The 576,716-nt window shown below is 35.4% G+C and overlaps 3 protein-coding genes across 6 annotated transcripts; all 3 read left to right on the top strand.

Annotated features, from left to right (window-relative positions):
- Nucleotides 1-16,804: 16,804 nt before the first annotated feature.
- On the top strand, nt 16,805-450,091 carry KIF6 (kinesin family member 6). Of its 4 annotated transcripts, none has more exons than XM_031964905.1 (23): nt 16,805-17,004; nt 23,511-23,620; nt 25,629-25,703; nt 99,168-99,315; nt 112,026-112,135; nt 136,897-137,026; nt 153,726-153,932; nt 161,709-161,852; nt 163,880-163,966; nt 167,883-167,986; nt 216,514-216,619; nt 217,638-217,782; nt 227,708-227,929; nt 326,863-326,971; nt 346,330-346,385; nt 374,390-374,440; nt 406,525-406,609; nt 408,077-408,212; nt 417,227-417,309; nt 423,205-423,294; nt 426,847-426,954; nt 432,641-432,744; nt 447,496-450,091. In XM_031964905.1, exons 1-23 carry the CDS (start codon nt 16,939-16,941, stop codon nt 447,510-447,512), a joined length of 2,493 nt encoding a protein of 830 aa, XP_031820765.1. In that variant the 5' UTR covers nt 16,805-16,938; the 3' UTR covers nt 447,513-450,091. The 4 variants fall into 4 exon arrangements, with proteins under 4 accessions (XP_031820765.1, XP_031820764.1, XP_031820767.1 ...); XM_031964904.1 differs by lacking the exon at nt 16,805-17,004 and adding an exon at nt 17,864-17,999; XM_031964907.1 differs by lacking the exons at nt 16,805-17,004; nt 426,847-426,954 and adding an exon at nt 17,864-17,999.
- Nucleotides 450,092-454,084: 3,993 nt separating this feature from the next.
- Nucleotides 454,085-463,383, top strand: KCNK16 (potassium two pore domain channel subfamily K member 16). The gene is made up of 6 exons (XM_031968624.1): nt 454,085-454,184; nt 454,230-454,621; nt 459,208-459,322; nt 459,762-459,928; nt 460,447-460,612; nt 461,333-463,383. Exons 1-6 carry the CDS (start codon nt 454,085-454,087, stop codon nt 461,554-461,556), a joined length of 1,164 nt encoding a protein of 387 aa, XP_031824484.1. The 3' UTR covers nt 461,557-463,383.
- Nucleotides 463,384-463,539: 156 nt separating this feature from the next.
- On the top strand, nt 463,540-486,852 carry KCNK17 (potassium two pore domain channel subfamily K member 17). Its single transcript, XM_023502976.2, has 5 exons — nt 463,540-464,197; nt 467,870-467,984; nt 478,398-478,558; nt 479,099-479,273; nt 485,621-486,852. The coding sequence occupies exons 1-5, from the start codon at nt 463,910-463,912 to the stop codon at nt 485,857-485,859; spliced, it is 978 nt and encodes a 325-aa protein (XP_023358744.1). The 5' UTR covers nt 463,540-463,909; the 3' UTR covers nt 485,860-486,852.
- Nucleotides 486,853-576,716: the final 89,864 nt, after the last annotated feature.

A 576,716-nucleotide genomic window follows, 5' to 3' on the forward strand; every position in this document is an offset into this window, starting at 1 on the left:
CATATGATCTAAAAACTGAGGTGGCTCTTAACAGCTTCTGCTCTTTTGTTTGTAATTTTCTGCCATATTCAAATGAGGAGGTATACAGTACTGAGGGTCATTTTGATTTTCCTTACTTCGTGGGTTTCCTCTGTTAAAAAAAATTCATCAAAGAGTCAAACTATTGATGACAGCTTCTTTGTATACAGGGAGTCTGGTTCTTAGAAAATATATATAAGTAGACAGTCAGGACTATTTTCAAAGGCTCAACATAATAGAACTAGTCAGAATTTATGCTCTTTTGGTAAAGCTTTAAGAACCTAGGGTCACATTCATTCCACAACCAGACAATGCTATAGAACTTTGTAGGGGATACCAAGTGTGACTTGCTATCCAAAAAACCATTGTGATCTTAGGCTGAATTAACAGAATTATGGACACAGATAAAGAGAGGTAAAAGTTCCATTGTTCTTGAATCAGCACTATCCTCAATTCGGGATACCACATTTTAAAAGACACATTGACAAACTCAAGAATATCTGGACAAGAAGAAATATAATGATTATGGAATCTGAAACCATACCATACAAGGAATGAAAGAGATGTGATTAGTGCTCTGTTATTGAATGATCACATATAATGAAATGTTGCCTCTATATTGGTGAAAAAGTTAGCATGACTGCCAACGGTCTTTCCAAATCCATGATTACTTCAGTCCATTCTATCTTTAGAGTGTAAGGTTTTTGGATTGGGTTTTTTGTTTTGTTTTGTTTTTAGCGTATTTCAGTGTGTATTCAATCAATGTCAGTTCTTTCTCTGAAGGCAAATAGTTTACTTCATCATTAGTTCTTTGGGATTGTCTTGGATTATTATATTGCTGAGAATAACTAAAAATTCACAATTCTTCATTATGTTACTGATGATGTTCTCTTAATTCTGTTCATTTCACTTTGCATCATCTTCTATTCACTTCATTTTGCATCTATTTTTTCCCATGATTTAAGAAAAAGAAATTCATTAGATGTTGGAATCTTTTTTCTTCTATAACTGCACAACTAAGTCCAACGGCAAAAACACAATGAAGGAACCAATAAATATTACAGGCTGAATTTAATCACTTCAGTTTTCATTTTTTCCATTCTTCAAAGGGGGCATATAAGACCCAAAGTTAAATGTGAAGTTCATGGAACTCATCTATCTTGCTCTAAAATTCTGTTCTATTATCTATGGCTTAAAAGACTGGGGCTGGAAAAAAACAAAGACATACTCAACTTTGAAGAAAAACTATACCTAGCTTCAGTTGTTGTGACTTGGCTATCAACAGTTGCTTAAATATTATGTTTCTATGTTTATTCATATTGTGAATACCACAGGACAGACTTTAAGGGGAATATTGAGAAATTGAAGTATATCCAGATAAGATAGAATCTTGAAATATTAAAACTGGAAAGGATGATCTATCTAGTGACTATTCTAATACCCAGTAAGGAGAAGGAATTTTCTCAAATATTCACAGAAAGTGACAAAACAAGTTATTCAGCCCCCAAGTTTTTGTTCCTTCATCTTACTTGACCTCATGGGCCAGGATTCAGAAGAATGGAACTCTGAACTTGTTTATAAGGATAATTCACTACAACCTTAGAAAATCAATCAAGACTGTTTTCAAATAGGAGAGGATTCTAGAAGATATGAGTCTAATTTAATGAGTCTACTACTTGTGAAGTAAATAGCTAAGACATTTCTCTTATTTTATAATAAAAATTGAAATGTTTCTTTTCTGAGAAACCCCATCTAGTTAACTACCTGAATATAGCTAGGTAGGATTCATTTGGATAAGGAAGAAAATAATTTTCAAGTCTAGTGGGGATAGTCAATTACTTGGAAAAAGAAGAATATAGTGGAAAGAGCACAGAATTCCATCAAGCAGCCTGAAGTTGAGGTCCAGCTGCAACAAATTCCTAATCATGGAGCTGTGGACAAGTCACTTAATGTAAGTTTCATTTTTCCTTTGTAAAATAATGAAAAAAATAATTTCACTCCATACCTCAAAGAGTAATTGTGAGTAAAGCATTTTGAAAACCTTGTAGTGCTCTATAAATGAGAGTTATTATCCAGAGATACTTTTTACTTTTTCCATAGCTTGAGTTACTGGACTTTGGTGAAACATTCAAGATAAAGATCATATACATAAATATGCAAACTGTCATATTTGCCATCCAAAATGTGTTAAAACAAAAAACAAAAAACAAAAAAAACTTGAGTCTTTACCAAAGACTCTCTTATGTCATGGCGGTATTCTTTGGTAAATATGCTTTAATCTGCAATTCAACAGAGGCTGAGCTCTAATTCCATATGGTTTCCCACTAGTTTCCATTCATGGAGGACTATGGTAGTACTGTCCCGAGGAGTACTGCAGAAGGGATAAAGAAGGAGGACAGACAAAAGGCGGGAAAGAATTTCTATCTTTCATTCAGAGAAACTATGCCCTAACATAGAACAAAAACCTATAAACTATCAAGAAAATCTGCCTGGCTGATCAGGAGAAGGAGATAATATAAGTTTGTCATTATAAAAAATTATATTGAAACAATTATATTAATATAATAAGTACTAGTAAATTTTATGAATTATAATCTATTGTGTGAGGAAAGATGGTTATGTTAATGAAATTATGTTTTAAATTAGTTGAGCATATTTTCAAAAGAATATTCTTTGGTGAAATTATACATTGCACATTTCTTCTGCTCTTGCTTTGCAAATTAACATCATGCTGTTATTATTTAGCATTTAATGAAAACCAGCAATGGCCTATGTACTCAACACTTAGTTTAAAACAAACAAATGAAATAAGTAGTTTCTTATCCAAGGCAGGAGGGGTTTGATATTCAGAAGATTGATGAATTTGGGTTCTGTCTAAAGAGGGGGAAAGTCCTGAGATAATGATTTTCCACAGAAAATCCTCAGTGCAATTACCAGATTTAGAGATGGAAGAGAACCATTGATTATTTATAAGAGAGCAATAAGGTTTACAATGTGGCAGCTGAGCCTTGCTGTTGCTTGAGCAAGAGTAGAGGATGGATTACCTTAGCTGGATATGTGGATGGAGATAAAGCAGCTGAGGTTTCTTTGTCCTTGGTATTATCATAATAGTTGGGATATGCTCCCTCTTTCTAGGAGGTACCAAATTACCTATAACTTCCCCTGACTCTCCCTAGGCTACACTCAAAATCCCATGGCCTTTTTCCAAGAAGTACCTTCTTAAAAGTCAGGCTATCTTCACTGCGCTATCATATACATTACATGGACCATCATGGAATAAATCACATATACACATGCACGCACACATGCATACACATATATGTATATATAAGCTATAAATTAATGCATATACTATATGTGTATATTACTATATATTAATATACATAATATATATTCTTTATGTATATGCATATATAGGTATATATATGTGTGTATATATGAGTTTGTATGTGTATATGCAGGTTTGCAAAAATACCTATATATGTGTGTATCTGTTTATCTAATATCTATCTATCATGCTTTTCCACCCTTCTCAATAATATATTTGAATACAAAGAGTACTAAGTACAAAAATCTTGGCAAGAATAATCCCTCAAATATTAGGTGATGATCATGACAAGAGTTGATATGTTTCCAGTCAAACAATGCACACATCTCATCCCTTGCTTTAATCAACTCAGAGGACTTCACCTCAGAGTTAGGATCTGTAGAGACCTTTACATACCATTCTAATTAGCACTTTGGAACCAATTTAGCTTCTCTCTACACAATACTCCCAGTGCACCACAATTAGCAAATTTTTACCTTCTGCTTCTCTAATCCCTGTAATTCAGAACTGCCTTCTGCAAAGACGAAAAAGCCCTTTTTTTCTGAAATCTCCTCCAGTACATTCATTTCTATCCCTTTCAGTCCTGCTTTCCCATTCTTTATCCATCTTTCTACTGTGCCTTCTGAAAACACAGAATCTGAGAAATGGAAGACATGTCAAAATCATAAATCTACTCCAGGAGTTCTATCTGGGGTCTGTGAACTGAAAAAAAAAAAATGTCAGTAACTGTAGTTCAACATAATCACTTTATTTTGTAAGCATGTGGTTGTATTTTATGCATTTAAAATCACAATTTTAAAATTATTTAGATTTCACCAGACTCCCAAAGAATCCATGACAAAAAAGATTATAAACTCCATTTCTAGTTCATCTCCTTATATAAAAAGAATTCCAATAAGTGGTATAGCACTTCCTATCCCCATCCCAGTCCTATTGCTACTAACTCTTACATAGTGTTTAAAAAAATCCTTTTCATTCTATATCTTTTGCTCTTACATTTCTTTTATCATCTAGCATTCACTGGAATCTAGATTTTGCCTAGAGACATATTTTTGATACCAACTATTTCAGAGTTTTACTGCTCAGTCTTTTACACCCCTGATCTGAAGGGACAGGAGAAGGAGGTAGCATATTCCTTATTTTCTACTGCCAATTTCAGACATTTCTTTTGGCACTGTCACAGAGCAAACAGCTCTCCTTTAATATTCACTCCATCCCATTCAAATTTTTGTTACTGTCATCTGTAGACCTTCAGAGAGTTTCCCCTCCTCTACAGTAAGTTCAGTTCTTGGCCCATAGTTTTTTCCACACTTTTGTCCCCTTTTAAAGTCCCATGACTTATGGTTTTAGTCTACCCCCACAGAAGAGGCCCTACTTAGGCAGTATTATCACCAGCACTGGCTTAAATGAATGTGCCACAAGTGGTAGAATTCCTACTTACAGCTTGAAGTATGGGTACCTAGCCCACAAATAATGGAGATTGTATTTTCCTTAAGTAATTAAGGTACTATTGCAACCTTGAGTGATTGTCAAGAATGAGATGGGAGTGGCAGATACTGTTGAAACCCAGGCTCCTTTGTTAGGATCTTTTCTTGTTTATCCTTGGAAATAATGGGAGTAGTAAAGTGGAAATAATAGGGTTTCATCATTAGCCCTCCTCAGGACCTGGGTATGGAATCTTCCTCACCTGAGCCTTCTGCTGCTTGTAAAGATACTACCTGGCTCCTCCTGTTTCATCAAAATCATCAGATAAACACCACCACCTCAGCCCTCTGTAATCATCAAATGTTCATAGCTGACAGCTAGATGATGCAAAGGATAGAATATTAGACTTGGAATTAGGAAGATTTGAGTTCAAATCCTACTATACAGGATTTGTTTACTACCTGTGTATGACCATAGACAAATCCGTTAACCTTTCTTCACCTCAGTATTTACATCTATAAAATGAGAAATTATAACACTGAAATCACAGATTGTGAGAACTAAATGAGACAAGCAAATGAGATAAGTACTTTACATACTTTAAAACTCTATATTAATATTTCACAATCAGGTTATCTTCTAGACATACATCAATTTCTGTCATCTTAAGATGAAGTCGAGAAAGGGTTGTGGTGCTAGTGGTAGTGAAGAGATGTGAGAATTGACGTGGGGAATCCCCTCTGGTCAGAGCAGGTCCAGTGTGAAAGACTTTGTAAACCCTAAAAGTCTGAATGGCAAAAAAAAGGATTTTTATTGTTCATTAGAAAGAAGACTTTCTTAGCAGGCAGAATTCCTAATGAGGAATTTGGCAAAGATGTGTTTAACAGATCCTTAGTTACATGGGAAAATGTTGGCCTGGTACCTGTCTGGGTTAATCAATAAAGGATCATCAGACAGAAATCTCCAACTGAATCAAAGGCTTTTCCCTGAGTCTGGGAACCCCCTGAAGGGGATCTGGGCCACCCACAAAATATCAAGGGAGGGCAATTTGATCAAGATCTCCAATTGAATGAAGCCACTTAACTTGTCTAAGAAGGTATGATTTCCCAGGGGAAAGCCTGAGACCCAAATCTCCCTTCTTGTATAGATTAAAGGGGACATAGTTTCAGGGTTTACCCCCATCAGAAGTACCACCAAATATGAATTCAATCAGTACCTGCATTGAATCACAGAATCTGTTGTCCCACTAAGATTATAACCTGTAAATGTTTAATCCAGATAAGGAGAAAGACCTTCTATCTTATACATCATGACCCCAGACCTTCCCTACTTATCAGAATGTTTGGTGTCTTCCCCAACCCTGTCAGTTCTGGATCGATAGTCCGTTCTGTATTTAGTGCTCTGACTCTGCCCCTACCTCAGTCTACCCCAGTAGTTTGGAGCCATGTGTGTACATATATTTCATGGGATCCTCAAATTTCCTACTGGATGCTTTGAGACATCAACCCTGAGGGCAACATGCCCCCAGCATGATCTCTCCCTCTCAAATAAAATATTAAAAACTCTCTAATTTCTGTCTTGCCTCAGTTTCTCTGACATTACAAATCTTGGCATCCTTCATAAGACATTATATTCCTGGTTCCTTTTATAGTACTTAAGTATTCCTTTTCTCCTGCCTCATTACAGATTAAACTAGAAGATGGATCAAATAAGTCTTTTTTCCTCATAGACACTTCCAGACAATTCACCAAGTTCTTTTGCTTTTAGGTTCACTTCACTTCAATTCAGTATTTAATATGCAAAGCACTGTTTCTGCTAAAAAGACAAAAAATGAACAAGCGTCCTGCAATTAAAAGATATCCACTAGGGGCCATAACCTATATACAAAAAGGACACTGGCAACAGAAAGGAAAAGCTGATGAGTTAAGTATCTAAGGAAGTCTGGGGTGTATGTGAAAAAGATTGTATTTTAGGCATGAAAATAGTAAATGAAAAAACACTGATAGGATATGATGCATTGAGTTCAGGGAACAGCCATAGGAGAACAATATGGCTGGCACATAAAGTGAAGTAATAAGAACTCAGTCTAGAAAGGTAAGTGAAAATCAGATTATGGAGGGCTTTAACAACCTAAGGTCTATAATTGGGAAATCCATCCTTTTGTCAAATCTGTGATTTTATAGATGTAGAAAGCACTGGATACCAATGAACATAGACAAGTATTCTGAAGTTCATAGTTTTTTACCAAGTTTTTTGAGGCATTGAGATATTACATGAAGAAAAAAATTGATCTATGTTCTTTCTGACTTTATGATCTATTCAATAAGTCATGTTGCTTGTTACCAAAAAATGATGACCCAGAGAATATAAAGACTACTGAATCATCTGTCTACTTGCCCAAGTCTATTTGGAAATCCTTATAAAAGTCCCTATGATTCCATGATCTCAAACTCAACACATTAAAAACATTTAATTATCTTTCTCCACCCTCCCGATCTTCCCATTTCCTAAACTTTCTTATATCTGTTGAGGGCATGGCCACCTTTGTATATAATGATAAGGTTCAGCTCCCAGTAAGGGAACCAAAAATGATAAGCTTTGGTGCTGGGCAGGGAGTTGTGGGAATCCCCTTCTGGTCAGCACAGGTCTTCCTCCGTAAATGAATTTACAAACCTGAAAAGTTAAACTGGCAAAAGAAGTTTATTAGAACTGAGAAGTCAGCTTTTACAGGCTAACTTCCTTAGTGGCAGGGTCCCAATAGAGATATAAAGATATAGCAGAGAAATCCTGATAGAGAGGTAAATAGGAGTAGAGTCCTGTTAGGGAAATAGATGAGAAAGATAAAGAGGGAGTAACACTGAAAAGAGAATATCTTTTCAGTGGACAGGGGTTGCAGCTATACCAAGGAGAGAAAAAGAGGTTCCTTGGCATGATTCCTGCTTTTAGTCTTCTGCAAGGAATTGAGCTGAAGGAAGTTTGTTTATATGGGTAGCTCTTGGTGGGGGGCTGGGAGCAGTTTAAGTTGAAATTAGAATAGAGATTTTTTTAATTGAGTGAGTGTCCCTGAACTAATCTCCAACTCAATAGAGTTGGATAGAAATCTAGATCTCCAGCTTGGGCTAAGTAGGAGTGGTCCTGGACTCAACTAGTCCCACCCAGATAACAATGAAACTACTTTATCTTGATTCCCTGGGGTGGGTCTCTGAGGAAAGAGAGAAAGAGAGAGAGAGAGAGAGAGAGAGAGAGAGAGAGAGAGAGAGAGAGAGAGAGAGAGAGAGAGAGAGAGAGAGAGAAAGAGTTAGTTAGTTTCCAGCCTCCCTTCGTTGTATAGCATAAGTTAAGACCTCAGAACTTTTAACTTTTCTCATTCCTTTACCTCCCACCACCCCTATACTCAATTGACTGCCACATTTTGCCAATTTTATCTTGTATCTGTGTTTGTTCTACCTGCAAGTTTCCTGCTCTAGTTCAGTTTTTTGACACTGTTCACTAGGACAATTGCAACCATATTCTTAATGGTCTCTTTGCTTCCAATCTTTCTTCTCTTCTCTAAACTATCCATCACCCAAATGTCTAATTATTATGCTTAAAGCACCAAAAAATTTTCAAATGATTCCCTGTTGCCTCTCCTAGGATAAAATACCGGTTCCTCAGTGTAACACTTAAAACTTTATATAATCTAATTCCCACCTGCCTTGCTAGACATTTTGCATAACAGCAATTCACACTTTCTGTGTAACTGTCAAACTACTCTTTTAAGTGTTCCCTGAGTTCAATATGCTCGGGTGCCTTTGCCGTAGCTGGAATGTGCACTCTTTTCACTTTTGCCTCTTAGAATCCCCAGCATTCTTAACAGCTCAGTTCAAGTAACAGTACTTCTTCAAAGCCTCTTTTGGTGTTCCTACTTATTAGTGAAATCTTTCTCTTGAAACTGCCCTGTATTTCTTTATATAGATGCAGGATTCATGCTTGTATTCCAGGAAAAAATAAACCCTTTGAGATTAAGGCTATTTGTTGCTGTTATCATAGCCTGGGTATTTAGCACAGCACTTTAAACTTTGTAATCATTTAATAAATGTTTGTTGAATTGAGTTGAATTTTGTTCAAGATTTTATTTCCTAACTAAGCAAACTAAAGCTCAGAGAGGTGGTGACTCCCACCCTTATCTTTATGGTGTTCTGTGATCTTTTCAAATACTGCAAAGTGAGATCAATACAAAATGATTTTTATTACTTTTAAATATAAAATAAATTCATTCTTAGCATCTTTTCTCCCCTGGACCACACTCAATCACTATGAAAGTAGAAAGGGGCTTTTCAGGATAGCAGATAATCTTCTTGTCAAAAGCCTTTTGTACTTAACTTGTACTTGAACAATTATTATTTAATTTTAATTCAGTAAGCATTTATTAAGCACTTAGCACAAGCACAAACAAATTGAATCTACTTATTTCACATAGTCTAGAAGGACAATACTTATTCAAGGGCCCCATCCCTCTACTGATCTACACCGAACTTTTAATTTATTCTATTTTTATAGTGGGGGTCATTTAGCTCTCCAATAGGCAGCCTAGTGGCCTTCAGCATGCTCATCTTATTGATGCCCAACTTAATAAGGATAATTCATAAGCTTAACTCTAATGCCACTCAGAACTCTCAAGCTTAAGTGATTCATTAGTCTCAGTCATCCCAATAGTAGAGAAAAATGTAACATGCACTAGCTTGTCTGGCTTATTTTGAATTCTTACATTCAGAAAGTCAGTTTTTATGCAAATACAGAAGGAGAAAGTTTGTTTGAAACTTTTATTACGGTTATTTGATAATGAATAAACATGGTCTGGTTAATAATGGATGCACTTTTCGAAATAATCTTTCTCCTAAGTCAGTGTGACCATATCTCCTTGAAGGTGTATGCTAATAATGAGTGGTGGTTTAAAAATATTATGTAGATTGGAGAAGAGAAAAAAGTTTGTTCAAAGAAGTCTACTTTATATACATATTTTAGAATGATGAGTTTACCAGTCTACAAAATATACAATGATCTCCCAAAACTAATGTCAAAGGATAAATAGTAGTTAGCAATAGTAGCTAGAACTAAAGAGTATATTTTCAATTTTTGTAAAAATTCAAATTTGCCTATAAGCATAAATTTTTTCAGACCCAGCAAAATTTCTTTCAGGCTCTGGATCTATGGGTATAGATTATTTGTCTAGCTTTACAAATATTACATATTATGTGATATTTTACCACTGGAGAGATCGAGTATTATTTCACACATTTATAATTCTCACCTTCCACTTCTCCGCAAAATAAGGCATAGTTGATACCATTGAATATACAAACTTGCTATGGGCTAATGAACTTGATTTAGTGTTATTTTTTAAAAATCTAATTAATCACAACCCAACTCATCTCTCTGAAATTATTTAGTAAGTAAAAGCAGGTGATGGGATAAAAATTGCTTCTGTGTAGATGAAATTTTTAACAAAAACATGGTTTCTAGATGCTTATAATCAAACTACAGTTCTGAGCCTTGAACCCTTGCCAACACTGAAACTAAAAATATGAGGGTAAAGGCAGGGAGTGGAGGAGAGCAGCACTCTTAATTTCTAAGTGGATACATTTTAGCCACAAACAATTCTAGATTCCCTGTTTCCATGTAATTCTTCCTCCATGTCATAGGTCCTGAGCACAGTACCCTGGAGACTCCAGTATCTGGCAGATGTGCAACTTTCCCTCCACCACCCCCTTTTTAATCTTATTATATATTTTTAGTTATTCTGAACTTTACAAACAACCTAAAACGTGAACATTTTCATCTACAAAGAAATGATTGTAACTAACACTTCTAGCTGTTTTTTTTTTAATAATTATTTCCTCAAAGTAATATTTTTCAATGTTCTCTGAGCCTGCTTTTGATTGCTTCTATGCATTTTCTCCCAGTTTACCTATCTCTATTCTTTCTTGCTCCAATTATTGAATGTCATCCCAAAACACTCTTTCCTTATAATCAATAAGTATGATCAAGTAAAGTAAATTCATATATTGGTCATATTTGATGTTATTTTTTCTGCATTTTAAGTCTGTCAATTCTCCAAATATTCATGTTTCATTATTGTTCCCCTAAAGTTATGATTGGTCATTGCATTGGCCATAGTTTTTATGGCTTACAAAGTTGGGTTTGTTTTTTCTTTATAGTGCTGTAGCTACTTTATGAAATATCCTGCTAGTTCTTCTCATCTCATTCTGTATCATTTCATACAACTCTTCCTAGGTTTCTATGAAACCATTTCTTTTATAATTTATGACATATTTTATTTCTATAACATAATTTGTTCAGCCATTTCTTAAATGATGAGTATATTCCATATTTCTTTTCTACAGCTAAAAAGTTGCCATAAATATTAATATTACAAACATTAATAATTTTATTATACTGGCATGGCCCAATCAAGAGCAATCATTCTCTCCAATTTTTAATAATTTATTTTTGTAAGAGAAGTTTTATAGTTTTCTTAATATTTTCCCTGTATCTTTTAGTAGAGAGACTTGTAGATTTTTATATTATAATATATATTTTGCAATTATTTGAATGGAATGTCTTGTTCTGTTGGATTTTGTTGTTAATGTACAGAAATAATTTACAAATTTTCTTCTATATGCTTCACTGCCTATATTCCACAAATTTTGAAATGTTCTCATTGTCATTCTATTTAATGAAACTGTTTTTATAATTTTTCCATTGACTCATTCTTGAGGATTATGTTTCTTGGTTTCCAACTAGCTTTTAATACTTGCTTCTTCAGCCCTTTGTTAAATATAATTTTTGTTGCATTATGATCTGAAAAGGATACATTCAACATTTTTATTTTTCAATATTTGGTGATGAGGTTTTTATGCTGAAATACATTATTGATTTTTGTAAAGTTGTTATGAAAAAATATATACTCCTTTCTGTTCCATTTGTTTTTTTCCAGAAGTCTGTCGTTCTAACTTTTTAATAATCTTTAAAGATTCTACTTATCTCCTTAATTTATTATATGTTAGATTTCTCTAGATGTGAGAAGGGAAAGTTGAGATCATCCTCTAGTATTATTTTATTATTAATTTCCTCCTGTAATTTATTTAACTGTTTCTTTAAAAATGTGAATGTTGCGCCATTTGGTACATAGATTCTTAATATTGATACTACCTCAAAGGTGCCACTACTATGGCACCTTTTAGCAAGATGTAGTTTCTCTATTCCTTTTAATTAGGTCTATTTTTACTTTTTGTTTTTATCTGAGATTATAATTGCTATTGTCTTTTTTTTTAAACTTCACCAGAAGAATAATATATTCTGCTCAAGAGTCTTCTTTCTATGTCAGATGTGTTTCTTATAAACAACATAATGTTGGATTAAGATTTCTAATCCATTCTACTATCCACTTCCATTTCACGAGTGAGGTCATGCCATTCACATTTACAGTTATTAATTGTGCATTCTCTTCCATCCCATTTTCTTCTATTTATCCTTTCTTTTTTATAGTATTCCTCCTCTAAAGTCTGTTTTCCTTCTGGCCACTGCCTTCATTTGCCCTCCCTTTTGTTACTCCTCACCTATGTCTATTGTCACTTTAGTATGTAGATATATTTTCCTCTTGAAACAATTTAGAAATGAGGTTCATGTATTGCTTGTGCCCTCCCATTATTTCCCTCCAGTATAAAAGCTCTTCTTTGAAATAATTTATGTGAAATAATTTCCATTTTTACTCTCTCTTCCCCCTTCTCCAAGGCATGTCTCTTTCTCAGGTATTCATTTTTTAAATATATTCCCAACATAATTAATTAACTTCTACATCCTATTTCTATAGAGAATCCATCTATCTGCCCTAATTCTTAGAATTGACATATCATCTTCTCATCTAGAAGGGTAATCAGTTTAGCCTTATTGAGTTGCTTAGGATTTCTTTCGTGTTCTTTTTTTCTGCTTCTCTTGAACCTTGTATTTCAAAGTAAAATTTTCTGTGTAGTTCTGAACTTTTAATCAGGAATGCTTGCTAATCTTCTTAAAGTAGTTATACTTAGTTTTTCTGGGCAGGTTATTAATTATTATATTTTCTCTTTAATCTTGAAGCTCTGGAATTTGGCTATACTATTATTGTAGAAGTTTTCATTTTAGGATTTCTTTCAGATGGTGCTTGGTTAATTCTTTCATTTGCTTTCTGATTCAAGTTTTCCTTGATGTCTGGCTCTTTCTTTGATTGTGGCCTTAAAGTAATCTAATAATTCTTTTTTTTTAATCTAATAATTCTTAAATTATCTCTCCTCAATCTATTTTCCAAGTCAGTTGCTTTTTCAATGAGATATTTCAAATTGCTTTTCTTTTCTTTTTCTTTTTTTTTTTTTTGACTTTGTTTTAGTTTCTTGATGTCCCATGAAGTCATTGGCTTTTACTTAATTCTAATTTTTCTGGAATAATTTTATTTAGTGAGCTTTTATACCTTTTTTTTCCTTTTTAGTAATTTTTCATTTTAAGGAGTTATTTTCATCAATGAATGTTTGTGCCCCTTTTTTCCATTTAGCCAATTCTGTTTTCTAAAGTCTTATTTTCTTCAATATTTTTCCTTTTTTTTTTTTTTAATAAAACAAACTGTTAACACTTCTCAACCAGTCCTCACCTGGGGCTCTAAGAAACTATAGCATGTGCAGCACCTATACCCTGAAAATCCATCTCAGCTGATGGGTCAGCCAGGTTTAGAGTAACTTCAAATCCATTAGTGAGATAGAGGGATGTTTGCCTCAAGCATAGGAAAATTTCCTGCAACTAAATGGACAGATGGAAAGAATTTGTTCCAAAGGTCTTGAAAGTAATTGATCTGTAACATACTCAGAGCTTGGCCAAATATAGAAGGTACCAAAGTCATCCACTGCATCCGGACCATCACTATTCAGCTTGACTTCTGTCTTACCATTGGACTTCAATAACTGGAAGACAGTGTGAAGTTGAATACTTTCTATTATTCTTCCTCACTTAAATCTAATTCACTTGCAATTTAAGAGATCAACTTGTGTTTGGGAGATTTGTTACATTTGACTGGGTCTGAAAGGGTCCCCACACATTATGATTTTGCTGCTCACTTTAATGTTATTATATCAATTTTTCATAAAGTACATATATAACTCATGCATATATATAATCAATATTATTTCATCATCTACCTTTAAGTATAAGGTAGTTTTCATTCATTTCTTTTAATCATAACTATTTTTACTGCTGGTTTGAGGTCATAATTCTATCTTTTTTAAAAAGTTCATCCAATCTTTATAAATTCTTGCTCTAGTTTCTCATCTTTAACTCCATGTGAATCTTTTTTTGTTTCAACTATTTTTTTAAACAACAAGTTTGGGGGTTCGAAAATGGAACATTGGTGCATTTGCACATCATCCTTACACAAGAGTTCATACTAATTTTTTCTGCATCATTTCAATTTTATAATATGTGCTGCTAAAGCAAATAACCATTTTCTTTTTCCTATAGTCAAGACTCCTATTGTCCTAATGCTGAAAAAAATGAGTCATGGGATTATAGGATTTAGAGATAGGAACCCTAGAGCTCATTTCATTCAACTCTCTTATATTATAGATGAAGATACTAATGTATTAGTTAAGTGATTTATATCCAAGGTTACACAGAATACAAATACAAAGTATAGATTAAAATTCAGATCTTCTGCTTTCAAACCACAGATTTACTTTATTAATGCCCCTTAATTAGAGCTAATCAAATATTGTAGATATTCTTTCAATCAGTTCTTATCTGATGTAGCAGATAGTGTTCAGTAGTCCTGGGTAATATGTGGCTTATTCCTTCTTTTCTTCCTTTTGTGATGTTTATAGTAGTATACTATAGGCAATCAGTGTAGTGAATAGCATTGGACCTGGATTCTGGAAGATGACTTCAGTTCCAGTCTCAAATACTTAATTAGATGTGAGACCCTGGACAAATAATCTTTGTCTACCACATTTTCATTTGTGAAGTGAGGATATGACTTATCAACCAGGGTTTGTTATGAGGATAAAAATGAAGCGTAAAGCTCTGAAAGCACTATATAAATGCTAAATCACTGTTATTATTGGCTTTACTAGTAGTAATAGATAGGCCATTTGGAAATAAAGCTTTCTATACCATTCTAAATTATTTCTGTACTACAGTATGGCTTTCTCACCAGTTCCAGGTTTTTGGCTTTGTTAGTTCCATTTCATTTAGGATTTTCATTTTCATTCTTCATTATAGGGTTCCTTCTAGCTGCACTTATAGACTAATTGATAAAGAGAAAGTCACCAGCTTAACATTTATCCTTAGCTTCTCCCTAAAGAACTAGGCAAATGATTTCTTTGTTATAGGGATCAAGTAGGGGAGTAAAACTCTAAAGCAAAGCTTCTTAAACTGTGGATTGCCACCCAATATGAGATCTCATAATTAAATCACAGAATTATGATTTATTATCAGTATGTGTTTGATCTGAATACCTATTTATATACCTACATTCTCAGGGTCCTCTAAAAATTATCTAATGAAAAGGAGTTGAGAGTGGGAAAAGTTTAAGAAACCTTGCTCTAAAGGATCACAGAACCAGTGCCAGAGTCAAAGATCATATCAATTAGGGGTTTGAAATCATTTAAAATATGGACTCATGTTTTAAATTCATAAAATAAAATATATAGGATTACAAAGGCAATTGATTATATTGAAAATTGCATTGAAATTATCAAAATATTTGTAAAAATGAGATCATCACCCCTAGTTTAAGAACTCCCATTAGTACCATCCCTTCATGTTTAAAAGGAGGAAATTGAGACTTCAAAATTAGATACAATCTCTTTCAGTTCTAAATCCTATCCTTCTAAGACTTGCCTAAAGTTATATGGTTATTAAAAAACAGAGCTCAGATTCAAGCATATCCTCTCTCCAAAGGTAACTTTTAGGCTAAAATAAATGTGCTCTCACCAGACTACTGTCTACTCAGACTTCTATTGTTTTCAGGCCATAGATGAGTTTTCCTGGGATGGGTACCTTCCAGGATCCATAAGAGAAATGCCTTTGGCTAAGAGTTTGGAATCAAAAGAATCGTTCATTCCACTTGCAAATAAGACAATAAATCAACAAGCATTAATTAAGAGCTTACTACTTGCAAGCAATGTGCTTAGTGCTAGGGATACAAAGAAAAGCAAAAACTACTCCTAATTTCAAGACAATATGCAAGCAATTATGTACAAACAGAATAAATAGTAGATGATCGCAGAATGGAAGGCACTAGCGTTAAAAGAGGATCTCGAAAAGCTTCTTGCAAAAGATAGTATTTTAACTGTCACTTGAAAGAAGCCAGGGAAGTCAGGAGGCAGTAGAATTATTGCATACGTGGAGAAGAGTAAAGTGTGATACCAATGGAAAGGTAGAAAAGGACCAAGTTGTCAAGAGACTTTTAAAATCAAATAGAGGATTTGTTATTTAATCGTGGAAGAAACAGAAAGCTACTGGAGTTTTCGAGCAAACAAGATCAGATCTGAAGTGCACTTTAAAAAGATCAATTTGACAGCTGAGTGGAGGGTGGACTGGCGTGGGGAAGGAAGAAGCATTTTAATCAGAAAGCTTTTGAAATAGTCTGTGTGTGAGAAGATGAGGGACTGGACCAATGTCAGAGAATAGGCAGTGTCAGAACAAAGAACTGGAAAAGACTTGTCTAAACCTCATATTCTACTGTGGGGGAAATTTAAGTGACTTGCTGGACCTATGCGTTGGGGTGGAGAACAGGGCGTCAGCACCCGTTGCTATGTGAGTAGCAGCTGGATTTAGGAGTCCTTGGGCGTGGGCGATGAGGCCAGCAGGTCCAAGTCTAAAGTCCTGATTCAGGATCCTCTGAACACATCAGAGCTCTGGTGTCCTAGCAACCACTGAAGGCCCAAGTCTCACCGAATCTTTCCCTTCCTTGAGCCCCTCCGTTCTCTGTCCTCCACATTCAGCCAATTAGGGAGAGGCGGCGGGGGAGGAAAGTGGGGGTAGGTGGGTTGGCTGGCAGCCGCAGGGCATGCTGGGTAGTGTCCATAGTTCCTGTTGCTAAGGCTGCAGGCGTGGAGGAAAGAGGCAACGCGGTGCTGGGAGTGTTGTACCAGGGCGTTAAGGGGAAGATGGTTAAGCAAACGATCCAGATCTTCGCGAGGGTGAAGCCCACCAGCCGGAAACAACCTCAAGGGGTACGCGGCTGGGGAGAGGGCGTGGAGAGGGTGAATTGTCCTCCGCAGTGCCAGCTTTCCTAGGGTCATTGCGGAGGAAGAAGGGACCAGGACTGGGTGTCAGGGAGCCCCATGAGCCCCGTTCCAGTGCTGCACCCCACAGTCACACTCATAAGGCATGAATCTGCTACATATGCTGTAGAGGCACAAAAGGGTAATGTCAGAGCTGGAAGGGACTTTAGGGACAACTTGGTCCAATCCCCTAGTATAATTAACAATAGTAATAGTAATAATAATAATAATGCAGTGAAAAGAATTATTGATTTGGAATCAGAGAGCCTCCGTTCAGATCCTGGCCTTGCCCACCTATTGCCCATAGGACCCTGGACAGGACAGTTAATTTCCTTGGGTTTTCATTTTCTGATCTGTAAAATGCACTTGTTGCACGTATGAAGTTGAACCGGTAAGTCACTTTGGGGTCTTAGAGGGTTCCCTTCTTGCTCTATGACCTCAGGATCTTACCCAAAGTGACTCTGGACACTAATTAGACACCCTAATTTTAGTGGCAAAGAACAAGATCTCAGACCTTCTGATATTCAGCCAACTCTTATCTACACCTTTGGCACACAAAGACAAAAACAAAAGTGGATGTGGGAAGTGCAGTAGTGTGTGTCAGAGGCAAAATTCAACCCCAGTTTTTAAGACTGTATTGTAAACCCTGTAGCCTTTAAGCATATATTAAATGCTTATTACATGTTTGTGCTAAAAACTAGAAATACAAATACAAAATTGAAAGAATTCCCAATCTTGGAGAGGTTACATTATATCCGGGAAAACCTGAACTTATGTAAATATGTGTGAAAGTTATATAAATTAGGTTATATAAATTAGGCGTGGAGGAAAGAGGCAACGCGGTGCTGGGAGTGTTGTACCAGGGCGTTAAGGGGAAGATGGTTAAGCAAACGATCCAGATCTTCGCGAGGGTGAAGCCCACCAGCCGGAAACAACCTCAAGGGGTACGCGGCTGGGGAGAGGGCGTATGTTTGTGCTAAAAACTAGAAATACAAATACAAAATTGAAAGAATTCCCAATCTTGGAGAGGTTACATTATATCCGGAAAAACCTGAACTTATGTAAATATGTGTGAAAGTTATATAAATTAGGTAAAGAGTAGATAGAACCAAAATGTTTCACATATAGTAGGCACTCAGCTAATGCTTGCTGTCTGAATAAAGACATTGCCATATGTTTGCATGCACACACATACACATGTCTTAAGTTAAATACAGAGAACATAACATTTATGTAGAGAAGGTCATTTTTATCTCTTTCAATACTCAACTTATATACCTCCTTCTATTATAGTCTCTTTGTTGATTCCCTGAACTATTGATGCCTTCTCTTGTATATATCCTGTATATGTACAATATAATGTGAGTCCCTTGGGACAAGGAATTTTCCCCATTTTTTCCAGTTCTTCCAATTGCACAAAAGGAAAGAAACATTTATCCCAAATATAGGGCCATTTTTGGTATTGAGAATGAATAGATGGATTTTATACCTCTGTTAATGCTCAAATAATGACATGAAACTGGCTAATTCCAGGAAAATTAAAGAGTAGATAGGACATGAGGGTAACTAAATAGGTTTGAAGCTGTAAGGGATCTTAGATGTTATTTAGTTCAGTTCCCTCAATTTCTGAGGAAACAGAAGTGGAGAGACTTGTTCCTTAGGCACACAGCAAATGAATACCTCAGTTAAGATTTGAACCCAGACTCTCTGATTCCTGCACCATTCTACCTTGCTACAGTTTCCTTGTATCCATACTTCCAAGTGGTTAAAAAAAGTCACGGTGATTTCTGGCTTCATGAAGATCATGCCAGGACAGCTTTAAGTTCAGGCAGATTTTTCCAAGTAGAAAGTCTTTGAGTATCTCTGAAACAGACCATTTGCTGTTTGTGAACCAACTTAAGTACAGAGAAGCTCAACATTGATATTGGCTAGCACATGGAGATGCATGCCTTTTGATCATAGAAACCCATATATGCTTTTCATTAGACATTTTATTAGTAAATTAATATATATTAAATATTAAAATTTCACATATTTTATTTATTTTACTTTAGATTCTCATTGAATAATCAATATGATTGGAAATTCCAATGTTTTTGTATATTTAGATACTATGGCTAATAAGAGAGTTCCTCCTCAGAGATCGCAAATTTTATGACTAGATCTTCTTGCCAACAAAAGGGCAGCTCTTGGAATAGGGATTCAGAAGTGGAAATTAGTTGGAGTTATGACATCTTTCCTGCCAGCCTTCTAATTCCATCAAACTTGACTGATAGTTTTTTCATTCCTTGTAAAAAATTAACAGTTGAAAACCTTCTTTGCTTTTATTTTTAAGAATTTTAACTCCTCGTTATTTCTGTTTCATTCTCCTTAATATTCTGTAGTTTCATGAATTTTTGACTTTCATTCACCTGCCTCAGTCATTGAAGCATTCCATTAATTTTTTTCTAAGTGTCTTCTAAGAAAACATAGCCAGACAGTTTTGAACCTTGTGCCAATTCTTTCTGCAAATAATTTTTATCTTACAGGGTGACTTTTCTCTATGAAAGCTAAACATTTTTAATGAAAAATTTCAATAAAAATTTATTTTGAAAAATCAACTGGACTACCTGAGGATTTAGCTAGGCTTTACTTATGCATATTCTAGATATGCCCTCCTTTGCCCTTAATACAGAATTCAAAATTTAAGTTATCAAAAGACGCTTTCTTAAGCCATTGCTTTCAGTAAGTCTTACTACTGGAAGAAGGGAAACTTTTTTGCTAGATAGCTTCTACTCTTGATTTTCTTGGCCAATGGAAAGGAACATTGGGGTAAATAATTAAAAATACCAACCTAACATCTTGACATAGAAAATATTGAGACTTGGAAGAGTCCTAAAAGATTAGATTGTCTACTCCTTTCATTTTTCAGAAACAGAAACAAATTCATAGTAGAAAAATAATTTGACAAATAGTATATTATAACAGAATGGAAACAAGAGCTCTAAATGTGATTGTGGAGGCACAAATTAAACCTAACTTACTTGCATAATTTTTCTTACAGAATACCTAAGGATGTATCTTAGAAACCATGGATTCTGTAGTTCTGGAAATTATTTTATTAGAACAAAGGATATTTTGGATTAATGACATTTCATCTACAGGGTGGCAAGATTCTCCCAAAAAGAGAGATATTTAAATTTGCATTTTGGATTTCATTGTAGAGATTTTGATGGATCACTAATTCTAATTCTCTGATTGTTGGAGTGAATATTTGGATAAATAATTTCACTAGTCTGTTTCAGTTTAGCTGCAAAATAAAAAAAAACTATCTTCCATAATTTTGAAAAGATGCATTATAATGTTTAATGAATTATTGTCAATAAATCCCTTTTGGTTCAAAAGAAATGTGCTTTATATATTAGTCATTTTTCTCCACTTCATATCTATGAAGAAGAAGATACAAAAAAGGAAAGAACTTCCTACCATTTTCTTTTTTCTACTTTATAATAAGTTTGAATTTTTTCTTGATGACTAGAGTCTGATAAAACCATGAAACATAAAAAAGTTTCAAATTTGTTTTTAGATGATAAAGTTTTATGTGTGGATTTTTTTTTTTTTTTGGTAGAGAGGGCAGTGTTAATTGTGTGAGTTATAGAATCATTAATTTAAAGCTAAGAAAGATATTAGAGCTAATATTGTATATTTTGGGTAGGGTACAAATGAGGAAACTGAGGCTTAAAGAGCCTAAACTTGTTCAAGGTCATAGAAGTTCCTGGAATCATGGTTTAGAGGTGAAAAAGATCTCAAAAGGCTTCTGATCCAACCCCATTATTTTATGGATGAGAGATGAGGTGATGTCCCAAATCACACATAATAAATGTCCAGAGTCTTGAACCTGGTATCTTCTGGCTCTAAGTATAGTGTTGTGGTTATTGTTTACTTAACTGTGAGGAAATGATTTCTTGAAAAAATAAGGATAGAATTGATGATTATTCTTCATTAAAAAAAATGTGATTATTAGAAGGACACTGTTGATCACTCATTTGCATTCTCTCTCCTCTCTGGATTTTCACAATGCTGCTTTCTTCTCATTTTCCTTCTATCAGTTTGATGACTCCTTTTCACTTTCTTTTATTAGATCTTCAGGTATGTTATTTCTACTGACCAGGGCTGTCCCCCCAAGGGCTTGTTTTGGGCTCACTCTTATTCTCTTATTGGGAAATCTCATCAACTCAATAAACCCAATAATGTGTTTCTATGCACATGATTACTAGATCTATTTATTCAGTCCCATTCTCTCTCTTGAATTCTAGTTCATCATTGACTTCATTTTGGACATGTTGAATTGGATTTCCTATATTCACCTCAAACTCAACATGTTCAAAACAGCACCTCTAGCTTTCACCCCCCTTATCTTAACTATTTGCTTACCTATTACTGTTGAGAATTACCATTCTCCCAGTTACTCAGTCTCACCACCTTGTATGAAATCTTGTTAATCCTTGTTAAAGCACTAAAATTAATCACTAGAGTCTGATAAAAATCTATGACACATATTCCCTGCCTATCCGCTGAGGGAAATATATTTTTAAAAAATTTCAAATTTGTTTTTAGATAATAAAGTTGTGTGTGTGTGTATTCACACATTCAATCCATTGCCAAGTCATGTTGTTTCTGCCTTTTAAACATTTCTCATATGTGTCTTCCCCTCCACTCACACAGAACCCCATAGGACAGACTTTCATCCCTTCATGCCTAAAATATTAGACATCTGCTTGGCCCGTGTTCCTTTGTCAGAACTTCCTCTACTCGGCTGCCAAAGTGACTTTCCTAAAGTATAGATGGCTACTTTCCTCCCTTTCCCTTTCTCCATTCAATAACCTCTGTTATAACTTCCTATTTCCTCTAGATTCCAATTTAAAAAATCCTTGGGCTGTTATAACCATTCACAAACTGGCTCCTACCTACTTTTTCAGGCTTCTTCTCTCTGGCTCCCCTCCCCTTTCTCTACAATCCAGTGGCATTTATCCTCATATACATGACCACACATAGTTTTATTTTATTAACTCTTCCTCATATCTGAACTACACTTCCACCTCCCACCTCATTTCTCTCTCATTTCTTCTCAGGACTTCCCTTCAAGACTCAGCTTTGATTCCACCTTCTGCAGAAGGCTCTTCCCTGACCCTCTTTCCACCCTTCCCATGCTAGAGGTTTCCCTTGAATGTTGACTTTATTACCCTTCACCTACTTTATTTATATTGTAGGTACACAGTTGTTTGCATATTCTCTCCTCCATTAGAATGTGAACTTCTTGAGAGAAAAAAACATGTTTTTACTTCTCTTCTATTCCTTTATGCTTTGTACATAGCATGCATTTGTTAAATGTTTATTGATTAACTTTGATTTAAGGAGTTTTTACTTAAGACCTTTCCTGGGTCATTTGCTTTTTAATAAGGAATAGCAAACAAACAAAAAAAAAAAAAAAAAAAAAACAAGTAAAAAAAACATGCAGCAATTTAATATTAAGTGGAATGAAATTATAATAATATATTTCACAAGTATCAATACTGATATTATGGGGCACAGAGAACAATTGTATTTCTTCTCAAATCTCTTGCCTATTTCCTTGCTATTTCTCATCTCTGTTTTCTTTCAAATTTCATCTTTTGTCTACTAAAGTCAGCTTATCTATCTACCCGGCCTGGACTTTGTACTGTTTAGGGTTTATGCCTGCAGGACTACGTATATTCACAATAGTCACATTTGTAATTATAGTGTAGAGGACTGAGTATTGGATTTGCAATTAAGAAAATTTGAATTCAAATCCAGCCTCAGATACTTAGCTGTGTGATCTTAAACAAGTTGTTTAACATTTCTCAACCTCAATTTTCTTTACTGTAAAATGGGAATAATAAACTCATTTTACTTGGTTTCTGTGAGTATTGTTGAAAGTTATGTTGACTCATCATCCCATTGTGCCCCGCCCTGCTTTTTAACTAATGTTGGATGAGTTTTTGGTGGGAGAAAAGACGCTATGTCTGTGGCTTGTGTCACATTCTTGTTTTCTTGGAGAGGAACTGAGATGGAGCGAGTCAGCTTGTTTTGCTGAGGCGGAGCTATCTGAATTGTTTTAAAGTTACCTTTAAAGTGAGCAGTCCAGTGTTGCTAAGTTTTGCAGTCTATCAGGTTGAAAGCCCAAATGAAGAATTTTCCTTTCAATGGTAACAAGTTACCATTATGAGCATTTTTATCACCATCATTATTATGACTTGTTGGAGATTATAGAACACTTATTAGAGTTCATATATTTGTCAGAGGAATGAGAATTGTAACAATTATACTCTTTTTGGTTCTGGTCTTTGAAAAAAAAATCATCCTATTAAAATGCATCCTTAATGTTATGGCTAAATACTATAAGCTGTCTTTATATAATTTGTTATGTTTTCTTAAAATTATGTTCATGTTTGCAGATTTATTCTATAGATGAAGATGAAAAATCAGTAGCTGCATTGGAAATTATCTTACCACGTGATTTAGCAGATGGATTTGTGAATAATAAAAGAGAAAGCTACAAATTTAAGTAAGTTCATATTTTTTCCTTTCATGTTTTGAATTTTTTTTCTAGTCTTTGATTTTATTCAGTTCTGTTCAATTATATGGTATGCTAATCTCCACTGTTCAGTGCTATGTTTTGAACTTCTATTTATTGATTTTCAGTATTGATCTCATAAATGTTATGATACCACATGTAAAATGAGCACTCAAACTTTATAATTAGAATGCTGCTACTATTTATGAAATTACCTTAATTCTTAATTGGAGGCAATTAGGTGGTACAGAGGATAGAACACTATCTTTATCAATTAGGTGGACCTGAGTTCAAACCCAGACACTTGATATTTACTAGCTGTGTGACCATGGGCAAGTCCCTGGACCCTGATTGCCTCATCGCCCCCCCCCCAAAAAAAAATTTTTTTTAATGGTAGCTGATTCTTTGATATACTCTCAAGTACACAAGAAAAAAGTAGACTGAGAGACTAGGATTATTTTTGGACTTTTTCATCTATTCTGTTCCTTCTTGTTTTTTTCCAGAATAAGTAATTAGTTTTCATTCCCTCAATTGGTTCTTGATTTACTTTCTGACTCTTTATGTGGAAATGTGATAGGGACATTAACTAGATATTCAATTCAATCTCTAACTAGGGATTAGAATCTTTTTCTAATTCAATATATAATATAAAGTCTTTGTAACTCATAGGTAGTAACAAGTATCATTTCCAATATTCAATTCAATACATTTCAAGCATTTATAAACTGCCTGTTCTATGCTAGGCACTGGGTATGGTAATAGCAAAACAAATAAGAGTTTATAGGTTTAAGATGTTTACTTTCTACTGGAAAAATATGACAGTTAAACAATTAATTAAAATATATTAAAAATATATAATCTTAAATTAGAGAAACACATAATAAATGTCCAGTAAAGGTTTCTGCCTTCAATTTAATCTTATGTCTTAATCCAGAGCAGTAGTTTGGATACCTTATGGCCTCTCTATTGATAATATTTTATAAGATATTCCACTAAAATATGAACTTCTAATATTTTTTGGAATTCTCCAATTATATAACACCGAACACATTTTAACTAATCTTCTCTAGAGCAGACTTCTAGGACTTTATTGTGGAGAAAACTCTTCTATATTCCTCTGAGATTTTCTGCTTTAACTGAAAATATGCCCAATTTAGACTTGGCAGTTGATAGCAAAAAGCAGTAGAGACCCAGCATTCCTAAGTAACCCTAAAAGCTGCTTAGGAAATTGTTATAGTATTCTAATAGGATCATGTTAGTAGAAGCTTTCTAGGAAATAAAAATCTAGTATGCCTAAGATTTTTTCCTTATCATGTCTGTAGCAAAAGCTTAAGTTTCTGTGGAAATCACTGATATAATGGAATTTCCCAATAAGCTTTTTTTCCCCTGTACTTTCTCTTTCTGACTGAAACTTTCTCAGGGTTTTCTTTTCTATGTTTGCATTATAGTGCTCTGACTTGGGAGTCAAGAAACAAGGTCATCCTCTTCAAAGGACTAGCTGTTGATTTAAAAAATTGCTGAAAAATTGGTTGATGTTATGATCTGATAACTAATTGGTGAAAATGAATTAAATTTATCTTTTTAACCTAAATTTAATAATCACTCGTTTTATAATTGCTTTTTTACAGGTAAAAATCAGTCAGTCTGTTCTGTTTATATCTTGCTTTTAGATATTTTTCATTATTATTTAGAGTTAAATTTGATGTCAATTGCAGAACTGTTTCTCTTGAAAACAGACACAGAGTTTTTTTTTTTCTCCAAAGCTACTACTTTGTTCATAGGGATTTATTGTGCAAATCTTGTCAAAGCAATATTGTTTACCAAGTATTTGTATAGCATAGTGTGTGGTTACAGGGCCAACATTGTATTATGTTAGGTAAGCTTGGAAGCTTGATGCTGATAAATGTGAGGTAATTGCAAAAGAGAAAAAAAAAAAAGATTTATTAATTAAACACTGTTGATGAGACATATTTCATCATTATTACTTTATAATTTGCAGATTTCAGAGAATTTTTGATCAGGAGTCAAAACAAGACACCATTTTTGAAATAATTGCCAAACCTGTTGCTGAAAGGTAGGATTCTCAATGAATGGTTGGGTTAGTGGGATATTTCTGTTTCCTCTTGTTTCTTTAGTTCACAGATAATTGGGGAAATGTATTGAAATACCTCACTTATATAAACAAAAACATTTACAGTATAAATATGAGGTGACCAAATAATGACCTTCAAACTGATAGTCATTAACTTGAACATTAATTCTCTTACCTTTTGACTTCAGGGCCTATTTTTACTCTTAAACATTATTTAGGACCTCAAGGAGCTTTTGATTTGGGGGATTATTTCTATCTTCATAAGGTAAAATGTTTTAGTAGTATTCAGAAAATAATTTTGACCTTACAGAGCCACTGAAAGATATTTGGCAGTTCCTATGGATAACCATACTACACTTAGAGAATTGCTGTTCTAAAATATGATGACCAGCATGTTGCCAGCTTGATAAAAAGAAATTACCAGTTTTTCTAATATTGCATAGTAGTGGTCAAAAATAGTTTCGATGAGTATTTTAAATATTTGGCAAAACTTCAGCTATAAATCCTGGATAAAACTCAAGACTCTTTGACATCTTCCACATCCTATACTAGGTTGTACCGAGTTCCTTATTGCCTTTGTTTCCTTTGATTCTCTAATTCCATGTTAAAAATTGTAAATTTTAAAAAAAATTGTAAATAAACACAATCTTAACTATTACTATGATTAATCAAACTTTCTTGGCAACTATATTCATTTAAGTGAATGAGATGTCCAAAATGTCATAATGCTTTGGTTCCTCTTTCTGTCTCCATCAGTTTTCTTTGTTTGCTCCCAATTATTTTCCTTTTATGTGGTCTCAGTCTGTAGTCTGCTCTAGTTCTGTTCCTTTTGCTTTGCATTATTTCAAAAAGTTGTTTCCAGATTTCTTTATGTGCCTCATATTTGTCCATCCTAATTACATTATAGTATTCCATTACATCAGTATATCACAGTGTATTTAACCATTCCCCTCTTTTTGGATATTTAGTTTGCCTCTACTTTTCCAGATTTAGAAATTGCCCTACTCCAGCTGCAATCCAAGCTTCTTTCTTCCTTGCATCTTTCCCCAAAGTCTTTTCAAATTTGTATTCTCAGTAGTGAACATCTATGAAGTTTTACAATAGATCTTTAAATTTTTTGAAGTTGTTTACTGGACAATAAAGTATGAACTTGATAGATATATTTCTGAAGTTGAACCATGACCTTAATATTGACACAAAAGTGAGGTATAAAACAAGCAATATTTCCTGGGGATTTTGGTAGCAATGACTATACCTATAAATGTATGTGCCAGATTGTGGTCTTTGATAGAGCTGTTTTAATCTGCAGTTAAGTGTGGCAAAAGCCACCATTCTTAAAACAAGCTTAAAAATGTTTAGGTAAATACAGCAGGACATTTTGTTTAATGAACAAGTAAATTATCACTAATGGATTCAACTTTCTGCTTCATTTAAAAGTTCCATTACTTGAAGCAAAATTTACATGACAGCTATTTAATGGTTTTCAGCTGTGATGCTTAGAGCATCTTTTCAGGTCAAGGAAAACTCTCATTATGGTTATTTATGATGGTATATATCCTTCCCAAATTCTCCTAACTAAAAGTAATCTTTCCTTCTATCTTTCAGAGAATTTTGTTTATATCTCTCCTATATGTTTATATTTAGTCTAATTTTAAGACTTAAATAAAAACAATCTCACACTTCATCAATGGAATTGATGTGAATCCCATCCTGCTCCTTTGTCAACTCTGATAAGGTCAGTTTCCCAGATTGTCCTGTTTGCATAGAATGATGTGAGCTGAAATTCTTAATCAAATCATCCTTTCTGAGACTGTCTAGTCAGCATCTTTAATGATGGTCAAAACAACCTTTGAGGCAAACTTAATGGGAACTTAGTTTTCCCAGTCTATCTTTGAGACAAGTCTCAACATCTCGGTACACATTGTTGTGACTACCTACTTCTCCTTTAAACATCTGTCCTCCCTCCAAAAGAAAATTGCTCATTAAAGAGCAATTAAATTAGGATTCTGTATTGTATTTTTGAGTCTGTAAAGTTACTCACATAAAATAAAATTGCAATATCTCTTTTACTTGTGATGGGTGTCTTGTCATGATTGCTCCATGTCACAAAGCACATCTCTATTATGCTATTTTTTTCTATAGTATTCTTTTATAACTATTCCCAAATCTGTTTCATATCACCATTTTTGGTACCTCTTTTTTTAATTACTTCATAACTCGTTTTACAATTAAGAACACTATAGTCAACCTCCTGGTCACTTAGATTTACAACATTTGTATCATTCTCTGCTCTTCACTCTGAACATCCCCCTCCCTTCTCTCCCTATAATTGCCAAGACCTGTCAATTCTGATTTGATATGATTAAATGGTTTTTTGATAATGTACAAACCATTGGAAATACACATTTATAAAAAGAAAGAAAGAATACACATGCTGATGAGTTTCACTAGCCACCAATTTATCAACTGTCCTACTTCTCTAAATAAAGGAAATAACAATTAGAGTTATTCATTATTCTTGAGTACACACTAGATTCAAAAATGGCAAACTTAAGTTGTTTAAATTGAATTTCATGGTTAGAACAGAGATGTTGACAGAACTCTAGTTTACCCAGGCATGAAATGTAAAACTTGTAATATTTAAATATATTATGTTTCATCTGTACATGATCATTAATGATCTGTTGTCAAGATAAAAACTGGTAAATTATGAAATTGATGTGAAGACAAAAATAATTAGTGAATCTGCTAATAGTCAGATATAACTTCTGTATTTAAGAAAGACATTTAAAATATAGAATGGATGCATGATGGAAAATAATTGAAATTGCTATTTTATTACATAAGATATGTATTTCATTTTTCAACTCATGAAATTACCTTTGATAACTTGATAACCTTATTATTCATGACATAAAGTCATGAGTAATATACTCATGTAAAATGAGTAAAAATACTCATACACAGATAAGTACGACTACAGTGACAATAAGGCAGTAGAAGAAAAAGATTCTGATTTTTTTTTTTTTTTTTTGCTGAAGCAATTGGGATTAAATGACTTGCACACACAGCTAGGAAATATTAAGTGTCTGAGGCCAAATGAGGTCCTCCTGACTTCAGGGCTCATGCTCTATCCACTACACCAACTAACTTCCCCAAGAAACAGATTTTTTAAAAAAAAGTGAATGTAGGAGAAATCAAATCTCTGCCAATATAGTTATCAAAAAATTCTGAATGGACTGTATGGCAGAGGTCCTACCTTGCATTAATCTGCTAATGAATTAAATATGTTTTCACTGAAGGGTATTTGTAAATTTCACTAAGGTGTTGATTATTTAGTCAGTTGGGTAAGGTATACATTTCCCATTTGCAATTAAAACTTTCTTATCTTTTATCTGTTTTTCTTCATAGGCTCACTTGTATAATTGCTCACTTGTTCCAACAAGAAAGGCACACTTTTTTTTCTGACAAGTTTTGCTGCTTACTACTTTAAGAATATGAACATACTTACTTTTACCAGGGTATAAAATAGTCTATATGATTCATGTAGAAGAATTTTTTTTTTCCTGAAACAAGCTTTTTCCCCTCAAGGAAAATCACTTAAAAATTCATATTTGACTAACACACTAAAAAGATTTTTTTAAAAATAAAACTTGATTAATTCTCTTAGAAAAAAAGTAATTTGAAGAATAAAATGTTTAGAAACTATCAAAATAAAATCCACAGAAGAAATGTTTTATTTTGCTAAAAACAAATGCCAGAGTGAAAGATTTTTGGATTTATTATATTATTGGAATATTGGTCAATTAACCTTGTATTTCACAACTTCTTGACTTTTAGCATACTCATATATTTGCTGAGATACACTGTTGAGGCCTTCCCACCTGATTACCCACCTAGTCATTTATTTGTATTCTCTACACACAATCACATTTTTCCTACACATTACTCATCCTTTCTCCTTTCTTCACCCTGGTTACTACCAAATCTGTCCCCAACTGCAGATAAAAATTGTCAAAGACCATGAGGAAAAACTAGAACATCAGATTACAGTGAAATTTCTTAGTGATGTGCCATTGCCCAGACATACTGATTGAGGAAAAGTAATTGAATCAATGTTCTAACATTACAACACAATATTTCACAGTTCTTCTAGTTAAGAATTTTAAAAATTCTTAATATATAAATTTCTCCCTTATTGCTGCACATTACTTGTTCTTGATCATCTTAGTTAGAATGATGCTTTGTCATTTTGTGATATTTTATTTTAAAAAGTCTATTAACAGAATGAGTTGACCTGTAGCACATGTACTAAGCTAATTGTGAGTAGCATTCTATTATTAACAGTCCTGTGTACCTTTTTCTTTTCTCATCATCTTTTCTAATTTTTCTCTTAATTCTCTTCTTTTTACATTGCTGGGTGCCCCCACTGGTGCTATCAGTTTTAAAACATTTCTAAAAATCCCAGCTTATTGCTAGAATTAAACTTGCAATCTAATTCAATATCTGTATTTTATAGATGAAAAAACTGTGGACTTTAGAATATTAAGTGATTTGCCAAAGGTCATACAGATATTTCTTGACCTGTGGTCCATGGTTCATTTTGGAAACTTGTCCCTTTAAAAACATTTATTTTTATCACTGATTGGTAAAAAAGATATAAATACATTTCTAAAAATATTCTATCCTACTCAAAATCAACATAGTTGGAAAATGACTTGTAGTACAAATGACAGATTAGTTTTCATTTGAGTTGATGAGAATGAACAAAATATTGCAAAGATCTTTAGGACAGCAATGAAATACAGAAAAAAATTAAAGATGTCAGAGTCCATTTTGCTGTTTGGCTAGATTCAAATATATATATATTGAATTTATGAATATGAAATCCTAGAATTAGAATATTAGAGATCATCTATTTCAACTCTTACCCAAATCATGAATATTGGATACAACATCTGCAAAAAGTAGTCTAAGACCTCTAAGCTTATTTAATGGGAATTGTTAAATTTTAAAGCTTTCTAAGTATAGCATCTGGCCATGTCTCCCAACCCTCCAACTTTCAGGGCAGGTACCCCAGAAGACAGCTCCCCTCCCACTTTCTTTTGTTTTTAGAACATAAAGTGGTCACTCTCCCTGACTTCTCAAGGAGGTGAGAACCCCCAAAAAGGAGGTGATCACGTCTTCCCTGACTCCTCAAAAAAGGAGTGAAAACACCATAATAGGAGGTTATCACGCTCTCCCTGATGTCTCAGGAAGGGAGATGAAAACACCAAAGGAAAAGGGGAATCAAATCAGATTAGCGGGTTTCTGAAGGTCTCACTTGAAACAGGTATACATAAATCCATCAACATGGGAGTTATTACACATAATTACATAAATTGCATAAGTACATAGCAATATGACACAGGCTAGTAGTGATGTAACAAATAACATGAATCAACATGAGGAATTATACATGTCCATAAGTCCTAGAAATAGTCCAAAACCGATCTATTGTCCATTACTTCATGTGCCAGGAATCCAATGATTCCTGAAAGTTTTGAAGTCCTGCAATAATCTTATTATGTGTTAGCCAATGATTCCTGCAGATTTTGAAGTCTTGCATCAGTCTTATCATGTCTCAGAGAATCCAATAATTCCTGTTGGCTTTGAAGTTCTATAACAGTCTCATTATCAGCAATGCTCTTTCAGTATTAGATGTTTGTTAGGTCTTCTCCTTTGGAGGTTTTTCTCTGTTTCTGTCTCTCTCTGAGGGACAAGGAGAATATAGCTCATTGGCACCCATCAAATTCCTTCTCCATCTATAGAAATACAAGCAAACCCTCTCTCCCAAGTAGTTAATCTATCTGGTCCCTTCTATTCAGCACTTTCTAAATCTCTCCACATCACCTGGCAATTATCTAAAGATAGTGGAGCTGCTCACACTGGACACTGCCCTTCCAGCGAGTTATAAAACCTGTCTGTGGGAGCTAGTGCATCTTTATCAAAAATTTTAAAAAATAATGTTATAGAAAGCTAAATATAGAAGTGCTCTAGGGTTACCTGTGGCTCCCCCCCTTTTTCTTTTGTTTTTTGGAGGAGTATCTTGATGTCTCTGTTTCTCCTCTGTACTATTGCCAGTTCTTGAGGATTAAAAGGTATGCCACTGGTGTGTAAAATCTTATACTGTGTACAAAAGTGTGCAAAATGTTTAGAAGTATATGCAGGTTCATTATCTGGTTTTATTGCTTGTGGCACACCCATAATTGAAAAAGCTTGTATCAGGAATTCAGTGACCACTTGGACTGTCTCTTTGGCTGCTGGTATTGCAAAAGTAAATTCTGAAAAGGTGTCTACTACTGTATGGATAAAAGACAGACGACCAAAAGATTTATAATGGGTCACATCCATTTGCTAGATTTTACTGGGTCTCAAACCACAAGGGCTCTTCCCTGGAGGAAGCATAGACGCATGGAAAAGAAAGCAAGCTGTACAGCTTTTTACTGTGCTCCTAGCTTCCTCTTTTGTTATCCCAAATTGCAAACATAAAGCTCACGCGGCCTGATGATATTTAGAATGGGATTCATAGGAGTACTGGCTAACATAGTTAAAAAGCTATCTGCCTTTGAATTTCCATCAAAAATAGGACCTGGAACCACTATGAGAATGGACATGCAAGATATTAATCTTATCTGGATGCTTTCTCACTTGCTCTTGAAATTCCTTAAAGAGCTGATATATAAGAAGCTGCAAATTTTATTGGGGCTATGGCAATTCTTTGTATCACACCTACTGAAACCTCATTAGCATTTTCCTTAGCCAGTCGTCTTATCATAATTCTTGTAGCTGCATTTTCTCCAATGGTTCTTGTGACAGCTGTCTGCAGACATCCCACAAAATCAGCAAAAGGTTCATTGGGACCTTGCTCTACTTTTGTGAAGGTTTCCCCTCAATCTTTCCCTGGGAGGGGGCCCTAACCTTTTATAGCAGCAGCAGCGATTTGCTCATATGCTGCTATGGGGTAAATAATCTGTGCTAAATCATCTGCATACTGACCTTTACCTTCTAGTTGGTCAAAGGTGATTTGTATATTAATTCCAGTTTGCTTATTGCATTGGGCTTGTATCCTGCAAAGTTCATGATACTCTGAAAGCCACAATAAGTTTTGTCCAGTTTCTAAACATGTCCTCGCTATTGATTTCCAGTCACTAGTGGTTAAGATTTCATAAGCCAAATTCTCTAATACCATCTTAACATAAGATGATGTAGCTCCATAAAGAGTGCAACCCTTTTTCAAATCCTTAATTTTTTTTCTGGTCAAAAGGAATGTATCTTCTCCTTTCTTGACCTGAAGAGTCAAACTCTATTCTTAAATCAGATATATACTGTCCTTTATTTTTAGCTTTAATTAATGACTTTTGTAATCTTATCATAGGCTGCTTCATAGGTGGTGCTGATTATGTCACTGTCCCTTCCCCTCCATCTTCTCCCTCCATCCATGAAGGGTTAATTGAGGCAGGTAGGTTAGGGGATGGGGAATGCCCTAATGGCTTCTGCTGTGAAGCACCACACTCCTTAATTTCATCAGAATTGTACTTAACTCCATTCTTATCTGATTCTTCATCCTTTTTACCTAGTTTGTCTGGATCCTCTCCCTCCTGCTCTTTTTTCTTATTATAATACTTATATAATGTCTTAAATCCAGTTGTATTAAATTATATGTATAAAGTGTTTCTTTGGAAATTGAGTCAGGTCCATTATCATTGTAGTATTCATATAGTTGCTCTCCTACTAATTTCCACTCATCTGGATCTAATTCTTTTTCCTTAGAGAACTAAGGAGATATGTGTTGTAATTGTGTGGAATAGAGAGATAAGGTGAAGAACTCACGGGAATGTATGAATTATTTTTCTGTATTTTATTTTAATTATTTCTGTGTTTCCCCTGTGATCTGTATAATATGTGCAGGCCCATATTTATTTGAGCCTTGGCCAGCTATAAACATATTTACTTAGTCTGAGCTGATGACATTTATTAGTATGTGACATTTATTGATATTTAGTCTATTAGCTTGACCACTATCTGCTTGATTAAGCTCGAAGGCCTGATTTTCTGTTTCCTAGAAATCAGGTGATTTTGGGGAAACAGAAACCTTCCATTCCAATCTCTCCAAATAGCAACAATCAATTAGATGCCTCCCTCTTCCCTTCTCAATGTTCTCTTATTTCTGATGTAATCTCTTTTATAAAAGCTCTGTATCTTTACTACTTCTTTAGCCCTCCTACCATAAGCTTTCTCTTTCTTATCTCATGATGGGAACCTCATCCTCCTGAGGTTCTTTTGCTTTCTACTAAATGATCTCTGAGTAGTCATTTTGGGTATGGTCTTCTACATCCCTCACATAATGTTTCTAAAAGTTCAATGATCTGTTCCCAAGTTACAATCAAACCTTGTTTTTTTTTTTTTTAATAAGTTTAACCAAGCTCTCTATACATTTTCCTTGAAGAAAAAAAGAAGGCTCTTTTATAAATATCTGCCCATTTTAGCTGAAGCGCTACTTTAGCCCTTTATAAAGTTTCCTTCTTGTACTCACCCTAATTTCTGGATCACAGATGAAGGTTCTTGGCCCCATATTGGGCACCAAAATGCAGTGTTCTTTGATTTGGTTTTATTGGGTTCTCTGGGGTAGCCTTTGTTTCAGTTCAGTAATCACCACAATAATAGCCAGGGATGAAAGTCCAAATTCTTTATTATCTCCTTCCTGGGACTGGGCAGCTTTCTGGAGAGACTTTCAGACCAGCCTTGGTCTCAGTGGGGGAGGTGCAGGAGGCCAGGCCAGCCACCAGGAGCCTGACTGTAGGTGAAATGAATTTCTGTCTCCTTGCCTCTGAGAGCTTCTAGTGCGCTTGTCCTCTGTGGCTCTCAGTCCCTGCTTATATGCTCCACACTGAGTATAAACCAATCATTATATCTCTAGGAAACCATTATTTGTTGTAAGATTAAATCGATCATACTGAACCATGCTAAACTAGATAACCATTGTCTCAACAATTCCACTTAATTAGTACCTTGTAAGAAGTTTAGAGTTCTGGCCCATAACACTCCCCAAGTATTTTTTTTTATTTTAAATACCAAATTGTGGGGGAAATTGTTATGTTCATTGTAGAATAAAAGAGAGGATTCACAATATAAAGCAGTAAATTTGCATTTCAGTAAGACCTATATCATAAATATTACATGTTATGTTCAGAACTTTCCATTTTTCTTTGCTTCCTTGTGAGATTTCTTTCGTTTTCTACTATGCTTCTTTTACTTTATTCCATTTCCTTTTCTTCCTCCTCTTACATACATATATATAACATACACATATATACACAAACACATATATATACACACACACATACATATATACCTCCACATAAATATGTATAATCATACACATATACACTCATATATATATCCATGTAAGACTGTCCTTATACTTGTTTGTTCTCTGTTTCTCTGAAGGTAGATAACATTTTCCTTTATAATCCAAGTCTTTCCATATTTTTCTAACTCACCAACTCATTTCCTTCTACACAACATTACAATCTTATATTGTCAAATTATTTCAAATAACCTAAAACAATATTGATTAGAGGGAAGAGCCAAGATGGCACACTAACAGCTACTTGTGTCTGAACTCTCCCTCAAACTCCTCCAAATTCTTTTAAACAATGACTCTAAAAAAATTTTACAGTATCAGAACCCACACAAAGATGGATAGGAACAACTTTACACCTGAAGTCAACTTGGAAGTTCAGCAGGAAAGGTCTGTTGTAGTAGGGTGGAGGTCCAGCATAGGCCAGCTCAGGCCCTGGGCACTGGCAAAGCAGGGCTTGGACCTTAAGACCCCTGAATCGGTGGATGTCCTGACAGTTTCTAGACTTCTCGGTCTAGAGACACCAAGATGACTCAGAAGATCAGCAATAAAGATTTGTCTCACTGGGGCAAGAGGCCCTTGGGAAACCAGCAAACTAGAAGTGGTTACTCACGCTGGCAGTGGTAGTTTCCAGAGGCCTCAGCTCACAGCTCTTTACTAGCACTGAGGAAGGACTCTATTGATTTAACACACAGGAATTTACAGCCACACCTTCATAGCTCCTGGGCAGAAAAGAGTGCATGTGGTCAGATTCCTAAAAGGATCTTTGAAAACAGCTGCACAAAATCCTAGAAGCTTGGAACATTGCACCTTCTTCCTTGGAAACAGAGACCTACTTTAACCAAAGAGTTAAAAGTAAAAAGTCTGGGGAAATGAGCAGACAACAGAAAAAAATTCTGACCATAGAAAATTACTGTGGTGACAAGGAAGATCAAAACACGCACTTAGGAGAAAAAAGCAAAGTCAAACCTACATCCAACGCTGCTAAGAAAAATTAAGAATTGGTCTCAGGCTGTAGAAGAGTTAAAATGGGATTTTAAAAATCAAGTAAGACAGGTAGAAGAAAAATTGGTAAGAAAAATGAAAGTGATGCAAAAGGAAATATAACAAGCTAACAAAGAAAAGAATGCCTTAACAGACAAAATTGTCCAAATGGGAAAGGAGGTACAAAAGCTCACTGAGAAAATAATTCCTTAAATATTAGAATTGAACAAATGGAAACTAATGACTTTATAAGAAATCAAGAAACAATAAAACAAAACCAAAAGAATGAAAAAATAAAAACAAAAATAATGTAAAATATCTCATTGGGAAAATAGCTGATCTGGAAGATTGATCCAGGAAAGATAATTTAAAAATTATTAGTCTATCTGAAAGTCATGATTTAAAAAAAAAAGTCTGGACATCATCTTGCAAGAAATTATCAGGGGAAGCTGTTCTGCTCTTCTGGAATCAGAGGGCAAAATAGAAATGGGAAGAATCTCCTGAAAGAGATCCTAAAATGAAAAGTTCCAAACAATTCTGGATCTCCCAAGTCAAGGAGAATATATTGCAAATATCCAAAATGAAACAATTCAAGTGTGGCAGAGCCATAGTCAGGATAAACCCAAGATTTAGCAACTTCTACATTAAAGGACTAGAGGTCTTGGGATATGATATAATCAAGAATCACCTGCCCAGCAAAACTGAATATAATCCTTCAGAGGAAAAGATGGATATTCAATGAAATAGAGAATTTTCAAGCATTCATCATAAAAAGACCAGAGCTGAATGGAAAATCCTCTCTCTCCTCATCTCTCAACATCTCTCTCCTCTCTCTCAAATGTTGGTTGGAAAAACCAACAGCAAAATGTAAGATAGGAAAGAATCTACAGAGCCGGAAGGATTTTGAATACAGCTATGGCAATGGACTATATAGTCTTTTGTCCACTGCCTAGTCCAACCTGGTTCTCACCATTAAGATTGGCTTCAAAATGAAACTTTTAAAGGCTATGCACTAAATCATGGAGATGTCTTGTACGTTAGTGAAAGGAGCATCCCTATAACAAAATTAGAAATCATAGAGGTTGTGAAATGATGATGAATAATTTAGTCAATCTCTTCTGATTATAACAGTGAACAAAATTCCATAAATTAAAGCTATCTTAGTAAATGCCTATTATTACATGGAAAGGTAGACAGAGTGTTAGTAATAACCTGCCTTCTCCACATAGATTGTCTAAATGGAACATCTTACTGGAACCTCTTATGAACATTTTTTTAATGTTTTTTTTTCTTTTCCCCCAGCTTTTAAAAGTTTATTTATTTTGAATTTAAATAGAAAATAAGAAAAGATAAAAGATAATACCATATGCACAGAAGAACATGAGAGTATTCAAACTAAAAAGCAATATTTCCATTTCAAAAAACCCTATATAATAAATACTACATATTGTGTTCAAAATTGAACATCTTTTACTTGCTTTTTTGTAGGTTTTATTTATTTCTTTGCTGTATACTTTATTCTTCATTCTTTTTTTTTTTGACCTTCCTTCTGACCTCCCCAAGAAGGCTAGAGTTAAAGGTGGAGGTATATCTATTTATCTGTGTCTATAAATATATATGAGTGTGTATGTACATATATAGTTATATGATACATACACACTTATTATTTGTATAAACATAAACACATACATGACACATAAACATGTATAAACATATACATAGATATCTATGATCATACATATACATATACATCCATACGCCTCTATGTTGGACCATATCTTGCTTATTTAGGCTCTATTTCTCTGATTCACCTTCAAGAAGGAAGGAAGGAACATTTTTCTTCCTAAATCCAGGTCTTCCCATATTTTTCTTACTCCACCAACTCATTATTTCCCATACCACAGCAATATTTCAATCTTATACTTTCTAGTTATTTTGAATAGTCTGAAACAATACCGATGAATATGGCTGACATATAGTATAATTTTCCTCTTAGCTTTAACTTTCTTTGAGACCAGATTACTAACCCTCCTGTTTTACATAATAAATTCCATTCTTGATTTTTATTTTGCGCTTGTGTGTATCTCTTATTTCCTATCTTTCCTGATTTCTATACTTTACTTATATCTGCTGCCTGGTCCTCCTATTATTTAATCAACCCTCCTCCCCCAACCAGGATTCCTCCCTTGTTTTCTCCCACCCATTCTATTTTTAATCCTAATGCCATTCTATATATTTTTATCATTCTAGCTAATCTACATACCTTCCTATACCTTACCCTATTCCTTCAACTTCTACTTTGTTTTTAAATTTAGGAGACTTTTATTCCCTTCTAAATATATGTTGTTTTTTCTTTAACACTGATATGATACAAGTAGGGATGCAAGTAGGGTTCCCTCTAAAAACCCCTCTCTTATCCATTCTTCTTTTCTATTCCCTTATCTTCTTATTTCTTTCTGAATTTAGAAGACTTTTATACTTTAATAAATGTTACATATAATTTCCTCTTTAACCTATTCTCATTGAGGGTTCCAGAATTACCAGCCCTTCCCTCCACCTAATTCCTCTGTGTTTTCTACAGTTTTGCTTCTTAGAATCACATCATACTCAGCTCTACCCCAATCTTTCTTTTGAACTACCCAGTTATTAATGACAGCTTTAGACATACGGTTTACATTTCTATTTATAAAATATAATTTGTCCTCATTGAGTCCTTTGTAATAAGTGTTTTATGTTTACCTTATATTTCTCTTGAATCAAATTTTGTCAAATTTTCTATTAAGTTCAGGTGTTTTTGCAACAAAATACTTAAAGACTGGCAATTTGTTGAATGTCCTTTCTTAAATTTTTATTCAGGATTTTTAAATTTTTATTCAGGATTATGTTAAACTTTGCTGGATATCTTTTTGGTTACAACCCAAGTTCTTTTGTTCTTCAATATATGTTATTCCAAAACCTGGTCTTTTAATGTATTCACTGCTAAGTCTTGTGTGATTCTAACTCTGAACCTGCAATACTTGGATTGTTTTTTTTTTTTCTTGTTGCTGTTAATATTTTTAACATTTACTTTTCTGAGATTATGAATTCCAAATTTTTTCTCCCTTCTCCCTACCAAAGCCAGAAATTCTTATACAGGTTTATACATGTATAGCCATTTTAAATATATTTCCATATTAATTATGTTGTGAAAGAAAAATCAAAACATAAGGGAAAGACAATGAGAAAGAAAAAAACAAAGTGGAAATAGTCTGCTTCGATCCACATTCAGTCTCCATAGTTCTTTCTCTGGATGCAGATGACATTTTCCATCCCAAAGCTATTGGAATTGATTCAGATCACTATGTTTCTGAAAAGAAATGAATTTGTCACAGTTGATCATCACACAATCTTGTTATTACTGTATACAATGTTCTCCTGGTTGAACTTACTTCACTTAGCATCAGTTCATGACTCTCCAGGCCTTTCTGAAATCATCCTGCTGATTGTTTCTTACAGAACAATAATATTCCCTTACATTCATATACCGTAACTTATTCAGCATTCCCCAACTGATGGAAAGCCATCCAGTTTCCAATTCCTTGCCACCACAAAAAGAGCAACTACAAATATTTTTCTCCATGTGTATCTTTTCCCTCTTTTATGATCTCCAGTAGTAACCCTACTGGTTCAAAGGGTATGCAGTTTTATAACCCTTTGGGCATAGTTCCAAATTTGATCAGTTCACAACTCCATCAATAAGGCATTAGTGTCCACATTTTCTCACACTCCCTCCAACATTCATCATTTTTTCTTGTCATTTTAGCCAGAGAGGTATGAAGTAGTACCTTAGAGTTGTTTTAATTTGTAGAGTAATTTTAATTTCCATAGTGATTTAGAGCATTTTTATATGACTATAGATGGCTTTAATTTCTGCATCTGAAAATTGTCAATTCATATCATTTGACCATTTATCTTTTGGAGAAAGACTTGTATTTTTATACGTTTGACTATTCTTTATATATTTCAGAAATGAGACCTCTATCAGAAACACTGGCTATAAAAAAATGTTTCCTACTTTTTTGCTTCCTTTCTAATCTTGACCACATTTGATTTTGTTTGCAAAAAACCTTTTTAATTTAATGTAATCAAAATTATCCATTTTGCATTTTATAATGTTCTCTATTTCTTGTTTTGTCATAAATACATCTTTTTTCCAAAGGCCTGACAGTAAACTCTCCACTTGCTTTCCTAATTTGCTTACAGTATCACACTTTAGGTTAAAACCATGAACTTATTTAGATTTTATCGTGGTATAGCATATGAGATGTTAGTCTGTACCTAATTTCTGTCATACTATTTTCTAATGTTCCCAGCAGTCTTTGTTAGATAGTAAGTTCTTATCCTAGAAGCTGCAGTCTATGAGTTTATTAAACACTAGATTAATATAATCATTGACTTATTGTGTTTTAATTGGTTAACCTATTCTGTTGATCCACCATTTTATTTTTTAGCCAATACCATATGATTTCAATGACTGCCACTTTATAATACAATTTTAGGTCTGGTATGGCTAAACCACCTTCCTTTGCCTTTTTTTTTTCATTAATTTCCTTCATATTCCTGATCTTTTGTTACTCCAGATGAATTTTATTATTTATTATTTTTCTAGCTTTATATTTTATTTATTTCTAGCTTTATATTTTATATTATTTTTTTCTAGCTTCATAAAATCAGTTTTGGTGGTTTAATTGGTATGTTCCAAAATAAATAGAATGGTTTTGGTATCATTTTTATTATATTAGCTCAGCCTACTTATAAGCAATTGATATTTTTGTAGTTGTTTACATCTAAATTCATTTGTGCAAAAAGTGTTTTGTAATTGTGTTCATATAGTTCCTGGGTTTGTATTGGCACATAGATTCCCAATATTTTATATTGCCTGCAGTTATTTTATATGGGATTTCTTTTCTATCTCTTGCTGGTGGGCTTTGTTGGCAATATGTAGAAATGCCAATAATTTATTTGGGTTTGTTTTATATGCTGCAACTTTGCTAAAGTTGTTAATTATTTCAAGTAGCTTTTTAGTTGATTCTCTAGGATTCTCTTAAGTATACCATCATGTCATCTGCAAAGAGTGATAGTTTTCTCCTTCATTGCCTATTCTAATTCCTTTGATTTCTTTTTCTTCTCTTTTTGCTAAAGTTAACATATGTAGTGTAATTTTGAATAACAGTAGTGATGACGGGCATCCTTGTTTCACTCCTAATCTTATTGGAAATGCTTCTAGCTTATTCCCATTACACATAATGTTGGCTTATGGTTTTAGTTAACTGTCATTTATCATTTTAAGGAAAATTCCATTTGTTCCTTTGCTCTTTAGTGTTTTTAATAGGATAAATGCTGTGTTTTGTCAAAAGCTTTTTCATCCTCTCTTGAGATAATCAAATGATTTCTGTTTGTTTTGTTATTGATATGGTCAATTATGCTGATAGTTTTTCTGATATTGAAGTAGCCCTGCATTCTACTTGGTCATAGGATATTATCCCAATAATAAGGTGCTGTAATCTATTTGTTAATATTTTATTTAAAAAATTTTGCATCAGTGTTCATTAGGGAAATTGGTCTATAATTTTTTTTCTCTGTTTTGGCATTTCCTGGCTTTGGTATCACACCATGTTTGTGTCATAAAGGAATTTGGTAGGACTCCTTGTTTACCTGTTTTCCAAATACTTTTATAAAATATTGTAATTAATTGTTCTTTAAATGTTTGGTAGAATTCATTTGCAAATCTATCTGTCCCTGGAGATTTTTTCATAAGGAGTTTGTTGATGGCTTTTAAGTCCTTTATTTCCTCTTCTGTTAGTCTGGGTGATTTATATTTTTGTAAATATTCATCCATTTTAATTAGATTGTCAGATTTGTTGGCATATAGTTGGGCAAGATAATTCCTAATTATTGCTTTAATTTCCTCTTCATAGTTCACACTTTTTATTTTTGATACTGGCAATTTGGTTTTCTTCTTTCCTTTTTCCAAGGAAAAGGTTTATTTTATTTTGGATTTTTTTTCATAAAACTGATCCTTAATTTTCTTAAAATTAGTTCAATAATTTTCTTACTTTCAATTTTATTTATATCTCCTTTGATTTTCAGGATTTCTAATTTGGCATTTGATAGGAGGTTTTTAATTTGTTCTTTTTCTAGCTTTTTTAGGTGTGTGTCCAATTCATTGACCAATTCCCATTTTCAAAGAATCATTTTCTTCTTAAGACAGAATCTTAAGAATCTGAATCTCCTTTCCTAGTAGGATGACTTTTCTTTAATAATCTTGTTTTTCTTGGAATATTGTTATTTTTTTTTAAATTTCCTCAATCGCTCTTATTTGATTTTTAAAATCTTTTTTTAGTTCTTCTATGAATACTTTTTGAGCAAGTGATCATTTGACATTACTCTTTTGGGCTGCAAGATTTTGTTTTGTTTTGTTTTTTACTTAAGTATCTTCCTCTGGAGATGAAACCCAATCTTCTCTATTTCTGATTTAACTTTTGATAGTTGGGTTCTTTCTTCTTTGCCTGCTTATTTTAAAATTTATTTATAGAAATTTGTTATTATAATCACCTCTAGTCTTGGGATGTGGGGGATAGTGTCTCTGGTTCCAGGTCTTCTTCAATCCTCCCCTCTAGTTTTTATCCAACAATAATAATTTGTTGTCGTCTTAAGTGTCGGCAGCCAGCAGTATCTCTGCCCCATTGCTTCTGTATTCTCCATGCATGTGATAGTTCCTTCTCACTAAGTGTAAATGTCTTATCAGCACAGGTTCTCTTAATTTTCTTAGAGTGAGACATCATTTCTTACACTGTCTGGGAGGTGAAAATTCCTATGGCTGGGTCCTGGGCTACCTCCCAATTTAGCTAGCCTCAGGGGTCAGGGGGAACTAGCCTGGAGGTATTTTTCAAACTTCTGCCCCATGTCTTTCTTTGAATCTTCTCCTGTTGTCCCAGGAGGTCCACTTTTGCTCCAATTCTTGTTTATTTTTACCTCTATACATTCTCTCTGAGACACTATTTTATCTTATTTGTGAGGAAGATTCTAAAGTGCTTGAAATTTTCTGACCTACTCTGCTATCTTTCCAGAATCCACTCTCCACATATATATTCTTGATCATAAATCATGAGTTCCTAGTTTTAGGCACCTTAGAGACATGTATCCAACTCCCTCATGAGTGTTACTTGTAACTATGTTAAAAGAAATTGTCCGTTTGCCATATGATATGATCTTGTAAATTAAATGAAAAAAAAAAAAGATTACAAATACAGTGAGAAACATGGTATAGAGGAAGAAGCATTGGATTTAGAATCAAGAGACATGTTCAGATCCTAGGCTCACATTCATCTATAAACAAATCACTAAAGTTTTCTGAGCATTGGTTTTCTCATCTGTAAAATAAGGATAATGATACTTTTATTGCTTTGTAGAAATGTTGTAAGTCCTATATACTGTACTCATAGACTATTGCTTATTTTTTTATTATAAACTTGCTAATCATCAGTAAAACAAATAAACAAAAAGGTAAAAACAAAAAATGTAAATAACATTTTATTTTTTTTATTTTTAATTAGGGTAAGATTTCCTCATAATTGTTATTTCTTACTATAAAACAATATTCTACGACATTCATATTTCAGAATTACTGTTGTTTTTAAATTTTTATTTTTTTAAATAAAAAGAAAGTTAGCAAATAGAACCAAAAGCATAGGACTTCAGTCAAGCTTGGATGAATATAGAATGAAAATATATTTTCAGTTGTGAACTGATCAAAACAACCAAAGAATTATAGTACTAGTAAAAACAATAATAAAAAGGTCAGTAATATCAAAAGAATCATTGAAAAAATGTGAAGGAGGTGGTCTGGCAGTTCCAGATTTCAAACTATTACAAAGTGGTAATCATAGAAACAATCTGGTGCTTGCTAAAAATTGGAGTGGTGGGTCAGTGGAATAGATTAGGTACAGTTAGTGAATGACCATGATAATTTAGTGTTTGATAACCCAAAGACAAATCTTGGGAGTACAGACTCACCACTTGATAAAAATTTCTGGGAAGACTAAAAGACAGTTTAGCAGGAACTAAGCATAGAGTATCTCATACTGTATAGAAAGATAAGGTCGTATTAGATAAATTATTTAGATATAATAAGAAAATTAGAGGAGCAAAGAAAAATATACTTGTCAGACCTATGGATAAGGGAAGAGTTTTTCCTTGAACAAACGAGAAAAGATCACAGGAATTAATATGGATAATTTTGATTACATGAAACTTTAAAGCTTCTGCACAAACAGAACTAATAGAGCCAAAATTTGGAGGAAAACAGGAAACTGGGAAAAATTCTAAAGCATATTTCTCTGATAAATGGCTCATTTCTCAAATATGATTCATAAAAATAAAATCCATTCCCCAGGTGATAAATTGGTCCAAGGAAACAAACAAGCAATTTTCAGAAGAAGAAAACAAAATTATCAATAGTTTCATGAAAAAGTGCTCTAAATAACTACTGAGTAGAGAAATGAAAATTAAAACAACTCTGAGATATCATCTCACACATATGAGTTTGGCTAACATGAAAGAAAAGGAAAATGACACATGCTAGAGCAAATATGAAGAAATTGGGATACTAATACAATATTCATGGAATTGTGAATTAGTCCAATCATTCTAGAGAAGATTTGGAACTACACTCAAAGGACTATAAAACTGCGTATAATCTTTGACCCAGGAAAACGCTAGTAGGACTCTGTCTAAGAGAGATCTAAGAAAGGGGAAAAGGCCCTATCGATTCAAAAATACTTGTAGAAGCTCTTTGTGTGATGACCAAGGATTGGAAATTGAGAAAATGTCCGTCAATTCAGGGAACAATTGAGCAAGTTGTGTATATGGTTGTGATGTATTACTGTTGTGCTATAAAAAAAATGAGCAGGAATGGTTCAGAAAACCTTTGGGAAGACTTATATGAATTGGTGCAAAATCAAGTGAATAGCACCAATATAACCTGTATACAGTAATGGCAAACTTATAATCATGATCAACTGTGAAAGACTTCAGTACTTTGATCAAGAGAATGATCTAAGATAATTCCAAAGACCTCTCTGATAAAAAATGCTAGAGAAAACTTATGAACTCTGCATGAGGATTGGAGTATCCTTTTAAAACTTTCATTTTTCTTGTTCTTTCTTTTCTTTTGTAACATTGCTAGTATGGAATTTTGTTTTGCATGATTTCACATGTAAAATAGATATCAAATCGCATGCCTTCTTAAGGAGTAGATCAGGAAGGAAGAAGAGAATTTGAAACTCAAATTCTTTTTAAATGAATATTAGCATTTTTTAAACATGTAATTGAGAAATAACTGATGAAATAAAATATATCGGAAACAAACTTTTTGAATTTATATTCACTAATGATATTGGTCTGTTCTCTTTCTCTATCTTGTACTTGTCCCCTTATATGTTACTTTTCAATTAAATGTATTCTGTAATAAAATTTGTAAGTAATTGTAGTCACTCTATAGCTAGTTCACATGAATATAAATTGTTGGGATGCCTCTTTCTCATTTGCATTTTTCTTTTCATCTTTTTTTCTGCAATATAATCTTGTATTCCTTCCATTTGTATTTTTTCCCCAAGACCATGAAAACTGGACAAAACTACCCACATCCACTGTATTAACTTTACCTTTCATTATGAAAGCTATTAAAGTTCTGAGAAGACTTTTTTTTTTATCGTCCAATAACATGCAGCTAATTTATCTCCACATATTTCTTTCTAATTTAAATAAATGGAAGTGCCTTTTTTTGTTTCTCTTGGAAACTTCATTTTCATTTTAAAATGATGCAGCATCCTGCCCATCTTCAGCTAATAAAATGTAGTAAAATTCTCTCATTTGCCCATATTTCAAATTTCGGAAATGTCTCTGGGCTCTTGGAAAGAATTTAACAAAGGCCTTTCGAGTATTTCCCCCAGTAACTTGTACTAGAGAGTCACAACAAAATCCTTTCCAATTGAAAAATAAGCAAAACTCAAGCAGTTTCTTCAACAGAGTAATCAAACAGTCCCTAAAATTCTAGAGATTGACTTGGTTTATATTCTTTTACTCTTGGGTCCCTTGTGCCACTTTGAAATAACTGTTATCCCCATATACTGAGGACTGCAGGTTTAGCAGCATCATTATGTCCAAAAAGACATTGAAAACTAAACAGTTTAAGACCCCCTTTTCAAGAAAGTTCCTCAAAAACTATTATATTATAAGGATGGCCATTAAGAAAACAAAGACATGCAGTACCAGGAAAGGCTGAGTACTACTTCTACTACCACTATTTTCTTCTTCTTCTTTGTCTCCTGTAATATTCTCTCTAAACTGTAATGTTCTCTGTTGAGGTTTTCTTGGGTCTCTGGGAGCAGCCTTCGTTTCAGTTCAGTAATCACCACAAGTGGAGTGAGGCATTAAAATCCAGATCCTTTATTGTCTCCTTCAAAGTCTTATCTCCTTCACTTGGGGCTCTACTAGTTTTCTGGAGGTCTTCTGGATCTTGGTTACAGTGGAGAAGTGAAGGAGGAGAGCCTGCCACCACTTCTCTGTCTTCCCTAGTTCTCATTTTGACTGAGTTTGTCCGAGCTTATACGCTCTCTTATCAAAGGTGTGAATCTTGTAGAACTATAGTAAGTAAGAGAAGTGTTTAGCACCATGCTAAATTAATTGTCTCTATCAATTCCATTGACTTAGTATCTTGTAAGAATCCTTTGTTTCAAGTTCAGAGTTCTGGCCCATAACAGTCTTCTTCTCCTTCTCCTCTTCCTCTTCCTCCTCCTCTTCCTCCTCTTCCTTCTATTCCTTTTCCTCCTCCTCTACTTCCTCCTCCTCCTCTACTTCTTCCTCCTCTTTCTCATCTTCTTCCTTCTCCTCCTCCTCCTCTTCCTCCTCCTCTTTCTTCTGTTTTTACTCTTCTTCCTCTTCTCCTCCTTTTTCTCCTTCTTTTTCCACTTCTGCTACTTCTGCTGCTCTTCTTTCTCCTGCTTCTTCTTTTTCTTCTTCTTTCTTTTCTTCATTACTTCTTTTTCTTCTTCAATGCATACTTCTCTCTCTCTCTCTCTATATATATATATATACACACACACACACAAGTTGTGTATATGTGTATATATATGTGTATATGTGTGTATATGTGTATGTGTATTTATTTTGTCCCATTACATATTGAAATGATTTATTGCAATTTGTTTTTTTTTTTATTTTGAGTTCCAAATTTTATTCTCTCCCTTCTTCCTCTTGCCCTTCCCTGAGATGGAAAGCAATCTATAAAATTGTATATGTGCAATCATGTAAAACATTTCCATTTAGTCAAGCACTAGTTCTTCTGAAGTTGTATTTTTCTGAAGGGAAACCGTATCTTTCCATTTTAAGAAATTCATTCCTTCTAAGTTGCTTTGAAGGTAAACCAAATTCTGAAGAGATTTTCTGACAGAACTTGGAGTAGGCTTAAATGTTCAAATTTAATAGCTCAACAAAACCGGAAGGTCCAAAACCTAATTTAGCACAATTATCTTTAAGATATAGTTAGTTGGTTTCTCCTCCATATATTATTTTCATATATTCTGTTTTTATTTTAAATAATTGTGATTTTTTTCTTATGATTTATTATCTGACAATCATTTTTCAGGATGTTATCATTTCACCTATTTAGATTTGTATTCCCTTATTAATTATTATATTTAGTGAGTTATATTCTATAAATAATGCTTTTTATGCAGGGTAGTCAGGATTATGGTTTTGGCTTTTTTATATTTATAATTTATCTGAGTCCTATTTCATAGTCCACTTTTATAAAAAGTAACACAAAGTTCTAAGACAAAAGCATATTCTGTATTGTGCACTATTCCTATTCAGAAATGCCATATCTTTCCATGTTTAATTCTCTAGCAGATTAGTTAATTCTATGTTTTGCAATGGTAATAAGATTCAAAAAGAAATGTTTAAAATTTCTCAACAATGAAGACATTAAATGCGTCTTATTTTCAGAAGATATTATTATTTATCTAAAAATCCCTTGGAATTCAATCTCCCACCCCAATTAATAGAGGTAATAAATTGTTTTTAGTAAAGTACTGATATATAAAGCAAACCCACAAACATAGTATTCATTCCTAAATAGCATCACCCAACATCTAGAGATGAAAGAAAGATAAATACATTTTGCAATAACAATAAATTTTATCCAATATGTTGCTATTAACTTATTAAAACATTCAACATATCTTTACAAAGACAGCTTTACATATTTTGATAGAAACTTGGGAAAAACCGAAGACAGGGAGGGATCTTGTCTACTCATAATGAGTTTGAAAAAATATAAAATAATAAGAATTCTTCTATTAATTAATATTTTATTTTCTACTACTAATATAAATCCCTAAATGTTATGCCATAGAGTTAGATGAAGTTAAAACCAATTTCATATGAATTAGATATAATAAACACAAGCAACATCCTAAATAAGAATTGCAAAATATAAATAAATGCATTCAAATGTATTCCAAATCCCTGACAATAAGAGATAATTATCTATTAAAGCAATTCTTTTAAGATTTCATTTCATTTCATGAAAATTGTCAATATAGCAAACAATGTGAAGTCAGCATTAAAGAGACTGGAAAGATAGGCACATTGGTAAAATTGTGGAATTGTTCAACTTTTTTTTTTATTTTGAAGTATTCAGGAAAAGTACTCCAACTTTTTATACCCTTTGCTTATTAGTTGGGATATGTACTAAGAAAATCAAAATTAAGACAAAAGTCCAAAAGTATACCAGCCCTCATAGCATTATTCTTTGTTGGAATCAAGAAGGGGAAATCAAGTGGCTTTGATCAGGGAATGAATTTAAAAAAAACAAAAACAAACTATGATATATAAGTGTAATGTAATTTATTGTTAAGCAAGAAATGATGACTATGGAAGATTCAAAAAACTATGGCAAGATATTCATAAATGTAGAGAAAGTTAAGCAAAACTATGATAATATTACATAAAATGTCTACACCAGTATAAATGGAAAAAAGTCGGTAAAAATGAAATCAAACTACTGATTAAGTGAAAAAAAAAACACTGAAAATCCTAGAGAATAGTTAATGAAACATATTTCCTTTTCATAGCAGATATGTAGGGGACTATTATTGTATATTTTTATCAGATGTGGTAACTGTACCATTTGTTTTTGTTTATTTTTATTACAAAGAAGAGAAGGATTAAGATTTTTGGAGGAGTTGAAATGACTATTGAAAATTCAGATGGTATTAAGATGCTCCAAGTCATTATTAATCAGAGAAATGCAAATTAAGACAACTCTAAGATACCACTACACACCTGTCAGATTGGCTAAGATGACAGGAAAAAAAAATGATGATTGTTGGAGGGGATGCGGGAAAACTGGGACATTGATGCATTGTTGGTGGAGTTGTGAACGAATCCAACCATTTTGGAGAGTAGTTTGGAACTATGCTCAAAAAGTTATCAAACTGTGCATACCCTTTGATCCAGCAGTGTTACTACTGGGATTATATCCCAAAGAGATTATAAAGAAGGGAAAGGGACCTGTATGTGCACGAATGTTTGTGGCAGCCCTTTTTGTAGTGGCTAGAAACTGGAAACTGAATGGATGTCCATCAGTTGGAGAATGGCTGAATAAATTGTGGTATATGAATATTATGGAATATTATTGTTCTGTAAGAAATGACCAACAGGATGATTTCAGAAAGGCCTGGAGAGACTTACACGAACTGATGCTGAGTGAAATGAGCAGGACCAGGAGATTATTATATACTTCAACAACAATACTATATGATGACCAGTTCTGATGGACCAGGCCATCCTCAGCAACGAGATCAACCAAATCATTTCCAATGGAGCAGTAATGAACTGAACCAGCTATGCCCAGAAAAAGAACTCTGGGAGATGACTAAAAACCATTACATTGAATTCCCAATCCCTATATTTTTGCCCACCTGCATTTTTGATTTCCTTCACAAGCTAATTGTACAATATTTCAGAGTCTGATTCTTTTTGTACAGAAAAATAACGTTTTGGTCATGTATACTTATTGTGTATCTAATTTATATTTTAATATATTTAATATCTACTGGTCATCCTGCCATCTAGGGGAGGGGGTGGGGGGGTAAGAGGTGAAAAATTGGAACAAGAGGTTTGGCAATTGTTAATGCTGTAAAGTTACCCATGCATATATCCTGTAAATAAAGGCTATTAAATAAAAAAAAAATTCAGATGGTATTAATGAAACATTTTGTGGAAAGAAAAACTGATCAATCAGCAAACATTTATCAAACACCTGATATGTTCTAGTCACTGTGCTCTAAGGATATAGATTTTTCAAAAAAAAATCCTTCCCCTTATGAAACTTATAAAATAAGGATAACATTTATTATATGTGTATACAACATTTTGTGCAGACTATTATATTGAAGTTAAACTAAAGGAGTTTCTTTTAGTTGTAAATTATTTTGTTATATTGTTATTTTGTTATAATATAATAAAAATTATATTATATACATACGTAATATAATGATAATGGATATATGATAGGGGAGATATAAACAAAGTAAAAGATTTCTATATTTACAAATAAGAAGATTTGGGTTCTGTTCTCATCTCAACTTTTATTAGCTTACATATCCATGTACAAATCACTTAATCACTTTGAGTTTTATTTTTTTAATCTCTAAAATTAAGAAATTACCTTTGATGACCTCTCAATTCTCTTTCAAATCTAAATCTATGGTCTTAAACAAATATGACTTGTAATCAATAATAATAATAAAGTGCATTAGATTATTTCAAGTAGTAGACTAAAATAAAACTATATGAACAAAAATTCCATATGGGTAGGGACTATATCTTATTTATTTTTGCTTTTCCCCCCAGCACTTAATATAGTACATTTAGATTGTATTTAAGAACTGCTTAATGAATTTGTTATATTGAATTGAACAAAACCTTTCTTCTGTGATCTTTTGAATGAGAAAAGAAAAAGTAGTAAAACTTGGTATACATTTTGAAAGAGTGCTATTCCCAATATATAGAACAAAGTCATTTTTATTTTCAATTTTAGTAGTTTTTAAATTAAATTTAATAGTTTTATAGGTTCTACTGAAATGTTGGGAGCAGGAGAGAGGAATATTATTGAAAAGACAAGCAGATCCATTCTTTTAAAACATTCTGCAGGCAGGAGGAAATTATGACTGTCCTCCACCAAAAACTAAAAAATTTTAACCTTCAGACCCTTAGGAATCACTGTTTCTGTGTGGGAGAAACATCTTCCAAATGATTAATTTATTCTCATTTTTGGAAACACACATCATCATGTACTGTTAATTAGTCCAGGTCCTCTATAGGAATTTTGTTTTCTTTGGCTTTGGAAGTTCAATTTGAATTCTGCTAAATCAGCTAGTCTGTTTAAAAAAAAAAATAACAAAAAGTAAGGGATCATTTCTCATTTTCATCATAGCCACATAGGAATTATCTTAGGAAGCACAAGGTTCCTACTGCCTTCAAGCTCAAGACAAGGAGCTAGATTGCATTGAATATCCATATTTCCTTCTAGAAGAAGTATGCAATAAAGTGTGTCACATTTTAAATATTTCCATTTGATGGCAGTCTTTCCTACAAATGACAATCTTTCTTTTAATGATGCATTTTACTTTTGAAAATGTGTTTTTCCTGTAAGAACTAAGCAGTCATTTTCTTTTTCATGAACAGAACTACATATTTTTAGAAGTTTATCTGTTACTTGACTTTATTAAATAATATAATTACATTGTCAGATGCTGAAAATTATAGACAGAAATGTTGGAATCACAGGAACCTGGAACAGAAAATAACTTCAAGAGGTCCCCACCCCAAATCTAAATATACCCAGTTTCTTCTTGATTTCCATCCATACTGTGTGAACTTCAGTTTTTGCTGTTGTTGTTTATCCTTCTTTCTCAAAGAGCATCATAACATCAAGGAGGCAATGCCATGATATTCAAGTGAATTGGTTTTAAGTGGAGGAGGGCTGGGCCAGGTCACCTGCCTCACTTTCTCCTTCAGAGCCATCTGAGTCCAATGGCAAAGTATAAATCAAAACATCTGGAGATGGCCCTGTATGAATGGGAGACCTTGGTCTTTTTAAGCTAAGCCCCTTAGCCCGCCTCAGGCTGCTTTCCAGGTTATTGACACATAGATTTCTGGGTCCCACTACTCAGCACAATATTTCAGAAGTGGTCAGACTATCATAGAGTACCAAAAAGAAAAAAAAAATCCCTAACTAGTCTTAATACATTATGCCTATCCTAATACTACCAAAAACTAGCAACTCATCCTTTTTGAGGGTGATTGTGTCTCCCCATGAGAATTGTAGAGAAATTAAAAAATCCAAAACAAAAAATAAAATAAAACAAAACAAACCCTAAACCAAAACCACATAATAGCCCTAACTATGTGGTTTTAAGTTACTTTGTTGCTCTGTAGGCTACTGTCTACTTAAGAAGTAAAACTGTCTTCAATACTGCATTTACTTAGAGTAGATAGATGTGAAGATCACATGAGACAATGTATATAAAATGTTTTGTAACTTTAAGGAGCTGTATAAATGTTTGCTATTGTTATTCAACAAATATTTATGAAATGCCTGCTGTATATATGTCACTGTGGAGATTGCATGTGGAAGTGCTTAAATTATAATTTGCAATAAAAAAAGCTTATGGAAAAAAGTAGTCAATGGTTAGCAATAACAAAAGAGGTACATATTATTGCAGTACATGAGTTCATAGAGCTATGAGGAATTCCAAGAATTGTAAGAGGGAAGCTTTTGGAGTCATGAAGAACAAAGCCATTAAAATAGCCCCTTAAAAAAATTGCCCTCTGCTTCAGTCTTCATCTACATGCCCAATTGTATAGTCTTCCCTTAAGTGAGCTCATTTCAGTGAGCTCAGAGATGAAGAGGAAAGATATATACAGTGAAAATGCAGGCTATTATCACAAAATACAGAATAGAGAGTAGCTTCTTTTGAGGGAAAGGATTAATCTTTATTCTCAGTAGTGATATCCAACAATGACTATGAGAATTTAATCCTCTCAGAAGTAATTTCTCCTTCCTTGAATTTCTTAGAATCTTTTGTTTGGCCTCCTCTTTTTGTACTTATATTTGAATTTGGTTTTGATTACATGAAATTTTCTTTACTTTATTGTAAACTCTTTGAAGCCATTTATAGAAATGTACATCTTCCATGATAATTTACATACAGCAGTCACTTTACAAATGATTGTTAAACTTGTTGAATAATAATAGTTCACATTTATATTAATTCCTTAAGTTACAAAACACTTTTATATCTATTGTCTCATTCAATTTTCACATCCTATATAGACAGTTGTTCAATTGTTTCATTTGTATACAACTTTTTGTGACCCTCATTTGGGGTTTTCTTGTCAAAGATATTGAAGTGTTTTATCATTTCCATCTTCGGCTTATTTTACCACTAAAGAAAAAGCAGGGTGCAGTGACTTGCCCAGGATCATGCAGCTAATAAATCATGCCACTTAATTGTCCAAAATAGTACAGATACAAGACAAAAGAGTATATAGACAATATAAGATTTATTATCTGTATTTTACAGATGAAAAAAGAAACATAAATGAGACCTACAGAAATTAAACTACTTGTCCATAGTCATGTAAGAAAAGTACTTGAGTACTGTCTCGTGCTTTTTTTTCTTCTCTTTATCCCACATATTTCCCAAATTTATCTTTTTTAAAAAAAAAAAATCTTAAGGCATTTCAAAATAAGTATTCTTTTCTTTTCTTTTTCTTTTTCTTTTTTACAATGACCTAGTTTTCACAAGTTGTCAGTCTTTCCCATATTTCTACTTCTAATGTGTTCCCCCATTAACCTCCCAAGTCCTTTCAGGTTGTCCTCACCTTGGTGAATAGAAGGAGAAGTGAAGAACCTGTCTATGGAGTGTGGGAGTGAAGCCTAGATGGGGCAAACCTGTGGAACATTTATGCTTTGCTTTCTCAGAAGCCCTAACTTTCTGGAAGTGCAGAGGGCAAAGGACAAAGATGAGGAAATGAATAATTTATGCCATTTACGACTTCTTTAAATTTTGCCTCAGGGAATCTTTTCCTGTGTCAACTTTATTTTCCTTTGCTGAACTTCACTAAAAGTCACCATAGCCTGCCACCTTAGTACCTTCTTTGCTCTAAGACAAACAAATTTAAACAGTACATTCTCCTCAACATGTATCAGTCTTATTCACCAATTCTCCCAACACTGGACTAATCCACTAAGAAGTCCCCAGTAGGCTCTAATTAATGAACTTTCACCTTATCTGACCAGGATTCAGGCTTCCAAACCGTTTCTAAGCCATTTTCTTCCCATGCCATCAGTTCTATTTTCTTTTTCTTTCATTGCCCTTCCAGTTCTCTTTTATGTGATATTTTCCTTCATTAGAATGTATGCTGCTTGAAGCAGAAACTATCTAGCTTTTATTTGTATCTTAATGCTCACAATAAATGGTACCTGGCACATAATTAGCTCTTAGATTGCCTGTCTATATGTCTGTCTGTCTGTCTTGTCTTCATCTTTTTGAACTGTCTCACTGAATCACAATCACCAAGATAAATTACTTTAAAAAGTTTTAATTAAATTAGTTTTAAAAAATAGCAGTACAGTGATATCATAGCACTCATACACATTCCTTGGCACATACCAGACAACAATTCTTATTCAGTCCTCATGCCAATCATCTCAAGTAGCAATGTAATCCAAATCCCAGGAGTTCAGTTCTTGTTTGCTTCTGATTGGGAACTGAATAAATGGCAATTCTTTTACCCACAGATCCTTTTAGTTACACGGCATTCATGAATGCAATAACTGCTGGGTTCCTTGACAGCTATAGTCATGGATCCCATCTCTGGCTGCCTCCCCATCACTCCTCTCTCTCCCTTGAGATCAGGTGTATGAATCAATCTACATCTCAGTCCCTTCAGTAAAGAAACTCTTTGTATCCCTAATACCTAATACAATGCTTGGCAAGTAGTAAATGCTACATAAATGCTTGGATGTCTCCAAAGGGAAACTGGATACCAAAGTCCCTCCAAATACAAATGATTGGAAAGAGAAAGAAGATTGACTATCTTTTGCTTAACCATCTTTGCTCTCTCCTCATTCTAGTGTGCTATCTATCAACCATGAGGCCAAGCTTCAGGCCTACATGTGCTCATCCCAGACATGATAATAGTTAACAGTTATATAGAATTTTTTGTGTGCCAGGTGTTGTACCGAGTGTATTACAATTATTTTCATTTGATCCTAACAACACTCTTGAAAGGTAGGTGCTTATTATCATTCCCATTTTACAGAGGAGACAAATAAAGGCTAAGTGAATTGCCCAGGGTTACTTAGCTAATAAGTGCCTAAGACTGAACATGAATTCAACTCTCCCTGTGTCCAAGTCCAGCACTATATCCATTACCTACTGTATGTTTCTATTCTGGCACAAAGTTGAAGCAAATGACTAATACAAGCAAAGCACTTAAAAAAAATCTGTAAATACTATTATCATTGAATGTTGATGGTAATAAAAAGCTGTCTAGTTTAATGATATCTGAACTTGACAAACTGTGTGCCACAGCCTGAGTCTGCTTGAAGATCTCTAGTGAAATGCACTGCCCTACTACATCCGGAACCCTCTCTAGTCATCCTGATCTATATCTTGCCATTGGACCCAGATGAGTCTGGAGAGGGAAGTGAGGCAAGTGACCTTGCACAGCCTCCCTCACTTAAATCCAATTCACTAGCATGTCATGACATCACTTCCCTGATGTCAGGGTCCTTCTGTTTGAGAAGGAAAGACAAACAACAATCCCCGATGTAATCATTTCATATTAAGTTTTTTTTTTTTTTTTGGGGGGGGGAGGAGGGGAGTTCCAAACAGGAAGGGATAATGAGTCTTTTTTCCATCCCTTCTTTGTGTATCATTCATTATTCTTTGTTCATTGTCCTTAGCATTCAGCTGTGGTGTTCTTGGTCACATTTTCCAGCTTGTCCGGCATATTTTGTGGTGCTACCATTGAGTGCAGCTGCACTTTGTTGATATAGCTTATTAATAAAATGTGCTGTTGGGTGATTTAATTGTTAGTTATAATTCTAACATAGCCATTACCAAGATTTATTATTTAGATAACTAGTAAGATTCCACCTTCATATTAGAGTACAGAGACTAATAATAATTATAATTACCATAACAACAACAATAATAACTAACATTTATTTAGTGCTTTAATGTTTGCAAAGTGCTTTACAAATTCAATTTCATCTGATTCTTGAAACAACTCTGTGAGGGAGAAGCTATTATTATCCTCACTTTTCACATTAGAAAAGAGAGGTAGGTATAGTTTAAATGACTTGTCCAAGATCACACAGCTAGTAAGTATTTAGGATTATTGAATTTTAATTTAGGTCTTTCTGATCCCAGGTGCAGCACTCTATCCACTGTGTCACCTAGATGCCTATAATTACTCTACATTTTCACTTTTACATTTTTTACCTCTATGTTTTTACCTTTGGTGCTTTATATCATTATAATTTCCTAGAGCTACAAAAAGTGCAAATGTACTAGTTTTAGGAATTCACAATCTATGTTTACCATAATGCATTTGTTTTTTCTAAGAGTTCCAAAAAGGAAGATATAATTTCAGGTTCAGGTGTTCTTGGGTTGTTGTTATAAGTGGTACACTTGAGGAATAGCTTTTTATAGTTATGGTTTTGTGCCTTTAGACAGTGGGGAAGTTTCATTCTTGACAAACACATCACAGTGGTATTTTTTTACAATGGATGTTTGGAACACAGAAAAATTTCAAGATCTATTTTCAGTGCACTATTCTTTTAAGTGCTTAGAATCCAGTTTACTGGTGCTGCAAGTAAAAACTGCAAAATTAGAGAACCAAACTGAAATTGTTTATGTGAAATTTAATTTTGTGAGAAATATAATTACTTTCATTTCCTAAAAATAGCCTCCTAGGCTCAGTGCATCCTATTTGTAAGATTTATTTTTCACAGACTTATTCTATAGATTTTCAAGTTTTTTAAAAAAAATAGGTTTGAGTTTTACCACTTGTTGGTAAAAATGTTAACTTTAACTTTACATTAATCAAATGTTAACTTTACATTTATGTTACACATTTACATATTTTGAGCACAGCATTTTGAAACATCTATACAAATAAAATTGTATCGTGTGTATTTCATAAGGTATCATTTCTGAATAAAATTATGCATCATCATCTTGAATTGAGAGTTCATTTTATTTAACAAACATGTATTGTTTCTACTATATACAAGGCACTCTTCTAGGCACTGAGATTTTAAATACAAGAACAAAATACCATCCTTCAGGAACTCATATTTAATTGGAATTTTCACTGTTCTCTCTATATTGGAGATCTTGCTGGATCTGAGAAGCTATAACACATTTCAAAAATAGTTTTATGCCATATCTCTGTTAAGAAGTTCAAAAGATATCAGCTGAACTATTTTTTCTCTTTTAATTAAAAAGTCTCCTTTTTCTATTATCCATATTTAAAAAGAATGTTTAATTGCAGAGATGTTCTGAAGTCAAATCTTACAAAAGTTCAAAAACAAACACACTATTAGGACTTGAAAACAAAAGATTTTAAAAGAGGGCCTGAGCTTTGTATAAGTGTAAACTTCAATACTTGAAAGTTGAATTCACTCTTTTATTGATTCTGTGGCTTATATTTTCTTGTGAGATACATATAAATCAATGACTTCCAACAAAAGAAGAAATATTATTCAAATTCATGAGAGGCCAAGGCAGGGTAGATTTATGTATTAATTAAATTATGAATTTTTTGATTTCAGAAAACCTAAGAACTTTCACTACCATCAATTTTTTTTTTTTATCTTAGTCCTATATTCAATTAAATCTCTCCTAGAAACTTTTTCTAACTGGAAGAGAAATAATGGATATTTCCTGACCTACCTTTTTAAAATAATCACTCTCCCTATACTTATCATTCTAGAACTTTTACCTATCTGTTTTTGTATCTGATGTGAATATGGGTGAGAGTCCAAGATAAAGAATTCACAAGACATATTTAGAGTGTTGCAGTGGAACTTATTATAATGCTAGAACTTATTTATATTGCCAGGTGACAAAAAGGAAATGAGACATAACTGATGTTGAGCCCAGTTAGAGAATTAGCAATTAGTTAATAAGCATTCATTTATCAAGTACTTATACATAAAGCCTGTGCTAATCTTTATATATTCCATATATGTATATTATTCTACTTGTTATTTCTGCTGATAGAATATAAATTTTCCTCAGAGGCCTATATTAAGAAATTGTATATGAATTCAGAGAAAGGTTGACATGTAAGGGATATAGTAGAGGTAGAAAAGGTAAGGACTGGCAACTGACTGGATATGTGGAGAGAAGGAAAATGAAGAATTAAGAACAATAACAAAGTAATTAATCTGAGAAAGGAGAAAAATGGTGGTGTTTCAACAGAAAGAAGGAATTTTGGAAGACATATGGGTTTGGGGGTAAAAGGAATGAAACATCCAGATTAAAGTGTCCAATGGGCATTTGGTGATAAAAGTTCAGATATAAAGCACAGAGGAGAAACTGGGTTGAATATATAGATCTAGGAGTCATTTGCATAAAGATGATGAGAACTGATGAGGTCACCAAGACAGAGTATAGAGGATTTTTTTTAAACTGGATTATTCTATCTCACCAATACTGGAAGTACAATTGCCACTCCTGGGTTTGACACCACTGCTGATCAGCATAGAAGCTTTGATCCACTCCCTTTCTGACTTAGATCAGTTTATTCCTTCCTACACATCCTGATAGGCCCCTCTTGGTGGAGACTTTCCACATTAGCATCAGACAGTGCAGATAGCTTTAGCCTGATGCAGCTCAGGATTCTGTTTTCTCTCTCTCAGCATCAAATATGATAGAATGCTAATAGAAAGCATTCAACAAATAAGTAGTTATTTAATTCTTGTGAAATTGGTCTCTCCCTGAGCTTTTTAAAGGAATATTTTCTGTTTCACTACTTTTTGCATTCTTTGTGAATTGTACTAGTCATTATCTTCTATCATCTTCCTCTATAATATTTCGCAACAATGAGATTGTGATCTAAATTGATGCTACCCTTGCCACTTGGAATATAATATGAATGTGGATTCAATGAGGTAGCTTTTATGCTAATATTTTATTCACTCTTTTGCATGGATATTCATTAAAGATATCAGTATATAATTTTTGCCAAATTTCTTTACAGTTTTCCAAGATAGTTTTTTTCTAAGTAGGAAATCTTTATACCAATAGCCAGTTCCTTGCTGTGAATTGGTCTGATCAGTTTTCACTGTTTATATCCTCAGTGCCCAGGATGCATGCTTGCTAAGGCAATTGACTTGCAGACTGAGCATTGCTCCCTTCCTCAGACACTTCTGGTATCGCATTTCTAATTCCTTATTATCTAAATTAGAAAACAGCCTGATTTCAGACATCTAAGCTAATACCATTGCCTTGTACCAGGGATCACAGAACAATTTCCTATTAATGCCACATCAACTTTTTTTCTAAATTCCGTATAAATCACTCCTCTAAAAGATTTTAGTTATTATTTTGTCTGGTTTCATAAAGTTCTTCTTGGTTATTTCATTGATATGTTATTAAAATTCTAAATTAATTAAAGTTTTGGCATTTTTATTATATTTTCATGCTCAAAAATGAGTAATCCATATTTTTCAGTAATTTAAAATTTTATTTCTATAAGGGGTGTTTTATAAGTATACTTTTAAAGTTTCTATGCATATCAGAGTAGATATGTTTTTAGATACTTTATACATTTAGAAGTTATGTTAAATGGAATTGTTTTTCTATTTTTTCATTATGAGTTTTATTAGTAATATAAAGAAAGGTTTTTACTTTTGTGAGCTTATTTTATATTCCATTTTTCCTGAAATTATTATTTCAATTACTTTCAATTTTTAAGGTTCTTTAAATAAACTATCATGTTGTCTATAAACACAATCCTCTTTTTCTTCTCTATCTGTATTTATTTCATCGATGTATTTTTCTCATCTTATTTCTACACCTTAACATTTCTAGAAAACTTAAAATAGTAGAGCTCTGTTGATATTCTTGCTTTTATCCTGTCTTACCACAAAGGTCTATGATGTTTTTTTTTCCATTACAGATAATGCTACCTTTTTATTTTGGATAGGGTACAATTTATTATATTAAGGAACTCTCCATTTATTTCAATCCTTTTTAATATTTTTAAATGAGTAGTGTTAAAAAATAACACAAACCTTGAAAATATTTCAGCATCAGTTGTTATGTGATTTTATTGTTGTTAATGTGGTATATTATGTTAATATACTTTATTTAACCAATCCTACATATGTGATATAAATATAACACTTTCATAGAACATAATCTTATTAAAATCTTTAGATAGCTTTTATGCTAATATTTTATTCAGTCTTTTACATAGATATTCATTAAAGGTATCAGTCTATAATTTTTCTCTACCTTATATTTCTAAATCTATAAATGAATTAAAAATTTTAAATATATTCTTAATTTTTTGCAAATAATGTATATAATATTAGAGTTATCTTTTAATTGTTTAATAAAATTAACTTACAAATCCATTTGTAGCTGAGTTTTTTCGTCTTTCCCCTGTGAGATTATTTATGATTTGTTAAGTATCATTTTCTGAGATTGGTTTAAATTAAATTTGGGTTTAAATTATTTATCTCATGTTCTGTTAATTTCACTAATATGTCTAAATATGTGTACATGTATATGCATATACATTATAACTTATCCACTTAATTTAAATGATCAATTTTCTTAACATAAAATTAGGCATATTAATTTCTTTAAAATTTTCCTATTTTCTCTTCATTTGTGAATTTCTTTTTTCATTTTTGAGTATGGCAATTTAATTTTCTTTGATCAAATTAGCTATTAGTTTGTTTTTAAAAGATTCTACTTTTTTCCCATTTTGCTTATACCTGCTTTAATTTTTTAAATTACATTTTTGCACTTGAATTTTTGGTACTTGTTTATTTTTTTAAGTTAAATCAATGGGTGGTAATAAGATCATTCTTATTAATTAGTAGGAAATAGGATGAGAATTGGGAACTAGAAATAGTGGAGAAAGAGCTTCAAGTCTCTTCCCTGTGATACTACCTCTTAGTATTTTCTTCACAGGGGAATCAAAGGATGGATGATGGGCTTTCAGTGCTAAGAAGTTTGGGATATTGCAATACACGTTTTCTTTATTATTCTTTATAAGAATAACTAGTGATGATGTGGTCTAATGGACTTATTAACTCAGTATTTGTCAGATTATAGAGTTTCATCAGCTTGGAGGATTTGCGCTTGCAAAGTTAGCTAAATCAATAAGAGGGCTCAAATGATAACTGCCCTTTTATCCCTTTTTAGATAGTTTCTGCCACCTCCCTGTGATCCTGTATTCCTTATGACCAACCTGCTTTGGTATAGTTAGATATCACAATTTAGATAGACTCCCATCTCAATAGTAACTGATTTTAGTTCCAGGTCTTTCTTTCTAGGTTAAGCCTGGATAGATGAACAAGTTATTTTGTTTGTTTATTTTTTGAGAAGAGGTCTCCCTATTTCATCCATACTGTAAATGCAGTAGCCTGTGAACCTCCTGGATGTTGCAGTTTTAGGCACTCATTTTCGTAATTAATTCCTTGTCCACATTCTAGTAAGAGCCAGGCTTCAAAGGTAGTTAGACATTTTGTCTATTGATGCTTCTGTTCCTGAAAAAGGAAATAACAGAACTGTAATAGAAAAAACGCAGAATTAGGGGGGAAAGAATGAAGCAAAAATTTCAAAAGTAGGATTGTAGAACAACAAGGACACAAAACTTGAAGGTAAAATGTTACAATATACTAAAGATTAATAAGTCTTTCAGAAAAGTATTATGAGAAAAAAAATCTGAACATTATACTTTTTTGAAATCATAAAGAAATTATAATCATTGCCTAAAAATATTTGAAGCAAATAGCTACATTCTTTAAACAAAGGTCAGATAAATTGAAAATTTATATTGATTGTAGAAAAATAGGAAATTTTATTTTTCCTATTATAAAGCGGAATAAATCCAACAAAAAGATAAGCAAGAAGGAAAATATAGAAATGAGGAGAAGACTGATGATGACTTCTGAAAGAACAATTTAAAGAATACATATATCGCTCAGTATACTGGTCATGGGTTAAGATATAAAGTAATTTTATAAACTGATGTAAAAAGCCACAAATCTTTAACAGACCACAATTCAGTAGAAAGGGCAGTAAATAAAGAAAATATGAGAACATTGTAGAGACCTGAATGAAGAAAGGAAAAATCATTTATTAAGCACCTACTATGTTCCAAGCACTAGGTTTTGCAATTATTGTCTCATTTGATCCTCATAGAAGTTCTTTGAAGTAAGTTATCATTATCTTTATTGCACAGTTGAAGGAAATGAGGCAAATAGATATTAAGGAATCAAATAACTAGTAAATGTTTAAGATAGGCTTTGAATTTAGATAACCCTTATTCCAGGTCTGGCATTCTTTTCACTTTGCTTTCTCGTTTCCTCTAATGTTTAAATGGGCTAAATAGACAGAGCATTTATTGAACATTTATTATATGCCAGCCACTGTGCTAAGTAGCCAGCAAGATAAGATAGTCCTCTGCTATCAAGGAGCTTGTATTATAAATAATATTCTAGAGAGGTAAGATAATAAACAAAGAGTGCTAAAAATAGAGAGATTTTCTGGGGGATCTTGGGAAATCCGTATATGCTTGTGCTGAGAAAATGATTGGAAATGGCTTGAAGGCCAGGACTCTTAACAGGATAAATCAAAAACTTACCTATTAATGTCAGAGTAGTGGAGTTGAAACTAAGATTCTTGTGGGAAGGGGATGAAGTAATCATACTATGAATAAACAAGGGAGTTCATTGAGACAACTTACCAACTTAATGTCTATCTGTCTATATTATACACACCACAATTTACATTATGCAGATATGTCTACAGAGGAAAACAAACAAAAATGATTCACTTTTTGCCACAGTGTAGCTTCACAAGTCTGTGACCATTTCTTTTAATAAACTCCAGTAACTTCCTACTACCTCAAGAATCAAATAAAGCATCTTCTGTTTATCATTTAAAGCTCTCATGACTTGACCTCTTATTATTTTTTCAATCTTTTTGATTGAAAATGTACTCTGTAATCTTAAATACATGATCCTCTTTACTGTTCCTTGCACATGGTATTCCATTTTTCATTTCGTTGCTTTGCACTAGCTAACCTTTATACCTGTGATTCTATCTCTTATATTAGAACTCTGCTCAAACATCAACTTTTGCAGAAAACTTTGCCAGATGCATTGTAAATGATTATTAAAGGCTAGTTCCTTGGCTCAATAAGTTGATTACATATATGTTTTATCTTGCTTAGATTATTAGACTAGTGTTGAATTCCTTGAAGACAGCTATGTTCAACATATTTTAGCAGAGACGTTTTGACCAGAACTGTAATAAACTCTATGAAGGATATATAAATGGCCTTAAGGAACTTTCTGTCTAATTAGGAAGACAAAATTAGCATATGTGAAATTAAAACACATAAAGGATTTAAGTATAATTAAGAAAATTATATCATTAAGTGAACAGAATTAACAGAGAATAATTAAGTATTAAACTATGTAGAATTGGTCATAGTTGCAATAGGAATCATGAAAGGAAAAATGGATGTGGACTAGGCTGAAATAATCAAAGAAGGCTTCATGGAGGATATATGGCTTAAACTAGATCTACAAAAATGGATAGAATTTAGAAAAAGGAAAGGCAACACAGGGATATAATGTGGGATGAATGACATGACTGAAAATGTGAGTGAACAGGATTAAAATATCTCCAGGAATAATGTAGATGTTCAGTAATTACTGATTTAAATTCATTGTGTAACCCATTTGCAATAAGGGTTAAAGCATTGTTTAGTTAGATATGAGATTAGGGGAGTCATCTTAAACTCAACATGGTATTTCACATTTAGCATATCCAAAACAGAACTCATTGTTTTTTTTCCTCAAAGTTCACCTAACTCTAGTTTTTAGTATTTTTGTTAAAGGTACCACCATCCTTCCATATTGAAGTAATTTCTAACTTTTTACTCTTGCTATTCCTATTCATTCATTTTCCAAGGCTTATATCTTTTCTATCTTTTCAAATATCTCCTAAATCCATCTCTTTCTCTTTATTCTACTAAAACCTTCCTAATCTAGGCAAATATCACTTCTAACCGACTGTTTCAAAAGTCTCCTAAATGATCTTCCTGTATCTGACCTATAATCTTCTCTCCAAATAACTATTAAAGAACTAAATAATTGGACAATATTAATTGTTCAGAGATAGGGCAAGTCAACATAATTCAAATGAAAATACTACATAATTCATTAATTTAATGTGATGCAAACTACCAGAGGATTATCTTAAAGAACTAGAAGAAACAATAACAAAATTCATATGGAAGCAAAAAGTCAAGAATCTCAAGGAAAATAATACATATTATTATATGCATATTTATCACAAGGATTTTGTTTTCCTTTTTTTTAAAACTACCACTGGAATAGAGAGAAATTGATATCTGTTGATTAAAATTAATTTTAAAAATTACATGAGGAATCATAAAGACATTCTAAAAAATATAAAGAAAAAAGGAGACACTAGGAGAGGCAAAGAGATTGCCTGTTCCTGAATAACCATTATATGGTATTTGTAACAATTAGAGTATTTTCCTTGTTCTGTGTTTCCTCGGAGAATGGAGCAGGGGCATGTAAATAAATTTATTTCTCTGGCCTTACATGGGCCAACAATATTTTGGACTAATGAGCAGTCAATCATTAAGTGCCTGCTTTGTGCTAGGTATTGTGTTAAGCTCTGGGGATACAAAGAAACATAAAACAGTCGTTGCTCTTAGTCTAATGGGGAAGACCCCATGCATGCCAAGATATATATGGGATAAATTGGAGATAATTACAGAAGGAAAGTACCAGTATTAAAGGGAATAAGAAAAGGCTTCTTGCAGAAAATGGAATTTTATCTGAGACATAAAGGAATTCTAGGGAAGTGAGGAGGTGAAGATGTGTGGGGGACTGCCAATAAAAATGCTTGGAGGTGAACTATCTTGTAGGAGGAACAGCCAGGAAGCCAGTGTCACTACACTGAAGAGTATATGAGAGTGAAGAAGGTATATGGTAGGATGTGAACCAGGAAAGAATGGTATCCTGAAACCTAGAGAGAAAAAAATATGGAGGAGGAGATGATTAACAGTGTGAAAGTTTGCAGAACGATCAAGGACAATGAGAATAGAAAAAAAGTCATTAATCTGATCATTAAGAAATCTTGATTTTGCTATTTACCAAACCTGTGTCATCCTGAGTTTGTCTTGCCACATTCCTGGTCCTTAGTTTACTCATCTGTACAATAAGGTTGCTGAACTAAATAATTTCTAAGAAGGGATTTTTCAACTCTAATATCCAGTGACTAGTGTTTATATTTTCTGAGATTATTCTCCCCTTTCCCTCCCAACACTGCTTGGAGCATGTTCGTGCAATTGGGTTCAGGAGCTTGACAGTTTATTAAAATATGCCCAGAAAAGGAGTATTATTCTCTGATTAGTGATGCTGTGGTTGAACAGGGCAGTATTGCTATTGAGTTCATCTCTAATTTTCAAGTAAAAATAAACACATCTGAATACACACTATTTTTTTCCACTCAAAACAGATGCCTCCATGAATCAAGTACATGACTAATCTCCTTTGTCCTTGCTTGTTTTGTTTTCATAATAGTATCATAGTGATTTTGTCTTTTGACTGATATTTGTTTCAATTTTTTTTTAACCTCACAATGATGCTAGTGATAAATATATCCCATTGTGTTATTTCAATATGTACACTCTGCTGTTTTCCTTTCTAGAAGTTATTGCCTTAAGGTTGTTCAACATTCATGTGCAAATGTTTATGAGGAGTAGGGGTGGGGCAGGGCTGAGGGCCTGGGAAATCATATTATTGCATGATTCCACAGCATATAATTAAGAATATGTAACTTAGTCTAATTTGTTAGTTCTAATTTTTGTTTATTACAAAGACTATAAAATCTAGTGGAAGTTTGAGCTGTTTAAAGTTATTTTTTTTTTAGTCTAGTCCTTTGCTCATCTTTCAAATTAAACTATACCCCAGCATGTTTGAGGTTTAGGGAAATTTGGCTCAAGTTTCTGAAGAGGTCTGCTATAGCTCCTTCAGATTTGTGTGAAATTCAGTGGTTTTGGCTCATGGGAATTTCTAGGTCCCTTTGATTTTGTTCCCTTTGGAATTGCTTTGGGTTTGGCGCTAACTATGGTGGAAGGTGGGGGTCACTAAATGAAACACAGTGGGAACTCTGAGGTTTCTACCTCACAAACCATAACTCTTCTCAGGACTCTGCCCAATTTTGACCAAACTCAACCTAGTTTTTAAATACTTAAAGGAAATATTTATTGAACCTAGTCTAACATTCTTGTGCATAATGATACCAGGTGAGTTTGTCTGAATTTCAGAGAATTCTAATGACTTTCTTCCAGACTTGCTCCTGTGCCTTTATTTTTTTTCAGATATTTTCTATATCTAGCCTTTTTCAAAAGGACCTCTCTTTCTTCAAAGGACTAGGGTAACCTAAATGTCTGATATTGATTTAATTTCCAGACAGGAATTTAACATATTTCTCTTCCCATGTTTTTTGAATGCCATTATTTATACTATTCCTCTCTTTTAGTAGCTTTCTCACCATCTTGGTGAGTAAACCCAGAGAAAATAGTAAGAATTCAGAGAAAATTATTAACCTATTTAAGAAATAACTTTCAAGTTCTCTATCAATATTTGTGTTACAAAATTTTAATTTATTAATCATAACTGAATTGAATGTGTCTATGTGTGTATATAATACCTATATGTGCATGTGAAATAGTATAAAAGCACCAGAAGTGGTAATATGGAGCAAAATATAAAACAGATTTGGGAGAGCATAATTGTAAAAGAATATTATAAAAATGGTATAATAGAGATTTGGTTCATGACATGGAGCAACTATAACAAGGCAACCATTACAGGAAATGGAGATTTGTTATTTTATTATGTGAATAGCACATGGACTCAAACAAATATGGCTTGGTAAGACAGAATCATAAATGAATGAGCCACTTACTTTTGGGGGAACATGACTTTTATGGCTCAGGGAAGTTGGAAGTGTCTAAGGATAGTCAGGGAAATTGGATAACTTAGGATAATAGGGAGGAACCAAGAAGGAGTTTGGTAGTTCAGAGGGAAGAAAGGAAAATAAGGCAGATCTGAGGAGTGACTAGGTTGTGTACTGAGACTTGAGATGCTGTGACTTTTTAAAGGTGCCTACTAGATAGTCTGGGGAAAACTGAGTTCCTGTTAATGTTGTTTCAAAGGTTGGAGCCCAGATAGATGGATTAACATTAGACTCTGGTTTCATATTATTTCATACAAACAGAACAGTCCAAGGGGAAACTGACCTGATTATGATTAATAAAGGAACAGATTGGGCTCTTTTTAGGAAGTCCTGGGAATAAGCTAATTTAGAGTTCACATTATACATACACATACACATACAGGCAGGTAGAATAAGTATTTGGATGAATTCTTTCCCTTCTGCCTATTGTGTACGAGATAGAATTATCATAAAATTGGGGCAGCAGGATAGGATTATGCTGACCTTTGAGATTTATTCCTTTTTTACTGTCTGGCCCTCAGTAGTTAGAAGAGATGATTGAATGGATGGATGCCAGAGACAGAAAAGAATGGTGGTATGAGAACTCCATCACTGTGATCAATATCTTTGGTTACCAGAGGCAGATAAAAAATTACTGACTGGAGTGGAAAGCTATACTAATCATAGTGGCTGGTAGAGCAAGTCTTTCTTCTACTTTTTCTTTCCCACACCCTTTCCATCAGCAAGCATGGAGGTTTAAATTAAAAAGTCCCTGTTTTCTTTTAAATTATTCCTTAGTTTCACTAATACTTTAAAAGTGTATCTTGTTCTAATAAGAGGTGACATTCTTAATTGTTCTGCATGTGCATGATTATATTCAGAGAGTGCAAACAGAGAAGCCCTTGGCTCATGGAAAGTTACTTCTTCACTTGATGGTAAACTGTTACTTGGGGATAAGTCAAACTATTATTTTATTTTGTTTTATTTTAATAATCTTTTTTTGTTTTGTTTTGCTGAGGCAATTGGAGTCAAGTGACTTGCCCAGGGTCACACAGCTAGGACATATCTGAGGCCAGATTTGAACTCAGGTCCTCCTGACTTCAAGACTGGTACTCTATCCACTGTGCCACCTCGATGCCCCTATTATTTTATTTTATCAATAATTCCATAACCTTCCATAAATCATATTTAAATTGAATCAGGAGTTCCTTGAGATCAGAAGCTTCTCAAGACCTCTTAAATTTTTTTTGTCTCTTGAACCCCTTTGGTATTCAGGTAAAGGCTTTCGACCCCCTCTCAAAATAATATTTTAAAATACATAGGATCACAATTATATTGCATATAACATAACATAATATAATTGCAATAATCAAAATGCTGCAAATGAAGTTCTTTCTTTAATGAAACTGATCTCTTTAACATTACCCTTTATTATCTATCATAGATTTTTATCACATAGTAGGTGCTTAGTAAATATTTATTGATTGATTGGTTGATTGATTAAATACTTTGATACTTTACTAGATTTGGGATCACCTGATATTTGTACCTCTTTTATTACTACATATTTAAATCTGTCCCTTCTTTTGGTCCTTCTATACATCCTCCATAAACATTCTAGCCAATAAGTTTTAAGTCTTCATCTCAAGGTCTTTCAAATGTTTTCTAAATGCCAGCATAATGTTTGGGAGGTACAACTATTATCCCTCCCTCTTGCCAAATGCAAGTTTTCCTATTTTTACAATAGTATATGTCCTTAGTTTAATGTATTATATACTACATTTTACATGCAAATCATTGTTGTTAATGTGTTTTTGCTTACTTACACAACTACCACTTATGCCCTTTGAGTGCTCTGTAATTTTAATTCTTGAGACTGTAGTATCCCATGACTCACAACCACATAGCATCACCAGGAGAATATTGGACAAAAAGAACTAAAAGACAAAATCATACATGATAGGGACATATAAATGGCTATGAACTCCAAAGGAGCTTGAAAGGTATACTGAGTGCAGGACAGACTTTAAAGAGGGGGTAATGTTTGATTTGGAGTGTAATATCTGGATAGGCATTTAAAAGGTAAAGAGGGAGTACTAGCATTTCAATCATAAGAAGGAACAAGACGTTTGTTCTGGGAATAGTAAGTTATTCAGCTGGGCTAATGAAGGGGTAATAATATGAGAACATTGGTAGGATAGGGTAAACAAATATTGGAAGGACTTAAATGCCAGGCAAAAGAGTTGGAACTTTGTTCAGTTAGTAATAGAGAGCCATGCAAGTGAAAGATTTGATGTGACCAGATGTATGTACAGGAAGATTAGTTTATCAGCAATAAGGAAACTGGAATGTCATAAAAAGTTAGAAGAAATTGAAAGATTAATGAGAAGACCTATAATATGATCCTGGCAGTGAGAATAGAGAGAAGGAGAAGGAGCTTTTTCTTGTCTACATCAAAAAAATGAAATTATAAATAATTCTAAGAAGCACAGGATGAGGAAATCAAAGATAACCCCAAGGTTTTAAATATATGTTAGTTGAATGGTAGCGCCACTCTCAATAACATTGATATATGTGTATATAAGTGTATAAAGAATAAATAAAAACTAAGTGCATGGTAGGTAATGCAAATAGAGAAAAGCACTAGTACTTGGGAGTATCAGAAAAGATCTGCAGGAATCTTTTTTAAATATATATTTTGATAACTTTTTTTTGCATTTAATCCTAGAAGGAATGGGGAGCCACTGGAATTTGAGATGAGGAGTGACATGGTAAGATTGCCACCTAGGTTCAATTTGATAACTTTCTGGAGGTCAGATTAGGGAAGGGAGATATCCTTGAAGTATAGGGAACAAATAATCTAGATTGAATCAAGGGAACAGGTATATGTGTTTAGAAAGGTGGGCTAGGAAATGTTTATTGAGATCTTACCAATGACAAGATTTGGTAACAAATTGGGTATTTGGAGTGGAAAACAATGATAAGTTGGTGATAATACCAAGGTTATGAAGTTAGAGTATTAGAAGAATGTTGAAGTTCTCAACAACAACAACAACAACAAAAACTAGGAAAGTTTGGTTGAAAGGGACAATTTAGGGAGAGAATTTCAGAAGTTAAGATGTTTCTAGAACCTATTGGTTTATGAGCTTCTGCAAAGAGCTTTGTCCCTGATTGGGAGAGGGGGAGAGACAGACAGACAGACAGACAGACAGACACAGACAGAAACAGAGACAGAAAGCACCTTAGAGTATGATATGTTTGATGATCCAGCAAATAAGAACTTAGAAGAGGGAAAGCTTTTTAAAGATGGTGATGGAAGAATGCTCTGAAAGTGGTGGTGTGATCAAGAAATATGCCAATGAATATGCTCTCCTTTTGTACACATAAGGAGGAGAGAGAGATATTTGGAGTAAAGAATGAGAATGACCTCCATTTGAGGAGGTTGAAAAGAATATGGTATACTTAGTGGGAAAAAAAAATCATACTTCACTAAAAGGAAGTATTTAGAAAAGAAGTAGAGGTGGAAAAATGAACGATTCCAATCTACACATTATCTCCAACATTTATCTTTTTCTTCTTTCTATTCTTACTGCAATTCCTTCTCCTCCCACTGCCCCCATGAAAAATTATTGAGAATAGATATAGAATCCCAAAGGACTAGTTTTGTTGTTGAAGTAGATAATGATCTCCTGGTCCTGCTCATTTCACTCAGAATCAGTTCGTGTAAGTCTCTCCAGGCCTTTCTGAAATCATCCTGTTGGTCATTTCTTACAGAACAATAATATTCCATAATATTCATATACCACAATTTATTCAGCCATTCTCCAACTGATGGGCATCCACTCAGTTTCCAGTTTCTAGCCACTACAAAAAGGGCTGCCACAAACATTCGTGCACATACAGGTCCCTTTCCCTTTTTGATGATCTCTTCGGGATATAAGCCCAGTAGTAACACTGCTGGATCAAAGGGTATGCACAGTTTGATAACTTTTTGAGCATAGTTCCAAACTACTCTCCAGAATGGTTGGATTTCTTCACAACTCCACCAACAATGCATCAATGTCCCAGTTTTCCCGCATCCCCTCCAACAATCATCATTATTTTTTCCTGTCATTCTAGTCAATCTGACAGGTGTGTAGTGGTATCTTAGAGTTGTCTTATTTTGCATTTCTCTGATTAATAATGACTTGGAGCATCTTTTCATATGACTGGAAATAGTTTCAATTTCTTCATCTGAGAATTGCCTGTTCATATCCTTTGACCATTTTTCAATTGGAGAATGGCTTGATTTTTTATAAATTAGAGTTAATTCTCTATGTATTTTGGAAATGAGGTCTTTATCAGAACCTTTGACTGTAAAAATATTTTCCCAGTTTATTGCTTCCCTTCTAATCTTGTCTGCATTAGTTTTGTTTGTACAAAAACTTTTCAGTTTGGTATAGTCGAAATTTTCTATTTTGTGATCAGTAATGATCTCTAGTTCTTCTTGGTCATAAAGTCCTTCCCCTTCCACAGGTCTGAGAGGTAAACTATCCTGTGTTCCTCTAATTTATTAATAATTTCATTCTTTATGCCTAGGTCATGAACCCATTTTGACCTTATCTTGGTGTACGGTGTTAAGTGTGGATCAATGCCTAGTTTCTGCCATATTACTTTCCAATTTTCCCAGCAATTTTTATCAAACAGTAAGTTCTTATCCCAAAAGCTGGGGTCTTTGGGTTTGTCAAAGACTAGGTTGCTATTGTTGTTCACTGTTTTGTCCCTTGAACCTAACCTATTCCACTGAACAACTAATCTATTCCTTACCAATACCAAATGGTTTTGGTAACTGCTGCTCTATAATATAATTTTAGATCTGGTACAGCTAAGCCACCAATTAAAGTTTTTTTTAGTAGTTGATCATAAATGAGTATAAATAATTTCAAAAGAAAATAAACCAAGAATGGACCTATGTGAAATGTAGAAAATATTCTAAAGGAAAGGAAATGTTTCACCACCCCAAAGAAATAATTTAGATGAATTGTGCAGGTCAATTTTTAATGTTAGTAGATAATTTCCATGTTGTACATATCCATGTATGTTCTATGTATAACATTCATTGAAATTTATTTAATGTTAGTATTCAAGAATGAAGGAAAACTTTTGAAGGATTGTGATCTTTTTCTCTAGGAATTAATTGCAAGGGCTTAATATGACTTATAACATGATGTCAGCTTTGTACAGAAGTTAAAAAGTAGCTTTTAAAATATTAAAATGGTGTGTTTTAATGGGTTGCTTATTACTTTTTTATACCTAAATATGTTTTTAAACTTCTTATAATACCTAAATGAGAGTTTGAAAATAATATAATTTTTTGTTTAATTCATAAATCCAAAGACTATATTAATAGCAAGTAAAAAAGTGAGCAAATTATACAGGAAGGGATATGATATTCAAGTTATTTATAAAATACCAACTTAAGAATATTTTAAAATATGTAATCATTTATTCCAGAAATATCTCATTACATTAGTCAGTTTGTACATATTTATGTTTCTTATTATCTACCATATAAGTTCTACTATATCTTAAGGTGGCATTCAGAAAATAAAAAATGTGGAAAATGTATTTCATGAGTCTTCATTTTTTTGTTGTCATCATTTTTTTTAAAAGTTGTTTCATTATCTGGTAACAGCTCTCAAAAAAATTCAAATTCACATATTCAGTGGATAAGATATATTAGTGATTCAACAGTAATTAAAACTATATTTTTCCAGACAAATTTCACTTTACAAGGTTGCCTTGTTATTACTAAGATCCAATTAATTTTTTTTAGTTGATTCAGACAATCAACTAATGATTGCCTAAGTTTTTTAAACAGCTTTGAAAGGGTATGTATGGACTTAAGATTTATTTGTGTTTCTCTTAATCATTTTTGGGGGACTGGATTTGAATGTGTTCTGTATTTCTTTAGATGGCTGGGGTGCTACCAATGGGTAAAATTTACAAGGAGGTTAATTTCAGCTAAACTTAATGGCAGAACTTTCTAAAAGAACTAGATGAAAATTAAATGAGTGGCTTATAAAATAATGAACTTTCTATCCTGAAAGTGCTTATTCAAAGGATTTATGACCACCTATTATTGTAAAGGAGATTGTTTTAAATCTCTAAAGTGTAAACAAGTATATGTTAGAAGTGGAGCTTGAATCCAGTTCTTGCTAATTCTGGAATTGGTTCTATCTCCTAGGTATGTGATCTTGCTGAAGATTTGTTTTAGTTTTTTCAAATATAAGTGTAAGATGAATGAAACTGTGTTAGCTAAGTGTTGATTATTGGATGAACATTCAGAAAACTCATTGTCTATTGAAAATTTTGAATTCGGACTGTAGCACAGACAAATAAATAGTTAATGTTGTTATGAGAACCATAATTTGCCCATTAATTGTAAGTTTAAATTTGAAACCAAATGTTTCTTTATTGGAATTTTTCTATTTTATATGTATTTGCACAAGTTTACTAGGCAGATGCATTAGTAGTGCTGTAAATATTACCAGAATTCTAAGGTATTTTATTGAAATCACTTAAAATTTTTTTTCGACAAAACGACAATGTCTGATTGGTCTTTATTATGAGAAGAATGTTCTAATCTGCAAAGTGAACATCCTTGAAGATAAATGTTTCTCACGGTATTTTCTGAATGGAGGATGACCTCCTTTTGTGACCTTTTGGAAAAACTTCACGTAAAGCAACTATCTATGTTCTGAATCACATTTTCTCTTTGCCCTACATTATACTTTTTGAGATAAGATGCTATTGGACAATTTTGCCCTAACATGTAAAAAGAACTATTGTCAATATTAGCTTTCATTTAATAAATATTAAGTTCATGATGTAATCTTTCTCCCTTTAATTTTTCCCTATAAAAATTTTTAAGAACTTGGTCAAAGAAGTGCTCAGTCTATATAATCATGTGCATTCAAAACTAAGCATTTTCTAGAATACAGGACCAAGTTAATTCTCATTTTAAGGAAAACAATCACTTGACTTTTTGTACTTGAATGATTTATGATTTCTTTGGTCACTTGCTTTAAACTTTGTAGTTAAATTCTAGGGAGTCACCTACAATACATGATTGTTAAGAGAAACTTAGCTAGAGGCAGGTTTCTAACCCAAGGCTTCTTGACTCTATACCCATCAGTATGTCCCCTGATTAGATCATGTTGCCTTATTAACTCATGCAATTTTAATTTTTAAATAACTATTCTGACTTTGTATATTCTCCATTTATTTAGTGAAATCTCAACTCTTAAGTTCCCAAAGGCAAAGACCACATTTACTAACTTATGAATTTTTACTACTCTATTTAAAAAATTTATATGTACATTAGTGAGTATTAAAAAATGCTGAGTGACCAACTTTTTCATTACACCTCAAGTACAATTAACATTGCCATCGATATTGTTGCTCTCACTTTTATAAACATAATGGTTTGAAATTCTTAAAAGAAGAAAACTCTGAAGAAAGAACTTTCAAGAAGAAATTCTGATAGTAAAACTAAAATCATTTCAACAAAGAATAAAAGCAGGGGGAGTGTTTGAAGAGATCAAAGAAACTTTCTGAAGAGCTTAAATTTGTACAGGACATAAGCAAAAATGTCTTTTAGCCTGTTATCACCATCAGACCAGCACCAGACCAGCACCTCTTAGTTGAGATTTTGATAGTCTTTACCCTCAGTTGTCTTAAAACTATAGTATTCCATGACTCTCAGTCATACAACATCTCCAAAAAGCAATAAGCTTTTGTTTCAGAGAGAAGCTTAGGCTCTTTGCTGTGAAAGCAGTATAAAATTTTAAAAAGGAAATTCATCTTCCTATTATTTTCCTGTTCATCTTTGAGCTCAGCTCATTATCCATTTGGATAAACTGTATCAGATAGAGAGCATTTGTAGAATGACTGTCCAATTATATATTGCAATCTAGATAATAAGCATTCTTCATACCCTTGATTTTGTCTATAGACATAGTAAGGCCAAATTCTTTTGAATCATTTTTGATCTCTTTGGGTAGACTTTAAATTGTTCCAGGTACTTGGTGCAATCGATGTCTTCTGTAATCAGGAGGATCTAGAGAAGCTTATAATTTATTGGGAATTCCTCTTCAACTTTTACTCTGTTGGACCTCCAACATGACACTAATGAACACTATAGGGATCATTTCCCCAAGTTTTTGCTTTAGTATGAGATAGTCATCAGACAGTTATTTCTATGGTTACATGTTTCTTTTATCATAATTTTGTGTTTTTCTTAACAAACACAAAAACACATTTCCATATGCTAAATAGAATGGAAAAAGAGGATTATATATGAAGCCCAGTATCTCTTTTATATGTAGATTTCTTTAAAAGTATATAATAAACTCAAAATATTAATTTCAAAGCTCCCCTCTAAAATTGCCTCTGAACTTCCTTCTCTGTGCATTTAAAAAAATACTTCAATGACTTGTTCCTTTTCCCCTTTCATCATTAGTATCACTAGTCTGCCTCTTCTACTTCAAATGTGAAAGGAAAAGAGGAAAGAAAAAAAGGATGAAGAAAAAGCTTGAACCAAATCACTATTTTTAAGCAAAACCAAGCCCACATTAGTCATATCCAGAATTGTATGCCTCATTCTATACCTCTGCTTTGAACACCTTTAGTTGATAAAATCTATCAGGAAGTGTGGATAAACTTCTTCTTCATCAGCCGTATGGCTTGTCAGTTCACTGATTATAGTTCTTAAGTCTTTCAAAGTTGTTTTTCTTTACAGTGTTGAAGTCAATTAATGATTCTCCTCATTTTACTCACTATATTATTTGCAACATTTAATGCAAACCTTCCCAAGTTTCTCTGAATACATCTCTGTCATTTTTTTTGGTGGCACAGTAATTCTCTTAAAATCACATTCATAAAATTCTTTAAACCACTGTTGATTAGAGAAATGCAAATTAAGACAACTCTGTGATACCACCACTTTACATCTTTCAGATTGGCTAAGATGACAGGAAAAAAATAAGAATAAATATTGGAAGGGATGTGGAAAAACCAGAACATTAATATATTGTTAGTGGCGTTGTGAACTGATCCAACCATTCTGGAGAACAATGTGGAACTGTGCCCAAAAGACTATATAACTATGCATACCCTTTGAATCCAGCAGTGTCTCTACAAAAGTCTGTATCCTAAAGAGATCATAAAACATGAATAGGACCCACATGTGCAAGAATGTTTATAGTAGCCCTTTTTGTAGTGGTAAGGAATTAGAAATTGAGTGGGTGCCCATCAATTGGGGAATGGCTGAACAAGTTATGGTATATAAATATAATATTATTGTTTCTATAAAAATTGTTCTATAAAATATATTGTTCTATATTAAAAAATAAGCAGGCTAAGTTCAGAAAAGCCTGGAGAGACTTATATGAGCTGATGCTAAATAAAGTAAGTAAAAGCAAGAGAAAATTGTACACAGCAACAAGATTATGTGATGATCAACTGTAATGGACTTGGCTCTTTTCAATAATGAAAGGATTCTAATAGATTTGTGATAGAAATGGCTCTTTACAAGTCTATTAGAATTGCATTGAATTGCACCCTAAGAGAGAATTAGGAGCCTGCACATGGATTGAAGCATGGTATTTTCACCTGTGTTGTTTGTTTGCTTGTTTTTTTTTTTTTTCCTTTCTTGTGTTTTCCCCCCTTTGGATTTGATTTTTCTTGCATAGCATGATGAATTTGGAAATATGTTTAGAAGAATTGTACATGTTTAACCTATACTGGATCGTTTGCTGTCTAAGGAAATGCAGAAAGGGAAGGAGGAAAAATTGGAACATAAGATTTTGCAAAGGTAAATGTTGAAAACCATCTTTTCATGTATTTGGAAACAAAAACTTTTATAAAAGTTACATTAATATATCATAATTTATTCTCCAATTGGTAGGCACCTCTATAAGGTCTTTGCTTCAACAAATAATGCTGATAGAAATATTTTTGTACATATGGGTCCTATTCCTAATTCTTTGATCTATTTGGAATATGGGCTTAGGAAGTTATATTACAGAATTTAATTTAGTGATTTATTGATTTAATTTAGTAAGTTGCTTTCCAAATCTCTGAACTAATATTTCTAATTCCAAATATTGTATTTCAATAGTTTTCCTAATATTGAACCAGCCCTGCATTCCTGGTATAAATCCTACTTGGTCATAGTGTATTATCCTGGGATGATTTTCTGTAATCTTTTTGCTAATATTTTATTTAAGATTTTAGCATCAATATTCATTAGGGAGATTGGTCTATATTTTTTTCTCTGTTTTCAACCTACCTTGTTTAGGTATCAGTACCATGTCTGTGTCATAAAAAAAGGAATTTGGTAGGATTTTTCAATTCCTATTTTTTCAAGTAGTTTATATAGCATTGGAGCTAATTGTGCTTTAAATGTTTGGTAGAATTCACAGTAAATCCATCTGGTCCTGGAGATTTGTTCTTAGAGAGTTGATTAATAGCTTGTTCTACTTCTTTCTCTAAAATAGGACTGTTTAACCAATTTGCTTCTTCCTCTGGTAATCTAGGCAAACTATATTTTTGAAGGTATACATCCATTTCACTTAAGTTATCGAATTTGTTGGCATAAAGTTGGGCAAAGTTACTCCTAATTATCACTCTGATTTCCTTTTCATTAGTGGCAAGTTCTCCCTTTTCATTTTTAAGACTAACAATTTGATTTTCCTCTTTCCTTTTTTCTAATCAAATTTACCAAGAGTTTATCTATTTTATTGTTTTTTTCACAGAACCAATTCTTAGTTTTATTTATTAATTCAATAGTTTTTTTTTTTAATTTCAATTTTATTAATCTCTCCTTTTATTTTTAGAATTTCAAGTTTAGTGTTTGGGGGTTTTAATTTGCTCTTTTTCTAGCTTTTTAAGTTTCAAGCCCAATTTATTGATCTTCTCTTTCTTTATTTTATTCATGTAAGCCTCTAGGGATATAAAATTTCCCCTAATAACTGCTTTGACTGCACCCCACACATTTTGGTATGATGTCTCGTTATTGTCATTTTCTTGGGTGAAATGATTATATTTAATTAATAATACAGTTGATATGATTTGCTGTTTCACCCAATCATTCTTTAGGATGAGATTATTTAGTTTCCATTTTTTTTGGCCTATTTTCCCCTGGCTTTTTATTGACTGTAATGTTTATTGCATTGTGATCCACAAAGATGCATTTACTATTTCTGCCTTTCTGCATTTGAATTTGAGGTCTTTATGTCCTAATATATGGTCAATTTTTGTATAGATTCCTTGAATTGCTGAAAAGAAAATGTATTTCTTTCTCTCTCCATTTAGTTTTCTCCAAAGATCTATCATATCTAACTTTTCTGGTATTCTATTTACCCATTTAACTTCTTTCTTATTTATTTTGTGGTTCTGAGAGTTCTAGTATCTGAGAGTACCTATACTGGATCTAGTTCTGAGAGTGCAAGGTTGAGATCTCTCACTATTATAGTTTTGCTATTTATTTCTTCTTGCAACTCTCTTAACTTCTCCTTTAAAAATTTAGATGCTACATCACTTGGTGAATATATGTTTAATATTGATATTGCTTCATTATCTGTGTTATCCTTTAGCAAGATACAATGCTCTTATCTCTTTTAATTAGCTCAATTTTTGCTTCTGCTTGATCTGAGATCAGGATGGCTATCTCTGCTTTTTTGACTTCACCTGAAGCATAATAGATTCTGCTCCAGGCTTTTACCTTTACTCTGTATGTATCGCCCTGCTTCAAGTGTGTTTCCTGTAAACAACATATTGTAGGATTCTGGCTTTTAATCCAGTCTGCTATCCACCACCTCTTTATGGGGGAGTTTACCCCACTCACATTTGTGGTTAAAATTACTAATTCAGTACTTCCTGCCATCTTGTTAACCCCAGCTTATGCTTTTCTCTTTTCTTTCCCCCTTTCCCCACTCCCCAGTATTAAACTTGTGAGTACCACTTACCTCACTCAGGCCTCCCTCTTTAGGATCCCTCCTCCCACCTTAGAGTCCCTCCCCTTTTCTTAAATCTTTTCCTTACAATTTCTGTATAACCTTCTATTTAGCTTACTCCTTCCCTTTTCATTTTTCCTCTCCCACTTTCCAATGCGGTGGGAAAAGTTTCTCTGTAAATCAAATGTCTAATATTTTTCACTTTAAAGCCAATTCTAATGAAGTAAAATACACACTATGTTCATCTCCCTCCCTTCTTTCCCTCAGATACAATAGGTTTCCTTTGCCTCTTCATGAGATGTGTGTAGTACCTATACTTTTCCCTTTTTCAGGTACAATTTCCTTCCCACCTCTAGCTTCTTTTTTATATTATAACAGTAAAACCAAATTATACATGTCTTTTTTATGTATACTCATAACAGAAATATAGTTCCCAAGATTTCTTTTTACTTTTTTATGTTTTTCTTGAGTCCTATATTTGAAGGTCAAACTTTTTTTTTTTTTAGTTCTATCTTTTTTTCATCAGAAATAGATGGAATTCACCTATTTCATCAAATGTCCATCTTCTTCCCTGTTAAAAAATGCTCATTTTGGCTGGGTAAATTATTCTTGGCTGCATTCCAAGTTCCTTAGCTTTTCGGAATATCAGATTCCAGACCCTTTGATACTTTGTTGTGGATGCTGCTAAATCCTGAGTAATCCTTATTGTGGCTCCTCTGTTTTTGAATTTTTTTCCTAGCTACTTGTAGTATTTTTTCCTTGGTCTGATAGTCCTGGAATTTAGACACAATATTTCTTGGAGTTTTGATTTTGGGATCTCTTTCGGTAGGTGATCAATGAATTCTTTCAATGTCTGTTTTACCTTCTGTTTCTATAACATCTGGACAGTTCTCTTTGATGATTTCCTGAAATACAGTGTCTAGGCTCTTTTTTTTTCATCATAATTTTCAGGAAGTCCAATAATCCTCAGATTATCTCTCTTAGATCTATTTTCCAGGTCTGTTGTTTTCCCAAGTAGGGAGTTAACATTTTTTTTCTATTTTTTTCCCATTTTTTGGTTTTGTTTGACTGATTCTTGGTGTCTCCTTGAGTCATTCATTTTCATTTGTTCAATTCTGATTTTTAATTATTTTCTTCATTTACTTTTTAATTTCTTTTTTAATTGTCCAATTTAGTTTTTAAATGAGTTTTTTGTTCTATAATTATCAGCTCTGTCTTTCCATTCTATTTTCTCCCCTCTATATACCTTTGTTCTCTCTTTCCACCCTACCCATTACCTTATTTTTATCACTCTACCCCCTTCTCTTACTTTTTCCCTCTAGTGTTTCTGCCCCTTCTTTTATTCTGTTCCTCCCTTTTCTTTCCTTTTTCTCCTCCTACTTCTTTATAGTGTTAGATAAATTTCTATACCCAGCTGAATGATTAAGTTATTCCCTCTTAAAGTCAAAAATGATGAAATCAAGTTTCAGACAATGCTCATCCCCTGTTCCCTAGATTGTAATAGGTCTTTTATGCCTCTTCATGTGATCTAATTTATCCCATTTCCTTTTTTTTTCTTCCAGTACATATTTTTTTCCACCCCTTAATGTCTTTTTCTTTGATGTCATCACATCAGAGTCCATTCACAATTGTACCCTCTGTCATGTGATGCCTCCTCTGTCTGCCCCAGTAACAATTTTCAAGAGTGTAACTCTTGAGATAATTGTAAGTTATCATTTTCCCATGTAAGGATATAAACAGTTTAACCTTTAAATAACATATATTTTCCCCTTGTTTGCCTTTCTATGTTTCTCTTGAGTTCTGTGCTTGTATATTAATTTTTTTGATATATTTCTCTCTTTTTTTCAATAAAAATGATTACTTCATTAAAGATCCATTGCTTTCCCTGAAAGATGATGCTCAGTCTTTCTGGATAATTGATTCTTGATTGTAACCCTAGGTCTTTTGCCTTCTGGAATATGGTATTTCAGGCCTTTAGATCCTTTATTGTAGAAGCTGTCAGATCCTAACTATTGCTCCTTAATATTTGAATTGTTCTTGTCTGGCAACTTGGAGTATTTTTCCTTTGAGATTTGTCATTTTGGAGTTTTGCAACAGTGTTCCTTGGGGTTTTTCTTATGGGATCTCTTTCTGAAGGTGATTGATGAATTTTTTTCAATGAGTATTTCCCTCCTCTCTTTCTAGACTATAGGATCAGTTTTTTTTTTTTTTTTTCATGATCTCTTGAAGTATGTTATATAGGCTCTTTTTTATCTTGGCTTTCAGGTAGACCAATAACTTTTAAATTGTCTCTTCTGCATTTATTTTCCAAGTCAGCCATTTTTCTAATAAAGTATTTCATATTTTCCCCATTTTTTCATCCTTTTTAGTTTGTTTGACTGATTCTTCATGTCTCATAGGATCATTAGCTTCCTTTTTCCCCCATTCTAATTTTTAATGTGTGTTTTTCTTCAGTTAACTTTGGGATCTCTTTTTCCAGTTTGTTAATTCTGCTTTTGAAGGTGTTATTGTCTTCAGTGGATTTTTTTTAATTTGGCCAATTGTATTTTTTGAGGAATTGCCTTCCTTTTCCAAATTGTTGGCTCTTTCTTGCACATCTCTCATTTCTAATTTCTTCTTCTACCTTTCTTTGCCTTTTAAAGTCTTTTCTGAGAACTTCCAAGAAGCCTCTTTGGGTTTAAGACCAATTCATATCACTCTTTGAGATTTCCTCTGTGGACATTTGTCCTCGTCTGACTCGGTGTTTTAATCTTCCCTGTCACCATAGTACCTTTCTATGGTCAAGATTTTTTTTCTGTTTCTTGCTTATTTTCTTTCCTTTTCTTTTGACATTTCCTTTCTTTTTCCTTTTTTTTTCCTTCTGGTTGAGCTCTGCTCCTGAGGTAAAAGGGACATTGTTTCCAGCTTTCTGATCCTTGGCTTTGAGCACAGGGCTGCCTTGTGTTTGTAGAGGTTAGCTCTGCCTGTCCTGTTCAGGAAACAGCCTAATTTCCCAAAGTTTGTCTTCTGAGTAGGGACTGGAGACTGCTCCACTGATTTGCTCCTGTAACTGAGCTGGGACAGAGGGTGGCTGATTTCCTGTGATTAAAACTATTTCACTGGCTTTCCCAGACTCTCTCTGACCTGGGCTGAACACTCCTTTTACCCCAAAGAGCCTGACCTTTCTTGAAGTTCTTCTAATTTATATTGAGTTGAAGAGAGGTTACATACCATCTGACTCTGTTCAGAGGTTTGGTTTCATGTGGTTTTTGAGGGGAAACTGGGAGAGATGAAGCAGCTTCTTGACTTTACTCTGTCATCTTGGCTCCATCCCTGGAACTTGACAAAAATCTTTTTTGTTCTTCCTTTATTCTTGAAAGGCACTAGCTACATCAGGAGGAGGATGTCTTGACTCTCAAGTGAATTGGATTTAAGTGAGGCAGTCTATGCAAAATCATCAGTCTCATTTCTCCTTCAGAGTCATCATCAGAATCTAGTGGCAAGACATATGTGGAGATGACTGGTGACTGGCTCAGGATGCAGTGGGAGAACTGCCAATTTTTTTAACTAAGGTCTTTCAGAAGTCTCATTTGCCTGAAGCACCCATTCAATGATTAATGGTTAGGTCAGAAGTTATGAAAAAGATGGCCTAATTTGCCTTCTCAAAAGAATCAATCCTTCTGGCCAGAATAGGAACAATTACTACTTACAATCACTCTGAGACTTCAAAATCTAAACAAAGAACAAGTGAAACTTGGGTTGAGATCTTTTATTGGCCTGTCAGCCACAACCAGAATGATTTGGGTTTAAAGGCATTGCCAAATAGCTGCAATTGAATCCCAATAATCTTTATCAAATTATGGTTTTCTATGGTTTTTTGAGGCAAAAGAGTTAATTGTTCTAATTTTGTAAAGAAAAAAAAAAGATGAACTAAGTAGGGAAGGGAAAAAATCTAATTACCAAGCCCCAAGATAACTTGTGATGTAGAGAGCTATCCAGAGAGAGGACTGTGGGAACTGAGTGTGGATCATAACATAGTATTTTCACTTTTTTTGTTGTTGTTTGCTTGTATTATGTTTTCTTTCTCGTTTTTTTCTTTTTTATATGATTTCTCTTGTGCAGCATAATAATTGTAAAAATATGTATGGAAGAACTGCACATATTTAAGATATATTGGATTACTTGCTGTCATGGGAAGAGAATGGGAGAAGAGAGGGGAAAAAATTTAGAACATAAGGTTTTGTAAGGATCAATGTTGAAAATTATCCATGTATACTTTAAAAAATAAAAAGCTTTAATTAAAAAAAGAGATGGTGCAAAGATAAAATTGAAGGCCTTGACAGCAGATTGGATATTTGGGAAGATGGGATAGGTAAGTGATGGTGCGATATTGAGAATGGCACCTATATTGTGAGCTTGAGGAATAGGGAAGATGGTCACAGCAGTAACAGAAAAGTTTGCAAGAGGAAGTTTTTTTGTTTTTTTTTTATTGTTGTTTTAGGAGAAAAATAATTCTATTTTGGACATGCTAAGTTTAAGATGTCTACTGGACTTCTATATACTTCAAGAACTTTACCTCTAAAGGAGAGTGTCTGCTTCAACAATACTCCAAGATACCTTTCACTTCTGAATGGATACTCCTGTAACATCACTTCTGTAGGTTTAGTAGAATTCCAACTACATCATGGGTAGTCTTTTTGACCCAGTGTTGCTTTTATAAAAATGCAGAAGCAGAGAAGAAAACAGTCTACTTTTAATAAATTATATCCTTTTAACCTTATTCCAAGTAAATCTATTTTTATTGAATTTTTTGACCTCAAATTTTTATTGCATTCCAATCCAATTGCATTGGATTGGCTTGAACTGTACCTGGCACAGAACACTCTTTTAGGGCCATATAGTAGATCACTGAACATATAAACAACACTGGGCAGTGTGTGCATACCTGAGATCCTCTAGTGTTTTTACTGGAGCCACAGTAGAGGATGGGACCAGTATAACACATCAGCCTGAAGATTAGAGAAAATCTCAAGGAGGTCTGAGAGCCAGCAAGATCTCTGATATTCTAAGACTATTAAGGGGAAGAGCAAGGAGATAAAAACTTCTTCTAGCTGAGCATCTCAAACAGAGAAGGCAGAAATAAGATTCTGACTTGTACTTTTATCAGGCCACCCAAAGACAGAATCATAAATCAAGCTTCATCCCATTTGTCTTGTTTGGAATGATAGTGGTTGTGGCAATAGCATGTAGATTACAGAGGGGAGAGGACCAAATAGGGCCTACCTTTATACCCTGGCACAACATCAATAAAGAAATACTCTTGGTTAAAACAACCCCAAGAGGTAATTTTGGGAGAAATAGTAAATCCACAATTATAGATAGTTTGGGGGGGGGAAAGGAATAACCAGGCCACAAAGACCCCAAGAGTTGTTGGCAGATATGAAATTAGTTTTAAAATATAATTAGAGCTTTTCAGGAAAATTTGCAAGAAATATAAAATTTTAGGAGATAGAAAATATCACCCAAGTATCAAACTCTCTAAAAAATAGAATGGAATAAATAGAATATGTTTAAATATATAACATTGAATTTATTTAAATATTTATTTTATTCAATATTTTTCATACATTGAATTTATTTAAAATTCAACATATATTTATTAAGCACCTACTACATCCAATGCACTGTTCTGAGAACTGGAGGTACATAAAGAGCAACATAATCACTATTTTTTATTGTAATAATTTTATTTTTTAATATACATTCCTTTATGAATCATGTTGGAAGAGAAAAATCAGAGCAAAAAAGAAAAACCATGGGAGAGATAAACAGCGTACACAATAACAGCAAGAATGTGTGATGATCAACTATGAAAGGCTTGGTTCTTCTCAGTAGTTCAATGATCCAACGCAATCTCAATAGAGTTTGGACAAAAAATACCATTCTGCATCCATGAAAAAGAACTAAGGAGATTGTTTGTTTTGCTCATTATCAATTCAAGTAAATCTTTTCATGCTTTTCTATAATCAGGTTGTTTATCATTTTTAAAAGAACAATAATATTCGCTTACCTTCATATACCATCACTTGTTCATCCATTCTCCAATTGATGGGCATCCACTCCTTTTCTAATTCTTTGCTACCACAAAAAGAGCTGCTATAAACATTTTGGCACATGTAGGTCCTTTTCCCTCCTTTTCAATTTCCTTTTGATACAGACCCACTGTATCATGGCACTGTTAGATCAAAGGGTATGTATTATTTTATAGCCCCTTGGGTATAGTTCTAGATTGCTCTCCAAAATGTTTGGATCATTTCAAAACTGCCAGCAATGTATTAGTGTTTCAGTTTTCCCACACTCCCTTCAACATCTATCATTATTTTTCCTGTCATCTTAGCCAATCTGAGAGGTATGAAGTGGTACATCAAAGTTGTTTTAATTTACATTTCTCTAGTCAATAGTAATTTAGAGCATTTTTCATATAACTATAAATGGCTTTAATTTCATCATCTGAAAACTGTTCTTATCTTTTGACCATTTATCAATTGGAAAATGACTTGTATTATAAATCTGACACAGTCCTTTATATATTTTAGAAATAAGACCTTTATCAGAAATACTGGCTGTAAGGATTTTTTTCCCAGCTTTGTACTTCCCTTTTAATCTTGTTTCTGTTGGTTTTGTTTGTGCAAACCCTTTTTAATTTAATATAATTAAAACTGTCCATTTTGCCTTTCATAATGTTCTGTAGTTCTTCTCTGGTCATAAATTTCTACCTTCTCCAAAGATCTGATAGGTAAATTATCCCTTGTTCTCCTAATTTGCTTATGGTATCCTCCTTTTTGCCCAAATCATGTTTCCATTTTGAACATATTTTGGCATGGGGTGTGACATGTAGGTCTATGCCAAGTTTCTGACATATTATTTTCCAGTTTTCACATCAATTTTTGTCAAATAGTGAGTTCCTATTCCAGAAGATGGCATTTGGGGATTTATCAAATACAAGATTACTGTATACCTTGATTATTGTGTCATGTGTAGCTAATCTATTCCAATGATATACCACTCTATTTCTTAGCCAGTATCAAATGGCTTTGATGCCTGATGCTTTATAATAGAGTTTTAGTTTTGGTACTGCTAAGTCACCATCCTTTGTTGTTTTTTTCCCATTGATTCCCTTGATATTCTTAACCTTTTGTTCTTCCAGATGAATTTTGTTATTATATTTTCTTCTTCCATAAAATAATGTTTTGGCAGTTTGATTTGTATAGCTCTAGAACAAGTAGATTAATTTAAGCAGAATTGCCATTTTTGTTTTATTAGCTATGAACAATCAATATTTTTCCAATTGTTTAGATCTGACTTTATTTATGTGAGAAGTGTTTTGTATATAGTTTTCATATAGTTCTTGGGTTTGTCTTGGCAGGTAGACCCTCAAGTATTTTATTTTGTCTACAGTAATTTTAAAAGGAATTTTTCTATCTCTTGCTGATGGGCTTTGTCAGTAATATATAGAAATGTTCATGATTTGTGTAGGTTTATTTTATATCCTGCAACTTTGATAAAGCTGTGAATTGTTTCCAGAAGATTTTGTATGATTTTTTAGGATTCTCTAAATATATCATCATATCATCTGCAAAGAGTGATAGTTTCATTTCCTCATTGCCTGCTCTAATTCCTTTCATTTCTTTTTCTTTTCTTATTGCTAAAGCCAGAATTTCTAGTACAGTGTTGAATAATAGTGGTGATAATAGGCATCCTTGTTTTACTCCTAATCTTATTAGGAATGCATCCAGATTCTTTTCATTACAAATAATGCTTGCTGTAGCTTCTAGATAAATACTGCATATTATTTTAAAGAAAGCTCCCTTTATCCATATTCTGTCTAGTATTTTTAATAGAAATAGGTGCTATAGTTTGTCAAAAGCTTTTTCTGCATCTATTGAGATTATCATATGACTTCTGTTGATTTTGTTATTGATATGGTCGATTATGATAATAGTTTTCCTGATATTGGACCAGTCTTGCATTCCTGGCATAAATCCCACTTGTTTATAGCGTTATTATCCTGCTGATAAGTTACTGTAAAATCTTTGCTAATATTTTATTTAAAATGTTTGCATTAATATTCATTAGAGAACTTGGTTTATAAATTTTCCTGTGTTTTAACTCTTCCTGGTTTAGATATCAGTGTCCTATTTGTGTCATAGAAGGAATTTGGCAAGACTCCTCCTTTACCTATTTTTCCAAATAGTTTGTATAGTACTAGAATTAATTGTTCTTTAAATGTTTGATAGAATCCATCTGGCCCTGGAACTTTTTTCTTGGAAGTTCATGAAAGCCTTGTTCAATTTCTTTTTCTAAAATGTGATTAAGTATTTTCTTTCCTCCTCTGTTAACCTGGGCAATTTATATTTTTATAAGTATTCATCTGTTTTGGTTAGATTGTCAGACTTCTTTGTAGAGTTGGGCAAAATAGCCCCTGATCATTTCTTTAATTCCTTTATTGTTGTTGATAAGTTCATCCCTTTCATTTTTGATGCTGGTGAATTATTTTTTCCTTAACTTTTTCAGATCAAATTAACCAAAGGTTAATCTATTTTGTTAATTTTTTCATAAAATCAACTCTTAGTTCTATTTATTAGTTCAGTAGTTTTCTTAGTTTCAATTTTATTAATCTCTCCTTTGAGTTTCAAAATTTCTAATTTGGTATTTAATTGGGGGTTTTAATTTGTTCTTTTTCTAGATTTTTTAGTTACATTCCCAATTTATTGATCTCTTCTTTTTCTATTTTATTTATGTAGCTACTTAAAGATATAAAATTTCCCCTAAGAACTGCTTTGGCTGCATCCCATAAGTTTTGTATGTTGTCTCATTATTGTCATTTTCTTGGGTGAATTTATAGATTGTTTCTGTGATTTGTTGTTTGAAACACTAATTTGTTAGAATCAGATTATTTAATTTCCAATTGGTGTTTAGTTATCTTTCCTTGGTCCTGTATTGAATATGATTTTTATTGCATTGTAGTCTGAAAAGAAATTCTTTACTATTTCTGCCTTTTTGCATTTGATTGTAAGGTTTTTATGCCCTAATGCATGGTCAATTTTTTGCAAAGGTGCCATGTACTGCTGAGAAAAAGGTATATTCCTTTCTGACCCTATTCAATTTTCTCCAAAGGTCTATCATATCTAGGCTTTCGAGGATCCTATTAAACTCCCTAATTTCTTTCTTGTTTATTTTGTACTTAGATATTTTTTTATTGTGAGAGAAGGTTGAGGTGCCACACTATTATAGTTTTGCTATCTATCTCTTCCTGTAACGTCCTCCAAATGGCTTAAAATCTTCTCTAGAATTTAGCTGCTCTACCACTTGGTGCATACACATTTAGCATTGTTATTACTTCATTATTCATAATACTCTTTATTAAGGTTTATTTTCCCTCCTTATTTTTTTCAATAAGATCTATTTTTACTTTTGCTTTATCTTAGATCAGAATTGCTACCGCTGCTTTTTTTTTATTTCAACTTCAACATAATAAATTCTGTTCCAGCTTTTTACCTTTACTCTGTATATGTCTCTCTATGTCATATGTGTTTCTTGTAAACAACATTTTGTAGGATTCTGTTTTTTACTCCACTCTGCTATTGGCTTCTGTTTTACGAGAGAGTTTATCCCATTCACATTAACAGTTATGATTACCAGCTCTGTATTTCTTTCCATTCTATTTTCTTCCCTGTATACACTTTTGTTCTCTCCACCCCACCTACTACCTTATCTTCTAGCAACCCTCCATCCCTTCTCTTACTTTTTTTCTTAGAGTTTCTGCTTTCTCTTCTATCCTGCCCCTCTCTCTTCTTTTCCTCTTTCTTCTTGTTCTTTATAGGGTTGGATAAGTTTCTATATCCAATTGAATGATTAAATTATTCCCTATTAAAGTCAAAACTGATGACATCAAGCTTCAAACAATGCTCATCCCTCAGCTTCTTTCTCTCCATTCTGAACTTTTGCACCTCTTCACGTTAATTGTCCCATTATATATCCTCTTTCCTCTTTTTCCAGTATAGACCTTTTCCCATCCTTTAATGTCTTTTTCTTTGCTGTCTTCACATCAGCGTCCATTCACAACCATACCCTCAGTCCATGTGATTCCCTCCTTTGCCACAATAACATACACTTTTTAGCAATTATAGATATTATTTTTCCATCTAGAGATATAAAGAGTTCATCCTTTAAATATGTTTTTCCCCTGTTTATCTTTCTATACTTCTCTTGAGTCCTGTTTTTGTAGATTGAATTTTCTGTTTAGTTTTTTTTTTTCAATAGAAATGATTGAAAGTCTCTTACTTCATTGAAGATCTATTCCCCCTCCCCCCCCAAAAAAAGATGATGCTCAATATTGCTAAGTAGTTAATTCTTTGTAACCAGCTAAATTTGGTTGTAATCCCAGATGCTTTGTCTTCTGGAATGTGGTAGTCTAGGCCCTCTGATCCTTTTATTTATCCTTTAAGCTGCCAGATCCTGGGTAATCCTGATTTTTGCTCCTTGATGTTTGAATTGTTTTTGTCTGGCAACTTGTAATATATTTTTTCCTTGAGATTACAGTTTTAGAGTTTTGCAACTATGTTCCTTGGGGTTTTCCTTGTGGGGATCTCTTTCCAGAGGTGATTGATGGATTCTTTCAATGATAATTTTCCCCTCTATTTCTAGAATATTGGAGGAGTTTTCATTAGTGACTTTGTGTAGAATGCTATCCAGGTTCTTTTTTAGTTATAGCCTTCAGATAGACCAATAATTTTTCAGTTGTCTCTTTTGGATCTGTTTTCCAGGTCAGCTGTTTTGCCAATGAGATATTTTGCATTTTCTTCCTTTTTTTTTTTTTTTTTTTTTTTTTTAGTTTGCTTCTTGCTGTCTCACAAAGTTATTAGCTTCCATTTGCCTTGTTCTGGTTTTTAATATGTGATTTTGTTCTCTTATCTTTTGTATTCTTTTTGTTCCATTTGGTTTATTCTACTGTTTAGTTTTCTTCAGACAATTTTCAAACTGTTGACTCTCATACATACTTCTCATTTCTTTTCTCATTTTTCTTCTATGTCTCTAATTTGCCTTTTGAAGTTTTTTTATGAGCATTTCCAAGAAGCCTCTATGGGTTTGAGACCAATTTATCTCACTCTTTGAGCTTTCTTCTGAACATTCTGTCCTTGTCTGAGTTGGTATTTTGGTCTGCCCTGTCACCATAGTAGCTTTCTATGGTCAAGATTCTTTTCTGTTTCTTGTTCATTTTCTTTCCTTTTTTTAGGGGGTGAGGATATATTTCCTCTTTTTTTTACTTTTATGGTTTAGTTCTGCCCCTGCAGTAAAGGTGTTGCTGTCCCAAGCTTCATATGCAGTTCTGAGCCTTGGCTTTGAGCACAGGGGACCATTGTGTTTGCAGAGGGTATCTTTGTCTGCTCTTTTCAGGAAACACCCTGGTTTCCCAGAGTGTGCTTCTGAACTGGGACTGGAGCTCCTGTACTGAGCCAGGAGCAAGAGTCTCAAATGCTGATCATCTGTGATTAAGACCTTCTCACTGGTTTTCCCAGAGTCTGTCTGACCCAGGTTGAAAACCCTTTTTTCAGTCAATGAGACTGACCTTTCTTTAAATTTTTCCAATCTATCTTGTGCTGGAAAGTGGTTTCATTTGGTCAGACTCTGTTCAGAAGCTTGATTTCATATGGTTTCGAGGGAAACTCGGAGAGCTCCAGCAGCTTCCTGACTTTACTGCACCATTTTGGCTCAACCCTCTCTGAAAAAATCCAGAATAAATCGAGCTTAAAGATTAAGTGAAACAACAAGAAATATTAGAAAAAATAATTAAGCACCTACTATGTATCAGGAAGTATGCTAAGCCTTTTACAAGATATCTTGTAATATCCTCTTTAATATCTTGTTTAATCCTCATAACAACCCTGGTGAGGTAGATGTTGCTATTCCTGATTTACATTTAAGGAAATGAAGATAAACAGAGTGATTTAAGTGATTACTTAGAGTAACACAGTACTTAATGTCTGAGGAAGGATTTGAATTTAGAGTTTTTTGAATCCAGGCCTAATGCCTAACATCAAAAAACAGCTCACCTGGAAAGATAATTTAAGAAACAGACTTTTTGAAAACTGTAACCAAGCAAAAAATCTGAATACTATATTTGAAGAAATTATAAAAGAAAACTGCCTGAAAGAAATAGTAAGTTGAAAACACTCAAAAATGTTTTAGCCCAAAATTCAGGGCTTTTGGGTCAAAGAAAAAAAAAAATACTACAAACAACTACAAAGAATAATTTCAAATGCCAAGGAACCTCAGGATTGCATGAGGTTATATTGCAACTATAAAAAATCTGGGAACACAATATTCCAAAAGAAAAAAATTTACAACCAATAATAACTTAACTGAAAAAAGTATGATCTTTCAGGGGTAAAAAAAAAATGAACCATGAATATAATTAGAATACTTTCAAGCACTGCTGATATAAAGAAAAGAGCTGAGTTGAATCTTTGAAACTCAAACATGAGATAAAAGTAACCTAAAAAGGTAAGTACATTTGAGCATTTGAAAGGGACTAAATCTTGATCAAGGGCTTAAAAAGGGAAAGAACTGTGACCCTTCAGAATTCTACTTTCTTTGAGAATTACAGAAGGATAAAAGAAAAACAAATATGGAACTTTAGGGGTGTCTTTGTGGTATTTCATTTAAAGAGAATATAAAAGAAAGAAGAAGGGACTATCTTAAGGGGGAAATGGGAAGAAGGGGAAGAACTTACTTTTTCTGATAATTGTGGCATGCCAAAAGAGTATATATAAAGGTAGAGGAGCTGGCATCTCATTAAACTGGGAAAAAGAGAATTCAACATACATGTACAAAAATAATGTATAAATACCTCAAATTCAACAGGGAAATAGGCAAAACAGGGATGAAAGGAAAAAAAACTTTAAAAGGATAGGTAGAGGGGACTAGTTGCAAGAAAAACAAGCTTCAGTTTTCTAGGGCAAATTATAAAGTGAAGTTTACAAGGACAGGAAAAAAAAGAATTGATAATTGGGATCTAGGCTGGGTGATGAGAGAGGCAGAAGACTCTCCCTCAAACCCTAATGGAGGCAGCCTAGGATGTTAGGCTAAGAGCCCTAGGAATAGCAAGCTCTCCCAAAACCACCAGACCTGCTTCCAGCCCAGCCATCCAGGAAAGCAGTTGCAGAGAAGCAGTTCTCTACCCATGGGCAGGAAAGCCAACCTACTTGAAGTACCGAGGTACTCTGAGCATATGTCAAGCAAGCCAAACTACCATTTTAACTGTCATGTGCTTGCAGACGCTAATGGCAACAGCCCAGAACTCAAGAGCTTTGAGAATAGTAGTGCTTATAGCCATCACCCTAGAAAGCTGACCTCATGGATATATAGTTTGGCAATGGCTCCTATGGATGCTGCAGCCACAGCTTACTGTCATTCAATCAATAAAAATAGTATTGCAAACAACTGTGCTAAGTACTGGTGATACAAGGAAAGTTAAAAGATAGTCTCTGCTGTCACAGAGCTTAGTCTAAAGGGAAACACAATATCCACATAATTCCATAAAAATAACAACAATATGCAGAATTATTTAGAAATAATAAAGGTAAGGCACTAGAATTAATGGGGATCAGAAAAGGGTTTCTGTGGAAGTTGGGATTTTAGCTGAGACTTGAAGGAAGCCAGGAGGTTGGGATTAGGAGATAAAATATTCTGGACATGGGGGGGCACCCCAAGATAATGCCCAAAAAAGAAGTATTTTTTGTGAAGAAGAGCGAGAGCAGTGTTACTAGATCACAGAGCAAAAGTGAGGTATAAAGTTTAGGAAGGTGAGATATATATGTATAGTAGAAAATCAGGAAGTGAAAGACTTTGAATATCAAAGGATTTTATACTTAATTTTGACAATGATAAGGAGCCACTGGAGTTTATTAACTAGAAAGAGTGATATGGTCAGATTGTGTTTTAGGAAGATTGTTTTGACAGCTGAATGAAGATAGACTGGAAAAGAAAAAGACTTGTGATAAATGATAACAAAGACAGGTCAGAAAGAATCAAGCAATATAAATTTGAAAATTACATGTTAAATTTATTATAAACTTTAAAAAAGGAAATTATATAATAGAAATTCATGGCTTTAATCCTCTTTTTATTCTACTTTGTGAAAAACAAGTTGGTATTTAAATTCAGAATTAAAAATAACAGATTAATTGACTTCACACTTGTGTTGTTAGAAAACAACACATTTCTTAACAATTAGAATTATCCCAAAGTGGAACAAGCTGAATTGGGAGGTTGTGGGTTTCCTCTTATTAGAAGTTGTCAAATAGAGGTTAGATAACTGTTTCTCTGTTATTTTTAGTAGATAATCTCTTTCAGATATGGGTAGGACTAGATATTGACTAAGGTTTCTTCCAACCCCAAAATTCTGTTTGTGATTTCATATTGAAGAGAGTGGCCAGGGATGTATGAGTGTCAGAAAAATGGAAAGAATTTGACAGGAAAAAAGTGAAGAATCAGCTGATGAAAGCTTATTTTCTAACTCTCTCTACATTCCTATAAATCAAAATGCTACACATTACTAATCCTGCATGAACTGGCCTAGCTAAATTACCCAAGATATGTGTATCTAACAAGATAATGCAAAACTGTTTCTGTGCTATTATTTTGTTTTTATTTTTTGCTTCTGATTGATGTTCATCTGGGAATAATTATGTTGTTGATGAATTTAAATGTTACTCTCCAAAACAGCAGCAGAAATTTCTGTTAAAATACTATAAATATATGCATCATATTTCATAAAGGGATAATTTAGCATTTACTTTTTGAATCTGGATATTTGGAATGGAATGGAAACTCATCTTCATAAATAGTAGATGATCAGAAAAGATCATCCTCTTCTATTTGAAGGTTCATATATTTGTTGTGTTCCCAAATGTAAATTTCTTATTCAGAGCATTAATAAAGAATAGATCCATCAGGAGCTGGGAAATTGTAAATGTTGTTATTTAAGGACATTTTCCTGCATCAACTAGTTGAATTCATGGATCAGAAGCCCTGAAATATGTAATAAGATTACTCAGGTTTATCTTAGAAATTCTCAATTAAATATTACCTAGATACTTATGTCTCTCCAAATTGTTGGTTTGAAATAATGATATAAATTTGTGAACATAACACTGAGAAATATAAAAATGAAAAGAACATCATGAAGATTTCTAGTAGATCATTCTAAGTGGGCACATTCTTAAATTGTTTTTTATGAAATTTTTTGGAAATTTTATGAAATACTTAAGGAGTAAGATTTCATGTTTTTTGTTTCTTAAATAAAATCATGGAATTTAATAGTGCCAAGCTTAACTGCCTTAGGGACTGGCATCTCTAACTGGCATTCTTAGTCAGACTTTAAAACTTAGAAGTTATGTGAGAGGTATTTAAAAACTATCTATCCCCTTCTTTCTGCTATTGTTATTTCAAGGTTGGAATAGTATAAAATCATAGATTAAGAGCTAGAAGGAATCCTAGAGGTCATATAGTCCAACCTTCTCATTTTATAGATGAGTAACTTTTGCCCAGAGAGATGAAATAACTTGTCCAACATATAGTAAATGTCAGAGCTTAGACTTGAACTTAAGTCCTCTGACTCCTGATCCAGCATTCATCTCCAATGAAGCTGTATTTGGTGTCCTTCTCAACCTGTTTTCATTTAAGAATGTGTTTTTTTTTTTTTAATCACATTACAGTGTCTCTAACCTCTCTTTTCAGCAGCCAACAGTTTATTCTGTGTTCAAAGTGCTTAATTAAGGCTGTAATGATGACAAATATACAAATTTGTGTGTATTTTATTACATTAAAATGTATTTTAAAGGTTTACGAAAACAGTATATTCTCTGAACTTCTTTGGCATCCTGTTTCTGAAGAGAGCCATCAGTTTGGCTTGCATTGATTGTGGTTGGCCATATGCCCTACCCACATTTCCACAGCAGGATTTACAATTAGAATATACCACAATAGAATATAGAAACATGGAGTTGAACTGGACCTGAGTTGATCTGGTCTAGCTCTCTGCTTTTAAGGAAATCCATGTCTAAACCATTTGGAACAAATGTTTGTAGGCATAGACAGTATAGAATTAAAGTCAACGTGTATCATATATTAGTAAAAGCATCATCACCAATTTAATATGTGATTTAGGAGCCTCATTCACATTTTTTTATTTTATATCTTGGTTTTGGTCAGAATGCCAATTTATTAAATTCTTTTGATCCTCATTAGTCAATTTATGAACAAGCCTTCTCCATCTTTTTTCAAAAAAATCTCTAGAATTTTCCTGTTTCTCTGTTCTCCTAATAGAGCTATATTTCTTTTTTTAATACATGGTCCTCTTGCTTTTTTCTGACTCTAATTTTTTATCCTTCTAATTATTCTTTTTTATAGAATTTTTTCTTATTTTTCCTTTTTCCAATCTATTCTTAAAATCAGTAGTGAATAATCTTCCTAAAGCTATTACTTTAATTATGGCACACACTTGGTTAAGAACTTCGACTATTAACTAGTTTAAGTTTTTTCTTTTTAAAAAAAACTTAAATGCAAAATAAGAAAAAAAAAACAGACAAGCAGAAAAAGAAAAAAAAATGTTGTCATGTGCCCACCAGAACATCAGGGAGAATTCAAAATACGTAACAGTACATTTTCATTTCAAGAGAGCACATATAATAGAAGACACTGTTTTCATGATTGTCCATCTTTTCTTTGCCTCCTTGTATAAATATACAATATATATCTCCTGTTCCATCCTGTATACTATTTATTCTCTCTCCACTTTTTCTCCCTACCATTTGCTATTTTTTTTATTCCAAACCCCACTATCTTATTTCCAACATCTTCATAATATACCCTTGATTATATCTCTAATCTTATTTTCCATTATTTGCCTCCAATGGCCTGCTACTCTAAATGTTTTTCTCTGTTAAGATCGTGTATTTTAAGATCAGCACGAGACAGGAATTCAGGTTAGGGGAAAATTGTCAGTCTTTATTCTCAGTGAAGAAGGATCGGAGGTGGAAGAGAATCGGCGATAGCAATGTGTGCAGCTGAGTCAAGAAGCTAGCTCGACCAGCAGCCACACAACCAGCAGCTCGGAGTCTCGAACTCAGCCCAATCATTGGATTCTCTGAGCCATAGGACTTGAAAACTCTCAGGAATCATTGGATTCTCTGAGACATAGGACTTGAAAACCCTCAGGAATCATTGGATTCTCTGAGACATAGGATTTGAAAACTCTCAGGAATCATTGGATTCTCTGAGAAATGATAAGACTGTTACAACACTTCAAAATCTGCTGGAATCATTGGATTCCCTAACACATAAAAAGACTTTCAGGACTTCAAAAACTCAGGGGGATCATTGGATTCCCTGACATGTGAAACAATGGACAATAGATTGGTTTTGGACTATCTCTTGGCTGCTGAAGAAGGTGTATGTGTGACTGTTGTTTACATACCCACCTTCTAGGACTTCTGGTGATCTTTTCCAACACCATGTTGATTTATATTGTTTGCTATTCTGCTACTTGTGTGTACAATTCATGTTTGTTACACCACATCGAGCCTGCACTGACTGAGGGGAGGGTCATCCCTAATAGCCTCTGCGTTATTACTATGTGCTTGTATAATACCTCCCATGCTGATGGGTTTGTGCATAATAAGACCCTTCAGCCCAGAAACCCGCTAGCAACCCCCATTTCCCTTTGGTGCTTTTCATCTCCCTTCCTGAGATGTCAGGTAGGGCGTGATCATCTCCTTTTTAGTGCTTTCACCGCCTTTTCTGAGAAGTCAGGGAGGCTGTGATCACCTCCTTTTCGGTGCTTTCACCTCCTTCCCTGAGAAGTTAGGGAGGCTGTGATCACCTCCCCTTGGGGGCTCTGACCTCCCTGAGGAGTCAGGGATGGCATGACCACCGGTGTTCTAAAATAAAAGAAAGCGGGAAATGTAATGGGCTGAGGTTTGAGCTGATGCACTGAGGTCCCAAGTACATGAGGCTAGATAGTAATTGGGCTATACTCTATTAATATACATGATTGGATTAAGAATGGTCCCTGCCCACTCTCCTTGCAAGTCCTGATGTGTTGTATAGGAAATGACGATTTTGGTGGGTGGAGGCAGAGAGGGAAGAAGACAAGCGGGGAGAGATTGGGCTGAGTTCGAGACTCCGAGCTGCTGGTTGTGTGGCTGCTGGTCGAGCTAGCTTCTTGACTCAGCTGCACACATTGCTATCGCCGATTCTCTTCCACCTCCGATCCTTCTTCACTGAGAATAAAGACTGACAATTTTCCCCTAACCTGAATTCCTGTCTCGTGCTGATCTTAAAATACACGATCTTAACATTTCTCTATACTGTTCTAATACTATTAATATTATTCAAATAATATCTTATATGAAGAGCTCTTATAATAATCTTTTGAAATATGTAGTGTGGCTATTAAATCTATTTTATGGATGAAAAAACTGAGACTCAGTCTCACAAGAAGTAAGGTAGGATTTGCACTCAAATCTCCTTATTTTGAATGTAGTCTGCTTTATGCAACATTATGCTACCTGTCAATGACATCAACCACCAAATAAAAAGCATTTATATAGGATCTACTATGTGCCAGGCTCTGTACTAAGTGTATATAAATATTAACCTCATTTGATTCTGACAACAGTCCTGAGATGTAGTAATCATCTATGTGCATGCCATGCTTCTTGCATACCATCCCTTATATTGTTCTTCTGGCCTATTTATTGTTTAATAATTGTCTTTTAGTTTTGTGTTTTATTTTACTTTTCCAGTTATACTGTAAGTTTCTTAAATTTGTGGGCAGTGTACTCCAATGCTTTCATAATCTCTTTCCCAGTCCCAGTACATTTTATACTACTAGAAACATAATAGAACAAAATAAACAAATGAATGAATAAAAAGGTATTTTTTGTTTGTACTTGGGTCTTTGTCTTCACTATTTAGAATGAAGAAAACTTTCTATTTGTTTCAATCAGTATTTAAGCTTTCCAGAATTCATATGGCAATCATAAATTTCTGGCTTAATTGAATTTATTTTTGCACAAATAAAATACATCACTATAACTTAAGGCTTTTTGCCTGAATTTCTCTAAATTGTTGCACGGATTATAATTGGTCATTGAGCAAAGAGAGATGTGATGCTAAATAGGCACAAGAGAGAATGCTCTCTACAAGGCTGTACTGGCAGTGGCTAAGCTTTGTACCAAGCATCTGGATTACCTATGGTGTGCCAAATGGAAGAGATTAATTTTAATCCTATTTACAGCTTTTCCATCAATATTCCATTTTGCTAAAGATGGCAAGATATTTCCATTTCGACTGGAAATCACTGTACCTTTCTTTCTTTGGAGCTAGCTATAAATATTCTTGGGTTAATTAAGATTCCGGATATCTGAATACTTTGACATATATTGGATATATAGTTCCAATTATGAGTTTATTTTCAACATTATTTGATAAGATTGATGATGTTCTGTGATATAGAATTCTAGACTAATGCTTTTAAATTTCATTTGACATTTGGATATGGAAGCTTCATTATTCATTATAATGTTATCCATTTCAGTGTTCTGGCTGGCTATAATGGCACCATCTTTGCATATGGACAAACCGGTAGTGGCAAGACTTTCACGATCACTGGGGGAGCTGAGCGTTACAGTGACAGAGGCATCATTCCAAGAACCTTATCATACATTTTTGAGCAATTACAAAAGGTACAGAACCATAATTTCCATTTATTTTATATATTTATAATTTTCTGAAAGAAAAAATCTCCATTAGTAAAATGCTATTATATTCTGTTATTATATCCTCTATTATAGATTATATAATACATATATATATATTCACCTATCATATCCACATCTTTAGTATGATGAAAATTTTGTCTTCAATAAAAAGCATTGCATTTAAAGAAGATTTACAATGCTTTCCCTCTATTAATTATCTCCTGTTTGTGCTATACACAGCTTGTTCTGTATATATTTGCTTGCATATTGTCTCCTCCATTAGATTGTAAGTTCCTTGAGGAAAAGAACTGTCTTTTTCCTCTTTTTGAACTCTCAGTGCTCAACTAAATGCCTAGAGCATGTGCGCGCACGCACACTCACACACACACACACAATGTTTTTTGATTTATCAATTCATTTGTAATTGTGCCTTAGCAGAGGAATTTCAAAACTATTCATTCAATGACTGCTCTTAGAATGAAGATTCAGGGGTAGTTCTTTCTTTGAGGTTTATAAGGAACATAATATATTTGCTTAAAAAGATAAACTACAGATTATCTGATTTTTTATATCTTTGAGACTTTGAGATTTTTCCCTTGCCATAATAAAGGCAGGCAAATATTTAACTCTTAACAGCCTACATAGGAAAGCTTAAACTCATAGAATCATTGATTCAGAACTAGAAACATAATTCTTCTCATTTATTAGAAGACCAAAGAAATAATATCACTTAGTATGAATTAAATTTCAGCAAAGTTCAACTTTTCTTTGATTATCTATATACACAGATTAATCAAGTTATGCTTAGAAATATATACATATACACATATAGATATACATATATGTATAGATAGGTATATATATACACATATGTGTATAGATAGGCATATATATATATAGCTATATATCTAACCCTAGTCTCTATGATGAAATCCTGTTCAATATCACTATATATCCAAAATAGGACTGTACTTTTCCTGCCAAAGTCTCTCCTCTTCTTAACTTCCTAACTTCTCCCTATAAATAGCTACCAGGTTTTGTTGATCTTACCTTTTTCCCATATTTTTCATAATTTCCTTTTTCCTGGTAAAACAGCCACTATGCTCTAATTCAAGTCTTTATCATCTTCTGAACTATGAATTCCCATTCATTTAGGCTATTCCTTCTCCAATCTCTTTATCATCTCTCTGAAAAAAAAAATCTTCCTAAAGCAGTCATCTGACCATGTCACTCCCCCATTCAAAAATCATATAAGCTTTCTTATTGACTATGATTAAAAAATACTGATTCCTTCATTTGCCATCTAGAGTTCTTCACATACTGTCTCCATGTTATCTTTCTGGGATTTTAACATATAATTCCTAACATTCCCAGATAGATTATATCCACTTTACTTGCTATTCCACTTTATATCCACCTTTCTTGCTCCATCTTCTGTCTTTGAGCCTTTGCACAGGTTAGTCCCCATACTTTGAATGAGTTCACTCTTATTTTTCCCATCTCTTCGATTCCCAATGCTCAATTCAACCACCACTTCCTACAGGAAGCCCATTCTGATCCTACCATTGCTAGTGCCTTTTCCTTCCAAGAAAAAAATATTTTTATTTATTTTGTATGTTTTTGCACTAACTTTTGTTGTACTTGTCACTCCCCCAATATACTATAGCATCTTTAAAGAAATTTTTTTCCATTGGAAACTAATATGGCAGAAACTAGGCATTGATCCACACTTAACACCGTACACCAAGATAAGGTCAAAATGGGTTCATGACCTAGGCATAAAGAATGAAATTATTAATAAATTAGAGGAACACAGGATAGTTTACCTCTCAGACCTGTGGAAGGGGAAGGACTTTATGACCAAAGAAGACCTAGAGATCATTACTGATCACAAAATAGAAAATTTTGACTATACCAAACTGAAAAGTTTTTGTACAAACAAAACTAATGCAGACAAGATTAGAAGGGAAGCAATAAACTGGGAAAATATTTTTACAGTCAAAGGTTCTGATAAAGGCCTCATTTCCAAAATATATAGAGAATTAACTCTAATTTATAAAAAAAATCAAGCCATTCTCCAATTGAAAAATGGTCAAAGGATATGAACAGACAATTCTCAGATGAAGAAATTGACTATTTCTAGTCATATGAAAAGATGCTCCAAGTCATTATTAATCAGAGAAATGCAAATTAAGACAACTCTAAGATACCACTACACACCTGTCAGATTGGCTAAGATGACAGGAAAAAATAATGATGATTGTTGGAGGGGATGCGGGAAAACTGGGACATTGATGCATTGTTGGTGGAGTTGTGAACGAATCCAACCATTTTGGAGAGTAGTTTGGAACTATGCTCAAAAAGTTATCAAACTGTGCATACCCTTTGATCCAGCAGTGTTACTACTGGGATTATATCCCAAAGAGATTATAAAGAAGGGAAAGGGACCTGTATGTGCACGAATGTTTGTGGCAGCCCTTTTTGTAGTGGCTAGAAACTGGAAACTGAATGGATGTCCATCAGTTGGAGAATGGCTGAATAAATTGTGGTATATGAAAATTATGGAATATTACTGTTCTGTAAGAAATGACCAACAGGATGATTTCAGAAAGGCCTGGAGAGACTTACACGAACTGATGCTGAGTGAAATGAGCAGGACCAGGAGATCATTATATACTTCAACAACAATACTAGATGATGACCAGTTCTGATGGATCAGGCCATCCTCAGCAACGAGATCAACCAAAATCATTTCCAATGGAGCAGTAATGAATTGAATCAGCTACGCCCAGAGAAAGAACTCTGGGAGATGACTAAAAACCATTACATTGAATTCCCAATCCCTATATTTTTGCCCACCTGCATTTTTGATTTCCTTCACAAGCTAATTGTACAATATTTCAGAGTCTGATTCTTTTTGTACAGCAAAATAACGGTTTGGTCATGTATACTTATTGTGTATCTAATTTATATTTTAATATATTTAACATCTACTGGTTATCCTGCCATCTGGGGGAGGGGGTGGGGGGTAAGAGGTGAAAAATTGGAACAAGAGGTTTGGCAATTGTTAATGCTGTAAAGTTACCTATGCATATAATCTGTAAATAAAAGGCTATTAAATAAAAATTTTTTAAAAAAGAATATTTTTCCTTTGTATTACCAGAGCTTAGTTTAGGGATTTGGCACCTAGTAGGCATTATAAAAAACATTAATTTTTAAAGAATTCATGCTTCTTTGAATGAATAAAATATTATTTGAATGAAAAAATAAAACAGTATTAGTATGCCATTAAAAACAAGGGTTCCATATAACAAAGTTGTTTATATATCACACAATAACATTGTTCTGTTTATTTGATTACAAAAATTTCTCTAAAATAAATATTCCAGTACAAGTGCTTTTGTTAATCTCAATTCATAAAATGTTTACTCTAAAAAGAAAGCCTTTGTTATGTATATGCATTGTAATCTGTAGTAGGGAAGGGAAAAGTTATTCTATTTTTAGATTTTTATTTGTTCATACCTATTTTTAAATAATAGATTTTTATTTTCACAATATATTCAAAGATAGTTTTCAACATTCACTCTTGCAGAACTTTGTGTTCCAACTTTTTCTTCTTTCCTTCTCCCCACCCCCTTCTCTAGACAGCAAGTAATCCAATATAAGTTAAACATATACTTCTTCTATATATATTTCCACCTTTATCATGTTGCACAAGAAAAACCAGGTTAACAGCAAGATGATTTCAGAAAGGCCTGGAGAGACTTAAATGAACTGATGCTAAGTGAAATGAGCAGAACCAAGAGATTATTATACATGGCAACAACAAGAGCATACAATGATCAATTCTGATGGACATGGCTCTTTTCAACAAGATGACTCAGGCCAGTTCCAATTGTCTTGTGATGAAGAGAGACATCGACACCCAGAGAGAAGACTGTGGGAACTGAGTGTGGATCACAATATAGCATTTTCACTCTTTTTATTGTTGTTTGCATTTTGTTTTCTTTCTTATTTTTTTTCCTTTTTTGATCTCATTTTTCTTGTGCATCATGATAACTGTAAAAGTATGTGTAGAAGAATTGTACATGGATTACTTGACATCTAGAGGAAGAAGGGGGAGAAAATTTGGAACACAAGGTTTTGCAAGGGTCAATAATGAGAAAATATCCATGCATATGTTTTGAAAAAAAAAGTTTTACTAAAATAAAATTAAAAAAACAAAAAAAAAATCAGATCAAAAAGAAGAAAAAAAAAGAGAAACAAAAGGCAAGCAAATAACAACAAAAGGGTGATCCACATTCGGTCTCCACAGTCTTCTTTCTGGGTGTAGTTGGCTCTCTCCATCACAAGTTTATTACAATTGGCCTGAATCATCTCACTGTTGAAAAGAGCCACATCCATTGGAATTGATCATCATATAAGCTTGCTCTTTCCATTTTTCACTCACATCAACTCAGCATTAGTTCATGTAAGTCTCTTCAGGTCTTTCTGAAATCATCCTGCTGATCATTTCTTTTTTATTATTATTATAGTTTTTTATTTACAAGATATATGCATGGGTAATTTTTCAGCATTGACAATTGCAAAACCTTTTGTTCCAACTTTTCCACTCCTTCCCCCCATCCCCTCCCCTAGATGGCAGTTGACTAATATATGTAAAATATGTTAAAGTATAAATTAAATACAATATATGTATACATGTCCTAACAGTTATTTTGCTGTACAAAAAGAATCAGACTGTGAAATAGTGTACTATTAGCCTGTGAAGGAAATCAAAAATGCAGGCGGACAAAAATAGAGAGATTGGGAATTCTATGTAGTGGTTCATAATCATCTCCCAGAGTTCTTTCCCTGGGTGTAGCTGGTTCAATTCATTACTGCTCTATTGGTTCATCTCATTGCTGGAGATGATCATGTCCATCAGAATTGATCATCATATAGTATTGTTGTTGAGGTATATAATGATCTCCTGGTCTTGCTCATTTCACTCAGTATCAGTTCATGTAAGTCTCTCCAGGCCTTTCTGAAATCCTCCTGCTGGTCATTTCTTACAGAACAATAATATTCCATAATATTCATATACCACAATTTATTCAGCCATTCTCCAATTAAGGGGCATTCACTCAGTTTCCAGTTTCTAGCTACCACAAAGAGACCTGCCACAAATATTCTTGCACATACAGATCCTTTTCCCTTCTTTAAAATCTCTTTGGGATATAAGCCCAGTAGTAACACTGCTGGAGCAAAGGGTATGCACAGTTTGATACTTTTTGAGCATAGTTCCAAATTGCTCTCCAGAATGGCTGGATGTATTCACAATTCCACCAACAATGTATTAGTGTCCCAGAGGTTACCAGTTTCCTCTGCAGAGCAGGGATAGGTATATGGATAGTAGCTGTCCTGTCAAAGGGCTTCAAAGAGTGGCTGAGCTGGGGGAGTGCCCTAGGAGAAGCCCTGCTGTGAGGATTAGTGAGTGACTCGGGGCTAGAGGCTGAGCAGAGAAAGCATCACTGCCCCCCACAAAAGCCCACTTTGAGTATTAGCAGTTGCCCTACCCCTCACAGCACCGGTAGTGTCTCTGCCTGGGGAGTGTGGTCTAGTTGAGGAAATTCCACTGCTCCAGGCCGACCCCCCCCCCCCACTGTGCAGATTAGAGGCTGCTGGGTGCTATGCCCGCTTCTGTGCAGATTTGTGACTGCCCCACTGCAAAAGCCCCATACTGCAGGATGTGTTATGGTCTGTGCTGAGTCACTTCTGGTCCTGAGTGGGCACAGCCAGATCCTGTCAGGCTCCAGCGTCCTTCAGAGTATCCTCTAATCTAGGCTCTAATTTCTCTGCCGGTCCACTATTCAGCAACCAAAGCAAAGCATTCAGGCTATGGCAGAGAACTCTGTAAATCTTCCAACCACTGAGGCCACCCCTGCTCCTGGTTCTATTCCTACCTGCACTGGTTTTTTCCAGCCCCTCAGGACAAACCTTTTCTGGCGATCTTCCAGATTACCTTTGGCTGGTAAGTTGTTGTACTTCCAATCTTCGTGAATTTTACCAGTCAAGCACTATTTTTGAGGCTCTTTTTAAAAATTGGTAATGAGGGTATGAGAAGAGCTTAGAAAGTCGAGTGTGCTTTCTCTGCCATCTTGGCTCTACCCTCCTGCTGATCATTTCTTATAGAATAATAATATGCCATAACTATAGACTTATTTAGAATCATAGACTGTAACTTATTAACTATTCCCCAACTGATGAGCATCCACTCAGTTTCCAGCTCTTTGTCACTACAAAAAGGACTGCTACAAACATTTTTGCATATAGGTCCAAAAAGTTATTCTTCTATATTGTATCTAAGATTTTCATTTTCTTGACACAAAGAAGCAAATTTATATTTAGATCATATCACACCTTTCTATCTCAATTATCATAACCAATCACCCTTTCTGGGAAAAAATCACTTTAACTAAAAGAAGCAAACTTTCCAGAACAATAATATGAAAAGATTTAGAAATTTGGAGGGGTAACACCTTATGTATCACAGTTATTTTTAGCAATATAATATTATAAATACTTTTTCTCATTCACATATTCACTTTAGAATTTCTGATTATCAGTTATGTTTTATTTCAAGATCCTGTACAATGGAAATATATTTCTAAAAATGTATTTCTTGTACCTTATATGCAGAAATTTACCCTTTCATCAATATGCTTGCCTATTCATAAATGGCTTTAAAAACCCAGTCCAAGGTCAGAGAAACATTTAGTACCTTTCAATCATTATAGTCATTAGTTTTGCCTTGACTCACATAATTAAAAAATCATAGAACCCAAGAACTAAAAAGAGTTATGGTAACATTATTCTCTCTCTTTTGTTCTGAACAGTGCAGTGTAAAGTACTCCCATATCTTAGCTATTCTGCTTTTCTTAGTTAAGCCTAAAATAGTATTTGCTTTTGTGCGAGGAGTGGCTCTCATATGATAGTGTTGAGTTATAATGATATAAATGTCCACTAAAATGCTCCAGGTCTTTTTTTTTTAAACAAAATGCTATCTAGGCATGCCTTCCTATTCTGTACTTAAGAAATTGATATTTTTACCCAAGCATAGAACTTCACATTAGCCCATCTTATTTTTCATTTATTAGGTTTAGTTCCTCATACTGACTTATTTAACATTTTTTGAAGTCTTCATAGATTTGGCTTCCCTTCATATTCTACTCAGATACCTATAGCTGTATGATTATAATCAAATTACTTAACCTCTCAGAGCATGTTTATTTATCTATAAAATGGAGATACTTGCCCTAATAGAGGCAGTCTGGTGGTGTGTTTAGGGTTCAATTTCCAATCCACACACTGGCCACATAACCTTGGGAAATAATTTGCCATCTCATGCCACAGATAATTCTTATGACTGTAAATTGTATGGAATCTTTTAGTCACTATTTGTAATGGGAAGTTTTTCAAGGAGAGCTCACCATACCAATGAAATCATGTGCCTGGATCTCAAAAAAATTGTACTACCAAAAAGTTGTTGCAAAAGAAGGCCTTTGCAAACTTTAAAATGCCTTATCATTATCATCATCATCATCAAAATTGTTATTCAGGTTGGGAAATAGCTAAAGTTGCACATGTCAAGCCAGAAATCCATCCCTGTTAGTATGAGTGGTAAACATATTTTCAATGATTATGAAAGAAAAAAATGATTTAATTTGTTTTGGAAATTATTGCTCATTACTTTTTGTATTCTGAAGTTCAAACTTATTTGGAAGAAAGAGAAAATTCAGTCTACAGGAAACATGTGGGTTATATTACAGTCTGGCAATTCTGAATATTGAGAGAAAAGTAATAAGAAAAGGTAGGTCATCACATAGGAAATACTAATGTTTCTTCTGTGTGCATTCCATAAAAAAATCCAGAAAATGAAAAAAGCTAGTAGAGCCATCATTTTCCAAAGACTTTACAGTTGTCCTTTTTTCTAAAAAAATTTAGGGGAAAAAAAGAGAAGAGTTTTATTTGTTTACCTGAGACTAAGGTATAATTAGAGTATTCTTTTTTTAACCTTTCTTTCCTCTTCCCTTTTTCTCTTTTGACATTGAACTATTAAATTATTCATCATGAGGTTTATGAAGAGGTCTCATCCTTGGATTCTATCCTTTGAACAACCTTCATGAAAATATGTAGTTGAAAGAAGAATTTTAAAAGAGAGGAAGATATAGATACAGATGACTATATAAATGCACGTACAAATATGAATTCTTCTCTTTTCCCTTTTTAGATAAGACTAAAACCTAAAGAGAGTCTACTCAACTTTTACAATCTCCCAATATTTACTATTTAGTCAAGCTATGGAATTATTCCTAACTAAAGCTATCCTTGGTACCGAGTTTTACAAGTTATATGATTCAAAGAAAATCACTTAACCTCTCTGAGTGTCAGTTTGTTTATTTGCAACATAAAGACAGTAATATTTGTATTACTTACTTTGGGATTGTTGGGAGGAAAATACTTTGTAAACCCTAAAAGAAGAATAGATTTGAATTATTATCATATTGTCAGATTATTTTTACTACCTAATTATATGTTGAAATGGGTCAAACTGAAAATCTTATTTTTATCATCTTAGAACATCTTAAGGTTCCATCTGGTAGGTTGGATAACAAGTATTTGATCAGGGATTTACCAAAGATAGGAGTTTCTTTTCTGTGAAAATTTTCTTGGTGGAGATGTTGTTACTCATTTCTGGCTTGCATTAAATACTACTACATGAATACTTCCTTTAAACAAAAGTTACCACAGAGCCTCATTATTGTATAATAGAATCATAAAAATTGTAAATAAAAACTAAATTAAAAAAAAAACTAGAAAAGATCTTAGCAACTATCAAGTCCAACTCATACCCTCAAAAGAATCTCATCTCCAATATATTTGACAGTGAAATACCCAGCCTCTACTTTTACATCTTCAATGAAAGCCTGCTGTCTCCAAAGGCAGCCCATTGAGCTTTGAAATAGTTCTTGGGTTATCAAATTTTTCTTGACATAAAACTTGTTTATCTTTTTGTTATCCATCCATTCCTATTCCACTCCAAGACCAAACAGAATGAGTCAGAACAAATCAAATACTTCCTCAACAGCCCTTCAAATACTTGGAAGATAGCTCTCCTTTCCTTGTGTCTTTTTTTTTTTCAGGCTAGTAATGCTTATTTCTTTGAATTTTTCTTCATTTGACATAAACCTCTTTACCATCTTGGCTATAATAATATATATTTAAATATATCAAATTTATTAATATATATTAAATATTAATTTTAATTAATATTAATGAAAATATTAAAATTATATTAAATAAATAATACTGAATTTTCCAAATTATGACTGTCCTTCCTAAACTGCAACATTCAGAAGTGGATACAATAATCCATCTGTAGTCTGACCATGAAGATCTTCTTGATTCTTCTGTGCCTTTCACCATTCCATCCTATTTTATTTATTTTGTATACATTCATTTGGATATATGTCTTTATGAGTAAAATATAAGCTCCTTTAGAGAAGGGACATATTCAAGCTAATTTTTAAGTCCTAGTGCCTAATAGTTTGCACACAGTAATTGCTTGAAAATTACTTTTTGATTATTGATTAACTAAGATATAATAGTGGTCATATCTTTTTGTTGCTAGTGGCTATAACTTTTAATGCAATCCAACATCAGTCTAACCTTTTTGACTCAATATATCATATTGTTGATTGCTGTTGACTGATCATTCAGTTCCCTAAATTTCTGTTTGCTTGTTTGTTTTTAATTTTTTATGATCTTAATAATTTTGTTGTTTCCAAATACATACAAAGGTAGTTTTCAGCATTCACCTTTGCAAAACCTTGTGTTTCAATTTTTTCTCCCTCTTCTTTCTCCAAGACAGCAAGCAATCTAATATAGGTTAAACCTGTGAAGTTTTTCTAAATATTTCTATATTCATCATGTTGCACAAGAAAAATCAGATTAAAGGAGAAAAAAAACATAAGAAAAGAATAAAAAACCAAGCAAACAAATAACAAAAGGTGAAAATATTATGCTTTGATTCACATTAAATCTTCATAATTCTCTCTGTGCATATGGATGGCTTTTTTCCACCACAAGTCTATTGGAATTGCCTTGAATCACCTCATTATTGAAAAGAGTCAAGTCCAACACAGTTGATCATCACTTATTTACTTACTCATCATGTATTTACTTAATTGATGTGTTCTGTCCCTTATAAGATGTAAGTTCCTTGAAAGCACTTTCTGAGAAATTAACATAGTGTTTTGAATGTAACTGTCACTCAATAAATGTTTGTTCATTTAAATTAAACTTTCCTTTCCTTACCTCCTTTATTTAACTATTGAGAAAAGTTTAATCTGTTACTATTAGAGGGAAGCATGTCATAATATATTTCAAGAAGTTCACTTACTAAGTTGTTAGATTTTTCCGTACTTGCCCACATGACAAATGAAATATTCTTTTTTGTTAATAATAAAAAAATTGAGAAAGGGAATAAATATTTTCTTTGTGTTAAATAACTGTAAAAGTAAGTTACTAGTTGAGAATCCTGCAGTGATGGAAGTAAATAAAGTTTTCCATGTCTCTTTCACAAAAATAAATGGTTATTTCTATATTTTATAAAACCTGACAATAGGACAGATCATATTGAGGTTGTTGTTGCATCGATGCCAGTGTTTTAAATTTTTATTTATTCTTTACTTACTACATTTAACGTAGTATTTTATGTGGCATATAAAATATATTTTATTATATATTTAGATATTATACATTATATCTATTTATTTAGGTCTTCCATTGTTCTATTGACCAGGTATTACAGAAAAGAGAAATAATCATTTATTTTTGTAACAGGCATCAAGATCTTCAACTAGTAACTTAGTTTTGATCACTTCTGCCTCTTAGTTTTTTTAATTTTTTATAACCATTTTATCATTTATTTATTTTTTTGGCAAGGCAATTGGGGATGAGTGACTTGCCCAGGGTCACACAGCTCTTAAGTGTTAAATGTCTGAATTCAGATTTGAATTCAGGTTCTCCTGGCTCCAGAGGCAATACTTTGTTCATTATGCCATCTAGCTTTTGCTTTCATATCCGTTTTTTAAAAACTGAGTTTCATATATTTTACCAAATTTGACAGACATATTACATGCTCTAGGGGAAGAGGTGAGGAGAAAGGGGGGGAAGATTGGAAAACAAGGTTTTTTAAGGGTCAGTGTCAAATTATCCTTGCATATGTTTTGAAAATAAAAAACTTCAATAAAAAATAAAGTTCATTCTGCTAGGATTAAAAAAAAGCCGAGTTTCAAATCTCTCTCCCTTCAATCCTTATCTCATCTATTGAAGAGACAAGTAATATGACATTTTTTATACAAATGAAGTCATGCAAAACATTTCCATATTAGCATGTTGCAAAAGAGATATATCATGGGTCCTTTGGAATTGTCACATATCACTAAATGATCAGAGTAGCTAAGTCTTTTACCCTTGGTCATCATTACAATGTTGTCATTACTGTGGATAGTGTTCTCCTTGTTCTACTCACTTTGCATCAGTTCATGTAAGTCTTTCCAGTGTATTTTATTTCCTAAAACTATCTCCCTTATGCTTTCTTATAGCACAACAGCATCCTATCACAATCATATACCATATCTTGTTCAGCCATTCCCCATTTGGTGGACATGCTCTCAGTTTACAATTCTTTGCTACCACAATCACACAGACACCTTCCCCCCCACACACACACCAAAGGAGCCAATGCCAGTATTTTAGCATCAACATTAACCAAAGGTACTTTGCCTTTTTTTTAATTAGTAACTAGATGTCCTTGATTTGCCAGCTAAAACCAAGCAAAAAGGTCTGGTAGTTCTCCTGAACTCAGTAGGTTATGCTATGTTCAATCATACTATAAATTAAGTGAGTTAAGTATTGACTATGCCCTGAAGCCTGCTTTTGAAATAAGTCATTGAAGGGCATATTGCATCAAAAAATCCTAGATATCTATAAATAAAAGAATGTGTTTTAGAAAAGATGAAAGCTCTTCTGTTACTAGGATATTTGAATAAGAATAATGATTTATGAGTTTTTTTTATTTTTCACAACAAGTAAATTTATCTCTTTATACTAAGTTTTTTAGTCTGGAAAGTGAAAAAATGATGTGTTATATAGTACTGCAATTTCAACTAAGTTGGCTCTTTCTAAATGTATATTGACTTTTTAATGTATATATGGAACCAATAAAGAATAGACTAAAGTTACTTGTAATCATGGGTGTTGGCCATTTAAAAAAATCTTTATACATATGGTAAATGGAAACTTGAAAGTGTCACGGATTTAAAATGTAAACCATGCTGAGAAAGAGACACACAAAGAGAGAGGGGGGAAGTAGAGGAGAGGAAGAAAGGGGAGAAAGGGAGAGAAGAAGAGAGAGAGAGAGAGAGAGAGAGAGAGAGAGAAAGAGAGAGAATGAATCAGAGACAGAGAGAGACAGAAGCACAGAGACAGACAGAGAGACACAGATAGAAAGAGAGATAGAGAAAAACAGAGAGAGACAGAGACAGAGAGGACAAGGGAAGTGAGGAAGTTTCTCTGATAAATTTGTCAATTTTCCTGAAAGTTGAATTGCTATTAATATTGCTTTACTTTTTTCTTTTTCCAATAAGGACAGCAGAAAAATGTATACAACCCACGTTTCCTATTTGGAAATCTACAATGAATGTGGTTATGATCTGTTGGATCCAAGACATGAAGCCTCCAGTTTGGAAGATTTGCCGTGAGTAGCCAAACAACAAAGAATCAGGAAAAAAATTACTTTCAGATGTTCAGTTGCATTGTTTTCTTTGAAACTTTATAAGTTTCTAGTTCCAAACTTAATTAACTAATACTAGTTAGCAGTGGGTTTTCAGTAATGATAAATGGACAGTAGTTGTGAGATGCTGAATTACTCAAAACTGATTTCTTTGGAAAAGTGCTTCTGGATTCCATTCAAGAGAAAAGAGTAAGATATGTTTTCTGTTGAATGCTGACATGACAGAGTTTTGGGATTTTTACACCTTTCTGCAAAAAAAAAAAAAAAAAAAAAAAAACCTTCTTTTCTAATTTTGAACCCTTCTTTTCTAATTTTCATCTTTTTTTGTCACTAAGACTTTAGGAAGCTATAAGAAAATATGAAGGAAAAGAGCTTTTGCTAACAGTCTTTTCTAGAGTTGAAAATCAGATAATAGAATTTTCACTAGATATTGTTCATCTCTTTTACTATGAAAAATTAAATAAATGCCTTATCTATGCTTGAATGATCTAATTTTTTTTTGCAATAAATTTCACTAATTATTTTACAACACATTCAGTGAAAGAGTAAATAAAAGCTTCAGATCTGCTGAAAGACTCAGCTTGGTAATAAATTTACATATATCCATATAGATATAGTCCCTTCAGTCACCTAATATAGTATGTGTACACTCTTTGTTTTAGTTTATGCACAAACCAGTTATGTGTTCGTTGTTAACAGATCAAATTCTTTTAATGTAGTATTTTATCAGAAGTAGCCTAAAAGAACCTGCCCTATTTAATAGGTAACCTTCCTTAGTGAGTATTCAAAATATCTATTTCTATATAGATAGATAAATATATACACTTGTGTATATATATACATATATATATACATACACATATATAAATATAAATATATCCACATACATATAGCATAAATGTATATTTATGTTTTATACGTGTGTGTTTATAAAGTAATACTCTTTCAGTTACTTTACTTTATTCATTTAGTGAAGAAGACTCAAAAAGGAAACTACATTTTCCATACCATGTTCATAAATATTCTTTAAATAAGAAAAGTAGTATGATATAGATGAAAAATATTATTATGCTTCTTATCTGTACATGTACCATGTGGCCCTGATAAAGTTACGTATTTCTTTGAACTTTAATGTATTCATCTGTTTAAAAAAAAACTGGTATAAATATATTTCTATTTCCTATCTCCCAGGGTTGAAAGAATCACATTGGACAATATGTCACATGTTTTTGTAACTATAAAGTGTTTTGTTGTATGTATGTGTATGTATGTGTATATATAATCTATCATAATGATCATAAAAAGAAGAATTTTTTTGTTTGTTTGTTTTAGGAGTAGTAGAATATAGGATAACCAAAATCATTCCCTGTGATGAAAAATACTGAATATGAGGCTATGATATTTGGACTTGATCCAGTATGAAATAGGAAATCATTGTAGGTTTTTAAACAAAGGAATGACATAATGACAGCAATATTGAAGGAAATTTAATCTTTGTTTAGGATAGACTCCAATGAAGAGAAACTGAAGGGAAAATGACTAGATAAGCAACTATTTCAATAAACCAAATGCAATGTTATTGGTACTATCAGGTTGCCCTAATGGAGAAAAAGGCAGGGCACAATCATCTAACAGATACTACAACACAAGAAAAAATAACAGTACTTGTGAACTCTTTGGCTTTAGAGGAAAAAATAGAGAATGCCAAAGATGAGCAGAATAAAAAAAAAAAATTGTTTTGACCTTGGGGAACAGACAAAATCATTGCACAGCTATTAGAAAAGAAGATGTTTGCAAATTTATTGAAGATAAGTACTTTGATTTTTAGATATGTCACCTTCAAAGTGATGATGGCCCATAAACACCTATAAGTGTGGGACTAGAGTTTGGATGTACATTGGAGTCAGCCAACAAGCATTTATTAGATTAGTAAAGGGATGAGGAAATCATAAGAGAGTTTAATTTTTTTAATATAGAAGAGGAAATATTTTTAAGTACTCAGTTTTGTAATTATCTATATTTAGGGAGTGGGATGAATGGAGAGAAGTCACACAACAGGAACAATGAAAAAAGTCAGGACAATCCTTTGCCATGGATATCAAAGGAGTCAGAGATTCCAAGAAAGAACATGTTAACCATGCTTTTAGAACAGTGCTTCTCCTTGTAGGATCCAGATTTCAGATGATCTATAATTTAAAAGGGAGGAAATGCAGCTTTTAATTTCATAATTTCTAAATGAAATTTAGCATTTTACTTTATTTAAAAACATAAATCTTAGGCTTTATCAGACTGGTAGAGCATCCTATGACACACTTTCAGTTCTGCCATTCACTGGCTAGTGGTTTGGGGGCAGGCCTTTTCAGTTCTGCACCAGATCTCCTTTGATTCAAGTGATTCCTAAGGTGCCTTCAAGAGTCCAAGCCTGTGATTCTGTGATTAATGATTTTGAAGAGGTCAGATGTTACCTTGCTAATCTTCTATTTCAAGAAATTATTAGAGATGAAGGCATTCTGGATGGATTTATGGGCACTGGGTGGATTAGAGAGGGCATTAAATGGAAGCACTGAATGACAGTGACAAGCCTTTTCACTTCTTTGGTTCTCAAATGGAAAATGGATAAAAAAATCAGGCAAACATTCTGATTGGATCCACTGCACATCTGTTACACAACCATAATTGGATTCTCATTGGCTCTTGAGCAATATCAACTCACTAACCCACTCACTACAGTGACTCTTCTCAATTTTTTCATTCTTCCTCAAACTATCAGTAGTTCTTCTTACCCCTGCCCTCTCAACTGAGAACCTTGTTTTATATTTACAGAACAAATGGAAGCCATTTGCTATTAACGCTCCCTTTTCCCCCTCTTCCTCAGTTTCCATTGCCACTATCTTCTCCTTTACTCTTTTCAAATAATGAAGTGACCTTACTCCTTATCAGCACTAATCCCTCTACTTGTTCAGGTGATCCCATTTCATCCCATTTCCTCCAACAGATTAGCATCTCTTTGTCATTCCCATTCTAAAAATTATTTCCTTTCTCTCACCATTTACTGGTTCATTCTCTCCTGCCTATAACTTTTCTTGGCCCTTCCATCCCAATTAACTTTCTATATCTCTACTGCCCTTTGTAGCTAAACTCCTCAAAGGGATATGTACAATAGGTACCCCAACTTTCTCCCTCTTCCTCTCTTTTCAGGTCTTTACAATCCAATATCCAACCTTATCATTCCACCAAAACTGCCCTCTGCAAAATTACTAATGATCTCTTAGTGACCAAATCCAGTACTCAATCCTCTGACTTCCTGAAGCCTTTGACACTATTAATCACTGTCTATTCCTTGATCCTCTCTTCTCTCCTAAGTTTTTAAGATACCACTCTCTCTTTGCCAACCTACCAATCCTCCATCTTCTTTGCTGGTTCCTCTTCCAGATCATGGCGTCTTGGGCTCTGTCCTGGACTCTCTATTCTTCTCCCCTTACACTATCTCACTTGAAGATCTTGTTAGCTCCCATGGATTTAATAACCACCTTTATACTGATGGTTTCAAATCTACCTTTCTGGCTTCAATTTCCTAAATCCTACCACACTCTCTGCTACTTTCCTTTTTACTTTTGCCTGTCTCTCCTGCTTGCAATTTAGGAATCATCTTGGACTCCTTTCTATCTTTCACCCCCTATATCCAAACTGTTCCCAAGGTCTTTTGATTTCACTTTTGTGATATCTCTTGAATATGCCCCCTTCTCTCCTCTGACACCACTCTGGTGCAGGTCCTTATTACCTTATACCTGCAATAGCCTACCAATGGATCTGCCTACCTCAAAAGTCTCTTTCCCACTGCAATCCATCCCTTTTTCAGGCACTAAAATGATTCTTTCCTAAAATATAGGTCTGATCATGTATTTCCCTATTCAATAAACTCCAGTGGTTCCCTATTGCCTCCAGGATTGAATATTAAATCCTATTTATCATTCTAAGTCATTCATAGCTTAGTTCCCTCCTACCTTTTTAGTCTTTTTACTACCCAATGCATATTCTTCAATCCAATGACACTTCTCAACTCCATCTACTTTCTTTGGCCAAACACCATGCCTGAAACTGTCTCCCTCCCCTGCTCTAATTGCTAACTTTCCTGGCTTCCTTTAAATGCTAACTGAAATCCTGTCTTTTACTTCCCCAGCCCCAACTAACTGTAATTCCTTCCTCTCTCTCCCTCCTTTTTTTCTTTCCTCCTTCTCTCCCTCCATTTTTCTTTCCCTCCCTCTCTCCCTCCTTCCTCTCTTCTTCTTTTCTTTTTATCTTCCTTCCTTCCTTCCTTCCTTCCTTCCTTCCTTCCTTCCTTCCTTCCTTCCTTCCATCTTTTTCCTTGACTTTCTTCTTTCTCTAAACAGACAGATTTATAAGGACACACATTTGCAAGCATATATTACAAATCATATATGTAGATATATACATTCTTGCATGTACACATATATCTATATCTAAGCTCTTTATCACATCTTAAAGCTCTATATAAATATTAGTCCTCATATATATGTATCTAATACATATATACATATAATACATACACATACATATAATATTTATAGTGAATACATTCTGTATTCAGCAATTTAAGTTGAAAACAGAATTTTATTTATGTCAGAGGTTATATAAAGAAGATTCATTCTGAATCTTAAGTATGTCTCATGAGGTAATGATTATAACTACTCATCTTGGACCTGAAGAAAATAGGCACCTTACTCTATGATATACTTAGTATCTGCTCTCTTTTTAAAGTTCCAAGGATTCCTAGGATTATTCTTACAGCATCCTTAGGGATGTAATTAAATTCTATATTGCTGCATTACTATATTGATTTTTTTTGTACTTTCCTTTTAACTAAACTGTGTTACCAAAAGTTAAAGTTACTTGTTTTTTAGTTGAATATCTAAATTCAATTTTTGTGTAAAACCTCTTTGTAACACCCCAAGAGATCTTGTATGATTTGGAGCCTATTTCAATGGGACTCTTAACTTCTCTGTTACTACCATTATACTTTGCCCTCCCAACCCCCTATTATTCCTACCCAGTTCTATAAGGAAAGAAGGAAGGAAATTTGGAGCAGTTTCATATTTCTATGAAAATTGGAAATTTGTTGAAAATGTCATGCAGTTTTGGTAGCCCTTGGGGTATTAACCCACAATCACATCTGCTGTGCTCTCTCCTGTTGCTCTTATGTGTATTTGGAGGAAGAAGAGAAAAAGCATCAATAGTATTTTAGTGAACCATCCACTTATTTGAAATCCAAGTGTTTCTGGGTTTTTAGACCACTTGCTCCCAGTGACATAAAAGTGATTCACAGCATGTAAAATGCTGAACATTTCTGCCTATTCATCCTTTACTGATACTTTCAATTGAAATCAAATATACATTTTTCTACTTCTATTATTCAATCAGCAAGGAAGGATTCTTTAAGTGCTTGCTATTTGCCAGGTATACTATGCTAAGCCCTGGAGAGACAAAGAAAGGCAAAAATCTTTTCCTCAAAGAGCTCACATTTGAATGCAACATGCAAAAACTATACATAAAATATATATATACAGTGCAAATGAAAGGTAGTCTTACAGGAAAAGTAAAAGAACTAACCATATGTAGGGACTGAGGGATGGGAAAAGTTCTGAAAAAGGTGGGGTTTGATCTGAATCTTGAAAGAATCCAGGGAAGCCAGGATTCAAAATAAAAAGGTGACGAAAATGAGCATTTCAGACATGGAAAAAGGAACAGCTACTATAAAACGTCAAAGGTCAGAAGATGTCAGGTCTTATAAAAGGAACAGCAAATGTTGCTAGATCATTGATATTAAAGAATAAGTACAATTTACAAGATGTATATTGGAATTTTTCTTTCATTAGCTAATTATTTACCTAGTTATTGCAATTGTTATGTGCTTTTATGTATATAAGGTCTGAAAATGCACATTCCAATTCCCATTCTTATAGGTGAGTTCCATAGCTAAACTTGTTCCTTCTTCCCCTTAGGATTATGAGGGTACCCATAGGCTTAAATTCCTGCTGGTTTTTTTCCTTCAGTATAGTTGAGTTTAGCCAGCCAGCTCTAAGTACCTTTTTATAAAGGGGACCTCAGGGAGCTGATGCCATGATACACAAGTAAATTGGATTTAAGTATGGGAGGGCTGTGCAAGATCACCTATCTCACTTTCTCCTCTAGAGCCATATCCAGTGGCCAGATAATAGGTCAAGACAACTGGAGATGATCCTGGATGAAATGGGAGACTTGACCTTTATAAGTTAGATTCTAGGGGAAAGTGGTCTCAAACTTTCCCTAAAAATTATGGCAAAGAAGTAACGTGCAGATTTTAATTGCTAGAATTACTTTTATCTCATTCATGGAGTGCTCAAAAAGTTTCTCTTAGGAATTGTATAGTACCTTTGCTCGACTCTTTGTAGGGTTATGAGTTTAGTATGTTCTTAACTCTAGAAACTGTGAATACTGGCAGCAGCTGAAGCAAGGACTCCTTTTAGGACACTGATAGAAAGATGAGAAGGCCAACTTTCTCTGTAGCTTTACAAGCTGGAAAGTACAGTAGTCAAAGCAGGGAAGGAGAAAGAAACCTGGTCAAAAATAAAACTCCTTCTTCCTTTCCAGATGTTTTCTTCTCAGAAATGTGCTGGAAAGATTCATGTTCCAATTTCTGGAAAAGCTCTCTTATCTCAACCAGCTTGATAATTAATGGATAGTTCTTAGAAGCATGAACAAGTTTACCAGTCTATTGGAGTCAAACTTTCTCTCTGCCATCATTTCATTTCTTCAGATAGTTTTCAAACACATTTTCACATTTAAAGATTTTGGATTTTTTTTTTTGGTAAAATAAATTTTTATTGATCACTTTTGCTTTTCACAAGCAAAGTGTGTACTCTTCCCTTTCTTTTTTTTTGCAAGAAAGCAATCCCATATAACTATTTTTAAAGACAAAAAAGAGAAACAAAAAAAAAACATAATTTCTTGATATATCAAAAAACCTGAAAATATGTGTAATATGCTACACTTGTGGACCTCCTATTCTACAAAAAGATGAAATAGGAATGTTATCTTTCTATCTTTTTTAAAAAAACATGTTTATTCTTTGTACTTTTGAAAAATTCACTTTTGATTTGTGTATATGTGTTTCCTCTCATATACAATGTTATAGTTATCATGTACATTGTTTTCTTGGCTCTGTTACTTTCATTTCATTTATTTTTAGTCTGATCATCAGCTTATAGATTTTTGGTCAGATATAAGATTTCATATTGTTTTGATACCACATAGTCTTTGCTGAACAGTAAATGTGCTGAATTTCTCTGTTTGATTTTTTTTTTACTTTTTCATATCAATATATCTCTGTGTAATATTTTTGCTAATTCCACATAATGTAACATCTTTCAATTCAATCTCCTCTGAAGATCTTAAACTACATGCTAGATCTTTCCATTACTCTCTGTATTTATCACATTCATCATTCTTCACAGCATATTTATTATTCTTTTGCATTGATATGCCACAGTTTGTTTGCTATTCTCCAATTAATGAGCTTCTGTTTTGTTTCTAATTCTTTTCTATAACAAGGATTGTTGCAATAAATATTTTGATGGCGACTTTCTTCTTATCAATGGCCTCCTTGGAGTATCAGCTCATTAATAGAATCTCTGGCTCACAAGTGACTTTTGCTTTATTTGCAAAATACAAATTCAGAGGTCTTTTGATTAAGATACATTCTTACCTATTTAAGATATCAGAGCTAAAATGGGATAGAGTTTTTTCAATTCCATCTTTTCTTTCTAAATCTATTCTTTTGGTATGCAAATAAAATGTTATCCTTTAAAAACTGTTATTTTTTTAAAAAGGTACAAAAATTTTAAATGCCAAAATGTAGAGAGTGTGTGTTGCTCATTAGTTAAAATAACAAGGAGTTAATGAATAGCTCTAAAGTTATTTAATTATTTTATTTATGATCATGAGGATACAAAGACTCTTAGAAATTCTCAGGAAAAAAATCTTTAAAAAACCCATCAGAATTGTTTGATATAGTAACTAACATTTTTTTTCATGTACCTGCTATATACAAGATAGACATTATAGTGCAGTGGGTAAAGATTGGACCTTGGAATCAAGGAGATTTTAATTCAAGTCCTACCTCTGATACAGTCTAGGCAAGCCATTCAACCCCTCAGTGCCCTAGGCAACTCTCTAGGACCATTAGTGGTAGTGAAGATACTGATTGTCATTAGTGTTGTGGAACAACTTTGTTATATGAGTTTTACATATCACTGGAATCATAGGTCCCATGCCTATCTCATCCTATCACCTGCAAAGTTCTAAATGGATTTTATGGAATGATGCAAATTCTAATTTCCAGATAATTTTCCATCACTTTGGGGAACTATAATACAAAAACAACTGAAGAACAAATGTAGAGGACAAGACTTATGTTGATGTATGGTTTGTAATAAATGTTCAAGAGAGCAAGAAATAGTCCAAGTAGCATTACTAAGGGGGGGGTGGGAATTGGGGTGTGCCCAAGTCACTTCTCCCTTCTGGTCCATCAATTTATCTGATTGTGCTCACTGTTCAAGACATAGTCATTTAATCAAACATCATTTATTAAGAGATTTTTGTGTAGGAAGCACTATTCTAAGTGCCAGGGATAAAAAGAAAGAAAAAACCTTACCAAAACACTCCTTTTCCCCTTAGGAACTTAACTCCCATTGTGGAGGCAACTTGCAAATAACTAAGTTATATTAGAGTATAAGATAGTCTGATAGGGAAAAACAATTCTAGCTAGGATAGAGGGTGCTAGAAAAGCTTCTTGCAGAAAGTAATACTTGAGTCTTGAAGAAAACCAAGGAAGCTTAGAGACAGAGGTTGGAGGGAGGCACAGCATTCTAGGCATGGAGGCAGTCAGTGCAAAGGCACATAGATGGGAGGTAAAATATTGCCTCCACATAACTCTGAGGATATTATCCTCATGAGCCAGTGGGCAATGCCAAGAAATTGATATCCTAATTGAACTAGTCAGAAATATCATTACAACAAGAAAACTCTTGAGCCTGAAAGACATGAGGAGAAAGAACCTTGAGAAAATTGCTCTGGTGGAAATACTTGGAAGCCAGTAAAAAGCTATTTTATCTATTTTATCAGAAGTTTGAATGAGTCAAGCCTAAGAAAACCCCTTTGCCTAAAGAGTAGAAACTTTTCAATCTTTTTATTATTCATTCTTAGCATTGTCTAGTAGCCCAATGGAGTTGTGTTGAAATAAACTTCTTTTCATAACTGGGAAATTGACTGTATTACAGGATCTCATTGTTGGTAATCTTTTAAGTATGGTTTGCACATGATACTGAAAAAGGTAGATGTGACATTTGAGGCAGCAGATTGTGTGTATGTGTGTGTATAAACAATCAGATTCTGACCTCATTCTATGTAGGTTTTGTTAAAATGATTGTTCAATACATTGCAATCTGTTTATGGCTTCATATTGCTTTGACACTGCCCAATCTTTGTGGCCCAGAAAGCATGCTGAATTTCTCTATTTGATTTTCTTCTCCCTTTTTCACATGACTGCATCTCTTTGTAGTATTTTTGCTAATTCAACAAAATGTAATATCTTCTAACTCTGTCAACCTATGAAGATTTCAAGTGATATGGTCCATTTTAAAACAATACTTTGTTTTGAAGCCAATAAAGTTTGTAGTACTTTGTTCCCTCCCTATCTATAACCAATTGACCAAGAAGTATTCATTAAGCATATATGGTATGGTATTTACTAAATTCTAAGTTTTTAAAAGACAGGAATAATGACATAAATAATTCCCAATATTGAGAATTTAGAGTCTTAATAAAAGTGAGTGGGTTTTTTTGTATTTCATTCTTAGGCACAGTGGGATTTATAGAAATAATATATGCCCTTACCATATAGTTAAGAAGATAAAATTAACATAAAAGTAACTGCAGTAAATAAAAAAGGAAATTGAATGAAATGTTATGTAATATGTTACTGTATAGATTTTCTGAAATACTGGTATTAGGAACATCATAGGTATCATTTAAAATTAAGAAAAAATAATAATTCAAGAAAAAATGTGATAAATCCCAGTTACTCATGTTGAATTATAGAGGCTAGCAAAAGATATCATATAGACAAATGGAGAAAATATTACAGAATCACTGGCTCTGAAAGTTTGAAGGGACTTTAATAGCCATCTAGTTCATTTTGTATGTTTTTATATGATGACTAATAGTATCTCTTTAAAAGTCATATGCCTATTCTGACAAAAGATTTCATGGGAATAGAATGGACTAGGAAGATTTGTTTATATGCTACAGGAAGTTGATCTCATTGAAAATAATTGTGGTAACTTGAAAATATATCTTAAGTATAGTTTGAAAAAGAAAACTGACAAACAGAAAAGGATGCTGCAGTTGAAGTCAAATGACCTCAAGTTAAAATCCTGGCTCTGCTTCTTACTAACTGTTTAACTGTGGGGAAGTCCCTGAAAATCTTTGGGGATGTAATTTTCTTCTTCTAGAAAATAAAGAGGTAGGGCAGTTGATTCCTAAAATTTCATCCAGTTCTAAATCTCTATGATCCTAAGTGAAGATAAATCTATACAGATGTAAGCTAATTCCCAGAGATATCACTAAGTTGTCATTACCAAAAAAAAAAAAAAAAAAAAAAAAAAAAGTAAGAAAAGTATTTATCTGGTAGCTACAAGAATTATATATATTGTTGGTCTATACTGTAATCCTGATTTTACAACTTCATCCAAAATTCTTGAGTGTACATGTCTAGAGCATATCCAAGGTTAACATATAATGGCTCCCAGTTTTCTATTTTGAGGTTTTTTGATAATATCTATTGTAGCTCATTGGATTGAAAAAGATCCCTAAAGTCATGAAAGATTATTTAAACACTTTTCTTGAATCCCTTGAATATCTTTGAGCATTACCATATAAATTAATAACCAAAATTATTGTATCTTCCTGTATCATTTTGTCTTTGGTCACCAGTGGTATAAGTTACTAATTTTGGAACTGTGGAGTAGCTTCAGGTTCTTACTTCAGATAACCAAATACCAGAAAGCAAACCAAACCAGCAAAGGTTATTGATTCTTATTACAATGGTAAAAAAAAAATAATTATAATAATAATTAGAAGATTTTGTTAAAATTATATAGCTACTTGTCAATTCAATACCAGGGTTTCATGAAATAAAAAATGAGAAATACTAGCCTAAATTGAATACTTCAAAAAAAAAATTTTGTTTTGGTAACTTTTGTCTTTATTGAAAGAAAATAGTAAAAAAAAAAAAAAAAAAAAAAGTTTTTGTTTTGTTTGGTTGGGTTTTTTTACATTTTGATTAGTAAGATGGAAAAGAACAATTTTGCTTGCATTTTTAGCACTACTAGCACTTTGCTAGCATGTCTTCCTTCTTACTGTTCTCATAAGAATTAATCACCATGACCCCACATCAAACTAGTAAATAGTTGTGATCTGTAATGTCAACAGCAAGGATAATAAGAAATACCATAGTCATTCCACTGACTAGTGATATATTTTCTCAAAGCAAAGAGGAATCAACTTCTAAGGCATTCTTCGATCATGGATAGTTCTTCTTATATACAGAGGACCTTCAGTTAACATAGAGCAACTTGGCTGTTGCCCATTCATACGTCTTCCAGTCAGTTAAAAAGGAGCCTACAAATTCCAACTACTTAGCCAAATGGAAAAAAGTCTCTGTTTACAGAGAAAACACAAAGCTCGCCTCTTCTCTGTCATTATGCCGACCAAGAATACTTAGCAGAACTTTTCCACTTGGGTATCCAAGTTAAGACTATCAGTGTCTCTGTCTCTTTACTTAAAATTTAAACATTTTAGAAACATTCGGTAGAGAAAGCTACTGCAAGCCTTTTCAGAAAGGCCCAAATAATTAGTTTGGGGACTTTCCATCTTGGGAATGAGATATTTGTTCAAGGAATTCTAATAAATGCCCTATTTAAGTGCACTGTTTCTTCCTTAGCAGGCAGAACATATGGAATGCTGAGGGTACAGGAAATAGCTATTGATTGTGGGTTGGGGAAAGAGATTGGAACAAAGTGGACACCCTGATTTCAAATTTGGACTTATTTTCTTTATTTCCTTCAACTATGAAAAGTAATTCTAATAGCAAAGAGGATAAAGAACTCTTCTACTAGTTACTTTGTTTACTCCATATAATGGGAGGGGGGTGGGGAAAACTACTGCATCTGGACTCAGGGACCTGATTTGGAAATCCTGCCCTGCTGCTTCTTACACAAAATCAAGTCACCTCATGAAGCTGTTTCCTCATATATAAAATGAGAGTGTTAGATGAGATGATTTATAAGGTCTCCTTCAGCATTAACAGTCTATTAAAAAGCCCATAGAGCAGAGTACTGGAAGAGAGGTCAGAGAAAATAAGAAGAAATGTGTAGGAATGAAGATGGACTAGAAAGCAGAACCCTGTACTTTTAAGTGTCATGTATTGAAATGATAGCCAGATTCAGATTAAACTTGGCCTTTGGTCCCTTGCTGCTAATAAATTCAGTTTCTATTTTGATTGAAGTAGAAAAAGTCAAGTGAAAGTGAATAGAATACAGATATATTATCTTGTCTCCAAGAAGACATGATGCTAAATGAAATATTATGACAAGCATAGTGACCTCCATAGGAATAATGATAAACATGTGATAGTAAGCTAATTAGATTTTATGGCAAAGGATCCTTGACATTAAAATAATGTCTCTGCAAAATGAAATTATTAGAAATTATCTTACATGGGGCATAGCCGTTACTACATAGTTGAAGAATAATCACTCTGGAGAAAAACACTTGCCCTGGAGGGTGAAAATACTCTGTGCTATTTAGAAGACTTTAGTAACTTAACTAGCTCCTTTCCTTCACCTCACCATCTTCAACTAAATAACTTTTATTAAGCATGTTTCTCAAAAGCTCTCCCTGAAAATAAACTCCCAATCAGTGACCCGTTTATAGCTATACCATAATAGAAGAATGACAGAATGACCTGTATCCCATGTTCTACATTTGTTCTTACTCTATTCTGGGAGTGTTTCATTTTTTGTTTTTATTAACCCAGTGAATGGCATATGGTGAGGAGGTAATCTACTAAGTATTTTTTAATTGTTTATTAATTGGTTGATGGGATTGAATTTAAGGGAAGAAAGATGAGGGATTCATTTATTGTATGTCACTACCATCATTTTCACTTTATTTAGCCTGTTAATAAAAAATCTGAAAATTATTGAGATATACTTTTAATCTGAAATTGAGCATTTATTGCTGTGTTGAATTTTGAAAGACTAAGAAAGACAGTAGTTGCTTTTCTCTTTCCTTTCTTTAAATGCACAATCTCAGCACATATTTTCACCCTTGATTTTCTTTCCAAAATTACTTCACTTCTTACCTTAAGTCACCAAACTTTTTCATCGTGTTGGGATTTAGAAAGAATTCTAATCCCTGAGGTTCTCAGGATCAGTAATAGAGCCAAACCTTTAACTTACAAATACTTCAAAGGAATGTGCCTCTTGTGAGGGTGGAGGGAGCTCTTGAAGAAGGGGGGGAAAAAGGCCCCACTGATAGTAAATTTTTCAACTACATCATCATATAGAACATCAGAGAACTTTTTCAGAGTCAATAATTTTTTGTTATCCTAATTAGGAGCAATATTGCAAATACCTATATAAATTCCAATTGTGTTTTATTTAAACAAATCATTTTTCCATTCTTAAATGGTATTGTTTGAAGGAGATGGAAAAAAGAACTTGGCAAAGTACTGTATTATTAGTGACATATTGGCTACAGATGTGCCGGTTATATCTATGTTTTCGTACAATGATTAATTTTGAAAAGTGCCCACAAATTACACATGAAAATCCAGGTAACATTCTTTCCAAAAATATCATTAAATTTTTTGAAGGTATTACTAAATTTTCCACTTTTCTCATAAATAGATAATTGGTTCATGCCAATTTGTTAATTGTGCTTTTTTAAACATATTGCCTGATAGTTGTGTTTCATTGGCTTTATATCATTTTAAGTATTTCAAGCAGGTAGTCTTTTTGAAAATACTTGTGAATTGGTAAAAAATAAATTGACTTTTCTAAATAGTTCTTAAGAAACTCAAACAGTTTTTACAGAGAGAGGTGAAAACTATTTATGGTTAGCTTCCTAACGTGGAACTTTTAAATTTTTGAAGTAGAGAGTGAAGATTTCAGGAAGTTCCAAAAAGTCTTAAGCTGTATGTATGTGTGTGTATATACATACACAAAATATGCATATATAAAAGATACATACATACTTTATATGTATATATTTACATATACATACATGTATATATACATGTGTTTAGTATGTACAAACAATTTGGCTCTAATATATCCACATATATAGACATATATCCACCTATCTATTCATAATCTCTCTAACTTATCATTGGTTGTTCCACCTAGCAAATATACTCCTCCTTTTTTTTTTTTTTTTTCCTGAGACAATTGGGTTTAAGTGACTTGCTCAGGGTCACACAGTCAAGAAGTGTGACATTTCTGAGGCCAGATTTGAACTCAGGTCCTCCTGACTTCAGGGCTGGTGCTCTATCCACTGCACCACCTAGCTGCCCCTTGCCCCTTTATTTCTAAAGGATTTTTTGCAACTTCCTGATTATGTGCCAAAGATCATACACATACATACACACACACACACACACACACACACACACACACACACTCGGAGACAGAGACAGAGAGAAACAGATGTTTATAATATATGTCCCTTCTTCCTTGAGAGCTTGGTAATATGTAGTCATGTAATATGTTGTCATTGTAGAGAACATGAGACTTAAAACTAAGCTGAATGCTTTCATCTTTGTTCACTTCAGTCGGTATTAAGATATACAATTTGAAATGTCATGTAGTTGCAATGCTACCTGTGAAAGTTAAGAGTATTGAAGATAAAAGAAAGGCAAGTATTTATGAAAGGTGGTTGTCATACAATATTCAACAATTATTTGCTAAGTGCATACATTTGCTACCATGTATCATTAATGGGCAATGATGTATGAAAATAAATAAAATAAAGTTCTTTCCCTCAAGCATATGACAAAATTTTTGTGGACAAATAAGTATAATATAAAATAATTTTTTTAGGTTTGTTATTGTGTGTGTGTGTGTTTTTTAATCGATGAAGAAGTTAGTAAATGAGCTTTCATTAAACACCTCCTTTCTAGGCATTTTGCTAAGCACTATGGATAGAAAGAAAACAAACCAAAGAACAAACAGTCCATTTTCTCAAGTAGCTCTCATAGGGTAAACAACTACATACAATGAAGCTATGTAAGACAGGATAAATGTGAGCTAATCAACAAGAGAGGAAAGTACTGTCATTAAGAGGTAGTAGAAAAAGCTTCTTGCAGATTATGTAATTTTAGAGCCCATCGCAAGGTGGCAGAGTAAAAGCAGGAGCTTACTGAGTACTCTCCCCAAACACTCCAAATTCCTTTAAATAATGACTCTAAACAAATTTTGGAGCATCAGAACACACAAAAAGACAGCCAAAGACAGCTTAGAAGATCAGCAGGAAAGGTCTGTGCACCAGGTGGGAGTCCAACAAGCAGGCCCAGCACAGGCCATATCAGCTCAACCCCAGTCCTGTCCCCAACCCTGACCCCAACCCTGGCCCAAGTGCCAGCAAAGCAGGAAAGGGCCTAGGGACCTCTGAATCAGCAGTATCATTAGTGGTTTCTAGACCTCTCAGCCCAGAGACACCAAAGACAATTTAGAAGGTCAACAGGAAAGGTTGTCAATAGGGGGAGCAAACCAGGAGTGGGTGGCTGTGGCAGCTGTAGGGTTTGGAGACCTCAGCTCACAGGAGGTTTCTTTACTAGCACTGAAAGACTCTGTTACTTTAGCACACTAGAACTTACAGCTACTGTGAAATGGGGACATTCCTCACAGCTCCAGGGCAGAAAAGAGAGGTTATGGTCAGGTTCCTAGAAGGAGCTCAAAAAAAGTTGCACAAAATTTCTGAAGCTTGGAACAGTGCACCCTCCACCCTGGAAACAGGGTTTAACAAAGAGTTAAAAGCCAAGTAATAGGCTATGAAAAAAAGCAGACAACAGAAAAAGATGCTGACCATAAAAAGTTACTATGATGACAAGGAAGATCAAAACACACTCTCAGAAGATAACAAAATCAAAACTCCTACATTCAAAGTCTTCAAGAAAAATAAGTTTTTTCCAGGCCATGGAAAAACTCAAAGGGGATTCTGAAAATCAAGTAAGAGAGAGAGAGAGGGAAAAAATAGTAAGAGAATGAGAATGGTACAAAAGGAAATACAAAAAGCTGATGAGGAGAAGAATACCTTAAAATGCAAAATTGGCCAAGTGAGAAAGCAAGTACAAAAACTCACTGAAAAAAAATAATTCCTTAAAAATTAGATTTGATGAAATGGAAACTGACTTTATGAGAAATAAAGATACAATAAAACAAAAGCAAAACAATGAAAAAGAAAGAAAATATTGTTAAAGATCTTATTGGAAAAACAACTGACCTAGAAAATAGATCCAGGAGAGATAATTTTAAAATTATTAGTCTACTTGAAAATCACAATCCTGGACATCACATTAAAAGAAATTATCAGGGGGTGGAGCCAAGGTAGCAGAGAGTAGACAGGTCTTTCTCTGAGTTCTTCCTGGTTTCCCTCAGATCAATGCCAGATCAAGCCTTTAAATGAGTTTTGAAGTGACAGAACCTACAAATATTTGGAGTGTAACAAATTTCTAGCAAAAGATATTTTGGAAGAACTTCAGGAAAGGTTTGTCTCAATTGAACAGGGGGAAATTGCAGTCCAGTGCAAGTGCAGCATAGTATACTGTAGGGAGACACAATGGAGAGAGACTTCCAAGTTTAGGTAATCTAAGAGAGGTTCATAACCATGATATAACAGTGGTCACTATTCTGTTCTGGTTCAGAAAGCAGTTGATCAGCAGACAACCTGTGAGACCTCCAACACAATTACAAAAGGCAAATAGTGAGTCTCTGAACTTCAGCATAGCAAGAAGGACTTAGTCAGCATAGGAAGGAAGTCCCCAACACTGGCCCTGGGGCAGTGTGAAGCTGCCCTGGGCTGTAGAAGAAGCTTGGAACAATCTCCCCTTTGCCCTTAGAGTAGAACTCAACTTTTAAAAATGAGCAAAAAAGCAAAAAGAACTCTGACCATATAGCTTTTATGGAAACAAGGAAGAACAGGCATCAAATCCTGAGAACACTAAAGAAAATATCTCTGCATGAAGCCTCAAAGGGTGATATAAGTTGATCTCCATCTTACAAGGCTATCTTGGAAAAATTCAAAAAGGATCTTAAAAGACAGAAGAAAAATGAGGATAGGAAATGAGAGCTCTGGAAAAGAAAATACAAAAATTATCTAAAGAAAATAACTCCTTAAAAATAGTTTTAGTGTAATAGAAAAAGAAAACAATTCCTTTAACTAAAAACTTTGTGAAATGGGAAAAAAAAAAATCCAATGAACAAAACAACTCATTTAAAAGTTCAATTGGCCAAATGCAAACTGAGATTAAAAAAAGATAATTGAAGAATCAAACGAATTTTTTTAAAATGAAAAATAGAAGAAAATGTAAAATAATTAATTGGAGTAACAACTGACCAGGAAAATAGATCCAGGAGAGACAATCTAAGAATTATTGGACTACCTGAAAACCACAATGAAAAAAAGAGCCTAGACAATATCTTTCTAGAAATCATCAAGGAAAACTTCCCTGATGTCCTAGAACTAGAGGGCAAAATATCCATTGAAAGAATCCACTAATCAACTCCTGAAACAGACACCAAAATGCAAACTCCAAGGAATATTGTACTAAATTCCAGAATTCTCAAATTAAGGAGAAAATACTACAAGCAGCCAAAAAGAAACATTTTAAATGGAAGTGGATAGCAGACTGGATTAAAAGCCAGACTCCTACAATATGTTATGTACAAGAAACACATTTAAATCAGAGTGAAACATACAGAGTAAAGATAAAAGACTGGAGCTGAATCAATTATGTTTCAACTGAAAAAAAAAAAAAAATAGTGATCCTGATCTCAGAACAAACAAAAGTAAAAATTGATCTAATTAAAAGAGATAAGGGACAAAACTACATTTGCTAATTGGAAACTAAATAATCTAATCCTTAAGAATGAAGAAGTGAAACAACAAATCATAGAAACAATCAAAAATTTCATTCAAGAGAATGATAGTGAAAAAACATACCAAAATTTATGGGATGTAGCCAAAGTGGTTTTTAAGGGGGAATTTTATGTCTCTACATGCTTACTTAAATAAAATAAAGAAAAGATCATTGAATTGGGCATAAAACTAAAAATGTTAGAAAAAAATCAAATTAAAACTCCCCAATTAAATACCAGATTTGACATTCTTAAAATAAAAAGGAAGATTAATAAAATTGAAAGTAAGAAAACTATTGAAAGGAAACTAAGAGTTGGTTTTATGATAATAATTTTGTTAATTTGATTAGTAAAAGGAAAGAAGAACATCAAATTATTAGTATCAAAAATGAAAAGAATGAACTTTTACCAATGAAGAGGAAATTAAAGCAATATTTAGGAGCTACTTTGCTCAATAATGTACCAATAAATATGATAATCCAAATGAAATGGATGAATACTTATAAAAATATAAATTGTCCAGATTAACAGAGGAGGAGATAAATTACTTACATGGTCCTATTTTAGAGAAATAAATTGAACAAGATATTAATCAATTCCCTAAGAAAAAATCTCCAGGAGCAGAGGATTTACAAGTGAATTCTACCAAACATTTAAAGAAAAATTAATTCCAATACTATGAAAACTGTTTGGAAAAGTAGGGAAAGAAGAAATCCTACAAAATTCCCCAATCCAGGTAGGGTCAATACAGAGAAAGAAAATTATAGACCAATTTCCCTAATAAATGTTGATGCAAAAGCCTTAAATGAAATATTAGCAAAGAGATTACACCAAGTTATCACCAGAGATAACACCAGTTATCACACCATGATCAAGTTAAATTTATACTAGGCACACAGGATTGGTTCAACATTAGGAAAACTATTAGCATAATTGACTATCAATAACCAAACTAACAGAAATCATATGATTATCTCAATAGATGTGGAGAAATTATTTGCCAAAATCCAATACCCATTCCTATTAAAAATATTAGACAGCATAGGAATAAATGAAGTTCTCCTTAGAGCCTTTTGTTTTCCTTCCCATTTTATTCCTTTTTGATCTACTTTAAGAAAAAGTATGCAGCATGATAATTGTGGAAATATGTATAGAAGAACTGTATATGTTTAACATACATTGGATTACTTGCTCTCTATGGGAGGGGAGTAGTGAGAATGAAGAAAAATTTGTAACACAAGGTTTTTAAGGGTGAATGTTGACAACTATCTTTGTATGATTTTTGAAAATAAAAAGTTATTAAAATAAATAAAGCACTAGATTCAAAGAATTAATAAGTAAATTATCAAGCAAAGTTATTTTGAAATTCTAGAATCAGAAGATGAAATAGAAATGGAAAGAATCTACCAATCACCTACTGAAAGAGATCTCAAAATGAAAACTTGCAGGAATAGTGTAGCCAAATTTCAGAACTCCCAGTTCAAGGAAAAATATTGCAAGTACCTAGAAAGAAACAATTCAAGTATGATGGAGTCACAGTCAGATTATTTTGCTCTGAGAAGGTGTGAATGTAGTAGGAGATAGGGAAAGAAAGAATTTAAATGATATAATTATCCGTCTTAAAAGAGGCGAGCAAAAAAAAAAAAAAAAAAAAAAAAGCTTTTACAGTGGAGGAGAAGAGAAAAAGGGGAGAATAGTGAGTGAATATTACTCTTATCAGAATTGACTCAAAGAGGAAATAACATGCACAGCCAGTATAGGTATAGAAATATATCTTACCCTGAAGGAAAGTAGGGGAGAAGGGGTTATGGGAAGGAGAAAGGATGATTGAAGAGAGGGCTTGGTCAGTAGCAAAACACTTTTGAGCAGTGGTTCTCAAAGTCTGGTCCAGAGCATCCTGGGAATCTCAAATCCTTTCAGAGTCTACAAATTCATAATTAGTTTTTATTTTTAATGTGATCAGTATCTATAACTACAAACCACATAAACAAAAACTCTTTGGACAGATCCTCAATCATTTTTAATAGGATAAAAATATTGAGAACAAAAGTTTGAGGACCACTGCTTTTGAGGATCGGAATGAAAAGAGAGAGAACAAACAAATTGGGGGATATAGTTAGCAATATTGGGAAGAGAATTTTGAAGCAAAAGAATTTTTAATGAATGTCTTATTTTTTAAATGTATAGGGAAATGTGTCGAATTTATTTTTTTAAAGAGCCATTTCCCAGTTGATTAGTGATCAAAAGATATGAACTATACCCAAATCATATATATTGTACATATCTTTTGACCTAACAAACTATCTCTAGGTATAAATCCCCAAAGAGGCTTTAAGAAAAAAAGAAAAAGAATCCATATGTACAAAATATTTATAACATCTCTCTTCTCAGAGTAAAATAATTGAAAATTGAGGGGATATGCATTATTTGGGGAATGGGCGAATAAATTATGGTGTGTGTTATGATGGAATAGTATTGTGCTATGGGAAGTAATGAGCAGGATGCACTCAGAAAAACCTGGAAATTTTTCCTTGAACTGAAGCAAAGTGAAATGCATTGTGTACAAAGTCATAGAGAACTGGAATGTTAACCTGTGAATGACTTTACTATTCTCAGCAATACAGTGATCCAACTACTCTGAAGAACTTATGATGAAAAATGCTGTCCATACTCGGACAGAGAACTGATTGTGTCTAAATATTGATTGAAGCATACTCTTTTTTAATTTTTACTTTATTTTTCTTGAGGATTTTTTTAGGGGGTGAAGGAAATCTATTTTTCTTTCACAACATAAGTTTTATGGAAATATTTTGCATTCTAAAAAAAGAAGATGTAATTTAAGTTTGGATTTTAATGAACCTGGAAAGAACAAAAGAGGAAGTTAGAAGGGAGAGAATTTTAGGCATGTGGACAACCATGAAACTATGTAGATTTAGGAAATGGAATATCTTTCTTAAGAAATAGCAAGGTTGCCAGTGTTACTGTATTAAAGAGTACATGGGAGTGAATAAAATATAAGAAAACTGGAAAGGTAGGAGGGGCCTGAATTATAAAGGATTTCAAATGCCAAAGGATTTTATATTCTGTCTAGGAAATTATAGAAACTGACTGGTGTTGTGTCCTGCTTTCTAGAGCTCCCAAGTTGGAGTGACAAATGCACCATGCTTTCTAGAGGCCCCACACCAGGGTGATTAAAATATTATGACCTGATTTCTAGAGGCTCCAATTTGAGCTGGCAAAATGTACCATTACTTTCCAGAGCCCCCCACACTGGCGTGATTAAAACATTGTGTCCTGATTTCTAGAGCTCCCAATTTGGGGTGATAAAATGCACCATGCTTTTTAGAGCCCCCACACTGGGGTAATTAAAATATACCTTCCTAGTAGAGAAGTGATAAGGTGAGACTCCTGAGAATGGTGGGAAAATGGAGTCCGTTTATTTCAAGGACTTTCCCCTTTTTATACCCTCATATCCTTATGTAACAAAAACACTGGACATGAGCTAAGTATATACTGCACACACAGGACCACATAAACAACTTGCTATTGTACGTAGTTTGCCACTTGGTATCACTCTTCCACCTGGTATTACTCTGGTTCATTCACAACACAGGTTGTCATTGCCCCCTGACTTCTCAGAAATCTGAGAGCGTTGGGGGAGATGGGGAGCCAAACCAGACATTGTTAGCAGGTTCCCTCTGGGCTGAAAGGTCTTATATCTTACCCAGAGTTCCCCCATTGTCTGTTGCCCTCTACAGAATGAGGTTTTTCTAGTTCCAAACTCAGTGCCCCAGCCACCTACCTGTCTTAATAAGTCTGAGATAATTCTCATAATGATTATGATTGAACTCACGGAAATTTATAAGATTACCAAGTAAAATAATTAACATACAAAGAAGAAAAAAATGAAATTAAAACAGTGTTTTGGGAGACACAAACTATTAGTGGGCATGACATGGATGAAAATTTAACAAAGAAAAGTGAGGGAAATTGGTCAAGTAGGTAGGAGGGAAAAAAAGTAGTGTCATGAAAACGTGGGAGTTGTGAAAACAAGAGAAAGTGATTAACTGTCAAATGCTACAAAGAAATCAAGAAAGTTGAGAATCAAGAAGACATGTTAGATTTGTCATTAAGGGACCTTATAGTAGTAACTTCCAATAATAGAATATTTTCAATTGGATGATGATGTCTGAAGCAGATTGCAGAGGGTTTAGAAGAGAGTATAGATGACCTTTTTGAGGAATTTAGCAATAGCTAGATCAAGAGATTAAAAAAAATTGAGAAAACATGGGAATAATTGAAGGCATCATGAATGTAACTAGTAAATAGGAAGAGATTAAATGTTAGAGAAAAAATGAAGATGGTAGTAAGCATGATAAGCCAGAAAAAAATGAGAGGAAATGGAATCAATAGTACATGTAGAAGAATTGTGTTGGAATCTTTGCAAAGTGTTAAGACATTGGAGTTGACAGAGACAATAATTATCTAATTTGACATGGTTCAATATTATTTATTTGATCTTAGAAGGAGATATTTTGGGCCAGAACTTGAAACAAGGTACTAAGTACAACTGATAGAAATGATGCTTGTGTTCACACCTTTAGATAGCTCATAAGTATCTAAGTACTCAATGGAGTTCACACGTTTGGGAGAATTCAGGGTTTAGAAAGGGATATCTGAATTCACACCTCCCTTAGGGCCAGAGAGCATGCTGGGAGATATCCCACAATCCCACTCTCAGAGAAGTAGCATAAATACAGCTCCAGTAAGCCATTTGAAAGAATTACTTGGGAGCATTCCCAGGAGTCAGAGAGGAGCACTCTGGGAGGAAGCCCACAAGCCCTATCTTCAAGGCAAGAGAGAATTCATTGCATCTTTCACCTTGATGCTGGCTGGAGTCGGAAGGACAAACCTTTGCATTTGGAGACATTTGGGCAGAGCTCTTAGAACCAAGCAGAGAGATAGGCCTCTGAGCTAACCGGGCTATAATGAAGGACACAATAAAAGAGCTGAACTCTTTTACCACCTAGCTGTGTTTTGGAAAAAGAACACCACAGAATTGGTCATAACAAAGAAAAGGTCTAACTTTTATCTAGACAGGACTGAAAAATTAGATTGTTGTGGAAGATAACTGAGTTGTGTATAGTGAAGAGTGGGGAAAAAACAAGTTCTAAGGAAATTTCCTCATATGTGTGATGTAAAGTCCTTATCTGAGATAGGAGGAATGCTACAGAGAGTAAGCTAGTGAAGCAGTTAGGAAATATTGGGATTACCTTGCTGCAGTGAAGGCTATTTGAGATTAGATAACATAAATTTATATTGGATTCAGTCCACCCAGTTTCATGATTTCTTCAATTCCATTCAGCAGCATATGAATGGGAGGATGAATATATTTGTATAACTAAAACACAGAAGTGAAAATTGCTGGTGACACTCATTTATTGGTTTTGATTATTTTTTTAATAAGGTAAGATATGGAGAAGATGGCATTGGAAAACTGAGCCCAATAATAATGATGTTAAAGAGTCTGACATATCTCTTAACAAAGTATCAATGATTTAAGTGATACTAATGGATAAATCATTCTCTTCAAACAGTCAAAAGCACTTGTTAAAACGTATGTGATAGGCCCTGGGAATACAAAGAAAGCAAAAACATAGTTCTTAATCTCAAGGTTCTTCTATTCTAATAGAAACAACATGTAAATACTATGTACATACATGATTTATATGGAGTAGATGGAAATTCCCTAAGGAGAAGATACTTCCACCTAGGAGGAACTGAGAAAGAGCCTCCTGTTGAAAGTGATATTTTTGCGAAGATGTGAAGCCAGAAAAACTAAAAGAAATCTGGAAACTAAAAGTAACTTGTAAAAAGAGAGCACATTCAAGGCATGAGGGATCATTAGTACAAGGGTACAGGCATGGGAGATGGAGTATTGGTTTGAAGAAATAGTAAATGACTAATATAGTTGGACAGTAGAATGTGAGGATGGGAATAAAAGTGTAAGAAGACTGAAAAAGTAGAAAGACAGGTTAGAAAAGGTTTTAAATGCCAGAGAAGATTTTATATTTTGACCTGGAAGTAATGCCTTGGAAATTATGAGCTTCTTCTATTAAATTAAATTAAATTAAAAATTAAAGCTATTAAATCCTTGGAGCTTGGTTTTTGATAATTTGCTCATCAGTAGCTACTTAATTGTATAACTACCAGAATATTCATTTTAAGGCAACAATGATAACTGCAATACATTGTAAATATAGGAGATCTTTTGCTCGGGAATGGGTTTTTCGTTGGCAAATATATTTGATTATGTTGCTAAGGGAAACCCTTATTAAAGGGTTGGTAAAATCACCAGTTTTTATTACTAAACCTTGATTGAGTACATGCCACCTTAATGCTGCAGAATACTTGACAACTGCAATTTGACATCAGTTTATATGTCTCACTGATTCCATATTTGTTCTCTAGGAAGGTGACAATATTGGAGGACCCGGATCAAAACATTCACCTGAAAAATCTATCTCTTCAGCAGGCAACCACTGAGGAAGAAGCTTTGAATCTTCTCTTCTTAGGAGATACCAATAGAATGATTGCAGAGGTAGGGATATCATAGAGATCATAGAGAAATAGTGGAGGGGGTAGAGTTAGAAATCTTGTTTTAACATCATAATTTTTCAAATGAAAATATTAAGGTCGGAGAAGTTGTGTCTTTCTAAGGTTTCTATCCAGTAAATGTCATGAGACTAAAAGCCTGGGCTTTCAGTGCCCTCTTTCCACATAACCTTATTGCTTCTATATTGGTATAATACTGAGTTTATTTTCTCAAACACTGTATTAAAGTTTCCCAGAATTTTACTTTGGAATCTAGTTCTGTAGGACAAGGACAGGATAAGGGTGGGAAGGTTGTTTTCTGTGCTTTCCACTGAAGTCACCATGACTACCACCAAAGTTGAAAATGGAATTTTATCAGCACCAATCCAAAAATCATATTGGGTAATATTTTACCAAAATTTGGGAATGACTATTGTGTTAGACTGCTCAAAGCAACTTTCAACCAGAATTTCTGAAAAAAAAAAATTCATATATTTGAACTTGTTTATCTTAGGTTACAAAGGCTTAAGAAACCATGAGGTATTGTTTTGTTATTGTTTTCATTATTTTTTGTAGGAAGCTTTTTTGTCTGTTTTGATTTTTAAAATGTATGCATCTTGTAATTCCATTTGTCCATTCTCACTGTTTTGTCTTGAGAGTTTGTTTGTCAGTGATATTATAATTATTTGAACATAATCCAGTCATTTATTAGAACACATGACTTAAAGAAGTTTCGTGCCCTTTAAACCTGGGGTCTCTCCATATATTGCTTAGCAAGAAGTACCTTGTGGGATACAAAATGCAACTTTTATCAGAACACAAAATATGGAAAAGAAGAAGGGAGCAAATTCCCTGAGAAAGCAAAAGGATGGTGCTGTCCCAATGTCACAGTAAATTCCCTTCATTCTCTTCTTACTTGATAACTGTATAGAGTTATGAAGTCAGAGTCATAAAACTATAGAACTATAAAATTGGGCCCCCATGTTGCTTTAACTCAGCCAGATGATGATGAGCCAAGCCTCATCACGAACCACAATCTGCCAGTCATTATGGTAATACAGAATGACACATATACCAATCAATGGGGCTCTGCAGAAAGAATGTAATTTTAAAAAGGCATGGGCAACTCAAGCCTGTTTTGAACTAGTGATCAAAGCTCCTGATCCTAAGCAAGGCACACAAACACACAATAAAGGAAAAAGAGCTTCAAGGTGCAATGTAATTTAGTACCCATTTTCTTGGTATATAATTATACTGCCCAGACTCAGTGTCACTATGTTTGATGACTTCAGGGAGCTAAAGTGACTAGATATTTATGTGAGGAGTGACCCCCATACTTCACTGGTCCTTCTTCTAGCCCAGCCCTCACAACCATGATCCAGGGAAGTAACTCCTTTAGAAAAGGGATCAGGCATCCCCATTTGCCAGCCAAGTGCACCCATAGGACAAGCAGCCAGCCTGACTGGAATAGCAGGGAACCAAAAAAGAAGCAAGGGGCAACACCTGCCAGGCAATCAGACCACACCCACTCCCTTGGTCATCATCAGACTTCTGATAGAGTCAGTTCAGGACCCTGAACCCAAGAGAGTTGGGAACAGCAATACTTCCAGCACAGTGCCCTCATCTACCATCCTAGGAAACATCATTCTGTGGGGATACAGCCTGCTCACAATTACCAAAGACCAGGAAAGAAAGTTCTTATAACCAAGTCCTTGACATTTTCATAAGATGCTATATTGTAAATTGATAGGATCTTGTCAGTGGAAATGTCATTAAAGAGGTATGCTCTATAGCTATAGTCAAATGATCATGGAATTTTACCTTTTGACTTGCAGCTGAAACTGTCCATATGTGTTGTCTCTCTCATTAGAATGGGAACTTCTTGAAGGCAGGGGCTATCTCTCTTTTCTAGTTGTATCCCCAGTATTTTGCTTACTACATATTTTACTCATTCATTTATATTCAGGAATATTTGATTAATATTTTGTTATCTGCTGTCTCATAAATTGTTAGGGAGCCTTCTATTCTCCTTATAAGGAGAACTTCAGCATTTTGATAAAACTTTATCCACATGGATAATAAGTAACTAGTACACTAGGCCTAGAATCAAGAAGACCTCAGTTCAGATCCTATCTTAATATACTTACTAGCTGTGTAACTCTCAGAAAGTCACTTCTTTTTGTCTTGATTTCTTCATCTGTAAAATGGGGATAATAAAAGTATCTACCTATACAGGTTTTGTGGGTTAAATATTTATAAAATGTAAGCACTTTGTAGGCACATAATATATATTTGTTGCCTACTTTTCTTATCTTCCTTCCTTAATATCCTTTCTCCCTTCCTCAATTTCCTTCCTTCTCCTTTTCTTCTCTCTCCCTTTCTCCCTTCCTCTCTCCCTCAATTTCTCCCTTCCTCCCTTCTTTTCTTCTTTCTTTCTTTCCCTCCTTTTCTTCCTTTCTTCCTTCTTTCTTTCTTTCCCTCCTTTCCTTCCTTCCTTCCTTCCTTCCTTCCTTCCTTCCTTTCTTCCTACCTTCCTTCCTTCCTACCTTCCTTCCTTCTTACCTTCCTTCCTTCCTACCTTCCTTCCTTCCTTTCTTCCTTCCTTCCTTCCTGAAGCATATAAGAAATGCCACAAACCAATGTCATTGGAATATTAATTCTATGAAAACAAATCTCTAGTCCCCAATCTCTTGTTCTAGAATGACATTTTAGATCACTAAGATTTAGAGACATGAAGAGACATAGGCTACCTCCTCAAGGGTTAAGTTTCAGTATCTTGAATTCTTTTTGAAGAGCTCTATTGTCTTACCATACAATTGCATTCAGATGGATCTGTGGTATATCTCACTGATGTGGTATTTATGCCCTCTTCCAACAAGGTAGATCGTATCCTGTCCATACTGCCCACAGATGTTTCTGACCACTCATCAGTTTGCCACACTCTGTTCTCATGATGTGCTGAGAGCCTCCCCCATTTCTGCTAATGCAACACATGACCTGGGTGACCATCAGTTATATTTTAGAACCTATTTTCATTTTAATTCATAAATTTTATAGACAATTTCCTTTCCTCCAATTTTTCTTCAGCCATTCTCATTTATAAGGTGGTAGAACCAGATCCACCATGTTATTTTCTATATTCCTCTACATCAAGGCCTCTTAAACTTTTTTCACTTTTTTTCCCCTTTTCATCAAAGAAATTTTTACACAACCCCAGGTATATATGTATATATGATAGGTATACAAATCAAATGTTTACTGATATGAAATCATTATTTTGTTATCCCCACATTCAATTGCAAGACACCATATAGGGTTGTGACCCACAGTACAGGAAGCTTTGCTTTAAATAATTCATCTACTTAAGTTTTTGGAGATAAGACTATAAGACTCAGATACCTGAAGACTAGTATTAAGGTTGTGTTTTTATATATTCTAGTTTTTCTGTTTTTTTACATGGGACCTAATTTCTTTAAGGCTTATCTAATATCTAATATCTCAAATCTTAGACTTTGTAGTTTACTATTTGTATGTAGATAATTATCAGAATTGATAATTCATATTAAATTTATTAAGTGAGGTCAGGTTTCTGGATTCTAAAAAAGTTTGCATATTGAGGGCCACAGTCATTTCTTCTGGATACTGCTAAAGATATTTTAAAACATAATTAAAAAGCAATTCCCATTTCTTTGGAATATATTATCATTAAGATCCTTAGTAAGACCAAAAAAATGGTGCTTTGGATGACAACCTAGTTGTCAAAATGCAATTTGTGTCATCTTACTGGGATAAAAAGAACATACTAATCAGTTTTTCAAACTAGGTTACCAACTTCCCATTTTATACAGAGACAAATTCAGAAGCTGCCATGGTAACCAGAAAACATCTGCAAAACAAAGTCTGAATGCATGGTATACAAAGGGAAGTTCTTTTTATTTTTATGTACTTTAGTCATTTTCAGGAAAAGTTATTAAGGGCAGATTTATTCTTTTTCTACTTAATTCAAAATTCTGAAATAATTTCTACAGTTCTATTTATGTCTTACATTAAACTTAATGCCTTCTTTCCATAAATGGTGTATAATACCTTCAGAATCCTCATTGCTACCAGCCATTCCTTCTGCTCTGCTCTTAATAATTGCTCACAGTGTTCCCCACAGTGGCTATTTCAAATGTTTTTCTTACTCCCCAAGGCCCCATTTGCACCCCCTTATATTTCATTATAGCATTTGACCTAGTGTTACATTTCACATTGATTGAAGTAAGTAATCTGAAGGAAGATTTCTCAATTCTCACACCCTCAGCTTTTAGATATCATCACCAATTTTAATCTTGTTCTCTTCTGACTCAGAGATATGAGTTTCTTTACTCCTTGCTAAGGGTAATTCTTTTGCTTCTGTGTCCTTGTTTTTTTCTTCTCCTGCCTCTGTGACCTCGATCAAGCCACCCAGAACTAGAGGTGTCCCAGGAATCCTTTGGTGTAATTTTCATTTAAAGAGAAACCAAAGGAAAGAAAATTAAAAGACAACTAATACATGCTTCTCTTTTTTCCTACCAAAAAAAAAATTACCTTTACTTAGGAAATGACAGAATGAAAACTAGGAATTGATGCCCAAAGTAAGTAGAGATAGAAATAAAATACCTAGATGTATTTGATGAATTCAAGAATCAAATGAATGATATCCTCAAGGACTGAAAGAACTGGCAGATGGATTACAGAACCATTGTCAATAATATTTGAAAAATCATGGAAAACAGGAAGGATAATGAAAGAATGGAGAAGGACAAATGTTGACCCAATTAAAAAAAAAAAAAAAAAGAAGAAGAAGAGAAGAAATGCAAGGTCTGGAAAGCCCTTCATTTAGAGCAATAAACTTGACTACAATTCCTTGGGAAAACCTATGATAAATCATTAAAAATTGTTGGCATTTGTTGGCAAACATCTGGAAAGGGAAGGGATGATTACAAAGGGTCACTATGACTTAATAAAAAAAAATTATTCCAAATTAACCTCATTTCCATTTTAAACGGGATTCTAAACTCACATGAGTGATTTGCTCTAAATATATTTTCCCTAGATTTTAGGAAAGCAATTGATAAAGCATTTTATTCTTTTTATGGGGAAAAAATATTGACAATACAAGATTACAATTAAATGGATTCCAAACTGACATGGTAAACAAATTCAAAAAGTAGTTGTTGCACAACAAGGTCTCTAGTCAATACTCCTGGCATCTGTACTTGGTCCTCTTCAATATTATATCAATGGCTTTGACAAAAGCATAGAGGACATGCTCATCAGATGTGTGGATGGTTCGAGGCTGGGGAATAGGAAACACACTGAAGAAGAGTCAGAATTGAACATGATCTTGACAGGCTAAGGCATTAGGATGAATCTAAGAAGATGAAATTAACTAAAGAGAACAGTAAAAGCATAAAAAGCCAATTTTTTTCCCTTTTTCTTTTTAATGCGGAAACTGGGGTTAAATGACTTGCCCAGGTCACACAGCTAGTAAGTGTTAGGTATCTGAGGACAGATTTGAACTCAGGTCCTCTTCATTCCAGGACCACTGTTCTATCCACTGCGTTAGCTAGCTAGCTGCCCCAAAAATATTTAAAAATTAAAAAATTTAAGCCCCAAATCAGAGAGGTATAGTTAGATAACAATGGTTGTTTAAAAGATTTTGTATTTTAGCAAAGGTAATGTGAATCAGCATTGTGATTTGGCAGCCTAAAATGCTAATAATCTTGGGCTTCATGAAGAGACAGAGCTTCCAGAAATAATCAAATCTTGTTCAGAATATAATAGTCAACTTTAGGTGCCATATTTTAAGAAGGACATTGATAAGTCAGAGGATATTCAGAGGAAGATAATTAGGATAGTGAAAGTCCTTGAGTCCAGGGTATGTGAGAATCAGTTGAAAGAACAAGACATGAGGATGGGACATAGAATTAAATGATTGTTGTTTTCAGTATTTGAAAGTCTATATGAAGGAGTTCAACTTGTTCTTCTTGGTTCTAGTGGGCAGATACAGTAGTAGCAGAACTTCTTAATACCCAGAGTTGTCCAAAATGGAACACCTTAGGAGGTATGGTTCTTTCTCCTTGGAGTTCTTCATACTTGGCCATTGACAGTTGATGTCCTATCAGGTTTTTCATTGGTTGTTATCCTTTGTTCTCAAAGATGACCAAAGTGACATCACTATGTTAGAATCAAATTATAGTATGTCCGACTATTGCTGATCAGACCAATACAAGCTCAAACTACTCTGCTACAGATCAGACACAAATAGTCCCTATGAACGTGTGGAGTGGCTTCTTGAACTTTACATAACTTGTGTTTCTTCTGAGCTAATTCAATTCTGCTTTGCTCGTAGAACACAACACCTTCTCAGATAAGGGCACGCAATCCTGGGCAGTCCTGTGCCAGTGTCTCCCAAGTCATGCAATTAATTCTAAAATTCTTAAGAGAAACCTTGAGAATGTCCTTGTATCATTTTTCCTGACCACCATGTGAACTCTTTCCCTGTGTGAGTTCTCCATAAAATAATCTTTTTGACAAATGGACACTTGGCATTCAAACAATGTGGCCAGCTCAACAGATTTGTGTTCTCTGCAGTAGAGTTGGAGTGCTTGGCAGTTGAGTTCGAGAAAGGGCCTCAGTGTGTGGTATCTTATCCTGCCAGGAGATCTTCAAAATCTTCCTAAGACAATTCAAATGGAAGTGATTCAGTTTCCTGGCATGGCACTGGCAGACTGTTCAGGTTTTATGGACACACAACAATGAAGTCAGCACTAAAGCTCTGTAGGCCTTCAGTTTGGAAGTCAGTCTAATACCTCTCCTTTCCCACACTTTCCTTTGGAAAATGAGGATATTAATACCTAAAACCTAAAACACTCTGTAAGCTTTTAAGCTTATTATAAATAAATCATTCATTAAAATGTTCCAGAATTCATGGAAGGAATTTCATCTATCCAACAACTTTTATTTGGTTTATAAATTTTTAACAAAAATTTTTCTGGTAATTGTCATCTGTTCTTATGGTTTTCCTTTCCTTTTTTTTAAATAAAAGTCTCATTAGTTTTAACTAAAAGACTGCTTATTTGCTGGTTCTTAGAATAGACTGCATCTGTGATTTCACTGGTTTAGGGAACTCCTTGTTGAGGAGCCTCCCTTAGCAATGCAGATCATCAAGTCCTTAAGTCACTTAGCTAGATTATATAGCTAGGCTGTGTCAGAAGCAGGACTTGAATCCAGGTTCTGTTGGCTGCAAGATTGGCTTTTTACTTATTATTCCACATTGATTTTCTAAAGAATAATTATTTATTCCTTCTGCAAGAAGGAATGGCATTTTGAATTTTCCCAAAATGTAAGTTAGAACCAGATCTTTTAAAAATGAGCTATGTAACTCTGTTAAAATGTGAGGGCCAGGGGAGACTGAAGGTGATGAAGGTGGGAGAAAGATATAAGAGAGGATGGGTTGGGGTGCAGCTCATGCCAGAGGTAGCTGAACAGCTGTTCATTGGATATTCTGTGCAATAACATACAAACTGCAGAAAGGAAATAGTAGCCTTATTGTGTGGCTGTGTTTGTTGACAAGTACTCTTTCATTTCTAATGCTCTAAGCCATAATCTCCTTGTGTGGTATGAGTAGGAAACAAGGAGATTATGGTTGTAATTAGCTTGGAAAAATCATGTTCCACTTAACCATTTAAAGTCTCACTGGCTAATGTAGCATCAAACTTCCTACTGGAATTTTGGATGGGAGACATATTAGTTATTATCAACTTCATAAAGTCAAGTCTGCTCCCTGAGGATAGAGACCTTATCAAAACTTGAGGTCTGCCCATGGCCTACCACATGCTTACATGCTTACACAATAAGGGCTTGACCTAATAAATGAAATCTAAAGAGTTCATTCTGAGACTTTTGCTTAAGGAAGTAGAAAATGTAAATAAGGGGACCAGTCTAGCCTTAATCTCATAATAATAATAATAATAATGATTTCCTTTGCTCTGGGCCACACTTTAGCAGGTAGTATGTTTGCCAACATCCCTCTAGAACATCCCAACTAATTTACACCATTTGCTTTGTGTGATGAACAGTAAGTCAGGAGAATGTATTTAGTTCACACTGTGTGGGTAAGGTCTTCTTATAGATAAAATAGGGATTACAAACAAGACATGGCCCTACCTTTTTTCATTATTATGTAAACACTGAAGATGGGAACTGGGTGTGGCCTGAGGTGGTGCTCAAGCGAGCTCTTTGGACCTGAAAACAATCCAGTCCTGGATTGAGTAGTTCATTCAGCACCTACCTTGTGGTGGTTTCTCTTGGTATGTTAATTCTTTAAATCCTAGCTTCTTAAACTGTATTTGTGATCCAGTATGAGGTCTCCTAACTAATTGAATGTGGGAGTCATGAAATTATGATTATCAGTAAATGTTTGATTTGTATACCCATTTTATATACCTGTGTAATTGGGCACATGTACAACTTTTTTGGTCAAAAAGGATTCGCAAGTGGAAAAAGTTGAAGTCCTGCTTTGACAAGCAGGCCTCTTTTGGAGCACTTTGTATTTTTACTCTGTTCAGCCCCAAACCTAAAGATAACAGCTAAAAATCTGAAAAATACATGTTAATAAATGTACAGGAACATAACCTTATTTATTGCTGCAGGAATAGTATATGCTTCAAACTGAACTAAAATTTGAGATGCCCTGTATATTTTCATACCTTTTATGAACCACAGTGCTTCTATCATTCTGAAGAAGAGACCCCGAAACTCTAAAAATGCTTGAAGGAGAAAATCTCCTTCAACTCTGCCTCAGTAAGGGATCCTGCCCGAGGGAAACAAGAAAAACAATTTCATTCTGTTATCTAGGTGGGAATAGTTCAGTCCTGATCAAAAGAATTTCAACCCTATTCAGTTAAAGAAGCTCATTCAATTCTATTCAAATTCCAGCTCAAGTTGAAATTCAGCTTGTAGATAAGCCAACTTGGGACAGCACCCACTAGCCCCCACTGAGTCTGATCTGCTCAGGCTGTCCCAGCTCCCACCAAGACACCCAGTGTAATAGCTTCCTTCAAGGAAAGTCTTTTGCAGATGGACCTCAGTAGCTCCCTTTGTTGCCAGGACCTTCTGTCCACTGAGAAGTGCAAAACTCCATTTCCCATAGATCTGCCACTATAGAAGAAAGTCTCTTGGTAAATTGATTTCTATCTAACAATAAACTTTAATTTTGCAATTAATAATTCGGGAATGAGTGAATTTTTTTCACTCCTAAAACTTGCGGCTGATTTAAAGGGGATTCTTAATAACTCTCTCATAGCCACTAATCTAGATCACTCAAACAGTATCAATTCTTATGATCATTTCTTTGAAAAATAAATGATGGTGAACCTCTCCCACATTATCCATGAGATATTTCTTGATTCTTCATGTGATTATATCTATGAGACCTTTTGAATTTTCTTTGTCTTACCTTGTATATACTTTGTATTTGGGGGGGTTTATGTTGTTGCACCCTATCCCCAATAGAATGTAATAGCCTTATTTTATTGCATGCTATCTTTGTATGCATACTATCAAGTGCATGATAAGATACTTAATAGCAATATTAATTCTCAGCATAAACAAACAAATCCATACTCTAAATCCTCCAAATGATTTTGACTCTTTTTTGGGTGATGGGAAAGAGGAATCATTTTTTGATTATTTGTTTAGAATCATGATAGCAATCCTTTGTTAAAATGAATTGAAATTTGGAGAGCAGAGGACATGGGCAGATAGGGAAGCGAAAGGTGAGGGAAAAAGACAAGGGGAGGATCCTTGGGTAGGGGGAGATTAAGTAATAGCAAGATAAGTTATGGAGCAAAATTTAAGCAGAGTCAGCAGGGATAGGAAAGACATGTTTGTATGTGTGTGTGTTTGTGTTTGTGTGTGTATCTATCTATCTATCTATCTATATATATATATGTATACATAAATACATTTTTTTTCCTCAATTGTAGCTTGCTTGTGGTGGGGAGGGGAGAAAGAGGGAAAAAAAGAATAAAGAAAATAAAGTGTGCAACAGAGAACCAAAGAACAATTTACAAGAAAGTAAAGGAAAAAATGGACATTCATGAAAATAATTTCTTCTACTAATATTATATATATATATATATATATATATATATATATATATATATATATACATACTTTCTTCAACTGGTAATTTGTTGTTATATATTTTGAATCCTTCCTCATATTCTTTTGGGCACATGACAATGTTTTACTTTATTTTGTTTTGCATTCCTTTTCTGTTTTTCTTTTTTTCTTATTATATTTTTTCAAATAAAATAAAAAATAAAAAAACCTGGGAGGTTCAAGACATAGCAAGCATCAAGTTACAGCACAAAAAAACTGAAACTGTTTATATTTTAATAGAAAATAATTCCTTACTGATATATTAGTAACTCCTGAACTAGTTATCTTGAACTAGATAACTGACTGGTTAAAATCTATATCGAAATTAAAACAAAACTAATAGAAAGATTAAAAAGGAAAAGGGAAATGAGTATAATTAAAATTACTTCATTCTAGCTTATTTAAACAATTTATATAATGAAAAAATGGAAAATGGATGGAGGGGTTGATGTTGACCTTGTTTATAATGATTTCATAGAAAAGTTTAATTGATGTCAATCAACTGCCATCAAGAGAAACCAAAAGAGAACAAAAATTGCCTCAGCAAACACTTAAAGAGATATGGCAAAGCACAACAATGATTTAAACTATCAGCTCATAAAAAAATGAACAGAAGAGATTAGGAAGCAATTTGGAGGGTAGAACTGAAAAAAATAAATGGCTATGGAACTAATGTATTTAAGATGAAAAAAATTAATCCCTAGGTAATGGGTTTCACAGTTTCATTCAATTAGTATAGGGGGTAGAGCACTTGAACCTAGAGTAAGAAAGACTAGAATTGAAATCTAACCTAGATACTTTTAGTTATCTGACCCAAGGCAAACAAAAAGAAAAAAAAAAAAAGAGAGAGAAACAAACCTTTTCATTTTCTTTAGTTTTCTCATCTATAAAATGGGGATTATAATAGCATCTATCTTCCAAGATTGTTGTGAGGATCAATGAAGTAATATTTGTAAAGTGCCTTCCAAATTTGAAGCTTTATATTGTTTTGGCTATTCTTATATACATTCCTGTTAATATTTATGGTCTACAGAGTTGAGAATAACAACAAAAACAATTTTAATTAAGAAAATGTCATACAGTTTAGATTTTTTTTTTTTTTTTTGCAGGAGGAAAAAATGGTATCCTCTCTTTCATGTATGTTAATAATTAATACTTCAACATCTTTGTTGGAATCTTTACAAACTGTTAAAGTCATTAGAGTTGATAGAGACAATAATTATCTAATTTAGCATGGTTCAATATGATTGATTTGATCTTAGAAGAAGATATTTTGGGCCAGAACTTGAAACAAGGTATTAAACAAGGTACTAAGTACAACTGATAGAAACGATGCTTGTGTTCACATCTTTAGAGAGCTCATAGAAACAAGAAATATTTAAGTACTCATTGGAGTTCCCATGTTTGGGAGATTTCAGGGTTTAGAAAGAGATATCGGAATTCACACCTCCCTTGAAGTTCTTAGGGCCAGAGAGTACTCTGGGAGATAACCCATAATCCCTCTCTCTTAGAGGAGAGGAGATCATATATATAGAGGTTGAAATATATATATATATATATTTCTTGAGCTTGAAGATAGAAGAAGAGCTTGAAATAGAGTTACTTGCGAACATTCCCAAGGGTCGGAGAGGAGCACTCTGGGAGGAAACCTACAAGGCCTCTCTCCAAGGCAAGAGAGATTCATTGCATCTTCCACCTTGGTGCTGGCTGGAGACTGAAGAAAGCAGAGGCAGAAGCAAAGGACAAAGCTGCAAGAGCTCTTGGAACCAAGCAGAAAGATAGGCCTCTAAGAAAGCTAACTGGGCTACACTGAAGGACACAATAAAAGACCTGAACTTTTAGCACCTGGCTGTATTTGGAGTGATTAACTGATACTAAGGCTGCTTCCAGAAAACCTCCCTGAGAAACTTGCTCTCTCCCAGAGAGAATCTTATTATTATTTTAAAGAAGAAAAAACACCAACACATCTTCAAGATTATGTCATGTCCAATGCAGACCTTTTTAGCTAGGGAAGAAAGATATGAAAAGAGAATTACCACTATAGAAAAAGAGGTACAAAACTTTCCTGAAGAAAATAAGTACTTGAAAATTAGAATTAGCCAAATGGAAACTTATGAAGGACTCCATGATACAACAAGAATTGATTAAGCTAATTTTTTTAAAATGTTGAACAAACAGAAAAAAAAAAAAAAACAGAAAAACAGAAAAAGCAACTGAGTTAAAACAAAATCACAGAGTAATGATTTAAGAAAAGCTACTTTAAAGCCAAACAAACAAAAAAAGAACATAGACATATTTCAAGAAAACAAACAAACAAACCTGTCCAAATGTCTTTGAACTAGAGAGCAAGGTAGAAATTGGAAGAATTTGCCAGTCACTTTCTGAAGAAAACCTAGAATGAAAACTCTAGGGAATATTATAGTAAAATCCAGAATTCCCAGTACAAGAAAATATAGCAAGCAGCCAAGAGAAAGAATTCAAGTACCATAGAAACACTGAGAAGATTACAAAAGGTTTAGCAACTACCAGTCTAATAAAGGAGTGAAGTAGAGGACTTGGAATATGATATTCTGGAAGGCAAAGAAGTGAGGATTATAACCAAGACTAAATTTCCCAGAAAAATTGAATTTAATGCTTGAAGGGGGAAAAATGGATTTGTTTATTGAAGTTGAATATTTTTATATATTCCCAATGAAAAGACCAGAGATGAATTGAATATTTGACATACAAACACAAAAATCTAGAGAAGCATAAAATATTAAAGATGTATGAATAATCACAAGGAATTAAACAAGGTTAAACTGCTTATATCCTTAGATGGGGAGATGATACATGTAGCAACAAATGAGAGAAAGACCAGATCAACAAACTGGGCATACATCTAAAAGAAAAAGAAAACTACCTAGAATATCAAGAAATTGACCCTTCTTTTTCCAATATATAAAAATATAAAAATTTTGAAAGTAAAAAAAAAAAAAGAATTAACAAAATTTTAAGTTAAAAAAAGTTAAAAATTTATTTTTTAATAAATAAAGTGAGAAGCTAGGCATTTTTTAAAACCACCAAAATAGATAAATTATTAGATAATATTATTTTTAAAAAGAAGAAAACTAGCTAATAGAAAAAGAATGCTTAGTTCAATCTTAGAAAAAGAAATTTAACAAATCATAAGTGAACTCCTAAAGAAAAAATCTAGTATCAAATGGATTTACAAGTGAATTCTCCCAATTATATTAAGAACAATTTCTGTACCATAGAAATTGCTTAAAAGTAGATAATGGTGGGATTTTATCAAAATCCTTCTATGACACAAATAATGGTCTTAATACTAAGGAGAATCAAAACAGAAAAAGAAAACTATAGACATTCATGAGAAAAGTGAATATTGTTGCAAAAAAAATTTTAGATAAAACTTTAGCAAAAAGTTTGTACCAATATATCACAAAGATCATATCCTATAAAATAAGATTTTTACCAGAAATGCAAAACTGGTTCAATAAAAGAGAAACTATAATCATAATTGAGCAGTAACAAAGCTAACAAAAATCTTATGGTTTTTCAATAGATAAAGAAAAATCTTTTACAAAATGCAGTACCTATTACTATTTTTTAAAAAAATACTAGAAAGCAAAAGAATAAATAGAGCTTTCCTTGAAATGGTAATTTAATTTAGCTTGGTCTTAATGCCACATCTATAAAATAAGGAGACTATACTACATGACCTTTATGATTCCTTCCAGGTCTAAATATATCATTCAATGTCCAAAACACAACTCATTTTCTTTACCCTAATCCCCACCCACTCCTCTGTTTCTATTGAAAGTGCATGCCATCAGCTTTCCAGTAACCCAGATTTATAATCCCAAATCTCTACTCTCTTTGCGTCTAGCCAAATCTTATTAATTCTATCTCCAGCTCTCATACCCATTCCTTTAATTTACATGCTCACCTAATTAATAAGATTTTTATTAGTTAATTCCAAGATTATTGCAATATACCCCTATTTTGTTTCCTAGCTCCAATCTTTATCCTTTCCAATTCATTCACTAAACAACCAACCAAGTGATATTTCTAACACTTTGTTCTGACCAAGTTACTCTGCTCAAGAAGTACAGAGGACTCTGACATTCAGAGCTTTTCAGAGTCTGGTTTCACCCTAACTTCCCAGACTTAATACACATTATTCCTCTTCATACACCACCTTGCAACCAACTTGCCTTTTTTACTATTCCTTACTCAATATTCCATTTACTGTATTTCTAGACTGACACCTTACCTGTAATGCAGAGCTGCTCACCTCCATTTTTGAATTCTAAATTCTTAATAAACCCAATGCAAGTAATCTTGTACTATATGAAGCCTTCAAAGATACTCCCAAACTTCTAGAATCCCCTCAACTTGATTTATTTTAGCATTTAGTTATATGTGTACATGTTATTCCTTCCAGGAAAATGGAAACTTTGTGATGACAGGAACTATTTTTTTTTCTTTTTTTCTTCTTCTCAGGACCAGCATATTGCTTGGCACATAGGTAGCCTTTAATATATGTTTCTTGACTCGTTATCTTTTCAACTGTCTCTTTGAAGGCACAGATTATGTTTCATATTTTTTTTATATTCCTAACACTTCTCACTAGTTTTGAACACAAAGTAGGCACTTACTAAATAGCTGATAGGAAGTAATCAGAGATTTGGTCAACTCTTTGATTTTACAGAAGGCCCCAATTCAGTAAGTAGTGCTATGTGCACATTTGAATAAAATGTGTTTAAATTCACATTAATCCACCAAAGTGGTACCATATGTTCTCATGCATTAAAAAATATGTCTTTGTTACCATTCTGATTTTAAAAAGACAATCAGGAGTATGCACATGAGAGAAAAAGAATTATCTCCTACATATGTAGGGCAGACACATAGCACATCATCAGACTGCAATGCAAGTAGATATCTATGTACAAATGATATTTTCTGAAGTTTGTAAAATGTTTTTAAGAGAATATAAGCAATTTTTACTCCATGCAGGCAATAGTTCTAAAAAGTCAGAAAACTGTGGACAAGGACTTATAAAATATAATGGTCCAGTATTTTAATTGTAGACCCCAGTTTTTAACCTTCTCAAGAATTATAATTTAGTTTGATGTAAAAATCTGATGTTTGCATTCCAATGAAATGAATACTCAATGCCAGTATTCGTTAAAGGTCCACATTCCAGAATATCAGTCTAGAAGCTGAAGACAGCTGTTGAGCTTAGTTTTGACATTATTACATTTATATCAGATGTTGATTTGACTTTCATTATAGTACTGTAGAATTTATTGTAGTGGGAATATAACAGTGAGACAAACCCCATATTTAAGTTCTGCAAATAACTTACAGTTACTTCCAAGGCACCTCAACTCAGGTTCTAAATTTGAACTTGTGGTTTTGTATGCACGGTTATTTGCCGGCCCACGTTTGCATGCAAAATCACATACTGCCATGGTTTGGGCATTGTTTGTTGTGGCTACAAGTAATGGGTCAAATTTTCAGCCTATTTAACTTCATGTTCTGTCTCTTTATCGCCAAAATTTTGCTAATCATCTGGTTTTATCTACACTATACATCAATCATTTCCTCTAAAGCATCTGGAATTTGGGACTGGAAAAATATCCTGAAGTTTCTGTTAGATTTATATTCAGATTTATAAATGTCCACATTCTCTTGGTAAGGTGTTGTCTTACAGATGTAGATGCAAATCTATTTTCCCATCTATACCACAGAATTCAGATGCATGTTTTCCTGTAAAAATAAAATATTGTGTTACTGATCCATTGTGAGTACATTATGTACTTTGAGTTGTCGTCTGCATAAGGAAATAGGTTAGTGTTGCCTTGTCTCATTTTTTTATCAACATCAGATATTATTGAAATGGTTGACCAGTAATAAGAATGATAATAATATCTAGAATTTATATAGCAACTATAGACACTATGCTAATTGTTATTTCTTTTGAGTATTAGTTTGTAAACATGTAGAGAAGTAAAACCCTTAGATTTAAAACTTCGGTTCAAATTCCAGCTCAGAGGCTTCGTAACTATAGAACTTGGCTAATTCATTTAGATTCTCTGAGCTTATTCTCTTGAGTCCCATCATCTGTTAAATGGAGGTAGTACTAGTATCTATTTTACAGGCTTGTTGTGAATGTTAAATGAAAAAGACTATAAAGTGTTTTGTAATCCTTAAAATGTTATATATTGAGGGTAGACATCATCTTATTATTATTGCTATTATTACTTCATCTAAGCATCCAAATCATGGCTGTGGACTCATTCATATCCTTCTTCTACTATCTGATCTAATTCATCACATCTGATATTCCATTCAATATATCAAAGGTTCAAGAGGAGATTTAAGCTTGAGGATTTAAGGATTTTTCCTTAAATTGGTATTTGCCTTCTCAATTGCTTAAAAATGTTATTTTTTTTAAATCTTTTTTTTATTCTAACATGTTTTTCTTTTGAACTCCCCTTTGCTAGACTCCTATGAATCAGGCCTCGACTCGTTCCCATTGTATTTTCACGGTTCATATCTCAAGCAAGGAACCAGGGTCTGCCACTGTCCGTCGTGCTAAACTCCATTTGGTTGACCTGGCTGGTTCAGAAAGGGTTGCAAAGACTGGAGTTGGAGGCCAGCTTCTGACAGAAGCCAAATATATCAACCTTTCCCTACACTACTTAGAACAGGTAAAACTGACTCTGTGAATACATAGTTCTTGCTTTAGTTTGAAATGTTTGTTAAACACAAATACTGTTAATAAACTCTCACTATCATTTTTTGAGGAAATGCATATAATACTAATCCATATCCCTGGGATTATAAAATAGAATTGACTAAATGGCAGCTTTCTGACCTTTGATGGTTTCTTGGATTTGGAATGGTTGGATACAGTTCCTTTTGGCATTCTGGCTCCTCTGTACTTCCCTGCAAACTATCTGCCATCCACGTTATCCTATTTACTTATTCATTCATCTAACACGTTTATTTATTGTTCACTTTATTTGAGGTGCAGCAGTAGGTGCTATAAGAAATTCATAGAAGAATAAAATACAGTCCTCACCCTAATGTAGTGTGTAGGCTAGTAGGGAAGATAAGACATGTTTATAAGTAACTATAACATAAGGCATATTGCAAAAGTATAATGAGAGAAATAAGTGCTATGATATTTCAGAAATTATTTCTGACTAGAGGAGTAATAATAATAATTCATAGTTTTATGATACTCTAGCAATAATAATAATCGTAATAGCTAACATTTATCTAACTACATAGTATGTGCCAGGCATTGTAAGTATTACCTCCATTTTATAGATGAGGAAACTGAGTCAAACAGAAGTTAAGTGACTTACTCAGGATCAGATGAGGAAACTGAGGCAAACAGAAATTAAGTGACTTACTCAGGATCAGATGAGGAAACTGATGCAAACAGAAATTAAGTTACTTACTAGTAAGTATCTGAGGGCAAATTTAAATTTAGGCCCAGCAATTCAATCCACTAGGCCAGCTAGCTATTCCATATTTGTACTCTTTTCATGACAAATGAGACTGGCAATGTAAAGATTATTCCCTTAGCTATTCTATAGTTAACAATGAAACTCACAGAGGAGAAATGATTTGCCCAGTTTTATGACTCTTGAGTCAAAATATATTAATGTTCTTACTGCAATGGGCCTCAAAGGACGGATAGAATTAGATAAAGTTGAGGGGTTTTCTAAGCATATCCCATGCATATTCACAGTAGGTGAACTAATGCTAGTCTGCCTGAGCCATTCAAATGAATATCGAGTATAGAGAAGACAAACAAACCTCAAACCCTTTTACAACCAAAGTTATGTGTCTCTCAGTTACCAGCTTCATTTTTGTAACTCACGCCAAAGCTCAGAATAACACATCTCTCATAGTTCATCAAGTTTTTGTTGTTGTTGTGATTCTACCAAAATAAATTATTTGCTCGTAAGTAAAAAGCTACTGATGTGTTCTGAAGAAAGAAATAACATGATAAGTTTAAGTCTTAGGAGCATCAATTTGGCAGCATTGCATAGGATAAATTGGAGTGAAGTTAAATTTGACGTACTGGCATGATTTCAAGACAGAAATCCAGGAAATACTTATATTTCTTTTTTGGATCTGAGAGTGATTTGAAAGTGTTGATAAAGATTTGGAATTCATCTGTATAGATATGATTATTGAAACAATGGAAATGAATTGTGATAAAATGTGACAAAATAGGGAAAAATCAGAACTCTGGAAAATGCCAAATATTGACAGGGTAGGAAGAAGAATGAATGAAAAATAGAAGAAAAAAGAAAAAGTAGACATAATTCAAACAGGTCACAGAACCAAGAAGAATATAATGATAATGAAAATAATAATAATAATAACTAGCATTCATATAATTCTTTAAAGTGTGTAAAGCACTTTAAAAATATTATCCTTTTTGTTCTTTCAGCAAAGCTTAGAATTAAACATTATTATTATTTCCATTTTACAAATGAGGAAACTGAAATATCACAGATAATAAGTGTCTGAAACTGGATTTGAATTCAGGTCTCCTTGCCTCTTTTTATCTAGCATCCTAAACAGAATACCACATAGCTGCCTTGTGCCTATTATAATATAGAAGCTGAGGAAGAAGATAATTTCAAGAAGAAGGGTTAGTCAGTAGTCTTAAAGAGTAACAGAGATGTCAAGGGAGATGAAAACTGGGAAAAGGTCCTTGGACCCAGCAATCAGGAGGTTATCAGTGCTCTTTGTGAAATGAAGTTTCAGTGGTGTAATGGGGATCAGACTGCAGAGAGCTGAAGAATGAATTAATGATTTAATAGAGATAGAAATCACATACTACTCTTTCCAAAAGTTTGGCAGTGAGGGAAAGGAAGGACATTAGCTGGGGCAGAGGAAGGCATGAGGGGAGCAAAATCAATTGGGATGAATTTGGGGGGACAAGACATGAATGTGTTTGTTGGGAAAAGAGGAAGAAACTGAAGATAAAACAGAAGAGATGATTGATGAAAAGGGTCTTTTCCTGTCTAACCAAAGCATCATATTGCACTTTCATTTATTAATTTGACCCACAAGAGCAAAATGCCCTCATCTCATCTAGATTTTTGTTGTTCACTGATTTCAGTTGTGACCTGCTCTTCCTGACCCCATTTGGGGTTTTCTTAGCAAAAACACTGAAGTGGTCTTACAGTTCCTTCTCCAACATTTACAGATAAGGAAACTGAGGCAAATGGGGTTAAGTGACTTGCCCAGGGTCACACAGCTGGTGTCTGAGACCGAATTGGAACTCAGGTCTTCCTGGCTCCAGGCCCTCAGGCCACCTTGCTGCCCCTGTGGCACCCAGCTGCTTACCTAGGTAGATGTTCCCAAATAAATGAAAAGCTGATATTCAAAGAGCTTGATTATTTTCTGAGCCCAAAAGAGATGAAAAACATGAGGGAAGAGTTGAAAGGGGAAACGACAGAGTCTGTTAGCAAAGTACAAGGGCTTAGATGTCATCAGGGTAAAGGATATAAAGAATCTAAACCCTTTCACTGCCTCATAAATCCTTTTGAGGTTAAGGTAGTGAATGGGAGCTGTCCTGGTGCCAAGTTTCTTGAAAAAGAGAAATAAGCTAGGCAAGTAGAATGAGTGAACGTCAGGAGGAAGCCTGATCCAAACATGGGCATGGAGCTTAGTCCTAATGAAATCCTGGCACTCCTAAGTAAGTACTTAATGATCCACACTGGCACAAGACTAATATTAGCCTAGAATTTAGATGACATATAGTATTCCCGAGCTACTCCTGGCTCAGATTTGAGATGAAAACATTACAGTCTTGACACTCACTAGAGCTTCTTTGGAACATGTATGAAGGATGATGTGGTGGAAGGAACTCTGCACTGGTGTTAAGGAGAGAGATGAGTTGAATCCTGCTTCTGTCATCAAACTAGTTGTATGACTGCAGCCAATTCCTTTAACTTTTCTGGGCTGTAAAGTAATCATAATACACAGAGTACCTGCTTTCTAAAATTTTTGTGAGAATCAAATGAGATGATATATATAAAGCATTTTGCAAAACTATGAATGTTGCAAAAATGTCTGTTATTATTATTGATAATTTCCAGTGGTGATATTTACCCTTATAATAAGCCCCAAAATCACTTGTTAATACAAAAATTATTGTTATTAAATAAGAAAAATACTTGAAACAGAGTTCCAACCAACCACAGTTACCCAAGAGAAACTATTTCTTTTCCCAAGTCAAGATCAAAGAAGCTTTTTTGTTCTTGGTTTTCATTTCTCTCCTTTTCAATGAGTTGTTCACAAGCTAATATCAATTTTTTCTACCCTCTTCCTCTTCTTACTTCTCTCTACACACACATATCTCTTCATCCAAAGATGTTAAAGGCATTAGCTTCATACAATACAGACCTTGGCCTTAGCATTTGCCAAATATCCCTAAATCTATTTCCAAACCCTCGGGGTTCTATTTTTACCAACTCCCATTAGAAAAAACAGCTCCCCATCAACAAGATTTCTCAGCCTCTCCGATTGAGGACATATGCTTACATAGTTATTCATGTGCTGTCATATGTACTCAAGTGTAATTAACTCTCAACTATTTGAATGTAGGTCATCCCTTTTCTGGATTATTCAACCCCTAGGATTCTGACTCCATTAGTGAATCTAATCAATTAATAAACATTTGGTGTGCATTTCCTATACGCCAAGCAGTATGCTAAACTGGGGATACAGTGAGAATTACTAAGTTATAAATAAAGTAGGAATTATATTTTACTTATATCACTCCACACCCTAGCAAAATGCTGCATACATTGTTGGTTCTTGAGGATTATTTATCATATTTTTTTGTTGTTGTTGATTTCCTATGAAAATATGTAAATATTAATGAGATTGTGTCAGAAATAATGGAAGAGAGGGTGAGAAACATTCACAATAAGAAAGATTAAAAAGTCTATAAAGAAAAGATCAGGTATGAAAAGCTAATAAGCTTCCTCCTTAGCTATGAGGAAGACTGGATTGGGTGCTAGAGAATAAGTATATTAAAGAGAAAAATGAGAAATTGGTGGGGATAAGACTAGAAAATGAAAGAGGATTTACAGGTTGATTTTAAAAAATTAAGATATAGTAGATAATTATGGAATTCAGTAAGGTGATCAGGAGTTACAAGGACTCTTATAATGGATATTGCTTTGGGTCATACCACATTTTATGGCAGTAAATCTGGGAATTTTCTTACAGTATATTATTGCAGGTCTCACTAATCTTAGTTTAGTTCTTTTTATCAGTTATAACCTCAGTTTCCAGTTCATATGAAACACACATAATGAGCAATACAGTATTAAGACATTTCCGTTATTGTACTGGTTCTGTACAGATTGGTGATTGTCCTATTAATCGTGTGCATGAGACTTCACACCTACTTAAAGGAGTATAGTTCTATTGAGAGTTGAATGCACCCAGTTATGTTTATAAGTGAATAGCATTGTATTTGCCATATTTTTGTTGGTTTTGGAGTTCTCCTTATGAATGCATTGCTTTTTCCAAAAGTTTCCTTAAAAACACTTTTAAGCCACAATAGCAGGGTACATTTTGGCCTGAGAAACTGAAGGTCAATGAGAGTAAAAGGAATGAAGAAATGCGTACTTGTTCTAACTGTGAACCTCATAGAGTGTTCCTGGTATGACCTGTGACTCTTATCAGAACAAATATCAAGTGAGAAACCACTGAAAAAAGTTAAGTTTTTGCTTCCTAGCTACAGAAATCAGAAGCAAGAGTAGATTTCAACCATTTATTCCACATGTGGGACTCTTTTTCTTTTTTTTTTTTTTTTTTTCTTTAAGAGTTTAAGTTTCTACTTGGCTTCCATTGGATGTGTAATGTGTGGGAGAAAAATTAATGCTGTTTGTGCCAATTGTAACCAATCCTAATCTTTGTTCATTTTCAGAGGATAAATTTCCATATTCTTGTGAGCTTTTAAATTTAAAAAATAATTAAATAATAATGTTATTGATTCCAAGCAGAGTTTTGAGAAATTTTAAGTATAGTATTACATTTTGTCTCTACATTAAACTAAGTTAAACTAAATTCTACAAACATTTGTTAATTCCCTGCTGTGTCATTCACTGGGCATAAAAGAATATGATATAATTGCTGTCCTCAAGTAGTTTATAATTTAGTAAATTTGGGATGTTTTCAAAAACATTCAGTTTCATATTTATAAATGTAAATACCAAATAAGGGTGAAATTTGGAAAGAATTCTTTATTTACTATGGTCACCTTCCCCCTCAGCCTCAAACCCTACTATCTAAAATGACAGGCCGTTTTCTCTTCAACTGAGGAAGCTCTGAATCTTTGCTGGAAAGGAAACCAGCCCTCACCCCACACATAAAGGTTTTATTATTTCTGGACTATCCCAAAGATTTCAGTCTGCTCAGTAGGGAGTTGAGTGAAGTGTGCACAGTTTGTGTGGTGTCCTCTTGAACCATCTTTGCCTTAATCTTAGTTACTTGAGCTCTAAGATCAGACACAGAACTAATTCTTTTAGACAGGAGATTGTTTAGGACTGAACTAAATTTATAAACTCGCACACCTGAGCTGTCTTGAACTAAACCAGTCTTTGGGATGAGAAAAGGAAAAAATTTGAAAATCTGAGTTTTTGCTCTTCACATTTTTCTTAATAAAAATCTACTATTTATGTGCTAATAATCTATAGGAATATATTTAAAGTAAAAGGACACAATTATCATATGTATATATACATATAAATATATATGTAAATAAAATCAGCTACTTCCTTTCTATGTGATGTTAGGCAAATCATTTAACCTTGTCTTCTGTAAAGTGAGGAGTCTGAGCTAAATGATTTCTAAGATCCTTTCTAGCTTTAAATATGATATTTCTAATGAACTCTGTACCAATTTTTATTATCCTTGGAAATTATAACATATATATATTGCCTTATGGGAAGAAGAAATGATTGTCCAAATTTGAAGCCAGTAAAAGTGTCAGTTTTTCACAGCTGATTTTAACTAATTTCTCAGGGGAGACAGAAAAAACTCTGTACTACAACATTGTCACATATCCATGGGATTAAATAATGCCCTAAGGCACTCAAATATTCAAAGAAACTAGTAAAATGATTTATCCATAACAAACATTCAGTTGAATGTTTGTTGAATGAATAAATGAATGAATAATAAAATTCATAGCTCCAGACTTCCCTAAGACAACCTCTTGCTTTATCCCATCATTATTCCCTTTACAACCCTTCCACTTTAAAGGAGTAAAAATCAAATTAACATTAATATTGCTTCTGGAAAAGATGTGGTAACAGATGGTCTTATTGTTTCATTCACCATCCCTGTGACTTTCCAAGCCAAAACACTAAGCCCTGGAGATTCAAAGAAAGGCCAATATAGTTCATGGCCTCAGAGAATTATATTCTAATAATAAGGAATGTTCTAATAAGGAATATGAGCCTTCTTTTACTATGTATTTTAATTCCTATGATGATGAAAATGCATCTTATGTGCATTCAGAAAGGCAGCACAGTGGATAGAGTATTGAATGTAGAGCCAAGAATTCTTGAGTTCAAACCCAACCATATTTACTAGATGTCTGATCTTAAACAAATCACCTAATTTCTATTTGTCTCAGTTTTCTTAACTGAAAAATGGAGATTAGAAATAGCACCTACCTTCTAGGGTTGTTGGAATGATCAAATGAGATCCTATCTGTAAAGTGCTTAGCATAATGCCTGACACATAGAAAGTACTATATTTTATAGTAATAATATAATAAAATGTAATATAATACTATATTATATGACTGTTATTATAAAGCAACCCATATTCTTCAACAGTCTGTGATTTCATTCTCAAAAATAATTTTTCTATCCAAACAGTCTTTGTACCCACACATATTATAATCCACAGCAGATTATTTTATGTATTGCTATGGTGAAAAATGATTCATTACATGGTGGCCAGCCCTCTGTAATGATCCTCTAGGTGGGCCCTAGGACAAAAGGCTTAAAATCTATCACTAGGCCTGTACTCAATGTTTTTCTACTTTAATTTGGCTGTTAGAGCTTGTGACTTATTGATATAATCTTTAAGAACCTACAGTCAATGCTATGTCACTTGAAGCATCTGATTTGGACTATAGGAGAGGATACACATATCTATGCTTTCTCTCACCCAAATGTATGCTAGATTTTCTGTATTATGTTTACATTGTTTCACAGAAAAAAAAAATTGATAATTTATTATTTACACATATTTTTATTGCTATTTTCATGAACAATAGATAGAGGAAATTTAAATGCTTACCTCTGTTGCTGGAGTAGATGCATTAATTTTTCTGTATATTCTATGAGATTGCAGGTCAGTTTGTTTCAATAATTTGTTTATTATAGCTAATGTAATGTCAATGCTGTTATACTTCATCACAGGTTATAATTGCCCTTGCAGAGAAACACCGATCCCATATTCCCTATAGGAACTCCATGATGACCAGCGTACTGAGGGACAGCTTGGGAGGAAACTGCATGACAACCATGATTGCCACACTTTCATTAGAAAAAAGGAATATAGATGTATGTTACCTCTTTTTATCAGCAATCTCAAATTTGGTGAACATTGTTTGCAAATAGAATCGTGTTTTGGATTTGTGCCTTTTCTGTGGGGGTGGGATCTGCCCAACTGCCAAATGTCCTGAGGAATCAACCTCTCTGGATTATTTATATACATACTAATAGAAAATTATAATCATTTATTGTGTTCATTTTGAGAACTATTCTTTCTATTCAGCTCCCCAAATTTCTATAAAATAGGTATTAGATCATTTCATACTTTCAGTGGACTGAGAGTTGCTCTTTTAGGAGGCCTTATCTGCCTTGAGTTCTGTGTATTGAGACTCCAGATGGTCTAAAGCCACTGTTGCAGAGTGGTCTAGTACATACAGATTGCCACCAAAGATCTCCTAGTATTGGCCAAGAGGTTATTTATATCATGTACTTCTAGCACCAGCCACTGGTAAATCTGTCCTGCAATGATTATTCTAATAAGCCAAAATAAAAACAATTCACATGAAGAATAACCAAGAACTGTGGTCTCCATGGTGGGTGTAGGTGCATCCAGGACTGGGCCTGGACTGACTCCAAAGTGGGTGTTATTAACCATTCCAAGGGTGGAAGTTTAGGTAACAATCACCTCAGCAATGTAACTCACTTTGGTGTCTCTCTTACACAATCACTCATTCTCTTCCTGCTAAGACAATCAATAAACTACTTCTCAAGAACCAAATCCTGCCTTCTGCCTGTTTTTAGGGCCAGCCACCTAAGAATGTTTTTCTTTACATTTTAAAATAGAATAAAATTATTTAAAAATTAAAAACCATTGTTAATTGGGGACTATACAAAAGCAGGCTACCAAACTAGATTTGAGTATGTATTTATCCAAATGTGTTATGCTGACCTCTGCCCTAAACTCCCCCACTCTTTCTTCTCCCTTCTAGGCAGTTTCCTAGTCTTCCCCTTTCTGAACTGGTCATTTTTGTTTTAGGTGACATAGATTGCTGTCACATAGGATGGATAGATTGCAGTAGATCTCAGATCTAATTGTTTCCTCTTTCTCCCCAAACTCAACCCTTTTCCAAATTTTCCTATTATTGTCAAAGCACTACCATATTTCTAGTCACTCAAATTCAAATCCTCTGAATTAACTTTGGGTCCATCTTCTCACTCACTGAATATATCAGATGGGTTATCAATTCTCTTCATTTCTACTTTCCCATTTCCCATCCATGAGGAAGCCATGACATAACTGAGATCTGCCTTCAGAGCCTCAGAAATCAGGTTCACATGTTGCCTCTGAAACATACTGGCTGTGAGATCCCATTGTTCTAGACTGTAGGTTAGACTCTCTAAAACTATAAGTTACACATTTTCTTATCACCTTTAAGATTTTGAGTATATATTCTCTTACAGTATCTAAGACTAAGCAAATATAAGTATCTGTGGGAATAATAAATATCTAAGAGAAAGTGCCCACCTACATTCTTCATCTGAGAGTTTCATTTATCAATGAAATAATATATTGCTTTATACATTAGTACTTCCTACTCATTCAGCCACCATGAAGGCCTTCATCATAATTGGTATCTATCCCTGACTCAAGTTTCTCTTCTTTCTAGTTTTACTTCCACATTGTTGACAAATTATTTTTTCTAGTGTTAGGCATGACCATGTTATTTCCTTACTCAGTAAATTCCAATGGTTCCCTATTGACTCTAGAATAAAATATTTCATTTTTAGCTCCTATTTTTGTGTTAGTTTTATGATATGTATAATATTAGACCAGGAAAACATGTATATAGTTTATAATGATATAAAATATTATATATTGGGGCTTTGTGCTCCACTTTTTTTTTTCCCCCAGTGGAGTGAGTGATCAAAAATATTTATAGACTATTGCTCTAGATCAAGGACCTTATGAAAATTAATATATTAGCATTTTCTCCACATGATTCATTGTGTTTTTAGCTATTTGAAAAAATGGGGTTTGAATAAGAGACAAAACCCCATCAATTGTGACATTTTAAAGAATTGTGTTATTTCTCTAGGAATCGATATCAACTTGCAGATTTGCCCAACGAGTGGCCCTCATAAAGAATGAAGCTGTTCTCAATGAAGAGATTGATCCTAGACTGGTAAGAAACTATGAGTTGACTTTCTTCAGGGAAAAAAGATTCAGCCAGACAGATTGCTGCTTCTTTTCATGATGAGTCATTCCTCTTAGCTATGTTTATATGCAGGTCTTAGTCTTTTTTAGAAACATCATCTGCTTTACCCTTCTGGGGATAATTATAATTGGCTTCCTTTTGTAAAAGCTCATAAAGTCATGGGAAAACCTAATGGTCATTACTAAAGAGAACCATACTTTACATAGCTCTACTATTATTTATGTTAGGAGATTTTTTAGAGGGTAAAGATTTGCTTTAGGAATAATTTTTAAGAATTGGTGGTTTGTGGCTTCTGATGATATAATAAATCTCTAATTTTAAAAACATTTTTTTAGTGATATTTTATTTTTTAAATACATACAAAGATTGTTTTCAACATTTACCTTCACCAAAACCTTGTGTTCCAGATTTTTCTCTTTCTCCTCTGCCCTTCCCTCTTCCCAAGACAGCAATCTGATATAGGTTAAATGTATTCAATCCTTCTAAACACATTTCCATATTTGTCATGATGAACACAAAAACTTAGATCAAAAGGAGAAAGGGGAAAAAACAATCAAACAAACAACAATTAAAAAAAAAAAGGTGACAGTACTATGCTTTGATCCACATTCAGTATTCATAATTCTCTCTCTGGAGAAGATGGCACTTTCCATCACATCTATTGGAATTGCTTTGAACCACCTCATTATTGAAAAGATCCAAGTCCATCCCAGTTGATTATCACATAATCTTTTTGTTACTGTGTACAGTGTTCTTTTGATTCTGCTCACTTCATTCAGCATCAGTTCATGTAAGTCTTTCCAGGCTTTTATGAAATCAGTCTGCTTATCATTTATTATGGAACAATAATATTCCATTACATTCATATACATAATTTAGTCAGCAATTCTCCAACTGAGAAGCATTCAATCAATTTCTAGTTCCTTGCCACTACAAAAAGGACTACTACAAAATTTTTTGTATATGTAACTTTAAAAACATTTTTTATTAAAAAGGAAGAAATATTTATGTTGCTATAGAAGTTATCCTCTGTTCTTGAAGATAGTGAGAGCAGGAAATATATTCTGGCTGACATTAGCAAAGGAACATGATCTGGCTATATAGAGCTTATTTAGTTTTCTCTCTTATACATTTGGAGCGTATTCTATAAAACATTATTGAATATTAACATTTAAAATTTTATCACTTGCAACAAATGACCAAACTTTAGATGGCAGTGCTGTTCATCTATATACTATATTCTCCAATATTACTTTTTTCCTTCATTTCATTAGGGAAAAAAATGGATTTTAAAATCATACTTACACCACAAATCATATGAGATCTCTCTCAAATCAAGATATCTGTAGATGATATCCTAAAAATCCAAACTAAACCAATCCAATGATGAGTCATTCCAGATTTAAGATGTTTATCAGATGTTAGGCATATAGTTTATACTTGAAACCTTGATAATATTACAGTATCTTCAAGAGATTTTTCTCCCCTAACTTTCATTGCTTATAGGAATATATCCATAGTGTGGAGTAGGACTTCAAAAGAGGGTAACTTGAAATATTTACTTTAAGTCAGTCAATTTTCTGTTTTCCTAATTACTTTTTATTAGTAGTATTTTATCCTCTCCAAAAATTTTTCATTCAAAGTATGAGGAAAATACTCGTGTAATCTTAGAATACTTTGATAGAAGTGCCATTTCCATATCAAGGAAAGTGATCCTCTGTCTTAGTCATATCAGACCTAGAGTATCATGCTCATTTTAAAAAGAAGCTTCTTTAAGAAGAGAGTGACCAAGGCATTGGAGACCATGGAATGTACAGATTGGTTAAGGGAAGTGTTAGGGTTTACCTGGAGAAGAGAAGGAGGAAGGGACATTATTAGACATTGTTAGATACCAAAAGGGCTAAGACACAAAATCAAGGAAAAAACCTGAGTGAAACCTTCCTTATCCCCAGTGAAATTCTATATGATATCTTATGCTGAAATAGAAATTTTTATTTGTTCTTGAAGGTGGTGGGAGCAGGACTTCTAGCTAGGCCTGCTCAAATGAAAAGATATCAGATATAGGTCTAATAGTTCTAATGATGGAGGATCAGTTTCTAAGTTAGAAAGCTTTACCATTGAGTTAGCCCCAGGGCAATAAAATTTTAGGTAACATCAATTTTTAAAATATACAATAGCTTTTTATTTTCAAAATATATGCAAAGATAGTTTTCAAGATTCACTCTTGCAAAACTTTGTATTCCAAATTTTTCTCCCTCCCTTCTTCCCACCCTGCTCCCTTAGATCTCAAATAATCCAATATAGATTGAACACGTGCAATTTTTCTAAACATATTTCCACATTTATCAAAATGCACAAGAAAAATCACATCAAAAGGGAAAAAAAGTGAGAAAGAAAAACAGAAAGCAAAACACCAACAAAAAAGGTGAAATTACTATGTTGTGATCCACATTCAATTCCCACAGGCCTTTCTCTGGATGCAGATGACTGTCTCCATTACAAGTCTATTGGGATTAGTCTGATTCACTTCATTGCTGAAAAGAGCCAAGTCTATCACAGTTGATCATCACATAAGCTTGTTGTTGCTGTGCACAATGTTATCTCTTAATTCTACTCACTTCACTTAGCATCAGTTCATGCAAGTCTTTCCAGGCCTTTCTGAAATCATCCTGTTGATCATTTCTTATAGAACAACAATATTCCATAACATTCATGTACCATAACTTATTCAGCCAGTTCCCAATTGATGGGGCATCCACCCAGTTTCTAGTTCCTTGCTACTACAAAAAGGGCATTTTTGCACATGTGGGTCCTTCATTTTCTTTTTTATGATTTCTTTGAGATACAGACCCAGCAGAGATACTGCTGGATCAAAGGGTGTGCACAGTTTGATAGCCCTTTGAGCGTAAGATAACATCACATTTCAAAAACCATCTGCTAAGGACATTGTTTCAGTGGAAAGAGGGCTTAAATCCTTAAAATAATAGATACTTAATAGATACAATAATAGATACAAAATAAAAAAGGCCAAGTAAATATTGGTATTAATACTAGCAATGATACTGCTAGCATTGATAGCTGACATTTATAGTACAAATATTATTATTTTACAAGTAAGGAAAGGATCAGAGTGGTTAATTTGATTATAATCTATCTATCTATCAAGTGACATGTCAGACATTGAAAATAAAATCTCTCATCACCCAAAGCTCCCAAATACTTATTTTGTATGCATGAGAGGATTATCTATTCTTAAAAAATAATAAAAACCAATAGCAAAGTTAACCTTGTATTATGTCTGAAATCATTTACAACTTGTCTTCATTCATCTCCTACCTTGGGACTTCAGGAGATACCAGGTAATGAATATATAGACAGAAGGATTGAGTCAGACACTAGTCACAGTGGATTTCATTTTCAGGAATGCACAATGACTATCCTAGGACCAAAATCAAGTATAGTTGAAGTGCTGTCTAGGAAAGGTAATCATTCACATCTCAACAATTATGAACATTTGGTTTTAATTTTTGTTTTATTTTGCTGACAGACATAATATTGCCACTGGGTTTGAATCCTACTCTCTTAATAAAAATTTAAAAATACAATGTTAAATGCAAATTTAATAGAACAACAGATAGAATTAATGAGTCAAATAATTTCTTTATCTGCTGACTACCATTTTTCACTGTTTATGACTTCCAAGTAATGTATTTTTAAAGGGGAAAAAATAAAAATCTCACTTCATTTTCAAAATCATTTTAGCTTTTAGTATTGGGAAATTTTCAAGATAGTCTTAAAGTGGTATTCTTTGTTAGCACGTTCAAAGCCTGAGACCCTGAGAAGGTTTGAATTTTTATTCACTGTCTTGCTTTGCCGTCTGTAGGTTATTATACGTTTGAAGAAAGAAATCCAGGAATTGAAGGATGAACTGGCCTTTATCACTGGGGAGCAGAGAACAGACCAGCTCACACAAATGGAGCTTGATAAGTAAGCTACAGACTTTTTTTCTTTCTTTCTGTTAAGTGAGAAAGTTAATGTTAATGTCTTTGTTAGGCTTAATGTTACGAATTCACCTCAAAGCACTGCTGTCTCTGGGGATGGTCTAAAAGCACATCTAGGCGCCAGTTCATAATGCCAGCTTTCCATGAAAAGCTGGACTAGGCTGGCACTGTTTTTGCCTCCTCAGCTTTGAGGAAGTAAAGAACAGACAACCTAGAGGATGAGAATGTTATTTTGATGCCAGCTGAAGAAAGGGCATTGTATAATGGCCGTGCCATTTAGAAATAGACACACCAAACTCTTCTAAGCTGTAGAATTGAGATCTGAAAGGAATTAGAGAAATGTCCTTTGTATTAAACAGCATCTTGCTGTAGCTGGAATGCTAATTTATCCCATGCCAAAAAAAGCTTTTCCTTTTAATAAATAGACCTACAAGTTATAATTCAAATGCTTTAAACCATAATGAAAGCATGTATTCAGGGTTTTACACCAGAGTTCTGCCTTTCATATTCTTTAGACTTGTAGCCTTACAGCAAATCAGTCACACTGGGGAGCTCTCTTGCTCTCACCAATCCAGAGCAATAACAGCAGGCATTAATGTTGTTGCTTTTGTTATAACTAAACGTTTGGATAATGTGCTAGTTGTGGATGGTAATGGAGTTCTCTACTTCCACATAAGAAATAGAAGTCTAATGACCCAAGATTTCTCAAAAGGTGTTCTGCAATTTTATTTGGTCCTCCATTTGACAAAGTAGAATGTTGGATAAATATGACCAAGAAAGAAGTTTTTTTCTTTTTAATTTTTTAAATGATTACTTGAAAACCCATGGAAATGACTTAAAAGGACTGGCAATTTTTAAGCAGAACTCCTATCATTTTCAGAGCTCTGAGTCCTTTGGTGATTCCTAACCTTTTTGGAGTTACAATAAGAAATTGTTTACTTTTTTGTTGTAGATATGATTACTTCATCTTCTTCACCTTTCTCCCCCCACCCAAGAAAAAAATACTGCATGACATATTTAATTAAGGTAGTGAACATTACCATATGTCATATGATTATATATGCATGTGCATATGAGGCCATAAAAAACTACAGATGAGAATCACTATCCTCTAAATTAATCAATCAATCAGCATTTATTAGTGCACTGTGCCAAGGATGAGAATACAAATTCCATGAGGTATAGAACTTGTTTAAATTTTGTTTCTCATCTAATACCTAGCACTGTGTCCTGCAAACAAAACGATGTCCTAATATTTATTTTCTGAACAAATGTTGAATGTTATCAAATATATAGATATAGTAATGGAAGGAATGCTAGGTGTAAAAAGCCAAATGGTTTAGAACTGAATGATCTCCAAGGTTCCTTCTACTTTTGTGATGCTGTGAATAAGGTGGTATTCTGTTTTTGTTGGATTTCTCTTCAGAGAACTATGGGTATGGATAAGTGGACCCATACTAATTAATTTATGATCAACATGGTATTGCAAAACATTTTTCAATACATGTACCTGCTTTTCACCTAAAAGCAGAGAACTCAGGCAAGATCTTGGAGGCTTTTTTGGCCACAATCCAACCTCACATGGAGAGATCTTATCTAAGAAACCTCAGTTTCTAAAAAAAAGTATTATTCCTCATTTGAATTTTCAACCCTTAAAGACAAGAGACTTATATCCAATTGTATAATAGAAACTCAACTCTTTAAACAATTCTTCATCTATTTAAATCTATCTTTTCTTTATTTATTTAAATGAACTATATACATATATATGTACAAAACTATGACATTTGTAAAAAAAAAAAAAAAAGACAGTTTTGCAATACAAAATTGTTTTTTTTTTTAAATCACTAATTTAGGTTCCAGCCATGAATTTTATATGTAGAACTTGGTTATAGTCAGGCATGAGTACTTTTAGTACTAACCCTTTTTCCAGCCTTACTTACTAAAGGATTGGAGAACATAATGGATTCCATTCACATTTTGGGATTTCAAGGCTAATCTAAACTCTACAGTAACCATAGAGCTATAGGACTTGTATTTATTTGCATCATAGCTGGGGAAATATGTTCTGACAGGGATTCTCAGAAAATCTGGATGGGGTCAAAAGATCCACAGACTTGGATCACAAGACACAATGCTTGTAGAAATTAATAATACCAAACCCTTCTTCTACAAAACCTTTCATCAAAGCTACAAAGAAGTAGAAACACGAGTTTACCTTTTTACCCAACTTGTGTACATATACGCCAGGAGAATCAACTAAGGAAATTCCCCAAAAAATGAAGACTGGCAGAAATATACTAATTGTTGTGGTGGTCATTATTATTGTTATTAGTTGTTGTTATTGTTGTTATTGTATTGTTATATTTAATGTATATCAGTTATTGTTAATAACTGGTCATCATTAACAAATGAACTTATGGGAATGTGAGGTATAAGTAGAAGAAGATGGTCATGATGGTGAATAAGTTCTTTCATATTATTTATTAGGTAAATATTAGGGATGAGGTCCCTTTGATGTTAAACTAGGCTATAAAAACTATGTTACATATAATATAAATACTATAAATATAGATGGGAAAAGGAGTAGGGTGAATTTTTTAATACATTATAGGATGAATTGAAGTTGTTTTTTTTTTGTGGGCCACAACAAAAAAATACAAGAAATGCTAATTAGTATTATATCATTTTTGTCCAGAAAGGCAAAATATAATTAATGTTATTAATCACTTCATTAATATCATAGGGAAAGAAGGAGAAGGAAATGGTAAACAAAAAAAAGTTGGATCTTTTTGCTGAATACCTAAAATTACAAAATAATTTGTTAATGAACTAAATATTTTGAACCATGCCCATATAGCCAAAGTAGTAATATTAATGATAATAATAATCATCACAACACAATAAAAATATTAATAATAGTATGAATTCTCTCTGGAGGAAGTTTGAGAAAACATGAATAACAATCGTACAAGATGAAAAGATATGATTATGATCATCAGCAATGAAAGGAATATTCTTATTGAGGAGCTCACAGATTCACTCAAATACTAATATTAAAATAACTTGTCGATAGCACTTAAAGATTTTACAAAGCACTTTAAACATATTGTGATATTTTAAAAAATAAAGCAATTCCCAAAGACTGAATGAGTTGAGACTATTCAAAATTCTAACAGAAATTATTTAGGAAGTGGAGCTTTCTGTCTTTAAATGAACTGGATTTGTTGTTAGGAAAGCACTAGTATAAACAGATGATCTTCACTGACATAATTGTTGTTATAAAATGAAAGAACAATCAGTAAAACAATTCATAGGGTTTGACAAAATGGTTCTAATCTAAAATTTTCAGTATAACATTGATGACTCTCCATCATCTGGCCCATTCTGTCCATCTAACTTTATTTCCCTCTCTTCCATTGCTCTGGTTCAAGGTGGGCTAATTCATGACTATTCCTTTTCCCACCACTCCTTGTCCCTCACTACATACACTCAGTCCCACATAGTCTATCTTGAAGAAAGAAGAAGCTAGAAGGCCAGCTGTTTGTTTTAAGATTTTGTTAAAGGGGAGAGAGAAACAAAAAATAACTGGATGCAATTGTCTGAAATACTTTTCACTCAAAGCATCGAGTTCATCTACAGTTGGAGCCAGAATATTGAGTTTAGAAAAGAGTAGCCAAAATGACTTGTGTCTACTCCATAAGATTCTATTACCCATTAAATGACAACTCTCTGGTATAATAATCCTTTCAGGAGCTTTTTGATGGAATATCTGGGTGAATTTCCATTAATGTTCAGGAAACACTCTTGTGGAGGGCCCTTTATGATATGGAATATCTATTACTTAATATGACCAAGGAGAATGTTCTTGCTTCCTGCTTCAAGAAAGTTTAGAAATCTCTGGCTAATTTTCAGGGCAGAGACTGCTTTTAGCTGGCCAAGTATTAGGATGGTGGCCTGAGAATTGGGTTCAGACAAGACTGGGAGAAAAAGAAATCGGAGATGAGACCAAGGTTTTTTGAGTCAACTAGATCTAGAGGAATGGTGGGACAGTTGAAAATGGTAACTTAGCATAAGAGAAGATGAGAGTTTTAGCCATGTGATATTTAGCACAACCAAGTCTGTTTTTAGTTGGTTATTGAAAAAATAGTATTATTATGCCCATCTGCACTTTTGATTTCCTTCACAAGCTAATTGTACAATATTTCAGAGTCTGATTCTTTTTGTACAGCAAAATGATGTTTTGGTCATGTATACTTATTGTGTATCTAATTTATATTTTAATGTACTTAACATCTACTGGTCATCCTGCCATCTGGGGGAGGGGGTGGGGGGTAAGAGGTGAAAAATTGGAACAAGAGGTTTGGCAGTTGTTAATGCTGTAAAGTTACCCATGCATATATCCTGTAAATAAAAGGCTATTAAATAAAACAAAAAAAGAAAAAATAGTATTAGAATATGGGTCAATAATGATGAATGGAGATAATTCAAGGGGCCATTTATTGCAGTGGTAGTTTTAACTACTTAAGAATAAGTTCTCCAAGGAGACCTAATAGAATTAGAGGTCAGTGAAATCTCTGGCTTGACTGAACCAACACACCTACTGAACAGTTAATTCAGACTGAATCCTATTTCTTTACTGCCATACATTATGCCCTCCTGTGCATCTATTTGTATACCTAAACAAAATTCTTTAAGTAGAGGGTTTTTCGTGATCAAACTTTATATTGTCATAGAATAAGCAGATGAGCGGAAATCTATATGAAGGTGAATTACACTTCTGGTGATTTTTCCCTGTCTACTTAATAATATATAGAGCTACCTAGAGATTTTGCTTATTAACTTCACCAAGGACAAAAATCATGTTGCTCTTATACATCACTTTAACTTTTTCTTATACTTCCTGGCAAGCAAGGCAATGCATTCAGTGGATGCTGAATGAATAGTGATTTTTAAGAGGGTTTGCACACTAAAAATGCATAAAAGTTACAAAAGGGGGTGTATCTAGGGATATAATTCTTTAACGTTGCAAGCATAGTCTTGAAAATTTGATTTTTTTATCCAAAATATTGTTATTGGAGCCCATGTTATAGGAGAGCTTGGGGGCATAGTTGATAAAGTTCTAGACTTATAGTCAGGATGACTAAGTTCAAATCCTATTTCAGGAAATTAATTAATTGTATTATTATTATAAGGTTCAAATGAGATTTTATATATATAATATAATTATATATGTCATTATATATATAAAGCATTTTTTCAAATTGGAAAGCACTACAGAAATGTTTTTATTGTTATTTTTATTGTTATTACCTGCGCAAACTAGTATGACTTTCTGCTTGAATCTCCAATTAAATGATGCTTTAACTTGGTATTAGTTTGTTGCATAATGGAAATTAATAGTAGGTCCTTAGGGAGGGACAGTTGGCCTTGGAACTGGGAAGACCTGTCTTTGAGTTCCATGATTGACACATATTGGCTGTATAATCCTGGAAAAATCACTTAATCATTCTAGGAAACTCTCCTAAGTCTAGAAGTGGTATAGAAAGTTTGACTTGCATTGGTAGAGTGAGTTTTCTCAACCTGACATTCACTATACAAATGAAATCATAGATCCAGTCCCATCCACTATGAAGATAGTTACATTCTCCATCCTAATTGGCTGAAACTTATCATCACTTTAGCTGGCATTAGGGATTATTGTCATAAAGGTTTATAAAGAGTTTTCATAACCCTAAATCAGCTAAAAATATATGTATTTTAAAATCAATAAAATTGCAAAACATTATACTACATTAGAAATTCATTACTTCATTTATTTTATTTGCTCCTGTTGTCTCGCAATCCCTTTACAACCTCTGTAGGCACAGTCTTGAAAATCTGATTTCCCTCATTCAAAGTACACTGATTGAAACTCATGCCTTGAGAAAGCAGAGGAGGATAGTTATCTGGACTTTAAAGGCAGGATGACCACTGCCACAATATGATGGGACATCACTATAGGCCATTTCTTTTGGTTCTGATTTTTTTCAGATTCTAAGTAACTTTTTAAAAGCCTTATTAATGCCTTTTGTTTTTATGTGTCATTTCTCCAAGTACTACCCCTTCCCTGAACCATTCTTTAACAAAGAAAGAGAGCTAAACACATAATTTATCAACAAAACCACTGTATCTGACAGCAGCTGCAATATTCTACACCTGCTCTATACCTCTACTAACAGGAGGAATGTATATTTCATTATTTGTTCTCTAAAGCTAATGGTTGGTCATTAACATTTATTTGAGTTTGACCTCAGAATAATGTTTGTTTTTTACAGCTTTGTCACTGTTTATACTGTCTACTTACTTCTGTATCAGCTTATATAAGTCTTCCTATGTTTATCTGAACAATTTATCTAAAGAATATGAATTCTTCATATTTTTCTTTGTTTTTATTTGATGGTCAGTGTCTCATGATTTTCTTTTCTTTTTTATAAGCACAGACTTTAAAAATTATTTTTCTCAATTACATTAAAGACAATTTTAATATTAATTTTTTAAAAATTGAGTTCCAAATCTGCTTCTTCCCTTGCTAAAATGATAGGCAGATTGATAGAAGTTACATATGTGCAATTATATAATATATATATATTTCCATATTAATCATGTTGTGAAAGAAGAAACAAAGCAAAAGAAAAAAATAGGGGAAAAAAACAAACAAAACTTCATCTCTCCATCAATTCTTTCTCTGGATGTGGATAGCATCCAGCATAGCATAATAGGATCATGAGTGCTTTGGAATTGTCTTAGATCATTGTACTGAAGCACAAACTTCAAAAAAATAGTATAATATATTTTCCAATTACATATAAAAACAATTTTTAACATTCATTATTAGAAGATTTTGAGTTCCAAATTTCCTTTCTTCTTTTCCTTCCACAAGCTCTAAGATGAGTAAACAATTTGATATGGGTTACATTTGTATAATTGTATAAAATATATTTCCATATTAATTATGTTGTGAAAGAAAAAAACATTTGCAAAAAAATTATAGTTTGCAAAAGTTTGATTGGTTTAACACTGAATACATTAACATAGGTATTATTGTAATTTTTATTATATTTGCTTGGCTGTTCTAGAGCAATTCATATTTTTTCCCCTTTCCTCCTCTTAACCTCCCCTAACAAGGGGTTAAGGGGTTAAGGTTGCCATTAAATATAGATATATTTATGTATACATATGTATGTGTATCTCTCTCTCTCTCTCTCTCTCTATATATATATATATATATATATATATATATATATACACACACACACACATATATATGCATATATATTTTGTCATATATAAATGCACACACACAATATAATATGCAAATACATATATATCTAAAACAATATTAATATGGCTGACATGTATAGATTTCTCGCTTGACTGAATTTTTTTAAAATTTTACTTTGCTGAGATCAATGATTGCTACTCCTAATTTTTTTTCCTAATAAATTCTATTCCTGATTATTGTTGTTATTTTTGTGTATATCTCTTATTTCCTATCCCTGGTAACTATTCTTTATTTTTAACACTTGCCTTGCCTTGCTGTTATTCCCCATTGGTCCCCCTCCACCATGGATCCCTCCTTTATCTTCTCTCCTTACGCCTTTGCCTCCCTCTTTCTCCCATTCCTATTAATTTATATAACTTATTCTGCTCCCGTTAATATAAACATCTTTCTACCTTATCCTAACCTATTTCCTTCTCCCTGTTTCTTTATAGATTTTGGAGGGTTCGATAATCTTCTTGGGGTGTTTGCATATTTCCCTCTTTTTTCCCCTTTTCAAAAATTTATTTGTTTTAATGCATATTGCTTTATGAATCATGTTGGGAAAGGAAAATCAGGGGAAAAAAGGAAAAAAAAAAACATGAGAGAGGGAAAAAAAAGAAAAAAGTGAACATAGCATATATTAACTTACATTAAATCTCCATAGTTCTTTTTCTGGATACAGATGACATTTTCTGCCCAAAGTTTATTTGGATTGCTTTGGATCGTGGAACCACTGAGAAGAACCAAGTCTTTCATAGTTGATCATCACATATTCTTGCTGTTATTGTGTACATTGTATTCTTTGTTCTGCTTGTTTCACTAAGCATCAATTCATATAACTCTTTCAAGGACTTTCTAAAATCAACTTGTTCATCATTTTTATAGAACAAAAATTACTTTCATACATCACAACATTTATGTCATTCTCCAATTAATGGGCATCTACTCAATTTCCAGTTCTTTCCTACCACAAAAAGAGCTGCTACAAACAATTTTTGCACATGTGGGTTCTTTCCCCTTCTCTATGATTTCCTTGGGATATAGACCCAGTATGGGTCTGCGGGGTCAAAGGGTATGCACAGTTTTATAGTCCTTTGGGCATAGTTCCAAATTGTTCTCCAGAATGGTTGGATCATTTCACCACTCCATTAACAATGCTTTAGTGTCCCAGTTTCCCCATACCCCCCCCCCAACATTTGTCATTATCTTTTTCTGTCATCTTAGACAATCTGAGTAGTATGAGATGGTACCTCAGAGTTGTTTTAATTTGCATTTCTCTATTCAAGAGTAATTTAGAGCATTTTTTCATATGACTATAAATTGCTTTAATTTCATCATCTGAAAATTTTCTGTTCATATCCCTTTACCATTTATCAATTGGGGAATGTATTACCCTCTTTAAATTGTTCCTGATATGAGTAGGATTTCAGAACCACCAGCCCTCCTCTCCCATCTAATTCTTCTATGTTAGTTCTTGCAATCACAACTCATTCAGATAGCATAATTACTATTTTTGCCTTTTTTAGGACAGTTTTGCTTTTTAGAATCACAGAGTATTCAACCCTACCCCAAATTTTTATTTTGAATTGCCCAGTCATTAACATCAACCTTAGACATATGGTTTACGTTCCCATGTATTAAACATAAATAATTTGTTCTTATTGAATCCCTTACAATTAGTCTTTGATGTTGTCTCATATGTTAAATTTTCTGTTGAGTTCAGGTTTGTTTGAGACAAAATCCTGAAAATCTGACAGTTCACTGAATGTTCTTTCTTTATTCAATATTATCCTTAATTTTGCTTGATATATATTTTCCACAGCAACCTTAGTTCTTTTGATTATCAACATATAATATTTCAGTACCCGTGGTCTTTTATTGTAATTGCCAATAAATCTTGCACAATTCTTATTGTAGCTCCAGCATATTTGAATTGTTTGTTGTTATTTCTTATAAAAATGTTCTCTTTGATCTGATGATTTCAAATTTTAGCAATGAAATTCCTGTTCTGGTTTCCTTTGAGATGGTGATTGTTGGATTTTTTATATTTCAACTTACCCGTCTTGTTCTTTCACTTCAGAAAAAATTTATTTATTTCTTGTATTATTGTGTCAAGGTTCTTTTTTTGGTTTTAACTTTTTTTTCCCTCCAAGTCTGTTGTTTTTCTTATGTTTCACATTCTCCTATATTTTTTTCATTCTTTATATTTTGTTTTATTATTTCTTGGTTTCTTATAACTTCATTACCTTCCCCTTGCCAGTTTTAATTTTAAATTTATTTAATATTTTCTCTGTTACATTCAAAACAATTTTTTATGTTTGTTTTTAAGATTTTTGAGTTCTAGTTTCTCTCTCTTATCCCCATTCACAATTAAAAAACCACATGTGAAGTTATGCAAAACATTTCCATAAAAGTCAAGTTATGAAAGAAAGCATAGATCTTCTACCCTAATGAAAATAAAAACCCTCAAGAAAAAAATTAAAATAAAGGGAATGATAGAGAGAATAATAGACAATGCTTCAAATATTTAAACTCCATCAATTCCTTCTCTGAGTATGGATAAGTTCTGACTAGGTATGGATGATTGTATTACTGAGAATAGCAAAGTCATTTATAGCTGGTCATCCCAGAACATTGCTATTATTTTGTATACAGTATATTTCACTTTGTTCATGAAGGATTTTCCAGGGTTTTTTTTTTCCTGTGAAAATCCTGTCCATCATTTTCCAGAGAACAATAATATTCCATCAGAGAAACTTGCTTCAAAAAGTTTATTATAATTACTATTGCCAATTGTATTTCCCCCATTTATATTGTACATATATATTCCTTTTAACTGCCATAATAATGAGAATGTCCTAATGAGTTATAAGTGTCATCCATCCAATATAGGAATATAAACAGATAAATCTTATTAAGGCCCTTTCCTGATTATCTCCTTATGATTCTCCAGAGTCCTGTATTTGAAAATCATATTTTCCATTCAGCTCTGGTCTTTTCATCATTAACACTTGAAAATCCTCTGTTTCTTTGAATGACCACCTTTCTCTCTGAAGGATTATACTCAGTTTTGCTGGGTAGATGATTCTTGGTTGCAATTCTAGCTCCATTGCTCTCCAGAATATCATATTCTAAGCCCTTTGGTCCTTTAATATAGCAACTGCTAAATCTTGTATTATCCTGACTATGCTTTCACTAAACTTGAATTGTTTCTTTCTGGATGCTTACAATATTTTCTCCCTTGGATTTTGGCTATAATATTCTTGGGAGTTTTTATTTTGGGATCTCTTTCAAGAAGTAATTGGTGGATTCTTTCGATTTCTATTTAACTCTCTGGTTCTAGAATATCAACACAGTTTTCCTTGATAATTCTGTGAAAGAAAATGGCCAGACTCTTTTTTTGATCATGATTTTCAGATAGACCAATAATTTTTAAATTATCTTTCCTGGATCTTTTTTCCAGGTCACTTGTTTTTCCAATAAATATTTCACATTGTTTCCTAGTTTTTCTTTTTTCTTTTTTTTGGTTCTGCTTGCATCTTGATTTCTCATAAAGTCATTAGGTTTCATTTAGTCATTTCTAATTTTTTATGGAATTATTTTCCTCTGAACTTTTGCACCTCCTTTTTCAACTGGTCAATTTTGCTTTTTAAGGTATTCTTCTCTTCATTAGTTTTTTTTTAAATTTTTTTTTTTGCACCTCTCTCAGTTCTTTCCCTAATTTTCCCCACTATATCTCTTACTTGATTTTCAAAGTCCCTTTTGAGCTCTTCCATGGTCTGAGTCCAATTCTTATTTTACTTGGAGACTTTGGATGTAGTAGCTTTGATTTTATCATCTTCTGAATGGATATTTTGATCCTCCTTGTCATCATAATAACTTTCAAGGGTCAGAAATTTTTTTGTTGTCTGCCCATTTTCCTAGCCTATTTCTCAGCTTTTAATTCTTTGTTAAAGTAAGGCTCTGTTTCCAAGGTGGAAGGTGCAGAAGCTTCAAGGATTTTGTGCAGCTGTTTTCAGAAATCCTGGGAATCTGACCACAAGCACTCTTTCCTGCCCTAGAGCTGTTAGGTGTGTACCCCACCCCACTATAGCTTTGTGATCTAGTGTGCTGGTCCGGGATAAGGCTCTGCTGACCCTGGCTGTTCTGGGACTGCAGAACAGACTCTTATCTCATTGTACAGACCTTCTCCACTGACCTTCTATTTAACATTAAGGAAATCCTCAGGGAGAAAGATGAAACACTATCCTCTAACATGGCTTTTGTCTTTAACCTAATATTCTCTTGTCAGCCAAAGGGATATTATAGGAGTAATTCTGGATATTACAATTCTGATTATTGGAAATCCTTTCTCCCTTGATTCAGTCTTCATACATTCCCCTAAGGTATCGTGTTGGCTTCTTGGAGAATCCTGAGACTGTTTTTCCTCAGAATGTTTCATTTGTTCAATCAATGAATTTGGCATGCAAGTTAAAAGGCTAGAAAAAGAACAAATTAAAACCCCCCAATTAAATACCAGATTTGAAATTCTGAAAATAAAAGGAGAGATTAATAAAAGTTAAAGTAAGAAAATTATTGAACTAATAAACAAAACTATGGACCAATCTCTTCAATAGAAATAATCTACAATGACTCAAAGATGAGTTTCCATTATCATAATTGACCTTCATCTCCTGAGAATAGTTGTGATTATTTATCTCTAAAATAGATTTTGGTGTACTGCCCACATTTAATTTCATTTGCCACTTTTATTCTTTATATCTGTTTCCTTTTAATAAGGATATACCCGTGTCTTGAAAACTGATCCACTCAGAATCACTTGAAGATAATTATATGATAAATTTTTCATTTCACTTTTTTTAATCCATATTCTGTGTATTGTTATTTTGATGTATGAGATCACACATAAGATTCCTTATTATAGGAATTACCTTTTCTGCTATTTTATTGATTTCGTATCTGTCTTTTATAATAACCAGTTTTAACTTAATTTTTTTCTCTTATCACCTCAAATTTCAGTTTTAATCTTTATATCTCTAATAATAATAATAATACATTTACCTTTGATTTTTTTATGGGATATAGAAGACTATATCTAGTAGCTTTTATGAATTTAAGGTTTGTTTGTTCACTGATACAGTTTTTTAGAGAATCTACTGGCAGCCAGTAACGAACACTAGGGTTCTTTAAGGATTTTTAACAAAGTATTTTTCTTTCCTCCCTCATGCCTTCCTTCCCATCTCATCCCAAACACCTCCCCCCCACCAAAAAAAGGAAGGAAGTAATTTGTTGTCTCCACTTTCAAATTTGAAATCTACACTGTACAATGACTTTCCATTGGCATTGATTGATAGCTGATGAAATTAGGATCAAAGCTTTAAAGGGACCTCAGAGACCACATAATCCAATACCCTTATATTGTAAAGATGATTAAACTGAGGCTCAAGAGACAGGAACTGAATCCAGATTCCTTGACTCCATAATTAGTGTGCTTTTCCATATACTATACTACCTTAGTGTCCTTAGTCGTATGAAAAGATGCTCCAAGTCATTATTAATCAGAAAAATGCAAATTAAGACAACTCTGAGATACCACTACACATCTGTCAGATTGACTAGAATGGCAGGGAAAGATAATATGGAATGTTGGGGGGGGTGGGAAAACAGGGACACTAATACATTGTTGGTGGAATTGTGAATACATCCAACCATTCTGGAGAGCAATTTGGAACTATGCTCGAAAAGTTATCAAACTGGTCATACCCTTTGATCCAGCAGTGTTACTACTGGGCTTATATCCCAAAGAGATCATAAAGAAGGGAAAGGGACCTGTATGTGCATGAATGTTTGTGGCAGCCCTCTTTGTAGTGGCTAGAAACTGGAAATTGAGTGGATGCCCATCAGTTGGAGAATGGCTAAATAAATTGTGGTATATGGAATATTATTGTTCTGTAAGAAATGACCAACAGGAAGATTTCAGAAAGGCCTGGAGAGACTTACATGAACTGATGCTGAGTGAAACAAGCAGGGCCAAGAGATCATTATATACTTCAACAACAATACTATATAATGACCAATTCTGATAGACTTGGCCATCCTCAGCAATGAGATCAACCAAATCATTTCCAATGGAGCTGTAATGAACTGAACCAGCTATGCCCAGAGAAAGAACTCTGGGAGATGACTAAGAACCATTACATTGAATTCTCAATCCCCATATTTTTGCCCACCTGCATTTTTGATTTCTTTCACGGGCTAATTGTACAATATTTCAGAGTCTGATTCTTTTTGTACAGCAAAATAACGGTTTGGTCATGTATACTCATTGTGTATCTAATTTATATTTTAATATATTTAACATCTACTGTCATCCTGCCATCTGGGGGAGGGGGTGGGGGAAAAGGGAAAAATTGGAACAAGAGGTTTGGCAATTGTCAATGCTGTAAAGTTACCCATACATATAACCTGTAAATAAAAGGCTATTAAATAAAAAATAAAATAAAATAAAATAAAACAGGGGTCCTCAAACTACAGCTCGCGGCCAGGTGCAGCAGCTGAGGACGTTTAACCCCCCTCACCCAGGGCTATGAAGTTTCTTTATTTAAAGGTCCACAAAACAAAGTTTTTGTTTTTACTATAGTCTGGCCCTCCAACAGTCTGAGGGACAGTGAAATGGCCCCCTATTTAAAAAGTTTGAGGACCCCTGGAAAAGACATCTAATCAAATATCATAGAAATAGTAAGACAGATTGTCCAACACAAGAGTACATTCTATTACATTATATATTTACTTTATTATCACTGATGTGAAGTAGATATGTAAAGGAAATAGCCACATGTAGAGACACATGTGACCATGAAAATGTATAGAGGGGCATCCATATATAGAACATGAGGTGCTGGGGCATACATGTGTCTATGGAAAATCATGTTACCATTACTACAGAGTGACTATTGTCTTCCAGTAACAATATAATCACACTGCTTTATGCTAGGTATCCTTATTGCACTGCTTTGTGTTGGACATCTAGGCTCATGGATGTTCACCTTCTTTTCATTAGTTGCAATATGGCTTCTTCTCTGAATTGCCATTCTTTGTACCGTCTCTAGATGCTACAGAGAGATGACTTTGCCATAGGAGAAAGGACCTGCCTACTCTTTAGCCTGATATTGCTTTCAGCTATCTCTAGCTCTTTTATGATGTTAGTCTTATTTTTTTAATTAAAGCATTTTTATTTTCAAAACATATGCATAGATAATTTTCAACATTCATCCTTGCAAAGCCTTGTGTTCCAATTTTTTTTTTGCCTCTCTTCCTCCCATCTCTTTCCCTAGATGGAAAGTAATCCATTATGTTAAACATGTGCAATTCTTCTATATACATTTCCACAATTATAAGATGTTAATCTTAGCAAAACCTATCCAGCCAGATAACTAGATAAGACATTAGACATCTTTCTATTAGAGAGATTTGAGTTACACATACCCATACCATCAAACATGGAAGTATTCATGTTAGAGGCACTGGGAAGCTATTTTGGAGAAAAGACATTTTGTATTCTCTTTCATGTTATTGGGAAAAGCTTCTTTCCTTGGCTGTATATCTATATCTCTAAAACTATCTTGTCTCTTTCTCTCTCTCTCTCTCCTCCCTCTCTCTCTTTCTCTCTCTCTCCTCTCTCTTCTTTCTCTCTTCTTTCTCTTTTCTCTCTCCATATCTTTCCCTATGTTTCTTCCTCCTTCCCTCCCTTCCTCTCTTCTCTCTCTCTCTCTCTCTCTCTCTCTCTCTCTCTCTCTCTTTCTCTCTCTCTCTCCATTCTGGAGATTCCATATTCTACCACCTCTGCCTAGATCTAAACAGATGAGATCTAAAACTCTAAATCTGTTTCTTGGAGCCAGATGGCCTAAGAGGATGGAATGGGGAAGAACTACCTTCTTTCACAGCTCAATTCTTGGTGCCTTATGTTGTAAATGAATAGGACCTTCACACTTCTTGGATAACATCAGTAATAGTGTGTCCTTTCTGCCAATTTTAAATATGCTTCCTGTTTAGCTATGCAGCCAAGGGGAAAGAAGTTGCTCCTATTTAAATAATAAATACTTCTCCCAGAAGTAGATCTCTGGCATCTCCCACATGGATGCCTCCATGTTAGGACAAATACAAAGCAAAATCCCATTGTATTTTTGAAGAAATTTTTATTGTTAGGACAGAGGGGTTGTTTTTCTTTTATTTTTATATTACCTATATTTCCCCTTATAGTCCTTCCCATTTCTCTCTCAGAGAGTCATTCCTTATAACAGAGGATAAAAGAGGAATAAAAGAAAAAAAATTTAGCAAAAGTGATCCAACATGTTGAAAAAACATCTGATATTATATACAGTGTTATATGTCCATAAACCCCAAATTCTATGAAGAAGCAAAATTGGAAGAAAGGTTTATCTTCCCATACCTCTTCTAGTTCTTCTTGCCAATCTTGTTCTTTATAATTTTACAATATTGTAGTAGTTGTTCTTTTCATTTATGCTACTATAGTCATTAAGACTATTTTTCTTGGTTCTGTATGCTTTGAATTAATTCATGTAAAATTTTCTATGCTTCTCTATATTCATCATGCTCACCATTCCTTATAGAATAGTAATATTCTATTACATTTCTATACCTGTTTGTTTATTCCTTCTTCAATTGATGGGGACCTATTTTGACCATTAAGCATTTTAAAGTTTCTTTTTAATTTTTTTCCTCTGGTATCACATAGATCCTCTCAAGTCTAAACTTTTTTTTGAAGTGTGGTTTGAAATTTTTTTAATCCCTATCCCTAGGTCACTAGTTTGGAACTCAGTCAAATTGCAAAGTCTCTTGAGTAGAACTATGATGGAACTGCTTTAAACTTCCTTAATATCCCAGGTTAGCATGCAAATCAACTCTGGAACAAGACATAAGTGAATCAAGGGTGTTGGCAGAGCTGGCAACCTCTGTCTTATTTTCTGCCAACAAACAAAATTGTTGTATTTTATACCCATCTCTATATATACCCATATATTTGGAGTCTTAACTGAGAAGTTCAGATCCTTCACCCCTCCCTTTTTTCTCAGTCCATCATCCCTTCTCTGAATTCATTTATTATCCTTTATATTTTGACCTTAGAGTCAATTAGTTCAATGATACACTGTTTTCTAATCTTGAAAACTTTTATCCTACCCTAGGCTATTGCTTCTGTCTGTTCTCTGCCTACCCCTACTCATATGTTGCCGAACATCCTTAGATAGATATTTTATTACAAATTTATGTTATATAATCTCTACTGAATCATCACTCCCATATGACAATCTTTTATTTTTTCCTGATTGAATTCTAACAGGGTTATTCCAACTCTTTTCTTTTTTCTTCAAGCACACTTACAAGATACTTACAAAGTCATGCTCATCTATCATGAGCTCCTTTTTCTTTCCTGTTCCATGCTACAAAAATGCTTGACATTATTCCTTGCACTATTCTCCTTTGTTCCAGCTTCTGAAGAAAATGTCAATTTTTTTTCTTGCCCAATCTGTCCCCTGTATTTGTTCTCTTGCTTCCATCCTCTTCATAGTTTTTTGGGAGCATTCTCCTTTGATAATTCCTTCTATGTCTCATCTCCAGTCTTTTTTTATCTAGTAGATTTATCTTTGCTACTCACAAACATTCCTAGGTGTTCCCATGCTTTAAGAAACCTTTATTGTATCTCACCATTTACTCAAGTTATTGTCCTCTAAACCTCCCTTTTATAGCAAAATTCCTGGTGGAAAGAAAATCTATTTATCACACCCATTTCTTAATTTCCATTTCTCAAACCCATGTAATATGGTTCCCATCCCAACAACAATACTGAAGCCGTTTTCTTAGTGGTTATCAATAATCAATCTCTTACTTATTAATTCTAGTAGTCTTTTAAAAGTTATTAGCCTATTTCAACTCACTACTGTTTTTGATACCGTCTACTATATCTCCCCATAAATACTCTTCTCTTCTCACTTCTCTTATATTGAGGGTTCCTGGCTCCTTTATCTTGATCATTACTCTTTCTTGGTATCTTGGCTGGGTCATCATCCTTTCCCTACCCTTATTTGTGGATGTTAGTTCCTTGCAGGTCCTCTTTTCATCTGTTCTTTCTGAATTGGTGATCTTATCAGTTCCCATAGCTACAAGTATTATGATTCTAAAATCTATATATCTAGCCCTATTCTTTGCTGAATTCTGGTCCCACTTTGCTTATTTTGGCTGTGTGCTTTTATCTGGATGTAAATTCAACAGAGGCTGAAACAAAATCAATTTTCTTCTTTCTAAACAAAACTACCTTCTCATCCAAATTTTTCCATTTCTGTCTAGAGCACCAACAGTTTTCCATTATCCCATATTTTTAGGTTTTTTTTCTCTCTCCTATATACATATATATATATATATATATATATATGCATATACATACATACAAGTATGCACACACACACACACACACACACACACACACACATATAAACTCATATAGACTCTTCCCTCAAGGATTATTGGAAATCCATCACCAAGTCTTTTCTACCTTACTTACACAGTATCACTTAAATCCATCCCCTCTCTTCCACTCACATCACAATCACCCTAATTCATGCCTTAATTACCTTCTTGTTTAGACCATTGCAATAGACGTCTCATTGGTCTCCCACTTTCCATATAAATGACAAATTAATATTCTTCTTAAATCTGACAAATATGAATCCTCCACTTAAAAATCTTGCCTGTTGTTTCTAGGATAAAAAATATTTTAAAATTTATTCTGACTTTTATGGATTTATGGCATATTATTCTCTGCATATTTTATTTTCTAAATAAACTAGTTTGCCAGCTGTTCCCCAAACCTGATATTCTCTTTTCCAGTTCATACTTATCCACAGTCTGAATTCTTGTACCTAGAATGCAATATCTTCTCACCTCCACCTCTGGGAATCCCTTGCTTCAAGGTTCAGCTAGGGCTACTTTTGTGTGAATCCTTTCCTGATTCTCCTCTTTTTAGTGCTCATGCTCTTCACAGTTCTTTGTATTTCTTTGTGTATATACATTCTCCAAGCAGAAGGTAAGCTCCTTGAAGGAAGGAATTGTGTTTCATTTTTGTCTTTACATACTCAGCCCCAGTATTTGGCATATTATACGTGCCTAAAAAGTATTTATTATACTGGATCAGATAAACTGGTATTGAGATTTAAAAGTTACTTTGCAGGGATAGATTTGCCTTACAAGTGATCACTTTTATTTAAAGCAAGCAATGATTTATCTTGAACAGAGTCAGTAATCTTAATTTTATTTACTTTGCTACAGAGGTTGATCCAGAATGGTAAATTGTTAGTTTTTATTTGCAAGACTGAGCAGACATAAAAAATGCATTCCATTTCCAAAAAATGTTTCAAGATAAAGCATTACTTACTCTGGCAAATTCCTTGGCATGTTGACTGTTCTGAGGGAATTATTGTCATTTATGCTGCCTAATGAAATGCTCTTCTTTGCTGGGGGCAGGAGAAACAGACATCAGGGGGTTAATTAACCAAAAGATCATTGCCTCCAGAACAAAGAGAGCAATTTCCAGGAGCTGAGAATATGTTTGCATATTCCCCTTCACTAGAATGCTCAACTACTGTATGAAAGATCTTTGAGTCATTGGAATCCTTTTTTGCTATCCAGATAAGAGGAAGAAATCTGTCCTTGATGTGATTACCACTGGCACTAGGGAATCTACCTGTATATGTATATGTTCTATCTTCCATGTATATATTCTATCAGAGAATTTCCACAGAAATTTAGGTTTTCTTTTTATAAGACAAAAATGATGGATAATATTTAAAATCCAACACTTTTCCCCAGCAAAACTATCAGTTTAAGTAGTTAATATTGCTCAATAATCTCACACCACTGAGGGTAAAAATTAAGTGTTTCACTTCATGCAAGGCAGAAAAATTTTCTTCTATGTTAACTGTACTTTTACACTGAATTTCACAACTAAATTAAAAACAAATGTTCAGTATCCCTTGGCACATCATGACTTATTGCACAATACAAGTAGTTGGTCTTAAGATTTAAATTACATCTGCTGCTGGAGTTTTGGCTTTAAATTATTTTAGTATAGTTAGTATTCATATTTTCTTTACATTTAAGCTTATCATGTTTTGTACTATTGATTAACTATGTAAGAATGCTTCTGTTTTTTTTGTTTATATATAATTCCTAAATTAGAAAAAGAAAAATCAATAAATTCTAAGTGGTTCAGAATGGAGTTCATAAAATGCTTTCAAATGGAAACTGCTTGTTTTGGATTTCTGATTCTATTTTCTTAACTCCAGTGGATCCTCAAATAACTCCTTAAAGTCAGAAGAGTTGCAGAAGGTCTTATGTATAATTGGAAATGAAAAAATGAAAAAGTAACTTATTTTATAAGTAGGGAATAATACTCCTGCAAGATTCTGAGATTCTGTTTTTAATCATTTTAAAATAGAATCCACATGTCTTCATATGCATATTTTATGTGTACATAAGAGCATATAATGTGTATATATTCACACAGATTGCAATAGATTTTGCTTGTTAAGCATGACAGAAATAAAAGAAGAAAGTTGTTTGTTTGTTTGTTTGTTTTTTGCTTAAATGATGTTGCTTTAAATTTTTCCTCCAAAAGATTTTACAAGTGCCTTATAAATGTTATGCCCACAATCAAGGTATCAAATCCAAATTCCAATTCCATAATTTATCCACTTCCAGATTTCCTTCCAAATGAAATTCTCTATATTCATATAGAAGGATTGCCTTGAAGTATTCTTAAACTTGTATTAGTGACCTCATGCTTCTTTCAGGTACAGAGTTGTTTTTATTTTGAACTATGTTCTTTCAAGTTCTGAGCATGTCATCAAAATCTTTTAATTTTTAAATTCATTTCAACATCTGTAGATTAGGAGTATTAAAAATAGTTGTACTACAAAAGTGTAAATATTAGAATGCTCATGCCCTATCATCTGTACAAAGACTTCACACAGTATTTTTACTTCAAAAATGAGCAAAATGGAGTTCCTTCACTGATCCTTGTTCTTAAGACCTTTAAAAATCTACTTGGATATATAAATGCAGCCTGTGGCTTTAATCTCACATGGATTCAGAACTTCCAAACTAGGAAGAAACCAGAAACTTCCTCCAAAATCTTCAACTCATGCATGCCCCAACCCAGAGTGTGGCAAATCTCATTTTATGTATAACTTAGAAAAAGTACAATAAGTCAGAAAAGTTAAAAAGAAAGGCAAACCAGAAACTGGAAACTGAGTGGATACCCATCAATTGAAGAGTGGCTGAATAAATTGTGGTATATGAATATTATGGAATATTACTGTTCGGTAAGAAATGACTGACAGGACGATTTCAGAAAGGCCTGGAGAGACTTACATGAACTGATGCTGAGTGAAATGAGCAGGACCAGGAGATCATTATATACTTCAACAACAATACTGTATGATGATCAATTCTGATGGACCAGGCCATCCTCAGCAATGAGATGAACCAAATCAGTTCTAATGGAGCAGTAATGAACTGAACCAACTACACCCAGTGAAAGAACTGAGGGAGATGACTAAGATCCATTACATAGAATTCCCAATCCCTATATTTTTGTCCACCTGCATTTTTGATTTTCTTCACAGGCTAATTGGACACTATTTCAGAGTCCATTTCTTTTTGTACAGCAAAACAATGGTTTGGACATGTATACTTATTTTGTATTTAATTTATACTTTAACATATTTAACATGTATTGGTCATCCTGCCATCTAGGGGAGGGGGTGGGGGGAAGGAGGGGAAAAATTGGAACAAAAGGTTTGGCAATTGTCAATGCTGTAAAATTACCTATGTATATATCTTGTAAATAAAGAGTTACAAATAAAATATATAGATATATTTTTTAAAAAAGAAAGGCAACGGTTGTTTGGAACTGAGTCTACGTGGGTGGTCACAGAATGCTTTTGTTGAGGGATTCATTATGTCTTTTGGGTCAGAAGGAGAGATCTTTGCTATCAATGCTATTGGGGGGATGGCTGGAAATGGAAAGGAATATGTGGAAAAAAGCCCAGATACTTCCATAAAGTCTTCTTTTATAGATCAGGACAAAGATATTGTTTAGCCAGCAGGTTCCCTTAAGGAGTAACTCTGGGCACTGAAACCCATGCCCCAGACATAACTTCAAATCAACCATTGTGGAGCAATGTTAATCACTAAACCCTTATCAAGAGTTATCTTTTGTCATCTTAACAAAATGAATAGTCCTCTCCATAATTTCTATAATATGTTTTTTAAAATATCTAACCATTGCCTCTCTTAATCTGCCCTCCCTTTTATCATATCCCAGTCCCTACTTTCTGTTCTTCCCTCCCCTTCCTATATCCCTGTGGGTTGTTACATTTCTATATATATGTTTCCCTCTTTAAATGAAGTGAATGAGTTTTAAGCATTGCCTGCCATCCCAGTTTCCTTTTTTTACTGTAAAAGCTCTTCCTTGTGTGCCTCTTTTATGTGGAAAAAAAAAATCTGCATTCTACCACTTCCTTCCTCCTCCTTTTCTTTTTCTTTCTTTCTTTCTTTCTTTCTTTCTTTCTTTCTTTCTTTCTTTCTTTCTTTCTTTCTTTCTTTCTTTCTTTCTTTCTTTCTGTCAATTCCAACATAATCAATTCACACTCATGCTCTGTCTCTGTCCTAATAATAATAAAGTTCTTAGGAGATATGTGTCATTTTCTGCTATAGGAATATAACCATTTAATTTTATTGAGTCCCCTATGATTACTTTTTTTTTATATTTACCATTTTGTACTTCTCTTGGGTCTTTTGTTTGAATGTCAATTTTTTACTCAGCTTTTTTTTTCCATCAAAAATATTCCAAAGTTTTCTATTTCATTTTTTCTCTGAAGTATTACCTCCAGGTTTTTTTTGGGGGGGTAAGTTATTCTTGGTTGTAATATTGTATCCTTTGCCTTCCAGAACATAATCCAACCCCACTGTTCTTTTAATGTGAAAAGTGCTAAATCATACATGAACTTGATTGTTGCTCGGCATTATTTGAATTGTTTCTTTCTGATTACTTGAAGTACTTCTCTTTCTCTTCGGAACTGTGGAATTTGGGTGGGAATTTTATTTTAAAATTTCTTTTAGGAAATTATTATGGGTTTTTTATTTTCTATTTTGCCCTCTGGATTTAAGAAAACAGGCCAGTTTTCCTTGAGAAGTTTTGTTTTGTGGAAATATGATATCTAGACTCTTTCTTTGATCATAGCTTTCAGGCAGTCCAATAATTCTTAAATGTTCTCTCCTAACTCTTTTTTTCTAAGACAATTATTTTTCTGATAAGATAGTTAATATTTTCTCTTTTTGATTTTCATAATTTTATAGTTTCTTGGTGTCTCATGGATTCATTAACTTCTAATTTGCCCAATTCTAATTTTTTAAGAAATTATTTTGGGGAGGATTCTGGAAAGATGGTGGAGTAGGTTGGTAAATTCCAAGTTCTTCCAATTTCCCCCACAAATAGAACAAATTTGTGCCTCAGGGCAAACATAGACTGGTGTAAAATCAAGAAGACTTGGGACAGAACAGGGATCCTTCTGATATTACCAGAGAAAATTTGAAGAAAGATCCAGCCTGGGATTAACCTGTGTGAAGTTCAAACAACACCTCCAGGATAGCTCCACAAAAACACCAACTGAGACTAACCGGATATGGCTGGAGTCTTAGCAGGAACCACAGAAACTTTCATCTCCTGGACGGTTTGTGTAGTCAGAGTCTGAGTCAGGGAAAACTAAGGAAATTTCAGCTAATTAGCATTGTCAGGCCCAGCTGTGCTTCAAGGATAAGGCCCTGAGGGAGAAGGATCCAGGACTCCTAATGAGTGTAGGGACAGAGAGGTAAGAATGCGGCTGGCTGCAGGCACCTGCTGAAGAGGGGAGTTCTTGGTTTGGAGTTCCTGGTCAAAGGAGAGAGCTGAAGTAAAGCTAGAGACATCATCCTCCCCTACCCCAGGAGTTTACACTAATAGTTTACTTTTATTAAAAAAAATTAACTGGCAAAAAAGAAAGAACCTCACCATAGAAACATATTATGGGAACAAGAAAGATTGGGGTTCATCTTCAGAGGAGGATGCTGAAGTAAAAAAAAAAAAAAAGCTTCTACCCCCAAGAGTAATGTGAAATGGTTCCCTGCCCAGAGAGAATTTATAGAACTCAAAAAAGAATTTTAAAATAAGAGGCATTAAGGAAAAACTAAATAAATAGATAAATAAATAAATGAATGAAAACATAAAAATCATTCAAGAAAGACAAGATTATGAAAAAAAGTTAATTATCTAGAGAAGGAGATACAGATGAAAATAACTCTTAAGCTATGAGAGACCAAAAAAATAAGAAACAGATTATAAAGAATAAAAATAGAATATTTTAGAATAGAATATGAAGCATCTTATAAGAAAAATGACAGATCTGAAATACAGATGAAAAAGAGAAAATAAAAGAATAATTGGACTGCCTGACCAAAAAAAAAAAAGACCTTGACACAATAATGCAAGAAATAATCTAAGAAAATTATCCTTGAGTGATACAATAGAAGAGGAAAGTAGAAATAGAAAAACTTTACCAATCACCACTTCAATGAGATCCTTTGTAGAAAATACATAGGACTATTATTGCCAAATTTTGAAACCCCCAGATCGAAGAGAAAATTTTTCAACAAACAAGGAAAAAAATTCAAATATGCTGGACATACAATTAGAATTGTACAGGACATATTAGCAGACACAATAAAAGACCCCAGATCCTGGAATCATATCTACCAACAATCAAAAGAATCAGGATTGTGACCAAAAATATCAGATCCAGCAAAATTATCTATAATATTGAATGAAAAAAAATGAAAAATATTCAGTGAGCTTGCACATTTTCAGGACTTTCTATCAGCCAAACCTGAACTCATTAGAACATTTAACATATAAGAGCCAATATCAAAGATCAATTTCAAGAAACTCAACATGGACAATTTTTTTTTTTATTTTGGGAATGTATAATGTTTAAGCTTGGCATCAACAATACGGAAGTTCAAAAGAAAGATGGGGTCAGAGTTAAGGTTAAATAGAGAAGAATTTATAGAAAATAGAGAGAAAAGGTTAAATAGACTACACTATCTATATACTATAAAGGGTATATTACTTCCAAAATTTATAAAGAAATAAGAAGGGAAGGGATGGGCAGACAGGGAAGCAAAAGGTTCAGGAAGAAGAAAAGGGAGGGATCCATGAATGGGGGGAAGCGAAATAATAACAAAGCGAAGGGTCAGCAGGGATAGGAAAGATGTGTGTGTGTGTGTGTGTGTGTGTGTGTGTGTGTGTGTGTTTGTGTAGCTATGTGTGTGAGTATGTATATGTATATATCTACATATGTATTTATAATATATCCTTTCTTAATTCCTGCCTTTGGGGTGGGGAGGATGAAAAAGAAGAAAAAAGAATAAAGCAAAAAAAAAAAAAAAAAAGGTGTGCAGCACAAAATAAAAGAAGAATTTATAAGGAAGTGAAAAAAATGGACACTCATGAATATGATTTCTTCTACTAATATGCTTACTTTCTTGGACTGGTATTTGTTGTTTTATATTTTGAATCCTCCCTGATGTTCTCTTGAGCACACGACAATGTTCTCTTTTATTTTGTTTCATTTTGTTTTGTATTCCTTTTCTATTTTTCTTTTTTCTTATTCTATCTCTTTAAATAAAATCAATTTGATAAAAGGGAAGAGGAAGCTAGATAGCCATAGTGGATAGAGCTCTGGCCTGGAAGGTAGGAGGACCCAAGTTCAAATCCAGCTTTAGACATTTAATTCTTCCTGGATGTATAATCCTAGGCAAATAATTTAAGCCCAATTGCCTTACTTAAAAAAGAAAAAAAATAGTTAAGAAATTATTTTCTTTAGTGAGTTTCTATACCTTTTTTTTTCCATTTGGCCAATTCTGCTTTTTAAGAAGTCATTTTCTTCAGTAAAGAAAGTACCTGCTTTTTCTACTTTTTTAAAGGCTTCTCTTTAATGAATTTTTCTACCTCATTTTAGGCCAATTCTGTTTTTTTAAAGGTGTTATTTTCCTTGGATTATAGGGCAGGGGAGCAGATGGGAATTCTGTGTCTTTTTTTTAACATGTTATTATTTTTTCTTGCATCACTTTCATTTACTTTCTTCTACCACTCTAATCTCTTTAACTCTACTAAATATTCTTGTTGGGTTTGGGTCCAATTTATACTTTTTTTTTTGAAGCTTTTTTTTAAAGTTATTTTCATACTGTTGTCTTCTTCCAAGTTAATCTCTTGGTTTTCCCTGCCACTTTAGTAGCTTTTTGTGGTCAAATTCTTTTTTTGTTGTTGTTTGCTCATTTCCCAACCCATTTCTTGTTTTTGAACTTTATGTTTGAGGGTGAGGAGGCAATTTATCCCAAACTTCAGGTTGTGTGTGTGTATATATGCTGTTGTTTTCAGAACTAGTTCTGATTTTTGGGCTCTTCCAAAGTGTTGTTAACTGGGAAGAGGTTTGGTCACTGTTTTCCTGGTCTGCATTCTGGTTTTTATCCAGAAAGATCTTTATCCTTGAGTTCCCTGCAGCCCCAAGTGCTAGTACTTCTCTCTGTTTTGGAACTATGATGAGGGCTCTTGTTCTTATAAGAATGACCCTCAGTATTTCTCTTGGCTCTGGAGCTGTGATCCAGACATGCAAATGGACAATAGAGTTTCCAGTCAATACCAGCCATACCTGTGCCAGCAAAGGGTCCCCTATAATATCTTTCTGATAAGTTGTTTGACTCCCTTCTCATCTTTGGGCTGAGAGTTCTCAAAGTTGCTGCTTCTGAGGCCATGACTGCCACCACCACACGTTTGAGATCTGGACAGGCCTTCACCCTGTTATCAGAGATTTTTCCTGCCTAATTCTTAATTTTTCTTAGGCTAGAAAAACTTTCACCCTAATCCTTTATTGACTCTGTCACTCCAAAATTTGGTTTTTTCAAATTTTATTTTAAAGTTGTTTGGAGTAGAATGTTGTGAGAGTTCAGCTGGGTGACTGCCCCTAATCTGCCATCTTGTCTCCACTGAACTTACTTTTTCCAGTCCTTTTTGTATGTATGTGTTAATTATAAATGAAGACCTAACTCAGGTCTAATGGCCTAATAAACCTGAAGATTGTAACCACTCTTTCCTTATGGGGCCTTGAATTAGGTAATTAACTTCTCTTTAAGTATCTAGTCTATAAAAAGGAGGATCCACATTCTCCTGATAAGTTTTATGAACTACTTTGAGATCTTGACTTTAGGATATCATAAATATATTGTTATCTTTTTACTTTTCTTTAACTGACTTTGTTTTATATTTTCCCTAAATATATATATATATATATAATATATTATATAATATAATATTATAATATAATAATTATATTATATTATATATAAATATATTTATATTATATAAATATAAAATATATTTATATTTGATTAAGCAGCTTAATCAAATCTGTTTTTTTTTTCTCAAGTCTCCCATGCTACCTCTACCTTTTAGACTTTAGACAGCCGCTAACAGTCTGTTACAGATGTTGTCTGTAATTAGTAATAATAGTGTGTGTGTACATAATTATGTGATACTTTAGAGTCTGCAAAGTTCTTTACAAATATTATTTCATTTTAACTTCATACTAACCCTGCAAAGTAAGTACTATATTATACAGAAGAAGAAACTGAAGTAGAGATTAAATGAGCTATTAAATATCTGGGACCAAATTTGAACTCAAATCTCCCTAACCCCAGGATCAACTCTTTATCCAGTACACCAACTACCAATGTGAGAATATTTATCTCTAATTAACTCCTAACCTATGTTATATTTTTTTTAAAAAATTATTATAGCTTTTTATTTATAAGACATATGCATGGGTAATTTTTCAACATTGACCCTTGCAAAACCCACTGTTCCAACTTTTCCCCTCCTTCCTCCACAGTTAGTCCAATACATGTTAAATATGTTAAAGTATATGTTAAACACTATATATATATATATATATATATATATATATATATATATACAGTTATTTTGCTGCACAAGAAAAAGTGGACTTAGAAATAAAGTAAAACTAACTTGAGAAGGAAATCAAAAATGCAGGCAGACAAAAACAGAAGGTGTGGAAATGCTATGTTGTAGTTCACACTCATTTCCCATAGTTCTTTCACTGGGGTAGCTGGTTCTCTTCGTTATTGAAAAAATGGAACTGATTTGGTTCATCTCATTGTTGAAGAGAGCCACGTCTATCAAAATTGATCATCATATAGTATTATTGTTGAAGTATATAATGATCCCCTGGTCCTGCTCATCTCACTCAGCATCAGTTCATGTAAGTTTCTCCAGGCCTTTCTGAAATCTAGCCTATGTTATTAAAGAAAAATCCAATCCATCAGAAACATCTGCATAACAAAACAGCAGATTATATTGTGGGTCCTGTGGATATAGTCATCAGAAGGAAAAAGTTGATCTTTTTTTTTTTTATATTCTCCTCAATCTGGGTCCTTTATTCCAACGTATCTTTAGAGCCAATGACTCTCCTTGATATCTGTCTTCTCTATCATAGCTCAGCCCTCCCTTTGTTCTTCAAAGATGTGCTGCAACTATATGTTTGTTCCAACTTCTCTATCCAGAACTAAAAATAGCTTCTTCCTATTCTGAGATAGCTTCTTTATTTTATACATATCACATATGGTGAGACCCAGTCCCTCACTTAATGACTTTAATTGACTCAAATTGTTATACAGACCTGGCTTATACTCATTCTGATTAATTAGATTTTTTTTAAAAGTTCTCACCTAGTCAAGGCATCAGACCCACAATGTTGTGATTTTATCACCTACACTTTTATCATTCCTAAACTGTATTCTACTAGTGTTGTGATGTCCTTTGTCTTATCTCAAATTATCTTATCAAATTTAGTTTTACTATGTATAAAGGACATTCATTGGTTAGTATCCTTATCCACAGTTTTCTGGAGAGACATTTCAGAGAAAACTTTTCTCATTTCTGTTTTTATTCTGCCTTTTGATTATTGCCTATACATTAATCAGTACTGTAGGGAAATTTACCATGTGCTGTTATCTCTAATTGGTGTTGTCAGTAGGAAATAAGCTCTTTGAAGTTAGGAACTCTTTTTTTTTTTTAAATCTATGTCCCTTGCTCATTTCTTTAAATATTCTCTAGTACACTGGTGTTGTGGTGATCTGACAGATGGGGGTATTCTCTCCAATAATGCAGAATGTAATCAATCTATGGCTGTCTATCCTGTCCATAAATCTACGAAAGGGAGTCCATGCAATATTGACATTTCATGGATACTATTAGAGCTATCCATTGGTTTAGCCCTTTCCCACTTCCACTCTCAGTTCTCTTTGTAATTAATATTCTTTCTCTGATGACAGCCTTTATATTACTGTGTGTTATTCTGTCTTTTTTTTTTTTTTTACTGTGTTTTAACCTGTTCAAACCCATCATATACTTCTCTGTTGTCCTTTGGATCATATTTAACTTCAGTTCAGAGACAATGATGTCCTATGACACATACCCACAGGATATAACATAACTATTTGATATCCCAGAAGAATTATGATGTTATGTTTGTTTTAGAGAAATGCTTAAAATCATTCAGATAAATGAATTTTCCCAAAGGCAATTTAGTCTGTTCTCCTCCTCATATAGTTGGGAGCAACTATCTTCAACATTCATTTGTTCATTCAATTGACTTGCTTTTTGTAAGTAGCTATTATGTACTAAATTCTGACTGTGTCAAGCACTGGGGATGTGCAGACTAAAAAGATACATCTGTTTTCAAGAATCTAACAGTAAATTTGCATACATATTTATATTTGTATGTGTATTTGTATGTTCATATTCACTGTGTTACTACATTTTTATACCCACCATATCTTTTTAGAATCAGGAAAACATAAACACTATATGGGATCTTAAATTCTTTATGGATCATTCTTTAAAAAAAAACTTTAAAAAAGATATATACATATATATGCATATCACATATAAAATAATTTTGGTTGGGGAGGTACTGATAACTGGGGAGATCCGAAAAATCTTTATATAAGAGGTAGCTCTTTAGTTAAACATTTAAAGAAGCTAGGTATCTTTTTTAATCCATCAAGAATAGTGACACTATCATATTTGGATTATAACATCATAGTTCTTGATGTGCTTCATGAAAAAGTAGAAATAGTCCTGAAATAAAGATGGAAGGAAAAATTGAATGTTATTAAGTATACCCATAGAGATCTATCCTGAAAAGCATAATAATTTTGAATACTTGATTTTCAATATATCAGAAAGATGGAACATTACCAAAGGTATAGGGAAAACTTTAAATCTCATTGTTACCCAAAAGACCTGTATTCCTATTTTCCAATCTTTTTGAAGTTTTTAAAAGAATAATCTGTATATACTTTGAGGGTATCCTTGATAAAGTTTTGAATGGTCAGGGATGGGAAAGGTAGCAAATGATATTTCACAGAAGATTACATCTATATAATAACTTTTTTAAGTGCAAGGCATAAAGAGTACAAGATCCTATAGTGTTTATGTTTTGTTGATTCTAAAAAGTATTTGAATGTTTCAAAATCAAAAAAGATTTCTTTAGTTTTTTTAAGGTAGCTATTTGGTGATCTCCCTCCCCTGATTATTAATATCAAATAAGTTGAATGTTTACCAGAAATGTTTCCATTGTCATAGAAAATGTAAAATACAGCGTTCAAATGGCAATCAGATTCTGTATATAGTGAAGTTCTCCAGATGCTCCTGTCTGAATATGATCTTATGCTGATTGCATCAATCTCCAGAATATTGTTGACCGTCCCAAATGAAATATATCACTCCAAAAAGATTACCTTAGTTATCCATGGTATAAAATCCAGATGGATAAAGAATACCAATTTTCCAGACTATTCCCAATTTAATTTGTACCCCTCCTTTTCTGCTATTTTAGGAAAGAAAATGGACCAGTGATAGGACCAAAAAAAGTACTAGAAATCAACCATTATATTTCTTTCCTTAAACATTGTCTATGGGCTATTTAAAATGAAGAAATAAAAATGAGGGGACTCCATGTAATAAGAGAAATGGTCAGATGTTAGCAGTATTTAGAGTTCTACATGTGTTGATTATAAGAATCTAAGGAATACATAGCTTACTGGACTTATGTTACAGCTGTTTGCCATATTACTGTTATGTGATTTAAATGGAACTCAAGACATGAAGAAATGTATTTAGCTGAGACCTCTAGCAAAAGAGAAGAAAAAGTTTGTTACGGTTCCTTCATTGTATTTCCAGAGGTTGGCTCCTGAAATAAGACATAAGGATAAAGCCGTTAAGTTAATGTTTACCCATTGTTTTTGGCTGTTTTTTGGTGTCATTAACTATTGCTTATTTTATTTGCAGACAGTTTGTGCTGAAAAAGCACAGCTGATAAGCTTGAAAAATACCTTCTAATAGTTAAATTCCCTGTGGTTCAAGTTCCATGTAATTCTTTTAGTTTAAGTAATTGGGAGGCTGTTATCCTCTGAAGCATACATCAAGAAGGATAGAAACAGCTCCTAATTATTCATATTACCACCCCCTTGGGCCAGATGGGCAGTTTTCCCAAAGTCCTTTCATTCTTCCTCATTATCAGCCAATGAAGAATCCAAAAATTGTTTGAGGCTGTTTTGCTCCAGTATCACTTCATAGGGGGAAAAAATGTTTTCATTTGGCTTCAGTTGAATATGTCACAGAGTCAGAAACTTGAGAGTTGGTAAAAACCCATCAGATCCACCAATATCTAATTTTATAAACACAGGAAATAACTGCATTCTATTGTGTTTCTCATTAGATCTTTGCTTGTCCTAACCATCTTGTTTATGGCATTCCTGCGTCTTTTAAGAGTTGTCTGAATATTTTCCTATTGCCAGGCAGGAGCTTATTCTATTATAGAGCTGTTAACTGATCATAGGCTCATGGATAAAGAATTGATAAGGACTACAGTGGAATTCCAGTCCAATTTATTCATTTTACAAATGTGTCAATTAAAACCCAAAGACATTAAGTGACTTGCCTGAAATCTTAGAGGTAGAAAAGGACTATCTCCAGTTGATCTGATCTATATTTTCTTACTGGACCTATATGGCTGGGAAGGAGAAAATGAGGCAGGTGACTTTGCACAGCCCTCTTTCATTTATATCCAATTCACTTGCATGTCATAGCATCACCTCTCTGATGTCTTGGTCCTCTTTAAGACCAAAAGACAAACAACAATAGGTAATAAGCAAGCATCAGAGGTGGAACTAGAACACAAATCTGACTCAAAGGCATAGCTCTTTCAATAGTACTTTGCAGTGTTTCTCTTAATGTAAGGAAAGCAAAAAGTTTCAATAAATTGCTTTTTGAAGAATTTGAGTTTAGTATTTTTTAGAAGAAAAATTCTTTATGTGCTATTCTCTTTTTAAAAAAATAGTTGCTTTTCCAAAAACTGTCAAGCCCCAACCATGAATACTTAAGAGTTGAAATACTAAAGTGGAAAGAGAACTTCAAGATCACTGGGCATAATTCTTTATTTTATAACTGAGAAAACATAAAACCATAAAGGGGAAGTGACTTATAAAGTTAACTTTTTATAGCAAATTATATTTTTACATGGAGAAACTGAAAATCATTGATTCAAGGCTATACGTTTCTTCTTTCTGATTTCTCGGAGAATTTTCCACTTAAAGAAATAGTATCTTGAAATGAACAAAGAATCAGCTTTTATATCACAGAGTTTGTGAAGTTTGTGAATATCACTGAGTTTAAACTCAAGTTTGAGTTCTGATTCTAACATACATCAGCACTGTGAGCCTGAATAAGTCACTTCTCCTTTAAGTGTCCTAAATTATTCTCTTAAGAACAAAAGTTTTAGAGAAAGTACAATGAAGGTACTTATCTACCTACTTGCCTATTACAGGAAAGTTCCTATACTAATGAAATCACAGTTTAAATTCTCGTCATTCATTACATTTAACACTATTAGCTTCAACATTAATGAATTGAACAAGTAGCATATTAATGAAATAATATTTGGATGCTGGGTTTAATTGTGCACTACTTTTTACTCTATCAGAAGGTCCCTGAATATCCAGCCCAACCTTTCCTTTTAAAAGCAAAAAAGGTCCCTCAATAGTATTTTATTTTCTCAAATACATAAAAAGATTGTTTTAACATTCATTTTGTAAGATTTTTGAGTTCCAAGTTTTTTTCTCCCTTTACTTCCCCTCTCCCCAAGATAGCAAGCAATCTAACACAGATTATACATATACAATCTTTTAAACATATTTCCATATTTATCATGTTGTGCACAAAAAAAAGATCAAAAAGAAAAACCACGAGGAAGAAAAAAACAAGCAAACAAACAAATAAAGAGGTGAAAATACTATGCTATGATCCACATTGACTGTTCATAATTTTCTCTCTGGTTGTGCATGGCATTTTCCATCTCAAAGCTATTAGAATTGTCTTGGATCATCATATTGCTGAGAAGAACTAAGGCTATCATAGTTGATCATCACTTAATATTGCTGTTACTATATACAATGATCTCTTGGATCTGCTTTCTTCACTCAGTATCAGTACATGTAATTCCGTCCAGGCTTTCGATATATCATAACTTATTCAGTAATTCTCCAATTCACTGGCATCCACTCAATTTCCTATGCCTTGCCACCACAAAAAGAGCTGCTACAAACATCTTGCACATTTTAGGTCACAGTAGTGACACTGCTAGATCTGAGGGTATGAATGTTTTTATAGTCATTTGGGCATAGTTCCAAACTGCTCCCCAGAATGGGGATTCTATCAATACACTACCAATAATGAATTAAAGTCTCAATTTTCCCACATCTCCTTCAATATTTATCATTATCTTTCCCTATCATCTGAGAAGTGTGAGGTGGTACCTCATTATTTTAATTTGAATTTCTCTAATCAATAGTCATTTAGAGCATTTTTTCATCTGACTATAAATACCAGCCTATCCTTCTTAACAAGCCCAAATATGTAGTTGTTTGGCTGGTCCTATAAAATTTAAATGACTGCAAGGTCTCATGCATTCAACTCTGTCTAATTATCAAGGATTTTATAATTTTGGATAATTTTTATCTTTTTGTTTGTAAACAATGATGGAAGTACTACATAGCTTTTTTCTTCAAAAGAAAAAAATTTGGACATTTTCTAAAGATTTCTTAAATGATGAAATAAATTTGAATAATGTATTACATTTTTAATAATGACTGCTTTTATCCTCTTTTAATTATCTCTTACTATAAAAGATAAGTTGAGCCTAAAAACCTACTCTCTCTTTAAATACCTTAGTAATAAATATTGGAAAAACTCTTACACATGTAGCTAATATTTCTCAAAAGACTGATCCAAACAGCCATAAAAGCTGTTGGCACAATTAATTACTCAAACACCTCCTCCATAACATATTTATTTTTAAACATTCTAGATTGACTCTTTCTGTAGTCCTAAATTCACATTTTCACACATTTACCTGTCTTACCCACTGTTACTAATGGCTGTCTTGATCATTGTAGGTTAAATATCCTGGAGATCATTAATAACTGATGCTCCTCTCTTTCATTTTTCAAGAAATCAAATTTCTGAAATCATTCATGAGACTTAATTCATGACAGATGAGTTTTTTCCACTTCAATACAAAGTGTTTTTAGTCCAGATATTCATTTTGAAGATATTAAAGCCAAAATTCAAAGCATGGTATGCAGCTTGTGCTAATTATCCTTGCGTATTTGATAGAATCATTTCAGTTCTTAATATATAGTTATCTAAAGTTACTTAAAAGAGCTGTCAGTTTCAGAGCACTTCCTATAATTTAATGATTATTTTCATTCTACTAGAGTTTGCATTCAGGGTCTTGATAGACCAAATGAATAATTATTTAAAGCCCTTAATATGAAAAAGATGAGGCATAAGTGGGAATACCTTTTATTGGACTGGCAATTTAGCATCATACATGAGAGTTTTGGTCCATGAAGATTTTTCATCACAAATTCAAACACTCAATTCTAAGTTAGAAAAAGTATCAAAACACAAACATACTGTTTCCTTCTCCTAGTTGCCTAATATTTTCCTAATGTTTGTAGCCTCTGCTCTGGGGTTTTGCAGGCTGCACAGAATTCTTACTAAAGAAAGAATAATCCCTCTCATCACTGCTAGGAATATTTCTCTCAATACTTCTCCCAATAATCTTTTCACTGAAAAACTTTTTATATATTGTACATAACTCATGAGAAATTTTAAAGTCTTCAAAAGTAAATGTTTTTTTTTTCTAATTACAGTTTTATATGACAGGCAAACTCATTTAGAGAAAATCCAGAGTGGGAAAAATATGGAAGTAAAAACAATTATGGAACCTATAAGTTTAATAATAATGAACACATTCTTCAGAGTAGAGAAATTACAATCAATGATAAACAAATAATTACTAACTATGAGCAACTATAATTAAGGCTATCAAATTTATATTAAAATTTTTTATAAGAGAGAACCAAATTAAACCTCCTTTAAGAGCAACATGTAAATACTTAGAATTTTAAATGAAGATCTTTTCTTTAGGATTAAGACAAAACTACAGTATAGATTAAATAGAAATGACTGAATAACACACATCTCATAGCTTTTTCTTAAATCTACTCTCAATTTCAATTATGGCATAGTTTTTGTCTGCAAAATGAAGAGTTTGGAATTAATAACATAGAATATCCCTTCCAGCTCTAAGAATTGATGAATCTATTGTAATTTTTCATAATCATTAACGTATAATTTTAAGCATTTGAAGGGCTGTCCTTTGAAAGAGGGATTCAACTAATTATGGTCGACCCAAGAAGGCAGAATTGGAAGTAGGAGTAGAAGTTGTAAAGAAACAGATTTAGGTTTGATGTCAGTAAAAACTTTTTTTACCAAGTAGAACTGTCCAAAAATAGAACAGGCTGTGTTAGGCAGTGATAAGTTCCCCTTCCTTAAAGGTCTTCAGGTAAAAACTGGATGACCTCTTTTCAGAGATGTCAGATATTATCTGAGGTTCATCATTTCCTGGTCATCTCCAAGACATATCACTTCTTTTCTCCTTTAGCTCTGTAAATAGGAATCAAATCAATGGCATGATTTCTAAGAACAACAAACCAATCAATTGCCAAATGACACAGATTGCTCTTAACTTTTCCATTAAAATTCTCCTTCCTGGACATTACTTCCCTGTGTGTGCCATATTCTCTCCTATACAATATAAACTCTTTGTGAGCAAAGACTGTCTTATTTAGCTGTATTTGTGTCTCATAATTTATTCACTGATGACTTGGTTTGGGGTTCCAAAAACAGTAGGGAGCTTCTTGAGCAGAGAAATGACATGATCATTCATGTTCAGGTACAACTATCAATTTGGCAGTCATAAGGAACAGGGATAGCAGAAAGATTTGATGCAGGGAAACTAATCAGGAAAACTCTTGTAACAATCAAAGTGAGAAGTGTTTGAGGGCCTGGGCCATAATTGTGATGTTGTGAGCAGAGAAAAGGGAACAGATGGAAGAGATGTTAAAGAACTGAATAGACTCTGGAACTGATTAGATAAGAGGGGAGAAGGGGTAAAAGAAACTCAAGAGACATGCTTTGATGACAAGCTTATGATCTCTTTCCCGAATTTCTCATCTTTTTCCTAATCTTGTCTAGATTGTCTCTAATGAAAATATCACTTCTATTTCTTCTTCCATTAATCTTCCTCCAGATGTTCTGGACCATACTTCTACTCCCTGATTCCCAGATTTTTCCCCATTATATCTTCTCAAAATACATTATTTCTCTCTCCTCCTACCCTGTTTTCTCTTCTGACTTTTAAAACAAAGCCATTATATATTTTTTAACTTATCCTATATCTTCCAAGTTCATGAATCCTATCCCACTCAGTGTTTTTTTTAAATAATAATCAAGTTCCTTTCTCATATTAAGATCTCAATTAACCCTGCTTGTTTCCCCAAATTTGTATAATTTAAATGGACATGGAAAACCATTGGTTTTATTATTAGTTCCTTCCTAGAATTTTATTGCCTATAAATTTTGGGGTACCTTTATTGCTGTTCTTATAACTACCTTATTTTAGGATGCACATGGGCAGGCTTTTTCCTCCCTCTTTTCCTTTTTGAACTCAATAGTTCTTTTGAGTAGATATATGTTTTACTTGATCTTAGTCAAAAGGCTAAGAAGCAAAAATATACAAGTCTCTAAAAAATATTTTATTACCTGCTTTTATAAGGTATACTCCTCACTTATCCAGGGACTGGGAATTCCTGTTTTTGTGCTTAGGTCAAAATCTTGTTCTGAGATACAACCTTCTTAACCACCTTCTCAAATTGGCTTTCTTTTCTGAAACCCTTATCTTTGATCGGACACAGTGATGAAAATACTCTCAGTTCTCTTAAGATCTTCAATTTCTTACCCAAGATTTCATAGTATTTAGCAATGAGGATATAATGATATTGCCAGAAGTAACAAGTGAAAGATAATAATTTCTCTTTCATATCTTCTTGTTCTGTGATATCCTAAAAATTATCCTGTCCAGCCTTTGCCCCACTATGGCCAGTTTCTAATAAATTATTTTCTCATTATGAAGTTACATTTGTGTAAGTCATTCACATTTACATGAAATATATGTAAGTTCTTTCTAATACTAAAAAGCATTCACAAAATATAGATATAATTAAAAGGAGTTACTAATTAAAATAGATCAGATGATTTGATTTTGACTTCATTTTTATCAGTTGGTTTTTTAAAATTTTATACTTGTGTATTAAAATGATTATTTCTGGACCACTAGACATGTGCTAAGATATGTCATATATTTGTCAGTATGACAGTATGACAGTAAGATATGGCCTATGTACCCTTAAGAATAACAAAAAGATGAGAACCTAGATTTTAAATTTCTCATTTGTTTCTTTATAATAGGTCTTCTTTATGTTATGAAAGGTTTTTATCTTTTTAATTTTCTATATTCCATAAAAATACAATTTAATTTTAAAACATATGTAGATTATATGAAGTGGGGGAAGATGGAATGTAAAGCAATTTTGCATGAGGAAAGTAGAGTTCAAAATGTATAGTATAGATTTTTATGTGAATTTTTCAGATTATCTATGAATCCCTGAATCATAAATGATTGTACATATCTATTATGAGCTGCTTGTGTAGCTATGCCTTCTTGGAGATGAAGAAACTCTCCATAAGTAAGATTAATATTAAAGGAAACTATGCAAGTCAATTTCCATGAATCACTGAAAAGATAAACCTTCCAGTCTTCTTCTGTTTTAGTTTATTCCAAATGGAGTACTTGATATTGAACTTTTCACTCCTTTTTGCATAAGGAACCATTAATGCCTGTCACTTATTGGCAGAAGCAAGAAAAGCAGGAGGGAGAGAAATGTACAATATATGCAAGACAGTAAAAGACCAAAAATTATTAAAACCTCCTAAATAACCCACTTTAAAACAAATTTGGAACAACGTTTTTAGCAAAACTTAAAAATAACAATGAAAAAGCAAATAGTCTACTAATCACTCTTAGAAATGTTTATATAGCTTTTTAAAGTCATAGCATAAATAATTTGATCTCAGACTTCAATTTATTACCATTGTCAAGAGTGGGGAGTGTAGGAATAGGAATAGAGACTGGACTTTTGTTATCTTTTGTTTAGGAATCTCCATTTAGAAGAGGTTACATGATTTGTCCATAGTCATATAGCTAATATGTCCCAGAGACAGGATATGAGAATAGAGCTGATCTTGGCTTCAAGGTTCAACACTCAGTCCATTATGTATTATCCCAGTGATGTTTGTTTTTAAAAAAAATTAATATACTATAAACTAAATCCAAATATGTGGGAAAGAACAAAGTAAGGACTCCCAGAACCACTTACAGACATAAATCTTCTTTTCCTATGGATATAACTCATCTCAACCTCTAAATAATATAGGATTTTTTTCTTAACGACTAATAAGAAACTGATTTTATTATTTTATTTGTTAAAAAGTTAGTGGGGGAGGGGGAATTGCCAAAGAAACACCAGTTTAATCATAGTAAATGTGTTTATAATGTGATAAAAGGAAGAACTTCATATTTTATTCTTTTTTTGTGTATAACAATAAGATGAAATACAAATCAAAGAATAAAGCAAAATAAAAACACTTTTTTTTAGATCAGATGATAATTTACTTAGAAAACCCTAATGATTCAACTAAAATAAATTGAAATAATGACCAAATGTAGCAAAGTTGTAAGATACAAAATAAATTCTGGTAAATCATCAAGATTCCTGCACATTACCAATAAAGTCCAACAGAAATAACTAGAAAGATATATTCTATCCAAAATTACTATACAAAACAGAGAATATTTGAGAGTCCATGAAAACCCACTCAGAAATTCTACTTGTTAGAGAAATACAATAATTGAAGAAATATTGTCTATGGATAAGTTGTACCAATATATCAATGTTATACCAATCAAACTATCATAGAAATATTTAAAGAGTGAGAAAATGTAATAATAAAATTATGTGGTGAAATGAAAGGTTAAAAAAAATCTTAAGGATAATAATGTGGGGAAGAGACAAGGAAAGGGAGTCTTACCAATTTGTATGTGATCTCAAAGCAATATTACAAACCCATAATCATTCAAATAATTTGGCACTAATTAGGCTGATTGTTGGAAAAAATTAGGCACAAAATCTATGAAAGTCAACACTGTAGCAAAGTAATCTATGAACCCAAAGATTCCAGTTACAAGAGTCAAGATTCACTACCTTATATAAATTGTTGGGGCAACTGTCAAGCAGTTTGGCAGAAATTAGATTTAGAACTATAGTCCCTTTTATTTCCATTATTCTACAACTAATTACCATCTTTATGTAATTATATTTCAAATAACATAAGTTTGAATATATGTGACTATATAAGTGATTCATTGTTGAGACATTGATACCTAGCTATATCTAGCCAGATTGGTTGGTTGTTGTATTCATTCTCAAAGAGGACCAAAATGATATCACTATATGTGGTCAAAATACAGTGTGTTCGACTAAAGGTGATTACAACAATACTAGCTTCAAATGTTCTTCCACAGTTTGAATATAAATAGTGCATATGAACATTTGGAATGAGATATCTCTATTGATATCTCATTGAGCTGCTGCAATTCTGCTTTGCTCATAGAGAACAGCATCTTTTTCTGATTTTACATTATGTGAGTTCTCCATAAAGTAGTCTTTTAGGCATATGTACTTTTGGCATTCAAACAACATGGCCAGCCCATCAGAGTTGCACTGTCTGTACTGCAATTTGAATACATGGCAATTCAGCTCAATAAAGAATCTTGGTGTCCACTACCTTATCTTGCCAGAATCTTCAGAATGGTGCAAATACAATCCAAATGAAAGTGATTCCATTTGTTAGCATAACTCTGATATATTGTCCAGGTTTCACATACATACAACAATGAGGTAATCATAATGGCTCTATAGAACTTCAGTTTGGTAGAGTTTAATTAATACCTCTCCTCTCCCATACTTTTCTTTGGAGCCTTTCAAAAGGAGCTAGTTGTGGCAATGCATGAGCCAACCTCACCATCTGTGTGACCCTTGGTATAATTGCCAAATAAATCCTTTACCTAGACAGAAAAAATAACATAAAAAACAAAGGATATAAGAAATGACCATCAGGATGATTTTAGAAAGGCCTGGAGAGATACATGAACTGATGTTGAGTGAAATGAGCAGGACCAGGAGATCATTATATACTTCAACACAACTATATAGATGATCAATTCTGATGGAAATGGTCCTCTTCAACAATGAGATGAAACAAATCAGTTCCAATGGAACAGTAATGAATTGAACCAGCTACACCCAGCCAAAGAACTCAGGGAAATGAGTGTGAACCACTACATAGAATTCCCAATCCCTGTATTTTTGTCCACCTACATTTTTTATTTCCTTCACAGGTTAATTGTACACTATTTCAAAGTCTGATTCTTTTGTACAGCAAAATAACTGTATACTGATATTGTATTTAACATATACTTTAACATATTTAACATGTATTAGTCTACCTGCCATTTGGGGGAGGGGGTGGGAGGAAGTTGGGGGAAAATGGAACAAAAGATTTTGCAACTGTCAATGTTGAAAAATTACCCATGCATATGTCTTGTAAATAAAAAGGTATAATTTTAAAAAAAGAAAAAAGAGAAGGACTTGGGAACAAAAAAAAAAAAAAAAAAAAAAAAAAAAAAAAAAAAAAAAAAAAAAAAAAAAAAAAAGGATGAAGGAGAAAATAGCCTTTTAAATCTAGGGAGAGGCAGAGAATTCATGACCAAATGAGATACTGAGAATCTGGGCAGCTAGATGACATGGTGGCTAAAGCAAAGGGACTGTTGTAAGAAAAATCTGAGCCTCTGATATTTATTAATTGTGACCCTGGGCAAATCACTTAACCTTCATCTATCTCAGTTTCTTCATCCGTAAAATGTAAATAATAATAGCATTTACTTTTGAGGACTGCTATGAGGATCAAATGAGATAATAATTATAAAGTTACTAAATACCCGGTACAGAGTAAGTGCTATTTAACTATTGGCATTCATATTATTATTATCCCAGAAGATAAAATATATTATTTTGATTATGTAAAGTTTTAGATTTCTTCATTAACTGATGTAATGTGGTTAAATTAGAAAGGAAATAGGCAATTGAGAAAAAATGTAGATAGAGCACCAGTCCTGTAATCAGGAGGATCTGAATTCAAATCAAAAAAAAAAAAAAAAAAAGAAATAACAAGTACTAGAGGGGATTCAGGGAAACAGGCACTGTGGTAGAGCTGTGAATTGGTTTAGCTATTATGGAAGCTAGTTTGGAATGATCCATACTTTTTGACCAATCTGTCATTGTATTGATTGTATCTCTCAATAAAGTGATTTTTTTAAAGAGAGAAGAAAAGGGCCTGTATATACAAAAATATTTATGATGACTCTTTTCATAATAGTGCAAAATTAGAAAGAAGGTTTTGTATAATTTCACATATGATTCCTAATTGTGGGTGGGGATAAGGAAGAGAACCTAGAACTCAAAAGTTTTAAAAACAAAAAATTTAAAAATTGTTTTGCATGTAATTGAGGAAATATTAAATACATTAATTAAATTAATTTATCAAAATATGGAAAGAAGGAGAATACTTACTCACCTCCTGGGAAACGGCTAAACAAATTACAGTACATGAATATAATGGAATAGTCTTCTGTCAAAAGAAATAACAAAATTGATTATTTTAGAGGGAACTAAAATGACCTGTATGAATTGATTTAGAGTTAGAACTGAGCAGAATAATAACCACAATAGTGTAAAGACAACTTCCAAAGACTTTTTTTGATCTTTTGAAATATTCTTATCAATGGAATGATAAACCATGAATTCAGAGAATTGAAGAAGAGATTCACCTCCCACCAGAAAGATAATGAATTTAGTGTGGAATGAGGTATAATCTTTTTATATATAGCCATTGTAGGAATTTGTTTTGTTATACTATTTTGTATGGTAAAAATTGTTCAGTTTATGGTAGAGCAATGAGAGGGAAAGATAGTAAATATTTTTGGAAATGAATTTTTAGAAAATTCTTGCCCTTTAGGTTATAAATTATAGAAACACCATTTAACACTGCTCCTTGGTTTTTTCCCCCCAAGGAAGGGTGTTACATGTAGTTTTCATATTGCTTAAACTATCAGAATAATGATCATAACAGCAGCTGCTGCCATGACTCATGATTCTTTAGGATTTATAAGTATTTTCCTCACAGCAACCTTGTGAAGTAAGTAATCTAAAAAATTGTCATTCCTATTTTACAAATGAGGAAACTAAGGCTCAAATGAATTGCCCAGTCACATACAAGAATAAATACCATATCTTCTGACTATAAGTCTAAATATACACTTTTATCTCAAAAAGTTACCTATTTTGGCCCACAGCTGAACCTGAATCACTCATTTTGAAAATAGAAAATAACTAATTTTTATATTCTTCATATACAGGAAAACAGTTTTTTCCTTATCTCACTTTGAGACATTTTAGTTTTAGAGTCTTAAAATTATCTAATCTTCATCCTTCAGATAGTTATTACTAATTTACAAAGTAGAAGTTGAGAGAAATCAATAACTTTTGCAAAAAGATCTCTCATCTAGTTCACAATTACTAATATTTTGAGTTATCATATAACTTTCTAATCATCCCTGTTATAATAAGATGACCTTGCTGACATTATCACTATTATCCTTCATCCCTTAATATTTAATTCTCATGCTCTTTGAGTTAAATAGTCATAGGTTTTCCATTCCAGTTTTTCCCTCCTTCCCACTGAAGTACTATGGAATTCAAAGCTCTGCCCATATTGCTAAAAAGTGAGTGTATTTAGCACTGATCTTGGTTAATTTGTACCCATTAAACCCCTAGATTAATAAACTGTTCCCCAAAACATTTTGTCCTTTATCAAATAGGCTCCATTCCCACTTAAATTCCATACTGTGCTCAAGGAATTCAAAACATCTTCATTGACACTTTTTTAAACAGAGATATTCATTTCAGGGATTAATCTAGGGTAATGCTATCTCTTTAGCTTCTCAGAAGGTTGGTTGGGATGTGAAAGCCTTGATCTCTTATCATGACTGGAAATTTGTTTGTATCTGCTCTGGAACACAACACTGTTATCAGTGTCCAGATGACAAAAAAGTTAAGAACTACTATAGTAGAATCGAAAAGGCATTAGACTTTTTCAGGCAAGGATTTCAGGACCCTTTCTTTCCCTAATTAATTAACCTAATAGAACTTCAGTCTTTCATCTAGAAGATCAAGAAAATGGATGATTTCTAAGGATCTTAAATTTTCTAAGTCTAAAATTTGGTTTCTGAGTCTATAAGGTCCCATTAAGCTATTTGTGATATTTACTTGGTGGTGCAATGGATAAATTGTTGGACCTGGAGTCATGAAGATCTGAGTTCAAATGTAGCCTCAGATAACATACTAGCTATGACCCTAATCTCTGTTTCATTTTCTCTAAAATGACAGAATCTACTTCACGTGGTGGTTGTGAAAATTAAATGAGATAATATTTTTTTCCACAGAAATAGTGAATTTATTTTCTTTTTTTAAGTTGTTTTTTAATTAAAGCTTTTTAATTTTCAGAAGATTAGGATATTTTTTCAACATTAACTCTTGCAAAACCTTATGTTCCAAATTTTCTCCTTCTTTTCCCCACCCCTTCACTAGGTAGCAAATAATATCGGATTACTTAGATTAATATGTTATAGTATAAAGTATATAAATATGTTAAAGTATTAAGTTAAAGTTAAAGTTATATATATATATATAGGATTTATATGTAAACATTTATACAATTATCTTGCTGCCCAAGAAAAATCAAATCAAAAAGGAAAAAAATGAGAAAGAAAATAAAATGCAAGCAAACAACAACAAAAAGAGTGAAAATGCTATGTTGTGATCCACACTCAGTTCCCACAGTCCTTTCTCTGGGGTTAGATGGTTCTCTTTATCACAAATCTATTGAAATTGGCCTCAAACATCTCATTGTTGAAAAGAGCCACATCCATCAGAATTGATCATCATATAATTTTATTGTTGCTGGCATGTACAATATTCTTCTAGTTCTGCTCATTTCACTTAGCATCAGTTTATATATGTCTGAGATAATATTTTTTAAAAGCCCTAATGTACCTAGTACATTGTAGGCATCATATGCTTCTTCCTTTCTTTTCTTTCTTTCTAAATAGCAATATCCTTAAAATGTGACAACCAATATGCAAAGATAAAGAAAAAGGAAAGGGCCTCTTATTTGCTAATTAATTGCAAAAACTTTTCTTTAAAAGAAAACAAACTTTTTTCCTTAGAATGAGATCTCTCTCTTTATGGCCTATAAAATATCAATCACTCTTTTGCATGAAAAAAGGTTCTTTCACCTTATCTTTCAGAATATGAACTGATGGAGGATGACCTTGTTATGCCATCAGGTATTGCTGCTCTCAAGTCCCCATGATAATCTTTCATCATTCTTCTCACTGTGAAAATGAATACACTTTCCTGTACTTATTTCTAGGGTAGCATTATCAACCAGCCTCCTTTCCACTCTGATCACTGGTTTTCCTCTTTTTTTTTTCCTGTGAATACTACTTGTGTATCTTGCCAGTGAGGTTCTCAACACCTTAACTAACTAGTACTGAGTGGTTTCCTGGGTCTCAGCTATCCATTATCAGTGTACTTATTCTTCCAACTTGTTTGAGAAAAACATCTAAGATGAAATCCAACACCAATTCTTTAAGGAATTCCTTGTTTATACTTTTTCATTCAAAGACATATCTATTTATCCCTAACCTTTGTTTGCTATCAAAAACTCTAATCAATCCTATGCTGACAGTTTTTTTAAATTTCAATAACCTTTAGTTTAGAATTGTGTCAAATGTTTTTAGAGGTCTGAATAAATTATCATTCTTTTCCCAGTCCCAATCTTCCAGCCTAAAGCCTATCCTCTCTGCTTCTTTTTTTCTATTTATTTGTTTCTCGATGAATGGAGATTACAGACAGAAGTATGATTTTCCTTTATAGAAACTGTGCTGTCCAAACTACTAAAATAAATCTATAACTGTGAATAACAAGGTTACTAAACAAATTTGGTAAACTAGCTCTGCCCTTTCTACCAGCTCTATTAGAGCCAAATTCTACTCGCTAATGCTGAAAGTGGAAACTATATATAAAGGCTCATTTCTCTTTGCCTGGGGCTATGTGAAGGAAAAAAGCAATCTGGAAAGGGAATACAAAGATTTAAGGATATATGAATAACACCAATATGGGTGTTAACTAGATTTAAAATGTTTCAATTCTGTAGAATTTTTTAAGTGCTCTATTATTTCAATTCCAGCAACTTTCAATCTGAAGATGATACTGTGTCAAATTCAGCAATACCACAGAAATTTCCTATATAAACCAAAAAAAAAATTGAATGATACATATCAATCAACATTTTCCTCTAGAGTTTAAATGTAGTCTTTTTGTTATTATTTTTGCCTCTTGGCTTTTGAAAAGAACAAGCAAGCATAATTTTTCTCTTCATTTGTCCTTTGGGGAATCATCACATCACGAAAAAGCTTTCTGTACTGTTAAGGGTTAGAAGGAGCTGGAAACTTTCCTTAGTAGTTTCTGTCACAAAAGCCTGATCCTAGGAGCCGTGAAGAGAGGGTAAATCCAGAACCCTTCAGCTGTTGAAATCAGGCACATCTGTGTGTCCAATGAGACTGTGGGTCTCATGAGCAGTGAATAAAACTGGTAGCCAGGAAGCCTTGTTTTTCCCATTTGGCTATTTAACAGAGGAACAAAATTCCAAGAATAAACTAGCAACCTAGACCCTTATCTTTTTCTCCCAGAAATTGTTAAGCCCTTAAGTTATATCTTATTTATTCTTTTTATGCCAGTTGGTAGAAAAAAAAGGCAGGGATTATGTCAAGAACTTGTTATACCTGAGGTTGAACAATTTGTCCTTAGTCACTTAGCTAATCAGCAGGCTTCTGTATTGCAATGTTTTCTTATGATTCTATTTCTCCATTCCTTCAGGAAATGCTTCCTTACATAAGTGATGACTGTAACATATGGAAAAGGTTACTGCCTTAAGAAGTAGCAAAAAGGATGGATTGGTTAGATGCTCCTCCCAGCCTAATGCTGATTAGTGAGAGAATTAACTCAGAATAGTTGGCAGCAGAATGTGAGTGTGTTAACTTGAGAACTCATGGTGGAGGGACTACTCCAGATAATCCACAAGGTCCTCTTCAGCTCTAAAGCATATGGCCCATTATCCCCAAAGACACAGTTTCCTAGGTAGGCAATAATAAATACCATTCCCAGAGTACCTAAGTACAGGGCTCTCTTTTTCAGCCCAGGAGGGACACCACTTCCTCACCCACTGAATCCAGAGACTAAAGTTCCCCTCTCTGTAAGACATAATCTGTACAAAACCTGAATATGCTTCTGCTGTTCCCATGTCACCAACTGCATTAGCCTCTGAGATGGAACTCTCCCCTCAGGCAGTCCTTGAAAGATCTATGCTTGAGTTCCTCACTGAGGAGATCTAAAGATCAACTCTCCCATTTTAAGACTAGGTTAACTTTTTCAGAAGATTTTTCTTCATCTAGGTCTTACATTATAAGTATCACAATATATGAGGATTTTAAAGTCTCTTCCATGAAGACTTCCAGAGGCCAAACAGCTGTTTTGTACTTGACATTTTCAACCCCCATTTTTAATAAACTTGGCGAACAAATTTGGAATTTACAGATTAAAAATAACTAATTTAGTTGATAGACTCTGAGATTTTTATCTGGTCTTAAGGATTGTATTACAAGAACACAGATTTAAACCTGAATAATATCCTTGAAATCATATCATCCAACTCATTTATACTATAAAAGAGGAAACTGAGTTTCAAGAAGATGTGACTTCCTTGAGGTTACAACAGAAAATAAATAGTAGAACTGGAATTTGAACCCAGGTTTTCTTAATTGTCTTTCAAGATTAGTACTCTTTGCAATATGGCCTACTTTCTTTTCTTTTTCTTTTTTTAAATAATTATAACTTTTTTATTGACAGAACCCATGTCAGGGTAATTTTTACAATATTATCCTTTGCACTCACTTCTCTTCTGATTTTTCCCCTCTCTCCCTCCACCCCCTCCCCTAGATGGCAAGCAGTCCTATACATGTTAAATATGTCACAGTATATCCTAGATACAATATATGTGTGCAGAACCAAACAGTTCTCTGGTTGCACAGGAAGAATTGGATTCAGAAGGTAGAAATAACCTGAGAAGAAAAACAAGAATGCAAGCAATTTACATTCATTTCCCAGCGTTCTTTCTTTGGGTGTAGCTGCTTCTGTCCATCATTGATCAATTGAAACTGAGTTAGATCTTCTCTTTGTTGAAGAAATCCACTTTCATCAGAACACATCCTCATACAATATTGTTGTTGAAGTGTATAATGATCTCTTGGTTCTGCTCATTTCACTTAGCATCAGTTCATGTAAGTCTCTCCAAGCCTCTCTGTATTCATTCTGCTGGTCATTTCTTACAGAACAATAATATTCCATGACATTCATATACCATAATTTATTCAACAATTCTCCAATTGATGGGCATCCATTCATTCATTTTCCAGTTTCTAGCCACTACAAGCAGGGCTGCTGGCCTACTTTCTTATTAGATGGCATGGGATATGGAAGCCTAGATCTTATTAGATACCATAAACATTCAGACAAAAGAAGGAGTATGATAGCTGAAAAATATGTAACAGTCAAATCAGGGATTCCCACAAAGGAGAAGTAAATAAGAGTTCTCTTTGACCTAAGAATGGGGACAACACGCCTGATGAGAAAATTTGGCAAAGAGTTACAAATGAAAAGTAAACTGTTAGGCAGATACGGCCTCTGGAAAGATCAGTACTATTAACTCCTCTGAAACAATACTGAACAGTCCTAGTTGCCCTCTTAAGATCATAGAATTATAGATAATAAATTTATAGAGGAGCATGTAAGCCTAACCCTCTCATTTTAGGGAAAGGTTAAATGACTTCTAAGGTCACCAGAAATTTCCTCTAACTCCTGTGATGAATATTTTCCATGGAATTCCATTTCTGATTTTACATTAAAACTTACTTTATAGAAAATCTTGCTTGGAAATTTCCATTCAATAAAGCAAAGGACTTTTTATACTGTGATGCTCATGCAAACTAAAATTTAGAAGCCAATTTTTGAATCAATTTCATCTGTGTAGGCAACTGCTTTCTTTCATTATCTATAGGCAAGTTGATTAACATTGTAGCTCTCAGGAGGAAAATTTCCTGTTTGTATTTTTTTTTAATTTGACCAAGTATTATTTAGTTTTGCTATCTGAATTTCTAAAGTACTTAGCCTGTGGATTTTACTCAGAAATTGTCCCTTTTCAGACTAGAAGAACAAATTACATCCTTTTTAGAAGATCAAGATCCCGAGAGTAGGCTAGAGGTGGGATCTGACATGCGTAAAATCCATTACTGCTTCTATCGTTTAAAGGTGAGTATGAAAGGTGAGTATTAGAAAACTCATTTTTGTCATATTCAAACTTCAGCTAATCAAAACTCTGAAAAGTGGATCCTCTTCTTAAAGATGTAATTGGACACCAGCCCCAAAGTCAGGATTACCTCAGTTCAAATCTGACCTCAAACACTTAAAACTTCCTAGCTGGGGCAGCTAGGGGATGCAGTAATTAGAACATCAGATTTGAAGTCAGGAGGACCTGATCAAATTTGGCCTCACATTACTTAATACTTCCTAGCTATGTGATCCTGGGCAAGTCATTGTACCTTAATTGCCTCTGCAAAAAAAAAAAAAGAAAGAAAGAAAGAAAGAGAGAGAGAGAGAAAGAAAGAAAGAAAGAAAGAAAGAAAGAAAGAAAGAAAGAAAGAAAGAAAGAAAGAAAGAAAGAAAAGAAAGAGAGAAAGAAAGAAAGAAAGAAGAAGAAGAAGAAGAAGAAGAAGAAGAAGAAGAAAGAAGAAAGAAGAAGAAATACCTTCTTGAAATACTTAAAGAAAATTCAAAATGTCCTAAAGTAATATTAGTTAAGTAGGACTGTTCTCAAGAGCCTCTTAAGGATTCCCTCAAAGTTTTTGGGGTTTTTTAAAACTACAAAGTGCCCCTAGGCTTACTAGGATGTCATTTCTTGTACAAGACATCTCCATTTTTCATAAAGTGTTCTTTCTTGTGTCTTCCAGGCTGTATCAGGAGATCTTGGTCCTACATTTCTCATTGGTTTTGATTCTGTCATACTTGTAGCCCCCTGTTCTAGCTTATTTTCCTTTATATGAAATATTATCTTTTGGGGGAAACAAACTGTTTAGCCTAAATTCCTACCTTATCTGTATGTTTTATAAGCAAATAGAACACAAGGTCACTGATCATAATGTTTTATGCATAAAAGGAACTTCAGTCATGTTTGTTCAGTTGAATTCATTGACCCCTTCTTTGGAAGGAAGAAAATAACAGAGAAAGAAAGAAAAATGAGATGCTGAGTTTTTATTTTTTTATCTTACAGAAATTATTAAGTGAAAGAAAGATTCCTGAAAAAAATGAATTCTCCCATGAAATCAAAGACAAAGACCAAGAAGGTGATACGCCATTAAAGGAGGAAGAATTGAAAAAACTGAGAGATGTCCTGAAGCAGCGAGACAATGAAATTAGTATCCTTTCTGAAATTTCAGGAAACTCTCCTTTCCATTGGAGGAGTAAGGGGTGAGAGAATGTCTGGGTCTTCAAAGACTCTCTGCTCACGTGCAGCCCCTCCCTGGAAACTGACCCTTCCCTACTTCTCTTTCACATTGCCTCCTTTAGTTTGTGGCTAAAAACATTCTTCTGGCAAATAAAATATGTGAAGAGTGGGAAATTGTGATGCTATATAAGAACAGGTTATTACCTTATGAAGAATTGAATTTCCTGAGACTGTTATTTTTAGATTTGCACGATATTCCTGTAGAGACTCCTGTATGGCCCTCTTTTAGCTTAACACAAAGCATGGACTCTTTGCAACTCACTGTAATGTTTCAATTCAAACTGACATTGGTATTTTTAGAAAAGATTCAGCCACCCTGTTGCATTCTGTGTTTTAGTGCCCAGCTATAACAGCCCACTGTAGGAAGGAAAGGCAGTTTTCTTTAGCTGGCTGACAGAATTACAGGCTGACCACAGTGTTGCCATGGTCCTGAGTTTGTGGCTGGTGTGTGGGTGAAACTCAAAAGATGACGAAAAATGACCAATGGTATGTAGCTTACAAAGAGCAGAGATTCATTCAGATGCAGTTTTTATTTAAAAAACAGATGAACTGCTTTGGGTTCCAGTTACAAATACTGGCAAATTTAGAAATTTGGAGTTACTAAGTATGAATCTTCAAGACAGAAGTCTCATTTTCTCTGGTAGCATCATGTGCCCCAGATTCTGGAAATAATAAGAAAGCTTATGGACATTTATGCTCTAGAAAAATTGGCTACTTTTAAAGGGACATTTTTGTGTGAATTGGACTATAGAACACCTTCAGAGCCATTCCTTAATTTAGTTTTTATGCATATTATAACAGATACCTCATCTTTACAATTTTCTGGATGCAAATATCCCAAATCTTTATTATTTCTGTTAGTTCTGCATAAACAAAGTTATGGATGTCTTTTACTGCATGATTTTATACCATATTTATATTGAGAATCACCCAAATCCTAATTGCAACTCTTTTTGCCAAATATATAAAAACAAACTCCATAAAGAAATCCAAAGTTTAAAAAGATGTAAAGAACAAATCAAATACAAGTAAAGCCTGTTATCTAATTAACTTCGTTTCCATTTTTAGTCAAGAATTAGCAGAGTCAACATTTTAGATTGGTATGTATTTTAGCCATTTTGGATTCCAAGAATTGAGACAGCTGGTGCTTTTCTCAATTGAAGATCAGCACTATATCTCCTCTTGTCTCCATGCACTATTGTCATTTCTTTGTTGCTCTTCTCTCTGTCTCTGTTTCTGTCTTTCTCTGTCTCTGTGTCTTTTTATTTCTTTCTGTGGCTCTGGTCTCTTTGTCTCTGTTTCTGCCTCTCTCTCTCTCTCTGTTTCTTTCCCTCTCTCCTTCTTTCTCTCTCCATCTCTTTCTCTCCCCCTCCCTCTCTCTTCTCTCTCTCCATCTCTCTGTCTCTCCCTCTCTCTGTGTCTGTCCGTCTGTCTCTGTCTCTCTCTGTATGTGTATCTCTCTGTTTCTGTCTTTGTCTGTCTCTCTTTATTTTTCTCTTTTCTCCTCCCTCTTTTCCTCCTTTAATTCTCCTATTGTTGAGACTGCCCAAGGATCCTTTCATTGACAGATCATACAGTGGTTGGCACATAGTAGATGCTTAATATTTATTTATTAACTGACTATCCCCATTTCTGGCCCCAATCTGATCTCTGCTTCTAAGATTTATGATCTTAGCCTGATATCTTCTCCAATTTTCTAATTACCCAACTATATTTGTTACTATTATTTTATGTAGTAGGAGTGGAATAAGGCAGGACAAAAACAGGTCAGTGCAGGCCTGTGGGGGGAAAATCATGTGAGATAGTACTCTGCTATTTTAGCCTGTCATTTTCCAAGTGTTATTGTGCATAAAGTATTCTCGGAGCAAATTGTCCTGACTGATGGAGTTTGCATTCTAAAACACAGTGACATATATTTAGAGAGTAGCTAATGAGCAAGTAAATATAAGTTAAGGTTCAAATAATTATTAAGGTTTATTCAATTAAATTGACTTATTTCAATATTTATAATGAATATAAGCTATTTCAAATATATTGAAAACAAATGTATCCTAGAAATTTCTTCATATTTGGACAGAATGAGATTGGGGAAGATATTTTTTTTTTATTGATTAATCCAGGATGACTTCTCAGAAGAGCTGCTTTAAGGTAAAGAGTTTGCCAGCTTTAGGATGGGGAGGACAAATGGGCTGAAGTAGCAAATAGTATTCTATGTTTATACTGTTACTTTGGAAGAACATCTGAGACAGAAATAAGATGATCAAATGAATGGGCCACTGAGCAGATTAGGAGGCTGTGATATAATGGAAAGAGGACCTGGGTTTATGTTCATCATTGCTATTTATTATCCAAGTGGCATTAGGTAAGTCACTTTACTCTGGGTTTTCATTTTCTCAACTGCAAAAGGAACGTGTAAAACCAAGTGATAATTCTGACTTTAAATGTATGATCGTATGGAAGGATTCTGTGGGACCAGCTAGTGAAAATCAAAGAGAACTGGAATTATATGGTAAAAGTCTCTGAATCCAATGATAAGAACCTTATATTTGAACTTTAGGAGAAACTCCAACTCCAAATAATGGTGTATTCAGTACCTTCAGAGTAGTAAGAAAGTGAAGGAAAAGAGAGGAAATGGTGGGGGAAAAAGGCTAGAAAGAGATTTCTGAGGGAGAGATTGCTAGAGACTGAATCTTTTACAAATAGCAGGTTTGGAGAAGGAGTGCATTCTCAAGATGAAGAGAAAAAAATGATAAAAGTTTGTTACTAAAATGTATTGAGCCCAAAATAATAATGTACCAGAGATGACAATGAGACTTTTTATTCAGGAAGTGGGTAATTTGGTGTCATTTTTGCACTATGAAATAAAAATTAACTAGATATTTTTTATTTCTTGAATTAATATTGAGGCAATCATTTAAAAATGTCTTCTAAGTAAAATATTAGGCAGGACTAGATAATAAAATAAGCTAATGATTATATAGCACTTTAAGGTTTCCAAAATACTTTACATATGTCACTTCATTTGAACCTCATGACAACCATGTGAAGTAAATTCTTTTATTTATGACCTATTATCACAGAAGGACAGTAAAGCAGATAGAGTAAATTACTTGCCTAAGGTCACAGAGCTAGTAAGTTACTCAACTGAGATTTGAACTAAGATCTTCCTAACTCTTTAAGCTCAGCACCCTATCAACTATATAACCAGGTATATACTTCAGATTTATATTGGCATTTTGTTAGGCACCTGTCCACAGGAGTACAACAAATTGTTAAGGGTTTGGTATGTAAAAAGAAGAATGGTTCAAGGTAGAGCACTTGAATTTTCAGAAAACCAGTAGAAAATACAACATGTATTTTGTTCTGGCAGTGGACAAAGCATGGAGCAAAAGCCTAGGAGATACTAATCCTTGCTTTCAAGAAGTTTCCGTCCTAGTAGTGGGGGATAGGGAAGAGAGGAGTCAGAGAGGTTAGCAACTTAAATATCTATAATAACTTGCTCAGTGTGTTAGAAACCTAAAATACAAAGTATTATGTGAGATCTAAAGATAAAGGTTATTGCCAACTTGGGGAAATCAGGGAAGGTTTTAAGGGGAGGAATAGCTTTTTAGTTGAGGTTCAAATTAGATGGTATATGCAAAGTGGCATGCTAACCTTAAAGCACAATACTTTCCAGGATTAGTAGGAATTCAATCAATAAGCATAATAATTTGAATTTGGAGTAGCAACAAAATTCTTCAATTATAGTAACATTAGTTCCACATTGCCATTAGTTAAATATATATATACATACATACACACACACACAAATATACATACCATGTCGCTCCTTTCTGTTACAAATTCATAAATCTTTTCCTTAGGGAATATACTTAATAAATAGTTAAGTATATATTAGAAAATATAATGTGGATTCAAGATATGTTTGTATAATTTTTAAATGAATTTATTCTGGTGTTACTATGAAGAATGGATTGTAGGAATAAGAGGAGGCACAAAAAAAAAAAAAGAAAAGACTTGCAAGAAGAGGGTGGCAGTAGCTATTCAAATTAGATGGTAATGAAGACTTGAATAATGGCACTATATAGAGTAGGAGGATGGATGTGAGGGATGCTGTGGAGATGGAATTGATAAGACACAGTAATGAAGGAAAAGAGGAGTCAAATATTCACATATAGATATGAATATGAGAGAAAGATAAGTGTGACACCATGGACAGAAATAGTAAAGAGTGCTGGATTAGCAGATTTAAAGGGAAAGGAACTGAAATCAATTTTGTTGCGTTTCAGTTGTTAACAACTCAGTGTCTTGGTTGAGGTGTCCTATAGAATTTAAGGCTCTGAAAAGAAGTCATGATTACAGTATAGATTTATGAGTCATTTTCCTAACAATAGTAGTGGGAGCCTATAGAGACAAACAGTATTTTTTTTATTAATGCTTTTTATTTTCAGACATATGCATGGATCATTTTTCAACATTAATCCTTGCAAAACCTTGTGCTGCAATTCCCCTCTTCCTCCCATTCTCTTCCCTAGGTGGCAAGTATTCCAATATATGTTAAACACGGTAAAATTAAATGTTAAATCCAATAAATGCATACATATTTATACAATTATCTTGCTGCACAAGAAAAATCAAATCAAAAAAGGAAAAAAATGAGAAGGAAAATAAAATGCAAGTAAACAATAATAAAAAGAATGAAAATGCTATGTTGTGATACACACTCATTTCCCACAATCCTTTTTCTGGGTGCAAATAACTCTCTTCATCAAAAGATCATTGGAACTGGTCTGAATCATCTTATTGTTAAAGAGAGCTACATCCATCAGAATTGATCGTTATATAGTCTTGCCATTGCTGTGTACAATGATCTCCTGGTTCTGCTCATTTCACTTAGCATCAGTTCATGTAAGTCACTCCAAGTGTCTTTGTTCTTATAAAATAATAATATTCCATAACATTCATATATCATAACTTATTCAGCCATTCTCCAACTGATGGGCATCCACTCAGTTTCCAGTTTCTGAGGCAAACAATATTGCCAATAAAGTATAGAAGAAAAAAGAGAAGCCAAATACCGCATCTTGGAAAATACTACATTAAATGATCAGAAAGAGTATGAGAAAGTAGTGTATAGAAAAAAGATGGTTAGAGAGGTAGAAAAAAAACCCCAAGATATATGAATGTAATGGAATATTACTCTTCTATAAGAAATGATCAGCAAAATGATTTCAGAAAGGCTTAGAGAGACTTACATGAACTGATGCTAAGTGAAATGAGCAGAGCCAGGAGATCATTGTACACAGCAATGGCAAGATTATACGATGATCAATTCTGATAGACGTGGCTCTCGTCAGCATTATGGTGATTTGGACCACTTCCAATGGTCTTGTGATGAAGAAAGCCATCTGCACCCAGAGAGTGAACAGCAGGAACTGAATATGGACCACAACATAGTATTTTAGAAAATTGTTGTTTGTTAGCATTCTCTTTTCTTTCTCATTTTTTTTCTTTTTGATCTGATTTTTCTTGTGAAGCATGATCTTCATGGAAATATGTGATATAGGAATTGCACATGTTTAACATACTGGATTACTTGCCAACTGGGGGAGGAGAGAAAAAATTAGAATACAGTACTTTGTAGGGGTGAATGTTGAAAATTAATCATGTATATATTTGGAAAATAAAAAACTATAATTTAATCAAGGAAAATGAACCAAGAATGGTGTGTCTATGAAATAAAGAGGACAAAGAGTTTAGTAGAAAGTAGTGAGCTCCAGCATCAGAAATTTCAGAAAGGAAAAGAGAGATAAGAAATGAAAAAAAATATATAATGACTAATTTAATGATTATGAAATCTTTGGTGATCTTAGAGAAAAGGTTTCTATAGAGTGAGACTGGCGAAAGTACAAATGTAAATGTAGGGTGAGGAAATGAAGAAAATTTTTAAAAATAGAGGAAATATTTGGAATGATAACTGCATTGATTAGAAATGATTTGTCAGTATAAACATTGAAGATTACAGGAGATGGGATAAAGAGAAAGACTGCTGCAAATAATAGTTATGATAGTGATGGGGAATATGACCTGGAAGTTAGTAGAATATTATAACAGGGAAGAATTTAGTATAAATACTGACTAGATGGTCTTCAGAATGAAAAAGGGGACAAGAATGGTTATAATGAATAATACAATAAAGAGCAAGAAACAGTCATAACTCATGAACACTCTTTTCTTGGGGGATGATACAGAAGAACAAATGGCTACTGGTCAACTGGGTTACAAACCATAAGGGAAAGCCAGGTTTCTATTAAAGTGAATAAGTGGATGAATTATTGTATGAAAATGTTCAACATATAGTTAGCAACAAAATTGGCATTTCAAAAGACACTGTAAAATGGACTAGGTAATCAACAAATGATATCAGAGTACAGTCAAGGAGGAAGGATATGTAGAATAGGGGTAAGGCTTCAGGATGATGTCCTTTGTGTGTAAGATGGTCATCTGGTCAGAACAGATGACCAGATGCCCTTAACCACAAGATTTTTGTGACATGCACAATTCATAAACTGAAACAATAAGGGAGTTAATCCATCCAATAATCTAAGATAGATTTTAGATTGCTACTATTTTGGTATAGAGTTCCAAGAGATTTCTCCATCAGAGGTGCTGCTTCTTACAATATTTTGACGGAATATGTATGGATATACTTGAAGTAAAAAGAGAAACAACAAAGAGATCATGGTGAGACTATTTAGAAGGCTAGAGAATAAGATCATATGTTATTTTGGGATACAATTTCTGAGATGGTAGTGAGGAGGGAGTATTGAAACAAGACTACTACATTATAAGAAAAAATTGACTGTCAGAAATATCATACCAAAAAAAATGTGTCAGGAAGTTAGAGGAAAATATGGGTTATTAGCTAAAGAGTGAAGACAGGTTGTCATTAATTGTCCCTAGAAAATAGTGCAGTTCAGGATGCTTAGAGAACTTGATTGTTAAGATAGTGCCTGTGATTTCTGAAAGATCATGGATAATGAGAGAGGTAGAATATGAAAAGGTCAAATAGCATGATAAAAAAAAGAAAAGAAAGAAAAGAAAAGAACAGTGCAAACTATAGACCAGCAAATTTGACCTTGACTTTTGGCAAATTCTAGAAAGAAGGAGCAATAAGAACAACAAAAAATATATTATTAAAAGGTTGAATTATTAAAGGAATTATTGATATATTTCTAAAAAAGAAAACAGTAACCACAGTGAGAGGGAATGGTCTAACACAGAGCAAATTCTGGCAGGTGAATTTCATTTCTGTTTTTTTTTTTTAAACAAGGTTTTGGTCTGCTAGATTCAGTTAAGTTTTGTATAGTTTACTTAGATTTTGGCAAAGCATTTGACAAAGGAATGTTTTCTTGTGAGCAAACTAGATATGTGCTAAATCAGTAGTTCTTAAACATTTTGGTCTTAAGACTCCTAAACTCTTAATAATTAATGAAAATCCCAAAGTTTTTGTTTATGTAAGTTATATCTATCAATATATGCTATATTAGAAATAAAAATTGCTAAGTACTTTAAATATTTATTAATTCTTTAAAAATAATAATAAACTCACTAAATGGTAACCTGTGACATTTTTATGAAAAATATGTTTTATAAAAGTGACATTAGTTGTATTATATATTTTTGCAGTGCTGTTTGATGTCTAGCTTATCAAAAAAAAAAAACTAGATCTTCATTTGCTTCTGCATTTAAAGAATCGTAATATGTTTTCTTGAAATATATTAAGATTATCTTTTAAGTTAAGATCTCCTACAAGTCTCAGTTTAACTGAAGCTGTACCCATTCAGTGAGTAAGGCTAGTAGCAATTGAGGCAAAGAATTTTCTTTCACCTAGTTCAAAAAAAATGAATTAATCTGGGAGGGGAAGAACTTCAGAGTTTCTGATCAAAAGCAGAAATGATTGCAATTTACATTCAGTCTGAGTCCATCAGGATTCAAATAATGGTCAAATGGGGCTTGGCCTGGGACTTATTGGTGGTCAAGTAATGAGAATCAGGTTGGTTTTAGTTTAAAGTACGGTCCTCTCCCATTTCATCCAGGGTCATCTCCAATCATCCTCATCTCTATCTGGCCATTGGACACAGATGGCTCAGGAGGAAAAGTGAAGCAGGTTACTTTGCCCAGCTCTCCCTCACTTACATCCAATTCACTTGTATGTCCTGGCATCCCCTCCTTGATGTCAGGGTCCTCCTCTTTGAGGAGGAACAAATAATAACAACAATCTAACCTCTCATATAGAAGTATAGATGGAAAAGAGAAGATTTTGCCTATTTTAATAGGCAAATCATATCTTAGTATTATTATGAAAATCATTTTGGTCCCACAGGAACGATGGGTCTTAAGCATCCCCAGGACCTACAGGCCACACACCTTGTACCTGAGACTTTGTATGTCGTGGAATATAGGATGGCAAGGGTAATCACAGCTTAGAATTTTTGAAACAATAGAAAAGATAAGGAGATGAGTGGGGGAATCTACAGATTCCTGTCTATAGAAGGAAGTTCCTATATTACCTATGAGGAGCAAACTAGCTGCATAGGTACTTCCCAGCATTTGAGGTTTGATCTAGGCAGAAATCTCATTGTGCTAGGCCAGAGAAGTCCTTTTATAAAGAGGACTTATTTATATATATATATATATATATATATATATATATATATAAATTAAATAAATATTAAAATGTAAATAAGTATATTGTATATAAGTATATTATATATGATATATATTACAAATATTTTATATAATACATGTATTATATATATGCTTTATATATATTTATATATTATATTTCTTCTAAAGAAATATAGTTCTTCATCTGAGAACCAGCTACTGTGCAATAGGTATCACCCAATGGTTTAGCATTAGGGTGTTATACAACAAAAAAGGACAAATAAGGGAACTTAAGATAACTGATTTCATTCACAGGTTATAACCTGTAAGGTGTATGAAATGAAGAGAGATTTTTTATTTAATCTTTGCTACAGCAGAATTCTCTGTGGGTTCCAGTTATGAATTCTTTAGGAGTTCTGAGGCTTCACACACACACACACACACACACACACACACATACTATGTATTATTAATGTTAAATATATATATATATTATATATTAATATAATATATACACATATATGTGTATGTATCCATGCCAATTATAACATAGAATAGTACAATATAATTTCTTCTTAAATAGGTCTCTGCTACCACCAAGAATAATAAGAATAACCTGAGTTTTCCATCACATGGTCCTTTTCCTATTTCTAATCATTTTTTTCTCTCTACTGGATTACTCACCCTTTTCCTGACCCTTCAAAGTGGCATGTATCACTATTTTAGTGAAAAGCCCTCCCTCACAGTGTGCATTTTTAAATTTGTCTGTATTAACATGTTATATTCTTTTCCTTTTTTGGAATCAAGAGTAAAGATTTTTTAATGTGATTTTCAGCTATATTAACTGCATAGTAAATGAATAAATGTACATTTTATGTTTTTATAAAAACTTTTAATTGGAGCCATTAATATCCAGTCTTTGGAGTTTATACAATTTCAGTTGACTATGACAATATCAAAAGCTTCAGGTGTGTTTACTGATATTAAGGTTCACTAATACAAGGTGAATAGCTTTCTATTAGTGTTTACAAGCCTTTCTACAACTTCAATAATTTCCAGTTTCTTTCTAGTCACTTCACTAAGTAATAAATGGCAGATTCCAATAAAGGGTGGCAGTGGAAATTCAATCATAAATTGTAATATAAACTCCTTAAGTCAAGTTTCAGATATTCTGGTAAATATGCTTAAAAAGGAAAAGAAGAAAGTCCAGGATGTATTCAATCTACAGAATACCAACAGAGGAGGAACGAGGCTTTCATTGAGCTCTTCCCCCTTATATGGAGGTCCAGGGGATGACTCTTCAAAGGCATCGGTATCAAGCACCGCAAAACAGACCCATGAGGGCAGTTCTTTGGACTACAGGTCTGGTTTTCACCGCAGGAAAACAGGTCAGTTAAATGAATTTCAGGTATTTCTAATGTCGATGATGACCTGCAAAATAGCTTTCTTCAGTTCAAAACATAGGAATGCATGCATTAGCAAAGTCTGTGTTGATATTCTTTTCTAATAACTCCTACATTTTTTACATTCTATTCCATTTGCCCAAGCTGCAAATTGAATTGAGAAATCCAGTGAATTAAGGTTTTTTTTTTTGGTTTTTTTTTTTTTTTTTTTTATTCCCCCAATAAGCAAAGCCTAAGTGGATTAGACTAACAATGAGATCTAAAAATGTCACTTGTTAAAGCCCTGGTATGTGGATAGACCAAGGTTAAGTGTAGCAAGTAATAAGAAATTGATGGCCAACCACCCTGGCCTGATACTAGAGTTCCCAGGAGATGCAGTGATAAAGGAAAGGTAAATAAATTGATATAAATACATATATATATTTATAAATAAATATGACAATAATTTAGATATAATCCAAGGAAAAAGGCAAATAGTAAAAACAAATAGAAGCCAAATAAAACAAGACTGTATGTTAAGAGAAAGTAATTAAAACCAGAAAGGAAGAAGGGAAGGAAAGAATGAAGGAATGAAGGAATGAACAAAGGAAGCAAGCATGGAGGGAAGGAAAGAAGGATGGAGGGAAGGAAAGATGAAGGGGGAAGGAAGGAAGGAAGAGAAAGGGAAGGAAAGAAGGAACAAAAAGGAAAGAAAGAAAAAAGGGAAAGGAAGGAAGGAAGAGAGAGAGAAAGGAAGGAAGGAAGGAAAGAAAAGAAGAAAGAAAAGAGAGAAAGAAAGAGAGAGAGAAAGGAAGGAAGGAAGGAAAGAAAAGAGAGAAAGAAAGAAAAAGAGAGAAAAAGGAAGGAAGGAAAGAAAGGAAGAAAGAAAAGAGAGAGAGAGAAAGAAAGTTCTCTACAACTCCAAGGAAATGATTTAACTTGCTCTCCAGTTCTGAATCAGTATTAGCACTTACATGCTAAATGTCTGAACCACTGGCTTATGTAAACTGACAGACATGACCAAGGAAAATGACGTGGTAGACACCAGAAGAATCATGATCTCCTGGAAAGACTATTGAATTAGAACTAAGGGGGTTTGGGTTTGGACACTTGCTAGGTCATTATTATTTCTATCTATTTTGTCATGGGAAAATCACTTAACCTCTCATCTGTAAAATTAAAGATCTGGACTAGATGTCGTCTAAAATTCCCTCCAGTTCTAAATTTGTGATCCAATGATACTTTCCCCAGAGGTATGTCTTCTAAGCTGTTTAGAAATTCAGTTGCTTCCTTGCTTCCAGATTATGAATCACTGATGATTCCATCTCAGATAGTTATTGTAGGCCATGGGGTATATTTTACCATATTTGACATTTAAAAGCCCTTCACAAACAGTCTCCAGACTTATTTCCTATTACTCCCCTTAACATAATCAGCTTTTCAAACAAACTTACCCACTTGCTATTATTCTGTCTCTTGCCTCTGTGGACAGGCTTTGGAATGCCTCTGGACCCATTTCTTCCTCTTAGTAACCTTTGCTTCCTTTAAAGCTAAACACGTGCCATGTTCTCTTTCTTAATCCCCTAAGCTGTGATACTGTTTTCATTCTCAAATAATTTGCATTTACTTATATGTATTTTTATATGTTATATCTCTCCTCACCTTTCTCTTTCTCTTTGCCACTCCCCCCCCCCCCCATAAGCTCCTCCTTGGAAGGAACAGTTGTTATTTTTTTAAAATTTTGTGTCTGTGCCCAGCTAGGTGCTTTGCATATACTTGGTGTTTTTAGTGTTTAATAAATGTAAATAAATGTAAAAAATAGTATTACTCAATAATAGAAGAATAAGAATCAATGGGCCTTTCTTATCCACATATTGGATAAGGCCAATTCACCATTGGGTTTTTTTTTTCCATTGTATCTTGTACCAAGAAATACTAAATAAATAGATTACACAAAAGCTATTTTTTTCTTTTTGTTTTCTTTTATTTTTTCATTATAAATTTTTTTAAAATATCATCTGTTTGGTGATTTAATTGTCAAATAAATTAAAAGTTTCTCATTTCTGGTTACTCAGGTCATGAGGTATTTATCAAAGAGACAAAAAGGATAAAGAAAAATAGGAGTCCTTCTCTTTTAAGTGGAGTCAATAGAATCTTATTCTACTACACTTCACTGTGATTCATATCGGCACAGTGAAAAATGTTATTGATGAAAGCCACTGCTGTCATTTTGATTTTCTACACAGGAAGCAGAAGGAGAATTAGAGTGAAGTACTCTTTCAGTTTATTGTCTCAATTCCTGTAAATTGTCACATTCCTGTAAATTTTCTTATTATTCAGTATATCAGAAATGAACTATTCAGGTTAAAATTAAGTTATTTTAGTTAACAGAAATTATCAATTTTCTAAGAATAGAACAAAGTAAAATTTTTAAAACTGAAATTGAGGATAATTAAGTCTTTCTTTGTAATTCAGAAGGAATTTCAGGATTTTGTATACTAATATCTAAAAATCATTATAAAAGTAAATTCTCATTGCCCTGGAAGTATGTATTTATGCTATTTGATCTAGAAAAGCTATTTTGAACAAAACAATGAATAGGAGGAATTACAAAATATAAATATATGACTTTGATGACATAGAACTGAAGATCTTCTGTACAAACAAAATTCATGCACCTGGGACAAAAAGGGAAATGACTAAGTTATCAGATATCTAATAAGCATTTGATATCCAAGATATATTAATAACTCACAGACATATTTAAGAGTAAAAGTCATTCCCCAGTAGATAAGTGGCCAAAGGATTGGGAGGGAGGGCAGTTTTTAAAAAGAATTACAATCTTTTAACAGCCTCTGAAAAAATGTTCCACATTACTATGAATAAGACAAATGCAATTCAAAACTGCTCTCAGGTGTCACCTCACACCTTGAAAAACAGCAAAGTTGAGAAAATGGAAACAGACAACAGTGGAGAGATTAAAGAAACATAGGTATATTAATTCATTGGCGGTGGAGCAATAAGATTTCAGTAAAATCACTTTGTAAAGCAATTTGGAATTATGCAAAAGAGTAACTTTTGAAATACTTGCTGTCTAGGGGAGGGAAGAAGCAAAAATGTTACATTTTGAGTGAAAAATTCTACTAGGCTTATACCCTAATATTCAAGGAGGTTATTGATAAGAAGAGAGACCCATCTATACCAAAATATTTGTAGCAGTACTTTCTGTCATGAGAAAGAACTGGGAACAAAATAAATGCTCAGCAGTTGGGGAAGGGTAAAAGAAATTGTGGTACATAAATGTAATGGAATATTACTGAACTATAAGAAATGATGTATGTGATGAATATAAAGAAGCATGGAAAGTTTTACATGAACTCATGCAGAGTGAAGTAAGCAGAGCCAAAAAAATAAACATAAACCATGAATAAAACAAAGATGTCAATTAAATTTATTTTTTAAAGTAGAAAAAAATCTGTGTGATGTAGTATATAGAGTACTGGAGTTGGAAGCGAAAAAACCTGGTTATATGTTATACTTTAAATACTTTGTAGCTTCATGGAACTGGACTTAACTTACATAGTAATGCCCTAATTTTTATCATTTATAAAGTGGTGATAATAATAATATCTTTATTACATGAGTATCAAATAAGATGATGTCTATAAAATATTTTAGAAATCTTAAGATACTAAATAAGTATTAGTTACTGTTATTTGAGAGCTCTAGTTAATAGAAGACCAAGTAACAGAGTTTTCAAAGAATCTCAGAGATGGAATTGACCTCAGATTGACATTTCTCCAAACTATAGCTGAACATTAACTCACTCAATGATAACCTGATAAAATCATCCATCCTATGCTTAAAAACAGTGAGGAATGAAGAGGACTCAATATTGCATATCCTTAAAGCACTATATAAATGCTAATTATTGTTATTTTTACCTTCATAGTTTTCCTGTTTCTCTTTGGGACAAAAATGCAAAAAAATTTATTGAGTTGAAATCTGTCACTATGAAATTTTTTTTCCCATCCATTCTTAGTTGTTCCTTGGGAGAAACAAGTAAAACAGATCTAATCTTATTCCAGATATTTAACATTTATCACATCTTCTCTTTTCCATGCTAAACATTCCTACTTCTTTTAACCAATCATCATCTGACATGGTTTCAGGCTCTCTTGCCTTCCATGTTACCCTGTTTGACATGTCCACCAACTTGTTAATGTACCCCTGAAAATGTGGCATCTAAAAGTGCACAATGTAATTAATTGTACACAATGACCTGAACAAAGCAAAGTTCAACAGGACAGCCATCTTTTTTTATTCCAAACAATATGCTTCTATTGACTTAAACTAACATCATATTAATTTTTTGGCATCCATTTCATATTGTTGACTCATACTGGTAGTTCCACTGGGGAAATATGACTCACACTGAACTTAGAGCCCATTGAAACTCTTCAGGTCTTTGGTCACACGAACTGTTTCTAGCAACATCTTGTTGCATATGCTGTCTTGATTTTTTGAACAGTAAGTATAAGACTTTTTTTAGAAACCTTATTATGTCTAACAAACTAGCTGCTGCATTAATATTCATGCAGTTTTAAAAAGAACTATGGAAAAAACCAGTGTGTTGGATAAATCCTGTGGAGGATTCACAGAAAGACATGGAAAAGAATCACATTTGTTGAAATGATGGAAGAAGTCCCCATATCAATTAAATCTTGAATCTCTCCAAATATTGAAGCAAGACTTCATGTTTATCCCTTAAGAGTTTCATCCTAAGTCCATAGGTCTAGCTCATTAGGTTGTTTTGTGGGTCATAGTTCTGTCTTCCAGCTTGTTATCTTTCACTAATTTGTGTCATCTGCAAATGTGATTATATCATTTTGTCCAAATCACTAATTTAAAATGTTTGATAAAATAGAATTAAGGAAAAGCCCTTGGATACTTCACTGGTAACCATCTTCACAGTTGATATCTATCCATTATCACTCTTTGGGTTAAGGGTTCTTAATTTGTTCTCTATTAACTTTAAAAAATATATTTTGATAACTTTTCTTGTTATTCAGTCATTTCAGTTGGGTTCAACTCTTCATGACACTATGTGAGATTTTCTTAGCAAGGATACTGAAAGGGCTTTCCACTCCATTTCCTTCTTCAGCTCATTTTATAAATGAGGCAACTGAAGCAAACAGGATGAGGTGACTTTCACAGAATCACAAAGCTAGTAAGAATCTGAAGCTGAATTTGAACTCAGAAATAAGAATTTTCTAGACCTAGCACTATCTACTTTGCTATCTAACCTGCTCCATTTTGAAAACTACATTTCGATACAAAATAACATAAATACAAAGTAAAAATAAAATAGAATTAATAATAAATATGATATAATCCTATACATTTTGTGCATTTAAATATGTTATTCTAAGAAGAGAAAAATATAGATTTCACCAGACAGTCATAGGGGAGAGGGGCTATGATAGAAAACTGATCAAGTGTTCCTAGTCTAGATATTTAGTTATTTCCATATTTGTCTAAATGTATTATCATCTAGCCTAGCAGTTCTCATACTTTTTGATCTCAGGATATCTTTATAATCTTGAAAATTATTGAGGAAAAAAGGTAAATTTTTGAGGGCTCCCCAAAGAACTTTTTGTCAGTATATCCATCAATATTGTAAATATTTAAAATTAAGACATCTAAGTATTATAATGAAAATAGTTTTGATCTTGAAGTTAAGTAAGCTTTCAAAAGCAAATCACTAGGAGAACTCCCTATTTAAGAAAAAATTTCTGGAAAAAAGAGAAATAAATTTGGCAAGAATTAAGTTTAGGCTATTTTATAGTATCATAATGTCAAAATGGATACATCATAAGGATATTTGTGGTCACTCCTTTAAAAAATTAAAGAATGAGATTGGGTACCTTTCACAAATGGATTGGCAGGGCTAGTTCTTTCCCAAATAAAATATTGGAGGCTATTTTAAACTAACACTAAATTGGGCTTCATCCAATCACACATATTTAGGTTTTAAAATATATTAGGGACTCTAATCATTAGGATTTAAAAGATTATACTTTAGAAGGATACACTTGAAATGTAAAAAGAATAAAAGTTATTCCTATCTATTTCCACAATCACCAGGTCAGGAGAGCACTTTTAAGACATTACATATTTAGTATTTAGTGAGCCATAAAAAAAGTTTAGTTTACTGCCACCAGTCAATCTTTGATATTTTCCACAGGCAATGGAAGCTTAATAGTATTCTTCTGACAGTCTTTTCTCCTCTAATCCAAGCTGGAGACAGAATCTTCAGCTAAGAGCTGTTTAAATGCAGGAATGACCAGTGGGGCAAGAAGATGACCATCCTCCCCTAATGGGAGGATACTAATCTTCTATAGTAGAGGCAATCACAAAATATAAAACTAGATAATTTTGATGCTATGAAATTGAAAAACTTTTGTACAAACAAAATAAATGTGAATAGGACAAAAAGGGAAGCTACCATCAGGGAAAAAACTCTTTGCATCAGCAATCTTTAATACAAATGGGACTTACTAAGTAATAACAAATATATGAAGTATTGCTCCAAATCACTAATAATAAAAGAAACACAAAACAACTCTGAGGTTCCACATCAGACTTATCAAATTGACAAAAATTGTAAAAGATAAGAAGAATCAGAATTAATGTTGAAAGGGCCATAAAAAGAAAGGGACAGTAATGCTATTTTGGTAGATCTGCTATTGGTTCAAAGATTCTAGAAAATAATTAGAAACTGTGCTAAAAAACAAACAAGTGACCAAAATGCTTGTATTCTTTGACCTAGATCTCTCAAAGCTAGGCATACATACCTAGAGAGAAAGACCAAAAATCCCATACACCAACATATTTATATTAGAACTTTTTTTGTAATAGCAAAGAATTAGAAACAAAATATAGATTTAGTTGAACTACAACTAAATCAAATGTGATATGTGAGTGTAATAGAATAATACTATAATATGAGAAATAGTGTAGAAAATAGACATTTTGGATGGAGGTAATGTAAGAACCAAATATATTAATTAAAAGGAAAGAAAAGGGAAATCGAAAGTCCTGGTTTATTTTTTAAAAAATTGTCACAGTTCCAGTTTTCAGATAAAGTAAGCAAAAACCATTGAGGAGTGCCCTTAGTAACAGGCATAGAGAAGGAGAGTCGCTGTAGAGAAAAAAAAATTGATAGGTTTATAAGATTGCTTTTATTTGGGAAGATCAAATTTGGGATTTGTTTTGGTGTGATGCTTCTGGTATATATTATTTCTTATTTCCTTTTGATCAGTAAACTTTTATTGAGTGTCTGCTCTGTGTAGGATACCATGCTAGTGCTATAACTATAAAGAGTTATGAGATATGTACTGTGCCTCAGAGGGGCCTACACAATAATCAGGATGACAGGACATATTCAAGATAACAATATAAGATAGAGTTACCTATATCAATTGGACTCATGGCCCTTGACAATTACAGATTGAGTTATCTGGTGTGGGGAGGGGAAGGAGTAACTTGTTTCAGTAATAATTTCTATAATTTGTTTTATTACCCCCACCCACAATTTTCCCTCTAGGAATATCAGATTTTGGTTTACATCTAAAGGCTTGTAATTCACCTGTAATCATTTAGGCTAATAAGATGCATGATATGTATGGGACAGAGTTTAATTAACCTATCCAAAATATACAGGATGGACATTTAGCTGAGCCTCTCAAAAGAAAACTGTCTTCTGCTTTTCAGAAGACATTGAGGAAGTCAGTGCTGAAGATATCAGTGTAAATATTAAGCCCTTTCAGTTCTTTCTTAATTCACATACTCCAATTTAGATGTACCTTGGATCCCAACCCCTCACAGATGGTCCCTCCCATCATTTCTTCTTTAATCTTCAAATCTTTTTACTGATGCTTTTCCTGCTGTCTACAAATATGCCCACTTCACCCCCATTCTAAAAAAAAAGTTTTAAAAGAGAGCCCTACATACCCTCAAGCTGTCATCTTCTATGTCTTCTCTTCTCTCTCACTGCCTTAATTCAACTTTCGTCTCTCCCCTGGATTACAGCAACTGCTTACTAATTGGTGTCTTTGCCTTAAGTCTCCCTCCTTTTCACTCCATCCTTTGCCCAGCTGCCAAAGGAATTTTCCTTAAACACAAATCTGACCCTGTCATTGCCCTACTCAATAAACTCCAGTAAACTTGCAATTGCCTCTAGGATAAAATATAAACTCTTCTGTTTGACTTTTCAAAGCTTTTCACAATCAGCCCTAGCCCCATCTTTCCAGTCTTATTATATGTTTCCTCAACTTTGTGGTCCAGCCAAACTAGCCTTCCTTCTATTCTTTATGCTCTGTGCCTGTGAAAGAAACTCCTCCAAATCCTGGACTTCCATACTCACCTCCTTCTCTCAAAATATCTCCCTTCTTTCAAGAGGTTGCTCATCCTTCTATACACAAAAGACTTTTCTGATCCTCTAACTTCCAGTGCCTTCCCTTCTTGTCGATGTTAAAAAAAAAAGTCCTGCTTATGTCTTCACTCTATATTTATATATGCACATATTGTCTTCCCTATTATCGTACAATATATTGTACAAATATACTGTACATATTGTAATCCCTATGTGAACTAGCCAGGATTTTATCTTGCCCTTGCATCAAGAAGAGACTGGTACAATAGGTACTTAATAAGTGATTGTTGATTGGTTGATTAATTGCTCAACTAAATTCCTAGGGGGGGGAAAAGCTGTTTATGCCCATTCTCTCCACTTTCTTTGATTTACTTTCAGTCATTCCTTAGGCCTTTGTTGTCTAGCTTTCAGCCTCATCACTCAACTGAAACCACTCTCTCAAAGTTACCAGTCTTCTCTTTATTGCCAAATCCGACAGTCTTGTCCAGCAGTGTAGTGGTAAATTTTTAACAGTCAATTCCCCATTGGGAAAGATGGATATACTCAAGACACAATTTTGAATTTAATCTGCATTGTTAGTATTTTTCTCCATCACTTTCTTATGCCCAATCAATAAAATGATAAATTAAGCCTTAATTTGTAGCATTTGCTAATTTCTGATGTACAAATATGATGAAAATTTAACAAGTGGCTCTTGAGTTTATTCAATCTAGCTCTAACCTACATTTTTCTCAGACCTCATCCTTCTTGATATCTTTGGAGCACTTGACATTGTTCAGCACCCTCTCCTTCTGCACGGTCTCTGCTTGCTGGGTTTCATGTTTCTCCATCTCCCCATAGGCCCTCTAACCCATCTACTCTTATGATTCACTGTATCATGCTCACTAGCAGCAAGTTTCTCGGAGGCTCTGTCCTGGGGCCTATTGTCTTCTGTATTTACACTCTATCACTTGCTGTTATCACCAGTTTCTTATTCATTCCACACTGCTCCTCAGTGACCAAATCTTGCTAATTCTATTTCCAATTTATCTTTCCTTTTTTAATTAAATTTTTATCTTTTCCAATTAACCAAAATCTGCTTCTTCTCTCTCCCTCTGTCCTTCTGTACCAGTTGGGAGAGTATCAGAGGATACCTAGCATCAGACACATGAGGATGATGCTGGAGATTGAGCTGGTGGCCAAAGAATAAATTGCTGGGGGTTTGAACAAATGAGGGTGCAAAGACCAAAGCTGAAGCAGTCTCCAAGATGATGAGTTGCCTGGTGAAGAGACCATGGCAGGGAAAGGAGAAGGAGGCATCAGGATCATGATGTTGGAATGAAAATCAAGCAGAGCAGTTTGTGACATGGATCTAATCCATCTTTCATACAACTGCCAAAATGACCTTCATAAAATCTAATCCTGTTATTCCCCTGCTTAATAAATTCCAGTATCTACACACATCCTGAACCTTTTTATATCTCCAGGATCAGATATACATTTCTTTCCTTGACATTGAAAGTCCTTCACAACCTGTGATAGTACAATGGAGGGAGCACTAGATCTGGAGTCAGTAATATCAGAATTCCAATCTGGCCTCATATACTAGGTAAATAAGTGAACCTGGGCAAGTAAGTTAGCCTCTGTTTGCCTCGGTTTCCTCAGCTATAAAAAGGGGATAATAATGGCAATTATTTTGCAGGGTTATTATGAGAGTCAAATAAGATAATATTTGTAAACTCTTTTACAAACCTAAGGAAAAAAAAACCTATGTAAATGCCATTATTCCTTTTTTGGGTGACTGCTCAATTAAATTCCTAGGAAAAAAAGGTGTCTGTGCCTGTTCTCTTTACTTTCTTTAATTTACTTTCAGTCACTCTTTAGGCCTTTGTTGTCTAGCTTTCAGCCTCATCACTCAGCTGAAACTACTCTCTCCAAAATTACCAGTCTTCTCTGTATTGCCAAATCTGATAATCTTATCCAGCAGTGTAGTGATAAATGTTTAACAATCAACTCCCCACCAAGGAGGAGGGATATACTCAAGACACAATTTTGAGTTTAATTTGCCTTGTTAGTTAGAAAATACAGGGAATAATAAGGGGTTAGACAGGGGTACATTTATCCAATGTGTTTCTAAATCCAGCAGAGATATCTAAAGCAAGATCTTGAAAGGATGGTATCACATTCCTTACCTTAAAAGGAAAATAAATCTGCAAAGCTTTGGCAGTTGGTCTTTAGCCAAGGCCAAAATCTTCCTACTCCTGCCGACTGACAAGTAAGGTAAAGTAATGAAAGTAAGGCAAAATGGTAATATATGACCCATGTATGAGTCTTCTTCCTTAAATTCAAAGTTCTAGAAGTCACAAGCTATGTTGGTATGGTTACTTTTGAATGGGGCCCCATCTGTGCTTTATGCAATGAGACATCTCATAAGAACTTTATGATGAGTTTGGTATTTAAAGATATATATGGTTTTGAGGTGGTGGCCCAGACTCTCACTTATATAGTGAAAATGGATTAGCTTGCTTCCTGTCTCTTGGCTCCATATTTCAAATATAAGATATTTAGAAACTTGAGTCACCTGACATTTTCTAGCTTTCTAAAGAACTTGGCTTTAGAATAACTCAAAGAGTGTACTCATTGGGAGGATTTTTTCCCCTCATTTGCTAGAAGAGATAAAGAAGGATAAATCAAGATATACACTCAATTCTTTCATAAGTTACTTCTAAATCTCATTATTTTCAGCATTTCTATGCTGGCACAATGGAGTATTTTCCAAATCCCAGTGGACCAAAAATGCTATTTTCACTTTCTACCTTGGCAGCATAAAACAGTGAATAGCAGTGATTTTTCCTCTTTCTGCATGGCTGCCTTCCAAAGCTGCTGAATTGCATTCTACCATTGAAACTGGTTTGGAAACAAGGGGACCCTGAAGTAATGAATCCTTTGCTCAACATAGTTGGTGCATAGCACTGTTTATAGATGGTGTTGGTGGTGATGAAAAATGGTGGCCCTATCTTCCTCTCCAGAATTAGCAATCACTCATTTTTTATCATTGTTAAATGGAGCAAATACTAACAATGGCCTGTCATGATCTTCAATGCCACAAACTAGCAACCCATTTTAGGACATTTCCCTGTGGCAAAATGGAAAGAATCCTGTTCACTATTTTCCAAGAGAATTTATGAGATCTATGCCAATGCAGAAATAGCTTCTGAGACTCAGCCCAAGCCTTTGCTTTTTGATTTTTTTCCTCCTCCTCCTCCTGCTCTTTTTCCTCATTCTCTTCCTTCACACAACCCACTCCATCTCTGTTTGACCCTCCTGCTTTTTCTCCTATTCAACAGTGCTGGATAATTTTCTCCCATCCTGAATTAAACTGTTACTATCAAGACTTAGACTACAGTTTTTCTTTGGAGAATAAATTAAGTTTATTCTAATAGAAAAATCACTGGAAAAAATAATGGAAACTGTTTTATAAAGTCCAAGTACAAATGAGGTGAAGTTTTTTTTTTTTTTTTGGAAAATAATATTCTATTAGAAGAGAGGAATTGTGGGTATGTTTTCATTGTCACTGGATATTTCTCTAAGCAACAATGTTAAGCAACAGTAGATTCACATGTAGATTGATAATGATCTCGTAATTATAATGCACTGATTTTTTAAAAAATTGAGTTCTTATAAAATTGAAAAAATTAGGGAGCGAAATGGATCACTTTGTAGAGAAAAAAATCAACCCCAATGCAGAATTTGAGTATATTAAACTTTTAAATATGCTGTTAGATAGCACATGAATAATTTATTTTAAGATGCTGACCAGAATACAATCATTTGATAAAAATGTATTTATAAAAATCTATTATGTGCCAGGTACTGTGTTAAGCACTGGGGATGCAAAAAACAAAAGCTCTCAAAAAGCTTAAAATCTAAAGAAGATGTAATATGTAAACAAATATCCATAAAGCAAGTTATATATATACATATACATATATATGTAAGATAAACAAGAAATAATTAACAGAGAAAGGCACTAGAATTAAGAAGAATTTGAAAAGGCTTCCTATAAAAGATAGGATTTTAGTTGCAACTTGAAAGAAGAGAAGCCAGGAAGCTAAGATGATATTCCAGGCACAGGGGACAACCAGAGAAAATGCCTGGAGCTTAAAGATGAAGACTCTGGAGAATCCAACAGAGTACATTGGAAAGAAAATGGACTTAAAGTCAAAGAACTTTGTTTCAAACCAAATTCTAGGATCAACTAGGAAGTCAATGGCACTGAATCAAAGATTACCTGGTGGGGCGTATGGAGAAGAAGAATAGAAAAGGCTGATGGGCAGACTAGGTTTTGATAGACTTTCAACTCCAAATGGAGTACTTTGTATTTTATTCTGCAAATGTACATGAATTTAATAAATCCATTTTGGGAAAGAGGAAGGAAGGATTATTATTGTCAATTTTTATTGTTATTTGTATTGTTGCATTATCGTCATTATATTGTTATTGTTATTGTCTGTCATTGTTGATTACTGTTGCTATTATCAATTTCTGTTAATGATCTAAGTCAAAATTGCATATAAAGAGCTAGTTAATTTGACCATCCTTTACCTTGAGAATGTCCACTGTATTTCCTAAGGTTATAAATGAGCCTCTTTCCTTCTCTCCCAACCTTTTGTTGAGTATGGATTCTTTCACATTTCTTGTGTTAAAAGAAAATGAAACAGGATCCACAATGCACCAGAGAGCCTGTGTTCTGGGTAAGGCTTGTAAACCATCCTGACAGACCAGAAGAAAGGGCTTTTGTTGTTATTATTTTTGTTTGAGTTAAATATCTGCTTTGGTTTTATCGAAAAAATAAGGCCAATTCACCACCTCAGTTTGCAAAGAGTCATATTGTTCTATTTAAAATAGCAACAGTGTTGGTTTGTTGGGTTGTGTGTGTGTTTTAATGTTCCCTGACTGCATATTCCAAATAGTCACCTGGAACCAGTCAGTATTCAAAGAGTCCTTGGTGACTCATTTTGTCCTTTAACTGTTTCAGATGCTAACAGAATGGGTTCAGCCACTCTCCCAGGTGATGTCATTGGAATTTTTAAAAGTGAATTGAGAATTCAAGCCTTAAGGTTTTTTGGCTCTTGCCTAACAACAGGTATTTCACCTGTTTGTAACATAAATATCACAGTGCCTTGTACATAGTAGGCAATTAGTGATTGTTTCCTAAATTGAGTAGATGGTAATTAGCTCATTACTTTTTTTGGACTTCTTATGAGTCAGTAAATAGTATTGAAGCAATTCTATTTTCAGGAACTATGCTAAGCACTGGGAATATTAGGACAAAGGCAAAGATGGACTCTGTTCTCAAAAAGATTACATTGTGAAGGGAGAAACAGCACACATAGTGGAATAGGAGCCAAGAAGGGACACTTTTGTTCCCCATAATGATATACAGGGTGATAGGAGAATCTGTCCTTAGAGGATTAGTTCGACACACCACTTCCAGAAACGATGGCAGAATAAATTTCAAGGGAAAGCATGCATTCAGCAGCAAGGTGGTTGAGAAAAACAGGAGTAGGGAGCAGAAAGAAGCTACTGAAATAGTGTGTGGGGCCAACTGAAATAATAGATCAGGTGAGACAGTCAATAACACTTTGGGGAGAACACAAGGATCTGGGATGAAAACTCCCGAAATTATACCTCTAAGGCCATTCCATTGCATTAATATCACGCTAGTATTAACCACCATTTACAACTTTGTTTCTATGGGAAAATTACGTTCTGAATTCTAACTTGGGAAATCAAGAATGCGTCTCCTCCCAAACATCTCTGACCCTGGAATGAAGACCCCAACAAAAACTTCGCCTTCCCCAGTCAATAGGAATTAAGATTCATTTATCCAGTCTATCAACAAATATTTATTTAGTATCTCTAGTATATGTCTCGTAACCACAGTCTCCCTCAGTTTCAGTGGCAGAATCAGGATTTGTAGAATCAGGAGAATAATACCTAACTCCCAGGGTTGCTGTGAAGTTCAAATGAGAGAAAATTTGTGAAGTGCTTTTACAAACCTAAAAGCACTATATGAATGCTATTATTATTATTATTATTATTATACTAACCTAATTGCTGTAAGGGTAGTCAGAAGTATAAATTAACTCTACATATGGGAGAGCAGGTGAGGAGAATTAGGGCAACCACTCCTGTAAGTGTTTTTGGCAAGAAGTAACGGGTGATTTTAGTGGCAGCAACTTTGGCAGCAATAGCATTTATTGTTCTAGTGCCCCTATATAAGCCACCTAAAAAACACATTAAGGTCCAGGTAGCAGACCAGATTGCAGACAGAATCTGCAGATAAACAATAACCTTCTGAAGCAGAGTAGGCAACTGAGGAGACACCCTAGCTATGAAGAATAAAGTCAGGATAAAGTCTGAACAGCTGTTTGGGATATCTGGGAAGAATGTAAAGAAGATAAAAGGACATAGACAGCATTTGGGAAATGTGGTGATGGGCAGCAATGGGTAGGGGTTCCATCAGTTGGAAAATCACAGTTAAACCAGTCTTATAGCAGATGACAGGCAATTCTCCAAGCAGACAAGTGATTGGTATTAGTGAGGTTGGAAATTTAGATAAGGAGAACCTAACTCTAATAGCTGAGGTGCAGGACATTTCTGGAGGAATAATATATGAATATGACAAGATCCTATGCCAGGAAAACAAGAGTATTCAATAAGATGTTGAGAAAGATTTAGGCAAGGGAGATGGGAAAACAAGACAAGGACTGGCTTTTTTGATGTTTGATCACGATGGACAAGATTGAAGCCTAATTCTTTAAAATGGATTAAGCAAACATAAACTGTTTGATGCAGAGACTCTAGAACTATGGATCCTCTTATGGATTCTCATCTGAGACGTTCACTCTTTGATTATTTCCTTTGTGTTAATGATAGGAATGAGTCTTCCCGGTTCCAAGCCCAGTGTTCTATCCACTGAGCTATCTGATTAAGACCTTAGCTTAAAAAGGCCAACATCTTCTACTACATCCATGCTCATCACCAGTCATCTTGACCTATATCTTGCCATGGTCACTGAATGATCCTGGAGAAAAGAGTGAGACTGATAACTTTGCACAGCCCTGCCTCACTTAAATCCAGTTCACTTGCGAATTAACAGCACCCTCCTGATGTCATTGGCCCTCTTTAAGAATGAAGGATGAACAATAACAGCTCTTTCCTAATTTTCTCTACTTTAAAAAAATCTTTTTAAAAAATACCTATATTTTTCTGTTTCTCCTTCTTTTGATCTTCTTTTCCTAATTTTTGATCTTTAGAATGAATACACTGGTTCCTTCCCTGCTGACAAGTATACCCAGAACTCTTTCATCATTAAACAACCTTCATTTGATCCTATCATTCTTTCAAGACGTTTTTAGTAGCTGTCTTCCTTCTCACAGCCAGACTCCTCAATAAAAACTGTCTTCAGTTTTGCTTCCACTTTCTCACCTCCTATTTCCTTCTCAACCCCTTCTTGTCAAGTTTCCCTCCCTACCATTTTATTAAGTGCTTGATGTGTCCCTGGAGTTGGGAATTGGGAATACAAAGAAAGGCAGAGAACAAGTCCCTGCATACAAAGCTCTTTCATGATAATGGGATAGACAAAAAGTAAATAATTGACCATGTATGCGATGAAAGAGTAGCTTGAGAGCATTCTGAGAGGGGAAGGCATTATCAGATAGAGGGGGACCAAAAAGAACCTTGACATCTAGATAGATTCAATAGGAAGTCCTTTAGGTTGGTTTATAGACCCATTGGTTTTGTAGTGTCTGAAGAAGAAATCCATCATTGCCAGATCTTAGCATACTCTAAGAAGACTGGGCAGATAGGAAATAGCCAGACTATGAATAGCTTTCTATGTCAAACAGAATTTTATATTTGATTCTAGAGGTAATAGGAAATCACTGGAATTTGCTAAGCAGAAAGATAGCATGGGCAGATCTAAGCATTAGAAAAATCAATCATCTTTGAATATAAGTGGAGAGCTGAAGCTAGGAGACATGTTAGAAGGATATAAGTCCAGGTCTTGAGCTAAGCTCATGGTGGTGTGATTGAAAAGACGAAATGTTATGGTAGTAGAAATAAGAATATTTGTCAATGAATTGGATATGGAGTGAGTGAGAGTAAGGAATTGAGAATGACTCTGAGGTTGTACCTGAGGTAACTAAGAGTATCATGGCAGTGATAAAGAAGTTAGAAAGAAGAAGGGATTTTGGTGACAAAATAATGAGTTCTATTTTGAATGTGTTGAATTTGAGATGGCTCTGGAATATATAGTTAGAGATTACCAAAAAGAAATTGGTGATGCATGATTGTTACCCAGAAGAAAATCTAGGGCTGGATATATGCCAATTATCTCCATAAAAAATAATAACAGAACCTCTGAGAGCTAATGAGATCATCAAGTGAGGTAGCCTAGAGTGAAAAGAGAAGAAAGTCCAGGATAAATCCTTGAGGACACCTATTATCAGTGGGCATTGCATGATAAAAGACTACCCAAGGAGACTGAAAAGAACTATTCAGAAGAACCAGAAAAGAGTTGCAAAAATCTAGCAAGGATAGAGAATCCAGGAGAAGAAGGTAATTAAGAATATCAGATGCTATGGAGAGGGAAAGAATGAAAGCAGATTTTTTAAAATTACATTTCACACTTAAGAAATAATATTAGCAATTAAGAAGCAACTTTGGAAAGAGTAGAATTAAGTTGAATGATGAAGCCAAATTGTAGAAGGTTTAAAAGAAAATAATGAGAGGAAAAGTGCAGGCATGAAGTATAGAAAGTTTTTTCAAGTTTAGCCAGAAAAGAGAGAACGTTAAGGAACTCCAGATAGATTGGTTGGATCAAAATGAGATTTGGTTAAAAATTGATTAGATATGGGCATGTTTATAGCCAACAGGGAAAGAGTAAGAAGATTGAGAGAAGTTGAAAATAAGAGAAAGAATAGAGATCATAATGAGACCACTGCTTGAAAATTCAGGATGAAATAATACTCAAGATTCATGTAGAATTGATGCGGGAAAGATTCCAATCTTTGATTCCTAACCCCCCCTAGTTAATGTAAATTACCCTTTGACTCACAAATCCTGGTCCCTTTGAATTCCAATAGAAGATCCGGACCTGTCCCAGCCCCACCCATATCTGAGCCGACTTTGGGGCTACACCCAAAAGCCCCTCGAGCTAAGTCTCCTATTACAAAAGGGCCACGCTGGGAACCACTCTTTGCAGAGATTCCAAACATGCCAGCCATGTGAGGACCCTCTGTCCACTGGACCCTCTGTCCAGTGCCCTCCTTATCTCTATCTTCACCTATCTCTTACTTCTAAACTCAATAATAAACCTCTTTTATCAATCTAGCTCTCAGGCTAATAAATGCTTTTATTGGGGACTCGTGCCACTACTAGAACTCATTTACCACCAGATCCTTGCGCTGAATCCAAGGGGGTTGCAGGGGAGCTCTGTTTGACTATCTGTACCCCAAACCTGCCATTAGACCTTAACTAAACCTTAATTTCATTTAGGTACCCCAAATCTAGACCTCAACATTTGGTCTACACCTCAACATTTGATCCACACCTCAACAGAATGATTGGCTTTGGCAAGAAGGGCCAGCTTTTTATTTGAGATCAGAGTTATCTAAATAATGGAAGATAAGGAGAGAAGAGGGCACTCTCTTTGAATGGTCTTCAGTTGAAAGGGGTAGGCAGGAGAACAGATTCCATGGGAGACATTTCAAGATGGTTTATTAAATTTCCCTATTTCCTTCAACCCTATTTAAGGCAAACAGTTCCACTGTTCAGTGGGTGGGAATGTAGCCTAGATATCCTTCAACTCTTTTACCCAATATAGTTTAGACATCTCCCTAGATTCAATAGGAAATCTCTTTGGATTAGATTATGGACTTGGTTATGTTTGCTGCTAGAAGACCCTGAGATTTGAGTGAGCCTTATACCACCGCTGAGAATGAATCAATGGGGAGGAAGAGAGCATCTTAGCCTCATGAGTGGAGGAGATCCACATGCACTTTGGAAGTTCTTGAGGATTTTGGACTTTTCATCTGCTAATTGGCATTTTAGCAGCATCCCTAGAACAACTGGCCAGTATCTTCATCAGAATGCTAGAACAGCATGGATGAGGAGCTGAGGAAAGCAAATTGAAGATTCCCCAAAGATTATAGTAATATTATGTGTAAGGATGCTTGTATTAAGGACTTCCAGCCATCACGAGCTATTCTTTGTTCACATGTACTCTAAGACTGAGCCCAGTTCTCCCTAAACTTATTATATATTTTTGGGGAATGGATGAATGAAAAAGCATTTGTGCTCATAACATGTAAAGCACTGTGCTAAATAGCTGAAAAAATGAATAAAAAAGTAAACAATCCCTCTCCTCAAGGAGTTCCCTTTCAGTGGGGGTAGATAGTACAAAAAGAAGTTTTCAGTTTCAAATCAGACTAAAAGGTCCCACAGTCCTTAGGATGCAGCAGCAAAGAAGAAGATAGTCTCTTCTTTCATGTCTTTTCCACTAATGAAACTACTTAATTTCTAGTGTTGAGCTGAATACCAATGATTTTGGTGGCTAGAATTTTCTGAGTCTTCAATAAATGTCTGTAGCACTTTTTTTTTTCTTTTTTTTTTCAGTGCAGGGGAATGGAAGGGAAATAAATCATTACTAATTAAAAAAAATTGAGGGCAAAGATTTACAACTGGAGGGCACATTAGAAATTATCTAATCCAACACTCTTGCTCTACAAATGAGAAAACATAGGGCCAGTTTAAATGACTTGCTCAAAGTCATAATGAGCAAGTGTTGAAATTGAAACTTGAATTCAGCTCTTCTTACTCCAGATCACTCTACCTTCCTAATGTACCATGCTACCTTCAGAGAAGTCCTTGCTAAGAATTTCATGTATTTCAAATAGAATAAGTAGGATTTGAACCCAGAATCCCTGGCTATAAATTTGGGTCAAGAGGCTCCCACCCAAAAGGATAAGAAGAGCATAAATCTGGTTTTATTCAAATTTGATGTTAGCAATAGTTTTTCATTATTATCTTCTAGCTATAGATATTATCTTTAATATGCAAAATAGCCCTCTTAAAATCTTCTTCAACTATAAAAATCTCCATTCTTGTTTCTAGACGTTCTAGGATTGATAAAGTTGGGAGAAAGCCTTTATTCCTGAACAAATATTATGAAACTTACAAAGAGAGTTAAAAGTAAAGTATGAAATTCATTCCTTATAATTTAAATATTTTCCATAATTTTTCAATTTTGTATGTATTTAATGAATGTTATATATAGAAAGTTTTTCATATACTTTTACAACTTCATGGTTTTCATAGCTTTCTCTTTCCAGTGGAGATTTCAGAGCATCTATTATATCCATTATAACATAGCTCCTTTTCATCACAATTTAATGTAAACACCACTGTTTAAGCTTTGCAATGGTTTATTCACTTTAATCATCAGTGAATACAATGTTAGTTTTCCGTCATTAATCAAAATTTGATGCTCAAATTAATATTATGCTATTTTCCATTTGTTCATTTGTACAATTAACCATTCGTTTAGCCTGAAAATGGTTAGACCTAAGAATTAAGGAAATCATCTACAGAAAGAAAATATTTCATTCAGATGAGTATTTTTGGAAAATTCACTTAATTTTCCAAAAAAAAAGCAGTTTCATAAGCAAGATCAACCAAATGGGTTTCATTAAGTCATTTTTTGCTGCATATATCACACGTAATTTTTTTATGTATTTATTTTCAAGAAAGCATTGGTAGAGTATTGTTACAGTTTTAATAATTGCATTTTCTCATATTCTATGGATATTTTCTATGTTATTGGGATTTCAGAAGAAAAAAATGTTGTTAGTATTGTATAACTACAAAGTTAATAGTATGAATAACTGACATTTAAAGAAAGATACACTGAAATTATTTTCTTATTCTTTTGTTTATCTGAAAAAAAATCTGATGGTCTTTTGCTTCTCTCTGCTTACTCCCCATAACATAGTTGCTTAGATACATTGATTTTGTTGATTAGTAAGCAATTGTTATGAGACCTATAAGGTCATGGGTTTGATTTCCTTTTAGGGTATTTCACTTCATATACAATGTATCTGAAAAAACTACATATCCTAAAACTCCATTTATCTCACAAGAAACACCTTGTTTACTGTTAATCATAGTATGTATGGGTTCAATTATCCACTTAATTAAGACATTTATTAGGTGTCCACAGCATACCAGGAGCTGTACTAGATGTTGGAGATTGTTATTTTTTGTTTGTTTTTGGTCATGTATAACTTTTTGTGAGAGACCATTTGGGGTTTTCTTGGCAAAGATCCTAGAGTGGTTTGCCATTTCCTTCTCCAGCTTATTTTACATATGAGGAAATGAGGCAGATTTAAGTGACTTGCTCAGGGTCACATAGCTAGTAAATGTTTGATGCCATCTTTTAACTCAAGAAGACGAGTCTTCCTGACTCCAGGTCTGATGCTCTTTATCTACTTTACCACCTAATTTCCCTAATTGTTGGAGATATAGATATAAAAATGAGAGAATCTCTGCCTTGAATGATCTGATGTGACATTCTGGAGTAAACTTAAAAAGAAATCGGTCTCTGCAGAGTACATCTTGACTTAGAAAATCACACTTTAACATCCTCTATGTTTTATTGTATTTTTATTTATTTTGTTCAACTTTTCCCAATTACATTTTAATCTGGTTTGGGCTGCACTGAGAGTGTTGCCTTCTACATGACTATCAATTTGATATCTCTGGCATATATAAGTAAATAATAGTATAATTGATTGTATAAATAGATTAGTAAATATAATAGTTTTTTTTTAAAAAACCACATACAGTGACATTGAGAAGAGATGTTGGGGGATGCAGAAAGGTCTCTTTAAGAGAAAGACAGTTGAAATACTTGAAAGAGCTAGGTGGGTTCAAAAGGGAGGAACAATGAGTATTAGCATTCTAGACAAGGAGATCTGTGGTATAAAGGCACGAAAACAGGTGATGGAATATTATGTAGGAGGAAAAACATTTAGCCCATCTTGGCTAGAATATAGAGAGCATGAGAAGAAACATGTAATCAGCCTAGAAAGATAGTCTGAGGCCAGACTACCAATGCTTTAAATGCCAGAGAAAGAAATTTTAAACCAATTGTAAGGAGATTTTTACTGAGCTGAACAGTGAAATGATCAAACTTGTATTTTAGGAATGTCATTTTAGCAGTTGCATGGAGGATAGATTGGAAAGGGAAAAGATGAAAGGTGAATTAATCTATCATAGTAGCTCAAGTGAGAGATGGGAAAGGCCCAAACTATGGTGATTTCAGTGTGAATTGAAGTAAAGGACAGATTTGATAGTGTAGACACCACAAGACTTGGCAACAAATTAGGTAAAGGAGGTGAAGGAGAGTGAGAAATTGATGACTGCTAGGTTGCAAACTGAGTGACTAAAAGAATATTGGTGAGGGAAAGATAATTGGAATAAATATTTTAAATATGTGTGTGTGTGTGTGTAGAACTGGAAAATAATATATAACTGTCAAAGGATAAAAGCAGACAATACAGCATTTTGTAAAGTCCATTTATTTGGACTTTCTTCCCAGCCATAGAAAATACTTCTGGGAAGGAAGGCTTTCGCTTTTCTCAGATTCCTTGATTGTCCTCTTTCACAGAACAGCTATTGATTCTAATTCCAATCAAACAAGTCTAGATTGGAGTTACACCTAGAATAATTCTTCTATTCCTTCCAGGTTTTTCTGAACCTTTCTCCTTGTAAGGCAACAAGATGCTAGAGAAACAGATTAAGGTAGTGTTTCCATGAACTAGTGAATGAGATATTTTAGTCAAAAATATCCAATTTTGGTACCTCTTGGCATAACAATAAAACAAAGTTAATTGTTTTGTAAATAAACCCTGGCCCTTGCTGGAAAAATGTGTAATATACTAGTCTCTACGTGTAACTATGATGTTAATATGGCTTCAGATGCAGACATTCACTGGAAGTCTTCCCAAGTTGGTATGACATGCCAGAGCTCCTATGTTCCACTAACATAACATTTAAGAACCTAGAAGTACTACAGCATCGTGCTTTCATTTGCCCCTTTGTGTGTGTTGCCTTCCCCCTTATAATTAAACTCCTTGAGAGTAAGAATTAAATTGCTTGCTTATATTTGTATCATCAGCAATTAAAACAATGCCTGACACAAAATAAACAATCAATGTTCCATCTACCCATTTATCCATCTCTATCTACCTATCTAGCTATCTGTCTGTCTATCTACCTACCTACCTATGTTATCTGTGAGATATGAGAATAGAATACCCATGGAACAGGGCAATACAGGACCAAAAAGGTTTCCCCCCCACTAGTCTATATCCTTCTTATGCTGATCAGCTATCAAAGTGACTCGCCATGATTGCACACTATTTTCTGATTTTTTTCTCTCTCACCTATTTGCATAGCACATTTCTTTATTCGGAAATACTTAATGCAATAACTTTTTTAAAAATCCTTTTCTCCATAACAGTGCAATATGTGTGTCTACCTATTCTCCCGACTTGTAAAGTCATCACTGATTCCTGGTTTCCCAAGCTTTTAACGAAGAGGGAATCTGCTCTTTGAACTGTAATGTGGCCTAAAAATTAAAATATCCTAAAAAGTCTCTCTGGATCTTATTGAAATTGAAATTGTCAGTCTCCTCTAGCACCTAGAAGTGTTCTATGCTCAGTATTTTTTTTGTTATATTTGTTGTTATAATTTGGAGATGAGAGATGTCAGGATCTAAAGACTGATGCACTTAGTTTCTTAAATTGGGGTCAGAACTCCATATGGGGTCTCAATTGAATGTGGGAGTTACAAAATTTGTGCTTTATTATGATTATTAAAATTTTAAATACCTATTTTATATAACTATATCCCCAGTATCACGTAAAAATTTCTCAGGTAAAAAGGGGTCACTAGTGGAAAAAGTTTAAAGAGCTCTGCATTAGACTAGGAGTCAGGATATCATCCCTAAAATGGGAACATTGTGCTTTGAATGAGTTAACCAATTAGTTTATATTGCAATGCCCTAATTAAATAAGCCATTTTTACAGGCCTTTAAAGTTTATAATACATCTTCCTTATAATAACTCTGGATATAAATTGGTTGTGGTAGTTGTCATTCAGTCATTCAGTTATATAGAATACCAGGCCCTCTCTTACCTCCCAAAGTCTGTCCAAGATCATGTTCATTGCTTCCATGACTTTCTATCTCATCCTCTGCTGTCTCTTTAAAAGCTGCCTTTTCCTTCAATTTTTCCCAACATCAGTTCTTTTTCAATGTATTTTGTGTTCTCACTTCAGCTTTAATATTTGACCTCCCAGTGAACTGCCTAAATTAATTTCTTTAAATTTTGACAGATTTGACTTCCTTGTTGTCCAAAGACTCTCAAAAGGTTTCTCCAGCACCACGATTCAACAGTATTAATTCTGTAGTGCTCAGTTTTCCTTATAGTCCAACTCTCGTAGCCATACATTACCCCTGGAAAAGCCATAGCTTTGACTATATGCATCTTTGCCAGCAATATCTCTGCTTTTTTAGTATGCTATCCAAGTCTGTCATAGCCTTCCTTCCAAGAAGCAAATATATTTTAATTTCATGTCTGCAGTCACCATCTGCAGTGATCTTTGAACCCAAGAATATAAAATTTGCTTTTATTTCTCTCTGTATTTGCTATGAAGTGAGGGGACCACTGACCATGACCTTAGATTTTTTTATTTGTTTTTTAATGTTAAATTTCAAGCCAAATTTAACACTCTCCACTTTCACCCTCATCAAGAAATTTATTATTCAGAAATTAAATTTCTTTATTATTTAATAATTCTTCACTTTCTGCCATCAAAGTGGTATCATCTGCATATTAATATTTTTAATATTTCTCTTGGCAAACTCCATGCTATATTTGATTCATCCATTCTGACATTTCACATAATGTACTCTGCATATAAATTGTGAGAGAGGTTGTATCAATATTATTATCCTGAGATAACAGGACTTCAGTGGAGGGGATAATACAAGACCAAAAAAAAAAAATAAAATGCTTTTCTTAGTCTAATCCCTACCTGTGTAGATTACTTTCTGTACTGATGTGATTTTGCACTATTGCCAACCGTTTGCAGCTTACATTTATTTATTCAGAGATACTTAATGCAACCATTTCTTTAAAGGTCCCTTTTCTCCATAATAATGTTTAAAAATGTGCCAGCCCTGGGACAAGTTGTGAAGTCTTTGAAATCTGTCTGTAAATAAGGAAACTGAGTCTTTTTGAAGTTAAGTGACTTGCCCATGGTCCCAGTAAGTAGCATAGTTTGGTTTCTATCCAGGTCTTGATTCAAAGCACATTGCTGTTTCCAATATACTGCAGATGAGCCACTGACAGGAAAATAATAATCCCTCTCTCCTTTTCACTTCCCTTCTGATAAGGATGTTGTAAATCCAAACGAGATGCATAGATGCCAAATACTGGAACTCTTTTGACTAGATTGTCAACAAGCTCCAGCAAAGATTAAATACCTAATGCAAGTGCTTCTTTAAGGCCTTTGTAAGACATTGCTAATGGCAATAGACTTGAACTACAGACTTCTCTGTTTGACAAAAACTGATTTTCATGCTGACATATCTGTTTTTCTTGGAGCTGGAAAGTCCTTTCTGAGTAAGAATAGTGGATAGCATTATAATTCTAATTTGGTACAGCAGCAGTACAATGGAGGGTGTTTATATTGGATCAGGTCCGACAGCTGACATTTTGGCATGCTAGCTCCTGATACAGAGGCAGATTGCATAAGGAGGCCCATTTGGAGTGAACAGTTTCTTATTTTTGTTTTAATATAACTTCCACTCCACAAAGAAGTTCTATTCAATTCTGTAGTCTCTGAATTCGATCCTGCCTACGTGAATACTCAGGAAGATGAAACTGTAAACTTCACATTTACATTTTATTCCATGGCTTGAGTGATTATTTTAGTTTAATGACATGTATATTAAATATAGTATACAAGTTAGATTTTTAAAGTAATTTGTGATTTAGTATGGCAAATCAAAGCATAATTCATGAATTGCTAATTTGCTGGCTGATCCAGAAAAAATCTAAAGATAAGTTATTGACTCATAAACTCCTGTTTACACAGGCTTTGACTCATTTTAAATGACATAATAAATTAGGTAAATTTATACTCATTGCTATTGGTTTATTGTGAGCATAGTGATAATTTATCCTTATGGGGACTTCTGTTAATTTTAAACATAGAACATTTTAAATTGTTTCTCCTTAAGAAGAATACTATCACAAAAGTAAGACTATATTATAGAAACAGCAATTAACCTTAAAAAGAACTGAATTTGAGTTTGAAATAACATTTAATAGGTATGTGATTCTGAGCAAGCATTTAACCCCTCTAAACTACAGTTTCCTCATTTATAATAACATACAATAATAATAATATACACAGGATTGTTTTGAAGATAACACTTTATAAGCTTTAAATGTAAGGAGTTATTATTATTATTACTATAAGCCTTTGACTTGAATATAGAGGCTTCCAATGGACTTTGGAAAGTGTTTTGGGGCAGTTCTGTACAATCATACTTGGAAGACTTTTTTTCACTTAAACTTTCCATTTTTATGAACAGAAGTCTCACCAACAGCTGGTCTGTGTTGTTGCTATTTGAAAAAAAATGCTTTTGCACTAAAATTAGTTTGAAGTTCTACCTCATATCAACGATATTGGTAAAGATGGTGAAAGATATCAACAATCGATGTTAGGTTGTAAGAATATAGGAACACTTATGCCTTGCTGGTATAGTTGCAAAGTATTCAGCAGTCAATTAATATGCCTGAAACAATTTGGAGGGTGATAAGAGGATACAGTGGTTAGAGAGCTTACCATGGAGTAAGGAAGACTGTCTTCCTGACTTCAAATCTGACTTCAGACACTTAGTAGCTGTGTGACCCTGGGCAAATCTACCACTAACCCAGGGAAGCATCCATAAACACCAGCCCACCACAAGTAAATATTTGGGGGTCATTGAAATGCTATAGATATGGCCTGAAGAATAGAGAAATCTTTTCAATGAAAGATATAACTCTGTAAATCTTCTTTTCTACATTATACAATCCCCAGATTTTTAAAAAATAAAATGTGACTTTACAAAGACCCCCCCAACTCTCCAGCTTTACTTTGGGAAAGAAGAGACATTAAACATTATGTGGGATCCAAAAAATGTCCAATAAAGGACAGTCAGTAGATTGGAAGAAGAAAGCTGTATAATGTTTCATGGAAACAATTTATTTTTTAAAAATTATTTTATGCCTTTTGTCTTTAAATAATAGTCATTTCTTGAAAAATACCTGCCCCCTATTTTCCACATTGATTTTTTCCTTGTAAGAAGGAAAAAAAAATAAACAAAAATACCTAATATACAGTGACATCACTGACAATGTACATTCAAGTCCCCAAGACTATTGTGATTTTCTTAATAGTTACCCAGAGTTTGGCTTCCTTTTTGGATCTTTTTCCTTTACATTGTTAGAGTTTTATATATATTGTTTTTATATATATAGTCTGCTATTTTACTCAACATCAGTTCATGTGAATGTTCCCATTTTTCTTTGAAGTTCTTGCATTCATCATTTCTTGCTTCAAAATAATATTTTATTTATTTGAATGTATTATAGGATTTTTAAAAAATCATTCTTTTATCCATGGACACCCACTTTATTTCAAGTACCAAAAAAGTTTGCTGCCATGAATAACTTGGTATATATTCTACCTGTAGTGGGATCTTAGGGTCAGAGGACAAGTTAAATTGAAAGACAGTCAGGTCATTTTTTCTTCATTGAAATGATGAATTATTGTTCAGTTATACTTGACTCTGTGTGACCTTAATTGGGGGTTTTCTTGGCAAAGACAGTGGAATTGTTTACTATTTCCATCTCCAGCTCATTTGACAGATAAGAAAACAAAGGCAAACAGAGTTAAGTGATTTGCCCAGAGTCACACAGCCACTAAGTGTCTGAGGTCAGATTTGAACTCAGAAAAGACGTCTTTCTTACTCCATGCTAAGCTCTCTAACCACTGCACCTCCTATTACTCTCCAAATTGTTTTAGGCATATTGATTCACTGAATACTTTATAACTATACCACAAAGGCATCAGTGTTCCTATACTCTTACAACCTAACATTGATTGTTGATAACTTTCATCATCTTTACTGGTATCATTGATGTGAGGTAGAACTTCAGAATTGTTTTAATGCAAAAGCATTTCTTTCAAATAGCAATTTATAACTTGAAATTCTTTTAAAAACTCTTCCTGTTTTTTGATTATCTATAATCTTGATGTGCATATTGATAGAAATTTCCTATTAACTTGTGCTCTTCAAACATGTTAATGATCATATTCCCATTCTCACTGATGAGTAGAGTCTCTTCTTCCCTCTGACACAAAAGTCACTACATCTTCCTACTATGGACACCCTTCTAGGGGGTACAGCTAAGAGTTCATGAAAGCATCTTTCTCTAATAATATTAACTCAATCTCCTTTTCTGGTGTATTCTCCCTACTGGTGTTAATTGCTTTTGTTCAATGACCCATTATCATGTAACCAATTAACATCAATAACTTCTAGTTAGAGAGATGTACTGATATGATATAGTAAGAACATAATTACAAACAAAAGCTTTTTATTATAGCTTTTTATTGACAAAACATATGTTTGGGTAATTTTTCAACATTGATCCTTGCAAAAACTTCTGTTCCAACTTTTTCCTTCCTTTCCTCCACCTCCTCCCCTAGATGGCAGGTAGTCCCATACATATTAAATATATTAAAGTATATGTTAAATACTCTCTCTCTCTCTCTCTCTCTCTCTATATATATATATATATATATATATATATATATGTATATATACATATTTATACAGTTGTCTTGCTACACAAGAAAAATTGGATTTAAAAAGAAGGTAAAAATAATCTGGGAAGAAAAACAAAAATGCAAGCAAATAATAACAGAAAGAGTGTCAATGCTATGTTGTGGTCCACACTCATTCCCCAGTGTTCTTTTGCTGGGTGTAGCTGGTTCTGTTCATAACTGATCAATTGGAACTGATTTGGATCCTCTCATTGTTGAAGATATCCATTTCTATCAGAATATATCCTCATACAGTATTGTTGAAATGTATAATGATCTCCTGGTTCTGCTCATTTCACTTAGCATCAATTCATGTCAGTCTCTCCAAGCCTCTCTATATTCATCCTGCTGGTCATTTCTTACAGAACAATAATATTCCATTACATTCATATACCACGACTTACTCAGCCATTCCCCAATGGGTATCCATTCAATTTCCAATTTCTAGCCACTACAAACAGGGCTGCCACAAACATTTTTGCATATACGGGTCCCTTTCCCTTCTTTACTATCTCTTTGGGATATAAGCCCAGTAGTAACACTGCTGGGTATACACAATTTGATATCTTTTTGAGTACAGTTCCAAATTGTTGTCCAGAATAGTTGGATCTGTTCACAGTTCCACCAACAATGTATCAGTGTCCCAGTTTTACCATATCCTCTCCAACATTCATCATTATCTTTTCCTGTCATCTTAGCTAATCTGAGAGGTATATAGTGGTATCTCAGATTTGTCTTAATTTGCATTTCTCTGTTCAATGATGATTTGGAACACCTTGTCATATGGGTAGAAATAGTTTCAATTTCATCATCTCAAAATTGTCTGTTCATATCCTTTGACCATTTATCAATTGGAAAATGGTTTGATTTCTTATAAATTTGAGTTAATTCTCTATATATTTTGGGAAGGATGCTTTTATCAGAATCTTTAACTGTAAAAATGTTTCCCCAGTTTATTGCTTCCCTTCTAATCTTGTCTGCATTAATGTTTTTTGTACAAAAGCTTTTTTAACTTGATATAATCCAAATTTTCTATTTTGTGATCAATAATGATCTCTATTTCTTCTTTGGTCACAAATTCCTTCCTCCTCCACAGGTCTGAGAGGTAATCTATCTTATAAACAAAAGCTTTTTAATTATATGTAGAATTGTTTGTTTTTCTTTTTATGATCTCCTTGCTTGCTTCAGAATTCACTTCTGATCTTCCTTATACTTCCTACCCCAGTAGTTGGGGGAAAGGTCTCATCTTTCTGTTCTAATTGTTTGACTATGTAACCTTTTTTCTATTCAGGTCACATATGCTTTGTGAGCCTTTTGTAGTGTGTGGTATAATATGCTGTCTAAACCTAATTTCTGTGAAGCTGCTTTTCAATTTTATAAAACATCCTTCATTTACATTCAGAGTTTATTAAATACTATTTCTTCTTTATCTAATATATCCTACTGATCTATTTTTTTTTTTTTTTGAGACAATTGGAGTTGTGACTTGCCCAGGGTCACATAGCTAGGAAGTGTTAAGTGTCTGAGGCCAGATCTTCCTGACTTCAGGACTGGTCCTCTATCCACTGCACCACCTAGCTGCCCCTTGATGTATTTTTCTGTTTTATAACCAATATCAAATTGTTTTGACTACTGTTATATAGAATTTAGGGTCTGGTAATGCTATGTCTACTTCATTGTTCCTTTTTTTTTCATCTCCCTTAAGATTCCCAATCTTTTATCCCTTCAAATAAATTGTTTTATTATTTTATCTAGTTCTATAAAGTACTCCCTTGGTAACTGGAAGGGAATAGCATTAAATATGTAAGTTAAATAGTAGAACTATCTATATATATAGTGTAACTATCAGCAGCAATTAAAATTGTCCACCTATTTGTCTTCCTTTATTTCTGTAAAGAGTATTTTGTAGATGCATTTATAAAAATCTTGTGTGTATCTTGGCAAAGTTAAATCCCAGGTATGTTTTGCATTTTTTTAATTATTTGTAATAGAATTTCTTATTTAATTGTACTGCATATATTGCTGATAGTTTTTGTGGGTTTATTTTGTATGCAGCTACTTTTTCCCAAACTAGTAATAATCTCCCTTAGTTTCTTTATTCATTATCTGGTATTTTCTAAGTACAGTATTACATTATCTACAAAGAGACCTAATTTTGTCTCTTCCTTGCTGATAACCTAAATTTTATCTACTTTTTAAAATTGTTTTTACTTCTAATTTTATATATATATATATATATATATATATATATATATATATATATATATATACATTAATTTCTTTATGAATCATGTTGGGAGAGAAAAATTGGAAAAAAAGGAGAAAATGATGAAAAAGAAAGAACATAGCTTGTGTTGATTTATATTCAGTTTCCATAGTTCTCTCTCTGGCTGTAGATGACATTTTTTATTCAAGGTTTATTGGAATTGCCTTGGATCACTGAACTACTAAAAAGAACCAAATCTTTCATATTTGTTCCTCACACAATCTTGCTATTACTATGTACAGTATGTTCCTGATTCTGCTTGTTTCACTTAGCATCAGTCTGTGTAAATCTTTCCAGGCCTTTCTATTATTATTATTATTATTAAAGCTTTTTTTTTATTTTCAAAACACATGCATAGATAATTTTCAATATTCATCCTTGCGATAGATGTTCCAATTTTTTTCCCTTGTGTTCCAATTTTTTCCCCTCTCTTCCCCACCTTTTTCCCTAGACAGGAAATAATCCAATATATGTTAAACATGCACAATTCTTCTATACATATTTCCATAATTATTATGCTGCTCAAAAAAAATCAAATCAAAAAGGAAAAAAATGAGAGGAAAAAAACAAGCAAGCAAACAACACCAAAAAAAGTGAAAAGACTATGTTGTGATCCACACTTATTCTCCACAGTTCTCTCTCTGGGTGCAGATGGTTCTCTCCATCACAAAACTATTGGTACTGGCCTGAATCACCTCATTATTGTAAAGAACCATGTCCATCCAAATTGATCATCATATAATCTTCTTGTTGCTGTGTACAATGTTCTCTTGGTTCTATTCACTTCACTTAGGACCAGTTCATGTAAGTCTCCAAAACTCTTTGTAATCATCCTGTTGATATTTTGTCAATGGCTTTTTCTGAAGCTATTGAAATAACAATGTTTGTTTTATTAATTTGGATGTTTATATGATTAATTATACAAATTGCTTTCCTAATGTTAACCTAATCCTTGCATCCCTGATATTAATCCAACTTGGCAGCAGTGAATTTTTTCCTAAATATATTGCTGTAGTTTTATGGGAAAGATTTTATTTTTAAAATTTAGTATCTGTATTATTTAGTGAAATTTATTTTTCTCTTTCTCTGCTCTGTCCCTTCCTGATTTGGGCATTAGAACCATATTTGGGTTTTTTTTTTTTTTGGTTTGTTTGTTTTTGCTTTGTTTTTAAAAGATGTGTAGTAGAGTGCTTCTATGATTGTTTGTAAGTAGCAAGGCACAGCATGGAATAATAGAGTTGACGTCAGGAAACTCTAGATATATGACTTATCTCTGAGATATACCTGTATGACCATTAATAGAAAAATCATTTAATTTAGTATCAGATACTAAGATCATAGATATAGAGATAGAAGGGAGTTTATAGGGCATCTCTGATCCAAATTGTTAATTTTACAGAGGTAAAAATTGAATCCCAGTGATTAATTGTTCTGCCTGATATCATAATTATAATGGAAAGAATCTGTATTTGAACCCAGGTCCTTTGATTTATAATCTAGTGCTTTCTCCACTGTAGCCTTTAAAGTCTTTTAAACTCTAAAGTACAGAGATGCATTGGGAAATAGCTTTGTCACTGGGAGCTCTCTAGAATAATGCAATCACAGGTCCTTTCCCTGAGTGATCCCTTCCCTCCCCTACCCACACACACTTAAAAATAATGGCATAGATATTACTTGTGCTTTAAATGTTTAATAAAATTTACTTGTAAATCCATAATCTCCTGGGACCTCTCCCCTTAACACACACACACACACACACACACACACATACATACATACATGCACATGTATATACTTTGTGAGTTCATTTCTTTTTTATGAAATTGGATTGTTCAAAATTTTTGTTTTTTGTTTTGTTTGGGGTTTTTAAAATAATTTTTAGAAATTCTCATCTACTTTCTTTGAATCTCCAGATTTGTTGTCATATAATTACATATAATAGTTTTTTGATATTTTCTTTGCTACCTCTTTATTAAAAACTCATCTTTTTTATTTTTTTAAAATTTCACAAACTGGTTTTCTTCTCCTTGATCATTACATTCATAGATTTTTGTTTATGGAATTTTTCTTTAAAAAATAATTATTTGTTACATAGTTTCTGTATTTTTTTCCTTGTATCCATTTCGCTTTTTTCCCCTCTAATATTTAAGATTGGGAGGTGGTAGAGAAGTATACTCTTTTCAGAACTGCTAGTTTGTTTATTTTCTAATCTTACATACTGAATTTCATACTGAATTCTTCATTGATCTTCTTTTTATGCTTTGTTAATTTAAACTTTCAAGATTTTTTGACATTAAATAGATAAGTATAAAAAATGTTCTGTTCTTACTGCCCCACCACCCCAAAATCAAAGATAGAAACTGAATACTTTTAATCTGTCTCTTCTCTCAAAACTTGACAAGCAAAACAAAACAAAAGCAAAGAAAAAAAACTTGACCAGCTATTTTGAGGCTCTTTGTCCCATCCTCTACCCTCTCCACTATAAAAGAATGCCTCTGTATTATCCCATCACCAATACCACTAATTTAATAATGAAGAAATGAGATTTTCCATACCAAATATGAATTCACTATTTCTTTCTAGTCTCCTTATTCCTTCCTATTATGTATATATCTTTGGTTCCTTAGGTTCTTTATTCTATTAATAAAGTTCTCTTCCATCTCAAAGGTGTCATTTCAAGAGGATTTAGAGAATTCATTGTGATGTTTTTAACTTCCTTAGAGAATTTTCATTGTATCCCTTGTTGCAAAACATTGAGATGTCTCTTTTCTTCAAATTTCTATTAATTTCTCCTCTGAATTGAGCTTTTATCTCTCTTTTTGAGTCATTCTGCCGATTCTTCTTATAGGGTCTTTGCTGTTCTTATGGGAATCTAGTCTTGATTCCTAGATAGCCCAGGGACAATATTACTCAAGATCATGTCTGTAAGACTGAAGGATAGGAATGGGGGGAGGGAGGGCGAAGGGTGTCCAAAGGTGTCTAGATGAAAAGAAAAAGAAATTATATTAGAGTCTTAAAGAAGACCGTTCTGGCTAGTTGCAGTTGCAGCTTCTTACAGTGTAGATTGGGTTTTTTGGTTGCTGTTGGTTTTTGTTTTTTTAAGTCTCTTGGAGAGTATTTAGCCAAGGAGTGACATTCTACTGCATTTCCTTATGGGGGAAGTTTGCAAGCCTTGTGGTCAGAGGCGGTATTAAAGGTCAAGTCTGTTCCTGTGGGAAACTGCATTTCTTGGTTTTTAGTCTTATTAAAATATCTTGGGCTGGCAGGAAATTTCTAAAATGATGCAAGATTCCTTCAGGATATAATAAGGATCTCTATTCACGCAACCCCAGGACTCTGTCCCCTTCATCGCATATGCTTATATTTTTCTAGGATACAGGTATTTCCCCCAAACTCAAAGTACTTAGGTTAATTCACTTGCTTCACAGTATAAAAGTGCTTCTTACCATTAATCTTTTTCCTCCTGTGGTGGCAATCCTACTGTTTCCCCTCTCTGCCCTTGGGGCCTGTCTTGTTTGTTTATTTTTTTAATTTCCTCAATGCATCAAGTTTGTGATGAGGGCTATATCTCCCCATAAGTTAAGGATGACCAGTTAGGACCCTACCACAGGAAAACAATAAGAAGCTGCTGTAGTGTAAGCTCATTCTCCCACTTTATGAATCTCCTTCTCCAAACTACACCCTATGATAATAACTCTCCTTGATCCACAGGCTCATAAGCTAGGCTCTGGGGAATGGTCAAGAAGGAATGGAACAAAGATCACCTTAGGACATTGTAAAGGGAAAAGCTCCAAAACCTTTTGGCAACTGGATTGCTCCTCTACTTTTCCTCTCACTTATTTTGATAGCTGCCTTTTTCTTCCTATGAAATATAAAATAATTACAATTAGTGCTTAATTTGTGGTTGCTCATAATTCTCTATAGTCCTCCTCTTTTGTTCCTTAAGTAAGGTTGGTCTGATTCAGAAGTTTCCACTTATTCTGGGAACAATTCTTCCACTCTTCATATGAGCCTACACACACACACACACACACACACTTCTAAAACATTAACAACAAAATACTATGCCTAAAATTTTAGGTGCCCCAAGAGATGCAGCAGTGTCCTGAGTTATGGCTTTTACAGTAGAAGTTGGGTAGTAATAGAAAGAGCAACAGCCCCAGTGGCAAGTGTCTGGTGAGCTCATCTTCAGTTAATTTTTTAAAATAATAATTACCTTATGATTAGGATAATTTTCCTCTTTTGGTTGCATTTGATGTATTTGAAGACATTTTGCTAATTCATTTCAAGAGGTGGAGTCCTAAATTATCTCTTATTCCACCATCTTGCCAGGATTTCTCCACTGAGCAAATATTATGAGCAAGACCAATTGCTCATAGCAATATATAATTGCTATATAGCAAATTATATGTAGCAAATTCAATACAACTTTCAGACAAAGAAATTAAAACCATTTCTAGTCATACGAAAAATGCTGTAAATCAATATTGATTTGAGAAATGCAAATTAAGACAACTCTGAGGCATCATTTCACACCTCTCAGATTAGCTAGAATGACAGGAAAAAATAATGATAAATGCTGAGGGCATGTGGGGAAACTGGGACACTACATTGTTGGTGGAGTTGTGAACTGATCTAGCTATTATAGAGAGCAATTTGGAACTTTGCCCAAAGGACTATCAAACTGTGCATACACTTTGATCCAGCAGTGTTTGGGATACAGTTGTATAAAAGGTGTCATCAGAGAAACTTATAACATGAAAAAGAAAGTGAAGCCAATGGATGGAGAAATGATAGACCACTTACATGCTTGATGAATATCTATCGAATATCAAGAGAATGAAAATAAAGCCCAAAGCATGTAGGGTGGACCCCTCTGTGCTGGACTTTTGGGTAAAGGTGAACAAGAAATAAACAGGTTGGGCAGGCATGGATAGATTACAATTTTCATCACTGGAGGGAGTACTCCTAGTCATGGTATCACACATTTCATTACAGAACTGGAAGATTTTTTAAAAATATCTTTTTGTTTTTCAAAATACATGCAAAGATAGTTTCACCATTCACTCTTACAAAACCCTGTGTCCCATATTTTTTCCCTCTCTTTCTCTATCCACCCTCCCCCAGACAACAAACAATCATTACTTCAAAGATATTCCTGGTGGAGCAGCTAGGTGGTGCAGTGGATAGAGTAGCATCCTTGAAATCAGGAGAACCAGAGTTCAAATCTAGCCTCAGATACTTAACACTTCTTAACTGTGTGAGCCTGAGAAAGTCACTTAACCCCAATTGCTGCAGAAAAAAAAAAAAAAAATTACTCTTAGTTCATATGTATATCAAGTAATCTACATTGCAATTTTACAAATGGAGAAAAATCATTAACTATCAACAATCTTTCAATTGTCCTTTTTTTCTTTTTTTTGATAATAAAATCTTTTATTTTCCTTTTTTTTCAGTATCTTCCAATCCTTCAAAAACTAAGAATCAATCCTTTAATACTTTTAAAATTGTGTCATCTCCAAAATTTCTGACTATACATGGTGTCTCCACTTTTTTTCCTATATTTATTTTCATTGGTACATTTTATACTTCTTTATGCCACTCATCCAGGAGTGTGAAGCTAGAATTAAAATATATTGGCACTAATATGCTGGCCAGTATTCATTGATAGTGAAAAGGGTTTCTTGTGGAAAAAAAATTGTATGGATCTTTTCCATTTTTTGTATATTTTGCTCTTCTCCTTTGAATTTTATCCTTAAATGACCTCTACATGACTTTGCATGGTTAGGTCTCTTGTCAAGTTTTCTTTAAATTTGTTTTTTTCTCCACTGATTTTTGCTATTATGAGGTGGTACTGCTTATGATTTTCTACGATCTTCCTTCTCTATAAGATCTTACAAACGAGCTCATGTTATAAACCAGTATTGTCCTTGGCCTGCACATCTCCCCACTTGGCTAGGACATCACATGTTAGTATTTGAGACAATTTTTTTGGCTTCTTTGGCTCTTTCATTTTCTTAATTGATTTAGATTAGTTGAATTTCTTCAGGAAATGGTTATAATCTGTCCTTGATATCCAATCATCTATTTACCATTTTTTGGCTTCAATGGATTATTTAAATAGGGCATGTTAGATTTGTTTTAATTGTATGCTATATATTGTTTTTCTCATTTTTATTTGAAAAATAAAATTTCAAATGCTTATTAAAAAATCCTTTAATTAAAAACCAATAATTGAACATTTCATCTGCTTGAAAGATTTTATTTTCTAATAATGTTATATCATGCTACATATATAACAGGAACTCAATAAACATATAATGGATGAATTTTGTAACAGGAAAGGTTCTTATTTTATTGTAGTGTTTTTCAGCATTTCTGTCTCCCCTGCAAGAGAAAAAGTATATAATGCAAAGAAAACAAAACTAGTAAATCAAGGACCTGGAGTTTCAGTTCCAGCTCTTTCATTGATGTCCTAGCAACATGATATTTAGGCATATCGCTTTTCTCTTTTTTTGGTCATTTTTTACTTTATTGATATGCTTTATTTTTACAGATTACTCTCACTTTGTGACAGAACTCTGAAAACAAAGTAGAGCACTTAAGTAAAATTAATAATACAATTACCTCATTTGAAAGTGCGCACAATATTTCACAGTTGTAATTTCTTCCCACACATACATACCCCATTATTTTTTTAAAAAATGAACAGAAATCTAAATCTTTCCCTTCCACTCTATTTCTACCCCATTTAAAATAAAAAGAAAATAAATTTTTATGTAACATATACAAAGTCAAGACAATCTGTCCCAGTGCCCATACACAATTTATATATATATATATATATATATATATATATATATATATATATATATACACACACATCTTGTTCCATATTCTCAGTACATCATTTCTCTATAATAGATAATAGTGTTTCATCATTGTTCTTCTAGATTCACAAGTAGTCTTTGTATTGATTGTAGTTCTAATAGCTTTCAAAGTGCTTTGTTTTTACATTATTATTGTTGGTGGAAATTGTTTTCAGTTTTCTTTGATTTTATTTAACAGTTTATAAAAGTCCTCAAAATTGTTCATTTTTATAATATTGATATTATTGTATAAATTTTCCTGTATAAATTTCTGTTCACTTAATTCTGCATTACTTCATAAAAGTCTATCTTTTTGCATCTCCTAATTTCTTATAATGCAGTAATACTTTATCACATTCATGTGACTGGATGATTTATTCATCCATCCCTCAATTGAAGGACATTCTCTTAGTTTCTAGTTTTTTTGCCACTTAAAAGAGCAGCTAGAAATGTTTTTGTACATAATCTTTCTTTAGTATGAAAATGCATGTTTAGTAATCTTTTGTGTATAATTCAAATTTCTTTCCACAATGGTTTTGCCCATTCAAGGGCACTTGTGTATCAATGTATCTATTTTTCCATATCCCCTCCAACATTCATCATTTCCTTTATTGTCATCTTTGCCATTCTGATAGGTATGAAGTAGAGTTTCAAAATTGTTTTAATTTTCACCACTTTAGTTTTCTCATCTGTATAATGGGAATAATAAGAACAACTTCTTTGCATACATCACAAAGCTGGTGTGAGAATAAGATGAGGTAATAACTGGGCATTCATCTGAAGTCATTACTGTCACAAAATCACAGCATTACAAGGAAGGATATCAAAGGGCACAGGTTTGTAAACTGAAATTGCTTTTAAAAAATATTTTGATACTTATATTTCAATATAATATAATTGGTTTCCTCTGTAGTCTCTATGTATTTTATTTTAAAAAACACTTAAAACATAAAAAAAATTTAAAACATTAGTCTGAGAAATAGTCTATAGATATAACTAAATTGCCAAAGAGGTTGTCCATAATCCAAAAAAAAAATTAAGAATTCTTATCATAGGAAAAATTGAGGAGGAAGTTATAAATTAGTCCTATAGGAACAAAGCTTATATGGACATCAGTTAAACAAAAATGTTGGAATTTTGCAGCCATAAACCAAAGTTTGGTTATTTTATGTAAAGGTTATTCAAAAGTAAAATTAGAGCATCATTATACATAGTAGACCTCTACATAAAAAGATTATATACACTGTAAAGCACCATCCAACTGTGAGATATTATTATTACATAAGGATAAGGGGACAGAACAAATAACATTTCAATATTAAAATCATTCTTTTTAAGAATAATTAGCATTTGATTTTTTAAAATTTGATTCCTATCATCTTAATGTTTAAAGCCACAATTTAAAATATTTACTCTGTTGGTGTGAACTCAGTGAGCACACTGTCTATTCTTTTCATCATTATTTCCAGTAAAAAAGCTACTGTGATATAAAGAAAAGATACTTGGAAGTAAAATAAAACATTTCATTTTTTGATAATTCTCTGAGAGGAAGAAGTCAAGATGAAGAACTAACTGGAAGCAGTATAAAAAGCTTCTTCCTCTCTTCCATCTGAACTGGTCAAAAAATGGAAGATTACACATAAACAAAGCTGGTTAGTTCTCAAGTAGATTCTCATATGTACTTTTGGTTCCTCTAAGAAACACAGCATACTGTTTTCTAGAAGGACCATGTTTTCATCTTCTTTAATTCTTTCTCCTGTAGTACCAAGGGCAAAAAACAACAACAACAACAACAACAACAACAACAAACAACTTTATATCTCTTTTTTAGAATGATTAAGTTTTGTGTTTAAAAGTTGTTTTTAAATAGTTGTCTCAGAAACAAATGATAGGGTTGTACATGTAATAGGTACTCAATAAACATTAATTAACTGATTGATTGACAGATTGGACCCACTCTTGCTCCCCTGCTCTAGTTGAGATGCCTTTCTTTTCCTTCTTGATTCACTTGATGTTCTCCTCTCTCTTACGTGCCCAACTCTTTCTCATGTGCTTGCCAGGACTCACCTCATTCTGGCCTGAGTCCCAAATGTCTGAAAGAGAAGAAACCCAGAGCCCTTTTCAGTTACCCTTCCATTTGTAAAATCAACCACTGCTATAAAGAACATTTGAAATGGTTTATGCAAATAATGTTTTAATTACTGACGTGGTCCCTTTATTTGTGTGGCTATACCAGAATGTAGTTATCTCATCCAACAAAAATGTAGTTGGTGACTAGTTGGTTCTTCACTGACCACCAACACGGATTTGTTTCCACGTTTATTTCCTTTCTTTAAATAGATTTGGCTATTGTGAAGGGTCCCTGATGTTCCACTTTACTCTCCTGATGGGAAACGTATGTTTGGAAGCATCTTAAAGATGCTCCTGACAGCTACCCAGACCTTCTTTGAAAATTCTTGGGGCTTCATTGCTTTGATGTACTGCTGTTTTGCCCATAATATCATGACCAAACATCTACTGGAGATTTTAAATTTTCATTGGGCTTTTCTTATTGGCCATTTTTCTATACAAGGACCAAGAAATGAGAAAGATGAGATCTTAACAAGTGTCTTCCTTCCCACACATGAAATCCTCTCTACTTGTATTGTCTAGAGCAAGGTTTCTTCACCTATTTGTGTCACGGATCACTTTGGAAGTGAAGCCTAAAGACCCCTTCTCTGAATAATGCTATTGAATGCATAAAACAAAACACAAAGGATTACAAAGGAAAAATTATGTTAAAATAGAGAAATATTTTCCTAATATTTCTCTGAAATCTAGCCTTGGACCCCAAACTTAGACCTATGGTTCTAGCAATTATATTTCCTTCTGAAGGTGCTGAGTTACAGAGGCATTGCTTTACCTTGAGTTAAATTTCAAAACTCATAGTTTTCTAACTTTCTTTTGTAAAAAAATTTTGTAAAAATTTCTTTTTTCTTTTTGGTTTCTTCTAATGGTCCAAACTGTCTCTGTTTGACTTGACCAAAAGACAGTATTTAACATAAATATGGGTAATATTGATTGATAAATATGGGTATTGATTAGTGATTTTATGTCCTATCTCAGTCATTCAACAAGTACTTCTTTGTGCTAAGCAATGTGCAAAGTGCTGGAAATATAAATACAAAATGAAACAATCCCTAAAAAACAAATCCCTAAAAAATTCTGTTTTAGATACATTGAATATGAAATGTCTATGAAACATCCAATTTGAAATATCTAATAGACAACTGATTATACACGACTGAAGCTCAGGAGAAAAACAGGATTAATATAGAAATATGAGAGTTATAGGCATAAAGATTTAAACTCATAGGAGCTAATGAGATGGTGTGTATAGAGAGAAAAGAAAAAAGAACCCAGGACAAAGACTTAGGGAATAGATAAAGATTATTCCTTATTCCTTTCACTGAGGAATATTTTAAGACATAATTAAATGTTTGGGGGTGGGGGAGAGAAGAAGCATGCAATGCTTGGAGAACTTTTTCAAGAATGATAAACAAATTTGAAAGTTCTAAGCTAAGGAGTAAAGCAATTGACAATTCTCATTTATTGCATTTCTGCACCTGATTTTCCAGCACTCCTATTCCTCGAGGTAGACTATGTCTTAGTTGAACTTTTTTCTCCTCCTTGATTAATGTGGCTCCATGACCACAGAAGGCACGTAGTAAAATGTTTATTGAATTATTATTAAATTATTAAAGATTCTTATTGAAGAATTTGAATCAAGAAGAAGAAATCCTTGAATATCTTGGAAACCTAAGGATTTGTACCAAAAAAGGCCTTTTTTGAAATAATCAGATGAAGGGCTCCAAGGCCAGTCAATACTGCTTTGATAAAGATCAAAATTTCAAGTCAGGTCAACAAGCATTTACTAAGCCCTTACTGTGTGCCAGATGCTATGCCAAGTGCTGGGAATATAAATACAGGCAGAAATTATAGTCCCTGCCCTCAAGGAGTTTATATTGCCATGGCAATAGGTAGATAACACAGAAACAAGCTGAAAACAGGGGATACAGGGAAAAGATATCTGCATAGTGATCATGATAGAGAGAAGATATAACTGACCTAGATGTTTTCCTTACGATGGAGATTCTGGGAAATGCCAGCCAATCAGAAGAATAGACGTTAGGCCCTAAATGTATTTCCAGTGCAAGAACTTCAGTTTTTAGTGAACTTTCAGGATGAGGAGGCTTCTGTAGCATGGTATAGAAAATCCAGAGAGTAGCAAATTACCATAAGCAGCAGCTAAAGAGAAAGGCTAAAGCATCAGAGAAGAAAGAATATGGCAAAGACTTGATTAAAATTAAATAAAAAAGATAAACTATGAAAATGTATAAGTTAACAAAAGTAGAGAAATATCTAAATTAATCATAATAGATAAAACCAGCTTTTTTGTTATCTGTCATGAAGGTATGCATAAGTAGACTTAACCAGCCAAATCCACCAGTAATTCCACCAAAGTAGTTTTAATATCTTCCCCCTCCAATATTTTATGGAAGTGCATGCAAAGGACTGAAGAATGTTTTGAATTTCCCCCTCCTTTCCCTGTACTTTTGCAGTGCAATGGTACATAGAGAGAAAAGAAGGAATAGGGAAGAATTTGTGTGATTTGATTAACCTCTGAGTGACTGATATATCTTCTGCATGTTGAGAGTTGAAAGCTCAAGAACTAAGAAATTAACTGATTCAAGGCATGATATAGAGCAAGAGAGGAAAGGATAATATTTACCAAGATCATCTTCAATAAACTTTTATTCAGTACCTAGTTTAGATGTAGGGCATTATGGGTAGACATAGCGACTAAAAACACACATAAGAAATAAATGGACCCAGCTTTTAAAAAAAAACTTAAAATCTGAGCACACAAGAGACACAAATAAAAGGCCAAACCACAATGAACACATGAGGCAAGTGTCCAGTGAATGGTACAGAGAGGAAATGCTATAGGAGTACAGAGGAGGGAGTCACCACAGGAGCATGCATATTTAAGGAGAGAGGCTGGCTGGAAAATAGAGTGATAACCTGTAAATGAGAGGAAGCATCCTTTCTCAGATGAAACGAGATCTCTAGAGGCCTCCACAGCATCATACTCCTTATTTCTATTGCATAATTAACTTACTTAGAAAAATACTACAGGCTATATTTGTCCTTTGAGTACACACATGTAACTCAGAATTAATTCTACAGGAACCTCTTGAATACATTAAGAGATAGAATTTAGCCTGAAGCTAAAAGGACTATGAAGAAGAGGACCATAGATATCCCAATACAGCCTGAGTCATTAACATTTCATTTATAAATGTATTTCTAGTCCTGCATTATCTAGTTGCCTTTGTCTTATTTTGTGCTGGACTATGAAAAACTTCATCTTTCTGACTTTGAAAAGTAGGAAAAGAATGAACCAAATTGACATTCTTAACTCTGCTAGCTTGACTTCACTCATTTAGAAGGAAGTTTTATTTTCCCTTCCCTAGATCTTTCTTATATAGTTCTTCCTTGGAGTACTTAATCCTCACAACAATCTAAGTTAGGAAGTAAATAATACATTGGCAAGTCTCTTGTTTGCTACATTTGCACCTGAATTTTCAAATATGTGCATTTTATTTATAGATCTTCCTTTTATATTTTTGAGGATACCACTGTAAGACAAAATTGTTTTACTTCAAGTTTGGGAAATTTTTTTCTTTAAACACTAACTCTATCAAATAATGTGAAAAATGAAAAAAAAAAGATTTTATATGAAAAACTGAAAAGGTTGTCTTAAGGATAGACTCCATAAAGTCCTTCTCAATGACCTTTTTCATTATCAATGCAAATCCAGATTAAAGAAGATCTGGAAAGTAAAAAGAGTCATATGTACATGACATAATAAGAACATCAAAGAATAACTAAAGATCAGTGCTTGTAATATTACTAAAATTTCTACAGTGCTACCATATTCCAATTTAAAGTGGCCCATAATCAGGAAAAATAAATTACATATGTGTATGTGTTTGTTGCTTGTGTGTGTGTGTGTGTGTGTGTGTGTGTGTAGCTAAAAACAATTCAGTTGTTAGTGTCCAAAGAGAAGCAAATGGCAAATCTGCAAATTATTCTTCTATTTACATTTCAATTCACCAATGTATATTTTTTCAATAATGTTTTGTGACTTAATGAAATCTAATTACAAGGGCTTATAGAGTTTGACCTCGGAGTATGAAATATGACTTTTGAAATTACAGAATCTAAACAATAGGAAGAACCCCCCAAAACTATTTGATCTGTCATATTATCTAACCTAGAATCCCATTTACAATATCAGCAGTAGTTGGTCATCCAGCTTCACTTGGAGACCTCCAGTGAAGACAGGAACCATTACCTCTCAAGGAGCCCATTGCACTTATAAAATTATTAGACAATTTTTAAAAGACAAAACTGTTACTGCTAGTTATTAAACAATCCCTCAATATACTAGAGATCTTCTATATCTTAATTAACTATTGGAATATTCCCAGATTATCCATCTCTCATCTACTCATACTACATGACTGGCCCCATCTCCTCACATCTTCTAAATAATACTTTTTATTCTAATCCTTGCATGAATGTCACTTCTGTTATTGATGAAGGATACTTAACCATAGACCAATCCAGTGTCCTGTAGATCACCCACAATTTTACTTCCTTATAGTCTATATTGTTCTGAGACTTGCAGCAATATACTATCACTGAAAGGATTCCGATGTTAAAAAGATGGATTTTTCTTTCAGGGAGTACCTTAGGATCACTGAAATTCTTACATAATTTCCCAATTGTAATCTAGCTCATTTTTTCCTTCTATTCAATTTGGTCCTAGTTCATTGTTCCTTTACAGGGTCCTACTGACTGTCCTAGACCTTAATAGAACTTATGAGACATAAAGGAGGTCTTACAAATGCATCAGGAAGATCAGTAATTCATAAAACAACAGATTCTTATTACAGTATGTTTTAACTCACAGGATGGGAGGCTCAAGACCTAAAATGAAACTCCTAGAGACAAAATGGAGAAAAAATGGAGAGAACAGAAGAAGGATATCACGAGGTTGGTCATGTTGAATGGGCTAAATATGAAAGGAAGAGGAAGATCAGCAGTAGTCCTGCTGAAAACTTATCCTATAATTCTACACTCTTAGCTCTCCATTCATCTTCCTAGTTGATAAGTGGGAAAGCTTTGTTGTAGACACCTACATGATAAAGCAGGTCCCTGCCTGAGGCAGCCAAAAGGTAAAGGGTTGGCAGTGTTGGGGCAGGCTCCCATTCAAGTATGAGAGTCTTTGTTGTATTTAATAAGAAGAATAAACATTAGGTGCAGAAATTTCAGAAGAGGTAAGGAAGAGTGGGTATTTATAATTTCTGGGCCTGCCATAAGGGATCCTTTTGAGTCTCATTTAATTGACCAGCAAGCATTTATTAAGCAACTACTATGTGCAAGATATTGTTTGAGGCCCTGAGAATGCAAAAGTAAAAATCCAAGCTGTTCCCCTCAAGGAATTTACAGACTATAAAGGGAGACATACACATACACACAAACATATATTTATACATCCATACATGCATATATATGTATATATATATGTGTGTGTGTTTGTGTGTATGCACCAAATAGAGTTCAACCTAAAGACTAAAAAAGCCATCCAAAATTAATTCCATATTTACTAATTGTTCTTTCTTATTGAAGATATTATTAACTGTGGTAAATATTAGGACCAAAAACTGGCTAATGTCTGAAGTAGGAAAAAAGAACTAACAAATTGATTAATTAGTATACTGTTACTTTGCCAATATAAGCCAACTAATAAGCAATTAATCAATATTTATCATGTGCTTAATATAGTCATTATTTTCTGGAAAGCAGTGGGAAGGACTGAAAATAAATGTAAAAAACACATGCCTCTTCAATAAGCTTACAATCTACTTTAGAAAACAAAATTAACACCCATTAAGCAATATTTTACAACATAAAACAGTACATAAGTAATTGATAAACTGTGTAATAGGACTATAGGTGTTCAAAGGAGAGAAAATTTAATGAAAGTTGTAGTACATAGGGAAGATATCACACGCAAAAAGATGAAATTTGAACTGTATCTTTCAGAAAGAATTAAATAGCTAAAGGGAAAATCCAGACCTAGAAACAAAATTATTCAAATCATGGGTAGGGGGGAAGGGACAGGAGCAGAGAAATGAACATAATGCCTTTATATAATGGTGAAGTGACTTGTCCACTTAGAATAGAGACCAAGTTTAAAAGAGTAGTGAGATATAAAGTTATCTAATGATGATTAACCAGATTATAGAAGACCTTGAAACAGAAGCAGAGGAGTTTGGTTATTTTATAGTAGTTGTTGGAATCTTTGCAAATTGTTAAGTCATTAGAGTTGATAGAGACAATAATTATCTAATTTAGCATGGTTCAGTATGATTAATCTGATCCTATAAGGAGATGTTATGGGCCAGAACTTAAAATAAGGTACTAAGTACAACTGATAGACAATAATGCTTGTGTTCACACCTTTGGGGGGGGGAAGAGGGGGAGTAGTTCAGTGAGGGATGGTTGAGGAGGAAGAGTTTAGAAGTGAAAGGAAGATTCATTTTGACCTTTAGAGACTTGTGGAAGTCAAAACCTGGGGCCAAAGGGAGAAAAGAACCAGCTGGAAGAATAGTGGAATCTTAGTAGTTTCCTTGTGAGAAAAGGGGATGAAGCTAGAAAGGCACCTGCAAGTCATATTCAATCAGTAATTTTGATGGGCAACAGATCAAAAGTAGAAAGCCTAATATGTCTCAGAAATGTAGCATAAATAATAGCTGAATTGAAAAGGATGATCTGCAATCAACTCACTTTGAAGGATAAACATACACCAGAAGTACTCCACAGTTATTCAATAAGGGTAAGACCCTATAAATGGGTAAATTGCCATACCCAAACCTCTCTCTCACACACAAACACACCCCAAAAATAAATCTAAAATAAATAAAAATCTCAGTAGAATACAATTTTTCTGGAGGATATCATAATGATGGAATCGCAGACACTTCTAAACCTTGTCAATGAAAGTGAAAAAACTTTAAAGGAAACACAAGAAGAAATCTAATATTATTATATGAAGAAGAAACACTACACAACAACACACAAATTAAAGACCATGCTTCCTTTTCATTAGAAGGACTAAGAGCTAATGGACATTGGTGCTACTAAAATGAACTACTCACTCCTTCATGGCAATGTGATTGTGTTTTAAAGAAATCTGAAACTTTTGCTATTGCTTTGGACTCTACCAAGCATGACTTGCCAATTTAATTCAAGTGACTAGGGATAGGAATAGGTTGTTAGGTGATTTACAATACCAACTGCCTATCATGCAAAGCTTCTTGGCAGAAATTACAACTGACCAATTAGGACAAAATGTTAATTATAATGTTTTGGGTGAACTCAAAAAAGCAATACAGACATAGAACTCAAAAACAGCTTTGTCCATGGGCTTAACATATTTTCTGAAATGAATAAAGAAATTGCTTTAGTTAACTAAGAAGTCTGGGAAGAAACTCAATTCAGAGGTCTCAAGCCAATGATATTTTAATCATGAACATGCAGAGGATACTCCCAAAAGCAACTAAAGGCTTAATAGGCACTTATATGTTTAGATTTACCAAATCACCATTAAGTTACCTTTGACACTTTGCTGGTTTGGATTTCTTCAATTTTCTCTTTCATATATTTAAAAAGTGCTAAATACTATAAGTATTTAAATGGAAAATATATTTTGTCTCTATGACAGTCTAAAAACTAAGAAGCAATTTAAATCAATAAGTATTAGAAAGTTTTGTATTTTATTATATGGAAAGTTTAGAATAATTAAAAATAAAAATTTCCTGATGTTAAAAAAAGACCCAAAGTGGGATAGAAAAAGTATGACTATTCTTCAGATAATATTTATTGAATGCCTACTATGTGTTAGACACTGGAAGTAGAGACTAGGCACTGAAAGATGTATACAGAAACTTTATGCTATTATTCCTTGCTCTAATGGAATTCATTGGAGAGGTTTGACATGTGAATATGAAAAGATCGATACTATATTCAATATGCTAAATTAGTGTTACCAAATAGTAAGTGCTTTAAGAATAAAGAGAGCTCCCAGTTGTGACTTTCCTATTTAAAATGCTAATCACCAAAAAATACCATTTTGGTGGGGCTGGGGAAAGGGAAACAGGTTGCCTTGGTTTTCTTTTGGAACATTGCCTCATTTCATTTATTGATTTCTAGGTTATTGGCGGGCTTTTTTCTTTTCCCTTTTCCTCCTCTTAAAGCTAATATCCTATATATTGCAATAACAGTCACTGCTTCTCTCCTTTGAGTACTGGATAGCTGCCTGGAACATCAGCAGAACATTTAAGTGCTTATGCCCTTAATTTTAGGGTCAAATCTTAGATCTCTTTCAGATGCTCAAAACGTATGAGACTAAAACCTGTTTTATATCAATTGATTTTAAACAATTATTGTAAGTGAAAGGCAGCTTTTTCAGATGGTGAAAGAGAAAACTTGGTCTGTCAGCCAAAGACACAACCCAGTGTGATGACTCACAATATGATGTGTCAGGTGGGAAATCTTGAAAAGACACCATTTTCTTCTAAACGCAGCTGTAGAAATCATGTGCAGCTGAGGGCTGAGATGGTTAGGGATGGGGGGATAGGCAGGGAGAACAGCAGAGCTTTCAATATGGAAAAAAAAAAACTTGATGCATCTATGTGGGGTTAAAGAGTATCACTTAGAAGCTCACTGCAAAGCACATGTCTTATCCATATCTTCCCTGTTCTTTTTGTTGGCTACACGGTCATCCAATTCCTTTTGAATTCTTCCCTAAAGGGCAGTCACAGTAAGACATGTTCTTTCTACATATTATGTGCAGTTCTTGAAGATTTTAGAATTAAGATTTAAACTACAAACTAAAATTGATTTTGACTGCACATCCATTTCCAGGGATAAAATGAAGAATAAGTACACAACAAGTGGAAAACATGCTGAATTGGGGGTCAGGTCATCCCTGCCACCAACAAACTATGTGACTGGGGAAGTGACTTCATCTTTCTGGGTCTTGGTTTTCCTCCTGCTTCAAAGGAGAGGGAGTTGGCCCCTGTGATGCCAGTGAGGTCTTTGATTCTAATTTGGAGTTAGCTATAAATGAGAACTGGCAGCTATGTGATCCAGAATTAGATTACCAGGCCTGCAGTTAGGAAGACCAACGTTCCAATCCAGCACCTAACCCTGTTTACCTCAGTTTTCTCATCTGTAAAAGGAGCTGGAAAAGGAAATGGCAAACCACTCCAGTATCTTTGCTAAGAAAATCCCCAAAGGTTTACAAAAAATCAGACACCACTAAATAACAACAAAATAAATGAGAACACGAGATCCAACTCTACAGAAACACTTAACACTACAGCTTTAAGGTTTTTCTTGGGTACATCAATCCCAAAGAAATCATTTGATGGGAATAAAGAGGTTAATTCAAGGAGATCTTAAGCGAATGGCAGTTGAGCACATTTGTCAAGGGTTATTCCTCTTCTAGGGAGTATTCCTTCGCTGCTTGTTTAAGTTATAAGATGGTTTGTGGAAGGATCAGACCTATGTAATCCACTTAATGTCACAATGTGCCTTCTGCATGAGGAAACAAATATAATTTCTTTCTTTGTCTGTGTACAGACAGGCAAAGCTTCTTGCCTAGGGTAGGAATAGAGAACATTGTTGCCCTATATGTCAGTACTAGCTCCTAATCCCACTGGTCCCACTGGTCCCACCAGTGCTCACCAGTATCCTTTCTCTCAAATATTTATGCCATTTTTATGTACCCCAATATTTCACCAGTGTGTAAGGAGAAAATATCACAGCTGACATCTTCTTATTTATATCTCTAGAGAAAACTATGCTCCCCACTCTCAAAATCATTCCCATATTAGGAGAGAAAAATATCTTGATGTCTAAGACTTTCTACACAAGCATTACAAATTTTATCATTTGTATATTTTTAACTCAAGCATTACAAAACTATATAGTCTGGTACTTTTCATTTCATCTTTGAGACATTCACAATTTAGTTTGATGTCAGGCTTATTGACCCTAAGTAACTAAATCCCATGTTGCCCCCTCTCATGTTGCTGCTACAGCATAAGCTGTCACTTTTGATACCAACCAGTACCTTACCCAAAAGAATATACTGAAGCAACCAAGAAGTATTTGTTGCCTTTCATGTAATTGTTATTGAACTGTTTCAGTCATGTCCAATTCTTCCTGACCTCAAATGACCAAAGTTTAGACTAGAGTGGTTTCTCATTTCCTTTTTCAGCTCCTTGTATAGTTGAGAAAACTATAATAGCAAATCCTTAATAAATATAGAAATATAAATCTTCACTGTACTGAATTGAAATTAAATTACTGAACAAAATAAGAACTTTGGTAGGTGTTATAATATATAATAACCAAAAATCCCCAAATATATAGGAAGGTTCTGGCCCTTGAAGAGTTTATAATTATCTCTAGTAAGTAGCATGACTAACATACATGAAACAATAATTAAATGCTAAAATGTCTGCATACACATTGAGTATAATATTACAGTGAAATACCCAACTAAAGATGTCCTAAAGGCATTTGGAGATGAAAGAGTGGAGCTAATATGGGATATTGATACCAGAAATGCAAATTTGGGAATCATTGACATGGAAGTGATAGCACAAAATGCTTCTATTATACTCACAGTTGGCTTACCTTATACCATTGTCTATTTTTATATGCATTTAATGCTAATTCAAGTTTAACAAAGTAATACATCATTTTCCAATTTAATTCAATCCAAAACTTATTAAACCCTTACTAGGAAAGGCAGCATAGTATAAATAGAAAGAGGAAGAAATTTAAAGCCACAGGACCTGGGGTTCCCCTTAAGTGTCATTATGACACTTAAGTGTTCTGGGCCTTACTTTAATCAACTTTAATAAGAGGGAATATGACTAGGTAGGAGATTTCTTGCACATAGAGCAATAATTCTAGATTCAGTCTCCTAAAGTAAAGCTGATTATATCTTCCCCCTAGGGGTACTCTTGAGATATCTGGGGTATCTTTCTCTAAGGATATTGGCAAATCTCCCATTCCAATGTGTAACCCCTTTCTGTCATCAACTAGTAATTTACACCCAAGTAACATTTAACCAGTTAATACCCATTAACTTTTACAAAGGTATATTTATTTTACAAATGCAGCAAAAATAGAAGTACAAACATTCCCTCACACTTATTACCTCTCCTTTATTACCACTTTGATCTCTGGGAAGATTGAGCTCACACTTAATGTACTTTCTGGTACATAGTGATCAATGGATCACACTAAGTTCATCTCTGAATATGGCATGACTCCTGGATAAGTATATCAAAGCTAAGCCTTGAAGAAAGGTAAGATTCTGAAAGTCATATATTATAAGGGAATACATATGAAAACATGAAATAAGGCTGATAAGAGTAAATTGGAGCTGGTTTTATGAAAGTGCTTAAATTCCAGGCTAAGTAATTTGAATCATATTCTGAAGGTAATTAGAAGCCTATAATTATTTGTTTAAAAAGAATTATGTAGTTTGGCCCAGACCATAGGAAAATTATTTTGATGATTTTGCATGTGAGATTAGAGGCCAGTGAACTAATTAGGAGGCTTTTAAAATAGCCCAGATGAATAATGATGAAGCTCAGAATTAGAATGGAGACAACAGTGTGATTACAGAAATAAGGACAAAAGTGAGAGATTTCAAAGAGATATCCAAAATATAAAGGTACCATCTATAAGTCTTTGGCTTCAAATTATTGACTGTGCTACAATGAGAGAGAAAAATCAATGACTGGGATTTCAAATATTAACTTTCAGGGAATATAGTAATACAACAACAAAAATAGATAAATTAGATAGGTTAAAGAAAAAGATAATCAGTTGAGTTTTACAATTATTAAATTTGAAGAAATTAGGAAATCATTGACTCTTTTGACAAAGCAGTTTGCAATGTGATAAAAAAAGTTGAAAGAAGGAAAATAGGAATCTTTTTTTTTAATTTCCAGTTACATGTAAAAAGAACTTTTAACATTCATTTTCAATTTTAAGTTCTAAATTATTTCTTTCCTTCCCCCTCATTGAGAAGACAAGCAAGTTTATATTGGTTATACATGTGCTGATATGCAAAACATTTTTCTATACTATGTTGCAAAAGAAAACAGATCAACAAAAAAAAAAATACCTAAAAAATTAGTATGATTCAATCTGTGTTCAGCTTCCATTAGTTCTTTTTCTGGAGATGAGTAGCATTTTTCATCAAAAATCTTCAGAATTGATCTGGATCATTGCTTGATAACAAATTATTCATAGTTGATCATTGTACAATACTATTGTTATTGTAGTATAATGTTCTCCTGGTTCTATTCACTTTACTTTGCATCAGTCTTTCAAGATTTTTTAGAAAGCATCCAACGCATCCTTTCTAGTATTCCATTACAAATCTATATACCACAACTTATCTACTTCCCAGTTGATAGCCATCCTTCAATTTAAAAACTACTATAAATATATTTTTATATTTAGCTCCTTTTCCTTTCAATTTTTTTTTAGAATTCAGACTTAATAATGGTATTGCTGGGTCAAAGGGTGTGCACAGTTTTACAGCCTTTTGGACATAGTTCCAAATTCCTCTCCAGAATGATTAGTTCTACCGGCAATGTATTAACATCCCACTTTTTCCACATCTCCTCCAATATTTATTATTTTCCTCTTTTTTTAATATTAGCCAATTTGATTGGCATGAGGTAATGCCTCAGAGTTGTTTAATTTGCATTTTTTCTAATCAGTAGTGAGTTAGAGCCTTTTTTCATGTAACTATAGATAACTTTGATTTCTTCATCTAAAAACTGTTCATATCCTTTAACCATTTATCAATCGGGAAATTATTCTATTGTTATAAATTTGACTCAATTCTCTATATGTTTGAGTAATGAGGCTTTTATCATAGAAACTTGGTGTAAATTTTATTTTGCTAGTTTTCTGCTTTCTAATCTTGGCTGCATTGGGTTGGGGTACATTTAATTTAATGTAATCAAAATTGTCCATTTTATATCTGTTATTACTCTCTATAGCTTATTTAGTTATTGATTCTTTCCTTTTTTGACAGGTAAATTATTCCATATTTCCTTAATTTGCTGATAGTATAACTGTTTATGTCAAACTCATGCACCTATTTTGACCTTATCTTGCTGTATGGTATGAGATGTTGGTTTATACCTAGTTTCTGTTAAATTGCTTTTGAATTTTCCCAGCAGTTTTTGTTAAATACTGAGTTCTTGTCCCTAAAACTAAGATCTTTGTGTTTATAACTGCTATAGCCATTATCTACTATGTATGGCGAATCTAATTTATTCCACTGATCCAGGACCAGATTGCTTTGATGAGTACTACTTTATAATACAGTTTAACTAGGACACCTTCCTTTGCATTTTTTCCATTGATTCCCTTAATGATATTGGTTTTTTATTATTCCTGATGAATTTTATTTTTTTTCTAGCTCTATAAAATAATTTTGGTAGTTTTATTATGTCATTGAGAAAGTAAATTAATTTAGGTTGACTTATTATTTTTATTATATTGGCTCATTTTAACCATGTGTAATTAATATTTTCCCAGTTGTTCAGATCTGACTTTTGTGAAAACTATTTTGCAATTATTTGTGTAATTTCTGAGTTTGTCTTAGCAGATAGACTTACAAGTATTTTATATTGTTTATGGTTATTTCAAATGATATTTCTATTTCTATCTCTTGCTTTTGGATTTTGTTGGCAATATGTAGAAATCCTAATGATTTATATAGGATTATTATATATCTTAAAACTTTGCTAAAATTTTGGATTATTTCAAGTTTTTTAATTAATTCTCCAAGTGTTTCTCCATCATCTCATTTATAGAATAATAGTTTTGTTTCCTTGTTGTCTATTCTAATCCCTCCAGTTTCTTTTTCTTTTCATATTGCTATTGCTAGCATTTCTAATGTAACATTGAATAATAGTGGTGATAATGGGCATGGATACATACTACTTATCATTTTAAGGAAAGCTTCATTCATTCTTATGTTTTCTATTATTTTTAATAGAAATTGCTGTTTCATTTTGTCAAAAGCTTGTTTTCTGCATCTACTGAGATAATAATATGATTTTTTGCTGATTTTGTTATTGAAGTAGTCAATTATACTATTAGTTTTCCTAATACTCCTAATACAGAAATCCATCTGGTCCTGGGGTTTTTTTCCTCAGGGAGTTCATTGATGTTTTGTTCAATTTCTTTTTCTTAAATGAGGTTAGTTAAGTATTCTATTTTCTATTAATCTGGGCAATTTATATTTTTTAAATAATCATCATTTTGCTAAGCTTGTTAGTTTTATTGGCATATTATTGGACAAAATGTTTCCCAATGATTGCTTTAGAATTCACCATTTTCATTTTTAATGTTGGTAATTCGATTTCTTCTCATCTAAGTCAGATTAAATAATAGCTTATCTGTTTTAATGTGGATTGCTTTGTTTAGGTTTTACACACACACACACACACACACACACACACACACACACACATAACCCATTTCTAGTTTTATTTGTTCAATATTTCTCTTACTTTCAATTTTATTCATCTGAAAATAGACTATTTCTGTGATGTCATGGAATATGCTTACTTTTACAAAAAGATCTCATCATATTTGTAGCCAGTACCCTGTAGATCAGGAAAGGAGAAAATTGAGAAGTTGAGGAAATGACTGACCAAGTTCCTAAAAGTGATGAAAGAGAATAGGATCAAGGTTATGAAGTAGAGGGATTTGTCTTGATAGGAAGATGTCATCTTTTCCAAAATGGGTGCAATGAAAGGAAGAATATGTGAAGATTTGGTGAGTTTCTGAACTATGAAAGAGAAGAGATTTAGGAGAATTGACATAAATGTATTTTTCTAGTAAATTAGAAGGAAAGAAAAGTTGACTAAAAAAAAGTGAAAATAACTGATGTTGGAGGAGGTTCAATCAAACCCATATATTAACATACGGTTGATGGAGATGTGAACTGATCCATCCATTATAGAAAGTATTTTGAAACCATCCTCCAAAAATTGCCAAACCATGCAAATTCCATGATACCCTTACTATATATATACCCCCAAAGACACCAAAAAGGAGGAAAAAAAGTCATATATACAAATAAAATGATAGTAGCTCTTTTCATAGTGGTGAAGAACCAAAACCTAAGAAGATGTCCAATTGAGCAATTATGAGCATGAAAGAAAACAATGAAAACTTGTATGAAATGATGCAAAGTAAAGTGAGCAGGATGAGGAGAACAATTTATACAGTAATTACAACACTGCATAAACAATCTTTGAAAGACTTAAGAACTCTGATTAATACAGTGATCAATTATGATTCCAGGGAAATGGTAATACATCATGCTGCCCACCTTCTGACAGAGATATAAAGGTCTCAAGATACAGAAAGATACTTTTTTGGCCATAGTTAATGTGGGAATTTGCTTTTCTTGACTGAAAATTTGTTAGATTTGTTTTGTTTCAAGAGGGGAAGTAGGGAAAAAATGGATTTTTGCTAATTAAAAAATTTTTATTAAATTTTACAATCTTTATGCTATGCTTGGAAAAAATGGACTTTTTTTCAATAGTATTCAATTTTTCTAAATACACTTAAAGATAGTTTTCAACATTCATATTTGTAGGATTTTGTGTTCCAAATTTTATCTTCCTCCGTTACCTCCTTCCTCCCCAAGACAGCAAGCAATCTAATACAGGTTACACATAGAGGTTTTAAATGTATTTCCCTATATTCCTTGTATTCTATATACACATAGGTTTTAAACATATTTTTTCTTATTTGTCATATTGTTCAAGAAAACTCAGGCAAAAAGGGGAAAAAAAATGAGAAAGAAAAAAAGTTAAAAAAAAAAAAAAAAAGGTGAAAATGCTATGCGTCAATCTACAATCTCCAGAGTTCTCTCTCTCTGCATGCAGATGGCATTTTCCATCCCAAGGAAATGGCCTCTTTCTTAAAGATACACTTAATAGGTAATAGAATAAAAGTGTGATTTCTTGATGAAGAATAAAAGCATATCTATCAAAAAGATATGGGAGACAAGATTCTGTCTGTTGAGAAAGTGAAGATAAGGGTAAAGGGTACTTGAGTAGAAAGGAAAAGTTTTCCTTATCAACAATTCAATGGCATCACATACTGAGAGTTCATAGAATGCCTATGCGTAAAGGAGCTATTAGAATTTATAACTTTACACTACATTCAGAGAGCACATCTTTATTATAAGGCACGAAAAAAACTTATTTGATCAAAATATGCACAAATACCCCATATAACATTCTCCCAACTACAGATGACTCATTCTTACTTGATGGAAAGTAGTTGGTTTTGTTTTTGTTTTTGTTTTGTTTTGTTTTTTAAGAAATGCCCTTCTCCTTCTGAGTCACAGATACCTTTTCCTCTAAAAGCTGCTGGGAAATACAGAGATTGCTTCTCTATCCTTACTTTTCAAAATCTCCAAGGAGCACTCCAGATTATTTTGCATAACTTGGTCTAGTTGCCTCTAGGAATTTGGAAAAAGGAAAGATAAATTGAAACAGAGTGGAAGCTGCCTCTCCAGACCCCTAGACAATCCTTGGGAAGTACTCAAATGAGTGGAACCACTGCCACAAGTCTAAGAAACAAATATTCTCCTGGTCACATGAAGAGAACTTGTATAGAAAATGGGGATTTATTCCAGCTGTAAAACAGTGGCCTTTTTTTTTTTTTTTTTTGGCTGAGGCAATTAGGGTTAAGTGACTTGCCCAGGGTCACACAACTAGGAAGTGTTAAGTGTCTGAAATCATAGTTGAACTCAGGTCCTCCTAACTTCAGGGCTGGTGTTCTATCCACTGCACCACCTAGTTACCCCAACAGTGAGTGGGCTTTTTAAAGACATCAGAGAAGCTTGCAAAAACAGTAAGGAACATCAAAACGGATCTGAGGACAATGGCTGTGGGAACAAGTGTACCTGATGTCTGCTGGGGACAGAAGAAAGTGACCCCAGTAAGGATCCACAACATCTTGTTAGCAATGGTTAGTTGTTAGCTAACCAACATAAGAGTGGTGAACCCTAAAGGCAGAGAGAATTGTTGTACTAGAATGAACCTGAGGTTTAACTCTCTCTGGGCCCCACCCAGGGTTGCATTGTAAAATATATGGATTATAAAATATATGGTGGCAAACTTATCTGTCTAGATTCAGTGGTTTATTGCAAATATTCTCTGTTCCTTTTATAGTATAAACATTCAGTGTTTTAAAATCTTAAAAGCTTGAAAGCTTATAAGGGGAGCAGTTATCTATTCATGAAATAAGTGCAAAAATTGAAGGTATCATTGGGATCAGGACAATGAGCCAAATAAATTAGAGATTTTTAACTACCTGGGCCCATCATTTGACATTATAGAGATTATAGGTAGTTGCTTTACTTGTCCAAATGAGATCTTTTATTCATAATCATTCATTCTTGAGTAGAATCAGTATTTTGCTTTTTCCCTTGCCAGAAGTTTATAATTATTGTGCACTTTAGGGTTAAAACGAGTAAGGTTAGTGGTCTTCTTCATTAGATAAGGATATCCAAAAATAAAACTGTAAGTTCTCACTAAATTTCCTGTTCACTCACAAAAGTTAAGCAAAGGTTTTACCCCAAGCTATCTTCTTCTAGTGATATTGCTTGAAGTTTTAAGCTGAATTTTATTACTTTTTTTTTTTTTTTTTTTGCAGACTCACATTGTAAACTCATAAACCACAGCCAAAGGAAGCTTGAGAGTCCCATTTCTTATGTGATATCCAGATAGTTCTAGATTCCAGTTTCAGAAATATATATATATATATATATATATATATATATATATATATATATATACACATATATGTGTGTATGTATATGTTTATATATATACATATATATATATATATATATATATATATATGTCAGTAGTTTGTGTTGCACCATCCCCAGACAAGTAGAAAGGGAAAACTTGTCAACAATGCCACTAGGGAATTTTCCTGGTAAGTTAGTAAACCTGATGTAATTTTTTAGATTGACTTTGACCTAGAAACAGAATTATAACTTCAAAAGCAAAAAATTACCTCAATCAACCTGAAGAATTGGGAGTCTCATTCATCCTTCCATAGGAATGAGAATCTTGGTAGTTATGAGGAAAGACATGGGTTCCCAAGGTTGACACAATATCAAAGTATGGAACCATATAAAGCATATGATTGAATATAATCATATAATGTAATATTCATGTAATCAGTAAGATATGAGTAGCACAAAAAAAGATTAAGGAAAAAGACAAAGAAATATCAGGAAAATAATGTGCCAATGACTGTGCAAGAGTCAAGAAAGTTGAACCTTTCGAAAGAATCTATAGATAAATTAGTTTATCAGCTCCCATTTCTCTAGAGGAAATGGAGAAAAAAATGTTAAAAGTTAAGGCAAACATCATAGATATACAACTAGAAGTGTCATCTTAGCCTAGAGGTGTCCACATTCCTGAGTGCAACTGAACCAGATTAAAATATATTTTATATATCTTTAACAAAATAAACAAATATACAACAGAACATAGAACATAAATAATATTAATATGTTTTTCCTAAGTGAGTTTGCAGGAATCTTTATAAATGGTTTAGTGACGCCATTTCCATTTGAGTTTGATACCATTGGTCTTTTTTTTAAATCTACAATAATTTTATTTTTTTAATAATTATAACTTTTTATTGACAGAACATATGCTTGGGTAATTTTTTTTACAGCATTATCCCTTGCACTCACTTCTGTTCCGATTTTTCCTTTCCCTCCCTCCACCCCTTCCCCTAGATGGCAGGCAGTCTTATACATGTTAAATATATTAAGATTATATCCTAGATACAATATATGTGTGCAGAACCGAACAGTTCTCTTGTTGCTCAGGGACAATTGGATTCAGAAGGTAAAAATAACCCGGGAAGAAAAACAAAAATGCAAACAGTTTACACTCATTTCCCAATGTTCCTTCTTTGGGTATAGCTGATTCTGTCCATCATTGATCAATTGGCTCTTCTCTTTGTCAAAGAAATCCACTTCCATCAGAATACATCCTCATATAGTATTGTTGTTGAAGTGTATAATGATCTCTTGGTTCTGCTCATTTCACTTAGCATCAGTTCATGTAAGTCTCTCCAAGCCTCTCTGTATTCATCCTGCTGGTCATTTCTTAGAGAACAATAGTATTCCATAACATTCATATACCACAATTTACCCAACCATTCTCCAGTTGATGGGCATCCATTCAGTTTTCAGTTTCTAGCCACTACAAACAGGGCTGCCACAAACATTTTGGCACATACAGGTCCTTTTCCCTTCTTTAGTATCTCTTTGGGGTATAAGTCCAGTAGTAGCACTGCTGGATCAAAAGGTATGCATGGTTTGATAACTTTTGGGGCATAATTCCAGATTGCTCTCCAGAATAGTTGGATTCATTCACAATTACACCAACAATGCATCAGTGTCCCAGTTTTTCTGCATCCCCTCCAACATTCATCATTATTTTTTCCTGTCACCTTAGCCAATCTGACAGGTGTGTAGTGCTATCTCAGAGTTGTCTTAATTTGCATTCTCTGATCAATAATGATTTGGAACACTTTCATATGAGTGGAAATAGTTTCAATGTCATCATCTGAAAATTGTCTGTTCATATCCTTTGACCATTTATTAATTGGAGAATGGCTTGATTTCTTATAAACTAGAATGATTTCTCTATATATTTTGGAAATAAGGCCTTTATCAGAACCTTTAACTGTAAAGATGTTTTCCCGGTTTGTTTCTTCCCTTTTAATCTTGTTTGCATTAGTTTTGTTTGTACAAAGGCTTTTTAATTTGATGATACTATTGGTCTTATCTGAACCCTTCATTGTACAGGATGAGGATATTGAGAACAAGGTCATACAAGTGACAAAGTCAAGATGCTAAAGCAAGATGCAGTTGATTCCAGTTTGTAAAATTTCATCACTGAGTTATAAATGTTAGCACTAAAGTTCCAACATGGCATGGAGAAACAATGGACAGTTCAATCCCCCAAAAATACTTTTTAGGGCCTACTGTGTATGTCATTTTTGCTAGGAAAAAACAAAAGAGGAAAGGGGGGAAGAAAGCAAGTTTAACACACAGTAACTGCATGGCATTAGCTTACAATATAGAGAATTCATAAATTAGGAATTCTCTTGCTTTTTTCTTCTGAATACTTCTGTTCTTCCAGACATTTTTTAGTTTGTTTAATTATGACCTCCATCCATCAGGGTCCAGAATTCCTAGTATGAAATATAAGATGAAAAAGTTCAAATAATTTTAATTTACTAAAAGATGATGTTTTAAGGCAGACCACTTAATTGTAAATAGAAAAATAATTCCATTATTACTTTATTTTTCTTATGATAGACATTTGCCTGTCATGTAGTCTTTATGGCTACTTAAGATTTGTGAATGTTTAAAGAGAAAAAATTCTCACACCTAAATGAGTGCCTATTTATATCCACTGACTGATTCTCCTAAATTAAAACAGCAAGATTATTTCTGCCAAACTAATGTGTATATTTAAAGGACCTCAATCTTCTCCAGCATTTAGTAAAAGAGTCTTTTTGCAGGAAATAGATCTTTTTTTTAAATTTTTAATTAGTTTCCAGATATACTGAGCAAACACGCTTTCCACATTTCTTCCCTTGCCTGTATTATTTGCAGCATCAGATCCCCAGGGGAATGCAGATCTATAGTGGAATAGTAGAAAAGCAATGTGCTATAGTAAAGAAAGAAAATTGGACTTGGAGTCAGAGTAAGTATTTGAATTTTGGCTCTGAAGCTTACTACCCATGTGACCTCAGGCAATGAAAAGATTGGACTATCTGCCTTCTAAACTCCCTTCCAAATTCTAAATCTTATAATATGAAATCCATCACATGTGCCTGTTTGTAGGACACATGTGATTTTGTGAATGAAAGACCAGTAATATAACTGTGGATGAATAAAACCCCAGATACAGAGTTGCTGACTCTGGGCATGTTACCAATGTCCATGCCAAAAAAAGAGTCTGACAGATGCAAGTGGATAGCCAGCCTGGAATTTTGGGAGAATTCAATCTCTGTGCCCAGACAGGAAGTAAGTGAGAGGGTTGGTGTGGGCAGCCCAGGCCTAATGGAAAGAAAGACTAGAGACACCAAATAGGAGCGAGCCAGACACAAAAGCAGCAACAGGCAGGAATCAAAGCTTCAATCCTGGGCTTTCAGCAAAGCCCGCAGTGTGAGAGAAACCAAAATTAGCAGGTTCCTCTGCCTCCCAAGCATACATGGAGGCTACCATAGATAATGGGGAAAGATGACCAAAAAAAAGGGAAATGAGAATAGAAAGGGTGTCACATTTCTTGGCATTTAAAACCAGTCTCAGGACCGCAGGACTGAGGATGGCAACTTCTGGCCAACTCCAACTCATTAGAATATATTATTCTAAAAGAACCTTTCTTTTTTAAATTTTTCTTCATTTTATTTTATTTTCCCCCAGTTACATGTCAAGAAAATTTTTAGCATTCATTTTTAGTAGGAACATAATAGGAACATTTGAGTTCCAAAATGTTCTCCCTCTTCTCCCTTTTTATGAAGATGATAGCTAGTTTGAGATAGTCTATACTTGAGCAATCATATAAAACACATTTCCATGTTAGTCACAGTTGTGAAAGAAGAAACAAATCAAGAAGGGAAAAAAAAACATGAGAAAGAATAAAGTAAATTTAAAAAATGCTTTAATCTGCATTCCAAGTTTATCAATTCTTTATCTGATTATGTAGCATTTTCCTTTATCATCAGTCCTTTGTACTTGTCTTGGATCACTGTGTTACTGAGAAGAACTGAGTCAATCATAATTGATCATCATACAATGCTGTTGATACTACATACAATGCTTTCCAGGTTTCTGCTCATTTTACTTTGCAGTCTTTCCAGGTTTTTCTGAAATTTGCCTGTTCATCATTTCATATTACACAAATAGCATTTCATTACATTCATATAACATAGCTTATTCAGCCATTCCCCAATTGTTGGGCATTCCCTTCATTTCCAATTTCTTGTCCATGGCAAGGAGTTACTATAAATGTTTTTTTTCCTACATGTAGGTCCCTTTCCCTTTTTTATGATTTCACTGGAATACTGACTTAGAAATGATATTGCTGAGTAAAAGAATATCCATAATTTGGTTGTCCTTTGGGCACAATTATAAATTGCTCTCCAGAATGGTTGGATCAGTTCACGGATCCATCCACAATGCATTAGGGTGCCAATTTTCCAACATCCTCTGAAACATTAATTACTTTTCTTTCTTCTCATATTGGTCATTCTGGTAGGTGTGAGGTGCTATTTCAGAGGTGCTTTCATTTGTATTTCTCTAATTAAAAGTAATTTAGAGCACTTCTTCATATGCCTATGTATAGCTTTGATTTCTTCAACTGAAAATTACTTGTTCTTATCCTTTGACCATTTATCAATTGGGGAATGGCTTGTATTTTTATAGAATTAACACAATTTTCTATGTATTTGAGAAATGAGCTCTTTATCAGAGAAACTTGCTATAAAAATTGTTTCCCAGCTTTCTGCTTTCCTTCTAATTTTGTTGTCTTGGTTTGTTTATACAAAATTTTTTAACTTAATATGATCAAAATTTTCTATTTTGCCCAGCATCAAGAAATATAAAGAGAAATTCCATTTAAAATGTAGACCAATAATATATTTGAACATCTACCTGCCAAGACAAACCCAGGAACTATATGAACACAATTACAAAATACTTCTCACACAAATAAAGCCAGATTTAAACAACTGAAAAAATATGAATTGTTTATGGGTAGGCTGAACTAATATAATAAAAATGATAATTCTACCTAAATTGGTCTATTTTTTCAATGCCGTACCAATCACACTGCCAAAAAATTATTTATAGAGCTATAAAAAATAATAAAATTCATCTGGAAAAAACAAAATAACATTATCAAGTGAATTAATTTAAAAAATACAAAGGATGGTGGCTTACCAGTACCAGACCTAAAACTTTATTATAAAGCAGCAGTTATCAAAACCATTTGGTACTGGCTAAGAAATAGAGTGGTGGATCAGTGGAATAGGTTAGATAGGCATGATACAATAATCAATGACTATAGTTAATATATTTGATAAACCCCAAAACTCTATCTTCCGGGATAAGAACTCACCATTTCACAAAAATTGCTGAGGAAACTGGAAAATAATATGTCAGAAACTAAGCATAGACATACATCTCACACCCCATACCAAAATAAGGTCAAAATGGGTACTTGATTTGGGCATAAAGGATGATACCATAAGCAAATTAGAGGAACAAAGGATAATTTACCTATCAGATCTTTGCAGAAGAAATTTATGACCAAAGAAGAACTAGAGAACATTATGATGTGCAAAATGGAAAACTTTGATTACATTAAATTAAAATAGTTTTGCACCAAAAAAAAAGGCCCCGACACAAACAAAATTGAAAGGGAAGTACAAATCTGGGGGAAAAAATTTTATAGCCAGTGTTTCTGATAAAGTTCTCATTTTTAAAATATATAATGAACTGTATCAATTTATAAGAATACAAGTCATTCCCCAATTGATAAATGATCAACGGATATGAACAGACGATTTTCAGATAATAAAATTAAAGTCATCTTTAATCATATGAAAAACTACTATTAATTAGAGAAATGCAAATTAAAATAACTCTGAAGTACCACTAAAAATTATGTAGTCAAGACAGCTAGATGGCACAATGGATAGAGCACTGGCTCTGGAGTAAGGAGAATCTGAGTCCAAATCCAGCCTCAGAAACTTAATACTTCCTAGCTATGTGAACCTGGGCAAGTCACTTAACCCCAACTGCCTTACCCCCTCCCACTAAAAAAGGAAAAAAAAAAATTATGTCATTCAAAGTTGTTCTTAGAACTATATTGCTATTATTGTTTACAACATTCTTTTTATTCTGCTCATTTTGTTCTTCATTTTTTCATGCAAGTCTTTCCATATTTTTCTAAATATTATGTTAAAGTTTTATAGCATAATAGTGTTCCATCATAATCATATACTTCAATTTATTTAGCCATTCCCAATTGATATGCATCCCCTCAATTTCCAGTTCTTTGCTACCACAAAGAGAGGTATTATAAATATTTTGGAACATATAAGTTATTTTCTTTTTTCCCCAATCACCTTGGGAAACAGTCATGATAGTGATATTGCTGAGTCAAAGGGAATACATAGTTTGGTAACTTTTAGTACATTATTCCAGAGTACTCTCCAAAATGATTGGATCAGTTCTCAGTGAACAGTATCCCAATTTTTCCATATCCTCTCCAACATTTGTTGCTTTCACCTTTTATAATTTTAATCAATCTGATATATGTTCTCTTACCAATAGTTATTTCAAGTGTTTTTTAATATGACTATATATAATGTTGATTTCTTCTTCAAAAAAAACTGCCTTTTGATATCCCTTGACAATTTATTAATTAGGAAGTGACTCGTATTCTTATGAATTTGACAATTTTGAGATAGGAGATCTTTATCTGAAAAACTGTTTATGCACACACATATGTTATATGATGTGATAAGAGACAATGTTTGGTATGGGTTGGAGTAAAGATTCCTTACATCTTTGAAAATTTGTGATTCTGTGACAAAAGGAGGTAGAGGAGATTGCTCTGGAAATGTATGAAAATAGCAAATATTTATTGACTGCCTATACTACCATAGGCTTTGAGAATGAGACAACCGTGTTTAAGATGTACATCTTGTGTACAGGAGCTTAAATGTAAGAGAAGAATCAATAAATGTACACAAATAACTGTTTATATCACAGGGATGGAACATATTTCTAGAAGAAGTACAGTGTGTCAGAGGACTCAAAGAATTAGAAATTCTGGCTAAGGTGAACTGAGGATGTTTTATGGGAAAAAGTGACCTTCAACCTGGGTTTGTGTTCTTTCCTTTTTTCTTCCTTTGTCCTTCTTTTCTTCCTTTTTCTTTCTTTCCTTCCTTCCTCCTTTCTTCCTTCTTTTCTTTTCTTTTCCTTTTTTCTTCCTTCTTCTTCCTCCCTCTCTCCTTTTTTCCCTTTTTTTCTTTCCTTCCTTCCTTCCTTCTTTGTTTCCCTTCTTTCTTCCCTCCTTGTTCCTTCCTTACTTTGTTCCTTGCTTCCTTCCTTCCATTTTGGTTAAGAAATGTACTAGTCACATTTTACAGTAAAGTAATAATATAGTCCTGAGTGTAATGGGAAACTAAGGACTTCCCAAGAATAGTCATTTGAAGAGAACCCCAAAACTTAAACCTCTCAATTGTTAATTCCAGACCCAATTCAAGGGTCTGTTAATCATTAAAGCTCTGGGAAGGAGAACAAAAGACCTGCTCCTCGGGTAGAAATATCTGATCTCCTGGACCTTCACTTAACTTCTTAGAAGAAGTTAACTAATTAATGAACTGGAGACATTCTAAGGGATCTGTAAACTGGGTAATCTCTATTTGTTGAGGAAGCCTGAAGTAAACCAAACCTCCTTGGTTAGACTAGTTTAATGGATTACTTACCTCTAAACAAATCTCTTGTGAGGGGATTATATGGTTTCTCATAAAATCATTAACTAAAGTAGATTGAGATTTAATTTATCTCGGGAAATGAAATAGGGTAAACAGTCATAAGCAGTTGCAAAACTGACCATCATAAAATTCAGATCAAAATTTAACAAGTTCATGTTACTTCCAAGCATTATTCTTGTGGTCATAACTATATAACTCATTTCAATCCCTGGAAATTAACCTCTCTAGACTTTTTGGAGTCCATTATGGAGATATTCGCTTCTTGCAAGATTCTAAGAATAAATATTTCTACTCTTCATTTGAGATATCTCCGAGTATTTGTAAATTGGATTTGCCATACCACACAGTCCTAACTTTGTAAAGCACTTAGCAAACCTAAAAGTGCTATTTAAATTTTAGGTTTTTTAAAAGAGAAAGAAATACTATTGATATTAACTAAATTTTCATAGTCAATATTTTATGATCCAAAGACTTCTTTTTCAGTTTACAAACATTTATTTTCTCTGTCTTTTCTCCCCTCAAAAAAAAAAATTTTTGAAAAAAAGAAAAAAACCACAAAACACTTTAATAAATTATTCTTACACACAAGCATACCTCCTTTACTCTGACTGTTTTCTCTGCTTATTCTCTCAATCTGTACCATCCATAAGGGCCTTGGTGAGATTCTGTATTGTAAAGACAATAACCAGAAGAATTAGAACAAAGCTAATTCTTCTATACGATAATTGTTCAAATGCTTGAAAATAGATATTTTATCTCTTCTAAGACTTAGGTGTCTTCTGCAGGGTAAATTTCCCTAATTCCTTCAATTTTTTTTTTATGGCATGATCCTCAGTTCTTTCACTATTTTCACTCTTTTCTTGCTCCACTTTGATTTAATCCTTCCTAAAATATGGCATCTAGGTCTGAACACAGCTCAGATATGTGATCAGGGTAGAATATGATTTCCCTTATTCTGAACACTGTCCATTTCTTAATGAAAGCTAAGGATATAATTATCTATAGCATGTATTTATAATTTCCCTTATTCTGAACACTGTCCATTTCTTAATGAAAACTAGGATATAATTACCTATAACATGTGACTGATTCACACTGACTGACCTGCATGCAAATATACCAAAACTTGCAGATCTTTGATATGGATACTACTATCAGGTGATGTCCCCTCCCATACTTATGAAGTGTTTCCTTAATCAGTATAGAATTTTATAACTACTGGATTGGATGTTATTATATTTATCATTGTCTTACATTTTTGGATGCTGACTCTAATCCATTTATCTCCTTTATGTCACCCTTGTTTGACAATGGTTTCTAATATAATATATCTTCATCCAAGTAATCAGTGGAAATATCAAACAGCACAAATCAGAGAGTATATCCTTAAATCTTCTTTGATGACATCAACCAATTAATGACTATTTTTTTGGTTAATTATTCAACCACTTCCACATCAATGTAATTATTGTCATCTAGCTCACTTCCCTCTATTTTTTCCATGATGACAACATGAGACTGTCAAATGCTTTATTAAAATTTATAGTAGATATGTCTACAGAACTCTTCTTAATCTCCAGTCTACATACCCTGTCAAAAACAAAAATAAGTCTATTGTGATCTGGTTTTGATGCGAGTCATACTCACTTTTAATGAATGATCCATTACCTCCCTTTAACAAACCACTTTCTTTCTCAAGGTGTTCTATATTTTTTCAGGAACAGAAGTCAAGTCACTGACTTTTATTTGTTATCTAGCATTTCCTCTTTTTTGAAAATTGGGATACTTGTCCTTGTTAAGTGCTGTGGAATCTCTTTTATTTTCCAGGGTCTTTCAAAGATCACTACCTGTATCTCAGCAATCATCTCAATGAGTTCTTTCAATATCCTGGGCTTGTTAACTGGAACTCATTAAAAAAACTCTCTTTCTCCTATTTATCTTTAGTTTCAACTTTTGTTAACCACTGATACTTTCTAATATGAAACCCATTGTCCTTGGAAGATAAAACATAAGTAAAAGATTTCTCACTGTCATCCAATATCACCATCCTATTCATCTAATTTGCAGGCCTAAGTGTTTCTTGCCTCTAATTTATACCTATGTGAGGAGTAAAGAAAACAAACAAAAAGCCTTCCCATCGTGAGAGGATCACACTTTCAAATGGTAATGGATCCTGATTGCCATCTAGTCCAACTAATGCTCAAAAGCTAAGCTTAAAAGTTGAATAAAGATTGATTTGGGGTGCATGTAAAAAAAATTTATAATAATTAGAATATCTAAAAGTGGAACGTGCTGCCTAGAGAAGTCTTGGATCCTCCCTCACTATCTTCCAGAAAAATCTGGAAGACTATTTGTTAGGAATGTTATAAAAGGAATTCTTGTTTAGTAATTCATTGTACCAGATAACCTCTAAGAATCTAACTTTATATTTTTGCAAATATGTATTTCTTATTCTTGCTGTCATCTACCATCTTTTAGAAATCAAAGTTGTTTGTTTTTTATACTACCTTCATCACTTTGTTCAGATAATCCTGCTTGTTTCCTCCTCAACATAATTTTTCCCTTGCTATATATGGATTTCATTTTTCATAATTTCTATCTCTTCTAGACTGACACTCTTTTAAAAATTAAAATTTTTTATTAAGTTCTTTATGTATCAAGACCATGTTATTCAGATAACTCCTCCTTGTTTTCTCCTCAACCTAATTTTTTCCTTGGTGTCTTACAGATTTAATTTTTGAGAATTTCTATCTCTCCTAGATTGACTTTCCCCATAGAATTTATTCCATGGGATTCCCTCTAAACACTTTGAAATATGTTTTCTCAAAATTCAACATGCAAGTCATATGATGGCTAGCTTTCTTTACATTCTCTATGACAAATTTTAAGACAAAGTGGTAATTTCCTCTCCAGGGTTCCCATCATTTCGCTACAGAAATCAATCCTCACTGTTAGTGGGGATCAGATCCAAAAGAGAATTTCTCCAATATTGGTTCTTCTATCTTTTGAAGCATGAAGTTATCATTAAGAAAAATAAGGAAGTTATTAGTTGCTCTACTTCTGGCCAAGGAGCGTTCCAGCAGATGCTTGGATAATTAAAGTCTCTCATCTCTCCTAACTTTGCCTTCATTCCAAGCTTGTGATTTCTTTCCCAAAATCTTCATCCCAAATTCATCTTCAAAAAATCTTCATTTAGTTCCTTTTTCTGTCCAGGTGGTCTGTGGTTTACTCAAATGGTAATATCCTTTGTTTCTCCTATTGATCTTCACCCAAATACTCTACCCCATCAAATATCAGAGACAACTATGATTTCAAGTTTTCCTCCTTGTATTAAAACCTCTAGTTTGTTTTTCTTGTTACTGAAATTTTGTGCAACTCAGAGGAGACCGCCCAGCCCAACTAGGAGCCCTTCCAATGTCCTAATCCAACTTATACCTTCACAAATTCCAGTGGGTGCTGAAGGACAGAGAAGATTCACATAGCTTACTCCTACCCAAATCCCATCAAAATTTCCCCTTCTCAGTAGTGATAAATCTGAGCCCCAGTTCTTGCCTAGGGAGCCCTCCTCGGTAGTGATAAGTCTGAGCCTCAGTAGGCCGAGAACTGGGGCTCAGACTTGGCTACTTGGACTAAATCAGAGAGCCAGTAATTAGTCCTGGTGAGATAGAGTGCCACCAGGACTGACCATATTCCCTGTCCCTGGGCTTTACCATCTACCTTGCCAATGTACCCTCCATACCCCCTACAAATTGCTATCTGCCTGACCGTCCTACCACTAATCCCTGAAAACTACCAGGCCCATCTATCCACACGGTCTAATTTCTAGACAAATGAATTCTAGAAATTTATGGAACTGATAGATTACAGGGAGAGCAAAGAATCATAGATATAGAGCTGGAAGTGACCTCATGCTTAATAAAGTTCCATCTGGCCTGGCAATCCTTGTCCTGTTAATGCCTAGTTCTCTTAGCTTGGCAAAGGAAAAAGAAAAATCTGGCAACTTGGTTTCCTTTTCTTGATTTATCCTTCAACAAAGTGTCCATAATTTCCAGTCATAAAATAAAATAGCTGAATGTCATGGAAGGAAGTTAGACTCCAAAAACAGCTATGCTTTCTCCGGACTTTTAACGTATTACACAGGTTTGGATTTGACACATTTGCTAATTTAAACCAGATATTAAACTTAATTTGGCATCTTTTTTTTCTAAGAGGTGAGTAGAAATTGCATATGCACAGATATCTCCCACCTTTCAGATATAACAACAGCCCAAGAAAATGTGTTTTCATTTAGATGATCTCCAAATGCCTGATGGTCTCTCCTGCTAATCAAAGCTGATCCAACATTAACCATACCCCACTGCACTGCTCTGACTGACAGCTCCCATATTTAATCTTCACTTCCAGACCTGACCACCCATTAGAGGGGGATTGGGAACAGGGAAGGCCAGAGTCATGACACTCTACCCTAATATCCTTATGTTTTCTACCCCCTGCCCCACCCTGACTGGATCTGCCATCTTATAAGATCTTCACTTACAAAAGAAGTTATAAAAATACATTCATAGCTAAAGAAAAATGTAATAGAAATATGAAAAGAAACAAGAATAATCATATAAAGTTATATACATAGGGGCCAAGTAAGGAGAGAAATGTGAAGACTGAAGAACAGGGTAAGGGAAGACTTAATGGAGTAATATTTGTGGAAAGTTTCACGGAAGAAATAAATTGAACAGGGTTTTGAGGAAGTTATGTTTTGGCAGAGAAGACAGTGGCAGTTTGTTTATATATCTATGTATAAATGGTCTGAGCAGTGGTTTAGAACAGGGCTTCTTAAAATTTTTCCACTAACAATTCCTTTTCACCTGTGAAATTTTATACAATCCTAGATTTATAAAAATAAATATACAAATCAAACGTTTACTGATAATAAATCATCATTTCATGATTCCCACATTCAGTTATATGACCCCATATGGGGTTGTGAACCACATTTTAAGGCGGGACCTAGAATACTCATTTTTAGGTGTTGAGTAGTTTCCATGGCAGGCCCACGTGTACAGGCATTTAGGAGACAATAGAGCATTTTGGAGTCCTTTGGGAAGAATCACCAAGTTATTTAAATAGTTAAACTTTATGATTATCTCAAGTCTTAAAGGTCATTGAGTTTTGTGATCATTCTGGTACAGAACCAGAGTTAGAGATGTGGGAATAAGAGTGCAATACCTGGTTCAGTTCACTTAGCAGTTGCTAATGTAGGGATTATTCAAAATGTCAGGAAATGAAAGAAGAACTAGAGATCATTACTGATCACAAAATAGAAAATTTCGACTATACTAAACTGAAAAGTTTTTGTACAAACAAAACTAATGCAGACAAGATTAGAAGGGAAGCAATAAACTGGGAAAATATTTTTACAGTCAAAGGTTCTGATAAAGGCCTCATTTCCAAAATATATAGAGAATTAACTCTAATTTGTAAAAAATCAAGCCATTCTCCAATTGAAAAATGGTCAAAGGATATGAACAGACAATTCTCAAATGAAGAAATTGAAAGTATTTCTAGCCATATGAAAAGATGCTCCAAGTCATTATTAATCAAGAAATGCAAATTAAGACAACTCTAAGATATCACTACACACCTGTCAGATTGGCTAAGATGACAGGAAAAAATAATGATGATTGTTGGAGGGGATGCGGGAAAACTGGGACATTGATGCATTGTTGATGGAGTTGTGAACGAATCCAACCATTCTGGAGAGTAGTTTGGAACTATGCTCAAAAAGTTATCAAACTGTGCCTACCCTTTGATCCAGCAGTGTTTCTACTGGGCTTGTATCCCAAAGAAATCTTAAAGAAGGGAAGGGGACCTGTATATGCAAGAATGTTTGTGGCAGCCTTCTTTGTAGTGGCCAGAAACTGGAAACTGAGTGGATGCCCATCAGTTGGAGAATGGCTGAATAAATTGTGGTATATGAATATTATGGAATATTATTGTTCTGTAAGAAATGACCAACAGGATGATTTCAGAAAGGCCTGGAGAGACTTACACGAACTGATGCTGAGTGAAATGAGCAGGACCAGCAGATCATTATATACTTCAACAACAATACTATATGATGACCAGTTCTGATGGACCTGGCCATCCTCAGCAACGAGATCAACCAAATCATTTCCAGTGTAGCAGTAATGAACTGAACCAGCTACACCCAGAGAAAGAACTCTGGGAGATGACTAAAAACCATTACATTGAATTCCCAATCCCTATATTTATGCCCACCTGCATTTTTGATTTCCTTCACAAGTTAATTGTACAATATTTCAGAGTCTGATTCTTTTTGTACAGCAAAATAACGGTTTGGTCATGTATACTTATTGTGTATCTAAATTATATTTTAATATATTTAACATCTACTGGTCATCCTGCCATCTGGGGAGGGGTGGGGGTAAGAGGTGAAAAATTGGAACAAGAGGTTTGGCAATTGTTAATGCTGTAAAGTTACCCATACATATAACCTGTAAATAAAAGGCCATTAAATAAAAATAAATAAATAAATAAATAATGTCAGGAAATGTAATTGATCACTTTGTACTGTAGCATGTTGCCTATGGACCCAGCTTTCAGGCCAGAATCTCCTGGGAAATAGGGAAATACAAACAATTCTAAATAGTATATTCATTATATATATATATATATATATATATATATATATATATATATATATGTAAGATTTCATATTAATTGATATTATGTATAATATCAATTAATATGAAATCTTAAATCCCATAACAGCATTTGTTGGAAGATGAGATCACCCAGACTGTGGGTGCAAAGAATTATTGTTATGTCAAGGCTCAACATGCTTGTTTAGCCTTAGCTCTGGAAAACAGAGTATCTCCTAATATTTTGACATAGGCTATTCCCCGAATATAAAGGACTTTCTGAAGGTTACATTTCATGCCTTCTGCCTATCCAGCTATCTAGATAAGTCTTTTTTTTTTTAATAACTTGTAAGCGTCTGTCACCAGAATATCTAGATTCATAAATAAAGATCTAGGTTCAATTGAAAGATTTCTTTTTTTCCCATGATCTCCATTCTGCTTGCCCTAAATAAGAAAAGTACTACAAATTATAGCAGCATAAGATTCTTATACTTTGGGTTGAAAAAATAGCCATTTTACATCTGTTTCTAAAATGAATCTTCCTGATCCAATGATCAGGCTTTCCAGTGCCATTTCTGTACTTATTTAATTTTTTGTTTGGCTCAAATTAGAGCTGGATTTGATTTTTGTCCATGTGTCTAGAAAGAATAGTGATCCTTTGCTTCTTCCACAATCCAACCCTTTGAGTAAAAATGTTCCTTTTTCTTTTCTTTTTTTTTTTTTTATACTGGTCAATCACAACTTTTGGTAACAGAGTGAAAACTGATAATTTGCTTTAAATTAGTCAGTTTTCTGCCAAACTGTGAGCACCATGACTCATAATTACACGTTCAAAGGCTTTTGGGAATAAGAGGAAGCCTGGCCAGAGAAGCCCTTATGTTTGTGCACTCTCCTATTCAGAGAACAAATTACTGCTCTAGGCAACTCACAACTAATTAGTAAATCCAAAAAAATAGACAGTTCCCTAACTGATGTCAGAGAAAAGGGCTTCTACTAAAGCAAGTGAACAATCTAATAGTTAATTAAGATTTGATAAATAACAAAATAAGAACTTAGGTTATCTGAGGCTTTAGACAAAGTCAAATATATCTGGAAGGAACACAGTCCTCTTCAATTTGATTGTGTGTATTTTTAAATAATATACATTTTAAAGACTACATCAGTCAGATTTAATACTATTTCTCATAAATACCTGTGGTTGATTCTGTTTTTATGTTGCTTTGTTTGCAGCAGGAGGGCCCATTGTGAGCCAAATACAGAAAGGAAAGTGACCTTTTCTGAATAAAGGCCTGGAGCTCAAACCCTAGCTTGTTGGTAGTAAATTTTACTTTTGCTTTCTAACCTGGTAGTATAAGGAGAAGTCATTTTATAACTTTACTTCCAAGGGAAGAATTACCACAAACATAGCTCAAATTTTATAAATTTGACCATAGGCAAAAGCTTAAGAGTAACCACATGTTACAAATATATAGGAAGAGTTAAGTATCACTCAATTAATAGTTAGAAATAGCCTAGGAGATAACCTAGCAAAAAAGGTTAAATGATAAGTAGCAGAGTGAGATTTTGAGACCAGATCTTCTGACTCATAGTCAAGCATAGATCATGGTCTTGGGCAGACACACCTTGGGAAACATTCCCATTGATCCTTTTCATCCACCTCAGGGAAACTTCCTCCAGGAGGAGTGCCATTGGAAATATTCCTCAAGGGTGTGTCAACACACCTGGCTTAGTCTATGTCTCTGCTCTCTTATATAGTTTTATGATGTGCTTCCACCAATGCATCAGTCTTCCATTAAAGGATCTCAAGGGCATTTCTAGGGTTTCTGTTGGGGAAGAGGGCGAAATGAGTCAGAGCAGAAATGTTTTATCTGTGTCTCTTCAATCTCCAACAGCTATATAAACATACATATAGAGTGAACTTATCAAACTTTACAAATGGCACAAACATGGAAGGTATAGGTAATACATTTCATGCCAGAATTCATAAAGATCTTGAAAATCTGGACTACCCAGCCAAATTGGAAAAGAAAACATTTAGTAAGACAAACATAAAGGCTTACCTTTAGGTTTAAAGCAATCAATTTACAAGATATACAAAATAAGAGAGTTGTGGTTAGGCAGAAGTTTGTCTGAAAAAGATCTGAATGAACTCTACAATCTTAAACTGAATCAACAGAGGGAAAAGTGTCAGCTTTGCTATACTTTGCACTAGTCAGAACACATCTGGGATATTGAAAATCCAGGAACTGCATTTTAGGAAGAACAGAGAGGCAACTAGAATGCTCATGTTATATGGAACTGGGATAAATTTAAGTTTGTCTGGAAAAATAGAAGATAGATTGTAATGGGCTGAGGTTTGAGCTGATGCACTGAGGTCCCAAGTACATGAGGCTAGATAGTAATTGGGCTATACTCTATTAATATACATGATTGGATAAAGAATGGTCCCTGCCCACTCTCCGTGCAAGTCCTGATGTGTTGTATAGGAAATGACGATTTTGGTGGGTGGAGGCAGAGAGAGAGCGAAGAAGACAAGCTGGGAGAGATTGGGCTGGGTTCGAGACTCCGAGCTGCTGGTTGTGTGGCTGCTGGTCGAGCTAGCTTCTTGACTCAGCTGCACAACCAGCAGCTTGGAGTCTCGAAAACAGCCCTACTATGTGTCAAATGTATGTTGCTGCTGCTCTTGCTCCAGTAAGAAAAGCATTCCCAAAAGTTATGCTATTACATTACATGGATGACATTTTGGGATGTGCACCTGAGGAACAAATGTTAGAGGCATGTCTACAAAAGACCATAGAAACACTAAGGAATTACAAATTATACATAGCACCAGAAAAAATTCAAAGACATGCTCCTTTTCAATATTTAGGATATGAAGTATACCCTAAGGTGCTTACAGTTCAAAAACTCTCCTTAAGAACAGAAAAGCTAAACACATTGAATGATTTTCAGAAATTGATAGGAGATATCCAATGGATGCGACCAGTGTTAGGCTTGACTACCTATCAGTTACAACCGTTATATGACATTTTAAGGGGAGACAGTGCTTTAAATTCACCACGCCAGCTTACAATAGATAACTGCTTCAGAGAATTTGAAGGGATGTGAAATGAAAGAAAAAATAGACTTGTTATGCTTAACTTGAGAGGACAGAACTTAAACAATGGGCAGAAGTTGCTAAGAGGAAAATTTAGGTTCAAACCAAAGAAGAACTTGCTTACTAATAACTAGAGCTATCCAAAATTAGAATAGAATGCTTCACCTGAAGTCTTCAATCAAAAGTTCATTTCTAGGAGATGTGATAAATGGGATTCTTGTTTTATGGCTTCTGAGATTCTTTTCATCTCTAAAATACTGTAATTCAATAAATTTGGAGATTTCTGGTCATGAAAACCTAAATGTATGAGACACCTGAGAAATGAAAAGGAAAAATGTAGATTATACTAAAAAAATTATTTGCTTTAAATTGGAAATTTAATAAGGTAGATAATCTAATATCATTAAGTAAATGTAGTTGCTAATCTTTACTTCTGTAAACCAGGGTCTTTGGTAATCTTGCTTTGTAGTACAATGAATTTTTCTGCTGATGTGAATTTTTTTTGAAAGTACAAATTAGCAATTATTGGAGACAAAAAGAAGGTATAGAGTAAAATTTTGTCCAGTTTAGACTTCTGAACTGTTTCCTCCTTAATTACCCAAGAAGTCTGTTTTCATTTTCTAACTTTATTAAGTCAAAGCCTATAGAATCACAGAATTTCAGCGTTAGAAAGGACCTCAGTTGAAATATGGTCCAATTCACACATGAAAAAGAATCCTATCTACAATACACCCCACGAGTGGGCCTCTAGCCTTTGCTTGGAGATGGTAAATGAGAGGAAATTCATTACTTCCTCTTAGGAAGTTTTTCCCTTATATCAGTCTAAATTTTCCTTTCAGCAACTTCAAACCATTTTTCGCCCTCTGAAGTTAAAACATAACAAATCTATTCCCTCTTCTATGATATCTCTTCAAATATCTGAAGACCACTATTATATTGCCCTTAAGTTATGTCTCCTCCAAGTTAACTTTACTCGGTTTCTTTAGCCAATCATCATGTGGCATGAACTAGACTGAGGCCTTTCATTATCCCAGTTGCCTGCCCCTGGACACTTGACCATTGATCAATGTTTTTCCTAAAAGTTAGTGCCCAGAAGTGAGGAAGCACATTACCACAGATATAGTCTGAGCAGGCCAGAATATAGCAATACTGTTCCTTCCCTAGTCCTATGTGCCATGCTTCTGTGGATCAGTCTCAGATTACAACAGTTTTCTCTGCCTCTGTCTTACATTGTTGACTAATGCTGAGCTTGTAGTTCATAAAAATCCTTAGGCATTTGTCAGGTAAAATATTATTTAGTCATACTTCTCCCATTTATTTACTTTTGAGCTTGATATTTTTTAATCCAAGTGAAAAATTTTCCATTTATTCCCATTAAATTTCATTTTTATCAATTTAGTCCAGTGTTCCAGACTTTCAAGGTCCTTTTTATTTTAACTATCTGATGGTTTTGCTAAACCACCCCACTCTGTTTTGTCTGCAGATTTTAAGTTTGCCATCTATCACTTTATTCACACAATTTATAAAAATTTTATGTTAGAACACACAAAGTTTAGATTCTATTAATGACAATACTTTGAGTTCACTTTTTTCAAATTATTATGAATCTATCCAACTGTGAATCCTCTAGATTTTATATTTCCATCTTTTTCACAAAAATCAAGCAACTCTCCTTTCTTGAACCTACCTGCCCATTCCACATTCCAATTCACAATAGCAAGGTCTAGGTTTATGGCCCATTGCTCCTTGATTCTGGCTTCGATAAGTCCTTTTTTGTTGAGGCAATTGGGGTTAAGTGACTTGTCTAGGGTCACCCAGCAAGGAAGTGTTAAATGTCTGAGGTCAGATTTGAACTCGGGTCCTCCTGACTTCACAGCTGGAGCTCTATCCACTGTGCCACCTAGCTGCCCCCCTCAACTCAGATCTTTAGCTTGGTTAAAAAACACCTCTGTGTGGTCTGGGAATGCCTCCATTATGCTGTCTCTCCATCTGGTGCCAGGTCTTTCTCTCTTTGGAGGTTACATTTTTCTCAGTAGAGCCTGATGATTTCCAGGGAAGGTTTTTGCATCAGCAGATAGAATTTGTAGGATGGATTTTCCCACAAGACTCTTTAAAGAGCTCAGGAAACCCAATACTTATCTCTATACACACAGACTACAGATTAAGTTTCTCTCGTCCCCAAAACTTTCCAATTTCAACCCAAAAGAGCATGATGACTTCATTGCAATGGCTGTCATTTTATACTATATGTGGTCTTACCTTACTATTCAGAGACCTGGGATAGTTTTTAGAGAGGGCAGTTGTTAACAACTCTAGTATGGTTCCCTGGTTCTTTAGGAATGACTTATCATTAAAGTTCTCTCTGAAATTTTTCCATCTACTAGAAAATTGAAAAGACTGAGATTACTAGACTTGATGAAAACTTAATGTCTTAAGCTTCTCAATTTTCTTGGGTCTACTCTACAGATAGTTTAAAAGGGTTTCATTTTTATCTCCATTGATCATTTTAGTGAAATTAGTGAAGATGTCAGCTTGTCTGGTATCATGTTTCTGAAATTATGATGTTTCTCACTGAAAATTCTCATGTTATCTATCCAAGACATAACTTGATGAGCCTCAAGGTCTTGATTTTTAAATTGTGAAAATTGAACCAGAATGTCCTTAAGATCCTTTCCACTTGTAAATCTCTGCTCCTGTGACTTAGGTGAAGTTATCTACCAGCCACGTGTCTTGCTTCTCTTTGTTCCTCAGTTCTCCTAAATCCTTATCAAGGATTGATCCTGAGGCCTTTGATTACCAAAGCCTGCCTAGATTAGAGGCTGTACCTGCAACTTGCCTACCTACATATAGTTTGTACTATTTGATGGCTTAATGAATGATCATTGACTAATTGTACCTTGAGATTCTGAACATCATAATAAAGTAGTTACTATTCTCCAAATGTCTGAGTCAAAGTATATTTATTCTGATGACTCATTAAGAATTAGGATGCAAAAACCACCACATAAAAGATCTCAGAAGGAGATGAAAAGCATGAACTGATATAGAAAAATATAGATAGGAAAGGCAAAATTATACCGGACTGTACATCATCCAAAGGGTCCTTAAGAAATCTAACTAAGACAGTCCCCTCAGAATCCTTTGCATACATCTTTGTCATTCCCACCTTCTTGTCTTTGCTTCATTTGAGTTAATAAATTACTGAAAAAAAAATTTTCTGTTAACAAGCATTCATTTTTTCCCTTCAACCTCCAATTTCTGCTGAAGCAAAAGAAACATATATACATAGTCAAGAAAAATTCATGCTTTATTCTCCATATTGACACCATCCCTTTTCTGTCAGGATTTGGAAAGCATCCTTCATCATGGGTCCTCTGGAATTATAGTTAATCAGGGTTCTTAAATCTTTCAAAGTTGTGTACTATAGTATAAATTATTCTTTTGATTTTGCTTATTTCACTGTTCATCTGTTTATAAAATCTTTCCAGCTTTTTTCTGAAATCATCCTTTTCATCATTTCTTATAGTATAATTTTCCATATTTTATTCAGCTTTTTTATTCAATTTATTCATTATCCATTAGTTTCCAGGGTTTTTTTTTTTTTTTTTGCTATCTCATAAAATTGCTATAAATATGAAAACTCTCAATCCTCTTTTTGTCTTTTCAGTTCCTTTCTCCATATAGTTCTCTGAAGCATATCACCAGTTAACAGTTCAAATAGCAAAAATTGTTTTTACCACAAGGGGATGAAAAGTGAGGATACAACATTACAAATTAGATAAATTATAATCTTTCATTAAGGCATTTAATAGCTTCTACTGGATTTTTTATTCCCAAATTGGTTCATTCCTCATCCTTGAATATCTTGGTCCTTCTTACCTAATTTCTTTTCTACTCATACCCTTATTTTTAATTTTAACTTAAGCCCACTGTCTGAATTTTACTCGATCTCTGAAGAAGCAAGTCCCTTTTCTTTGGTTTCTAGCTACTATCCTTGGTTGTAATTTGAAACTATTCTCTTGTAACTAACTGGCATCTTAATCAGAAAATATTTTTCCTGACTGCACATTCAAAGAAGACTCCCTAAACTAGACTCTCTTACTGTGTGCCATAGTTCCCTTTTATTATCCTGCCTCAGTTTCCCTAAATTGTCCTGCCTCAATTCCTTAAATTGTTCTGCCTCAATCCCGATGGTTGCAAACCCCTTTTCCTGACCATTAGGGCTGAGATAATTAGGTCTGTGGAGATATGGTCACTCTGGCATTCCAAAGGAGTTATAAATTGTAAATGTATAATCCAAATAAGGGGGAGTTCAGATTTCCTGGCTCCTAAGTCTTCCTAAGTTATGAAGAATTTATGGTCCTCACCCCCCCACCCAGTCTCCATCCCACCCCCCTAACCCTAACCCTCAAACAAAGATCCATAGTACCAGTTCCCTTGTTGTACATTGTTCCACAAATTAGTGTGAAGATTGAAAATGAAATTTGACTCTAAAACTCTTGATTTTGTCAGAGTGATGGAATGGAATCAATAGGAAAGAATCAACCAATATGGGTCTAGTCTGGCAGCAAGATCCATTATTTCTTCTTTCAGAGAAATTTTATTGAACCCCAAATTCCAATATTAATTCCAAAATAATAGAAGTGTCCATGTGACTAAGACTGTATCCCAAACACTACTGCCTGACTGTTTATGAGATTCTCTAAATATGTTTAAAAAAAACTCCAAGGAAGTTGGACTGGGAAACTGTGGGTTTTCTGCAGATAATCTTCAGGATTGTTTTAAAAGCATCTCATGTTGCTTCTGGAAATGGGAAAAAATACTCATAGAAGTTTTACCCACTTGATTGAGATATTTAATCTTTCTTAACCTGCATAAGTCAAAGACCAGAACTGAGCAGCAACAGGAGGGTAAATCAGATGCTGTTGCTATCAGAAAAGGAAAAAAAAGAACAATATTTAATAGTGTGCCCTTAATAATAATTCAGCTGCATGGTCTGTACTCTCTGTACCATATATATTGGGAGCTGGGTAAAACGCATGATTTCTGGCATTGGGAAGTAGGAGTGCATTTGATTTATTTAGATGTGGTGGCACCATTGGGTGGGTCTCCTAAAGTTTATGTGGTGTTTGACTTCAGATTTTCCTTTCCCTCCCCTCCCTAACATCCCTGCCAACCCTACTACCCTTTAAGCTCAGCCCAGTTCAATTCTAAGTAACCTATCAATTAAAGGCTGTTTTTTAACATGTTTTATGTGGTAACTTGGAAAACTTAAAGGCAGTTCTCAATCTGAGAATTTCAGCCTAGGTAGTATCTGGATTTGAATTTGGGCTGTTAATTTTTAGACCCCGATGGCACAAGTGTATTCCAATATTTCAGGAGATCAGAGACAGGAAGCATATTTGGCAAGTATCCTGGTCACCCCCAAAAATCTGTTCTTCATTCATCACATCTGCAGTCACTTTGACTGTGGCCAAGTGGGGTTTTTTTTTTGCCCTCCACCCTCTGATCCTGCATCCTCATTTACCCATCCCATTTTCCACTCAAATTGTTGGTAGGCTGCTTACTGGGCTTTTAGAGTAAACAAAGCTGTTGTAAATAGAATGGTGTGTTATGAATTGGTCTCACCATTCTGGAAAACAATTTGGGGCCATACTAGAAAAGTGACTAAACTGGTCATATCCTAAGTGATGCTACTGGTAGGCATTTACCCTGCAGAGAATAAAGACAGGAAGAAATGTCCTATATATAAAAAAACATGGATAACTGCACTTTCTTTGGTTACAAGGAAATGAAAGCAAAGTGGGAATCTGTTGATTGATAGCCTGGTAAAAAAAATTATAGTATATTGATGTAAAGGATTGTTTTTATGCCATAAGAAATAATGAATATAAAGAATTCCCAAAAAGATCATTTGAAATTATAAAGGATAGTTAAATTTACTGGCTTCTAAAGTCCCCTTTAATTTTAAATCTATAATCCTATTACTAATAACTGCCTTAATACAAAGGAAAACCACTAAAATTACTCAAATCAATGCATTGTCCAGTATTAATTTTGTAGATCTAATGATAAAGTTATCTTCATAAACTGGGTAGAGGAGTAGTGACTAGAATTATAAAATAAGGCATACATTCTCATAAATGGTTGATATGTTAATTTATTTCTCTTAACCATATTTCTTTGTCACAAAACAGGGTTTTTACTTGGGGGGGGATGCTACTGAAAAATGACAGTGATTTAAAAACTAAAACAATAAAGTACGTTTTTAAAATAAGAATTGATTCCTGGGATGCCTTTATCATTATGAAGTCAAGTAAGTGTGAACAGAGTGGCTCCTTTGCATCTACTGACAGACTAAACCACCAACCATCACCATTTCAGATTCAGTTACTACAGGGATTTGATCATTGTGGAAAGTGCAAACTTTACCATTATCTATTCTGAGTTGCCTCTATTGCCACAGTACTAAAAGCAATTATTATTGGACATCAATTGTTTGTTAACTGATTGGCAACTTGGAACTGAGCATAACAAATACTAAGTTCTTAAGTTTCCATCAAAAAATCATCTTCTGCATAAAAATGCATCTTCTCCATTTACCATGAAGAATAATGCGTTTCTTTTATTTTTGACCCTCAAGAAATAATTTATAAAATAACATTATATTTCTCCCCATCCTTTGCCTGCCTCAGCCATTAAAATATATTCTTTCAGCCTTCATGATATTGCTGCATTCCTACCCATCCTTTTTCCCTAATGTATCTAGGAAATCCCTAACCCAAGCCTCAACCTAATATTGGAACCTTGCCTCTTGGACCCTACATATTTTGGAAATATGGCATCCTGAACAGTCCTCTATATACTTTCGTCAGTTTAGGGGGAGGATCTGCAGTTTCTTCAAACTGCTCCCTTAAAAGCCTCAGGTCCACCAACCTATAACTTGATTGGGAATTTTTGGATGCCCCTGACTATCATTTTCTCCAAACCCCATTAAGTATGGCTCAATACAGGCAGCCTCCTTCCTAGAGGGCTTTAACAAATAGAAAAGGGACAATTTCTGGATTCAGCTCTTCCTCCTGCCCAGGCAGAGGTACTCTCAGGTTGGATAATCTCAGGGGATTTCCATGACACTCAAGATGATATATCAGCATGTCTTTCCTCTTATCTGAATCTGAATCACAATCCTAATTTTCCCTTTCTGAACCATCCATCATCTGGTTTTGTCAATTCATCTTCAGCTAGTAATTGAGCCTTTCTTAAAGTCCTTGTGGACAGCTCTTCATCACTCCTAAACTCCATATTGCCTCCCTACAGAAGCTGACTTCCTAACTACCTTATGCACAACCTTATGGCTTCTATATTTTCTTATTGCAGAGAAAATGCCTCACAACATAACATTCTCAGTCCTTTTTGTTGTTGTTCATTTGCATTTTGTTTTCTTATTCATTTTCTTTCCTTTTTGATCTGATTTTTCTTATGCAGCATATTAATTGTATAAATATGTTCACATATATTGGATTTAACATATATTTTAACATGTACAACATATATTAGATTGTTTGCCATCTAGGGGAGGAAGCAGGGGAAAGAGAGGAAAATTTGAAACACAAGGCTATGCAAGGGCTAATATTGAAAAATTATCTATCTGTATGTTTTGAAAATAAAACGCTTTAATTAAAAAAAAAAAAAAAAGAAAATGCCTTATTTATTCTCCAGGGCTATTGTGTAGTTTGTCCAATATTTTACCTTTTGAAAATGCCATTCCTCTCCATCTGTGCATTCTTTTGTGTTCTTCTTGAATCCCAAGATTTCTTAGCATGACATTATCCCTTAGCTGGACTTTCTGAGAGCATCCTAGAGCATCATGACATCATTCATCCTCTTCTGAGCTCTTCTGAGCTGATACCATAAGCTAAAGTCCTTTCAGTTGTGATTGCAGATGAGAGATTTACTTATTATAAGTATCCTGTGTCTTCTTCTTCTTCTGAGACTCCAAAAAGAAATCAGTAAGAAAATACAGATCTTGCCCAAACCTTACCAAGTATAGGGTAATTCTGGAGTCAAACCATTGTACCTTCTGATCAGTACCCAAGGACCCAACATGTTCAGTAGTGTGGGGATGTTCTAGCTGTGGAATACTTGTAAGGCATCATTTTAGACTTCCTGATTCCTGACAAAACTAACATATCCTGGAGAAGTTTGATCTTTATATTTTAATCTTGGTCAGAACAGATCCTGGCAGGGAAACCAAACACCAAAACTACTGCTCCCACAAAATTTTAACAACTGAAGAAGTGTGCTGTTCTGAGAAGGGTGTATGTTTCTGCACAGTAGATAAAAATATTTGTCACCACAGTGTTGCTATGTATGCTTTTTCTACATCCACCCAGAGATTGAAAAGTCTAGACAAACTCTAAAGACATACATAATATGCTCTCCAGATAAGCAATAGGAGTTGATAACACTTCCTATGAATTCAAACAAATATTTATTATAAAGCATTCATCTGCTGGTATTTTATACCTACTCCAAGTTTTTATGTGTCAAATGTCCAAAACTGTCACCAAGTGCTTTCATGGCCATGGAATTGTATGCCTTAGGTATTTCTTCTTTGTACCTCTTGCTGGATGATACAAAACAGGATTACCTAGGCCCCAACTTCTGCCCTATTTTCAGTAGCAGGGTGCTGGGGAATAAAATTTGAGCCCACAAAGGTTAAGCTTCTGTTTCTTTTCATAAACCTTTCTGATATAATTGTGCAGTTAGTTTAACCTACTATTCAAAATTTCCTTACTAAAAAAAAAAAAAATCAATAATAATAACTGATAGCTGAGGGCACAGTGAATTGAGCAACAAGCCCTGAGGCAGAGAAACACCTGAGAAGAAATCTGACCTCACACACTTATTATCTATATGATCACTTAATTGCTGTTGGCTTCAGACAAAAAGCATATGTAAAATGATGACAATAAAAGTATCAGCTTTGCAGGATTGTTGTGAGGATCAAATAAGTTATTTGTAAAAAGAGCTTAGCATAGTGCCTGGTACAGAACAGGCTTATAAAAGTAGCAGCATATACATGCTTATTCCCTCCAAGTTGAGCCTCCACAAATGTAAGCAGCACTTCTTTGGCTACTTCTAGCTCTTCACCCTAAATATCCTTTCTATTGACTCTCCTCCAAGTTAATCCAGTAGACAGGAAAATCCAAAACATAAAGCATTTAAATTATTTAATTTAACACAAAAACTTTAAACAGCATCTATTCAAGTTTAAAATACTGTATTAGCTAGGTTCTGAAGAACAAAACGACAAAAATGGAAAACTTCCCCTCAAGAAACTTTCATTCTACCATGGATGACATTAAATTAACAAGTAAAAACAAGATAATTTGACTAGAAAGAATACAAAGATGTAAGGGGGTTGAGGAAGGTTTCCTATAGGATACCTTGAGCCTCTGAGCTGAATCTTGAAGGAAACCCAAAATTAATCGGAAACTTCATCAAATATCAAACCTTCCTGTTACCCATAACTAAATATCTACCTCTCCAGACTACTAAGGAGGTTATTATTCACTTTAAATCATAACTATTCTTTCTGGAGCTGAAGCATAAGCAGGTAGTAGAGGGCAGAAAGGAAAAATAACACAACACTTCAGAACTATGTCTTCTTCTCTCTTGTAAGCATGCATCTTATGAAACCTTTTTTTTTTTTTTTAACTGAGACAGTTGGGCTTAAATGAGTTGCCCAGGGTCACACTAAGAAATGTTATGTGTCTGAGGTCACGTTTGAACTCAAGTCCTCCTGACTTCAGCACTGGTGCTCTATCCACTGTACCACCTAGCTGTCCCTATATCCCCTTTTTTAAACTGGACACACTAAGTTCTTGCATGGGATCCTTTGAAGATGCAGTGTTGTTTTCTCTCATTTTATTTTTTCTCAATTACATATTTTAAAAAATCTTAACATTTATTTTTAAATATTTTGAATTCTAAATTCGCTCCTTCTTTCCTCTTTCAGAAGGCAAGCAATTTTATATTACATTATACTTATCCAGTCCTATAAAATATATTTCTACATTAGTTATATTGCAAACAAAAATGCCAAAAAAACCTCCCAAAAATAATAAAAATAAAGTTTTTGAAAAGAATTCTTCAATTTGCATTCAGATTCCATCAATTTTTTCTCTAGAGATGGATAGCATTTTTCATCATAAGCCTTTCAGAATTGTTTTGGTTCATTGTATACCTGAGACTAGCTAAAGCATTCACAGTTGATCATCATACAATAATGCTGTTATTGTGTATAATGTTCTGATTCTGCTCATTTCACTTTGCATTATTAATTAAGATAAGTAAATATTTCCAGGTTTTTCTAAGAGCATCCTAATCATCTTTTATTTATTTATTTACTTGTTTTGCTTCAATCTATATTCAGACACCATCATTTCTTTCTTTGAGGATCATTATATTACTGAGATATAACTGTTATTCTTAGCTGATCATCTTATAATACTGCAATTTTGAATTTCATTTTGTATCAGCTTGTTTCAGTCTTTCCAGATTTTTTTTCTTAGAATTTCCTCATCATCATTTCTTATGGCACAATAATATCCCTTTATAATCACACACCATAATCTGTTTAGTTATTCTCCAATTGATGGTCATCCCCTCAGTTTCCTATTATTTGTACCCAGAAAAGAGATGCTATAAAAAATTTTATATACCTAAGTTCTTTATCTTTTTTGTTTTTTAATCTCTCTTGGGATTCAGAACTAGTAGTGATATTGTTAGAATGGTATTCATGATTTTATAGCCCTCTGGTCACAGTTCCAAATTGCTTCCAAAATGGTTAAATCAATTCACAACTCCACCCGCATTGTATTACTGCCTCATTTTTTCCACATCCCTTCTACCATTTGTCATTTTCCTTTTCTGTCCTATAAGCCAATCTAATAGGTTTGAGGAAGTACCTCAGAATTGTTTTAATTTGCATTTTTTTCTAATCAATAGTGATTTAGAGTGTTTTTTTTTTTTTCATATGGCTATGGCAAACTTTGATTACTTCATTTGAAAATTATTCTTATGTTTTAATCATTTATCGATTGGGAGATGGATCTCTTACAAATCTGACTCAGTTCTCTATATGTTTGATAAATGAAGCTTTTATCAGAGAAACTTGCTTCAATTTTTTTCATTTTTTCATTTTGATTTTTTTTTATTGAAATAAATACAAAATAAGGAGGGGAAAAACTAGAAAAAGACAGAAAAGAAAAATAAATAAAACATTGTTATGTGCCCAACAGAACAGAACATCAGAGAGGATTCAAAATATATAATAATAAATTTATATTTTAAGAAAGCATATATAATAATAGAAGAAATTATATTCATGAGTGTCCATCTTTTCTTTGCTTCCTTGGAGATTATTCTTTTATTCTCTGCTATGCACTTTTTACTTTATTCTTTTTTTCTCCTTTCATCCCCCTTACCACCTCCAAGCAGACTACAGCTAAATACAGATATATTTATGTATACATATGTGTGAGTGTATTCACACCCACTCATATATATATATCTATATGTATATACATATAGATATATATACACACACACATAAATGTATATATACCTGCATGTACTTAGATATACATATATACATACATATGTATATACATATCTGCCCATGTGTAAACATGAATGTAAAAAAATATTAACATGGCTGACATATAATGTAGATCTCTCTCCTTGTTGAATCTTTAAATTTTATTTTGTCTAAGATCAATGAATACTAGCCCTACTTTTTTTTCTAATAAATTCTATTCTTTATTCTTATTGTAGTATTTGTATAAATCTCTTTATTTCCTATCTCTGTTAAGTCTTTTGCTCCTTACTTTGCCTTATTATTAATCTTTCCCCAACCTATGAATCCCTCCCTTATCTTTTCCCTCCACCACTCTTTCCTTTTCCTCTTTATCTCATTCCCATTTATCTGCATACCTTATCTCACTCCTTTTAATCTACACACCCTTCTGTACCCCACCATGTACCACCATTCATCTCCTTTGTCATATCTTGTTCTATTGCCACAAATTTACACATCCTTCTATATCCTTCCTTATCCTATTCCCTTGCCTCTGGTTTCTTTATACATTTTGAAGGATACCATACCCTTCATGAAACACATATAAATATATAAATATCTTTATAGTGTCCCTTATTTGCCCTATTCCTGATGTAAGTAGGTTTTCAGAACTATGAGCCCTCCTTCCTTCCTCCCCCATTCCTCTGTGTTGGTTCCTCCTTTGTACCTCATATAATATAATATTCATATTATGTAATTCATACAATTTCTTTTTATAATCTTTCCTAGACTTTTTAAAAATCAGGTCATCAGAGAAATGCAAATTAAGACAACTCTGAGATACCAGTACATACCTCTCAGATTGGCTAAGATAACAGGGAAAGAAAGATAATGATAATGTTGTTGGAGGAAGGGTTGTGAGGAAAATGGGACATTAATGTATTGTTGGTAGAGTTGTTAACTAATTCAACCATTATAGAGAGCAATTTGGAACTATGCCTAAAGGCTTTCAAACTGTGCATACCCTTTGATCTAGAGGTATTTCTAATGGGCTTGTGTCCCAAAGAGATCTTAAAAAAAGGAAAGACACACATGTGCAAAAATGCTTGTGGTAGAAACTGAAAACTGAGTGGATACCCATCAGTTAGAGAATGGCTGAATAAATTATGGTTTATGAATATATAGAATATTATTGTTCTTTAAGAAACAATCAGCAGCTTGTTGGGCATAGTTCCAAATTGCTCTCCAGAATGGTTGAATGAGTTCACAATTCCACCAACAATGTATCAGTGTCCCAGTTTTCCCACATCCCTTCCAACTTTCATCATTATCTTTTCCTGTCATTTTAGCCAACCTGAGAGGTGTGTAGTGGTACCTCAGACTTGTCTTAATTTGCATTTCTCTGATCAATAGTGATCCCAAATCTAATTTTTAAAGAATTATTTTATTCTTTAAGACTAGATTCCCTTTTCTAGTTGGTTAATGTTTTTTTATAATATTGATTTTCAGACATGGTTCTTTTTGTTTTGTTTTTTGTTTTGGTTTTTTTTTTAGTTCCTCTTTTTTGATTTTTAAAGTTTCTTTTGAATAATTCTGTAAATTCTTTCTGGATAGGTAGCTCACTCCACCCTCCAATCCCTCCTCCCAATCTCTCTGTACACCAACAGATGGAGTCAGCACAGAATGGTGGGGCAGACCATTTTCCAAGCATATGCTGATAGAGTATTGTCTAATCAGTAATTAGCCTTAAGTGCTCGTTTATTCAAGTGCATCTGCTCTGAGATTCAGCCCTTTACAAAAGAGTTGCTATATTTTTGAATAAAGAGACCGTTTTTCCTTTTTCTGTAATCTCTGTAGAAGACAGAACTATTAAGACTAATTGGATCAAAGGGTATGCACAGTTTAATAATAGTTTCAAATTGCTCTCCCCGAATGGTTTTTGCAACTCTAACAACAGTGTATTACTGTGCCAGTTTTCCCACATTCCCTCCAACATTTGTCATTTTCCTTTTCTGTCATATTAGCTAGTCTTATAAATAGAGGTAGCACCTCAGAATTGTTAAGTGTATGTATTAAATCTATAATGATTTAGAACATTTTTTTTCAAATTGATTACTTCTTCTGAATTGCCTGATCATATCTTTTGATTATTTATCAATTGAAGAATTACTGAAGATGTAGATTAGATGCTTGACTCCAGAGCAACTTGAAAACATGATGTCAAAGACAGTTCTTTTATGTAAGGAAAAACTTCCTAATAATTAGATATAGTAAATGGTAAACTTCAACAATTATCGGGTAGATTCCCCTTTCATGTAGGTCTTCAAACAAAAGCTGGATTACCATTTCTCAGGTACATTTAAGAAGGAATTCTTATCCAGGTGTTAGGCTAAAATGCCTGAGAGGTCCTTGACAACTCTGAGATTCTGGGCTTCTTAAAATAAACTTTAAAATCAATCAGAAAAATATGCACTGTTCACATGCCCCAGGTAAAAAAAGGCAACAGAGAGCAAGCCTATAAGAATATGCAAATATTGCTTTCTCCCCACTCCCATTCAGAACAATGCCTAATATATCAGGGAATTGTTAGTTATCCAATTATCCTCTTTTGGACTCATTTCCATACGATCTTCTGTTTAGGGGATTACCTAAAATTAAGGATTTGTATTTTTTTAGAGCAGTAATGGCAAACTCAAATAGGAAAGGGAATATTGAACCATTTACAAGGATTCCAGCAGGTAAATATCAGAAAAATATATAATAAAAAGTTGTTTTGTTGTATTTTTATTTTTCATAAAATAATAATTTAATTTTTCATAAATGTTTCCCAATTCCATTTTAATCTAGTTTCACTGCATTCAGAAGTGTTGCAGAAATGTTGCCAGTGGAGTGCTGTCCCTGGGTTGATGTTTGACACCTCCTGGCGTAAGGCATATATTGTTAATATACAGTTCATAAATATATTCAAGATCAATGAACTTGGGTAGAATAAAACTACATATTTATTTTAATTCAATTAATTTTCATTTTCATTTTAATTGGTATGCATTTACAAAAATTTTTATGAGAAGGAATTGCTGGACTTCATCGGACTGCAAAAGGGGTCTATGTCACACACACACACACAGTTAAGAACTTCTGATTTAGTAGGGTAGCAAACAAGGTAAGAATGATTAAGGGCATCCCAGCACCATAAAATGAAGAAGAAGGTGCTTTGAACTAACAACTTCAGAAAGTTAACTACAAGGCTGTTTAAGAGCAGGCTTGTTGACTACATTTTTACCACAAAGCTGTCTTAAGGTTGGAAGGAGTCATTATGTCTATATAACTTGTAAATATTTTCCACACAACTCACAAACTGGAATTGTGAAGTTCTTGCTTTCATGACAGGCCTAAGAAGTTCCTATCCTTTAATTTTTAAAAGGTACAAGTCCACAAGCTTTTCTAAATCAGCCTTCCTTTCTGTGGATTCAGTTCTAATATATCATCAAGGTGGGAATGGCCCAAAGGAAAGGGACAAAAGCAGGAAAGGTGCTCAGGACTCCACTGAATGCCAGAATCTGATAGATAAGGCTGGTTCCTACTTTCCTTCCCTTCCCATCCGCATTTCAATTGACTTCCACAAGAATGAAAAGCCATTAAAACCTAAATAAGTGTGCAGAATTTTAAGTACTATAACAGAAAGTGGGGGGAAATTATTTGACATTAGGGAAATACTTCTCAAATCACACCATGTAGACAGTTACCCTTTTTCTGCCTTTATGTTAAGACTCTTTCTGCTGAAAGATGTCAAGTGGGCATGTGAGAGTAAAATTGAATGAAGAGTAGGATTATTATTTCCTATACTATAAAATAAAGTTGCTTTATTTTCTCCCCTTTTATAAGCATCTCTGCTGTTACACGAGAGATCTGTTTTACTTTCATCACACAAACTAAGTATTCTAACTATTGACTATCAGTTAGCATTGCAATAAGGTATTCTCATTTGATAAGTAAAAGCACTGAAGCTCACTCTTTTGCCCCAAGTCACATAACGTATTAATGACAAAACCCAGGCTTCCTTGACTCACCAATATGCATGTGGGATTAATAAAGTTGAACTGTTAGGTAGTTGATTAAGCAAGCAAGATTTCAAAATCATCTTTTTAAAATTTTGTTAAAATTTAAAATTTTAAAATTTTAAAAGACCTGTTCTGGCCTTTTGTTTATAAACTATGTATATTTACGGTCAAGAGCTTGTCATTTATGAGGCACATCTTATTTTTAAGCCATCAGAAGGCAAAAGCAATGGAGAGATTGTCAGAAGTTTTCTCATTAAAATTTCTAGTTCTTCCAAATTAAAATAGTGGGCCATTATATTAGAGGATGTGAGTAGAATCCAAAATGTCATCATCATTGTTGTTCTTCAATCATTTAGTCATGACTACCTCTTCTTGACTTTATGGACCTCAACATTTCAGGCCCTTCTATTCTCCACTTGAAGTCTGTCCAAATTCATGTTCATTGTTTTTATGATACCTTCTATCCATCTCATTCTCTGCTATCCCCTTCTACTTTTGCCTTTAATCTTTCCCAACATCAGAGTCTTATCCCATGAGTCACATCTTCTCATTATAGAGAAAAAGTATTTAAGTTTCAGTTTCAGTATTTAACTTTTCAAGTCAAATCCAGTGAGTATCCTAAATTAATTTCTTCAAGTGATAACTAACTGATTTGATCTCCTTGCTAACCTTGCTTCTCCAAAGTCTTCTGCAGCACCACAGTTTAATAGTATTAATCATGGGGCTCTCAGTTGTCCTTATGGTCTAGCTCTTACAACCATACACTGCTATTGGAAAAAACCATAGCTTTGACAATACAGAACTTTTTTGGCAAGGTGATGTCTATGCTTATAAGTATGGTGTCCAGATTTGCCATAGCTCTCCTTCCAAGGATCAAGCATCTTTTAGTTATATGGCTGCAGTCAACATCTACAGAGATTGTTAAGCCCAAGGGTATAAAATCTGACATTGCTTCCATTTCTTCTACTTTTATTTGCCAGGAAGTGATGTCTTTCCTTTCCAGAGCATCCTTCTTATCATTTCTTATAACACAATAGTAGTATAACATCACAAGTATTTAACACACTTATTCAACCATTTCCCAATTGATGAGCAATTCCAATTCTTTTGCCACCACAAAAAAGAGCTGCTTTATATATGTTTGTACATACAGGTCCTTCCCCACACATATACTTTTTAAAATGTCTTTGAGATACAAACCTAGTAAGGGTACTATTAGATTAAAGGGTATGCATAATTTTATTGCCCTTTGGATATAGATCTATATAGCTTTCTAGAGTCTAGAGTCTTTTTTTTTACCATGGCTTTTACCATAGCCCAATAATTCTTAAATTGTCTCTACTCAACTAATTTTCCAGATCAATTATTTTTTCAATAATATATTTCATATTTCCTCCTATTTTTTTCATTAATTTAATTTTGTTTTATTGTTTCTTCTTGTCTCATAGAGTTATTAACTTTCACTTGTTCAATTCTAATTTTTAAGGAATTATTTTATTCTATGAGATTTTGTACCTACTTTTCCATTTGATCAATTCTACTTTTAAAGTTCCTTTAGTCAGTGAATTTGTGTGTGTGTGTGTGTGTGTGTGTGTGTGTGTGTATGTATTTTTTAATTTTTTTGGTTATTTTGTGTATTTTTTAAATTTTGTGTATTTTGGTTATTTCTATTTTTAAAATTTATTTGGTTAAAAATACACACACCATTTGACTAATTCTGTTTTAAGGGGTTATTTCCCATTTTGTGTTTCTTGTTATCCTCTCCTGAAGTTGTATTGGATCTTCATATCACCATAGTAACTTTTTATGATCATGTTCTTTTGCTGTTTTTGTTTGCTCGTTTTTCAAGCCTATTTCTTGACTTTTAAAATTTATGTTGAAATGGGGCTCTGCTTCTGGAGAAGACATTGGACCAAGCTTTAGGTGGATTGTTTTCAGAGCTATTTTGGGGGCTCTGTAAGTTCTCAGTTCCTTCAAAATGCTCTGATCTAAGGAGAAGTATGTTTATGACTTCCCTAGTCTATACTCTCAGAATCTGTGAGAAACCATGGTACTCTTTTTCATCCTGAAACTGTGACCAGGGTACCTTGCTCCCTTGAGACTACAAGTTCTGGTGTGCTACTGTTCCTCTTTTCTCTGGAATTGCAACTTAAGTCTGCCAATAAGCGATACCACAGAGTTTTGCACCAAGTGCCAGCAAAGCCCCATAATAATTTGATCAGTTATTTGACCTCTTTCCCATCGGTGGGCTGAGAGTTCTAGCTGCCAAGGCACCCAAGGCCTACTGCTAGCTTTCTGAGATGAGGTATGTTGCTGTCTTGCCTGGATATTGCCTCCTCTGGACTGCACCTTACTCTTCCCAAAAAAAAGATACAGCTTTCCTATTGACATTTTAAGTTGTCTTATATAGAAATAAATTGCTTCATGCATCCTTTTGTGGATTCTGCTGCTCCAGAATTAATTGGAGATGTTATTTTAAAATATTTGGAAAAGAATTTGGGAGAGTTTCAGGTGAGTTCCTGCCTTTTTTCTATCATCTTGGCTCTGCCTGAGTAGTTCAATTTAACTGGAGCATTGATTTCTCACCTGGATTAGTTATACCTTTATTATATATGACTCCAGTACATGGGGAAATTAATCTGCTCAACTTTGCAACCCCTACCCTGTGACTGAGCACTTTTGTGATGAAGTCTGGTGTTCTATAGTTAATCATTCAAGTCTATAACAACATAAATTATGTGTATAATGAAGTGGAGGAGAATGGGAAGTGAGGAGACTATTTAGAGACCAGTCCAGATAAGAGGTGATAAGGGTAGGAAGAGTCCATATGGCAGTAGGTGTGGGTTGTTTTTTCTTCTTTAAAATATAATGGTTCTCTCTGGGAGAAAGCAGGTTTCTCGGGGAGGTTTTCTGGAGGCAGCCTTAGTTTCAGTTACAAGTAAATAATCACCCAAAATCGCAGCCAGCTGATAAAAGTTCAGATCTTTTATTGTGTCCTTCAATATAGCCCGGTTAGCTCAGAGGCCTATCTCTCTGCTTGGTTCCAAGAGCTCTCTCCGAATGTCTCCAAATCCAAAGGTTTGTCCTTCAGACTCCAGCCAGCACCAAGGTGGAAGATGCAATGAATCTTTCTTGCCTTGAAGAGAGGGCTTGTGGGGTTCCTCCCAGAGAGCTCCTCTCCGACCCCAGTCAATGTTCCAGAGAAATTCTCTCAAGCTCTAAGAGCTTCTTCCATATATATGATCTCCCAAAGGTTAATTCCTCCTTCTGGAGGCAGGGCTTAAGGGAGGTGTAAATTCGGAAATCTCATACTAAACCATGTGAACTCCAATGACTACTTAAATATTTCTTGCTTCTATGAGCTCTCTAAAGGTGTGAACACAAGCATCATTTCTATCAGTTGTACTTAGTATCTTATTTCAAGTTCTGGCCCAAAATATCTCTTTCTCTAAGATCAAATCAATACATTGATTTGGTTCACCATGCTATTGAACCATGCTAAATTAGATAATTATTGTCTCTACCAACTCTAATGGCTTAACACTTTGTAAAGATTCCAACAAGTAGGGATAAAAAAGGAGGATCAAATGTGAGAGATATACTAAAATTTACACTGACAACTAATTGGATGTAGAAGGAAGAATCAAAATAATGTCAATCTTTTGATCATAAGTGAATGTTACTGGTGAAAAATAATGGTTTCAATCACAGAAACAGAAAAACCAGAAAGAGGAGCAAGTTTGGTGAAGAAAGATAACTTTAGTTTTGAACCTATTAAATTTTAGTTTGACGGTGCATTCAGCAAGAGATTTCCCATGTAAGGCTGTGAGAGTTGAAGCTCCAAATATGAATGTAATTGCCAAGGAAGAAATTGTGGGACTAGATGAGAAGATGGCTAAAGAGAAAAGCAATTTTCTTTCCCCAAATATCCCTACTTGACTAACTTAAGGACCACTGAGCTAGGGCTACTCACAGCTAACAAAACACAGGCTAGCTCTTTGTGAGAGAATGTTGCTACATTGGAACTCCAAACTCACAGTCCCCATTGTTTTATATGAGACAGGGAAGTAACAAACTCAGAGCAGCTGGACCAGATCAATACACAGATTTCATACTACCTGAAAAAGGCAGTAATACCAAAACAATTGGGGGGAAAAATCCTGGATATTAATATTTCTAAAATGGAGGATCAAAATCATATTAGCAACCACTGACCCATATGCCTACACTCCCATATGTACATAGTTTTTATGTAACCTCTATGTAGACATCTTTTAAACAGGTGGGAAGAAGAAAACAAAGACTTGCAAATGTTAACTCTACAACAGACCTCTTCCTTAGAGTCACATAATTGACTGAAAGGTACAGAGAATACCAGATCATATTGTGCTTATAATTTATTGATTATTATTGACTACTTGTTTACTAATCAGGTATATTATTTGATTAAGTAGTATATAGAATGAAGAATCTTAGAAATACATTTTCAAAACCAAGTATGCACAACTTCAGGACATGTACATACTTTATAAGTTAAATTAATTAATAAAGGACACTTACCCCAAAACTCAGGTGAAACATTTGATAAGCCTTCTCCTTTGTAACTGTGAGAAGCAATTTGGTGACCCCTTCACTTAGGTTCCAACTTGATTTCGTAGGACCTCTTCTCTTTCTCAAAACCCTCCCAGAGTGAGCTTTTCCTTTTACATTCTATTCTGGAAGGAGCTATGCCCTCACTTTTCTACTTTAGGAAATAAAATGTACGTTGTTTGAGTAAACTAGAAACACACTGCAAAAAGGAACTAGTCTTGGGAAAGGGAATGGTAATGAGTAGTACAGTCAGGTCTAAAGTGGTCTTTAAATTAAATACCCTTAACATACTGGCTATTCAGTGTTTCTCTGCTGTGACCTATTCTTCCAATTCTTACAAAACCGTTCCTCATGTTCACCCCCTCCTTGAGTATGTGGTACAGATGTGAAGGCTGTATAATCATTGTCTGTTTGCTTCTCATTGAAAGAGGGTGGAGTGTCTTTGTGTGTTTCACCATTCAGACATTCTTCATGGTGCTATTTTTATCAATGATAATCATTAAATTGTTGTCAGATGGGCACATTCAGCTGTCTTACCCAGAAGCAGACATGATGTGAGGGAATATCTTTTTTTTTTTTCCAGGGGAGGGGCATAATCATTTTTGTTCTGTTTGAAAGCTGCTTAGTAGAGTCCCAGAGTGTCACCAATTAGACTTTTGATTCCCACTCCTTCAGGTAATCAGAACAAATTCTCCTGCTAAATATCATTCTAGCCACAATCTTTAAGCTGTTTCATACCAGACTTGGCTTTTTCCTTGGGAGAAGACATTGATATTGCTAGAGAAGATAATGCTACATGAACATCCTCAAGGATTCAGTCAGCCAATAAACATTTATTAAGCATCTACTATTTTCCAGGCACTGTTCTAAATGCTGGAGATTCAAGGAAAAGCAAAAGACAATCCCTTCTCTTAAAAAAATCTCAAAATCTAATAAGGGAGACAGCATATAAACAGCTTTGTATAAAAAAGCTACATATAACATAGACTGAAGATAATCAACAGAGAGAAAGCCTCAGTAGTAAAGGAAATTAGAAAAACTTCTTCTTGAAAGTGAAATTATAACTTAGACTTGAAAAAAGCCAGGGAGATGAGGACAGACAGAGTTCCAGGCACCAGAAACTGTTGGTGAAAATGCCCAAAGGTGGAGTGTCTCTGTAACGAACAGCAAGGAGGCTTGTATTCCTGAATTTCCTAAGACTGGAAATTTTATATTTAATCCTGCAGGTGATAACCCATGAAATCTATTGAATAGAGGGGTAACATAGTCAGAGCTGGGCTTTGGGATTGTCCTTTTGGCAAAAGGATGGCCTGGAGTGGGTAAAGACTTATACTTGTGGCAGAAAGACTAGCCAGATGTGCTATTTCAATAGTCCAAAAATAAAAGATGAGGACTGATGAATACAGGTGATTTAAACATTTCACACAATTGTAAAAATTTCTTTAACTCTATATTGGCCTGAAGCTCTGGCTTCTAAATAATCCCTGGGACTCTTCTATGCTTTATTCTTCAGGAAAGGACTAAACTTGTATCTTTCTGCTGTGAGCACAATTGCTGGTAGTGCAAACTATAGGTTCTCATTGACCATAGTTCCAAAGGAACAAATTAAATATTAAATCAAGAAGATTTGAGGGTAAATAGATAAAATTTGAGGGTATCAATAGTTATAAAAGACACTGAGAGCACATTTTCAATTTATAGTCTCATTTCCCACTGTGACATTTAAAAAGTTTGAGAAACAGTTTCTAAGTAATCATTTTATTAAAAATGGTAGGGTTAGGGCAGCTAGGAGGTACAGTAGATATAGTAGATAGTAGAGTACCAGCTCTGAAGTTGGGAGGACCTGAGTTCAAATCTGGTCTCAGATACTTAACACTTTCTAGTTGTGTGACCCTGGGCAAGTCACTTAACCCCAATTGCCTCAGCAAAAAAAAAAAAAAAAAAAAAAAAAAAAAAAAAAAGCTAGGGTTTTATCAATAAAAGGAATGGTCACTTGGCCATCTCTCTTTGACCAAAGAAGACTCATGATGGTGGGTTCAAAGTTTATATGCCCTTGGAAGAGGTGATCTTGAGGATGGCAGTCAACTCTGATTAGTTAACAATTAATAAAAGAATAAATATTATAATGAAAAGTAGATTTATTCCAATGAGGGTCTTGGGGCATGTAACACTGAGCACCCAAATCTTGGTCAAAGATTTTATCAATTTCCATTATCAACATCTGACAAAAAAAGAGAATCCACATTTCCCCAGATCTATTTGAATAAATACAATGAGCAAGAATCCACCCATTCACTTAAATTTAGAATGTCTTTACTGTCTTTAATTATATCTTATCTTGTTTTATTCTTTGCCCAAAATTTCCCACACTGGTTGATTTCTGGATGATTTAAGTAGAAAAGGGAGAGAACTATGGTCCTAATTCAATAACTAATTATTATACAAGAGGGAAATAATATTTCTCTCACTACTCAGCTGCATTCCTTTGGACTGAAGCATGCCTAGAGAAGTCTCATCATAACAAAACTCATCAGCCTGCAAGATTGCAATAATATTGCTACTTAATTATCTTAGTTCTCCTGTGACGGGGAGGACTGGAGGATGGAGCAAAGAACTCCCAAAGCTTCCCTTTAAAGAGTGTTTCCAAGCTAACCATTTCTTCATTTACCATCCAGCTGTATTGCTTTGGATCAAACTCCATTATACAAATGCCTTCTCTTCCTGTGCCTTCCCCCTTTTCAGTTCCCTTTTATTGTCTTCCCTCATTATATTGTCAGTTGAAAGAGAGGTTTTCTTTTTCTGCATTTGTATCCCAAGCACTTAGCTCAGTGCCTGGCACATAGTAAGTGATTAAAAAATGTTTAGTTATTTAGTCTCCCACTCAAATTTCTATTTTAATGACCATTTATTTTCCTACCATTTGCCTGGAAATGTACAGAGTAAGTAATAGGAAACCAGGATTAGGGCATGTAAGGAAAATGAGAGGGAGGGATGAAGTAAGACTTGGCACTAAATGGAAATGAAGACTTACTTTTTAGATATTTCTTTTTCCCTAATGTTTAAAATTTTGGTTTTTGTTATGGTCATATTGCATATTGTTTCTCTAACCAAGGGCAAATAAAAATGTAGTTAGTACAAAAGATCAATCAGTAAGCATTTATAGAGCCAGACTCTGGACTAAGTGCTGGAGATACAACAGAAAACAGTGAATAGTCATCGCCTTGAAGAGAGGTTATTTTCTCTCTCTGTTTCTCTCTGTCTCTCTCTGTGTCTCTCTGTCTGTCTGTCTCTCTTTCTCTCTCTCTCTCTCTCTCTCTCTCTCTCTCACTCTCTCTCTCTCTCTCTCTCTCTCTCTCTCTATATATATATATATATATATACACACACACACCCACTGAAGTTGCTTCTTCATTGAGACATGTATTTGGCTAGAAGGATCCAGGAACCCCAAGTTTGATCTGGAGACTTATGACGGCAGGTGTCTTAGAGCCATTTAGTCATTTAGTTTGTCCTAAATTGCCATTTTATTTTCTCCTTGGGCCTAAAGAGATCTTAATGTGTCCCCAAACAGTAAAGAAAGAAGAGATGTCATTGGGACGCCAGGAGGCTTTTGAAATCTTCAAGCAGGATCATGCTGATAATGTTACAATTGAAGACAACAAACAGATTTTAAGACAGAGGTAAGACAAACTTTGCAACTCATTTCTCCTCCCAGACCTAGATATTCTTGGTACAATGAAACAAATAATTGTATTTTTCCTAATCTGCATAGCCCAATAAGGAGAAGGAGTAATGTGCTGCTTCAATTTGACATAATCAATATTGTCTTATACTGTTCTCTAATAATTTCATATTCACATGTTTGATCTTTACCTCTTTCAGTAAAATTTTAAGGTAACTGAGGTCAAGGGTCATGTTAACATGCAATTTATGCTTTTATATCTACTTACCATGTAGTAGAGGGCAAGGTATCTACCAGATGGATGCTGAGGAAATACTAGAGAAAGGGAAATGATTGACTAAACCCAGGTATGAAGGTTAGGTTTGAACAATCATAGAATACTGAAATATATCAAATATCATAAAATGATTTAAATCATTCACTAAGTGACTGGTAATCCTGATGAGAGGTAGATGGAGGCTTGGATTAAGGGGTTGATGATAGTAATGGAAGGAAAAGGGCACATGCAGGAAATATTTCTCAAACAAAATCAAATGAACTCAATGAATATGAATGATGGAGAAAAATGAGCCTAAGTGACTAGGGAAAATGGCGGTTTTAGGGCCTAATAAGTAAAAATAAGGGTTACAAAGGGGGCTATATCTGGAGTCAGAAAGATCTGAGTTCAATATCGAGCTATTCATGTGATCCTTGTCACTTACTAATTTAACCTGTCTGCCTCAGTTTCTTCATCTTTAAAATGGGGATAATAGTATCTACCTCTCAGAATTGTTGTAAAGATAAAATGGGATATTTATAAATCATTTTGTAAACTTTTAGATCTTTTTGAATGAGTGATTGATTGAAGATGAAATATGAAATTGGTTTGGGAGAAGACAGTTTTAGTTATGCTAAATTTGAGATGACAGTAAGATATGCAAGTAAGAAATTTAATATGGAGTTGGATATAGAGGATTGACACATTTGAAAGGATTAGAGTAGAAATACAGAGAAAGAGAGATTTGAGAGTCATAAGTAATAGTTAAAGCCATAAGAATTGATGTACGATCGAATGGAGAGATCAGGTCTGAGTATTTAAAAGCTTCCTAGACAAAAGTGTATGCTATGGAAGAAAATTTTAATCAAATTCATCAATGCGGGCCTTGCATTGTGAAGCATGAGACTATAGAATGGTTGACAAAGGAAAGGAGCTTTGAAGAGACTATAGACTTTCTTATTTCCCATATGATTTATAGAGCCTGTCAAATTGAATGACTAACAGGGAATTCACATGTATCAAAGACAGAATTGTTGACCTAAAAAAAAAAAAAAAAAAGCAAGACCTAAAGTCTACAGATTTTAGCAAATACTTACAGGCCAAAGGTAGCCATCTCCCTCTTTCTGTACTGCCAAGAAACTAAGAATGTTTTTTACATTTTAAAATAATTTTTTTTGTATTTTAGAATATAAAAAACATTTTTAGCTTCTGGTTCCCAAAGAGGTACCAGGTAGATCTGGCTTTTGGCCCTAGTTTGTAACTAGGATCCAAGGGGCAAAGACCAGGTCAAAAAGGAAGGAGATAAAGATAATAAGGATGACTAGAGTACAGTTGGCATTCTTTGGAAGTGACGTGGAGGTCTGGTTCTAGGCAAAATGATAAAGCTCAGCCATCATAGCCCAGAGTCCCACAAGCAGAGTTCAGATTGTAGTGGGAAGAGATGAGGAAGCCAGAGTCAAGGCAGCATGCTTTGGAAATGGCCATGAAGAGCTGGGATGTTTCTGGTTCAGTCATACTATTAATTTCCTTCATTATTGAAATGTGATTTAATATCCCATTTCAAAAGATGTTATATCTCTTCCACATTCAATTCTATTATGGACCTCATTTATATTACCTTCTCAAAGTTGTGTGTGTATGTGTGTGCAAGAGAGAGAAATGTCACACACAGACACATAGACATTTAATTTTTGAAATGTCTAATTCATTCTGGATAAGGTAGCAATATTTGTGATACTACTATATCTACTACTACAGCTGTAGTTTATAGGAAGTATGCAGTATATAGAAACTATTATGATGCTAACTCACAACTTTCCTACTCAAAATTTTAAAACTATAAAATAACTATTTTTCCTATTCAAACCTAATGTTTTTCCATATTCACAGAGCATTAGCTTTTTAAAAAAAAACAATTGTCAAAGAAATATAGACAGGGGAAGAAACAGAGACATATAGAGTCAATAAGTCAACAAATATTAAGCACCATTAAAGAGACTCTCATGCTATCTCTTAAGAACTTTAGAATTGATTGTATGACATGGGAGACACTGGCACAGCCACACCCAACATGACAAGCCCTTATCAGAAAAGATGCTGGGCTCTGTAAGCAAAGCAGAATTTATGCCGCTCAGAAGAAACACTAGAGGCACAAAGTTAGAGTCCAGTCCATATTTTCATAGAGACTTATGGCAGAGCGTTCTCATGAATGAGCAAGCTCATATTGGTCTGATCAGCCACAGTTGGACACAGTATAACTTGACTCTAATAGTGATGTCATGTTGGTCCTCTTCAAGAAAAAAGGACAATAACCAATCAAGTGCCCACTATGTGCCAGGCATGATGCTAAATATTGGAAATACCAAAAGAGGCAAAAAAAACAGTCCATTCCCTCAAGGAGTTTATAATCTAATGGGGAAGACAACAAGCAAACAAATATATTCAAATCAAGCTTGTTACATGATAAAAACAATATAATTAACAAAAGTAGCACTGGAATTAAGAGGAGTTGGGGAAGATTTTCTGTAGAAGGTGATATTTTAGTTGGGATTTAAAGGAATCTAAGGAGATCAGCAGTCGTCCATATAATTTAATCCAATTGACCATATGAACAAAGATCTCTTCTACAACATCCATAATAAATGATCTTCTAACATTTTCTTGAAGATCTCCAGTGATGAAGAATTTACGGCATAATTTGTCTGCTTTTGGACAGCTCTCAGTTTTAGTTAATCTTAACATCAAGTCCAAATCTGCTTCTCTGTAACTTCCAAACATTTCTCATAGTTCAGGTCTCTGAGGCCAAAAGAAAAAATCTAATCCTTCTGACACATGTAAGCCCTTCAGATGCTCTTCAAAAACTTTTGTTCTCCAGGCTAAACATTCTCAGTTCCCTCTACCTATCAAGTGCACACACTCTAACTTGCCAAATGTGCATCCTAAGATGTGGTAACTAGATCTAAAGAGAATCTTTCAGATGTAGTTTAACATAGGCAAAGCCTAAGGGGACTGTCAGTTCCCTTATTTTGACCAGTTTGTAATGAAATAGACTAAAATCGCATTCAGTTTTTAAGTTATCCTGAAACATTTGAGTTTGCTGTTCACATGGTTCTCTTCTTCTGGAAACCGTAAATCTAATATGATGACACTCTACATCTATTTCTTTATAGGAGTAGAGTTCCCTTTGATTTATGTTACTATGAATTATTCAGTTATTAAATATTACATAGTTATAAATACTTAAGCCAGGAGAGGTAATAAAACAGCCTAAGATCACATTCAGATTTTGAACCGTCCTATCACATTTGTGAGTTTGCTGTTCACAAAGTTCTCTTCTTCTGGAAATTGTAAACCTAGTATGATGATACACTGCATTTATTTCTTCATAGGAGTAGAGTTCCCTTTGATTTATGTTACTATGAATTATTCAGTTATTAAATATTACATAGTTATAAATACTTAAGCCAGGAGAGTCAGAGGAAATGCTTTCATTTCTCAATAAATATCCATGCACACCAGAGAGAAATCTATATATGTGAAATGCAATGCACATAGGTATATATGTAAAGATGATTTCTAACCACAATCATCATGAATTGTAAATGAATTTTCAGTTTCTCTAGTAGTGAGAATAAACAACTTCTATCTCTCCTTTCTCATCCATTCTCTCTAATACATCTATAGCTGGTAAATTTAGGAATATATCCTGAAGCATGGGATTTTTGTTTGTGTAGAATTAAAAAAATTCCTACCTATTTTTGTTGTTTAGTCATTTGGATTGTGTCTAACTCTTTGTGACCCCATTTGGGGTTTTCTTGGCAAAGATACTGTAGTGGTTTGCCATTTTCTTCTTATTTTACAGATGAAGAAACTGAGGCAAATGGTTAAGTGACTTACCCCGTTTCACTTGTGTTGGATGTCAGATGCCATGATTACTAGAGGTCCATCACTCCCTTCCCTTTCTTTGGCTTCTGAGGAGCATACCAGAGACAAATTTGGGACATCTGGTCTTTGCTTTCTCCTATCTACCACTGACTTAAGTGGGTGTGACAGGGGAAAAAACACCAACCAATTTGTCAATATTCTCCAGTCTAGGATTGTGTTTTCTCTTCCTTTTTTCATCTTTATCATTTTATTTTATGCTTTTTCTAGATGAGTCATACTACATATGTCCCTGACCATAGATCAGGCTATTTGCATGTTAATGGAATACTTGCTCTGCAATGAGCTAATCATTGTGCTATCTCTTAAGCAATCTGTGGGAGTTTTAACCAAAAGAGGATTGAATACTAATTCAAGATTAAGACATTTTACTGATATTATCTGTCTTTGTAACATTTGACATAGAAACAAAAGTTAAGAGTTGAAAGGACTCTTAGAAATCATCTAGTAAAACCCTTTCATTTTATAAGTAAGGAAACTGAAACACAATGAGATTAACAGACTTTCCCATGGTGATACAGATGAGAGGCAATAGAACCATGATTTAAATCTGGCTTCTTAACTCCCAAGTCTAGCATGCTTTTCTATTACACCATGTCAATGATGCTTGCCAGAGATCAATGACTCCACCCATGTCTTCTTTTTGTGGCAAATCTTCATAGAAACTGTTAACTCATTTAATTATGAATTCATGTTAAATAGCAAAATGAGTAACAAACCCACATGTGAAATAAGAAACACAGGCATTGATTAAATAGCCTGACCCAAATAGTGTGTTCCTTCATACAGTTGAATCCTTCAGATATCAAACTAATAAAAGGCTAATCTAAAAAAAAGTAAAAAATGCAGAGTGAGGAGTAGGTTTGGAGTTCAGTCAACTGTTAGAATTATAATTATTATTTTACATTGTAGACTTAATCATTTTCTAATTTTCATGTGTGTACAGTGAATCAACTTTCCTTAGGGATTTAAGGACAAGTATCATATAATAAATATTTCTGAATCCCTTAGAGTACTAAAACAATGTTGACTCACCACATAGAATAGGTCTTCAAGAAATCCTTATTGGTGGATTGATTCATTCATTCATTCAGAACATGAATGACATTTGAAACATTTAAATCTTATAAATCTCTCCTCACATTCTCTTCTTAACCCTTTTTATTCCAGCTGCCAACCTTTATCATTCTACCACAACTGCTATCTCCACAATTACCAGTGATCTTTTTTTATTTCATTTTTTCCAAGTTTATATGTAAAACAAATTTTTACATTTGTTTTTAAAACTTTGAGTTATGGATTCTCTTCCTTCTCTCCTTAGTACCCCCTCTCCCTTTGAGAAGGCACATAGAAGCATACATTTTTTAACTTAATTTTTCTTGAGGGTTTTTTTTTGGGGGGGTGGGAATCTGTTATTTTTTGCATAACTTATTTTAAAACAGAAATTTCCCCCCCCCCAAAAAAAAAAAACCTCAGGGAAAATTTTTTTTAAAAGTATGTTTCAATCTGTATTTAGACCCAATTAGTTCTTCCTCTGGGTATGAATAGCATTTTTCACCATAAGTTCTTAAGAACACCCATGGATCATTACACTGCTATGAAAAGCTGATCATCTCACAACATTACTATTATTTTTGTACTCAGTACATTTCACCTTACTTGAGTTCATGAAGGATTTTCTGGGTTTTTCTGAGAGCATCCTGCTCATCATTTTCCATATATGGAATAATATTCCATCGCAATCATATGCTACAATCATGTTATTCAACCATTCCTCAATTGATAGGTATCCCTTCAATTTCCAATTCTTTCCTGAGAGCTGCAATAATTAGTATTTTTGTATCTAGAGGTCTTTTTTAAAAAAATCTTCTTTGGGATTCATATCTAGTAGTGATATTATCAGGTCAAAAGATATGCATGATTTTATAGCTCTCTAGGCATAGTTCATATCTTTTGATCATTTTTCAATTGAGAATATCTTTTTTAAATAAATTTGACTCCATTCCCTATATAAATGAGAAATGAGGCCTTCATCTGAGAAACTTGCTTCAAAATTCTTTTCTCAATTACAATGCTAACTGTATTTCTTTCCCTGTTTATTGTATTTTCTCTGTCCTTTAACTCTGACCTCCTTCAAAAGTATTTAGCTACTGACCAAACCTCCCCCAATATGACCTTGTTCCCATATCCCATTCCTCTCCCACTTCCATGTAGGGTAAGATAGATTTCTATATTGATATTGAGTATATTTATTATTTCCTTTTTGAGTCTATTTTTACAGGAGTACAGTTCACTCATTCTCCCTTTCCCCTCTCTCTTTCTCTGCATTGTAAAAGCTTTTCCTTGCCTCTTTTATGAGATAATTTATTCCATTCCAACTCTTCCTTTTCCATTCTTCTGGTAAATTCCTTTCTCACCCCTTAATTTTATTTTTTATATATTGTCCCTTCATATTCAACATATATATATATATATATATATATATATATGCCTTCTATCTATATATGCTCCTTCTAATTGCCATAATAATGAGAAAGTTCTTATGAGTTACAAGTATCATACTCTCATGTTGGAATGTAAACAGATAAACCTTATTAAGCCCTTTATGATGTCCCTTTCCTGATTACCTCCTGATATTTTTCCTGAGATCAGTATTTGAGCTCTGATCTTTCCATCATAAATGCTTGATTGAAATTACTCTATTTCATTGAATTTGCACCTTTACCCCTGAAGAATTATACTCAGTTTTGCTGAGTAGATGATTCTAGGTTGTAATCCTAGCTCCATTGCTTGCCAGAATATCATATTCCAAGTCCCCCAATGTTTTAATGTAGAAGCTGCTAAATCTTGTGTTATCCTGTCTGTGATTCCATTATGCTTGAATTCTTTCTTTCTGGATGTTTGCAATATTTTATCCTTGACCTGTGAATACTGGAATTTGGCTATAATATTCCTGGGAGTTTTATCTTGATACCTCGTTCAGGAGGTGACCAGTGGATTCTTTCCATTTTCTATTTTAACCTCTCGTTCTAGAATATCAGAATAGTTGTCCTTGATAATTTCTTGAAAGAGGAGGTCCAGACACTTTTTTTATCATGACTTTCAGGTAGACCAATAATTTTTAAATGATCTTTCCTAGATCTGTTTTTTCCTGTTTGTTTTTTCAATGAGGTTTTTCACATTGTTTTCTATTTTTTTCATTCTTTTGGTTTTGTTTTATTGTTTCTTGATTTCTCACAAAGTCACTAGATTCCATTTGCTCAATTCTAATTTTCAAGGAATTATTTTCCTCAATGACCTTTTTTACCTCCTTTCCCATTTGATCAATTTTGCTTTTTAAGGCATTCTTCTCCTCAATAACATTTGTATTCCCTTTTATACCACTCTCAATTCTCTTCCCAGTTTCCTCTCTATCTCTCTTATGTGATTTTCAAAATCCCTTTTGAGCTCTTCCATACCTTGAGATATGTAGGAGCTTTGTCTCATCACCATAATTATTTTTAAATTACTTTGTTCAAAATCTTTTTTCTCTTGTTTGTTCATTATCCCATCTTATTACTTGACTTTTAATTCTTTGTTAAATTAGTGTTTTGTTTCCTGGTTGAGGATGTCATGTCCCAAGAGTCAGGGGTTTTGTGTGACTGTTTTCAGAGATCCTTCTAGGGATGTGACCAAAAGCATTTCTTTTTGCCCTGGAATCTGTGGGGAGAGTCCCAGCTCCACTGTGAGGAGGGTCCCGGCTCCACTGTGGCTTTAAGTTCTAGTGTGCTGAAGCAAGAGTCCTTCCTCAGTGCTAGTAAAGGAAGCTGAGGTGAGCTAAGGTCTCTTAAAGCTGCCACCGCTGATCATGACCACTCCTGGTTTTCTGGTTTCCCAAGGCCCTGTCACCCTACTGACAAACCAAGTTGCCTTTGATGTCTCCAAACTGAGAAGTCTGCAAGGTCCAGGCTTCTCTGCTGCAGTCTGCACCAGAACTGTGTACTGGACTCCCACCCTGGTGCCACAGACTTTCCCTACTGACCTTCTAATTTGTCTTCAACTAGAAAATGTTCCACTCCATCTTTTTGTGGATTCTAATGCTCTAAAATTTGTCTGATATCATTATTTAAAGAAATTTGGAGAGGTTTGGGGGACAGCTGGGCGAATCCTTGCCTTTGACTCCACCATCTTGGCTCTATCTCCCCCCAGAGATCTCTTAATGCCAAATGCAGCCACTTTTTCTCAATCTTAATTCTCCTTGACCTCTCTACAGCCTTTAACACTACCCTCTCCTCTTCAAGCTTTTGAACATTACTCTATTCTGGTTCTCACCCTACCTCTCTGACCACTTCTTCTCAATCTCTTTTATTTGATCTTCATTCAGATCAGACCTTCTTAATTTTAGCTGACCCTCATGATTTTGTTCTTGTCCTTTTGCTCCCTCTATACTATTTCACTTGATGATTTCATGAATTTAATTCTAGGTGGATATTTCTCTCTATATTGATAATTATCAGCTACCTATCTTGCCCTATTTCTCTGCTTGACCTCCAATTTTGTATTTTCAATTGCTTTCAAGCATCTTAAACTATCCAATAGATATCTTAAAGTTAACATGTCTAAAACAATGCATTTTCTCTCCCCCTCTAATTTTTCCCCCATATCCTGTAATATTTTCTCTAAAATGCAATATTCTCTGTTGAGGTTTTCTTGGGGTCTCTGGAGGCAGCCTTCCTTTCAGTTCAGTAATCACCCCAAATGCAGCCAGAGATTAAAGTCCAAATCTTTTATTGTCTTTTTCCAAGTCTTGTCTCCTTTCCTGGGGCCCAGTTAGCTTTCTTAGTGAGGCTATCTCTCTCCTTGATTACAGAGCTTAAGCTCCTGCTGCCAGTCCTTTGTGTCCTCTGCTTCTGCCAGCTCCTTGAGGTCCTCATGAAAGTGTCTTGGTTTCTGGGAGAGGCAGGAGAATCACCACCACAATCTCTGACTTCCAGTTCTGATTCTGGCTGAGTTTGTCTGAGCTTATATGGTCTCTTATCAAAGGTGTGAATCTTGTAGAACTATAGTAAGTACTAAGTACATGTACTGAACTAGAGAACTGTTAAGCACCATGATAAATTAGATAATTATTGTCTCTATCAATTCCACTGACTTAGCACCTTGTTTCAAGTTCTGACCCATAACAATATCCCATCTTCCCTATCATTGAAGATGACCACAACATCCCCCTAATCCTTCAGGCTCAAATCTAGGAGTCATCCTGGATTCCTCATTATCTCTCATCTCCCATATCCAACCTATTGCCAAGGCCTGTTGATTTCACCTTTGCAACATCTCTAGAATATACCTCTTCTATACCTCTTCTCTCCTCTGACCCTACTGTTACTCTAATGGAGACCCCTCATCACCTCACTTTTAGACTATTTCAATAGTCTATTAGTGGGTCTGTCTGCCTCAAGTCTTTCCCTACCAAGCCAGCTTCCATTTTCCCCACCAAAATGATTTTTCCATGTCATTTCCATACACAATAAATTTCATAGTGTTCCACTTCTTCTAGAATCAAATACAAATTGCTCTGCTTGGCCTTCAAGGATCTTCATAACCTAGTCCTCCCCTACCTTGCCAGTCTTAAGGGATAGAGCCAAGATGGTGGAGTAAAAGCAGGAACCCTACCTTACCAGTTTTTTCACATTTTACTTCCTAAGAGGTCCTTTTTAATCCAGAGACACTGGCCCCCTCACTGCTCCATGAACAAGACACTCCATTTCTCAGGCCCCAGTGCATTTTCTCTGGTTGTCTCCTAGGCCTGGCATGTCTCCCTCCCTAACTCTATCTGTTGGCTTCTCCGGCTTCCTACAAATCCCAACTAAAATTCCATTTTCTACAGGTAGCTTTTCCCAACTCCTCTTAATTCTATTAATTACTTCCTCATATATCCTGTGTATAGTTTGTTTATATATATTTGTTTGTTGCCTCCCTAATTAGACTGTGAGCTCCTTAAGGGCAGGAATTGTCCTTTGCCTCTTTTTCCATCCCCAGTGTGTAGCTTGCCATCCTGCCACATAGCAGACCACTTACTAAAATGTTTGTTGATTGATTGTTGGCAGAGAACAGAGAAATCATTCATAAGAAAACTTGAGACACATAGATATGGAATGACTTGCCTAAAATGACTTAGTTAGCAAGTGACAGATAAAATTTGAATTCAAGTGGCCCAATTCCAGATTTAAGATTTTTTCCATTATTCCAGTTTCCTCTTCCCAAGGGAAATTGATAAAATAGAAAGACTCTGTAAAAGATTAAGAGAAAAGTATAAAGGAGTGTTTCCATTAAAAAAAAAAAAACTATGATATATTGAAATTATATTGCATAAGAAAAATACAGAAAAAAGTCTCACACATCCCCAGATCCTATTTCTGTCCCACTAGCCTGAATCAATCCCACCAAACAGAGAGCTTACCATACCCCATAAACAGTTTGTTGAATTCTTCTGATCTTTCCAGTAAGTTCTACCTTCACCCTAGCATCCTAACTCCATAGGCCTCTACCATTACAATACTACCCTCAAAGTCTGAATCCCCTTCCACAGAGAATGAATTGGGGTTTCTAGAGAGGCAACATCATTTCTCATTGTCTAAATATTCATGGTGTTAACAACAATGTCCAGACTTTTCTTCATATCCTGGCTTTGTCTCTTGCTTCTCCAGCTCTGAAGCTATATGTTTAAATACATTAAGAGGATGATGCTATCCAGAGATTCTGCCTCTTATCTCCAGAAACCTAAATCCCAAGATCCTCTTTCCAAGGAGGAATGGTAATTTCAAAATACACGTATCCCCTTTCCCCTTTTCTCTCTAGAAAACTGGGATTCAGGAGCCCCCTTCTCTATCCAAGAGACTAGGTCATATGGCTCCATTTTGTTCTGGAATGATGTAGTTGGGTGGGCCTATCCCAGCCTCTGTGAGCTACCTTTCAGGGGTCCATAGACAAGAACAAATGCAAATGCAACTTCCATCTGTCTCTGTTCTTGCCCTCCCTATGGCTCACATTAATGACTCCCCAAGGAAGGTCATGAAGATTCACACCCCCAGGATTCATTAGTTCTATTCTTACTCTTGCTGAGTTTTCTCTCTTTGACCCCTCAGTCCAAATCTCCTGTCCAACTATTCTTTCTTCTTAAATCTCTCCAGTCAAAAGACAAGACTTTGGTCCCCAAGAAGAGTTCATCCTCAATGAAATGGGAACAGGTAGGCAAGTACCCAGGAATAGATGTCCTCAGTCCTCTTAAGGAAAATTTTAATTGGGTTTTAATTTAATTTAACTTAAAAGGAAGGTTTAATAATTAAATTTAATTAATTTAATTTGCTAATTGCTAATAGCCCTTACATAGAGCTGCCTTCTCTATAACTTCATCAAGTTAATCATATTATTCTGATCAACTCTCTCTATCACTCAATCCTTCCTTATGGTGCATCTGTATTTTCATTTTGTTCTGTCTAATCAGGAGCCTTTTTTAGTAACAGTGAGAAACTAAAAGTTTAAACATAAGGACTATAGAGGTGTTTAATATAGCTGTTCAAATTTTCTTATGGTAATTTTCCACAATAGACACTAAGCTGTATAAACTTTGATTGGTCAGTAAGAGTGGAAGAGAACGTGAATAAAGCCTCTCTCTTCTTTTTCAGACTTCATCCTTAAATCTGGCTTAAGAAGTTTAAACACAGAGTTCGGACATAGGTAGGATACAGAGTTGGGGGATAAATTAGGTTTTGATTCATACAATATTCCAGATCACTTTTGAAAGCAGCAAAAGATGGGAGCAGAGGTTAGGAAGTGGGGTTTTGATAAGCAAGGTAAAACTTGGTCATTTGCTTTTGTCATATCTGCCATAAGATTGAATCATAAAACTCTGATATCTCACTTGTTTTCATCAGTCTTTAAAGCTAATATTACACAGAGAGTGAAGGAATAGAAATCATAGACTGCCTGGGTCTTTGACAAGGAGATATCTAAGATATGACAAGTGAATAATTGTTATTCATCCTTCATTTTGAAGAGGACCAGTGACATGACAATTAGATGGCTGGTGTTTTGACTTGCTCATGAATTGGATTTAAGTGAGGGAAAAGTATTCAAAGCTATGAACATCACTCTCTTCCAGAGCCCAGAAGTCCAGTAGCAGGACAAAAATCATGACATCTGATGATGGCCTGGGTTGCAGTGGATGATCTTGGTGTCTTTGATGTCTTATGAAGCTCTAAGTGCCCCACAGTGCCGTCTTCATGGCCATTGAAATAAATTATTCTCATTCACCAATTTTACTGGACAAAGTCTACAGAATAATCATAACATTGGTAGGAGAGATGTAAATCTATAATTATATTATTGTGAGCAAAATGGGAACTTCTTGTACTCTGTGCAGATCAGAAATGCCCCAGTAAGCTATAGTTTTAGAGAAGTGTCCATACCACTGAAAGATTAGATAGTTCTAAACAACTCTGTACCAGTAGTACAGTTTTTTTTCCCCAAGTCAAGGGGCAAAGTTTATTTTAATTGTAATGCTAATTGAAGCAGGCAAAGTTCCAAAAGAGTTTAGCAAAGAACCAGGAGCAAGAAGATAAATTTATAGAAAAAAGATAGATCAGGTGCTTCATGTCACTGATATACTAAATTTATGGCTTAGCAGTAGGACATTAAAATCAAATCTTCCTGAAAAAGGCTACCCATTAGATGACATTGCCTCTTTATATAATAATAAAAATGTATTCTTCAAACCTGTGATGTTGCCTTTTCAGTTGTTCTACAAACAAGACATGTTATCTCTTGACTCTGAGTATTCTCTCTGGCTATCTCCCAAGTCTTCTTCATCCACTGCTGACTTCCCTGAATTCTTTCAAATCCTAACTAACCTGTTTTCTACAGGAAGGCTTTTCAATTCCTCTTAATTCTAGTGCCTTCCTTCCATTAATTATTTCTTTTTTATTCTGTATGTAGCTTGTCTTGTGTATATGTTTTTGCATAGTGCCTTCCCCATCCCATTAGATTGTAGGTTTCTTGAGGACTGGGTCTGTCCCATCCCCCTTTCTGGATCCCCAGTGCTTTGCACAGTGCCTGGCATAGAATAGATACTAATAAATGTTTGTTGAAGTAATAATTAGCATTTCTAGAATCTTCTAAGTCTTACAACTTTCAATTAAGTAAGATAGCAGTATGAAAGTTTGTAGAGGTCCCCAATTTGCTAACACACAATGCAGCAAATATCTGAAAAAGTCCCCAGATGGAGAAAGATTAAGAAAAACCACAAAAAGAATCATAAGAAAACTCCTCCAGTCCAGAATCTCAGAAGAAGAAGAAAGAGGAGGAGTAGGAAGAGGAAGAGGAGGCAGAGGAAAAGGAGAAGAAGGAAGAGGAGGAGAAGGAAGAGCAGGAGGAGAGAAGAGAAGAAGAAAGAAGAAATGAAGCAAGAAATAAAGAGTAAAATTAAAAGTGAAATTAGAGTTCATGAGGGGTGAAAATGGAAGGAGAACAAATAACTTAGGGCAAAAGGCTGAAACCTTACCCACGTGGTAGACAACATGAAAAAATAGAACAGAGCAATCAGAACTTAGTGACAATATGAGATAACAAGAAATAATTAGAGCAAAGCTAAAAGATTTTAAAAGTAGAAGAAAATGTAGCTGTCTTCTATTAAAAACAGCCTATCTAGAATACTGCTTTAGGAGGCATAATTTGATAATCATTGAACTTCCTGAGATGCATGAACAAATAAAACTGGATAGCAGTATTTCAGGAAACTAAAAGAAAATTTCCCAATTTTGGGGGGGAACAAGTAAAAAGTAGAAAGAATATATTAGTAATTTCATGAAAGTAACCCCAGCTAAAATCCAGAAGTTCCTTCTCTTTTTCCATACTCTTTTAATTTTCAAAGAAGAGGACAAGAGAAAAGGGGGAGAGGAATAAGATATTATGGAAAGAAATTCACAATCATAACTATGAGAGTGAATGAGATAAACTCATTCATAAAAAAGAGAAGCAAGCAAAATCCAATAATATGTTGTATGTAGAAAAAACACTCAAAGTATAAAGATTTGTGCATAGTTCAAATAAGTGGCTAGAACAGAATTTATTATGTTTTAAGTGAATAAAAAAGACTACCAATCATGATCTCAAATAATGCTGTAGTAAAAATAGACAAGATTAAAAGTATTAATCAGAGAAGCTACATTACGTTCATCAATGTATCATAAATAAAGAAATAACATTGATATTTATTATAAATGTATTGAATGTCATAGCATCCAAATACTTGCATAAATTCAGTCAAATTATGAAGAAAACAGATAGCAAAATCATAATAGTTGTGAACCAATATGTGCCTCATTCACATCTAAAAAAATCTAATAAAAAGATAAATTAGAAAGTAAAGACCCGAGTAGGATTTGAGAAAAAGTAGGGTAGTTCTCTGGAGAGTAATGAAAAAAACACTGGCTTTGTGTTTAGAGAAACTGAGTCTAAATCTTACCTCTGATGTACGTGTACTATCTCTATGATAACTGAGCAAATTATTCAACTTTTCTGACCTATAAGTGAAGTAATCTCTATGAAGAGATTATATTACCTCTAGCTTCAAAGGTCTCTTTCAGTTCTAGATCTATAATCCTATGAGTGGAAATAAAAAAGAATATACATATTGCCAAGTGAGGCAAAAAATGTCCATGTGGTAGGGCACAGAAACAAACAGTTGCAAGAATATTATACATTTCCTCTACTGACCACAATGACCACAGAACTATAATCAATAAGGGTCATTTGAAGAAAGGATTCAAACTTAAGTGGAGACTAAATGATTTAGCCTTTAAAATATGTGGGTCAAAGAACAAATAAATCATAGGGAAAAAAATTTTGTCCAAAAACAATGACATCAATGAGAAAATATATCAAAACTTTAAGGATAAAGTTGACCTTAGAGGAAAAATAATAATCTCCAAACTCTCTTATCAGCAAAGAAGAAAAAGAGAATCAGTGAATTGGGAATACAATTTTTAAAAAAGACTAGAAAGGCAAGAAATTTTAAAAACTCCAGTTAAACTAAAAAATGCTTAAAACAAAAGAACTAAATTGAATTTTTAAAAATTCATAAAACTAAAGTCTGGTTTAAAATAAAAAAAAAAAAAACCTGGTAAAGTAGAATCTATAAAACTAGTAAAGGAAAATGAAACAGTAGAGACTGGTTTAAAAAAAAAAAACCTAGTAGAGTAGAATCTGATTTCTTCAAAGAGAAAGAAAACTAAACTGTCCTTATAAAAAATAAAATAAAGAATTCACAACATATGAAGAGAAAATAAAGGAAATTCTTTTAAATCATTTTGTCCAATTCTATGGCAACAAAACTACTAATCTGAATGAAATGGATTAATGCTTTAAAAATAAAAAGATAAAGAAAACAAGAAAGAATCAAATAATGTACTCATTAAAAAATTGGAGGATAATGAAAGAATATATTTTTATAACAATATGTAGTATAATAATAGATAGCAAAAGTATTGTTGACCAAATAATGGATAAAAAGGACCACAGGTGATAAAATGGACAATTTTGGTTTGCATAAACTTGAAGAATTTTTCACTCATACTAAATAATTATAATTAGAAAAGAAAAAGTGAACTAGAAGAAAAAAACCCACTGCAGAAAATTTATTTAATCAAGCACTAATTACCAAGCTATCTTTGTCATAGATAAATACATGTATATATCTATATGAAAATAAAAGACATTACCAAATAGGCAAATAGCCAAAGGATATGAACAAGCAATTCTCCATAGAAGAAAAGTAAGCTATCAATAACATAAGAAAATATTCCAAATTACAAATAATAGTAACAGAAAAATGTCAAAGATGACTGAAAAGAAAAATGACAACTGTTGGAGGCCCTATGGGAGTACAAGTACTATTGGCTAAATTATGAAGTCATCCAATCATTCTGAGAAACAGTTTGGAATTATGCTCAAAAAGTGACTACATTTTACCTATCTTTTGACCCAGCAATACCAACCTTGGACAAATACAAAAAGGAACAAAAACAGAGGAAAAGGACCCATATGTACAAAATGTTTCTAGCAGAATTTTTTGTTATTGAAAATATGTATAAATTTAAGAAACACCCATCAATTGGAGAATTATCTGAACAAATTATAGTATATGATGTACTGGGATACTATTGTGTTGTGAGAAATGCTGAAAGGTAGTTTCAGAGAAACCTGGGGAAAGTTGTATGAAGTGATTCAAAGTGAAGAGGGCAGTAACAAAACAGTTTATTAGATGAGTATAAAATTATAAAGGAAAACATGTGAGAAAAACTAGGATTAATTCAATGACTAATCAAATCCAAAAGGTTGAAAAGAATCATGCTTCCCAACTCTTTGCAGAGAAGTAGCAGACTAGAGAGAGGTTGTAAAACGAGATTCACATATTCAGAGATAACCAATTGCATAGATTTATTTGGTTCAACTTTATTGTTACAAATGAAGTCTTTTATTCTAGAGGTGAATGGAAACTATGACAGTGAAGGGGAAAATAGTGATCAAACAACCAAATACAAAACAACAAAAATAAAAGTAAACAATGAAAATGTTTTAAAATATAAAGAGAACAGAAAGAAATCAAATGGGCACATAGATAAGTAGGACAATGTTGGAACTACTCTTTTAATTCTAATATGTATTTTAAAGGAAAACTATGGATACTATTGATATACAATCTTATTTCTATAATATAGAAATTATATATATGTATATGTATATATGTATATATATATATGAAAATAGAATTCTACTTAGCCACTAGAGCAGTTTGGTGGTGCAATAGATAGAGCCCTGGGCTTGGAATCAGAAAGACTCACCTTCGTGAGTTCAAATCTATCCTCAGACACTTAACTAGCCATATGACCCTAGGCAAGTCATTCGCCCTATTTGATTCAGTTTCTCATCTGTGAAATGAACTGGAGAAGAAAATAGCAAATCCATTCCTGCATCTTATCCAAGAAAACCCCTTATTGGGTCACAAAATGTTAAACGTGACTGGAAAAACAACTGAACAAGAGTATCTAGTCACCTTGCTCAGGTGCTTCACTTTGTTCCACAGAGAATTCCCTTTAATGTTGACTGAGAACCCCAGAGCCTCGATTGGTTCATTACACCCACACTTCTTATTTTATAAGAAAAGGAAAGCAAACAGACCCTGGTTACAGGGTCTGGAACCAGAACCACCTGACACATGCTTGGTTCTCCTGGCCCTTCTTTCCACTTGAGAATCTTTCCTGAAAGCCAAGCGTAAAAGCGGGAGGGAAGGAGGCAATGGGGCAATCAGGGAAGGCCCCTGGTTCACGTGTTCACTCTCTCCTTCCTCCTCCTCCTCCTCCTCTCACTATATCCCCTTTTCTCCTTCCCCTCCCTCCTTTCTTGTTCTGGACTTCCCCTTGCCCGAGATTCTACTCGGTCCCCGGACTCAGAAGCATGTGGGTGGAGTAGCCCGGAGGGACAACAGGCTCCCAGAACAAGGGAAACCGTCTCAGACCACACCTCTGCAGTGGGCACGCTCTTTTTTAGCTTTGTGCTAGCACTGCAGAAGAGAGCCTAAAATAGACTTTGTGGCTTCCTCCAGCAACTTGGACCAGACCTGGCGCTAGGGAACCCTTTCGAGTCAGCTATCCCTCTCCTGCCCTGTTGGGCATCCTCCAGGCTTATTATCCAAATGGGCCGACTGAGAATTGAGATAAGACTTCCCCTGGGCCGCGGCCGGTGGACCTTGTCTTGAGGGTCTCCAAACTTGCTCTAATACTTCCGAGGTTTCTCCAGTGTCACGGTGGGAGAGGTTTGCTCGATTGTCATAGTAGAAGTAGTAATTCACCTTCAGTGCTTCCCTCTTCCCAGAGATCGCCAAGCCATTAATCTCTGACGGGCCCTGTTTCATTACTGGAGCAACATGTTAAAAAGGACATAGACCCGAGGAGCAAAAGTTTCTGCTCCTCAAGAAAAGACCTATTCAGACTCGATTTGACACACAAACACAATATGGTTCCCATAGGGGTTTTCTCATTGGAGAATAGTTTCCAAGATTTATTTATATAGTTCCAAGACTTATAAATATGTATATTTATGCTATTTATATATTATTTATGTGTCATTTCATTCAAGGTTCTCTTTTCTGAATTGTTCTCTTCTGCCCTCTCTTCTGTCTTTTACTGCTCAAAACAAGCCCCACTCCCCTATGATGACTTCTTTATTTTACCCTATTATCAGAGCTCCTTAAGCATTTAAAATCTGTACCATATATTTATTTAATATTTTAGGGTTCATTTATAATATCATGAGCTTAAGTCTTCCCAAAATGAAGATAGGATATCATACCTTTTTAAAATATATCACAATATCTAACATCTCTTTGGGCACATGGCCAGCCTATTAGAATGTAAGCTTCTGGAGAGCTGGAAAGATTTCATTTTTATGATTGTATCCCCAAGACCTAAAACATTGACTGGCACATTCATTATAGCTATTTTCTGATTGATTGATTATCCCTTTTGATTGTTTGAGACAAGGTGTCCTGTAAATATTAGTCCTAGCCCTAAGACATATAATCTTGTGATTGTATGATTGATTGATAATATCCCAAGGACTTTACCTTATGCTATATATAGCCCAAGGACCTTATAAAATGACACAGTAAAAAGCTAAGGTATATCATTTGGAAGACTGAGTTGAAGACCATATGCTGAATGCATTGAGACACTTAGTCACGAAATCAAAGAAAACAAAATATTAAGATTACAAATTAGAGTTTCACTAAAAGTCTATCAGATTAAAAGACTGGCCCAGAAAAAGATTTGTTTTCATACACATTCTTAAAAATGGATTTTCCAAGCCTAAATACATTAAAAATCTTATAGAGAAAACTATATTTACTAACATTAGGTCTAGGATCCCTTTCTAAGTGTACTCAAATCACAGCATGAAGGTATTTCAGAATAACAAAATATAATTATTACATTGTAGGACTATGCATAAAAAGTTAAAAAAAATTGTATTGTTCAATGCAATTAATTAATACCAATTATATGTGCTGTTTAAGCCTCTTGAGTACAATATAACATTTGTTGTTTTTTTTTTTTTTTTTTTCCTAGATTTTCTGAAGCAAAGGCCTTAGGAGAAAGTATAAATGAAGTAAGAAGTAAAATTGGTAAGAAGGTTATTATATTCTGTTAGGCTATTTTTCATAGACCTTTTTCATGGTGAAAATCAAACCATGATGTACCTCAAAATAAATATGTACTTAGTTTTTTGAGTGCTCTTCTGAGGTAGGGAGCTTTACATGGACTCTCCCAAATAACATGAATATTATATATTCTCTCATCAGCCTTCAGTTATTAAACAACAGATGCTTCACCAATCTTAATTTCTAACCCCTAGCATCCTTACTCTACATAAATTGTATGTGGTAAAAATTTGATTTTGAATAATCTTCATTATAGCATTTGCATGAGATGTGTTTGTTCCCCCCCCCCCATTTTGCAACAGGAGCTTCATTGCTCATATTTTCAACTTTACAATCCAAAAATTGTTTTTATTGAATATTTTCAAGTGCTTTGCAAACATTTTTATAGTGTCCCAGAGCTGCTCCATCCTTCTGCCCATGGCAAGTTTTCAGGCATTCTGGCACAGAATGGTGGGCATTGCTCAGGGCCATTTAGTAGCTTGGTGGTAGAATCAGACCTAGAAGAAAACATTCCTAACTGACTGGTAACACAGATTGTTGACTCTTCACCCTTAGGCTAAATGTCATTAGGAAACTAGAACTAGAGAGACTTACGGCAGTCCTGATAAAAGTATTCTCTCATATCTTTTTTTTTTTTTTCCCAAAGAGGGAAATGCTTATACAACAGAGATACATTCATAAAACTCTTCTCCCCACCACCTTCTACCAATATTTTCCATATGCTCCAGTCTAGTGTTGATGGTACACTATGAATTTAACAGCTTTTTACTCCTTAAATTTCTGCTGTCCCAGAAGGAGAGAACAAAACTAGGTGATTCTGTCTTTTTTAATTTTCTTAGGAAACAAAAGCCCTACAAAACAAGACAGTTGCCTTGCTTTAACATTACTAGCCCCACGAACACATTGAATTAATTTTGTTCTGATAAGCATGAAATCCTTTTCTTTTTCTTGACTCAGTCATCAAAGCACCAAGATATGAATAAGCCATATGATGGCAACTAAACTTCAAGTCTGACAATCCTACTCAACAGTCTCCAGACCCTAAGTAGTCAGACAAATGCTATGTGAAAAGGCATTCCATTCCTGAGAACCTAGGAGAGATCCAGAATAGAAAAAGCCATCATAGGGTACATGTGTGGGGGTATGTGGGATGGATGTCAAGGAAGGCAAGCTGAACTTTTGCTGGACCAAATCCTGGACCTCAAGCTGTCACGGCTCATTCAGGAGGAAAGGAGTCCTTTAAAGGATTGATTCGGAGCAGCAAGCTGACGTTAGAGTAGTACAAAAATAAATCTCTTAACCCTCTAAACCTCATGTAGGTATTTCATGTGTGTCAGCCATTCCATGATGGTCCAGAACTATACTAGCTTAAATGATCTCCATCAAGGGAATAACAAAGAAATTGGAATGATATTTAGTAATCTTACCTCACAGAGTTACTGTGGATCGAATTTAGATAATGTGTGTGAAATTGCAAAGTAGAATACCCAATCCCAATGAGAGGTGTTATTAATAAAATAGATCAAGATTTGGTTCTTTGAGGACTAATGATAAAATATACTACCTCCTTCCAAAGGACAACTGATATTGTTTGAATACAAAATATAGAAGTATGCTATTTTTCCACTTTCATTCTTTTTATTTTATTCGAGTCTTATTATACAAAATGATTAATATGGAAATATTTTACATAATTGCACATGTATAACCTACATCTGATTAATTGTTGTAATCAGGAAGGGAGAGAAGAAAAGCAGGGGGAATAAACTAGGATTTGAAAATCAAAACCTTAAAAAAAAAGTTTAAAAAACATGTAATTGAAAGAGGGAAATTTTTTTTAAAAAAAAGATTTGGTTCTTTGAGAAACCCAATAATCTGCAAATCAAAAAAAAAAAAAGATCTTCTAATTTGCAAATGTAAATGTGTTATTTAATGAAATGTATTATAAGGTCAATTAAGTTTTGGGGGAAGAGGAGATTCTTAGTACAGTGACTTAATGATATATTCTCCAAAATTCAGGAATATGTTCTACTTTGCTAGGACAAAAAAAGGACAGATTTTCCAGAATGTAGACAAATGATGCAATTAGTTTTACTAATGTGATAACTTAAGAGTTATATTAGTGTTGAGCTTAATGTCATGCTACACAAGCAGAGAGTAACCAGTAATTTCAGGTTGATCAAGGGTTGTGCTAATGAAGTCAAGACCACAATATGTTTCATTCTGTTCCCAGTCATTCCACTGTTGGCCAGTCATCTGATAGACTTGTGCTATTGGTCAAAGAATCCAGACAAGCCATTATACATGAATTAGTGTCATCCCTTCTCCACTGCTAAAGGGTAGGAGGGGGAGAGAAGGGAACAGAAGTAAAACAGTTTAACCTGTAGTCTATCTTTTAAAAGATACCCTGGGCATCAAAATAATATATTTATCATCAAGTGTAAATAAAAGGGGACATGTGTATACAGAATTCCAGGAAATCATTCAAAAAATCTGGTTTCCAAAGAAATTTATGCCGTTTCTGGGTATATTTTTTCCAAGGAAAAATTAAATCAAGTGGTACTTGGCTGTCCCAAAAGTCATCTTTTCCCTTTAGTAGATCCAGAATTATTTAATCCTCTAAAGCAATGGAGAGGAAGGGCTCGATGACCATATGAGAGGAGTTGCACACCCATTGGCAGAATTACTCTAATGTGTGTCTTTATTCACGGAGACAGTTTTAGGGAGGTAAGACTGCTGTGCGTGGGATGGTGACTCAGCTCCGGTCTGGGATGGCGACACATCCTGTTTCTAAGTCCTGCAGAGAACAGAAAGAATGCCAAGGAGTTTTACAGTGTGAGCAGGCCTGGGTCAGTGATGCTGACTTTGTCAAAGGAAATTAAATTGGCTTTTCTCAACCATGTAAAGAATAGATCAAATCAACCAAACATATTCAAGATTCAAGTTGCCAACATCATCTAAGTTCAGTTGGTCTTTTTCCCTTGGAAATTGCTATCTAGACTTGCTGTTTTTAGATTTATCCCCAGACTCCATGAGAGATATTATCTGAGTTGTGGATAAAACTAGTCTGTAAAGTTGCAAAGTAGCCACACACATAAGCCTGCCATACATGACACAGACTGTGTTTTGTGCATACTCATATTTGTACCTCTGAGTAATCATCTGAAAGTGTCAAGAAGACAGTATGTCAAGAGAAAGGGAGAGGAATAGACTAAATGAATAGTGATTTAGAAGTGTAAGGATAACAAGCTACCCACATTTGGTTTTACTGACAGATTCTAGCATCAATGTTCCACCAGTAGCAATATTTTTTTTGGTAACAATTAGGCAATACTTGAACAAGAATCCCTTTTCTCCCTCCTTTTTAGCTACCCCCTCACCAAGACAGCCAGGAAAATGACATAGACTGTACATGTATAATCAGTTTTTAACATATTGCCATATAGGTCATATTGGGAAAGAAAAAATCAGAAAAAAGGAAAAAATAATAAAAAGAAAACAATAAAAACCCAACAATAACAACAGCAAAAGGTGAAATATCTACCTCTCCTGTGTGGTAGAGTTCACCCTCCATCAATATGGCCCTTTGCTCTGATGAATAACTCATTGTTAGGAAGTTTTTTCTTTCCATTAAGCCTAATCTTCCTATTAGCAACTTTGAGTCTTAAATCTAGTTCTGTCCTTTGAGAACAAAAAAAAAAAAAAATTAGGTCTAATCACTTGCATGACAATCCTGCAAATATTCTGAGATAGTTTCAGGGTCCTTTCCCTGAGCATTCTCTTCAAAAATCTCAATATTCTTAGTTTGTTGGACCAGTATTCACCTAGTATGATCTCAGATCCTTGCACCATCCTGGTGACCCTCTTTTGGATGAATAAGAGCAGCTAGTAATTAAGAGGAATGTTATGAAACCAAGTAATGCTTCCTAAGGGGTAAGTTGTTTCTGACTTTGATTCTAAATTCCAAAAATGGAAAAGAAACCCAACCTAGAACAGTAAAACAAACAATTTTTTCTTTAATTTTTCATTGGAACATACCTTCCCAAGACTGAGCTTGCATCAGTAAGGTTTACTGCTGTATCAGATGGACAAATGTTTGTGTATTTTTCCTTAGCCTGAACCTCTTTTAAAAATTAACTTTCCGTTGCAAGTTTGCTCTTGTTCAGTATCTTGTCATAGTGATGATGACCAGAAGCCATCTGAATACTTTTGGCAAGGCAAGGCATATAAATCCAGATACAAACCCACGTTCTTATCTCTCACTTAAAAGAGAATGTAAAGAAAAAGAAAAGTTCAAGTGACCAGCTTTCAGGTAAGGTATCAGGGGTGTCTATGACTCCACCAAGTCAAGGATCCTGGACTGAAAAATGACTGTCATTTCATCTTTGAGAAATCCCTACCTCTTGAAATACCAGCTCTAGGGGAAAATCCTTCTCTCCTCTACATAAATTCTCATTGTAGACCATTCAGTGATACTTCTCCTCAGGGATCCTTCTGCGTACTTTCTCCCACACTCTCTGGAGCTTGCACTGTATTAACAAATTCCCCACCATCCTTAATAACTTCTTTTTATGCTCTTCAATATAGTAAGTTAAGGTTGATATTTTTTCCCCTAAAGTAGCAACTAAGTTGCACTCCCTATGTACTCCATACTTTGTTGAATATGCCCTATCACACAGGGTTAGCCAAAGGAGTCAGCATATTTCCTTGCTTAATGCCATCATTTCTGGAACTTTCTTTTTGCCATTTTTACTGTTCATCATTTCCTCTTTCTTTGAAGTTCACCCCATCTGATCATTGACTTAATAATTGTTTTCAATCATACAAATTGGTATTACATACAAAGTAAAAAGCAATTGCTTTTCATATTTATACAGAAGCAAAAATTAAGAAATAAGTTTAAATTATGTTAGGAAATTGCCAATCAAAAGAAATGTCCTTTACAAAAATGTGATTTTTGTAAATCTCTAAGAAACCACCATTTATCTGGGATGGTTCAGATATTGATCTTAAGTAAAGGGAGGAGCAGCTGATATATTAAGATCAATGTCTCTTCCTGTGCTTTGTTTGGGTTATAATTTGCTTTACAGAAAGTTGGTGTCACTGACACAGTAGGACTTTCAGCAAGATATATATTATACTATCATGACCCTATGCAAATAATTTTATGAATTCATGGAATTGATAAAATATTTAGGTAGCACTATATAAAATCATGGTTGGGTACAAGTTAGAGGATCTTAAGAGCAATGAGGAGAATATTAATTGGCCAGAAGATAGTCATCTAAAAAAAGCCCTGAAAGCAAGGGAAATATGTCAAAGCAGACAAAAACATCTGAGGAATCATAAATTGTTAGAACTGGAAGAAATTTTAGGGAGTATCTAGTCCAACATCCTCATGAGGAATGAGGAAAACAAGGTCCAAAAGAACTGTGTGACTTTGTTCATTATCCCACAGTTGTTCAGTGCCCAACACTGAAATTCACATCTCCTGACTTGAAATTTTTTATCCGAATTTTTATCCCAATGCCAAGATACACTTGGCACTAGGCAGAATTCAGGTAAAGACAGAAATACTAAGTGAGGACTCAGGTGACTATAGCGAGAGACTGTGATGTGGAACTGTACAGTGGTCCCAAAGTGGTCAGTCAGTAAAATTAGAAGAGCTACATCAGACACCAGTGCTAAAGGCAATACAGTGATCTGAGACAATTCCAATAGCCTTTGGTTGGAAAATATCATCTACGTCCAGAGAGAAAACTATGGAGACTGAACATGAATCAAAGCATACTATTTTCACCTTTTGTTGTTATTATTGGGTTTTTGTTGTTTTCTTTTTCTTGGTTTTTCCCCTTTTTTCTGATTTTTCTTTACAATATGACCCATATGGCAATATGTTAAAAAGTGATTTTATATATATATTCTATGTCATTTTCCTGTCTGTCTTGGGGAGGAGGTAGATAAAAAAAGGGAGAAAGAAAAAAACTGGAACTCAAAATCATACAAAAATGGCAAACAATCTTTATTTGTAACCCTAGTCACCCAATATACTTCCCATCACTGACAAAATCTGTCCTCTAGCAACAGCAATTTATAATTGGAAAAATAACATGCCATCAAAAATGAGAATTTTATAATTAAAAAGAAAAAAGAGGGGGGGGGGAATAGGCTGCAATATTAATTGCAATAAGCTAGTTTTAAGTCTTGACATCTTATGCCTTTAATTCATTTATATGTGTTGGTTTGTTCCATACACCACATCACCAAAAAAAAAAAAAAAGAAAGAAAAAGAAAGGAAAAGGAAAAGGAAAAAAAATACTTGCAAACAAAATACTAAGGAATCATCTGTTTGAGAATTACCCTGAGTCTAGTCAGTCTCTTTAGGTGGCTTTCTAACCATGGTGGTATTTTAATTCTCCAGTGGATAATTCTGATGCCCCCATTTGTTTTTTGTTTTGTTTTTAGTAAAGACAAGATATTTTGTGGATAGAATAACTTTATTATTCCCAGTTTTCTGTGCTTGGTATTGTAAGTAATGCCACAGAAAGCAGACTTTGATTTTGTCCAGGTTATCCTCACATAAACTGAGCCTCCTACCTACCATGGTAAACTTGATGACAACTATCAGAGACAAGAGATCAATTCAGTAAAACTATCTCATCAAACCACCCAATACAGTTTTCCCTAAGAAGTTTGGCTTCTGATTTTGGCAAATGGAATTAAAATAAAAATGCATGAATAGTGAATTGTTATGAAGCAAAGGGAAATTGGGATTTTCCTGGTTGGTATGTGAAGGGGCCCACAGAGGTATAGCACTATATTTAGTTTTAATGAAATGCTTTAAAAATCAAATTCTTCTACCATATCATAGAGCCAGTCTAGGCCTGTAGGTGACTACATATATATTCAAAGCACATTCTAGGGGAAATGTGTAGAGAAGAAAAAAGGAAGAAAAATTTCTTCCCTTGACAGCGTGCTTTTCATCCAAGGATTTCAAAGCACTTTGCCAACGTATACTGTTATCTAGAGAACAGAATAACCCTGCAGAAAAGTGTCAACTTCTATATAATACATGAAATCCTCTGGATAAGAAAAAAAAGGGACAGATGGAAGTATATTTTAATGTAATCCATCAATGCCAAAGGCCATTTTTGCACTGTTATAGAAAATAAGTTATCTTTAAACACCAGTGGCAAAAAGCTGTGGGGTTTTTTTTTTATCCTTCCTGAATTGCTTAGGCTGGGGGAGAGGTAAGAGAATTTGGCAATAGTTTCCTCCCAGTTCTTGGCGGCAACTCTAAACAAGAAGTGCATTTTGTTGTTTTCACCCTGATTATGAGAGAGAATAATCCTGGTGTCCTTTGTGTCTCTGGAGGACCAATTTTGTTAAATGATGAAAAGAATGTTGGGTGACTGACTGGATTAGCAATTATTTTGCTGCTCCTGTTGTCTGGTTTTTTAAACATCAAATGGGCCCAGCTACTGTAAACCGCAGCTAGATCCAAGGAGTGTGGGGCTACTTTAACTCAGTGGGATGCACTCCCCAAGGGTGGGGACAGCCTCAGTTTATTGCTGGTATCAGTCAGTAAGTAACATGACTCTCCCTCAAAACTTGGTCTCTAATACACAGTCTACCCCACAACCTATATAAGTTTGTCTAAAAATATACTTCTACAGGCAGAGTGATACAATTTGCAAGCAGGGCTGGGTTGGGTGAAACACTGGATCTGAGATTAGAACCCTCTGAGAAAACATCCTTGGCCCCCTTCAGATATGTGTAGGACTGCTTTATGGAATTCAAGAAAAATAGGAATTGATAAACGTGAGAATCTATATCACAGTATACATGTTATGAGCAAAGACCCAATACATGGAGCCTCAGGGAGGTGGGCAGATTGTGGAGGAGGGTGGATGGCAATAGGCTATTGGGCAATAATCATGAAGCAAGCTCAAATGGGATAACTGAGCAGAGAATTTTTTTTTCTGAAGTAATTGGGGTTAAATGACTTGCCCAGAGTCACACAGCTAGGAAGTATTAAGTATCTTATTAAGACACTTAACTAAATTAAGAAATTTTTACATAACATCATCATGCTTTTATAAAGCTGGTTAACAAGCAATAAACTAGAGCTAAGGGACAGACACAGCACAGGAATGGGAATCCTCCATATGTCTGAGCATAGATTTCTGATCAACATGGAAGCCAGAGCTACCAAGAGCATCAGGCTTTACAATCTATTGTTTAATTCCCAAATATTTGCCAAGACTTTTTATAGCTTATAGCTTTCCTAGGAAAAGGAAAGGAAAGAAGCATCTATGTAGTGCCTACTACATCTATGTAGTACCTGCTAGGTACTTTGCTAAGAGCTTTTTACAAATATGATTTGATCCTCATAACAGCTTGAGAAACAGGAATTATTATTTATGGGGTATTTTGAGGGATAAAGCTACTATGCATAATAACATAACACTTATCTCAGCACAGTTGGGTGGTATGGATAGAGCATCCTGACTACCCAAGTTCAAATTCAGTATCTGACATTTATTAATTGTGTGACTTTGAGCAAGTAATTTGCACACAAACATACACATACAAAAACCATAACATAACATTTATCTCAAGTTAAAGTAATAACTAGAGGAGTCAGTGAGGGAAGAAAAATGGAATTCAATTAGAATTAGACCATAAACTCCTTGAAGACAGTGAATTTCTTCTTGCTTTGTATCCCAAAGGCTTAGCATAAGGCCTGATGCATAGTAGGTGCTTAATAAATGTTTGCTGACTGACTGAAAGGATAACCGTATAGTACAATGTCATGGAAGTCAAAGAAATACTTTCAAAAAGGATAATAATAGTCATTGGTGTCAAGAGCAACTGAGCAATAAAGAAGAAGGATGGAGAAAAAGCCAGTGAGCTTGGCAACAGCATTTAGCACAGCATGTCATAATCTGGGCGACATGCATTTTTTGGTCCACTTGGTTTTTCTTATGTGGAAATAAACTGTGCTATGTGCTGTGACATATGTCAAGGAATGGCATAAAGGACATCAAGGACGTGTAGACCAGAAAAGGAGGTGGGCTCAGCATGTAACAAGAGTGAAGGATAGCAGATGGATACAGGCCTTTTTGCCACCCTAGTATCCACAAAAATGTTAAAAGAACTAGATGGCTTCAAAAGCTTTCCCCTACGAAATATTTTTGGGAAAACACGGACAAGAATTGCACATGACAGCAAGACATAGATGGGTTTTGGTCTATACTGGCAGAGAGAAATGGGGTGCTCCATTCATTAAATAGTGAAGTATCGTTATTAAAATGTTTATATTTCCTTAATATTTTTCAGCTGCTAACAGCAGAAGAGGGCTACTTAGCTATTTCCTTCCATAGTTGGTGATGAAAAAACAGTCTGAGATTAATAATTTTCTTTGAAAAATCCAAATTTTAATTTAATAGAATTAATTGTACAGATTTGGAGTTTATTTATAAGGAAGATTAACTGATTATTGAAAGCAGCATTTTCAAAATATCTCTTGCATTTTACCCTTCTCTCTCTACTCATGTGTTGTAATAGTTCAGGTCCTCAACCACTGAGATAATAGTTCCTAAGTTGTTTCCCTGTTTCAAATGTCTCCAATTCATCTTCCATATAGCTACCAAAATAATCCTTCTAAAGTACAAGTGTCTGATAACTTAACTCAAGAAACTTCAGTAGCTCCCCATTGCCTCTGGTATCAAAGAAAAACTTCTTAAATTGGTATTTTAAGCCTTTCACAATCTGGCTCCAGCCTACTTTTTCAAACTTATTTCACATTCCTCCCCATATTCCAATTAAAACTGACCTACTTTCTCTGCCCTAAACTTGGTATCCATCTTCCACCTCCATACATTTGCATGGGCTGCACCATCACCATCTCTACCATGCCATTCCTGTAATTCACTCTGTGTCTTAGAATCCTTAGCTTCTTTCAAGGTTCAACATGAAGCCTTTCCTGAACCCCCTAGTTTTTAATCTTCTCTTCCTTTTCAAATTATTGTGCGTTTACATATTTTTGCATTCTCTCCCCCTATTAGAATGTAAGCTTTTTCAGGACAGGGATCGTTTTTCACATTTATTTTTGTACCCTCATCACCTAGCACAGTGCCCTCCATATTGTGGGCATCTAATAAAAGCTTGTTATTGTTAAATTAAGATATCATCAGTCATCTGCAAGAGAATTTTTCAGTAGAGTAGTGGGGGTAGAAGCCAAATTACAGGACAATAGATACAGAATAGTCACTTGAGAAAGTTGGCAGTGAAAGTCAAGAGGGAAATGGGCTCATAGCTCAAGACAGCAACAAGCTCAAGCAAAATATTTTGGAGACCAGTACGTTTTTGAAAGCAGAAGAGAAGGAGCCAGTAAAGAGTGGGAAAGATGCTGCAAGTGCCAGGAATAAGTGATGATGTCCCAACTTCTGCCATGGATACACCTCAAAGGAAAAGGAAAATCTGTGTTGGCTCAAACATGTGACAAAATTGAATCTAGGGCAGCCAGCTCTCTGTTGGTGTTCTAGGAGTGAGGACCTCCAGAAAATTTGCCAAATGTGCCCTTTTGGATACATTTGTGGGTTATCTTCCTTGATTGTGCAGTTTACGAACAAAAGGCAAAAAACACAGGAAAGGGAAGATGTCCCTGGACTAAGGCCCATCAATTGGTCAACATTTATTAAGCACCTACTGTGTGCCAGACCCTCTGCTAAGCTTTAGGAAGAAAAAAGAAGAAAAAAAACCAATCCTTCTCTATAAGGAGGTCATAAAGAAGTTGCATGGTTTGCCCAGCATCAGAGGCAGGATTTGAAATTCAGTCAGAAAGACATTACTTAGGTAAATTATTTAATCTTTCAAAACCTCAGTTTTCCTATTTGTAAAATACAGGGGTTAAACTGGATGACTTCTGAGTAAGATTCCTGACCTTAAATCACAGCATAATGAAGCCATTAAAAATTAATAAATAAGAGAAATTTTAGCAAGCTGTCATCCACAACAGAAATAAGTTGATGATCATGGTAGTGATGATGAGGATGAGGATGCATGAAATTATTTACAGGCAACACCACTAAAATCCTAGATGAAGATGACTAACATGAATATTTAGTAGCTCGGGATGACACAGTTATTTCTGAGCCTTCTCTAGCAGGAGCGGGAGTAAAGAAAGCAAATGATGGGAGCAATCCAAGACTGGGAAGTGATACAGCAGACACAGCACAGGGCCCAGGAATCTCAAGTGGGGATACGTGCAACATCTCAGGAGCCAACAATAATGGAATCCAAGTTTGTATGGGGAGTTGTGTTGCCAGGATTGGCACATAGTCTGGGTGAAATGGGAAGATAAAACACAGTTAATCCATGCAATAGAGAGAGGACAAATAGGGGTTATGGGTCAATCCTTTTGAGTTCTGACTGTACACTCTTAAGAGGGATCACTGTCAGAGGTGTCATCTTCAAATAATTGGGACAGTAAACTAGTTATAGACTTCTAATAACAATCAATGTTATTCCAGTGGGGAAAGAATATATAGACAATGCTGAGATGCCAGAATTGGTCTTTCTGAAAAAAAGACTTTGGTAAAGGAAAGAATTTCCCCCTCAAACCATAATCTGATGCACACTTGTTGGTGAAAGCAGTCAAGCTGTGATGAATTATTTTAGACAGGTTCCGGAGTCTGAACCATGTGGCTTCTTCCAAGCTTAGCACAGCCAATGAGGGAAGGAGAGTGGGGAGCCGGGCGTGGAAAAATGCTCTTGTCAAAAGCATTGGAGAAAGAACTACAATATGGGGCCAGTGGCTCACTCTCTCATTCATCTGACCAGCATTTACTGAATGACACTGTACTAGGTGCTGTGTGATATGCAAAAATGAATACAGCACTATGCTTGCTTTAAATTTGTCTATTAAAAAAGATAAGCTATATTTTCAAATAATTAGAATACAAGGCAAAATATGGCTTCTTCAGTGCTTGGGGTGGAATCTATGGGTTAACATTTGTGGATCCATGGACTTCCACTCGAATAAAAAAGAAAAGTATAGTCTACCTAGTGAGGGCCTCTTAGTGAATTTATATAATGTAGAAAACAATTCTTAATTTCTTAGAATTCCTTTTTGGGGATTTTATCACAATAAACATATCTGTCACTTCTCTGGTCAAACCAGCAAAATCTATTGCAGCTGGTCAGCAGAAAGAAAAAAAAGCTCAGGAAATTTACAGAAAATGGATAGCAGAAATTATAGTTTATTTCTATTCAGCTTAAGAATAGTTTGTTTATCCATCAGTCTCTCTCAGAATAGCAGCTTTCCAGCAAGTTTGCTTTGCTTCTGCCATCACTCTCTCGCTTCCAGAAATGGTGGTCTTAGGGAAGACTAGACATAGTGCAGGATAATTGAAACAGACCAGGGTTTTGCCTTCAGGGGATTCCTAATCCTCACTTGAAACCAACAAAAGTTTTTGCCCCTCAGTATGTCAGCCCTAAAGCTATTTTACTAGGGAGGAAAAAAGGGTGGTTAGATCACTTATCCCTTAGATACTACCCTGACCTTTGTCACTGTACCAAATGAAAATTGATGGTCGTGATAGAAGTGATACATAGTGCTGAATGACCCAAAATATATAAACAGCCTAGGAATATGCAGCAGCAAATGAATTATTCTTAATTTCTGGAAAAACTGAAGTAATAAGAAACCATATCCCCATCACACAGAACCCAGTCACAGAATCACAAAATTTGAAAATTGGAAGGGACCTCAGCAGCCATCTGATCCAACCAAAAGAAATGCCCACATAGAATCCTGGATCCAAGCAGCCCTATTCCCAATCTTATGATGTCACTTCACAGAAAGGTTGGGTTGAGGAGGGAGAGAAGATAAAGATGGGTCTTACCTTGCTTGGAAAATAGTCCAGGAAAACTAGCCCCTGAATTATATTTTCAGAACCATAAGAATTCAGCAAATATTTATTAGGCATTGAGTTTTTAAAGAAGCTGGCATTGAGCCTGATAAAAATTAGGGAGAGAGCCCAAAAGAAATTTAATGTGCTCTGTAACTTCTTTCCTTTTTTATTTAGTTTTCTGGGGATGAGTTAACTGAGAGAAACCTTAAGTGTATTAAATGCTGCAAGTAGAAAAGATTGCTTTTCTATAAGCAAAAATAACAGAGGTATTAGCTGTTGCTGAGTTTGCTATTCTAAAGAAAAGCTGCTTTTCTCATCTATATCAAAGTGTCCAGATAGTAATGCTAGTTTAGGGGAAGTGTCCTTGCTTTGTCCATCATTCTTTCTGGTTCGTGTTCTGAATGGAACAATTTCCTAATGCCCAAGTTAAAATTCATCAGTTTCTCTTAAAGAGCCCTACCTTTCTCAGTTACAGTCTGGCTACTAACCTCAAACCAGTGAAGAGCAAGTTCCTGGGGTTTTGTGATAGAGGAAGTCCCTACCGCAGAGTGTCCCCTTTGCACCCAGAGCCCCACTGAAATCTGTGGCAAAATTTCCAATGATTATATAACATCATGGTTATTTCTTCTTCGTTTACACCCATTGCTGCAAAGCAAGCAGGCTCTTTCTGGGAAATTCACACCTATTACTTTAAGGGAAAAGTCAGTGTAAGAATGGCCAAATCTGCTTTGTTGCCAAACTAATTTCAAATCCATTCAAAATAATCTTGATACAGTAGATAGAGGGCCTGCCTTGTATAATTTTGTGGCATTGGAGAAGTCAAGTATTTCAGTGTCCCTGGGCAACCCTAAGACCAAAAGTTACAAATAAACTGTAGATCTGCATTGGTAGAAAGGAATTGCCATAGCAGGAGTGCCTTAAAGTAATGAAATTATAGTATGGACCCCTAAAAAAGCAAATAAACAGACCCTGGTTTGTCAGCTCCTACCCTACAACCACGATTTATTCTCCACCCTGCTTCCAACCCCTCCACGCTCACATAAATTTCCAAGAGCAGAAGCCATTTCAGGTTGAGGCTGATGAAGAGCAATCTTTAAATTCCTCCATTAATTTTCTGGCCACTTGTTTGGTCTTGTGACTCTGACAAATCCAGATCAGGTGTGTTTATTTTGGACAGCACAGTGCCCAGCTCTGCTGTCCAAGCATGGCCCTCTGAGATCCGTCTGCAAAATATTAGCTTTTGATATTTTTAAGGCAAGAACAATTTTCACCAGATTTCATGTCTTCGGCAATTCAGTTGGAAATATAATCATGCAATTTTTGTTTGAAAGGATGACCATTTTTCCATTTGCTTGCCTTTCTTACCTCTTCTCCTTCCAATGTTGAGCCCTTTTCTGTTGTTCCCTGGGAGGCAATCACATTAGAGAAATATACATCCAAGCCCTGCCTCAGGTGCTGAGACCAGGGCTCACTCAACCAAAAGAAAATGCTTTTGTCCTAAGATGCAACTGTAGGCAGGTATGTCCCACTCCAAGACCATATCTGTTGCTTGTCTTTGGGCCACTTTCAAATTATTATTCTCTGAAGTTTCCATTCTAGTAAACCCGTATGTAGGCAGCTGAGGCTGCTTAGGAAGAGCACTTTTCCTATCTGGAAGAAGAGACTAAAGAATTACAAGAAATGGCAGCCAAGTGGGACAGGAGAATTTGGAAACACTGGAACGCCTCAGTCAGGTCCCAGGGCTACAGAATTCACAGATTAGAGGGCAAGGGCGAATTAATTAGAAGTGAAGGATGCTACAACAGTGGATTAGCTATAACGGTGAGCAGTTGGAACCTTGTCTGACTCACTGATTTGCTTAAGGAGTGATGGGTCCAGTTAGAAGTTACCTGTGCCCCTTGGATTTGATGAATTTACACATCATCTGCCTTTCCCTTCCAGTTTCCCACTCCTTCCCCTACTTCTCAAAGACATAGTCTACTCTTTGGGAGTTTCATGCTTTTTTAAAATTTAAAATTTTTTAAAATTAAAAGCAATTTTAAATTGTTTATTTTGCTATTCGTACTTTTAAAATAGGTTTTGTTCTACAAGTACGGATAAGCTAATATATTGCATTCTGAGAGTTTGCTTTAAAAGAATAAATAAGAAAAGGAAATGTAATGACCAGCAGATATATTTTAAGAGTATAGGCCTGTGTCTACTTAGTGACTAGGAAGGTAAAAGATTTCTTCCATAGATTGGAGGGGGCTCTAAGACTACTAAATTCTGTGGTATAACTAGATCCCTAAGGTAGGGACAGAAAGTGAACTGGTGAGACCAATTACCCTGGACTTTAAAAAGACAAACCACGATCCTCTGTTAAACTCTCTGAGAAACATACAAAGTGCTTCAGTTAGATGAGATATGAACTATTAAGATTCTCTCCACCTTTTCCTTTGCCTCTTCAGTATTTAGTCATAAGAAGGGACAACAATAAAAAGAGATGTAATATTATCTTCTAATTTGTTGAGGGAGTGATAATGGGAAACCACACACACTGAAAACTTGGACTCAATCCCAAAAAATGTCAAGTGAGGTTATTAAACAGTCTGTTACTTTCTTTTACTGAAGCAAAAAGAAAAAAAACTTTTGTTGATCTTTGAATATAAAAAACCAGTAAAAACTAATCTATCTCTGAAGACTTGTTGACAAATTTAAATTTAACCTCAGACAGATTGGAGATGGAAATATTAAAATATAAAGGGAAGTCTTACGTATTTTGAAAGTTGTAACAGAAGTTATTTGGAATTAGCTTTAAAGTATATTTGAATGATGAAAACCTAAAAGGAGATGTGAGAGGTTCCAAGGAATAATGATGACTTGGGAACAGCAAAAAGAATGGAAATAAGGAATCTTCACTGAAGCCCTAGGGAGAACATGGTAAGAATAAGAATAGAGAAGCAAGTTAATTCAAGTCATGAAACATTCATTGAACATCTCCTTTATGTGAAGCACTGTTATAGGGGACAGGGTAGATAGATAGGAATAACAAGTTTTTTTTTTTTTTTTTTTTTTCAAATAGTATACAGTCTATTTGTAGGGACATGGGAGTGGAATAGAACATACACAAGTAAATGAGATGCAATGGAGAAATGTGATGAAGGGAAAAGGTACAGCTAGTGCTCTGAGAAATTCGAGAAGAGATTGATCATTTTTAGATGAATGGATCAGAGAAGTCTTCTTGGAGAAAATAGTACCCGAATGGCCCTCAAAGAAAGAGTAGGATTTCATGGGGAAGAATATTTTTCTACCGCAGAATACCATAATAATAGTTCACATTTGTGTGTCACTTAAAGATCTACAAAAGCACTCTCCAGCAGTAATTGCATGGTCCAAATGGTACATATATATGGTAGCCCACTGTAGAAACAAGGCAAAAAGAAGAATATCTAAAATGTTTTTAATCCAGTCAGAAAAAGAAACATCCCTTAGGGGTCTTTTTGAGATAATTCACTTGTATATACTTTGTATCACCAATTTCTTTTACACTATAGCAAAGTTTGTAGATGTGAAATGTCTCTGTGCAGCCTGCAGTGAATGCAATAGGATAAAAGGGTGAGCTCCAGAGAGTGGGAATAATAAAAATCCAGAAGCCACAGGGACTGTCTTTAGTGGGAGCAATCATTTCTCCCTTTTACCCTTAGGCAGTGTCACAAAAGAACTACCAGAGATGACATAAGATTATATGCCCCGTGCAGAATACAAATAGCACATGTACATCACTGATAGTTTTTTTTTTTTTCTGTGTTTGGGAGACATAATCATTTAGGATTTCAGGAGAGTCAGATTACTTACATCATTAAAAAAAATCCAAACAAGAAACATTCCATAGACTCTTATTTATGAACATGAGACCCAAACCTTCGTATACATAATAGTCACCATTTCCTTGGCCATATCTTCCTGTCTTTTGGTTACTGTATAAACCACAAATAGTAATTCTTCTGACCTATTTTCCTATGAGTTCCATACATAGCAATGAATGAAAATGAAAAGGATAGCAGTTTGCATCCATATGCTACTGCAGGGCATGGTCTTGGACCACAACCTGGGGACACAAAAAATGTCAAAGGCAAGGTCAGGACATGGTCTTTTCCCTGAGCAAAGTCTAGCATCTACTTTTTAAAGACTGATTGAATTAGAGAACCTTAGAATTGGAAGAGATTTCACAGGTCATCAAGTCCAACCTTTCCCTGAACAAGAATTCCCTCTACAGCTTTCGGGACAAGGTCTTTAGTCACCTCTTGAAGATCTCCAGGAATAGGGAGCCTGGAATCAGCTAAGTGACACAGTGGTAGAGCACTGGCCCTGGATTCAGGAGGACCTGAGTTCAAATTCTGCCTCAGAGACTTATTAGCTGACTCTGGGCAAGTCACTTTACCCTCATTGCTTCCAAAGTAACAAAACAGGAATACAGTGTCCACTTCACCCTTGAAAAGTATCCACTTCACCTTTAGACACCTTAAACTATTAGTAATTCTTTACTTATTTGGAGCCACAATGTATAGTGATTTCTACCCATAGTTCCAAGTTCAGCCCTCTGAAAATGAACAGAATAAATCTAAGTTCTCTTCTAACAGTCGTTATTCAGTCATTTTCAGTGACTCTTTGTGTGACCCATTTGGAGTTTTCTTGGCAAAGATACTGAAATGGTTAGGTGACTTACCCAGGGTCACCCAGCTAATAAGTGTCCAAGTCCAAATTTGAATTCAAAAAGTCCAGGACTACAACCACTGAACTACCAACCCTCCAGTTACTGCTGTCATGTACTCTTTGCTCATGCATTATGCTATGGCCTCCATTTCCTTTATCATTCTGGGAACTGCCCCCACTATCAGCAGCACTAACTTATTTCTTCTCAGTGCCCATAGTCATAGCCTGCATTACAAAGTCCCTCTACTCTCCATACATTACTTGGTGAAGGGACATGGCTGCTAGGAGTGGATAGTCTTCCTTTGATAGTCTTCCTTTGTTTGCAGCATAAAAAGGAATCAAAGCAAATGCCTGCCCCGCCCTCCTGCCCATCCAGATTTAGAGAAGCTTAGAATGCTTCTAGATCTTCTCCAGGGATTGCCTCTCTGATTCCCCTAACTCCTAGAGCAGCAGGGGAATGTCAGAGTATGGGTCTTCCCTGCCTGCTCAGATACTGATCACTGGCAACAGCTGCAACAACAGCATCTTTAGACATAAAGAAGAGTAATGGTCTGCAAGAGTTCATATCAAAACTGGCTTTAGAAGTTTATTCTACTCCTCCCTGTTTGAGATCAGGATCTTCAGATTTTCAAAATTAACATCACCAGAAAGGATGCCAACCTAATCAGAATCTCCAGAACCTTTAAAACATTTAGCATAAAGGAAACCATTCTTGGTGCTCAAAGGACAATTATTTTTACACTGATATATCTCTGTTGATATGCTTGCCTCAGCGCTTTTCACAAATCCACAAATTAACTTATAGTCTGTATTTGTAGACTATTTCTGTATAGGGTAATAATAGTAACAGCCTCCATTGTCTTAAATTTATGCAACTGGAAACCTGATCTGGTGCCCAGAATTTGCCAATTTTTTACTATTGTTTATTATTATTGCCATTAGTAGCTAGAATGAAAATCCCAAAGAGGAAAAAATTAGTTTCTTTCCTTCATTCAACAGTCATTAATTATGTACTATGTATTGAGCCCTGTGCTAGGTACTGAGAATATAAAAACAAAAAGAGGACAAACCTTAATTTTACTCTTTCATTCTACTGAAACAACACATTAACAAAAAATTAAATACAGATTACAGACAAAGTTACAGACAAAGGGATTTCCAAAGGTTCCTGTAAGTTTAATCACTTGAATTGAGCTTTGAGGGAAGCACAGTTCAGGAAGAAGAGCTTAGTAAGTGTGGGTGAATCCGCTTTTTAAAAGGCACAGACTCAGGAGGTAAAAAAAAAAGGCTGGAAAGCATGTATACGTGTGTCTGTGAAAGTTAGGATTGGAACTATGGTCCAATGGTACAACTGAACTCCTGAATGAAGAAATACTCTTAACCAGTGCGGGTTGTCACTTTTCCTGCAAGTTAGTCTTAGAATGTGGCTTAGAGTTTGGCCCAGAGTCCCACAGCCAAAGTGTATCAGGAACAGAACTGGAATCAGAGTTTTCCTGGTCTGAGGTCAGTTCTCTGGATTGAATACATATCCCCCTGGTTGGAAGCAGCAGGTGTTCTGGAGGACAGAGTCTATGGTCTTAAATAGATGTCTGGTGTGGGGGCAGGAAGGGAAAGGGGGATGGTGCTAGGGTGGATGTCCAGTCTATGATATTATATTACCTGATTATCAAGGAAAAGATTGGTCAAATCCTAATATCTGACCTTATTATTTAGATTATTTAAATATTGGCACAATGTGGTCACCCTTACAAATGATAGTTGTTCCCACTAGTAAAGTTTGGGTAATAATGGTAAGGGAAGTTCTGGGGGAGGAGAAGAATTCTCATGTTAGAAGGAAAACCTTCCTTTAAGACCCAGCCTATAACCTGGTCTTCTTAGGAAATTAGGAAGATCTTGAACAGTTCCAGTGTAAGCAGAATTCCTGTCCTGTGACAAATTATAGTAAATTGACACATTGGATTTCATTTTTTGCTATATATTCATTGAAACTGTTAGATTTCAGAGGGAAATGGAAGCTGATTTTTGCTTAGCTATGGTGCACTGACTAAAGACTAAAAGGAAACAGGCAAATCCTAAAATGAGTAGAAAGATTCCTTAGATGTCATATTCATTTGGAATGAATGTGTGTGTGTGTGTGTGTGTGTGTGTGTGTGTGTGTGTGTGTGTGAAAAAGAGAGGGAGGGAAGGAGGGAGGGAGGGAGAGAGGGAGAGAGGGAGGGAGAGAAAGAGAAACAAGGACTGGGACTATGCTTTCATTGGTACAGTTGAACTCTTGAATGAAGAAACACCCTTAATCAGTGTAGGCTGTCACTTTTTCTGCAAGTTAGTCTTAGAATGTGCAAAGTTTTAAGAATATTCATCCAAGCAAGGAATGCCACCAGTAAGGACCCAGGGAATATCTGTGCCTCTCTAATGCCAAGAGCTATCTGTATCTTTGGAAAGACCTCATCCAAAAGAGTTTGTAACTAAACAAAGTATAGAAAGAGTCATACAAGATAAAATGTTCAGTTTTTATTATATAAATTTCAAAGTATTGGGCATTAGAAAATTTCAACACAATCCTGAGATTGCAAAAAGATGATTCAAAAGTAGAAATATGTGACCAGTTACTCTTTGTAAAAATTGTATATCTGACTGGATTTGCTTTATTAGAGAAACTTGGTGCAAAGATTCTTCCCTTCCCCCCATTTGAATGTTTCTTTTCTGATTTTAATTTTGCAATCTCAGTTACAGATTTTTCAGCTGTTTTTCAACTATTGTTTTTAAAATCATCTTTTTCAAAGGATATTCAAAGGACTGTATATAGGTGGTCTTGTAGAGAGTTGACATTCAAATACAAAGGCATCTGAGAAGTAATATAGTATGGATCTACAAACTATACCTGGAGAACCTAAAAAGACTAGTGAGCAAGATGCAGCATTCTGTGGCCAGTGCAGTAGAAATGGTATCTGAATTACCACAGAAAGGAGGGTGATGTGTGGGCTGTCTTCAAATATTTGAAAAGCTGACCTGGGGAAGAGGCATTATTCATTCCATACTTATCTCTCAGAGAATAGAATTAGGGGCAGCTGGTAGAATCTGTAGAAAGCCCATTTTCCCTTGATATAAAGGAAAGCTTCTTTACAATTAAGGCAACCTTAAAAAGAGAGTTTCCCCCATCTCTGGAGGAATTTAAGAGATGAATAAATGGATAAGTATTTGCAGAAAAAGTGCTAGAGAGGATTCTGCTCAGATAGGTGATAGGTTAGCTGACCTCTGAGATTCCATCTGATCAGTGTTAACCACTAATTCCCCCCTATATGTATACAGGGGTGTGTGTATGTATATATATATATTCACATATGCACATGTGTGTACATATATCAACACGTGTGTATGCATATTTGAGACAAATCTACATTATTAACATTTTCTCTCAAGTCTACACAATCAACAGAATAATGAATCAGGCCTTGATTTATAGTGTTTACCAATTTCCCAGGTGTAAATGCTCACACTGCAAATGTTAATAGTTGCTCTTGGGATCCAGTATGAGCTGGTTCTAGCACACCCTTGTGTTTAACCCTAAGATTCTGATTCTGTGACTTGGCAATCCTGGTCTTTACAGAATGTCCCAAAAGCCTAAAATTTTTAAGTCATCTTGTAAAAGGCTCTCTCCTGATCCAGCATGTTTATTATCACTGACTGAAGTCTCTGGGAATCCCACAGAGGTAAATTTCTCTGCAAACATGTTAAACAATCCCCTGATTTGCCTCAGGAGGAAGAACTAGGTCTTGCCAAGGTTACTCAAAAGTAAACTATTCTATGACAGGAAGAGAAAGCCCCAACATGGTAAACTCCTGTAGCCTGTAATGCTACAGTTATATTCTTAGAAAATATCACTGATTATAAAAACATTCAATGTAAACTGACACAGAAGTTAGAGTTCTAGACTTGAGGGTCAGGAAGCCCTAAGTTTATACCTCTTTTGACACTGGGTAACCATTTAAAGAACTTTATAAGTCTCAGTTTTTCTCATCTGTAAAATGGGAAGTAATAATACTTTTAGGACCTTACTCACAAGGTAGTTGTTGGTTGTTGATTCAAATGAGTCCTCAATATAGCACTTATTGAATGTCCATCATTATTTTTGTTATTTACTATTAATTTTTTTGGCTATTTTCCTATTTTTATTAATTTTACTATTTGATTTCTTAATTAGTCCTTAAATAGCACTAATTTAATGTCCATTGTTACTTTTGTTATTTACTATTAATTTTTACTATCTTTATTAATTTTACTAATTTACTGTTAATTACTATTCCCAGATATGATGAAATTATACTGTATACAGGTTAAAAGACCTACATTCAAATCTTGGTTCTAACATTTATTGCCTATGTAATTCTTAGCATTGAGAGACTTCCATTCTCTGAGCCTCACACAGAAAAGACTTGCCTTCCTCTTTCACAGGGCATTTTTTGAGGAGAGTGCTTTCCAAATCGTAATGTTCCCTATCATGTGAGTTGTCTTAATCCTAATGGCACAAGCCATGAATTGAAACAAGTTCACTCGGGCGCCAATATGGACTCCATCTGTTCGCTGTCTTCTTGCCCACAGCTTCTCTTATATCTTTTTTAGCCAAGTTAAGAATTGGCTAATCTGGCTTCCATTTAGACTTCTCATTCCCATCTCCCTTTGGCATTGCTACCCTCTGTAGGAAACAGAAACAAAGAGAGGCCACCATGAGAGTTTTGTTCCCATTAGTATTGCTCTAGTCTAGCCCCTTACCACTTTAATATGGTTCATGATAAGTCTCCCTGGCTACCTTGTCTTCCTCACATCAGCCTTTTTATTCATTTCACTGCGCTGCTCTGAAACCATGGATGGCTTTGATAACCCTACCCTATGGCATTCTGATGACAGTCATGTCTAACTCCAACCTTGATTTCTTCTTACCTACCAGGGTCAGCTGGTGGCAAATGGCTAGAATCAGGAAATCCAGCCAAAGGCATTTATTAGCTGTGTGACCCTGAACAAGTCATTCAATCTAACTAACTTAACCAAGTCATTTTCCCTCAGTTTCCTCAACTTTTTCATAGATGTACCAAAAAAACCCAACAAGAACTGTAATCTCCCTGTAATTTTCAGCTGTCCCTCAAGCTACTACTGCAGCTTTCTCTTCTAACATCCACTTTCCCTCACAGCCCATTGTACCCATGATCTTCCCTGTCTCTTCTAGTCCTCATTGATCTATCCTCCTTTTAAATTCCCATAGCACTTCCTGCCTTCAGTACTTTGCATTGTTCCTTTTCTTATTTTTAACTGTCTTTTCCCCCAATTAGATTATCAGCAACTTTGAGCTGGGCCTAAGAAACATTTGTAAAATATTTTTTGTTTCTCCCATTATCACATTGGATATTAAATTAATGCTGATTTGGTTGATAATGCAATAAAACCAAGTGTAGGGCAGAATTTGACATAATCAGCATGTAGACTACCCATTCTCTATCCCAGAAAGGCTCCTTTCAGAAAGGTCCCAAGTAGACAAATTTACCCCACGAGAGCTGACTTCAGCATTATTCACCAATTAAAAACAGTACGGATGCAAAAAAAATTTAAAGGAAAGCCATAGTATCCAAAATGCTATATATAAAGATATGCCATGTCTGATTTTATTTCATAATAATAGTGCCTTAAATGTAACCTGCTCTGTACCAGCACAGAGTGCATTCTATATCTTTGTACTATATGGCTTCATTCATATTCCTTCTCTACATAAAAGTAACTTCCCCACAATTCTTCCTGTTCCCCACTCCTTCACCACACCCAGGGATTCTTTAGTGAGATATTTTCTCTCTAAATGTTCATGTGGCATCAGCCCAATCCCTACCACTTTCCCCTCCTTCCTTCAACATCAGCTAATTAATGATCAGGAAGCAGGAAAAGGATATTTCTCCCATGTGCTGTTATAAGCACTAATTACCAACATTCTCACATTAGAGGCACACTGGCCCTTCTCCCTCTCCATCATTCTCTTCCTTTTCATCCTTGATTTGTCCTGTTTCTCTCCCAGACAGCCTCTTGCCTCAGGCTGGGAGTTCTCTATTACTGTTTCATCTCTTTTCCATACCTCTGGATGTGACTGCAGCCAGAAACTCGAGCCAAAACCAGCAAATTTATCACCAGGATAATGACAGCAAGCTGCATGCTGAGTGAATTCTGAAATCCCCCTCAACTCCTTTTTTTGCCAAAACCTGTGGAGTTGCAGGATCCAACATATTATTGAGACTGTTATCTGCACATGAAGAATGACTCCACTGGAAAAAAACAATTTGGTACCAGCCGTGGAGCTATTTTTAGACACTTGTTTAGTGAGATTTCAGAAAAGAGAATTAGCCATGTGGTGGGAGAGGCTAGCCAAGTCTCAAAATCCTGTTTTGCTTAACTACACTCTAAAACTATCTTGTCCACATGTCACATTACAAAAACCCAGCTTTTTTTTAAAGGAATGCCTCATTGTTCCGAGAGTAAACATTTATGTTTGTAGAGTTTATAGAACTGGCATTCCCAATGGCTAAATTCCCCTATTTATTTACATGACTAGTTCTTCATTGGCCTATGACTGCAAAATTCTCTGAATCCTGCCCCAGACTTCCTTGGCCATCTGCCTTGTGGGAACCCTATTCAAAGAAATCTCTGTAGACTCAAGGAGAAAGGAGACTTGGGAGTTTGCAATGAGAACTCAAAAAGTTTATGGTCCAGTAAATGCACCTGTTATGTGCAAGATACTATGCTGGGCACTATATGAAAAAAAAATATTAAAACATACTCTCAAAAAACATTGCAGCTAGTTGGTGGGATAAAACATTGATACATGAAGAGATAATTACTAAAAATCAATTTATGCTAATGAGTATTACCAAATGAGAAGGAAAAATCAATTTTAACTGAGCTAACTAAAGTTTCTAGTTTGCCATCTTCCTGATTGGTAAACTTGGACCCACTCATCCTTGGCCCTATTACTTATTGAGCTATAGATAATACTGTCAGAGAGATAAGAATTCTGTGTTACTGAGAGATTAAGATGCTCTCTTCTATTCACCCTCTCTCCTTTCCTCCCCCCAACTCCATTCCCCATCCAGGACTCAACAAAACATCTCATTATTCAGAATTACTTTTCATATCCAAGGAATGTCTTTTATATACTCTTTAACAATATTTTTCCTAATTATATATATAGATAATTTTTAATATTTGCTTTTTTAAAATTTTTGAGTTTCAAATTCTCTTTTTTCCCTCCTTTCCTTTCCACCTCCCCAAGAAGGTAAACAACTGGATATTATAACCTATAGGTTGTACATGAGTGAACATGCAATACATACTCCTATATTAGTCATGTTGTAAAAGAAGACACAGACCAAAAAGAAAAAATAGCCCCCCAAAAGTGACAAATAGTATGTTTTGATTTGCATTCAGATTTTATCATTTCTTTCTTGGAGGTGGATACTATTTCGTATCATAAGTACTTTGGAATTGTCGTGGATCATTTTGTTGTTGAGAATAGCTAAGTCATTCTCAGTTGATCATTGTACAATATTGCTTACTGTTACACATCCTTTTTTCTCATTACTTGTGATAGGTCCTAAATAATGCTTGATAAATCTCTTTTAGTAAGACACTCACAAGAAACTAGAATAGATGTGGACAAAAGCAGCTAGGGTGGAATAAGTAAAGAATAACGGAAGAAATGAGGAAGGAAACTGGAGAAAAGGTGTTGGGGACAAGGAGGGTGGAGGTAATAAATGTCTTGAAATATTTGAAAAATTGACATGTGAAAAAGAGGTAAGAGTTATCTTGGTTTTCTTCAGAGAATAGAATTGAGGAATAGTGAGAGAAAATTACAGGAAGCCAGAATTTGGCCCAGTATTAAGAAGTACTTTTCTAACAAAGTATTTTCTCTTTTATAATAAAATGGCCTTCTTACAAGACAATAAACTTCTGTCTCTAAATATTTCCAAGCAGAGGCTAAATTCAATCAGGGTTACTGTAGGCTAGGTTCCTAAATTGAAGGTGTTGGACTAAATACTTCTTGTACATATGTATACATACATATATATATATATATATATATATAATATATATTATGTATACATGAAAACATATCCCTTCAAACTCAACTTCAATGATTCTGAATGTTAAAGAATGTTCTGCATCATCTCCCATGGTTATTCCATATCCTAATATTTTGTTATATTGTTCAGCTATAGACCTTTCTTGAATGTACAAAGTGTTCAGAGATTTATGCTAGACTAAGGAGCAGTAAATATTCCACCATTTCCTGGAACATTACCCTGGTCACTTCCTGCAACTGGAATAGCAGAGGCAGATTGCATTGACATTTTAACAACTGGTGTATTTGCTAAATCAATCTCAATAAAGAAACCTTCAATCTCATTGATTTACCTCACATCCAAGCACAATCATGAATTCTTAGGGTGGAAAGGGACCATGGGGTCATCTGGTCCAACCTCCCACCTAATGTACAAATTCCTTCTATAACCTCTCTGATTCATTTGAGATTTCTTGGAAGTTATAGAAGAAGAAATAATCCTATTTGACAGGTCCCTGATAATAAACATCCGGTAAAACATAAAATTGTGTGCTCATCGAAGGTGTTTGATGCTCTTTCAAAGGAGGTCCACATTGAATCCACATTAAAGAGAAATTCTTTATGGATGGTGAGGTGGATAACATTGTGCTGATTGCATCGGTCTTCAGAATATTGCTAAACCTACAGGAAACACCAAGTGAATGAAGACTATCTCTTGTCTAGATTTTAACATGTATTTTGGATAGATACCATTTGGAACTTGTCCAACATATGTATATCTGGGATAAACAATGCAAATGGTCAATGAGTTAAGGAAGGGGAGAGAAGCCTAAATTACTTCAGAAAATGCATTAGCTCCATATTGCCCACAAAAGCAAAGGCCCATCTTTTCCTATTAACCTTCTACTGATGGTGCTCTAGGATAGTGAGGCATAGAATTCGGTACTTCCTAAGAATTAAACATGAGTATCACCAGAGGGCAATGAAGATGCAAATGGTGGGTGTGAGGAATTCTGAAGAATGGGAGTAAGAGAAACTATCAAAGAATTATGTCATGTGGCAAGAATAAAGGATAATAGATGCATAGTCAAAGTTCTTCACAAATGACCTAAAGATAATTGGAGAAAACCAAGGAGGCCTATGTTGTGTTCAGTGGAGCCCCTGTAATGAACTTAGGGAAGGAAGTGGATAAGAATAAGCAGTCACAGATGGTTTGCATTCTGCATCATGGAAGGGATCTCCTGAATCAATGAACTTACATATCCAGCCCTCATAGGTCATACTGCTACCTCATACGTTTGCAGCAACAGAGAACTCGTCACTTTTAAAGAAATCCACAAAGTTAGACAGTTTTAATTGTTTGGAAATTCTTCTTCATGCTGATTCAAAATCTGCTGCTTTGCATCTTCCATACATTTTGTCTAGTCTTAACTTTCTATAGCAACACAGAAAAAGTCTAATATCTTTCCCACATTAAAAATCCTTCAAATATTTTAAAAGAGATAGTATGTCCTTCTTAAGTCTTCTCTGGGTTCAGTTTCCCCAGTCCCATCAAATATTTCACATATAACTTTGCAGTTCATCCCCTTCCTCTCTCGATGGCCCTTCTCTGGACACATTCTAGTTTTCCAGTCTCCTTTGTGGGGAGATTTGGACACAGGCTACAGATGCATTCTGAACCCTTAAAAATATGATAGATCTATAGCCTCCATTGATCCTTCCAAATGGGATATCTCTATTAATGTAGACTACGATTGTGTCATAGCTTTTGTAATAGCCATATCTGTGGGCTCACACTGAGCTTGTGGACAACTCAAACCCCCGGGTCTTTTTTCCTTGACAGCAGTTCATGTGTTTTCATGGAGAAAGTGGAATTTGATCTGGATTTCAGTTCTCTCTCATCCCAAGGATGAACAAAAGACCCACATCCTATTCCTCCCTCAATAATAACACACAGTGATGACATCTTGAAAGTATATAACTAATATAGACACAGGCTCCAGCTGAGCCATTTGTAAAGAGCTGACTGGTACAATTGAATCCAATGAGTGTAAAACATATTTGTAGTGACCCTCTGAGTTTCCTGGCTTTGTTGTCACTTCCACTGCCAGTTTTGTAAGCTCCCTCCTGGGCTAAGAAACATAACCCTTCTTTTTTTCTCCACCTGACATCTTTTTTAGAAGGTCAGAGGCTTCTCAGTCTGATGCATCTTTCCAGAACCTAGGTTAACTCACTAATACTTTTGTCCCTTGTTTCTTTGACAGGTCATCTAAAAGAAGAAATTAACCAACGGCAGATGCAGAGAGTTGCTTTAAGTGAGTAAAAGTATGTGTCTGTTGTGTCAGGAGCGGAGGGTTAATATGATATCATACCACCTGGCCTGATTACGGGGTTATATATGTAAAAGGGCTTCCATAAAACAAAGAATAAATGCATAAAGTTCATTTTACAGGGCTACTGGCAGAGCCAGGTGTAGGCAAAATTGTGAAAGAGACATGTGCTGTTTTCTGTGTCATACTAACTCACCATGCTTCCAGTGTCCCTTGGCTGCTCAGGGTTCCCCAGTACAATATGACCCATCCTGATTTACTCCTTCTTAAGCAGCATCATTTCATATTACTGACATTTTTTTACCCAGCATGGATTTTAAAAACAAACAAAAAAACACATTCATTATTTCCTGGGGTGCTTTGTACCTTATTCTCTCATTTTCAAAGCAATAGATAGTTGATTACTAGTCTACTTTTGAGGCACGCAATGTATAAATGAGACATAGATAGCTTCCACCATCCCATGTGCACTTTGGCAATGGCCTCCTGGAAATAAATACGCTCAAGTTTTTGTTTGTTTATTTGTTTAATCAAAGTCACAGAGGAGACTAGAAAGATCTTGGTGAGCTGGTGGGAAAGATATTTGGAGGCAGATGAGTTCCTTTAAATCATTCCCCCGCTCCTTTTCTTGACTAAGCCACAGCACCAATGCTAAGTCATTTGAAGAATTATAATCAATTGAAAAATGGAAATCTTCTGGTTAAAGGATCCTATTTTACAATTCCCTGCCTAGGACTATTACAACTGCAAAACAAAAATCTTCAAGGTCAAAAGGATAGAAGAAGGACCCAAACTGTACAGGGAATGATTTACCTGAAACTAGCAACTAATAGTTCTGTGAAGAGCTTCTGTTATTTTCTTTTATTAAAACCAATAATAATTGTCAGTAAGATAGTAATAGCTAGGATGCAATGTCAACAATAAGAAACTTAATACATTCTGGCCACAGCCCTAGGGACCACACTGTTCCAATATGCTTTAAAAAAGAAATGGGATGTCAGTCTCTTGACCATTGTCTGGGAGGAAGCTGCTACCCTGGATTTGTCATTGTAATACAGAGCAATGAGTTTCTTAACTTTTGAACAGACTCAGCTGATTGTTTTCCCCAGCAAAAGGTGAGTTCTTTAATAGAGAGAAACTGACCTCAAAATGTTGGGCTCAGGAAAGGTTCAAAGCAGGCTAAGGTGAAAAATGACTCAGATGAGCTCTCTTTCTGTCCCTAAGCTCTTAAGTGCTGGGCATTGAATAAGCAGTAATTCCCTAAAATCAGCTACAATAGCTCCATTATGACAGTTCTATGGGCAAGGTCCTTCTTCATATAACATCTGGCCTCCTCTCATAGGCATTTAATGAGCCCTTGTCATAGAAAAACAATGATGTGGAAAATACCATTTGAAATAACTGTATAAGTAGTTTGCATTTAAGACAGAGTAAAACTTTTCCTTGGGGAGTAAGGAGCTCCATCCTTCCTTTGCTTCCAACTCCCCATCCCCCTGGGAGGCCTGGCCAATTCAGCAGAGGGACTGGAACTGCTCAGGCAGATTTTCTCCCCTGCCTGGAGCAGACCTGGGCTTTTGGAAAATTGCTGCATGTTTCCAATCACAGGCTCCAGGCCACACAAATATTTTCCAGACTCCCATTGCTTCATTAATGCACCATTTTCAAGTAGGTCCATATTGCCTCCTATCCTTTATATTGTAAACTAGGGTTCCTTATTTGTCTAGTTATCATGCTCCAAGCCTCCTTCTTCCAAATGATAGCAGGTGTCAAGTTCAGGAAGGATCAGATTTGCCTGAAGTAATCAGGAAACTTCAAACAGAAAGCACTTTGGTTGGAAGTCTAATTAAGAGCATGTTGAAATACCTATTTATTTTTAAAACCATACTATCCCAATTAGAAAGGAAGTGTTAACATCTCCCAGCTGCCATTTTGAGATTAAATGCCTTGTTATAGTCCAAACACTTTAGAAGGGTATTTGATTGAGATTTTAAAAAAACCATTGCTCACATTTCCCAGGTGACCACATTTCAGAAGTGAATTTTACTTATTGAAGAAAAATTCTCAACTTAATAAATTGTTTATATATTAGCTTTCCATTTTAACCCTCACCTTTCCAGCTAGCATTTGGGCAGAAGGCTGGGGACAGAAGACTTCTTAGAAACACTAGGAGCAAATGAATTTGGGACCTATGATACTCCTCAAGAGCCAAATTGGCTTCAGGCATAGGAAATGAATCAGTGACTAAATACAGTATTTAGTCCTTTTTTATTTCCTTTCCTTTCTGCTCATTTTTCATTCCTTTCCAGTTTTTTCTTTTTATGTTTATTTTGCCAACTTCTTCTCTTTTTTACTTTCCCTAACCCCTCCACCTTCAGTTTTCCCCTTTTCCCTTTATCATCTGTCTTGATCCTTCTATCTCCTTTCTCTTAATGGTTGACTGGATTTTTTTTTCTGTCCCTATATACGAACCAATTCATTTATATATGTTGTACATGTGTATTGGCACCCCCCCAATAACATTGCCCTAAACAATGTTATTTCCTAGTAACATCATTGACATATTGTAATCAAATCCCTCTACAGTGAAACAGACCCCTGTGGTAACCAGCTACCCAAGCCAGCTGCCCAAGAAGCACATCAAACATTCAGCAGTGAACTTAATGTTGCTTTAGATATTGATTTGGTTTTGATTTTTATGGCTCTGTATACATGTAGGTACCATCTGAGTATACTGGCACCTGAGCATACATGTGTGCACACACACACAGACACACAGACATATAGACACAAACAATTTTGAATTTTAGTAGGAAACAATTGCCAAGGGAATAAGACTTGAATGTGAAAGCTTAAGCATTTGTGACAAACCAATGGGAGAAGGACTCTTCCAGTCATTTAAGCAGCCTCCATCTGACCTTTGTCTGAGACTAGCCACATGCGTGAATATATATGTTGCATGCATGTTCCCTTTTTAGTGATCAAGTCTAAATTAGAATGTACTTTGTTTAGAGCCCCACCCAGGAAGTCTCTCAGAAAATATAAACTTTACATCCTACACTCATTCCTTAAAAAGAAATAGTCACGGCATCTGGCGTAAACTATAGAGTACGGTTTAAATCCAATGAGAATATAATTTACAGTAATTTGCAGTAGTAATGGTAGTGACCACATTTGATATGATGGTTAAACCTATACAATATGTGACCATTATTAGCTCTTTGTAAGGGAATGGTTTAAGACCAATTCTTAAAAGCACAACCATAGAAAAAGGAGTAATAACTAACTAAAATTGGGTTAAGACCAATTCTAAAAAGCACAGTAATAGAAAAAAGGGGTAATGACTACCTAAAATTGGGTACTAAGCCATAAGCTGGTAGGTGAAAAATTAAGGAAACAACCAAAAACACATGGATACTAATTTATGTTTTAGCTGAATATCACTGTTTGGTTCAAGTTAAATCTGACCAAATTCAGTGGTATTTGTTTGTTTGTTTATTTTCTCTGGATCTCCAGACTGCTTTGTTTGTGCAGTATTAGTATACCTGAAAATAATTGTCCTGGATAGAGTAGAATGTAATAATGTCAAGTGAGAGAGTAGTCAACCATAAATATTTATTGAGAGAACCTACAATGTGCAATATACTATGATAGGAGCTATGAAAAAAAATCAATCAAAAACCATTAAAAACTATGCTAAGTACTGGCTACATAAGTATAAAGAACAAATGATCCCTACCCACAATGATTTCATTTTAACAAATGAGATAAATACATATAACATATATACGGCCTAAATAAAAAGGTAATAGAGACAGAGAGAGGAAGAAGAAGAGGAAAAGGAAGAGGAGGAAAAGGAAGACCAATAAAATAAAATACAAGGTACTTTGGAAAGAAGGGTACTGGCAGTTTGGGGGAGGGGTAGAAGCTGGGAAAACTTAATTCAAAAAATATCTGAAGCGCAAATTAGAGGAAGAAAGGGACTATATAAGGAGGAAATAAGGAGAGTATATTCCAGGTATGGAAAAAGTCAGTCTAAAAACATAGTGAAGAGAGATGGAATGTCATGTATAAGAAACAGAGAAAAGGTGCTATTTTATCTGGGGTTTCAGAGTCCTGGTCACATTTTTACTTGAGGAAAATTACATTTGCATATATTGAAGTGGGAAGAGTCTTAGGTCAGTAAGACCAATTAGGAAAAGAGCTATTACAATAATCTAGACAAAAAAAATAATGAAGACCTGAAGAAAGGTAGTAATTGTATGAGTGGAAAAATGGGGTTAAATGTAAGAAATACTGTGAAGGCAAAAATATTTAGATGCAGGAACTAAATATGTGATATGATGAGGGAAAATAAGGAGCCAAGGATAATACTGAGATTATGAATCTGAGACACTGGAAGGATGGTGGTTATCTTTAGTAGTAATAGAGAAGTTTGGAAGAGGGGAAAGATCAGAGGAAAGATAACAAATTCAGTTTTAGACTTGTTGGGACATCAATTTTGAAATATTCAGGAGGCAAATTATGATTCAGTACTAAAACACAAAGGACTGAGGATGGATCTAAATCTGGGAATTGGCAAGAGTTCATGAAAAAAATATAGATGAGAATCTATATCTGGGAATTATCAAGAGTTCATGAAAAAAATACATAGAGAAGAGACGTGGGTCTAAGACAGAACCTTAGGGACCATCCACGGGTATGATGTATATGATGAGCCAGGAAAGGAGACAAAGGAGAGAGTAGTGTTACAAAAACAAAGAGAGAAAAGAACATCCAGGAAAAGAGATTTATCAATGATGTCAAATGTAGCAGATAGGCTGAAAAGTATTAGGGGAGCCATAATGTCTAAGTAATAAGAAGCAATGTGGTAAGCTCCCTTCCATGGACTCCTCTAAACAGATCTAGAAAATCCAGAAAGAGTCACAGTGAGTCATGGGTCCACCCAGGTCAGCATAAGGAGAAAGGCAAGTCTGCAGACATTGGGGATGGGCCAGGAGCACACTGTCCACAGAGCCCTGCAAGGTTAGACTGTGCATCAGGGTAAGAAGAGATCCCAGGTTATACAAGGATTCCATCAGACATATCAGGATACCTTGATAGGGATAGGTGCCGACCAGAAGCTTTGTCACCTACTACTAATTCTGGGTCATAAATGTAAGGTAGGTAAGAGGGTCAGAGTGGTATAGGAGAGTGACATTCTCAGGTAAGGAGGTGGCTGGAAAAGGAGAGAGTTCAGAAATCAGCACTGGTAGCAGGAGCAGCAGTGTGGCTCAGACCCCAAACTTAGAGAAGGGTCTCACTTCTAGCACCTACTTTGCCCTCCAGAATAATAACTAAGGCAGGGATCTAATACCAAAGGGAGCCTATAGTTCTGCCACTTTAAACCAACACAGCTTTCCAGCTGGCTTATCTAAGTAGAGTCCAACAGTATACATCCTAAGCCCGGTAAGCAAAGATTACTGGGCAAAGCTCAAACCAGAAGAATACCAATCGTATTTTACCCTGGATCAGATCCCTTTGGGAACACTAAAAGTTCACAGGTCTCAAGCTTGTCCCTGAAATCCTGGGATAATACAACACTCAATATCCCAAGACATAACATAACACTCACCATTCCAAGGACCAACCCAGACCTACCTTCCAGGAGTATCACAGAGCTCCTCCCTAAAATCAAGTTTGAATTTGGGAAGCCACATGGAAGAATGGATGAATAAAAAAGAACACCACTATTATAAGCTATTTTGGTGGCAGAACTATTTCAGACACAAACAGAAGGAGAGACTAACTCCAAAACATCTACAGACAAAGCCTCAGAGAAAAACATAGTTTGGCCACAAAATCAAGTAGAATTCCTGGAAGAGATGAAGCCAAAGTTTTTAAAAAGTTAGAAGATGTTTTGTTTTGTTTATAAATGGAATAAGAAGACTTAAGGGGAAAAAATTTTAGAAAGAAAATTAGTAGAATCAATAAGGAAATGAACAGCTTAGCCCAAATGATACAAAACCTTGCCTGAACAATCTCCCCAAAGATTAAGAAGAATGAAATAGAAATTAATTATTTCATAAGGCAACAAGAAATAAAGCCATAAGACTGAAAAACAAAACTAGCAGAGCAAAAACAATTGAACTTGAAAACAAATCAAGGAGCACAAAATTAAGAGTCATTGGACTATCTAAACACTATGTCCAAAAGAGAGAGAAAAAAAATCCTAAAATTTCAAGAAATATTAAAAGAAAATTACTCAGATTTCTTAAGGCAAAGTAGAAATAGAAATTCCCTACCAGTCATACCTCTTTAAAGGAACCTCAAAATGAAAACTTTGAGAAACATCATAGAGAAAATCCAGAGTTTCCATATCTGTCTATCCATGTATCCATCTATCTATCAATTATCTATCTGTCTGTCATCTATATCTAAATCTATCTACACATGCATATAAATACACATACATGCATATACATACATGCATACATATATATATACACACACAAAATACATACAGATATATATATATATATATATATATATGTTTCAATCAGTCAGAAATAAAGAATTCAAGTTCTAAAGAACCTCAGAAATTATTTAGGATCACAAATGATTTATCAGCCACCACTATAAAAGAGTAAAGAACTTGGAATATGATGTCCAGAAGACAAAAGAAATGAACAAGAATAAATTATCCAGCAAAATTGAAAATGATGACACAGTGGGGAAATGGGACTTTTAATAAAATTAGAGAACTTCCAAATATTCATAATGAACAGACAAAGCTATGGAGAAACACTGATGATCAAACACAAGAGTAAAGAGAAACATAAAAAGGTAAACATTAATGTACAATGATAAAAGACCAAAGAAGGATAAATGGCTTGCATTCAGATATGGAGAGATGATATATGTGTCAACACAGTTCATAGGGGGAATCCAATTAGACAAAACCTGGGAGTGGTCTGTTGTATATTGGTGTTAAGAAAAGAATGGGAAGGGAGAGGAAGTGGAATACACTGGAAAAAGCAGGGAAGGGAAAAGAAAGTTAGGGGAAATTATCTCATAGAACTGGGGTATACATTCGCAGACATCTATCAAACAAAGATGGCGTGGGAATTCACTTAGAATAGTCTTTTTTTTCAATAGACAAGAATCTTAGCTGAGGGGAAGGCTTGAGTAAGGAAGAGAAGAAAAAGCAAAAAGATCTTGCTTTTCAGACTCTTATAGTCTAGTTAAGAGGACATAAATAGAATAAAAGTAGTCATTTCATGTATTTAAATTTTATAGTACTTGGATTAGAAGTCTTGGGGTTCTCCACTGAAACATCTTAATGCATTGGAGGTGATCCTGGGTTCTTAAAGACTAGGCAGTGGGGACATAAGGTCAAGTATCAGCATGGGTATGCCGGAAAATATTTAACAGTGATCTCTCCAGAAAAAGAAAATGTAACCAGGATACATGCTTAAATTTAAACTATATTATTAACACTTTCTTAAGACTTGATAATCAACAAAACAATCAACCCAGCCATGATTTTAGGGTTTACAATTTGTGATAGCTGGAAATATTCATATTGATCATTTAACAATTGGCTCTCTAGACATTTTCAGCTAATTCCAGCAGTCCTAAGTATAGTGGTTCCCAGCCTCAGTAATGTGGACCCTCAGGAGAGTTTGCTAAGGGGATATGGGGAATACCTCTCAAAAAACCTCTACTTTTCTATTGAAAATAATGAATCTCTTTTAATTATGTGCACATGCATAGGAAACTCTAGGATTTATTTCCTTTGGTTTGACTAGGTGTTGTTATTTTATTCTTAAATGTATATGTATAGTATACTATAGAATTTATTTCCTTTAATGTCGAATAGAATGTATGGGAAGATTTACTGTAAGCAAAGGATTTGAAAAGGGTTGTGAATCCTTGCCCTAATAGATCCCACCCACCAAGCAAGGACTGACCCCAGGACACACTAAGTCTTTGTTTAAAGCTCATCATCAGAGAAACTCATCATTATCCTTTCTCTATATCCAATTTTGGTAAACTGCAGGAAATGAATGAAGCCTTTAGTTAACAATTCACAAAGTTTAGTTAAAAATTCACAAAGACCAGACCCCTTTACAAATGATTGTGAAGTATTGAAATAGTTAGGATTTATATCCTACCTGCTTCTAAATTATAGTCTGTGGACTAAAATTCAACAATTCAACAAACATTAAGTGCTTAGTATTTACCAAGTTCTCTCTGACATTTAAACATGAAACAGATTATAGCTGAAATCAGAAAGAATGACTGCTTTCAGACCCCACAACTAAGTAGATTACTACCACATTTTAACAATAAATTTCACTCCATTTTCTAGCTACTAAGAAAGAGGAATTATACATTTTCATTTTTTGACAACCAGCAGCACACAGTTCATGTTCAGAAGCAAATGTTTTCTAGAGCTAAACCTATGCCATAGTTTATTACAGGGATCCTTGTGTGAAGGACGTTGGGTGACACAGTGAACAATATCTTCAACTGCAATTTTACAAAAGATACAGAAACGCTGTTCAAGCGGAGGATCCTTTTATCAGTCCTCCATAAAAGCAGAAGGCGTGACATTAAAACATAACTCCATAAAGACATTTCTGTGACAGGGTGACATAATATGGCTCACGTATTCTGCTTTCTGAAGGTCTAAGTTAGACTCTTAGCTCAGTGCCATTATAGAATTCAGCAACTTGTTCATCACCAACACCATTCTCCACAATGAATGTCATCGTTCAGAGAGAGATGAAGGTCCCTTGTTTCCAGACTTGTGATTTGCCTTGGCCACTTGTACGTCCCTCCCTTATTACCATTGTACTATAAGTCTGTGTCCACCTCCTCCTATACTCTGTATTTGTGAAAAGATGTGTCCTTGGACTTGAGGAGGATGCTTTGTAGCTATTATTTTTTGCTATGCCTTTTCAGTTAAAAAAAATGAAGAAGAAGAAATGAATATCCTGGCTATTGTTCATCCTTCATTTTTGAATGACTTCTTAGAGTGCTATCTTTACTCGTGGGTGAATTTAAGTAAGGCAGAGTTGCATAGTTATCAGCCTTGCTCTCTCTTACAGCTTAAAGCCCAGTAGCAGAACAGAAATCAGAATCTGACCAAACTCTTAAATGCTCTTCAGCTGCTTTCATGGATATTGGGACAAAATTTTTCTCAGCCACCTATTCCTCATAGGAAGTCTTCACATGCTTGGGGAAGACATGCCCCTGACTCACCAAGAGGTTTGAGCATTATTATTTACTCTCTTGGATGATTTTACCAAGGTATGGCTGCTGTACCCACTATAGTTTATTGAAGTCACAGGTGAGAGCTGGGGAGCGATGGTCAGCAAAAGTGGATAAGAAGCCCTGAAAAAGGCTTGGCAAGACTCACACCAGAGGTGCTAGTTGCCTCTGAACACCTCATATACCTTGGCTAATTATTAAGGGGAAGTCCAACAGAAAAGACTTTTAAACTAGTTTTTAGGAGGATAAGATTATTCCTATGACTTTGAAAGTGGTGGTAACTGCTCCTTTGTAGATCCAAACTCCCAGTGCCAGTGTGAGTTGGACAAGTCATCCCTAAGTGGACATTACATGTGTACTTCATTCTTTTCATTTAGGTGTATGTGTTTCACTATCAGCATAGCTTAAAAGGAAATCCATCACTCTGGGCCAGAAGCATCAGGAGATAAATTTCCTCAATATCTATCACTTCTTCTTCAGTTATTGCCCAAATTCTATACTTTTCTCATGTTCTCTACAAGATGAAGATGGGAATAAATTATATGGAAAAGAAAACTTGTGTTCCCTAGATTGTCCAGAAAATATCTTGCCAGATATATTTAATTCCTTCTTTGAGCCTTTGCAGCGGTCCTCTCTCTTCACAGGGATCTACTCTCTTCACAGAATCTTCTCTCTTTGCAGGGATCCTTTCTTTTTGTGGGGATCATCTCACTTCATAGAGATCCTCTCAAATATTCCTGATTTGGATTTCAAGCAGAAGTTGATAAACCTAAAGCACGGGTCTGACAATCCTGAGCTTAAAAAACTCCAGTTGCTCCCTTTTGCATCTGTGATGAGATACAAACTACTCTGACTTTTACAACTCATCAGTCTGTCTTTCGAGGTTTATTACTCTTCCTTACAAACTCTACATTCCATCCCATACAGGCCATCCCTCATCCACAATATCCTATCTCTCATTATTTTGCTTAGACCATCTTCTTTATAATCCCTTTTCCCCTTAGCTTCATGAATGAACAGATTTCCTTATAGGCTCACCTCAGAGGTCACTTCTTACAGGAAACTCTAAGCTCCAAGCTTCTATCATGCTGCACAAATCATTTTATCTTTACTTTGTAAACATTTTATATTTAATTTTTTATGTTTTTCCTTATAGTTTTCCTCAAAAGAGCAAAGTTCAGGGATTATTTTTTTAAGAAAATCTTATTAAACGAATAAACGAACAATTGTACATTCTATAACAACATACTGCTTTCTTTCTTTCTTTCTTTTGTTGAAAACAGAAAATTCTGTTTAGTTTCTCAATTAAAAGCAAGCATCTAGATCTAAAGCAAATTTATTGCATCCAAGTTCCAACAAGTGCTTTAGGACAGATATAAAAATAACAAATAATATGGAATATGTAAGTGATACAAGCCATGAGTATTATGAGAACCCTGCGAGCTATGGTGCTTTCTCAGGGTAGGTGAAAATTAATTCAGCATTCTGCAGGATGAAAAGGACAAAGGCGTCTGGGGACAGGGGAACAGATTTTCAAAATTGCCTGGGTTTAAGTTGTTAAGGCCAGAATAACTGTACTGGAGAATGTAATAGGGTAGAGAAATGTAAAGAAAAAGATAAGCAGCACAAAATGTATAACTTCTTCGTGGCATTGGAGGGTAAGTAAGATCTTTTCTTTCTCCATGGTGTTTTTACCCTTATGAATAGGGATTAGTAAGGATTAAGAAATTATATATCTTATATCATCCATATTGTATACTGGCAAAATCCTCCCTACATACTAAATGAGAGCTCTGCAAGAATTTTCTTCTATAATCTTTGTGCATGTATGGATATAGATCTATATAAATAGATCTATAAATGTATAATATAGATATAGATGTAAATATATATAAAGACACATACATATACATATGTGTTTATAGCTGTGTATATATATATATATTTATATATATATACACACACACATATATATATAATATACCCATACACACCTAATACTTTTAGCATCCCTGATTTCTTAGGCATGGCTACTTCTCACTATACAGAATAGTTTTCCTTTATATCTTAGTAAATATTAAATCAGGAATTACTTATAATTAAAAAATTATTAATCACCAGGTGACTAGCCTCTCTGAATATAGCTAGATTGGTCATTGAAACCAAAAGTCCTCAAGAGTCATCAAGTCCAGATCTGCTGCCTTTTTCCACTTTGGTAGAATTTGTCTAAACATGTATTGTACTGGCACATCCTTTTTATCCTTGTTCAGACCATCAAAAAGTAAAATGTAGAGGATAATAGCCACATGTATTCCTCTCACTACCACTGCACTTTACATCTGTACCTCTTCTTCCTACCTCCTATGGTCTATATTTATGGAAAAGTTACCCCAGATGTTGAGGGAAAAGGAAAAAACGTGTTCTGACTGATTGTTAAGAGGAAGTCCAACAGTGAAGGCTCATGGGCTAATGTTTAGGGAAATAGCCACCTACAGCACTATCTCTGTAACCCTGAAAGTAGTTAACAGCTACCTCTCTGGAGACCCAAACTACTAATTCTAGGGTGAGTTGGACAATTTGGCCTCAGGGGACATTACATGTATACTTCATTATGAGTTGAACTTTGACTCATTCCTAGTTTTCCCACTGAATACCTATGGAATTTTGGTAAAGTCATTTCTCTTCTCTGGGTCTCAGGTTCCTCTTCTCTAAAATGAGGATGTTAGACCAGATGGCTTCTGAGGTATCTTCTTAAACTATGTTTGTGATCCTGTGGTTTGTATAGACTCCTAAAGAATAGGGATGATTCAAAAAAGTGAAGAGAATCAAAATGAACATTTCAAGTGCTGAGAAGTACCCTAGTCACAATGACTTATTGTGATGCTCATAGTCAGGTATGTTATATTTTAACCCCTGCCCCCAAGGTTCTCCAATCCCTTAAGGTGATTAGAGAGTGTGTAGTGTCTATATCACTGGCTGGAGACCTTATCCCTTGTATTCTGCCAGTTTGGGGGTCCCCAGAACCCTATTTAACAATAAGATTAGCATTAAAAAGCAGGGGGTAGATCTTCAAAGGTTTAGCAAGAACAAACATAAAAATACTTCTCCCCTCCCTACACCTGGGGAAACAATTTCCTCTACACTCCCTTCAGTATTTGGTGAGGGAAGAAGCATTAGGTTCACAGTTTAACTCAGTTACTATATATCACAATTCCCCCGAGTTCCAAGTTCAAAGTTCCCCCAGACTTGCATTCCAGCACCCCGGCTTCTCCGAGTTTTCTTGCTGAACTAAGCAGCAACATCTTGCCTGAAAACTTGACTTCAAGATTACTATAGCCTGAGCTTTTGGCTCCAGGGATTCTGCTGCCTACAATTAGAACCGAAAAGAACCAATAAAATAGAGCAAAACCCCAAAGTGATTCTTAGGACCACAAAGCCAAAAAAGGAAAAAAGAAGATAGACCTTCCTCCCACACACAGCTTAATGCATAGGGCCTATGGTTAGCAAGACATTCTTATCTGGACACAGCTGGAAAGACAGAAATATAGACTGATGGTCCCAGCCTGGTAAGATTCAGTGGAAAGAGACTGCATCCACCTACATGGTAGAAAAATATATATTGTCTTCTCCCAGATGCAGGTCCCTGGCAGCTTCCACATGGATACCTCCATCCTAGGTGATTTAGGTATGTACCAAGTCCCATTGCATACCAAAAAAGTAAAAATACATAAGGGATATTCTCAAAATTCTTAATAGACCAATCTAATTGGAGTACAGTGTAGGGAATAGTAAGAGATTGGGGCTGAATTGTGGAAGTTCTTCCAAGCCAAGCTAAGGATTTAGGGCTGTAGCCTATGGATTATGAAGCTACCAAAATCAGAAGAAGTAAAAGATCAATAACATCATCACTTCATCTTGGAAAGTGTCTAGTGTCTATACCACTGGCTGAAGACCTCACCCCTTGTATTCTCCCAATTTGGGGGTCCCCAGAACCCTGGTTTCATTTAACTACTTAACAAGATTAGCTTTTAAAAGCTACTTCATCTTGACCACACTGACCCCACTACTAATCCCTATCCATCTTGGCACATTATTTAGATGATGGAGGAACTCAGTTCCTAAAAATGCCAGCTAAGAGTATTGATTGGCAACCATCCCTCCATAAAATCACACAAACTGGTCAGCCACTGGCTAGTTGGTGACCCAAGTAGACCATGAATTCCATTAAAGGTTTTCAAAACAGGAGAATAACATAATTAAAGAACCTGAGTACAAATAACTATACACCCCCCACATACAGCTTCTATAAATGCCCATGTCATAACCACTTGCTTCCACATCCACCACATGAGTTCTCCAGGGTAGCTTCTTTTGGGAAAGATAAAAATTGTTTTCACCTAATTCAAGTTCATGTACTTTAATACAAAAATGCTGAGGCTTTCTTCTCTCACTAGTGAATAGAAAATGAGGTAATTCCAGCTAATACAATTACATGCATCTAAAATTGCCTAGCCATGGATGATGATAATAATAATAATAATAGCATTCGTATACTTACTATGTTTTATGTGTTGGGCCCTAAGCTTTACAATTATCTCATTTGCTCTTTAAAACAACTCTAGAAGGTAGGCACTATTATTATTCCAATTTTATGGTTAAGGAAACTCAGCAGAGGCAGACCAAAATTAAATGACTTGCCCAAGATCACACAGTTTTTATCTTAAGTGGGATTTGAATTCAGGTTTTCCTAATTCCAGGTCTGGTATTCTATCCATTGTGCCAGCCACTTGTTATCAGAAACTAAACTGCAATGATATTACCTGTGACTAATCACTTAACAAATATTTATTGAATATTGAATTCCAGGTGGGAAAAACAAAAAACAAATGGAAGCTTCATTTGTAAACCCAAGAAACTTATCATCTATATAGGAGTCAAATGGGAAAGATGGTTAATAATAAGAATCTTATAATCAAAGAAGGGGGTGTTACAAGAGTTGATTTATTTGAAGTTGAAGTCCCAAGACAAAAGATAGCTTAATGTTCCTATGGTTAGAAGTCTGACTTAATATTCCCTTCAGAAAGATCAGGAAAATTTGCTTGGCTCTACAAGTAGCTGCTTGTACCAGAAGTTATTTCAGTGTGATCCACCCCAAATGGTAGCCCCTTGGAATGGTGTGCACAAAATTAGCCCATGAATCAAGGAACAGGTTTGGGAATAGTCCTATATTCATAGTGCTGTGAACTGCAGTGTAATCCCAGAGGGACATCAGCTGTAAATACTGAAAATGATCTCTTCTCATTTCTCACTTCGTTCAGGGTCAGAAGGAATTGTTTTCCACAATCTTTGTTAAGTCTGCAGATGGAACGCCTACAGTGACCCCTTGTGGCATATATGCCCCATATTCCTCCAGACAGCAGCTCTGGTGATTTTATCTGCTGATTGAATGTGTAATTCTTTAAGGCCTTCTCTAAATGCTTTTTGGGAATTGTTCACCAACTCCATAGGGTATAAAAGACTAGGATATCCATTAATGCTAGGATTTAAAAAACAATTTTTGAAAAAAACAGAACTAAAAGGAGTCTATAAGCAGCAAATCTATTCTCTACTAGGACTATTCCTAGCAGTCTGCCCTCGTCTTAAAGATAATAATAGCTTACATTTTTATAGTGCTTTAAGATATATAGAATACTTTCCTCCCCAAAAAAACATAAGGTCATTCTTGCAAGTATTATAATTCCCAATTTTTAGATGAGAAGATGCACAGAGTGACTGAATAACTGTGACAAACTAAGAAATGTCAGAGCTGGGACCCAAACCCAGGGTCTTCTAGCATTTTGATCCAATATTCCTTTCACTATCTTATATTACTACCTCTATGAAGGAAGATAATCCAGTCATTCTCAGTGAGTTATCAGAACCTTGGGAATTTGAACCTTGCCTTTTAAAAATGTGTCACTTTGGGCCAATCATCTTATCCCTCTGGGTATCAGCTCCTCAGCGTATAAAATAAAGGGCTTGGACAAATATTTTAGTGCCCAAATTTTTTCAATTCTAAATTTGCTTCTAACTCTAACTGACATTGGTAAGTCCTTTAAAATGTGAAACTAATAGCAAAAGTGTTTCACCTCCTTGAGGCATTCAGCAAATTCCCCTAGGTAATAATGGAAGGTCATATAAGAACTTGGAAAGATTAAAGATATTTTTCTATTTAAATAAATAACTAGTTATCTTAGCAACTAGTTGCATTTTGTTCTTTGCATGCACAGTATACCAGAGTATTTAATTTGCAAAGGATTTATTGACTAGGGAGAGCATTAGATATTTCAAATGGATTTTCAATGTAGCTAGAACTACTTCCTTTTGGCAAAATGGTTCCCCTGCTTGTCCCAAATGAGCCCACATTTTTATAAATGGTTCTGAGGGACCATTGCTATTGAAATGGAGCTCTATCACCCAAAGTAGTATAATAATTTGGTTTTATAACTTGTCTCAACTCCCATTATAATATAGTTCCATTCAAAAATTAAGTATTCACTATGTGCTAGGTTCTAGAGAAACAAAGAACAGTCCCTATCCTCAAAGAACTTATACTCTACTTTGAGGAAAGCACATGGACAATATAGATCATATCAGTGATCACTGTCTCCAAAGCCAGGTTTAGATGCCAAAGCGTAGAGGTGAAAGTCCCCACTATATTTCTTCTTTTCACTTGTGGTAAATTATGATTTTTATTCCTTCCTTTCTTTTTTTGTCTTTTTTTCTCCTTCCTTTCTTTTTTGTCTTCCTTCCTTTTTCCTCATCTTTTCTTTTTTATTTCTTTTTTCTTGCTTTCTTTCTGCTCTGCAGAAAATTTTCTTATTTTTTCTTAATTTATTTATTGTCTCACTCTGATAATCAATCCCAGACAATCTAAGCTACTTAAGAGCACCTTGTAATTTCCAGTGATGTTGTTAGCTAAAAGCTACTGAGAACAAGATTCATACCCCCTCTGAAAAGCTTCCTTTCTGTGTTTCCGTGGCTTCAGGATCTCCATACAAGTTGGTATCCCTAAAAAAAAAAAAAGGTCTCTGTGTCTCCAGTGCCATTGTTAACTATATCCCTTTCTATAATACAGTCAGACTTACAGACTGGTGTTTTTGCCATATTTTAGCCAGTAACCTTCAATTGCCTGAGATCTCATTCCTAGTCACCACAATTAGCTCCTCATTATGCAAAGGTTTGGAAAGCACTCAGGCTACACTGATTAAAATGAGAGTTTTATGCCAAGTATAAAATGTAAAAGTATAAAACTACATATTGTGAAAACATCTACTGCACAACATATGCCATAGTAAAAGTGTATGCTTAGGATGGTATAATATCAAATTCTACCCTTTTTTGCACCAGTTACTATACAAGGCTCTCTTATCTGCCCTCTTTCTCTTATAATTAATACATACCATTTCTCAAAAAAATTCCTTCTCAGGAGATTGGAGCCTTCCATCACTAACCAGCTATTTATTTAAATCTTTGGTTGAACTGGTCTACTATTTTATATATAGGTAAACCACGGGGCATGAACAAGATCATTCAACCCATCTGAACATACCTCTAATACACACTCCAGTGTAGCCAGTAGCTTTCAAGGACTTCAAAAGTGATGAAAGACTTTTTTTCCATACTTGGGGCTAAAGCCTATGAATAATATAACCAAGAAATGTATCTTTCAGATATCATACTTCAAGTGGAAGGGAGGGGTGACCAGCTCAGACCTCCTACCACTAGAGGTATTGCTTATTCTGGGACTTCCTTCACATCAGAAGAAATTAGCTCCAGCAGTCCATCCTGCATTCATTTAGTTTTCTTTTCCATCAGGGATGCACTGTGTAATAGAAATGTTAAATGTTGTTTGTAGGTCAATATATCTCAGTGGCTCTGTGATTTCGTCAATGTGAGTCCTCTGTCCAACTGTGTAGATCACAACCTAATCATTTTCCTCATTCTTTATAACTCTTGTTCCTGTTCTTCACAAGGATTTTGCTCAATGTGCTAAGGGTCTTCTTCATGTCTAGGATATCAACCCAAAGGATGGGCTGGCCATCTACTATAAGCTTTCTCTTGCAATATAACCAGTCTTTGTTCTTTTCCATCATTTCATCATCACTTTGATATTGTATTTTATGATGGGTTTTTTTTTTGTTTTTACTTTAGTGTGCACTTCATCCTTGGTCATGTAATGTGCTACCACTTATTCATGTTCTCCTTGGGTCTTTCCATTGTTATTTGGTTTGATTCATAATTTTGGCTCCCCAGAGACTATAGAATTCTCATGTCTATGATTCTCAGTCATTACTCTTGAGTTAATGGTTTTAGGCTATCATCATGAAAGCCTGAGGGAAAGTGGTGATTCCACACTTTAACTTACCTGGAATATGCCATCTGATCTCTCACGGTGCCTCAGGACTGGCTTGCCCACCCTGTTAGGACCAGGAACTTCAAAGGTCTTCTAATCCAACCCCTTAAGTTATAGTAAATAGAATCACAGACTTAAAAGCAGAAAGGATCCTAGAAGTATTCTATTCAGTCCCCTCATTTTACAAATGAAGAAAATTGGACACATGGCAGTTAAGTGACTTGCCTCAAACTGCACAAATACTAAGTAGCCAAGCTGAGATTTGAGCCCTGTTGTAGCACTTTATTCAATATGCCATATTGCATTTCAAAAAAAAAAAGTGTAAATGAAGTTGTCATTTTTACATCTCTGAGGTTAAGGACATGGCATCCCTGTTCCTACTCTCCAATCCTTACAATTTGGAAAATCTACATAAAATATTTTGAACCTCCCTTCTTACCAGAGAAGTCTGGTGGATTTTTTTCTTTTTTTTTAAATAGGGTGTTTAGGTCAATATTAAGAAAAATACTCTTTCCATGTTGTCTGCTGGCTTTCATGTGTCATTTACAGCTTCCACAAAACTAATTTGATAAACTGCCCTTCCAAACACACAATTGGTGAAAAAAAATATTTATTAAGGATGTAGTATATATACATATATGTGTGTATACATATATATACATATATATATATATATATATATAAAAAACTCTATATTGGGGTTAAAAATAAAAATAAAATAATCTCTATTCTGGAGGAACCTCTGTTCTTTCTCTGTTCTACTCCTTACATATGTAGATGAAAAATATATACAAAATAATTGGAGTGGGGGAGGAGGAGGAGTAAAGAGGGGTGGAAAGCAAAAACACTAGCAGCTGAGAAAATCAAAACAAATCTTCCAATTAAAAGCCTCACCTACATCTACATCTATAGGGGAACTTAATATGGGTGTATAAACTTTTAAAAATTATTATCTTGATAATTGCATTTCAGTATTATAGATTTCTTTCATAATAACATATTTTGTTTATGCATTTAAAAATATTTTTCTAGGCAGGGGTTCATAGATTCCATCAGACTGCCAAAAGATAGCAGGCACTAGGAATTTTTTCGTCCACTTTGTTTTTCTCCTGTTGTGTTCTCAATGTGGATAGTTAACTCAATCTCTTTTACATCACAATGGATTTTTCTGAAAGGGTTTTTTAATGTTCCAAGACTCGGTACAGTTTTTATGATACCATCTGCTAACAGAGACATCTAAAGACCCTTGACTTTAAGACAAAGCCTTTTATTTGAACCTTTCATACTGTCATTTTCAAGGATGCTGGCAAATAACTTTAGTGCATATGTATCTCTGTTTTTGGTGGCTCAATTAGTGCAGCAGATCATTATAAAAAGTTCTCTTTCTCCGTTAGTCATGGAATCTCCAATGATTTTGTGATAGCAAAAGAGACACCTTTTCTGAGGAGAGACTGAGTTTGATGTACTGAGTCAAATGTTTTCTTGAAATCAATACATGAACACAGTAGCACCTAGTCGTCTCTCAGTCATTTGTGTGAATATAAAGATCTGTCCCACTATAAAAAAAATCACCAGTAAAAAAAAGGCCTTTTCATGTTTTCATCCAGACTGTCTTTGATATATGCACAGACCAGACATAACAGAGATTTTATAGAGATAAAAGAGCTTGTAACTGTGTCCATAGTTGCTAATGCTTTAATGGTCATCTTTTTAGGATAAATGCATCTTTGTCATTCTTTAGATTTTTCCTCTCTCTGATTTATCTTGAGTATAAGTAAATACCTAGGTGCTTTTATCATTAGTAATAGTAATTTTATGTTGTTATTATATGTAAACTATAATCCCAATTCTATCCCTAATTCATCTTGATTCTTCTTCCTAGTTTGGCTTATATCCAGGATCATTTTGCTTACATATGTAAATAGAAAATTGACCAAAGTATTATTTTCTCCTCCAGATGCACCATATAATAGTAACTTCTTTTCCATTATCATTCACTTGCAAATGGAAAATAATCATACAGAATGAAGCACATTTACTTGCATTGTATTTTGTGGTATATGTGAATCACAGGCAGGCTTTTCCAAAAAAGAAGAATAAAAAGAAAAATGCAGCCTCCTTAAGGAATCTTCATCTATTTCTTAAAAATCCTGAAAGTTCCCTTTTACCAAAGAGCATCAGCTAAGCTCCATTAACCAGCATTAAATTGGAGCAAGGCACTGTCATAAGTGTAGCGCTCTCTAAAATTCATTATGAGAACAACCCATCTGGCTCAGGCAGCATAATCAAAATGTAATAAGAATTTTAGAGGTATACAAGTGTAGCAATATAAACTCTGGACTTAGGCTCCTATCCCACATGTGCACAAATCTGGTTCCACCAGAGCTCAGCTGGCTGTATCCCCCCACCTGGGGTTCTAGGAATAACCTCAAGGGGCTGGGGGTGTTACTTCTAACTCTGTCCACTCAAACACCCAATCTATAGTGTTCTCCCCAAAAACATTTACCACTTATAGTTAGTATTTTCTCTACTATTGATTAGAGCTCCAATATTATCTAAACCAGTTAATATGAATTGTCTTTTTCAAGGAGATCTCTCCTGAAAAGATTTTAAAAGAACAAAAGTATCCTTTCCCTACCACCAGTTCAAGACATTCTCTCATTTATCACCATGGTCCTGGGGGAGTGTAGACTCAAACTGAAATGTGGTTGCTACAAAGCAGTCTCCCACAAAGTTCCCAACCAAACGCAGCACGAAGAATCATTCTCCCTTGCTGCTGTTGCTGCTGTTCGTCCTTAGTTCTCAAAAAGGGCCAGGACATCAGGGAGGTGATGCTGTGACATGCAAGTGAATTGGATTTAAGGGAGGGAGGGCTGGGCCAGGTCACCTGCCTCACTGTGCCCTCCAGAGCCATCTGGGTCCAGTAGTAACATATGGGTCAAGATGACTGGAGATGGCCCTGGATGCAGTGGGAAACCTTGGCCTTTTTAAGCTAGGAAATTCTTAAACATTTCCAATTCCATCTTAGCATACAACCCAACGGTCTATGTTTCATAACACAGTAAGTTGACCATTAACAATTATATGCTCTGAAATAGAATCAGAGTCCTCCATTTGATGTCATTATGGATTTTTGGAAGCAAGTTCTCCAAAGCAAGACATGGGTCTCCTACACATGCTCCCAGGACTCAACCTACATGTTTATCCCATTGTTTATCTAAGTAATCTCTGAGACTTGTAAAAAAGAATCAAATTTTATTTATAAAAGACTGAGAAAGACTTAGTCATTCAGTATACTTTAAATGCATGACCCCTTAATTTAGACCCTTCATGCTCCATTTGGAATAGAAGGAGTTGCCCATAGTCCCACAAAGAGAGCTGTGAGTGGAACCCAAGATATCCATCTAATTTCTAGATCATTGCTCTTTAATCACTATGGCATATGGACCTGGAAATACATGTGGATTGTTGTGACACTTAAATGTGCTTAAATAAAGGGCAGAGCCTTGAATACACTTGAAGCTTTCAGAAAAACTGGTTTTAGACAGAAGAAAAGAGTTTTAAAGCCAAAGAAGCAAAGAGAGGCTAGTATGGAAAAACTGGAAAACAAACACATCTCCTGGAAAGTGACCCTATATCTGTGAGCCCAAGAAAGGAGGAGTGTAATTCAGGGAGATTATAGGGCGAAATCTAGGCAACCCTACTGTCCCAGGATTGAAGTGCCTATAAAGTGTGCATCTCTGTGAAGCTAATATAGATAGCATTGAATTTATCCCTTCTCTAAGTCATCTATCTACTCATAACCTCACCAGAGATATTGAGTGACCTTGGGTTCTAAAAGGCCATGTTAATGGCCTAGCCACTCTTGCCAGTTCTAATAAGATTAAAAAAGGCTTTCATTATGAGTCAGGGATGTACCATATGCCTATTGCCATCCAAAACCAGGCTAGCTAAGCACAAAGAGGCTTGGCATCTGGATGATGAAATTTTGGCTATAATTCTTGGGATCATCTCACGCATAAAATAAACTGGGATATGTCATGGGATACAGATGAAATCTTGGGTCCCTTAAATATTGAAGTCCCCCAATTTCCACACGCTGAAGTAAAGTAATTTTGGTCCTCTAACACCTTAACTATCTCTGGACTCCCCTGTAAAGAATATAGGGAAGGGAAATGTGCCAGAAAAAGTCAATGATGTTCAGGGCTAAAATCTTTGAAGGAAAATGTAGAGTCTCAGCTCCACTATTTTCTAGCAATTTAATCATGGGTAAATTGTTTCCTCCTCTGTCTCATTTTCCTTATCTATAAAATGAAGGATTTGGTCTAGATATGGGTATTTTAGTCTGGGCTCTGCAAGCTTGTTTTTTTTTTTTTTTTTTTTAATAATTGTGTTTACACATAATAGTCTTTCCTTTGTAACTTTGTGTTTTATACATTTAAGAACATTATTCTAAAGAAGGGTCTCTAGGTTTCACTAGACTTCCAAAGGGTCCATGACAAAAAAACAATTAGGAACCCCTTGGCCTGAATGGTCTCCAGGGTTTTTTCTCTCAGCTCTTAGTATTTTATGCTCCTGGTTTCTTTTCTGCTGTCAGCAGAAACAGTAGGGAGCCTTCTGTTTAGGGACTACCCAAGTAGTCACAATCTGGATCTGGATCTTCTTTTGTTTATGTTTTGCAAAACTGATACAAATAAATCCCTTTTATAAAATTCACCTCTTCCCCTATAAAGAAGCCGCAGGTTTTGTGTACAGTTATGGATATGAGCAAGCCTGGAGTAATTATCAGTCATAAGCATGTGTCTGAGTGGCTATCTGTCACACCCCTAGATCTGAGTTTGCCGCGGGAAGCAAAGGTATTATACAAAATCCACACCAGGATGAATGGGGGCACAGACTAGCAGTCAGAGTGTGATTACTAGAACTGACAATAAATTTCAGCCATTAAGCGGGAAATGGTCTGACTGGGAAGCCAAAAATCTTTGCCTCCAAGCTGCTGACCATTGTGGTAATTGAGCTACCGGCATCATAAATCTCCCCAAGAAGAGACACTTGGACTTCTCAAACAAGGTAAAGTTGAGTGATGGATAGTTGTAGGAGACAGTTTAGCCCTAAGGAAGTCCAGAGTGGGTGTTTAGCAAATGAATCATTAGGTGGGTAGCCAAGGAAACCAAATGGAATGCTTCACTGGTCATGATGCACTGTCTGCCATGTCAGAACAATGGAGCTCATCGCCCCCTCCCCTGTTCCTGAGAACAATTTTCGGGGCCTGTGGGGTTACACAGCCCTGGTTCTGGGGGACACAGTGCTTCCCAAATACACATTTACTCAACTCCTAGAGCACTGACAGGCAAGGAGAGAATAACTCTGATGCTGGGGTTTCTGTAGCCCTAAGCTGCTACAATATGGCGAGCTGGAGGTGGAAGAGAATTAGTCAAAGGGGAAGAAAATCATGGACAAAAGCCTTCTGCAATTCAGTGGAGTTGAGCAGAATTATGCAAGGAAGACTCAGAGCAAAAAAAAAAAAAAAAAAAAAAAAAAAAAAAACAAGTGTGAGTGAGAAGCCATCGATGAAAGAACAGGGCATCAAGAGTGTGGGAACTGAAGCTTTGGAGCCAAACTTCAAGTCTGAGATGCAAACAAGTCGGCAGGCTCTGGTCAATGGTGACTGTAGCAACCAAGTAAGCCAGCCCATCACCCAAGACAGGCCTGTGTTCCAACATCAGAGAAAGAAACTGTTCATGCATTTGTTTAAACCCCAAACATCTACATGGAGCAACTTCACTGGAGGGGTATCACCTGCCAACACTGGAGAGATCCAGCCCCCTCTAGCTACCCCAAACACAACCACATGAGCAAGACTAACCCTAAGCAAAATTGTGGAATCAGTGAAGACTGCCTTTGGTACCTCCCCCCCAGCCCCTTTCCCTCCCAATGACAGCCCCCCTCTTTCCAGAGTTCCATGATGTCCCCCCTTCTCCCTATCACAGCCTTTAGCTACCTATAAAGAACTAAACATCCTACCTCTCCCCAGGAGTTTTTGTATTGAACAGGAATTAAAACTTAGAAAGATAAAATTCTAACCATATTTCATGGATCAGAAAGCTTTGGGGAAAATTTGGGGGGCAAGTCCTTTGCATCAAAAGCAGAACAAAAGGTGGAGACAAGTTTGTCTATCTCGGTAGAGTGCCCACAGCTGGTCTCTGGGTCTGTCTTGTCTAATAAGGTGTTCCTAAAGTTTCAGGGGCTGGAAGGTCAGGTTGGGGTTCATGCTTCTCTTGGGCTTACACTTTCTTGATAGTATATTTGGTGCTTCCTCCACGTGACCTTCAGAAATACTACTGAAATGAAATCTTTTTTCCTTCTTAGTTTGGATTAAACTGGTGTCTACTATTCCCCACAGACTAACAGTGTGATCTGACAAGCCAGGGAGGGTCATGGCTGCCCCTCCTGTTCCAGCCAAAATCCAATTCTGGAATATAGGACTCACTCCGTTCACCTCCTGACAAGGTGATGCAGAGTTTATGTACTGGGACTATAAAGTCCTAGTAAGGGGAGAACCTACATGTTGTAAATGCCCTTTGGTTATGTTCTCTCCTTGTATGCTTCCTCTCTCTTTTCTTCTATTCCATTTGAGTGTGTAGTTCTTATTTCCATTCAAAGGAGGCTGCTGAACTAAGACATTTTCAGAATTAGAAATAGGCTGCCTTTTCAGTAGATGTGTAATGCATTTAAGGAGGACAGACAGACATTTGTTTTAGTTACCAAAGCTATGCTTTAGGAATGAACATCATACCTTCCCTGCTGATAACCAAAAAGTGTGTGTGTGTGTGTGTGTGTGTGTATGTGTGTGTGTGTGTGTATGTGTGTGTGTGTGATTTTTTTCCCCTTTATTTGTCCCAGTTTCTAGCTTTGAAACCTTTATTAGGTTAGAATGGCTCTTTGATTGAGTTATAGAACCAATCAATCAATCAGAGGTACAAAATGAGATGTGGATAAATTTTAGGCATCTCTATTGAATCAATTAATCAAAGGCATGAACTAGGTGTGAACAACCTAGTTAATCATTTTGGAAGGAGTGAAGTGCTTCTAGACATTGAATGATATAATGAAATGTATTGAGATGGGCTGAAAAAACTAGGTACACGGTTCTACCTGTGTTTATCAAAGAAGATTCTATCAGAAGCTTTCCAGCAAATATACTTGGAGGCAAATGTCCAGAGTGTTGGCAGGAAGGAGAGGGTTTTGCAGTGAGCCCAGATGTGTCACTTTCCTGCCCTTTCTACACTGACCACATGGAGAGACTGAATCAATAATATAGAATGCATTTGACCAGGAGCTGAAAAAGAACAAACTAGACATATAGAGAGAAGTGCAGCTTCAGTATTATACAAAAGCCCTAACCCTCAGGGACCAATGGGGAATGAGGTACCCACAAAGAGAAAAACGAATATCACCCAACCAGAATTTGTGAGTTATCCTTGTGCTACATCTGGATTTTTAGTTTAAGAATGTGTTCCAGACTTTGGAAGGAATATTGTTATTAGCTTTAAATTAGTAGTAAAAATTTTGTTTTTAAAAGATCATTCACTCCAGCTGACTAGCTGATTTACTGATAACCAAGGAAGAACACAATAATAGGGACTCATAGGAGATAATAATAGACATCATGGATCTTCATGTAATCCCTTAAAACAGTGGTTCTCAAACTTTTGTTTTCAGTATTTTTATCCTATTAAAAATTATTGAGGATCTCTCAAAAGCATTTTTGTTTATCTGGGTTATATTTATAGACATTTACCATATTAGAAATAAAAACTATTTTTGAATTTGTAGACCCTCTAAAAGAGTTTCAGAGATCCCCAGGATTCTCTAGACCATACTTTGAGAACCACTGCCTTAAAACCTAAAACTGAGAAGTGATTAGCTGCCCTCTGGAAATCCAACCAGTATGTTGGAGTAGGAGTTGGAAGAATGAGACAAGCTATATGGGGAAGCTATATGTTGTTATGAATCTGGTAACATGAACATTTCCCATTCAAAGAGCAGACAAAAAAGGACTGTATATATGAAATCGTGTATCTTTATGTAGCTTGGAACTTTTTCTAAATATTGGTTTCTTTCCAATGTAACATCATAGCTCCAATATTAGCCTACTTGTCCATGACTCCTGCTGAATCTATATTTTTCTATCATTATATCTTCTGCCCAAGAAAAAATCTCATCCTTGTAACAAGTATATTTATATAAAACAAATTCAATATAAAATATTCATATACTGATACTGTCTGAAAATGGATGTGTTATTCTGTATCTCTGTTCCATCTCCTCACTGTCACAATATAAGATGTAGACTAACTTATGAGTCTTTTGGAGTCTTAAAGTCTTTCATGGTTGTTGTGGTCATGATAGAAGTGTGTTCCCCTGATTTTGCTCACTTAACTCTCCATCAGTACCTACAAGTTTTTTTAGGTTTCTCTGAGTGTCCATTTTGTCATTTTTGCAGATGAGTAATAATTCCATTGCATTTATATGCCATCATTTATACATAATCTATTCCAGTTTTTTGCTACAACAAAAAAAGAGCTGTCTTAAAAATGTTTGTAAATAAAAGTCTTTTCCCTCCATCTTTTGACCTCTGTGAGTAATAGGTATAGGAATGGTATCACCGTATCAAAGATTATTCATAGTTTAATGACTGTAATCACTAATAGGAAATATAGTTCCAAATTGTAAAGTTTCATATTACTTTCCAGAATAATGAAGTATCCTCATATCTTTATCAATCATACATTAGTGTGCCTGCTCTCCCACAGTTTTTAACTCTGCTCTACATGATTTCAGAGTATTCTAACAATGTTTTGCCCCTCTCTGACTGTGGTCCTTTCACTTCAGCTTTTCACATGGCAGCTGCTTAGGCATGTGCATATTCACCTGGGTCTGTACAACATGTCTCTTTTAAAAATCTGAGCAATTCTCCTCCATGTAGCTCCAACTGTTTCTGTTACAGTGAAGGCTTCTAGAAGGAAGCTGAGCCTATAACTATGCAGAGGTATCCCACTGACTCTGACACCAGGAGTCTCAATATAGTTTCCTGCTATTTTTTTTTTACAAAAGAATATTAAGGGAAGGAAAAAGGGAGGAAAGTGGGAGTTGAGGTTCTCATTTTTATTTGGAGGATTTTATTCTATAAACTGATTTCTAGTCCCAGACCTTGCTGCCTGACTTTGGGCAACTCACTAAACATCTCTGAAACTCCTTGCCTTTTTTTATAAAATAACTAACACCTTCCCTGCCCTACCAATCCCAATTGGTTGTTTCAAGGACCAAATTCTTTTTTATTTTATTTTTAAATCTTTTAAATAATAATTTTCTATTTTCAAGATAATTTTCAACTTTCACCTTTGCAAAACCTTGTATTCCAAATTTTTCTCCCTCCCTCCCCATCTCCCCCCCTTTGACAGCAAGTAATCCAATATAAATTAAACATGCAATTCTTCTAAACATATTTCCACATTTATCATGCTGCACAAGAAAAATCAAAAAGGAAAAAAATGAGGGAAAAAAGCAAGGAAACAACAACAAAAAAGGTAAAAATCGTTGTGATCCACATTCTTTCCGGATGCAGATGCCTCTCTCCATCAAAAGCATTTTGGAATTAATCTGAATCACCCCATTTTTGAATAGAGCCAAGTCCATCACAGTTGATAATCACATAATCTTGTTGCTATCCACAGTGTTCTCTTGGTTCTACTCAATTCACTTAGTTCATGTAGGTCTCTCCAGGCCTTTCTGAAATTATCCTGCTAATAGTTTCTTATAGAACAACAATATATACCATAAGATATTCAGTCATTCCCCAAATGATGGGCATCCATTCAGTTTCCAGTGAGAAACAAATTCTTAAGTCCTGTCTCCTCATGAAGGCTTCTCAGGAGTCATCTTTCTTCTATGAACTACCATTGTGTTCTGCTCCTTTCATTTTATACATTTTCACCTTAGACCATTTGTCATGATTTATGTGTGCACATAGCCTTCCCTACTGTACTATAAGCTCCATAAGGGAAGCAACCATGTCATATTCTTTTCTGAGGCTTCAACAACATCAAGCCTTGAACAAAGTAGACACTAAAACAGTATTTGTTAACTACTTGCATGAATGAATTTTGAAAATAGTACTTATTATAAAATATGGAACATCATTATTATTAATCATTTTAAAGTGCTGTGAGCTCTTTGAAGGGAAAGAATTCAATGCTTGAAAACCCTATCCTTATCAGTAAGATGTTAGGAAATTTACTTTGACATATTATATACATACTCACATGAGCATCTGTGATCTCACTGACATGGGCACTTCCTCCAAAGGTGGGCTTACTACATGCCATTATCTTTTCTTTCCATGATTATCATTATCTTAGACTTCTTTGTCATTGTTGCATTATATTACAAGGTTGTTATTTCCACTAAGAAGCAGCTGAGGTACAGTAGAAAGAGCTCTCACTCTGGATTTCCAAGGGCTTTGTGTTCAAATCTTGTCTCTGAAGCTGATTTGGACAAGTCACCGCCTTTCTATTGGAGAAAAAAATTGGACTGGATAGTCTCTGAGGTCCCTCCAGCTTTAGATCTAGAATCTCTTATGATCTTATGGGTCCTTTTTATTGTCCTTTAAGTGACTTGCAAATTTGACTCCTCAGAGATTGTGGTTTATAATCCAATATCATCATGAGAACACTTGCAATGTGGATGCTACCTCTAAAGCAGGGAAGAAGAGGGATGTTCAGCCCGAGGACTGTATAAGACCCACAAAAAAATTTATTTAAGGCAACCATATGATGAGCTGAGAGCTAGTTACAACAACCTCCCCCTACTTAAGTTTTATAAGTTGATAATTTTGTATGACGTGAATGATATTATAAGTATCCAAATGGCCCTTCACAGAAAAAAAAGGTTCCCTGCCTCTGTTCTAAAGGGTGCAAATTGCAATCCATTGTTACAGTCTTATCCAGTGTGATCCTCGTCTATGTCTTCCCATAAATCTGCTATGTTGGAAGACTTCCTCTAGCATTGACATTGTGTAGATAGATACCAAAAAAGCAGATGGAATGTCCATCTGTTATTCTTCACTTCTGCTACATGAGCAACAAAACTCCTTTTTATTATTATCATAGTGCGCTCTTCTCTGTCTCTCTCTATCTGTCTCTCTCTCTCTCTCTCTCTCTCTCTCTCCCCCGATATGTTGTTTTAACATCTTATACAACCTTGCAACATTTTTTTTTATTTAATAGCCTTTTATTTACAGGATATATGCATGGGTAACTTTACAGCATTAACAATTGCCAAACCTCTTGTTCCAATTTTTCACCTCTTATCCCCCCACCCCCTCCCCTAGATGGCAAAACTGGAAACAACCTTGCAACATTTTGTTGGTAATATGTTATAACCTATTTACACCCACTATGCCCCTCTCCATTATTCTTTGGTTGACTAACAACTTGAATTCTTTAGAGACTGTAATAAAGTATCATTGGAAGAAAATTGGTATTTAAAGAATTAGCCTTTATTTTTAAGAAGCTGGAGTACACAATGCAATCTCCCAAAAGCAATCCAGTCCACCAAGATATATATGAACCAGTTCTATGCGTTTTCCAGTCAATAGCATATCATAGTTTGAAGTATAAGCATTTGTCATCCATTTGATTTTAGCTGTGTATGTGATTAAGCCAACCTCCTTTGAAAAATTATAAATCTCATTTAGGAGGCTCTTCAGTGTCCCAAAGCTTAATATGGTCAATGAAATGTAACAAACAAATAAAAACCTCTAGAGTACCTCAATATAGGCAATCTCTTTTCCATTTGTACTCTTCACTAGATATACTTCACTAGGTATGTTGATAAACACATTGGCAAGCATGTCTCCCTTTATACTAATAATCATAGCATCACAGAAAAAAGCTATCTCTGTTACTACATCTTTCAAGGAATTCTGTATGATTTTGACATATACATGGGGGACATTTTTTGAGAGACCCTTTCAGATGATATCTTGATCTACCAAATCAAATCAAACAATAAGCATTTCTTACATAACTATGCCAGGTGCACTGTGCTGGATACTTTTCATCAATAAATAAACACTGTGGGATCTATACTTTTCGGTCAATTATGGGACAACTGTGTGAAGTTAATAAGTTGTTTTAGATTGTTGTTTGTGGTCTCTTTCCTTCTCCCTTCTCAGCCTTTCAAGATGCCTTTTCTGTGTGCATCTAGTCTTTAAAAGGTTTTTAGCTAGAACCAATATATGAATCAATAATAATCAGTATACTCTTGCTTTTCATTCTTTTTTACTCAAAATAAAAGGGTACTATCAATTGGGAGATGGCTGAATAAATTGTGTGTGGTATGTGATTATGATGGAATATTTTTGTTCTGTGAGAAATGATGCAGGATGCTCTCAGAAAAAAACTGGAATGAATTGTACTGTGTACACAGTAATAGAAATGTTCTGGAATGAACAGCCATGAATGACTTTACTATTTTCAGTAATACAATGATCCATGATAACTCCGAAGGACTTATGATGAAAAATCCTATCCATACCCAGAAAAAGAACTGATTGTGTCTGAATACAGAATGAGACATGCTCTCTCTCTTTTCTTTGTACTTTCTTTTTTTGAGGGTTTTTAGAGGGGGGGAGATCTATGGTTTTTTGGGGGGAAATTTTCTTTCACAAGATGACTTTTATGGAAATGTTTTGCATAACTTCACATGAGCGTTCTTAATGGGGCTGGGGCTGGGGATAAGGAGGAGAATCTAGAACCCAAAATTTTAAAAACAAATGTAAGAAATTGTTTTAAATATAACTGAGGGAAATAAAAATATTAAAGAAAAAAGGAAAAAATAATGGGGTACAAGATTTTTTCCAAGCATTTTTAATTCTCCCACATAGATATCTTGACAACCAAGATCCTTGATACCCTCAAAATTATTACCTCTGTTTATACTTAGTCTGGTCCAATTTTTATTTTCTTTTGTGAAATTTCTGCTTCCTCATGCAGTACTTTAAAAACATGTAACTTTAATATTACATATTAGCTTTACTGTTATTAAAAGAGAAAAGAATTTGTTAGATAGTGAAACATTCTCAGTAAAATAAATTAGGTGCACAAAAACAAAAACAAAAAAAACTAGAAACCTAGTGTTATCAAAGACCCCCAAATAATGGGGTAAGGATTCACACTATTTGACAAAACTACTGACACAAATTAGGTTTGGACTGACAGTTCACAGCATATACCAAGATAAGCTCCATGACAGATATAAAAGGTCACATCAAAAACAAATTAGAGAAGCAAGGAAGAAATTACCTTTCAACGACTATGGATAGAAGGAAAGTTCATGAATAAATAAAGAATAGAGAAGATTACAGAAAATGAAATGGACAATTGTGATTACATAAAATTGAAAAACTTTTACACACAAAAAAAAATCTAAAGCAGTTAAAATGAAAAGGGAAAGCAATGCGTGGGGGTAGAGAATCTTTACATCTAATTCTCCTGGAAAAGGTCTTATTTCTGAGACATATAGTACATTGTTTAAATGTATAAGAATAAAAAGCTATACCCCAATTGTTAAATTATCAAAAGATTATTAATTTAATAGAGAAATGTCTTATCATAAAAAAAATGATAAAAAGGCCAGTTTCAGGGAAATGTGGGAAGACTTGTAAGAGCTTACATATCTTGAAGTAGGCAGAATCAGGAGAATAATTTATACAATATTATAAAAATGAACAGCTTTGAAAGATTTAGTAATGCTGATCAGTTTCGTGATGAGCCACAAGTCCAGAGGACCAGTGATGAATATGCTACCTACCTCCTTCTAAAGAGGTGATGGATTCAAGATATAGAATGAGACACATATTTTTAGACATGGTCATTACGGAAATTTATTGTGTTTGTGCAAATTTGTCACATGTTTTGTTTTCTTTTTCAAAGTTGTGGAGATAAAAGGGGAAAAATTAGTCCTTGTTAATTAAAAAAGTTAAAAAACTAAGCACAGTGGGATCTTTTTCTCCTACGTCTTTGTCAGTTGTTTTGGATACTGTGTAATTTTTTTCTAAATGGAAAATTAAATCATCATTAAGAAAGTCAAGAAAGCTGCTCTACTATTGGGGATAAGCTCAGGCTTATGGTTTGCTTGAACTTAGGAATTCTGAGCTATGGTACAACTAAAGCCAATTCATGTTGTGGGAGGTGCTGCTTCTCCCACAATTCCTATGCTCATTGGTGAAAAAGCCAAATGACCCTCTAAGGTGTTTTCCTGTCTAGGAAGTTTCTGATTCATTTTTGGTTCCATATAGACATTTTCTTCTTTTTTTCTTCTTCTTGTGACCTTGGCTAATATGTTCTTATGACAGGTATTACAGATAATGCAACTGGAGACCAGGAATTAGACCCAGTGGAAGAGAAGTTACGTTCAAAAATGGAAGAAGAAAAAAAAAGGTACCACTTAATTCTTATTAATCATTCTACAAATTGGGAATAAACTTTAACGAAATGGTACATAGTACTAATTCATGAAACCATTCATGTTCTGTGATGAAACTACCAGGAATTCTCTCAAAAAGTTCCCATGTCTGTCATTGGTCTAGACAAGTAACCTCTGGGACCAAGAGATTGACAATGACCTCAAAACCCAATCTTTTCCCCCTTGTATTCTCTAATATATTTCTGTAATATATTATATATATAAATATATAATTATTACATATTAATATATGATTATATTATATATAATAATATAATATATAATTAATATAATAATAATAATATATAAAATAAGAATATACTTCAGTCAACTGTTTAGGACACTGAAGTTACATTATTAGAGAGTATGGAATGTCAAGATATAAATCTTTATAGTCAATTACAAGTATATGGCTTATTCATAGAAGTCAGATTTCTGTATTAAAAATTACATAGACAGTTTAGTACTTAAGTCTTGGTTCTGATCTGTTTTATTAGGCTTATCCCCGAAGAAGACAGAGTCCTTTTTGGCATAAATACCCCGGATTCAGAATGTAGTAGTGTTCCCTAACAGTCCCTAATAACTAAAAAAAAAAAAAAAAAAAAAAAATCTGCTTTCCTCCTTGAATCATCTCTGCAGAATTTCCAGTATTCCATCTGTCTCTTCTCCTGGACAATTTAACCCAACTCAGTGCTCAGGAACTACTGATTTCCCTTTAACAATTGAGTCAATTTTTTTTTCTCTCTCATAATTTCTTTTTGTTACCTTTTTTTCTAGCCTATTCATCTTGTCTCCTCGATCTCTTCTCCAATTATAGTCTTCCTTTGGTCATTCTTCTTGTTTCCAATATATTCACCTCAGGATTATTTTGTCTTTTGTTGGATAACTTCTGATTTACTTTTATGTAATATTAGCACCCCAAAATCTACATTTGCGTTAATATAGATAATATCTATTATCTATATTAATTATCTATTCTAATGTAATTAAATTAATTGTATTAATGCAAATGTGGACTTTGGGGTGCTAATATACATATTATATACTATACATAGTATATAATTTATATATATATATAATTAGGAAGAAAATTATTCATCACACACACACACACACACACTTCCTCACAGTACTACAATATCTCACTTGGATTCTCTATCATGCTTTCAACCAACTGCCTCTGATGTCTGTATTTGTTTCCCCATAGTCTATCCTCACCAGCTCAGATTTTTTTTTTTTGGTGAATTCCCAGACATCAGAGGAAAAACTTAGATCCCATAGAAGTTCTTCCAGTGGTATGATGAGTACCTCTGCTTTTGAAGCACCAATATGTATTGGCAGCTCCCCCTGGGATCTGACAAGTGGAATGAACATGACATAGGTCCCTTAGATGGTGATTTTTGATGCAGCCAGCATAATGATTCCTCTCCATTTCACCACAGTTACAAAAATATGTTCACTCGCCTGAAAGGCCTAAAGGTTGAAATCGAGCACCTGCAGCTGTTAATGGAGAAAGCCAAGGTGAAACTGAAAAAGGAGTTTGAAGTTTGGTGGATAGAAGAAGCAGCAAATCTACAGGTACCTTGTAGCCACCCCCCTGCGCCCCTGAAACACTTGTCAGAAAAATGTCAGGGCAGTGCTGGGAGGGGAAGCCTCCAGCGGGCAAATGGCTTACAGCCTCACTTCAGGGGGTGTAGAGATAGAAACTGACCCTTCCTGGGAAAAGAAAAAACTTAGAGGGATCTCCTACCCCTTGGTAACTCTTAGTTCTCCTAGCCTGGTGAAAGGCTATTCTCTTAAAATGAAGATGAATGCAGAAAGTTAACACTCAATCACTTCACTGTTCAGTGGCTAACAAGCATTTTGTACACAGAAAACAAGTGTAAAAATGAAAAATCAAAAGGGCCACCATTACTTCTCCTATGAGTTTTTCTGGGACTGCCATAAATGCTAAATTAAACTGTGAAATTAGTATTAGTGTTAAATAGTGGAATGGTGAGAATGTGTGCATGTATTTGCATAAGTATACAAATGTAGGTGTATATATGTGAAAACATGTATATTCACATATATTTATGTGTATATGTGTGTATGTATAACATATAAATATAACCTTTAAGTTTCTTTGCATCTTGTGTTTTGTTGTTGTTTTTCAGATATGTCACCATGTGATTGGTGAATTTCACAGATGTAAAGAATTTTATAGCTAGAGAATACATATATTATCCAACATTTTTATTTTATAAAACAGCAAAGTGACCCAGAGAAATGAGGTGATTTGTCCAAAGACAAAGTCCTTAGTAGAGGCAAGACCAGAACCCCTATCTCATGTCAGACAAAACTACTGATGCATCCTAACATACTGCCACAGAGCTGCCTGAGTCACTGAGAGGTTACTATGTGTTGGATTTGAATTCAGATATCCCTGACTGCAGATAACCAGACCCTGAAACATATTACCCTGGGAAATTGTGTACCACCTTTATCAGAGACCAGACAAAATCCAAGTGGTACAAGTTCTACTAGGTCATCTCTCAGATTCCTTTTAGCTCACGTCCTGTGAATCTTGCAACAGGAAAGCAAACTAGTTGGTGTGTAGGATTCTGACTTCAGTGCTCAGCCTTGACTTACGAGCTGAAGCTCTAAAGTTAATAGGCAACCCTAGATAGTCCCAACTGTTGATAGATTTTGGGTTCCTAAAACTAGAATAGAGCTCTAAAAATGTCTGTAACCAAAATAAAAAATTCTGTGTGGAGAGCTATGCCAGCACCCCAGAGGATATGCATCTTTGTTATGTTGGTATTTGAAGGGAAGGAGGAAGGAGAGATGGGAAAGACTGGTCATCTATAGCATCCTTTTAAGTTTCTTTTTTCACATATGTTTTCTTATTTGACCCTCACAACAATCCTGTGAGATAGGTAAGATATATTCATCCTATTTGATACTGAAGGGAACTAAGGACCAAGGAAGTTAAGTAGCTGCCCAAGAATATAAAACCAATCAGTTCTAAAGTTGGGACTGGAGTCTTTATTAATAATAACTGACATTTCTATAGTACTTTAAAGTTGTCAAACCTTTTTGTTTACATTATTTTATTCGAGCCTCACAACAACCCTGTGAGTTTTACAGATGAGGAAGGCAAGGTTCAGAGAGGTTAGGTAATTGTCCACAACTAGTAAATGTCACAAGTAGAATTCAAAACTGAGTATTTCACTGCAAGTTTTGCACTTTATCCTCTGTGTCATCCTGCCTAATGGTTCCCAACACATGCTTATTCTTCTAGAACAGAAAAGTCAATACCTTCCACCCCCATGTGCAAGCTCCTGGATTTTGTCCCAGATCCACCCCCTACATAACAATTTATTTGAATTACCTTCAATGTGAATTTCTAGCACCAAATCTCATAAAAGCTTTGCGTTCAATTACACAAATAGTAGGATGTGATGGCAGGGGCAAAAACATGCAAAAAGAATGCTTGGATAGTCCAGGAACTGAAGAGTACTACAGGACTTTACAAATATTATCTGATTTGATCCCTAAAAAAACCCTGATCCTCAATTTATCCCTTCTCAGACCTAGGTCAATTGTATCAACAAGTAAACAAAAAGAAAAGAAATGAAGGATCTGTATATAATAGCCCTTTAGAGACTATTAAAGGAGAATAGAAAAATATACCTATTTTCAGGTGAACATGGCATCTTCACAAAAAATTATCATTTATCAGAGCATAAAACTTACCAAAAAATCCATAAAACAAATAATTTAGTCATCTTTTAACAATCATGATGGCTCAAATAAAATAACATTAATAAAAAGGTTTGATAACTTTAAAGCACCATAGCTTTTGAACTGATTAGATTTGCACAGATAGGGAATAGCACCAATATTTCAGGGACTTGCATTAAACATATAGTATTCATATTTCCATCACCATCAAGTGATTAATATCTATGCTTGAGTATGGGTTAGCCTTTCTCTTAGAAAGGAAGAATGAAAGAGGTCTAGGATAACATCTGCAAGCAGCTTTATGGTTTCAAAAATGTGAGAGATACAGTAGGAGGACTCTATAGTAGGAGGACCTGGATTAAAATCTTACCATTGACATTTACTATTGGTGTCACAAATTGAACCCTCCCTTGTCCTCAGTTTCCATCTCTTTAAAAATGATGGAGTTAATTAAGGAAGTGAGATGATAGAATTGCAGAAGGAAAAAGCACAGCCAAGATCTCTCCCATAACCTTTCCACCAAGATCTAGAAAAACGATCATCTTGACTGTAAAATCCAAGGAAAAGTTAAAGTGAGTTATTTTTCTAGACAAGACTGGCATAAGAACACAGACAGAGAGATCTAGGGACACTTGGGAATGAGTCCAGCTAGGAATAGCCATGAGGTGTGTTTCAACATAGGAACTAAAAGAGAAATGAGCTGTTTATCAGGCAGGAAGAGGTCCCAAACACTGGGCAGGACAACTAGGTGATGCAGTAAATAAAGTATGAGACTTGGAGACAGGAGGACATGTGGTGAAATCCAGCCTAAGAGACTCATTACTTGTGTGACCCTGGAAATCACTCAACTCTGTCTGCCCCAGTTCCTCATTGACAAAATGAGCTTGAAACGGAAATGGCCAATCACTCCAGTATCTTTGCCAAGAAAATACTAAATGGGATCATGAAGAATTGGATATACCTTGAAAATGACTGAACCACTACAATGGCACTGGACAAGTCTCACTTCATCTTTTAAAGTTTTGGGCATTTCTCTATTGTTATAAATTGCAGACCTAATGCTTATCTTCATTGTTTCAATGAGTTCCTTCATTAGGAATGCTCCACATCAATCAAAACATAGGTTCAGTACCATTCCATCCTTGTGTAATTTTAATATGATTAGCATATTTCCAATTCATCAATAATTGTACTCTGTAATATTAGTATACTTTGGGTCAAATAGAATAGCAAAGTTAAGTTCCCTATCTATATAACATATCTGATATTTTTAAAAATTCAAATCTTGTTCTTTCAAACTCAACAACATTAAAACTTTGAAGTTAAAAAAAAGAAGAGGAAGTCCCAAAACTACACAGAAGGACCTAACTTTGTACAGGATACAAGAACAGGTACCAAATGGCTTCTGTCACCACTCAAGTTCCTGATCACAGATCTGGGTGAATTGAGGAAAGTACTAGCAGCTAGAGATTGCTTTCTAGGGTGAGATGTGATAAAGGGTCCCAGGCTATGTACTAAGCAAAGCTTCAGAAGACAGCAACTCAGCAAGGATCTCAGTTCCAGTCTCTAACCTAGTCTGAAGCCTGTCTATATAACCAGATGGGAAACTCAGACAAAGGAGTATCCCACAGTTCTGTCACTCTGAACCAATAAAGCTTTTTAGCCAATTTATAGTAGCTAGATTCAGAAGCAGTCTACTCAGATTCTGCCCAACCAGAGACAAGCCTATAGGTGTGCTGTTAGACCCAAATTCATATCAAGAATTTAGAGGCTTCAGAGCTGATTGGCAGCAACCAGACATTTCCCTGGATCAAATCACTTTGAAGGCACTAGAAATTGCTAGGTACCCAAGAGAGTCTGGAATAACACAAGCCCCAAGAAAGGAACAGCACAAGAATCACAAGAACCTAAATTCAATGCACATAAGTGCATAGAGCCCAGACCTAACATAAATTCTGAAGTCAGAAAATATGTTGGGAAAATGATAAAACAAAAAAAGAATCCCACTAAAAAGGATTATAAATACATTAAAGATACAAACTTAGAAGAAGAGAATGACTACAAAAATAAAGTCTCAAAGAAAAACACCAAGTACACCTTTAACTAGAATCTATAGAAGAGATGCCATAAGGGACTTTAAAAGAGTTAAAAATTGTTTTCTAAATAAAAACATTACAGAATAAAAATGGAAAAGAAAGAACTATGGAAGAAATAAATTGAATGGAATTTAGCAACTTGATACAAGAGGTACAAAACTTTGCTGAAACAATAAATTCCCTGAAAATTAAACTGGATCAAATAAGAACAAAATTTAACCATGAGACAAGAATAAATAACTCAAAAACAAAAGCAAAAGACTTTTAAAAAAAGAAAATATAAGGTTTCTCATAGAAAAAACAACTGACCTTAAAAACAGATTGAGGAAAGATAATTTAATTATTGATTGACTATCTGAAAGCTATGATCAGAAAAGGAGCTCAGCCATCATAATCCAAGAAATCATAAAGCAACCCAGATCTCTCTTAGAAACAAAGAACAAAAAGGAAATAGAAAAATACACCAATCAACATCTAAAAGAAACCCTAAAATGAAAACTTCCCAAGAACATTATAGCAAAAATACAGAACTTTCAGATTAAAGAAAAAAAACTACTCCAAGCAGCAGAAAGTAAGAATTCAAGTACCAAAGAACTATGGTCAGTATCACACCAGATTTATAAGTCACCAGTGTAATGGAGAAAAAAACTTAGAACACAATATCCTAGAAGCCAAAAGATACAGATTTGCTGTCAAAAATAACTTGCCCAACAAACCTGAGTATAATTCTATAGGGGAAAAATGAATTTTTAATGAAATAGGAGCATTCCAAGCATTCCTCATTAAAAGACCAGATGCACAAAAATTTTGAAATACAAACATAGGAGTCAAGAAAAATATAAAAAGGTAAAAATGAACAATTATAATGGACTAAATAAGAAAAAATGACATAAAGAGATAATGTATGTATTTCCTCAGAACTCTTTATCTTCATCAGTGACCATAGAGAGAGTCTAATGGAGGATTTGGGAGAGGGGCTTCTGTTTTATTTGGTCATCTTAAAGAATGGAAAGGGAGGAGAAGAGGAATAAATGGTAGGGAATATAAGGAGAAGAAGGATAAGAGAAAACTTTCTCACGTAATTGTCAATTTTATAATAATGGAGAAAAAAAAAGTAGGGAAAAGACGCAAATGACATGAGTTTCACTCTAATCTGAGCTTGTCAAAGGAAGGAAGAATACCTACACGTGCAACATACACAGTTGGATCTGAAAATACCTATCACTTAACATGGAAACAAGAGAGAAAGAATAGAAAGGGAAGGAAAAACTAAGAGGGATGGTAGAGTAAGGGAAAGATTAGCTTTAGCAAAACTAATTAATTAATAAAAGTGGATTTAAAAGAGGTATTTGAAAGAAAGGATAAGAATCTGCTATTGGGCTATGGGAAAGGGAAAGAGAACAGAAGCAGTGAACAGAAGCAGATTACACCTGACTAGAACACTGATGCTGAGCTCACTCATTCTTTCTCACCATCCTCTTCTTTATAAATAGGAGGTGGGAAACAAAGGAAACATGTAATAGAATAGGATGAAAGGAAATATACAATGAATAATCATAACTGTAAATGGGATGAATTCACCCATGAAACATAATTTAGCAGAATAGATTAAAGACTAGGATCCAAAAATATATTCTTCATAATAAACACATTCAAAATAAATATTTACACAGAGTTAAAATAAGACCCAGGAGCAAATTTTATTATTCCTCAGCTGAAATAAAAACTTACAAAATTTAATCAAGTGGCCAACAATGATTCCAGAGGTCTAATAATGAAGTGTGCTACCCATCTCCAGATAGACAGATTCCAAGTACAGCATAAGATAAATATTTTTGGACATGGCCAATGTAAGAATTTGTTTTGGTTGAGTATGTATGTTCTGTAAGAGTTTTGTTTTTCTTTTCTTTTAAGAACTAGAAATGGAAGGAAAAATAATGCTAACTAATTGACAAAAAATTAAAATTTAGGCTACATTAAAATTAAGATTGAATTATAAGGCCCCTGAGGTTTCTTCTCCCCTCTACAACTATGGTTTTTTGAAAATCAGAAGATAGATTTCAGTGTAAAAATTCAACAAGAAAAATGATCTGAAGAAGAAGAAATGAATCAGTATCAGAAAGTTGAAAGATGGAATAAAGATTGGCTAATCCAGGCTGAGGATAATCAATGAGCCTCAAACTCATTGGTGAGTTAGAGGGATTTCTACCCCCCTAAGCATGTTAATATTTCCCCCACTGGAATGGAAACTGAGAATAATTTGTTCCAAAAGCCATGAAGGCAACTGAAGTTGGCTTTGTGAAGTACTTAGAGCTTGGTCAGACATTGAAAACTCCAAGGTCATCCACTGCATCCCAGGCTTTTGTCAATTGTCCTGACACTTGTCTTGTCATTGGACTTGATGACTGTGGAAGAGGAAGTGAGATTGATGATTTGATGCACTTAAATCTAATTCATGTACAAGTCATCATCCATCATCCACTATTTTATCCTAATATATGATATCACTGGTCCTCTTTGAAAACAAAGTACAAATGATAGTAATATGATGTAAAGGAGGAAAAAAGGAACATTAGACAATTGAAACCAAAAGGGGAAAAATGAGACAGCTGGATAGAAACCTTATAGAGGAACCATCTTTTTGATCTTCAAGAACTGTTTATCCAGTAAAACTTAGAGGAAGAAGAGAAGAATGGTGGTGGGTGACTTTCTACTGAAGTACATTAAATTATTTTATTGAACTGATAGCAACAGTAGAGAGGCCACGTCTACCAAATACAACACTAAAACTAATTTCTGATGGCTTGTGTAGACTCAAAAAATGGAAGGAAGCCAGAAAACATTGCCAAAAATTAGGAAGGCTAGGGTAAAAAATTTAAAACATTAGAGTTCTATGTGGTACATCGCTGCTGACTAAAAAAGGCAAAAAGATTCAGAATATAAAAACAGATTTGAGTAGTTGAAAATGAAATTTGGCATTTTAGATAGTTTTAAAATATAGGAATTATAGGATCTGACCATAGAAAGAGAGCACTTTGCAAAGGCTAGTAAGAATTTATTTATAAGGAGTCTTGCAAATCCAATCAAAAAAGATTTTAAACTTAAAAAAAAAGAGGAGAGAAAATTGTCCATATGCACCCACCATGATGGATACCATGTAGAGTAGCTACAATGTAGAAAGAATTACTATTTGAAATTAATTTTGATAAACATCTACTACATGCCAGGAATTGTGTGAAATGCTGTGATGCTAATTGAACAGTGAACATAGTCCTTCCCCTCAATTGCATTGGAATTCTTCAAAATAGAATTCCCAAACTATTTAGATGCCCAAAATTTCAAAGGTCACAAAATCCAAGAACGAAGCCAATAATAAAACCTCAAATATCCTTACCCCCCCCCAAAATACACAAAATGAAAGTAAACAAGAAAGATAAAGTAGTTGTCTTAATACAAGAAGTCAAATCTGATCTCATAAAACAAATCACTCAACATTTATTCAGGCAAATATGCTAAGCATTAGGGCAACAAAAAAAGGAATAGTTCTGCTCTCAAAAAACTGATAATCTACTAGGGGAGTCAGTATGTAAACAATTAATTGCACCCAAACTGTAGGCAGGATAAGTAGGAATTAATCAACAGAGGAGGAACAGGGAAAACCTTCCTGAACAAGGTAGGACTTTAACTTAGTCTTGAAGGAAATCAGGGAAGCTAGTAAGTAGAGCTGAGGAGGGAAAACAATTTTCGGCTTGGGGGACATGACTGTCCATAATCCTAAAATGGAACATCTTGTTTGAGAAATAGCTAAGAGGCCAGTGCCCTTGGGTTATTGAGTACATGAGGGTTGAGAATAGGAAGCTATAAGACATAAGAAGACTGGAAAGGATGGGGCTTTGAATGTCAAGCAAAAGATTTTATATTTGAACCTAGAAATGAAGGGAGACACGAGTTTATTGTTGGAGGGTGAGGGGGAAAGATGATGTGAGACTTAGGCTTTGGGAAGATCACTTTGACAGCTGATTGGAGGATGGACTAGGGTGGGGAGAGACTTGTGGAAGGCAGACTAACCAGCAGCTTCTTGCAATAGTCCAGGTGAGGAGTGATGAGTGCAGTCAGAAGAAAGAAAGGTACCTAAGCAAGACTGCAGGTAGAATTGATAGCTCTTAGAAACAGGTTAGATATGGGAGGATGAGAGAGAATGAAAAGTCAGCAGCAGATCTCCTGAAAAGCCTGGGGATTTTAGTGGACTACAAACTTAATATCAGTCAGTAGTATATAATCTGGAAGTTAAAAAAAAAAGAGCTAGAGGAATGTTAGCCTATATTAAGTGTTTATCCTATAATAAATGGCATGATATCTGGGCTAAGGAGATGATAGCTCTGTTCTCCCCTGCCCTGGTCAGAATATATCTGGAGTGCTCATTTCTGCCCATGACATTTTAGGAAAAATACTGAGAAGCTGGAGAGGGTCCAGAAGAGTGACCAGGGCAAAGGGAAAGAAGGAGAGGGGAGGAGAAAAAAGAATGGGAGGGCAGCATTCAAGCATTTGAAAAGGATCAGTCACAAGGGGCAGATGCAGGAACAGTGGAAAGAGCTTCCTTACCTTTATTAGCTGTCCAGAAATGGACTGAGTTGCTGCAGAAGACACAGGTCTTCAAGAAAGGATGGAAAGGTATGTGATAGAAGGACTTCTTTTTCAGCTATGGGTTGGGATAGATGACCCTTTTAACATGTTATAGGGATTCTATAAAAATTCTTTTTGGGCCAACAGAAAAAATCCGTGCCATCAAATTCTCCCCGGACGCCAGAATCCCCAAAACAGCAGCAATCGCAGTCACATCTCTCCAATAAAAGGTAAGGAGAAGGTCTCCCAAGATGTCAGAATATCCAATAAAGATATTTGACTTCTCTCATTTACTTAAGTTTTTCTTCATTTAAGGATTTCCTTAGCGATTGGACGGTATCATGAGGATTTAAGAGAACAAATTGCTTTTCATTTTTAATTAAGAGTAGAAAATCTAGACCAAGGGTTCTTAAGCTTTTTTGTGTCCTAGACCTAGAGTCATAGTCTAGTGAAGCCCCTCTCAGAATACTGTTTTTAAGTACATAGAACAAAATGCATAGGGTCACAAAAGAAATTGATTATACTTAAATATTGTTTTATACATACACACACACACTCATATATTATTCACATATGTGTCTATACACAAAGAGATAAAGAGAGAAAGACAGGTTAAGAAAGTCTACTCCTCATTTAAACTTTGGATATTTCCTTGAAATAATGTCCTTGTTTTTGTTTTTAAACTAAGGGGTCAATACCATGGGATAGATCTTAGATAAAATCAGAGAGAATTCTGAGCTGCAGAGATTCAAACAGTTATTGAATGGTAGAAGGCTAGAACTCTAACTCCTCCCCTCTCCTGGCAAATGTGTGCTTCTGTGTTAAAAATGATGATGGAGGTGGGGTACCTCTTTTTGCATAAGCTATCACCCATGCCAAAAAAAAAAAAAAAAAACAACCTTTGGAAGGTGTAGCTCCGAGTGGCCAACAAGTGTTTGGCACCCAGCCTGGACAGATATCTCAATTGGCAGCTAAAATGCACTCTTTGTCCTTAGCAAAGCTTTCATTAAAACTTTGGCAGATTCCCATAATAGTAGACTAGAAGAGATACATCTTCTTTTCCCAAGGATCCCAGAAGGACTTCAAAAATAAATAACACTTTGTTTTCCTATCGTTCATATTCTGTAAGTTAAGAGAGGGAGTGACTATTCCCTTTCTTTACTGTAGTCATGTTGCCAATGACACAATACTTGATTCTCAGACTCACTTGAGCATTGCTCTGCCTTATAACTAATCCACTGCTGTTAACCATTATCTTAACCATCATATTGCTACAATCAGAGTTGTCCTTAAGGAGATTCCATTCCTGAGACCTCCAATGTCAAAAGCTATATTTTGAAATTAGGTAGGATGACACTTAAGATTTTTCACTGAAAATGTGAAATATAGATTGAAAATAGTAATAAGCATTGATCTTGCCCAGTTAGCCATTTCCCTAGACCTCTCAAAGAAAAGAGGCTTGTGACAATTGGACATCCCCAAAAGAGTTTCAGAAAAAGATACAATCTCACCAAAGCTATTTGTTTAGTGGCAATCTGAATTAGAAAAGCAAATCAGGATAATGAATACACATCACAAATGTGCTATTTGTGGATAGTTGTTTTAGTTCCAAATATTCTCTAAGAACTCCAAGAAAAGCTATAGCAATTACAGAGGGTTATCCAAGCTGATAGATCTAGAAATTAAACATTTTGAAAACAGATGGATTTTCAGTGATCATCATGAGAAGAAAATGGGTCAGAAGTTGCAAAGCATCTACCACATCAGCACAACAGTGGATAAAGTTCCCAATGACAGAAATGTTCAGTGTAATATTGAATTGAATTGAACTCCATAAGCTATAATTTATCCTGTCAAGAGATGCTGTCTGGGTCGTGAAGTAAGGACTGAGAACAATAAGTGATTCAATTTATAGACTAGAACCCAAACAACCACAAATGACTGACCAGAAGACTAAAAAATTGGTGAGATGAGTCAGTAGTGTGGCTGTTTGGACAGAAATTTAAATAGTGAGCATGAGGATGTGAGATCATTCATTCTGATATTGAGTTTATGGGTGCATCGCAGCAGGGATTAAAAAGTAGTGCTTAGCAACTGTGCAATTCTGGGACTTTGCATTCTACTGGTTGCCTATAGCAAAATTTCATGTGGTGAAAATTTGATTATATGGTCTCTGAAGTTCATAGGCTTGTACATTTAAACTTTAGAGGTCATCATTCCCAACTTTTGCATTTAAGGAACTGAGACCCAGAGATGTCAAATGGCTTGTCCAGGGTCATAAAGCAAGTGTCAGATGTGTTCTCCCACTTTGCCCAGTAGTCTCCCTTTCAACTGTAGAAGTCTTTCTCTCTCCACCAAAGAATCCTTCCTTTTATCTTATTTCTTTCCCAAGGTTTTCTACTAGACCTTGCCCTACCCTTGACCTTGAACTTTGGATCTGCACTCTTAAAGCTTCTCTGCTTTTTTTTTCTTCCCCCTTCCTTCCAGCACTAATTGCAGTGAAAGTATACATGCATTTAACACTAGTATGAATAATTTCACACTTAGCATTTAAATTTCTGCCCAAATAGCCATACTAGTGACTCATCCACCAACTTTTTGGCCTCCTGGTCAGCCACTTATGGTGCTTTGTGCTGTAATCTATAAACTGGATCACTTGCTAGTCACCATTTGAATCCATGACTCACCCAGTATCTCTTGATAGGATAAATCAACCCTTCAGACATTTATTGTCCCTTCTTTGAATTTTTATTTGTCATGTGATTATTCTGCACAGGTTTCTTTCCACTGAATATCATACATAAGATGTTTTATGCTTTTTATTTTGGATATATTGAGGGCAGCCTTGCGAAGTTCATTTTAGTTCAGTTCAATGATATTCAATTAAATTCAATTCAACATCACACTGAATATTTCTACCCTGATTCACTGGACAATTTATACATTACTGTGCTGATGTGGCAGGAACTGCATATGTTCTCATGTAAAATAAGTGTGTATACACGTACACAGACATTACATATGTGTATAAAAACACACAGAGTGGGTAAGGAGTTTATTTCAAAGAATAAGGGGTTTTAGAAATAGGCCCAACAGAGACAACTTTGGCTTTAATAAGCCAGCTTGTTCTTGCTTCCAAAGAGACCCTGACCCAGTATAAAGGAATCAGTGCAGCAAGGCTAAGAGGTCACACTGATTCTCACATTCTCTGCCAGAAATCTTTAAAAAAAAAAAAAAAAAAAAAGCCATTGAGCATTCCTAGTAGAAAACTTTGTGCATCCTGCCACCTACTGGCTTTCTCCCACTATTGTACAACAGCCCCTATTAGCCACAGAACCATAGGTACTATACTCATTCCAGTAAACCGGTCCTTTTAGAAATCAGATATTGATTTTTCTTAAAAAAAAAAAAAAAAAAAAAAAAAAAGCAAATGAACAAGGGCAGCTAAGTGGCGCAGGGGATAGAGCACCAGCCCTGAAGTCAGGAGGATTCAGATACTCAATCTTCCTAGCTGTGTGACCCTGGGCAAGTCACTTAGCCCCAATTGCCTCAGCCAAAAAAAAAAAAAAAAAAAAAGGCAAATCAACAGAATAGACTACATAAGGAAAAAATCAGAAACACTATAAGCAGTAACTCTGTATTTGGTAAGTATCAAAACACAAATTACTTGAAAAAAGAACTTTCTGTTTAACAAGAACTGCTAGAAAACAATTCAGCAGAAATTAAGTTTAAATCGACATCCCACACCATTTACCATGATAAGTTTATAATGGCTACATGAATATAAAAGATCACACCATTAGAAAAGGACATGATCAGGTGAGTATCTTTCACAGATTGGGGGAGAGTTCTTAACTAAAAGAAAAAGGAAAGTATGATTTCCTTCCCCTTTCCCCCCCCCCAAAAAGGGATAATTTTGACATGAAGTCTTTTTTCCATGGGAAAAAAATCACTATTTTGCATATAATAAAGAAAATTATCAACTGGGAAAAATCTTTGCATCAGTTATCTCTGTACAGGACTGATGTCTCAGATATATAAATAATTAACATAAATATTTAAAACAAAGATACATCATCTTTTGGTCAAATAATATAAATAGTTGTCAAAAGCAATGCAAACTAGTAACAATAATGTGAACATCTGCTCTAAATCACCGATAATAAGAGAAATGCCAGCCAAAATATTTCTGAAGTTTTACCTCATCCCCAGCAAGGTGACAAAGGCAAATGATGAAGAGATATGAATTGGCCTAAAGCATTCTGGAAAAGAATTCAGAACTCTGCTTTAAAATGACTAAACCATATAACTTTGAACTAAAAGTCATCTTGCTAGATGTGTACCCTATGGAGGTCAAAAACAGAATAATCCCAAAATACTCATAGCAGAGATGTTGACAGTAGCTAAAAAACTGGAGGCAAATTAAATACCCATTCACTGGGAACTCTCTCCATAAAATATCAAATCAGTATATAAGAAAAATAGAAACAGGACAGAAGTCCACGCTGAGTAATGAACTCTAAGCACTCTTGTGCAGGGAAAGGAAGCAGAGACTGTAGGGAAGGGAGGTGGGAGAAAAGGGGGTATCCCTGGGGCTCTGTGAGCATCCTGGGCAAGATGCCCAAGAGGAGCAGAAGGAAGCCCTAAGGATGATCATCACAACTCTTTCAAGTAAAAATTAAGAACTTCATCCATGCCTTGAAACAGATGCTACTGAAGATAGAGACTAAGTCCATCATGATATAGGAAGACCTGGAAGCATATTTCTAGTTACTTCACTTAGAGCTGAATGAGCTAAAGGTAGGGCGTGCTATTGATGATCAAACAGCTAACCACATTCGTGAGCTCCAGAACTAGCTGGTGGCCTGCCTCCAGGTTTGAAAAAGTTCAGAGGAGCTTCTGATAGCATTTAACAAGACATGCTGTAAGAAGACAAGTGGGATTTCCTCCAGGTTATCAAACAAATCAAAAACAATGTGACAGGACTTCATCGTTCCAGCTCTTGCTGCAGCCTAAGGTTAGCAACCACACAAGGCACCTTATAATGGATATTTCTAGTAGATCCTCAACTTGCTCCCAGTGTCCAGGATCCAAAGAAGGACCTCAGAATGTCCCTGGTGATAATAAGTTTATAGTGGCTACATGATTATAAAAGGTTGCCTCATTAGAAAAGGACATGATCAGGTGAGTACTTTTCACAGATTAGGGGAGAGTTCTTAACCAAAAAATAAAAATGAAAAGGTGTGATTTCCTTCCCTTTTCCCAGGAAAAAAAAAAGATAATTTTGACATGAAATTTAAGTTTTTTCCATGGAAAAAAATTGTATATAATACAGAAAAGTGTCAACTGGCCAATCTTAATTCAGAAAAAAGTTGAAAAAATGTGCTTCACTTCTCTCTTTGCAATGGTAGACTATGTATAAAATATTGCATATACAGACACAATTTACTGAAACTGTTTTTTTTTCTTTTTAAATCTTTGTTATAAGGCATGACTCATGGTAAAGTGGAGTGGAGAGATATTCAGAAATTAATGTGGTATAAAATCAAAATATGTAAGAAAAATAAGGTTTTTTTAAATGGTCCTACAAATGATGGGCCCACAGTTTCCTTTGTCTCACTGCCATAAGAGCCTGTGGGTTTATTAAAACTATTGTTGGGGCTTGATTTTGGCTGGCATAAAAAGGGCTAGATGAGTAGAAGAGGAGAAAACAAGTACTTTGTGTGCTGTCTTGTTTTCCAGCATTTATATATTTATTATGGGAAACTTTAAGATGAGGCAAGCTCTTCGGAGATTTATTTAAATGAATAGAAAGGCCTCTATTTGAATAGTTAGAATTGATAGTCCTCAAAATGGACAGTGTAGGTAATTATGTCATGCCACAGTACTTAATATTGTCAGCATGTTGCTTCAGTATGGAATTTCCCAACATTTTTCTCAGTGACTTTGGTTTCAATAACCAAAGCTCTGCTGAACTAGGAATGAGTTATGCTGGCTGCATATGTAATTTTCCAAAGACTAAATGAATTTATAAATCATCAAAGAAAGACATTTCTCTTGGCTCTTAGGGATAAATCCTGAATTTATTCATTGGCAAACGGCTTTTGTTTTTGTTTTGTTTGCAGTGAACTGATATCCAAAAAAATTATGCCTTCCCCTCCCCCTCTATCGAGACTCCAAAGAAACAGATTTAACAACCCTAATGTGGAAGAAAGGTTAGTAATTCTTCCTTCTCCTCTGAACACAGATATTTATGAGATATCTTGGATTTGGTCAACTGGTACCCACTGACTTTGGGATTTTTGTTTCCCCCTGGTTATGCGAATTCATGGAAAATTCAATGTTAGTTATTCTTCTGTCCTCAGTACTCCTCCTCCCACATCACCTGAAGGCAATAAAGTCCTTATCATTTCATACTAATCTTAAGTATGAAATTCAGGGCAATAAGCTTATTATTTTTAGATTATCTCCCACCTAATCTTCCAGCTCATCTGCTAAGTGATATTGCTTTGATCCTCCTCGAACACCTCTGCCAGTCTTTGTAAGTATCATGAGTCCAGGATCTACCAAAAACTACACAGCCTTCTTTGCCATCAATGGTTAATAGAGCAGAGATAAGCATTCACTGAGTATAAGTCCAATTTGAGAAGAATTAACTAATATTTGGCTTTCAGTGATTCCAGAAAACTAAACGGGGAGCCCATCAAAACAAAGGGATAGATTCAAAACAAGATTGATTAATCCTAGGTTGTCCTATTACAGAAATTACTAATTTCATGGTTAAAAATGGACCCACTTCTTAAAGGGCCTTTCTGTGTACAAGTTTCAGGTAGTCTTGACCTCTGACCTATAAGGTATCCCTAGAGCAATACTTATTGACTCCCATTTTTCCTTAGCTAGCACAAGAAGCCTCCAATTCTTTTTTTTTTTTTTAAAGAGGTAATCAGGATTAAGTGACTTGCCCAGGATTTCATGGCTAATAAGTCCCTGAAGCTGGATTTGAACTCAAGACCTCCTGACTCAGAGCTCAAGTTCTATAAACTGTATCATCTAGCTACCTCAGCCTCCAAATTTTTAAAAAAAAAATATATATATATGCATATATATATCAACTAAGATTATATTTCATGGTTTGAGTGTGGGAATGAGTTGAGCCCGAAGTTTTCATAGAAGGACAAGTTTTGTGTAAAAAAGTAAATTGTTACAATAATAAAATTTAACTGTGGAGAGTAAAGAGACCCAAACATATATAAAGTACTTTTCAAAATGTAAAGTGGTCTATAAATGCTAATTATTATTATTATTATATTATATAGCACCTCACCTGAAACACTGTTCTAGTATCCAATTAGTGTGCTCTAATTAGGGAGGAATATGCTTTAGAAATGTGAATTTTTCCATATAAAATAGTTAATAAGTACAGTCAAAGAGTATGAAATAAACAGGATCCCAACTGAAGATTAAGTAAAAGTGGAGACAGTCAAGCCAAAAAACATATTTGAAGAATAAGTAATAAAAGAATATAAATAATAGCATGAATTTTATAACTATGTTAAAAAATAAATACCCTAAATCTCAGATTAAAAAAAGACCCAAAAGCAACAAGAATTTTTATTTTATTTAGTTTATTAAAATTAACAGAGAACTTTAAACAAATTGTAAATACCGCTATGGAAAAATCCTATGTAGGAAAGAAAATTAGTCCACCTCCCCCTTCCCTTCCATCAAGAAATTATGAAAATAGTACTTTTTAGGATTAGATTAGAATTAGGATTCTCCTAATGTGGAAGAAAGGTTGGTAGATTTTCCCTTCATGCAGGCCCAGAAGACAGATATAGTACCATATGTCTTGGGAATGGTGGAATCTTTATTCCTGTCTCTACCTTCCCCTGAACTTATTTTTCTTACCAAACTCCTCCTAGCCAACCTGGAACCTAAATGAATTCTGTTCTAGATTTTCACCAACACCACTTCTAATTTATTTCTGCCATTTCCCTACTTTTAAAACTCTTTCTAGGGTAACTATACATCAGTATAAATGAGGATTTGTTCTAGAACACCACAGGAGAACATAAGTGGAAGGGGTCTAATTTATAGATGAAAAGAGTTTCAAGTTTACATGTTGTAATGATTCTTATGTTTTAATTCTAGTCTTTAATATCATTTATAAGCCCCTAAACCTGTTCTTGGTTGGATACCTTTGACCTTTAATAACCTCATTTTGCTTGATATAAATTTTATTTTCCTGTGGATTTGCTTTCTTTTTTTTTTTTTTTTTTTTTTTTTTTTTTTTTTTTATTTAATAGCCTTTTATTTACAGGATATATACATGGGTAACTTTACAGCATTAACAATTGCCAAACCTCTTGTTCCAATTTTTCACCTCTTACCCCCCCACCCCCTCCCCTAGATGGCAGGATGACCAGTAGATGTTAAATATATTAAAATATAAATTAGATACACAATAAGTATACATGACCAAAACGTTATTTTGCTGTACAAAAAGAATCAGACTCTGAAATATTGTACAATTAGCTTGTGAAGGAAATCAAAAATGCAGGTGTGCATAAATATAGGGATTGGGAATTCAATGTAATGGTTTTTAGTCATCTCCCAGAGTTCTTTTTCTGGGTATAGCTAGTTCAGTTCATTACTGCTCCATTAGAAATGATTTGGTTGATCTCGTTGCTGAGGATGGCCTGATCCATCAGGACTGGTCATCATCTAGTATTGTTGTTGAAGTATATAATGATCTCCTGGTCCTGCTCATTTCACTCAGCATCAGTTCGTGTAAGTCTCTCCAGGCCTTTCTGAAATCATCCTGTTGGTCATTTCTTACAGAACAGTAATATTCCATAATTTTCATATACCACAATTTATTCAGCCATTCTCCAACTGATGGACATCCATTCAGTTTCCAGTTTCTAGCCACTACAAAAAGGGCTGCCACAAACATTCGTGCACATACAGGTCCCTTTCCCTTCTTTATAATCTCTTTGGGATATAATCCCAGTAGTAACACTGCTGGATCAAAGGGTATGCACAGTTTGATAACTTTTTGAGCATAGTTGTGGATTTGCTTTCTTAGCCCTCAGTTATGAGTCTGGAATATCAGCAAGTAAGCAGGGCACTTTCTTCCCAAGGCTTCACCCCTCCCCAGTGATTTTTAGAATATTTTATATTCTAAACATAACTGGAAAATTCCTCATGCTCCACTCTTCCCCATCCAGTGCGAAAAATTTCCCCATTAAGGTGCCAAACCTATCTAACTCACCTCCCAGGGTTTAGACCTTCACTTTATTTACAAATCTGGAGATTCTCATGCTCTGTCCCTGCCCCATCCATCCATCCATCATCTCCTTGGTTCTGGCTGATCCATCTGAAGCAAATTCTATTATCCAAATCTTTCCTACTTAGTTCAGGCTTAGATACCACATTTCTCTCCACCACTACATGGCTTCTCTTGCCAAGATTTCCTAAAGATGCTCGTAAATTCTGAACCTGAAAGCCATTTGTAGACCCACCCCCAACTCGCTATTCATTGGTAGGGATTGAACCAATGAACACTGGACACTTTTCCTTACACCTAGCTCCTGCCTCAACTATTTCCCTCAATCTGGAGCTTAGGGATTAGGGTAGAGCCTAAAAATTAATAAAATACATAGTGATACGGTGTGATAATACAGCAATATCAATACACACAACAACCATCATGGTCTGAATTTCCTCCCTGGCAAACCCTTTCTATGTCCTTTGTTCCGTTTCAGTGGCAGTGATCTGATTCCCAATATGAAAGTGACTTCTTCTCCCCCTCCATCAAGAACCGAGCCGAAACAACCAAGCAGCCCACCAAACAGCCCCCGTCTGGAAGGAAGGTTTGTGTTCTCCTGAGGATGGAGCAGGGCTAAGAGTTGGGCAAATTGTCACTCTGGCTCCTCCCCCCCCCTTCCCCCCCAGAAGCAGCCTATTCCCAAGTGGTTTATGGTCAGGAAGATAGGGCCACTGCTTTCCTACCCAGGTAGGTCTGGCAACTCCCGAGAAACACCAGGAGCCTCCTGGAAGTTCCAACACTCCCTCAGCTCCCCAGCAAAATCATTCTTTGGAGCTTGCTCAGGGGGCCTAGATAGATCTCCCGCACCACCCTGTGGCAGTTCTGGGAACTCCACCACTGGGCTGGCGTGTGGACAGGCAGATGATTTATGAGGAGCCTGTAGTGTGCACTAAGCATATATAAAGGGATATATATATATATATATATATATATATATATATATATATATATATACACTATTGCAAATGTAGAGCTTAGAGTTGACTCTGTGGATCTGAGAAGTATCAACACAGAGATGATCACTGAAATGAAAGGGCGCAGTTCCAATGATCTGGTGATGAAGAAAGCCATCTGCATCCAGAAACAGGTCTGTGGATCACAGCATAGCATTCTCACACTTTCTGTTGTTGTTTGCTTGCATTTTTTATTCTCTTTCTCATTTTTTCCCTTTTTGATCTGATTTTTCTTGTGTAGCAAAATTATTGTACAAATATGTATACATATATTGGATTTAACATATTTAACATATATTGGATTACCTGCCATGTAGGGGAGGAGGTGGGGGAAGGAAGAGAAAATTTGGAACACAAGGTTTTTGTAACATTGAAAAATTATCCATGCTTATGTTTTGAAAATAAAAAGCTTTAATTAAAAAAAATAAAAGGAATGAAGGGGCATCCGAAAGATGAATGTAACAACTTGAACAATACCAACTCTATCCCTTTCTATCACAGACACTCTGGGGAGGAGAAATACCCTAAATTCATCACCCAATGGTCTCCCCAGTACGTGGGAACTGTAGACAAATATTTACTGGGAGTCTTCTAAGTATCTATCACTATTGGCTTGAGAAGGATATACAGATGTTAGCTTTAAAGACAGATATGCTTTGAAGGAAGTTTTTCACAGTATTTGCGAGCGCTGACCCAAAAACTTCCACACACTTTAGAGTCCAATAAAAGACACAGCTTTCTTAGGACTAGCTGGGTTTGCTTGTTTCTCACAATGGAAATTCCTCCACTCTAAACCCAAAATAATGAAAGGACAGAGAATAGGAGTTTCTCAAATCAGTTCTAAAATTTTCTATGCATTAATATTCTATTGACAAGTTGACTTTATTTTATTTTTATATCAATATTTTATTTTCAAATATATATATAGTTTTCAACATTCATTTTTGTAAAATTTTGTGTCCAAATTTTTCTCCTTCTCTCCCCTCTCCCTAAACAGCAAGCAATCTGATATAGGTTAAACATGTGCAATCCTTTTAAACGTATTTCCATACTTGTCATGTTGTGCAAGAAAAACAAGGTCAAAGGGGAAAAAACATGAGAAAGAAAAAACAAATAAAAATAGTGAAAAGACTATGCAAAGCTGACTTTATTTTCAAGTGCATCTTGGGGTCCATTTTATTTTAAGTGAAGTCAGAAACTAGATTCAGTTCAAAAACTGTAAAAAGGAAGAAGGCATTCAGCTCCTGGAACCCAAGGGAGGTGCTCAATGACTGAATTCAATATGCCAGTACTTTCTTCAAAATATAAGCATTTTATTCCTACTCAGATCTCCCATGTGGGACAAGGAGAGATTCCAATCAGTCAACCAAGAAAGGACCCAAAAGGCCCTGTATAATAATGACTAGTGTGGCAGGGGCTCTGCAGGAAAGGGAAAGAACCAATCCTGTAATTTCATTGTGGTAAGGAATGTGTGGACACAGAAGGAAACCTACAGAGAACTGTCTAGGAGGCTGAAAAGTTAAAGGACTTGTAATTTCAGTTGTACCCTATTCTTTGTGATCTTTGTTTGGGGTTTTCTTGGCAGATATACTGGAGTGGTTTGCCATTTCCTTCTCCAGGTAATTTTACAAATGAGGAAACTGAGATAAAACAGGAATAAGTGATTTGTCGAATTCACACAATTGGGAAGTGTCTGAGACCAGACTTGAAGTCCTATAAGCAGTACTTGAACTTGGGCCTTTCCGATTCATCTCTGACATTTATATAGTCCTTTATAAAGTTCACAAAATTCTTTATCTACCTTACCCTATTTGATCCTCCCCAACAACCCTGTATCATTATCTCCATTTTACAAATGGGAAAACTGAAGTCAGAGGTAAATTTGTCCCTGTTTACGAGCTAGAGTCAAAGGTTGAATTTAAACTTAAATCTAATACATTTGGTCCTCAGAATCCACTTTGCCACACTATTTCCTCAAGGATTGTGGAGACAAACAGAGAACCTGAGACATACATAGCCCCTGATCTCAGGAAGCTTGCTGCCTAGATAGAAAAATGAGGAATACACAAATGAAGAAATCATTCCACCAGAAAATGTGTGTTAATTATCAACTGGGCATAATGGATTGAGCTGGCCCTGGAGTCAAGTATACTTGGGTCCTGTGCAAGTCTGTCTAAATCACTTAATTTCTATGCCCCAGGCAGTTCTCGGAGACTATAAATTAGGGAATGGGTGCTGATATATATCATTATAGAAGGTTCCCTATACTGATTAAATGAAAGGGACAGTCCAAAAAATTATGCCAAAAATCCAGTGTTTGGCAAGGTAGATGCTGCATTTCACAAGATCACTGCAGGCTCAAGTGCTCAGAGACTCTAAAGACAGGTGAAGATCCTTTCTCTGTGCTGGCAGCCCGCGTATGCTGTACAGCTTACCAGTAGAAATGGTCCCTCAGCCCTAGAACAGATGCTCTGGAGAGGAGAAATGCCCTAAATTCACCACCCCATGGTCTCCCCAGTGCCCGGGGAATCTTTTTAAATTGCAAACACTAGAGTGAGAAGGGAATAGTTCTGGGTTCATTGACTGTATGGGGAGCCTCCCTTTCTGACTGTTAGCTGAACCCCTTGCTCCCTCAGCTTTCACCCCGTCCCTGAGCCTCCAGAGCCCTTCTCTGTACAAGCAGGATCTGGGGAATGTTGAAGGGAAGCTGATTCTAGTGCCTCAGAGCAGAGCTGGTCCTCAGGCTTGTCAGCGAAGCACGCCTCCAACTTCTCAGAGAAATGTGCAGTGAGGCGTACAAGGTCCCATATGGCCGTGTGTGGATTTGTTTAACCGATGGGGAGGGCGGCATTGGATGGGGCAGAAACGAGTCATTAGGCCCAAGAATTTCAGTCTGTTGAAGCCAGTAGACCTCCTCCTCAGAATAATGTTTGTTGCCTATATTCATTAGGAAGAAAATGGTAAAATTAAGATAAAAATTTAATTTTTTCCACATTTAAGTTCAGAGGCTCCTTGAAATCTTATCCAGACTCCCAAATTAAGAACCCCAAGCATTGTGCAATGATAGTGTTTAAAAAAAAAAAAAGAATAAAACATTTCTATAGCAAGATGTGTGTACACATGTACACAAGTGTATGTATACATACACACATGTACACACATGCACTTGCATGCACATACACACGTGTTTTAAGGAGTTTAGTCCACAGTGAAGCTTTGGCTATAAAGAGTCGCTGATGACCACTGACTGATAAAATGGCAGGAAACAACCCAACAAATTGCTGGATTAGACTGGATTCAATTTCAGTTAATCTTGCCAGAGGGAAGGAGCCAGGAAGAAGGAAGTCTCTAAAACCCTCAGCTTCCAAGTCTCCAAGGCACAGAACTAAAGCTTCCATCTCTCCAGCTCCGGAACATTCAGGCCCCAGAATGACCCAGGGAAAATGTTCTTTCGGAGTGGGGTCTCTTACCTGCCAAAGCCACCACTGTGTACTCCACAAATGCCAGTGGCTCTCCGTTGTAGGTTGCTGGGCTGGTGAAGAACTATGTCTGCCTTTGAAGTCCAGTGACTAAATCAGGAACACGTTTGTTAAAAAGTCTTGAGAGGGCCATTCACCTAGCAATCCCTTAGCCTGTTTGTTTAATCTTTGTACAGAGAACAGACATGGAGGAGGAAGGCAAAATAAATGGCCCTGAGAACAGGGCTTCCTGATTCCTTTAGCAACATCCCAGTGTGGAGGGATAAAGCACCCAATAACATTTGAGGGGTCCCCAGGTCGGTGTCACGGGGATGGTGAAAGAATTCACAAACCCAGTGTCCAAGTTAAGGGGCGAAAAATATATTACTCTGACAATCAGCAGGCTAAATTCCAGAAGGGATTAGTAAAGTTCTAAGAGAGAGGAGACCCCTTTATCCAGCTTTCTATCATTGACATGCTATTACTATGGCCCAAGGAGTAGTCTCTGGAATTTGTTTCTCACTGACCAACAGATTATCTATAATCAACTGAGGAGTGTTCTGTTCACTATTGTCTCAGGAATTTGATTTATGGGCCAGAACACTTTTGAGTATGGGAGGCCTCAGGGTCAGATTCCAAAGTATCATTGACTTATTGTTAGAACAGAAGCCCCCTAAGGTCAGGGGACCTCAAAATCATTACTGTCTTCCTTAGAAGCTATATTATATCACCAGGGTAGCTTTATTTATTCTGAGTGTATCATTCTGTCCTCTGAGAAGTAAATTCCTTTCCCTTCGATTTTAAAGGTAGATATCCATTATGTAGAAACCAAAGATAAGAGTGCTAAGACCAGTCTAGAAAATCTGAATTCAAATCTGGCCTCAGATACTTACTAGCTATACAGTCCTGGACAAATTACTTCATCTTTCTCATCCTCAGCTTCCTCATCTGTAAAATGGGAACATCTCCCTCCCAGGATGGTTGTAAGGATCAAAGGAGATCCCATATATAAAGTGTTTCACAAACCTTAAAGTGCAACGTTAGTGCTGTCTGTTACTTACAAGTAGAGAACTTCATCAGATGAGTGTTACAAAATCAAATGAAAAAGTGTCACAATTTTAAAAGGCTGTATATCACATCTCTTAAGAATCAGCCCCTCCTGCCACATTGTATGTATTCAGAATCCCTTCCTTGTCCCACAGTCACTGTTCTTTTGCCCGAGCCTTCAACCTATAATCTCCACTGGTTTAATAAACCAAGGTTAAAAATACTACCAGAGGAATGAGACAGAAAGTATAAATTCTGACCAGTCATTTAATTTAGAATCATTGTAATGTATAATACACTAAACTTTTATTAAACACCTGGCACCTGTGTTGTGTACACAAAACTGAAAAGGGGGTACAGGTGGGGGGAGGCACCCAGCTGGGATAGAATGGGAGCATGACGATGGTGGAGTCATACCCAAGCAGTATAGCTGGGGTGGGTGGGAAATGAGCCTTTTTTAAATGGAGGCTTTAGGAGGAGTTTTTGCTCCACTCTCCATCAGTGGAACAGAGATGAATGAGGATTAAGTACCAAAACTGATGATTTCCTTGTGTTGAATTTGAATGGGTGGTGGAAGGGAGGAGAGCACCTTCTTAATGGGGAACAGGGGAAGGAGGAAAGGAGAGAATCTGGAAATCAAAGTTTTTAAAACAAATGTTAAAAAAAAAGTTTTTCATGTAACTGGGAAAATCAAATATTTTTAAAAAGTTCAAAGCATTATACAAATGTCAGATGTTACCTTATGTAATAATATGATATACAATTATTTCAGAGTCCTAGGAAACTCTTCAGCCATCCCTTTCACTGGAGACAGCCAGACAGACACCGATATCCTAGCATTTATCAAGGCCAGGCAAAACTTACTGCAGAAAAAAGGTAAGTCTCCTCCAAGAGGTAAGAGCATCTTTGCTAGGAAGAAGCCTTCAGAATGAGCAGCACAGCCCAGGCTATTTTGCTGACACAGACAGCACCAAATAAGGACAAGGGATTATGTGAAAGATGGGGGGGAAGGCCTGTATATATAGGTGCAAATGTTTTAGGGAAGGGGGAGTGTCTGTATATGTGTGTGTATATCTCTGTGTATATATGCATGTCCAGTAGAACAGCCATTTGGTGAGTTCCCCAGCCCACCATTCCAGTTCTCAAGGTGGGCAACATTCAACCATGAATATAGCATTCATAGGACACATGACTTTACATTTGAAGGGGGCACTCCCTCCTTAATTGAGTCACTTCAGTTGTTCTCCATCAACAAGAAAGAAATCCCCTTTCTTGCTCCACCTTCTCCAAAAACATGGAAACTGGGTCATGGCTTGGAAATTTGTCTAAATTCCATGTGATTATCTAAGTTTCCATATTAGTTTTATGTCACTGGTTTGACCACTGGTGGTCAACAACATATAAACACTTCAGAATTTATGATATTTTAAAAATCACAGAGTAAACATTTTTTTAGTGCATCCTATATTTGGGGAAGTTGATTTCTGGGACCCAAGTACAGAATTTTTCATTTGTTACTTTTTTTCATCTTTTGGGAATTGACCTAAAGTTCTGACCCATTGAGATAATTTTTTTTATCCAATTCCACCATCCCATGTATTAGCCTTGAGGTCATCTACACATTTGACAAGCATGTCGTCTATGGCTTTATCTACATCACTGATGGCGTGGGACCTACATACATCCTGGGGATATTCCACTAGAGAGCTCTCTCCAAAATAGCATTAGCCAAGTAAAGATACTTCTGTAGAGCTGGACATTTGGACATCTGCTATACTCTCAGTTAGCCCATAATTTCCCAGCTGGTCAACAAACATAATATGAGAGACTTTGGCATCATTACAATTTCGGGAAGAGCCCTGACTTTGATTTATAAGAACAAAGTTTAAATTTGGGTTCTGCTACTGTAGGACCTCAGGCAAGTCACAAATTCTCTGGACCTTAGTTTTCTGATTTATGAAATAAAGAAATTAATCCAGATGGCCTTTAATAACCCTTTTAGTTCTACATCTATGATTCTAAAACACTAATTGCTTGGCTGAACTCTAAATATAGTATATAATTCTACAAATGCTGTGTCTACAGCATTTTTCTAATCTACCAGTCTAGTAAACTGATCAAAAATAAAAACAAATTTTTGTTGTTGTTGTTGTTTGTCCTTTGTTGTCAAAAAGGACCATGACAACAGGGAGATGATACAGGACATTTGAGTGAATTGGATTTAAGGGAGGGAGGGATGGGCAGGGTGACCTGCCTCACTTTCCCCTCCAGAGCTACTGGGATCCAGTAGCCAGATATAGATCAGGATGACTAGAGATGGCCTTGGATGCAATGGGAGACCTCGGCCTTTCTAAGCTAAGGTCTTCAACAGGTCTCAGTTTGACTGAGGCTGCACCCATTCAGGGATGAAGGCAAAGTAGTTGTTGAAGCAAAGAATCTCCTCTTTCATTTCAAAAAAATCTGAATAAATAAGTAAATGAATGAATGAATCTGGGAGGGGGAGATCTTCAGTGTTTCTGGTCAAAGCAGAAATGATTGCTATTTACATTCAATGTGAGTCACTCAGGACCCAAACAATGACCAAATGGGACTTGGCTTAGGACCCATGGGTGATCAATTAGAATCAGATTGGTTTGGGTTTAAGGCCTGGTCCTTAAAAAAAGCAATCTAGACAGTAAACCCCAAGATATCTTGGGAGGGTTCAAAGGTGAAAAAGGGGTAGGGGGAAAGGAGGGCATGACTACCAGCAATGTTAGAATATGATTACTGCTTCCCTTTGTAAAAATTCACAAGCCTTCATCTTAATTTTCTGTAGAATTCTGCCAGTAATAAAAGTCTGGGTCAAAAGTCAGCATGGTCCAGTGGATAAAACTTGAAGTCATGAATTTGTAGTTGTTGTGTTGTTCAGTTTTTTAGATATGTTTGACTTTGTGATCTATTTAAGGTTTTCTTGGCAGAGATACTGGGGTGATTTTCCATTTCCTTCTCCAGCTCATTTTACAGATGAGGAAACTAAGACAAACTAGGACTTGCCCAGGGTCACATAGCCAGTAAGCAAAATCAGATTTGAAGTCAGGAACATGAGTTTTGTTTTTTTTTTTTACTCTGGGCCTGGCACCCCATTCACTGTGCCACTTAGCAGCCTTAAAAATGCCCCAAGTTATTACTGCTTTTTATTGTTCAGTCTTTTCAATTGTATCCAACAATTAGTGATTCTGTTTTGTAATTTTCTTGGCAAAATTCCTGGAGTGATTTGCCATTTCTTTGCCCAGCTCATTTTACAGATGAGGAAACTGAGATAAAACAGGGCTAAATGATTTGTCCAGGGTCAGACTTGAACTTCCAAAGATGAAGTTGATTCCATTGATTCCATTCTTGATTCCATTGCACCACTTAGCTGCTCCCTAAGACAGTCAAATTATAGTGTGATGCTGGACAGATCACTTAACTTCTCATTGTCCCAAGAATTCTTGAAGGCTATTAAGTTACAAATGAATTTTTCATCAGCATCAGTAGAGTGAATTCTCTACACCTAAAAAATATGAGTAGTCTATCATTTGCAGCTTTTTTTTTTACTTCCATTAGAAAAAGATGACTTTTTTTGCTGTATTTTTGTCATTTTTTTATTCTGTAAGCTTCTTCTTAGAGGCAACCTAGTAAGTACAGTGAAAAAGACCACTAACTGGATTTAAAATCAGAGGAATGAAACTCCAATCCAACTTCAGATATTTACTAATTGTGTGATCTTGAGAAAGCCTCTCTGGGCCTCAGTTCCTTCATCCATAAAATGAAGGAGTTAGATTTAATTATCTTCAAGGGCACTTAGAGTTCTAAATATATAACCCCATAAAATATTGCTGACATTGGTTCAACATCTCTGCTCACTCTTTGTTTACTCCAAGAATACATGCTGAATCTGGGCATAATAATCTGAATTCGTGGGAGGCAGCTAAATGCTGACCAACCATCTTTGCATTCATCTTGGTTCTCCACTCTCTTCTTCTATCCTTCCCACTCTCCTTGGTAGAAGTAAAATAAAGATTATATAGTACAACCCTCTAATCATATTGTCCATTGTCATCATCCTATCCATCTTAAGACATGCATGTGTACATATATATCTATATTCAATTTCTCTAATTATTCATCACCAATCTCAAGCTCATTCTGGGTTTTAGCAATCTTGACAAAATTTTAACAGAAAAGTGCTACTATTTTGTGTTTATACACAATTATTCCTCCTTCCTTCTATCTTGTGTAAATGTGCTTTAAAATTTTTAGTTTGTCTTTGTATTCCCTGTGTATCTACATCACACTCTGTAGGCAGCTTTTCTTTGTCATGCTTACTGGAATAATTTATGCTTGTATCTTCAGAATTTCATTCATGAGAACTTCCTATCCCTGCAATGTCAATTTCCCTTGCAAAATATTACTCCACTGACTTCTCCCTTTCCTATCTCTGAAGTCTTTGAAATATGTTTCCCGCCCCAAACCCAGATGACATATTAGTCTATGCTCAGCTTCCTTTTTTTTCCTATCCCTTTATGATGGAGTAATCACCTGACAGCCAAAGTTCCTATGGTCAGTAGCCAATTCCTTCTTGTTGATGAGAATCAGATCCAGAATGGCATTTCCATTTGTTACTTGTTCCACCTACTAAAACAGGAAATAACCAGATAGCTAAAGTCCCCCATCTTGGCTTAAACAGGACAGCTTGGAAACTGAAAAAAAGAAAAGGAAGAAGAGGAGAAAATTGTCATTGTATTTCCACCAAGCTAGATATCATAAAGAGTAGCTATAATGTAACCCAAAGGATCTCTCTGCTGCATATTTTTCATTATATACCCTTTTAAAATTAATAAATGATAGATATTTGCCATTTCATATAACATATTCTTTTTCTATTTTTCCTTTTATATGGATTAACTGATTTTTGTCAAGTCTGGAATAACAAAACATCAAACTTATTTGAAAAAACAAATAAACCTGTGTTCCCAAAGTTTTTTTTTCCCCCCAATCTCATCCTCACTAGCAATGCTTTCTAGGTTTCTTCTGTTGGTAATATTTCACAGAATCACATAACATCACAGCTGAAAGGCAATTAGGAGAACCTCTAGTCAAGGCTGTATCTAAAAAAAAAAATCTCCTTTACAACACCTCAGTCTTTCTTTGTTTGAAGTGCCCACTACTTCCTATTCCATTTTTTGGACAGCCACAATTGTTTTGAATTTAATCTTTACATAAACCTGTCTCTTTTGTAACATCTACCCCCTATAACTAGTTTGGCTGTCAGAGATCAAGGATAATAAAGGAGAAATCATTTTTCCATGTGATTGCCTTTCAGATATTTAAACAGAGGTATCAAGTCCATCCTAATCTCTTCAGGCTAATCACCCCCATTTCACTTGTGGGTGGCCCTCATGCCGAGTCCCCTCATCATATTTATATTCCTATAGACAGTAGTCCTCCCCAAAAAATGTAGTACCCAGAATTGAACACATTACTCCAGTCCTCTGCTCCAACAGGTGTCCTGATTATGCTTCTGTATCAGTCCGTCTAGCTAGTCTATAATGTAATATCATCACCATCTCAATAATCTTCCTCCTACCATTGTTCTTCCCTCAAATACCACCCCCCACCCCGGGCTTAAATGAATCTATTTTATTCCTATGAAATGCTCTACCCACACCCAGCCTTTACTCATCCTCATCATTCTGAATTAGAAATACTCTTCCAGAATCATTTTTTCACCAAAGATCTTTCTTGCTATTTTTAACTACTCTTTGATATGTTGCTTGGTTGGGTATACACTGGCAGTTTTCTTCTTCCCAGTTTCTTTTCAATTCAAAACACTTAAATAAATTTGCAAAATTCCAAAAAAAAAAAATTTATCATTATCCTTACTTTGTGTATCCATCTATGACTAGGAGCCTATCATTTTTATATGTCAAGCCATAGTCCAGATATTCAAATTCTGCTGTCACATCATCTTATTATAAATTAACTCCACCATACATTACATTCCAGCCTAACTAAACTACTTACTGTTCTCTCATATGAAATGCCAAACGCCATGCTTTTACATAAATTGTTCTCCATATCTGGAATATTTTCTTTCCTTACCTCTCTTTCGGAATTCCTAAGTCCATTAAAAGCTCATTTTAAGTGTTACTTTCCCACTTGTGTAGACTTTTCCCGATTTCTACAACAGTTCATGCTTCCCAGATCTGTAACCCCCCAAAAAATCATTTTATATTTATTTTGCATAAATTTTCTACTTACTTATCTCTGCATATGTTGTTTTCCCAGTACAATATAAGCTTCTTGAGAACAGAAACTGTTTTTTCATTGTTGGTTTTGTGTACCTGTCTCCTGAGAACCTGGCACAAAGTAAAGTAATAAATACTTGCTGAATTCAATATTTAACCAACTTCTTCCCAAATCTTTCTTTTTCTTCTTCCTAAGACTTTGCCCTTGGTTAGCACCACCTAAATTTCTCAAATTCTCAGTTTTTCACCTAGAACTTCATAATTCTTAGTAAGCCTTCCTAAATTTCTTTGGCATTATCTCTTGTGCCCACAAGAATCACCTGATTTAGTTATAGTCATCAGGAGTGACAAATGTGGAAACAAGAGACACAAAATCTTGCCCAAAGGAACAAACTCCTTGAAAATTAGAATGGATCAGATAATTGATTCCATGAGAAAAAAATATTTAAAAAAATCAAAAAACTGCAGGAAAATAAAGAAATGTAAATATTTCATAACAAAAACAACTGACCTGGAAAAGAGATTAAGAAGAGAAACTTTAAAAATCATTGGACTACCTGAAATTCATGACCGAAGAATTAATCAAACTGTGTGGAACAATTTGACCACAAAAACAGAGACTCTCAAAGAAAGGAAAAGCAAAAAGAGGTTTATTACAATCTCATGAGAAAGAACAAACAAGTGTTTGTCAATAAAAGGAGTGCAAAGTAAAAACTGCAAAACACAAGATTAAATGAAGAAGCCTTCGAAGCCCCTGTCCCCAGCCTGGCCTTTTCTCCCATTGTTGGAGGGGGAAGGGGTCCAGATTACATTCTAATCAAATCTAACACAGAAATAAGAGAATTTTAAAAAGGAGGCACTTAAAATGCTCATTAAGTGATGGGAAACGGGAAAGAACAAACATCTGCAACTTTTTTTTTAGCTATAGTTCTATTATAACAGTCTCAAGTCACAATTAATTTTCACTAGTTAATTCCATACAATCCCTCCACTTTATTTATTAACCTTTGAAAATCTTTCACACCATTCTTGATATATCCTTAACCATCTTGTTCTAAGTCTCAATCCCTCTGGATCTGGCTTGTTGTTTTTTTTTTCTCTCTCTCTATTAGGGTTTATTCTTGTCTAACTGGACTTCCCTCTCCAGGTCACTCAACCTTTCTATTGTGTAAATCCAGTCATGTCCCTAAGGTTAATGTTCCTTATAAAACCTACTTATGGGTCATCCCATGGCTACCACTCTTCTCCTCCCACCATAGCATCCCACCTTGTGGTGTTTCCCTTCCCCCATACCATGTGGTATCTCCCCCAACTCCATTATGCTTTCCAACCCCACTTGTCCTCCTTACAGCTAACAAGCTCTTTTAGGGTGCTAACCCTAACCCTTAAGGGTTTAGCCCACTAGCCAAGGGCATACCAGCCTTATGGGGTACTCCCTTTCTACTAGGAAATTGTGAGTTCCACCAAGGAACTTATAAAAGCCCTTTCCTTGCTAATTATATGCTCTCTCAATTCTATCACAAATTCAGTGTCCTTGTCCTCTGCTTTGTAATTATTTCAACCATGGCCTGGAGTCTAATGAACCTATTCAGCATATAGATTAGGGTTGTGCACCCCCAACTCCCATCTGGGGTCATCACTCCAACCATTTGTGTCCCCACTAATTAGGGTGGGTAGGTAACCTTTCACAAATAAAAATGCTTATCAGCAACAACAAAATACAAAAAAGAAACAGATATATGCATCTAGCAACGATAGATAGATGACTAGACCAAATACTTACACACATGCATGCATGCACACACACACACACACATTCTCTCTCTCTCTCTCTCTCTCTCCTCTCTCTCTCTCTCTCTCCTCTCTCTCTCTCTCTCACACACACACACACATACACACACACACAAATATATACATATATTTAAATTGCTTTTCTAAATCAATCAAGCTCCCATCCTCAGCCCCACCTTAGAGTTAGGAGCCTGCCAGATATATCCTTTCAATTTACACCCAACCTTTGGGAGATGGATGGACTGTTTCTTTGGCCACCTGCCCAAACAAACCAACAGAATTTAATCCTAATTCCTTCTTTTTTTCCCTGAGGCAATTGGGGTTAAGTGACTTGCCCAGGGTCACAAAGCTAAAAAGTGTTTAGTATCTGAGGCCAGATTTTAACTTTCTTTCTGACTTCAGGGCTGGTGCTCTATATACTGTGCCACCTAGCTGCCCCAATCCCAATTCCTTCTAAAGAGAGATATTTTTCTGGGACACCAGATAGATTTAGAACCAGCTACTTTCCTAAAGTTCACAATATTTTATCTTCTTTTAATGGGGAACTCACCCAATCCATCAAAGGAAAATGGGAGAATGTTTATGGACTTGAACCTCCTAGGATTTTCCCAATATCATGATGGTTCACTAGTTGCTAGTAAGAGAAAAGTTAGAATCTCTCCCTTCCTCACCAGTTCTTGCCATTCAAAGGGAAGTGAGAGCCTTTTACAATCTCTTAATTGCTTAAATTCTCCCAATCCCAATCCCAATCACCCAGATGGCTCACCAGTTGCTTGGCAGAGTTTCTCCTCCTCTCACCAATTCTTGCCTCTACCTGGGCTGTGCTACACAATTTACCTGACTGACTTCAAACTTTTCTCAGCTGCCTTATCTTCTGGACTAAATTAATTCTCTAACTTTGCTAGCCTCCTTAGGTTTTTGCTCTCTCTGAGTGTCTCTCTTTGGGAGCTTACCCAATAGGAGGGGAAGTTCCTCAGCCAAGTCCAAGGACCACCAGAGAAATCTCCAGAAGGCACCTGCCCAAGGATTCAGTATAGGAAAGACCCCTTATGAATAGGAAATATCCCAGATGAGCCTCCAAACTGTGTGCAACATTTTGACCACAAAACAGAGACTTTCAGAGTAAGAAAAAGCAAAAAGGGTTTATTATGATCTCATGAGAAAGAACATTTCCCATCTGACAAGGTGCTTGTCAGTAAAAGGAGTACAAAGTAAAAATTGTAAAACACAAGATTAAATAACTTGAATGCAGAAGCTCCCCAAACCCCCAATCCCCTAGACTGGCTTTTTCTCCCATTGTTTGGGAAAGTGCAGACTTACATTCTAATCTCAGAAATTTAACCAAAGAAGAGAATAAAAAAGAGATACTTAAATGCTAATTAAGAGTTGATGGGAAACAGGAAGGGACAAACATCTGCAGCTTTTTTAGCTATAGCTCTATTGTTATTATAAAGTCTCAAGTCACAATTAAGTGTATAGTTTAAGGCTATATTCCCATGACAGTGTCTTCACTCAGTTAATTCCACACAGACATTATATTTTAAGAAATCATAAAATAAAATTTACTAGATCTCTTAGTACCAAAGGACAAAGTAGAATAGATTTCATTTGGAAGAAACCCCAAAATTTAAACTTCCAGGAACACCATAGCCAAAATCTAGAGTTTCCAGATCAAAGAAAGAATACTGCAAGCAGACAGGGGGAAAAGAAGTACAAAAGAATCACATCAAGAGTACACAAGATTTGGCAGTCAGCACAATAAAGAATTGGGGGAATTAGAATATAATAGAAGGCAAAAGATATAGACTTACAACTAAAAATATTTTACCCAACAAAGCTGAATCCTACAGAAGAAAACTACAAATTTTTAATTGAAGTGCAAACATAGGAAATAATTAAAATATAAAAAGCTGAGCATAAGTAAACAGCTACAAGACACAATCATGGATAAACTAAACAGTTTGTCACTCTAATATAGGGAGATGATATATGTGTACTCTCAGAGCTCTATCATCTAATTAACAGAGATGATAGAAGGAAATAATAGAAAATAGAAGGAAATAAACAGAAGTCTGGGAATAGTTCTGTTATGTCTTGATTATTTAAAAGAATAAAATTGGATGGGAAGAATTCCCTAAAGGGTGAGAAATAAAGTTTGGGGAAATTATCTCATATAATGGGAACTCTACAAACCAGGAGGAAAGGGGTAAAGAAAGCAGTTGATGCTTGAACCTCACTCTCATTTGTATTTGGTCAAAAGAGAGAAGCATTTCACAAAACAGAACAATCCAAGAAAAAAAGAATAAGAAGGCAGCTCTCTTTGTGGTGGCAAAGAATTGGAAAATGAGAGGATGACCATCACCTGGGAAATGGTTTAACAAGTTATAGTATATAAATATAATGGAATACTATTAAGCTATAAAAAATGAACTGATAAAAAGCAAACTAAGCAAAATCAAGAGAACAATGACAGTATTGTAATATAAAGATAAATAGCTGGAAGGCTGAGGAACTGATCAACATAATGACAGTAATAATTCCAATGCTATCCCTTGACAGAGAGGTGAAGAATTCAAAGTGAAGAATGAGATTTTTTTAAGTGGCCAATGTAGGAATTTGTTATGCCTGAATACCTATTTGTAGTGGAAATTTTGTTTTTTCTTTCTTTCCTAAATGGAGTAATAGGAAGATAAGAAGATGTGATGGTTGAAAGATAAAATGACTGAAGAAACAAAGGTTTGACCTTCTAAGCAATTTTTTTTTAATTAAGTGATGCATGCCAATTGTGAAACAAATAAGGACCAGACCTCCTAAGCTTAGATCTGACTCCCAAACACAGAAAAAGATAGATTTTTATACATTTAAAAACAAGAGATATGGACAATTAATAAAAAGGAACAATATAACATTAGATATTTGATTTCTAATTGGAGGAAAGATTAGGGACTTTCCAAGTAGGGAGGGGGAAAGCAAACTGGTGCAAAGAGAAGGCAAAAATATTTTTGCTGATTAAAAAAAATGGTTTTGATGAGGTACAAATGATGAGGTCAGTGGTAGTTGAGATCAGGTGCAAGAATTGGGGTGGGAGATCCCCTCTGCTGGAAGGTGCAGGTCCTATGCGAAAGAATTCGAAAATCCGAAATCTGTGTGGCAAAAGGCATTTATTGGCACTGGGAAGCCAGCTTGCTAGGAAGACAGACTTCTTTAGTGGGCAAAAGGTCCTGTTAGGAAAATAGCAAAGGTTAACACTGAGAAGAGAATAACTTCACCAGTGGGCATGGTCTGAAAAAGATATCTGGGCATGTAGCCCTAGATATATTGGGGCTTGCTTTGATCTTTGCCTCAGAGATGCTGATTTTCAATTCAATTTAAAATTGAATGAGATTACTTAACTGGAAGTTTGAACCACTGAGAGCTGTTTATGGCAATTCAATGGAGGGTGATTGCCCAAGATCTCCAATTGAATGAAACCACTTAACTAGGAATTTTCGGGCTTTTCCCAGGGTCTGAGAGCTCCCTGAAGGGGATCCAGACCCCTCCTCTCCCCAAAGGATCTCAGTTTATGTCAGTTTCATTTTTTAAAAGAATTTTTTTTAATGGCACATACAGAAATCCCCCTTACACAGGAAGAACCCTGTATGTTACTTAGCTCCCAAGTGTTCAATGATTCTTCTTTCTTTCCTCTACCATGTCACATTCTCGCACTCTTCAGCCTTCTGATAAAAATGAAATTTTCCTTTCTCTCCATACCATTTTCTCCTTGAAGCAGGATTCATTGCAACCACTGTTCATTCCTGCCCTCAAGGAACTTATACAAATAAGTAGCAAAGTGAGAACCTCCTAGGTATTTCTCATTAAAACTCAACAAAAGCTACAGTGTGTGTAATCTACAGTTGTATGCAATAAAATGTATTTGACCTTCTGGCCTAAAGAGATAAGGGCAACAGCAGAATGAAAGAAGATTCATAGGCCTTAAGCAGTATAGGGACAGATAAGATGACCTTTTTCCTAAATACAAACTGTAGGTAAAGATAATTTATCTCAACAAACAAAGCAAGACTTCAAAGATTTGGTTTTTAAAAAACACTATTAAAAAAAGTACCAGGTTACTTAGTGATGGTAGGGATGGCAAGGGAAGCCAAAAGCACTTGTGATTAGTGAAATCTTTGCTTCAGTCAAGCTGGCATGCCTAAGGGGACAGCAGTTGTGGACCTCTATCAGCACATGGCAGATGGCATGAGGGCCATCACCAAGCAGGGCTTTATTAGCAGCCTACTTATCAAGGCAACCTGTCAGGCAAACACCCAGGCTGGGGCCCCAGCCACCTACCCCTTGCCAAAGCAAACAATCCCTACACTCCTGCTTGGGGCTCCCTTTGCTTATAATTTAGCAAAACTGTCATAGGTTTCTTTGGGAGCTCTCATTAAGTTGAATTTGTGGCTATTAGCCTGAGAATCAAAGTCTAGAGAGAAACTGATTTAACACAAGGTTTCTCAGCTTTTAGACCTCACCACAGCCCAAGGTGAATTCACTTGATTTAGTATTCATTCACAAGCAAACCTCAGAAAGTTTAAATCCCAGCCAAGGGAATGTATAGATGGGTATACAAACCCCTCTAGGGGGTGTTAGTCATTAACAGTGTCAGATTTGTGGTTTCAGACTGCTGAGAATATTTTTTAAAACCTGGAAAAAACTCTGGTTAACCTTCTTGCTTGTAGCTGAAAAAACAAAATTCCTTGTTGCCTCTTTCTTTAAATTTGGAGCTTTTCCTGTCTACAGCAGCAGAGATTTAGAAGGGATAGGACTGTCTCATTTTTCTCATTACAAAGCCTTCTACACTAAGTTTTTTTTCCATTATTAGAAACAAGAAGACACCTCAACAGAGAGTAGGCAGAAGTGAATGAATTGTTATGCAGGCAATTTATCTAGGGCAGGGTATACTGCCTCTCCATTTTAAGAATTCACTATGATCATAATCCCAATATAGTCATCCAGTTTCTGATTGAAAACAGTGAATTTGTTTTTTTCATATCAGAAGTCTATGTCAGAATATGATTCCTTTTCAGCTCTAGAATGTTTATTTTGTGTTTCTTTAACCAATATTTTATGCTTCCAGTGTTCACTGTATGAGTAAAATATCATAAGGGAAAGATGGAGTTTGGAAACAGAGGGAGTCGAACTATATGTTTCTTTATTATTGCCACTGATACCATTTCGTAATCCTGTCCTGAACTGAGGGGTGAAAATTTTTCTAATCTGTGGTCTAAATAAAACCTATCTCAAAACCATCCTCAGAGAAGGAGAAAATAATGTTTATAGACTATACCTACAAAAGAAGGGATTTCAATAGACAGAAATGAAAGCAGTCTGGCACTGTGATAATAAGGATCAACAAAGAATAGAAGAAGGCAGTATCTGAATGGGAATGGTATACACTTTAGTTTGGCTGGACCAGATTGCTCCTATCTGTTCATTTTTGTCACTCATATTATTACCAACCTCCTAAAATATACCTCAGCCCATACATGGATTTCTCTGATAGCTGTAGCAACGAGCTATCCAGTTTCTGAGATCCCAAATGGATATAGTAAATAAAGAAAACAAAATGAGCTCTCCTGCAGAATAAGCAGAACAGAACTCCTTTTTATTGATTAGTTACAAAAGACTGCAGGTATTTTATCTACACAAACTAACAGGACGGGGAACAGGAACACAGCAAACCAAGGATTCAATCATTCAGATGTCTGGAGAAATGAGCACTAAAGAATATCAGATGTGTTACAATAAAAACCATCAGGAGTAAATCTGGGACTTTGCAATGGGTGTTATCTTAATTAAGCCAGATCATATGGCTTTGAGGTTTGGATTCCTCAGGTTGATTGGAGAGAAGAGAAAGCTGGATCCATAAGATCTTAAAAGAATGTGAATAAAAAGCACACCATGACTGGCAAAAGGTGAGAGAGAGATATCGGGAGAAGGAGAAAGGGCATAGCAGATGGATCAGCTGTATTGTTTATGTACTCTGTACTTGAGGGTGAGCTACATCCCTGCTTTTGGAGCCATGGACCCCAGAAGGCAGTATGATAAGGTGAGAGAGCTTTCCCTTTTACATATCTGAGGTCATCCATTCATAGATTCCTTGTCTTTAGGCAGACAGAGATGGGATGGCACTGAGCCATACTCCACTTTCAGAGACCAAATGGTTATTAATAATTATGCTGGTGTCCATAGATGAGGAGTGAAGAGAAAGAGATGATTCCCTGCCCCACCAGCACTTAATGAGGAACATTCTCTGACAATTAGAAAATTCACTGTGAAAATGACTGCTTCAATATTTCATATTCTTGGTAAGATATGCCTTGACAGGACGGTCTGATTTGTTGCTGTGATTGCTGTTTCCCTGGGTAAACCATTTTGTGGATGTATGAGTTAACCACAAGTAACAAAGATAATAGAGTCAAGCAGGAAACTCCTTCTGATGGAGGAACCATGAATTCCTCTAACTATGGCAACTTTAATAACAAGGTTTGCCAAAGAGTACAGAATTGATTGGTGGAAAAGTCTCTGCCCTCCTTTGCCTATTTTTTTGATCTAAAAGGTTCCAATCAGTTATTTGGCCCCTTTCTAGTCAACTCTATTTGACTGCTTTCTCTTAACTCATGGACAGACCCATGCTACTCTTCTTTTTGTCCAAATTTCCCCTCTGCTTTTTCTGTCTTTAATGCATCACTTTCTGTGTATTTGCAAATGTGTTATCATGTATTCTGGGCAGTTGAATGGCACAGTGGATAGAGTGGCAGGTCTGGAGTTAGGAATCCTAGTTCAAATCTAGCCTCAAACATTTAACTAGCTATGTGATTTCGGGCAAGTCACTTAACCCTATTTGCATAAATTTCTTCATCTGTAAAATGATTAGAGAAGGAAATGGCAATCCATTCCATTATCTTTGCCAAGAAAGCCCCAAATGGAGTCACAAAGAGTACAACATGACTGAAAATGACTGAATAAATCATGTATTCTTATGACTTTCATACATATAATTACCTCCCCCAGCTAACTTACATCCCTTTCAAGGTTGAAAATCATCTGGTTTTTTACTTTCTCCAAGTTTTACATTGACTTTACACACAGTAACGGTTGCGTGAATAAATCAATGAATACTTCTAGAAATTAGAATTAGAGTATTTGAGAAGAATGATGCACTGAGACTGGGGGGGAGGGAGCAAACTACTCCCTACCACCTCCTCTTCCTGCTTTGATTCATGTGATAGTTAATGGTAGCTACAGTAACATAGAATGTTGGGCTTAAGAACAAAAGAATTCTGAATTTAAAATCCTACCCATTTATCAGCTGTGTGACCCTGGACAAGCTATTTAATCTTTCTTTGCCTTAGTTTCCTCATCTATAAAATGGGAATAATAGAACCAACTCACAGAACTCATCAGAAAAGATAACATGTGTAAAATGCTTTACAAACTTTAAATATTAAATAAATGTTAATATCACCATCATTATCGTTATTATTATCAATGAACAATCTTTAACAGAATTGCTGTCTCCTTTCAGGTTTGGCAAACAACTGAAATTATAATACCAGCCCTGCAGCCCAGCTGAAAAGCAAGGACAGAATACAGATAAAACTTCTTCTTTCATCCTTTCTTTGGATGTGCTGCCTAAATGGCTGGAACAACATGTGACTTGAGCACTAATGGAAAGCCTTGTGTTTCTGTAAGGATGGTGTCCCAGAGACATTCAGGAATGGTGGGACATGCTGAGGTGGGGGGGGGGGGCAGGAAGTAGAGAGACAGACCCAAATGGAAGGTGAAATCTTTGCACTGTATGTTAACTTGTGGTTGTAAGTCTAATGCCCTTTCATGCTAGGGCTATTGGCTTTGGTACCAGCAAGGTGGCTGAGTTTGGGAGTGTTTTGTGTTTGTTTTGTATTTTTAAAATAATTTCCCTTATTTTTAAAATAATGTGGGGTCACAAGGGTGGTCTTACTTTGGGGATAACTTGGATACTTTCAGATTACGAAATAGCAGTTTTCCAAGATGGAGCTAGGAGATTTGTGCTCCACTCCCCTCTTTCCCCCAACCCATTCTCACTAAATCTAGGCCTATCAAATAATAAAGGGAAGTAAAAAGCTTATATCCCAGAATGAAAGGGCATTAGCTTAGACTGGATCCAAGAAGAGGAGGGCCAAATTGTCTCCTGAACAAGAGATATTTTGATGGTTAATCCTGATAACTTAGACCAAATTGTCTGTCATTACCTGAGTAATGCCCAGCTTCAATGGGGCACAAAGTCACAAAGTCATTCACTCAGCTGTAATGCAGACATTTGGGAGTAGATGAAAAGGGAAAAAATCGTGGTAGAGTCCTGGGTAGATAGTCCAAAATTCAGGGGATCTGTGATTCTGCTTCTTTGTGACTCAGGAAGAACTACTGCCTCTAGTTTCTTTCATATCATTCCTCATTCAGCATGATAGGGGCAACCTAAGAACCTAGAACATTTTAGTTTTTCAGTACATAAGGCATGGAAATAGTGGTACAAGACCAGTGGTTAGATGGTCTGTTTAGGTCTTAGCCTGGCTGTAGTCCTTTGAAAACTGAAAATGGGGAGCCTTAGGAAACTGAAACAAATTAGGAGCACCTGATGATGCCACAAATTGAATAAAAGAAATTGCCCACTGTCTTTGCAATTTCTGTCTGCTATGGATAAAGACTGAAAACTTTGGAAGGAAAATGTAAAAATGGGCCCTTTCCCCCTCCAGGACTAAGGCAAAATGGTTTGCATATGAAAATATAATTTTAAAACTGAGAAGAACCTAGGAAATCACTTAATCCAACTCCCACTATTTAAAACTAAGTAAATAAAGGTCCATCGAGGGAAAAGGATTTGCCTGTGGTCAGCCACCTACAAATGAACAGAACCAGGACAAGAGGCTTTGCCTCCCTAGTTCTGGATCACTATTCTCCCCACCACATCACACTGATTCAGCCCTTAAACCTGACTGCTCTGAAAAGACTTAAAACAGTTTATGTTTGTGAATACATGTACCTCACAAGAGCAAGACCTGAAATGGGTTTGGAAGTGTCCATGAAATGTCATGAAATCAACAGCTGTCCCAGGGAAAGGACCAGATATGACAGAAGGCTGTGTACACTGGAGCTAGTTAGGTACTATTGATTCCAAGTCTCCAGCTGGAGGCAGTTATCCTCTGGATCCAAAGGCCTTGTTTGCAGGGAAGTATGGGGCAGCTCCACGAAGCCAGCCAGGCTGGGGCAAAGCCAAAGAGGGGAAATGAGGAAAGGAAGGCAAATTGGGGAAGTTTTATCTTTTAAAGGGGCATTTGCAACTGAATGGTTGTCATGTGATGATTTTTAGACAAAGCACCACCTCTAACCCATCCCCACCTTGACTTAGGGCCTTTAGCACAAAATTATGCTTAGATTATTTGCCTGAGAATCCCTAAGGCAATAGAAACAGTGCTCTGAAAAGACTTTTCTCAGATTTTTTAAAGGGCAATTTCTAGCAAATTTTTGGTTTGGGTGTTTTGGTTGCTGGTTTTGTTTGGTTTTGTTTTTTTAATATGTGAAAAGATCTTTTCAAAACTTTTGTGCCTTCTAGATTTGGAGGCAAACTAAATTTCAGGTGGAAATTCTATTCACCCATATCAAATTGTCTCCTTAAAGTCAAAGAAAACCAGCAATGAGCTCTCTGTGTTCCTGAAGGTAAAAACAGAGCTTTAAGAAAGGCAATGTCTATATAGAAACAGTGACAGTGATTCTCAAAGTGGACCATTCACAAAATGTCCTGCCACACTGGAAGAAATCAGCCTTCTCTCTTTTTTCATAAATTATCAAAGAAGGTTAAAACTGGAAGGGACCTGAAATGCTATCTAGAAAACCTCCTCGTTGGACAAAAGAGAAAACTGAAGCTCAAAGACAGGATACGCTTTGTACATAGTAATCACTTAATAAATATTGAATTAAAGTGACCCAACTAATATTACACAGTCCTAACGGGGTTAGGACTAGATTCTAAGAATACAGCTGACTCTTCATCTAATGTTCTTTCCATTACACCACTGCTCATTTAGATATGATAAAGAAGGCTGTGGAGGGGAGGGTGTTAAATAAACATAAGTATTTTAAAAGTTTATGCAAAGGAGTGATTTTTTTTTTGAAATTTCTGCAGTATAAACAGGTTTTACCACTTGATGTGGAATAGAAGAAAAAGAATGGGGAAAATTAGGCTAGAAATTACATATTGGATGAAGAGAGGATGTAGAAGATATGTGAAGGATGTGTAGAGAAATGTATAAGGAAGTTGAAACACAAGAATGTGTGTGTGTGTGTTTGTGTACATTGACTATATGGGGATTTACAGAGGGGAATGTTTGGGAATAGTTTGTTGATAGGTCTGGATCAGGTGAAGGGGGGGAGAGAAGGTGTCAGTTGAGAATATAGGAAGTAGCATTATTAATGCATATATAGGAAGAGAAAATAATTGGCTTACTGTGAAAATCTCAGCTCTATATTTAGTCCTGAATGCTTTAGAAGCCAGGAACTTGAATCTAAGTTAGCGAGGAAATGATAATGCTTGATAGGCAGGAAGAAAACAAAGTGGAAACTGTTGAAAATGACCAGGAAATAACTGATAACTGACACTGTATTAGTGAAGGCAGGAGTTAGATAAGACACAGAAGCAGAAATTGTAGGTAGAAATGTAGATATTCTTTACTGAGAAAGAAATGAGATAGAAGAGTGTTCTGCTCCCTAAAAACTTGAACAATAAAAGGGGAGGGGGAGGGAATCTTCACTTTAAGTCACCATTGAGAACTTCCCCCCCCCCCCCATCCTCTTCTGTTTAGCACAGCATAACTCCACTAACTTCTTGATGAACTTAGCACCTTAGGTAGGGACTTGGAGACATTATTATATTCTCCATTTGTAGAGAAGTATGAAGGTTTGTTTTGGAAGCCTTTCAGGACTTATTTTTTTAAAAATCTTCCAAAATCTTTCATCAAATTCTTTTGGGAGCCACCTTCTATCTCTGCCCTATCTAAGTTTATAGGTACTAGCAGCATGGCAAGAAGACCTGAGTTCAAATTCTACTTTCAGATGTTTATCAGCTCTTAATCTGGAGAACTCATTTAATTTTCTTTTTCCTATATGTAATATTAATACCAATGATAATAGCTAGCAATTACATAGTACTTTAAGATTTGCAAAGTGCTTTCTATAAGTTATGTCATTTCAGGGTGGTGGACTCAATGATCTTTAAGTCCCTTACAATGCTAAATCTGTGGTTCCATAATGCTGTTCCTTCTTGATTTGCCCTTTTCTCAGCAGGAGAGTTGTAAAGAAGCTGTAGAGAAGCACTTAAACTGACTCATTGGTTACAATTTTTTTAAAATGTGCTTTTTTTTCCATTTATATGTGTGTGTGTGTGTGTGTGTGTGTATGTGTGTGTATATATATATACATATATACACACACATACATTTATTTGGGTCAATCCATGGAAGAATACCTATGTCAGATAGGTGAGTTGGTGAGTTGTCCTTTTCCTTATCTCAGGAACTATTCAGTTGGAAAGAGCCTCCTCCATGCTGTGTTTACTCAGTATTCTCTCTCTACATTGTACACTCAATCGATTTGGGGATTTTGTTTTTCCTTCTTTTCCTCCAACCTCTAATTAGTTCAGCCTCAAAACATCCCTTATCATCTCCAGATGTCAGATCAAGCTCCACCAATAGGATCAGTCACATTGAGTTTTCCATTAATTGATTTTGGCCCCCAGTCTTGGGAAGCACAAGTTAGCTCTTCCCATTAAGTGCAATAATTCCCCATTCAGGAGATTGTAAATCATGCCTTCTGTCTGTCCATCTTAGCTGTAGCTATTACCTTCTCCAGTAATGAAGGGATAGTGAGCCTATAATGATGAATTTTTACTCAAACTTTACCCAGTCTGTAGAGAATTTTTGCTGACATGCCAAAAAAAAAAAAAAAAAAAAAAAGGAAAGATAAAAAGGCCAAATTTATAAATAGATGGATTATATGGTTGTCTAAATGGTGTGACCCAAGGGGACCCTAAGCAGCCTTCTACTGGCCCAAAATATGAATCTTCATAGCAATGTTCCTTAGGCTTTCAGGACATTTTGGTAAAGTCCCTTTTTTAAAGGTGACTTGAGTATCATAAGTAGGCATTTCTTCAAGTGGGTATTGCTCCCCATTCTGTCACTAATCAAAGCAAAAAAGCTAAACCAAAAATCAGTTTTTCCATTCTGAATTTCTAGTACTTAACTTCTCCGGTACCAAACAAGAGTAGACCAGCAATGCATATGGAATATGGCTGTAGGGAAATGGATATGGGTTTATATGTGCGTGTGTAGTTACAGTGAGGGGAGGGAGAAAGAGAAATTGAATTTATGGAATATATGTATGGAAATAGATCATCCACCCCTAAAAGGGCTCACAGCTGGCTTACAGCTTAGCTATCAATTAACAACTTTTGTCTTGATGGCTGTCTTGAGGGTAAGATTTGGAACATGGGATAGAAAAAGACTGGAATGAATATGAAGAAACAGTAAAAGGCCACTAATAGGGGGAGGTGAGAGACTAAAGACAGTTTCTAGGCCAAACATACTTCTTTGCCAAATCCAGCCCTATGATAATCCTAAAATGATATTAAGAATGATGACATTCTCCCTACCACATCCCAAGATGGTTTTTCTATCACTTTTCATTCTCTCTCACCTATCTCTTTCTCATTTATCATGTAACTTCTGTCTGCCTCAGTTTCCTCATCTGTAAAATGGGGATAACCATAGCACCTACCTCCCTCCCAGAATTATTGTGAGGATCAAATGAGACAATATTTGTAAAGTATTTAGCATACCTTAAAACTCTATATAAATGCTAGCCATTATTACTGGAAAACTTCATGATTGATAAGAATTTTGAAGAGGTCCTCTATGCCATCCTCCCATTGAAGAATCACATAATTTTAGAGTTGGAAGGATCTCAGCTTCCATCTGATCTCATCCATACCTGATACAAATCCCCACCATAACATACCCATCCTTTGCTTGAAAATCTTTAAAGACATGTTCCTGCCTCATAAAGCAGCCCCATTGTGCTTCTTACATGGTTCTCACAGGACATTTGGTTTGAGGAGGAAGGATACAGGTGAAGTTATCTCCCTGACATGAAGGTTAAATTTCACTCATGGTCATATGTTCTTCCCTCTAGAAACAAACAGAAAAAGCCTGCTCCTTTTTCACATGGTAGCTCTTCACATATCTGAAAACGGCTATCAATGTTTCCTTGTGTTCTCTGTTTTAAAACTTCCTACAACTGAGGGGATTCACCAGATAGAGGCTTACCTAAAACAAAGTGGCAGAGAGATTCTCCTCTCATTGTCTCAGGTATAGACAATGTCCTGTCATGTTCTGCTTAAGAGGGATGAACAGTATGACCACCCCATACCAGAAAAAAGGGTTTCCTTTCCCACTCCCCTGGGGAAAAGATTCAAAATTACAGCAATAGGGACAAAATGGCATTGGCATTTGTGACATTTCATTCAGCAAGACTGAACCTCATTATCCAATTCTCTCTCTCACTTTTAAAGTGGAAAGTCCACATATAATATCCGACATAATGTATTGGTTAGTTTGTAGAAACTGGGTTTTCTTATATCTTTTTAATTCTTTGCTTTAAAGGGCAGCTCTCTGAGAGAGGTCAGGAAAGGAATTTATTGATAAATGTAGCTGATAGAGAACAAAAGATAATATTTTTTAAGTGAAGAGTCTCTGAATATTACAGTCAGCCTTATGCTTGCTTTGCTCTGATTTGTCACTCAGATTAATCATAATCATCCTTATCTTCCCTCCACCTGTGCAGTCTTTCTACCTGTCCCCTACTTCTGTGTGTTTCCCCTGGCAAATGGGTCTGTTCTTATAACCCCATTTTATAATGAAGGAAACTGAGTATGGGGGAGAGTCCATACAAGTTCTGATTTCCCCCAAACTCCTATAGTTTGGGGTTCAAAGGGCCCTGGCTTTTAGGGTCTGAAAGATGAGGAAAAGCTAGGGAGCTGATGCAGCAACCTAAGGTCAGACCTGACTTTGCTGGAAGGAGAAGGAATGATGAGACTGCAGAAGGGAAAAAGGCAGGATGACTTCAGAAGATCGCAGCCTCCTGGAGAGGTCTCTCTACTTGTCCTGCTACTCGTGAAAGGCCATACAGGTCAGGGAACGTCAGACCTGTTTGCATTCATGGCACTGTGAGCAGCAGAGCTGAGATACACTGCACTATTCAAACAGACTTCCCAGCTCAGGCAGCCAAGTGTGGTGGGGAAGGGACAGAGCTTGAGGGGGGCCCTGCCCAGTAGAGCCAGGGAAAAAGTAAGCACTCAACAGAGAGGGCACTACTTTCTCCAGTGTGGTATAACCCTACTCATAGCCAGAATCATGGCTGGCTGGGGACTCTTTGACTGGCGGGGCAATTGGACTCTCTCATTGCTGCTGGGCTATTTCTGCTATCTGCTGCTGGGTGCTACCATCTTCCAGCTGCTGGAGAAGCAGGCAGAAGCTCAGTCCCGAAACCAATTCCAGCTGGAAAAGCTACGCTTCCTAGAAAACTACACCTGCCTGGACCAGCAAGCCCTGGAACGGTTTGTGCAGGTGATATGGGGAGGTGGGGCTAGGGTGGGGAGGAAGATGACAGGGGAGGTGGAATGATAGGACTTGGATAGGGAAACTCAAAAACGAAAGTTGGAAGAAGGGCTGGACTTGGATGGCTTTGGTGTTTGGGGGAAGTCTGAGAATCAGGGAATATAAAAATGGAGAGAGGGGAAAGCATTAAGAGTAACTTTGTCCAATTTCTCTGGACCACTGGTCCCCAAAGCCTCTCTTACCCTTGGCCTTCCTCCAGCTTAGTTACAATGCATGTCTTAGACAACAGTTATGCTACAGTTAAATGTCCATAAAAGCTGTCATTGGGCTTTTCCTCCAATGGGAAGGGCCTAAAGTTTCAGGTCCAGGAAAAATAGGCAGCTATGGTTGCCCAATCCCCTGCGGTGACTAGCCCCAAGTAAGGAAGCTGTTTTTGATGAGTGAGTTCCTCTATTCAATCTCACCCTCACCTCCACCCCCTGCCGTGAACCTCTTTGGTTGCTCTGCCCAGATTCTGAGCATTCCCATGGGAAGAATCAGTTGTTAAAGAAAAGGTTCAAAATAGAGAAACTTGTCATGGCCTCTGTGGCAGATAACAAAGATAGGAGGATATGGTCTCTGCCTTTGAGTTGGGAAGACTTCATATTCAAATGATCTGAAATGAGAAGAGGATGAAATGATTTAACAATGGTTAGAAAATAGGATCAACAAGCATAAAACCATAGTCACTAGATTTAGAGCTGGAAGGGTCCTGGAAGATCATGCAACCCCTTATTTTAATTTGGGGGGGAGTAGAGAGGAGGAGAGGGAACAAAGATGTACAGAAAATTTATTTGTCCAAGATCACACAAAAGAATATAAATAAGACATGTAAAAGTACTGAGAGGAATTTTGAAAAAAAAATTGGCCAATATATTCACTGAGGAAAAGTTTGCTAAAGATTCTAAAAGCCAGGACCCTTTCCCCCCAGAGAAGAGCTTTTCCTAGAGCCTCCTGCCTCAAAATCTATCCATGTCTCCTTCCTCCCTCCAGACTCTGCCAGTCAAAAGTTAGAACCACTAACTCCCAGTTTGAATAAGACTAAGATTCAAGGGGCCTAAACAAAGGAGGGGCCATGGAAATTTGGAAAGTGAAATGGAGGAGCCACAAGATGTGGAAAGCACTGCTCTAAATAGAGTCCTGTATAGGAAAGAACTGATCTGCAGCATAAAGACACTGGGTTAAATTACAGACATTCAAGCTTTTGAATTTATTGAACAGCATGTTTGTAGGCTAAGTGGGGTTTTTTTTTTTTATTATTACAGTTATTAATTGATCTAAGCCTGTTATCATGACACCTGGTGGTACACAATTACACAACAGTAGCAGCTGGCAGATCATTAGGCCCCTCTGGATTACTACTTTATATGTGCTAACCAGGTATAGATTGCTTACTAGCGATGTTTGTAATCCTAAAGTCATTTCTGTCTGCCTCAATTTCCTCAACTATAAAATAGAGGACTTCTCAGACTTGTGAAGATTAGATAAAATATAAAGGATGCAACACAGTGCCTCCCTGGCACATAATAGGCACTCAAATGTTTATCTCCTTCCTACTACACTGACTTTCCCACAAAATTAGTGTTTTTAGACTGGGTAAAAACACTAATTTTTTACCCAGTCTAAAAACTCACAAGTTGCATGTTTATACCTAGACATAAAACTTTATCACAGAGAATACTCTCAGATTTCTTTGTTTTATGGAATGAATGACCGTCTGAGAAAATGCCTTCTACCAATACTCTGGGGGGTGGAGGAGGGTCATTACTTTTCCTCACATTAAGATTCTTAGAGAATTGCCTCAAATACTTGAGAGAATAAATGCCTTAATCAGGGTAACTCACTGTCTCCCTAATCACTAGAATGATCACTAGAATCTGTGAAATCACTAGTTAGGAAGAGTTTGACCCAGAAGCAAGGGAATGTTCCCAGGACCTTTAGGAGAGTATGTGGTCTTAAGAGCAAAAACAAAACACCAGCATCTCTTGTCTTCCTATGCCAGCAGGGAACGTATATAGTATATACATATATAGTATATCATTAAGATTTTTATACATTGACTCATTTGAATCTTGAATTCCTTCAGTGGTTAACTATAGGCATTACCTTAATTTTAACCATGTGGAAATTGAAGCACAAGAAAATATAGTATCTTGCCCTTGGATATATAGCTAGTAACTTCTGGAGGCAGGATTTGAATACTATACTGCCTCTTAGCTGTGACTATAATTTTTTTGGTGTGACAATTGGAAATTTACCACTCTACATCCAAGGAATGTGTCTGAGACTAAATTCCCAGAGAGAGAGTTAGTCTGATTAAGATTGGAGTAATTATTTCCTGTAGTCTATCACTTATGTTTCTAACGGTAGTTAAACTACAATGAGGTTCTGATGATTAAAGTTCTATTATAAGTTGGGAACATGGAATTTCAGCTTCCATGTTACCAAGAGAGTGTTCATCATTTTCATCATCAGAAGCTTTTCTGATATTACACTAATATCAGGAATCTGTGGTTTCCTGAATGCTGCTCTTATTACCCTCTCTGTCACTGACTTCCTGTGATAGGTTCTTAAGTAAGTGACTTATAAATGAGTCCTTCTTCTTTCCCCACCTGTACAAAAGCCCAAAAGATGCATACTTCTTGTTCATCTGGACCAGTTCTCATGAGAACTTTTTTTTACAAAGCCAGTTCTTATTGATATCTTTTGTTCATCACCTCTATTTCTATTTACATGCCTCCTCCTCCACTGCCCAGTTAGTCATCCCTTAAAATAATAAGGAAAGGGGGGAAGGCATTTTGGGAAAACCAAAGGATACAGCCTGAATCTAATTCCAGTCTTCAAAAAAGACTGCATTTTTTCCCCTCTTCTCAGGAGCCAACCTTGATTGTTACAATTACAAATGAATACAAATACAAATGAAACACAATTTCATTTTGTTGTTACTGTTTTTGTCTTTACCATTTACCTCACCATAAAGAGGGTATAGGATTTCTTGCTTCCACTTTTAAGAGAGTTATTATTTAAGAGACAAAGGTAGTATTTCTCATCCTTCCCCAGTGCCTCTAGGTTGGTCTGCAACTATCCCAAACATAGGAAGCTGAGCAGGGTTGGGCATCCCTTATTCTTAAAAAGACTTCTTAAAAAGAAAATATCTCAATCTCTTTGAGGACTCATTCAAAACCCATCACTGAGAGTAACATGGTTTTATTCCTTGCTGCTCCCAGTGAAGATCATACTCTTCCCCATCACCATTACCCTTATGTCCCCCATTAGGGATAAAGGTCCTGGTCCCAAGTTGCCATGACTCTTTAGAAATGTGAAATACCTTCTTCCCCCAGCCTTTTTTTAAATGACTGTCTCAATTTAAAAGAATAATGATTTTTAAAAAAAAAACACTAAAGATGAGCAGGACAGCCATCTCTATCTGCCAACAGAGTATTGATGACTGCTGCTATTTAAAGGGTTAAAATCCTTTCTCATTGGGGTTTATGGGAAAGGGTGTAAAGGGCTTTTTCAGGGACCAGAGGCTGTCAGACTGAAGAAAAGCAGATGGTGCTGTGTGACGATGTTCCTTTGGCCAGGCCAGACCACCTCACTCTCACCAGGCCCTAAACTCAGCCAGCTAGGAAATATTTCTCATGGGAAGCTAAGGCTAAGGAAAACTAACTATTCCCACTCTACACACATACACTCATACTCACCATCAGATGCCAAGAAAGCCTAGTAAGCTGCAATAATCACTGCCTAAAGATTTCCAGGTCACCATTAAGGCAAGAGGAGAGAAAGAATAGGACCCATCTCCCAACCTAAAGACACATAAAAGAAGGCCTTGCATGTATATTTCTTGCTAGCTTCCCTACAGATTCTAGAGGAGAACTCCCAGGTCACACAAACCTAAGGGATGCCCCATGCCATCATGTCCATCCCCCTGCCTCACACCTCCAGAAAACCAAATATAAGGAAGCTTTATATTTGGAGACCCCATGTGTATAAGATTCCATAGCCTGCCTTTGAACATTTGCATGTTTCCAAGGATAAAAGAGCACTGGCCTTGGAAGACCTGGTTTCAAGTACCACCTTAATTACAAGTGTGAACTTGGCCACATATTTTATCTCTGTGCCTCAATTTCCTCCTCTGTAGAATGGTGGTAGGACAGGACTAAATGTCCTCTAAGATCCCTTGTAGCTCTAACACTCCATGATTCTTAGAGTGATAGTTTGCCATTCTCTGTTGAACTTTACAGATGAAGAAACTGAGGTAAAAAGGATTATGTGATTTGTTCAGGATCACACAATAAGCATCTGAAGCTGAATTTGAATTCGGGTCCTCCTGACTCCAAGACCAGTGTTCTATCTACTGCTCCCCATGATTCCATCTTACCATTCTGATAATTCCATGGTTCCTCACTTTCCCAGACCCATTTTCTATATCCTTTCCTTCCCAGATCATTCTTGTAATGTAAATACCTTCTATCTAACACTGTCCCTCCCTCCTTCCTGAACACCCAATGTCTCCATGCTCTCCATACCCCAATACTTCATACTTGGCATAGGTCATTATGGAAGCCTGGGACAAAGGTGTGAACCCAACTGGCAACTCCACCAACCCCAGCAACTGGGACTTCAGCAACAGCTTTTTCTTTGCAGGAACGGTTGTCACCACCATAGGTAATGGGGAATTGGGGGGTCGGAGGGAAGGGAAGAGGGCTAGACTCCCTTTTTTTTGGCATTTCCCATCCTGAAAACCCTATAGGTTTTTAACAGCACTAACTCCTATTTCCATCCCCAATAACCCACTGTCTTCAAATCTGTTACTTCTCAATGAGGGGAACTCCTGGCTACCATTTTACCCACTCAAAATTTTTGTGATATATAAATATACATATATATAATATGTGCATATATATACATATATGTTTATATTCACAAATGTACATATTCAATATATGTACACATGTATATATGTATATGTGTGTATACATTTGCAGGGGTCAAAGGTTGGGACGGGGGGGAGATTGTAAGGCTTAGATATATATACATCCTGAAATCTGCATTTGATATAAGCCTTGCCACTTATCCTACTTCCCAATCCTCTCCCCCTCTCTAGGCTATGGAAATCTGTCCCCCAGCACAGAAGCAGGTCAGATTTTCTGCATCTTCTATGCCCTGTTTGGAATCCCACTCAATGTGGTATTTCTCAATCATCTGGGAACAGGAATAAGGTCTCATCTAGTCACAACTGAGACTTGGGGACATCGACCAAGACGCTACCAGGTACCACTTCTCCTCAGTCTATGGCCCCTTCCCCACCACAGTTCCAGCATAGTGAAAGCTCCTTCTTAATCCTGCCCTCTTTTAGCTCTTAATCATACTCTTCCTTCTTATGATCTTTGCCCCATTCCCAAAATACAGCCACATTCCCATTACAACTTGGCCCCAGTCCTTCATCCCTCAATGGAACCAATGTCCTTCCCTTGAACTGACCTCACACACACTCCCATGAATTAGGAGAGAGGAACGAGTATAGTCTGTCGGTGTTCCCCCTCCTCAATCTCAACTTAGTTTGAGTTGTTTCTTCATGTACAAGGTCAGAATACCCAGGAGCATTAGCCCCAAATCCCAGGAGTTAAAAATCTATCACGGGATATCCCTGAATGCAAGCCACATGTCCCCAAAGAAGCTGCTGGGCAGAGGTCCAACTTTTTGCTTTCCTTCACTAAAGAAGTGGTCCCAAGCCTTCCTCATGTCACCCTGGAGCCATGTAAACTCCATCAGTTTTCTGTCTCTCTTAGGTGGTGCAGACCCTGGGCCTTGCTCTGTTCCTGACTGTGGGGACCTTTCTCCTCCTCATCTTTCCCCCCATGGTCTTCAGTCATGTAGAGGGCTGGAGCTATGGTGAGGGCTTCTATTTTGCCTTCATCACCCTCAGCACTATTGGCTTTGGGGACTATGTTGTAGGTAAGGGAGATGAATGGGAATGGGTACTTTGGAAGCCTGGGGCAAGCACATCAGGAACTAGAGGACCTGGGGGTTGAGGGAATGGGGAAAATGGGCCTGGAAGGCTGGAAACCAGGGATTCAGTCCCACTAAGACTATCTGAGAAGGAGGGCTACATGGCTTGTTAGGCCCCCATACACTCAATAATGTGGAAAAAGCTAGGGGGCACAAAGGATAGAACAAGGCTGACCAGGATTCAAGTCCTGCCTTAACTATTTAACAGCTGTGTCTTCATGGGCAAATGATTTTACAGATTCCATTTTCTTCCTAGGGGTTAAAGAAAAAAAAAACGTATACTACCTACTTCACAGGATGGTTTTGATGAATCCCCTTAAAGCACTGTCTAAATATGAGTTATTAACATTAATGTGAGGAAGTTTCTAGTCCTTGTCCATACCTATTCTTCCTTCTACCACCCCCAACCAACCTCCAAGCTCTTTGCTGAAAGATTGAGAGTCAGATGTGGCTTAAGTTTATGGGATTCTCAGTAGCTTGGGAGAAAGAAAAGATTTTCTCCACACACTCTCAGAAGCAATGGTCTTCTAGGTATAGTATATCAGGAAGTCATGTAGAACACCTGGGAAGGTCACTTCAAGCCAGAAGTGTATATTTATGGAGAGGGGGACTTGTAGAATGACTCTAACATATGATTGACTGCCCTGTGTGTTCTTCCTCTACTAGGCACAGATCCTGATAAGCACTACATCTCTGTGTACAGGAGTCTAGCTGCTGTCTGGATCATCCTGGGCCTGGCCTGGCTTGCTCTCATGCTGCCTCTGGGACCTTTGGTGCTGCACCAACTCATGCATCTCTGGCCACAGAGCAAGGATCCAACCTCTAAGAAGGGAATAGTTCCTGAGGCAGATGGGCTTTCTCACCCCATGAAGCTCCCTATAGCTGTATGAATTCATGGAGCAGTTCTAATCTGTATCCCACCCAGCTTCTCTTACCTTCGACCCCCACAAAGATTACAACAGCCTAGTCTTTCTTTTCCCTGACCCTGATTCCCTCCCCATATCTCTCTCTTCTTGGTCATTCATTAATTACTCCCCAACAATGGCTGCCTATACCTCTATCACTTCTAACAGTGTGGCCCCAACAAGAGGAAAGAAGCCTAAAATATCCAGGTAAATGATAGAGACCAAAAAAATTCAAAAGACAAACAGGGAAGCACAAAATAGAGACCCCATTATCACTTCAGATTCACTTGTCCCTTTCTCCATCTCCTTCAAAGTTATGTGTAGAATTCAACCTCCCATTTTAGTTACCCTCACCCCAAGCCTTTAAGAGAAAAACCCTCAGTCCAAGCCTCACAGAAAATACTACACCTTCTCACAGAAGCACAACGCCAAGATCCACAATAGCAACCCCTCCCCACCAGACAAACCTGGAATTCAAGTACCTCCTCCTTCCCAATGCTCATTTAGGCTTTCTTGATTCAGGTGGGATGGATGGCAATGGAAGGAGGGCTATCACAAAGAAAGAACATCCTCTGTCCTATTTCTCAGCCCTCAAGGGTAAATGTACAAGGTAGAAATAGTAAAACAATGTGTGTACAAGACAGTAGTTATCTGGACCCTGTTGTCTGATCTTGCCAAAGGAGCAATGCTAGCTAAGTCATGTCCTCAAGTGTAGAATACTGTTCACAAACACAGCTTCTAAGTCCTAGGATATAATAGTGAGGCTTCCTCTTGGGACGAGTCATGAACCTGGATATGTTCTCCCATTCCCCATCCCCTATACCTGTGTCTATTCTTCTATTTGTACCATGTTTAAATACATGCTCACAGATCATGACATAAGATCTTTTCTACATAATGCTCTTCCAGAGTCCAAATGACCAAAAGAAAACAAGCCAGAAGAGTGTGTGGGACCTCTGAAGTTTGTTCTACAATGAATAGAATGGGGAGATGTTCTGTGGATGAGGGAACAACATGATCTCAAATTTAGGATGAGTCATTTTGCCCAAAGGGCAGAGGGATGGACTAGACCAGAAATCTCCAAATACTGTTCTGCTCTCCCCCAAAGGCCTGCTGGTAGTGTGAACAGTAAACAGAAAGGGGCGACATGTAAACACCCTTGATTTTGTCATTTTAATGCCCTAGGCATATGAGACATGCTGCCTAAACCTGTCACTTCCAACAGGGTATCCCCAACTTCCCATCAGTCAGCAAATGTCTAATCTCACAGTTATTAGCATAAAAGGGGTGGGAGGAGGGCTGGAACAAGAGCACAATCTCGTCTCTATTGATAGAAAAAGAGGTAGTAATCTGGTATATAAGAGGTGACAAAATGATAAAACTTTCAGAAGAGTAAGAGAATGGGAGAGGGAGGTATCAAATTGGAAAAAGAAAATGGGCTTCTCGGATCCACACAGTCTCAATGGATAATGGGCTGGTAGAAAATTACGTGTAACATTTGAGGGTAAGCTGAATCACTATTCCTTACTGATGGAAAAATCAATTGAAAAGTTAGTCTGAGTGACTTCCAGTTTCCCTCAGGTAATGATCCTCACCCAGAGCCTAATACTTTGGGGGTAGGAAATAAATTGGTAGGGTCTAAAAAGGCCATTTAGATGGCACACCTCCAGAGTCTACAAGTAAATCAATCATGGGCCTACATGAATAAACTTGGCCTCTATTTCTTCTTGTGTGTAGTTCCTGTGAGCTTTCACTCTTTGTTACCTGAGGTAATGGGGGATCGGAATCCCTCTTCCACTAGTACCTTCCCGGCTTTTCCCCTCTCTTCTACTTTTTGGGGCCTCTTACTCCGACCTTTTTAAATCCTTGTCCTTCTCGCTCCCTTTTCCCGAGTTCCCTTCTTCCCCTTTTAGTTTTTTCCCAGTATCTGGAGACCAGAAGGATCATGGGCTGCTTATTCTGCACTGGGACTGGGGTGGGTGGGGGAGAGGAGGGCCCTAAACGAGAGGGGTATTTTCCTCGCATGCAAGGCGGGGCTAGATGCCAGGGGCTCCGTGTTCTCTAGGGGGCTGGGGATTGGATCTTTGTTCGGGGTGGAGCGCTGGAGCCAGCTCACATCCCTCTAGGGAGCTCAGGACCCTGACAGAACAAAATTGCAGGCACTTTCTAGGCAGGGGACTACTGACTAGTTTGCCCAGAGTCCCTTCCTCTTCCCTGCTCCAGCTCCTGCCCGCTTCTACGATTGTGATCCATCCCTTTCCCCTGACCTTCCGGGATCCAAGAGGGACACCCTTCCCTCCTGGTCCCCGGCCTAAGTGCAGGAAGACCCTCCCCAAGCATGTTAGAACAGCGAGAGCAGGCTGGCCCCGAGACCGTGAAGAAAGTTGGCCCTGTGCAAAAGCCACGGGTTAAGGAACGTGCGCCGGGCCGAAGGCGGCGCTGCACGGTGCCAGGAACGCCACTGCTCTTGTGCTGCTACCTGGCTTACCTGGCGTTGGGCACGAGCGTGTTCCGGGCGCTGGAGAGCGGCGCCGCAGGGGACTCCGAGGGGTTCCAGGAAGAAAAGTGGGCACCCCTGCGCAACTACACGTGTCTGGACAGCTCGGCGCTGGACGCTCTAATCCGGGTCAGGCGGGGATGCGTCTCTGGGGACTGGGTGAAGTTGGGGATGGAGAAGGAAGGGCTAGGGGCTGGGGACTAGAAGAGGGAAGGGTCCTAGTGAGTGAGGCGGGGGCACAGAGAGAAAGCCGAGGGTAAGTACTCCTCCAAAAAACCGACAAGGGAGGTAGGCTAAGGAGGACAAGGCTAGGAATGTTTCGTTTGAAGCGCAAATCTCAATTAGCGCTGGGCTATCCATAGATAGTGGCGCAGAATAGGAGGGAGCATCTTGGGTGTGAAAAAAAGCGGGACCAATTCACCTGAAGTTGGCGGATGTTGAGGCACACCACTTCCCACCCCACCTAGCTCCTCCCCTTTCTGCCTGCCCAGAGTTTCTGGCCCAGATACAGCATTTCACTCAGATCCCTTGCCCTTGGAGCGGCTAATCCTCAGGTTCAGTTCCATGCTGTCACTAAAGTGTTAATAAATGGGTGAGAGAGGGGTCAAGGTCAAGGCGATGAGCTGCTTCTCCTTAAAACCCCAAGTCTAGTCGCAGTTTTCTATTGCTAATTTACCTTGGAACTTTGAGTAAATGAGTCTGAGTTTCCTCATTTATAACATAAAAATAAATGTCTCAGTTTCCTCGTTTATAAAGTATAAGTTTTGGACCAGATAGCTTGTAAAAGTTCCTTCTAGCATTAGTTTGAGATAGTATGAGGTGAAGCCGGGAGAAGTGCAGAGTCGAGGGGAGGAGAGGGAAAGTACCCCCCCCCCCTTTATGGGCTGACTGGGGCAATTCCACAAGATGAGTTTAGGAAAACTGTGCCTGCCAGGAATTGAATGCAACCCTAGCCACCCTGACTTTATTGGCAACTAATCCTTCACCTGTCTGTCCTGTAATGCCAGAGAAACTGAGGCAGGAGAGAGATTAGAGAGTTTTCAATAGTTTATTAATTAGAGAGTATAATTGACTGGACAGGACTCTCCTCTCAAATTATCCAGTCAGATAGAGATATACTGTGACCAAGGAATCCATGTTGGTCCCAGGGCTGGGGAGCAAAGAATCCAGCATGCTGCATCTTGCAGCCAGACTCTTCCAGCCCTGGACAAGAGAAAGCCAATCACTTAAATATTCTCTAAAGACAAAAGACCTAAAAAAGGCGGGAAGGCTTCTGTCAGGTTGGGGGGAGACCATAACTCCTAAAAGCCCAGATACAGGATGTCTGAATACCCAGAGATAAAGATGTCAGTGAGGTATCTTGGAATATTTTAGAGGGATATTGTAAATTCTTGAGGACAGGGGAGGGTCAGGAGTTCTGCTCTCTTGTTTATCTTGCTAGCAATTTATAACCTTAGAATAAACGGTTCCCAATCTTAATGGACCAGAGTGGGTTTTTATGACTAAGGGGATTTGACAGAACAGTTGGAAACTGAGACAAAGGAAACTAGTTCAGGGAAATCAAGTCAGAACAGTTAAAGAGAACTGTGGCATAACAGTCCCTCCCTTAGCAAAAGGTCAGAAAACTAGAAATTCAAATGAAACCACCTCCCAAATGATGCATCTCAAAAAATTCAGCCCTTATCCTGACAAGTATGTAGCTCCATCTCATCCCAACTCTTCCCATCCTATTCCATCTCATCTCATAGGAGGGAGCTGGATACAACCCCAAGAAACAGATGGAGCCAAGATATCATGGGCACAGCAAAGGGCTAATTTTGGCCCCAAGCATTCACAGGAAGTCTCCTATTCCTCCCTTCTCTGACACCCCCTTCCCCTCTCCACAAGTTCTAGGACTATACTCTGAGCTTTACTTTGGAAGTTCCCCACTGTCTCACTCTACACAGGGAAGGACTTAATATTACACTTGACTGGAAGAACTACATTAATAATTTGTCCTTTCAGTAAAATAAATGCCATTGTTCCTTGTTCCAGTCCTGGGTTCTAGGGGGTGGGGGGGAATGAGGAAGAGGTCTTACAGTAAGGGAATCCTCACTTTAATGGGGAAAATATAATAGCATTTATTAAGGACTATGTGCCAGGTAATACAAATAGAAAATTGAGACCATTCCTGCCTTCAAGGAGCTTATATTCTAATAGAGGAGTCAACACATAAGAACAGGACAGTGTATTATCTTTTAGTAAGTCATAAGGATGACAAGTATAGTCATAAGAATATCAATTGACCAGAGACTTCCAGAAGTCAGTCAGCAAGCATTTATTAGGGACTTATGTACCTGGTATTTATACCGAGTGCTGAGGGAACAAAAGCAAAAACAGCCCTTATCCTCGAAGAACTTACACTCTAATGGAGGAGATACAAGATAAATACAAGTAGAGGGGATATCATTTCAGGAAGGCACAAGTGGTATGGTGGGGGAAAGAAGGGAGCAGACAGGAGCAATCTGCAGAATGTGGGATTTAATTGAACCTTGAAAGAAGCCGGGGAAACTCAGAAACAGAGATGAAAGGGCAAACCTTTCTAGGCTTGTGGGCCAGCCAAGGGTGCATTGGAGTCATCTCCTATCACTCCCTTCAATCATTCCATTTTTAGTGTGAGCATTTACATCTTGAAAATAGGCAGACACTACAGCTCTGAGTTTGTTTTGTTGATCATTTAGACTTGATGGGGAAAAAAAATGTTAGCAATGCAGATTAAACTTAAAAGTGTGTTAGGCTTTTCTGAAAGTCACTGCAGAGCCATGGAAATGGTTGGGTATTCTAGAACTGTGAGTAACCCTGTCTACCTGGATCAGAGAGGATGGAGACCAGATCTTAGCAAGAATTCAGGCTTGAAAGGGCAAATAGAGCATTTTATATTCTGGGAGCATTAGAAGCTGGTAGGGGACTAGAGACAGGGGAATAGAGGATGAAGGAGAATGAATGCCAGATATGCATTTTAGAAAAAAAAATTGAGTATCTGAGTAGAGAGATATGAGGCAGGGAAATGAGTAACAAGATTATTACAATGATCCAGGCAAAAGGCAATAAGATCTATAACTAGCATTGAGATGGTGTGAATAAAGAGAAAAATAGCTATTTAACAAAGGTATTGTGAAGATAAAAATTATGGAACCTGGCAATAGATCAGATACGTGGAGTGAATGTGAGCAAAAAAAAGTGGAAGATGATACTGAAGCTGCAGGCCTGAGTGACTAGGAACTCCCCTTAATAGGAAAGTTCAGAAGGGAAGGGGGGCTAAGGAAGGGAAGATAATGACTTAATAAGTTGTATTTTCAACATATTGTGTTTTGAAATACTATATATTGACTTTTGGACATACGGGGTTTTGAGATCCAGTTACAATATGATAGTATTGATTTGATTACCGCTCCCAGAGCAAGAAGAGCAGGAAAGGGAAAGCAGAGAAGAGAGAGAGAGAGAGAGAGAGAGAGAGAGAGAGAGAGAGAGAGAGAGAGAGAACAAAAAAAAGAGAGAATAGAATAGAAGAGGGTACCTCTATTGATAGGCAGGACAAATGAAAGCTATCTTCTTTCCATCCAGCCAGTATGAATTTCTAAATGGGATGTGAAGCATATTCTGAAGAAAGCTGGAGATAGTGGGCCATGTCGGTTTGTGCATCTACTCACTCACCCATCTAGAGTGGGAGTTCCAAAGCTGCATGTCCTAAGTTATGTAAGGTCACAGAGAAAGTCTACCATGGCTAATTCCCTGAGAACACTATGACTGCTGTCCCCACAGGACATTATCCAGAAATACAGGAGCGGAGTCATCTTCCCCAGCAACACTACCAGCATGGGCCGATGGGAACTAGCAGGCTCCTTCTTCTTCTCTGTTTCCACCATCACAACCATTGGTAGGGACCTGGGAACTGGGACATGGGGCAGAGGGAAAGAGATTTCTTCTTAATGGTATCATACTGCTTGGAGTTCAAATCTTGTTCATTTACTAGCTTTGTGACCTTGAACAAAATACTTAATTACATCCTGCCTCCAGTTCCTCAATGGAAAAAAATAAAATCTATCTTACAGGGTTGTTGTGAAGAACAAATGTAATGTTTGTAAAGTGCATTGTGCACTATATAATTTTGAAATCCTTTAAACTATGTAAATGATAGTCGTTATTTGCCCAGACAATAGGGAAGAGAGTGTATAATTGGATTTCTTGGGCATTTCATGGATGGGGTGGGAGGTCTAATTTCTCCCAAAAACCTTCTACATTGGGGAAAGTGTCTTCTTGTCTGTAGTACCATCTAGTAGCATCTGCAATACAAAGACAAGGGCCATTTAATTTCTTTCTTTTCTTTCTTTCTTTTTTTTTTTTTTTTTTTTTTTTGCTGAGGCAATTGGGGTTAAGTGACTTGCCCAGGGTCACACAACTAGGAAGTGTTGTGTCTGAGGCCATATTTGAACTCAAGTGCTCTTGACTTCAGAGCTAGTGCTCTATCCACTGTGCTACCTAGCCACCCTAGAGCCATTTTACTTCAAGGACTTGCAAAGAGCAAGAGAAAGGATGTACTGAATCTTTTCCTAAAATCTTAGAACATGGAAAAGGACTTTAAAAATCACTTCCACCCCCCTCAGTTTAGAGCAGAAAAAGTGACATCCATAGAGGAAAGACTTGCCCAAGATCACATAGGTAGACTTGAGTGACAGATTCCAGGCCAGACCTTCCAATATTTCTGGCACTCACCATCTCTCTCTGTAGAGCCAGGTTTCGTGTTCTCCCTGTCGTATAATCCAAATGCACCCCCTGAAAGAGGAGGAAAACCGAGTCAGCCAACAAGCATTGCTTACTGTGTAAGCAGTAAGAATAGTGTTTGTTGTGTGCCCAACACTATGCTGAGGGGAGGGAGTTTAAAAAAAAAAGTCAAGAAACTCATATTTTAATAGGAGAAATAAATAGAAACACCTATGTACATAGACAAGTTTTACAAGGTAAGTAGGGGGGACTGAGAAAGATCTCTTGCAAAGAGTGAGATTTGAATTGAGATCTGAAAGGTTAGAAGGGAAGGAGAAGTTTCCTTTGAATATCTCTACCTACCTTTGTCCTTAGTAGGTAGCTAAGGAAGAACTTCTCTGGAGATGGGAAACTGGAAGAGATTGGGATAGTCAATCATTTACTTCAATACTCTCTTCTACACCATTCAGGACCTGATTCTTTTGATCACTTCATAGTGCCTAATGACGCCTTTGTTCAGTCTTGTACCAAACTGGCCACCAGGTGGCAATATAAAACCATCATCAGCCAGAGTCCTTCCTAGAAGTCACTTTTGGGTGGGATGTCTATTATCTAGTTTCCAATTTGGAGTGGAGGGAGGGAACACTAGAAGAGGGAAGTTTTAAGGGTTAGGTAGGAGGGCAGAGAGGGCAGTGTCCAGCCATACCCCTGAGCTCTCTTTTGATCTGGTCTGTTCTAACTGAACTTGGTCTCACTCCTTACTCCTATCCCCCAACTAGTTTCCCTGCTTCTGTACCCAGAGGGCAGGATTTTGCTTTTCTTGGTATCCCCAGGGCTTAGCCCAGCACCAGGATCATGTAAACATTTAATAAATGTTTCTTAACTAACTGAGTCCCTGGGATGAAGGAGGAATCACTTTACAGACTCAGCTCTTATTTCGTTTAGAACTAAAATCTTTAATTCTTAGTGTTGTTCCAAGATACATAGAGACAAGTTGAGAAATATTAATTTTCAATTGGAGAATTTATTAAAGTCGACTTTGGCCACATGGGATTCGCATCCAAAGCGCATGGCCCCGAACAAAAGGACATAGGGCCTTTTGTAGGTCCAAAGAAACCAGCAAAAATGTATCTGACATATTTGCAACTGTTTGTTAAGAGGATATATCAAAGACAGGGGCAGGGAGACAGAAAACTTGCATGAGATTTCTGCTACTAATGTTATGCAGAAGAGGAGACAAGGGTGCAAAAGGGGTTTGGGATTGCTGGGTCATCTTAAATTCTCAAACCCAGTTTCCTCGGGGTTTTGGATTATAATTGTGACATTGGAATCATAAAATTTAGGACTGGAAGATTAAATCAAGCAATTATTATCTGAATATCTATTCTACCTTTGGGCAAATATGCTTAAAATAGAGCAAGGAAGAGAAGAAAGACCTTAGTAAAATAAGTCAGTCAACAAGCATTTATTAAGCAGTTACTATGTGCCAGGCACTGTGCCAAGCAATGATGTTTCTGGTCAAAGCCCCTTAGGAGTATCATAGGATCTCAGATTTTGAAAGAACTCCAGAAGCCACCATGTCCAACCAATAGCAGGGTAAATTTTTTTTTATAACATGCTGAACAAATAGTCATTCAGCTTGTGCTCAAATGCACCCAATGCTGGAAAACTCACTATTGCATAAATCCATTCTATTTACTGTCAGTTCTAATTGTCAGGCAGTTCTTCCTTACATTAGCTAAAATCTGCCTGCCTGTAACTTCAATGCTCTTTTCTTAGGCATGTCCTCTTTGGCCAACCAGGACAAGATCAATCCTTCCCAACTTAGTCCCAATTTTGGATTCCACTACACCACCCTCTCAACCACCCAAAGAAGCTGTTCTGAGATATCTGAGCATAGCTTTAAGGACCAAGAGAATAGTCCTTCAGATGTTTAAAAACAGAAACAGCCACTCCCACCTCTATCTTCTTTTCTCTAAATCATACATCCTTATTTTCTTTAACCTTATTTGTTGGCATGGCTTCAAGTCAATTTTCTATCCTGGTGACCCTCTTCTGGACATATTCAACCTTTTAAATACTCCTTCTAAAAAAAAAGGGCCCTCAGAACTGAATACAATACTCCAGATCAGAGGGCAGCTGGATAGTTCATTTGCTCATTTTGGATACTATACTTCTATTAATGACACCTAAGATCAATCAGTGGACTTTGGCTGCCACATCATTTTGAGTTCATTAAAACACCTAGATCTTTTTCACAGAAATTGATTTCAAGCCAAAGGCAACCAAACACTTAGTTTTCTGGGAGAAGGGGAAGAACCCAGTCAGTCAACAAACATTGCTTATTGTATAAGCAGTAAGAACACAGTGCTTTTTGTGTAACAAACACTGTGCTGAGGGAAGGGAATGTAAAAGAAAGGCAAGAAGCTCACATTTTAATGGGAGAGATAAATAGAAATACCTATGTATTGTGTCCTGCTTTCTAGAGCCCCCAGGTTAGGGTGAAACTACTAAGGATGGTGGGAAAATGGAATCCTGCCTCCACTTCTCCATAGGAAGGCATACTTTAATCACCCCAACTTGGGGGTTCTAGAAAGCAGGACACAACAGTTGGTGCCATTTTTCTACCATCCTCAGGAGTCCCACCTCATTACTTCTCCACTAGGATGGTATATTTTAATCACCTCAGTGTTGGCCCTCTAGGAAGTAATGGTATGTTTTGTCACTCCAACTTGGGTGCTCTAGAAAGCAGGATACAACGCACTATGTACATATAAAAATTTTACAATAGGTGGTGTTAGAAGATGGGTGATTAGGAAAAGTTTTTTGCAAAAAGATGAGATTTGAGTTGAGACTTGAAAGAAGCCAGGAAGAAGAAGGGAGAAGGGAGAGAAAAACTTCCCTTGAATATCACTGTCTTTCCTGGTCCACAGCTCCTAGGGTTCTATCATTGTGGTACCCCAAAAAGACCCCTTTTCTCTATCCTTCTTCCCCAAATCTCCTGTGTTTAAAATCAAGCTGTTCTCTCTATCACTGCTGTGTACCCTACAAATGACTTTCCCTAAAGCAAAAGATTTCCTAATTGCTGCTCAATTTCTAACCACATCTCCTGTATCCTTTAGTTGTGGATTTGATTATTTGAATTTAGTACAGTACTTTACATTATTCCTATTAAATTTCATCATCCGCTCTAAGCCTCATTTCATCCTGTTGAAATCTTTTTGTATCCTAATTCCATCATCAATGTATCAGCTATCCCTATTAGTCATCCATAGATTCAATAAGCAAGTCATCTATGTCTTTAGTCAGTCATTGATAAGAGAACACAGAAGACATGTGTTATTCCTCTAGAGACCTCCCTCATGTCTAGAGACATGATCCACTCATCAACACTCAGTTCATTGGGTTGGGGCAATCAAGAGTTCTGAAACCCACATAACTGTTCTCATTCTATCAATCTCTCTTTCCTTCATGTCCATAAGGATATTTCAAGATACTTTGCTTGGTAGAAATCCTCATATATTCCACATTTTTGGCATCTCTCCCTCATTGTCTTTCAAGCAGTCCTCCATAGTATAATTGTCCTGGCCCCTAGTCTTGTTCATGAAGTCACTGTCTCTCATGTAAGTTAGTTAAGGGACTAAATTTGTTCAAGGCAAGAGATAGCTGAATTGCTTGTTCTGACTGCAGTAAGGGTCTATTGCTAGCCAACAGACAAGGAATGGATAGTTCATAGTAATGAGAAAAGGGAGATAAAAGGTTGGAGAGGTTGATGAACAGTAGGGATTGACATCATCAGTGTTGAAGGGTCATAGATTTAGAGCAGACAGAACTAAATAGTAACCTCTGAAGTCATTCTAGTTCACCCCTTAATTTTACTGAAGGGCAAAACTAAGACCAAGAAGTCAAGTGAATGTTCAAAGGTATACTGGTGGTAAATGGCAAAGTATGGATTTAATCTTGGATCTTTAGACTCTTTCCCCAACCTCAAAAAGAGGCCCTAACAGGTCATGTCCAGTCATTCTCCTTACTCAGTTTATGCCAACTGACTTTGAATTTTGTATTTTTTAAAGAAACTTTATTTGTGACCAAGGCATAAAGGAGGGGGCTGGAGGTTGGGAAGGAGTGCAATAACACTTAAGATATAGGCTTTTTTCTCTCAACACCACCCTCTCAACCAACCAAAGAAGCTGGTTCTGAGATATCTGAGCCTAGCTTGAAGGATGAGAAGGACCAAGAGAATAGGGAGGTGAAGCAATATAATACAATACAATGTAACACAACAGAGTACAATATAATCAGTATAATATTTCATTCCCAGTCACCTGAATTTATGAGTGGATCATATACAGAACTGCAAAATATAGTTACTACATTTAGAGGCTTACCATCTATATGGGGAAAATTGACATCAACAAATAATTTCCATAAATATGCAATATTTGATAAAATGTGTAACCGTGATGCAAACTATATATGTAAACACTGAGGAAACAGCAACAAAAAGGTCTCAATGGAGGTTTAGTCAAGGAAGACTTCTTGGAAGAAGTGAGACAACTTTATGAAAGATGGTTTGCATGATCCATAGTGTAATACAATATAATCTATAAAGGGAAATCAGACTAAAGAGGGGAGAAAGTGGGTATCCAGAAATGAATATGGTAAAACCCAGGTTCCAAAAAGCAGCCATATGTGATCCACCTGATCCCCAGATATAAACTCACAGATTTTTAGCCCCATTACCTTTTATTTATTTATGTAATCAGTCTACATGAACTAATAAGGAATGATTTACTAGATCAGAATGGTATCTTGTGGAGGTTAACCTCAGAAGCTGTGCAGATTGAGCTGGAGCCTGAGAAATTGTAAATTAAGAAGATAGGGAGACTATTGTGATGGAGAGAAGAGAGCATTAGATTTAGAATTCAAAGAACTAGGTTTGTCTAGATTCTGCTGTTCTCTACTTGTGAGGTCTTCAGTTCTCTGAACCCCAATCAAATCATCATGAAAAGCAGCAGAGCACAGTGGATAAAGTGTTGGCCTTATAGCCAACATTTGGGTTGGAATATCCCCTGGGAAATCTAATGGCTGAGATGCCATAGGTATATCACTAAACTTCCATTTCCTCATCTCTACAGCGGGGATAATATTATTAGCATCTGCCTTACAAATCAAATCAGGATCAAATGAGAAAACCTATGTAAGGTATTTTGTAGACCTAAACATTTGGCATTTGCTAAAGAAATATTAGCTATTATTATTGCATGTAAAAAATAACATTAATACTGTCTACTTCATGGGGTCATTACAAGGTTCAAAGCAGATAATTTCTCCAAAATTGCTTTGAAAATATAAAGTACTATTGTTTTTCCTCAATAAAGTCACTAGTTCCTACTTCTTGGGTGACTTTGGGCAATCACTTAACATTTTCAAGCCTCAGTTTCCTCATTTGTAAAATGAAAGGATCCAACTGGATGAACATTAAATCCCACTTCAACGCTAAATCGGGGATCCTAAGTCTTCCTATGATGCCATATCATAGCTTAGAGTAGATTCTAGCATTCTCAAAAGCTTTGTTTTAGGGAGGTACCAGGGTACAATAGAAAGAGAATAAGTCTGAAGCTCTCCACTGTGCCATATAACTTACTATATGACTATGAGCAAATCATTTGATCTCTCTAGCTTTAGTTTCCCTTTGTCCAGTTCCACATTCCTAATCTTATGACCAGTAGAGGAAAAGCCTTGGCAGGTCTTAGGAGGCTAGAAAGGTATGCTGTTGACAGCCTGCTGCTGTCCAAGTTAGCTAAGGCTAAGGATGCTAGAGAGAACTCATGATAAGTTGTATTTCATCTAGTCCTAAAGACATAGCTACAAAATGGGGAAAGAAATGGGCTGTGTATTGATGCACTGAACACCTTCATAAATTAAACCAAGGATATTCTAAAGAATTAACTCAAATCCTATTCCAATGTGTCCTCCTTGAGAAGGTAGGTGGCTCAACTAGATAGAGTACCAGGCTTGGAATCAATAAGATCTGAGTCCATATTTCGCCTCAAGACACTTAGTAGGTGTGTGACTGTGCAAGTTACTTATCTTCATTTCCTCAACTGTAAAACAGAGATAACAAAATGCTTTTTCTCTTCCTTTCTTCTTCATGGCCTCAAGTTGACAAGAATTTCTCACAGGCTACACCAGAGAAACACAACCCATGGCAGATTCTACTGAACTAAGCTGGAAAGTTACAGATATGGTACCAGCTGCTTTCAAAGAGACTTGTCAACAAAGTAATGAAATTGTGATCACACTAAAGATGTGGGAATGTTGTTTTCATTGTTATCTTTTATGTTAATTTGATGAACCAACTCCTTTCCCCATCTCAAGTTCTTCACTTCCACTTAAAAGTGTCTGATTCAAATAAAATTCAATAATATTTAATATGTAGCCTACCCCAGTGGTTAGAGAGCTGGGGTTGTGGTTGGGAAGGTCTCAGATTAGGTCCCTCCCTCTACCCTTACTTTGTGACCCAAAGAAAGTCATTAACTTTTAACTAAAATTGAAGTTTCAGAGCAGTTGCAGAATTTGTTTGTTTTTTGGTAAAGGATTCTTACTCATCAGAAATTTCTTTCACATATATCCAAACTATGTTAATCAAGAAGCATTTATTAGATATCTACTATGTCAGGCACTGAACTAAAAGGTAGGGATACAAAGAGAGGCAAAAAACAATCCCTGTTTTCAAGGACATCACAGTCTAAGGAGCTTTATGTTTTGTTAAATCATGTTTGTAACTGAGGTTTCAAAGGTTGAGAATAATGAAGGGAGGAAGGAAAAGGGAGAGGGAGAGAGAAAAGGGGAAAAGGGATAGGGAAGGAAAAGAGGGAGAGAAGGAAAAATCTGTTGCTGTTTTCCTTTTTTTTAATTAAACTTATTTTTTCAAATAACAGAAATTAAATTTCTTCCCCTTAAATCCCCACCTCCCCACCCCTCACCATCACAACTGGGAGGAAAGAGAAAGAAAAACAAAGCAAACCCATGTAAAAAACAATTATGAATGAATGTGTGTGTGTATACATATATATATATATATATTATATATATATATATATACATATGCATGTGTGTCTATGTATACATAAAAGTCAAGCAAAACAAATTCTCCAGTTAGATATGTCCAGAAAACATATGTCTCAATTTGCACTATAAGTTCATTTCCTCTTGCTGTCAGGAGATGGATTGTTGGCTATTATTTTTATTATCATTCTATTCTTATCATTTTAAAGGGCAAAAGAAAATGTTCCTAGGACAAATTGCTATCCTGCTATTATTTTTTAATATTTAAAGTATTGCACAGGTAAATAAATACGACAGCCTTTTTAAAAGCTTTTTATTTTCAAAATATATGCGTAGATATCTTTCAACATTCACCCCTGCAAAATCTTGTGTTCCAAACTTTCCTCTACCTCCTTTGCCCATACCCTCTTCCCAAAATGGCAAATAATCCAATATATGCCAAATGTACAATTCTTCTATGCATACTTCAATATAACAGCTTCTTATAAATAAATAAAAAGTATTGAGATGCAAGCTCTACCTCTTTGGGCTCAATGAAAGCATCTTCAGGATACCTTTTGTGGCAGATAGGACAAAGGAGTTGATACATATCTCTTACCACATGATTGTGATTTCCTTGGCTTGGTCTTTTGACCATGTTTTGAAAGTTTTTCATTCCATGTAGTCTGGGAATTATGAATTTTTGGTATGACAACAGTCATTTTAATTGTCACTTTTCATTTTTTATGAACTGATGTCATATTCAGGAAATTGTGGGCAATTTGATGATAGTCCAGATCAAGTACATTTTATTGGTTTAGTTCTTCAGGATATTTTAAAGTCTATATTTGTAATATGGAAATTTGTCATGTGTGAATACATGAAAGATAGAAAGACCTTGATGTATACATAATTCTAACCAAGAAATCATGTAGTTTGTGTATAAGTATGGTAGTGTGGTAAATTTTTATATAGCCTATAGTGATGTTAAACTTTTTTTGTTATTTCTTTTGTATAATCTACACTGATCACAAAATCTAGGTCCCTTAAGGATAATCCTTCTAGTTTCTGGTGCTAGTAACTTGGTTCTGTAATTGCCCCTCCATTTTCATCAACATGTTCATATGACTCAGCAATAATAATAATAACTATTATTATTATTATTAAAATTACATTAGTTCATATTTGAGGGAATGGCCAGCTTGACTAAGGTGATGATACTTGGAATTGATAGATGGGAGAAACCTCTTGGAGATAATAAATTTATTTTAACTGAATGACTAGTGGAATTGATAAGGACCAGGAGCTTGTTTGATTTTATATTTAGCCTTCTTTAGTAGGTGGGTGGATGAATGAGTGGATGGATGGATGGGCAGAGAATTGAAGTTCTAATAGGTCTCCTAAGTAGAAAAAATCCTTCAGATAACTGAAAATATAGAACTGTACATATGTGGACATCAAACTAGACTTGATGATAAATGAATAAAGATAATATAAAGAGAGAAAAGAGATGGTTCCCAGATAAGGATAAGAAGAGGCAGAGAAAGATAAGTTAGAGAAGTAGGAAGGAAATCAAACTAGTATAATAAGGTGGGTAGAATAAGGAATAGATAGGTAAGGAGAGAAGATAAAGTAAAAGGATTAAGATAGAAAGACAATAGAAATAAAAATAAGAGAGAGATTCATAAATAGTAATTAATATTTTGATGTATAGAATGATTTTACATTTATATAAATATTTGTGTCTAATAGCCATCTCTAGGATAAAGTGGGAAGGAGAAATAAAACTAAAGAAAAAAAAAGAAATTTACATGATAACTTCGGTATATATTTAAAAGGAATATCAAGTTGTCCACAATAGATATTCATTTTCATGTGCAATCATTTTTTATTATTCTGTTATTGAAATGCTTATTTTATTCCATGATTTAAAATTTTAATAAATAATTTTTTTAAAATATGATGTTATAAAAGCTAAGAAAGGAAAGTTTCCTGGAGTTGTCAACAGGATTCAATGCTACAGAGAGGTCTGGAAGGATCAAACATAAGAAAAGGAGGTCACAGCTGATCTTAGGCTAGAAAACAATTGCAATGAAATGATAGCAGTAGAAATCCAACTGCCTTAGGATTAAGTGGCAAAAAAAAAGAGAAGGGAAACAGGAAAGGGAAGAAAGAGGAATAAAAGTACAAAAGGGAAACTGAAACTCTTCAGATGGGTGGGATCTTCTTAAAGTTAAAGGGTTCATTTAAAATTGCCCTTTTCTGCATGGTCAAGAAGGAATTGGGCAGAGCCCTGCGCTAGTGGCTACCCTATCCTATTCCATCTTCACCTTCTCCAAAAGAGGTGAAGGAAGGAGGAAGACATTATCTTCCATTCTCCCCTCATTTTTTTCAATCCATCCCTTTCTCCACCTTTCCTGAGATTAAAAATCCTGAGAACAGAGAGGCAGAAGGATATAGTAAAGTATAGTCAGGAGAGTAGATTTGGGATATCTTCTGCAACTATCTCCTTTAATTCCCATCTCTTTTTGTGCCCTAGGATATGGGAATCTGAGTCCCCAAACAATGGGTGCACGTCTCTTCTGCATCTTCTTTGCCTTCCTGGGAATTCCTCTCAATCTTGTGCTGCTCAATAGATTGGGACGCCTCATGCTTTCCTGGGTTCAGCGTTGGGCCTGTTGGCTTGGTGGGACCCAGAAGGTAAGAAAGATTGGAAGAGGAATAAAGGATTTGAAAGCAATGGTAGAAATCTGGGAAAAATGGAACCAGGGTTCCTGTAGGACATGTGGGGCTCATTTCTGAGGATGGGGAATTCCTTGGGAATCAGGGGGTCTCTTAAGGATTAGTGATGAGAATTAGGTACAGGAAAGGAAAGGTCACTGCTTAAAATGGGGGAATTATTGGTAGGTTTGGAGGTTCTCTGGAGTTGAAGGATCATTTTGGGGGATGGGGAAATACCCTTCTTGACTGATAAGGAAAAGGTCAGAAATGTGGCTATGTCATGAGGAATGCTAGCTAGCTGCAAGGAACCCAAGGAATGAAGGTATATGGGTGATGGAGAAGCACGTGGGCTGCTTTGATCCCAAGTCATGCCCTTCATGTTCATCTTGCCTTTACCTGGTCACTTTTCAGATTCATGTGATCCATCCCTTGCCCTGTTAGATTTGTTCCCTCTCTTTCCAGACCTGTCCCATGGATTTTTTTTTTTTTTTTTTTTTTTTTTTTTGTATTCTCTTGCAGAACCAGGCCAGAGCTCGGTGGTTTGTGGGTTCCTGTGCCTTCCTCTCGGGCCTTCTACTCTTTTTCCTGTTACCTCCACTTCTCTTCTCCCACATGGAAGGCTGGAGCTATGAGGAAGGATTCTACTATTCCTTTATCACCCTCAGCACTGTGGGGTTTGGTGACTATGTGATAGGTGAGAAGAGGGCAAAGAAGGGGCAAGAAGATTTCCAAGAGTCAACATAGCCATTCTCCTGCCTTTGGGCTAGATTGTTTCTCCTTCCTTCCTTTTGTAGAGATCTCAAAGATAGAGGATACTTTATTTCTGATGGTCTTTATCTGAGAATCTCTCAGCACAGTTAGATACATTGCTTCCTAGCTGAAGGAAGATATGGCTTTGGGAGCCTTTGTTTCCTCCTCTGTAAAATCAGGGAGTTGGAATGTGATGACCTCTGTGATCCTTTCTAGCTCCAAACCCCATCAACCTATTATTCAAAAGCACTTAGCATAGTGCCTGGAATTATAAATGCTTATTTCCTCTTGTTTCTTACTACAAATCTGTCCAAAGCTGGAATTAGAGATAGACAAGCTAAGCAGCCCCCTATCACACAACCCACAAGGAAGCACCAAGAGGAGTACTTTTTAGTCCTGCTACATGTTGATGTCCATAAAGAGCCCTAAAATTCCACTCTTCAGGGCACATTTATTTTTAGGGAAGACTCAAAACTTTTTAAATGCTCTGTCACACACATTTTCAAGCACAAGAGGGCTCCATTTTACAATCTTGCTCAATGGAGCACAAAATGCTGATCCTAATTCTTCCTAAAATTTTCTCATTGTAGGATTAACTCATTTTCCTTTGGTCCAGCCCTCAGGAGAAAATGAGAGTATCTTGGTCACTATTCTCTGGCTCATTGGTCAAAGTCTTATTGGACAATTCAGTGAAGCTCCATCTTCCCCATTGAAGAAACAGCTAAAAGTAAATGTCTAAGTGACAAGGTAGAAATCTTTTCACTAAAGAAAGTTGAAGCTCAGATTAGTTAGTGTTTTCTGGGTCACGAAAGAGGCAGAAGCCTTTAGGGTATCTAGATCTCCTCTTCCAGACCCACCTCACCTTCACACCCTGTGTTGGAATGCCCAGTCCTAGAAAGGTGGGGCAGGGCAGCCCAGTAGATCACACATCAGTCATTCCAGTCATACCTGAGCTTTGTGAGAAGAGCTATGTTCCATGTCAAGTAAAATACACAGCTCTTCACGAACAGAACAAGTGCCTGGAAGTCACTGGGTTCAAGTTTGACCTTTGTTACTGACTAACTAACTAGCTAAGTAATTCCACATTTCTGGGACTCATTTTTTAAATTCATAATAAAATCAAAGGAATAGACTAGGATTTTCCAAAATAAGTCCCATAGAATCCTACTGTCCAACATTCTGGGGTAGGAGGGTGGAGGTATGTGAGAACATATTGCTAGTTTTTCTTTCTCTAAAATTTTAGTGTATAGTATATGTACATATAGGCAGTTTTACAGTAGGAAAATCAACATAATTAGTCTTTTCCTTCTAAAAATTTAAGTCTATTGTAAAACAAGGTTGTGGCAATTTTCTAGTAAGAAAACTAGTAAGTTTTTTTTTTTTTTTAGCAGGAAAATTGGCTTATTCTTCTATCTTTTGCTACAAATTTTCCCAGCCCCTTTCCCCACACTTTCCATCTCAGTGATGAACTATGTCCCTAGGCTTCTCCCACACTCATACAACCAACAGTATTTATCAGTTCTGTCAGTGTAGCTGACACACTGAAGCATTCCCTGATCAAACAAAAATTATCTCTAAGGGCCTTCTAGTTCTAAAAAAAATTACCATGATAAAATTATAATTACAATTTTAGTGATTCTATAATATATATATGCAGTTAGTCAAGCAACAAGCATTTATTAAATACTTACTATGTATCTAACCATGTGTAGAGAGGTGGCAGAGTAAAGTACTGAGGCTGGAGTCTGGAAGTCTCATCATCCTGAGTTCAAATCAAACCCCAGATGCTTACTGGCTATGCTACACTGGGCAAGGCCCTTTACCCCATTTGCCTCAGTTTCCTCATCTGTAAAAGGAACTGGCAAACAACTCCAGTATCTTTGCCAAAAAACAAACAAACAAACCAAACGACACTATGAAAAGTTGGGTATGATTAAAGTGAACAATGAAGGGATATACTGGGGGAGGAAATGGGGGGAAGGAGGGAAAAAAATTGGAACAAAAGGTTTGGCAATTGTCAATGCTGTAAAATTACCTATGCATATAACTTGTAAATAAAAAGCTATAATAAAAAAATAATAAGAGGATATAAAGAAAGGCAAAAGACATCTCTGGGGCCCATGCTCTTAAAGAGATCACATTCTAATGTTAGAAATAATACATAAATAAAGATTCACATACAAGATATATGCAGAAGCAATCAGAACTGGATTGCCACCTACATTTAAATTTTCAGTGTGAGCATTTAAATCTCAGAAATGTCTACCAATCGGGACTTGATTTATTATTTTGTTCATTGTCTATACTTTTCAAAAGTGCTAGTCATGCAGATTAAGTTTAAAAGAGTAAATATACTATTTTTGTTTTTGTTTTCTAGAGAACATGTTTTTTAAACATTGACCAACATGCCCCTGTTTTGCTCTCTGTAAACATTATTTGAATTCACCACTTTAATAGAAGACTCAGGGAATCAAGTTATCACCAGACTGGAAGCCTGGTGACTGGAAGAGGAAGAGAAGGAAGATAGGTATTTATGTAGCCCTTTAAGATTTGCAAAGTGCTTTACTTCCATTATGTCCCTGTAATAGATGGAAGATAATCTCACTCAGATATGCAGATGATATTGCTCTGATGGCAGAAAGTGAAGAAGAATTCAGAAGCTTCTTGATGAGGTAAAAGAGGAGAGTATATTTTTAAAAACTGGCTTGAAGGTTAACTATGAAAAAACTCACATTTTGGCAACTGGTCCTATTTCTTCCTGGCAGATTGATGGAGAGGAATGAAAACAGTGTCAGATTTTATATTGTCGGTCTCAAAGATCACTGCAGACAGTGACTACAGCCATGAAATTAAAAGATGTTTATTCCTTGGAAGGAAAGCTATGGCAGCTCTGGGCATCATACTAAAAAGCAGAGTCATCACCTTGCCAACATATACTTAAAAGAAATGGTATTTCCATTTGCAAAGTATGGCTTGTGACCATTAGGAGAGCTGAGTGCTACAGCATCAATACTTCAAATTGTGTTGTTGAAGAGGACTTCTGAGAGTCTCTTGGACACTAAGAATATCAAATCTGCCAACACTTAAAGAAATTAATTCAAACTATTCATTAGAAGCTCAAATACTGAACCTGAAGCTTAATAGAAAGGCTTTCTACAAAATCTGAAATATGAGTTGAGTCTTGAAGGAAAGCAGAGAAATTAATAACAATTCATTATTTATGTGGTTGTTCAGTTATGTCCAATTCTTCATGAGTTCTCTTGGCAGAGATACTGCTTTCTCCAGTTCATTTTACAGATTAAGAAACTGAGGCAAACAGGATTAAGTGATTCACTCAAGGCTACATGGCTTAATAAGTGTCTGAGAGAACATTCAAACTCATGTCTTCCTGATTCTAGTCAGAGGACTCTCCACCTCCTAGCGGTTCCAGCTAAGAGGCAGAGGTGAGAAGGGAGAGCACTTCAGACCTGGGGGATAGTCAGTCTGTAATCAGGGAGTGAAGCCATAGAGACACAAGTGAAGCTGTATTGAGAAATGCATATGGGACAGATAGGAAGGGTCCAGTTGCCAAACAGAGGAGTTTTCTATTTAATTTTTGAAATAATTGGAAGCCAGTAGAGTTTACTAAGAAGGATGAGGTGACATGGTTAGACCTGGATTTTAGAAAAATCATTGTGGTAACTTTGTGGATAGGTTAGTTAGGACAAAAACAGGGCTTTAATTCTTTTTTGTTTTAATTTGGTGACCTGGAAGGGGCAGGATTTCAATTTAATTCAATAAACAGTTATTCAATACCTACTGGATACTAGACACTATATTAAGCACTGGAGGTACAAAATAGAAAGACAGTCCCTGACTTCAAGGAACTTATAGTCTGACAAGAGAAGTTACAAAGGAAACTGAAAAGGGCTGGGAGGTGGGGATGCGGCCCACCATGGGGTAGGATTGAAACTAAGCTGAATTGCTGTTACCTGGAATGTCTGGAAAGTTCAGAACTCTCTATAAAAAGGCCGCTTTAGGAGAAATTTATCACTCTGCTCTCCCACAGTTCAGTTCAGCACAGTGGATAGAGCACCAGGCTTGGAATCAGACTTCTTCCTGTATCCAAATTTGGCCTCAGAGACTCGCTAGCTATGTGACCTTGGACAAGTCACTTAATCCAATTTGCCTCAGTTTTCTCATGTGTAAAATGAGCTGGAAAAGGAAATGGCAAACCACTCCAATATCTTTACCAAGAAAGCCTCAAATGGGATCAGGGAGTCAGACAAGACTAGAAAACATACTCAACTTAACACCAGCAAACACTTCAATCAGAGGGGAGAGGAAACTGAGAAGGTGTTGAGTCTCAAAAACTGAGTCAATGTAGGTGGTGATAAGATAAGCTGAAGACCAGCTTATCCTAGAGAAACTTGATGTTCTGTGGAGTCTAAACTAATCTGTGCTGCTGATGGAAAAGGGAGTTAGTTGGCTTATAACCTTTTTCTCCAAATGGAGAAACTGAAGTCCATCTGCCAGAGATGACCCTCAGCACCAGGGTCAAAATTGGAAGCTATGCTTACCTCAGCTTTTGGAAACTCTTTATCCCACAAAGTGGGAGTCAATCCCTCTTGCCAGCCATCAGCTCCCCTCCAGCCTCTCTTCTTTCAATTGCATTTTCTATCCACTTAAGCCCTTTGCCAGCTGCCTGGTCCCCTGACATTTACGTTTGTGGCTGAAAAATGAAATAAGACTACAGAAAAATACCTCCTTCCCCCCGCTCCCTCCTTGCCTGCTGCTAGCTACAGAAAAATCTTGCTCACCACTGATCTTATTTTGGCTCCCAACTAAATCATGGTCCTGAGCTTCGGTAATATAATCAGCCCTAATCCAATCCCCACCACTGAGGCAGCAGGCTACACCAGGAGGGGTACCAGAGCCAGAGAGAGGAAGAGAAGACAAAGGACAGGAGACAAGTTCCTCCCCCTTTGCTTCCTTCAGTCAGGTATTTCTGGGTGCCCAGAATTAATCGAAGAGATCATAATCTTCTCATAAAGCAGAATGGAGGAGTTTGACATAGTCCTTAGTCCCAGTTTCAAAACATCTCTGGATCTCTTAGGGAAACTGGAGGAGGGATGATCTAAAAGAGGAAAAAAAAGATATCAGAAAGGAAGGTTGAGGAAGAGTATTAGGGATAGTTAGCTTTAGAAAGTGAAAAGAAACTGGTTTGCCTTTTTTTTTTATTGTGACTACACATATAGGTACTTAAAGAATGTTTATTATATTGTATTATAATATGGAAAGATCTTCCCTTTCTATCTAACAAAGCAACAAACAAATGCAAAGGAATCTATTGAAAACATACCACAAAATATATTTTGCATGACTTCATACATATAATTAATATCATATTTCTAGCCTTCTCAAGGAATGATGGAGAAGCAGGAGGGAGAGAATTTGAAACTCAATTTTTTTTTTAATGAATGATAAAAAAAAATTTCACATGTAATTGGGAAATATTTAATGAAATAAATAAGAATATTTTTTTTAAAAAGAAAAGAAAACATACCATAAGCAGCTCACTTCAGAAAACAGGGATCCAAGGGACAAAAGGGGTGGGACAGGTAATAACCACCAGCATTTATATAGCATTTTAAGGTTTGCAGGCCACATTACATATGTTATGTCATTTGATCCTCAGACTAGTCCTAGAAGGTAAATATTATTTTGGTTTTGGTTTTTTGGCTTTTTAATTATTTTTTTACTATACACATTGCTTTATGAATTATGTTAGGAGAGAAAAATCAGAACAAAAGGGAAAAACCAGAGGAGAGATTAAAAAAAAAAAAAAACAGAAAAAATTAGTAAACATAACATGTTAATTTACATTCAGTCTCCTTAGTTCTTTTTCTGGATGCAGATGGAACTTTCTGTCCTAAGTCTATTGGGATTGCTTTGAATCATTGAACCACTGAGACAAACCAAATCTTTCATAATTGATTATCACACATTCTTGCTGTTACTGTGCACAATGTATTCCTGGTTCTGCTTGTTTCACTCGGCATCCGTTTATATAAATCTTTCCAGGCTTTTCTGAAATCACCATGTTCATCATTTTTATAGAACAATAATATTCCATTACCTTCCAGTACCACAACTTGTTCAGCCCTTCCCCAATTAATGGGCATGGTAGGTGCCCTATTTTACAGATAAAGAAACTGAAGTTAAGTGATGTCATGTGGCTTTCCCTGAATCACACAGCTAGTAAATTCCCCAGGTTGAGATAATCCCTTGAGCTCCTTCTTTTCCCCCCAGGGATGAATCCAGAACGGAACTACCCAATATGGTACAAGAATGTTGTGTCCACGTGGATCCTCTTCGGGATGGCTTGGCTGGCCCTAATCATCAATTTGGTCATCTCCCTGATGGAGAGTTCAACAGTCCTGTGTCCTTGCAGCCAAAGGTATCTACTCAGGATGTGGGCATCCAACACCAAGCCCCACAGACCAAAAGCAACAACTGGAAAAAGTAGGGGGAAAATCACCCGTAGTTGATAATGGATAGAGCAAGATGCCGAGGATTCAGATCTAGAAGGAACCTTAGAGAACATCTAATCCCCATTGGGGGGGAACTGAGGCCCAGAGAAGGGAACTGACTTGCCTTAAGTTTCACGTGTGGAGCAAGAAGCAAAGCAGGAATTGGAATTCGGACCCAGGTCTTCTGACTCCCTCCCTCCCCGACTTACACTCACCACCACCTAGCTACCAGATGACTCATAGTAGAGATCCTCAATGAACCGTGACCTGTGACCTCTTCCCCTTCCTCCCTGGCTTCCTTCCAGCCCCCTTTCTTGTGTTAGCCACTCTAGAAAAACATCCTTTCCATCCTCCACTATCCCCACCCCCACACTTGCATCAAAGCTCCATGTAACTCACCCCCCCAGAGAATAAAAATCAGAGGCAGAAATAGAGTGTCAGAAAGAAAAGCTCACTGTGTAGAACTATGGGAGAAGAAATAAATATGTTTGTTTAAGAGAGACATAAACTCATCCAGGGCAGGGAGTCTAACTTCTATCTTTGAATCCCAAATGCCTATTAGAATGCTTAAAGATATGCTTAATAAATCTTAAGTTGAATACAAAGTGGGGTGGTGTTTGCTGCCCAGGCTTTGGAGGGCTTTGAAGTTTGGGTAGATCAAGTGCAGTGTGAATGGATTGATGCTGTTGTTGCAGCTGCTGCAAAAGGCAGTTTAATCTAGTGTACTGAGAGCTGCCCTCAGAGCCAAGGAGACCTGGACTCAGGTCTCCCTCTGATACATATTGGCTATGTGATCTGGACTAATTATTTAATCTCTCCATGCTCTAAACCAAGCCAGAAGTGTCAAATTCGAAGGCCTGGGGCCACTTTGCAGAAAGACCCTCCAGAGAGCATAGCCAGAACCAGCTTAAAATGTAAATGGGAAATACTTAACAAAATAAGGAGAAATATAATGTTCATATGTGTTTTTCTAAATTAATATACTGGGGCAAGTAGGTGATACAGTGGATAAAGCACCAGGCCTGGAGTCGGGAAGATTCATCTTCCTAAAGTTCAAATACAGCCTCAGATACTTATTAGTTGTGTGATCCTAGAGCAAATCACCTAACCCTGTTTGCCTCAGTTTCCCCTTCTGTAAAATGAAGTGGCAAACCACTCCAATGTCTTTGCCAAGAAAACCACAAATAGGGTGATGAACTTTCCTGAACAATTAAAACAAAAATGAAAGATTAGTATGCTTTATATATGGTTTAGTGGCTCCATTTCTATTTGACTCTGATACTCTGAAACAAGGATTCTCAACTTTTTTGCTCTGTTTTTGTGAGACAATTGGGGTTAAGTGGCTTGTCTGGGGTCACACAGCTAGGGAGTCTGAGGCTGGTCCTCCCATGGCACTTGGTCTATCCATTGCACCATTTAGCTGACCCATGTTTTTTGTTTCATTACACCTTGTTGGCAGTCTGATGAAGCCTTTTCATAATAATGTTCTTAAATGCATAAAATAAAATACATGGGATTTTGAAGGAAGCCAATTATATTGCACTATAGTTAATAAAAAATATTTTTAAAGCAAGTCCACAGATCTCATGTTAAAAATCTCTTTCTGAGACTATAAGCTAAAGAAAAATTTCCTCATCCAAGCAGTCACTTATATCAGTGAAAGCACAAGAACATTCCCTATTTCTATCATTGTAATTATTGATGAGAGAAAAATGCCAGGGAATGTAGATCACATCTTCTATGCTTACTAAGGAAACAAAAGTCATTTCTTTGGCTGAATGTTTTTTGATAATTGTAGGTAAGATTGATACTTATATAAGGTACATGCCTTCATCACTGGATCCTCATTTTTTTCTTTGCCTGTCCACAAAAAGATCAAAAGAACTACAGAACATAGATAAACTAGGAATTTTTTTCATTGGGACAAATAATGGGAAAAAGGAGGAGTGAGGAATGGGGCCATAAGGGACTCCCAGAGAAGCCCAATCACTCCCAGAGAAGAGACAACTTTTCTCCTAGAACATCCAGCTTGAGTCCCCTCTGGTGTGGAAGGAATGGAGGATCCAGAGAAAAGAGTACTACAATGAACTGGGGATGGAGATATGGAGAACAGACAGGAACTGGGATGGTGGTTGCCAAGAAAAGGAAGTACAATCTTCCCCTGCAAAGAGCCCTCTATCCTTAGTTAGGCAGTGTTCTGCTAAAGAAGCAACTTCCCTTCTCTGGACTTCAGTCTCCAACTGTTTACAAAGCTCTCAAAGCCTATGTTTCCTCCTATTCCCTTGAAAGCCCCACCATGAGCAAATCCATCCTTCTTTCCCCTGGTATTAGTTTGAGGATATGGCCATTTCTAGCAGATCCTGCTGGTTGGCACCTTTATCTGTCAAAATTGGCAGCCTAAAATCTTTGCTCAGCAGGACTTTGATGACAACACTGAGGAAGTTAGCACAATTTAGGGCCCACGCGGCATTCAGAAGAGGGGAGTGTGGCTGCCCCAATGTAAACTCTACTCCCTATTGGAAAAATAGCTCAGTGACTGTCCTCCTGGCAATAAGGTCAAGGACATTATTTCCATGGAAAAAGGACAATTACGCCATCCAGACCTACGCAGACATTGGCCTTGGAGCTCTGGGTATTCCAGGAGAAGCTGAAAGTTGGTACCAAAGTACAACTAAAGTTGGTACTCTGTTGGTAAACAACAGAGAATATCCATTTTTCTTCTCTCCAGCTGTTGGGGGTATCCGAGCTGACAGGAAATTGAATCGTTCAAGGAGTCTTGAATTTAGATTTCACACCTACCCAGGGAATTTAAATTTCAAACCTGAGCAGAGACAGGGAGACTAAGGAAAGAAAGACAGAAACAGAGAGACAGAGGAAAAAAGAGACAGACAGAGAAAGAGAGACAGAGAGAAAGAGACAGAGAGAAAGACTGAGAAAGATACAGAAAGAGACAAAGAGGAAGAGAGAAAGAGATAGAGAGATAGGCAGAGAAAGAGATACAGAGAGAGAAAGAGAGAGACAGATACAGAGACAGAGATATTAGAGTGGGAATAAACAGACAGACACAGGCAGGATTATAGACAGAAGAGCTTGCATCACTCTTGAAGACTGTCCCTCACAGACCCTGAATCAGGGTCCTTCCTCCCTCTTTCATAACCCCAGAAGATGGTTTTCTCCCAAAAAGTTTGCTATAGGAGATCAACACAAAGATGCAAAAATTAAGGCAGAGATTGTTTGCTCAGTATCACATGAAAAACAAAGATCTTCAGCCAAGGTCCTCTGCTTCTAAAGTTCATATTCTTTTCATTCTTCCTAAGATTAACCTGTCCTGAATCAGTCATAGACACCAGTAGAATATCCATTCAATATCCAATATTCATTTTAAACTTTAAATTTAAATACAATGTGTCACATATATGCATCTATCCCCTCACCTCCCTTCACAAAATCTTCCCCCATCTCCTTACATACACACACATATATACCCACATGTACAAAACTGAGGAGCAGGCAAGAAGGGACCTGTGGGATGCTATAGGGAGCATAACATAGAGAATGGTTCTTGATAGACCCAGATTATTATAAGTTGAGGCCAACAACCAATAAAAAGAATTGTGAAGACTTAATACAGGTAAATTCCCTCAAAAGTGGGAGAATAGTGAAAAAAGAGGAGAAAAATATGGATGAGAAAAAAAGGAAAGGGATGAAGGAAAGGCTTAGCTAGAGATGGTCCCTATCCCAGAGATCTCTGGGTCAGAGATAGACATTTGGACATATACATCATAGGGGTAGAATTATTAGAGAAGGACAAGGTATGTCACTTGATGCAAGATTTTAAAAATTAATAATTTCATATAATTTCTCCTATCTGTACATTTGTATTTTAAATACAAATAATTGTAAGCAGACGAACATTTCTAGCCTTTGTTTGCTTTGTCTTATGGATAAAAAAATTCACTTTGTCAACATTGTTTGGTCCTGCAGAGTTTTCTTAAAATCTGTTTCTTTTAATGAAAATTGGCTCACATCATGGACAGACCCTTAAAGGAAAACAGTTTGATTAGGATGAGAAACCAATGCTAATTCAGTTGACTACCTCTGCTCAATTCAAGGGTATTTTAAAAGCTGATTGGGTAAGAGAGAAATGGTTTTGTGGCAGAAAACCTGTCTGAGTTGATTGATGTAAATGTTTTGTGAGTGAGTCACACTTGAACTCTAGCCATAGTGGGGGGTCCCAACCTAAGAACATTTTACTGACAAAGTTCTAGATATGTCTTGATTAGTCATAATATACATGGACAAATATATGCATATTTTCTAGCTTTTGTTATCCTATACATGCTTTCAGACAAAGACGGAAAAAATAAGGACAAGTTTACTAAGAACATAAATTAAGTGAACTAGGAAAGTGAGAACAATAGGTTCAAGTACAGGGGTCAGGTAATTTTGTCAACAGTTACTGATAAGCAGGCAAACTTTCAACATTAGCTGCTGCCATTAGCTGTCCATCAGGTTTTGGCTTTTATGTGACTTCCTATCCCTTCCTTTTCTTCCCTTCCCTTCCTTTCCTTTTCTTCCCTTCCCTTCTTTTTCTTTTCCTTTCCTTTCCTCTTCTCTGCTCTCCTCTCTTTTCCTCTCCTCTGCTCACCTTTCCTTTCCTTTCCTCTCCTCACTTCACCTTTCTAATTTTCCTCCACTTAACAAATTCCCCAAACTTCCAAGATGCAAATAATCTTTAAGATTTATAGAACATCCAGGTGGCTTCTAGATAGTAACACAATGATATCATTTTGGTCCTTTTTGAAAACAAAAGACAATCAACCATATGGTGAATCTGTCATTACCAATGTTCTGCCCATTACTTCCACCCAAGTCATGCTTGTCTATATCTTCCACCCATCCCCTTCTTGCCCCATGGCTCCATTCATAATCCCTGTGGATTTTCCATACCAAAATATTTCTCCTTAACTACTCCTCCTCCATTTTTGTTATCCCACATTATTATACTGTTATCCCACATTAGGATATAAGCTCTGTAAAAGCAAGGACAATCTTGCCTTTTGTATGTTATCTCTAGTGTCTGGCACAAAGTAAGCACTTAATAGTTGAATTTTCATTCATTTATTCATTTATCCATTCATTTTTTATAAACCATCTTATCTTCCTAAGAAAGGGGACTCATCCAGAAATCCCTTTTTAGAACTTTTTTCTCTGCTATTCCCTGGAACAGGAATTCTCAGCCAATAATCTTTTGGTGTTTTTTGAAATGGGGAAGGCACCCCAATGAATGATTTTAAAACAATCACACACACACACACACACACACACACACACACACACACACGCATGCGCACCGCTATTGCTATATGAACCAGAGCTGCCTACCAGCCCATCTAGGGAAAGCAGCAGTAAGGAATAAAATACATTATTGAATTTTTCTCTTCTCCCTCTTCCTGTGGCCTTATCCTAAAGTTTGTTAGAGAGACTCATTTCTGGTCATACGGATGGAATAGATTGATAACAACACATGGAAACTACTTTCTTTGAGATTTTGAGTTGAGGAAGCCACATAGATAGTAAACAGAGTGTTCGACAATAAAACAAATTCAGATTTCTTTTTCTCACAGTCTTACTAACAACTTCTCAGAGTCTCTGTTTTCTATCTATAAAAGATGGTTAGCCTCTAAGGTTCCTTCCAGCTCTAGAATTGTGATCATATGAAGGCACCATGTTTTAATGTGTTGAATCTTCCTTATATCTATACAGATTACAGCCTCATCAGCCTTTTTTAAATTACTTTTTTCAGCTAATAAGCATTTATTTTCTCTCCCTCCCATCTATTCCTTCTGTTAAGAAAAAAAAAAAAAGAAAAGAAAACCTTCATATCAAATAGTAATCAAGCAAAACAAACCCCCATATTTGCCATAAAAATGAAGGTCTCATTCTGCTTACTGAGTGCTTTGCTTCTCTATCAAGTAGTGAGTTGCATTCTTTATCACCAATCAAATCTTTCTTCAGGCCTTCTTATTCATGCTTTCCCATCAATTCTCTATAAATGACAAATCAACTTCTTAGAAACTTTGCTCTTGTTCTTTTGATATCTGGAAATTATTATTGAACTACCTGGACAATCCATCATGTTATTTCTTTTTTATAGGTTTTTTTTTTCAGTCAACCCTGCCAATAACACCTTTTATACCACTTTACTTGCTGAAGCCAAACTTAGTAATTGTACTTGAGCCTGCTAACACTCACCATGAACCTTTTCCATTGTCTTAAACCAATCTGGATTAGCTCTTACTGTAGTTCTTCTGAGATGATCCATAGGTACTATCAGGAGATTAATCTGAAAAAAAAAAAGTAGGGTTTTAAGGCATGAAAATTGATTCAGAGTTTCCCTGACCTGATACAGCCTGCTTTCCTCCTATCCAAATCTGGATTTGTTGTCCATATGCAACACTTATAAAATACATAAATATTGATGGGCTCACTTGATAGTCTCTATGTGATAATCTGGAAAATATGCATTTTTCATCAACTGTTTTTTGCAGCATGAAAGCTTGGCCATCTCTCTGGTAGACTGATGGATTTGACTTAAAGGAGACTTTGTAGTTTTCCAAGACTTGATGCATTTAGCACAATGACATCTGGGAGTAAGAGCATTTGGAGATTCTCGCTACCAACAGGAATCCTTCGTTTGTTTGGATTCGGTACAGGACATTTTCCATGACGCTGGCACAATAGGCCAGAAAATACTGGCTGTAAGCCATGGGAAACAGTCCGCATATATACAGGGTGTTCCAAAAGTTTTGTGTGGTTTAAGCTTTAAAATCTTAAAATTGCACTAAGACTTTTGGAAAATCCAGTAATATTATAGATCATGATAGTTGTGAAGTATGTCTGTATTTATTTGTGAGTTACAAGTAAAAATATCAGTGGTATATATGAATATACATGTTCATATGCATGGTATATAAAATACCCATGGCACATACGAGTCTGACCCATTGGGTCATATCTACTTCCTCCTGTCATGGATATCATCCAGATGTGATGGCTCCTTGGATAAAGGGAATATGAGTTCTGGTCCTACTTCTGCCATTAATTCACTCTGTGCCATAGACATCACTTCCCTTTCTGAACCTTAGTTTTCCCATCTGTAAAATGAAAAGAGCTATACTGAATCATCTCTTAATGAAAGAAGCCACTTCTTGTTATAATGTTATAATCTCTTACTTTTCTACCTTTCACTCCTTCAGTCCTTTTCTCTTGTTTTAATTAAACAAACTTCTCTGGGAGAGGAAAGCAGATCAGCTCCCTGACCCAAGCATCCCAGTGCTGACTTTGGAATTTGGATCCAATCGAACACCAGCACACACACACACACACCCAGGAGCCCTAGGGACAGGAGGAAAATTGGCACCCAAACTGACTAGCATCTCATTGTTGCCTTTCCCTCCCAAAGCCTGTCCCACTTCTGAAGGGCTACACTGAGGGAGGCCGAGGGGAAAGGAAAAAGGAGGAGGGAATGGGAGGGAGGGGGTTCATTCAGCTTGAGTGGCTCCTTCTGGGAATCAAGAACAGAGAAGTGATTTCAGCAGAAGCCAGAAGGGGGGGTCAAAGGTTGCAAGTGATCTGGCAGTTCTTTTGAGGTTTTTCTTTCCCTCAAACCCCATCCCCCTCTTGGCCCCTTTACTTAATCCATTGGCTATAACCCTCTTCCTGGCCTGGAGAATGCAAACTCAGCAGACAGGGCCACAGCGCCATGGCTGAGTACACAGCCCAGCCCAGCCTAGCATAGCTCCAATCCCTGTCTGCCCCACTTCTCTGAACAACAGACCCTAGACACTTCATAGACCTCCCTTCGAATTCCGAAGCTGTGTTGGGAGACAAGGAATGAAGTATAAAGTTCTTGCAATCAACAGTTTCTTAGGTATGTCTGCAGGAGCAATAAAACACCTCACTCCCCACAAACATCCAATTCCTTTACAATAGTGTCTCTCTTTCCCCTTCCATCAGATATGTATTCTCCCTAAAACTTACCCTAAATATCTTTCAGAATGCTATAGTATTCACTGAACCATGAGAGGAAGCTGCTTGAAGAATTCAGCAAGTTGAGAAGAATCCCACAATTTAATCATTCCTACCATGTTCCTGTTCTTTCAAACAAATCTCTTTCTTTTGAACAGATATTCCTTCCCCAATTCTAAGAAAATGCCCTCTCTCTACTCCTAATTTTAAGTAACCTTGATGCCTTCTTTTGCTTAAGCAACCCCTGACCATTCCTCTAATCCATCAAGCTTTATTAAGTATCTAAAGTGTTCCAGGCACTATGTCAGGGGAAGGAAGGAAAGGAAGGGGAAAGGAAGGAAAGGAAGGAAAGGAAGGAAAGGAAGGAAAAAGGAAGGAAAGGAAGGAAAGGAGGGAAAGGAGGGAAAGGAAGGAAAGGAGGGAAAGGAGGGTAAGGAGGGTAAGGAGGGTAAGGAGGGTAAGGAGGGTAAGGAGGGTAAGGAGGGAAAGGAGGGAAAGGAGGGAAAGGAGGGAAAGGAGGGAAAGGAGGGAAAGGAGGGAAAGGAGGGAAAGCAGGGAAAGCAGGGAAAGCAGGGAAAGCAGGGAAAGCAGGGAAAGCAGGGAAAGCAAGGAAAGCAAGGAAAGCAAGGAAGGGTTTACCTACTAGTATATTCCAAGGACTCTGCTAAGTGTAAGGGATATGAGTATAAAAAGCAATGACAAAACAAAAATTGGTCATTGACTTCACAAGCTTACACTCTACTAGGGACAGGTAAACAGACAAGTACAATCTGAAGAGGCATTACCTGAGCCGAACTTTGAAGGACCATATTGATTGTAAGATACACAGGTGAGGAAGGAGTACATTCCAGACATGGGGCCAAAGCACTGGAATTGGAAGATGGAATGCAGAGTTCTTGGGACAACAGGTAAGCCAGTTTGGCTGGAATGTAGAATGCCTAAAGGGGAGAGTGATCTAAACAAGTCTAAAATATATAAACTGGAACCTGATTTTGGTGAATGCCAGAGAGGCATTGAGATTGTATCCAAGACATAAGAGGGAGCCATTAGAGTTTGGATGGCAAGAGAGTGACTTGTAATTTAAGATTATTTTTGACAGTTCTATGAAGGGTGGATTGAAGAGTAGATAGATAGATCAGAAGTGGGATGTTTAGTTAATCAGTCAACAAGCACCTACAACGAGTCAAGCACTATGCAAAGCCCTCAAGATACAAAGAAAGGTAAAAACAAAAAGTCCCTGCTCTCAAAGCACTCATAAGGAGGCATATAAATGACAAGATATAGATATGCTAGATTAGAGATAATCTCAGAAAAAAATATTAGCTTTAAGAGAACGTAGAAAAGGCTTGTTGCAAAAAAAAAAAGTGGAATTTTAGCTGAGACTTGAAGGAAGCCAAGAGAAGAAAGTTAGAAAAGTGTTTTCATACATGAGAGTTTTTCATGTAGTGAAAATACAGAGTCAGGAGGTGGAGTTTCTTGTTCAAGAAACAGCAAGGAGACCAATGTCACTGAATAGTATACTACATAATAAGGGTTAAGAAGACTAGAAAGCCAGAGAATTTCCTATTTGATCATATTTGATCCTGTAGGTAGTAGGAAGTCACTGAAGTTTATTGAGGAAGAAGTGATGTGATCAAGCATATGTCAATTTGGCAGATGGATGGAGGATAGACTGATATGGTAAGAGACTTGATATAGCAACACCAACCAAAAGTCTAGAGGTGGTGAGGTCCTATAGCATGGTGATAGCGATGTCTGTGGAAAGAAGGGTTATGTTACAAGATAATTCCAAGACTTGACAACTGATTACAAATGGGGGGTAAGAGTGAATGAGGAGTCAAGGATGACACCTAAGTGGCAAACCTGGGTAACTGGTAGGATGATAGTATCCTTAACAGTAATAGGAAATTCAAAAAGAGATTTGGGGTGGGGGAATGATACTGAGTTCAATTCTGGAGAGGTTGAGTTTAGGGTGCCAAAATTTAGTTTCACATGTTCAATATATAAATGGAGATGTGAGTCTGAAAGTCAGCAGAAAGGTTAGGACCAGGTAAATTGATTTGAAAATCATCAGTATAGAGATAATAATTTAATCCATGAGAGCTGGAGAGATTACCAAATAAAATGATATAGAGGTAAAAGAAAAGAGGGTCCAGGACAGAGACTTGCGGGACACCCATGATTAATGGGCACAACTTAGATGAATGTCAAATGAAAGAGTCTGAAAAAATTTGGTCAAGCAGGTAGAAAATTAAAAGAGAAAGTGTTATGAAAGCCCAGAAAGAGAGGATGATCAGCAGCATCAAAGGCTAGAGGAAGATCAAGGATAAGGATTGAGACAAGGCTATTAGATTTCGAAATTGAGATCATTAGTAACTTTGGGGAGAGTTGCTCCAATTGAATAATTGGGGCAGAAGCCAGATTACAGAGGGATAAGAGAATGGAACAGCTAGGTGGAGCAATGAATAGAGAACTGGGCTTGGAATCAGTATAGGTTCAAATGCATGACCCAAGGCAAGTCATTTACTCTTGCTTGCATCACCTAACTTGTAAAAATGAGTTGGAGATGAAAATGGTCCTCTTCAAGAAAACCTCAGAATGGGGTCAAGGAGAATTATGACTTAAATGATTAAACAAAAAAAGAGGAAGAAGACAAAGTAAAAGACTGATAGGAAAGGAAGTAAAGGTACTAATTGTAGACAGCCTTCTCAAAGAGTTTAATCATGAAAAATCCCATCAGGATAATAGATAGCAAGAATGAATAGATCAAATAAGGATTGTTTAAAGTGAGGTAGAAAGATGGGGTGTGTCTCTAGGTGAAAGGAAAGCAGCCCATAGACAGGGAGAGATAAAAAATAATTGAGAAAATGGTGATGATAGAAGGGGCAATCTGCTGGAGAAGAAGAGATGTAATGGAAGACTGAATTGTCTAGATGAGAGATGATGGGAATGTGAACTAGAGTGATGGTCACATAAGGCAAGAGAAAGAGACTGATGTGAATTTGGTTTAGACCAAGGGTGAGGAACCCTGCCAAGGACCATTTGGATATTTACAGCATCATTCACAGACCAAACAGAATTATCAACTTATGGAACTCAAACAGTTAGAGGCTGTTGTATCTAGTTTCAGCTCATCATTGCCTGTGGTTGCCTTAGCAAATGATTTTGTGAGCTTTATATAGCCCATGAGAAAGATATTCCCCACCCCTATTTTACAGGTGTGTGTGGTACAACATTTAATAAAAAAGCTAGAGACATATCTAGAAGCAAAGCAAAGTTTATTATACGTTCTCGAGAATCGGGTGTCCTACCCATCCAGCAGACAATCGAAGTCCCTAACGCAAATACCCCCTCCCACCACTGACCTTCATCCTTATTGGCTGAGGGTCTTACATTCTAAACTCGGGAACTACCCAAGAAATTGAACTTGACCAATAAGTACATAGTTGCCCATATTTGACCTAACAGGAAGACACTGATGTCATAGGAGGATAACAAGGGAATTTAAGTATGCCCTTGACTTGATGCTTAAAGTCCTTCAGGCCTACTCAAACTTTGAAATAGATGGAAGCCTTACTCGATTTTCACAACTGTCTCTCACCTCATCTCGTTCAGTCCCCCCTCTTATTTATACACTGAGATCTCTTCAAATTCTGGTAGCCTAACTTCACATTCCCTATCGGATTCAATGCTAATACAGTGATTTCTTGAAAGCTGCGGTAGCTGTTCTAATGCATTTTATTTAGAAACCAAAATAAATGCAGATAACTATTTAGTATATTATGTTAAACTAGTAGAGATATAATGGCAATAAAATATATACATGTTATATATATATATATATATATATATGAATAGGGAAAGGGGAAAGATTTTAAAATAGGCTTACAACCAAACATGGTAGCCGTCTGAAATATTTATTGTAAGGTACTCGATTAGAATATTTCAGTTGTTGTTTTACCATGTTCACTAATACAGGAAAACAGCTTTTTCCTGCTGCTTTGCTTAAATATAAATCACAGTTCTGTCCTGTTTGGTCCTCTTAGACCATTGGCTCCTTTTAACACCATCAATCTAACAGACTCTTCAGCTTTTTCTTCTAACCTAATCATTCTAGATAATGAGTTTTGGACTATTCTGGTTATCAATCGGATCAAACAAGGTGTGCACTACTGAGAGCTATAAGGCCAAATCAAAGGAGCTGCTTCCACCAAGCCAAGACCACCAGGAAGGTGAGGTCCAGTTCTGTACAGGAACATGAGCAAGTTTCCTAATGTTCTTAATGATTTTTTACTAGATTTCCATTGTCATCAATCTTTATACAACAAATATACACATTTAGTTTTGCACAAACTCCCCCTTACTCGACCAACAAATAATCCAGCACAAGTCTATGTTGTAAACAGCCTCTCTGATTTGATTAGCTTGGTCAGCCAAAAGATCTAGTGCCTCAGCCATAATCTCTACAACTGCTTGAAGCTTAATTATTCTGTTCAACATATATATTGGGGTTCTATATCCCCAACTTCCATCTTGAGCCCAAGTGACTGGCCCATACTCTGTTCTCTCTGGAGGCCAGGCACCACCCCAACATTTGCATCTCCAGTCTGAGTAATAGAGGTATCTAAACCCCATTTCTCTCTTCCCAAATCATTTACAACTGAATCCCTAAATATAGGTTTGCTTATTCAGGAAGAAAAATTCTGGCCTTATTAGTCCAATATAGCAAATCCCTGTCCAATTAAGAGGTAGGTGAATATCAGCAGTTAGTCCACAGATCTAATAATGACCCATTAGAACAGGTTGTTTCCTCAAAAATATGTCTGTCTGAACTATTCCTTGTAAAAGGGTAATATTGCCGTTCTCTCGTCCCTAGGGGCCCTTCCCCTACAAAGGTGACATACTGACTATTTCCATAAACCCAGCTCCTTCCTCCAACTACAATTGGCAACTGGCCATTGATCCATTAGGTTAGAGGTTCTCCAAAATGTGGGAAACAGAGTCCCATGTTTCCCAGGTGTCCCCATTGATGTCTAGACAGGTAAAAACTTAGTTTTCCAAATCCTTGCAGCCTCCCTCGTATCTCCTAGAGATAGAGCAGACAAAAAGCAAGCCTTTTGTCAATCCGCAGCAATTCCTAAGGAACTGTGCCAGAGCTCCCAAGAGCTCCAAACGACGACTGCAGTGCCCACTTGACAACTGCAGTGTCCACTACAAGATAAGGAAAGAAAGCCTTTTACCTTGTCCAGAGTTAAGTCCACTCACATACACTATTTCCCAGCTTCAAACTTTGCCCCGTTTAACAAAACCTATCTTCTGTCAATGGCCACTGATGTTTCTCTTCTAGGTTCCAGAAATCAGTCCCATTATGAATTTGGGATCAGTTACTAAGGATCCAGGCTGGGCTTAAGGAGACAGGTACCCATGGCCATTGGCTCAATTGTTGGGATCCCCCACAGATATAACAATTTGATAAGTTAAGAGTTCTCCCTATATTCTGCACAGGCAGGAGGAGCTGGTTCTATTCTTTGAAAGACAGAGGTCTTGTTTCTATGGCTATTATGAGGAAATAGGCAAACCCAAGACTCAGGGAAAGCCCCATGAGAGTTCCCAAAGTAATTCCCAAAGTAATTAATGTAAGAAAAGTCATACAGTTACAATGCATTGGATTCAGAGTTTGTGTTCCCATTCAGCAGAGGTCCCCTCCTCAAATGTAATTTGAGGTCTCCCCATCTTCAACTGTCCACTCGGATAAAGGTGGCACCACAGGTCCTTTTGTTCTGGTGTGATGTGTCCAGCCTCGTTCCTGGGTGCAAATTGCAGTGTCCGAGGTCAGTATCACCTGGTAGGGTCCGTCCCAGCACGGAGTCAGCTTCTCATCCTTCCAGGAAGGGATCAACACCCAATCTCTAACCTGAATTTTATGAACAGGGAAACCTAGAGGAGTCAGCTATTAACCCTTTTGTTGCCTTTGTCTCAGTTTCCTTAACTGTTCTGTCAAATCCCCTTAGTCCTACTCTAAGGTTATAAATTGCTAGCAAGATAAACAAGAGAGCAGAACTCCTGACCCTCCCCTGTTCCAAGAATTTACAATATCCCTCTAAAATATTCCAAGATATCTCATTGACATCTTTATCTCTGAGTATTCAGACATCCTGTCTCTGGGCTTTTAGGATTTATGGCCTCCCCTATCCTAACAGAAACTTTTATGGACTTCTTGGTTCTTTGTCTTTAGAGAATATTTAAGAGGTTGGCTTTCTCCTACTGATTGCTGGATTCTTTGAGATGACAGTCTCCCCAGCCGTGGGACCAACATGGATTCCTTGGTCCCAGTACATTTTTATCACTATCTGACTGGATAATTTGAGACGAGAGCATTCAATTATACTCTCCAATTAATAAAAAATTGAAAACTCTCTAATCTCTCTCCTGCCTCAAGTTTCTCCGGCATTACACTAGCAATGACTTAACATATCTCTTAAGAAATAAATCCTTTGTCTCTAAGATAGGGTCCCAGTTTCCCATAGGACAAGCCAGGAGAGGATGACCGTACAATAATTCATAAGGTGAAAGCCCTCCATCTCTATGTGGCTTGGTTCTGATTCTAACTACAGCAAGAGGAAGATATTTAGTCTAAGGTAGTTGGGTCTCGAAAGACAATTTAGTCAGTTGCTGTTTTATTTCTTGATTCATCCTTTCTACTTTCCCAGAAGAGAGAGGATGCCAAGGGGGTGGAGATCGCAAGTGATTTCTAAGGCCCCAATCAGATTCTGCAATACTTGGGCAGAAAAATGTGTTCCCTGATCCGAGTGTATCCTCTCCACTATTCCATATCTAGGAATAATTTGTTCTAATAAGACCTCACTGTTGAGGCAGTTGCTCGGGCTGAGAGGAATGCCTCCACCCATGATGTCAGATGGTCCACTATGACCAGCAAGTATTTGAGGCGACCACACTGGTGGCAGCTCAGTGAAGCCCACACCTGGATGCTTTAGATTGGTCCAATTCCCAGAGCTCGTTCCCCTTTTGGGATCTGGTGTTGAGCAGCCTTGTTAGTCCTTTGACAAATGAGACAGCTGTCCACCAGTTGTCAGGCCATAGTATATAGGCCAGGGGAAACATACCTTGTCAGCACAGCATCACACAGGTTTTGGATATCCCAGTGACTGCCCTGGTGCAGTTGCTGAAGGACCTGCCTCATACTTGCTTTGGTCAGTACCTTTCTGCCATCAGGTAAGAGCCATCGTCTTTCCGAGTTCCCAACTGCTCCGAGAGTCAAGGCCTTCTTTTTCCTTCTGGTTAAAACTGCGAGAGGGTAGACTAGAGGGAAGTACAGGTATCAAGGCCGTTATATGAGAAATCTCCTGGTCTCCAGCTCCCTTGCCTTCTCATCTGCTAATCTATTTCCCCTTGCCTCAAAAGAATTTCCCATCTACCACTCTAGAAGATCCATCTATAAACCAGTTTACTCCCCCAGGCATTGGGGATTCTTGTGAATCCTCTTACTTTCGTTTGAAAATCAATCAGCAATGCAACATGGGCAGCTGATCCTATAAGCCTCCTTCCCTTCACCTGGAGTGAATTCCCCTTCATTTCATTTTCTCCGTGTTTTTAATGGGGAATTGTTTGGGTGTCAAAAATTCTCTTTCAATAATAGCCCCCACATACAACATGATCATGCAAAACATGAAAAATGCATCTAAAGACAATATAGATCTTTGATAAGTATGTCAGGGGCCTAGGACTGGGGTTCCAGAGATAGCCCTGCCTTCTATCAACATACTGCGTAAAAGGCTCTAGAACTAAACCTTAGCCTAATCAGGGCATGATGAGATTCCCGGTTTTTGTTTTTGTTTTTGTTTTTTTGGTTTTTTTCAAAAGGCAAGGCGGGAGTGGCCCCAAGTACTTGGGCGAAGTAAACCTTTAGATAAAGAAACTCTAACCCCAGAAAGTAAAAAGGTAAAGCAGCAACCAAAGTTTGGCTGCAAATTAAAATATCTATTTAAAGCTGTTTTACTTCAGGTAACTGTCCTTAAGTTTTCACAATTCCACCTCATGACCTATGCAGTCACACATGATTCAAAATTCCCAGCAAATATTAGCTGCAGTCCCAAAGGATTTTATCTCCTACAGCAATTATCATTAATCAAGGCTTCAAATGAATCTAGTTCAAGAATCACAGTAAAGGGTTCATCCTAGAAAGTTCACAGCTTATACAGCTTAGATAGTTCTAAGTTTAACATTACACAGATCATTTTGCCTTTAAAATACTCAAATACAAAGAAAAAAATTCTAAATTGCATGTTGTCCATCCCATTTCCACATAAAAGAAACTTTTAGATCTTTCAAACATTAATACTCTCTTCATTCAATTTTTAGAAATAACACTATCAAATTATCAGATCAGACTAAAATCCTGCTCTTAGGTTTTTTATCATCTTCCTTAAACAAGGGGTCTATCTTGCACATAAATAAGCATTAAATAATTTGCTTTAGACAGATGGGATCTTTGTAGAAATAAATCGCTTTCAGATTAACTTACAGTTCCAACAAACTTCTTAGAGCAGCTATAGACTTGAAAAATAAAATAAAACATTCTGTTATTAACACTATATAAATGTAGGCTGTTCCTTTAAACAGTAGAAGCAATTGATATCTGAACCAGCAAGGTGTGGCAGCCCCCATACTTAATGGGGAAGGGGAATTAGATCACCTGACAAGGTCCTTCTCCACGTGGCCATCCTTCCCCCACTCCACCATGCTTCCCGACTTTAAATAATCACAGCTAACTTTTTAGGGTGCCATTTCCCCAGGATCCAATCTGTCAGCTCAAGACAGGCCCCAACCTCATGGGATATATCTCCTTTTCCCATGGCAAATGGCAGATTCACTAGGTAATTGTGCCTTTTTCTTTCCCGTTTCTGGAGAGCTATTTTCTTCTCTTTTTCTCTCACATCTCTTCCTGTTCCATCGCTCTCCTTCCAAAGCTTACTTGCTTAAACCTTCTCCAATTTATGTTCAACACTCCCAAACCAATGCTAGATTCTCCATTTAAACTATTAATTGCTTTTGCAAATCAGTCTTTCTTGTCCCTCATCTTTAAGTCAAAGAAAAAACAATTTTTTTAAACTTTAAAATTCAAGGTTCTCAAATAACTGAACCAAATGTCATAACTTATACATGCCCAACAGAAATGACAAATTTTTAAGGCATAACCCAGTTACAAATTACCCAATATCTCTAGAAAACAACACAGAGGGAGATACAACCCCAACCTCCCCCCAAGATAAACTACCAGCGTTTTGTTTTAATAAGCTACATTTTAACTTAAAATCCCAAACACGGCTTTAAATTCCCAATAATATAAAACTACTTTTGCCATCATATTTAAAATAATGAATTTCACCAAATAGCAGTTTCTTTCCCTTGGTCCCAGGTGGCCCTACTGCAGGTCAGGACACGTGAGAGGGAAAAAGGAAAGAAGCCACCATCTTCACTCTCTCGATCCCACATACTTCCCCGATGTATAGGGTAATTGTACTTCCAATTGGGATCTGCTAAAACTACTCCTGCAGCTGGAGAGTTTCTCCTGTCCCACTCCTTTATAGCTGCACCTCCAATTACGCCCCTCTCCTCTTGTGAGAAGCGAGAATTCAAAATAGACCTAAGTTCTCCTCCTGGCCCCGAGGGCCCTTGGAGGGGCAGATGGAATTAAATCCTTTCCTTCTCTTTCAGGTACAAATTCAGTCTTTGGCACACCCAGTCTGCAATAGTGCCTTCACCAATATCTTTGTACCTTATCATCTTTTCTTTTTCCTTCTATATTTTGGCAGTTCGTTCCAATTACTTAATTTATTTCCCAAGGGACTATCTACCGGTATTTTCTGATCATTTTTCTCATTTCTCTCCGCGAGGGCTGGCTGGGACTGGGCCATACCCATTGAATTTGGACGGAATCCAAATTCCAAAAGGCCTAAACACACCAATTGTTGCCAATTGATTCCAGTCACCCTAGAAGGCCTCACCAAGCTTATCCTGTCCAGAGACCCAGAGTTTAAGACTCCAGGCCTCACAGGGTCCTGTCCAGAGACCCCTCCAGAGTTTAAGACTCAAGGGCCTCACAGGGGGCTTACCTCTGGGTTATTGCACAACAAATTACTTGACTGATAGGTCCTCCACCGAACCGGTTGGAATTTTTACCGCGGAGTTTCTCCCTTTGCTTTGCTCTGAGTTTCTCCACTTAGGGCCCACTTTCCCTTGGGGAGTAAGGAGAAGCCCTGGACACTGGCGGGCTGCCTAAATCAGGGCAGGGCGCCACGCCGCCAGCACCCCAGGGGTTCACCTACTCACCACAAGTAGTGTGATCCGGACTAGCCCCCAAAACTGTGTGGTTCAGACAGCATTTAATAAAAAGACTGGAGAAATATCTAGAAGCAAAGCAAAGTTTATTATATGTTCTCGAGAATCGGGCATCCTACCCATCGAGCAGACAATCGAAGGGAGGAAGCACCGTAGGGGGCAGGGTCAACACTTTTTATCCCTAACGCAAATACCCCCTCCCACCACTGACCCTCATCCTTATTGGCTGAGGGTCTTACATTCTAAACTCGGGAATTACCCAAGAAATTGAACTTGACCAATAAGTACATAGTTGCCCATATTTGACCTAACAGAAAGACACTGATGTCATAGGAGGATAACAAGGGGATTTAAGTATGTCCTTAGGGGAATAGCAGGGAGGGAACTTAAGTATGCCCTTGACTTGATGCTTAAAGTCCTTCAGGCCTACTCAGACTTTGAAATAGATGGAAGCCTTACTCGATTTTCACAACTGTCTTGAAAGATCTCACCTCATCTCATTCAGGTGGAATTGACAAGAGTATTTTTTATTCTTTTCAATAACATCCAATAACATTAGGGTACAACTCTGGTTATAGGAATTCATGGGTAAAAAAAATTCATGGGTGAATAAGTTTTCAGTTCTTGCTGTGAATAAATATTGTGTTAACTTTCAACAAAAATGGCACCCATTCCTATCAGCAAATAACCCTCAGTAGACTAGTAGTTTACTGGTTTCTACATTGACAACATTTAATTTGATTTTTAGTAGATTTTCCAATGTAATGGATATTAGGTGATGTCCGCCAGTTAATGAACATCTATTAAGTGCTTACTATATACCATGCACTGTGATGAGAAGACATAAAGAATGGCGGAAACATAGCCCTTGCTCCTAAGGAAGTTATATGCTTATTGAGGAAAGGGAAACAACATGCAGATACATACATACATACACACACACGCACACAGAGAAACACACAAGACACATACAGAGAAAATGGAAGGTAATCTCAATGGCAAAATAGTGAGGAGGGGTAAAAGTGCAGAAAGTAAATGGGACAAGTGAAAATTTCTCAGAAGACTACAGGATGAAGTAGATCAGACCTTAGATCTAAGCTTCAGAAAGTCATTTGATCCCCAAAATGTGTAATTTTTCATTGGTCAATAGTCACTTCTTTGTTCCAGAAACAATGAATTTAAAAATCAACTGCTATGTAATCCATTTTCCATTTCTGTCATGCACCATACACCATGCTGGACTGTCTAATTGGTATGCTTGGCCCACTTCTTGTAAGAATTGAATAAATGCTTTCTGTTTGTATCTAGAAATGCCTCTGAGTACTCAATTTGAATAAGGGGTCTAGCACTCATCCTATAGGTTTATAGGGGCTCATCCAGGATCACGGGATTTCCCAGAGAGATGGCTGAGGGATCTGATAATGAGCACGGGGCCAGTTGAGAAATTGTCTCCAACCATCCCTAAGAAAGACTCTCCATGAACTATCAACTGGAGGCGGACACTCTCAATAAAACCAGAAAGCAAAAGTAAAGTCTCTGAAGAAGATAAAGGACAAGACTACAGATAATTTATATGCATAATCCAGACGTATGAGGACCTGTGCCCTTGGGGTCCTTAGGCTAAATGGGGACCCTGGGATCATGCTTGGTGATTCGGGGAAAGGGGTGACATCTAGTAAACTAGAAGGAAGTCCTGATAAATGGCACAGAAGAGGGGCACTCTGGGTGACTGCTTGGTAAGGGTGACCCCACCAGACTTGGGCATCCCAAGGTAAGAAGTCAGCCCTGTGATTTACAGGATCACAAGTCATTAGATTGAAGCTGCTCTCTTCAGAAAGGAAGCCTTCGGCAGGAAAGGAGAAGGAGCAGTTCAAACCCAAATCTTTAGAGCAAAATCTAAACTGTGAATTACCACAGTATAAAAAGAAAGATAAAAAGGAAATGATGAGATATTGCTGTTTTGTATGGGGATGAGACAGTCCTCTTCCATGTCATTTTTGTCTGTGTCTGTGTCTTTGTCCAAAATGTTTATGTCATTTCTAATCTGGGAGCTAAATTTTGTTACCTGGAAAGATTTAAAATGCAGTCAGCAAGAAGAAAAACTTCTATGATGTAGTTAGAACACTTGAAAAAAATTTCTTAACACTTTTGACTCTCACATTAAAAGGGGGAAAAAACATTACTTTTTATTGTGGACCCCAGCTCTGGCCAAGCTGGGGGCTACAGAAATAATGTTAGCTAATTAAAATTATGGAATTGCTAAAATGACATCTTGGTGGATTCTCAAAGTTTTTAGAGCAATGATTACGGAGTTTGGCAATTGATCATTTTAAGATTGTGAGCTATTAAGAATGGTTTCCAGGAATTTGCACCATTCTGAAAGAAGGGAGTTAAAAAACAAAAACAAAAACTAGATAAATTGCAACTTTTTGCTGACTCTTCCTTGACTCCTATCTTGTCTAGAGCCCCCTTCTGTTCCATTGGGAAAGCTGTCCTTCAGAAAGAACTCTCTCCATGGCCCTGATCATTCAGCACACTCCACTCCCCAGAGTTCTGAATATCTCAGCTATGGGGATTGCTAACAAGAGCAATATAGCCCAAGTCCTTCTTTTTACTAATTCCTCTCGTCACAGATCAGATTAAGAAGAAAGAATGCTAAAGAACTATAGGGAAATTCAAATTCTGCCTCACCTGTAGACATGGGGGAAGCAGCAACAGCCCTAGGGACTCCACACAATCTTGCCCAAACACCTCCCAGCTGGGAGGAATGGGGATGGAGTGGAGGTCAGGCCCCATGATTAGTATTTCCTGAACTCTGGCACCCGAAACTACCATCAAAAGGAGATCCTACCCCAGCTTTAGCAGGTTTTGTCCACAAGTGCCTGAGAAGAATCTGGGTGCGTCTGGCAGCATCCAGCATGGCAGTGTGAAATGAGAAAACCAGTCAGCCTCTGCATTTGGTAAGCTCACCATTCTCTATTTCAGTTGCAAATTTATATTACCTATGTAATTTAGGACAAATTATTTTTATCTCTGCCCAGTTTTCTGGTTTGAAAAGAGAAATCATAATGATTGATCTTGTGATGATCACATGATTACAAAAGTGCTTCATATAAAGCAAATGCTATATGAATATTAACTTCTTTATTGGATATAAGTTCTCATATTTGAGAACTTTATATAGGTTTTTAGACCAACTTACAATGCCAATGTTAAGATAAATATGTGTGTGTGCAAAGTAATTTGAAAAAAAAATTCAACTAAATTAAGGCCTCCCCAGGATGAGGAGGATAGTGTATAAAGAGAGTCTCTTTCTCTTTTTTCCCCTCTTCCCTCCTTCCCTGACTGCAGCAGGGCTACATGCAAGGTAAAGGGGACAGAAAGAAAATATATTCACTCAGTTCAGTGAAATTTATTATTTGAGATATGATAGTAAAAATTTTAAAGGAGATCTAATCAAATCCTACTAAAAGGATAGGTAATTTATAATCTCTTTGCACTGACAGTGTAAACAGAAGTTTTGAGAATTTGGGAACTTTAGAAAAACAAAAAGCAGTTTGCTGCTACCTTAAAAATGCTGGCAACAACAGCCTGCTTTTGAGTAATTGAGAGTCAAATTTCTAAGGGGCCTGTCAATTAAAAAACCTGGCACCTTAACTCTTTCCTGGCTCACAAAAGAGAAATGGTTTGTGTGATTTGGAAAATAACCAAATGGAAATTCAGTTTGTATGGAACATTTAATTAAAATTTAGGGAATCTCGTGAACTAACGTTAAGTCAAGTTGAAAATCTGTTTTATCTCTGTTTTAAGAATTGTCTTGTTTCCTCCCTAAAACAAAAAGGAAATCTTATTTAAGGGAATAGAAATTGTCCCTGAGAACTTTCAAAGCTGCAATAGCTTGGGGACAGAATAAACTGAACAACTAAAAGAAGGCGTAAAGTTATATCCTATTTTATAATGTTTTGTAAATATAATCTAGGGAATTGAGTATTTTCACTTTTGCTAGAAAATTAAGAGGAAATGACAAAGACTATTTGGCTGTTAGGAAAACTCTAAAATTATTAAATAAGTTATTTGGAGTTATTGTCATCATGTTAAACCTAAAATTGGTAATTATTATGTGTGGAACAAAAGAGATGAGGTGAAAGTCTTATTAGTTCACTTCCAAGTATGAAGGAATGCATCACCCTTTTCCCCCTTTGAAGAGCCTACAAAAACACTAAGAATAGTTGGGGTGGGCAATAGCAAGCTCAGCCCCTTCCCTGGGGTCTCTATCAACTCCCCTTAATTTTTAAGCTTGTCAGATTTCTTGAAACCATCAAGGTAAGCAAGGTCATCAACCCTGAGAAATGAATCTGTTTAGAATGGATAATTCCTAAACAAGGAATGTGTTTACTAAGACTCTATAAGCTTGTTTAATGATTGATCTTTTGCACCAAGATAAATTTAAACTCAAGAAAAAGAAAAGAAAATATGTTAAACAAAATATCCTATGTGTATAAGTCCTAGTATACTTTGAAATAATGTATCTAACTCTAAACTGTGATTAGTAAAATTTGCTAATAGAGATAAAATCTCTTGGGACTGTAACTAATACTCTTTTAAGTTTTGAATTTGGGTATGATTGCCTGATAGATCATTAAATCAATAACCCACCATTAGAGAAATGCCATAAGTTACTCTGAGGAATACCTTCTCGAACCGTCACAAGTGGATATCTTATCTGAGCAAGAGCTAGAAGGACAAAATTAGCCTCTGCTTAAGGTAAGATCTTTCTGACTCAGTTTCCTAGTTCTGTTTCTTTGTCTCCCACTAGATTATTCCTGAATCTGGCTATCAGGTGGAATTGTTACTGCATGATTAGTTGTCAAATAGAGATAAGGATGGTTTATCTTGTCATGTATGTATTCTCAGGCTGAGGCCTTGAAGGATCAGTTTTGATGCTATTATAATCATGCCCCTGCTTTTTTCCTCTTATAGCAAATTTGTATAATCAGAGCAAGTGGTCAGTAGAAGCTATGAGCCACAAATACTATGTAGATGATATATTGATCCAAGCAGCCCAGCCCTGGAGGCTTCTCAGGTTACTGCCATAAAAACCCTGAACTTTCTGGCTTCCTGAGGTGATAGTTTTTGTTGTCTAAAGGCCCACTTTGTTTATCAAGTCTATTAAGTATTTGGGCAATGAATTAACTCCCATCTTTCTTTTGCTCACTGCAGAGAGGAATTAATCTTATCACTCCCAGAAACTTCCTCTAAGAAACAGCTGTGTACTTTCCTGGACATGGCTGGATTTTGTAGAGTCTAGATCTCTAATTTTAGTTATTATCAACCCCTCTATGATCCAATTCAAGTCCCCAAGATTTTTTTAAGACCTTGAAAGTTAACCTGATGCCTCCCCCTGCCTTAGCTCTACCTAAAGTCTTTTACTACTCAAATAAACTTGGTGTCTTTGGGGTGACCCTCCCCCGTTAGATCAGTGGCTTCCATAGTCTTCCTAATTGTGGAAACCTCTAAGCTCATCCTAGGCCAATCATTGGAAATTCTAACTCTCCACCAGGTTCAGAGTATTTTTGCCCTCACCAGAGCTTTAGAATTGGAAAAAGGAATGAGAGTGAACATCTACACCGACTCCAAATATGCCTTTCATATTTTGCATGCTCATAGGGGTTACATGGAAAGAAAGGGGATTTATTTGTTTGTTTATTAATTTTGATAACCAAACATTCCCCAATTAAATATGCAGGGGAACAATTACTGTAAGCTGTCCATTAATCTAGAAAGGTTTCTCTTATGTTTTATAAAGAAAGGGGGATTCACTTCAGCTCAAGGAAAACAGGTTTGCAGATTCAGCTGCCCATAATGCTGCCTATTTGCCTCTGACCATGGCACCTTTAATTCCCCAACTCCCGACTCCTACACTCCCTCATAGCTCCCAGGAACAAGCACTTGCTAAAGAAAGGGAATGCACACTTTTTTCCTTCTGAGTGGTTTCAAATATGTTCAAGCAAACTTCTAATTTCAGAGGCCAGCCAGTGGAAACTTCTCTTTGCCCTACACCAAGCTACTCACTTGGAAATCCAATCCCTTGAGAATCCTATTTTCACTGGTCACAAGCTAGGAGAAACAATTGAGCAGATTTGTCAGATCTGCACAGTTTGTGCCCAAGTACATGGAAGGGCTGTTAAACCCCACAACCTGAAGCCTATCTGGAGGAGGGGTACATACTTAGGGAAGTTCTGGCAGATGGATTTTACACATGCCCCCTTGCAGGGGCTTCAAACTGTTTCTGATTTTTGTTGACATCTTTACTAATTGGATAAAAGTATTCCCTTTTGTAAGACTGAAAAGACTCAGAGCTTTTGATAAAGGAGATCATACCCACTTAAGATTAATTATTATCCCCATTCTGTATGTTATCCTCTCTACTGCCTTTTAAACATTATGGTGTTTGCATCCTAGACCACCTGAGCACTCCTTCCACTATATATAACACCACTGTTCCACCCGTTGCCCCTACTCCTTCCAGGAGACAAAAGCAAGGATTTGGGGAAAGAGTTATTTGGTATTTGCCCTAGGAAAAGCTGTCTGGATGAGGGACATTCATGACAGCCTCATCTCCTCTTCCCCTCCCCCCCAGTCTTCCTTGGGGTGGGGTTCCTAGTTACTGTTTTTAGTAACATCCATACTAACTAAACTTTTGTTTATTTTTTATTTTTTGGTAATATTTGGTCCTTGCATTTTTAATGTACTTGTGAGAGTTGTTTCTTCCAGACTCCAAGCCATGAAATTCACCTGATACCTGATTCTGATATTGAGCATCCCCTGGATGCTGCTTGACACTACCTACAAGTCACTTGTCACCCTTCTTCAGTCTGTATCCTACTGGACAGGGCCAGTTCTACATCCATTATCAGCCTGAAGCAGCTCCAGAAGATGAGATCTTTGTCCCTTTGTCCCACATGAATTTGGGTCTGGACTATTTGAAGTAGGAATGATGGGATAATGGCCCTGAGGCATTATCCCATGGCCTCAGCATGTGTTCTAGTTCCATGCTTGCTGCCAGATACAAGTCTTTGGTCTGTGATAATAAGGATTCTAAGACAAATGGTGGGAGTTGGTAGAAGCAAGGTCTCTGGTTTCTGCTCATTGCTCTAAGCAGCATTTTCCTATTACCCATTTGTTTACTTCGCATGATGCATTTATTCAAGATTTCTTAGCTAAAATGGTCTCAGTAAAAGTTTCCACTGATGCACGACAGGTGTTGGTTCTGAATGGTAGAAGGTAGGTTATACCACACACCATGCTGGACTGTCCACTTGATGTGCTTGACCCACTTCTTGCAAGAACCAAATAAATGCTTTTTGTTTGTATCTAAACAAAGATGCCTCCCAGTAGTCAATTTGGGTGGGGTGGTCTAGCAATCTATCCCACACAAAGGTGAGATTTCAACTAAGTCTTGAAGGAAGTCAGGAGCCAGAGGTAATGAGGAAGAACATTTGCAGATATGGGAGACAGCCAGTGCAAAGGCATGGAGCATTTGTAAGAAAGCACAAAGGAAAAAGCAAGAAAGGAAGGGAAGGAGGGAAAAAAGAAAAGAAGGAAGGAAGGAAGGAAAGGAGAGAAGAATGGGAGTTGAGGTAAATGATCAAGTTAAAGATGATTCTGAGATTGGATGACCAGAAAAATGATAATGGAAGGGCTATGCTGAGTTCCATTTTTAGACCTGTTGAATTTGAGATGCATATGGAATATCCAAATAGAGATATCTAAAATATAGCTAGTGATAAGGAATCTAAAGCTCAAGAGAGAAATTAGGGACAGATATGTCAAGGTCTGAGTAATTTGCATGAAGGATGATAGGTGAACCAATGTCAGAAAGAGAAGTATATAGAGAAAAGAGGAGCACATAGGCATGGCTTTTGATCCATCCAGCAAATGAGATAAAGAGTCAGATGGATAGAAAGAGAATCAGGAGAGAGTAAAGAGAGAGGCGGCCTCCTTCTATGGAGGAAGGATTATTGGGGAGGAGAAAGGGGTCAACAAAAGTCAATGCTGTAGAGAGAGGTTAAGCAGGATGAAAACTCAGAAAAGGCTCCCACATGTGCCAATTGAAAGTCCATTTGGTAAATGTGCCTAAAAAGACGGTCTGTAGGAAACACAGATAAAGCAGGACAACTTTGAAAATAGCACATAGAATTTTCTGTATACTTAGAGGGAGACATAATCTGTCTATGGAAAAGATTTGCAAAGGTTATGTATATGCAAGCCTCTTTTTCTGTTCTTTGTATATTTAAAAAATTGAATTGTATATTGGAATATTTACTTGGTTGTTATTAAATTCAAAAGAAAAAGAAAATTTAAATCAAAATTAATTTTAAACTTGGAGCAGCAATTCTCAAAATACTATTAAAAATACTATTAAAAACCCATGTGAATCCCTGAGATCAGGGGGTCTGCAAGGTCAAAACTATTTTCATAATAATACTAATTTTTTATTCACCTATTAAAATTCATTTCCTTTTTTTCAATACATATCTATGTGAGGCTGGATTTTCTTCAAGCAAAACAACATGTACTGACATAATTAATGCAGAAACAAATAGAACAATCTAGTGATATTCTATAAATCCATACTTAAAGGAGATTTGCAAACATATGTAAAACAATGATACTCTTTTTACTTTTTTTTTGTTTTGGAAAATATAATTAATTTTAATAAAAGAGTATTTGTGATGAAGCATCAGGCCTGCCATTAGGAAAACTTAAGTTCAAATCTGATCTCAGATACTTCTAGCTATTTGACTATAAAGTCATTTGATCTCTGTGTGCCTCAGTTTCTTTATCTGAAAAATGGGGATAATAATAGTACCTACCTCCTAGGGTTGATGTGAGGTAATTAGTACAAAGTGCTTAACACAGTGCCTAGCACATAATAAGCACTACAAAAAAAAAAAAAAGTGCTTTTTTTAAATTGGTATTTTAAATAAATATTTTAAATTGTATCAGGTTTCAATGAAACTCCTCCTCCAGGAAGCCTCCCTTGACTGAAGCCTGTTGGATCATAGATGTTCAATTTAAAACAGGAAGGAAATAAAGGAATATGAAGACTAAGATAAGGGATTGAGCCCAGAGAACCGGTTTAGTAAGCTTTTGGCCCTCAGCAACATAGTTCAGGGCAGGAAGCCAAAAAAGTTGTGAAACCAGAGATTTGGCAGGGAAAAAGCAAATGATGCTGAGCTATGTTGAGAGATAGATAGGAGATAGGAGAAGCACCTGCTTTATCAGTAGCTCTTTCGGAGCCTATCTGTCCAGGATCACAAATGTCAGGTTATTCTCCTTGGCAAAGAGAGAAGATATCAGCTCCAAGTATTACCCACTGCCAGGCTTCTGCCTATCCCTATCCCAACCCAAAGTCAATCTTGAGGAGGCAGACCAAGACCAGACGGAAATCAGTTAATCAATTTGCATTTAATATATGCCTATTGTGTGCAAAAAAATAATAATAAAAAGTATCCACTGTATGCCAGGTTCTGTGCCAGGCAGTGGGGAGACAAAGACAAAATCAAAATAGGAGCTTACATTCTAACAAGCCACAGGAATGGGAATCAGGAGACTAAAGACTTCATTGGGCATCTGTCTCCTACTGACTATATAAACTTGGAAAGTCATTCTCTCTGAAACTCAGAAAGAATAAAATTAGGTGATACTCTGCACTTTCTAAGGTCCCTTGCAATCCTATGTCCTGTGAACTATGATTTTAAAATCCCCATTTTGTTTTAACTTGTCTCCAAGTCCAGGGAAGTAGGAGATCCTCCGAGGCTGGTATTGGAGTGGGATAAAATTGATGCCAGTCCAAGCTGTGGCTTTAAATTCTTTACCTTGATTTTGTTAATAAAAAGATACTAAATAATTGAAACTACTCAGCCCCTTCTAGGTCATTCAAGGACCTTCTAAACATTGTTAAGAGATACTGGCTCTATAGATACCCTCCATGTACACACCCACATTTGCTATTGTTGCTGTGGTTCAGTTATTTTTCAGTCACATCCAACTTTTTGTGACCCCATTTGGGATTTTTTGACAAAGATATTAGAGTAGTTTGCTATTTCCTTCTCCAATTCATTTTACAGATGAGGAAACTGAGGCAATTAGGAGTAAATGACTTGCTTAGAGTCACACAGTAGAAAGTGTCTGAGACTAGACCCAATACTCTATACACAGTGCAGCCTACCTGCCCCTAACATATATACATATTGAGCCATTCCCAGTACTGCTGCTAATTCCTTATAGTCACAACCCTCTTCTGGGTCATAGTTGAAGAAACACCAAAGAAGAAAAATCTATCTTCTTCCTCTTCCTACATGACTTCTCCCTCAGACCAGAATCTGTTTTCCCATCCAACTGGGAACTCTCTGAGGGTAGGGACTGGTTCCATCATCAAACTAGTTGCTCTTTAAGGGCAAATACTATGGAAGTCCATGAGCTCCTTAAAGGCAGGACATGGACTTCCTCTATCAATCTTAAAGGACAGGAAGTCCTCCTTTGGATTAGGAGCTCTCTTTAAGTATTCTTTATCTCAAGTTCTTCATCTGTAACATGAGTTGGAGAAGGCTCTCCAGTGTCTTTGCCAAGCAAAATGGGGTTATGAAAAGTCAGACATGACTAAAAAATGACTGAACAACATTAAATAATCAAAAAGGTATCAAGTGTTTACTGAGGCTTGTTCTCTTTTCAGCCTTGTACTAGACCCTGTAGAGGTTATAAGAGAATGATGACACAAGGTCCATGACCTCTTGAGTTGGCAACCTGGGATGAGGACACAGGATGTAAATTGATGAAACTACTGGGCAATGACTCACAGGTGATTAGAAAAGGGAAGGTTCAGCATGAGTTGAACTAGACAGGGAAAACTTCCACAATCCAATCTAGCAAGCATTTAAAGGTCTGCTATGTATTAGCACTATTCTAGAAACTAAGAATATTCCCAAGAAACTTAGAATTACTAAGGGAAGGTAATTTGACATCAGATCTATAGAGAAAAAATAATTTCCTTTTACATTTTTTAAATTTTTAAAATAAATTGTATTGATGTCTTTTGTATTGACATCACCTGCATTTCACAATATTTACCTCTCTCTGCCTCCCAGAGAGCCATCCTTTATAACAAAGAATGAAAAAAGAAGAAGGAAAACAGTTTAGCAAAGTGAATCAAATTCTTTAAAGTCTAACATTCTCTGCATTGCTCCATCCCCATAGTCCCATAACTCTGCATAGAAAGAGGAGACTATATATTTTTGAAATTCTTTTCTTAGGTCAAGGTTGTTCATCACAATTTCACATTATTCAATTTCAACTTTATGTCACTTGGTACAAGTTTTCTCATGTTTTTCTATATTCATCAGAGTCACTTTTCACAGTTAAGAGTTTCACTAGAGAGAAATCATTAATAACATTGAGAGGGGATTAGCAAAGTTTTCCAGTGGGAGATGGGAGGAAGCTAAAGAACTACAAGAACATTTCTTAGATGAAATAGACCTTGAGATGACCCTTTAAAGGTTGGGAGGTGATTGAATCACAGGTTTGGAGCTGAAAGGGACTTCCATGTTTTCCAAAGGAGGAGAGAACTGCAAGGACTGTACAATGAGTGGAGAATGGGATACATCCTCTCTCTCAAAGGACAGGGTAATTGAGCTCAAACTTCCAGGTAGGCAGACACATACCTGCATCTACTTCTGTCCCTCCCCAGACACTCACACACACACAAACACACACACATCCAAGCTTGTGTTCCACTACATACAAACAGACAACAACACATAGAATCTAGTGCTGTTGGAGAATGTAAAGGTTACATAATTCATAGAATTAAAGCTGGGAGGGAACTTCAAGGCCATGGGATCCAATCCTTTCATTTTTACAGATGTGTCAGAAAGAGATTTGTGAATTGTCTAAAGTCATATAACTTTTAAATATCACAGGGAAGAATTTGAACTCGGGTCTTTGTGAATGCAAATTCCCTTTCCACTATATCACACTGTCTCTCCTTGTAATAAAACATAAATTTAGAATTAGAAGGAGCATTTTTATTGTTCTGTCATTTTTCCAGTTGTATTCAACTCTTCATGATCCCATTTAAGGTTTTCTTGGAAGAGATATTACCAATCAATTTCCATTTCCTTCTCCAGCTCATTTTATAGCTGAGGAAACTGACTTAAAACTGAGTTAAATGACTTGCCAAGAGTCACACTGCTAGGAAGTATCTGAGGCCATATCTGAACTCAGGAAGATGAGTCTTCATAATTCCAGGTCCAACACTTTATCCACCACACCACCAAGCTGTCCAGTTCTGAATAGCAGCAATTAGGTAGTTTAAAGTTGAACTCAGAGTCAATTAATCAATAGATATTTATTAAGTGCCTACTATATTCCAAGACACTGTGCTAAGTGCTAGAAACTTAAGATCTGAGTTTCAATCTTACCTCAAACAATCACTAGCTATTTCTAGATAAATCATTTAACCATTTCTATCAGCCTCAATTTCTTTAATATGCCTCAGGGGATAGCCCCAGCTATCCTATTTCCCAAGGTTGTTGTATCAAGTGAGATAATGTGTAAAGTATTTTGCAAACTATACAGTACTACATAAATATTACCTACTGTGACTTGTTCAGATATCAAAAATGCCAGTCATTTACTGCATCCCAAGCCATCAATAATCATCCTGTCTTTTGTCCTGCTACTGGACTTCAATGATGCTGGAAGATAGCATGAGGTTGACAACTTTGCCCAACTCTGCCTCATCTAAGTCCAAATGAATGAATCATGAATGAATCAAGACATACCTTGTGATGTTATTGGTCCTCTTCAAGAGAAAGGATGAGTAACACTCTTAGGGACAGGAAGAAGTAAACTCAAGGTAAACCCATGAGCATTTAAGCTTGGGAGATTTGAGATAAAAGCATTTCATATTTTAAAGGATCATAACTAAAATGGACATTAAAAATAATTTTGTCCAATCTCCTCATTAAATAAATAAATACTGTATAAAGAAGAGACATAATTCAAGGTCTTCCAACAAGTAAATAGGAGGAGGTATGGGCTTTGAGTTTCAATGGTATAATGTGGGGATTCTTAAACTTTTTCTACTTGCAACCCCTTTTCACCAAGAAATTTTTATGTGACTGTACATATAGGTATATAAAATAAATCAAAAATTTATTAATAATAAATCATAAACTCTCATCAGAGTTGGCTCAAAGAGGAAATAATTGACATATTTGTTTTACAGAGAATCTTCTCACACTTCATTAAAAAGTGGGAAAGGAAAAGGGAAAAGGAAAAAGAGTAATAAGGGAAGGGTCTAAGAAAAGGGAAGGGATTCAAAGGGAGGAGGGAGGAATCCTAAAGAGGGAGAGCTGTGTGACACAAGTGGGACCCATAAATTTAACACTAGGGAGGGGGTTAAGAGGAGGGCAAGAAAAAGAAAAGCATAATCTGGGGATATTAGAATGGCAGGAAACAGAGAATTAGTTATTTTAACCATAAATGTGAATGGGATGAACTCTCCCATAAAGCAGCGGCGGATAACAGACTGGATCAAAAGTCAGAACCCTACAATATGTTGTTTACAGGAAACACATTTAAAGCAGGGAGATACAAATAGAATAAAGGTAAAAGGCTGGAGCAGAATTTATGTTGCTTCAGGTGAAGTCAAAAAAGCAGAAATAGCCATCCTTAGCTCAGATCAAGTAAAAGCAAAATTGCTCTAATCTAAAGAGATAAGGAAGGAAACTATATCTTGCTAAAGGGTACTATAGATAATGAAGCTATATCAATACTAAACATATATACACCAAGTGGTATAGCATCTAACTTCCTAAACGAGAAGTTAAGAGAGTTGCAAGAAGAAATAGACAGCAAAACTATAATAGTGGGAGATCTCAATCTTGTACTCTCAGAATTAGACAAATCAAACCACAAAACAAACAAGAAAGAAATTAAAGAGGTAAATAGAATATTAGAAAAATTAGATATGATAGATCTTTGGAGAAAACTGAATGGTGACAGAAAGGAGTATACTTTCTTCTCAGCAGTTCATGGAACCTATACAAAAATTGACCATATATTAGGACATAACGACCTCAAAATTAAATGCAGGAAGGCAGAAATAGTAAATGCTTTCTTTTCAGATCATGATGCAATAAAAACTACATTCAACAAAAAGTTAGGGGTAAATAGACCAAAAAGTAATTGGAAACTAAACAATCTCATCTTAAAGAATGATTGGGTGAAACAGCAAATTATAGATACAATTAATAATTTCACTCAAGATAATGACAACGATGAGACAGCATACCAAAATTTGTGGGATGCAGCCAAAGCAGTAATAAGGGGAAATTTTATATCTTTAGAGACTTACTTGAATAAAATAGAAAAAGACAAGATCAATGAACTGTGCTTGCAACTTAAAAAGCTAGAAAAAGATCAAATTAAAAACCTCCAATCAAATACTAAGCTTGCAATTCTAAAATGAAAAGGAGAAATTAATAATATTGAAAGTTAAAAAAACTATTGAAATAACAAAACTAAGAGTTGATTTTATGAAAAAAACCAATAAAATAAATAAACCTTTGGTAAATCTGATTAGAAAAAGGAAAGGGGAAAATCAAATTGTTAATCTTAAAAATGAAAAGGGGAACATTCCACCAATGAAGAAGAAATTAGAGCAATAATAAGGAGTTACTTTGCCCAATATTATGTCAATAAATTTGATAACCTAAGTGAAATGGATGACTACCTCCAAAAATATAGACTTCCCAGATTAACAGAGGAGGAAGTAAATTGCTTGAATAGTCCCATTTCAGAAAAAGAAGTAGAACAAGCTATTAATCAACTCCCTAAGAAAAAATCCCCAGAACCAGATGGATTTACATGTGAATTCTACCAAACATTTAAAGAACAATTGGCCCCAATGCTATATAAATTATTTGAAAAAATAGGGAATGAAGGAGTCCTACAAAATTCCTTTTATGACACAGACATGGTACTGATACCTAAACCAGGTAGGTTGAAAACAGAGAAAGAAAATTATAGACCTATCTTCCTAATGAATATTGATGCTAAAATCTTAAATAAGATATTAGCAAAAAGACTACAGAAAATCATCCCCAGGATAATACACCATGATCAAGTAGGATTTATACCAGGAATGCAGGGCTGGTTCAATATTAGGAAAACTATAAGTATAATTAGCCATATTAATAACCAAATTAACAAAACTATATGATCATCTCAATAGATGCAGGAAAAGCATTTGATAAAATCCAACATCCATTCCTATTAAAAACACTTGAAAGCATAGGAATAGGGTAAGAGGTGAAAAATTGGAACAAGAGGTTTGGCAATTGTTAATGCTGTAAAGTTACCCATGTATATGTCCTGTAAATAAAAGGCTATTAAATTAAAAAAAAAAAAAGAAAGCATAGGAATAAATGGACTTTTCCTTAAAATAATCAATAGCATCTATTTAAAACCATCAGTAAGCATCATATGTAATGGGGATAAAACTGCAACCATTCCCAATAAGATCAGGAGTGAAACAAGGTTGCCCACTATCACCATTACTATTCAACATTATATTAGAAATGCTAGCTTTGTCAATAAGAGCTGAGAAAGAGATTAAAGAAATTAGAATAGGTAATAGGAAACCAAACTATCACTCTTTGCTGATGATATGATGGTATACTTAGAGAACCTCAGAGATTCTACTAAAAAGCTATTAGAAATAATGCACACCTTTAGTAAGGTTGCAGGATACAAAATAAACCCACATAAGTCATCAGCATTCTTGTATATCACTAACAAAATCCAACAGACAGAGTTACAAAGAGAAATTGCATTTAAAGTAACTATTGATAGTATAAAAAATTTAGGAATCTATCTGCCAAGAGAAAATCAAAAACTTTATGAGCAAAACTACAAAACTCTTTCCACATAAATAAAGTCAGATCTAACCAATTGGAAAAATATTAAATGCTCTTGGATTGGGTGAGCAAATATAATAAAGATGACAATACTACCTAAACTAATCTATTTAGCGCTATACCAATCAGACTCCAAAAAAACTATTTTAATGACCTAGAAAAAATAACAACAAAGTTCAAATGGAAAAACAAAAGGTCAAGAATTTCAAGGGAATTAACGAAAAAAATTCAGATAAAGTTGGCCTAGCTGTACCAGATTTAAAATTATATTATAAAGCAGCAATTACCAAAACCATTTGTAATTGGCTAAAAAATAGACTAGTTAATCAATGGAATAGGTTAGGTTCAAAGGACAAACAGCCAATAACTTTAATAATCTAGTGTTTGACAAACCCAAAGACCCCAGTTTTGGGGATAAAAACTCACTGTTTGACAAAAATTGATGGGAAAATTGGAAATTAGTATGGCAGAAACTAGGCATTGACCCACACTAACACCATACACCAAGATAAGGTCAAAATGGGTTCATGACCTAGGCATAAAGAATAAGATTATAAATAAATTGAAAGAGCATAAGATAGTTTACCACTCAGACCTGTGGAAGAGGAAGGAATTTATGACCAAAGAAGAACTAGAGATAATTATTGATCACAAAATAGAAAAATTTGATTATATCAAATTGAAAAGTTTTTGTACAAACAAAACTAATGCAGACAAGATTAGAAGGGAAGCAATAAACTGGGAAAATATTTTTACAGTCAAAGGTTCTGATAAAGGCCTCATTACCAAAATATATAGAGAATTGACTCTTAATTTATTAGAAATCAAGCCATTCTCCAATTGATAAATGGTCAAAAAATATGAACAGACAATCCTCAGATGAAGAAATTGAAACTATTTCTAGCCATATGAAAAGATGCTCCAAGTTATTATTAATCACAGAAATGCAAATTAAGACAATTCTGAGATACCACTACACACCTGTCAGATTGTCTAGAATGACAGGGAAAGATAATGCAGAATGTTGGAGGGGATGTGGGAAAACAGGGACAATGATACATTGTTGCTGGAATTGTGAATACATCCAGCCATTCTGGAGAGCAATTTGGAACTATAATCAAAAAGCTATCAAACTATGCATACCCTTTGACCCAGCAGTGTTACTACTGGGCTTATATCCCAAAGAGATTTTTAAAAAGGGAAAGGGACCTGTATGTGCAAGAATGTTCATGGCAGCCCTCTTTGTAGTGGCCAGAAACTGGAAACTGAATGGATGCCCATCAATTGGAGAATGGCTGACTAAATTGTGGTATATGAATATTATGGAATATTATTGTTCTGTAAGAAATGATCAACAGGATGATTTCAGAGAGGTCTGGAGAGACTTACATGAACTGATGCTGAGTGAAATGAGCAGGACCAGAAGATCATTATTTACTTCAACAACAATACTATATGATGATCAATTCTGATGGACATGGCCCACTTCAACAATGAGCTGAACCAAATCAGTTCCAATAGAGCAATAATGAACTGAACCAGCTACACCCAGGGAAAGAACTCTGGGAGATGACTATGAACCACACACAGAATTCCCAATCCCTCTGTTTTTGTCCACCTGCATTTTTTTATTTCTTTCACAGGTTAATTGTACACTCCTTCAAAGTCTGACTCTTTTTATACAGCAAAATAACTGTTTGGACATGTATACATATATTGTATTTAACTTATACTTTAACATATTTAACATGTATTGGTCAACCTGTCATCTGGGGAAAGGGATGGGGGTAAGGAGGGAAAAAGTTGGAACAAAAGGATTTGCAACTGTCAATGTTGAAAAATTACCTATGCATATATTTGTAAATAAAAAGCTATTAAAAATAACAAATCATAATTTCACAACTCCCATATTGTTGTAAGACCTCATATAGAGTCACAAAACACAGTTTAAAAAGCTGGGAATAATGGGAAAATGCTTTATTTGGAGTCAGAAAATCTGGATTTGAATCCTGGCTCATTTTCTAATTACCTTTGTAACCTTAAACAAGTCATTTAACTTACATGAGCCTCAATATCTTGATCTATAAAATGAGATAACAATATTTTATGGCTTCTGTGTCCTTCCTTCAAAATCTGTGCTACTTTGACTTAGAATACATCATTTCTTCTTCTTGAGAAATAGAATTTGCAAAATTCCAATATATGAAAGTGAGCTAACATACAACAATGAGGTCAGGACAATACCCCTGTAGACCTTCAGCATGGTAGTCAGTCTAATACCTCTTCTTTCCCACAATTTCCTTCAGAGCCTCATTCTCTATGTGGAAATACAGGTCCTCCACCAGTCAGCACCACACCATCCATACGTGGAGCCATTAATTACAGCAAATGGTGAAGTTTTGAATGCTGTGGATAAGTTCCAACAGAGAATAAGAAGGGACTCAGAATTATATTGAGTTGTAAAAGTCTTGTTTGGTCTGGTGGCCATAGAAGACTTCCACATGTGATGCAAAGGAGTTACATATATAATTTGCAAGCTGAATCAAAAACAAGAAATCATGGGTAGGGAATTATATAGTTATCCTCCAGGGCTCTGTCCCTCTTGTATTTTCCCTCTATAGTATTTCATTTAGTGTTCTCATCCACTCTCATGGATTCAACTACTATGTCTATTCTGACAGTTCTCAAATCTAGCCCTTACCTTTCTCTAGACTTCTAGTCTTTAATCTCCAACTTCCTATTGGTCATTCTGAACTTGATGCCTCTTAGACATCTTTTTAAAAATTTTTAATTTATGGAATAAAATTAGCATTTCCATAACACAGTATAATTTTTTAAAACGATTGTACATGAAACTGCCATTCTATTATGTACAAATTGCTATTCCTTATAAATATATAATAAAGTTGTCATGTAAATTTATTTTTCCCTTTGTTTTCTTCCCCTCCCCACCCTCAATATGTCCAAAACTGAACTCATCTTTTTGCCTTCTAAACTCCTTCCAGACTTCCCAGGGTCATCTGACCTTGCAATCTAGGTATGATGCTCAATTCCTCGTTATCTCTCATGTCTCCCCCCACCCAATCTGTTGTTTCCAAGTTCTACCTATTTCATCTTCAAAATATCTCTCCAATATGCCCCTATCTCTCTTCTGACATTGTCACCATTCTAGTCCAGGCCCTTATCATCTCATATGTGGATTATTCAAATAGCCTTCTTGCTGGCCTTGCTGCCAAAAGTCCCCACTACAATTTGTCTTCCACTGTCAAAGTGATTTTCCTATAGATCAGGTTGGTCCATGTCATCCTTCTAGTCAGTAAATTCCAGTGGCTCCCTATTACTTCTAGAATAAATAGAAAAATTCTCTGTTAGAGGTTTAAAGCCTTTTATAATCTCTTCCCTTTTACCCTTAGAGTATTCTTATACCTTGCTCACTCCCACATACTCTACAATTCAGCAACAATGGCTTCCTTGATGTACTCCTCACAAGCTTCTCCATATCTTTATAATGACTATTCCTGGAATTCTCTCCTTTCTTATCTCTGTCTCTCAGATTCCTTGATCTCTTTCAAATCTTAGCTAAATAATTCTGAAAAACAACAGGAAAAAATGGACATTCAATGAATTGCCAGACTTTCAGAATTTTGTTTGTCCAACTAGAACAAGATGTTTGTGTTTTATATGTGGAAATGTAAATCATATACCTAAGATTCTCATTAATAACTGGCTAATTTGAAAGAAAGATTGGGTAGAGTTGAGTATGATGTGATTCTAAAAAGTAAGATCTTGCAGCAAATTCTAGCTAAAATCCTGCCTTCTATGGAAAGTCTTTCTCAATTCTTTTAAATTTTGTTGCCTTCCGTTTGTTGACTGTTTCCAATTTAATCTATATAGTTCTTTTTTGTACATAGATGTTTTAATTCTGTCTCTCCTATTAGAGTGAGGTTATTGAGAACAGAGACTGTGTTTTATATTTGTGTGTGTGTGGTTTCAGTACTTAACACAGTGCCTTCATTTTGTTGTTGTTTGTCCTTCGTTTTTGTTTTTGCTTTTTGTTTTGTTTTTTTTTTTTTTTTTTACTGCTGAGGCAATTGGGATTAAGTGACTTGCCCAGGGTCACACAGCTAGGAGGTGTGTCTGAACTCAGGTCCTCCTGACTTCAGGGCTAGTGCTCTATCCACCAATTAGCTGTCCTTCATTTTTGAAGAAGACATCACACGGCAATATCTCAACACACTTGTGAATTGGATTTAAGTGAGGCAGAGTTGTACAAAGTCATCAGGATCCCTCTGTCCTCCAGAATCACTAATGTCCAGGGACAAAACAACAAGACTAGAAATGATCCAGGATATAGTGGATTACATTCCCAGCCATCCAATCTGCCATGGGAAGTCTTTATGTGCTTGGAACAGACATCCCCCTAATTCACTTTCTGCATTTAGGTACCTTCAATTTAGTTTAATCCACCTACACAATGGTTTTTACCAGGACATGGCTGCTACCACAACTTTTTGGAGCCACAAGTGAGAGCTGAATGCCAGGTAGACACTAAAAGTTGATGAGTACCTCTGAAAAGGGCTTGGCTAGCCCTCACATCAGAAGGACTAGTCTTCCTTGAACACTCCATACACCTCAGGCACTTAGCACTTAGACACATAATAGTCACTTTCTAATGTTTATTGATTGGCTGGATTCCACCTGTCAAAACCTCCTTTGGAAGCTTTCCCTCAGGACCTTAAGGGGACCAAAGTGACTGATCACTCCCTCCCTCCTGAGCCTGGAGCTCATACAACCTAGTGCTATTATTTTGTGATTCACAACATGTTTATGTCTTTTTTCCTTACTAGCTAGTCAGCTCTTGGAGAACAAGTACCAGCCCTAGAGGCAAGAAATAGAATCCAAGCTCAACCACTTAGTAGAAAATCCTTGCCTTTCTCTGAGATTTGAATCCCTCAAATGTAACATTTTTACTACCTCTCTTGTTGTATGGAACTGAGACAATATATTTTAATGTCTGTGCAAATGTGAACCACTGGTATCATTTCTAAATCTCCCACTACCAAGCGCAGTAAATCAATGCTATTGAATAATTGCTTATTGATTGATGATCAAGACAGAGATCAGGAGAGGTGAGATAGGCACAATAGGGGAGAGTTCCCGAGTAGGATCAATGAAGAGAGAGCAAAATGAACTTCCCTACAATCTCATTTATTTGAATATACAATACATAACTACTATGTAACACTTCAACTCACCAAAAAACTCAAGTTCAGGTGTGCCCTTTTATGAAGAAGACCTGATTTCAAATCCTGCCTTGGATATTGCTAGATGTGTATCCATAGACAAATCCCTTAACTTTTCTAGACTTCATTTTCTTCATTTGTAAAAGTAGAAATAATAATAGTGCCTATCTCTATGGCATAGGGTTATGACCATCAAAGAGACAGTGTCTATAAAGCTCTTTATAAGTCATAAATAGAATTACTATTAGCTATTATTAATATTACCATTATTAGACTTAGTCTAATGGATACCTATGAGTTAAATAAAATCTGAGCACTTGAATCAGCCCACTTCCTACTGTCTAATTTTTTAGCTGAGCTATAACTAAGGTCTTTGTACCTAGGATAAGTAGCAGGAAAGATTCCCTCAATTGTGGGAGTAGAAAGACATGGAGACCCCGGGACACTGGCAAGATGTGGGGGAGAGAAGCTCATCCCTACAGTTGTTTCTAATACCATTCAACAATAATTTACTAGAGAAGGGAATAAGCATTTATTAAGCACCTACCATGTATCAGGCATTGTGCTAAATGCTTTTTTATAAACATAGCATTCAATCTGCATAACAATCCTTAGAGGTAAGTGCTATTATCATTTTACAATTGAGGAAACTAAAGCAAATAGAAGTTGTGACTTGCCCACTATCACACAGTATCTGAGTGTATCTGTAGCAAGTATCTGAGGTAAATTTTAATTCAGATCTTTCTGATTCCAGATCTAGTGTTTTATCACTTTGCCACCATCTTGATGCAATACTGGTTTTCTGCTATACATAAGGAACAATCCCAATAAAATAAAAAATAATTAAGAAGTTTACATTTAATCTGGGAGAAAATAACATGTAAACAAATAAATAGAGAGAGTATAAGAAAGTTTTTCTGTGGCTAACTACAAGCAAAAGAAACTCTGATCAGGCTTGAGGGAGGAAGGAGAAAAAATGAAACAACTGCTCATCAGTTCAACAAAATTGTGTTTTCTAAACATAATGGAATGTTATCTTCAAGTAAGAAATGATGAAAGAACTGATTACAACCATCCTGGGTCACAAACTGATGCATTTTCATCTAACCATTTTTCAGTCATATCCAACTCTTCATGATTCCATTTGGGGATTTTCTTGGCAGAGATACTGGAATGATTTGCCAGTTCCTTCTCCAGATAATTTTACAACTGAAGAAACTGAGGCAAACAAGTTTAAGTGATTTGCCCAGAGTCATACAGCTAGTAAGTGTCTGAGGTCAGATCTGAATCCAGGAAGATGAGTCAGGAAAATGATTCCAGGCTCAATTTTCTATCCATTGCACTGAATGGATGGCTTTTCCCATCTCCCCAAAAAAGAACAGAACAAGACAAAAATTTACACAAGGACAACATGGTAACTTTGAAAGACTAATGTATTCTAATCAAAGCAGTAACCAACCACGCCTCCAGATCACCATTGATGAAGAAAGCTACCCACCTTCTGACAGAGGTGCAGAAGGAGTTGCACACTTGTTAAAATAGCCATTATTTAGATTTATTTAACTTGACACTGCATATTTGTTATAATAAAATTCTATTTTCGGAAATCTAATGGTAGATTGTCACAGCATGGTTCCCAAACAGATAATATCCCTGATTACTAACTTAAATAATTTATAGTGGGAACAATCAGTTTCTCTCACTTTTTTAAATAGGGTGGGAGAGGGCGGGTGCTTAGCAATAGTGATACCCAGCCCACCCCCCAAAAGAAGCTCATTTAAATATTTCTTAAACTCACAGCAAGAGTATAGAAGGAAGTATGGGTGAGCTGTTTAGTTTTGAAGGTAAAGTATGTAACATGAACAATTTATATACTTTCTAAAAAGTAATCAATATAAAATCAAGATGCAGGATTTTATATAGAATCTTTATTTTTTTTTTTTTAGTTCTATGTACAGTATGTGGAGATATTCTTTGGTTGTGGTGTTTACATTCAGTTTTTTTAGAGAAAGGTTTCCTAAGGGAGATAATATACAAGCCAAACTTTACTTTTTTAAATAATAGCTTTTTATTTTCAAAGTACAATCAAAGATAGTTTTCACATTCACTCTGGCAGACCCTTGTGTTCCAAATTTTTCTCCTTCCTTTCCCTCCATCCCTATCCTCTAGACAGCAAATAATCCAATATAAGTTAAACGAATGCAATTCTTCAAAACATATTTCCATGTTTATCATACTGCACAAAGATAAATCAGATCGAAAGGGGGGGAAAGAGAAAGGAAAAAAGCAAACAACACAAAATGTAAAACTATTATGTTATGGTTCATATTTAGTCCCCACAGTTCTGTTACTTGATGCAGATGGATAAGCCAAACTTTGAATGAAGGCAGATTTGTTTGTTGTTTATCCTTCATTCTCAAAAAGGACCAATGACATCACAGAAGATGTATGACTTGCAAGTGAGTTGGATTTAACTGAGACAGAACTGTGCAGTTATCAGCCTCACTCTCTCCTCCAGAATCACTCAAGTACAATGATAAGACATAAGTAAGGATGCAATGGGAGACAGGTATTATAGGAGGCACAGTCAAGGAGAGAGTGCATTATCAGGGATGAGAAAGAAGGCCAATTTGACTGGAATGCAGAATAGGGATAGAATCCTCTTTCTTCCTCTCCCTCACCAACCTCCCACCCACACTCCATTTAAAAACAAAGGAAACTGGGGAGTAATAGAAGTTAGCATGAGTAGCTCAGTGGGGCCATAGTGCATAAAGTGCTGGGTCTAGAGTTCAGAAGACTGATCTTTTTGAGTTCAAATCCAGCCTCAGATATTTATTGCTTATGTGACTCTGAACAAGTCCCTTTATCCTGTTTGCCTCAGTTCCTCATCTGTAAAATGAGCCAGAGAGGGAAATGGCAAACTACTCCAGTATCTTTGCCAAGAAACCCCCAAATGGGGTCACAAAGCATCAGACACAACTGAGCAATAACAGTATGCTGGAGATAGAACAATTGAAAGACAGTATAAGATTTATGCTGGAGACGGAGGGTGGAGAGGGGAATTATTTTGGTGGCTTCAGGGAAGATGGATTAGAGGGGAGGTATTGAAATATAGGAGTCTAGGAAGCTATTACAATGGTCTTAAATGATGAGAGAAGATGGTGGTCTGAACTAGAATTAGTAGAAAGGAGACCAATGTGAAAGATGTTCTGCAAGTAGAAGTAAGATTTGAATCAATTATTCTATAAGCACTTATTAAATACAGGCACTATGCTAAGTCCTAGGGATACAAATACAGATATGACAGTCCTTGATTTTAAGAATCATAAATTCTACTGGAACAAGTATGGGAATATAAAATCTTCACATTGAAATATATGTAGCATTTGCAAAATAAATATAAAATAATTTCAAGGGAATGCTAACAACTTGTGGACTGAGAAAAAGAATCATAGAGAATTCCTGCATGAGCCAAGAGGCAGAGATGGAGAGGAAGATGGAATAAAGGAGATGAGGAGCCCAATGCATTTGATTCTGTTCACTTCACTATATGCATCAATCGATCATATTTATCTAGATACCCCTGAAAATGTTCTTTTCATCATTTCTTATGGTGCAATAATATTGTCTTACATTTATATAAAAAATCTCAGGAAAGTAAGAATTATGAATTGGAAAAAATAAAGAATTCACTAGAAAGTAGGATTTGTGAATTGGAAAAGACAAAGAACTCGCAAGAAAGTAAGATCTGTGAATTGGAAAAGACAAAGAACACGCAAGAAAGTAGGATCTGTGAATTGGAAAAAGAAAATAATTCACTAAAAAAAAATTAGTGAAATGGAAAAAAATTCCACAGACCAAAACAATACATTCAAAAACTCAATTGGACATATACAGAAAGAAGTAAAAAAAGCTAATGAAGAAAATAATTCTTTAAAAATTAGAACTGAACAAATAGAAACTAATGATTCATTGAGACAGCAAGAATCAGTCAAGCAAAAACAAAAAAATGACAAACTGGAAAAAACCATGAATTATCTACTTGCAAAAACGACAGACTTGGAAAATAGATCTAGGAGAGATAATCTGAGGATTATTGGACTTTCTGAAAACTATGATGAAAAAAAGAGCCTAGATACTATTTTACAAGAAATCATCAAAGAGAACTGCCCAGATGTAATAGAATCAGAAGGTAAAATAGGCATTGAAAGAATTCATCGAACACCTTCTGAAAGAAACCCTAAAATAAAAACCCCAAGGAATATTGTGGCAAAATTTCAGAACTATCAGATTAAGGAAAAAATTTTACAAGCAGCCAAAAAAAAACCATTTAAATACCGAGGTGCCACAATAAGGATCACCCAAGATCTGGCTGCCTCTACATTAAAGGAAAGAAGGGCCTGGAATATGATATTCCGAAAGGCACAAGAACTTGGGATGCAGCCAAGAATAAACTACCCAGCTAAGCTGAGCATTTTCTTCCAGGGAAGAAGATGGACATTTAATGAAACAAATGAATTCCATTTGTTTCTGAAGAAAAAACCAGAACTAAACAAAAAATTTGATCTCCAAGAATAGAACTCAAGAGATGCAGAAAAGGTAAAAATAACTCTTGAGAATTGTATTTCTGTTGTGGATATACAAAAAGAATACATGTATAATTTGATTGTACTGATATAACATAAAAAAGGGAAGTAGATATGGAAAAGGGATGATGGCAGAATAAGGTGGGAAGGAGGGATAAAAAGAGGGAAACCACATCCCACAAAGAGGCTAAGGAAACTTATCATATCTGAGGGAATTTAGAGAGGGGGAGGAACATTGTGTGAATCTTACTCTCATCAGAGTTGGCTCAAAGAAAAAATAATTGACATTTGTTTTAGAGAAAATTCTCTCTCGCCTCATTAAAAACGGGGGAGAGGAAAAGGGAAAAGAAAAAGAGTAATAAGGGAAGGAAGGGGGAAAGACTCAAAGGGGGGGAGGGAGGGATTATAAAGAGGATAAGTATCGTGATACAAGAGGGGTACATAAGTTTAAAAGGGGGAAAGAGGGTTGGGGGAGGCAAGAATAAGTAAAGCACAATCTGGGGTTATTAGGATGGCAGGAAATACAGATTTAGTAATTCTAACCGTAAATGTGAATGGGATGAACTCCCCCATAAAGAGGAGGCAGATAGCAGACTGGATCAAAAGTCAGAACCCTACAATATGTTGTTTACAAGAAACACATTTAAAGCAGGGGGATACATATAGAGTAAAGGTAAAAGGCTGGAGCAAAATCTATTATGCTTCAGGTGAAGTCAAAAAAGCAGGGGTAGCCATCCTTATCTCAGATCAAGCAAAAGTAAAAATTGATCTAATTAAAAGAGATAAGGAAGGAAACTACATCCTGCTAAAGGGTAGCATAAACAACGAAGCAATATCAATATTAAACATATATGCACCAAGTGGTATGGCACTCAACTTCCTAAAGGAGAAGTTAAGAGAGTTGCAAGAAGAAATAGACAACAAAACTGTAATAGTAGGAGATCTCAACCTTGCACTCTCAGAATTAGACAAATCAAACCACAAAACAAATAAGAAAGAAATTAAAGAAGTAAATAGAATATTAGAAAAATTAGGTATGTTGGATCTTTGGAGAAAATTGAATGGAGATAGAAGGGAATATACTTTCTTCTCAGCAGTTCATGGAACCTATTCAAAAATTGACCATATATTAGGACATAAAGACCTCAAAATTAAATGCAAGAAAGCAGAAATAGTAAATGCTTTCTTTTCAGATCATGATGCAATAAAAACTACATTCAACAAAAAGTTAGGGGGAAATAGACCAAAAAGTAATTGGAAACTAAACAATCTCATCTTAAAGAATGATTGGGTGAAGCAGCAAATTATAGATACAATTAATAATTTCACTCAAGATAATGACAATGATGAGACATCATACCAAAATTTGTGGGATGCAGCCAAAGCGGTAATAAGAGGGAATTTTATATCCTTAGAGGCTTACTTGAATAAAACAGAGAAAGAAAAGATTAATGAATTGGGCTTGCAACTAAAAAAACTAAAAAAAGACCAAATTAAAAACCCCCAATCAAATACTAAATTGGAAATTCTAAAATTAAAAGGAGAAATTAAAAATATTGAAAGTAAAAAAACTATTGAACTAATTAATAAAACTAAGAGTTGGTTCTATGAAAAAGCCAATAAAATAGATAAGCCTTTGGTAAATCTGATTAGAAAAAGGAGGGAGGAAAATGAAATTAGTAGTCTTAAAAATGAAAAGGGAGAACTTTCCACCAATGAAGAGGAAATTAGAGAAATAATAAGGAGTTATTTTGCTCAACTTTATGCCAATAAATTTGATAACCTAAGTGAAATGGATGACTACCTCCAAAAATATAGACTTCCCAGACTAACAGAGGAGGAAGTAAATTGCTTGAATAGTCCCATTTCAGAAAAAGAAATAGAACAGGCAATTAAACAACTCCCTAAGAAAAAATCCCCAGGACCAGATGGATTTACATGTGAATTTTACCAAACATTTAAAGAACAATTGGCCCCAATGCTATATAAATTATTTGATAAAATAGGGAATGAAGGAGTCCTACCAAATTCCTTCTATGACACAGACATGGTACTGATACCTAAACCAGGTAGGCTGAAAACAGAGAAAGAAAATTATAGACCAATCTCCCTAATGAATATTGATGCTAAAATCTTAAATAAGATATTAGCAAAAAGACTACAGAAAATCATCTCCAAGATAATACACTATGATCAAGTAGGATTTATACCAGGAATGCAGGGCTGGTTCAATATTAGGAAAACTATCAATATAATTGGCCATGTTAATAACCAAATTAACAAAAACCATATGATCATCTCAATAGATGCAGAAAAAGCATTTGATAAAATCCAACATCCATTCCTATTAAAAACACTTGAGAGTATAGGAATAAATGGACTTTTCCTTAAAATAATCAGCAGCATCTATTTAAAACCATCAGTAAGCATCATATGTAATGGAGACAAACTGCAACCATTCCCAATAAGATCTGGAGTGAAACAAGGTTGCCCACTATCACCGTTACTATTTAATATTGTATTAGAAACGCTAGCTATAGCAATAAGAGCTGAGAAAGAGATTAAAGGAATAAGAATAGGCAATGAGGAAGCCAAATTATCACTCTTTGCCGATGACATGATGGTATACTTAGAGAACCCCAGAGATTCTGCTAAAAAGTTATTAGAAATAATCCACAACTTTAGCAAAGTTGCTGGTTATAAAATAAACCCACATAAGTCATCAGCATTCTTATATATCACTAACAAAATCCAACAGTCAGAGTTACAAAGAGAAATTCCATTTAAAGTAACTACTGATAATATAAAATATTTAGGAATCTATCTGCCAAGGGAAAATCAGAAACTTTATGAGCAAAATTACAGACCACTTTTCACACAAATTAAGTCTGATCTAACCAATTGGAAAAATATTAAATGCTCTTGGATAGGGCGAGCAAATATAATAAAGATGACAATATTACCTAAACTAATCTATTTATTTAGCGCTATACCAATCAGACTCCCAAAAAACTATTTTAATGACCTAGAAAAAATAACAACAAAGTTCATATGGAAAAACAAAAGGTCAAGAATTTCAAGGGAATTAATGAAAAAAAAATCAAATGATGGTGGCTTAGCTGTACCAGATCTAAAATTATATTATAGAGCAGCAGTTACCAAAACTATTTGGTATTGGCTAAGGAATAGATTAGTTGATCAGTGGAATAGATTAGGTTCAAGGGATAAAACAGTCAACAAATATAGCAACCTAGTCTTTGACAAACCCAAAGATCCCAGCTTTTGGGATAAGAACTTACTGTTTGATAAAAATTGCTGGGAAAATTGGAAACTAATATGGCAGAAACTAGGCATTGATCCATACTTAACGCCGTACACCAAGATAAGGTCAAAATGGGTTCATGACCTAGGCATAAAGAATGAAATTATTAATAAATTAGAGGAACATAGGATAGTTTACCTCTCAGACCTGTGGAAGGGGAAGGTCTTTATGACCAAAGCAGAACTAGAGATCATTACTGATCACAAAATAGAAAATTTCGATTATACCAAACTGAAAAGTTTTTGTACAAACAAAACTAATGCAGACAAGATTAGAAGGGAAGCAATAAACTGGGAAAATATTTTTACAGTCAAAGGTTCTGATAAAGGCCTCATTTCCAAAATATATAGAGAATTAACTCTAATTTATAAAAAATCAAGCCATTCTCCAATTGAAAAATGGTCAAAGGATATGAACAGACAATTCTCAGATGAAGAAATTGAAACTATTTCTAGTCATATGAAAAGATGCTCCAAGTCATTATTAATCAGAGAAATGCAAATTAAGACAACTCTAAGATACCACTACACACCTGTCAGATTGGCTAAGATGACAGGAAAAAATAATGATGATTGTTGGAGGGGATGCGGGAAAACTGGGACATTGATGCATTGTTGGTGGAGTTGTGAACGAATCCAACCATTTTGGAGAGTAGTTTGGAACTATGCTCAAAAAGTTATCAAACTGTGCATACCCTTTGATCCAGCAGTGTTACTACTGGGATTATATCCCAAAGAGATTATAAAGAAGGGAAAGGGACCTGTATGTGCACGAATGTTTGTGGCAGCCCTTTTTGTAGTGGCTAGAAACTGGAAACTGAATGGATGTCCATCAGTTGGAGAATGGCTGAATAAATTGTGGTATATGAAAATTATGGAATATTACTGTTCTGTAAGAAATGACCAACAGGATGATTTCAGAAAGGCCTGGAGAGACTTACACGAACTGATGCTGAGTGAAATGAGCAGGACCAGGAGATCATTATATACTTCAACAACAATACTATATGATGACCAGTTCTGATGGACCAGGCCATCCTCAGCAACAAGATCAACCAAATCATTTCTAATGGAGCAGTAATGAACTGAACTAGCTATGCCCAGAAAAAGAACTCTGGGAGATGACTAAAAACCATTACATTGAATTCCCAATCCCTATATTTATGCACACCTGCATTTTTGATTTCCTTCACAAGCTAATTGTACAATATTTCAGAGTCTGATTCTTTTTGTACAGCAAAATAACGTTTTGGTCAGGTATACTTATTGTGTATCTAATTTATATTTTAATATATTTAACATCTACTGGTCATCCTGCCATCTAGGGGAGGGGGTGGGGGGGGGGTAAGAGGGTGAAAAATTGGAACAAGAGGTTTGGCAATTGTTAATGCTGTAAAGTTACTCATGTATATATCCTGTAAATAAAAGGCTATTAAATAAAAAAAAAATTTAAAAAAAAACATTTATATGCCATAATTTGTTTAGACATTCCCCAAGAGGTGGACACTCCCTTCATTGTTTTGTTTTTGTTTTGTCTCTATGAAAAGAACTACTTTAAAATTTTTTCATATCTAGAGATATTTTTTTCTATTTCTTTGAATTATTCAGGATAACATGCAGAAGCGTGCTGTTGTTTAACAACCAAATCTCTGAACAAAAATGTACATGTGATATACTTTTTTTTTGAGACAATCAGAATCAAGTGATTTGCCCAGGGTCACACAACTTGTAAGTGACATTACATAATTTTTAAAACTATTTTTACTTTTCCCCAGTTACATTTAAAACATTTTTTACATTTGTTTTTAAAACTTTGAATTTCAGATTCTCTCCCTTCCTCCCTCCCCATTCCCCACGTTGAGAAGACATATGTGAAGTTATGCAAAACATTTCCATAAAAATCTTGATGCAAAAGAAAACATATGCTTCCCCTAAAAAAAGAAACATTAAAAAAAATAATGTTTAAAAACAAGTATTTTTCAATCTGTATTCAGATACAATCAGTTCTTTCTCTGGGTATGGTTAGCATTTTTCATCATAAGTCCTTCACAATTGTCTTAGATCATTGTATTGCTGAGAATAGCAAAGTCATTCAGTGATGATCATCCCAGAACATTGCTATTACATTTTGCACACTATATTTCACTTTGCTTGAGTTCATGGAAGACTTTCCAGGTTTTTTTTAGAGCATCTTGCTCATTGTTTCCCATAAAACAATAATATTCCATCATAATACTACAACTTATTCAGTCATTTCCCAGTTGATGTGTATCCCCTCGGTTTCCAGTTTTTTTTTCCCTGAGAAAAGAACTGTTATCAATATTTTTGTACAGATAGATCCTTTTCCTTTTTTAAAAAGTCTCTTTTAGATTCATGCCTAGTAAAGGTATTGTTAGGTCAAAGGATATGCATGATCCTATTTTTTGATTATTTATTAATTGCAGCATGGCTCTTATTTTTCGTAAATTTGATTCAGTTCTTCATATGTTTGAGAAATAAGGCCTTATCAGAGAAACTTGCTTCAAAATTATTTTACAATTATTATTGCTATCTGTATTTTCCCCCATTTATTTTATTCTCTCTCTCCCTTCACCCTTCATGACATACATTTTAAGTTTAATTTTCATTATTAACACTTTCTCCATCATTTTTTAAAGACTAAACAATCACCACAATAATGAATTCACTCCTGAACTGTAGCCCTTGACAATTTCCAAGGTGTAAATAATCACATTGAAAATTCAGCTTTTGGTTTTCGACAAGCCAGCATATGAACTGGCTGAGTATATCACTGATATACTCATTACTGAGTATACACATTACTGAGTATATCAATCTATAAACATATAAGCACTTATGTGCTAGGCATTATACTAAGTATCTAGGGATACCCAAAAAAGGCAAAAGACATTTCTTGCCCTCAAAGTCTTCCATATTACAATCTAATGGGAAGATAACAAGCAAATGTATACAAATGAACTATTTACAAGATATAGAAGAAATAATTAACAGAGGGAAGACTCTAGAATGAAGAGGAATTGGGAAGGGGTTCCAGTAGAAGATGGGGTTTTAACTGGGACTTAAATGAAATTAGGAAAACCAGTTGGCAGTGTTGAAGAAAGAGACTGTTTCAGGCATGCAGGACAGACAGAGAAAATGTCCAGAGCCAAGAGATAAGGTATCTTGTGTAAAGAATAAAGAGATTGGCTGTTACAATTACAATAGTTTGGGACAGAGATAATGTAGGTCTTCAATAGGATGGTGATAATATCAGAGAAGATAAAGGGCAAATTCCAGAGATGTTGCAAAAATGAAGTTAGTAGCCCTTGGCAACAGATTGGATAGGGAGGGTGGGGAGAGACAGTGAGGAATCCAAGATGAGTCCCAGGTCTTGAGTTTGAGGGATTGGAAGAATGGTGTTGCCTTCTACAGTAATGGGGAAAATAGTAAGGAAGATAGGGGAGGATTTAGGAAGAAAGATAATGAGTTCTGGTTCAAACATGTTTAGTTTAAAATTTCTACTGGGTATCCAGTTCAAGATGTTTAAAAAACAACAAGAGATGTGAGATTGGAGATCAATAGAGAAGTTGAGGTAGGATAGGTAAATTAAATTCATGAGAGCTAATGAAATCACCCTAAAGGGTAAAAAGAAGACCAAGAACAGACCTCTGAGGACATGATCCTGATAAAGATACAGCAAAGGATACAAATGGTAAGATAGACAGGAAGGAAAGAGAAATGTCCCAGAAACCTACAACATCAAGGAAGAGAGAATGATTAAGTGTTAAGGATTTCTGAGAGATGAAAGATAATGAAAATTGAGAAAAGATCATTGGATTTGATGAGATCATTGATAATTTTGAAGAGGGTGGGTTCAGTAGAAGAATAAGGTTGGAAATCAGATTGAAAATAAAGAGAGTGAGAAGAAAAAAAGTAGAAGTGTCTATTATAGATGACTTTTTTAGCCACAAAAGGGCACAAAAGATATAGAATAACAGTAATAGGGGATGAAAGAGAGTTTTGGGGGAGGAGATGAGGGTTTTTTGAAAAGGGGGGAGACCAAGGTGTCTTTTAGGCAGTAGGAATGACCCAGTAGAAAGGGAAAGGTTGAAAATAAATGAAAGAGAGGGGATGATAGAGGGGAAATCCATTGGAGGAGATGGGATGAAGTGGGATCATATGAGCAGGTAGAGGGATTAGCTTTGGAAAAGAGAAAGGCGACAAAATCAATGCAAACAAGATTAGAAGGGAAGCAATAAACTGGGAAAACATTTTTATATTCAAAGGTTCTGATAAAGGCCTTATTTCCAAATTATATAGAGAATTGATTCAAGTTTATAAGAAATAAAGTCATTCTCCAATTGATAAATGGTCAAAGGACAATTTTTCAGATGAAGAAATGGAAACTATTTCTAGGCATAGGAAAAGGTGCTCCAAACCACTATTGATCAAAGAAATGCAAATTAAGAACTCTGAGATACCTGTCAGTTTGGCTAAAATGACAGGAAAAGATAATGACAAAGGTTGGAGGGGATGTGGAAAAACTGGGACAATGATGCATTGTTGGTGGAATTGTGAATGAATCAAACCATTCTGGAGAGCAATCTGAAATTATGCCTCAAATGTTATCAAACTGTGCATATCCTTTGATCCAGCAGTGTTTCTATTGGGCTTATATCCCAAAGAGATTTTTAAAAAGGGAAAGGGACCTGTATGTGCAAGAATGTTTGTGGCAGCCCTCTTTGTAGTGGCCAGAAACTGGAAACTGAGTGGATGCCCATCAATTGGAGAATGGCTGAATAAATTGTGGCATGTGAATATTATGGAATATTATTATTCTGTAAGAAACGACCAGCAGGATGATTTCAGAGAGGCCTGGAGAGACTTATATGAACTGATGCTGAGTGAAATGAGCAAGACCAGAAGATCATTATACATGGCAACAACAAAATTATATGATGATCAATTCTGATGGACATGGCCCTCTTCAACAATGAGATGATTCAAAGCAGTTCCATTTGTTTATTAATGAAGAGAGTCAGCTACACCCAGAGAGAGAACTATGGGAAACAAGTGTGGTTCACACACTTAGCATTAACATTCTTTCTGTTATTGTTTGCTTGCATTTTTGTTTTCCTTCTCAGGTTTTTTTTCTTTCCAGATCCAATTTTTCTTGTGCAGCAACATAACTGTATAAATGTGTGTACATATATTAGATTTAACATATACTTTAACATATTTAACATATATGGGACTACCTGCCATCTGGGGGAGAGGGTGGGGGGAAGGAGGGGAAAAAGTTGGAACAGAAGGTTTTCCAAGGGTCAGTGTTAAAAAATTACCCATGCATATGTTTTGTAAATAAAAATCTATAATAATATTTTTTTAAAAGAAAGGAGAAAGACTACCTCATCATGTGAGACAGGAGAGAAAAGACAGCAGCAGAGGGCATATAAGTGATATGAGATGGGGAAGAGGGAGGAAGAGGGAACTGATATTCATCAGCTATTAATTTCCTACTGTGTACTAAGGGTTAGGGAATACACAAAATTTAAATAAAAGGCAGTCCCTACGTTTTGAAGCTTATTGTCTACTAGATAGATAGGACACTTACACAGATAAGTAAAATACAAAATAGCATGTGATAAGTACATGGGAGAATTGGCAAAGTGTTATGTGAAAACTGCATTCCTTGGTGACTACAATGAGTTGGAAACAAATCTATTGAATAAACAAATTGTTGTACATTAATATAATGAAATATTCCTGTGCTGTAAAACGAACAAACAAAAAACTATAGGCAGCTAGATGGCACAATGGAGTTAAGAAGACTCATATTTCTGAGTTCAAATCTAGTCTTAGACACTTAACTATTTGTGTGATCCTGGGCAAGTCACTTAACCCTATTTGCCTCAAACCACTATAGTATCTCTGCCAAGAAAACCCGAAAAAGAGTCACAAAGAGCTAGATACAATCAATGACAGAAAAACATAAAAGTTATTGATGAATACAAAGAAATATGGGAAGATTTACTGATACATAATGAAGTAGACTCAAGAAAACAATATACATAATGATTACAATGATGCAAATGGAAAGAAAAACCACAAAATAGTCAAAAGTTAATTTTGCAAAATATAAGGAACAAGAATGATTTCAAAGAAAAGATATCAGAAGACACCCTCAACCCATTCTTTTGTGGAGGTCAATGAGTACAGTACATTGCATATATTTTCAGAGAGGCTTTTTAAATGTATTGATCAATTTTGCTGATTTCTTTCTTTCTTTTTTTTCTTTAAAAATATTATTTATGGTGGCAGCAAGGTGGTGCAGTGAATTGAGCATTGACATCAGAAGGACCTGAGTTCAAATTCAAATCTCTTACTAGTTGGGTGACCCTGGGCTAGTCACTTAACCCCAATTGCCTTACATACACACACACACACACACACACACACCCCTTCCACAATTATTTGTTATATCTGATGGTCCTATGGAAGTGGCAAGGGAGAAATCCTGGGAGTTTTGATGATGGAATAAAAAAAAAATCAATCAATAAAAGAATTTAAATCTTACCTGAAGCCTGAGGACACAAAAGTCATTAACAACATGGAAATAGTGGGGAAGACTTTCCAATAAAATATAAACTCCTTGAAGACAGGAATAAAGTCTGCCTGTTTCTAGTCTTTCCTTTATTCTAGTCTATTCCCCACCTCTACTAAACTGATTTTTCTTAAGGGCAAATCTGATCAAATCACTCTGGTACTAGTGACTCTCTGCTTTAAATAAACTCCTTTGTTTGGCTTTTTAAATCCTTTACAACCTTGTTCTAACTTATCTTTATAGCCTCATTCTGCATTACTCCGTTACTCAAACTCCATGGTCCAGCCAAACTGGCTTTTTCTCAGTTCTTTTCAAATGGCACACTGATTCCTTCTCTAAGCACTTGTACTGACTGTCCCCATTTTTGGAATATATTCCTTCCTTACCTCTACAAGCTGAACCTTTTCTTTCTTTAAGATGCAATTTAATCTACCCATTTATATGAAGTCCTTCGTGATTCTCCCAACTACTAATGCTCACCCTCCCAATCTTGTACTTTATTCTCTTTATATTTAGTGTGTGTGTATGTAGTTAGATACACACAAATATGTACATAGATGTGATAGCATTATATGCACATATATGTGTGTGCATTCTAACACTGAAGAACTAAAATAGGACCAAGGTTGTGCACTAGGGCACAACCTCACTATCCATTTCCAGGTCACAGATCCAGACTAGCTTGCAGAGGAGAATTGCACCCAGAATAATAGCATTCTGGGGTAAGGAATGATTGGATACTGAGACTGGATACTGAGCTAGAAACAAATGTGGTTCAAATGCCCTTCCCCACCCCCACCCCCTAAGAGTAAAAAAGAGAGAAGTCTCAGGTCTTGCTTGAAACCCAGTCTGCACCCTGCAGTGGAAAAGCCAGGGCAGGGATCCTAGACCAAGGGAAGCCCAAAGGGGAACACCAGAGCTAGCTAATAATGACTAAGTCAAGCAGTGCTCTGCTGAAACTCCAAAGGAGGTGAGCCTATTACTTAGGCTCAAGTCAGGAACATACAAAGCTCAGGCCAGGGAAGCAGTCATCAGATTTTGCCTTGAATCAGACCACTTTGAAAGCAATGAAAGCTTTCTAAGCCAACAAAATATTCACTACTCCAAGAAATCAGAAATAGAACCAGCCAAGATCTTCCCTCTAGAAGCTCACAGAACCTGGCCCTAGAATCAGTTATGAAGTTGGTAAATAGACCAGAGAAATGAGAGGGGGAAATTCACTATGAAAACATCTATTATGGGATTCTCAAGACATAAAATCAGAAGAAAATAGTTCCAAAATATCTATGGGCAAAGCCTCAGAGAAAAACATAGGTTGAGTAAAAAATGAACTAGAATTTCTGGGAGAGATGGAAGAAAGAGTTTTTTAAAAGGAGTTTTGGGGGTTTTTAATGAAATGAGAATAGTAGAAGGAAAAAATCTTAATTGATGAGAGCTATGGAAGAAAGAATTGGAAAGGGAATTGAAAGCTTGGCAAAAGAAGTACATAACATTTTTCAAGTAACAAACTCCCTGAAAATGAGAATGGACCACATCGAAGATAATGACTTCATGAGACAACAAGAAACATTAAGACCAAATGTAAATTTAAAAACTATAAAAAAAATTTAGAGTTTCATAACAAAACAACAAATTTGGGGAAAGAGATTAAGGGAAAAAATTAAGAATCATTGAATTACTGGAACATCATGAATGAAAAAAAAGGCTAGATATCACATTTCAAGAAATCATAAAAGAAAAATTTCCAGATCTTTTAGAGTAAGAGGACAAAGTAGAAATAGAAAGAATCCACCAGTCACAACCCAGAAGAAACCAAAAAATGAAAACTCCAAAGAATATCATAAACAACATGCACAGTACCCAGATAAAAAAAAATACACATATATATGTATGTGTATTATGTTATGTATGTGTGTATATTGCAGCTAGAAAGAAAAAAATTCATATACTAATGAGGGACAGTCAGGATCACATACAATTTAGCAGCCACAACTAAAAAAAAAATTGGAGAACATGGAATACAGTATTCCAAAAGGCAAAGGATTTGGGCTTAAAGCCAAGAATAACACCAGCAAAATTGATAATAATCCTACATAGAGGAAATGGAATTGTAATGAAATAGAGGTATTCTGAGCATTCCTGATAAAGTGACCCGAGTTTTGCAGAAGCTTTGAAGTTTAAATTCAGGAGTTAAGAAAAACATGAAAAAGTAAACATGAATGAACACTCATAAGAACTAACAAGGATATACTGCTTGCATTCAACTATGAAGAAACAATCTACGTCTCCTTTACAAATTATCATTATGGATACTAAAAGGAAGTCTACTTAGACAGAAATCAGAGAGTGGTTTTGTTATGTCATGATGATCTTAAAGTAACAATGGAAAGGAAAGGAAAGAGAAATGCAATGCAGGAAAGGAAAGGAAAGGAAAGATGGGGAAAATTCTCTCACATAATTTGAGTGAGCAACTAGAAATTTATTCAAACAAGGAGGAAGGAGGCAGTATCTAATGCTTGAACTTCATTTTCATCTGAAGTGGTCAAAGGTGATCATACATATAGTACAGAAATATATTTCACTCAAAGAGAAATAGGGGAAAAGGAGAGAAAGAGAAAGAAGAATTAGAGGATAATTAGAATAAAAACAATTGTTATAGCAAACATTTCTGTAGCACCTACTATTATACTAGGCACTGTGGTAAGCACTTTACATATATTATCTCATTCTATCCTCACAACCCTGAAAGTTAAGTGCTACTCATCTCTATTTCAGTTAAGAAAACAGAGGTAATCAGGATTAAGTGACTTTTCTAGAGTCATATAACTATCAAGGGTCTGAGACTGGATTTTAATTCAGGCCTTCCTCATTATTAGCTTGGTTGTCTTATTCACAGCTTCACCTAACTGTGACTAAATCTGAGATAACTAGGGAAAGTTAAAAGAGAAATTGGTCCTAAACAAAACAAATTTTAACTAAGAATGTACAGAAATATTTATAACTATTTTTGAGGTGTCAAAGAATTGAAAACAGGGGTACTCACAAATTAAAAATATAAATGTGGTGTAATACTACATCATGCCATAAAAAAGGATGGTTTCAGAGAATGTGGAAAAACTTGTATAAAAGTGAAGTAAGAAGAAGCAAAGCATAAATTATACAAAGACAACTATATTGTAAAAATCAAACAACTTTGAAAGACTTTAGGAATTCTGATCAGCTTAATGACTAACCATGATTCTAGAGAACAAATGATGAAATCCCCTACTGATATCCTGATAGAAGGGTGAAGGGCTCTTTTTTTTTTTTTTTTTTTTTTTTTTTGTCAAAGGGGAAATGACCAATATGAAACCTTGTTTTGCTTCACTATACATGTTTGTCAGGTGGAAAAAGAATACTATAATGAGTCAGTATATCTGAATTCAAATCCTGTCTCTCCCACTTCCTATAAATACAACCTTTATCAAGATATTTCCTCTCAATGTTCGTAAGAGTAAAATGAGAGGTCAGACTGGATAATCTCTAAAATCTCTAATCTATGTTGAATATTGAGTAGGGAGATTGGAAACACCAAGCTGACACTTTTGGCCTATGGAAGTATAGCGCCTTTCTCTTTAGTAAATTTATTTATTTTTAATACACATTACTTTATGAATTATGTTGGGAGAGAAAAATCAGAGTGAAAGGGAAAAACCCATGAAAGAGATAAAACAACAGAAAGAAGTGAACATAGTATGTGTTGATTTATATTCAGTCTCCTTAGTTCTTTTTCTGGATGCAGATATTTTCTGTCCAAAGTCTATTAGGATTGTTTTAGATCACTGAACCACTGAGAAGAAGCAAGTCTTTCACAGCTGATCATCATACATTCTTGCTGTTATTGTGTACAATGTGTTCCTGGTTCTGCTTGTTTTGCTCAGCATCAGTTCATGTAAATCTTTTCAGCCTTTCCTGAAATCAGACTGCTCATCATTTCTTATAGAACAATAATATTCCATAACATTCATATGCCATAACTTATTCAGCCATTCCTCATTTGATGGGCATCCACTCAGTTTCTAGTTCCTTGCCACTACAAAAAGGACCACAAACATTTTTGCACATGTGGGTCCTTTGGATTACTTTCATTTTTAAAGTTTGGGGAACAGCTAGTACTCTTTGTCTTTATTTGTTTTCCCTTGGCCTGAGAGATTCAGTTAGTTAAGTGCTTACTTAGTGAGATAAGTGGAACACAAAATACCCACTATGCAATCAGAAGATTCCCTGATTGTTTAAGAATGAGCCTGAGCTTATAGGATGGACCAATGAGCTCTTCAGAGCTCCTGGAACTCCAAACTGCCATGGTGGTGTTCTGAAATGAAAGACAATCCAGGGGTCACAAGTAAGCTATATAAAGAAAAATCTGGGAAGATTTATATAAAATAGGCAGAAATCAGAGATCAGTTTATACCATATCTGTAACACTGTCAAATAAAACAATTCTAAAGGACTTAATAATTCTGATTAAAGCAAGCGTGACTCCAAAGGACTGATGGTGAAGCATGTTTCCCTCCTCTTGGCAAAGAGGTCTTATGTTATAGTTGTAGAACAAGACATAACATTTTCAGACATGACCATTCCAACACAAATTTCTTTTGCTTGACTATTTTTGTTTCAAGGTGACCTTTTTTTTTGGGGGGGGGTAGGGGAAGCATAGTGAGAGGGAAGAAAAGTAGTAATAGTGTTACCAAAAACAGAAAGAAAAGAGAGTTAATGAGACATTTTAAACACATACAAAAGAGAGCAGAAGGGAATTAAGAAAGGGGCATAGCTAAGTAGGGAAATGTTAGTGCTGTTTTGTCAAATTTTATGTATGTGCTATATATATACATATACATGTTTATATATGCACATATATGCATATATATAACTGTAATTGAGTCAGTTTCAAATACAATCTCTATTTTTAACTTTCTTTACAAATAATAATAATAATGATAGGTAGCACTTATATAATGCTTTTAGAAGCACAGTGTCAGGTGGTATGATAGATAGAACATTGGGCTTGTTGTTAGGAAAACCTGAGTTCAAAACTGACCTCAGATACTTGCTATTTGTTTGACTCTGAAACAGTCATTTTATTTCTATTGCTTTAAACCACTGAGGAAGGAAATGGCAAAGTACTCCTGCATCTTTGTCAAGAAAACTCCATATACAATATTGGCATGCCATGGTCCACAGAGTCATGAAGAGTCAGACAAAACTGAACAATATACTGCTTTTAGGTTTACAAAGAATTTTACATTTGTCACTCATTTGATCCTTCTGATGACCCTGTAAAGAATTATTATCCCCATTTTATTATTATCTATCGTTATCCCCTTTACAAATGAATAAACTGAGAATGAGAGAGGTAAAGTGATTTGTGCCCAAGATTATACAACTAATGTCTGAAATAGGATCTGAACATCAGCTTTCTGGCTTTAAGTCCTATACTCTTTCATGTTAATTGATAGTCTTCTAATTATAAAGTTTTTTTATTTTATTAAGAGGAGAAGATGTAGAGGGAAAGGTATCAAGAGTATAATGGAAATAAAAGAGGAATGGAGGAAGAGGAAGGGGAAAGATTGAAAAGCAAAGATGGACTCCTGTATGTTTCATAGGTTCCCTCCCCAGTCCAGCTATTTTCTCCAGCAGCAGAATAGAAGACTCCACCTGTCCCAAGAATGTTGGATTGTTCCCCCCAAAAAGGTCATCCCACCCCTGTTCTTCTCTTCAAGGTTCCATATGAGAGTGATAAGCATGGAGTCCCTGAAAGGAAGCATCTTTGGCATTTATAGGTCTGAGAGGAGACAGACATCCTGAAGAGTGGGGGTTTAGCACTCTAAATAGAGGACTAAAATAGAGAGGACTCTTCATGAGGCTTAAAATTTGGGGGAGGGGACAAATGTTGGGGTTCACTTTTTTCCTAAGTCTTGGAAGAATAGAGCCCTGTTCCTTCCCTTCCCCTAATCCATCCCTAAGGCATCAGGTATTAGAAAGAAAGAACATGGATCCAGGGAGCTATTCCAGATTAAACAAAGGTTTATCAAGTGACTTCTGTGTGGAAAGCACTGGACTAAGATCCTGGGAATGAGCAACCAATTGCTTGTTCAGTCTCATCACAGTTGCCCTAAAGTATACTTCCTCCTGGCCTCTCCTGATGTTCTAAAACAGGACCTGCACACAGAATTCCCATAGCAGACACACCCTAGCTCTTTAAAAGAGAGAATGGTGTTCTCTGGTTTGTTTCCAAACCCCTTCCTGATGACGCCCAACACCTGGCAGTAGCATTGTAAGAGCCAGTTTGGATCCACAGTGATTCTCAGGTCTTTTCTCTAAAACCTAATATCCCAGAGACCATAATTCTGTGATTTATATAATTTTTCCTTGTAGCTAAAAAAAAAAGAGTCCTTTCTAGATATTATCAGGTTTTCAGTGTTTAATTTAATCTCTTATCATTCTGACTCTTTGGATCTCTCTTTTCCTTTCTTCTTTTTCAGTATACACACATACATACTTATAAACATGCACTCACAGAGAGCCATGTATACGTGTGTCTTTAGTCTCTGAATAGCAGATTTAGAGAAGGAAAGGAACTTAAGAATTAGTTAGCCCCAACCAGTTTCTCTTTCCCCCATGTTTTATTTATTTATATTTTTAATTAAAGTTTTTATATAATTCCTGGAAATATTTCTCAGCCCCTGAATAATTTTCAAGTTGAACTTTTCCCCCCTAGTGCCATGGAAGCCATCAGGTGCCAACCTTCAGTGAGTTTATAACAGTCTTCACCTCTGGTAACTGGACAAAAGGGGCATTGCATAGGGTATTAAATGGCTTATGATGTTGCCTTTACACTTACCTGTATATCATGTATGTCAAATGAATTCACATTTGTTCATATAGCTTTAAGATATCTTTTGGCTTTCATTGTGTATATTTATCTTGTCTTATATTTTGGATTGCAAATTCCTTGAAGACAGGTACTGTCCTTTCTATGTTCTTTATATCCTTTGCCCTAGTTGTACTCTTTCTCTGTGTGTGTGTCTCTCTCTCCCTCTCTCTCTCTCTGTGTCTCTCTGTGTGTCTCTCTGTCTCTTTCTCTCTCCCTCTCTCTCTGTGTCTCTTTGTCTCTTTCCTTGTCTCTCTTTGTTTCTTTGTCTCTGACTCTGTGTGTCTCTGTCTTTCTGTCTCTCTCTCTCTCTCTCTCTTTCTCTCTGTCTCTCTGTCTCTCTCTCTCTCTCTCTCTCTTTCTCTCTCTCTGTCTCTGTTTCTCTGTCTCTCTTTCACATACATACACACTCTCACACATTAAAATCTAAGAGGATTCCTCTGATTTCCACCAATATAAGGGCCATGAGAGGGCAGTGTAGCCCGATGGTACCTGGACATCTCCTTGGCTGTAGCTTCCCAGAGTCCTGCCCTCCCAATCTACTACCAATTAATTAATTAACCCTAGTTTAATAGCTAGATTCCTATCATACCTCAATCACCTAGGGAGTTACAGAGAAAAGTTGAAGACAATGGGCCTTCTCAGAGCACAAGCCCAGTCTGGGAAGGGAGAAAGGTTAAAGCAGGATCCCATCATTGGCCAGGACACTGGGCCAGAAACAACCTTCTCAATCATAAATCACCTTCTCTTCATTATAAGTTCTCCCAGGACCTCCACGAATTCACACACTCATCTCCCTGAGTATGACCCAGTGAAAAGGACAGTGGAGGCTGAATAAGAATAAGAAGACAGAGCCATAACAGCTGAGTTTGACTAAGAGTTATCTAATGCAACCTTTTTTCAAAACATAAATTCATCCTTCCACACCAGTAACCTGTTCTATAATCCTAATACTGAAACTGAAACTACTCCATAACATAAGCCATCATTCCCCTAACCTCAATAATAACATTAAACTTTACCCTAACTCCAATAATAACCATAAATGTAATTGTCCTATCGCTAATCCCCATTCTTCTAATGCTCTGGATTACATGTGGTTGCCCAGCCTCTGCTTAAAGACCTCTAGGAATGGTAAATAGAGTTTTAGATCTTGGACAGTTCCTTTCAAGGTCTCAGTTTCTTCATCTATAAAATGGGGATACTATGCTTATACTATACTACCTACAAACACACACACATATCATATATATATATATATGTATATATATATATATATACATATATATATGCTATCTCACCTAATATATAGAAAATATTAGAGCAGAAAGGCACTACCTTAGGGATCATCTATCCAACCATTTTATAGATGAGGAAGTTGAGGCCCAAGGTGATATAACTACTTCAGAGAAGAGTTAAGATGAAATCTCCATCTCATTCCCCTTATTTCACACCTTGTAAGGCAGGTGCCTTATAAACTATAAAGGTAAAAAGCCATATTGTGTAGTGATGAGATTACCAGATATTGAGATTAACACATTTAACACCTGAATTAAATTTCTGACCAACAGTATGACCTTGGGAAAGTTAAATAACTACTGAATCTGTTTCTTCATCTGGAAAATGAAAGAACAAGGCTTGTAATGAGGATAAAATGATTTCATATATATCAAAACTATTGTAAATCATCATATAAATGTAACTATCATTACTATCTTGGGGCTAAAATGGGAAAGGAAATTCTGTTCCTCTTTTTTTAAAGAAGGCATATGAAATCAGAGGAGGAGGAAGAGAAGTAGAAGAAGGAGAAGGAAAAAGAGGAAGAAGAGGAGAAGTAAAAAGAGAAGGAGGAAAAGGAGGAAGAGAATAAGAACAAGAAGAAGGATGAGAAAAAGCCCATACTTCTATAGAGTTTTACAAAATAACACTTATTCACAAGTAGGTGCATCAAATACAGGTAATATTTGTAAACTTTAACTGGCTGTTTTTATTACTACAAAAAACTTCCTCCATTACACCTTCATGATATAAGAAGTATAAGCATTAATGTCTCCAATTCATAGCCAATTCACAAGCATTAAGCTGGTGTGCCAGGCACCAGACAAGACTCTGGAATATTATTTTTTAAAAAAATCAAAAGCAGGGTCCCTGCCCTCAAGAAGCTCCCATTCTAATGAGGGAAATAGCATTTAAATTACTATGTACATACAAGCAAAGGTGTGCCATAGTCACTAGATTATTTATTTTTTGCCTCTGAAATTGAAATGCTACAAATCAGCATTTACCTATCTTTTTATTGATTATTTAAGACTTAAGATAATGATAAAATATGGAAATATGTTTAAAATGATTGTACATGTATATCCTATATCAGATTAGTTGCTGTCTTAGGGGTTGGGGTTGCAAGGGACAGAGAGAGTGAAAAAAAAAAGTCATAAAAATGAATGTTAAAAACTATCTTTATAACTATTTGGGAAAATAAAATACTATTAAAAAAAAGAAATAGTTGAAGAAAATGTTATTAATGTTAATTAAACTGTGTGTCTAGAATATATTATTCCCCCCCACCTTGAAAGGTGGTTATTAAACATTTACCTTCTGTACCTTTCTGCATACAAGATTTGCATGCAATGTAAATAAGAGGCATTCTCAGAGAGAAGACATTACTAGTTGGGACACTGAGAAAAGTCTCTTTAAAAGGTAAAAGGGATGAAGAAACCCAGAAGGTGGAGGTGGAGGTGAAGAGAGAAAGCATTCCAGATATGGGTAAATAGTCAGGACAAAGGTTCAGAATGAGGTGGGTCATGTTAAAGAAGCAGCAAGCAAGGGAGCAGGTAGCTGGTTCAATGAAAGTCTCATCTTCCAGTTCAAATCTATCCACAGAGTCTTACTAGCTGTGTGACCCTGGTCTGCAGAGCCAGGAAGTCTTCCTCCCCCACACTGTTACCCATTTTTTCTGGCCCTCATAGGGTTAAATGATTTTGATCCTGTTTGCATCAAGGACCAAAGGAGAAAGGTTGCCCATCCTCCAGGTCTGCTTAGTCTCAGAGATCTGTCTGACCCTGTTTGATCCTCCCACTCCTGCTCTTTACCCCCTGTCAATGAATGACTTAGAAGAATGCTGAGTGGGGAACAGAAAGGCTTCTTGGAGCTGAGAGTGGGGGACGAGAAATGAGGAGAGGGTAAATGAATCATTTAGGATTCAGTCTGAGTAACAGAAAGGGAAAGGCTTAGAAAGGGAGGAAAGAAGCAAGGAATTTGAAGGATTAAAGGTCAGGTAAGTTAGAGCTCAAAAATATAGTCATAAACCTAAGATAGAAAAAGAAACCATACAAAGTGAAACTGGGAGAAGTCTGTCCATAACATCCAAATCATAGACCTAAAGCTAAAGAAATCCTTCCATACCATCTAGGTCAAATCCCATTTTGCAGATAAGCAAACTGAGGCAGAGCAAGCTAATATGACTTGCCTGAAGTATCACAGAGTAATAAAGAGAAACCAAAAAGCCTAGTAGAATGATTTTTTTAAAATTATTTATTTTTAATATACATTGCTTTATGAATTGTGTTGGGAGAGAAAAATCAGAGCAAAAAAGGAAAATCTTGGGAGAGAAAAAAATAGAAGAAAGGAAATGAACATAGTATATGTTGATTTACATTCAGGATGCTTTAAAAAAAAATAGTTGCATACACAAGCCTATAAGTCCCTCTGGTGGAACTAGGTCCAGTGGAAGAGGAAGGCAGAGTCCTCCTCAGTGAGGATATCCTCAATTTATAGTTTCTGTCCTCAGGGAAGCTGTGACCTAATATTGAGGGAGATACACTTCCTGCCTTCAGGAAACTTCTAGTCTGTTGTAAGAGACACTATACTTGTTCCAAAAGAGCTTGAAATCTGAGGAAGGATTCCCCTGCTCTGGGAAGCCCCAAAATAACCAGGGAGCTTGCCATTTACACAGATGAAGCAAATGGGATTATTCCCTGGGGGCATTTGCTCTAGAATTCTTGTTAACAGCAGGAGGAAAACCCCAGAAGTTGAATCCTATCTACTCTTGTCACCCTTCTCTTAGTAGGAAAAATCCACAGCAGTCAGAGAGGAAGGAAAACTAAAGGTGGTGAGCAGAGCCTTCCAGTGGACAGACTCTAAGGGCAGAGGAAAATCCCAACAATGGCATCTGCCCTAGAGACATCAAGGGTGAAGTAAACACTCAAAACTATCACTTCACTCCTTGCCAGAAATCTGGCCAGGTATCCACAAGACTTGGACAAGGAAATAGATCTGTGCTGGGGATGAGCCAATAATGGGGAAAGCCAGTGCCCAGACTGGGATGGGGACAACTGGCAGAGGTACTGCCCCATTACTGTGAATTGTTGCTCTTTCCTTCATGTCCTGTCCCACGATAGCTGGTGCATCAGCCGATCTGCCTCATCTAGATGCATTTCATCAGAAAGGGAAAACGAGATTTCAGGATGTTGGGGTGGGGAAGGAGATACTGAGAAATGGTGAGCTCTGTGCAAATATAAGAAACCTGGAAGTTCCCTCTTACATAATAACTGCAGAACATTCCAGCCCTGGCCACAGGGGTGGGGCTTCAAGAGGAACCGGTCGAATCCAATCCCTTCTCAGCATCTTCTTGTCCTAAATTTCTCCCTCTTTCCCCCAGGACTCAAAGTGCACCTGTCTTCTTTGAATTGATCAACTCCAGACCAGTTTCCCTAATATCTATTGAGGAAGACCCTCCTATACTCCTGTACTTTAGACTTCTCAAGAAGAAAACTTGACTCCCAGAACAGCCCTGATTGACACCATAACTTTGAGAAAAATGGTGGCTTTGTGGAAAGAGTTCTAGATCTAAAAAGATGACTACTTATCTATTTCCCTAGGTGACCTTGCAAATGGCACTTCCCCTTTTTGGACCTCTGTTTCTTCCTTTATAAATTGAAGGGGCTGAATTAGATGATCTACAAATTCCTTATTAGTTTTGTATCCTAAGATCCTAAATGCTATTTTTTAATCTTGATAAAAAGAAAATTGAGGGAGATGGCAAGGAAAGAACTGGGTCAGTCTTAGTGAAGGTGCTAGATTTTCTACTACCTTTCCTTTTTTCCCCATCTGAACTCATGATTTTATAGATATACGGATTCATTGACACAGCCAACTTCTGGTGAAGAAACTTCATTTAACAAGACAAATCAATAACTGTTTTGCATCTTCTCATCTTAGAAAATTAGGTGGAATCCTGAGAAGTTGTGATTTACTCAAGGATCCCCATAGGCAACATGTCAGAGGCACCTGAATCTAAGTCCAGAGACAGAAGCTGGCCCCTACACTAAGGTTACCACACCTCTAGACTTATGGAATATAAAACCATTGATCTCAAATTCAAAAGATCTGTATTCTGGTCAGATTTATCTTGGTGCCAGAAGACCTGAGTTTGAGTTTTGACTCTAATAGCTAAAGTTTGGTGATTTTAGGTAAACCTTGAGCCTTAAATTCCTCATCTGTATAATAGAAATGATTGCACATTATTTGTCTTTCTTTTCTTTTAAAAAGAACTTGACTAATATAGGTATTTCCATATGCAGAGAACAGAAAAAGAATATTTCTTGTACATGAAATCCCAGATCTTTTTTAATGAATAGCCACCATTAAAAAAAACATAAAAATTCAATATACTAATTTTAAAGTTGTCCTTATCTATGCACTTCGTTTTCTATGCACTTTTAAAAAATATTACACTGATCTCTTTTTTCTATCTTTTCTCTTTTTGGAGGGCATCACTCCATAGTTTTCTTCTCCAACCCAAACACCTGCTCCTCAAACAAACCCCAAAGTTGCCACAAAATAAGCATAATCAAGAAAAACAAATGCACATTTTGAACGATCTCAAAACATGTTTATCTTAATTTTCACCTTAATCTCCCAACTTTCTGTCACATTGGAGAGGGAGTATGCTTCATCATCAGCCCTTTGTAATAATGGTTGGTCATTGAATTGATCAGGGTTTTTAAGTCTTTCAAAATTATTTTCCTTCACAGTGTTATAATTAAGATACAATTTGTCATATTGGTTCTAACGACTTCACAACTTATTGCTTCTGATCCTTCCCTTTTATCATTTTTTTATATACCATAATCTGTATAGCCATTCCTGAATTGATGGATAGCATCTTTAGTTCCTAAATCTCTGCTATAAGAAAAAGTGCTGTTATAAGTATTTTTTTATATTTGAATCCTTTCCCTCTTTCTTTTGATTTCTTTGGAGGTATATGATTGGTGGTCATATCCTTAGGTCAAATAATGTGTATATTTAGTTTAGTGATCTTGAGAGTACAGTTTCAAATTGCTTTCTAGAATGTCTAGATCCATTCACAATTTTAGTGAACTTATTTTCCTATTTGTTCACTACTTGTCATTATTCTTTTTTTGTTGTCTTTGCAAATCTGATAGTATAAGGTAGGATCTCAGAATTGTTTAAATTTGTATTTCTTTTATTATTAATAATTCAGAACTTTTTTTCTTTTTTGTTGATAGCTCATAATTCTTCTTTTAAGAACTTCTTATCATGGTGGTGCATTGTTAGTGGAGTTGGAAAGCAGTACAACCATTTTAGAAAGCAATTTGGAATTATAAAAATAAAGTAACTAAAATATCCAGGCTCTCTGATTCAAAGATTAAGACACCAAAATATTTATAGTAGCATGCATTAAGATATCATAGCAATGGAAACAAAGCAGATGCTCATCAACTGGGTACTGGAAATTATGATGCATGAAGTGAAAAAATATTATTGTACTCTAAGAAAAACATGAATATCTTGATTACAGAGAAATAAACCTGATGCAGAGTGAGGCAGATAGTTCTAAGAAAAGAACATACATAATGACTAAAATCATGTAAATGGAAAGAACAATCACAAAAAAATTAAAAGTAAGTGTTGCAAAAAGAAGATGAAGAAGAATGGCTCCAAAGAATAGATATGATATAATACCCCACACCCCACACCTTTGCAGAGATGGGAGGTCTATAACTGTGGCAATTGGCATATTAATTCCAGCAGTTTTTCTATGTATTGATCAGTTTGCTGTTTGTTTTTCTCTTGTTCCTTTTTCTGTTATTAAGAATATCATTTTTTAATGAGATGGCTTGCTGGGAGAAGGGGAAGATGGATACATGGGAGAAATTTTGGTTATATGAAAAAAAAAACCAAAAAAGTCTTTTCTAATAGTCTATTTATAACTTTGGATGACTTCTCTATTGGAGAATAACTATATGTTCTTAAATATTTAAATAAATTCCTTATGATTATTAGATATGAAACATTTATCAAAAGAAACTGCAAAGATTTTTTTTCTAAGCTGGATTGATTTTGTTTGTGCAGAAAGCTTTTCAGCTTCATGCAATCAAAACTGCTATTTTATTTTTAATGATCCTCTCTATCCCTGTATAGTCATGAACTCTTCTACTAACAATATTTGTGAAAATTATCTCCTTCTTTGCTCCCCAAATTTGTTTGTATGTGACCTTTTATATCTAGTTCATGTATAGATTTGCAGTTTAATGTTGTTGTTGTTTGTCCCTAGTTTTCCAAGAGGATCAACATGACAATATTGGCTTATGGTACATAGTGTGAAATGTTGATCCAAGTCTGATTTCTATCAGCTTCTTTTCCAGTTTTCCCAACAGTTTTGGTGAATGGCATAAGTCCTTAACCCCAGCAGCTGAGAATCTTTGGGAATTATTAAATCCTGTGCTACTTCATTTGTTTCTCCATTGACTAATATTTTTCTATTTTTAGTGAGAACAAAATAGTTTTGATGATTATTCCTTTGTACTATGCTTTGAGGTATATTACTTCTTGTGAGAAAAGCACCTGATACTAAATGTGAGTTATTTTTGTTTTGTTCTTCCTGGAACAGGACTTACCAGTCTACTTGATACTTGGACTGATAGTTCTCTCCCTTACCCAAGACTGGCCTTATCTGGAGTCACTTCCTGCATGTGTGACCTGAAGGGCATCCAGGCAATCTTCCTTACCTTCAAATATCTCAGTGTTACAAAGGCATTGATTCAGAGAATGTTAACTTTGAAAGGGATAGTAGAAATAAGGATAACAGATTAAAGACAAGAAAAGAGACTTTGACTTTGAAAAAGACTTTGAAGTCAACTGGTGCAATTAATTTTTCAGATGAGGAAATTGAGACCCAAATAGGTAGAAAGAGGCAGAATCAGGATTTGATATAGATCATCTGGCTTCAAATCAAGCTCTATTTCCACTGTATCCCATTGCTCATCTAGTCCAAGTCCAGCATAGTATAATTTTGCTAATCCCAAACTTTTTAAATAAAACGATCTCTTTTTTAATATTAAAAAATTCAAGCTCATGGAAAAGTACTGTGCTGTAAGAAATGGTGAGCATATTGGTTTTTAAAAAAACATGAAAAGAGTTGTTTGAAAAATGCAGAGTCAAATAAGCTGAACCAAGAGAATGTTATATATAGTAACAGCAATATTATTTGAAAACTAATGATTGATTAAGCCATTTTGAGTAATATGATCAATATAACAGGGGAAATGTTATCTACTTCTGGAGAAAGGACTGCTATATGCAAATATGGTTATATGGTTACATACACACACACATATTTATTAAATGTTGTTCTTCTCTAATGTAGTGTTGGGAGAGAAGGAAGGAGGGAGATAAAATGTAGCCCCCAAAATGAAATAAACACCCACACACAGATGTAAATTACAATCCTAGATTTTCACCAGTTTTTCACCTTTTCAAGTCCAAAGTTCTTTGATACCATACTTAGGAAGCTCAGGAATTCCTCAAAGGCTATGAAGAGCTCAGAATTATTTTATAGAAGCTGCTAATCAACACTGCAAATTTTTTTTCTCCTCATTCTCACCCTTGTGTTGGTCTTGTTTGACTATGAAAAGATCAGGACAGGAGGAAGGCAATAGGGAGAGAGGGAAGTTACATTGCCTAAGAGCACAGCATAGCACACTAGGATTGAAGTCAAAGGACCCTGGATTCAAATGCTACCTCTCATACTTTCTCCCTGTGTGCTCAGGCAAGGCACTTCACATCCTTTACCTTAATTTCCTCATCTGTAAAATGAAGGGGTTGTATTAGAAGACCTGGAAGCTTTATCGGCTCTAGTGTTCTGGGAACAATCTCAAAGGAAGAGCAAGAGGGACATCAGGGGATGGGTAGAATCCTAATATCTCCTTGTGGTTAGAAGTGAAATGAGAAAATGGGAGTTTCCTATGGATTTCATCCACCTAGATTTTCCTTGCTTTATCCTCTAAGATCAGTCAATCTTTAGTCTTTAGGGTAAGACCTTCCTTTAAAAAAAAAATAAGCCCTGAGCATTTGCACAAAGGTGATGTTGACAACTGAATACAGCTTGATATAGTAGTTTGCTTAAGTTGGCGTGCCCGTGTACAAAAGTATAGACATGGAATCTTAGCAGAAATTGACTTGCAGTGTAAAATTAAATAAAAACAAACACTAGGACTGAAAATTCATCTAAAGCAATCCCAAACATAATACAGGCTTCTGGGATATCCAAAAGTACATTAAACAGACCTGAGTATAATTCCTGCCCCATCTATTTACTACTATTTACATGACCCCAGACAAGACACTTAATATCTCTGTCTCAGTTTCTTCACCTATGAAATGGGAATATTTGCTCCAAACCTCATCAAGGCCTCATGAGAAAAGTCCTTAATAAATCTTTAATCCTACAGAAATAAACTTGTATTGCTATTACTAATCTCCGAGGGCCAGGTCAAAGATGTTCAGACTACTGAACATCTGAGAAGGGAGGACAGATGAGGTTCCCCCCAGGTAAGGGATACTATTGTTTGTTGTGATTCAGGGCATTTCCAATAGACTCCACATGGAAAATGCCATCCATATTCAGAAAGAGAACTGAATATGGATTGAAGCATAGTATTTTCACCTTTTATGTTTGTTTTTTTCTTTCTCATGGTTTTTTCCCTTTTGATCTGATTTTTTCTTGTACAACATGACAAATATGAAAATATGTTTAAAAGAACAGCACATATTTAACCTACATTAGATTACTTGCCGATTTGGGGAAAATCTGGAACACAATCTTATAAAATGAATATTGAGAACTATACTTACATGGTTGGAAAATAAAATACTATTTTTTTTTTTTTTTTGCTAAGGCAATTGGGGTTAAGTGACTTGCCCAGGGTCACACAACTAGGAAGTGTTAAGTGTCTGAGGTCATATTTGAACTCAGTTCCTCCAGAGTTCAGGGTTGATGCTCTATCTACTACACCAACTAGCTGCTCCAAATAAAATATTATTGAAAAATTTTTTTTAAAAAAGGAATACCTGATTTCACATCTAACCTAAGATATTTAATTGCTGTATGACTGTGAGCAAGTCATTAATTTCTATCTGCTTCAGTTTCTTCATCTTTATAATGTGACTAATAAGTTATCATGAGTATTAAAGGACATATTTATAAAACTTTGTCAACTTTAAAGTGCCATAGAAGAGCTAATTATCAACTTTATCATTTAAAAAAAAACAGATACCATTATCCAGAGTACAGCAGAAATTTTAGACCAAGTGATAGATAATGAGCCGGAAAGCAAAGAGTCCCGAGGACTAAATTTGATATGATTCCACTGGATTAAATGGAACATTGTTGCTCTCATATATCTAGCATTGCCAATCAAGCAAGTAATCATTCATTCAACAAGTATTTGTCAAATTACTGCTGTAGACACTGGAGATAAAAAGACAAAAAAAAGAAACAAGACTTGGCCTTCAGTTAGCTTATAATTCACCTGGGGAAGTATTGTATATATAGAAAAGTAAATATAAACTATATTTTAAAATGCAAAGTAATTAAGTAATATCTCCTGGAGGCAGGGATGGGGGAGTGAGGGTTGAAGAAATGTCTCATGTAGGGGGTGATACTTGAGTTGAAGGAAGCCAGGATATACGAGGGAGTGCATTCCAGGTATGAGGCTCTACCTGTGCAAAGACAGGGAGATGGCAGGTGATATAGGAGAGGCCACCCCAAATATTGATTAAATTGAAATTATTTAAACTGAATTTTTCTGAAATGAGTAGGTTACATTACATACAGCAAGCCGGTCTGGAGGAAAAGAAGCGTGAGCTATTGGGACAAGGAGCAACTCCCTCAGTAGCCTCCCCCTCAGACTGGACAGTTGAAGAATGGAGTGGCAAACTCTCCTTTTATGGAAGACTCAGAACTACTTTTCATCAGCAGCTCTGCTTGATTTCTCCTCCATGGAACATCATGAACCTTGTAGTCTCCTCTTCCCCTCTTTTCAAGCTTCTTTTTGTGTGTTTTCTTCCCCAAATAGAGTATCAGCTCCTAGAGGTCAGAGACTAGCTTTCTTTCTCTTATTTTACTTCTGGCACTTTATACAGTGTCTGGTACATAGTACATGCCTTAATAAATGATTATTGAATTGAATTCAACACCCTGGATTTGAAGTCAGGATATCCATCTAGTTCAGACACTAACTCTGCTCCACAACTGATACGACATGGCCATAACCCCTGGGTTTCAGTTTTCCTTTCTTGTAAAACAAAGGTTTTGGACTAAATGATTTTCAAGAATCCATCCAGATATTAAGGAGCCTGTGTATCTATATGTATGTACGAAGGCCTGAGATAGCCAAGCACTATGAATACAAAGCCATCTATCTATTTTATTTTCCCAGTCACCTGGAGACCCTTTATTTATTCACCCACACTGGAGTCCCTCCCTCTCCTCCATGGGATTGTCTCCATCCCTCACAGGAAATGTCCTCTGGGGTCTGTAAACATTCATTCATTTATTCAACAAACATTTAACAAATAGCTTCTATGTGCAGGGCCTATGGCAGGTGCACAAAGAAAAACAAAGCTGAATTAGGTCCTGATTCCTGGTTGGAAAATCCAGCAGGAGAGGCAACCCCTTACACACACTCAGGCCTAATCTCCACTCCTGCCTGTCTCAGGTAAATGTTCCTATATCTGTGTGTACCATCAATATATGTCACAGGACAAACCACAAGTCTTCCGACGTTATAATCCCATCTGCCCCCTAGCAAACCCACAGTGTCCCTGACACCCAAGATTAGAAACTATTTCTCCTTTTATATCAAACAGCATAGAACTCTGGTTAGTATGACTTATGGAGTCCCCAAGTGTTTCCTTCTGTCCAGAATCATCTCTGATTAATGAACCTCCATTTGAGAAAACATCCGTGTCTGGATGAGCTTCCTCAAAGCTGTCTCTGACTTCCTAGACTTCTGGATGTTACTCCTGCCATCCATGTGCACCCTGTGAGCACACACACACACACACACACACACACACACTTAAAAGAGAGTTCTCTTTTATGTTCTAACACATAAGCTCCTTAAGGGCAAGGACTGTCTTGCTTTGTGGTTTATATTTATAGTCCTAATACTTAGCACCCTACCTGAGTAATAAGTAGTAAAGGCTTAATAAGTACCCTGTCTCTGACTCTTTTCTCTGTGTGCATGTGTGTGTGTGTGTGTGTGTGTATTTTTCTTTTTGTTCTTTCTCTCCCCTACTTATCTCTTTATCTACCTACCTACCTATCCACCTACCTCTTTGTCTATCTAGCCAGCTAGCTATCCATCTGTCTGTGTATCCCTCTGTCTACCTATCTACCTCTTTAATCTATCTTTTTGTTTATCTGTCTCCTTATCTATCTATCTATCTATCTACCTATCTATCTATTTCTTTGTCTATTTTTTTGTCTATCAGATTATTTCTGCTGGTCCAGCTATCAGACTTTTTATCTTTTTATGTCTGTCTACTGCCTATTTACTACTCTCTACCTACCTCTTTATTTCTTTATCTATCCGTCTGTCTATTTACCTTTTTGTCCATCTATTTATCAGTTTATCTTTTTTTCTGTCTAACTGCCTATCTATCTACTTATTTCTCTGTATGTCTAACTTTTGGTCTATGAGCCTTCTCTGTTGTCTATCTGTCTGTCTGTCTGTCTCTTTTCTATATCTCTTTATCCATCTTTTTATCTATCTACTAACCTACCCACCTACCTACCTCATTGTCTGTCTGTGTCTGTCTTACTGTCTATGTCTTTGTCTATCTACCTTTGTTGGTCTATTTACCTACAAATCTACCTAAGTCTTTGTCTCTCTCTGTTTCTATTGGTCTTTGGGATATCTCATAGGCTTAATGATTTAGAGCAGTAAGAGATCTTAGAAGCCATCTAACCCAACCTCCTCAAGAGAAAACTGGGCCCCAAAGAGGATGAGTTGCCAAAAATCCCAGATCTGTTCATCAGCAGAGTGAGAATTTGAACCCAGATTCTCCCTGCACCCCATTTTCTTTTCCCATGTATGTCCTCCCCATGTCAATGTATATCTTCTCTAAAGTATAGGCTGACAGAATAGATAGAGAGTTGAAGTTGGAATAAAAAATATAAATTTGAATCTTCTTTCTAATAATTGTGTGACCATGGGAAAGATCCCTTTGGCCCTTGGGTTCCTCATCAAATGGAGATAACAATAGCCTCTATCTGCCAGAATTGTTGTAAGGATCAATTAAAATATTTTTAAGTCCCTGAATCTTTAGGTGGGGCTAGAAACTAAGAAGAGATATCATCACCCATCTATGAAACGGAGTTGGCTCCTGTGAGATCTTGGGCTCCTGTGAGATTCTCCCTGGGGAATCAATTTCCTCATCTCTAAAATCAAGGATTTGGACTAGATGATCTATGTTTTCTTCTAGTCTCCAAGGTCCTTTCTAAGATATATGATCCTCTGATTCTGAAAGTATAGAGAACTCCCCATATGGAAGCTACTTCTTCTGAAAAAGATAAGTAACTTGTCTGAGAACTGAGAAGTTAAGAGACTAGTCACATATCTAATATGTTCCAGAGACAAAATTTTAATCCATTTCTTCTCTATGTCAAGGCTGGATCTCTTTTCATGCCACTCTCTCACTCTGTCACATTTATATAGTGTTTTACATTTGAAAAGGATTTGCCTGCATTATTATACTTGAGCTCCCTTGCAATCAAGGATTGGGCAGATCCAGGACAAGATAATGACTGACCTGACCTGAGAGGAGACTACAGAGCTGGGGAGTCCATGCATTCTGAGAGGACAGAGACCCCAAAACTGTGATCAAAGTCCACAGAAGGTGGCTAAGCAAGATGTCCTACAAGAGGTGAGTGTAAAGCTAGATTGGGAAGAACAAAATGGACAGAAAAGATTAGTTGTTGTTTAGTCATTTAGCCACATCTGACTCTTGGTGATCTCATGGACCATAGCTTGTCAGGTCTTTCGATTCTTCTATTATCTTTCTGTTCAAGTTCATATCCATTGTTTCCATGATATTGTCATCCATTTCATCCTCTGCAGTCTTTTGCCTTTAATTTCTCCCAACATCAGGGCCTTTTCCAGTGACTGCTATCTTCTCATTATGTGGTCAAAATATTTAAGTTCCAATTTTAATATTTGACCTTCCAGTGAATAATCTGAATCAATTTCTTCAAGTATCAACTAATTTGATCTCTTTGTTGTCTAATGGACTCTCAGTCTTTTCTAGGACCACAATTCAAAGTGTTGATTATGCAGTGCTCAACTTTCCTTAGAGACCAACTCTTACATTACTACTAGAAATATCATATCTTTGACTATAAAGACCTTAGTGAGATAATATTTTTGTTTTTTATTTAGTATGCTTTAGCATTTTAGTATTTTTTATTTTGTCTAGATTAGTCATAGTTTTTCTTCCAAGAACATGTGATTTTTAATTTCATGTCTTTAATCACCATCTTTAGTGATCTTTGAGCCCAAGAACATAAAAATTTGATATTCATTCCATTTCTTGTCCCATGATTTGCCAGAAAGTGATGGGAACAGTTGCCAAGATCTTAGGCTATTTGTTGTTAAGCTTTAAGCCAACTTTTGCATTCTCCTCTTTCACCCTCATCCAAAGGCTTCCCTGCATATTTGAGATGGTTGATGTTTCTCTCTGCAACCTTAATTATGGCTTTTGATTCATCCAGCCTGCCATTTTGCATGTAAGTTAAATAAATAAGACAATATACAGCCTTTTCTTACATATCTGCTCCAATTTTAAATCAATCAGTTGTTCCATGTTCATTTCTAATTGTTGTTTCTCAGCTCCTCAGGAGACAAGTAAGATGATCTGGTATTCCCATATCTTTGAGGACTTATCACATTTTGTTGTGATCCACACACTCAAAAACTTTAGCGTAATCCATGAAGTTGTAGCAAATAAACCAGAAATGTAGTGTGAACTGCCCTTATCTTAGGCCCTGTGAAGATGGATGGATCCATGGATTTGGGTGGACTGAGGCCGGGTATTGTATGCCACTTAAAAAAAAATTTCCTCTGCTCTCTTCCTCTAAGATACCTTTGGTCTTTGTCCTTTTAACTCTTAAACTTCAAGATCTATGGCTACTCACTTACAGTGAACCCCCACATCTTTCATTTTAAAGTCTGTGGATTTTAAAGGTGAGAAAATTGAGGCAGAAGAGATTAAATGACTTTCCCAGAATCACAGAACTAAAAAATGTAAGATACCAGATTGGAAGTGAGATCTTTTTTATTTCAAGTCTAGGGTTCTCTTCATCATGCCCCCTAGTTGCCTGGGCTAGGAGACTGATGGTCCATCCCCAGAAAGTGAAAATAAGATGCTGCTCTCTCATAATTCACCTATTGTTCATATGGACACTTCAGTGACTTCAGTATTTCTGATCTATGTCCCATTTCCAGTCTTGGGTAGCACATAGAAAATCCCCATCATCATCCTCATAATCCCTTCTCTCTCCAACTCTTTCACCTGTCTCAGTCAGCTGGGACCAAGAGAAAGGATCAGCTGAGAGGAAAAATTCTCACCTGCTAGAAGGGAGTGGTGGTAGTGGCAAGTGCCTTCTGTGAGAACTGGACTGGGAGGTGAGAACCAATCCAGTCTGGTTGCATCTTGTTCCTTCTAACTCTCCAGGCAAGAATCATAGACACCCTAAGAGTAGAAAGGAAGCTCAGAGTCATGTAGCCCAATCTACTACCTGACACAAGAATCCTCTCTCCAACATATCTGACAAGTGGTCATCCAACTCCTTTTTGAAGACTTCCAGCAGCAAGGAGTTCACAATCTATCAAAGCTGTTCCATTTTTAAACAGTTTTAACTGCCATAAGATGTTTCCTTATGTTGAGTCAAATTAATGCCTTCTTGTAACTTTCATCCACTACCCCTACTTCTATGCTTGTTGTCAAATTTAAAACATTTAATCATCATACACATAACAACTTTTCAAATATTTTAATAGCTATCATGTTCCCCCTCAATCTTCTCTTCTCCAAAGTAAACATCTTCAGTTCCTTAGAACCAAGTGGATCCTGATATGACCTGTTCTGATGACCAGTGAAGCAGGAAGACTTTGTCTCCAAGGACACCCTTAGATTTAGACAAAATAGGTCATCAGCATGATGTAATGTTAAGGGCATCAAGACTTCCTGGACAACAGATATCTTCCCTGTATTAGAAACAACATTTCTGCCATATAGGTTAAACTGATATTTTCCCTTTTAAAAAAAGTTTAAAAAACTGTCCCCCAAGACTTAATTGACATAGTAAATGAAGGCTTGAATCATTGACATAGCTTCAGTCTCCAGAAACATTAAGAAAAAACTTACAAGGAAACAAAGTTTTTCATATTTAAAAATATGAAAAAAATTATGTCCCCAAGTCCATTCAAACCATGTCCTTGTTGAATATCCTTTCTATGTTACTACTGGATTTTTAAAAATGGGGGTAGAATCTCAAAAAGTTATCAAACTGTGCACACCCTCTGATCCAGCAGTGTTTCTACTGGGCTTATACCCCAAAGAGATACTAAAGAAGGGAAAGGGACCTGTATGTGCCAAAATGTTTGTGGCAGCCCTGTTCGTAGTGACTAGAAGCTGGAAAATGAATAGATGCCCATCAATTGGAGAATGGTAGAGTAAATTGTGGTATATGAATGTTATGGAATATTATTGTTCTGTAAGAAACGACCAGCAGGATGAATACAGAGAGGATTGACGAGACTTACATGAACTGATGCTAAGTGAAATGAGCAGAACCAGGTGATCATTATATACCTCAAAAACGATACTGTATGAGGATGTACTCTGATGGAAGTGGATTTCTTTGACAAAGAGAAGATCTAACTTAGTTTCAATTGATCAAGGATGGACAGAAGCAGCTTTACCCAAAGAAAGAACACTAGGAAATGAATTTAAACTGCTTGCATTTTTGTTCTTCTTCCCGGGTTATTTATACCTTCTAAATCCAATTCTCCCTGAGCAACAAGAGAACTGTTTGGTTCTGTACAATATATTGTATCCAAGATCTACTGTAACCTATTTAACATGTATAGAACTGCTTGCCATCTGGGGGAGGGGGTGAAGGGAGGGAGGGAAAAAATCGGAACAGAAGTGAGTGCAAGGGATAATGTTGTAAAAAATTACCCTGGCATGGGTTCTGTCAATAAAAAGTTATTAAAAAAAAGAATAAAATGGGGGCAGAATGATCTAAGAATGTTTAATTTCATTCTAATTCTAAATCCAATTCATAGGACCAGCCTAAATTAGGCCACTTGGACTCTGTTTCTATTTCATGATTTGTAATGTAAATTGTAATTGTAAATCAGTAAGATTTGTATTACTGATGGTAGTGATAGGGACATGGGGGTAAAAAACAGCCCTGACTACTTCACATTCCATTAGTCTATATAAGTTTTCTCATGATTTTCTGTATAGAATGATCTATTACACTCATGTAATATGTGTGCAAATTTGTGTGGCTATTCCCTAATCCCTATATCTAGCTTATTTCCAGTTTGCTTATACAGAAAGTTACTATAAATATTTTGGTTCTACATCTTTGACTTTCTTGAAATTCAAACTATTGTTGATCATTAATACTTGAGTATAAATTTTTTTTCAGATTCAGTTTCTCAGTGACTGCTAACTGGGGGAATGAAGTGTGGAATTTAGAGAAAAAGGAGAAATTCTATTCCATTGCACCAGGTCTCTTGCCTTCTGGTCAACTTCCCCCATAGATCTATTGCTTGACCTGCCTAATAGCCCTGAGATAACTCTATTCTGATGCTAAAATCTTGGAATAATTATAAATGATCTGAACTCATTCCTCAAGAATTAACAAACTCTCACCTGGTTATACTCTTTCCCCATTCCAATAATTCTGAACTCTTAGCTGTCATCTTACAAACTCTGTCCTCTATCTCCTCTGCCATCTTCTTTATTCCCATTCCCCTTAATCTAACTCCATGTTCTACTCTGAAGTTACCCACTCCTTCCACTCAAAATGCTTGCTCCATAGGAAACAACCTTTCTTACCCATTATTTCTGTCTTCTGGCTCTCACTGAGACCCATCTCCCTTTTGATGACATAGGCTTCCTTTGTCCCCCTTTAGATTTCACTCATTCCCACCCTCATTGTTGAAGTGAGAGAATTGGAAGATTCCCTACTCCTTCCTCATCTTCACTGACAGATTCTCCCTCTATCACCATCATTCAATAATCTCCTCCATTCATCCCATAACTACCACCCAATCAAAGTTCCTGTAATTATTATTTCCCAATAGGACATTCCCCTTTTTTCCTCTATGAGTTCAGTAGCTGGCTTGGAGTCTTTTTATCCTTCTCACTTCCTGTCTTCATGATAGGATACTTAAACATACCTATTGTTACTCCCCAAAACTTCCTAAAATTTCTAGTTACTCAATTTCAGCATTTCATATGACTCATGCCCTCACCTTATCTCAGCCACAAAGATAGTCATACCCTCAATCTTACCATTATACACAAATAAACTACTTCTATGTTCATGAACTCTGAAATTCTTTTCCCTGACCACAATTTGTTGTGATTCCATCTCTCCCTCTGCCTTTCTAAAGCCTATTCTTTATCCACATCTTGACCTTCAATTCATCAACCCCTCAGTGATTTCCCAGATCAGCACCCTACACTAGCTATACTCTCCTCCTTTTCCCATTTTGATCCCTTGGTGAACCACTTCAGCTTTACATTCTCTTAAGATTTTTCCCTGGGTAGTGTCAGCCTTGGATTATTCCCACCATCAACTTTGTCCTTAATCATGTGCTTCTAAACAAAAGTGAAGAAAACCATAAAATCATGTTGATGATCCACTACAAATTTATAATATTATTTATGATACTATTGTCCCATATTTCTCTTCTCTCTTATGACTAAACTCTGTTAGAAGGCCATTTATAAGAGGAACCTCTGCTCATATTTTTTCCCTTAAGTTTTTGCCATCTAGCTTCCAACTTTACCATTGAACTATCTCCAAAGTAACCAGTAACCAATTGCCAAATCATATTTTTTTCTAAATTCTTATCCTTTCTGGCCTCTCTACAGTCATTGACTGTTTATTGTTGCTGATCATGCTTTTATTTGATAATTTTTTCCTTGAAAATCCTTTTAAATTCTTTTTTTGGAGGCAAACATTATTAAATAACTTGGGCAGGTTCACAGTTCAGTGTCTGAGACTGAATTAGAACTCAGGTTCCCCTGACTTTGGGGCTGGTTTTCTGTCTATTGCTCCACCTAGCTGACCATCCCCTTGATACTTTCTTTAGATTTCCATGATATTACTATCTCCTGATTCTCTCCCAATGTATCTGAACATTCCTTGGTTTCTTTTGGTAGATTTTTAATCAAGTCACTCCCATGAACTGTGGATATTTCCCAGTGATCTATCTTGGGTCATCTTGTCTTCATCCTCTACATTATTTAACGCAGTCATCTTATGATCTGCAATGTATTTAATTATGCTGTCTATGCTGATGATAATGACAGCTAGATAACATGGTAGATAGAGTATCAGGCCTGGACTCAAGAATTTGTCTTCCAAGTCACTTAATATCTTTGCCAAGAAAACCCTAAATGGGGTCCTCAAGAGTCAGACACAAATGAAATGACTCAACAATAATACTGATTATTCTCAGATCTATTTATCCATCTCTAAACTACAGACTCCCATCTCTAGCAACCTATTAGATATCTTGAACTGGATGTCTCAAAGATAGTTAAACTCAACATATCCAAAAAGAATTCATTTTATATATATTTCATCCCCCCCCAAAAAAAAAACTCCCTCTTCCTGATCTTACCTATTAGTATTAAAGGCACCACTATCCTCCCAATCACTCAGGCTTACAACCTAGATGTCATCTACAATTCCTCATACTCTCTCACCCTCCATAGCCAAGTCTTGTCAAGTTTGTCTTTATAACAACTGTTGAATTTGCCTCCTTTTTTCAGTCTGACATACCAATACCCTGGGGAAGCCCATATTACCTTAAGCTTAGACTATTTCAATAGTCTGCTGGTTGGTCTTCTTGCCTCAAATCTCTTCCCACTCCAGTCCATCCTCCAGTCAATTTTCAAATTAATCTTCCTAAAGCACAAGTCCAATAAGGTTATTGCTATTCCATAAACTCCAGTGGCTCCCTATCACTTACAGAATCAAATATAAAATTCTCTGTTTGACATTAAAAGCCCTTCATAACCTTCCTCCCCATTTCCAACTCATTTACAGTCTTCTTATACCTTCTTTATACTTTCTTCCCATAGAAGTACTCTGTTTTCTAATATTACTAGCCTCCTTGCTATTCTTTGAACATTTCTGAATTCCATGCATTTTCCTTGGCTGTCTCTTTCATCCAATCTCTTGACTTCCTATAAATCTCAGGCAAAATTTCACCTTCTCTAACAAGCCCTTCCAGATCATCTTTAATACTAGTGCCTTCCCTTAGTAGATTATCTCCAATTTTTCCTGAATTCTCTTTCCTTCCCTTTATCTCCTCTCCTCTCAATTATGATCTGTTTGAGAACAGGGACTTTTTGCTTTTCTTTGTATCCCTAGAATTTGGCACACTGCCTGGAACACAGACATCTAATAAATATTTGTTAACTAACTTTTTTGACACTGGTGGCTACTATCTCTTTTTCCTGGATAGTCTTTGTGAGTTTTGTTTTGTTTTTTTCCCCTTTATTGTCCATATGCATGGACAATTTTTCAACATTAGCCCTTTCAAAACCTTGTGTTCCAATTTTCCCCCTTTTCCCATGCTCTCCCCTAGATGGCAAGCAGTCCAATATGTGTTAAACACGGCAGAAATATATGTTAAATCTGCACAAGAAAAATCAAAATTAAACCAGAAAAAAGGGAAGCAAAATAAAATGCAATCAAACAACAACAAAAAGAATGAAAATGCTATATTATGAACCACACAGTTCTCACAGTCCTCTCTCTAGGTGTAGATGGCTCTCTTCATCACTAAATAGTTGGAACTGGTTTGAGTCATTTCATTTTTGAAGAACTGATCATTATATAATCTTGTTATTGTTGTGTATAATGATCTCCTGGTTCTGCTTACTTTGGTCAGCATCAGTTCATGTAAGTCTCTCCAGGCCTCTCTGAAATCATCCTGCTGGTCATTTCTTACAGAATAATAATATTCCATAATATTCATATATCATAATTTATTCACTCATTCTTCAGTTGATGGGCATCCACTCAGTTTCCTTTCTGAGTGTTTGTGACATTGCTCTTCCCTTATTCTCTTCCTATCCATCAAGTTGCTCTTCCTCAGTCCTCTTTTCTGGTTCATCATCTACACAATTAACTGTGGGTATTTTCCCCAAGGCTCTCTCCTGCGCCCTATTCAGTTCTTTTTCTGCTTTTCCTTTTTTGACCTCAACAAATCCCTTAAGTTCAATGACCATATTTATGGAATTGCTTTCCAGATTTATACATGCACCCTGGAATCTTCTCTCATGCATATTAGTTACCTATCACTAACTATGTAATAGATTTTTTGTACAAGATGTCCCATAGATATCTCAAAGTCAACATCTCCAAATCAAGATTCATTATGTTTCCCTTGCAACCCACCACTCTTCTGAACTTCCACATTCCTATTGAAGGCATGACCTTCTTTTCAGTCACCAGTCTTCTATGTCCAAAACCTAGTCATTCCCTAATTCTCATTCTCTCTCATCTCAAATAGTCAATCAATTGCCAAGTCTTGTAGATATTTCTTCACAACATTTCTCCTATCTGCCTCCTTCTCTTTGTTCATGTAGTCACCACCCTAATTCAGGCCCTTATCACCTGGACTCTTGCAATAACCTTCTAAATGATTTTCTCACCTCAGCTCTCTCTCTTCTCCCAACCATGGATCTACACAATTGCCCAAGTGATGCTTCTAAAGTAAAATTCTGAAAAGGGCCCTATGGCCTTTTTGACCACTCGAAGACCATTCTTCTGATTCAAAAAGCTAACTGATTATTTCCCTTGACATACTTTGTAATCTAACAACAAGAGTCTCCTTGCTGTTCCTTGAATAAGACAATCCATCTCTGGACTCTGTCTCTCTCAAATAATCTCCTTACTTCCTGGTGGTTACCTAATACATCTAGGAAAATAAATACAAACTTCTCTGTTTGGTGATGGTGGTTATAGTTTGTCCTTCATTTTTGAAGGGGACTATGATATCAGAGGAGTTGGATTTAAATGACAATGAGCTTTACAAAGTCACCAGCTTCACTTTCTCCTCCAGAGTCATCTGGGTCTGGTGGCAAGATTTAGATCAGCTCTGACAATCTGGCTCCAGCCAGTTTATTCAAACTGGACTAACAATAATTCTTGACATGATTATCCTTCCCCATTTTGATACCTTTGTATAGGACATTCTCAATACATGAAATACACTCTCCCCTTACTTCTGCTTCTTAAAATCTTTAGTTTCCTTCAAAGTTTCATCAAAGTTCAAATGCTCTATCCTCATTGCATTATGATTTATTGTATATATACATAGATATGCATATATCCAATGTATTATTTATATGTAAACATTAATTTTTTTTTTTGCTAGAATGTAAGGCCCTTGAGAACAGGAAATATTTTGGTTTTCTTTTTTTTTGTATTTCCAGACTTGGCACATAGTGGACATTAATAGATGCTTACTGATTGCTTGATTATGAACTTCTTCCCCATGGTCCTTTTGACTACTTGAGGATTGCTGCACCCCAAATTTAGGGAGGTCAGGCAGTAACTGGAGGAGAAGTAAAAGAAATGAGAAATATTAAAAGATCATGTAATCATAGATTTAGAACTAAAAGGATTTTAAAAGTGTTTTCGCAATAGTTCTGTGTTAGATAATGCCAATGTTATTTTTTCCATTTTCCATTTCCATTTTACAGATAAACTGGAACATAAAGAATATATGTAACTTGCTCAATGACAACTTCTATCATCTCTATCAGACACTGAGCAAAACATAGGCTTTCTCATCCTTATTTCTTTCTGCTTTTCCCCTTCCCTAAATGAATCAAGTCATAGAATTATAGGTACAAAGCTCTGGATCAGGGAGGAAACTCAAAAGGCATTTAGTCTAACTCTCCCATTTTACAGATGAGGAAAGTAAGACCCAGGAATGTGAAAGAGCTAAGTCATACAAGTAATATCAGATTGAATCCAGGTCCAGAACTAATGCTCTTTTCCACATTTGTGGGTATAACCTCCAATTTCTATCTTCATCTTTCAACTATAGTTTTTTATTTTAAAAAATAGCTTTTTATTTTCAAAATATATGCAAAAAATCAACTACAGTTTTCTCCATCTATCTGACTCCTCTTTTGAAAAATAAAGCCCAAAGACACACAACTCAAATACTTCAAAATTGGATTTGAATCAAACAATTATTCTAAATATGATGTCAGATCTAGTAGGGAAATGGTTTTTAATCAGTGTCCTCACAATGGAGAAGCAGACATACTTATTCCTTTTGGAAATCAACCTCTCCAATTTCCTTACCTCACTTCCAAAACTCCAGAGATATGGGGTGGGGGGGGGGAATCTTAGGGGACAAGTTTCCCACTCCCAGCATCATGACTATACAAATCTAGTCCTTATTGTCCCCTTCTAGCCTTGAATTTGTCCTCTAAGTCACCTCTGTTCTACTTCTTCAACTAAATTTGCCCCAGGACAGTTTTAGTTCTGAGTGAATCAGCCATCCTTAATGAAGTGTCAGCGGGTCAAGTAGTATTGTGAACCAGGAGGGCTCCCAGCTCCTCAGCTTAAAAAGTCAATTGCATAACTCAGACTCAAAAGAGGGCCCCAGAAGAGCTGTTTACACTTTCCTAGGGAGACCGTTTCAATGTCAGAACAAAACCTTCCTCCTGCAACCATGTCAGTCTTGACCAAGTTCTTCCAGGGTGGCCTTCTACATTTATATTGTCTGTTGTAAGAGATCTTTTTCCTTTCCATGCATCAATTTCCTACAAGTCTTATTGCTTTGTATCTTTACATCTGTCACTCTTTATGAGGTAATAACTTTTCATTGCATTCCAAATCCATAATTTTTTGTCTATTCCCCAGTCAATAGACATATGACTTGTTTCCTGTTTTGTTTTTTATTGTTTTTTGCTGGGGGATGGAGTAGAGAGGTTGATTTGAATGGGGAGGTTGACTGTGGTCAATCAGATAATTGGGTTCATATTGCTCCCATGAAAAACCTACAAGGCAGATAACAGTGAGTTAATTACAATTAACCAAATTTTTGTTTCACTGGTCATCAACTCACCCAGATATTATATTGGACATCTTTTGGTAAAGATACAAGTGGAACATTAGAAAGGACACGGGACCAGTGAAGTGGAATAAGATTAAAGATGGGACCAGATATATGACAATATTATTGTGGATGAGTTAAAAGTCTAGGGGATATAACTGGATTGGGTCCAGAATCCCTGAAGGTGAAGAGTCATTCTTGCCCCACAGGTGGTACTCAGTGTCCGTCATGGCCACAGCCTCAGAAAAAGAGAAAACATTGCTCAGAGACCGTGAAGTAAAGCTGGGGGTAAATGTTTAAGCCTCATGGGACAGGGATGAATGGGCAGGGAGAACATGCTGGCAGGGGGTAGAGTGTGGGAGTGGGGTCACAGAGTACATCTTTGGAGTGAGACTCTAAATCCAGAAGAGAGGTCTGGTACTCTCTCTTCTAGTTCTTCCCTAACCTCCCTAACAAGGCAAGATCATCACTCCTAAATGTCTACAGAGGGATAACAGCTTATTCAGAAAAACTCCTAGAGTACAGGAAGAGGTCCTTAAATGAAATAAGACTTTTCTAAGCCATGTTAAATAGTGGCAGCAGAATATCCAACATTCAAGACAAAGAAGCCCCACTACTCTGCTGGGGACAGACTTAATCGATGACATTTTAATTTGACCTCATTGTCACAAAATAATTTATTTTTCTGTTAAATGGGAATTTTCTCTTTCTACAGGCAGCTTCCCTGTTGAGGGCCAGAGGATTCCCAATGGTTTTCTTATCCCTGCAGGATGTTAAACTCCAATAACTGCTTTCTTCCCAGAGCATAATCCCAATTTTTCCATTCCCAAACACTCCCTGTTCATTCATATTTTAGTCCAGTAGTTTGGGCCTCATTACAGGAAAAGTGTTAGACTTGAATTGAGGAAAGTCTGGGTTCACATTTTAGTTGTGTGAACCTGTTCACTTAACTTCTTTTAGCCTCAGTTTTCTCATCTGTAAAAGGGGAATATTTTCATCTACCTTACAGAGTAGAATCAAATCAATAAAGAGCTTTGCAAACTTAAAGCATTATGCAAATACCATCCAATATCATATCACCAATTTACAGGTGAGGAAACCAAGGCTCATAAAAATTCGATTATTTTCTGGCAGTTATAGCTAATTAAACATCAGAGGCAAGACTGAACCTGATCACAAATTGTTTTGCATAACTTCACATGTACCATCTCTATTCAAGGGGTAAAGATGGGAGAGAATCTGAAATTCAGAATTAAAAAAAAAATAAAAAAATATTAAATTGATGAACTGAAACTGACTATAAGACTCTTCCCACTATACTCTCAGAAGACAGTGCTGATGTGATAGTGTTTAGCAGTGTTAAACATAAATAGGAAGCTAGGAAAATACTTTCTGATGGGGAGAAATGATGATAATCAACGATAGTGATGGTTGATGACTTCTAAGCTCCAGGAGGCTTGCTATATCTGCTCCTCAGAGGACTAGAGGTATCCTGAAAGGTTTTAAGGTATGTCTTCTCCAATGCTATGTGTTGTACCCTAAATCTGTGTCCTATCCTCACTGCTTGCTGTCAGTTACTCCCAACCTAATTTCATTTAATATCATTTAGCTTTTGCAATAAGATATTTACTTTGAGCAATAACAGAAGTTCAATATTTCCTACCAACACCTTAGGAGAACAGTCTCCACTATACCATTTCCAAGTCTGGAAGAGTGGGTTCAAACTTAGTTGTCTCCCTACATATCATTGGTTCTACCAACTTCACATCAAAATGCTGAATCTCTGCCAAAGATTTTTCAATTTTTTTTTCAACTGGGTAGCAAAGATCCTTGTTCCTCGGTGCATTGTTTGCAAACCTGGATACTGAGACATTAGGAAGCTACTCTTCTTTCTCTAAAATAAAGTCTGAACATTGATTCATTGTTGGTGGAGTTGTGAACGAATCCAACCATTTTGGAGTAGTTTGGAACTATGCTCAAAAAGTTATCAAACTGTGCATACCCTTTTCCAGCAGTGTTACTACTGGGATTATATCCCAAAGAGATTATAAAGAAGGGAAAGGGACCTGTATGTGCACGAATGTTTGTGGCAGCCCTTTTTGTAGTGGCTAGAAACTGGAAACTGAATGGATGTCCATCAGTTGGAGAATGGCTGAATAAATTGTGGTATATGAAAATTATGGAATATTACTGTTCTGTAAGAAATGACCAACAGGATGATTTCAGAAAGGCCTGGAGAGACTTACACGAACTGATGCTGAGTGAAATGAGCAGGACCAGGAGATCATTATATACTTCAACAACAATACTAGATGATGACCAGTCCTGATGGATCAGGCCATCCTCAGCAACGAGATCAACCAAATCATTTCTAATGGAGCAGTAATGAACTGAACTAGCTATACCCAGAAAAAGAACTCTGGGAGATGACTAAAAACCATTACATTGAATTCCCAGTCCCTATATTTATGCACACCTGCATCTTTGATTTCCTTCACAAGCTAATTGTACAATAATTCAGAGTCTGATTCTTTTTGTACAGCAAAATAATATTTTGGTCATGTATACTTATTGTGTATCTAAGTTATATTTTAATATATTTAACATCTACTGGTCATCCTGCCATTTAGGGGAGGGGGTGGGGGGGGGTAAGAGGTGAAAAATTGGAACAAGAGGTTTGGCAATTGTTAATGCTGTAAAGTTACCCATGTATATATCCTGTAAATTAAAGGCTATTAAATTAAAAAAAAAAAAAAAAAAACTATGTTAGGTCTTCAAGCAGACTATTTACTATACCAGTTTTTGTGATAAAAAATTAATAAAGATATACCAAAAAGGAATCTTAAAAAAAAAATAAAATAAAATAAAGTCTGAAGTAAGCAAAGAATGGAGGCCTCTCTTCAACAGGGTCACTTGATTTTGAAGGAAAGAAGACTTAAAGTTCCTTTCTTATAGAACTGACCCTCACCTGGATTATGTGTTAAAAGAAAATAGAGGGCCAACAATGTGGTGCAGTAGATAAGAGCACCAGCCCTGGAATCAGAAATCCTGAGTTCAAATCTGATTTTAGACCCTTATTAGCTATGTGACCATAGCCAAGTCACTTAACCCAATTTTTCCCATTTCCTCATCTGTAAAACTGAGTTGGAAAAGGAAATGGCAAACGACTACAGTATCTTTGCCAAGAAAACATCAAATGGGGTCACAAAGAATCCGATACGATTGAATAATAACAAAAGTCATTGTATACTGTTTCCCTCATTCACTGTTCTGTTCTAGTTCATACCAGTCATTCCATGTTTCTCTAAATTCTTCATATCATTGTTCCTTCATATTATGGCTCAATAATTCTCCATTACATTCAGATGTCACAATTTGTTCAGCTACTTCCAAAACAATAGATACCTATTTTATTTCCTGCTGGTTTTGTCATCATAAAAAAATGTTTTGCTGTGTATTTTAATTCGTATGAGACTTTTCTTTATATTTTTGACCTCCATGCAGCATATATTCAGTGCGTGGATATGTATGAACTTTTAAAAAAAGTAATATTTTATTTTTCCCAATTTCATATTGAAACCATTTTTAACATCTTTTTTTTAAATGTGTATGAACTTTTAAAGTAACTTTCTTCAATGAATTCCAAGTTGTTTTCCAGAGTGGTTGGACCGTTCAAAGTTCATAAACATGCCTGCCTTCCCACGACCTCTTCAACATGGCTAATTCCTTTATCATCTTCACCACTGTGATAGGTTTAAGGTAAGAATCCTGGATAGTTTTGATTAAATATTTCATATAGGGTTTTCTGGGTAGTTTGCATTTCTTCTTTTGAAAATTATTTATATCCTTTGACCATTTATCTACTGGAGATTTCTTATATATTCATTCTCTACCTCTTTACTAGTTTGTTCCCATCTGTTTACAAATAGATAGTAGCAGGAAAGCAAACTGATTGTGAATACACTCAAAGATGTTGTATTCAAATTTCAGCTTTGTCACCTACTATTTGATCTTGAACAAATAACAACCCCTTTCTGGCCTTTTGTCTTCATCTGTAAGAGGAGAGATTTAAAGGAGAAGGCCTGAATGGTCCCTTCCAGCTCAAAATCTATGAGTCTATGCTCAGATAAAGGGCAACTAGATGGTGTAATGTATTGAGCACTGGGCTTAGAATCGAAAAAATTCATCTTACTGAGTTTAAATTCAGGTTCAGACACATGTGATCCTGGGCTATTTGCCTCATTTTCCTCATCTGTAAAATGAATTAAAGATAGAAATGTCAAACCACTCCAGTATCTTTGCTTAAAAAAAAAAAAAACAAAGAAAGAAAACCAAATTGGGAAAGTTAGATGGCACAGTGGATAGAGCATCAGCCCTAGAGTCAGGAGGACCTGAGTTAAATCTGACCTCAGTTACTTAACTCCAACTGCCTCACCACAAAAAAAGGGGGGAGGGAGAAGAAAACCCCAAATGAAGTCAATCAAACATAACTGAGACAACCAAACAAATCAGAGTGCAAGTTTTATTTCACATTAACTTCTTTTCAGGGATTCTACATTCCAGCCAGACTGGACCACTAGCCATTCACTAAACCTAGCATTTCCTAAGGACTCAGAGCCTGCACAGACTGAGTTTGACGTTAAAGGTTTAACCACAAAGGAGATCAATATTCCTTTTTGATTCTACCTCTACCCAGAGTAAAGTTCAGGTAAATCTCTAAAATTAAGCAGAACCATGGCTCCTTTCTAAGTTTTCCCCAAATATGGGTAACAAAAGTTCTCTCCTATAAAGATATTCAACACATTATAAGGGTATCAGATTTTAAATGATGCTTTTTTTTCTCACAGAAAATGCAAAGGACAAGAACTTAAGGGTATACATCAAACAATTAGGAAATATAAAACATTCAAATAACCCATTAGGCTCTCTAGAAAGCAAAAACCCTTTGTGAGACTACTGAACAAATATTTCCTCTTAACTACCCTGCAACCACAACAATCCCATGGAAGGCTGAGAAGGTCCAACCTTTAATATGGCTTAAATGCTCCTGTTGCAGGATTGGTGATTCTCTTCTTCTCTAACAAAGAAAGTAAGACTTATTAAGGAAAACTTCTCACTCTTGGAAGTC

Source organism: Sarcophilus harrisii, chromosome 4 (assembly GCF_902635505.1).
Source record: "Sarcophilus harrisii chromosome 4, mSarHar1.11, whole genome shotgun sequence".
NCBI lineage: Eukaryota > Metazoa > Chordata > Mammalia > Dasyuromorphia > Dasyuridae > Sarcophilus > Sarcophilus harrisii.

What these genes read in the sequence shown, in the direction of transcription:
- KIF6 (XM_031964905.1), top strand. Translation starts at nt 16,939, where the DNA reads ATGGTTAAGCAAACGATCCAGATCTTCGCGAGGGTGAAGCCCACCAGC. An exon ending in ACTGCTTCTATCGTTTAAAG is followed by an intron (nt 216,620 to 217,637) that starts GTGAGTATGAAA and finishes TTTATCTTACAG; the next exon opens with AAATTATTAAGTGAAAGAAA. An exon ending in AAGAAGCAGCAAATCTACAG is followed by an intron (nt 408,213 to 417,226) that starts GTACCTTGTAGC and finishes TTGGGCCAACAG; the next exon opens with AAAAAATCCGTGCCATCAAA.
- KCNK16 (XM_031968624.1), top strand. Translation starts at nt 454,085, where the DNA reads ATGAGACTGCAGAAGGGAAAAAGGCAGGATGACTTCAGAAGATCGCAG. An exon ending in AACGGTTGTCACCACCATAG is followed by an intron (nt 459,323 to 459,761) that starts GTAATGGGGAAT and finishes CCCCCTCTCTAG; the next exon opens with GCTATGGAAATCTGTCCCCC. An exon ending in ATCGACCAAGACGCTACCAG is followed by an intron (nt 459,929 to 460,446) that starts GTACCACTTCTC and finishes TGTCTCTCTTAG; the next exon opens with GTGGTGCAGACCCTGGGCCT.
- KCNK17 (XM_023502976.2), top strand. Translation starts at nt 463,910, where the DNA reads ATGTTAGAACAGCGAGAGCAGGCTGGCCCCGAGACCGTGAAGAAAGTT. An exon ending in TTCCACCATCACAACCATTG is followed by an intron (nt 467,985 to 478,397) that starts GTAGGGACCTGG and finishes TTTGTGCCCTAG; the next exon opens with GATATGGGAATCTGAGTCCC. An exon ending in GGCTTGGTGGGACCCAGAAG is followed by an intron (nt 478,559 to 479,098) that starts GTAAGAAAGATT and finishes ATTCTCTTGCAG; the next exon opens with AACCAGGCCAGAGCTCGGTG.